At 39.9% G+C, this 576,716-nt stretch overlaps 2 protein-coding genes across 4 annotated transcripts in view; both read right to left on the bottom strand.

Annotated features, from left to right (window-relative positions):
- Positions 1-194,302, bottom strand: part of LOC126484170 (structural maintenance of chromosomes protein 6) — a 198,795-nt gene extending 4,493 nt beyond the window's left edge. The window contains exons 1-19 of one of the 3 annotated variants that reach the window (XM_050107576.1): positions 194,110-194,298; positions 175,653-175,817; positions 169,307-169,502; positions 136,099-136,260; positions 135,293-135,537; positions 126,345-126,464; positions 126,127-126,257; positions 116,359-116,562; positions 111,782-111,978; positions 99,712-99,858; positions 93,322-93,503; positions 82,253-82,563; positions 73,958-74,174; positions 70,986-71,156; positions 67,688-67,875; positions 56,405-56,573; positions 40,442-40,555; positions 24,774-24,983; positions 22,242-22,372 (exon numbers count right to left, since the gene is read on the bottom strand). In XM_050107576.1, the coding sequence (XP_049963533.1) occupies positions 22,242-22,372; positions 24,774-24,983; positions 40,442-40,555; positions 56,405-56,573; positions 67,688-67,875; positions 70,986-71,156; positions 73,958-74,174; positions 82,253-82,563; positions 93,322-93,503; positions 99,712-99,858; positions 111,782-111,978; positions 116,359-116,562; positions 126,127-126,257; positions 126,345-126,464; positions 135,293-135,537; positions 136,099-136,260; positions 169,307-169,502; positions 175,653-175,802 (3,245 nt within the window). In that variant the 5' untranslated portion in view covers positions 175,803-175,817; positions 194,110-194,298. Of the gene's footprint in view, positions 1-22,241; positions 22,373-24,773; positions 24,984-40,441; positions 40,556-56,404; positions 56,574-67,687; positions 67,876-70,985; positions 71,157-73,957; positions 74,175-82,252; positions 82,564-93,321; positions 93,504-99,711; positions 99,859-111,781; positions 111,979-116,358; positions 116,563-126,126; positions 126,258-126,344; positions 126,465-135,292; positions 135,538-136,098; positions 136,261-169,306; positions 169,503-175,652; positions 175,818-180,991; positions 181,966-194,109 lie in introns of those variants that run through there. The other 2 variants (XM_050107577.1, XR_007587821.1) reach the window with 2 other exon arrangements.
- Positions 194,303-304,353: 110,051 nt separating this feature from the next.
- Positions 304,354-576,053, bottom strand: LOC126484965 (dynein intermediate chain 2, ciliary). The gene is made up of 12 exons (XM_050108567.1): positions 575,937-576,053; positions 525,927-526,079; positions 492,526-492,733; positions 481,033-481,280; positions 457,982-458,258; positions 425,829-425,990; positions 419,716-419,966; positions 371,018-371,195; positions 348,645-348,873; positions 329,808-330,041; positions 306,877-307,064; positions 304,354-306,748 (listed from the first exon to the last, which is right to left on the bottom strand). Exons 1-11 carry the CDS (start codon positions 575,982-575,984, stop codon positions 306,881-306,883), a joined length of 2,172 nt encoding a protein of 723 aa, XP_049964524.1. The 5' UTR covers positions 575,985-576,053; the 3' UTR covers positions 304,354-306,748; positions 306,877-306,880.
- Positions 576,054-576,716: the final 663 nt, after the last annotated feature.

Genomic DNA, 576,716 nt, shown 5'->3' with positions numbered 1-576,716 from the left:
GGGGGTGGGGAGGGGGGGGGGGTTAAGCACTGTGAAAATAAGTTTATAAGTAATGTGAATAATTTATGTGATATTGCACACACCTATGCCCTACAAATGATCAAGTTGTAGGAAGGTAGGATGTTTTTAATTCAACAAAGAGATCCTTGGCGTAAAGGCTCCCTTGGTGGAGTAAGCCACATACTTGTGGATAAACAAGGAAGGGCGAGGCAAGAGAAACAAAAGTGCACAACATCTACTTCTACATGTTCTGCTGTATTAAACTCTTCATCATCTGAGGAATCAGAGAAGACATTTTCAAGTTCTGATGAAGTTAACTTTGGTGATGGTGACTTTTTAGAACATACTTCTGATAGTAGTTCATTCGACAATGCTGCAAAGTGAAGTAACAAAGACTTCATTATTAAAAAATTATAGTGGCTGCCTTGGATAGATGTCAACTGAGTGTAAGATACCGTATATATTCTTCAGGCGACGGCAGGGGCACATAGTTACAATACTGAAGACTTCTGTATTAATCAATGTTCTCTTCATAAAATCAGAAGAAGAAAAGAGAATGGTCTGAAACAATAAAACCAGTTTTCATGCCATGTACTTCTTATTGTTCACTGGGATGGTAAACTGTTGCCAGCATTAAATGTCATGGGCCTAAAAGAGGAAAGACTTCCAATATTATTTGGGGACTGTGAGCAGCTCATTGGCATTCCAATACTACATAACGGTTCTTGTGAAGAGCAAGTGAAAAAATGCTGTTTGAAATTCATTAACATACTGGGGTATTAGAGACAATATACAAATTCTCTGCAGCAACACAACTGCCTCAAACACTGGATGTCTTAATGGGGCAAACACATTACTTGAGCACGTAATGGATAGAGAGTAGTTTATTTCCCATCCATCATCATACCTATGAAAGTGTATCTGAATGTAAGGTACTTGGTGTAATAAGCAGTCTTAACATACCATTTATTAAACATTGAATAGAAAACTGGAAAAGCACTGATGCCAGTAATTGTCACACTGCCAAAAATATTGTGGATTTGTTTTTTAATGAGTCAGAAATTAAGGAAATGTCTGATTTTTATGAAAATGAATTAGACAAACCAACACAGAGCTAATTACTGTGAACTCACAGAGCTCTGTGTAATACTTTTGGGAGGAGACTTCGGAAAAAAACTGAAAATATACCCTCTTGGAGCAATGTGTAAGCAAGATAGATGGCAAGAGCAATTTTTTGCTTAAAAATGTTTCTGCTAAGTTCACAACTTGAACTATCCATTGACAATAAAAATGTATTAAGAGATGTCTCTCTTTTCATGATAAGTGTGTATGCCAAACTGTGGCTTCAGTACAATGGAGTTGTAAAACCTCCTCATGGAGATCTCTTCTTCTTAAAAGATCTGAGATCTTATGAAAGGATAGATTCAGCAATTTCAATAACAGATGTACAAACCAAAATCAAAATGGTAGCAAATTTGAACAGAGAGAATCTACAAATGGAAAAGATATATATTCAGAAAGCTGGTTGAAGACAGACGTCAATGACAACGAAATCCTAAGTTCAGACTGGAATGTTTATCGTAAGGATAGGTTAGGCACCAATGATAGCGGAATGTTTATTGTAATAAAAAATTTGATAAAATCTAACAAGGTTATCGTGAATTCCGAATGTGAATTAATCTGGGGGAATCAAAGGATGCTTTTATAGACCACCTGGATCAGGATCTAGTTGTAAGAGTGCTTCAGACAGAGCTTGCACAGTATCATTAGTAATGTTTCTGATCATGCCGTTGTAATAGGGTATAGATTGGGAGTGTTATGCCATCACAACTGGTGCCAGGGACAGGGAATCATGTGGCATTGTTCTCAATGTCTTGTCCAAAAATTACCTTGAGCAGATAGTTAGAAAACCAACTCGTGAGGTAACGTCTTAGACCTCCCAGCAACAAACATACCTAAAGTTATTGAATTGGTTAACGTAGAGAAAGGTATCAGTGATCATACGGCTGTGACAGCATCTATGACAATGGGTCCTACAAGGAATGTTAAGAAAGGTAGGAACATATATTTGCTCAGCAAGGGTGACAAGATACAAATTTCAGAATATCTCAGCAGTCAGCATCAAATATTTGGTGATGAGGACGAAGACGTGGAGAACAAACGGAAAAAATTCAAAGGCATCCTTCAATATGCCCTAGAGAAGTATGATCCGAGTAAGGTTTCAAGGGATGGGAAAGATCCACCATGGTTTAATAGCCGTGTTAGGAAAGTGCTTCATAAACAAAGAGCACTTCATTTCAGATTCAAGAGAAGTAAAAACCCAGCTGACAAAAAAAGCTGAACAAAGTGAAAATGAGTGTCAGGAGAGCAATGAGAGAAGCGTTCAATGATTTCGAAAGTAAGACGTTGTCAACTGACCTGAGTAAAAACCCTAAGAGATCTTGGTTGTATGTAAAATCAGTAAGTGGGTCAAAATCATCTACTCATTCTCTCAGCGACCACACCGGCACCGAAACGGAAGATAACAGAGAGGAGGCTGAAATACTGAATTTGGTCTTCCGAAGTTGTTTCACCGCGGAAGATCATAACACTGTCCCTCCTTTAAACCGTCATGCAAATGTCGAAATGGCAGATATTAAGATAACTCATGGAATTGAATAGCAGCTACAATTGCTTGGTAGTGGAAAGGTTTCAGGACCAGATGAGATACCTATACGCTTCTATAAAGATTATGTGAAAGAACTTGCTCCCTTCCTAGCAGTAATTTATAGTAGATCGCTTGAGCAATGAAAGGTTCCTAACGACTGGAAAAAAGTGCAGGTAATTCCCATTTTTAAGAAAGGCCGTAAGACAGATCCACACAATTATAGACCTATATCATTGACGTCAATCTGTTATAGAATTATGGAACATGTTTTATGCTCAAGAATTATGACTTTTTTTGGAAAATGAAAAACTCCTCTATGGATTACGCAAACAGAGATCCTGCGAAACTCAGCTTGTTCTGTTCCTTCATGAGATCCACTGCGCGGTGGACAATGGCACTCAGGCTGATGCCGTGTCCTTGACTTAAGTAAGGCATTTGACACTGTCCCGCATTGCCATTTAATGAAAAAAATATGAGCTTATGGAGTAGACCTGCAAATGGATTCAAGACTTTCTTGCAGATAGAACTCAACACATTGCTCTTAACGGAACTACAGATGTAAAGGTAATATCCGGAGTACCACAGGGAAGCGTGATAGGACCACTGCTGTTACCAATATATATAAATGATCTAGTAGAAAGCATCAGATACTCTTTAAGGCTATTCGCAGATGATGCAGTTGTTTATACCAAAGTATCAACACCAGAAGATAGTAAGAATTTGCATAATGACCTGCAGAGAACTGGTGAATGGTGCACACTCTTGCAGTTGACGGTGAATGTAAATAAGTGTACCATACTGCGCATACATAGGGAAAGAAATCCACTACTATACAGCTACACTATTGATGACAAACAGCTGGAGACAGCGTCTGCCGCAAAATATCTAGGTGTAACCATCCAGAACGACCTTAAGTGGAATGACGACGTAAAACAGATAGTGGGAAAAGCAGACACAAGACTCAGATTCATCGGACGAATCTTAAGGAAATGTAACTCATCCACAAAAGTAGTAGCTTATAAGTTGCTTGTTTGCCCAATTCTTGAGTACATATCTGGGATCCCTATCAGGTAGGACTGATAGAGGAGATAGAGAAGATCCAATGAAGAGCGGCAAATTTTGTCAAGGGATTGTTTAGCTGGCGAGAGAGCGTTACGGAGATGCTAAACAAACTTCACTGGAAGACGTTACAAGAGAGACGTTGTGCCTCACGGAAAGAGGAACAGCACTTTTCAGGAGGAGTCAGATATCTGGGATCCCTATCAGGTAGGTCTGATAGAGGAGATAGAGAAGATCCAATGAAGAGCGGCGCATTTTGTCAAGGGATTGTTTAGCTGGCGAGAGAGTGTTACAGAGGTGCTAAACAAACTTCACTGGAAGACGTTACAAGAGAGACGTTGTGCCTCACGGAAAGAGGAACAGCACTTTTCAGGAGGAGTCACACAACATATTACTTCCCCTCACATACAACTTGCGTATTGACCACGAGGAGAAAATTTGAGAAATTAGAGCCAATACAGAGGCTTACCAAGAATCATTCTTCTCATTCACTGTTCACGAGTGAAATAGGGTTAGAGGGATCAGATAGTGATGCCGACAGTACCCTCTGCCACACACCATTAGGTGGCTTGTGGAGTATGATGTAGATGTAGATTCATTTTTGTGGAGGTAAGTTTAATATTATTCTGATTACCATTTATTATTGGTTTTAATTCATTAATTTAGGTCTCCTAATTCAATCTCATCTTCATTTCAGAGAAAACATTAGCCAACTTCATGTCAAGCAACAGCAGAAATCTGCCCTCTTACCAGTTTTATTCAAGAATGCCTTTTGGCATGAATGAGCAGCACTCTATATTTATATGCAAAAATGACAGTTAATGACTCTGATGAGAGACGTGTTACATTAATGCAAGACTTTCAGGGACTATTGATCGTAGATATGGAGCAAAAGGAATTACATAGTGTTCAAGAACATGCTAGACTACACTCAGATTGTAAGAGAGAAACAGTGTGTGTGTGTGTGTGTGTGTGTGTGTGTGTGTGTGTGTGTGTGGTGGGTGGGAGGGTGGGAGGGGGGAGGGGGGGGGGGGGAGTCTCAAGAATACTAAAAAAGTAAATATTTTAGTGTTTAACTTTGATTTTATGCAGTCATCAATAACTAATACACTGACTAAAAATTGCAAAGCCTAAAATACTCAATATTAAAATTTGATGCTCTAGTTGGCACAGGTTAGTGTGATCCTAGTGAGATCAGATTTTTTTTACAGAGTAAATTTAACCAAATAGTAAACATTTAAGGAGTGAGCGTAAAGTTTATAGAAAAAAAAAAATTATGGGGCAAAGTGTGGAAGACCCTAGTCCTCATGGACGCTGCAAGTATGATCTTTTCTAGTGAATTTATTTGCAATCCCAAATTTTCCTTTGCTTTTCCTTCCCATGACTTTTATGAAAATAGTAATAAATACATTATATTGAGCATTATTTCTGTTTATTTGCAGTGTGGGGAGTGGAGGAGGGGGAAGGGCGTCCACTTAGGGAGTTATCTCAGATCCTACAACCCCTGGTTTACTGTTCTGTAATCTTTCTGTTGTGTCAACCACTGACTGGCTAACCCCTGGATATGTTATCAATTTGGACAAAATCAGTGATGATCAGTGTTAGCTTCTCAGAACATCATCTGTCATCTTCTCAAGATGTCATTGGAATAATATGTTAGTCTCATTTCATCTAGGGCCATATACCATTCCTGTCAAAAGCTCAACCAAATGGCTAGGTATTTATGTAGACAGCAAAATGACACAGTCCAGACATTTGGAATATATACCACAAAAGGAGTGGAAAAGAACTGAGTGTAGTACTTGCAGTGGCTCAAGTATGATGAGAAGCACACATAAGTTAGTCACTTAGATGGCTAGTCAGTTATCATACCGGTCTGAGATGCCGGAGATATCATAAGTGTGTGCATGAGGTGTGCTTGCTTGTGCGAATGAATGTGTGTGTGATTGCTTTTCTGAAGAACACTTTGGGTGAAAGTTAAATGTGTAAGCATCTTTCCTGCAATTCAACGTGTTATCTTTATGGTGAGTAGCAGTCTACCTTTCCCTCATGTTGCTAGTTAATTATTTGTTCCATAGATTAAATTCACAATGACTGATTATCTCTACTCAAGAATTCCCCTATGGTACAAGAGGAGTTGTTAAGGAGAAAGCTCTTTAAACTACATTTGAAGACATTTCTGCTATCTGTCACACATCACACATTTCATTCCCATGCGAAGATTGTCACAGAATTTTTTTCTTTTTTTTCCCCTCTTTTTTGCTGTTCCAACATATTGGTGTGACCCTCCCTATACTGCAGCCTCTTTCATTCAGTACTGAATAATTGTAGCATTTTGTATGGCAATGCCCCAAAATATGTTCCCAATGAAATTAACACCATGAAGTACAGTGCAATTAGAATTTGTCAGGTCATTACAAATTTAACCCCAGCAAATGTGCTATTGTTGGAAACCAAATAAATGATACTGAGAATCTGTAGACATCCATTAGCTTAGAAATTTATACTTCGCAGAGCAGCAGTATCACCACACTCATTCCTTCAGAAAGTCTGATTGATACATGAAATTATCAGTGCCAAGGATATACAGCAGGGCAAAGAAATTCCTCCAGTTACAGCTACAATTCATCATTCTGCTCATACTGAATGATGTATCCAGCCTGATGTTCAGATTTGATTATGAAACCCTCTGCTACTGTATCAAGCAAGACACTTCTCCACCTCTTCCACCACAGAAGGAGGACGGGGGTGGGGAGAAGAGAGTTTAACTTCTTTGGGTCTGAGGGAATTCTCAAATCAATGTTCTACCATATATAGTATACACTTTGTAACTACTGCAATGAAAGGGAGTCATTTGATGAAGACTACTGATTCTGTGATGATGACAGCACAAAACTTGACAAAGATTGTACATCACATTCTTTTAGGAATGAATGGTTCAGATACAGAAATTACAAACCATCAGTAATAAGAATGTGAAATGGGCACAGGTGTTGTCCTGCTCATTTCCACAGAATCAAAGTTTCCATCTCTCCACACTGCAAAGATTTTCTTTCACTACAGGCAAATCTAAATCAGCTGCTGCTCAGCTATTTCTGCCAAGCCAGCCAGCAGTGTTTCAATGCTAGTCAACAGGCCAAACTCTCTAAGGCAATCATCTGGTAATTCCTGTACATGCAAGTATCGCACGAGGCTTGCCTGACAGCCAAAAATCTGTGCCCACATCTCAAGAGTCAGACATTTTTTATAATTGGTTAGTTGCACACAGTGTTATTCCCCAGCTTTATTAATTTTTTTGTCAATGAAGAACCCCATAAAACTTACTACGAGTGAAATATGATTATCAATTTTAAACATCTTCAACATCACGCTATTATAAGCACATAATAAGGAAAAGAAAGTTTATAGGTTTGTGTTATTTTCAGTGGAGTGAAATGCACAAACTTCACTGTAAGCTTGTTATTGTTGTTGTTGTTGTTGTTCAGGTCTTCAGTCCAAAGAATGGTTCGATTCGGCTCCCTACACTACTCTATCCTGTGCAAGCCTCTACATCTTGGAGTAACTATTACAACCCACATCCATTTGAACCTGCTTACTATATTCATTCCTTGGTCTTCTTCTACAGTTTTTATCCCATGCAATGGAACTGATCATTGCTAATATCAAGATTGATACACATGCAGCTATCAGTAAAACCATTCCTTAGCAAAGAAAACATACCCACATTCATACAAGCAAGCACACCTCACATACACTCGACCACCACCACCGGCAGCTCCAACAGGAATGCGACTGTCACTTGAATAGCAATCTGGAGTGGGGTGGAGAAGGGCTGGGATAGCAGGGTATTGGGGGGAAGGGGGAAAGCACAATCTGGGAGGACGTGCAGGGGCTTGGGATGCCAGGCACAGCATCATGTGGGTGTGGGCGCAAAAGAAGGGAGCGAGGAGAGTGGAAAAGGAGGAGAGGAATAGGAGGAGAGCAAAAAAGAAGAGGAGAGAGGAGAGGAAAAGGAGGAGAGTGGAAAAGAAGAGGAGAGAGGAGAGGAAAAGGAGGAGAGTGGAAAAGAAGAGGAGAGAGGAGAGGAAAAGGAGGAGAGTGGAAAAAGAAGAGGAGAGGAGAGGAAAAGGAGGAGAGCAGAAAAGGAGAGGAGAGAAAAAGAAGGTGAGAGGAAAAGGAGGGGAGTAGAAAACGAGAGGAAAAGAAGGAGATCAGAAAAGGAGAGGTATGGAAAAGGAGAGAAGGAAAGTGGAAAGGACAGACAGGTACACTGGCAGAGGGCAGCACAAAAAGAGGATGAGGGAGTGTGAGAGGGAGGAGGTGATAGGAGGAGGGGGCGGAAACTGTTGGGTGCAGGGTAAGGGGGCAGTAGGTTATTGTAGGTTCAGGATGCTGGGTTAATTTTGGGAGTGGAGAATGTATTGTAAGAATAAATCCTATCTGCACAGCTCAGAAAAGCTGGTGATGGAGGGGAGCATCCAGATGGCCTGGGATGTGAAGCAGCCATTGATATCAAGCATGTTATGTTACACAGCATGTTGTGCCACAGGGTGGTCAGCTTTGCTTTTGGCCACAGTTTGGTGGTGGCCATTCATCATGGCGGACAACTGGCTCGTAGTCATACCAATATAAAAAGCTGTGAAATTGTTACAGCACAGCTGGTACACAGCATGGCTGCTTTTGCAGGTGGCTCAATCTTTCATGGATTAAGATAAGCCTATGACAGGGCTGGAATGGGAAGTGCTGGGCAGGTGAATTGGACAGGTCTTGCACCTAGGTCTTCCCCAGTGATATAGCCAATGTGACAAGGGTTAGGTTTGGGAGTAGCATAAAGATTGACTAGGATGTTGTGGAGGTTGGGTGGGTGACAGAACACCATTTAGGAGGGGTAGGAAGGATCTTGGGTAGGATGTCTCACATATGAAAGCATGATGAGAGATAATCAAGGTGCTGATGGAGTATGTTATTCAGTTGTTCTAGTCCTGGGTGGTACTGGATGACAAATGGGGCACTCTTTTGTAGCTGGCTCTTGAGGGTGGTGGGAGGGTTGGGGGTGTGTGGGGAAATGGTATGGGAAATCTGTTTGTAAACTAGGTCCGCACCATCCTGTGGCACAACATGCTGCGGAATACAAAATGCTTGATTTCAATGGCAGCTTCACAACCTGGGCCATCTGGATCCTCCCCTCTGCCACCAGCTTTTCTGAACTGCACAGATGGGAGTTATCTTTCAAATACATTCTCTGCTCCCAAAATTACCCTGGCCTCAACGTACAGTAACCTGCTGCCCCCACACCTTCCACCAAACAGTTTCCAGCCCCTCTTCCTATCACCCCCCCCCCCCCCCCACACACACACACACACACTCCCTCATTCTCTCTGTGTGCCATCCTCTGCCAATGTACTTGTCCATCATTTCCCCTTCCCTGCTCCCCCTCCTCTCCTTTTGCTTTCTTGCTTGTGTGAATGTTTTCCTTGCTATGGGGGGCTTTGACCTATGACTGCAAGTGTATCTGTCTTTTCGCTGTGCCTGTCTGCAACTCAATGGACCATCTTTATGGTGTGTAGCTATATATTCTATCTTTATATTGTCGTTATTCCAATCTTGAGTTTCCATAATTTGATTTTGTTAACAGCTTTTCTTCCATCCCACAATCCTGTGTTATTTTCCTTCGTTACTGTCTCCAAAGCATTATGGTTCTCAGTGTCCATTCTCTCTCTTCCTTCATGTGTATTTTCATCACCTTCCACACCGCACACAATGTGACTTCTGAGCCCCACTGTATCAATGATCCCATATGTGCACAATGTAAGGCTAAGTGAACGCTCAGATTGTTCGTGCAGCATCTCTTGTCTCAAATCCCTCCCTCCAATTATTATAATTATTCATATTGATCACATTTCCTCACTCATCCTTGCGTATTTTCATGTATTATTTTCCCCACCTACCTGTGGCACACAAACTTCCACACGGCACAAAAACATCCACATTTCATACATTCCTTTTTTCACACATTTTTGTACAATTTTTACATATTTGTGTGTATTTTCACATATATGTGCATATTTCTGTGTATGTGTATGCATTTTTTTGTGTATCTATGTGCCTTTTGCATATCTGTTCATGTCTCTGCATGCCTTTAAGCATTTTTACTGGTCTTTATCTGTCATCTAGCTCCTCCCAACAACCTCATTTACCTATTTCCTATGTCATTTCCAGTTTTACCAACGCCATCCCTGCTACAATGGACGCCTGCTTTATTTTTCTGCACCAGTTCAGAAAAGTATACCTTTTCTTGGCTAAAATCCAGTCTCATATCCTGTTCCTTAAATGCTGCCTAAACCATGAAATCCTCCCAAATGGCCTAACCATAAAAATTCTTTTCTCTGGATCCCACCCCTCCTTTCACAATGACCTCCACCTTTTCAGATTCCATCAGTCCTTATTCCTCATAAACCTGGTACTGCAAAAACACATTTCCATGGCACAGGCATCCTAGAACCACCCCGCCTCCATCCGCAAGATACTGCTAGTGTGCAATTCCTACTACATATTTCTGAAATTGAATCCCTTGCTCTCCAGCATCTGGAAGAGCATTACAGACACCACCTTCATAAGTTATCCAATTTGCTGACATCTTACTGCCTTCTTGGGGCACCAGTGTCCAACCCCTATCCTAGCCACAGTGCTCCTCCATGTCAACCTCTCGCAGCACACAGACATTTTCAGCTTTCCACATCCCACAAGAACCCACTACCAACACTCCAAATCCAGAGCCCAAACAACTCCGGAATACTGTTGTCAACCTTTCCACCAAAATCCTCAGCCCTGTAGAAGTTTCAGTCCTATTCAAAGGCCTCATCTTTAGCCCTACATCCAAATTTAATCATGTTGGACTTGTCATGGACTTAATCTTCTTTTTCTGGTGCCTGCAATGGAAACACTTCTTTGCCATCAATCGTCCCAACCAAAGTCAACCTAATTCCAACAGTCACCACGCAACTGTGATCCCCTCCTCCCACCTAACTCCCCCTACTCACCTCACAGGGACTCCTTACCTCCAACTTGACCTCACCATCTTTCCACAGGTCCCTTCCTAAGAACACCAACCTTTCAGCAGAGGAAAGGACAGCCATACAAAGTCTCGAAACACATCCTAATCTAATCATCCTCCCTACTGACAAAGGCTCCACCATTGTAGTGATGAGTTGCAGTGGCTACCAGGTGAAAGGTCTCCGCCAATTGCCTGACCTGTCACCCATAAACTTGCAGAATGATCCCATCCAGAAGTCCAAAATAACCTTCAATCCCTGCTTAAAGCCATAGGTCCTTCCCAGAACCTCTCCCTTGAATACATTTCCTTCCTCATTCCTATGACACCCTGCACACCCACCTTCTACATGCTCTCCAAAATTAACAAACCCAACAACCATGGATGCCCCAATGTAGCTGGTTATTGTGCCCCCATGGAAAGGATTTCGGCCCTCATTGACCAACACCTCCAACCAACTGTCTGTTATCTAGCCTCTCACATCAAAGTCTCCCTTCATCGACTCTCCAATGTCCCCACTCCTTTACCTCCCAGTTCCCTACTGGTCACTGTTGACGCCACTTCCCTAATTCCAATATCCCTCATGCCCATGGTCTTGCCGCTGTTGAACACTATTTCTTCTAACATCCTTCACACTCCAGATCCACAACTGTTTTCCTCTTTCACCTACCTAACTTCATCCTAACACATAACTACTTCTCCTTTGAAGGGAAGGTATACAAACAAATCTGCAGCACAGCCATTGGCACCCGCAGGGCACTCTCCCATGCCAACCTGTTTATGGCCATTTAGAAGGAACCTTCCTAGCCTCCCAGAACCTGAAACCCTTGGCCTGGTTCATGTTCACTGATGATATCCTCATGATCTGGAGTCAAGGCCAAGACACCCTATCCTCATTCCCTCAACACCTTGTCTCCCATATACTTCACCTGGTTCTCCTCAAGTCAGTGTGCCACCTTCCTGGACATTGACCTCCTCCTCTCTGATGGCTCCATCCACACCTCTATCGACATTAATCCCACCAATCACCGAAAGTATCTACATTTTGACAGCTCTCATCCCTTCCACATCAAAATGTCCCTTCCATACAGCCTCACTCACTGGGGACTGCAAATCTACAGTGACAAGAAATCCATTTTTCAGTGTTCTAAAGGTCTCACCACGGCCTTCACAGACAGGCACTACCCCTTAGACCTAGTTCGTAAACAGACTTCCTGTTCCACTTCCCCAAACACCCGCAATCCTCCCACCACCCCCAAGAGCCGAAGAGCTGGTTACCAAAGTGTGAGCCAGTTGTCACACAATATCACCCCAGTCTGGAACAACTGAACCACATACTCCATCAGTGCTTTGATTATCTCCCATCATGCCCTAAAATGTGGGACTTCCTACCCAAGATCCCTCCCACCCCTCCTAAAGTAGTGTTCCACACCCAACCAACCTCCACCTAGTTCGTAAACAGACTTCCTGTTCCACTTCCCCAAACACCCCCAATCCTCCCACCACCCCCAAGAGCCGAAGAGCTGGTTACCAAAGTGTGTGCCAGTTGTCACACAATATCACCCCAGTCTGGAACAACTGAACCACATACTCCATCAGTGCTTTGATTATCTCCCATCATGCCCTAAAATGTGGGACTTCCTACCCAAGATCCCTCCCACCCCTCCTAAAGTAGTGTTCCACCACCCACCCAACCTCCACAACATCCTAGTCCATCTCTATGCCACTCCCAATCTTAACCTCTTGTCACAAGGATCATATCCCTGGGGAAGACCTAGGTGCAAGACCTGTCCAATACACTCACCCTGCACTTCCTATTCCAGTCCTGTCACAGGCTTATCTTACCCCATCAAATGCCGGGCCACCTGCGAAAGCGGCCATATTGTGTATCAGCTGTGTTGCAACCGTTGCGCAGCTTTTTATTGTGGTATGACTACCAACCAGCTGTCCACTAGGATGGATAGCCACTGCCAAACTGTGGCCAGAAGCAAAGTAGACCACCCTGTAGCACAACATAACATTCTTTATTTCAATGGCCTTCACAACCCAGGTCATCTGAATCCTTCCCTTCACCACCAGCTTTTCTGAACTGTGCAGATGGGAGTTATCCTTACACCACATTCTTCAGTCCTGAAATTATCCCGGCCTCAAGCTACGGCAACCCATTCCCCCGTTACCCTCCACCCAAGAGTATCCACCTGCTCCTCCTATCACCTCCTCCCCTCTCACATTCTGACATCCTCTTTTGTGTGCCGCCCTCTGCCAATGTTCCTGTCTGTCCTTTCCCCTTCTCTGTTCCCCTCCTTTTCCACTCTCCTCCTTTTTCACTGCCCATTCCTTCCCCTCTAATCCACCTCCTGGTGCTGTGTCTGGCGGTCTCTAATCTCTCCACATCCTGCCAGACACTGCTCTTCCCCCCCCCCCCCCCTCCATCCAAACCCTGCTATTCCTCCCCTTCCCCGCCCCATTCCAAATTGTTATTCACTTAACAGTCGCATTCCTGTCAGAGCTGCTGGTGGTGACGGCTAAGTGTGACAGTGGCTATGTGTGAATAGGGTGTGCTTTCTTGTGCGAATGTATGTTTTCTCTGCTTCAGAAGGTTTTGGTCGATAACTGCATATGCATCAGTTTTTTTTTGTCGTGCCTATCTGCAACTCAATACGTCATTTTTATGGTGAGTAGCAATCTATCCTATTCCTTATATTGTTTCTCTTTTATTTAGTACACATACATTTAAAAAAAGGTCACTTACGTCATTCTGTGTGTTTATTAGAGTATCACGTAAAATAATGAAGTAAATCTCTCAAGAATATTTTGAGATTTTTGGCACCAACATTAAACTACATATATATTTAAAAAACATGAAACCTATGTCTGTTGAACATTTATTACAGTACCGTGTAAAATTTTGAAGTAAATCGGTCACGAATTTTTGGAGATTTTTGGTAACAAAGTTAAACTATGACTTGTCTTTATTAGTACTATAGATTTGAAATTATTAATGTCATTCTATATTATGTTATGTTCTTACGCTGTCAGAAGGAAAGCAATCTCTATATCAGTGTAAAAAAAGCTTCCATATTAAACAATTTATTGCCCAGATCACAATTAATAAATATTCTGTTTCCTAGTTTTAGCACAGTTATATAGCCATCTTCAGATCATCGGATATGTGAATAATAACACCCTCATGGAACACTAAGTACATTAGAATGAAAATCGTAACTGCAGAAACTGATAAAGTACGGCTTTTATTTTAGTGTACTTAGTCTTGCATGGGAGTGTCTTTTCTGCGAGTTTACCTGTGTGTTTTCAATGGCTAGATGCCAATATGCCACACATACGGCCTTCATAATTTATGTATCCAATGATCTGAAGATGGCAATATAACTTTTCTGAACTAGTAATCAGGATATGTATCAACTGCAATCTGGGCAATAAAACTTATATTTTGGAAGTTTTTTCTATTCTATAATATGTTTTTGTAATAATTTGCAAAAGAACTAATTGTGTATTAATGTCGTTGGATATAAACTTGATATTGTTTAACATCGTTGTACTGCAACTTATTGAATTTTTGTGCCCTTTCTGAAGTAGTAGCTACAGAGTAGCAGTTGTTAAGTAGAAGTCATGGAATTGTTATCATCATGAAACTGTTAAGGAATTGTTATGCACAAATGAATGATTTATATCAGAATGGAATCAGATTTGTGACATTATACTGAAATACAAGACACAAAATAAAAGGAATGATAAAAAAAACAGAAACCAGCAGAGCAAACCTCGTCCTACCTAGACAATAAATTATTGTTTTCAGCAAGCCATGTTTTAAATGAGCCATATATTCGATGAAGAGCCACGAGAATCAGATGAGCACTTGAGTTGAGTTTTAAGTATTATTTCAAAATACCTTCTCACTTAAAAGACTGCACAGACTTAGTGTTGCTGTAAAAAAAAAAAAAAAAAAAAAAAAAAAAAAAAAAAAAAAAAAAAAGCACATGAATGAATAATAATTGGATTTCAGAAGTGATAGGGAGGGGTTCCCCCATGAACCATGGACCTTGCCGCCTTGCCGTTGGTGGGGAGGCTTGTGTGCCTCAGCGATGCAGATAGCCGTACTGTAGATGCAACCACAACGGAGGGTTATCTGTTGAGGGGCCAGACAAACGTGTGGTTCCTAAAGAGGGGCAAACAGCCTTTTCAGGGGCAACAGTCTGTATGATTGACTGATTTGGCCTTGTAACATCGACCAAAATGGTCTTGCTGTGCTGGTACTGTGAACGGATGAAAGCTAGGGGAAACTCCAGCTGTAATTTTTCCTGAGGACATGCTGCTTTAATGTATGGTTAAATGATGATGGCATCCTCTTGGGTAAAATATTCCGGAGGTAAAATAATCCTCCATTCATATCTCCAGGTGGAGACAACTTAGGAGGACATCGTTATCAGCAGAAACAAAACTGATGTTCTATGGATTGGAGCATGGAATGTCAGATCCCTTAATTGGGCAGGTAGGTTAGAAAATTTAAATAGGGAAATGGATAGATTACAGTTAGATATAGTGGGAATTAGTGAAGTTCAGTGGCAGGATGAACAAGACTTCTTGTCAGGTGAATATAGGTTTATAAATACAAAATCAAATATGGGTAATGCAGGAGTAAGGTTAATAATGAATAACAAAATAGGAATGTGGACAAGCTACTATGATCAGCATAGTGAACACATTATTGTAGACAAGATAGACATCAAGCCCACACCTACCACAGTAGTGCAAGTTTATATGCCAACTAGTTCCGCACATGATGAAGAGAATGAAGAAATGTGTGATGCGATAAAAGAATAATTCAGATAGTTAAGGGAGACAAAAATGTAATAGTCATGGGGGACTGGAATAAATATAGTAGGAAAAGGAAGAGAAGGAAAAGTAGTGGGTGAATATGGACTGAGGGTAAGGAATGAAAGACCTAGCTGGCTGGTAGAACTTTGCACACAGCATAACTTAATCATAGATAACACTTGGTTTAAGAATCATAAAAGAAGGTCATATACATGGAAGACACCTGGAGACACTGGAAGGCTTCAGATAGATTACATAGTGGTAAGACAGAGTTTTAGGAACCAGGTTGTAAATTGTAAGACATTTCCAGGGGCAGATGTGGACTCATACCACAATTTATTAGTTATGAACTGTGGACTAAAAATGAAGAAATTGCAAAATGATAGAAATTTAAGGATACGGGATCTGGATAAACTGAAAGAACCAGAGGCTGTAGACAGTTTCAGAGAGAGCATTATGGAACAATTGACAAGAACAGCAGGAAGAGATGCAGTAGAAGAAGAATGGGTAGCTTTGAGAGATGAAATAGTGAAGGCAGCAGAGAATCAAGTAGGTAAAATGACAAGGGCTAGTAGAAATGTGTAATGGAAGAGATATTGAATTTAATTGATGAAAGGAGAAAATACAAAAATGCACTAAGTGAACCAGACGAAAAGGAATATAAATGTCTCTCAAAAATGAGATCGACAGGAGGTGCAAAATGGCTAAGCAGGGATGGCTAGAGGAGAAATGTAAAAGATTGTGGAAGCATGTATCACTACTTCCTAAAGGAAAATTGAAGAGATGTTTGGAGAAATGACAACCATCTGTATGAATATCCAGAGCTCAGATGGAATACCAGTCCTAAGCAAAGAAGGGAGAGCAGAAATGTGGAAGGAGTATATAGAGTGTCTATACAAGGGTGATGTAACTGAGGGCAATATTATGGAAATGGAAGAGGACAGAGATGAAGATGAAATGGGAGATATGATACTGTGTGAAGACTTTGACAGAGCACTGAAAGACCTATGACAAAACAAGACCCCAGAAGTAGGCAACATTCCATTAGAACTACTGATAGCCTTGGGAGAGCCAGCTATGACAAAACTCTTCCATCTGGTATATGACAAAACTCTTCCATCTGGTAAGAAAGATGTTTTACACAGGCAAAATACCTTCAGATTTTAAGAAGGATATGATAATTCCAATCCCAAAGAAAGCAGGTGCTGACAGGTGTGAAAATTACTGAACTATCAGTTTAATAAGTCACAGTTGCAAAATACTAACACAAATTCTTGACAGACAAATGGAAAAACTGGTAGAAGCCAACCTTGGGGAAGATCAGTTTGGATTCCATCGAAATGTTGGAACACACGAGGCAATACTGATCCTACAACTTATCTTAGAAGATAAGTTAAGGAAAAGTAAACCTATGTTTGTAGCATTTGTAGACTTAGAAAACTTTTGACTATGTTGACTGGAATACTCTCCTTTAAATTCTGAAGTTGGCAGGAGTAAAATACAGGGAGCAAAAGACTATTTACAATTTGTACAGAAACCAGATGGCAGTTGCAGTGGTTGAGAAGGCAGTGAGACAGGGTTGTAGCCTATCTCTGATGTTATTCAATCTGTTTATTGAGCAAACAGTAAAGAAAACTAAAGAAAAATTTGGAGTAGGAATTAAAATCCATGGAGAAGCAATAAAAACTTTGATGTTTGCTGATGACATAGTAACTGTCTGTCTGGAAGAGCAGCTGAACGGAATGGACAGTGCCTAGAAAGGAAGATATAAGTTTTGCTATTTTGGAAGCAAAATAACTGATGACTGTCGAAGTAGAAGGGATATAAAACGTAGACTGTCTACGGCAAGGAAAGCGTTTCTGAAGGAGAGATATTTGTTAACATTGAGCATGGATTTAAGTGTCAGGAAGTCCTTTCTGAAAGTATTTGTATGGAATGTAGCCATGTATGGAAGTGAAACATGGATGATAACTAGTTTAGACAAGAGAATAGAAGTTTTTGAAATGGGGTTCTACAGAAGAATGCTCAAGATTAGAAGGGGAGATCACGTAACTAATGAAGAGGCACTGAATAGAATTGGGGAGAAGAGCAATTTGTGGCAGAACTTGACTAGAAGAAGGGATCGGTTGGTAGGCCACATTCTGAGGCATCAAGAGATCACCAGTTTAGTGTTGGATGGCAGCATGGATGGAAAAAATCGTAGAGGGAGACCAAGGGCCGACTGCACCAATGCCAATTAAATGTTAACTGCAGTCAAGTCAGCATTTAATCCTGATTAACTCGATATTTGACTGCGGGATGTAGGTTGCAGTAGTTATTCAGAGATGAAGAGGCTTGCACAGGATAGAGTAGAATAGAGAGCTGCATCAAACCAGTGTCTGGACTGAAGACAAAGACAACAACAACAACAACAACAACAACAACAACAGAGAGGGGTTCAGAATATCCCCAACACCTTTTCTCTATTATCAAATTAACTATACATTGATGCCTCAGGTTGTGTCCTACTAACCAATCCCTCCTGTTTCAAGTTGGGTCATCAATTCCTGTTTCACACAATTCTGTACCTACTATTTCTGTACTTATTTTAGAATTCTTCTATAGCACCACAGTTTGAAAACTTTTAATATAATTGCAATTGTAAACATGGACAACCATCAGCTTAGAATGGAATGACAACAACGAAAATTTGTGCCGCACCAGGAATCGAATCTGGGTATCTCTTTATTGCGAGCAGTGGCCTTACCATTTGGTTACCCGTGCATGACTCACAGCCAGACCCAAACTTCCCTGTGGCATCAACCATGTATCTACAATGTGTACTTGTGCATCCATTATGTACATTCCCATTTACGGAAGACATTTTACTTGAAAGTCGCTTGCCCAGTGTCGATGTGTACATTTAACGCATTTTATAAAAGATGGAATCGCCACAGTGCCTCTTCCTTTGGACATACTTGCATAGGTACGTTGCATAATAATTCAGAATAACACAGGCACTGCAATATCATATTTAAAAAGCTTCTGCTTTCTTTCTGTCCAAATGTTTGTCATTCGGGTTCACTTTGGTACCAGCTACACTCCTGACAAACACCTTCAGAGAAGTCTACCTAATACTTAAATTTTAATAGAGGTTAGGCCCCGCTTCCACAATCAAAGAATTTGTCAAACTACTATGTTCGCCAAATATCTGACTTTGTGCAGCACTGTTTGACATTTTTGTCACACACAGAGCATGTAGGAGAGAAATTTTGATTGATGGAAAATTTGACAAGATGATGCGCTTTGCATGTGTTGATGTTTCTCCAGATATGTTTTGTGAAAAAGAGTTTATATTAATCTACCGCACTGTATTGTGAGTTTCCAGAACAATGGAAACTATTAACAAGGTTAAAAACTAAATAGCACTGGCAATTAGCAAACTAGTGAATAGTGGACATGTCAAATTTTCCCAGCCATATAGTATGCACGTAAAAGTTAAGAAGAAAATCAATATTCTACACGCAACATACAAATGGGAGAGGAAAATAAATAAACAAATATCGAAGCTCTCCAGTTCTTCCATGGTGCTGTATGCTATATGTTCCCATGTTGTGATGAACTGTCATTAGAGGACCAAGAAGAAGAGAATAATTTTTCACATAGTTATATCTTCTTTTTCCAATGTGAGGGCAAAGTAACTCTAAACAAGTTATTAAAAAGTTTTGTCCACTGCCAAAGCTGAGTGTGAGCATGTCGGAATACCATGCAAGGGGCCCAGGTTCAATTCCTGGCTGGGGCGGAGGTTTTCTCCACCCGAGTGTTGCTTTCTCCATTTCATTCTCATCGACATGTAAGTCACCAAATTGGCCCCATCCCAGAAGACTTGCACTAAGTGGCTCGGTCCCTGCAGGTGGAGCTCCTGGCCTAGCCACACATCTAATCATTAAAAGTTTCACTGTCTATTCAGAGAAAGTTAGTGTAATCATAAGGGCCCAAGTGTAACATTTCCTTTAACAGGTTTTCACATACATATTTCTCCCTCAATTTAAACCATTCCCTAGACTAGAGCCTTCTTCTTCTCCCCCCCCCCCCCTTTCTTCTTCTTCTTCTTCTTCTTCTTCTTCTTCTTCTTCTCCTCCTCCTCCTCCTCCTCTAAACAGAGTGCCAGAGTCAATGCTAGATATGTTTTATGTGAATTTTAGCCAATCCCACTAATGTCAAAATACATATAAAAAAAGTCTGCTTCAAGAGTGAGGTTAAACTGACAAATTTGCTGGCTCATGTGTGGGCTTGTTTGACAAATCTATGGATAGATAACAGCAAAATTTGACAAGTTTGATCATCTACAGGGGACTTTAACAAATTCCTCTGTTTCAGAAATTCCTTTTTTGCTTTAATCGGTCATTAATGTCCTCTTTACTGTGGCTGAAGTCAGTTTTTTGCTGTCCAAATGAAGACCTCATCTATTACTATTAGTGCCCCATTTCCTAATCGAATTCCCTCAACATCGCCTGACACCTGACTCATTCCTTTACCCTTGTTTTCCTTTGGTTGATGTTCATCTTGTAATATCTCTCAAGACACTATCCATTCCATTCAACTGCTCTTTCTTGTCCTTTGCTGTCTCTGACAGAGTTACATAATCTGCAAACCTCAACTTTTTAATTTCTTTTTCCTGAAATGTCGGGGATAGGCTACAACCCTGTCTCACTCCCTTTTCAACCACTGTTTCATTTTAACATACTTCAACTCTTATAACTCTAATTTGGTTTTTGTACAAGTTGCAAATAATCTTTCACTCTCTGTATTTTATCTCTGCTGTCTTCAGAATTTCAAAGAGTGTATTTCAGTCAGCACTGTCAAAAGCTGTATCTAGATCTACAAGTGCTATAAATGTACATCTGACTTTGTTCAACCAATCTTCTAATGTAATTCACAGGGTTAGTATTGGCTCATGTGTACCTATATTTCTCTGGAATCCACACTGATCTTTCCCAAGATATGTTTTTACCCGTTCTTTCAGTCTTCTGCAAATAATTTGATCAATATTTTGCAACTATGACTTATTAAACTTACGGTTCAGTAATGTCCACATCTATCAGCACTTACCTTCTTTGGAATTGGAATTATTAGGTTCTTCTTAAGGTCTGAGGGTATTTTCTTAGTCTCATATAACATGCACACCAGTGGGTTAGTTTTGGTGGGGCTAGCTCCCCCGCAAACCTCCATAATTCTAATGGAAAGTGTGGTCTTTCCCACAGGCTTTGTTTCCACTTATGTCTTTCAGTGATATGTCAAATTCTTTTCACAATATCACACTCCCATCTCATCTTCACCTCCTTCCTCTTCTCTTTCTATAATATTGTCTTCAAGTTTGTTCCATTTATACAGAGCCTCTTTCTACTCCTTCCAACTTTCAGCTTTCCCTTCTTTGCTTAGTACTGGCCTACCTTCTGAGCTCTTGATACTCATTCACCTGGTTTTCTTTTCTCCAAAGGTCCCTCTAATTTTTCTATAAGAAGCATCTATATTTCTTCAACTTATGCATGTTTCTACAGTCTTGTATTTGTGTCCTAACAATTATTGCTCAGCAACTCTGAATTTTCTGTCAATTTCAATTTTAAGTGTATTCAAATGGTTCAAATGGCTCTGAGCACTATGGGACTCAACTGCTGAGGTCATTAGTCCCCTAGAACTTAGAACTAGTTAAACCTAACTAACCTAAGGACATCACAAACATCCATGCCCGAGGCAGGATTCGAACCTGCGACCGTAGCGGTCTTGCGGTTCCAGACTGCAGCGCCTTTAACCGCACGGCCACTTCGGCCGGCTTAAGTGTATTCCCTTCGGCCTGCTTCATTGGGTACATTTTTACATTTTATTCTTTTGTCGATTAAATCTAATACCTTCTGTGCTATCCAAGGACTGTAGCAGTCACCACTGCTTGGGACTGTAGGTGCCTGCAAAAGTGACAACTACATCAACGAAGCTGTGGAACTAGAAGTGGTAATTTCCCTTCAGCACACTCCTGCAGCTTTATTCCAACAGGCCAATACTCATCTAAGCAATGGACAGAAAACTCTAAAGACATCTTCCCCACAAAACAGATACACCTTCTTCCTTGGCCAATCCATTCATTCACCAAGCATGTCATACAGCAAACCAATTTCCTCAACTGGCAGTTACCTCTCCAGAAACAGAATTCAAGTTTGGACTATGGCAGAAACTGCAGTGTGTCAAGCCTCAGACACATATTTAGTCTGCCTGATAAGATGCACGATGTGTGGAGCAGCATGTAGTCACTTTAATAAAACACTGATTGTGGACAGACAGTATTTTCTTGCTGTGTACATTTTATCATTTGACAATGGATCATACATAACCAAAATTCTATTCAATTTTGATTATTCCTTCATGGTACAGAGAAATTTCCACATGCACTTTTGAGGAAATCACAAACTGTTTTAAATCACAGCTCAACTGAGTCTATGCTGAAAAAGATGTGCATCTATACAGGTATATAAAAAAGATTTCATTAGAATCACTAGAAAATATACCAGAATATGGGCACAAGGGTACCAAGACTCTTAAAGCAGCAATGAAGACTGGGAACCCACTAATTTGAAAAGAAAACCATAGTTTAATATTTATGAAACTAGAACTCACCAGTGAATGGTTAAATCTTTCCCCGTCTTCACAGATGACGTGTCTTGAGGAGTTAAAAATACATACTGGAATCCATTACTATTGGCATGGAACAGTAGCAAGTCCATAACAATCTGTCTGTTAACCTTGTCCTGTTGGAAAAGATTTGATGATAAAGTTATACACCAATTACAGAAGCTGTTTACGTTATGAAATATTATGAGAATTTCTCACACAATCCAAGCTTAATGGCTAACCCTAATGATTACCTGACCATTTATTTTGGCAATGCAGTGAAGTAGAAAAATATCAAATGTTGCACTCATAAACTACTATACATGTTAAAATGACAGTGAGGAGAAACTTAGTTGCTTTGTTCTACATAAATGAACAGTCTAGTAGCACAGTTTTCTCAGATTGTCCATTATCGAACAGAACATTAGTTGGAAATGTATTAACAGCTGATCCTAAACCTTACATGTGAAGCTACAAAAAGCTATAAACAGTGCATAAAATACATATACAAAACTTAAGATTGACTTTATTATGAAAATGTGTGCAGTTACCTACAAAGTTTTAATCTTCTATTCCTATGACCAGAGACCTATTCTGAAAGAGAACAGAGATTTACTTCCACTTTTGCCTTCTATTAGGCTCTCAGGACAGCATTGTCAACCATTCTAAAGCTGTACCGTCCAGTCCAGAGGCAGACAATGGATGATGGAAGTTAAGTACTTACATACTTCAACAATATTTCAAATTGCCAGACCAAAAGAAAAGACAATTTAAGCAACTTTGCATAACAAATATTTATTTCCACTCCCCTCATGTTCTGTTTGTTAGTTCCATTTGTTGGTAAAACTTATTAGTTTTAAAAACTTATTAGTTTTAAAGTCAAATCATTTATTGTAGTTTTAAGTGAACCCCACACGAAAATACTTTTTACATGATCAAACAGCAAATTTGGCAGATGTTAGAATAAATTCAAACATTAGTCCCATGTTTCTAAAAATGGGGGCATTGTAGTGTGGCCTGTCAGAGACTCGACAGTGCGGGAGAAGGCAGTATTTTGGTACACTATAAACTTATATGTCAACGACAACAGTTCTATAGTACATAAACACAAGATATGAACCTTGTCAATGTCTGTACAACATAAAGCAACACTTTAAACAATCCCACCTTCTGGAAACATTTCCCAACAATCTACCAACATTTTAAATTGCTTAGTAATCAACATTTTCTCGATTAGTGCTAGTATACTTCCCTAAGCCTCCTAATGTTTCCAAAACTATATATTTTTAGGTGAGACTGCTTTTATACCAAACACATAGCTCTTTTAACAAATTAGATTCCATTTATTACTGGAAGTAACTTGCTTACATTGCTATCATCTATAACAGTATCTAACTCAATCTTATTCCTCCTGTTCATGGGGCCACCTTACAGATAGCTACTCAACTGTGGAATGAGATATAACAAGAAACAGATCAATTTCGTTTAAACCATTATCCGATGAATAACATGAAACGTCATAAAAACAAGCACTTTTTCCTGTTCCTAAATATAAATCATTCTATATTTTAGGACATAAGTGATGACTGGTAGTTATTTAATGTTAAAATTAGATACTGTCTTTTTACTCAGAGTTCATGTGTATTTCAACTAGTTTAAAGAAATAGTTCAATTTCCATGTTAAGAAATGAGAATACAGGTGTTTCGTGTTTGTGCACTGCCGACCTCAACGATTAAACCATACTGTGTACAGTATCATTGTGGTAGTAATGGCTGAACGCTGTGTTTCATTACTGGTAATGCATATTTTTGTTACAAGAGTGCCACTATTGAAAATATAAATGCATTACGTGATTTAAATTTCAATTAGGCATCACAGTGTAAACTTAGCTTTTGGCAAACATTGCAATAGCAGAATTTCACTGGATTCTGTATGGTGGTGGGAGGAACCTAAACAGACCCACAAAACAGTCATGAACCTTTCCTCCACAATCCTTAGCCTCAGTACCACATATGGAGGTACACAGAAAACGGTGGTCGAAAACACAAAAAAAGAAATATGGCACTCTGTATCCAAAAACTTACATGTGCCATATTATCATGGGATTGGCAGAAAGAAACATATTGTACTGTGAAGACAGCAATGTGTGTGTGTGTGTGTGTGTGTGTGTGTGTGTGTGTGTAAAGAGAGTGATGCATTGAATTTTCCTGTGTATGAATAATTTATAGCTTGTTTTGGACATGAAAAAAGAAAATGCCAAATTCATTCACAATATCACTTATGATCTTGGTACTAAATAAGAGCATATACTAAATACAATTAGTAGGACTTAAGTTGTAAAAACTGTTAAGGAAGGAGAGACTGTAAAAAAACACTATTACAAAAAGATTTAGAAATCAGTAAAAAAACACTATTACAAAAAGATTTAGAAATCAATCACAGTATCAAAGTGCTTTAAAAAACACATTAGCATGAGGTAAAATAATTGTAAGTTAAAATTGTGTTTATTTGACCCAATTTCCTGTATGGAGACTTACCATAAATACATCAAATTCATCCAAGAAATAAAATGGTGGTTCAGCAACAGCCCAGAGAGACAAAATTAAGCCCACAGTTGAAAATGATCTTTCACCACCAGACAATGATTTTACATCTTTACCAACCATTTGGTTTTCATCTTTACCAGTAGCAGATGGAGATGCTCTCACATACATTTTGCCGGCCACATCATCAACTTCAATTTTTCCCTAGAAATAGACATCTAATATTAGAATGAACTATGATGTGATGAAATACTTCAACCGAATAAATAGCTACAGCTGTTCTACATAATTTTATTAGTGCACCAACATTTGAGTATAAAAGCAACAAAATAATATATGTGAATAATCTGTGCCATTGAATAATCCGCGCACCCTAATTTTAAGTGGGAGGGGAGGGGGAATAGTGGCTTTAATTTGTGTTTTATTCACAGAAAATATATTCTAACGTAATGATTCATCATCACTTTCACCATCATCACTAGAGAAAGAATGTGAAAGAATAATTGTTGTTGTCACCATCTTCCCATAGAGTGCCGACTCGGTTTCATCCAGTGAATTTATGAACCAGATATTTTTAAGAATTTTCCACCAGTGGTAGTGGAATGGAGTCTCAGGCTCATTTCACCCACTCACAAATCTGGGAGAAAACCACCCACCTGATTTTTCTACTTTGTGCGAACTTGTGGTTTTCATTGGCCATCCATCGCGTGTGTCGCTGCTTAAGTGCAGCTTTGAATGATTTATACACACATCTAGTGGTTGCAGGCCAGATGCTAGGCCTCCAGGGATAATGACAAAGTCACTTTTCCCTTTTTGTAGCTTGTCTCACACTTCCTCAGATATATGTCTGCAGAAGCTGTCCAGAACCAAAATATTACATAAATTCAGTAACACACCAGACAGATGTTGCCAAACATGCATCATCCAGTCAACCACAAGGTCACTGTTCAGCCATCCTCTTGGGTTTACTCTCACAATATGCGTTTCACTGATATTTTCAGAATAGTTTTCCTTTTAAGTACCATGTAAGGTGGTAGCCTTTTTCCATCACCAGTACACACAACATCACTGTACACCTTTGCTTCTCATTGCCGCCAGTTCATATCATGGCACTGGATTCCCCTTTCCTGCTCACGGTGCTATCAAGTGGCATCTCAAAATAGATCACAATAGACTGGCACAAATCATTCATGTGGCAATAAAAATTCACTACCTTTTCCTCATAATTGCCTGGAAACCATTGAGCAACGATAGTTCTCCTCTGGAAGCCAAATCCATTTCGATTGGAAAATCTTTACAGATAGCTATGGTGAAACTGGTGATGCCTTCTTCCTTGGCAAAGCCAATGCTTTGAGGTGGCACATTTCACTAGTCACTAGGCATCCATATTGTCATTTATCATCCACATAATTGCAGACCCTTTTTTAGTGGTCCAGATGCTCAGCTTTCTGGCTATGAAATGCCTGGTGATTACTGTTTGTTTCTTGAAGTCGTATTTTGTTTTTTCGCCAGTCACAAATATGACTCTTGCTCACGTCGTACTTTCTTCCCATTGCTCAGTTTCGAATATTCTCTGCCACAACAATTTTAAGATTTTCTGTAGCTGTGTAAGAGCGATAACAAGAACTTGTAGCCATAATTAACAAGTTAATACGTGCTTCTAAAGCATCACAGACTGAGGCTGCAATAATGCTATAGTACAATGAGATCTATTTTGGTGGCGAAGCACCCCAGTATTTCGTCCTTCAATTTGAGAAAAAATATGCACTGATTAATTGCATATATATTTCCATACTTTATGAACAAGAAAGTTTAGATCATGTTTTTTAACAATTAGTACTGGTTTCACCCAAATTAGTTATCGTTCACCTTCAGATTGAAAACTAAAACACAGGACTGCTGGTACCACCATTGTCAGCTGGTGTGTGTTGTTAGTGCTACCAGTAGCAGCAGTGAAGTCTTTGTGTACTTTAGTTTTAAATCTGAAGAGGTTTAATTTCACTGAAACCTGTAAGACAGTTAAAGAAGAACTTGATCTAGACTGCTTTATTCATAAAATAACTTGTTTCCTGCAACAAAATACTGCCCTTTTGCCACTTATTTTTACAACAAAAATTACTCCATGAAATGAGTTAGTATATTCTGCATATAGTTGAGTGCAATTTTCATAAGCAAACAGAAAATGTAAAACATAGTTAATGAAATGTTAGGATACTCACTGAAAGATTGTGAAAGAAATAATTCTAAACATTAAAGATATGATAAACAAATGTAATGTTACTACTAAAACTAATTTGTATAGAATGGATAATAAAAAACAAGGTTGGGCACCAGAATGGTGGTATTCTGATTAACACCAACTGAACCGTTAAGTCCAGTCACTGGCTTTGACTCATTTACATAGGTTGGAACTACTTTACAGCCTCCACTCAGTAAACTCTGTCAAAACCACAGAGCACATTACGCAAATCTTCATTTCAACTACATGCAACTTGCTTCATTTGGTACAGCAGCAGGAAAATGTCAGTAGCAAAGTGTCACTTTCATAAATACTCTGTGATCAGGGAAGTATGACACTCTTTACTCTTAATTAGAACTATTTGTTCGTTGACATTTGTCATGTGCTAATACAGCATTTCCATGTTACACAGGCTCTCTGTTATGCCTCAGTTAAGGCTATGATAACAGGGAGTGGGCTTCCAAAATGGGCAAACTGCAACAGCCTGCAGTTAAATGGGCTGTTGGACAGTGCCCAATAATGGATTACATATTTACAGTATGATTATAATTAAAGTTCCAGTTTCAAAACACTGTAGAAAAAGACCCACTGCTTGGAATGACAATAAATTTGAACAGTATATTATCAAAGAAGGGGGAAATGTCATGGAAAAAAATTAGAAATTTCCCAGTAGATGGTGCTGTAAGCACCATAATGTAAATAGATTTGGCTACAAATTGCAGACAAATCACAATACAACAGCTATGGCGTGAACTGCACATTAAACAAACTGTACTGTGCAATGAGCAAGACCGCTCAAGTTTGGCAGTCAACATCTGTGGCACTGTTAGTTAAGTAAGCCCATCCACCATAGCTAGGTCGTACCACAACAGATGGGAGAAATCGAGGAACAGCAAGTTCCACAATAGATCAGAGTGTCACAGGGGTCATGTTCAGAATGCACTGCACAATGTGTGCCTTCAATTCAGCTACACTTTCAATCAGAGCAACTAAACACAGCATCTTTCCAATAACAGCACATTAAGAAGTCACTCGGATTAATATCAGGTGATCTTGACGACTAGGCTGTATCGAAATAATGGTTGACAACTCTAGCCATTTCCAAAATACCTCTGCAGCAGCTGCTTCGTTGGCTGTCCAATATGCAGAGGAACACAATCTTGCATAAAAATGGTTATACGCACACATCTACACAAAGCAACTCTTGAACATGGGTAATTTTGTATGAATAGCAATGCAGGATATTTGGTAGAATGTTATGCACCTTTCTCACAGTTATGCCCAAAGTTCAGGCAGCTTCTCATGCACTGTTTTACGTTTGCACATCACCGCTCAACCCCCTCCTGCAATGCTGTGATCACATTGTCTTCAAAAGAGCCTATCTTTTTTAATTATGTAATCATTTTCTCCAGACCTCCATCAGACGTCATACCACTGTCTTTTTTCATACCCCTGAGTGTCTGGAATGTCTGCAGAGTTACTTGTGCATAGTCACAGTTCTTATCACCGTTCTGAGGAAAGTGCACTGAGAGAATCACGATGAGTACATACTGAGAAACAGCCAAGTACCCTACACTTTTCTTCTTCTTCTTTCTTCTCCTTTTTTTAATTTTTTTTTTTTTTTTTTTTTTTTTTTTTTTTTTTTTTTTTTTTTTTTTGCAAATTCTGCCAGTTGCAGTGCCATCTAGTGGTAAAATTTTCACCCCTCCCCCCCAATAATGTTTCCCCCTTGTTTGAAAATATTCCATACAAATCTTACATCATTCTGCGCAGTGGTTCATTTCTTCCAGTGTTTTGAAACTGGAACTTTATAAACCATCCTGTGCACCACACTAGTCAAGAAATCCAAGTGAAGTGACACTTCGTTTTGGAGCACTGGGAATGGCAGACATTTTATGTCTGATGCCGAGAGTTTTGATTGGAAGAAGTAATTTTTAAGGTATGGAATGGCAATCAGCAAGTAATTTTAGTCAAGAGGGATAAATTTAGTTCAGGGTACTTATGTAGTAAAGTGATGTAGAAAAGAGTCTTATGGAATGGACAACCCCACTGCACACCCTCCTGCCTTCAAAGGCAATATGGAGATGGAGAACATATTAAGTAGCTGGATCTGCTTTTGTAACAAATCTCAGAAGTGGTTAACAAGATAGAGATTCAGTGGGTCTAGGGAGCAAGTGAAGTGTGTATCACCTGGAAAGGTACTAATGATGTTTGTGAAAATGTGCAAACAATAGTAACAGTAAGTGCTGCCAGTTAGTGGCTGTTTAGAATTCTTATATTGGCAATTACTTATTTTTTGACCTACAAGAATCACTGCCACAGACTACATAAATGCTACCAGGCAAGACTTTACCAATTGTCAGTGCCTGCCGAGTACACTTTGGTGACCAAAATACAATAAGCATCTGCTGGAACAGCAGCCTTGACTGGAACATACCAGCAGCTAAACAAAATTCTCTTTGAAACTATTGGCCTGTTATTTGGCAACAGTTTTGTTGTTTTTTGTGCCAAAGCCTGTTGGAATATACTTTAAATACAGATTATCTGAAGAATTGCTCAACTGCAGCCACTCTCAGTTTTAAGAGCACAATTCTCCAAACATTTGTCTCTTTATGCTTTATCTAACCAATTCTTTGTATTATAAGTTGTGAGTCAATTCATAGTAAATTACAAGCAGACTGGAGAAACTGTAGTAATTATTGATTTGTTAGTGCATGTAGTATTATCATCACTTAAAAACTGAGCATTAATGGAAATGAAGCACTCTAAGGCAGTAAGATAGTGTGGTGAAACCTGGTCCCGAAGTATGCATTAAATCTTAATATAATTATAACATGCAGCTATCAGTCTGAGTTCCTCCGGGTTTTAAAATACTGGGACACACTTTATCCAAGGATCATATACAGGGTGTCTCTCTTAAGAATCATCAGGCACGGTGTCTTTGGTGTCTCAGTAGATCTTCGCAATTTTGTTTATGGTATGTGTAGCTGGAAACACCACAAACACATACTGCTAATCACATCTCTCATGCGACCCCTAGTGTAATGATTGCTATTGCCATGCAGTAAAAGCACTGCTCAGTCACTGCTGGAGTACTGGTTATTCTTCGTATTTTACTGTCCCTGTTAACACATATTAATAACACGAATATCACACTTTACTATTTTGGGACTGTTCTATCAAATGGGCACATGAAACCCCACTTAATCATTTTGGTAGTAACAGAAAACAAACCAAGAGCAAACACTGGTGGAGGGAGGGGGAGAACAAAAGAAAAAAATTGCAAATATTTGCTGAAACACCAGAGAAAATGCGCCTGACAACTCTTAAACGAGAGACCCTGTATATAGAGGGTCCAAGTCCAGAGCTGTTGGGTGAAGATGCCAATTATGACTGTGATAGAGAAGGTGGACTTCAGTACATTGTCGGTGGTGAAAGATGCAAGCCTGTAGGGTCTGTACCCCAGAGAAGCAGCTACAAAAGGCATCCGTCTCCATGTTAGGGACAGCATACTTTAAACCTGGCAGAAGGTTGTAAAATGCCTTTGGGTGTGGTGAATCTGATGGATAAACAGCCTTTAACATGATGATTTAGTTCAATGTGTGGGGGAAAAACTGAGCAGGTTAGTGATAGAATAATTACAGTAAGGTTGGCTTTAATAGTGGAACAACAGATTTTATACATGTCTGTGTTCCTCTATCGGGGAAGGTACATGAATGCCTATAAGCTTTCAGAAGTACTGAAAAAATGTATAGAATACAAAGAAGTCATAATAAGAGGAGATGTGACTGCACATGTGGAGACTAACGAGCAAGAGAAAGAACAACAGACCGGTCCCTTTAGCTATGGTAACCAGACTGAAGAAGCAGCTTTGCTAATAGACTTTTGCAGAAGAATCATTTAATTGTTGGAAAAACATAATTTAGAAAGAACTCACAAAAAATAACTATGTATAGGTTGGGAGAGAGAAAAATCAAGATGACGATTGATCTTCTTCTTATGGAGAGAGAGGAATTTACACAGCTACAAATGCCTACAGTAGAATTTGAAGGAGCCCATGAAGTGATGCCAGCCAAGTTAATAGAGAAAGGGAAAGAAATATAAAGATATGGATGTTTAAAGAAAAAAACAAGGAAAGAGTAGTAGTGAAGAAGAGGAATAGAGGTGTTTCAGAAATCTTCTTAAGAAGCAAATGGCTTGTTGAAAGTGGATAGGCAAAAATAAAGAAGTCAAAGGTACAAAAAGAGAAGAAATATTCTATAAAAATGGGAAGAATGTGTTCAAAATTGATGAATGTTAAATGCAGTGAGTAAGTTAGAATGATAAAGACACAAGGGAAGAAGAAGAAGAAGAAGAAGAAGAAGAAGAAGAAGAGATACCTGGCTTACATATATACAAAGCCACACAGAATATGAAAGTGGATGTGTGACCACAGAAATGATAAAAGCAACAGGACCAGTAGGGCTACAGTGGTTGTACTATTTAGCATAATTTGGAAGATGAAAGAAATTCCAGAAGAGGGAAAGTGAAAAGAAGGAATACAATAACTACGGAGGGGTCACTCTTGTAGCCTGTGTAGCTAAGATCAATGAGACAAGTGGAAGGAAGAGTGAGGAGGAAACTAGAAGGAGAAGTGGACCAAGAAGAGTATGGTTTCAGGAAAGACAGATCAATGTTTGATCTGACCTTTACATTAAAAGATTTGATGGAGAAAAAAGGGGGAATTTGATAAAGGCATGATTATGATATTTACTGATGTTGAGAAGGCCTATCACCTTGTGCCTAGATTGCGTGGTCTGCGAAATATTACGGATAAACAAGTTAGGAAAGTGAAAGAGCAAATGATAAAAGATAAGTACAAAAATTATTTTAGCAGAGTAAAGGCAAGAGAAGTACTGGTGGTGGAGGGAGGGAGGAGAGGGGAGGGGGAGGTATAAAGCTGAAACAGATCTATGACAGAGAAATATAGGGTCCTCCACATTATCTACCAGTCGTGAATAAAATTTGGCTTTGAGGGAGGCAGCATGTGAACGAGATAGGAATGGGGACACAGAGGCATCAGGTGCATGGGACAGGAACGTGAGACAGCAACCGGAGCCAGTGAGTTCATGCAGCACTTATGAGGATGTGGGAGAGTAATGACAGAAGACTGGAAGAGAAGATTGTTGGGAAGATGGTGCAGGTGTAAAGGGTGAGCATAGATTGAAGCCATGTGGATTTCAGAAATGATGTGGTGCAAGGATAATTCCAATCTCTGTAGTTCAGAAAAACTGGTGCACGCGGGAAAAAATATCGGAAGTTCTGCCACTCGGAGGTACTTCTGCTCTTGCCCACAGTTTGGTGTTGGCCACGCATCATTCATAGAGGTAGACAGTTGGTTGGTGGTCATGCCCCAATAAAAGCTATCCAGAAACAAAAGCTATGCAGAAACTGCAGCACAGCTGGTATATTAAAAGGCTGCTTTCATAACAGTCTCCTCTTCCTCTGTTCTGTCACCTCCTTCCAATCCACTCCTCCACATTGTTATTGTCACAGAGCTCTGCACAAGCTCACCGGCCCTGGTGCACGTGTCACAATCTTATCCCATGCACCTGTTGCTTCTCCCTTCAACATACCCATCACACACATCTGCTACCTCCCTCTGAGTCATCAGCTACCCCTCCCCATCTGCCCCTCCAACTCTCCACCTTCTGTTCCCATCACCCACTCCACCTCAGAAACCCCAAACCAGCAATAGAAATTAGAAAGCTAGGTAAAACAATAGCCATGTTGTTCAAAGATGACACAGTGACATGGAGTGAGGATGAAATGAAAGCACAAAGATAATTACAGTGAAATCCTGTTTCTACACTTTTCAAGAGTTTTCAAAACAATGGTGTAAGATGCAGGAAAATGTAAAACGTGAGAAATGACGTTTTAAGCTGTAAACATTAAATATAGAATTCCCCCTTGCATTTTCACACTTTATGTATGACATAAGCACATAATAGATAACAAAATGCTTGTCAGGGATTTGTTTATTATCTAATAAAAACTGCTGACGATACTGGAACTGGTAACTACCTGGGAAGTAGAAACATTTGACTCAATTTCATACATCATAACCAGTGTTTTCGAAAGCCTGCAGCTGTCATCCATTATTCAAACAATGAAACAATGTACCAGATATGTACTTTTTCATGCTTAGCACAATGCAGTTAGAGGATGTCTTCTCATTGTCAAGTGCAAATATTTACATTAGCATTTTTTGGGTGTTTTCATATGTATTGTTCTGTGTCTCTTGCACTGTAGTCATCTTTCAGAGGATTCAGGTACTGTGCCTCCTTGGTTATGTAGAAGACTACACACACGCAAACTATCACTCATATCGTTGGCTTGGGTAACATCACAAAAAGTACATAAGTAAATGCTGCACTTATTGTCGTGCCCTGAAATGAGAAATGTCCTGCCCACTATCCTTCCCATCCCTCCCACAGTGGTATTCCGCCGTCCACCGAACCTACACAATATATTCGTCCATTCTTACACAACCCCAGCTCCCAATCCCTTACCTCATGGCTCATACCTCTGTAATAGACCTAGATGCAAGACCTGTCCCATACATCCTCCCACCACCATCTACTCCAATCCGGTCACTAACATCAACTATCCCATCAAAGGCAGGGCTACCTGTGAAACCAGTCATGTGGTCTACAAGCTAAGCTGCAACCACTGTGCTGCATTCTATGTAGGCATGACAACCAACAAGCTGTCTGTCAACAAGAATGGCCAGGAAACAAGTGGACCATCCTGTCGCAGAACACGCTGCCAAACATGATATTCTTCATTTCAATGACTGCTTCACAGCCTGTGCCATATAGATCCTGCACACTAACACCAGCTTTTCTGAACTAAGCATGTGGGAACTTTCCCTGCAATACATCCTACATTTCCATAACACTCCGGGCCTCAACTTTCGTTAGTCACTGTCCTCACCCATCCAGCCCCTTCCCTGCTCCCATTTCAGCACTACACAGCCATCACTCCAGCACCACACCTAGTGTTTTTTATTTCTTTTATGTTATTTTTTATTTATTTCTCTCTATTTCTCTCCTTTTCCACTCCTCCCCCACCCCCCCTACCTCTCCCCTGCCCACCGCCCAACCTGCAGCAGTTCACTGTCCGAAATCCCCACGATACTATCCCCCTATCCCCCCCTCTCCACCCCAGCCTCCTCCTTTTCCCCACCCAGTCGCCACTCCCATCATGCTCTGGTGCTGCTGCTCACAATGTGGTTTCAGTTGCCTGAGACTGTAGTCATGTGTGTGAGGAGTCGTGTTTGTGTGAGTGTGTGTGGGGCTATGTGTGTCTACTGTTGACAAAGGCCATTGGCCGAAAGCTTTAAGTGTGAAAATCTTTTTGTTGTGCCTATCTGTGACTCAGCATCTCCACTATATGGTGAGTAGCAACTTTCCTTCTCATAATATTGTGACAATGGGAATAAATTCTCGAAACACACTTTGCTCAGTATGAAGAAATACATTATTGGTTTTGTGTCTGAATCAAAATCATTTGAGCAAAGCACAATGATTGCAGGTGTCAATTAGCACTGCAAGTGGCCAAACAACGAAACATGCTAAATATGGTTAGACAAAGGTGTTACAACAATCATGAAACTGCGCATACACAGCAGAGACAGTTTGGAAATCATTATGAGTGGTCATGATGTCTTTATTCGAACAAACCTAGTTACTCCCACCAACCACCAAGCCACGTAGAGCTTGGTAGCAGCAGGAGATACGGCATGACCGGTTCAAATTTTTAGCCATTTAATGATTCAAAACCACTAAGTAGAGTGCACTGGTGTCAAGAAACTTATGCTTGTAATGCTTGTAAACACTACTTGACGGCCACTGCCATGCCACCGTCATTTTACATTGGTTTTTTCTCCATCGACATTTTTCATAAATCATAACTCGCAGGAAAATTATGAATATGTTGATGCAAAATAGGGCACGAAATAACATTATGGACATAGCAAATTTGATGGGAATGATAAAAGATGTCTTAAATGGCAGGAAAATGTTAATTACAGGAAGGTTAAAGGGTGGGTTGTACTACAAATGTATGGAACTAAGGGGCAGAAAAACAAAAGTACAAAGAAGAGCAAACAATGTTACAATGACAAGGAGAAGGAAAAACATAACAGGATAGATGAAACTGAATAAAATAAATTTGGAAGTGGTGGAGAGACAGACAATAATGGAGGTGCTTGATTCACAACCCGAACCACAAAGGTGGAAACAAGCAATGAAGATTAATATACCTGTCTCAGAATAGAGTGAGAATTGAATCCTGCCTAAAACAGTTCTAATCCAAATCCCAAAAAGATCCTTCTCCTATTTCCAAAAAATATCCACTCCAAGACCTGAATGAATTCCTTACTTCCAGTGTTGCCTCCCAATGCTTCCTGAAAAATATCACCAAAACTCAAAACCTTACTCCAGTTGAGTCCAAAGCTATCCATGACCATTCTATCATTATCCTCCCTGCACAAATATGCTCTACTGTTGTAATACTTGACCACACGGAGTATAACACTTTGTCGCATGTCAAATAAACCAATACACCCACCTCTGCCAACTGGAACCCTCTACCTTACTGACGATGTAATCTTACTTAACACAAACATTCCAGATAGAAATGACCTCTCAGCTACATAGCACCTTCTCTCCCAATGCTCTCTGGAAATTGTCCCTAAAATGTTATTTATCACCACTCTAGCAAACATCAGCCTTACCCATAGATACTGAGCATTTGAGGCCAGACCTGTAAACAAACTGAGGGGAACCAGGGCTGTCATATTGTATGTGAACCTTTTCATGGTTGGCACTGAAGAGGCAGCCTTCAAAAAGTCAGAAATAGGGACCCCTGGATCAGTAAAGATTTTCAATGTGATCTTTATGGTCTGGACTCACACCGCAAAATAAATAAATAAATAAATTCCCCCACTTCTGGCAAAAGCTTAACACATCTTTACCCAAGTCTAATTCACTTGGTCATTTTCCACATCCAAAGCCATCTCCCTTACTGCTGATCTCCACTTCATTGAATCTCACAGGTAATCCTTAGTGTATACAAAACGCACCGATACAAAACAATAAATATTTCACAGTTGCCACCCCTTCCACACCAAACATTCTACTCTTTAGACCCTATGTATCATTAGCAAATGTAGCTGCTCCATCACCAAATACCACAACATCTTAGCAATAAGCTCTCCCAGACTTTCCTCTCACTCATCAAAACACCCAGAAACATCCCATTTGTCACCCAGTACTACACATGGCCTCAAATGTCTCAGTCCACTACTCTGCCTAGGCTGCAAGTTTCTCAAGAGATCTTTTTCACTTATATCCTTCCCACACCACCCACGACTGCCATCTATCATCTGCCCCCACCTCCCTCCCCCCCTCAGACTTCGTAACATTCTTGTCAAATCATATGACATTCCTAGACTATTACACATAACCCAAGATTCCTACCATTTCAATCATTCTGTGTTCTAAAACCTGCCACATACAAACACCCATTACCATTTACTTACTCCAGCCGCACCACTGGTAAATACCAGGTCAAAGACAGAGCACCATGTGAAACCAAGCAAGTTGAATTCAGTCAACAAGGATTCAATGCACAGTTTTTCATATACGTATGGCAATCATTAAACTGTCCATCTTGTGAATGCTCAGTACCCCTCTTTGGTGGATACTCTTTTTGCTATACTACATGGTTCAGGAAGTGCAAAATGGCTAAGCAGGGATGGCTAGAGGACAAATGTAAGGATGTAGAGGCGCATATCACTAGGGGTAAGATAGATACTGCCCAAAGGAAAATTAAAGAGACCTTTGGAGAAAAAAGAACCACTTGCATGAGTATCAAGAGCTCAGATGGAATCCCAGTTCTAAGCAAAGAAGGGAAAGCAGAAAGGTGGAAGGAGTATATAGAGGGTCTATACAAGGGCAATGTTCTAGAGGACAATATTACAGAAATGGAAGAGAATGCAGACGAAGATGAAATAGGAGATATGCTACTGCGTGAAGAGTTTGACGGAGCATTGACAGACCTAAGCCGAAACAAGGCCCCACAAGTAGACAACATTCTATTAGAACTACTGACAACCTTGGGAGAGCCAGGGCTAACAAAACTCTACCATCTAGTGAGCAAGATGTATGAAACAGGCGAAATACCCTCAGACTTCAAGAAGAATATAATAATTCCAATTCCAAAGAAAGCAGGTGTTGACAGATGTGAAAATTACCGAACTATCAGTTTAATAAGCCACCGCTGCAAAATACTAACACCAATTCTTTACAGACGAATGGGAAAACTGGTAGACGCCAACTTCGGGGATCATCAGTTTGGATTCTGTAGAAATGTTGGAATACACGAGGCAGTACTGACCCTATGACTTATCTTAGAAAAAATAGATTAACGAAAGGCAAACCTAAGTTTCTAGAATTTGTTGACTTAGAGAAAGCTTTTGACAATGTTGACTGGAATACTCTCTTTCAAATTCTGAAGGTGGCAGGGATAAAATACAGGGTGCGAAAGGCTATTTACAATTTGTACAGAAACCAGATGACAGTTATAAAGAGTTGAGGGGCATGAAAGAGAAGCAGTGATTGGGAAGGGAGTGAGACAGGGTTGTAGCCTGTCCCCGATGTTATTCAATCTGTATATTGAGCAAGCAGTAAAGGAAACAAAAGAAAAATTTGGAGTAGGAATTAAAATCCATGGAGAAGAAATAAAAACTTTGAGGTCCGCTGATGACATTGTAATTCTGTCAGAGACAGCGAAGGACCTGGAAGAGCAGCTGAATTGAATGGACAGTGTCTTGAAAGGAGGATACAAGATGAACATCAACAAAAGCAAAACAAGTATAATGGAATGTAGTCAAGTTAAGTCGGGTGATGCTGTGGGAATTAGATCAGGAAATGAGACGCTTAAAGTAGTAAATGAGTTTTGTTATTTGGGGAGCAAAATAACTAATGATGGTCGAAGTAGAGAGGATAAAAAATGTAGACTGGCAATGCAAGGAAATCGTTTCTGAAGAAGAGAAATTTGTTAACATCGAGTATAGATTTAAGTGTCAGGAAGTCGTTTCTGAAAGTATTTGTATGGAGTGTAGCCACGTATGGAAGTGAAACATGGACGATAACCAGTTTGGACAAGAAGAGAATAAAAGCTTTCGAAATGTGGTGCTACAGAAGAATGCTGAAGATAAGGTGGGTAGATCACGTAACTAATGAGGAGGTATTGAATAGGATTGGGGAGAAGAGAAGTTTGTGGCACAACTTGACTAGAAGAAGGGATCGGTTGGTAGGACATGTTTTGAGGCATCAAGGGATCACAAATTTAGCGTTGGAGGGCAGCGTGGAGGGTAAAAATCGTAGAGGGAGACCAAGAGATGAATACACTAAACAGATATAGAAGGATGTAGGTTGCAGTAGGTACAGGGAGATGAAGAAGCTTGCACACAGGATAGAGTAGCATGGAGAGCTGCATCAAACCAGTCTCAGGACTGAAGACCACAGCAACAACAACATTTGATCTTACATTTCTCTCTTTTTGGTTTTCTCCCATCCCCATATCCTTTTCCATTCGCCTCCTACTACTTAATTGTACTATTCACTTCATGTCATCCTAATGTTTCTTTATTTCTCACCTAGTCCTATAAAAATGTAAATGTCATGTGACTAGGGCCTCCTGTCAGGTAGACCATTCACCGGGTGCAAGTCTTTCGATTTGATACCACTTCGGCGACTTGCGCATCGATGGGGATGAAATGATGATGATTAGGACAACACAACGCTTGGTCCCTGAGTGGAGAAAATCTCTGACCCAGCCAGGAATCGACCCGGGCCCTTAGGATTGACATTCTGTCGTGCTGACCATTCAGCTACCAGGGGGTGGACACTTAGTCCTATCATCTTTAGAGATGCTGCCACAGTGCTTACCGATGTACTATCTTTGACAAGCAACTTTCCCACTTCCTATTAGTCTTCTCTAGTATTCACCACAAATGAGTCCCTCTCATATTGAGGTATTGAGTGATCTGCTTCTCCTTTCTACCTTTTCTCAGCCTACACCTCTTTCTTTACTGGGGAATGAACTAACACTTCTCTGAAAACTAAGGTAGGTCTTTTTCCTCCTACATTTATATGTGGCAGAATTTTGCCTCCTGCAAGTAAGTATTGGCCAGCCATTCTGTGTCTGTAATCACACATAACTTTTTATTTTTGGGCTATTTAGAAAAAATGTGCCTTCAGGAAAAAGGCAAAGAATGATGGTGATTAAAAGACATTTTGGATGATTATAAGTTTGGTATATCATCAATAAGAGGGGGCAGCTCATGGAGTTCACACACACAGCCCGGAGTCATGATGACACTTTGTCAAAAGTTAATGGAATTTTCTGTTATGTGGGTCTTTGTGACATGCACCAACAGAATGCACGTGAGAGGTTGTGTTTCCTTGTTTTTATTTATTGTTTCCAACCAGGAACTTCCAACATTGAAAAATTTAACATTTTTTAAGCAAATAATTTATTGAGAAGAGAGTGGTATGACTCACATCGTGTAAAATCTTGTAATGTAAACAGCATCCTTATTCTTCACTTGATAGAGAAATGCTTCCATCTATGGAGCACACAACCATTCAGAATTGGCATTACACTGAAATGTGGAGGATCTTGGTCACAAATTAATTTAATGATATGTTTTGATACATCATCATCAAGACATAAAATGAAGTACAGAAATGAGCAATACAAAAGTGGAACATGTGGAGCCAGGTGCACTGAATGCTAGATGCCACATTGCCTACTTCATGATGCCCTGGATGTTGCACATGGTTCCACATATATGAGAGCTGTATTCTCAATACCTTATGTGCCATTTTTGTACTTCATTCTATATCTGACGATGACATATCAAAATGTGTTAATAAATCAGTTTGTGACCAAGACCTTAAATAATTCATTGTTTGCCGATGATCATTACCAACAGCAGTAGCAGCAGCCACCATTTGGCATTCACTGTCGTATAACTTGAAACAACAAATTTTTATGAACATCAACTGTGGAATAATAATTACTATGTCTCTTTTATTAGCGATCCTTATCAGTAGAAAGTTAAGTGGAAGAAAGGGGGAGGGGGGGGGGGGGGAAGGTGGGTGGGAGGGTGTAAAGCACATTCAGAATCACCAGAAATGAGAAACAGACCTCAGTGCTTACACATGATAAGTAATGGATTGTAGCATAACAGATTATCTGAACAATGAAAATTCTCTGCACTGTTTTTAAACCATAATCAACACAACAACAGGTTTTCGTCTTCTCTGCTTACAACAAAACAAGTACAGCGCAGCAAATGAACACTCACAGTATATTTCCGTGTGAGAAGAATCCCATAAAAAAAGCACTGCACTCTGATGATAACGTACTTCTTCAGCCAGTCTAGGAAGAAATTGCGAGATTCAATAATAGCTGGAAACCTCTGGAACAAATAAAATACTATCTCAGTAAACAGTACATAAATATGATTAAAAACACTATTTAAAATAATAATATTATGAAAAGGATAATTGTTATCACCATGTAGTGCAGATGCTGAGTTACAGACAGGCACAACGAAAAGACTGTCAGGAAGTGAGCATTTGGTCAACAAGGCCTTCGTCAACAATAGAAACACACACACACACACACACACACACACACACACACACGCACGCACACACATGTAAACATGCATGCATGCACACACACACGTGCACATACGCACGCGCACACACACACACACACACACATGTGACCACAGTCTGTGGCGGCTAAGGCAAGACCTCCTGGTCTGGCCTCAGCCACCAGAAACTGTGATCGTATGTGTGTGAGTCGTGTTTGCATGAGCATGTGTGTCTGTGTGATGTCTATTTTCAAGGAAGGCCTTGTTGGCTGAAAGCTCACTTTCTGACAGTCTTTTCTTTGTGCCTATCTGTGACTCAGCATCTCCGCTATATGGTGAGTAGCAACTATCCTTTTCATAATATTGTTACATTCTATCCTGGATTTTCCATTTTATATTTAAAATAATGAAACATTGTAGTAGAAAAGCACGGAAGAGCACAAAAAACAATAAAAACAGAGGTCGAGAGAGGTAATTTGGTATTAGGAAGAAGGGATTATTCTAAGAAAAACATTTAAGTTGCTGTATTAGGAACCAACATGTCGAAACAAAAGTAACTGAGAAATGCACTCTTTCTTTAATTTTACTCATTGTGTGAATCTGTGCCGTGCCTTATGATTAAATGAAGTTCTGGGGTATGAAGTCCACCTTCAGTCACATTGCATTTCTACATCATTATATATACTCTGCAAGTCACCATAAAATGCTTGATGGGGCATATATCTTGTACCACTACTAGTCACTGCCTTTTCTGTTCCACTTGTCTTGCAAATGGAATGAGAGAAAAACGACTATCTACATGGTCTATGTACAGGCCCTAATTTCTCATGTTGTCTTTGCAGTCCTCATGCAAAATGTATGTTGGCAGCAGCACAATCATTCTGCAGTCAGCTGCAAATGCTGGTTCTCTAAATTTTTCACAACAAGAACATCACCTTCCCTCCAGTGATTCCCATTTGAATTCACAAAGTATATCCACAATGCTCACATTCTATTGAACCTAATGGTAACACAAATCTAGCAGCGCGCCTCACAACTGCTCCAAGATTTTCATTTAATCTGGCTTGGTGGGAATCCCAAACACTCAAATACTACTCAAGAAAGGTTCCCACTACTGTCCTGCACATGGTCCTTTTCATATATGAGCCAAATGTTCCTAAAATTCTCCCAATAAACCGGTCACACATTTGTATTTCCCACTTCTGTCCTGTTCACTGCATCAAGCAGCACACGACTAGTACTGTATTCAAACATTACAAGATTGTTTTTGGTACACATCTGCATTAACTTAAATTTTGTATAGTTAGAGCAAGCCGCCATTCATCACACCAAATACGAATTCTGCCTAAGTTATCTTATATTTTTCCACATTCACTCAATGGTGATACTTTCATATACTAAAGCATCATCAGCAAACAGTTGTACACTGCAGTTCACACTATCTGACAGAGCATTCACCTTTATAGAGAACAAGAGGGATCCTGTCACACACCCTTGGGGCACTCCTGACAATACCTTTGTCTCTGATGAACACTTGCCCTTGAAGACAACATACAGGACTCTATTACCTAAGAAGCCTCCAAGCCACTCACATATCTGGAAATCTATCTTGTACGGTTGGACCTCCGTTAACAGTCTGCAATGAGGCACCATGTTGCACATTTTTCAGAAAGCTAGGAATACAGAATGTGCTTGTTGCTCTTCATCCATGGTCCGCAGGATATCATGTGACAAAAGGGAAAGCTTAGTTTTATAGTCTGTAGCTTAATAATAAAGGTATGTGTTAGCAGACTTACAAATGTATTGCTTGCTCTGCAAAAAATATTTTATATGAAATATTACTGAGTAGCATTCACATAAATGGCATAAAAGACAATGATGAGCTAAAACATTATGCCATGTGTTTAACAGTGTGTTGGTCCACTACAGAATGCAAGAAAACAGTGGTTCTGCATGTCATGAATTCAACAAGTCCTTGGTAGTTTTCAGAGGTATGTAGCACTGGATGATTATGCACAGGTCACATAATTCCTGTTAGTTAGGGGCCAGTTGTTTCTGGGGATGGAGCTTGTGCTGATAGCATCCTAGATATGTTCCATCAGGTTCAGATCAGGCAAATTTTGTGGCCACGACATTAACATGAATTCACTTATCGTGCTCCTCAAATCACTGTAGTGTGACTCTGGCCTTGTGACATGGACAGTTTTCAAGCTGAAAGACATTGCTGCAGTGGGAGAATATATCAAGTATGAAGGGACGCAAATGATCTGCAATAATGTTCCCTTATTCCACAGCTGTCATGGTGCCTTCAACCACTAGCACAGGTCCCAAAGAATCACTAGTTCTTCACAGCATAATATTGCATGTGCCCAGGGAGCACTTCAAATTTTGAGCAGCTGATTGATAGTTTCATGCTGAATAATGGTGTTTGTTGCTTCTAAGCCCACTAGTTCTCATACACAACTGAAATTAAAAGGAGCCAGTAGCAAAACTAACACTGTGGTAATAACTGGTATTGTAATTGAGCTTTAGTGATGTAGTGGATCACAGGAAATTATTTTTTTTATTACTCGTGAATGGGCGCCCACAGGGTAAAGGACTGCAGGCTGTGATAATACCTGGGACCCTAACCTACACACCTGCATATGTTGTTTCAAAGAGTCTCATTGTAAGGGAAGCGATATCAAGAATTCCTACAATCAAGAACAGCAATTTTACACATACAAACAAAATTATTACTTTAAAGTATCAAAAGCAGAAAACAGTCTCTGTCACAAGTGTTTCATTATTAACGACAAGTTTTGCACAGTTAGCGCGTCTTCAGATAATCTGTAATTAGTAATGACTAATCTCGTTACATCACAGTTTATTTGCAAACCTATCTAGCACTAATCAATGGGACAGCTAATATCAGAGACATATTTTGGACAAACAAGTGATGTTAAAATATGGTTTCAGGAGCACTTTCTTGCAAAAAGGGCACTGTAAAGAATAACTCTTCTTTCGCTGAACATATTAGCGCTTATGGCCACTGTGAAAGCATGCTCAAGTCTCCCCAAATCCTACATGTAGCACCTAATGGGAAAGAATTAACCCTGAAAGAGTTTGAGACAAGCGAATCTCTCAACTCAGAAAACTAAGCCTTAATGACCGATCAACTGGTCAAATTGGTCAAAACCAAATTTTTTGTGATACTATGATGTTAGCTTTGTCAAAATATAAATAGTTTCTTCTCTTCTTTTTTGTGACTGTTGGGTCTGCTCATCATTTTTGCTGCATTTGTCTTCTACCACCATGGCCTCATATTCGATTTCCACATTACCTCAATATTTTTTAAGCTTTTGTGTTTTTTAACTCTCCTTTCCATACTGTGTTTTTTAACTTCCTGCCTTCCACGTGTTTACCATCTCCTTCCTTCTCATCCCGTCTGGTAATCTCCCCTAATCAGGGCAATTTTTTCAAACTCTCTCCATTTCCTAAAACCCAGCAGTCCTTTTCCTTCACCTCTCTTCCATACTCTTAAACCCTTTTGACAGAAGAAAGAGGCACTTGCTCAGAAAGCTTGAAAATGTCAGTACCTTTATATGTGTTTTCTCCTGCCGCCACTTTATGAGTAGATTTTTGATCTATGCAATTATTTTATATTTTCAAAAAAGAAATCAATTTAGAAAGAAGAAGGGTAATTGGGCTTTGTGGTTGCATCCTTTTTTATGCAACAAAATTTCCAGTTCACAGGCGTACTGCCGGTCCATAGTGTCCAACGGGCACAATATTTCGGCAATCAGACATGTCGCCATCGTCAGGTGCTCTGACGAACTGAGCTCCTGAGTGCGGGCGGCCGTCTTAAATCCCCTCCCCCCTCGCAAGGCATTCTCTCCGCGGTCCGTGCCCACAAGTCAGCAGTTATTGAGATGCTGTCGTCGGCGTCTGTGGTGGCGTCGGTGCAATTGCCTCATCCATCCTAGTTGCCCGTTCGTTTCCTTTGCTGAGTGTCTTTTTAATTAGACTCAATGCTGGTTCCCTTGCCCTGCTGAGGTTGTAGCCACAATCTCAGTTGATGAGTCCGCCCTGGAACAAATTTTGATAGCCTCTCTAATGATGCTGTCCCAGTGTTTAGATGTCCGTGCCAAGACCCTGGTATGTTGGTAGTCCATTTCGTGATTTTCAAACAAACAGTGCTCTGTGACCGTCGACTTGTTGGGGTACCCAAGTCGAGTGTGCCTCTGATGTTCTCAGCAACGATCTTCGATGGTGCGCATTGTCTGTCCAATATAAATCTTCCCACATTGACACAGAATCTGGTATACACCGGCCTTCCGCAAACCGAGATTGTCTTTGACACTTCCCAATAATGCTCATGTTTTATTTGGTGGGTAAAAGACAGTTCCTACTCGGTGTTTCCTCAATATTCATCCTAGTTTCTCCGCTAGTGCACCAGTATACGGTATATAGGCAGTGGCTATCTCTCTCTCCCTGACTTCTTCCATCTCCACGCACTGTACTGTAAAGGTGGGGTGGAGAGCGCGTCTGATCTGTCATTCCGATTACCTGTTTGTTTTCTACGTTATGTGGATGACACATTCGTGATCTGGCCCTATGGAAGGGACAAGCTCCTAGACTTCCTTACACATCTAAATTCCACACGTCCGAACATAAAATTCACTATGGAGACCGAAGCAGGAGGAGGATTACCATTCCTGGACGTAATGGTCAGAAGAAGAGCGGATGGCACCCTGGGCCATGGGGTATACAGGAAGAAAATGCACACCAACCTGTATTTGCATGTAGATAGCTGCCACCACCCTGAGCAGAGGAATGGGGTGCTAAAAACACTGGTGCACAGTGCGCACACCATCTCTGACGCAGAGAGTCTGCTCCAAGAGCTGGAACACCTCAAAATTGTATTCTGGAAAAACGGGTACTTGGAATGGCAGATCAGACTCACTATCTGCCCCACCTCTACAGCACAGTGTGTGGAGATGGAAGAAGTCACGGAGAAAGAGATAGCCACTGCCTATATACCGTATACTGGCGCACTATCGGGGAAAATAGGACGAATATCGAGGAAAAACTCAGTAGGAACTGTCTTTTGCTCACCAAATACAATACGAGCATTATTGGGAAGTGTCAAAGACAATCTCGGTTTGCGGAAGGCCAGCATATACCAAATTCCGTGTCAATGTGGGAAGACTTATATTGGACAGACAGTGCACACCATTGAAGATCGTTGCCGAGAACATCAGAGGCACACTCGACTTTGGTACCCCAACAAGTCGGTGGTCGCAGAGCACTGTTTGCTTGAAAATCACAAAATGGACTACCAACATACCACGGTCTTGGCACAGATATCTAAATACTGGGACTGCGTCGTTAGGGAGGCTATCGAAATTCGTACTTGGGACGGACTCATCAACCAAGATTGCGGCTACAACCTCAGCACGGCATGGGAACCAGCATTGAGTCTAATTAAAATGACGTTCAGCAAAGGAAACGAATGGGTGACTAGGATAGATAAGGCAATTACACCGACGCCACCACAGACGCCGACGCCAGCGTCTCAACGACCGCTGATGCATGGGTGCGGACCACGGAGAGAACGCCTCGTGAGGGGAGTGGATTTAAGACGGCCACCCATGCTCAAGAGCTCAGTTCGTCAGCACACCTGATGATGGCGACATGTCTGATCGCTGAAATATTGTGCTCGTTGGACACTATGGACCAGCGGTACACCCATGGACTGTTCGAGCAAGAAATACGCTGGGAGAAACTGAAGAATCATAAAATTTCCAGTATTTCATATAAGCAATTGGTCTGAGAAATGCTAAAACCGATGCAAATACAAAAGAGTGTATAGCAGTTACAACTTGACTGGTGATCACCCAGTTTTTAGCTACTGGTAATTCATATAGAAGTTTAATGTCTCCCTTTAAAGTTCATTATTCTTCAATAAGCCCTTATGGTACCAGATGTATGCAATGATTTGGGAGGACTGAAAGAATTTTCTATGGGAAATTTTCAATAAGAGGACAATTTTTGTTCACCAGCACACACCACTGTTTACACTATCAATTCCTGCTTCTGGTATGTCTCAAGACAGTATGAAACTCATGCCATCAAATGCAAATCGTGTGGGTGAAAAGTCACCTGCACTTCCACTCTTCACTCCAAGTTCACCTGCAACAGTTTGTCAATTGTTTTTTCAGATGCAATTTTTGTATATATTACTTTTGACATCGCATAGCTCTGTTTGTAGGTGAATCACATTTACAAAATTCATTGCTCTCTGGTTTTTCCACTTCTCCATTGCTGCACACAACAAACAACTATTAAACACATGGCTATGTGCAGGCACACAAACTTTCGAACAAATGCAAAACAATATTATTTTTGCTCAGACACGGATGGTAGTCCTGTTAGTGAGATGAGGAGGAAGCAAAGGTAAGAGCGAGGGAGAAGCATTTACAGGCAAGGAGCAGGACAGATATTGCCCCGCAATATGAAATATTCTCCACCCTTGGTGGACAAGACCAGCAACCTCTTGGCAACTACCTGCATCAGCAATATCGTCCAGCCATACCACAAAATTGCAATCTATTGCAGCTACACTGCAGCAATGCTGATGGCCACACTATTGCGGCCAAGTATTGTCATAAAATACGCCCCATCCAAACACATCTTCTGTCGTTAAAAAAACTGTTAAACTGAACATGACACAAAATGTTTTTTAACAATCCTAAATGAGAGATAAAATCAGTAACAAATGGGTAAGGTTTTGAGGTTTATCACCATGGGAAGTAAGACCACATTTTAATTTATATGCTTTTTATCAACTGTTCTCAAAAAGTTATTTAAATTTTATTTAAGTACATCTGAATACATGATGCTAACATGCAATACCTCAACTCATGAATAAAATATTTGAAAAGATTAATTACTGCGAACAGTCTATGTAAAATCTTTGGATTACATCCACCAACTCCAGATGAATTCCCAACAGTGATAGACTGCCCAAAAGTCAATATTCCAATTTTCCATTTAAACAAACCATACATTACTACTTTAAAATTCCAGCTACACATAACAACTCAGTAGATTAAGGTGCAAACCTTATAACAGAAATAAAATTTCAGAAGTATGAATGACCCTTTTGTGCTACACCATGGTGCAAAATTTACGGTCGACCCGAAAATTGGCAACAGTCGTCGCAGGCTTACATGAAAGTTTTATTTTATTTTCTAAACACCCTAGGGCTAGGCTCAGAATTGTGCAGACAACACAAACTCATGCACATCTCATGTACTACAGTAGTGTATATATACTTATGACAGGTGCAGCAATGAGAATTTCCTGATTAATGAAACAAGGGAGCAGCGCCATACATTAAAAAAGGCAGTAACATATGGTATGGTAGTGCTTTGTTGATATGGCTGTATCCTCCAGTATTCAGGTTTTATGGTTACCTACATTGTTTTCTAACTAAACATATATTGTATCTAACTTTGTGAAGAAGTAGTTATTACCATGGAAAAGAGGAAACAAACACAGTCATGAAGTGAGTGAAGCTGGTGACAAAGTGTGAAGGACAATGTGAATGTTCCCTGGGTGCACGAAAAACAAATTGCAGTTTGTCAGACAGAATCGGCCAGTAGCAATAGTGTTCAGCTTCTATCATCTTTCTGCTCTGCTAAAAGGAAAGGCAATAATGCCGTACCAGCATTCCAAAATAAAAGGAAATTTAATAAAAACTGGTCAAGCCATTTTGAGTGGGTACTGTATGATGATACAACAGAAGCTTGCATCTTGCAAATTTTATGTACACATGTAAACTAGTAATGTGGACCAGCAGTTGGTAAAAAGGTTTTCTGCATAAAAAAGTCCTTTGTTCTGCGTACTCAGAATAAAGAGCACCATGAAAATGTTGCTTATGTAAAGGCAATGAAATGGTCCACAGAATCATCAACGGCCAGATGCATTAAAAAATGAATAGTCAAATGTTTTCCTACCACCTTACATAGGCATGAGAAGCCATTTTAAAGACTGTGCACCTTCTGTGTTTGGCAGGAAAATTAAATGAGACTGTGTAGTGCAAAGAATTTATTCATTTTATAGCGGATAGACTGAAGCAGGTTCTCATACACAATTTAAAGAACTGTAAATACCTCAGCCTTCTAACTGATGGATCCACTGATCCATCACGCAAATATGTACATTACAAGCATGGATGCAAATCATAGCCATAACAAGGAGGACATTTTAAGTGTAACAGAGGTACCAGTCTCCACTTCCTCTGGCTATTTCACAGCTTTAACAGATTATTTAGATATGATCATACACCCAAGTGAATACAAAGAAAATGTTATATTATAAGCTTAGGTACTGATAGCTGTAGTAGCCACCAGAAAGATCGCGGGAGGCGCACATTGGCACGGCGCGTCACGGACGGTAGTTGCCGGAAGTAAAGTCCCACCCACCAGAGGGCACGCGAGAATTCGGATGCGACCTCTGCCGGCATGACAACAACAACAACAACAACTCCGGCAGCACGGGCCGTGCCCAGTCAGTTAACATCGGGCATGCCTAGGACACAGTCCCGGTCTACGCTAAGTGCAGTGCGACGTAAACGTGAACAGTGTTACTACACAATTGGTGACGAGTTGGAGTCGTTCTTTCGCGTGTTGCGTCATTGTTCCGGTTTCGCAGCTTCTCCACGGCATGGAGGATTTGGTGCGAGTTTTGGTTGCACAGCAGACGGAACTCATGGCCACCATGAAACAAGTGCTTCCGGCGTCACTCTCCACGCCGTCTGCTCCGGCGCCGTTCCCTCCTCCCTTTCCCCCATATGACGAGACGGCGGAGGATTGGGACGCATATGAACATCGCCTTCGGCAGCATTTCCAGGCGTTTCATGTTTCCGATGCGGAGGTATGTCGTGCTCTCTTCTTGTCTTGGATATCTCCCTTGCTGTATCAAGTTTTGCGGCAGCTAGCGCCGTTGCAGGAACCCTCGTCCTTGTCTTTTGACGCATTGTGTTCATTGCTGTCTTCATATTATCGCCGCCGCACGCATGTTGTGGCAGCTAGGGTCGAGTTCTATCAATGCAAGAAACAGCCCCATCAGTCTTACCGGGCGTGGGCCGCTACCCTGCACGGTCTTAATCGCAAGTGTCATTTTGTCACGGAGCAGTCGCGAGAGTCGTACGCCCACGTTATGGTACGCGACGTCATTGTTCGTTCGGCCCCTGATAGGGAGGTCCGGCAACGGGCCCTGCAGTTAGAAAACCCTTCCCTCGAGGAAGTCCTGTCTATTGCTCAATCGTATGAAGTCTCTCACGCAGCAGGTCAACAGCTGGAAGCGTGGTGCGACTTCGCGGAGGTTCAGGGCGGCGCGGCCGCGTCCACTGTGTCAGGGGTGGACGACGTGCGAGCGGTACAATCCGGCCGTTACGGCCGCTCCCGCACGGCGCGTAAACAGACTTCTGGCCGCCGGCCCCTGTTGCCGTCCTGTGAGTCGTGCTATATACATCATGATCGGTCAGAGTGCCCCCAGCGTTGGGCCGTTTGTCGCAAATGTAATAGAAAAGGTCACATTGCTAAACTTTGCCGCTCAGCCTCAAAAGAATTGAAGGAAGCGGGTACAGAGGACATGGACGTTGACATTCAGGAAGTTTCATCGGGCCAGGCTCCCGATGCATCGGCACGCAAACTCTTTATCGAGGTGTCGGTTCGGTCGCGCCGGTTACAACTGCAAGTCGATACGGGTGCGGCAGTTTCGTTGTTGAATGCACAAACTTATTCCGACCTTGGATCGCCCCCGTTGGCGCCAGTTTACCGGCGTCTACGCGGTTATGGTAAGCAGTTCATTCCCCTACTGGGTCAATTCACTACCGACGTGACTTACAAATCAGTCACTCGGCCTATTACTTTTATTGTTGTCAGGGATGCGAGCTCAGCTAACCTTTTTGGCCTGGATACCTTTCAAGCTTTCGGTTTTTCTATCGCTGACACCATACAGTTGGTCTCCGAAGACGTTCCCTATCAATCACTGGAATCCTTGATCTCCGACTTTCCAGATATTTTTGAGGAGGGCCTAGGGCGTGTTTCAGATTTTGAAGCTCACTTAACGTTGAAGGCATCGGATCGCCCGCGTTTTCTACGCGCGAGGCAGATCCCCTTGGCTCTCCGCCCTCAGGTAAAGGAAGAACTAGACCGGCTGACAGCCCTAGGGTTCGTTCTTCCCATTTCTTCCAGTGAGTGGGCTTCACCCCTCGTTATTGTAAGGAAGCCCTCGGGAAAATTACGTCTTTGTGGCGATTTCAAGGCCACCATTAATTCCCAGTTGGTGGTGGACACCTATCCTTTGCCTCGTGCTGATGAATTGTTCTCCTCCGTGGCGGGAGGCTAATATTTTTCAAAAATCGATCTGTCGGAGGCCTATCATCAGATACCACTTGATGAGGACTCCAAATGGTTGGCGGTCGTCAACACCCCGTTTGGCCTTTACCAATACCAGCGGTTGGCCTTTGGAATATCCAGTGCCCCGGCGATATTCCAGCGTTATCTTGAGCATGTCACGTCGACAATTCCTCATTGTATTAATTACCTGGATGGTGGTGGTGGTGGTTAGTGTTTAACGTCCCGTCGACAACGAGGTCATTAGAGACGGAGCGCAAGCTCAAGTTAGGGAAGGATTGGGAAGGAAATCGGCCGTGCCCTTTCAAAGGAACCATCTCGGCATTCGCCTGAAACGATTTAGGGAAATCACGGAAAACCTAAATCAGGATGGCCGGAGACGGGATTGAACCGTCGTCCTCCCGAATGCGAGTCCAGTGTGCTAACCACTGCGCCACCTCGCTCGGTTTACCTGGATGACATAATTGTCACAGGCTGCAGCACGAAGGAACACTTGCACAACCTTCGCACCCTCTTTCTCAAATTCAGGACTGTGGGCTTGTGTTGCAACCTGCATAAGTCAACCTTCTTTCAATCATCCATTGAGTATGTGGGCTACACCATCTCTCGGCATGGTATCCAGCCACTAGGAAGTTTGGTCCAAGGTATCGTCAACCTTCCTCGGCCCGCTTCGCTGAAAGAGTTACAAGCTTTTTTAGGCAAGATAGCCTATTACCACCGGTTCATTCCCAGGGCTTCCACTATAGCCCACCCCCTGTACTGCCTTCTGCACAAGGGTGTTCCTTTTGATTGGTCGCCTGCATGCGAGCGAGCGTTCACCTCATTGAAGGGCCTCCTCACGTCAGCCCCTTGTTTGGCTACTTTTGATCCCCGTAAGCCGTTGGTCCTGGCTACAGATGCTTCGCAGTATGGGGTGGGGGCGGTCCTGGCCCATCGCAACACAGATGGTTCCGAGCAACCACTGGCGTTTGCGTCTAAAACGCTTAGTCCCGCGCAGGCCCATTACTCCCAGGTGGAAAACGAGGCTTTGGCCATTGTCTACGCTGTTACCAAGTTTCACCCTTTCTTGTATGGCACGAAGTTTCAGTTAATCACTGACCATAAGCCGTTAATATCGTTATTTGGCCCCGCCTCTCAGATTCCGGATAGGGCGGCCCACAGACTACAGCACTGGGCCTTGTTCCTCTCTAAGTACCATTATGACATTCATTTTCGCCCTACTGGACAGCATGCCAACGCCGACGCTCTTTCCCGTCTTCCAGTGGGGCCGGATCTTACGTTCGATCGAGAGGAGATTATGTGTTTTCATTTGGATGTGGCGTCCCGCCAAGCGGTTGATGGCTTCCCGATCACTAGTTCTCGAGTCACCAGGGAAACGGCAGCTGACCCGGTTCTCCGGCAAGTAAATCGCCTCATTCAGCAGGGGTGGTCATCCCGCCCTCCGGGCCGGGCCTCGGACCCTCTTCGTAATTATTTTCTTCTACGGGACCGCCTCTCGGTCTTGGAAGGTGGTGGTGGTTGTTGGGATGTTTAAGGGGGACTTAACAGCTAAGGTCATCAGTCCCCCAGGTCTTGGAAGGCGTTCTCCTTCTGGCTACCGATGATACAGCTCCTCGCGTGGTTGTTCCTGCAAGTTTACGACGGGAGGTCCTTACGTTATTACATGCGGGGCACTGGGGTGTTTCCCGTACTAAAACATTGGCTTGCAGACATGTGTACTGGCCCGGTATTGACAGAGAAATTGAGAACTTGGTGGCCGCCTGTTCCCCGTGTGCGAGCCAACAAGCATCTCCCAGGGCGGCGTTCTCTTCATGGCCGCCGGCAACCCAAGCATGGGAACATGTTCACATCGATTTTGCGGACCCGTTTCTCAACGGTTTTTGGCTCATTGTTATTGATGCTTATTCCCGATTCCCATATGTGGTTTGCTGCTCCTCAAGCACTTCAGAAGTTGCAATCCAGGCACTAGCAAAAATCTTTTCTGTGGAAGGTCTGCCAATCTCCCTGGTCTCGGACAATGGACCGCAGTTTATTTCGCAGACCTTCCAGGATTTTTGTAGGCGCTTCGGTATTCGGCACTTTTGCTCTCCCCCCTTCCATCCACAATCGAATGGGGAAGCCGAGCTCATGGTGCGCACATTTAAGACGCAGATGAAAAAGTATGTGCACGAATTTCCTGCGGAGGAAGCATTGACGTTTTTCTTGACGGCATACCGGACCACACCAATGGGAGAACGCAGCCCCGCAGAGCTCCTCCATGGGCGTCAACCTAGGACTCTGCTGCATCTCCTCTGGCCTGGTCCTCGCCAGTCTTCACAAAACGGAGTACCTGGCTTTCCACTGGGTATGTCGGTCTGGGCCCGTGGGTTTGGTCGCAATCCACGTTGGATACCAGCGGTGGTCCTGCGCCGAAATGGCCGCCGGCTCTATACCTTGCAGGCGGGGGACCGAGTGGTACGTCGTCACCAAAATCAGCTACGTCCACGTTCGGGCACCCACCCTCCGCCCACTCGGACACCGGCTTCCCCATTGCCGGTACCTGTGTTGGTTTCGCAGGGGACGTTGCCTCCTCTCCCCGCTGTGCCTCTGCCGCACTGCGATGGTTCTCAGCCTTGGTAGCCTCCAGTAGCTCCAGCACCGGCATCGCCATCATTCGAGATGCCCCAGCGAGAGCCGGCCCCCCTAGCAGGCCCGGTTTCTCAGGAGGTTGGTTCACCTGTGGTCGTCCCTTCCCCTTCGTCCCCGCCACTGGGTCTTGCCCCTCCCGGGGTGGAACAGGATCCGGAGTTCAACAGCTTGTCGCCCGTTCTGTCCCGGGCTCCGGTTGTGGGACGACGGGGGCCTCTTCGTGTGGGTCACTTCCAGCCGTATTCAAAGGTTCCGGCTCGAGCGTTGGCAGATCCCCTCGATTCCGGCCATCCAATGGATGTGGAGGTCATCGCTCCTGCCCGACGCTCCACCTTCCGACGCAGTGGATCACAGTGGCTTCACCCCCCGAAGGAGGAGGAGTGTAGTAGCCACCAGAAAGATCGCGGGAGGCGCACATTGGCACGGTGCGTCACGGACGGTAGTTGCCGCAAGTAGAGTCCCGTCCACCAGAGGGCACGCGAGAATTCGGACGCGACCTCTGCCGGCATGACAACAACAACAACAACAACAACTCCGGCAGCACGGGCCGTGCCCAGTCAGTTAACATCGGGCATGCCTAGGACACAGTCCCGGTCTACGCTAAGTGCAGTGCGACGTAAACGTGAACAGTGTTACTACAATAGCGCTGCAAATATAGTTGGGCACAAATCAGGATTAGCTGTGGAAATGAAAGTTCTTGGCACAAAACTGGGAAGTATTCACTGTCTCACACACCACTTGCAGTAAGATATGTTGAATGCTTGTGAACATCTCAAAACATTTAACTCTGTGGTTAGAAATATTTTCAAATTCTACTATGAATCAACAAAAAGACTTCAGATGTTGAGAGAAACAGCACAAGCTCTCGGAGAATTTTTTTGTAAATTCAGTGATATCTAGAGTGTCAGCTGGTTAGTCAACACATAGAGTGTAATTCAAGCTCTCTCGAACTACGGAAAGCTGTTGTGACCCACCTTGAACACGCAGGCTATGGAAATGATGATGGCACTGCTAAAACTAAGGATTTCCTGAAAATCTACAGAAATTTAAATTTGTTAGGCTTCTCTACTTCCTGTTGGGACTTCTACTGGAAATTGAATCTATTAAGTGTGTCACTAGATAATGAGGAACTCCTCATTTCATTCCTGATAAAAGCTGCATGCTGCGTCTCAGTTTTGGAGGACCTGCAGTATACTGCTGGACCAAGTGAACAAAGGTTTTTGAACCAGGTATTCATTTCAGGAAAAATTAATGACATCCAGCTGACAAACATTCAAACTGGGGAGCAATAGTACCAAACTGTAACAGGTAACTTAATAAAAAATGCAAAGGTGCACATGACAGAAAGGCTGTCTCGTCAGATGATATTACCTCTCTGCATGTTTTTGACATCTTGAGCTGCCCTCACAAAGATAAAATTCTTCAATTTGGAAATGAAGAAATAAAAAAAGCTCTTTGGTTACTTGAATGAGAAAGTGGATGTTCTATTAGCAGAATGAGCACATACAAACTATTGTTTCATGTGAGAGAGGTTTCAGCTGTCACAATAGGAAAAAAAAAACTATGTACAGGACTCGGCTGAAGACACACTGGAGGATATGCTGGTGATATCTGATCTCTGACTCTGATCTAAGAGCTGCCACTGATAAGTGACTGCAGAAAGATGACACTATACAAACATGAAGTGCTATACCACTAAACTATGGTATCAGTATGTATTTACGTTTGCAATGCCTATGTTGAACCTTTGTATTCTATCAAACAATTTGATATAGTGTTATGTACAAGGATACTGCTCGAACAGTTTGTCAGACAAGACGGGTGGGGGGGGGGGGGGGGGGGGGGTATTTTATCATAATCAGATGAAGGGGTTGAAGCAACCCAAGTTGTTAGAATGGCTAGTGGCTTCAGAACAGAAATTTCATGCCCTGTGCTAGACTGAGAATGTTTTACCTTTCTCTCGTAAAGAAGCTACTAAAGTTGATGGTAAAAGGGCAATAGAAGAGGATGTGTGTCACCTGATGAAACAGTAAGTCATTGGGCCATTCAGCACTGCCACTGGCTGTGACATTCTGCCTGGTTTATACGCATGTGCACGTTTATGTTATCCCTGTTACAACAAATGGTGTTTATGTAGTGGCACATGTTACCAGTTATTGCTGAAATGGAATAATCGACAAAGATCATTATACAGTAATTTAAATATAATATCTTTATCATAACTTAGTCCATCCGAGTGCAGGAACTTTGCAATAAGCTTAATGTTGTTGCTGATAACTGTAGTTCACAATTCTTTGAATTTTTCATATGTAACTGTTAAATGATAAGGACATTTTAGGATTATAATCATAATCATGTAAATGACGACAGATCACAATGCAGAAAATGTATGAGGCACTGAGCATCAGAGGCACACAGAGAAAGGATGCTAGAGGCTTGATAGCAAGTGCGCGTGCACACAAATGCAACAAATATATGAGGCACTGAGATGAGAAACACACACAGAAAGGATGCTAAGCTTGACAGCACGCACTTGCGTGGGCGCGTGCACACACGCGCGTGCGCACACACGCACGCGCACACACACACACACACACACACACACACACAAAGGGTTGGTAAACATTACCTCAAATGCCTTTTCTAATCTGGAAACATTCACATCTATTTCTGAAAATTTTGCTGTCTTCTCATTCAATGCCTTAACAATTTCTTCTTTGGTACTCTTCTCTTGTTGCTCAAAATTTCTTATGTACTCTTTTATGTTTGTCAGTTCATCATTAATTGCATGACTAGACCTGAAAAAACAAGTAACTATGGAATTAACAGTTGTACATTTTCTTCTATAGAGGTCAAACATCACACACTGTTTAACCAGTAAACTAGTTCTGAAGTTTCATTCACTTTGGGGGGAAAATATTACATAATACATGCCTCTGTCAGGCACTTAAATGTGATTTGCAGAGTATCCATGTAGATGTAGATGGGAGGAGGAAAGTATAAGTACACCATTACAATGGCACATCAAGACAGTAACTGAACACACACATAAAAAAGGATGCAACCACATATATGGAACTGACTCTCACTATCTGCCTGGTCTGAACATATCACTATTTTTTATTACCAGTTCTATTTCTTCTCATTCTTTGTATGCTTTCTATCAGTTCTCATTCTTTACTTCACAGTCATATGAACAGCAGTAGAATCTGGTACCAACCCCTTCCATCTCTGACTCTTTTGGTCACATATGTTGTACGCAAAATAGGCAACTGTTTGTATAATTTGTATGATGCTTAATGTGTGTGACATTGACATTCTTCTGACAAACACAGTATGCTGTGGAAGAAACGTAACTCATGTAGCAATGTTACTTGTTAAACAATGGAAAATCTTGGTTGGAATATCAACAATTGTGTGTGAATGTGTGTCATTTCTTTTCTTTTCTTTTCTGAAGAAGGGTTTTGCTGATAGCTTAGTGTGTAACAGTCTTTTCGTTGTGCCTGTCTGCAACTCAACATTCATCTTTACAGTGAGTAGCAATCTATCTTTTTCATAATTGTTAATGTTACTTCTTGTGCATTTAAGAAGTTTCCCATGCATCAGCACTTGGCAGATGTCCTAGTGTGATACTGGCTACAGGAAAAGTTTTTGGGAGGATGGGATCGCCCATACATCCTGGCTTCCAAAAAGTTGTTATTAGTTGCTAAGTCGGTACACCTGTGAAGACTCACACAGAGATGCTTTCCAGTACTCCTGTCACAAGAAAATCTACCATATGGGTGCATCACCCATCTTGAGGATTTTCTCAAGAAAAGGCTATAACATTAGAATGTTTATTCTTAATGTACATCTTTTATGGGGTTGCATTATGTGTATGACTATTAATGAGTTTACATGATGGCTGGCATTAAGCTGCCAGCTCTGCTGTAAGTGGTCACTTTCCATTTGGGGATTCCCAGGGTTAAGTTTCCAGTCATGGGGTGGTAGCAACTATTTCTTCTCATTACATTGTTATTTGGTCTTGATTTCATTACAAGAACATTGTCTGAAATGCCACTGCAGATTCGACACCTCGCTAATTGGTACACTGTATCTCTGTTAATCATACATAAATGGACGTCAGCTTCCTCTTCTACTAGACTGCAGCACAAAATGGAACTGAAAGAATGTATATTTTCAGAAATTTCTTACTCAAATTTAGTCCTACATTTGATATTAGTATACTTTATTTTTAGCAGAAATGCCCCCCTTGTCTTTGCTAGTCAGCTTCTTATATCCTCCTGGCTTTCTCCATCACATATTGTTTGCTTCCAAGCTAGTATAATTCCTTTATTTCATCTGCTACTTGTCCCCAGTTTTGATTTTAAGTTTATCATTCATCTCATTTCTGCTACTCACTGTTACTTTAGTCTTTCTTTAATTTACTTTCAGACCATTTTCTGTATTCTGTCTGTTTCATTCAACAGATCCTATAATTCTTCCCCACTTTAACTGAGGGTGGCAATGTTTGTAGCAAATCTCATCACTCATACCCTTTCACCCTGAATTTTAATCTTGCTCCTTAACCTTTTTTTATTTCTGCCATTATTTCTTCAAAGCACAGGTTGGGCAACAGAGGAGAAAAAGGCTGAACTATTCTTTATCTCCTTTCTAATCCAAGCATTTCTCTCTTCTTCTTTAATTCTTATTGTTCTCTCTCAATTCTAGTACTTATTGTATATTACTCACATTTCCCTACAGGTTATGCCTATTATTCTGATAATTTCAAACATCTTGAACTATTTTATGTTGTCCGATTCATTTTTTAGATCTACAAACCCTATCACGAGCACTGTCAGAATTGCCTGTTTGGTGCCTTTACCTCTTTCTAAAGTCAAATTGATAACTAACACATCATCCATTTTCTTTTCCATTCTTCTGGATGTTATTCTTGTCAGCAACGTGGATGCACAAACTGTAAAGCAGATTATGTTATACTTCTCCCATTTATCTGCCTTTTGATTGTGGGATTATGATATTCTGAAACTCCATTGGTTCGGACAGAGTCCGTTATACACACTTTAAGGAAAGAAAAGTATAGCTTATGTGCTTATTTTACATTTAATAATGGATCACACATGTTGTACAATCTTCAGTTTAGCACATGGTTAGTTTTAATGTTCAAAATGTTCACTGTTGGCAGCTATACATGTAAAAGAATGACGAGCTGTCGCAGCAACTATGTCAGTCAATATTATAGTGGAGATCGCTGCACATGTCGCTGTAATCTCCTGGCGAATTTCCTCCAGTGTGCATGGCTTATTTCAATAGATGTTATCTTTCACAGCTCCCCACAGGTATAAGTCCACAGGTGTTAGATCTGGTGACCGTGGAGGGAACTCAATGGGCCCTCTTCGTCCAATCCAATACCCCAGAAAATTGTAACCCAGGAAAGCTCATACGGCTAGGTGGTAATCCTGTTGGTAGAAGACCTCTCCAGCATCTCCAGAAACCACACGTATACCTGGCAAAATTGATGTGTGTCACATTTCCAGGTACATTTCTCCAGCGACAGCGGCATCAAAGAAAAAGGGCCCTACTAAGCACCTAGATTATAGTACACACCACACATGAACCCCTGGTAGATTGACCACTTCATCCACATAAACATGCAGATTTTCCGGTGCCCAGTACACACTGTTATGCCAATTTATGGTTCCATTAAGTTTAAATTGTGCCTCATCACTCCACACTACCTTCGTCACAAATTGTTCGTCATCAGTTACCATTTGCTGATGCCACTCACAAAATTGCATTCGGCGATCGGGATCATCATCATTAATCATGTGCAGTAATCGCGGAATGTAAACTTTCCACTTTGCAGCTTTTAGAATTCTTCGTACACTTGTACTGCTAACCCCCACTTTATGTGCACATTGCATAGCAGACTTCTGTGGAGAATTAACAAAAGTTTACAACGCGAGAGTCGATGAAGCAGGACCTGTAGCTGTATGATATCTTCCTGCTCTTCCTTTGTGAATATCACACATTTTTCCATGCAATTCAAACTTGTCAATGATACATTTAATTGTTAGGTGGGCTGGCTGTTCTGTTTCAAACTCCCACCTCCACAGACGTTGCACTTCAACGGCATTATCGAACTTGAAAAACCACTTCACAATAGATTTTCGTTGCTCAAATGAAAAGCGAGCTCAAAGCCATCTTGTTTTCACAATACCGAGATGAAAGTACTAACATCTGTTGAGCCAAAGGCAATACTACAACACACTTGTAACTCAAATTGAATGACAATATTGATATCTCGGCAGAGCTCGACGAAGACTCTATACATTTTTCTGCCAAACTCTGTAAATTCCTTACAAATACTTGATTAATCTTTTAGTTGTCACTTAAACCACAATGATTTTAGAAATTGTGACAGAATGTTATCTACACTCCTGGAAATGGAAAAAAGAACACATTGACACCGGTGTGTCAGACCCACCATACTTGCTCCGGACACTGCGAGGGGGCTGTACAAGCAATGATCACATGCACGGCACAGCTGACACACCAGGAACCGCGGTGTTGGCCGTCGAATGGCGCTAGCTGCGCAGCATTTTTGCACCGCTGCCGTCAGTTTCAGCCAGTTTGCCGAGGCATACGGAACTCCATCGCAGTCTTTAACACTGGTAGCATGTCGCGACAGCGTGGACGTGAACCGTATGTGCAGTTGACGGACTTTGAGCGAGGGCGTATAGTGGGCATGCGGGAGGCCGGGTGGACGTACCGCCGAATTGCTCAACACGTGGGGCGTGAGGTCTCCACAGTACATCGATGTTGTCGCCAGTGGTCGGCGGAAGGTGCACGTGCCCGTCGACCTGGGACCGGACCGCAGCGACGCACGGATGCACGCCAAGACCGTAGGGTCCTACGCAGTGCCGTAGGGGACCGCACCGCCACTTCCCAGCAAATTAGGGACACTGTTGCTCCTGGGGTATCGGCGAGGACCATTCGCAACCGTCTCCATGAAGCTGGGCTACGGTCCCGCACACCGTTAGGCCATCTTCCGCTCACGCCCCAACATCGTGCAGCCCGCCTCCAGTGGTGTCGCGACAGGCGTGAATGGAGGGACGAATGGAGACGTGTCGTCTTCAGCGATGAGAGTCGCTTCTGCCTTGGTGCCAATGATGGTCGTATGCATGTTTGGCGCCGTACAGGTGAGCGCCACAATCAGGACTGCATACGACCGAGGCACACAGGGCCAACACCCGGCATCATGGTGTGGGGAGCGATCTCCTACACTGGGCGTACACCACTGGTGATCGTCGAGGGGACACTGAATAGTGCACGGTACATCCAAACCGTCATCGAACCCATCGTTCTACCATCCCTAGACTGGCAAGGGAACTTGCTGTTCCAACAGGACAATGCACGTCCGCATGTATCCCGTGCCACCCAACGTGCTCTAGAAGGTGTAAGTCAACTACCCTGGCCAGCAAGATCTCCGGATCTGTCCCCCATTGAGCATGTTTGGGACTGGATGAAGCGTCGTCTCACGCGGTCTGCACGTCCAGCACGAACGCTGGTCCAACTGAGGCGCCAGGTGGAAATGGCATGGCAAGCCGTTCCACAGGACTACATCCAGCATCTCTACGATCGTCTCCATGGGAGAATAGCAACCTGCATTGCTGCGAAAGGTGGATATACACTGTACTAGTGCCGACATTGTGCATGCTCTGTTGCCTGTGTCTATGTGCCTGTGGTTCTGTCAGTGTGATCATGTGATGTATCTGACCCCAGGAATGTGTCAATAAAGTTTCCCCTTCCTGGGACAATGAATTCACCGTGTTCTTATTTCAATTTCCAGGAGTGTATCTCTTCTGTCTCTTTTGTTTGCAAGTCTTCCAAAGCTCTGTCAGACTACACTAATGCTGGATCCTCTACACAAAAGCTATCAGTTTACTCTTTCCACCAATCTCCTCTCTCTTATGCATTTCAGAGTGGAATTTCTTTTGCACTCCTAATGTTGATGCCCTTACTTTTAATTTTATAAATTTTACTTTTGTGGAGTCACTGCCATCGATGCCACTGGAGCCGGTATCTGGTAACAACTGATAGCACGTTACGAGATTTCAACGGATGCCGATAGCTGTCACACAGGACAACAATGCAGGCAATGATGTGTGCCTGTTGGACTTGCCTCCACTGGCTGCCAACAAGAACAACCTCTGTAGACTGGATATAGGGCTGGTTTGTTGTGAGCTAGAGAGCAAACTACGTAGTGTCTTGGTGTTCCTATTGTGTGCCAAGTTTTGACATCTATTGCTGTGCATACTAGACTATGTTTACGGACTGTACTCCTGATTTGATCAAAGTTGAGTAAATGTACATTTGCAGACTATTTGTGCACATTAATTACTTGCTCTCATCCAGACCTATAACAGTGACAGTATGCTGCTTCACTACTCCTGGCCAACCACCTTCCTACGTTGATATCCCATAAAGATGTAACAACTTTCACTTTTCTACATGCTTAATTTGCCCTTATGACCATTAACTGCTTTTCGATTTCTTCACATTTTTGCTATTGCCATTTCACTCTATCTTCCCTCCATTTCACATTGATTTTATTTCTGAGTGACAATCTGCATTTACACTCTGCAAACCACCGTGAGGTGTGTGACTAAAGGGTACATATCATTCTACCAGTTATTAGGTTACTTCCTGTTTCATTCACATATGCAGTGCAGGAAGAATGACTGACTGAACACCTCTGTGAATGTTATAATTGTTCTAATCTTATCTTCACAATCCCTAAATGAGTGGTACGTAGGGATTGTAATATATTCCTAAAGTAAACATTTAAAGCTGATTGTTGAAACTTTGTTAATACACTTTCTTGGGGTAGTATACGTCTATCTTCAAGAGTTTTCCAGTTCAGTTCTCCCATGGATCAAACAAACCTGTGATCAGCAGAATGAAAAACCAGTCCGAAGTTGCAAATTTTACTTTTACTATGTGACGATGATTTGGAAATGGGTCTTGGCCTGAAACTAGTCGTCGAGTAAAAAAAAGTAGAATTTGCAACTTTGGACTGGTTTTTCATTCTACTGATTAACAGAAGTTGCTGATCCACAGCTATTCCAGCATGCTGGAAATTCTTAAAAAGTTTGTAAACCTGTGATCATTCATGCTGCCCTTTTATGTATACGTTCAATATCCCTGTTAGTCCTATTTGGAACAGGTCCCACATACTTGAGCAATATTCTAGAAATGCTTGCACAAGTATTTTATAAGCAATCTCCTTTGAAGGCTGATTGCACTTCCCCAGTATTCTACCAATAAACTGAAGTCTACCACCTGCTTTACCCATGTGATCATTACAATATTGCGAAAAGGATAGTTCCTACTCATCATATAACACAACTGCTGAGTCGCAGATAGGCACAACAGAATGACTGTCAAACAAGTAATCTTCTGACTGAAAAGGCCTTCATCAGGATGAGACAACATACATTCACGCAAACACAACTCACTCACACATGATCACAATCTCTGGCTGCAGAGGCCAGACTGTCTCAGCAGTGAGGATCTGTGGTCATGTGTGGGTGAGTTGTATTTGCATGAGTGTGTGAATTTGTGTTGTCTAATTCTGATGAAGGCCTTTTGGCTGGAAGCTTACTTGTTTGACAATCTTTTTGTAGTGCATGACTCAGCATCTCCGCTATATGCCGAGTAGCAACTATCCTTTCCATAATTGTCATTATTCCATCCTGAATTTTCTTTTGTTTGGTTATGTCTATACGACGATTGCATTTCATATCCCTACAAAGTGTTATACCCAGGTATTTTTATGAGCTGGCTGATTCCAACTGTGACTCATTGATATTATAGTCATAAGAGACTATGTTTTTTTCATTTTGTGAAGTGCACAATTTTACATTTCTGAACATTTAAAGCCAATTGCCAATCTTATCAAGATCTGACTCAATATTTATGCAGTTTCTTTCAGATAGTACTTCATTATAGTTGCTGCATCATCTGCAAAAAGCTTGAGGTTACTAGTAATATTGTCTGCAAGGTCACTGATGTACAACGTGAACAGCAAAGGTCCCAACAGAGTTCCCTGGGGCACACCTGAAGTTACTTCTACTTCTGATGATGACTCTTCATCCAAGATAACTTGCTGCGTCCTTCCTACCAAAAAGTCTCAATCCAGATTTCACTTGATACCTCATGTGATTGTACTTTTGACAGTAACCATAGGTGTGGTACTGAGTTAAATGCTTTTCAGAAACAAAGAAGTACTGCATTTATGTCTACCTGATTGACTTGATCCAAAGCTTTCAGTACATCATTTTAGAAAATTGAGAGTTGGGTTTCACATGATCGATGTTTTCAGAATTCATCCTGGTTGGCAATGAGGAGGTCATTCTGCTCAAGGTACCTCATTATGTTTGAGCTCAGAATATGTTCTAACATTCTACAACAAATTGATGTCAAGGATATTGGACAATATTTTTTTGGATCACTTCTACTATCCTTGTAGACATTTGTGACCTGTGTTTCTTTCAAAGAACTGGGCATCGTTTTTTGTTTGAGGAATCTTCAATAGTTAGGAGAAAGAAGAGGCTCTACCTCAGCCACAAATTCAATACAGAATCTGAGAGGGATTCCAATAGACCCTGAAGCTTTGTTCAATTTTAACAATTTCAGATATTCCTCAACACCACTGACACAAAAATTTTTTTGTGCATCTTTTCAGTGGTATGATGATTAAGTTGGGGCAATTATACTGGGGTTCTCTTTGCAGAGGAACCTTTGAAAACAGAGCTAGGCATTTCAGCTTTTTCTTTGCTACCCTCAATTTCAGTTCCTGTCTCATTCACTATGGGGTGGACACTAACTTTGGTGCCACTAACAGCCTTTACATACGAACAGAATGACTTTGGGTTTTGTGAAAGATCATTTGAGAATATTCTGCTATGGTAGTCACTGAAGACATCATGCACTGCTCTCATGACAGCCAAATGTTGTTCATTCAGCATCTCTCTATCTACAGGGTGGTCCATTGATAGTGACCAGGCCAAATAACTCACGAAATAAGCATCAAATGAAAAAACTACAAAGAACGAAACTCGTCTAGCTTGAAGGGGGAAACCAGATGGCACTATGGTTGGCCCACTAGATGGCGCTGCCATAGGTCAAACGGATATCAACTGTGTTTTTTTAAATAGGAACCCCCATTTTTATTACATATTCGTGTAATACGTAAAGAAATAAGAATGTTTTAGTTGGACCACAGAATGGCGATGTACTTCCAACATGATGGATGTCCAGCACATAGCTCGCGTGTGGTTGAAGTGGTACTGAATAGCATATTTCATGACAGGTGGATTGGTCGTCGAAGCACCATACCATGCCCGCACATTCACTGGATCTGAAGCCCCAGATTTCTTTCTGTGGGGAAAGTTGAAGGATATTTGCTATCGCGATCCACCAACAACGCCTGACAACATGCGTCAGCGCATTGTCAATGCATGTGCGAACATTATGGAAGGCGAACTACTCGCTGTTGAGAGGAATGCCCTTACATGTATGGCCAAATACATTGAGGCTGATGGGCATCATTTTGAGCATTTATTGCATTAATGTGGTATTTACAGGTAATCACATTGTAACAGCATGCATTCTCAGAAATGATAAGTTCGCTAAGATACATGTATCACATTGGAACAACTGAAATAAAATGTTCAAACGTACCTATGTTCTGTATTTTAATTTAAAAAACCTACCTGTTACCAACTGTTCATCTAAAATTGTGAGCCATATGTTTGTGACTATTACAGCGCCATCCATCACAAAGCGAAAAAAGTGGTCCAACTAAAACATTCATATTTCTTTACGTACTACACGAATATGTAATAAAAAATGGGGGTTCCTATTTTAAAAAATGCAGTTGATATCCGTTTGACCTATGGCAGCGCCATCTAGCAGGCCAACCATAACGCCATCTTTTTTACCCCTTCAAGCTAGACAAGTTTCGTTCTTTGTAGTTTTTTAGTTTGACGCTTATTTTGTGAGATATTTGACCCGGTCACAATCAATGGACCACCCTGCATAGCTCTACGCTTTGTTTTACACTTGTTATACAATAATCTCTGTTTCTTTATAAGTTTCTTTATAGTGACTGTGTACCATGCAGGCCCCCTCATTACGTACTATTCTTCGGTTGCAGTATGATTGGGGAACATACTTACAAGTGAAATGAGGTTTTCTGTAGAGTTTCTGCTTACATCATCAGGAGATGATGTCTGGTGGGTGAAAGAAGGCTCAAATTAATAATTTTATGCCCACACTTGATACGGAGTCTTGCCCAAACAATTTCATATGTAACTTCAATTTCTATCTTGGTGGGCTTCAATTTCTATCTTGGTGGATTATACTGCTGTATTCCTTCTATTCCTGAACATTTTTGTATTTCCTTCTTTTGTCGATTAATTGAAGTATTCTTTAACCACCCAATTTTTTTCATGGTTACCTTCCTTGTATCTATATTTGTTTTTTAACATCAGTGATTCGTCTTTTCAGGGAAGTCCATTCGTTTTTTACTGAACTGCTTATGTAGTTTGTACAATCTTTCCCAAAGATCTAGCACAACTCATGAGCATAAATCTAGTTAATCTATGCTCTTGGTAGCCTGTGCTTACCTGAAATCACTCAAGTGAAAATGCAAGTACACTTTGCCATTAATCTAGCCCAGTCAAATTGTTCGAGGCCTACATTTATTAAAGATGTTCTCTGCATGAGTCATTCTTTCTATTTTCTGATCTTTCAAAAACAGTCGCATTGTATGTGCTAGATGTTAAACAATAAAGCATCATCCAGCCGCACATTTTCAAAAAGGCCAACCTATTAACAACAGACATGTTAATATTACCTGGTATGTACCATGTCTGCCTACTTTTTCTTCCAGGTGTAGCTTTACTGCTCCTCCAGTAATAAATATTCCATCATATGCGCTTGCACCGTAACAGAGGAATGAGTGCACATTAAGGCTCAATATTGTGGCACTATTTGGTATAAACAGAGGACACAATTCATTTTTCATTTTCACACTGTCCCTAGTCCCTAGACTCTGTTTTGTGTATGTGTGCAGAACAGACTTATCTTTGTGACAGTATATGAATTGTTTATGAGAATATTTTCCTAATAGACTCAAAATATTTTTCACTATACACAAACAATAATGAATTACACCAGTCAAACAACTTCAAACCATAATTTGAAGCGAGGGTGGCTGAAACTCTAATTAGTCTCATAGAACAACAAATATAAGATTGTAACAAAAAGGAACATCTATAGCCATCCTTATGATGTTATTTATTACATGGCTACCAGTTCTGCTGCTTCAGAGCACTGTCTCCAGGCCTTAACTGACACCGAGGGTATAAATTCTAATTATATACACAATTCAGCAGTGGCCAGTATCTATGAACTGATTTTTGCACACTACCTGTCGGCAAAAACCACTTCATACGAACTAGAAAGCAAGTTGTTGGGTAACAGCCTGAGAAGGAAACTGGTCAGTCCTTGTTTACCAGAATCATCCCTGCATTTATTTCAAAAGTAAATAAGAAAACCAATGCAAACCTAAATCAGTGTGGTAGTTCTGTAAGAGAACACTACATAAATACTCATCAATGGACGAGGATGAAGGGAATAAGCCTTGTAACGTGTGAGGGGCATGGAGCTTCCTCAAATTACAAACATTTTTCTAAAGAGATTTTTTTACAAACATTTTTCTATCAGCTATACACAGGCTAAGCAAACATAAAAATGTGAGAAATTTAACCACAGGAACAAATAGTATGTGAATGTCAGCATTAAGACTGAAATTGACCACAAAATTACACAGTGCTCTTACCTATTTGTAACCATTCTTGGACAAAGTTCATTTGCTTTTTCGACAGCCGTCTTGCATTTCAGTTCACGAGTTTTCAAGTCGGTTTCCATGTGTTTTATTTTTGCAAGATGAGTTTCATAATTCTTTTCTAACGCTTTCAATTTCATATTTGCACTTTGAATTAAGTTTTCATTAGCACTTATCTTTTCCTGGATAAAAAAATGAAGCAGCACAACCACATTAACAAGTGGAGCTCAAAAGCTCACTGCAGTACAATCTTTTAAATGCATTAAATTGTACAAGTATTTTCATTTATATGTGTATCAATATCAATATATGGTTCTTAAATAAACATGCATAAAAAAAGGACATACACCAATGAGCCAAAACATTATGACCACCTGTTTTAATAATGTGTTGTTCTACTTTCCAAACACAGTACAACACAGATTCTGCTTGGCACAGATTCTACAAGTCCTTGATAGTATTCCAGAAGTATGTGGCACCAGACCAAGCAATTCCCACATATTAAGGGATGGTAGTTTATGGGCATGCAGCTGGCACGCGATATGCGTTCCAATGGGTACAGATCAGCACATTTGGTGGCCAAGACATCAATGTGAGTTCATTTTAATGCCCCTCAGACCACTGTAGTATGATTCTGACCTGCAACACAGACAGTTATCCTGTTGGAAGAGGTCATCGCTGTACAGGCAAACTTCAAGTTTGAAACGATGAAGGTGGTTCACAGTAATGTTTACATAGTTCCCTGCTGTCATTATTCCTTCGTTTACTACTACAGATATGATGGAAGCCCAACTCAATAAACCACACAGCATAATTCTGCCCACATCAGCCTGCATCTGTGACACAGTGCATATTTTGTGCAGCCATTCGCCTGAATGATGGCGTTTAAGGACACAACCATCAATTTGGTGCAACAAGAAATGCGATTCACTCAACAGATTACATGTTTCTATTGATCCAAACTGAGAACTCAGTGATGCTGTGACAACTGCAATCATAATAGACGATGTCCTTGGGTCATTACACGAACACATGTTGTATGATGCAGAGCTCCATGTTCAACAACGGCTTCTGAACAGTATGTTCCAAAACACTAGTGCCTGCACTAGCACTGTACTCTGTCATCACATCTACCACAGATTGCTGCCTATCCTCGATTAAACAGTGGGGGATCCTCTGACCTCAACATTTTGTGATGAGACATGATCGTCCAATACCATACTGCCTGTGCATTATTTCACCAACGTTCATCCACTTTCCATAGGTGCACACGACAATGCTACCCTGACAGACGACCAGTTTCACCGTTTCAGAGATTCTCATTTCCAGCCGGAGCGTCAAACCTGCTTATATCAGTGGATTTCACATTTGTGGCCTATATCTTCACTATAATGACTGCCCATTCATCCAACCTCGCAGTGCGTGGAAGTCATAATGTTTTGCTCATCAGAGTATGTGAGAAAATACATACAGTATATTAGACTTTTCATTGAAATTCAGAATGAATGGAAATTGGTATTCTGAAACTAATTTAACAGCTCACTGTATTCAATAAGTAACAAAGTAAGAATTTCAAAATACAAGATGACAAACTGAAACCACAGCACGCACAAACATAATGTTTTAGCAACAAAGGTCAGATCAAGTGGTAACATCTATAATTAAAAAAAAGTGGAATTTTACACTACTCTCAAAATTCTAAGTCACTCAAATAGACCGATCTGCATTTTATACAAATTATTTATGAGCAATGTTAAAACATTTCTTTCAGGGTAAACACAGATGAATCAACTAAGGTTCAATATATTATAAGCTGTATTTCTTCACAAAGAAAATAAATAAATAAATACTCCACAATAAGCTGTATTGTTACAAAAGGAAAATGTGTCACAAAATCCTTAATACATTCACGCACTCTGAACACTCCATTTAACTCTTCTGCTGCTACCCATGACCCCTTTGTGTTCCATGTGAGCCTGCTTTTGTTATCGCTGTAGTGCTCGCCAAATGCCGGTGCCCATGCTGAGAGATGGCATTCTCACCAATATGAAACACTTATCATCCAATTTTTCAAAAACTATTTGGTGAAAAAATTTAATTATTGCAAATCTTACCGTCTGATATCTCCACTGATGAAGAACTGAATTTCTTTTCGTTATCCATCATACTTACTGGAACTGTATCAAATTACGTAAAGCCTTGCCCAAAATTTAAAAGAGTTCACAGAAGTAAAAACACATTGTGTAAACATTGCATATGGTGGGTTTTAGCTCATACATTGCAGTGAATAGAATGCACATAAGATATCAAAATTTTATTTAAAATTGAGAGCCGAATAATGTCATTTCTTTCTTAATTTATTGGATATTATATCCAACAGACGTTTGGGTGCAATGAGCCCGGTTCTGTCCACATGGACCTGCAAACTATTGTGAAACATGTATCATACGTTTTTAAGAAAAGTACTAGACGGGTGGGAGGGGGGGGGGGGAGATTTTTTACATCTTCGTCTGATATCTTCACTTGATAAAGGACTGAATTTCTTTTTGTTATATGCAATAGTTACTGTGCTGCCTCAAATTACGTACAACTTTGTGTGAAATTTTAAAGATTTTGCAGAGGTAAAATCGCACTGCATAAACTTTGTTTATGGTTGATTTTAGCTCATACATTGAAGTGAACGAAATATGGATAATATATTGATATTTTATTTAAATTGAGAGCAGAATAATACCTCATTTTGTTCTCAAGTTATTGGGTTTTGTATCCGAAGGATTGTTGCCGATACACATCCTTGGGCATTGCAAATCAATCATAATGAGGTTTTCAGCAAATGATATCATATGTTGTATGATAAATACTCAAAACTTTTTTATTCACCGAGATATGGAAGTAAACTGATGGCAGCAGTGAGAGGTCGGCAGCTCAGGACGCATTCAGATGTCCACAGCACTGTAGAAAAATCTTAGCAGCGCTCATATACATGTCTGAAACACCTGGGGAATGGTGTAGCAGCATGTGTATACATGCCCACAGTAGCAAAAGTGTTAATGTAATACAGCCCCCAAGACTTCGTATAGGCCGCGAGAATTGGCATTCACACATAATACAATCCAGTTCTGAACAGTCTGCTAGAATTATACTGTTTCTGTTAATTTTCATCAAAGACGGACTTGCCAAAAAGCAGACAGTATGCGTCACATCATTCCTTCCTCTCATACTGCACAGCTTACAGCCACAGAAATAAAACCACCTCATTACTACTGCAAGATAAAGTACTATGTACAATTACCTTCAGAGAAGTGCCTGCAGAAATAATTTGCTGATTTTCTGCTTGAAGGCTCCTTATTACATTTTTACTTTTTTCAACCTCTGCCATCAATTCCTCATATTCTTCTTTCAGCTTATTACATTCTTTCTGCACCATACTAAACCTTTTGTTAATATCTTCCAACTCCTCTGTCTGTTAACAAAGTTGTAAAATATAAGCTTTAGATAAATGAGAACATACCACCCCTACAAACATTCTATTAAATAAGAACAAAAATGATCATCTGGCAGTAGAAAAGCTCCGCAGGCTTTACATTAGTATCATTTCAAAAGGTACAATATCTACATTACATTTCCCAATAAAGGTGTAATATGCAGGCTTGTCTGACAGCTAATGGAATACACTTCACTGTGCTAGCATCAAACCACACTTACATACTGCTTTTACAGTGATGGGCAAATGGAATTTATTAAAAGACAGTGTTTTATTACGCAAAAATTGATGCCGGTGTTGACATGTTGGTATTATGACACTTCATGGCATTTTTATGTGGACCCTAAAATAAATCAAACTGTAAATGATGGAAACTTCAAGAAGGAATAACAACAATATGAGATAGGATGGATTGCTACTCTCCTCTCGGAGAAAGTTCTGAGCAGGCATGTTGAAAGAAGATTGTTAGATGATTAGATGATGAGATAAGCTATCGAGCAGAGCCCTCATTTTAATGGTGCCAGCGGGCGGGGGGGGGGGGGGGGGGGGAATGTACATATACATACACACACAGAGATAGACACGCTTGTACGCAGTGCTCAGGGTTGACAGTGACCATGTGTCAGTAAGTTACGCATGATTATTAATGTGTGTGTGAGCACGCACTTATGTGTTTGTTTTTCTACTCTGTCCAGTAGCTTATAATATCTAAGAATGTTCTTTGAATGTGCCTGTTTGCCGTTCAATGCCTCCTCCATGTGGCAAATTGCAATTGGCCCAATTTCACTTTGTTAAATTGTATACATTCACACTGTACAAGCAGTTAACGTCAAAGGTTATGAAAATCAAGCCTGACGGATTTTGTATATTTTACAATGAGTCCACTTCCAGACATCCAGTAAATGATGTTTCATACCTGAAAGTGATATTTTTTAAAAAAAGAGGGGATTAGGGGCAGGGGGTGGTTCTGTATGTATTTTCAAAACACTAAAACTCCATTACAGTAGCAAAATTTATCTATGCATGTACAATTTCTGCACAGTTAATTCCTGCCCTATGTGAAATACAATTTCTGCACAGTCAATACCTGCCTTCCGTTAAATACAACTCTTCAACTGAAATACTGGTAGCAGGAAAAGCCACTCCCATGCAGAGTGACTTATCAATGTGTACAGAAAATCAAATAATGTAAAATAATGCTGAAAAGAATTGAAAAGTTGCATACCATTTTCCACATAAATCAATATTTACGGGATATTGTTACTTTTCTGTAGCTCATAAATGACACGTTGGAAGAGCATAAAACTAATTCAGATATAAAATGGTCACACTGTAAAGATTTCATGGAGTTGCTTCATTTAAATGAAGCATGGTGGTTGTAAAATACTGGAAACATTTCAACGTTGAACCAAGCAAAGCAGGATCGTATCTTAAGAAACACCATAATTCCTGTGGGCTTGGCTTCAGTAGCTACTTGGCGAATGTTGTTAAGTGAATGTGGCATAGTTTTTCTTGTATAAGTATAATATCAACATGAAACAGGAAGTCTCCCATGTGGTTGCTTGTTTTTACATCCATGTGCAACTACTTGATCCTACAAAATGGAAGTGGATTTTTCATCTGTATATTATACATACTTTCTACAGCAAACATCTTCATTCATAATGAAAGGTCGCCCTGTACACCGTTTATCTTGGCTTCATGTGACAATGATATGACTTTCTTTCCTCTAAATCTGGAGTTTAGAAGTATGACAGTTCAGCTTTACTTTAATATTTCTTGGAGCACTATAGGTGGTATATGAACTACTTATTTATGTTCTATTAAGTAATTAGCAAGAGGAAAAAGCACTATCTGTTAGATTGACCAAGAACATGCTTTGAAATATATTACTTTTACAATGATTGTAAATTTGGCAGATATAAGATGCATGCAATGACGTATGGAGAAACACACACAATTTGGTGGGGGTTATTTGCTTCAGACCAAAACATATTTCTGGCAATACAAATGATATAAGGGAAGATTAAATCACAAATTTCAAACAATGAAAAATCCAGGATGGAATGTAACAATATTAGAGAACGAAAGTTGCTACTCTCCATAGAGCGGAGATGCTGAGTTGTGATAGGCGCAACAAAAAGATTCACACAATTAAAGCTTTCGACCATTAAGGCCTTTGTCAGAAATATATATACACACACACACACACACACACACACACACACACACACACACACACACACACACAAGCAAGTGAAACTTGCACACACATCTGGTTTCAGTTATCTTGGGTGCAAGTTGCACTTGCTTGTGTGTGTGTGTGTGTGTGTGTGTGTGTGTGTGTGTGTGTGTGTTTCTGACAAAGGCCTTAATGGTCGAAAGGTATAATTGTGTGAATCTTTTTGTTGTGCCTATCACACTCAGCATCTCCGCTACATGGAAAGTAGCAACTTTCCTTCTCTAATATTGTTACAAATCACAAATCTGGTTTATAGTGAGTTAAGCATCAGCATCTCAGCAGTATCATGTAACAGCCACAAGTAATCTACACAGTCCTTGTATTCAGAACTTTTTGAATAAACAGATAACAAGAGCTATTATTAACAAGAGCTCACACTGATTTGTCATTAGAGTGGCAAATTCAATCTTAATGATATGTACATTAAAGGTGATATTGACTTTTTAATTCCTGGTTACAAAAGCCTTAACTATGTAATGTTTGTCACAAATGCAGGAAACCATAAATATATCTACAGATCTAAAATTCTAAGGCATACCAGTGTTGAAAGACTGCTCGATTCTGGTTCAACAGAGTTCTTTAAATTTGATAACTCTTTGGAAATATTAAGCTTCTCCCTGCTCAGGCTGTTACGGACATCATTTATTTTTTGAAGTTGTTGTTGCTCTTCTTGTACTTTTTTATTCATTGAATGCAATTGCAACTGAACATCCTTCATCTTACTTTCCAAAGCAATTAACTCTTCTTTCACATTCCTGTAATATTTTGCAACAAGAAAACATCAAGAACAGTAGCTGAATTGCTACAAAACATTATTTTTAAATATTCTGAATGGGTAGGCTTTTGGTAATGTTGGCTTGCTACATATTTCTAAAGATTCACAGATTCCTGTCCCTGAGGCATAAAGGATTGAGAGAGAAAGAGTACGGGTAGCAGGAGTAGGTAAAATGTATTATGAAAAGTTTTAGAAGATTAACAGGGAGACATGAGGAGACAGCAAGGAGAGAGTGTAAGAAGGATACGGAGGCAGACCATTCAAATTGACTCAGGATGAAGAAACCCATTAAAACAATACTTACCAAAGACCGGCAATGTTCTGTGCACAGACAGCCAATAATAGAAAGAAGATGAAATGGAAAACAGGAAGGCAAAACTGATACATGAGAAACTAAAGTCAAAGAAAGACAATATGAAGTTAAAGGATTTGTGAGAATTAGACTGGGGAATGAAAGTGGGATCACTCTTAGTTAGTTCAGAGGCATATTCTGTGAGCTGTGCTATCCAATCTTTCATTGGAAACTGGTAGTAGCAAGTATTAAGAAAGGATGATTACAGTTAAATGTCCCATTGAAGACAATGTCAATAGAGACTGAGAAAAAGCTCATATTGCACAAGGACAGGGAAGAAAAATTGAACATGTTCTTCTGAAAGAAATCATTACAATATTTGTCTTAAGCGATTTACAGAGGCCATGAAGAACCTAAATCTGGATGATAGGACAGGCATTAGAACTGCACTCCTCCCAAATGTGAGTCCACTGTCAAAACCACTGCACCATCTCGCTTAGTTTCATAAACATTATGATGGCCAATTCAAGGGCAATTATTAGAACAGAGTTTGAGGAGCCTAGATGGCAGCATGTAGAAAATGGCAACCACCTGAGGTGAGGGTCAGAGAGGATGTTCAATACTGGAGTAGGAAGTACGTGCAGAAACCTTTGTTTTGCATTCCTGACAAATATTCTTCTTTGTGAAGTGAGGACTCTGCCTTAGCCCCCCCCCCCCCCCCCCCAATTTTCTTTTCGACCCTTTTCTTTTGGGCTAATAATAATTCTATTATTTTGCACAATATTTCAATGAGTGACTTACCTGACTCCATCAACAAATACTGAAAGCAGTGATCTTTGGAGAGTTCACTGTCGAGCAATCAACCAGAGCCCTTATTTGCAATGCAACAATATTTATACCAGAGTTCAAATCTCTATGTTGACCATGTCCCTACTTTTCATATGAACATTTCTTTCCCAGGGACAATAGTGGTATTACATAAAATCTGCACGGCTTCAACATTTTTTGACTGACAAATAAGATGACTTTTGAGATTCTTAATAGGTTTTCCAGCACCATAAATACAAGAATGCCTTGATTAACATGCACATGCACATTTCCAACTACTACTGGGTAGCTGACATTAGCAGGATGCTGCAAACGTCTTTCGAAATGCAGAGACAGCTATCCAAGGCAACATCTGCATAGGTCAAAGGAAACAATGACGGTTAATAAGCAAAACCGCTAGATGACTAATGGGACAATAAACAGCTGATGGTTGAAATGCATTTTATAAAACATTTTAAAGCCATTGAACCTCACCTCTTGGGTACATTGCATTTGTAAGTACACACAAAAAATAGAAAGGAATACCAAAAATGAGAGGAAAATTGTGTATGTGTAACATCCAGTCAATACTGAGCACTATCTCTGATTTAGGGATAGCATGAGAGACGTAAACCAGGGTTTCCACTTGGCTGCAATTTGAAACCTATTCCTCCCAAACAGTAGTCTGCTGTACAGTGATAGATTATGTTTGTATTTTACATTCTTATTTAGTCTGACATATTCTGATTGTTTCATAAACAGGCCAATAATGGAGGAGACTGTTTTATAAATGGCCCAATGATGGGATGGATGAGGCAGCAAACTGTGGAACTGACAATGTTATATGTGTCAGATAAGTGTCTAAGGAATATAAGAAGTACGGACTACAAAAATAACGATAAGAAACTAAAGAAATATATGCCTCATGCAAGACAACTTCAAAGATGAACTTAAGCTTCTAAGAAAGGTACTGAAGAAGCAAGTTAGAGAAGTGGATGAATGCAGCACATATGACATTAAAACTGTGAGAACTGCCACCACAACTGAGGACAATAAAAAAGCAAAAGTTAAAAATGTTCTATATGAAGTAGCGGTGGAATTTTATAAAAACTTGGAATCTTCGGTGTATATGAATGTGAAAGTAGCTGGAGTAGGGGTAGTAGTAGTAGGAGGAGGAGGAGGAGGAGGAGGAAGAGCACTGCAGAGTAAACCCCGATATTCTGAACAGGTGCAAGTGTATTAATTAATACAACAGACTCCAGTTTGGGAGGAGTAGGTTTCAAATTGCAGCCAAGTGGAAAACCTGGTTTACGTTTCTCATGCTATCCCTAAAACAGAGATTGTGCTCAGTATTGACCGAATGTTACACATACGCAATTTTCCTCTCATTTTTGGTATTCTTTTCTATTTTGTGTGTGTATTTACAAATACAATGTACCAAAGAGGTGAGGTTCAACGGCTTTAAAATGTTTTATAAATTGCATTTCAACCATCAGCTGTTTATTGTCCCATTAGTCATCTAGCGGCTTTGCTTATTAACCATCATCCAGGATGCAGGGTACAACAGATTAGTTAAAAACATCCCTTTCGCTGCTGTGGGCATTTGCACATGTTCCCAAGGTGTTGGGGACGTGTATACACACACAGCTTGGATTTCCCTTCACTGCTATGGACATTTGAATGCACCCTGAGCTGCTGCCTCTCACTGCTGCAGAAGAGTTATTTCCATATCTCCGTGAATAAAAATGTTATGGTATTTATCATACAGCATGTGTGCGTAACTGCGTGCCACCATTTGCAAAAATCTTCATTTCGATATTTTAAACCGTTTATGATACAATGATTGTTATGACTGTGTGAGTCCCGATCTGCAAGAATGTCAATGTGCACCTCAAGTGTGACCATCCTTTAGATATAAAACCCAATAACTCAAGACTTAACGAGATATTTTAAATAAAAATTTGATATCTTATCTATATTTCATTCCTTGCAATGTATGAGCTGAAATCAATCATACACAAAGTTTATACAATGTGTTTTTATCTCAGGGAGTTCTTTAAAATTTCATGCAGTGTACCACTTAATTTGATATAGTGCAGTAAGTATGACAGTTAACAAAAAGAAATTCAGTTCCTTATCACGTAAAGATCTCGAACAGTGAGATGTGCAAAAATGAAATTACTCCACTGAATAGTTTTTGAGAAATTGGATAAGTGTTTATTATTGGCTGAAAACCTGTCTCTCAGCAAAGGTGCCAACATTTGGTGAGCAGTCCAGCCATAACAAAAGCCACCTCAGCACAGAATGAAAAGCACATATCTACAGGAGCGAAAGGGTTAACCACTGCACCATCTTGCTTGTTAAAGGCATTTTCCCCCCCTCAAAGAAAATATTCAGATGGCAACATTAGGAAAGTTCTTCTCCATCTGTTTTATTTTAAATCTTGAATAACTTCCCATTATTTTCATATCTTTAATATGCATTTCATTACACAATACTCCAGATATTTTTCTTTTGCTATTTACTTCACCTTTCGTTTCTTCGATTTGCTTCATCAACAAGACATTATACTTCAAGCTTCATTCCTCTTCCTCATTACCTTAAGCTGTTAATAATTTTACGAATGATTCCTAATACCCAAGATTCGTGTTTTTCACTGTTTAGTGAAGTACTTGTTGTTCTCATTCCACAACAGATAATATAGGTACTTTTTGTCTATCAGAACACAATAGGTTTCATGAGTCATATAATTAAATCTGAAATAATTATCTTCCATACCACAGAATTAACTTACGTGTATTTATTTTACATATACACAGTCCGACATAAATAACGAGCACCCACAAGAGAAGGTCAATGTCAATATACCTTCGTACACGTGTACACTATGAGCAGATATGTGAATAATTAAACATGCAATTCTCTGTGACAGGTAGAGGGATCACTAGTGTTTAGTGTAGGCCAGGTAGGGTGTAGTGGGGGTGTGAACAGCATAAGATGTCGAATGATTACTGTGGAAGACATGGAGATGCTGTGTACATGTGTGAGGGTGTTATCAGCATGTTTTAAAGTGGCCTCACTGTCGGATCTCCATTTGACCTTTGGTCAAACTGTGCAATATCTAAATTTGAGGGGCACTTAAATGTGACAGTGGCCCAATCATGTTTGAGCACCACAAGAAAGGATGTCTGTATTGTGTGTCCAGTCCATTATAACTTCTCCATATCTGTGCCTGCCTTTTGAGAAGAAGTGATTGACTCCCTGCAACATTCTGTGTCATCCAACACCATTGGTCAGAGGCTAGAAGCAGCTGGACTAGGGAATTACTATTCAATGTGTAGGATGCCATTAACACCACAGCACAAACAACTGGGTTTGGAGTGGTGCTGTGACTGGGGAGCACAGACTGTTGATGAGTCACAGCAGTGGTATGGTGTGAGGAGCTATCGCATATGAATACAATTCACAGCTGATAGAGATCAAGGGAACTCTGAAGGCACAAGGTACAGCGCAGATACTTTGTGTCCTCAAATGTTACCTCTCATGCAACAATATAGTGGTGCCATTTTTCAACAGCACAATGTATAAAAATTAATAAAATGTTCCAGGCTATTATGCCATGGTTGAATGGATTTCACATTAAAACCCAATGTTTAGTTCCCATCTACACAGGACATTTTCAAGGGGGATTACAGCCTCTTTGAATGTCTGATTCACACTCTGCCTTGCTACTGAGTACAGCAAAATTCCGCTTCTACGCAACTGGCTGTTGTCAACTGCCATCATTTGCTGCTGCTACCACCCCACGGTGGAAGACTAGTACACATCCTCTTCAGCACCGGAATCCAGATTCATTCAGTTTCACCCTCTCCTTCTTCCAAACTGAATTCCTGGGGTGTTTTACAATCTTTATCACCTCTCTCTATAATCTTTCATGGTATCTCCTTGTGGCTATCACTACTTCAGTCCTATCAAAATGAATGTGGTGGTCTTCTGGCTGCAAAGCATATTCCGCAAGATCTGTCACTCTCCCCTCTTCTGTAACTGCCCTTGTGCTCTTCTAGTCATTTTTTGACTGTTCTTTTTCTAGTACCCACATACCACCTCCCCACAACTACATGGAATCCTTTAAATTTTTGCTTTTGCCAGCAGTTAGCAAACATCCTTGGCCAATTTTAGATGATCTCGTATCCTGTGGGTGGGTTTGTCTATTACCGCAATGTTCTGCTTTTTCAAGACTTTTCTGATACCGTCAGTAATACCCTTAATGAAAGGCAGGGAAACTTTAGATTTCATCAGCGCATGAGCATCGTTATGATTTCTACGTGGTGGTCTTAACGCTCTTTTCACCTCAGCAAATGAATAACTGTTCTTGAGCAATGCACTGGTGAGATGTTTTAATTCTGTATCAAGCAGCTCTGGTTCACATATTTTTATTGCTTTATCTGCCTCGCTTTTGTAGTGGGTGATGATTTGAATCCTACTCCCTCTATGGGGAGGAGATGTCAAGAAATGTACAACACGTGGAAGGTCTCCAGAAAGAGTGTGAAGCTTTTGTGTTCCCTCACATTTCTGTCTCGCTGCAGAGTAATCAGTGCTATTCTGAAGTTTTTGAGGATTAACCAACTATGCAGCTCAACCAATGCACATTGGATTTTCAAAAGGATGGAAGAGGCTTTACTATGAGTGCAGATTCAACAGACCCATGAGGACCTCGCAAGCACAGACTGTAAGTTAATGTTTCTCCATATTACTACCAGCAATAAACTGTGTAGTGATGACAGGGATAGAACTGACAGACTATTGCTTGATACTATTACGACACGTATGTTGACAACATATGATAGACAGAAGAGAAAATCTGATAATTTGCAGCCTAATCACACAATCCACCATTTAGACGCTTACTGCACGGTTATCAATTTATCCACGTGTTTGTTATCTGACAGCAAGAGATATGTGCTTGCCAAAGGTGGAAATCTTGCCATTAGTCCGTGAGTTGTGTCCACAGAAGAAATAACAGCCAGTGTAGAAGCAGGCATTCTTAGTGTGGACGCAGTTACAGCTGAAGAAATCCATTTAGAAACTGTAAGAATATTGTCTTGTGCAAAGCCTCCAAAAAGTAACTATACTGTGGCTGAGGGAAATGCCATAAAACACTTGAATGACGATGATAGTGTTGATATTCTCCCCACTGACAAGGGAAATACAATAGTTGTTTTGAATGTGACTGACTGTGCCAGTACGATTAACAACTTATTAGATCTGCCAACATACAGGAAACTGAGTAAAGATCCCACTGACAAAGTTCTTAGAACTTTTATGCAGTTGACAAAGAAGTCTTCTATCAAACAGAGCATTCAGAAAAGTCTGTTCTATTCAGTTGCACTCCCATGAAGACTTTAAGGACTGCTGGAGATGCACAGAGATCTTGTTCCTCTAAGGCCTATAGAGAGTGCTATTGGTTTGCCCTCCTATTCAACTGCCACATTCTTGACAACATTACTATGACCGTAAGTGGGCCAGTCGGATTTGTATATCAAGAGTTCAGCACATTTTATTTGTAAATTAAACAATATAGCGGTACAGCTGGAGGACATATTGGTTAGTTTTGATGTTGAATCACTATTCACTATGGTTCCGCTCAATGAAGTGTTGCAACAGCTGAATTGGATTTTACTTCTCAATGCTGCACAACTGTTTAAATAGTTCCTCAAAACCATATATTTCAAATGGAACGATGAATGCTCTCCCCTCTTTGTAAAAGCACATTGCTATGGGGAGCCCCTAAAGCCCATTTAAGTGAACTCTTTTATAGAAAAATTCGAGGAGCATTCTTTGGAAACTGTGAAAAAGAAACCGAATATTTGGTTCTGGTACATGAATGATATGTTTGTTTTGTTGCAGCATGGCAGGGAGGAGCTGGATCATTTTGACAAACATCTCAACGGGATCAATTCGAAGATTCGGTCTACCATGGAGGATGGGGAAGACGAAAGACTGAATTTTCTTGATGCACTAGTTTTCAAGGAAGAAGATGGGTAGCTTGGGCCACACAGTTTACCAAAAACCCACTACACAGTCTGTTACCTCCATTAGGATTTAAACCACCACTCACACCAAAAGCGGAGCATCATAAAAACGTTGGCGGATAGAGCAAGAAAAATCTGCGAACCAGAGCTGCTTGACGCAGAATTAAAGCATCACATCAATGCACTGCTCACGAATGGTTATTCATTCACTGAGGTGAAAAGAGCATAAGACCATCACATAGAAATCATAGCGATGCTCAAGCACTGGTGAAATCTAAAGTTCTCCTGCCTTTCATTAAGGACTTTACTGCCCGCAGGTTAGAAAAATCTTGAAAAAGCAGAACATCGCGGTAATATACAAACCCACCCACAGGATACAACACCACCTAAAATCCAACAAGGATGCTTGTCAACTGTTGGAAAAAGCAAGAATTTATAGGATTCCATGTAATTATCGGGAGATGTACACAGGTACTACAACACTGGACACTGTCTCTGGCAGCTAATTTGTTTAGTAGTCTTTCTGTTGTGTCTATCTGCGACTCAACATCTCTGCTACGTGGTGAGTAGCACTCTATCATTTCGTGATATTGTTAACCCATGAAGCTTTATTTGTTTTCCTACTTGCCTTCTCAGTGCTTCACTTTTTCTGTCAGACACTGTAGACTGTTTGAAAAAGGTGCTGCCAATGGTCACATAAAATCTACTTCCATTTCATTAAGCAACATAAGACAATTGCTGCTTGTTACTGTAGGAACTGAAAACACCATAAGCAGCAGTAAACGTCAGCATTATTTACTAACTAATAAATACACACACAAAAAGTGACAACTTTTATAATGATAACAGCAAATGAAAATTAATACAAGCATGCAGCAATATTGCTGAGATAATAATTGATTCAAAACCTTTTTTAAAAAATATTACCTAATAACATCTGACATGTTTACTTGTAGCACTTTTGCTCTGTCTGACCCTGATCCAGCATATGATTTGTAATTTGGATCAGGAAAATAAAGATCTCCCCTCTTTGTAAAAGCACGTTGACAGTTATGTGGTACATTTTCCTGGCGACTCATAAGTCGGTGTGCTTCATCACTAGTTGGAATCAAGAGGACAGATTCAGCTCTGTGCTTATCTATTACACAATTTGCAATAATTGGATTGGAAATTATAAGAGCGCCTAGTAAGCTCGTGTAGCCAGGTGCTACAACTCCATTACGCTGGACATTGTGAACCTGCAAAAAAATAAAAATAAAATTTGTTTTCATTTTATAGTAGAAGAAGAGGGAAAGGGGTGAAAGACTTCAGAATTTCTATTATGGAGTGCTGGTGGTAATTACCCATTCGCACCACTACTACTTAAAGTAAAACTCACTATGTATCATAGCTCTAGCATTATTTAATTGGACAGATAACAAATCAACTCACCAAGTGGCAGCAGAACACACACATAAAAGACTGTTGTGACTGGCAAGCTTACGGAGCCAGTGGCTCCTTCTTCAGGCACAAGGGCTGAAGGGAAAGGAAGGAGGGTGAAGGAAAAGGACTGTAGAAGTCTAGGAAAAGGGATAGATTTTAAGAAAGTCACCCAGAACAATAGGTCAGGGGAGACCTACAGTACAGGATGAGAAGGAAAGACTGACTGTTGGGGTCTGCATCAGATGAGATTTGAAAACCTGAGAGCTTAAAGGTGGAAGACAGGATAATATGCAAGAAAGAGATTACCACTCAAACATTGCGCTTCCCCAAAATCTACCCCTTTTCTAGACCTCTCCAGTCCTTTTCCTTCACCCTTCTTCGTTCGCCTTCAACCCTTCTGCCTGAAGAAGGAGCCGCTGGCCCCAAAAGCTTGCCAATCACAACAGTCTTATATTGGTGTTTGTGTGTTCTGCCGCTGCTTGGTGAGTAGACTTTTTATCTATACAATTCAATAATTTTATCAACAACTGATTGTTTTCATTGTTATAATAGCTCTAGCATTAGTTATCCATAACCCCCCCCCCCCCAAAAAATCAAATTTTGGCAGCATTCCCTCGTACTGATTTACCATGCTCTACCATATTTTCCTGCGAACTTATTTATTCTTAGTTCTCTGCCTCAAGAACCATGGTCCTTGATGTGGTGGGGTGGATTGCGTGTATCAACCATACAAACTACTCAACAATGTGTGCAATCATGTCAGAAAATGAAGATATCAGATTAAGATATGAGTCCTGAAGAGGGACAGCAGCCTTTTCAGTAGCTTCAGAGGCAACCATGTATATGACTGACTGATCTGCCCTTGTAGTGTTAATCAAGGTAGCCATGCTATGTCAGTTCTGCAGATGGCTGAAAGCAAGGGGAAACTATAGGTGTTATATTATTTTGATAATGTGAATCTCTACTTTATGGTTTAATGATGATGGCATCCTATTGGGTACAACATTCCAGAACGGGTCCACATTCAGATCTTTGGGAAGGGGGACAGCAAAAGAGGATGCTATCATTAATTAAAACAAATCTGGTATTCTATGCGTCAGAGCATGAAACATTAGATCTTTTTAATCTTGTAGGTAGGTTAGCAGACTTGTAAAGAGAAATGGATAGCTGTAGTGTCAGCTCTCTGAGACTGCAGATGTGAGTGCAAGTTGCGCTTGTGCTTGCGTGTGTGTGTGTGTGTGTGTGTGTGTGTGTGCGTGCGTGTGTGAGTGTGTGCGCGCGCGCGTGTGTGTGTATGTGTGTCTACTGCTGACAAAGGCCTTTAATGGCCGAAAGCAATGTTTGTGTGAATCTTTTTATTGTGCCTATCACGGTTCAGCATCTCCACTATATGGTGAGTAGTAACTTGAGTAGTCATTTTTCTTCTCTCGTATTGTTACATTCCATCATGGATAGGTTCTAGTTAGATACAGTTGGAAATAGCAAAGTATGGTGGAAGGAAGCACAGAATTTCTTATCAGGTGAATACAAGGTTGTGTTGTTGTGTGGTCTTCAGTCCTGAGACTGGTTTGATGCAGCTCTCCATGCTACTCTATCCTGTAAAAGCTTCTTCATCTCCCAGTACCTACTGCAACCTACATCCTTCTGAATCTGCTTAGTGTATTCATCTCTTGGTCTCCCTCTACGATTTTTACCCTCCACGCTGCCCTCCAACGCTAAATTTGTGATCCCTTGATGCCTCAAAACATGTCCTACCAACCGATCCCTTCTTCTAGTCAAGTTGTGCCACAAACTTCTCTTCTCCCCAATCCTATTCAATACCTCCTCATTAGTTACGTGATCTACCCACCTTATCTTCAGCATTCTTCTGTAGCACCACATTTCGAAAGCTTTTATTCTCTTCTTGTCCAAACTGGTTATCATCCATGTTTCACTTCCATACGTGGCTACACTCCATACAAATACTTTCAGAAACGACTTCCTGACACTTAAATCTATACTCGATGTTAACAAATTTCTCTTCTTCAGAAACGATTTCCCTGCATTGCCAGTCTACATTTTATATCCTCTCTACTTCGACCATCATCAGTTATTTTACTCCCTAAATAGCAAAACTCCTTTACTACTTTAAGTGTCTCATTTCCTAATCTAATCCCCTCAGCATCACCCGATTTAATTTGACTACATTCCATTATCCTCGTTTTGCTTTTGTTGATGTTCATCTTATATCCTCCATTCAAGACACTGTCCATTCCGTTCAACTGCTCTTCCAAGTCCTTTGCTGTCTCTGACAGAATTACAATGTCATCGGCGAACCTCAAAGTTTTTACTACTTCTCCATGAATTTTAATACCTACTCCGAATTTTTCTTTTGTTTCCTTTACTGCTTGCTCAATATACAGATTGAATAACATCGGGGAGAGGCTACAACCCTGTCTCACTCCTTTCCCAACCACTGCTTCCCTTTCATGCCCCTCGACTCTTATAACTGCCATCTGGTTTCTGTACAAATTGTAAATAGTCTTTCGCTCCCTGTATTTTACCCCTGCCACCTTCAGAATTTGAAAGAGAGTATTCCAGTTAACGTTGTCAAAAGCTTTCTCTAAGTCTACAAATGCTAGAAACGTAGGTTTGCCTTTTCTTAATCTTTCTTCTAAGATAAGTCGTAAGGTTAGTATTGCCTCATGTGTTCCAAATTTCTACGGAATCCAAACTGATCTTCCCCGAGGTCCGCTTCTACCAGTTTTTCCATTCGTCTGTAAAGAATTCGCGTTAGTATTTTGCAGCTGTGACTTATTAAACTGATAGTTCGGTAATTTTCACATTTGTCAACACTTGCTTTCTTTGGGATTGGAATTATTACATTCTTCTTGAAGTCTGTGGGTATACTACACTCCTTCCATCTTTCTGCCTTCCCTTCTTTGCTTAGAACTGGGTTGCCATCTGAGCTCTTGATATTCATACAAGTGGTTCTCTTCTCTCCAAAGGTCTCTTTAATTTTCCTGTAGGCAGTATCCATCTTACCCCTAGTGAGACAAGCCTCTACATCCTTACATTTGTCCTCTAGCCATCCCTGCTTAGCCATTTTGCACTTCCTGTCGATCTCATTTTTGAGACGTTTGTATTCCTTTTTGCCTGCTTCATTTACTGCATTTTCTCCTTTCATCAATTAAATTCAATATTTCTTCTGTTACCCAAGGATTTCTATTAGCCCTCGTCTTTTTACCTACTTGATCCTCTGCTGCCTTCACTACTTCATCCCTCAGAGCTACCCATTCTTCATCTACTGTATTTCTTTCCCACATTCCTGTCAATTGTTCCCTTATGCTCTCCCTGAAACTCTATACAACCTCTGGTTCTTTCAGTTTATCCAGGTCCCATCTCCTTAAATTCCCGCCTTTTTGCAGTTTCTTCAGTTTCAATTTGCAGTTCATAACCAATAGATTGTGGTCAGAATCCACATCTGCCCCTGGAAATGTCTTACAATTTAAAACCTGGTTCCTAAATCTCTGTCTTACCATTATGTAATCTATCTGATACCTTTTAGTATCTCCAGGATTCTTCCAGGTATACAACCTTCTTTTATGATTCTTGAACCAAGTGTTAGCTATGATTAAGTTATGCTCTGTGCAAAATTCTACAAGGCGGCTTCCTCTTTCATTTCTTCCCCCCAATCCATATTCACCCACTATGTTTCCTTCTCTCCCTTTTCCTACTGACGAATTCCAGTCACCCATGACTATTAAATTTTCGTCTCCCTTCACTACCTGCAAAATCAAATAAGGAGTAAGTCCAATAGAAAAAAAAAGTCAACATGAACAACATAGTGACTGAGATTAAACAAACTGTGTAGCACATTTAGGTAGCTGAGAAATTAATTGCGATGAGAACTGTCATACAATAGTGGGAAAAGAAAGTTAAGGAAAAATAAAAGGAGAACATAGATTTGGGAAAGGGGAAGCAACCTGTACAAATCTGCAACACCATAATATAATCAATGTGAATGCAAAGTTTAAGAATTACAAAAGATTTTTATACATGTAAAAGACCTGGAGTCACTGGAAGGTTTAAATAGATTATATAATAATGAAATCAAACAATGGAAAATCCAGTATGGAATGTAACAATACCAGAGAAGGAAAGTTGCTACCCATCATACAGTGGATATGCTGAGTCACGATAGGCACAACAAAAAGATTTACACAATTGTAGCTTTCGGCCATAAAGGCCTTTGTCAGCAATACACACACACATTCACGCAAACGCAACTTGCACACACGTCTGCAGTCTCAGAGAGCTGAAACCACACTGTGAGCAGCAGCACAGTGCATGATGAGAGTGGCGACTGGGTGGGGGTAAGGAGAAGGCTGAGGCAGGGAGGGGGAGGGATAGTATGGTGGGAGTAGCGGACAGTGAAGTGTTGCAGTTTATACAGAGGGCAGAAGAGAAGGTGTGGAGGGGAGAAGGGGTAAGTAGCGGAAAGGAGAGAAATAAAAAGAAATTAAAAGACTAGGTGTGGCAGTGAAATGATGGCTGTGTAGTGCTGGAATGGGAACAGGGAGGGGGCTGGATGGGTGAAGACAGTGACTAATGAAGGTTAAGGCCAGGAGGGTTACGGGAACGTAGGATGTATTGCAGGGAAAGTTCCCACCTGCGCAATTCAGAAAAGCTGGTGTTGGTGGGAAGGATCCATATGGCACAGGCTGTGAAGCACTCATTGAGATGAGGGATATCATTTTTGGCAGTGTGTTCCGCAACATGGTGGTCTACTTGTTTTTTGGCCACAGTTTGTCGGTGCGGACTGGAGTAGGTTGTGGTAGGAGGGTGTATGGGAGAGGTCTTGCATCTAGATCTATCGCAGGGGTATGAGCCATGGGGTAAGCGATTGGAAGCAGGGGTTTTGTAAGGATGGATGAGTATATTGTGTAGGTTTGGTGGACGGCGGAATACCACGGTAGGGGGAGGGGGGGGGGGGGGGGGGAAGGATAGTGGGAAGGAAATTTCTCATTTCAGAGCACGACGATAGGCAATTGAAACCCTGGCAGAGAATGTAATTCAGTTGCTCCAGTCCCAGATGGTACTGAGTTACGAGGGGAATGCTCCTCTGTGGCTGGACTGTGGGACTTTGGGAGGCGGTGGGAGACTGGAAAGATAAGGCACGCAGAATCCTAAACCCCTCACCTTGGTTAAGATTCATTGATGACTTCTTTGCTATCTGGACTGAAGGCGAGGACACCTTATTCGCATTCCTCCAGAACCTCAACAACTTCTCCTTCATCTGGTCCTACTCAACCCAACAAGCCACATTCCTTGATGTTGACCTCCACCTCAGAGATGGCTACATCAGTACCTCCGTCCATATCAAATCTACTAACCACCAGCAATACCTCCACTTCGACAGCTGCCACCCATTCCATATCAAGAAGTCCCTTCTGCACAGCCTAGCCACCTGTGGTCGTCGCATCTGCAGTGACGAGCAGTTCCTCTCAAAATACACCAAGGGCCTCACTGAAGCCTTCACTGACTGTAATTATCCTCCCATCCTTGTAAAAAAAACAAGTCTCCCGTGCAACTTTCCTTCTCTGGCATTGTTATATAATAGTGAGACAGAGATATGGAATCAAGGTTTTAAACTACATACAATTTGCAGGAGATTATATGGACTCTGAGCATATTTTATTGAATATGACGTGCCGACAAAAGTTGAAGAATTTAGGAAAATGTAGGAATTTAAGAAGGTGGTACAATTCAACTACCAGAGAATGCTGGGAGTTTCAAAGGCAGCACAAGGCAACAACTAACTGAAATGTTGAAAAGGTAGCTTTCAGATACAAAGTAGTGAAGGCAGCATACGAAGAAATATACAAAAATGCAACGTCCAGTAGAAATCCTTGGATAACACATGAGAGGTAAAATTTGACTGCTGAAAAGAGAACGTTAAAAAACACAGCAAATAAAACAGGCAAAAAGGAATACAGAAACTTAAAAAATAAGACTGACAAGAAGGAAAATCTGGCAAAGAATGAATAGTTAACTGTAGAAATTGCAGACGCAAGTCTGCATATGGGAAAGATAGATGCCACTTGCAGGAAAACTAAAGAAGCCTTTGGAGGAAAGAGAAGCAGCTGTATGAACATCAAGAGCTCAGTCAGTACGCCAGTACTAAGCAAAGAACAGAAGGATGGAAAGAACATATAGGTGTCCATAAAGGCAAGAAACTTGATGACAATAATGTAGAAAGAGAGAGTGTAGTGGATCATATTATTTTTTCTCTTGTTCTTTTCTTTTTTATACATATAAAATATTTTGTGGCAAAGATAATATTTTCAAAGATAGAGATACACTCTTCAATTGATTAATTTCTGTATATTCACCTGTTTGTCTCTATAAGTGGTAGCGGGTTGATGTATGACGAGTTCCGCTGAGTTAGTACTGATAAAAAAAATGTGTATTCTAACAGTACATTAAAGAAGTGTTATAAAACTTATTAGGGAGGTAAAGTTTATACATGGATATTTATACAAACAACCGCATCTGTTCATAATTTGACCTGTGCTGAGAATCTGCATCAAGAGGATTGAAACATACAAGAGGAATTTGTGTGAGCAGATAAGAGGTGATTAGGTTGGGTTCTGGAGAAATACAAGAATATGGAAAGCAATACTGACCCTACAATTTATCTTGCAAGAGAGGTTGAAGAAAGGCAGACGCACATTCACAGTTTTCATAAATTTAGAGAAAGCTACTGACAATCATGGTGTTTCACATCACTCCAAAAGAGGTTTTCCACACTGTGACAGTTATTGATCAGATAAAAAGGTACGGCAAACTAATTACTGTCTTAAGTGTATGCCAACAGGTAATTAGACAGACAGAGGAATTGCTCAAGACCAAAACTGAGCTAAATGCTAAAATGGAAAGTTAAATGGTGATCTGAGAGCTGAAAAAAATCATGTGAAGTATTTAATTATCGATTTGAATACCAACAAAAATAACAAATTTCTGAAATTATAATAAATTGTATAAAAAAAAAAAAAAAAAAAAAAAATCTACCCACCAAGTGTCGGCAGGAAAAAAGTACATATCACAGTTATGGAAATCTGCAAGCTTTTGGGGCCTGTGGCTCCTTCTTTTGGCAGCAGGATTGAAGGGAAAGGAAGAGAGATGAAAGGAAAGAATTGGAAAGGTTTAGGAATTGGGAGAGTTACAGACCAGATGCCCAGAACCCCAGGCCATTAGAGAATTTACAGATGGGATGAGAAGGAAAGACTGTTTGTCACGGACTGCACTGGGAGAGATTTGAAAACCTGAAATCTTAAAGGTGGAAGACAGGGTAATAAGCAAGACAGAGATTGTTACAATGAAAACAATCAATTTTTGACGAAATAATTTAATTGGATAGATAAAAAATCTACTCACCAAGCAGCGGCAGAAAACCCGCATAAAAGAAGGTTGTAATTAGGCAAGCTTTCGGAGCCAGTGCCACCTTCTTCAGGCAGAAGAGTTGAAGGGGAAGGAAGGGAGGTGAAGAAAAGGACTGGAGAGGTCTAGGAAAAGGGGTAGAGACGAGAAGTCATTAATTGTTTCTTGCCACTAACATACTTCACATATGACCAGAATCTCTTTGGATTTTCTGCCAGGTTTCGAGACAGCATTTCGTTGTGGAAACTGTCATAGGTATCTCGCATTGAAGTTCGAGCTAAATTTTGAGCTTCTGTAAAAGATGGCCAATCTTGGGAATTTTGGATCTGTTTAAATTTGACATGTTTGTTTCGTTGTTTCTGGAACAGTGATCTAACCTGTTTTGTGTACCAAGGAGGATCAGCTCCGTCGTTTGTTAATTTACTTGGTATAAATTCCTCAATTGCTGCCGATACTATTTCTTTGAATTTAAGGCACATCTGGTCTACATTTATATTATTAATTTGGAATGAGTGGAGACTGTCTCTCAGGAAGACGTCAAGTGAATTTTTATCTGCTTTTTTGAATAGGTATATTTTTCGCTTATTTTTCGGGGATTTGGGGAGTACAATATTCAGTCTTGCTACAACAACCCTGTGTTCACTAATCCCTGAATCGGTTTTGATGCTCGTTATTAACTCAGGATTATTTGTTGCTAAGATATCAAGTGTGTTTTCACAACCGTTTACTATTCGCGTGGGCTCATGAACTAACTACTAGAAATAATTTTCAGAGAATGCATTTAGCACAATTTCGGATGATATTTTATGCATACCTCCAGAATTAAACATGTATTTCTGCCAACATATCGAGGGTAAATTAAAGTCACCACCAACTATTATCGTACGAGTTGGGTACGTGTTTGAAATCAAACTCAAGTTTTCTTTGAACCTTTCGGCAACTGTATCATCTGAATTGGGAGGTCAGTAAATGGATCCAATTATTATTTTATACCAGTTTCCAACAATGACCTCTGCCCATACTAACTCAAAGCAAGTATCTATTTCAATTTCATGACAAGTTAAACTACTTCTGACAGCAACAAACTCGCTATTGCCAACCGTGTTTAGCCTATCCTTTCGAAACACCATTAGGTTCTTCGCAAAAATTTCAGCTGAGCTTATATCTGGCTGTACCCAGCTTTCAGTGCCTATAACGATTTGAGCATCAGTGCTTTCTATTAGCGCTTGGAGCTTTGGTACTTTCGCAACACAGTTACGAAAATTTACAACTGTTATACCAATGGTTCCTGTATCTACGTTCTTCCTGTGTTCAGCCTGCTCCCTTTGTGCTTTGTGACTGAAGCCCTTCTTGTGTTTTCCTGAGACCCTCTAACCTAAAAATCCGCCCAGTGTACGCCACACAGCCCCTGCTACCTGTGTAGCCACCTCCTGCATACAGTGGACACCTGACCTAATGTTTAAGCAGTAATCTCTGTCTTGCATATTACCCTGTCTTCCACCTTTAAGCTCTATGGTTTTCAAATGTCATCGGGTGCAGTCCCCAACAATCAGTCATTCCTTCTCATCCTGTGCAATAAGTCCCCCCCCCCCTCCCCTCCCCAACCTGTGGTTCTGGGTGACTTCCTCAAAATCTACCCCTTTTCCTAGACCTCTCCAGTCCTTTTCCTTCACCCCTCTTCCTTTATCTTCAACCCTTCTGCCTGAAGAAGGAGTCACTGGCTCCAAAAGCTTGCCTGGTTGCAACCTCCTTTTATGTGTGTGTTCTGCCACCACTTGACGAGTAGATTTTTTATCTATCCAATTAAACTACTCGCAAAACACTATGCAAGAGTTAATAAGAGCGGAAAGCTAAGTGCATTATACATGGTGAGATTATACAGGTGAGGTGGGGGCGGGGAAAAATAGCCAGGTCAGAAAATAACAAATAGTAAAAACTAAAAAGGGAGCAAAGAAAAGGAATAGTGTCTGAAAAGAAATGCTGAGACCGAATAAGTTAACATAAGCGTAGGCCAGGTGGGTGGTGAGAACTAAGGATATGCTGTAAAGCCAGTTGCCACCTGCAGGGTTCTGAGAAACTGATGTCAGGGAGGGGAGTGAGGAGAATCTACATAGCACATGTGGTGAAACAAGCAGAGAGGTCATGACTGCCATGTTGTAGAGCATGTTCAGCAACAGGATATTGTGTTTTGCCAGTATATACCCTTTGCCTATCCCCACTCATCCTAAACTGATAACTTGGCAGTAGTGACACCAATGCAGAAGGCCGGACACAGCTTATGTAACAGAAGGCACATGACATGTATCATTTCACCTGTGATTGTTCTACAAATTGACAGTTGTGACCTTTGGTGCCTGTTTCTCCACCCAACAACAGTTTCTCAGAACTCCACAAGTGGGAAATGGCGTTACACCATGTCCTTGGTTCTCGCCACCCACCTGGCCTACATTATGTTTACTTCTTCAGTCTCAACTTGCTCCCTTTTCGTTTTCTATACCTTTTATTTTTTTCACTTGCCTATATTTAAAACTGTACAATCGTAAGAGAATTTACTGGTTGGGGATAAGGTATTTAATACTTACTCTAGCTTTTACAAAATGTATTACAATGGTATAAATCTGCTTTAGGTCATAGTTATTGTAACAGGCAAGAGAGACAAACGAACAGCTGAATCAATTGCCTGAATGACAATCTAGAGAATTGGGACTCAATTCAAAATTTTCTATCTCTGTTTGAAGCTTGCATATGCTCATTTTTAATTTTGACATTACAGATATAACAAAACTTATAACCAAAAAATTTATAATTCTAAGAATAAAGAGTAGGTAGCTGTCACTTTAAATTCTTTTCTACTTTAGGTGAGACTCCTAATGAAAGGACTGGCAACACAACTCTGAAATTTTCTTCTTTTTGTTTCACCTGGTGTGGGCAGACTTATCTCTCAAATAAATAATACATCACTCTCAGAATAATGCAGCCTCTCATAATAATTCAACTTCCCCATGCTCCTACCTCTTCCCTAAATTCCACTACTTGTAATCCCCAAATATCTTGATTTTTCATTTGTGTCCAACAGTTCTAATGAAATAAAAGACTTAAACATGTAAGGAAACTTCTGGCAGATTGAAAATAATTTAAGAGACAACACTTACCCTATCAAAGAATTTCCCAATGAGTATATTTGGAGGCCTGTCTATTCTCATACTATTGATTAATGAACTTAATACTCTTGAGTCCTTTGCATTGTGCACACAGAATGAGCTTAGAAACCGTGCACCTAGGAAGTTTTCAATAGCAGGTGCCCAAGAAGAATCTTTAAGTTTAATATATGCACCTGTTGACAAAGATTATTGACAATCCGATATTTACATCATTGTTTACAATTACAGTTAAAAACAAGATACATTTATGACAGCAAAGATACTAGAATTGTCCTACAAACAGTTATATAAAGAGATATCAACCTTACCTTCACAATGCATGTCCAGTGCTGAAAACATGAGCTTCTGATAAACAAATGACATTGAAGAAGTGCAGTTTTAGTGCCCATGCCAGACTCAGACATCGAGATTGAGATGGACACACCAGTGTTGGCCATCCAGAATGGTTGTGTTTCACTTCAGCACCACAGGTAGGTGGATTTTGCATCAGTCGGCAACCCTATGGTGGTGTAAGTTAGGAGAAAATTGTGTGCATTTTCCTCATCCAGTTGTGTTGGTGTTTCCTAGGCTTCTTGAACACTTATGTAATTTTTTCACACAGTTATTCACTTATCCCCTTCTTGGTCTGCTACTGTGGCTCTCCATGTATGCTACTGATGATTCTTGGCTTTCACATTTTGGATTACCCTCAGTTTGTCCTTTCAGATTTGTGGACTGTTTTCATAGATGACCACTTGGTCTTTACAGCCATTTGCCATTTCTCAGAAACTGACTGATGACACTATCGCACTTACAAAAGTTTTGACAAGCCTGACTTCTGTATGCAAACAAGGTCTTAATGATGGACCCAAAGTTTATGGAGCTTCGGCAGCATCAAATAACATTGCATGAACAGATGTAGCTGCAATAACAACAACAGGAGAAACAAATGCAATTTCAAGAGCAACTGCAGCAGGAGCACATGAAGGAGTTACTCAAGCAAAATGCAGAGCTGACTCGAAATGAAAGCACATAGCCAGTGGACAAGCACCTGAGCCAGCTTTTGCCCCCACTCCTAACATCTGTTGTTTCTGATGTAAACAAAGAAATGTTGGGAAACCACCTATGTAGACTTATGCTGTGTTACAAAGTAAGAAATATAACCACATCCTGGACTCCAGAGCACTTTGTTACTCAGCAGTAGTAGCAGCTGACTGTATGAAGAATTTAATAAATTGTGCAGTTTACTGAGTTAGCATTTCTGCCACAAAATGCAAATTGTGGCAGCAGGATTGCAGTTTTACCATATTGAAAGAGTACCAATTGGTTCTATGCAACCTGGATAATGGACTTGCCTGAAAATGCAAGTATGAATGTCCTAATTGCAGAGTTTCATACACTGACTTTTTAATCACAGACATAGTTGTAAGATTAATATTGCAGAAGGAGGTCAAGACTAGAATTTTGAAATTGTTTGACCCCTAGTAAAGTACAACTGCAAATAGTGCAGCAAAAACATCTGAGATGTCTGCAACAGCTCAAAATGCATTTTCAGATAGTTTGCAAACAGCTAAGTTCCCTGCCAAGCATCAACAAATTAGTCCCCTGAATGACTGTCCAGAACAATGAAGGCCCACCCACCTCAGTGTCGGATTTGCTCCCATTGATGTTTAAGTCGTGTTCAGACATTTGGACATGCCACAAATGTTGCAAGTGTCCACATATTTTTGTCACATGCGTATTTTTGCTCCCAAAGTAGATTTCAGCAGACTTACTAATCAGACACAACCTAGCTGGGTGTCTACAAGTTTTTGAGTTACTTTTATAACAAGAAAATTTCGCCTTGCTCTGGATATTTCAGCTGGAGAGAGGCATACACAGACAGCATTCCCTTTCTGTTACTGCAGCACATGAGAGGCCCACCCACCTCAGTGTCGGATTTGCTCCCATTGATGTTTAAGTCATATTCAGACATTTGGACATGCCACAAATGTTGCAAGTGTCCACATTTTTTTGTCACATGCATACCTCAAGTTACAGCCCCTGGCAGTAATGTGCCAGAGCAGGAGAACAGAATGGCACACCAATCTGCCAGCGTTCACTAATACAGTATGGGTAGCAGAACCTGACCACATGTTGGTGTTCGCTTTAACTCCATGGTAAACAGAACTGGCCAAGAACATAATAAAGTCTGGGTTGAGTTGAATGTCAACAGTATTATCACACAATCCCAGACTGGAAGGGGTCAGTAGTTTCTTTCATTAACCAGGAAACATATCAGCATTTGGGCGACCCCTATGTGCAGCCGTTGCAGCAGCCGTTTATCTCATACGGCTGGCAAAAAATTCCTTTGAGAGGACAAATTACTATATGGGCAAAATAAAAGAACATGGAATGATAAATCGTCTTATTGGTTGTAAGCCAAAGTGAAATGAGACCACTCTGGATGGTCAATGCTGGTGTGTCCATCTCAATCTCAATGTCTAATCAGGCAAGGACTCTAAAACTGCAATTCTTCAATGTCATGTTTCTGATATTAAACGTGTATTGTGAAGACAAGGTTGATGTCTGTTGGCTGTAAATATTCACTGCATTTTGTTTCCAAGTAGTGGATGTGGTGAATCTAGTTTTGAGCTCGATACCATTCCAGGCTTTAGAATCATTCAGTTACTTCCTCCAACAGCAATCAACAGCTTCAATGCCTCAGCAAACCAATCAGCAAATGGAAAGAATGGAAAATGCACACTTTGGCATGCTGCTAGAGCCACTGGCAGGACCAATGAAAGATGGGAGATATTTAGTACCCTCGCCGGACTCTGATATTGAGATTGAGAGGGATGCACCAGCATTGGATTTCTGGAGTTATCTAGTTTTGCATCCAAACTATGGGCACCATGGACTTTACCTCAGCTGGCATGACCCTCTGGCGGTGTAAGCTAGGAAGAAGCGATCCCATCAGTGACATCACCTGGCCAGAATTATAGGTTTCCTCATGACATACTACAGAAAATTATGAAACATGTAAAAAATACAAGTAGCTTGAAGTAAACATAAGCTTTGGATCATAAAACAGACCTCTTCTAGCTTTGGCCTCTGATGCTTATAGAAATGTATCATCAGCTTGGGATACTGCACAAAGAAATCCTTATCAGGTTTGTGAACCTGGTAAGGCTGTTATACAGCTACTGGGCGTGGCTCCTATGGTGATGGGGATGCTGGTTTTTTCACTTTAAAAGGAACCAGCAGTGGTTAACTGTGGACCATACCAATACATTTATTCAATTTTTCCTGTGTGCAGTAATGTTCCACATTAACCACAAACCATGCTACCACAAAGTACGTGATATCATAAACCAGAATTAAACTAGCACATTGATAGACCTTACATAATAAAAATACATATTCATAATTCTCTGTAACATGAATCCATTTCAAAAAATGTCAGGAAGACTGCTGTGATTTTCACCAAAATTTACAACACAATGTGATAGTGACCTAAAACCTGTAGGCTATTTCTATGATGTGTGCTGCAGTTTTTACCTGACAATCTCACTACCATAATCTCCACTGCCTTGGTAACACACAGTAAAGTGTGAAATTTGAAAACAGTTTGATTCTGTAGTTACAGCAGAAAAACAGACTGAAATGTGTTACGATGAGATGTGACAAAAGACACCACTTTTTTTGAAGTTTTCCTAGTCATCAAGACATTTGATACTGCCTTCTCCAGAGAGTTCTAAACAACTGTAGAAGATAATAAATGATGTGAGATTTAATTTCAGTACCATCAGAATATGGGCCCACTTTCAATGTATCTCCACCTTGTCATTTTTTAGGGCCTTATATGGTTGCACTGCAAAACCAAATACAGCTTCCACAATGAAATTTTCACTCTACAGCAGAGTGTGCGCTGATATGAAACTTCCTGGCAGATTAAAACTGTGTGCCGGACCGAGACTTGAACTCAAGACATTTGCCTTTCGTGGGCAAATGTTCTACCAACTGAGCTACCCGAGCACGATTCACGATCTGTCCTCACAGCCTTCCTTCCAGCAGCAGCTCATCTCCTATTTTCCAAACTTCACAGAAGCTCTCCTGCGAACCTTGCAGAACTAGCACTCCTGGAAGAAAGGTCCCGAGTTCGAGTCTTGGTCCGGCACACAGTTTTAATCTGCCAGGAAGTTTCAAATACAGCTTATTTTGGTGGTTTAGAACATGGTCTTTCTAATGAAAATGGTTTCTTTCTATTGAAAATGGTTTAAAAGAGTTTAGTAGAAGACGTTTTTTGTAAAGGTGGCTCAAAAATAGCCATTTTTGGCACTTTCAGAAAAATCATCAACTTTGCCCTCAGTTTGTAAATTACTGGAAAGCAGTAGGGGAGTGAAATTTTACGATTTAAGACCTTGTATTCACAAGTTATTATGTACAAGGTTTCAGGTGGAGCCTGCAATCAATTTTGGAGATATAAACAACTAAACTTCAAATTTTTTTTCAAGCATCTATTTTTTTGGCTACCTTTGCTCCAAATTATCCATACGCAAATCATCCAGGAAATCTTTGTATTGTTATTTTGAGTAAGAGAGCAAAAAAAGTTGTACAAGATGGATTCGTTTTGTTCCTTTCAAGAAAATACTGCCAGAGATACTGGGTGGTTACAATTAAACTTTTCCTGTTTAACACGTTATAACACATAAACTAATTAACACATGAGTACCAAACTTGGTAGCATTAATGTCAGGGACATAGGGAAGAGAAATAATGCAGAAACAATTCAACTGAAACACTTTTAATGTGCTGCTACGGTGCATCATACCATTACATACCAGTACCACTACTGCTACAGAAGGGGCTCAATATGGCACCCATCAGTGTGCAGAAGTGTCTGAAGGCACAGGATTGTATTCTGCACAGCAGAACAAAGTATGTCCATAGGTATGCTGGCTACCTCTCCTAATATGCTGCACTTCAGATCAGCACATGTGTGAATGTTCTCCTGGTAAACCCTGTCCTTCAGGTAGCCCCACAACCAGAACTCACAGGGAGTGAGGTCACGTGATTGTGCCAACCAAGCATTTGGAAATGATCGGCTGATAATTCAATTGTTTCCGAATGGGTCTTGGACAAGCAGGTGAACTTCACGAGCAGTGTGCTGTGGGACTTAATTTTGCATGAAAACTATTGAGATCAATGCGTCTCTGTCCTGTGGAGTGGGGTATGACAGCTGGTGAAGCATATTGCAGTAATGCTGGCTTGTCACACAGCACGTCTTTGGTCCTTGAGCGCCAACCTGTTCAAAAAAGAATGGGCCAATAATGCACGTGCCCATTAAACCATGCCATACGGTGACACATTTACCATACAGAGGAACTTCATGCACAATGACTGTAGGTGAACATCCCCACATTCAGCAATTTTGACCTCACTCATCAGAGAAAAATGAGCTTCATCTATCTATAGGATGGTCCAGGGCCAGTCCTCGTCAACTTCAATCCTTGCGAGAAAGTGGACAGTGAAGTTAACTCGTCATGAGTGCTGTGGTGCAAACTGCTGTATGATATGGATCTTGTACGGATACCACTTGAGAATGGTTCGAAGCACCTTCCATACAGTGGACTGCGGGATGTTCAACTGTCGTGACACAGCACACGCACTGCCTGACAATCAGGAATTGTGTGCAGCATTTTCTGCCATAGCAACAGCAATTTCATCAACCACCTGTGGTGCAACTGGTCGTCGCCCTCTTCCCGGAGCGATGCCCAGTTCTCCAGTTGATTCAAACTTCTTCATCACACTCCGCACAGCATGTGGAGAAAGAGGACCCTTCCATAATACTTTCAGCTGGCAATATTTTCGAAGTGCACATGCAGAATTACTGTTGATTTGATAACAGAGCTTCACCAATAATGTCCTGCTCCTTTTGTCCATGCTCATGTTGACACCTCAACAAGTGCACTGCGACGGATCAAGTGTGTGAGACTATGAGTCACGATAACTGATCATTGTACCTGTTGGCCACAGTTGGAACTGGACAGTGACACTGGGATGTGTGGAAATCATGCACCGCAAACTCTGACATTAATGCTACCAAGTTTGGTACTCATACGGTAATTAGTTTCTGTGTTAAAAAGTGTTAAATAGGGAAAGTTTAATTAGAACTGCCCGCATTATGTTTCAAAGTTGTCAAAAACTCTTGGGTACACTGCCGATAGCTGTGCCATGGGTTCAAACAAATGACTTTATCTCTGGAAGTATAGAATTAATTACTGTGAAACTTTACCAGTGTTCACTGGGAACATTCATATAAAATTTCATCAAAATCTGTGATGATCTTGTGCAAACCTCTAGGCGACCTCATGTGGGAATTTGGCATAGAATGACCCAAAAGTAAGGTCCCAAACTTACCAATTGGACCAACAGGTTTCCGATCAAATTTTCCATTCCTGTGTAATTCATCAATTTTTGCCAAAAAGCTGGGCATCCAAGAACCGTACAGACTTATCACATCCCTGTCTTCCCTCTCAAGTGCTCTAACCTGCCTCTTTTTTGCTTCTGAAACACATGAGACACAGAAATTTCAAGGACATTTATTTCATATATGCAACAATAAATGTGCCTTCACTAATTAGTTGACAATACAAATATTTACACAAATGCAAAACAGAAAGTGAGTGAACAGTGACCGAGGATAAATGATGGAAGGTGCTTTACAGTCACACAAGATTAATTTTTAGAGACCAAACAACTCAGTAAATACCAAACAAATATAAAATTATCCCTCCCTCTCTCTTTCATGTGCCATACTTGCCTTAGTAACATTTAAATGTAGGCAGTTATCACTTAATGTTTCAGCTACCCTCTTCTCAAAAAATAAAGAATACTACATTTAAAATGGACATAATAAAACATGCAACAAAGAGGTCAGTTCTTCATTAGAAGAGAAAGCTATGAGTTTCAGGACAATGCCCTATAAAGAAATAGGTCACCTCTGTTAGCCAAAACAGAAACATCACAGGTAAGGAGCTGATCTCAATAGCTGCATCTTCCCATCCATCTCCTCCATTCACATCTACCACCATCAGCACATGCCCTTCTTACATCAATGAGGCAATAGCTTGCAGAATGATTGAAATTTCTTTTACAACTGTTCATCATCAACAAGTTTACTTGACTGCTAAGCCTGCTTGCTTATTTTGTTCTATGCCTACTTGCCCTATTAACCAACAGAGTGCTATATTATTCCCTTGGCGATCGTTAACTATCCTTATCATTTTTCCCCTGCCAGATATATAGAACAAATAACTTTGAGGCCATCAAGGAAATCTGAGCAGTTGAGATAATACTTCCTTCACTCACATCTCACCAGATCCAGTGCTTTCAACCAGAGAAAAATACAGGCAGCCAGGTGACTCCTGGTTTAGTATCAATCATTTAAGCTACAATAAAACTGCAGTCTTACTCTAAATTACATTAAAATGACTGTTTACAAATAACACTGGAAAACTTTCATTTATAAGAAATGTCACATCAAAATTAATTTTAGTGCTCAACAGGAGCTAAAGCAGCATTCTGATCTGTTCCATTTGTCATACCCATTTCCAAATGACAAGTCTTTGCATGCATCCTACAGATCTTCATTGCTCCCAACGATTGTTAAAATGTTATCCTGCTAGTGAGCAACAGTAAGGCATGCCAGTGACAGCAGGATTTTTTCCTTTATAGGCCTGTTGCAAACACGAAGCACTTCATCATGATGTAAAAGAGGTGGCTCGCTAGCCTTTTATAAAGTGACATACAATTGTCAGTTGAGCCCGGTGTGGGGTCGACTGTAGTCAAAGCTAAGCATAAAAATACAGCTCAGCAGCTAACCCAGCTAGTAGTCAACTCTTGGATGACTATTAAAATTTCTGCTTAGACACTTCTGTGCTTTTTGGTTCTCAAATTCAGGACTAGGTGAATCTAGTTAACTGTGATACCATTCACAGAATTTGGTACGTTACGTGTACAATTTAAGTAACTGTTTGAACTTACATTAGGTTGTTCAACAAGGTTCCACGCCCATGTACCCTTAAAGCAATGGGCAGAGCCAAAGTTTCATAGAGCTTGTCCAGTGCCTTTCGTCATGGGGCAGCAAGTTACAGCAGAACCAGAAATGTTGCAAAGTAAAGGTGTTACAAGGGGGCATTCAATGCATAATGCAACAGATTTATTTTCTTGGACAATTCGGGTTGAAAAAATGTGGACTCTGTTGTGGGACATTGCAATATACTCCTGATTCAGCTCCTATAGTTTCATGAAGTTCCCGTAGGTGGTGACACTACCCTCTCTCCCCCAGAAAACCAGAGCATCACAGATATTCAAGGGGGGCATGCAAAATACCAACAGATACTAGGAAATGAACATAAGCATTCAAGTCATCGGGTGAAGGGTCTGACATGATCACAATAAGGTTCAAACATCTCAGTGCACGACTGGACGTCTCTGTTGGCAAGGCCTCACACAAGTTGGCACTGAACTATTTTCCCTCATCCGCTCTACAGTCTATGTATTTCACCTTCTGACTTCCATCTGTTTGATCCAGTGAATGATGCACTCCACAAGAAGCAGTGCAGGGAAGATGGGGAGGTTATTGATGCAGCAAGACACTGGCTCTGATGTCAACCAATAGGATGGTACCATGCAGTCATACAGGCCCTACCGATAAGGTGGTATAAACCCATCACATTGAATGCAGATTATGTTGAAAAATTTGGTTTTGTAGCTAAACGAGTGGGAATAAGGTGGTGTATTGGAATCCTAGGATGAAACCAAACTGCTCGCAGAAAAAAATGAGTTGGATTACTTATCGAATGCCTCTTGTATATACACAGTATTGTCAAGCCAGTGGGCTATGACCACAGTCATAGTTAAGAAATCATGTGAATCACTTAGAATTTGTAAATATTTCAAGTCTATCATTGATGCTCAAGCAAATGTCTATCTGCATCCAATTCCTCAGGCGGAGGAATTGTTGGCAAAATTGGTTGGGGTCTATATTTTTTCAAAGCTAGATTAAAAGATGAAGCAGTTTTTGGCGATTAATATGCCATTCGGCACATGTCAGATAATTAGATAACTTGCAATTACCGGGGCCATGTAGGATTAGCACCTGCACAACCTAGAGGAGATGTTTGAGCGGTTCCAGGACACCAGACTGTGGTGTCGACCCAACACACACAGTTTCTTTCAGCTTAGTGTTAAGTACCTGGGACACATATTAAGTAAAGAAGGGCTCAAGAATACACACAAGCACAGGGATTCTATCACTAACTTGCCAGCTCCTATGAAATTCAAAGAACTACAGTCGTTCCTCAGCAAAGTAAATTATTATGTGAGGTTTATTTCCAATGCAGCCCAGATTTCTCACCCGCTTAATAAACTGCCTAAAAAAAGGTGTTGAATTTGTGTGGTCAGAGGCATGCCAGAAGACTTTCTTGCTACTTAAAAAGTGCTTTAGGTCAGCCCACTGTTTAGTGACTTTTCAACCCGGCATACATTTAAAGCTAGCCACTTATGTGTCACACCGTGGTGCTGGTGCCGTGCTACTCTCACAAACACACCAACAGCACTCGACAGCCCATTGCATTTGATCTACAACATTAAAATCAGTACAGAGGAATTTTTCGCAAAATGGGAAAGAAGTGTTGGCTATCATATATGGAGTCAGGAAGTTTCACGTGTGTTTCGATGGTACTAAGTTCCACCAATCACAAGCCCCTCATTGTCATTTGGTACCCATTCAAAACTTCCCAATAAGGACAGCACAACAGGTGCAATGGTGGGTACTGGTCCATAGTAACTATACCTTTTTGAGATCCTTTATCAGCCTACCATGCAGCACTCAACACTGACACACCTTCTTACTTGCCGTGCAGCCCAGACGCTGAGTCTGACAGCACAAAGCACTCTGTTTTGCCTTAGATGCAAATAAGCAATATACTCGTGATGAATTCCTGATTATGGCATGTGAAACAGCAGCAGAAATGGACCATGATCCACTACTCCGCTGGTTGTTATCTGCTATACGGCAGGATGGGCTGGAGCACCAGTCTAAGGCACCGACACAGGATGGTGCACTAATTTTTCTTGATGTCGCTGACAGCGTCATTCTGATACTATGGACAGTTCTGAATGCTCAGTGGTAGTTCCTCCCACACTCTGCCTCCTCATACTGAAGCTCCTCCATATTGATCACTGAGGAATATGCAGAAAGAAAGTAATAGTGCAGCTTCATGTATATTGGCCTGGCATTTTAACCTTTGGCCACATGCTGATCACTCCTGGCAAAGAGGGCATGTTGATTTCATACGACCATTATGGGGAGCAATGTGGTTGCTGGTTGTCAATGCTCTCTCTAACTTTCCATATGTGGGACAGATCGCAACTATTACCACAGCAACTACTACCCTTGGACTGTCCATAATATTTGCAAAAGAGGGGTCACGCTACACCCTGGTTTCCGACAATGGTCCTCAATTCCGGGAATCTGCGTTATAGGGTGTTTGTAAATGCAATGACATTTAGCACATGGTCACCGCCCCATTTCAGAAGCCGAGCATATGGTGAAGACCTTCAAAATGCAGATGCAGATGATGGCGGCCAACTCTGGGGAAGCACTCATCAGCTTCCTCGTCAACTACCTGTCCATCTCTTGTCAATGGACATAGCACAGGTGAAATTTTATATAGGCACAGGTCCCATGTCCTCTTTGACTTGCTGCACCTATCACCACACACCCATTGCCCTGAACATAACCATATCACTGTGTGGGCTCCCACATCTGGCTTTAAACTTTCTACTGAGACTCCAGGTGGCCCAAGGCATTGTCACTGGCAATAGAGAGTGGTAAATGTTTAAAGCTGTGGCCGGTCAGCTGCATTTAGTCATGTTTTGAAATCAACTCCAGCCGCAGCGAAGCATGCTCCTCCCCCCAATCCTTTCCCCTCAATTACTGGCTGGTCTCGACATACGCAACCACGCAAGAGGCAAGCCTGCCTGCTATTGTAACACTTTCCGCCCCTGCATTCAGCATCGAAAGAGGGGCAACTACGACCAGTGATGGGAGCCGATGGAGATGGAACCACTTCCAGCCCCTAGGACACTTCCAGGCCCCACAAACACCAGTGATCCCCACACTGCATAATCGACAGAGGTGGAGCATTTTCAGACTCAAGTGCCCATAAAAGTGAATCATTGTCCCCATCTCCTCCACATCTGAGTAACAACAGGGAGATCAGGTAAGTGTGGTTCCAGTTGTCTGAGACTGGAGACATGTGTGCAAGTTGCTTTTGTGTGTGTGTGTGTGTGTGTGTGTGTGTGTGTGTATGTGTGTGTGTGTGTGTGTGTGTGTTGCCGACAAAGCCCTTAATGGCCAAAAGGTATAATTGTGTGGATCTTTTTGTTGTGCCTATCGCAACTCAGCATCTCCCCTATATCGTGAGTAGCAACTTTCCTCTATAATATTGTTACATTCCATCCTGAATTCTCTATAAAGTACTATGTTCCATAAATCACATTTGTTCTTGTTATAGTACCTTCCCTTTCTTGATCATTGACTGCAACTGCTGTGTTGTTACTGTGTACATAATGTTATGTTATTAACAGTTATATACATATAAAACAAGCCACACTTAAAATGCTACGAAGAGGGATATCATTCTCTTGTTCTAAATTAATGCTGTAGTAGGAAGGCTACATACAGACTAGCAAACAGCCACAAAAGCCACACAGATGGATCACCGGCAGGAGGAGGAGGAGGAGGAGGAGGAGGAGTAAGAGATCAATGTTTAATGTCCTGTCAACAACGCGGTCATTAGAGATGGACACAAGCTCGGATGGTTTGAAGGAACCATCCCAGCATCTTCTTTAAGAGTTTTAGGGAAATCATGGAAATCCTAAATCAGGATGGCTGGAGGTAGGTTTGAAATGTCGTCCTCCCAAATGTGAGCCCAGCATCCTACAAACAGTCACTAATGCAAGGAGAACACCTATTAGGTGATATTAGAAGTGGAAAGACTACTGTAAAACTACCTCCAGCAAGAATGGATTGTTAATCCAAGTCAAACTGCACTTTACTCATTACAAAACCAACTATTTACACAGGAAAATACAGTGTTTGTTTGAGTGTCTTCTCATTTTAACAATACATAATTTAATTTGTAAAAGAGTGAGCTGGAAACATCCACTTTTTCTGTTAGTCTATTCCTAAAAATAAGATGAGGCACAAGGAAGATGCTTTGTCAAAAATTGCGAAACAATCAGGCACACCCTGGGCAACAGTGAGGACAATACTAAAGGCTGAATCTTCTACCACCAAAGACGCTACAATGACGCACTTAAAACTGCATTTGTCAATACCATCACTAGTAAAAAAACGATCTCCATTAATACCGAAGGGGTTTCGGCACAGAAGGAAGCACTAATGTCCGACATCTGCAAGAAACATAACTGTGGTATATTACTGGTCCAAGAAACACAAGAGGATCAAATGACTATCAACCAAGGGTGTATGGAATGCAACTCACCTAAGAGAGACCTACCAAGCAATAAGGCAACAGAACTTTCACAAAATTGGACAATGATATACTGTCTGTAGATATGAATTGTGCAGACAACACTGAAATCTTAACAGTAGGAATTCGATTTTGCACTACCAGACTTTCCTACAAGTTTCCAGAATGAGATTTTCACTCTGCAGCGGAGTGTGCACTGATATGAAACTACAAGTTACCAAATAAGTAATACTAATCTACAAAAACTTACTATTTTGACACCAGCCAACAAAGATGTTACTGAATAACTTATTGAGGATATAAGAAAACAGACACAAATGGCAAAAACCTTTACGACTGGACCGAATGCATGGGTTTAAAACAAATACATGACCCAATGTTGCCCTATTCCTTTAAACAGTAGACTACAGAGGAGGGGTTACAATCCGAATAATATTTTTACCTCTGAAAATACTGTTCACCAAACGAAGAAGCTCACTGCAGAACCATTTCCAACAACACAACACCGAGCTCTTATATTTACTGTAGAAGTAGTTGTTAAACCAGAAAATTTGTCTTCGTAAGACAGTTAAACTTCAAAATGCTCAGTGGGATCAATTTTCTCAGAACATGGATGAAGAAGTCATAAAAATCAGGTCTGATACAGAGAATTATGGACATTTTGTGAAGATAGTAAAGAGTTTCTCTTGTAAACAAATTCCAAGAGGATGTAGAATTGTGTACTTACCTGTACTTGGTAAAACTCAAAAAGAACTCCTTAAGAGGTACGAACAACTTTTCAAAAATGATCCATTCTCAGCTGAGACAATACGAACATGAGAAAAACTTATTCAAGCCATATCAACATCACAAACAGAAAAATTGCATACTTTCCTCAGAAGTCTGAATATGAAACACAGCAGTCAACAAGCCTGTAAAAGTCTGAAAAACCTTACTGGTGATCCTACAGTTTCGCCCTCAGTTGTATGCAAGGTCACCCCTAACCAAATAGCACACCAACTGCTGCTGAATGGCAAAAGAGCAAAAGTAACAAAACTTAAATGACATGAACTTGGCACGCCATTCACCTATGAATGAACTGAAAACTGCTATTCATTGGATGAAAAGTTGCAAGCCTGGATGACATGAGATAAGATCAATAAGGAACTTTGGCCCTGTAACTTTGAACTGGATCCTGCAAATGATGAACACTTGTGTTGCCAGAATAATAATCCCATATATCTGGCACAAGCATTGCTTAAACCAGGAAAGAACCAAATAATTCCAAGAACTTCAGATCTGTATCACTTCTGTGCCATCTGTTTAAAGTTCTGAGGAGAACAGGAAAATAATGATTAGAGAAGAGTCAGGTTTCATACCAGAAAAGTCACACACTAGTCGGATACTTATTATGACCCAGCATGTCAAGAAAGGGTACGAAAGAAAGCAGATTACAGAAGTTGCTTTATCAACCTTACAGCTGCTTATCACACTATGAATCATAAAAAACTAAGAAAGAAGCTGTACACAACAACTAAGGACTAGCGACTGACACCATTTAAACAGTGTCTTCTGCAGAACAGATGATTTTTTGTCATCCTAAGTGACAAGAAGAGTCGCTGGAGAGTGCAGAAGAATGGCTTACCCAAGGAAGTGTGCTGGTTCCAATATTACATATCATATATACTAATGATCAGCCACTCAATGCTGGAATCCAGTCCTTCATCTACATAGATGACACAGCTGTTGCTATTCAGGGAGCAACATCTGAAGAAGTAGAATCCAAGCTAACACGTACTCTCGAAGAACTTGTCACCTACTATGATGACAACCTCTTGAAACCCAACCCACATTAAAATCAAATGTGTGCATTATACTTATGCAATAAGGAGGCAAAAAGAACGTTGAACACCACCTGAAAGGACACAATTTAAATCATTGTGCCCACTCCAATACCTAGGGTTAAAGTTGGATTGTGTCTTAACCTACAGAAAACAATGTATAGACACCAAACAGAAGGTATGCATTAGAAACAACCTTATCCTGACAAACACCACATGGGGAGCGCAACCCAGCATACTCTGCACATCCACACTTGCTCTGTGTTTCTCTGCTGCGGAGTATGCTGCGCCAGTCTGGAAGAACTCTGCACATGCTAACGAAGTTCATGTGGCCCTTCATGAGACAGGCCTCGTAGTCACAGGGTACCTAAGACCAACTCCAGTCAGCAAGATATTTCCACTCATGGGAGTACCACCTCCAGATATGGGAATACCACCTCCCGACGTAAGAAGACAGGTAGCAGCAGAAGATGAAAAGAAGAACACAAAACAGATCCACAGCATCCATTGTTCAGACCTCACACCTATCCATCATGAGTGAAATTCAGAAGCAGCTTCCTACTTACAACTGCACCAATTCCAAGTCCAGCAGAAGCCCACCGAACTGAGCTGTGGAGAACATAATCTCCTGTAGGATTACTGACAACAAAAAAAGAAGCTACATCAGGCGGCCATATCCAATACAGGATCTGGGAAAACCTCAGCTGGCTGAGAACACGGATGACAAGGTGCAAGACTAATTTGAAGAAGTGGGTATCAGTGATGATGAATGTTGTGTATGTGGGGCAAGGCAGGACTTTGAACTTTTGTTAGTCTGCAGTAACCCGAGTGAACCCTGTGATATCAAAGACGTGTTTGCATTGAACAACAGAGCCATTCTGGTTGCTGAGCACAGGGCTCATAAAGTGTGAAATACTCTGTGATTTATATTACATTGTAATTTAGTGTCCTTCAGACTCAGATAAATAAACAAATAAGTAATAAGATATTTTTTTTCAAATTTTCTCTCATTATCTGTATGATACATCACAATATTTACATGAAACAGTTACTTTCTTATTTAAGATGAATTTAACCAAGTTTGATTATTCACAATGTAATTTCTCAATTACTGACAATAATATTGTAATCTCACTTAGAGATAATTAGTATGAGTAGGTGATCAGGATTTTAAGACTCACAGAAACCATGAGGAGATGGAAAATATTGTGAGCTAATAAGTAACTTTGAATGTACAGACACACCTCATTTGAAAGGCCTTTGGTTCCTCTTTTCAGTTAGTGTTTTATCTTCATCAAAAACCAAGTATTTCAAAAGTTATTCATAATTAATTTTGACATCTGGAATGTCTGTTTTTAACCAGTGGTTATTTCCACGATTCTGTCATTTAAGTTTGTGATAGCAAACATGTTGGTGATAGCAAAAATGTCCACTCACTTTCAGAAAACATATTTACTAATTATTCAACACAGAAAAATATTTAAATATGGGAATAAACAAGATATTAATAATACAGTCTGTCTAACTTTATCAATTTTCCCGTTATCTAACATGTAATTAATTTCCAAACAATTGTTACTATTATTCCACATAATTAATTTTGACCTTTCTCTCATTATCAGTTAAAAAATAACAGCCAAACTCAACAAGTATTCATTAGCTTGAGGAAGCTTCAGGCAGTTGGTGCCTAATAGGTAAAGTGTTAATATGTATATGTCAGTCAACTCTTTGAACAATCCTTGTCTAGCTACCAACAGGTTAATATCCTATTGTCACTACAAGTCAAAATGTATGTAGTAATCAGTTGTTAGTTCATCTTATAAAGTTACGTACTTATATGAACTATGTTAACCAGTCTGTGTTGAGTGTGCATGTTGTCAACATTTACTTGTTAAATTTTTTGTCATCATCTAAGAACAGGAAATAATTGACAATCTTCTTCTGTTGAATGTAACAACATGTCTACTGTTACCAGTCATTGTTTACTTTATTTTCACAACATGTTTCAAAGGTTTAAACCACCATCATCAGGTTTTCAAATAAGTCTTCTTCTAAACTGTGATTCCTGAAGATCTAACATGTGTAGACACACAGGTGCTGAGTTTGTTACAGAACTGTTCACTAAGCATGTTGCCACTCTTCAAATTTGTTGGGTGCATCTGCTACCTGTGTTGTGTGTGCTAAGTATAAATTCAATATGAGCAGCTAATCATCATAATATGTTTTGGAAATAACAAATGTAAGAAGATTCCAAGTTCATACAGACGGTTTTGTATCAGTCAATTGGCAGTCAAGTTGCAAAACCAACCAGTTTGTGGAAGAGAGAGATGCCAAGATTACAACACTACTGAGAAACTGCTGTCATCACAGGTTAGTAACACTACAAACTGTAAAGAGTTAAATATTGTCACACTCTGGTCATAGGAAACATTGTAATGAACAATTCTCAACAATTTGATTTGTAATTAAAATTCAAGTGAAATGAAGTGTTCATATGGCATTTATTGGCTGGGATATCCCCTTCGGGGTTCGGCCGCCGTATTGCAAGTCTTTTTAGTTGACGCAACTTCAGCGACTTGTGTGTCAGTGATGATAAAAATGATGATGAAGGACACACAACACCCAGTCCCCTGCAAGGAATTCCTCTGGTAGCTCAGTTGGTAGAGCGGTGGATTGTAGAGGATAAAAGCAAAATTCAAGTAATGATGGAGGAAAGAAACAACTGGAGCTACTAATGAATTAGAAATGGGGGTAATGTGAAAAGTTCCAAAGATTCCTATACCAATTTAATGAAAGTTGCTACTCACCATATAGCAGAGATGCTGAGTTGCAGAAGGGTACAACAAAAAGACTCTTGGAAAGTTAGCTTTCGGCCAACAAGGCCTTTGTCAAAAATAGACCCCCCTCCCCCACACACATACACACACCTGCGCACAACTTACACACAGGTTCTGGCAGCTGGAGTCAGATTGTTATATTGCATCCTGGATTTTCCATTGTTTGAAAGATTTCTATACAGTTTACAGCTATGTTTCAGAACAAACATATTAAGATAAATAACTAATATTATTTACCATTGCAATAATTTTTCACAGTCCCTCCATTAAGTTTCAGCTGACACAAAACAACTACATTGTCCCCGTAAGGCTGATGAATGGCTTTTCTGCAAAACCATCCCTTAGTCATTGAAGAATGGATGCACTACCTTAGTGGTTGCATTGAGAATTTTCCACACTATTAAACGAGAATTACAGGGATCAGGTGCACAAGAGAAACTCACAGTCAACCAAAATCAAGAGTGCTACTAGTGGCAGTTCACTTGGTTTAGTTGGTATTTGCAATACAACACTATCACTGGATAAGCAGCTTATATTTTCTATTCCGCAGATGAGTAGTATAGGAGGAGGAGGAGGAGGAGGAGGAGGAGCAGTGGTTTATTTCAGAGCAGATTTTTTTCTACATACATACACACTTATATAAAGTAATCTGGAGATAATTACTATAATTATCAGTTGTAGTACAATAGTGCTACTCTTAATTTGCTATCAGTGTGCTTTACAGAAGTAGTCAGCTCATTCACATCCGTGAAGACTCCCCTTTGTGATGGCATTTAAAGTACATAACATGTGAATGTAACAACAAAAACAATCAATTATTGATAAAATTATTTAATTGACTAGATAAAAAAAATCTACTCACCAAGCGGCGGCAGAACACACACATAAAAAACTGTTGTGATTGGCAAGCTTTCGGAGCCAGTGGCTCCTTCTTCAGGCACAAGGGTTGAAGGGGAAGGAAGAAGGGTGGAGGAAAAGGACTGGAGAGGTCTAGGAAAAGAGGTAGATTTTGGGAAAGTCACCCAGAACTGTGGGTCAGGGCAGACTTGCCGTACGGGATGAGCCGGAAGGCCTACCAATCACAAAAGTCTTTTATGTGTATCTTCTGTTGTCACTTGGTGAGTAGGTTTTTTATAATATGTGAATGGATGAATGAAATGAGAGGCTCACTCAACTGAATTATCACAAACACTTCTGTACCAGACGACAAAATATATCAGCATGAAATACAGGGCACGTAATAAAGGCATATCTGCACAACTCTTACCTATCTGTTGTAAAATTTCTCTCTCTTCTGCTTTGAGGGATTGCTGATCAGACACATAACAAGAGATTGCTGATCTCAACTGGTGGTAGTCAAAGTCTGCAGTTTTAATCCTGGCATCTATCTGTTCACCTTCGTGTTCCAATCTAATAATTTTTTCTGCTTGTTTCTTTTTCTCAGCAGCATAATCTACTCCATTCCTAAAAATATAGACAATAAATTAAATACTAAAGGTATATTAAGGCACAACAATATGATGATAGAAGGTGTGGGCAGCAGTAGAAGCCGTCCTATCTGAAGTACAATGTAGAGTACTGTCCCCCCCCCGCCACAAATAATTAAATAACTCCATTTATGAGTTATGCAATAGAAGAGAATATACAAATAATGATAAAAGTATGGTAACTAAATCTCTATGACAAATCTATCAAATACATGAACACCTTAGTAGTGGCTAAGAAAGCCAGTCTGCAGCACAGCAAAACATCAGCTTTACTGTTTACAATGGTCCACAACTGTCTTAACATCATTTAAAATATAGGGCAGGTCCCCAATTGTATCAACAGCTGCCCTTTTATCGGAATGATAAAACCGCTCTGTTCATGTGCATGGAGGTCACGAAGTCTCACTAACCTCTATAAGAAACATAAACACATAAACTAAAATAAACAACACATAAACAGTTCTTTACAGGAGTTTTCTTGAGATATGAACCATTACTTGTCCAAAGGATCAGTCTGTACACTGCCATTCTAACGGCAAAGGATAATATGCCACCAGGTTCTGTATGATATTTTTCGGACCACTGCTGGAGTAATTTGAGTGACAGCTTGTCCCATAGCATCTTTCAAGTCAGCTGTGGTATCATAACAGTTTTGTGAAAAGATATCTTACATGAATCCTCATAGTGAATTATCACCTGTGGTAAGGTTTGGGCCTTGTGGTGGCCAGGCAAGTGGTGCCACCAGCCCAAGGGGGATAACAAAAGATACAATGTACGGGAAAGGCTTCATTAAGATAAAATGAGATTTTCACTGTGCAGCGGAATGTGCACTGATATGAAACTTCCTGGCAAATTAAAACTGTTTGTCTGACCGAGACTCGAACTAGGGACCTTTGCTTTTCGCAGGCAAGTGCTCTGGTAGTTGCATTGAGAGCACCTCCCCGCGAAACTGTGTGCCAGACCAAGAATCGAACTTGGGTCCTTTGCCTTCCGCGGGCAGGTGCTCTCAATGCAACTACTAGAGCACTTGCCTGCGAAAGGCAAAGGACCCAAGTTCGAGTCTTGCTCCGGCACACAGTTTTAATCTGCCAGAAAGTTTCATTAAGATATTCACATACTTTGATGAAATAATCCTGAAATCAAAATGTCTTTAATTCCATGCTGCTCCAAAACCAGTTCTGCAAAACGTTCAGGTACCAATGCTGATTCAGAACAATGTCAAAAAAGAACGCCCAATCAAGCATCTGCTGTCCAAGGCTGCAATTATCGTCACATGTATAGGGGTACTTTCCAACTCTTCATGAAAGTGTGGTTTTTCTTGAACCAAAAGACCACATTTTGTGCCTGAGAACTCCAGTAAATTGTACACTTTTCGAAAAAGATTACTTTGCCTTGTCTTGGTACTGTGTCAAATATCTGAAGGTGTGCTGCACTACTCCATTCTCTGATCTATGTCAGCCTCTTCGATGAGTCTAGATAAAAATGGGTGCAGCTCTAAATCTTGTTTCAGGTGCTCCTGCATTGTTGACAAGCGTAGTACAGCTAATTCTGCAGATGTTTAACACATTAACTTCTTCAGTGATACCTCCACAGACTCTGCAATGAGCTGCAGAATTTAACTATAAAAATTATCCCATCGGCACATTCTGTAAACTTGTCAAGGCCTTTGATTGTGTAAATCACAAAATTCTGCTAGCAAAACTACAATGATGTGCCATCAAGGATCTTTCCCTTGCATGGATGGAGCCATGTCTTAACAACAGAAAACAGAGGTACACATAAGTAAATGATGATGAAATTCTGAGTGGAGAATTATTAAATATGATGTGCCACAAGGTTTGGTGCTTGGCTTCCTCCTGTTCTCGGTCTACATAAAAGATTTGTCTGCGACAAGGGAAGACTCTTTAAAAACTGTAGAGTTTGCAGACAACATAAGCAAAGCATACTGGTAAAGCATCCAAATAGATCCATAGCAGACACAGCCAGGAGAATAACAGAACACATGTACAATTAGTCCACAGACAACAGTTTAAGCCTTTACCTTACAAAAACTCATATTAAACAATGGAAAAATCTGGGATGGAATAACAAGAGTAAGTAATAAGATAGATTTCTGCTCAGTACATAGAGGACATATTGAACAACAGACAGGCTCATTGAAAGAAGAATTTTAGATATTAAAAGCCAGGCGTGACCAAGAATTCAGCTTACAAACCGAAGCGTTGCATGCTGTTTGCCTAAGCAAATGACATTTCACATTTCTTGTGTAATAGAAGGAAAGATGATCGTGACAGAATAATATTAATGGGGAGTAAGTCGCAGAACATATACTGTGCAAGGGTGTTTGTTGTCATATGTGCAGATATTAAATGGGAGGTGTGGAATATGAGAAAACGGCAAGGTGTGACGACAAGTAAACAGCTTCACCTGCTGTGAGCCTTGTCCTTGAATGCCTTCTAACAAGAAAATGTGTTTCCTTTATTCAATTCATTGTGGCAGCTGGTTGAGTGCAGGACTGTTAGGGCTTGTTGCCGGATTCTATCTGCGTGAAAATGGACGTAAAAACAGAGCAACGAGTTTGTGTGAAATTTTGTTGTAAAACTGAGAAATCCGTTTCTGAGACTTACAAACTATTAAAAACAGCTTTTGGAGATATTTGTATGAGCCAGTCAAATGTTTTTGTCTGGTTCAACAGATTTAAAAATGTACGTGAATCATTTGAAGATGAACCACGGTCCGGCTGTGCTTCCATCTCAAAAATGAATGAAAATGTTGTGAAAGTTCGAGACTTAGTTCGCTCTGATCGTAGACTTACAATTAGGGAGATGGCTGGTTAAGTTTCTATGCAGTTCAGTCAATTTTAACTGAAGATCTGAACATGCATCAAGTGTCCACAAAATCCATTCCAAAACTGTTGTCAAGTAACCTGAGACAATATTGACTTGAAGTGTGCCAAGAACTGATTAATCGGACTAAAAATGACCCAGATTTGTTAGGATGACCATATGTGACAGTACTGACTATGATGTACAATAATGCAGATTTGTCTGTAGACCATATGGATGTAAATACATCCATGAATTTAAGGCAAATTTGGACCGGTCTTGAGTGTCCTTAACTAAGAAAGTAGGGATCTCTGACATTAGACGAACTTTGTATCAGATGTGATGTTTATTTTGATGAACTCCCTAAATGGCTAAAGTAATGTAGTCCTTAATGGCTACGTACTGTTTTGATTAAATCAAGTTAATATTTACACTGAGCACTCTAGTTATTAGCAGAGACAGTAAATGCTTAAAGAGAGACACAATGATCGAATTTCATGCAGCAAATGTTTATGGTGACCTTCAGTTTTTTGACTGTTGCCCTGTACTTCTTCTCTCGTCAGCCGCTGAGCAAACCAGTTGTAATTAAACACTGTCACTCAAAGTAGCTCACCTAATAATATTAACGTAACTCTTGTTTAATATTCTTTAAAGTATGTTATGCAGCACTGTGTCCTTATACTGAGGCAGAGTATGACACCTGTTAAGAAAGCACACTTCTCATCAAAGGTACAGCATTTAAATATTGTTACAGAGAACCTGCAGTTAGTTTTTACATGAAGTTCTCTGCATGGATCACAAGTTGGAGTACTAGTATTTACACTGAGATATTTCATATAATCACATATACTTACTTTTTTTTGCTTTGTACACGGTATGCTACATTAGGAATAGACCCTGTTACAGAACTAGGAAGGCAAGAAGGGAAATAAATTAGTCCATGACACACACACAGATAGTGTGATTTGTACCACACTGCCCATGAAATACAGGGATCCAGGTTTGAGTTCCACTCTAGTACACTTCTTTAATTTGTTACAAATGTGTATCACAGTAAACAATTTGCTGAAGAGTAGAAAAATGACACCTCTAAGTATCATAAAGTGTTAATCTGACTGTGGATGACTAAAGAGCTAATATTATGTAGTGTCTGTTCGTGTTGTTGTAATGGATGTATTCAAGTACATGCAGTGTCAGTGTCTGTGTGTGTGTGTGTGTGTGTGTGTGTGTGTGTGTGTGTGTGTGTGTCAGGTTTCCCAAATGATTAGTCAAAATAAAATCTACAGCTTCTTAATATTTGTTCATCCAACTACAAAAGTCAAGATTATGGCAGAGATGGATCATAACTTCATCCCTTTACCTACTTGATGTCCCAGCACTTTTATTATTTACTGCCTTTTGAGCAAGTCATCTCTGAATACACAAGCTACAGTTTCATTACTTGTTTTTGCAGTTTCTCATCTTAATTGTGCCATAGCTGTTAATTTGATGAGCACAACTTTTGCATATTTTAACATGTATTTCATACTTACATATTTGTTATCTTCATAATTTCTTGTTGCAATGTTTTGATGTCTACTTCAAGCCGTTTTTTAAGACTTTCCTTTTGTTTATACAGCTTATATATTTGGGATGCAGACTGATTTTGTGCTTTCTCAGTTTCTTTTGCTGAATTTAATTTTCCTAAAATTTCTGCTTCATCTTGTTCCACACTACTGAGTTCGCTAATAAAACCCCTTTAAAAAATCAAATAATTATGACCAATAACAAATCATTAATAAACCAGACTAGAAGCAAAAAATAAAAAATACAAAAACACGAAAGAGTGGTAATAATGGCAAATCCACAATGGGGAAAAATAAACAAAAATTAAGAAAGGTAACTACTCACCTACATATGTTTGACAGGTAGAGCATAAACACAACTAACAGCTAAAACAGTTGCACTAGGTTTTGAGGGCACTATCCCTCTTCAGTAGAGGTACTTCCTCTCACACGCATTTCCTTGTTACCAAATCAAAATATACTGACGTCTAAGAATGTGTGCTACAGCTACAGAAAATAACCCTTCTCGTTTGCAGAGAAGACTAGATCAGAATGAAAGTGCAACCAAATAAATTCAAAGAAAAATGGAAACAGAGCAAAACTAAACTGCTGTAAATAGCTGCTACTTCTTAAAAGGGAAATTATTATAACAAAAGGATAGAACAAATTCTTCAGGATATCTTTATTTAGTACTCACTGTCAAAAAATATTTTTAAGAGATGAATTTCACAGTTTTTTGACATATGAAACTGTCAAATTAAATATTCACATAAAAATGAAAGGTATAGAATGTGAGACATAATCAAAACAATTACAAGAGGAATGTAAAACAAAGTTATACATCATTGCTATCTTGAGATTAACTTTGCGGTCTGTGCATCAAACGGAACAGCTCTTTCACATAAAGGATACAGTATGATAGTCTTTTCTGAAGAGAGTTTCATAGTCATATACATATACAAAAAGGTTTTCAAACAGAAATGTGCTTAAAGAATCAAGTCATGCAAGTATAATGCATGTACAAAATGTATATTAAAATAAAATGCATGTGCATGCCCCATGCTATATAGTTAATAGCTCAGAATTATTCCCACGCGATTTCACTGTGTATCAGTTCTCACACCAAGCGTTTGAAATATCAATACTGAAAAAAGTAAATAAATAGAAATATATGTGCTTATTCTGAAATGATATCTTCATCAGGTGAAAAACAAAAGGCTCTTTCATTGGAATGAACCCTATGACCTGATTTCAGGAAGACATTCATAAAACTGGGCCCTATTTTAGAAAGGTAATCTATATCAGGATATCCATGTCCTGTGTGCTCACTGCTAAGCAGCCAAAGCGAGAACTCTGAAGCAATCATTTTCATAATTAATCATTCTTGCAAGAAATTCTGGCATGTTCTATCACTCAATATCGCAGATGTCACAAATGAGCATTAAGTGTGATCACTGTGTTCAATTGATCTTAAGGGTTTGAAAGATGTGTGAACAATCATATGCTTTTCCCTGAGTTTTCCTGCACTGTGAATAGCTATTGAGACATGTTTTAATCGATGCAACAGATTACACTCATGGAACATCCTCAGGTGATCTGCATTACAATGTAACCAAAACTGTCTTTATGAAATATCTGATAAATCTTTACATTACAGTATTCATAGATGCCTAGTATTTTGAAGAGTGCTTTGGTACACACAAAACCAGTTTCATTAGAATGTGTCTTGTGCCAAGCTACAGGACAGTATACTGACAAGTACAAAAGCCACTGTCGCATAATTGAAGAACCAAGTCAAATTGAGAAAATGACTCGAGTATCTCTGTTATGAGGTGAGTGGCAACTATCGTTTTCATAATATTGTCATTATTCCATAGTGGAAAACTGAGTTAGATTCTCAGTGCTACTAGCAGAAAAACTAAATGTATAAAGATACTTTCTGATACTCTTCCATATTGTGTACTATTTTAGGTTAAAAGAATATGCATATCGATATATCGCATTCAACAGTAAGATCTGTGTCAAATAATGTTTTTATACTGCTTGATTTCCTGTTGAGTGGCACTCCATGGCACACTGTAGGAAGCACTAAATATAATATCCCCATTCTGTTTCAACCACTTTTATGTCTTCTCTATCAGATCTTTTACTTTTCAATAACCCATATAGCATATAGGAAGCAAACCAATATGGCACTCCAAGTCCAGCTCAGTTTTTCACTACATATACAAACATTAAGCGCTGGTCGTCAGTTGCATGTAGACAGGAAATGAGCATACCAATTTGCAAATATAAACTAAAATCCAAATGCCACCACATATTGTTACATCATAGCAATATGTAATTGAGTGTGGTTTGAGGTAAATATGTTCAGATTTATTTTTAGTAGTTAACCGTAGGACGATTTTATATTAGAACAGCTACTGTTGGTAGTTTGTTTGGATAAAACTCTTAGAGGTTCCCCGTTGTTGCACAGCGAAGGTATCAGCGACAAACAGGTGGATGCATTTTATAGCTCCGTTTTCACGCTGCTGTGAACTACGACAAGAAGACCTGAAAATATGGGATATTATATTCACAGAAGATAATTTAGGACTACAAAACCTCCACATAACTATTGTGTATTAAAGAATAATTGATGATCCTTCAGTTATGTAGGTGACTACACTGAAACAACATTGGCTGGAACCAGATTTTAGTTAACCCTCTAACTGCCGAAGACAAATTAACTTGGACAATGAAAAACCAACCAAAGTTGCAAATTTAATTTTTTTTATTCACTCGATGACTAGTTTTGGGGTCGAGGCCCATTTTCAAATCATCGGAACATAGTCAAAAGTAGTATCTCTGAATTGTGGTATTTCTGAAACTTCAAAGTCAAAAGTGATATCTCCAAAAAATCAAAAACCAGAGTTATCTGTATGTGCTGTAACTGTTTGCGCATTTTTGACATGGTTTTTGCATTTTTGGAACCACCATTTTTGATTATGTTACAATCATTTGAAAATGGGTCCTGGCCCAAAAACTAGTCATCGACTGAATAAAAAAAGTGAAATTTGCAACTTTGCTGGTTTTTCGTTGTTCTGATTAACAGAAGCTGCTGACCAACAATTATTCCAGCAAGCTGCAGCAAGTTAACTTGTCATATTCTGCCACTCCCCAGGTGCTGAGGACATGCTTGAACGTGGCCTTTGCATTTTCCAGAAGTGCTATTGACATGCCAACCTCTCACTGCTACGGACTAGTTACTTGCATACCTTGTCAAATAAATAAGTTTCAGTTATTTATCATACAACACATGTGACTCTCTGCATGTTATCGTTCACAATTACTCATGACATGCAGGGACGGAAATGAGTGCATCATGCACAACCATCCATCAGATATAAAAATCATTAATTCATAAACAACATGAGATATTGTTATCCTCTCAATTTTAAATAAAATTTCAATATCTTATCTACAATGTATGAGGTAAAATCAACCACATGCAAAGTTTACACAATGTGTTCTTACCTCTGCCAACTCTTTAAAATTTTGTGGAATGTTTTACTTAATTTTATGCAGTGCAGTAACTATGACAAATAACGAAAAGAAATTCAGTCCTTTATCAACTAAAGATATCAGGCTCTGATATGAGCAAAAATCAAATTTTTTCAAATAATAATTTTCTTAATATTGGACGATACTGGCCAGAGTGCCATCTTTCAGCACAGATAGCAGCATTTGGCAAGCAGTACAGCCACATCAAAGCCGTGCTCAGCACGGAATGCAGAGACCATGTCTGTAGCAGTGAAAGCATTAATAAACTTTAGTTATATGCATGGGCGCCCACAGAAATTTTTTCAAGACAGGGAAGAATTGTAAAATTGCCACTTTCAGGTGCAACTGATTAGGTTATTTTGGAAATGTCTCATCCCTCAACAACTAAATTTGAGAAGAAGTACATAGAATTTATTGTAACTGAAATGACTGATAATTCTCTCCTTAGTATATTGTGCTGTCTTTGGGTCAGGGTGTTCAATCGACTCCTCTCTACAGCTTGGTAAGTTCTGCACGAGCGAGTGACAGAGAAAAGATTGAAGCCACTATTTGATCACAGTTCTGTAAAGGTTTGCAACTATTCTGAATGAAAAAGAGTACTGGAACCACTGCCATTCCACGTTATCAGCAAAATCTCCAGTGTAAAAAAAAAGGCCTTCACAATATACACTAACTGCTGAAATCACAGTAAGTCTAGTTGTGTTAGGAAATGTTAGATCTGTAGTTTAGTCGAGTCACAGGCACTCATTGCTATAAATTCATAAGAATTCTGCACTTAGACTCCAGGAGAGCCCAAGTGCTCCCTCTTGCCTCCGCCCCCCCCCCCCCTAAATTTCAGATGCCTTTGTTTATATAAAGACTTAGTCTTCTTGAGTAAACTGTACGCCTAATCGCTCCAACTGATTTTGGCTTTTGTGAAGCAAAGTTTGCTATGAGAGCCACCTCTGATATTCAATTCTGACAGGTAGAAGCCTGCTGCCCTTAGCCAGACACATAGGTTTAAGTCAGCCAAAGAGAGATTTGTCTAACACATTGAAGTTCCTACGACAACAACCACTGTGTACGCTCATATGTAGTGACTGAGTAACTGAGCCTGAAATAATTATTAAGGTAATTTAGTCAAGTACAGATTTAATTTTGAAATTGAAGAAAGAAGATGGCAAGAAGCTGTTGTATTGAAAAATTGGATTTTTCTTAGTGAAGAGGACCAAGAAATAAACTACTGACCGATGACTGGAGATTGTATACGCCAACAAATAAGGGTGAATGGATGTGTCAAAACAAAGATTTACTGTGTAAACCAACAAATAACGGTGAACGGATGTGTCAAAATAAAGCTTTACAAGAGGGATTAAATAATTTGAAGGAAGTTGATTGTGTAACTAAGTATGAGGCTAAATTAACTGAATTAAACATCATATAGGCTGTGACTGCATGCTGACAAATCAAGCATGTACTGAATTCTTGAATGAAACAAAGATGTTAAGTGGATATAAAAGAAATTATTTAGTAAAAGTATGAGGAAAACTGGATCCAATATTAAATCATAAAGAGGATGGGAAGTGTATTATTATGGGAAGCATTGAACTTTTTATTAAATAAGAGATTAAAAGTGAATTAGAATGAATTTTAACAAAAAACGAGAGGAATAATATATGGTGGGAGGATTTACTTTTGAAATGGGTAAATCATTAACAGTCACTTCCCCACAGTCAAATCCTCTAGTTGTGAAGAAAAAGTATTATTTTTGAAAGCATTGTAGGTTTGTTATCTAAAAAGATCAGAGAAAAGTAAAATATGTAATCAGCTATTTAATTGGCAGTGTTACCCAGTGGGGTATGCTACATTTAGACTAATTTGAGAAATATCATGATTTTAAAGTGTATTTAGAGCTAAGTATTGGAGTGACGGTGCGGGGAGGGGGGGGGGGGGGGGGGGAATGGGAATCAAAAATCAAACTGTTAAGCTCACAACCATACCATAACAGATGGAGTGGATACATTTAGAGCTACAAATTTAGTTTACCCTATTAGACAAGAACACAGAAGGTAGGGAAGAAACTGCTAGTTGTGGATTGGGCTACGATCACTCATCTACTACATTTCCTTGAGCAGTTACACACAATTGAAAAGTTGGGAAATATACAAGCAGAAGATCCTAACAAAGTGATCAGACTGAATAAATGCAAAAGTAATAATGCAAAGGAATTGAGGGGAAATCTGTGGGTGTTTAACAATAATAAAAGGCAGGATGAATAGAGGGGTTATAACAAACTTAATTCTAATTAGAGATCAATCAATAACGAAGACAGGCACAGAGAGGAACCACAGAAGCAGCCTGTTCTCAGAAGTCACAATAATCAAGTCAAGGGTGTTAAAAGAACCAATATAATGATTAACAATTAGAACAGATGGTCAAGAAATTAACTGAGACAGCTCCCGTGAACGTCATATTACATTCTAGTAGTGCTACTGGCATCACACAAAAGGGGAGTTTTACAAGAAAAAAATTAATAACACATTTTCCTTCTTTCCTAGAAACATGAGTCATCGAAGTGGGGCTGTGACTGGTGCAACTGGAAAGCCAGTAAGTGAAGAAATTTTGTTAAAATTTAAGACTGAAAGTTGGATGGTTGGTTTTAATTGTGTCAAATATTGAAGTGCCCACTTTTTGAAAATATAGTGCAATTGGATAGATTAAAAATCTGTTCACCAAGTGGCTGCAAGAGAGCACACACATATAAAAGGTTAAGAAATTTGCAATCTTGAGGAGCCAGTGGCTCCTCCTTCTGGCAGAAGGGTTGAAGAGGAAGAAAGAGGGATGAAGAAAAAGGACTGGTGAGGTTTAGGAAACGGAGAGAGTTTGGAAAAGTCACCCAGAACTCCAGGTCAGGGGGGACTTACCAGACAGGATGAGAAGGAGAGACTGATTTAGTCTTCTGATGTTCTGGGCATAATTCCAGTTATCACTACCTTGGAGAAGTGATGATGCACAGCCAGGGTAGCACTGACAGACAGTCATAGGCATTTCCAACTATGTACAATACACTATGTGATCAAAAATATCCAGACACCTGGCTGAAAATGACTTACAAGTTTGTGGCGCCCTCCATCCCTAATGTTGGAATTCAATATGGTGTTGGCCCACCCTTAGCTTTGATGACAGCTTCCACTCTTGCAGGCATATGTTCAATCAGGTGCTGGAAGGTTTCTTGGGGAATGACAGCCCATTCTTCACGGAGTGCTGCACTGATGAGAGATATTGATGTCGGTTGGTGAGGTCTGGCATGAAGTCAGCATTCCAAAACATCCCAAAGATGTTCTATAGGATTCAGGTCAGGACTCTGCGCATGCCAGTCCATTACAGGGAAGTTATTGTCACTCAATTACAGGCTGCACATTATGAGAAGGTGCTCGATCATGTTGAAAGATGCAATTGCCATCCCCTAATTGCTCTTCAACAGTTGGAAGCAAGAAGGTGCTTAAAACATCAATGTAGGCCTATGCTGTGATAGTGCCTCGCAAAACAACAAGGGGTGCAAGCCCACTCCATGAAAAACATGACCACACCATAACACCACCACCTCTGAATTTTACTGTTGGCACTACACACGCTGGCAGATGACGTTCACTGGGCATTTGCCATACCCACACCCTGCCATAGGATCGCCACATTGTGTGGCATGATTCATCACGCCACTCAATGTATTTCCACTGTTCAATCATCCAATGTTTACACTCCTTACACCAAGCGAGGCGTCGTTTGGCATTTACCTCCTGCCTAACTGTCATAGTACTTGCAGTGGATCCTGATGCAGTTTGGAATTCCTGTGTGATGGTCTGGATAGATGTCTGCCTGTTACAAATTACGACCCTCTTCAACTGTCGGGTGTCTCTGTCAGTCAAAAGATGAGGTCAGCCTGTACACTTTTGTGCTGCACGTGTCCCTTCACGTTTCCACTTCAATGTCACATGGGAAACAGTGGACCTAGGGATGTTTAGGAGTGTGGAAATCTCGCATACAGACGTATGACACAAGTAACACCCGATCACCTGACCACATACGAAGTCCATGAGTTCTGCTGCTCTCTCATGATATCTAATGACTACTGAGGTAGGCTGGCAGTAGGTGGCAGCACAATGCACCTAATATGAAAAACGTATGTTTTTGGGGCTGACCAGATACTTTTGATCACATAGTGTACATTCACAGAAAAATCAACAATATGTTAGTCATGTAACTGACCATATTGAAGCCACCCTGGCTGGCGGCAGGTGTCAGTTATTAAACTTCAGTTATATGAAGACTTAGGCTTCTTTCTGCGGTTTGGAGTAAACTGTAAGCTTAACAGTTCTTATTTTATTTGCTGTGAGGTCAAGTTTCCAGCAAGAGGTATGTACAATGTAACATTAATGAAAATTTGAAGTCTGCCGGCCTTAGCGGGCACACGGGTCAAAGTTAGTCGAAGATATATTTTATCTAAAAATCGTCTCATACATTCAAGTTTCTATCTTGACAACTCCAGTTATTCCCTCATAAAGTACAATATGTATGTGGCTCACTTCAACTTAGCTCTTCTTAAAACGGCACACTGGCATTTGTACTCATTAGTATGCTTTCATTACGCTTGGAAAAAAGCTCATGCTATTGAAACGAGTTTCATGTGCACCACAGTACTCTACAAATACTGGGTATTTCTAATGTAGAGATTCCTTAAATATTATTTCACAACAAAAGCTGTGTTTACTAATTGCCTCTGTTATGTTACAATGCAGTTTGCTTGAGGATGTTCAATGAGTGGCAGCACATCAGTAAACATTACTTTGCCACCGGATTTGCCCTCTATTTTACAAGATGACGCAATGACTGTAGTTATGGTCTTACGGTTTTGTGTCCTGTCCAATTTGTTGCCTCGGATTTTAGGGAGGGGGTTTTAATGTGCTGCTGGGTGACTGGTTCACCCAGGTTTTAGGTAAGAGGTCAGCCAGTCACGATTACCTCCTTGTTTCCCTTCGGTTTCTGTTCTCTTTTCCTTGTTTCCCTTCCTTTTTAGTGTGTTCCTTCACCTCTTGTTTTGCCTCTGTATGTGAGGATTTGGAACTGCGTCAGGTCTGTGTCTTTTAGCCGTTCTCCTTGTTCGCTGTTCGTCTTAGTCCCTTCACTGCATGTGTTCCTATTTTTATGCATTTGGGCACTGATGACCACGCTGTTTAGCGCCCGTAAACCTCAAACACACACACACACACACACACACACACACACACACACACAAACACATAAACATTACTTATAGTGGTGTTGGTTTCTGATTCTCCTCATTTATACAATACTAATATTTAGTGATATGAATATAATAGAGGGAAACATTCCATGTGGGAAAAATATATCTAAAAACAAAGATGATGTGACTTACCAAACGAAAGTGCTGGCAGGTCGATAGACACACAAACAAACATACACACAAAATTCAAGCTTTCGCAACCAACGGTTGCTTCGTCAGGAAAGAGGGAAGGAGAGGGAAAGACGAAAGGATGTGGGTTTTAAGGGAGAGGGTAAGGAGTCATTCCAATCCCGGGAGCGGAAAGACTTACCTTAGGGGGAAAAAAGGACGGGAATACACTCGCACACACACACACACACACACATATCCATCCTCACATATAAAGACACAAGCAGACATCTTCAAAGGCAAAGAGTTTGGGCAGAGATGTCAGTCGAGGCGGAAGTGCAGAGGCAAAGATGTTGTTGAAAGACAGGTGAGGTATGAGTGGTGGCAACTTGAAATTAGCGCAGATTGAGGCCTGGTGGATAACGGGAAGAGAGGATATATTGAAGGGCAAGTTCCCATCTCCAGAGTTCGGATAGGTTGGTGTTAGTGGGAAGTATCCAGAAAACCCGGACGGTGTAACACTGTGCCAAGATGTGCTGGCCGTGCACCAAGGCATGTTTAGCCACAGGGTGATCCTCATTACCAACAAACACTGTCTGCCCCTGACGAAGCAACCGTTGGTTGCGAAAGCTTGAATTTTGTGTGTATGTTTGTGTTTGTTTGTGTGTCTATCAACCTGCCAGCGCTTTCGTTTGGTAAGTCACATCATCTTTGTTTTTAGATATACTAATATTTAGATCATACAAAGAATACTTGTAGCTTCAAATTATTAATAACACTTTGAATAAACCAAGGGATGAAAGGGACACTGAATAACTACTTACCGATTTATGTCAACAAGTTCTTCAGCTTCTGACTGATATTTTTCTATTCCTTTCCTCATATCTGGACATTTGGCAATTTCTGCCTGTAAATCATTTTGAAGTTGTTTGTACAAATTTTCCTCACGAATAGCCTGAACAGAACAGAGGGAGGACAACTTTAATACAGGGCTTGATGATAAAACGCTTTGATAAAAATCCACTGTGTTGATAATACAAACCAAAGACCACATCAGTTCATTCTCCAACAAGCGCATTTTCTTGTCATGATTTGCCATGGAGTTGTAATAATCACATCGCTTTTTAAGATCTTTTATTTCAGCTTTCAAAGCATCAGCTGCCTGCAACATGTAAAAAGGCATGATAGAAGTGCACTCAACTGTCATTCATCATTTTTAAACTGCTATAAATATTACCTAGTTAATGATGGACAAGATACAATAAAAAGTAAATAAACAAATTAAAATTAAAATAAAAAAATAAAATTAATTTTTTTATAGATATCAAAATTAGAGAATGACTGCATTGCCAACAAATAGACAAGTGCCAGTGTTGTAATGTTCTCAGTGTGCTTTTATACCATTTAAGAAGCTACTGAAAATTTGAGCAAATGTTTATTCTATGGAGATGTGCAAAAACACACTGAAAATGTCTCCTGCACGTGTAAACTAGTAACACTTTATTATGAAAAGGACAGTTGCTACCCACCATACAGCAGAGATCTTGAGTTGCAGAGAGGCCTATCTGCGACTCAGCATCTCTACTATATGGTGAGTAGCAACTATACTTTTCATAATATTTCACATTCCTTCCTGGATTTTCCATTGTTTAAAATAGTAACATGTGTTGATGGAAAAGGATCGACTCAATTTCACATGGCTACAGCTTCTGGACCATAAATTGAATTTCAATAAACCATGTACTGTATACAACAAAATACTTTCTTAAAATAGACCACTACTACTTGAGCGCTCCTAATGTACAGCAGTTTAAATTGTGAGTAAGATTAAGAAAGAGCATCTGTAAAATTTGAGGTCATTGCTCTTCAAGTAAATAGAAAAGCCAGATCACGTATCAAAAGACACCACTGCATGAATTAGGAAGTGTTTTGAGTGTAGCTCAAAGAAGTCAATGCACAGATCAAACAGAGAACTTAAATGCAAAAATCTTTCTACCAATAATAACTACAACTAGTAGAAGCTATCTGCAAGAATTACAAGATAAAACGCATAGAATTATGTGAACATAGGCTTCAAAACATGAAAGAAGAAAATTTTCCAAACACAGTTCAACTCGAGAGTACAAAAGTTCATGTGTATTGCATAATATCTTTCTGCATTCAATGAGGAGTTGTAGAATTTCAGGTACAACAGTATGGGGCTCCACATCAATGGCACCAAAATGTTACGACACGCCTAAAATGGAGGTTTTTTGGGGATCACAAGAATAGTAATCGCACAGTCTTAGATACAGATAGCTTTTACAGCGGAAAACTAACACTGTAGTAAGCTATTGTGTGTGTTTGGTGTACTTTTGATATATATTGTATGTTCATATGTAAAAACTTTATATAGTGTAGAGCAATATGAAGCAGGTAGAAGCGTCACAAATGCCAATAGACTTAATAACGTGTCGGGCCTCCTTTGACCCTGCGGATTGCAGTGAGATGCCATGGAAGAGAGTCCACATGTCCCTGGTTCTTCTCTGGAAGCAGCTGACACTAAATTGTTTGCAGAGCGGCAGCCAATTCTGATCTGTTCACAGGTGCAGGGTCCATGGCTCAGAGCCTGCTTTCCATGGCATCCCAGATATGTTTGATGGGTTTCAAATCTGGGTTCTGGGGTGGCCATCTCAGTCTTTGGACCTTCAATGCATTCCCAGGTGACATGGTAGCGATGTGGGAGCACATCATCTTCTTGAAACACTGCAGAACCGTCAGGAAGGAAAAAAATGAGTGGAGATGGTTCCCAAACAGCTCAACATGCTGCAGACTATTCAAAGTCCCTTCCAAAACAACTAGGCGTCCATTTCATACCAGGAAAATGCATCGCAGACCATAACACAGACATTGCTGCCTTGAACCACACCTTCTTGGCAGAAGAGATCCACTGACTGATATGGTCTGCACCACACATGGTGCCTCCCATCGGAGGCATTGAAATCAAGGTTCATCCAATCATATCTTGTGACGCCTTTGTTCCAGTATCCATCCCTGGTGACTGATGACAAATGCAAGCCATTGTGCCTGAAGATGTTGGGTTAACAGAGGCACCCGTGTGCAGTGTTAGTGTCCGTACCCCGTGGAACCCATATCCCTATGGACTCTCCACTGAGAGACTTGTCTACCACAACCTGTGCTGAACTGGGCCACGATTTGTTGCACAATTGCTCTTCTGTCACTAGTGATGATCCGTCTCATATGCCGCTGATCAAGGTCATTGAGGGCAGCTGGATGGCTGGTAGTTTGTCTGTTGTTGAAAAACATATCCTCAATCAACCATTCATGATATACCCTGGATGCAGTTGAAAGTGTGAGGCCGAATTCCTGCACCAGTGCCGAAATAGAAATTCCCATCCATCGGGCATCGATTGCCATACCAGTTCGAATGGTGTCGGCTCATGATGACACTGCATGTTACACAAACCACTTCTCATGTCTCTTATACAGCTGCAGTCAGCACAGGGAGGGGATGGGGATGGTCAGGAAGGGAGGGGGGTGCATACAACACACCCAAGCTATCTGTGCCCCACTATCCCATGACATTTGCTAAGTCAGTGTACTGACGAGACAAAAACAAGTGACATGCATGCTCCATAGAGATTAATGGACATTGCATGCATTAAAGCTGGCTACCACACTGCAAATATCTACAACATATTTACTGTTAAAAGTTTCAATAACAATGTTCTTTTGTGCTTCATACTTCTATGCAAGTTCAGAGTGGGTTTTGAAAAGCGCTGAGATTTGGATTGAGAGTTGACCAGATGGGCGAGTTGGCTATTTAAAGTCACCTCAAATTGCTATGGGCAAGCAATATTATAATGTCAATTTAGCACCCTCGGCTGTAACTGTAGATCAGTTATGAAAATTTTAAAGTTTTTTCGGAACAAATCTATAAACGTTACGGAAAACCAGAAATGACTGTTGATACTATAGTTAAAAATATTTCAATTAAAGGTATTAACTGATGAGTAAATCTTAAGAATCATTAGCTGATGCAGAGGATAGAGAGTTGGTTTGTGGTATTTCTGACTGATATCCAGATCAAGTTAGTAATTCTGTGACAGACCCTTATCTGGAAAGCTATGAAATATTATTCTCGTTGGTTGTTGTTGGTGTGTACTGGAAGGATGGCTGTTCATGTGAACTGAGTACGAAGAAGGCTAAGTTATAAATTTTATGCGAGATAGGAGCTACTCTTATGGTTACCAGGTGTCCTGTGTGACTTCTTTAGAAGCAAACTCAACAGATTTACAGTCAAATTGCTATCTCATTACCTGTGGTACTCAGGAATTAAGATTAACAAAGAACACCACTATGTTAATTTACTATAGTGCTATCTTGAGTTTTCGCATTTATCGTAACACAGTAATTGAGTTAGCACTGATAGATGCCAACACCTGACCTGGAAGAGATTTGAGCTGACTTCTGTAACTGGTAGGATACAAGACAAACTATATCATATTTTGAGAGCATGAGATAAAGTGTTAAATTATTAAAGAAATCACACTTAGAGAAAAGATAATTGAATAAAATTAATTCTGGTAGTGTTAAAGGACAAATAATTAATTTTTATATCTTTTCACTGACATAAAAGAATCATATTAGCAATAATAATCGAAAGTTAGAATGAGTGATCTCTGACTAGCATAATGCAAAATTGCTGAGTTATTCCTACACTGAGAAACATAAGAAAGATATTTATTAGGTGAAGAGCTACTCAGCATTATGCTTAATTATTACTAGTGGAAAGAAGGGTAGAGAAAGGTAGAGCTCTTGTACATCTGCTTGGTAAAAAAGAGAAGAGAATAATTTCATTTATTAGATACGATTAACAAAATGTATAAATAAATGTAGTAAATAAAGTTCAGGCAGACTGCAAATCATTTAGGAGTAAACGAGAGCATACTTTGAGTAGCAGAAGCAATGAGCTGTTGACAGGCATAAACAAGACATTGAAAACTCCCTTGCTTTCGGAAGAAAGCATTTGACGAGTGTGTGCCCCCCCCCCCCTCTCTCTCTCTCTCTCTCTCTCTCTCTCTCTCTCTCTCTCTCTCTCTCTCTCTCTCTCTCTCTCTCTCTCTCACACACACACACACACACACACACACACACACCTGTGCCCCTACACTGTACCAACCTGACACACAATGCCAGGATTGCAGTTCACCAATTGGACTTAGGTGGAGTGGGGTTATATTAGGTGGGGTGGATGGATGGAGGTAAGGGTGAGAAATAGAAAGAGGTGTTGGAAATGGGCAGTCAGTGGCTCGTAGGGAGGCAGCAGGTGTGCTGACTAGGAATGCGGGAGGGAAAGGTGCGAGTGCATGGGCTAGGCATGTGATTCACGGGCACTGGAGCTGTCCGGGTGTGGCACACTGTTAAGATGACATGGAAGTGTGGGTTGGGAGGGGGTGACAAGAAGAGAAAAGGGAAACTGTTGGGTAGAAGGTGTTGGGACAGGAAGTTAGTGGAGACTGAGGCCCAGGGCATAACGGGAACGAAGGATGTGTCACAAGGATCACATCTTTCTAAGTAATTCAGAAAAATCTAGTGCTTGAGGGAAGGATCCAGATGGCATGCACTGCAAAACAGCCTTTGTACTCGAGTATTTTGTTGGGTTGCGTTGTTTGGAGGAAGAGACCAAACAGCGAGGTCATCGGTCTCATCGGATTAGGGAAGGATGGTGAAGGAGGTTGGCCATGCCCTTTCAAAGGAACCATCCCGGCATTTGCCTGGAACAATTTAGGGAAATCACAGAAAACCTAAATCAGGATGGCCGGACACATGATTGAACTGTCGTCCTCCCGAATGCGAGTCCAGTGCGCTAACCACTGCGCCTCCTCGCATGGTGAGTATTTTGTACTCAGTGTGTTGTGCCACTGGGTGGTCAACTCTGTTCTTGTTCACAGTTTGGCAAGGCCAGTATCTTGGTTGACATCTGATTGGTTGTCATGCCAACACAAAAAGGTAAGCTGTGATTGCATTACAGTTGGTACATGACATAACTGCTTTCACAGGGGACCCAACTTCGATGGTAGAGGATAAACCACTGATAGGACTGGAGTAGGAAGTGCTGGGTGGATGATGTAACTGGGTCCTCCACAGGGTATGATCCCTGGGCAAAATGTTTGTAGTGGGACTGGCATAGAGGTCAACCAGGGTGTTGTGTAGGTTGGATGGGTGACAGAATAACATTTTAGGATGAGTGGGAAGGATCTTGGGTAGGATGTCCTTCATTTCAGGGCATGATGACAGATGCAGCTCAAACCATAGCAAAATATATGTTTCAGTTGCTTTGGTCCAATTTGATATTAGTTGACATGGGGAGCACTACTTTAAAGCTGATCCTTGGGAGTAGTTGGAGGATTAGGAGTGTTTGAGGATATGGTACGGGATACCTGTGTACTAGGTGAACTAAGTTTGGAGAGGGGCAGAGGGGAGGATAGTGTCCATTGGTGAAAGCCCTTGGGAGACTGTCAGCATACTGGACAAGGCAATTCTTGTCACTGCATATATGCTAGCCATGAGTGGCCAGACTGTGTAGAAGTGATTTTTTGGTGTGGAAGGGGTGACAGCTGCCAAATGCGGGTACTGTTGATGGTTAGTGGGTTTAATATGTAGAAAGGAGTGGATGGAACCATCAAAGAGGTGGAGGACAAAGTAAAAGAAGGTGGCATGTTGGGCTGAGGAGGACTGCATGTTGAAGTGGTGGATTTATAAAAATATGGTGTCTTGGCCCTGAGCCCAGACCATGTATATATCATCAACGAAACTGAATCATACAAAGAGCTTGTTGCAATAGGCTAGGAAGGTTTCCGCCAGATAGTCCATAAAAAGGGCCAAGGCGCTCTATGCTCATTCCCCCACAACCTCAACACTTCTCCTGCCCACTTCACCTGGCCGTTGTTAGCCCAACATGCCACCTTCCTGGATGTTGTCCTCCACCTTTCTAATGGCTCTGTCATATTAAACCCACTAACTGCCAAAAGTACTAGCATTTTGACAGCTTTCACCCCTTCCAAAATAAAAAATAGTTACCACACAGCCTGGTTACATTTGGATGGGATATCTGTAGTAATGGGAATTCCCTTGCCCGGTATGCTGAAGATCCCATGAGAGCTCTTACAAACAGGCACTTCCCCCCAGACATAGTCCACGAACAGATTTCCCATGCCATATCTGTACATATTCCCAATCTTCCCATCACCAAGAATCAGCTACAAAGGTGATCCCCCCCACATCACTTAACATCACCTCAGACAGGAGCAACTACACCATTTCCTTCACCAAGGTTACAGTACCTATTACCATGTCCAGAAATGAAGGTCATCCTATGAATGATCCTTCCCATCCCTCCTAAAGTGGTGTTCTGTCATCCACCAAACCTACACATGATCCATCCCTATGCCACTCCCACTCCTGACCCCTTGGAAGAGTGTACTGGGGGGAAAGAATAGGACTGATGAAGAGGGAGACTTTAGCAAGAGGGTATCGGTGCAGGATAAATGAAGTTAGGGTCACGGGGAAGGAGTCTTGGTAGGTGAGGAGCAGGGTCGGGAGGAGATTGAGGCCACGAGAATTATGAGACTGAAGGGTGTGTTGCAAGCTCTCATCAGTGTAATCATAGAACCTGACATTGTGAACCAGTCATTAAAATCAAGCATGTCATGCTCAGCAGCGTATTCTGCTATTGGGTGGACAAATCTGCTCTTGGTCACACTTTGGTGATGGTCATTCATCTGGCATGGGCACGGAAATGAAAAACATCCTACATGCAATCCTTCCCACCCATTCCACATCCCACCCAATCTATGCAATACCCTTGTCCAGCTTTATGCGACACCTACTCCCAAGCTCTTGTCTAGGTGCGAGACCTGTCGATTCACCCACCTGGCACATCCTACTTCAGATCTGTCACAGGCTTTTCTATCCTATCCTATCCTATCCTATCAGAGCCAGGGCTACCTGTGAAGGTTGTCATGTCATAACCAACCCTGCTGTGATTTCTGTCCAGCGTTGCGTGTGAGTATAACTACCGATCAGCTGTCCACTCAAATGAATGGCTACCACCACAATGTGACCGAGATCAGAGATAACTATCTAGTGACAAAATATGCTGCTATACACAACATGCTGAATTTCAATGGCTTTTCTACAACCTCTGTCATTTGGATCGTGTTGCTTAACACCAGATTCTCTGAATCATTAAACCAGAGATTCATTCAAAATAGTAATCCTCCTGGCCTCCATCTACACTAAACACTGTATTAGCAAAACTTAGGTGAAGCTGGATGTAAAGATACTCTTTAAGTTAGTTTTTAGTTTACATGTGGCTAATATAGAACTTGTAGGAAAGACTGTAAACAAATACACCAAAAGTAAACTGAGGCAGTTGTGCACCACAACGTGTCCCAACAACAGAGCATTCTTACAAAACAATTAGCACTTGAAGAGGTCTACATCAGCCTGTTCCAACTCAAAGGCTACTCGCAGACAGCCATTTGGTCACGGGAACAGGTGGCAACATGATGACCTATAGCAGTCATCCAGCCAGGCTGCAGCATACATGATCATACTCCACTGGCCTAACAGGGGTGTCTAAACAGCTCGTACATGTGCAGAACACATGCAATACAACCTTCTGACACGTAGCCTACACTACCTGCACCTGCCAATGAGTGCATTGAGGAGCAGACATGGGCATGGTTGCTCCATGGGGCAGCAGTGGAACAGTCTATTCTAGATGTTACAACAATCAACAATACACCAATCAGAAAACTATTTGATTTTGAGGATTAAAAGGTTTTGAGAGAAGTTTTCAAGAAAACACAAGTAGAACAATTATTTTGTTACAGCTGTTTCCATAATGTATATCTGTTTTTTCTTTTGAATTTGGAGACACAGCAACATGAGAGCCTAATTCTTAACAGCTTGCATCAGACATAACTACAATGTGTATACATGTTCCAAAATTTAATTTCACTTTTTGCTAATGCATGCTCCTACAGCTGAGTCGGTGAAGGACAATTCCTGGCAGCTCACAGTGCTGTTGGCAGCTTTCAACTGTGAAGCACTAATCTCTGCAAGTAAAAACTGCAGCCGTCTACAGACCTGCGATAACACTGAACCGTTGCTATACAGACATGTATAAAATCATGTTACTTTATTGGTTCAGGTAGGCCCATTAAGTGGCCACAGCCAGCCCAATGTAACTGTCACGGATCAACTCACACTGACTTCACTATAGCTAATTCTTTACCAAGCTCATCATTAGAGATTACCAAGTAAAAAAACATCGTCAGTACCAGAGTTTCTGATCATGGATTTTAATAAACAATTATTACCTATTTACTATTTTTATAAAATCATGTACACAGTAAAAATTGAAAATAAATTTAAGCTTGGACTGTTCATAAACATGATCATATGAGTTACATGACAGTTATGTGCAGGCAAAACTGGCTATGCAAATATCTATTCTTAATTTTGCTAACAAAAGCTTGTGTTAGCTTTATCACCAATGAAGTAAAAAGTCATCACTGTGTTATGATTTGAGTACAATCAGGTCATCCTGAAGCTCCTCATGAAAAATTTTTTGAATGCATATTTTCATTCCACAGGTGCACTGACGCGGTAAATCTGGTTAAGTGGGTGTTCTTGTAACAAAGGTATTTGTTGTTATTAAAAAAACACGGAGATCATACACAGTCTCACATCATTGCATCTCTAATACAATATGACATGTGCTAAACCTTTTTTCTTAATTCACACTTCATAAATATATTTCATTGTTTCCACGGAAACCATTATAGGTAAATCACAACAAATAAGCACTCATTATTACCATCTGTTTATTGAAATATATTTAAAGACAACACCAACACATGCACACACACACGTGTGTGCCCATGTGCACACACACACCTACTACTCAACAGCACTAACCTTCCTTTTCTGCTGATAAATGCGTTTGGCTTCTTCAAGGCTCTTTATTGTGTTCTGATATGTGTCTTCTATAGCTTGTAGTTGTGTTGCCTTTTTGAAAAGTTTGTATTTCTCTGCAGGATCACTGTTGCTCAGAAATGTGCGTGCTGTATCCTGATTCAACACCGATATAGGATTGTTAACCTGAATATTCAGATGACTGACAATACGATCCAATTCCTCCTTTTTTGATGACTTGACTTCCCCTAAACAATCAAACAATCTTAAAAACAAGAGCCATTTACAGAGGTGGTGTACATAAATTATCTTAAAATTATGCTCTAGAGATCTAGTTATGAATATGGAAGGTGAAAGTAACTGTAAGCCAATTAATTTTTAAATAACAGAAGACAGGAACATCATAAATAACATTATGTATGGACAGTAAATCATGGAGAAATATGAAGTTCCTTAAAGACCAACACTAGTTTCATAGAAGATAAAATGGATGGACTGTAAAAAGAATCTATGGAGAAAATAGTCTGACAGCTTGATGAAGAGTAAAGCTTCAGTGCTGAACAACTCAGACATGAACACACTACTTACATTTCTTTTCCATGTCTCCGATACATACTGCAGTTTCCTCAAGATTAATTACTTTATGAAGCACCACAATTTTTGAAAATGTCATGTACAATTACAGTAACAAACCATCAAAATGATGACTTTGTGCCACTGACAAGTAACTGATTCCATTTCACTCAACATGACATCAAATTTTACCATATAAAACACTGAAAAACGCAGAACAATCTTAATCTACTAACCTCTTGCTGATCGTATTCTGTAGGTTGACTGTCCTGATACTGCACTTAATGTTCTACATATAATTATCATATTGCCATATTCTTCAGGTTTATATGCACGGACACCTTTGTTGTTAATAGTTATTTCAACCGATGCAGTAGTTGCTCCTTTTCTAACAAAGTCTGTAAAAAATAAAAGCAAACTTTCTTACATGATTGTGGGAAGGAAACCACAAAAATTTTACAGCAAATACAATATGATGAACAGGCTGAGAAGTCATTCATTAATAAAACTACACATATTGCGAGCAACTTTCTTCTCTCCCCACTGCACCTTGCCTTTTTTCTGTTTCTCCCTTTTTGTTATTGAACTATGACAAACACAAGCACCAGAGCTAAGATTCTCAGCTGAACATGTTGTTTTGATTTTATATATGGGTGATGTGAGGGAGTGGTAGTTCATTGGGATTCACGTTAAGGATGTCAATATTTGCTACTCGCCACATAACGGAGATGCTGAGTCGCTGAAAAGCACAACAAAAAGACTGTTGGAAAGTTAGCTGGTGGACAATGAGGTCTTTGTCAAAAGTAGACAACACACACACATGCACACATTCATGCAAATGCAACTCTCACCATGACCACAGTCTCTGGCAGCTGGAGTCAGACTCAACAGCTAACTTTCTGACAGTCTTTTTATTGTGCCTCTCTGCAACTCAGCATCTCTGCTGCATGGTGAGCAGCAACTATCCCTTTCATTTTATTGTTACATTCCATCCTGGATTTTCCATTGTTGGATGTCAATATTTGTAATATTTTATGCAATTTACATAATTTTTCACAGCATACAGAGTCTTGTGCTCATTTAACATTGCTGTATCCTTCCAGTTACAAGGTTCAGGTACAAGGATGACATGTGTACATGTTGGAGGATTTTAATGTTTGACTTTTGCCAAAGCTCAGTTGTCTGCAGTACACCACTTGATAATGGCCGTAAGGCCAAAATTGCAATTCTTCTTCTTCTTGGCTTCCAAGGGACTCAAAACTTACGTGCCAATCTCACAAGCTGCCTCCAAAAGCTTCCATCTTGTGCTACTTCCTGCTAATTACTCACACCAATTCTGTCAAATCTATTAAATATTGTTTTAATTCATTTACTCATGCACTCCTGGTTCTCCCTCTTGGTCCTTTACTATGAAATGACTTCTCCAGGAATATTCTTGAAATCACTTGATTCTCATCAGATAGCCTACGCAATGAAGTCTTCTGGAATTTTTTATGCTCACTGTTGTTGCTTATTGTGACAGAATGTGGGTTTGTGTGTTGTCTCTTCTCTTCCAGTTTTTTAATCGTTATCATAGCACAGACCAATGATTTGCCTGTAAACTTTGTTTTGACTTATGATACAGAATGATTGTGTGGATCTACATGAATGAGATCGGAGTGAGTGAGTGAGTGTGACAATGTTTTTAGCCTCTTGACCCAACACTGGTTTCTTTTAAAATTCACAAGGGTGCTGTTAACCTCAAAGTTGAGTACCCATGCATGCCAAAAACAACAATAATAAACTTTGTTTTCAAATAGTTATAACTAGTGTTCTTCCCTTTTAGTTAAACTCCATGTTTCTGCTTCATAGGTTAGGAATGGTCTGACGATTGTGTTATAAACATTCATTTAGTTTTCCTTGTCAGTAGTTTAGGCCCTAATTTTTATCTCATTTTCATTTCTACTTGTCTCTGATTTTGTTCATTTACCACTGCACCCAGAAATATGAACTCTTAAACAAGTTCAAATTTATGTTTGCCAATTATTAGATGTAACTGGTCATTTTGCTATTTCAACATCTTTGAACGATCACGTGTTTTGTTTTCTGATCATCTACTCTTAGGCTAAGCTTGAATACTGCTTCTACGAGCTCCACAAATAACTGTCTAATCTATTTCACATTTTCCAACAAGCACTATACCACCTGCATACGGTAAAACATTTATTTTTTGCAGGGTCCCAACATGTACTAGTTTGAGTTTCCTCTCAACTCTCTCCAAGGCTAACTGAAGAGAAAAGCGGACAGAGAATCTCCCTGTCTTGGTCAGTTCTTGTTTTTAAATGGTCAGATTTTATTTCAGTTAGCAAAACTCTGCTTATATTATCATCAATGTATATTTTACAAGGATTTATAAGTTTAATCAGAAATCCCAAGTCCATCACAAGAATCCACAGGCTTTACCTGCGGATGGAGTCAAAAGCTTTCATTAAGTCACTGAACAAGTAATGTATTCATTTTTGTTTACATTCCCAATAATGTTTCATATGCTGTTTTGATTGTAAATATACTGTCAGTAGCAGAACTAGTTTTGTAAAAGCCATTTTGATAATCACTGATTATATTTTCAGCGTATGGTTTCATGCAGTTCAGCAATAAACAGGATACAGTTTTATAGGCAATGTTTACTAATGATATTACCCTATTGTTTCTGTAGTCTTCCTTGTCTCCTTTTTTACATATCAGAACCATTAATGATTCTTTCCACCCTCACTATAGCCAACATATTCTTCTGGTGACAAACTGCATTTATTGCTCTGCCTCAGCTGCACATTTTTAATTAGATTACATACTTCGATCACTCTGGATCATCTTCAGATCAAAGCATAAGCAACCCCTCAACTCTACTCAGAACAACATGCCAGAATACTCTGACACAACTGCTGTGATCTGAAGATGATCCTAAGTAGCTGAAGCACATAATATAATTAAAAATGTACAACTGAGATGGAACAATAACTGTGAATTATCTTTCCATTCTGTTGGCGTGGACTCAGTTTTCCAGATTACCTACACAAGGTGAAGCAAACATCTGTGCAGTGCTTCTTCTCCATGTTTTGGTATCTCAGGTGGAATACCATCACTCCCAATTGCCATGCCAATTTTTAGGTGTTTGAAACTTCTTAGCACACCTTCGTATGTCAGTTCTGGATTATGGTCATTTTAGGGCTGCTGCTGGAATTTGTAATTGGTGATTCTGATTCCGAATATTTCAATAGACTGTCAAAATATTTCTTGCTTGTTGATAAGACAATAACCATACTGCCATTCTTATCCTTCATCACCTTAGACTTGTAACTGAAACCTCTTTTAATTTCATTGACTGCCGCACATTTTCTGAAAGTTGTTACATTGATGTTATTCATTAATAGATTCCATCTGTTGTTTTAGATATGGTTTAGATTCCATCTGTTGTTTTAGGTATGGTTTATTTTTCCTACTATTTATTTTACTAGCCTGTTTTTATGCCTGCCAATCATTAAGTTCTATTTTAGGATTTTTATGAACTTGCAGCCATTTCTAGCATAATTTCATAGCCTTGTCTTCACCTTCCTCACATTCCTCATCAAATCATTTCTCCCTGCCTTGTTTTACTGCCTGAAGGCTATTACTTGCTGCTGTGAGGATAACTTCTTTCATTCTATTCCATTGCACATTGCTGTTCATTTCATGACTTTCTCCCACCCTACTCAGAACCTCATATCAATTTGAAATTTCAAACTTTGTATTTTAGTATCTCTTCTGTTCCTATTACATTTTCCAGATCAAATTTGGCCACATTTCCATGTCTAATTTTCATTTTAGGTACTGCCTACTAACCTGATTCTATAGAAATTCTTCCAATCCATATGTGGCATACAGCAAACCAGTGCTTAACAGTATTGGTTAAAAACGGTCTTGATTGCAATTTTATTTTTTTTTATTTTTCAACTACACGTTTCGCCTTATTTAGGCATTTACAGGTTGATCTTACTTTGGTATTTCTTACAACGATCCTTTAGAGAGTGTAGCCAAAGGACATCGTCAAATACATCAGACCAACATTGCATTCGTTAAACTCCGTAAAAACTTTTCTAGATGGACACGAGTGACTCCAAGACCTGCATAACGTGTTCCTGTTCACAGGATTCTCATTGTACTTGTTTAACTAGACTGTTTTCTGACCCCATTTCCACTCCTCGGAATGATTGTACATCCATTATTGCCTTTCTATGTCTGTTATCTATGAGAACATGACCAACTTGATTTACTGTTTCCTTATCATTTGAATTCCATGTTTCTTTATGTAACATGTCATTACTTTTCTTATGTAAATTATCATTTGAACAGAACGTTTGACAACATTCTGTTTTCCAAAATTTGCATTAAAATCCCCCATTACTTTTCCACTAACATCCACTGTTACTATCCTGATATTGTGTTTTGGTATTTTGTTCCATAAGTCTGATAGGTTTTCAAAAAAATTGGAATTGTGAAAATGAAAACTCTCTAGTCAATGGTGAATATAATGTCTTTTAAATAATTCTACATGACTGTGAACCCCACCCATGAGAAGTTAATCACTTCCGGATCCAAAATGTGACGTACTAAGTTGTTTCTACTTGAATGGGAGAGTACATTGGAGTACAAAACTTTTTCAAATATTTTGAAAAAAGGCATTAGTAAAGAAACCGGACAATAATTATTTAAAACTTTCTTGTCATATTTATCATAAAGAGCAAAGAAGTTTAACAACTGCATATTTTAATCTGTCAGGAAAAATTCCCTGGATCACAGATACTACTCATATATCACTAAGGATATTACATCACCTATTCAGAATTCTGTTCGAAATTCCTTCGATATCACATGAGCTTTAGTTTTTCATAATTTTTATAATTCCATTAATTTCAGTGAAAGCTGTCGGTCGCTACTTCTATTTGTTTAGTTTTTTGGAATGAAATTTGTAACACACTCATTTGCTCCTTCACCTGAACCATTTAATACTATTTTTGCTGCTACACTCATAAAGTGATTGCTAAAAATGCTTACAACCTAAGAATCATCAGTCAGAGCACTGTCATTAAGTGTAATTGTTAACATTGTCACTTAGTTTAACTGATATGGTATCTTGCGCATTGACTGGATGCTCAGTCTCCTGTTTTACTATACCCTCTATTGTTCTAATCTTATTCTACATCTACATTTATACTCCGCAAGCCACCCAACGGTGTGTGGCGGAGGGCACTTTATGTGCCACTGTCTTTACCTCCCTTTCCTGTTACAGTCGCGTATGGTTTGTGGGAAGAACGACTGTCGGAAACCCTCCGCACGTGCTCGAATCTCTCTAATTTTACATTCGTGATCTCCTCAGGAGGTATAAGTAGGGGGAAGCAATATATTCGATACCTCATCCAGAAACGCACCCTCTCGAAACCTGGACAGCAAGCTACACCGCGATGCAGAGCGCCTCTCTAGCAGAGTCTGCCACTTGAGTTTGCTAAACATCTCCTTAACACTATCACGCTTACCAAATAACCCAGTGATGAAATGCGTCGCTCTTCTTTGGATCTTCTCTAGCTCCTCTGTCAACCCGATTTGGTACGGATCCCACACTGATGAGCAATACTCAAGTATAGGTCGAACGAGTGTTTTGTAAGCCACCTCCTTTGTTGATGGACTACATTTTCTAAGGATTCTCCCAATGAATCTCAACCTGGCACCCGCCTTACCAACAATTAATTCTATATGATCATTCCACTTCATATCATTCCGTACGCATACTCCCAGATATTTTACAGAAGTAACTGCTACCAGTGTTTGTTCTGCTATCATATAATCATACAATAAATGATCCTTCTTTCTATGTATTCACAGCATATTTATCTATGTTAAGGGTCAGTTGCCACTCCCTGCACCAAGTGCCTATCCGCTGCAGATCTTCCTGCATTACGCTGCAATTTTCTAATGCTGTAACTTCTCTGTATACTACAGCATCATCCGCAAAAAGCCGCAAGAACTTCCGACACTATCTACTAGGTCATTTATATATATTGTGAAAAGCAATGGTCCCTGTGGCACGCCAGAGGTTACTTTAACGTCTGTAGACGTCTCTCCATTGAGAACAACATGCTGTGTTCTGTTTGTTAAAAACTCTTCAATCCAGCCACACAGCTGGTCTGATATTCCGTAGGCTCTTACTTTGTTTATCAGGCGACAGTGCGGAACTGTATCGAACGCCTTCCGGAAGTCAAGGAAAATGGCATCTACCTGGGAGCCTGTATCTAATATTTTCTGGGTCTCATGAACAAATTAAGCGAGTTGGGTCTCACACGATCGCTGTTTCCGGAATCCATGTTGATTTCTACAGAGTACATTTTGGGTTTCTAGAAATGGTATGATACGGGAGCAAAAAACATGTTCTAAAATTCTACAACAGATCGATGTCAGAGATATAGGCCTATAGTTTTGCGCATCTGCTTGAGGACCCTTCTCGAAAACTGGAACTACCTGTGCTCTTTTCCAATCATTTGGAACCTTCCATTCCTCTAGAGACTTGCGGTACACGGCTGTTAGAAGGGGGGCAAGTTCTATCGCGTACTCTGTGTTGAATCGAATTGGTATCCCGTCAGGTCCAGTGGACTTTCCTCTGTTGAGTGATTTCAGTTGCTTTTCTATTCCTTGGACACTTATTTCAATGTCAGCCATTTTTTCGTTCATGCGAGGATTTAGGGAAGGAACTGCAGTGCGGTCTTCCTCTGTGAAACAGCTTTGGAAAAAGGTGTTTAGTATTTCAGCTTTACACGTGTCATCCCCTGTTTCAATGCCATTATCGTCCCAGAGTGTCTGGATATGCTGTTTCGATCCACTAACTGATTTAACGTAAGACCAGAACTTCCTAGGATTTTCTGTCAAGTCGGTAAATAGAATTTTACTTTCAAATTCACTGAACGCTTCACGCATAGCCCTCCTTACGCTAACTTTGACATTGTTTAGTTTCCGTTTGTCTGAGAGGTTTTGGCTGTGTTTAAATTTGCAGTGAAACTCTCTTTGCTTTTGCAGTAGTTTCCTAAGTTTATTGTTGAACCATGGTGGGTTTTTCCCATCCCTCACAGTTTTACTCGGCACGTACCTGTCTAAAACGCATTTTACGATTGCCTTGAACTTTTTCCATAAACACTCAACATTGTCAGTTTTGGAACAGAAATTTTCGTTTTAATCTGTTAGGCAGTCTGAAATCTGCCTCCTATTACTCTTGCTAAACAGATGAACCTTCCTCCCTTTTTTTATATTCTTATTTACTTCCATATTCAGGAATGCTGCAACGGCCTTATGATCACTGATTCCCTGTTCTGCGCTTACAGAGTCGAAAAGTTCGGGTCTGTTTGTTGTCAGTAGGTCCAAGATGTTATCTCCACGAGTCGGTTCTCTGTTTAGTTGCTCGAGGTAATTTTCGGATAGTGACTTACTTTTGACTTAATTCCTTTGGCCCCTATGCGGGCATAGGGCATCCAGGAGAACTCGCCATCCGTCTCTGTCTTTGGCCATTTGCCTCAATTCTGCCCAGGTCTTGCCAACTCTTTTTGCTTCCCCTTCCACTGTCCTCTTCCATGTGCCCCTTGGTCTTCCTCTCTTCCTTGTTCCCTGGGGATTCCATTCCAATACCTTTATCTCGATGGCTCCATCTGGTTTTCTCAAGGTGTGCCCCAACCAGCCCCACTTTCTCTCTCGTATCTGGTCTTCTATAGGTATCTGGTTTGTTATTCGCCAGAGCTCCTCATTACATATTTTTTCTGGCCACCAGATATTCATGATGCGTCAAAGACATCTATATATGAAGCTTTGTAACTGGGTTGTTATCTTTTTATCCATTTTCCAGCTTTCACTGGCGTACAGAAGGACAGCCTTCACATTTGTATTAAAAATACGGATTTTTGTTTTGTATGTGATATTTCTATTTTTCCATATTGGATACAATTGTATGAAGGCAGCATTTGCCTTTTTAATGCGGTTTTTCACGTCATCTCCAGCTCCACCATCTTCCGCCACTATACTACCCAGATACAGGAATGAGTTGACAGTCTCCACTCGCTGCTCACCTATTAACAGGGGCACCTCCATGTTACCTGAATTTACTCTCATTTCCTTTGTTTTGCCTGTATTTATCTTGAGGCCAGCAGTCTCTGCTTCTTCTTTCAGCAAGTTTAATTTAGCTTGCATATCAGTCAGCCTTGGAGTTAATAAAACTATGTCGTCTGCAAAATCCAAATCCTCCAGACGTTCGTGGATCCCCCAATGGATTCCTCGTCTCCTGCCTGCTGTGACTCTTCTCATAACAGAGTCTAGAATGAGTAGAAAAAGTGTTGGTGACAAAATGCAACCCTGCCGGACTCCAGTTGTTACTTTTATGGGCTCTGTCATATTTCCCTTATGGAGTATGCAGCATTCGTAGCCATCATATAGATCTTTTATGATGTTTAAGATCTTCTGTGGTACGCCATACTTCCACAACACCTGCCAGAGCACTTTATGTTTCACGGAATCGAAGGCCTTTTGAAAATCAATGAATGCCAGGTACATGGTTGCTTGGAATTCTTTGCTTTGCTCTAAGATGATCCTAAAAGTGTTAATAAGATCAACACAGCTGTGTTGTGCCCTAAAACCGGCCTGTTCTTTACGCAGTCGCTTTTCAAGGGATTCTTTAATTCTGTTTAAAATAATTCTGGTGAGGACCTTACTGGGCACTGACAACAATGTAATACCATGCCAGTTGTTACAGTCTGACAAATTTCCCTTTTTTGAGAGCTTTACCACCAAGCCATTTTTCCACTCCTTTGGAGATTTCTCTTCAAGCCAAATATGCTTCAGCAAAAGATGGAGCATTTTAACAGTACTTTCAATATCGGCTTTTAAGAGCTCCGGTGCTATGTTGTATAGGCCTGGAGCCTTTGTATTTTTTAGTGTTTTCAAGCCAATCCTAATTTCGTCCATTGTGGGGCAATGCAAATTTATATCTTGGTCTTCTTCGACTTCCTCTGGAACATCTCTTACTTGTTTCTCTTGGTTGTCTTCACAATTTAACAGTTCCCTGAAGTGCTCCTCCCATCTCTGTAGCTGTGCTGTTGAGTTGTAAGCATCACACCATTCTTGTTCTTAACTGGTCCTTCATGTCTGAAGTTCTTCATTGACAACCGTTTGGTAATGTTGTAGAGGTCTTTCACTTTGCCTTGTCTTGCTGCCTCTTCTGCTAATTTTGCTTGATCATCTATCCATTTCCTTTTATCTCGACGTAGCAATGTTTTCACTTTTTTGTTCGCCTCCATGTATTCTTTATGCGCTTCGCTCTTCTGCGCTCTTGTCTTACAAAAATTTAACTTAAGTTTTAGTTCTTTCCTGTGGCTGATTTCATTCCACGTAGCATCAGAGATCCATTCCTTTCTTTGATGAGCCTTAAATCCTAGGATTTTTTCTCCCACATCTAAATAACTGTTCTTGATTTTTTGCCAGCATGTTTCAATTCCCTCTTCCATAAAGTTTTCTTCAGAGAGGACCTGGAATCTGTTTTGTAGTTCTAAGGCAAATGTTTCTTTGATCTGTTGGTATTTTAATCTTGCCACCTCTATTTTCTTGCACCTATGATTGAGCTTGGTTCTATTTGCCACTATCTTCAGTCTGAATTCTGCCAAAACTAGGTGGTGGTCACTCCCAACGTCTGCCCCTCTTCTATTTCTGACATCTAACAGAGTGTCGGAACTTGCGGCTTATGACTATGTGGTCTATTTGATTTTCGGTAATGTGGTCTGGAGAAACCCATGTTATCTTATGGCAGTTACGATGTGGAAACAATGTGCCTCCAATGACTAGGTCATGTTCAGCGCATGTATCTATCAACAGTTCACTATTTACATTCCTGATCCCCATGCCATGCACACCCATAATATGTTCAAGCCCTTCATTTTCTGAACCAACTTTTACGTTCAAGTCACCCATTAAAATTTTTATGTCCCTAGAATTTATTTGTCTAAGAACTCCGTTAAGCTCTGTATAAAATGCATCTTTTAATTCTCCTTTGGCTATTTCAGTAGGTGCATAGCATTGAATTACAGTGACATATCGCACATTTGTTTTAAAGCGTGCAGTTATTATCCGTTCTGAGACTGGTTTCCACTCCAGTAAGCTCTTCTTGCTGCTTTTAGATAGTAAGAGCCCTACACCATTCCTGTGCATCGCGTCCTCACCTGTCTGACCCGCATACAGCAACACTCCACCATTTTGTGTTTGGAATTCCCCAGATTCTGGCCACCTTACTTCACTTAGTCCCAATATATCTAGTTGATAGTTCTCCATCTCTTTTTCAACTTGTCTTAGCCTCCCTGCCTCTCTGAACGTCCTTACATTCCAAAAACCGATATGGGTTTTCCTTTTCAGGCCAAAGGTCATATCCTTAAGATCCATCCGGCTGTTTCTCCTTTTAGTTTCTGTGATATGTGTTTTTTGGTGGTGCGGGTTATCAGCCCACAGCCCCCGAGTGTCCTGGTGGGGCTGCCACCTCATGGCCTGGACACCTACCAAGGTTTTATTTCAGGGCCTTACCCCTTAGATAGCTTGTCTTCACCACGACTACAGAACGCTATCCATGCCTTCGCAGTAAGGCCTATGAGCATCAAGGTTGCCCTGGTTTCCAAGGATCTTCCGCTGTTCACATTAGGGGACTGTGTCTGCTGCCACACAATCACAAGGAGGAAAAGGAAAGGAAGGGAATGTATAGGATGGGACAGGACAGAACAGAATAGGGCAGGACACTAGACGGTACGTTGTGAGACACACTTTGTCTGGATCCTCTATGGAGACCTGTCCGGCTTGGGAGGCCCTGCCGGTAGTTACACCACCGCCGGCATAGCCCTCCACTTCATTGGATCACACAAACCCCCTCGCCCACACGGACAGTGTGGCACGCCAGAGGTTACTTTAACGTCTGTAGACGTCTCTCCATTGAGAACAACATGCTGTGTTCTGTTTGTTAAAAACTCTTCAATCCAGCCACACAGCTGGTCTGATATTCCGTAAGCTCTTACTTTGTTTATCAGACGACAGTGCGGAACTGTATTGAATGCCTTCCGGAAGTCAAGGAAAATGGCATCTACCTGGGAGCCTGTATCTAATATTTTCTGGGTCTCATGAACAAATAAAGTGAGTTGGGTCTCACACGATCGCTGTTTCCGGAATCCATGTTGATTTCTACAGAGTACATTTTGGGTTTCTAGAAATGGTATGATACGGGAGCAAAAAACATGTTCTAAAATTCTATAACAGATCGATGTCAGAGATATAGGCCTATAGTTTTGCGCATCTGCTTGAGGACCCTTCTTGAAAACTGGAACTACCTGTGCTTTTTTCCAATCATTTGGAACCTTCCATTCCTCTAGAGACTTGCGGTACACGGCTGTTAGAAGGGGGGCAAGTTCTTTAGGGAAGGGACTGCAGTGCGGTCTTCCTCTGTGAAACAGCTTTGGAAAAAGGTGTTTAGTATTTCAGCTTTACACGTGTCATCCTCTGTTTCAATGCCATTATCATCCCAGAGTGTCTGGATATGCTGTTTCGGTCCACTTACTGATTTAACATAAGACCGGAACTTCCTAGGATTTTCTGTCAAGTCGGTACATAGAATTTTACTTTCAAATTCACTGAACGCTTCACGCATAGCCCTCCTTACGCTAACTTTGACATTGTTTAGTTTCCGCTTGTCTGAGAGGTTTTGGCCGTGTTTAAATTTGCAGTGAAACTCTCTTTGCTTTTGCAGTAGTTTCCTAAATTTATTGTTGAACCATGGTGGGTTTTTCCCATCCCTCACAGTTTTACTCGGCACGTACCTGTCTAAAACGCATTTTACGATTGCCTTGAACTTTTTCCATAAACACTCAACATTGTCAGTTTTGGAACAGAAATTTTCGTTTTGATCTGTTAGGCAGTCTGAAATCTGCCTCCTATTACTCTTGCTAAACAGATGAACCTTCCTCCCTTTTTTTATATTCTTATTTACTTCCATATTCAGGAATGCTGCAACGGCCTTATGATCACCAATTCCCTGTCCAATTTGACACAAAATTTAAACGGTTATTAAAATATGAGACTGCCTAGTAAATGCAGTAATGCTGCTACTTGCGCACTGCTGACACACTGCTCGGCGGCAGAAGGCTAACTGTACTGTCAGTAATGTACAAAGACTATTTGAAAGAAATAAACAAATGACAGACGACTATGCGACTTTACACGTCACAGATATTAAAATGCAAATCTGCCCATGCTAATTACGAATCTACACAATGATTTGATGGATTTAACTAAACAAGTGCACTAAGAACTATCAAACAAATTTTCAACTTGACTACTACACTTATATGAATGTTAAATAAGCCACTTGCTGCTACTTGCGCACTGCTGACACACTGCTCGGAGGCAGAAGGCTAACTGTACTGTCAGTAATGTACAAAGACTATTTGAAAGAAATAAACAAATGACAGACGACTACGTGACTTTACATGTCACAGATATTAAAATGCAAATCGGCCACTGCTAAATACGAAACTACACAATGATTTGATGGATTTAACTAAACAAGTGCACTAAGAACTATCAAACAAATTTTCAACTTGACTACTACACTTATATGAATGTTAAATAAGCCACTTGCTGCTACTTGCGCACTGCTGACACACTGCTCGGAGGCAGAAGGCTAACTGTACTGTCAGTAATGTACAAAGACTATTTGAAAGAAATAAACAAATGACAGACGACTATGCGACTTTACACGTCACAGATATTAAAATGCAAATCTGCCCATGCTAATTACGAATCTACACAATGATTTGATGGATTTAACTAAACAAGTGCACTAAGAACTATCAAACAAATTTTCAACTTGACTACTACACTTATATGAATGTTAAATAAGCCACTTGCTGCTACTTGCGCACTGCTGACACACTGCTCGGAGGCAGAAGGCTAACTGTACTGTCAGTAATGTACAAAGACTATTTGAAAGAAATAAACAAATGACAGACGACTACGTGACTTTACATGTCACAGATATTAAAATGCAAATCGGCCACTGCTAAATACGAAACTACACAATGATTTGACAGATTTTGTGGTGTCACCGCCAGACACCACACTTGCTAGGTGGTAGCTTTAAATCGGCCGCGGTCCATTAGTACATGTCGGACCCGCGTGTCACCACTGTGTGATCGCAGACCGAGCGCCACCACAAGGCAGGTCTCGAGATACGGACTAGCACTCGCCCCAGTTGTACGGACGACGTAGCTAGTGACTATACTGACGAAGCCTTGCTCCTTAGCCGAGCAGATAGTTAGAATAGCCTTCAGCTAAGTCCATGGCTACGACCTAGCAAGGCGCCATTAGCCTTACATAGCAATTGATAATTATCGTCTAGAGCATGTCTCAACAAGAACGATGTATACAACAAGGATAGATTAAAGTTAAGTATTCCAAAAGCAACGTACTTTTCTTTATAGCATTCATAGAGCGTCCTGTTTCAGACGTCCCGATATTCTGCGTGAGCTTATAGCGTGCATATCGGCACCCTCAAAATAACACTGTGTCGGCACTTCTGTCAACACATCAGATTTAACTAAACAAGTCCGCTAAGAACACTCAAACAAATTACCAACTTGACTACAACACTTATATGAACGCTAAATAAGCCACTTGCTGCTACTTGTGTTGCTACTGTATTGTTAACGTCTGTCAGGATGTGCATATTTCTGGACATTTTAATAATTTTCTTTAAAATATAACAGTATTTTTTTGTAGAATGCAAGTAACAACAGTGCTTGGCTTATAATGGCCACTATATAAATTCTTCTTTTTCTCCTACATGAAATTTTAATCCCTTCAGTTATACATGGCTTACTCACTTCCTTAACTAATTTTCAAAAAAAAATGACACAAATTTACTATGTACCATACTGAATTTCATATAACATCTCTTTCTATATGTATCTCATTCCATACTACCTCTTTTAACTTAACAGTGTACCCTATTCTCACTGCTTTGTATGAACATGCCTCAGAGCTGTAAGTTGCTAAGATGGTCCATTGACACTCTCATACACATTAACTGTTCCAACCAGAGCACTGCCCATAAAAACATTATCAGTCCGGTTCCAGCTATACTGTTGCATGTGAGGTGGAAATTTGTCACTGAAATCAGACTGAAACAGGCAAATAATGATTCAAGTTCATTTTTCCTGTCAGAATCTTTTAATAAATTCACACTGAAATCTGCACAACTACCGAATGTTTCTCCCTGTCTGATAGGTAGCTCAAGAATACATTTAGCTTTCTCATAAATAGCTGAAAGTTTCCTGGAAGGGATCTGTAGAATGTTACAATTACAAAACAAATATTCTGCAGTAACAACTCACAAGCACATGATTCTAGGTTCAGCCCTACACAAAAACTTGTTTTTACAAATATTTTTGACTTTGTCTCCACCTTTCTCATGTCGTAACTCTTCCTTTTTCCATGTTCGCTCTATACGAAAATGATGCTAGTCTATAATCTCTTATGTTTAACATTTCTATCCCAGTGATTATAGGTGTTCATAGAGACAGAGTACATTTAACACTTCAGTATTTTCCACATCGTCTAGGGCACAGGAGCTCATCAAACTCTTTTTTCAACCTCCGAACGTTCTGATGAAACACATTAATTGTACTGATCGAAAAACTGTTACATGTTACACGGTCCTGTTCTGTTCTAATTTCCTCTCAAGACTGTCTTTCTATAACCATTTTACTCAACCATCCTTTGCCATTTCTGATAGAATTACAGTGTCATTAACAAACCTCCCTTTCTATTTGGTTTCCTTTGGTGTTTGCTCCAGGTACAGATTGACTAACAAGAGGGACATGCTGCAGACTTCATTTACCTCATTATTGATCTGAATACAAAACATTCCTTCTTTTACAGACACACTAAGTTTCTTTTGAAAGCTAAGAACTTGAGCCGGAAGAGAAGCTTAACACAATGCGTTCAACTTATTCATTTACTGGTACATTGATAGTGTTCCTTCAAGATGAAACTACATGATGTGGAAGGAGCTAAGTTTGAAATTAAGAAACAACAGATGCAGACTGTATTAAATACAATAGCATGGGTAATCAATTATAAAGATTTTGCTATACTCCATCTGCACTCAAAAAACTACAAACAATAATAATAAATTGGCAGAAAGGCAATTACTTTGTACAAAGCTGCTTAACCTGCTCAGTTAAAATGCTTTATATGTATTTCCATGTATGCAGATGTTTGGTGAATCTTAAACAGTCTATACCACTTTATCTGGTAAAGTATATTTTTGTTTTGCTTTGACATCACTGTAGAATCCAGGCTGATGACATTTTATCCCTCTGCTGCCTTCAGAAAGACAGTCAAATTTGCCACTGGATAATAATGATGATGACCTTTGGTTTGTGGGGCACTCAGCTGCGCAGTCATCAGTGCCGTACGAAGTCCAAATTTTTTTCACAGTCCAATTTTATTTTATTTTATTTTATTTTTTTTTTTCGCAGTCCAATCTAGCCACTGTCACAAATGATGAGGATGATGATGAAATGATGAGGACAACACAAACACCCACTCCCCGGGCAGAGAAAATCCCCAACCAGGCAAGGAATTGAACCCCGGACTCTGTGATCCAGAGGTAGCAATGCTAGCCACTAGACCACGGGCTGGGGACACCATTGGATAATAATGTTTATCTTCATACATTAATTACCACAAATCATAACGTATATTTATAGCTATACCCCACAACACACCATAATGCAGAGGGTGCTTCTGCTACCACTATGTACTGGGCCCTTTCCTGATTGTCAGCAAACCTCTCTATTACCTTTAATTTCTTGGATTTTCTAACTGTGGTCACTTCACAATACATATGTGAGAGCAAGAAATATGTTGTCCGACACTTCCCAGAACATACTCTCTCCCAATTTCAATAGCAAGCCTCTCCATGACGCACACTACCTCTTCTAGTGTCTGCCACCTGAGTTTGTTGTGTGTCTCTGAAATGCTCTCGCACTGATTAAACAATCCTGTGATGAAACTTGCTGTTCTTTACTGGATCTCATCTAAGCCACTTCTTTTACAGTTGAGTTACATTTCCGTAACATTCTTCCTACGAATATCAGTCTGGTGGCTGCTTTACCCACTGTTAGTTTTATGTGGGCATTCCTGTTTAAGTCATTCTGGATGGCTAATCCTTGGTATTTTATGTTAGATACACTTTTCAGTTGTCTTTCACCAATAGTGTACTCACACAATAGTGGATTTCTTCACCTATTTATGTGTAATATGCAACCTTCATTTACATTCAGGGTCAATTGCCAGTCTCTGCAACAATCATCAATCCTCTGCTGGTCTTCCTGCAGTTCACTCCCATCTCCTGGTATTGCTATCTTCTTACAGACAACAATGACATTTAAAAGGAACCTCAAGAAGCTTCCAACATTATCAACCAGGTCATTTACATATACTGAAAAGAGTAACAGTCCATCATATTTCATTGCAATACTCCACAAATTACCTTCGATTTTGTTCTGTTGAGAGTAACATATTGAGTTCTGCCTGTAAGGAATCCTGAACTCTGTCACAAATCTGATACGATTATCTGTAAGCTGATAAATGATAATGCGGAAATGTATCAAATACCCTCCCAAGTCAAGGAAAATGCCATCAACCTGGACGTCAATGTCTATGGCACTCTGGATCTCATGAACGAACAGAACGAGCATTGTTTCGCAAGATCTCTGGGGAATCCACACTGATTTTTAGAGAGACTATTTTTGATCTCTAAAAACATCATTAATACATGAGTGTAAAACATACCATAATTCTACAACAGATCAACATCAGTACCTCCTCAGGGGACACCACCTTAACATAGCACTGTCCGTGCAAGTGAGGAGGTTTGCGCGCTCTGGATCCGGAGGGCTATGCCGGCAATATCGTAGCTACCAACAGGGTCACCCATGCCAGACAGGCCAAAGGTCCCACAACGACCTATCATTAACCTGTCTTCTATCCTGTCCTATACTAAACCTCTCCTTTTTCTTTACCATTATCCACCCTTGTCATGGATAAGGCAAAGTCCTTAACGGCAGCTACGATGGAAGCTTTGGTATGGTGCAGCTGACGGAGGAGGCACCCTTTCCCTCCTAAGGGCAAATGAGGAGTGGAACCACTGCCTTGTGGTGCAGAGGGATCTTCAAAGGCTGAGGGAGTAAACCCTGAAAGAAAATCCTCAGATGCGTTAGGCTTAGCAGGCCAGCAGATGAGAAAAAAATGTTATTGCTTTCAATAAAAGAACATGCCTCAGATTAAGAATTCCTAATGTAGACAGCACTTCTTGTACCCCCGGAATAAATGACGGCTCTTCTCAGCCTGAAGAAAAACCAAGGAATGCAAGAAGATACACTAAACAAGAACAGAGAACTAGAACCCAACAAAAAGACAAAAACAAGTTGAGAGTGGGAACATTAAATGTAATAGCCTTGACATGAAAGACTGAAGAGATTGTAGACATGATGGAGAGGAAAAAGATTCATATCCTTGGATTTTTTAGTGAGACCAAGTGGTAGGAAAAAACTCTAAATTGCTGAGAGGTTACGTACAAATTATACTGGCAGAGTCACAATAAAGGGGCAAAAAATGGAGTGGGGTTTGTGTTTCACAAAAACATTGACCCAGTTACAGATGTAAGATTTGTAAGTGAAAGGATAATTGGAGCAAGAGTGAGTAAACTTGGGAAAGAATAGTTTTACTATACTCCAAGTGCATGCGCCTAAACAAAGATGCAGTGAGGAAGAAAAAACAAAATTCCTTGAAGAACTGGAAGACCAAGTAAGAGAAGATAACATTATGATGATTGGGGATCTGTATGCTCAGATCAGCATGGATAGAAATGGATATGAGGAGGTGATGGGCCCTTTTGGATAGGGAAGATGAAATGTTGAGGGTGAAGAAATTCTAAATCTGTGCATAAGGAATCATCTTTTAGTGAAGAATACATTCTTAAAGAAACAAGATAGCCATAAGATTACTAGATATGGCTGGGATGGCAAATCTAAGACAGTTGTAGACTATACATTAACAGACTAATTAATTGGAGGAAAAGTAAGGGACACTAAAGTCATAACAAGTGAGTACATGGATAGTGACCACAGGTTACTAGTAGATGATCTAAATTATAAGATGAAAAGTTTGAATGCTGTACAAAGAATGCCAAAAATTAAGGAGTGGAAGTTGAAAGAAGAAGAAAATAAGAAAAGTTTTCAACATCTAGTAGCAAAAAAATTACTAAAAACTGAAAGGGGTAGTGTAGAGGAAGAGTGGAACCTATCCAAAACATAAATAAATAAAAGTGCTGTGCAGATATGCGGCAAAACAAAGGGTAAAGTGAAAGACAAAGATACCAGTTGGTGGAACGATAGTGTAAAAGACACAACTAAAAAATGTAATATGGCAAAGAAAAACATGGAGCTTGAAAAAAGAAATCAGAACCAGTGGCTGATGCCAAGAGATGAACGCAAGATGACAACACTGGAGAAAGAATACTGCCAAAAAAAAACGCCAAGCAAAGAGAATCGTGAAAGAAGACAAGGAGAATAGTTGGGAAATATTCACCCAGAAACTAGAGCAGGATAGCAAAAGGAACCAAAAACTGCTATATGGGTTATTGAAAAGTATAATGTCTGATAGAGAAGACATTAAAGTGATTGAAACAGAGGATGGGGATATTACGAGGGGCGTGGAAGGTATCAGAGAAGTGATGAATAACTATTTTGAAATCTTACTGAATGGAGAAGGTGCACAAGAAAGTGACACCGAAATCATTGAATTAGAGGAGGAGCAGGATCCAATCTCTTGGTTAGAAACAGAGAATTCCCTGAAACAGATGAAAAGTGGGAAGGCGGCTGGAGTACATGAGCTGACAGCAGATATGATTAAAACTGCAGGAATCCATGGAATGCAATGGTTACACCAGGTGCTGGGGGTGATATGGAAAGGAAACAAAGTTCCAGATGATGGAAAAAAAAGAATTATAATACCATTGTTCAAGAAAGGTAGTAGAAAGAAAAGTACCAACTACTGAGGAATCACACTGATATCACACTGCCTTAATATAATGGAAAAGGTCATAGAAAAAAGGTTGTTGAGACTTCTAGAACACCAATTAGAGGAACAACAGTATGCGTTCAGGTGTAATAGGGGAACAATAGATCTCATTTTCTCCCTCCGTCAGTTAAAGGAGAAGTATTGGGAAAAAGGAAAGGACTTGATAGCAGCATCTGTGGATTTGGAAAAAGCATATGACAGGGTATCAAAGGATATAATGTGGGAATGCTTGAGAAAACATAATGTTCCTGGTTTATTAATTTAAAAAGTCCAGATGCTGTACGATGGTTATGAGAGCAGTGTACAAGTAGGAGGTGGAAGATCAAAATGGTTTAAAACAAAGAGGGGTGTTCAGCATGGCACATTACACTTATGGACACAATCATGAAAGGAATCAAGGAAGAAGAAAATGAAGATCTCAATGCTTTTGATTTTGCTGATGATATCGCCATTTGGGGAGAGATGGAAATGGAGGTTCAGAGGAGACTATATTACTGGATCATAAAATTTAAAAAATTCAAGTTAACTGTGAGTAGGAACAAGACAATGGCAATGAAGATGAGCAGGACACCCACACCTTGTTAACATCATAGTGGAGGGGAAGAAGGTTGAATGTGTGAAAAGCTTCAATTATCCGGGTAGCATCATATCACACAATGGGAGTTCCAAACTAGAAATCTTAAACAGAATAACAAAAGGATCTAGCTTCTTCCACCAAGTACGAAATCTAATCTGGGATAAGGAAAGCCCTCTAGGAGCTAAACAGACCATGTATAAAACTTATCTCCTGCCAATCATGATGTGTAGTCTACCATCCTGTGTCATAAATGAGAGGGAAGAGAGTCAAATACAAGCACAGGAAATGAAGTTCCTTAGGTGAACTCTATAAAAAACCAGGCGAGAAAGAGTCAGGAATAATTATGGAAGGAGAGACCTGCAGGCGACATTGACTACAGAGGAGAGGATGAGTGCTTTGAGATTGAAGTGGTTCAATCACGTGAAGTGAACACACCCAACTCGAACTCCATGCCAGTATTTGGAGATGGAGGTACCAGGAAGAAGACCAATTGGGCGGGCTAGAAAGAGATGGACAGACCAGGTTAACGAAGATCTCAAAAGGAGAGGAGTAACACGGGATGTAGTGAAGAGGGAAAAGATATACCAGGACAGAAATCAATGGAGGCATATCATTCACTAAGTTCCTACCCAGCTTGCTGGAAGGAAATCCTGATGATGATGATGATGAACATCAGCAGTAAAAGATTGTAATTATGTGATCTGTCCCATGGCCCTTCTTGAAAACATGAGTGACACCCCTTGAAGGTGTCTTGAACACCTCAGAGAAAACAGACATACTACAATGTAAACACTCAAGACAAATGAAGATTGTAAATCTTAGAGTTAAGTCGAGTTTGATGTGATTGGATGTATTGACTGACATGTTATGAGTTCATGAGTTACTGATATTTGGATCTATCTTCAAATCTGATGAAAATAGTTGAAACAACAAGACTATCGTTACCAATGACATGTTTGTCATTCAGTAGTTGGAAGTAGTGAGACACTCCCTTACAGCATCACCCTGCCTGGATACAAAATCAATAAGAATAAATTCGTACATGGAACGAAGTAGCCAAACCACATGAACAAAAACTAAAAGATGACTGTATTGGAAGAAGAACAATCAAAGATAACTTAGACATCATGACACTGAAAGATCCGCCGTGCAGTGTTCCCTACTCATAATGTTACAGCCAAGCTGCCACACACACTTGGGAGGAAACACAGCAAGCCCTCATTGGCTTTCCAGGGGAAATGTATAATCACACATTTTTGAACTTAAGTGAGAAATCTGTTCTTACTTGGAAGAAGAAAATAATACCAGTGCTAAGTGTTTTCTTGACACTAACTTTCTAATAAAGTTTCACATACTTATGTGACATATTTGAGAAGTTAAACTCATTGTTTAAATACCTGCATGGAAGTGAAACTCATTTCATTCAGCTTAATGGCAAAGTTTTGACCTTCAGAAGAAAGCTTCCTTTTTGGAAGATAAAAATGAATGATGGAGGATATATCGATTACTGTCCATGTTTGCAGCATTTTATAATGACCATGAGGCAGGCCTTACTGTAGACATTTTCTTATAATTGAAGGGACTTTATCTGAATTTCATGTTCATTTCATGTTTCCTGGAAACTGTGATACATTTGAATGGTACAAAATCCCTTCAGTAATAACCTCCTTTTGAATCCAGTACTGCAGGAGAGGAAGAGTTGAGAGAACTTTCACCAGATCCTTCAATAGAAGTAAAGTTTTCATCAATGACGTCAGTGACACTCAGCAAGAAAGGAATATCCAAGCTTGAGCGAGTGAACATTGAAGGTATTAGTTCTTTTCGCAACCTCCTACCTTTGTGGGAGTGGACTTTCAGCAGTGGCTGTCATTTAAACCAAGTACAGATAAAGACTTCGTGTTGAAATGGAAATGAAGGTAGCTAGCTGTATCTCCTTTGGTGCCAAGATTTGACAAGCTGTGTAATAAAGAAGAAGTTCAAGAGTTGGATTGAGGTGAGTAGTATTTTAATCATATTTTTTAATTAATTATTTCAATTTTTACTATGTATCCTTCAGGGGAATCACAGAAACAACATAGTTTGTCAAGAGAACTACAAACTCAAAAAGATTGAAAACCATGGCCTCAGGGTTTTACTTTCAAATTCAATGAATGCTTCTTTCTTTGCTCTCCTTACACACATTTACACATCATTCAACATTTGTCTGCCAGCTAGGTTTTGAATTCGCTTACATTGGTGATTAAGCATACTTTGCTTTTACATCAATTTTCTAATGAAGCTACTAAACCTCTGTAAGTCTTTTGAATTTTGTCAATACTAAACCTCTGTAAGTCTTTTGAATTTTGTCAATTTGTGCACCATACTTCCATCCTCAGAACTGAACATATGCTCTGCAATGTGTGTCCTGTCACTTTTGGTATGCAAAAAATATATGTTCTTACCTTTCTTTGTAACATTCCTTGTAACATGCTTAGTCATCAATGATATCACAGCCTTATAATCACCTATACCTTCTACACTAATCCGAAAAGTTCAGGTCTGTTAGTTGCTAGGAACCGGTTCTCTAACTATCTGCCCGAGATAATTTTCTGATGAGACATTCAGAATAAAGTCACATAAAGCCCTATATGTGGCACCAGTTTTGATCACATGACTCATCCATTCTATATCTGGCAAATTAAAGTCTCCTGCAATTACAGCAGAGTTATCAGGAAACTTATTTACAGTATTTTGAAAATTCTCTCTGAAGTGCATCTATAACTACACTTGCTGATGCAAGTGGTCAATAAAACCATCTGCTTGCCATGTATGACTCACCTATGATGCTTAACTTCTCCCATATTATTTCATATCCAGGATCCATAATAACTTCACTACTTTTTCTCATATTATTTACTGCAGTAAATACACCACCATCACTGGCAACAAACCGATCTTTGCAATACGTATTCCAATATGAATGTAGGGTTGTTTGACCAACTTTGGGCATTATTATCTTCAATAAGCAATACTAACTCTGGGAACTCACCATGGACGCATCTGCAGTTTACTAATATTGTATTAAACTTTTCTATTTTCCATCTGCAAGGAAGAGCGTTCTCCGAAAATAAGGTGGCTGACCCATTTTCGATTTTGGCATGCTATTCATCACTGAGCCCGAGCAGCGGTTCATCTAATCTAAAAAATGGGGACATGCCCAATGTACTCCACTACCCTAGTAACTGATTCCTCTATGCAGCACATCCCTGACTTATTGAAGGGAGCCCTGAAATTCACCACTCTACAGCAGAGTTTGAGAAGTTTGCACCCAATATCAGCACAGAATTGACTGAGCCTATAATTTAGTCCTTCCACTTGGCTCCAAACAAGAGAACCCCACTCGACTCTAGGTATGATGCTACAAGTAATGATCTGAGATTCAATCTCACTTGCAATGTCAGCTGCTTTCATCACCACAGCCAACTGTGAAAGGAACCCGAGATGGCCTCAGAACCCAGCTGACAGACATCATTTGCGCATTTGTGACAACATGTGCCATAACTTTTAGCTGATTGCACTCAGCGCATTCAATAGCCGACACATGGCCTCTTCCACACCTCAAATGAGACATCCTCACAAACGTATCAAGTGTACACTTGCGTTCTTTCTCGATCTGCCTGCAATTTTCCTAAGGAGCTCCATTACCCGACTAATGCTGGAGCTCCTAATGACTAGCGTACCTGCCATTTGCACTTGTCCTGACTTGATAGGAAAATTGGCCATAGGTACAACAGGCAAGGCATCACATTCTGGATCCAATGTTTTATAAACACTGGGTGGCACCTCATACCTGATGCTAATGTGTATGGAGCCAGCCATGTGGCCAACTCCCACTTTCACCCTCCACCCAGAGACTTACAAACCCAGCACTATCTGCCACTCACTCTCGAGTGAAGACAGACTGGGTCAGATGTTGCACATTGGAAGGTGCAGTGACAGTTCAGTTTTCAGATGGATTTCAATAGCACCAAAGGTATCACAGTCTTCATCACTGGTGCACCAATATTGTTGCAGCTCAGAGCAGTAGCATGAAGCCTGTCACCATGCTCAACACAGATACTAGCTGTTTCTGAACAGTGGCCAATTTTCCTTGCATTCACACACAACAAGTACAGCCCCTATCCATTTCATACTGTGTAAAAAAAGTATAAAATCACAAAAAATAAAAACAAAATGGGACTAATTGAGAAAGAACAGACACATTTCAGCAAGAGACAAAATTACCTGACTGTTATGCTATTGAAGTTGCAATGTACAGCAAATATAAACAAGTAAAATAAAAATAATGGAAGTAAAATCTAGTCTACAAAGTTTACACTTTACACTAGTAACATAAAATCTGAAAGCACTTAACAAAAAAATAAACTACACTGCTGAAAAGGGATACATAAACAGCTACTTGGCGAAAGCCAGATAATGAAAAAGCTAATGAGAAAAAAATGCGCAAGCACTTAGAAAATTTAATTAATCACTGGTCAAGCCAGATAAACACACAGATATTATTCACTTCTTGACAGAAGCTCAAGAGAGAACACTCAAGTAAACTATGTAAAAAGACAAATAGCTGCTGTAGTACCGCTCTCCCTTAGGTAGTTGGACCTCTGCGTACGTGAAACTAACAATCAGTGCATTAAAGTTTTAATAATTAAAAGTAAGTAAATATTGAACTGCAAAGTACATAATGATATATAAATATCTATAAGAGGATATATCACTTGCACAGAAGGGTGGTATATACAAGTAGAAGACTGTGGCTGTATTTTCAGACAAGGAATATTTCAGAAAGCACATTAATAAATGACACCACACACAGTGGCACTGGGCTCTGTCCTAACGTAGATACTAATAAAACAGATAATATGACATCACCCAAAGCTTCAATAAGACCTCTTTTATATCAAATCATTGAATGTTGTGCGTTTTATCTACACATACATCCATACTCTACAAACCTCTGTGAACAGTGTGGCAAAGGGTACTGCCCATATTCCAATGTATTAGATTTTCTTCCAGTTCTATTTGCAAACATAGGGCAGGAAGAATATTTAAAAGCTTCTGTGTACATAGTAATTAATCAAATCCTGCAGTACCTACGGGAATGATAGGTAGAAGGTTAAGGTACACTGAGGTGACAAAAGTCATGGGATACCGCCTAATATTGGGTAGGACTTCCTTTTGCCTGGCATAGTGCAGCAACTAGATGTGACATGGACACGTCATTGGAAGTCACCTGCAGAAACATGCGCTCTCCTGCCTCTATAGCCATCCATAATTTTGATAGTGTTGCCAGTGCAAGGCGTTGTGCATGAACTATCCTCTCGATTATGTTCCATAAATGTTTGATGGGATTTACGCATGACAATCTGACTGGCCACATTATTCACTCGAACTGTCTGGAATACTCTTCAAACCAAATGTGAACAATTGTATCCTGATGAAATGACATTAATGACATCAATGTTTGGGAATATTAAGTCCACCAATGCTGCAAATTGTCTCCAAGTAGCCAGACATAACCATTCCCAGTCAATGATTGGTTCAGTTGGATCAGAGGACCCAGCCCATTCTAGGTAAACACAGCTAACACCATTATGGAGACACCACTAGCTTGCACAGTGCTTTGTGGACAATTTGGGTCCATGGCTTCATGGGGTTTGTGCCACACCCAAACATCATCTATTACCAACTGAAGATGGAACTCATCTGACAAGGTCATGGTTTTCCAGTCATCTAGGGTCCAACCAACATGATCACAAGCTCACAAGAGGCGTTGCAGCTGTTGCCATAGCTTATTAACACCAAATTTTGTCGCATTGTACTAAAGGATACATTCATCGTACATCTCACATTGATTTCTGTGGTTATTTAATGCAGTGTTGCTTGTCTATTAGTAGTGAAAACTCTATGCAAACACTGCTGCTCTTGGTCATTAATTGAAGGCCGTCAGCCACTGTGTTGCCCGTGGTGAGAGGTAAAGTCTGAAATTTGGTATTTTCAGCACACTCTTAACACTGTAGATCTCAGAATATTGAATTCCATAATGATTTCCAAAGTGGAATTTCCATGCATTTAGCTCCAACTACCATTCTGCAGTCAAAGTCTGTTAATTTCTGACATGATGGTATGATCACATTGGAAACCTTTTCATTAATCACCTCAGTACAAATGACAGCTCTGCCAATGCACTCCCTTTTATATCTTATGTACACAATACTACCGCCATTTGTATATGTGCATATCACTAACCCATTACATTTGTCAGTTACTCTTGGAACTTTGCACCCTTTGGAGGGTAGCCTGTGCGTGTCTTCAAGCAACTGCCAGTTCAGGTTTTTCAGCATTTCTGTGATACATTCCCAAGTGTTAAACAAACCTGTCACAATATAGGCCGCCCTTGTTTGTATATATTCAATATCCCCCATTAATCTTAGTTGGTGCAAGTCCCACACACTTTAAAAATATTCTATAATATATTACTTTTGTAAGCAGTCTCCTCTGCAGATCGTATTTTCCCAGTATCCTACCAATGAACCAATATCTGCCACCTGCTTTATCTATGTCAGAGGCTATGTGATAATTCCACTCGTGTCCAAGTATTTAAATGAGTTGGCTGATTCCAAAGGTGACTCACTGATGTAGACATAATTATTACTTTTCTGAATTTTGTGATGTGCCAATACTTTCAGGGTGTCATGAGAGGAAAGAGCGAGTTGGGTTTTCCACACTGATATTTTCAGGATCCATGCTGGCTGGCATGGAGCAGGTCATTCCGTTAGAGACGCTTTGTTATGTTTGAGCACAGAATATGTTCTAATATTCTACAACCACTGGATGTCAATGATACTGGACAGTAGTTTTATGGACCATTTGTGCTGCCCTTCGTGTAGCTGATGTGATTTGTTTTTTTCTAACCATTGGGCAGTTCTTTTCTTCACAGGATCTATTGTATGTTGGTGCAAGTCCCACACACTTTAAAAATATTCTACAATATATTAGTTTTGTAAGCAGTCTCCTTCGCAGATCGTATTTATGGCTATAAGAGGGGAAAATTCAGCTACAAATTCTGAACAAAATTTGATATTGAATCCATCGGGTGCTGTGACTGTTAACTTTCAGTGATTTCAGCTGTTTCTATATCCCACAGACATTAATATCTATGTTTTTCATCTTTGCAGCAGTGTGAGAAACTGTTGCATTACTATTGCATCTTCCTTTGTAGAGGAAAATTTGACAATAGGGTTCAGCACTTTTACTTTTCTTACACTACACTCAATTTAAGTTTCTGTGTCATCTGCGAATGGCTGAACAATAACTTTGGTGACACTGACAACCTTTAAATATGAAGTTTTACATCTAATACGCAGTAGTTACTGGCTCTTCACAGAAATTGTTTTGAGATATTAAAAGCCACACTGATTTGATACAAATCTAAAATTACTCCATGAGAAGGACAATGGCAGTTCTCTTTCTAGGCATCTTCACACCACTTTTCAGTTTGTGACATATCAAGCCACCAGATCAGGAAGGCTCCTAAGAAAGAAGAAACAAGCAATTTGAGCAACATCAGAAGGTCAATCCTTGGTCAGATAAAGGATGCAAAAGCAGAAACTGCACACAGAACAAGTATCCACTGGAGAAAAACAGAAACAACATACATTGATGAGCCAAAACATTACGACCACTGCCCAGCTCAAAACTGTAAGAGAGTATGTAAGTGGAGTGAACACTAATAGCAATGATATGGGCCGCAAATGGGGAATGCAATGACATAAAAGTCTTTGGCAAACAGCAGATGTTATGACGCAGTGCCTGGGAACAAGTGCAGGAACAGCAATGCTGATCAGATGTTCTTCTACCAGTGAGCATCTACAGAAAGTGACTGAAGGATGGTGAAACCACAATCAAATGATAGCAATTAAATGATAAGGTGCTTGACATCTACACATCACAGAGCGTAGGGGTTGGATGCTGCTCCACTCTCTAGCGTAGGATTGTTGTGATAAGTGGCTGAACTGATGACAGAGTAGAATGCTGGTTCAGAGTACATCATTTGGCACACATTGTGATGGCAGCCTTAAGCAACAGGGGACATTCACATGGGTTTCCACAGGACCTGTGGTAGTAATAGAAGGCACCATGACAGTTGTAGAATACAAGTACACTCTTTATTCTGGACTATCTACTCCCCTTAGTGCTTGATGTCACACCCCATTGCGAGATATCTTCCACAAAGATAACTATCTGTGTCACAGTGAAATGGGGAGCATGACAGTGAATTCACATTGAAATCTTGGCCACCAAATTCGCTTGGTGTAAACCTGAGGGAACACATCTGGGATGTTATCAGCCACCACCTCCACACCCATATACCACCATTCCATAATTATAGACATTGTGTGACCTACTGCATAAACATCTGATGCCACAGACCGCTGGAAAGCTACCAAAATAAGATGAATACATGCTACGCAGAACTGCTGCCAATCATTCCTTAGGTGAACCAACACAGTATTAAACAGGCAGTTATAACATTTTGGCACTACAGCATAGATATACTCGGGGAGGGAGGGGGGGGAGGGGGGAGCCACAAAAGAATTGTCTGAATGGGGCAGAAATTGGTAGATGCGATGTACATGTAACAGACAAACAATGTGATGTACATGTAACAGACAAACAACTGATTGCAATTTCAGAAAAACTGAATAAGTTATTTGAGAGAAAGTGCTTCATAAATTGAGCAAATCAGTAATGAGCTAGCCCTTATGCAAGCAGTTATTCAGCTTGGAGTTGATTGATAGAGTTGTTGGATGTCCTCCTGAGAGATATATTGCCAAATTCTATCCAATCAGCATGTTAGATCATCAAAATACCGAGCTGGTTGGAGGATCTTGCCCATAATGCTACAAACATTCTCAACTGGGCAAGACCCAGCGACGTTGCTGGTCAAGGTAGGGTTTGGCAAACGCTTAGACAAGCAGCAGAAACTCTCGTCATGTGCACGTGGGCATTATTTTGCTGAAAAGCAAGAATATCATCGACATACCGCTGTGTTGTAAGGGTGCCACAAATGACAACCAAGAGGTCCTGCAATGAAATGAAATGGCATCCTAGACCATCACTCTTGGTTGTAGGGCCATACCGCGGGCGACAGTCAAGTTGATATCCCACTGCTGTCCAGGTTGTCTCCAAACACATCTTTTCTGGTCACTGGAGCTCATTTCACAGTGATACTCATCACTGAAGACAATTCTACTCCAGTCAAAGAGATACCACGCCAAATGGGCCCAGGCTTGCTGGTGTATAGTGACCAATGGTCGTCAGCACAAGGGGCGGTATTAGCTCAGGCCCCATCCTGTGAGCCGCCTGTTAATGGTCCTTGTGGTCATCATTTGCACATTGTTCAATGGTAATGATGATCTGAGTGCCTCTTTGACAAGTGCTCAGTCCTCACGTTCTGTTGTCTCTCTATGTCAACTGTTTCCTTCTTGATGATGTGTTTGACCAGAGTTAATGTATTCCTGCCAACATCATCGAACAGCGCCATTGCTCCTATTCGAGCGATTCGACAATTACTTCAAATGGCTTCTTTGAGACCAATTACATGTCCTCTCTCAAATGCTAACATCTGCATATACTATTCACACACCTGTCCTCGAGGCATAATTACTGTCGAACTGAGTAAACGGAATGAAATTTGCAAAGACTCTATGCTCTGATATCAACATTTCCCCATTATCCTTGCCAGCTGTGTGGTGAAATTGTGCAGCAGTGTCACACAATCTCCCATCGGCCGATAAAGCTCACAATTCTGCGTTTTCCATCAACACTTGTATTAATATCAATTTGTGACCAATTAACCTATTTTTCTGTTTTAACAGTTTATTTCCAAAATAATTTGCATTATCTAAGAACAAAGTAAGAAACTGTAATGCGCTTTACATCTGGGTATATAGGTTTTGAAAGAAGGAAAAAAGTAATTTAATTCTAGCAACTGAATGTGAAGTCAATAATGGAAACTAACACATCTGGCAAGAGTGTATCCTCTTCAGCCTCTCCCCTACCTTATTTCTATTGGTGATAGAAATACAAGATATCACTATTGATCAGAGAAAAGACATAAAGTGAGCCCAGAAACATTATCTAGATGATTTAACCTCTGGTGGTGATGTCTCCCTTTTCTCGCACAATTTTGTAGAGAGAGTGAAAAATATGATGAACACTGACTGGACTTAGGAACTGACAGCCAACATCTCATCTCAACATTGTTGGAAACATGATATCACACGTAAACTCCTTTCTTCATCTGGCAACTAGTACAAAAACAGCTAGTAAAGAAAATATTAAAACATATGTGTAGAGTGCTAGTGATGTATTTATTCAACTTTACCACAAGATGTAAAATAATGGTTTTCTAAAGCAGTCAGAACATTAAAGAGAAATGTGAAATATGTCCTTTAACATCACTAACACAAAATCTACTGACTACAAACTGCTGTCTTTGGTAAACAATTAAACCTAGTAATCACAGACCAGTTGGTCTAAAAAAAAGTATTTTACAATGACAGTTCTCAGCACATAAATACAAAAAAGCAGACGGCACTGCTGAGGGTTGAAGCATAATGGGTATGAGAAACTGTGGCAGGTCTAGAAATGTATGGAAATATACCACTAAACAGGCAGTAAAAGAGGAAGCAAAAACTAGAGAGATAAAAAAATTTTGCTGGCACAGAACCAGCTTATCACGGAAAAAGCAGCAACTGATCTACATCATGATGATGACAATGACGACAGCATTTGTGATGATGACCCTTTTCTGACAAAGTGTCTGAAAACATGCAAGTCTTGTAACACCCTTTTCTGCCTGTGGCATTAACTGCTCAAGATCATGTTTTTGTGTATTTGCAGCATTATACTGAACCTGATGAATCTGGTGGTGATGAGGGTATGATACAACATAATGATAAAAATTAATACCCGTTACTAAAGCTAATCATATCCTATTATCTGCATCCTAATGTTATTGCAAAATTCCAAGAACATATTCCCTAGAATGTGTAATCATTATTAATTCCTTCTTGGTGTACCTATTCGCCAAGCATGTGACTGACTGGTCGTATGTGACCTATGGTCATTCAGCAGCTGTACCCTGTGTGTGTGTGTGCATGGGCGGGGGGGGGGGGGGGGGGGGGGGGGGGGGGGGGGGCTACAGTTAATGAGTCTGCAAACAAGTGTATTAACTGGTTGTACCAGTACATCCAAATAATTCAACAAGTCAACTGTTTATTACTAGAAACACAACAGGTTACAGGATTACGCTGAAATTTCAACAGAAGGAATGGTTTATTTTTGACTGAGCTGTAAACCTTTCTTTATTTCTCTTGTTGCTCTAATGAAATTACTTTCTTGTGCCAAAACACAGCGGAGTTTGCACAATTTCACCACACTAACATGTTAATCCACATGCAACTCTTGAGCTAGTTACTTATGTTCTTGTGAACCCATACTAATTCTCATTTTATTATCATTAATAGCCCTTAAAATAATGAAATTATTTCACTGAAAAAATCTGTAGCTACCCAAGCATTGTGATACATAAGCAAGTTTAGCATGTTAATCTTACGGCAAAATAATCTTGTAAATTGTGGTAGATAAGCAAGTTTTGTCCATTAACTATAGGCAAAATAGCCTATGCTTTGCATGCTATCATTTACCAAACACTCGTTTCGGTATCTCAAGCCATTTATGAGATATGAGGTATGTTACGAACACTTCATTTTTACTTCACTGTTTGGCATGCGAGAGGAATTCATTTTCTTGAGATTGAAGATAGATATAGATCTCACCTCAAGTTGAAATAAAATCTCAATATGCGACAATGTATGACCTACCGTGCACCAAACGCAAACACGCACTGACCCCTATTTTTCATAGCAATAGCCTACTTAGGGTCAAAATACCTCAATAACAATGACAATTAACGAAATGATAAACACTTCATCATGTAGGTGATGAATGAAGCTACGAGATGCAAGAGAATAAATTTTTTTAGCAAATAGTTTCTTTAAACTCATTTGAGAAAGATTGCATAGCAACCAGCTGGCACACGTCTCTGTTTCCACAGTATAGTAAATTGGCCACTGGTTGTGCCCAAGTGGGCTGAGAATGTTTCGTTCATAACAGACGGTGTGCAACGATCATTAGTGGAGGCAGCTGCCTCTTCGGAATGAAAGGGGTGGACTAGCTCAGAGCTGAGAGTCCGCACAGGGGCCAAGTTATCTGCGTGTGCTCTACTAGGGAACAGAGTGCCCCTGAGATTTGAGATATGCTAAAAAATAAGGAAAAACAGATGACAGTGTGCTGTAGGTGTGTATTCTCCAAAGAGAGACGCAAGTTCAAAAACTGAGGTATAGCATTCTTCTTCGTGTGTGTGTGTGTGTGTGTGTGTGTATGTGTGTGTGTGTGTGTGGGCGCGCGCGTGTGCGTGTGCTGCACAATGCTTCATCTATATGGTAAATGGCTGTACTTTCTCACACTATTATTTGTACTCACATCTGGACTCTCCAAAGCCGTCCTATTACATTAGAACTTGGTGCTAACATCCAGCACTACTGCTTTGCTCTGTTTCCAGATACTTCACACAATACTGATGCCGTTCTGATCAGCTTTTCCTCACTTATGGTACTAGTACCACATCAATTTCTTTCTAATCCTCTATCCTACCTTCAACTGAAAATTTTTCATTCATTAAGACAGAAATCTGAACAACAAATGTTATTTCCATTTGTGGAGATGCTGACTTACAGATAGGCACATCAAAAATACTGTGACAAAATAATCTTTCAGCCAACAAGGCCTTTGTTAAAAATAGACGACAGACACATGCGCACGCAGACGCATGTGCGCACACGCGTGCATACGCACACACACCCACGCACGCACGCACGCACGCACACACACACACACACACACACACACACACACACACACACACACACACAAATGCAACTCTCACACACATGACCACAGTCTGTGGCAGCTGAAGCTGTGGTCGTGTGTGTGTGTGTGTGTGTGTGTGTGTGTGTGTGTGTGTCATCGTCTATTTTTGACAAAGTCCTTGTTGGCTGAAAGCTTATTTTGTGACAGTCTCTTTGTTGTGCTTGTCTGCAACTCAGCATCTACACTATATGGTGAGTAGCAACTATCCTTTTCATAATATTGTTACATTCCATGCTGGATTTTCCATTGTTTGATTTTGTTATTTACATTTGGTTTCATAGTGTTTTATGATTAATGCAAATCACTGATTCAAATGTGACAAGCACTAAACATCAGGTTATGGTGCCCATATCCTGAAAGTTGTAATGTCCTACAGCATGAGCGTGTGACTAGGTATTCAAATCAGATGTTGTATTTGCCATTCTGTGGCTATTAAGTAAGCTCTTCAGAGTGGCAAAAGTTTTATCACCTCATTTTGTTCCCTTCACATGGTTTAGAAGCACAAAGCTACATTACAAATTTACTATTAAATGCTACTAAATGCAAATTATTCTACAAAAATCAAACTTACAACAGTTCATGAAGCACCAACATGTGCCAAAACAGGACTTTACCTTTGACTGATGAAGCTCTGTTTGTAGCACTGGCATTGCCACCAAGAGCAAGGATGACGCCAGTCAAGATTGCACTTTTTCCACTCCCATTTCTTCCAACAATGAAATTTATTCTTGGGTTCAAATCCACTTCTAAATTGGCGTGACACATGAAATTCTTTAGGTGAATTTTTGCAATCGTTCCTGGTACCTCTAACTGCAATGAAATGCAAACATCAACTATCACTACTAATTTTGGGCAGATAAAAGGCTATATCATATTTACGTGAGCAACCCGTTAAAGCAATACAAAATAGCTTGAAAAGCCACCATATTTAAGACGTAAGGTCTAGCTAAAACCACCAAAATAAATTAATTGATAAATAAAGAGTTAATTTCGTTTATTAACTTTGATAACAAAAATATTGTGCAAAGCTTGGTATTTGAGTGAATGACGGAGATGAAACAGGCAGAAAAAGATTCGTTTAGAACAGAGAAAAGTAAGGAATAGTGGTACTCTGTAAAAAAGAATAAAATGAGAAACAAAGAATAATAAATCATAAGCTGCAAAGTTACATAAGTGAAAAACTAAATACATGAAACAGAAAATTTAAGATTTAGGAAAACATCAATTCATATCAAAGTCTCTTTCTCCCATTATTACACTTACTGAATTTTTGACAGAACAACGTTTTTTTTTTTTTTTTTTTTTTTTTTTTTTTTTTTTTTTTTTTTTTTTTTTTTTTTTTTTACCGATAACTGCTCAATAACTCAATTTGAACTTTTTACTTGGAAGGATAATTATTCTTTCCGTCATCATTATTTTAAAATTTGTAATCTATCAAAGAACTAAAGTAAGTACGAAAATAGTAACGCTTTAAAAACAGCATAAATATCTGTTTTCCTAAGCCCAATATCCTTCTAAGTAGCTGGTCTACAAAGTATTAAATGCATGTTAAAACAACTTGATTATATGTTCTCCCTCCATTGTTAGCACATTCAATTTGGCAGTATATGAACTGTATGACAGCTGCAACTTTTTGTCACAGAGAGTTATGAGTGTAATGGGATTAGGACAACTGCAGCCGTATCTTCTATATCTTCTTGACTACGCTCTCTATACTACATTGTTGAGACAGGAACTGAAACTGAGGGTAGCAAAGCAAAAGCTGAAAGGCTTAACTCGGTTTTCAAATGTTCCTTTATGAAGGAAAATCCAGGAGAATTGCCCCAATTTAATCTTTGTACCACTGAAAAGATGAGTGAAAACAGTGTTTGTTGTTGAGAAACAGCTGACATCATTTAAACTGAAGAGAGTCCCACGGCCTGATGGAATCTCTATCATATTCTGTACTGATTCAGCCCCTTTTCTAACAACAGTTAATTAAGAAAGCACAGGTCACACCCGTTTACAACAAGGGTAGTATAAACAAACCACAAAACTCACACCCAATATCCTTGACATCAATTTGTTGTAGAATCTTGTAATATTTTCTGAGCTCAAACAAATGAAGTACCTCGAACAGATTCACCTCCTCCGTATCAACCAGTATAGATTCCAAAAACATCGACTGTGTGAAACCTAACTCCCACTTTTCTCACACCACATACTGAAAGCTTTGGATCAAGGCAGTCAGGAAAATGGAGTATTCCTGATTTCCGAAAAGCATTTGACTCAGTACCACGTCTATGCTTAATGTCAAAAGTATGAGCATATGATGCATCAAGCAAGATTTGTGACTAGACTAAGGACTTTTTGGTAGGGACGACGCAGCATGTACTTGGATGGAGAGTTATCATCAGAATTATAAGTAACTTCAGATGTGCCCTCAGCAAGTGTGTTGGAACTATTGCTGTTCAAGCTGTAAACTAATGACCTTGCGGACAATATTAATAGTAACCTCAGACTTTTTGGAAATGACTGTTATCTGTAATGAAGTACTGTCCAAAATAAGCTGCATAAATATTCTGTCAGCTCTTGATAAGATTTCAAAGTGATGCAAAGATTGGCAACTAGCTTTAAATATTCAGAAATGTAAAATTGTGTACTTTACAAAATGAAGAAACATGGCATCATATAACATCAATGAGCCACAGTTAGAATCAGCCAACTCACACAACTATATGGACGTAACATTTCGTAAGGATATGAAATGGAATGATCAAATAGACTCAGTCGTGGATAGAGCAGATGGTAGACTAATGGATTCGCAATAAGTCTACAAAGGTGGTTGATTTCTGGTAAAATACCGGGGAAACGTGGTCAGCCTACAAAGGGGACTGCTTACAAATCACATGTGTGACCCATTCTGGAATATTGTGCAAGTGTTCGGACCTGTAGCAAATAGGACTAACAAAGCACATTGAACATATACAGAGAAGTGCAGTAAAAGTGGTCATGGATTTAACTGATTGATGGCAGTGTGTCATGGAGATGCTGAAGAAACTGAATTGGCAGATACTTGAAGATAAACACAAACTACCACGAGAAAACCTACTTACAGAGTTTCAAGAATTGGCTTCAAATGACTCTAGGAATATACTAAAACCCTCTAAGTATCGGTCACATAGGGATTGTGATGACAAGGTTACATTAATTACAGCAACCACAGAGCCATTTTTAACAATCAGTCTTCCTGTGCTCCTTGTGTGAATGGAATGAGAAGAAACCCTAATAACTAGGGACAGGAAAAACTGTGTCACCAAATTGGTGACATTTTTTGCACTTTTCGGTGTTATTTAGCGGTATTATTTTCTGGCACGCTTTTTCTATTATCAGTTATCTATTTTTGTCATATTTACCCGTTTTTCAATGCTATGTTGGAAATGGAACTATTCCTAAGACAGGGTGGACTAAAAATGAGATAAGTGTAGAGAAAAATTATTTTAACAACAAATTTTGACACAAATAATTATTTAAAAACAAATACCAAAGGTAAAAAAAGAAAATAACAGCATGTTGCAGATATTTCATTGATGACATGTTTCACACTTCTTCATATTGTTATTGAGCTGTGGAGACCACAGAAACCAGTCTCCGCAGCTCATGAATGATTTGAAGATGCGCTAGAAGTGTGAAATGCGTCATCAATAAAGTATCTGCAACAGACACAATTATTTCAATTTTTAACATTTGTATACTGTTGCTGTGCTTGGTCAGAATGGTGTGGAGTGATACATATATTTTAAAAAATGCAAAAAAATTATTTATCAATGATGTATCCAATTTGTGGAACGGAATGTTTCCTTCAAAAATGTTTCCACAGTCCTTTAGGCCAGATATTCACAATCGCTCCTCTTCTTTTTTGCAGCCTCAAAGCTGCTGCTAATTGTAGACAGCCACTTTATTGGCAAACTGGTCTACTTCAACTTGTTGCCCTTTAAGTTTTTCAGTCTGCACATGTCTCACTAAAGAATCTTTACACTCCCATGAAATTCTGATATTCCAGAATTTACAAAACACTGTTAACTTACTGGGAGTATATAAACCATCGATTTCAAATTCTCGCACCCTTTCATCAGCAGTTACTTGTAGGCTTTGCCATTGTGATGTGCTTGTGACAGATTTTCATTGTGCCACTGCAGCACACACAATACAACAGAAAGAAATAATCCAAATTCGTACAGTGGTCATTTGTACACGCTCGCAAAAGTCGACAGTCGAAAGGCCACTAACGACATCACGACTCCAAAAAGTAGTGCGGCAGTTGAACATGGAACATTTCAACATTAAATATGCGCTGGCATCATTGGATTTACGACACTTCTTACAAGGAGATGTAGATAGATTATCTGAACAGTTAGCTCACATTTACGATAATGAAGACAAAATTCAGTTTCCTTAACAAGCTGGCCACATTGTACACACATATATCCCATTCAGGACATAATGGTGTGTCCAACAAGGTGCTAACAAATAAAATGGTACAAAAATGGTATATAGATTGTAGGCTGTACAGCTTCACTTTAATATACACAAAACCTGTATGTGCAATGAGTTGATCAGCTTGGTCATGGGCTCTCATCATATTTTTGCAATATGTTATGGTTTCCTGTCTTCATTCTTATTTCAATTTTTCTATGTTGCTGATCATTATCGCTCTGCACAAGGGTAACACACTACATCTACATCCACATCTATACTCTGCAAACCACTGTGAGGTGCATGGCCGAGGGTACATCGCATTCTATCAGTTATTATGGTTTCTTCCCGTTCCATTCACGTATGGAGCACAGGAAGATTGATTGTTTGAATGCCTCTGTGCAAGCAGTAATTGTTCTAATCATATACTCACAATCCCTGTGTGAGCGATATGTAGGGTGTTGTAGTATATCCCTAGACTAATCATTTAAAGCTGGTTCTTGGAACTCTGTTAATAGTCTTTCCCAAGATAGTTAATGTCGGTCTTCAAGAGTCTGCCATTTCAGTTCCTTCAGTATATCTGTGACTCTCTCCTGCGGATAAAACAAACCTTTGACCATTCATGCTGCCCTTCTCTGTATATGTTCAATATCCCTTGTTAGTACCCCTGGTATGGGCCCCACACACTTGAGCAATATTCTAGGATGGGTCACAAAAGTGATTTGTAAGCAATCTATTTAGTAGACTAACTGCACTTCCCCAGTATTCTACAATAAAATGAAGTCTACCACCTGCTTTACCCACAACTGGACCTATGTGATCATTCCATTTCATATCCTTCCCAAGTTTTACACCCAGGTATTAGTATGAGTTGGCCGATTCCAACAGTGACTCATTGATATTATAGTCATAGGATAGTAGGTTTTTTTGTTTTTTGAAGTGAACTGTTTTACATTTCTGAACATTTGGAGCAAGTTGTTAATCTCTCAGCATGCTGAAATCTTATCAATATCTGACTGAAAACTTTTGCAGTTTCTCTCTAGTATTTCATAATATTACTGCATCATCTGCAAAAATCCTTATTTTGCTATTGATAATGTCTGCAAGGCCATTAATTTACAACATGATCAGCAAGGGTCCCAACACACTTCCCTGGGGCACACTCAAAGTTACTTCAACATCTGACGATGACTCTCCATCCAAGATAACAGGTTTTGTCCTGCCTACCAAAAAGTCCTCAATCTAGTCACAAGTTTCACTTGATACCCCATATGTTCAAACTTTTGACAATAAGCAGGTGTGGTACTGAGTCAAATGTTTTTCAGAAATCAAGAAACACTGCATCTACCCGGCTGCGTTTATCCAAAGCTTTTAGTATGACATGCGAGACAAGCGCAAGTTGGGTTTCACATGATCGACGTTTTTGAAAATCATGCTGGTTGGCACTGAGGAGGTCATTCTGTTTGCATTGAGAGGTCATTCTGTTCACTGTGTTCGAGCTCAGAATATGTTCTAACATTCTACAACAAGTCGATGTCAAGGATATTGGACGGTAGTTTTGTGGATCGCTTCTACTATCCTTCGTGTAGACACATGTGACCTGTGCCTTTTTTCACAAACTGGGCACAGTTTTTTGTTTGAGGGATCTATGATAAGTACAGTGAGAAGAGGGGCTAACTCAGCCATAAATTCAGTGTAGAATCTGACTGGGATTCCATCAGGGCCTGGAGCTTTGTTCAATTTTAAAGATTTCTGCTGTTTCTCAACACCACTGACAATAGTACTTATTTCATTCATCTTTTCAGTGGTACAAGGATTAAATTGAGGCTATTCTCCTTGGTTTTTCTTTGTAAAGGAACATTTGAAAACGGAATTCAGCATTTCAGCTTTTGCTTTGAGACCCTCAATTTCAGTTTCTGTCTCATTCACTAGGGACTGGACATTAACTTTCATGCAACTAACAGCCTTTACATATGACCAGAATTTCTTTGGATTTTGTGAAATGTCATTTGACAATATCCTATTACAGCAGTCATTGAAGGCATCACGCATTGCTCTCACTAGTGGCATAGACAGTATTGTGCAATTCTTAACTATTGCACAGCCATCAAGCAATTCAGATTTATGAAATAACTGGCTCAATAGGAAATACCCATTTCCAACCAAATCATTAATCATTCAACTGCTTAAAATATCTGACTTTATTTACTTAAAATGCTAACACTTTTTGGCCTGAACACTCCTTACTTTTAATGGTAAAGAAGACAATAAGAATCACTTTCCTGTTGTTATCTGGTAGTATCTCACAATTAAACGGTTGGTTGGTTGAGTTGGGGGAGAGGACCAAATAGCGAGGTCATCAGTCCCAGTAAAATTGGTAGAAAAATGGAAAATCAGTATGTAAGATCCACATTTATGTCTATTTTTATGTAAAATTTAAATATTTTGATGATGTTTGAGTAACAACAGCAATGATTTAAAATAAAATTTATTTTTTATTGTAACCTTCTGAATGCTCTGAGACTGTTGGGAAACGTTGCTCTCGTATCCATCATCACTACAATCAGCTCCATTTGCCTCATAATTTGTCCTCCGCCTCTTTGCAGAAACAGCATCAGTTTCTTCCTTTGACTTATGCCGTTTTTCTCGGTTCATCGTAGCTCATGCTTCCTGCAAAAACAAGCACCAGTGTAAAATAAATCTGTCCTTCATCTTACATCTATGCTCTCACATGAGACTGTAAGATGACAAGAGAAAGGATATGAAGACAATCAAGCAAGATATAGAGGGTCTTATCCACGTAACTAGCAGTTAAAGTGAGGAGATTACGACTGTAGAATATCTAAGAAAAACTTAACACAGAATATATATTTTACAAAACAATTCAAGTGATTATACTTCTTTTTCATTCCACACATTCTTGGTGAAATGGTCCACTTGTAAACAGGAAAAATTTAAATAAATTTCATTTCCAGAGTAAACGAAAAGTTGCCATACACATAAAAAGATGTAAATAATAAAACAAATATATGGGGCAATCAAAAAGTTCCTGTTTGAAGTCTGTGCAGTCCAGAATTGGTCTGCCAATCAAGTAAAATTGCCATGAGCAGTAGGCAATCATACCACCGATGCACCAGGTTGAAGATAACCCTTTGGTAAAACATTTTAAAGGTCACAGGTGTGATAACAACAGGGGAAGAGTTCAGGATTATAGGGGGTGCTCAAGTGTCGCTCGCTTGAGTTGGAGTAACTTCTGCTGGCCTCCCAGATCGACCAGTGTCTTGTGTTGAAGCGCAACCAGCATAAACTTGGTGCACCAGTTCACAATGTTGGTATCTGAGAGAGATGCTGTCCCATACACATCCTTCATTTTCTGATAAATGTCTACTGGGGTTTGACATTTGGCAGCCAAGAAAAGTATAACAGTACACTGATCCTTTGAACACATCCGATAATAGCATTGCAATATTTTACATTTCCGCATTTACTGTACGCATATGGGAAAGACACAAGTACCACAATAATGTCTTCCCTACATGCTGGTGCTCATATATGCACATTACAGTTGTGATGTGTTGCCTATACGCTGCAGCAAAGCCCTAAAATGGAAACTTTTTGAACGCACATTATTATTTAATTCCCAGGCTATTCCAGCCAAGCATCATCAAATACAAGAAAAAAGTTTCAATGCTAATACTGTTGTTGAGGTCTTCAATATTCAGTTCTTCATGCTAGTCTATCCTGAGCAAGCCTTTCAATTTCTGCATAGCTATTGCAGCCTACTGTCACTTAAATGGCAGTTGAGCTTCTTTGGGTACCCCTTACATTAACCCCCCCCCCCCCCTCCATCCTCCTCCACCAACCCACCTCCTTTAGCAAATTGACTATTGGATCTTCTACACAATGTGGACAGTTTACCCCACCAGAAAATCTTTAATCTATATTAGTTTTGAACATGTATTTCTCATGTAATAAGCTATGCAAAATTTGTGCTCAGGATACAAAAAATTCAATGTTTTACAAGCTTTTCAGTATGGAGATGTAAAATGTCGCTCTACAGCAGTTTTGGCCAAATTAAAGATAGCTTAGAAATGAAAGTAGGCCTATTTGAAATCTAAAGGAAATATTTGGAGCAGATGCACAACTTTTTGTGCTCAATACACCATTAAAAATTCAAGGCTGTGTCATTCCCTATTTTCATGCTGCATGAAGCCGAAGTTTGGAAAAAAACAGTCATGGCAATTTTTCCACCATTTTATGACTGTGATGATTTTTGGACAAGCAAAGTATCTTGAGTGCCATTCAATTGTTCTGCAGAGAAATTATTTCTACTAATTCTAATGAATTGCTTCAGTTATTTGTGGTTGCTTCAGAATTTACAAACACGCAAACATGTCAACAAAAATTTGTGTATCAAATTTAAGCACATTTTGATGTCATATTGCTAAAGATTTTCACCTCTTGCTTTCTTCATTTTGTTTCAGCAAAGTGAACAGCTGTTTTGTACTACAAAAGATTTTGTTTGTTTCCGGGACCCTAAGGATAAGATTAAACAAAAGAGCTCAAAAATACTGCTGTCCAAGACTCATAAACAATAATTTTAACAGCAGCATTTTGTGTAAGAAACCTATAAACATTTGTATAGTACTTACATACTTTCGTCTATCAAGCTGAACTTTTGCAAAAAAAACTGTTTTTACACACACCATTTCACCTAGTGAATTTTAAATCTGATTAAATTTGTCACTCTCAAAGAAAGCTAAAACCCTGTATTTTAATCGGCAAGGACTTGTTCCTTCTTGTACGCAGGTATTGGTAAAATAACCACCTACTGTTTAAACTTTCTTCTTTTTGACCATTCTGGTTGAAACTGTAAATTCAGAGGCCACTCATATTATCAATCCGCCTTTTGGAGAAAATGTTAAGTTCGCAAACCTCAGTTTTTGAAGAAACTGGCACATTTTTTTGCTGTAATTCACTTGGTAGGTCGCCATAGTCAACATAGTACCCAGTGTTTAACATCAGAATTTACTGCATGAATGTTCCCAACTTAAGCCAAACACAAATTGTAATCTGTCTACAAATCTTACACTTGATAAATCTTTCATTTTTATGCAGCCTTATGAACCTTACTTCTGATATTTTTAAGGAGAACTGCCACTACATAACAAACTTGATTTCACCCTTTCTGCAGTTTCACAGGTTCAGCATCTGAAGCATTTGAGGAGGATAATAATAGTCAGCAAGTATATTGTGTCCCCTTTCTGGCATACGGTGCATAATTATTGTAGTGGTAAAAAATCTACATTTTGAGAGCTTTGTTAATTCAGCTGCTCTACATCTGCATCGGCATCTGCACTACACATGCCACTCTACGGTGTGTGACGGTGTGTGACAGTGGGTACCTCTGGTACCACATTAATTTTTCCCACTCCTCTATTCCATTTCTGTGTGGTACATGAGAAGAACAACTGTTGACAAGCTTCCATGTGAACTCTTAATTTCTCTGCTTTGTTTGTTCTTGGAGGAAACAAAATGTTGCCCAACTTGTCTTCAAATGTACACTCTCGGAATTTCAACAGTAACCTTCTCTGTGATACACAACAATTTTCTTGTAGCAACTGCAACTAGAGATCACTGAGCGCCTCCATAAACCCTTTTTAATGGAATGTTTTGTTTTCACAAAAGGGTTACAGTAGCGCTTTTGCAAGAACAGAAACTAAATCAGAAACAAATCTTCATGATAGAAGCAAATCACTCGATCTGTTTCAGGGTCATAAGAACCGAATAATTTCAGTAGTCATCGTAAAGTTGTAGTTCATTTAGTGAGTCCACACTTTCTTTAAATTACTAAAAAAGTTCTGATAACACACTGAATTGTGCAAGCAAGCAACTAGATTCCATGATAGTGAACAAAAGCCAACATCTAAATCAACCGTCACATCAAAAATAATTTTAATCAGACATGATTGTGCTAAGCCACCTTGTATCTCACAGTAAACAAAACAGTTCTACTTCTACTGAAAGTTTGATGACTTAACCTGGAACAAATTGTTCAGTGCACTGTTAAATTGAAAATTATGTGATTTCTTGGTTGCACTTAAAAAAAAAAGAACATGCTACCACTTACCTACAGATGATTGCACGAATGTACTTCTTCTAATACTAGACAGACCCATTTATAATTATTTCACAGCACATACTGATTAATTTGCAATAGATTTGAAATGATGTTGACAGTCTGGACATTAAGTGATAATGATTGGTGACTGTGACCAACAATTGAAACACACTGTGTGTCAACCAGTGTGTACTGGGAAATAAGTGAGTGCGTCTCGTACAAGAAGAAGTCTATTTGCACTGTCATTAGTAGATGATGACAGCCTGTTTTCCTTCTTGAATTATTTCCATCCTTGATACCCAGTGCCATAATAATTTCTTAGTCATTGTTAGAAACATTAAGAAACATGCAAAAATACCACATCTAAAAATTACAAAAAGCTAACAACTCTTAACTACACGTTTGCAAATAATCATCTTGCTGGGGCTGGAAGCTCCTGTTAACATTTTTTTCCTATGTTTGCAAATTACATCTGAGTTTTTAAACTCCACCTTCAACAAAACACTATGTATTTCTTTTTTTATCTACAAAAACATGCTTCGGCATCTATGTGTCATCTTCTGTGGGTCTCAATTTATTATTGTAAAATATAATACAGAGTTAATGGGTATTTTTTTCTATTTTAAGCCTAAAAACTATAAAATGTGCATCTTATTTATTTTGTTTTGATTGCTCACGGGAACAAAATTACTTATGAAAGTGGATTTCTATAGGTCTGCTAGTTCTCATGCCTTTTTTGAAACAACGTCATGAACAAGTGAGTGCCAAAAAAACCACAGCATACTTATGTGAGAAGGACAACATAAGCGTTAGCTCAAATCTCATTTCTGTATAAAAATCATGTGAAAACAGGTGAGAGTGAAGTATAAAAAAGGTGTTGAAACCAATGTAATTAAACAGAAAGAGAAAACACACCAAACACGCAGAACTCTGGGATAAATGTAAGAACAAGACATATACAACAACTACTCACGAAAAAGTATTTTCAAAGTCATCAACTCTCTCCAGCAATTTCCTCAACTACTTTCCAGATGAAATTCTGCCAAATGGTAACGGCATAAAAGCAAGTCGATCTGTAGAAATCCACTTTCATAAGTAATGCAGTCTTAAGTGAACAATAGAAACCAAGCATACAAAATGCACATGTCATAGTTTTTAGCCCTAAAATAGAAAAACAACCATGAACTTTGTACATCAAGACAATATAAAGGTCATAGTTGGGGAAACATAAATAAGAAATACATTTTTTTGTTCAAGAGGTGGAGTTTAAAAATCCAAATTTAAAGTTTGCTAATGTTTCACAGCATTATTTTCAAGCTAATTTTTCACATTATCCGGAGGGTCTTGAAAATAAATAAAACCTTTTCTAGTACAAGAACAACTGCTCTTTCTAATGAAACAAAAATAAACAAAATAAGAGGCGATAATATTTAGCAATATGACATCAAATTACACACAAATCTGCCATAAACATTTTTACTGCATGTTTGCATATTAAAGATAAACTGACACAGTACCTAGGTTTCCAGATTAACAGTTCATCGGGGAGCAGAGGAGGGCATGTTGGGGAAAGTTAAGTGGAAAGGGAAGGTCATTCAGACTCCAGTATGAGAGAAACCCACCTGTAGTGACTTTTTTGTATCCTGAGCTCAAATTCCGTGTAGTGTGGTTTTGCTGCAAGCAAAATTTCATTTGGAAGTTTCTTAAAATAAGAATTAAATACCTTTGGATTAAAGGAGACCAGTCACCGAAAGGCAGCAACTTTGAGTCGACGATATGCATGCACAAAAAGAAAGAAAACTTGCTAGCTTTCAGAGTAATCTTTTTACAAGTCAAAGTAAATCACACCCACACACACACACACACCTGATGGATGGTTAGCGGCTTGGAGGGAGGCAGCTGGTTTGGTGGCTAGGAATGTTGGAGGGAGGAGTGGCAGGTATTCAAGCTGGACAAGTGATGCACAGTTGTCAGAGCAGCAGGGAGTGGCACATGCTGAAGGTGATGTGGTGAACTGGGAGGACGTAACATGACAGAGGAAGGGGAAACTGTTGGTGGAGGGTGTGGTGACAATGGTTACTGGAGATTGAGGCCAGGACATTTATGTGAGCAGAAGTTGTATTGTATAGATGACTTCCATTTGCATTGTTCAGAGAAGCTGGTGGTATAAGTAAGGATCCAGATGGTCCAGGTTACGAAGCAACCATTGACATTGAGCATACTGTGCTCAGATGCATATTGTGCCACTGGTTAGTCAACTCTGCTCTTGGCAAGAGTTTAGCAACGGCCATTCATCTTGATAGACTTCTCATTGGTAGTCACACAGATATAAAAAGCTGTGCAGTGATTGTAGCAGGATTGGTATATAACATGGCTGCTTTCACAGGTGGCTAGCCTCTAATGGTACAGAATAAGCCTGTGACAGGATTGGAGCAGCAGATGCTGGGTGGGTGGATTGGGCAGGTCTTGCATCTTGGTTTGCCATATGGATGTAAGGCCTGTGGCAAGTGACTGGGAGTGGCACAGGGCTGTACCAGGATGTTGTGCAGGTTGGCTAGGCGATGGAACACCACGTTAGGAGGATTGGGAAGGATCTTGTGTAGGAAGTCCTCCATTTCAGGGCATGATGAGAGATAATCAATGTCCTGGAAAAGGGTATGGTGCAGCTGTTCCAGTCCAGGGTTATACGAGGTGCTATCCAAAATTTTCGGGACTGGTGCTACCATCTACTGAAAACCTTACCTTTGGACTAATGGTCACCATCACCCTCGAAGTAGTTCCCATCTGCACATACACACCAATCTCAGTGCTTTTGCCACTGATCAAACTTTTCCTGGAAGTCCTGTTCTTTGAGGGTGTTTATCAGCGCCAGCGATGCTTCTTGAATTATCTCTAGAGTGTCGAACCGACGGCCTTTCAACTTGAGTTTCAGTTTTGGGAATAGCGTGAAGTCGCAAGGTGCCAAATCTGGTGAGTACAGTGCCAAAAAGGTCCAGGTGAGCAAGGACGTGTGACAGGGCACGTTGTCGTGACGCAGCTGCCAATTCCCTTGACGCCAAAGTTCGGGCCGTCGTCGCCGCACATTTTCACAGAGCCATCGCAAAACGTCACAGTAATATGCGGAATTCACTGTTTGGTTGGGTGGGATGAATTCTTTGTGCACAATTCCCTTGGTATTAAAGAAAATGATGATCATGCTCTTCACCTGTCTCAGTTTTTTGGGTCTTGGAGAGCCCGGACTCTTCTACTGGGACGATTGTTGCTTTGTCTCTGGGTCATAATCGTAAATCCAACTTTCGTCGACGGTGATAACCCGTGACAAGAAGGTTGAATCATCAGATGCGGTTTGACGAAGGTCCATGTACACTTCAACACGCTGTGCCTTCTGATGGGCATTCAAGATCCTTGGCACAAATTTTGCAGCAACACGATGCATGCCCAATTCATCACTCAACATTCTTTGACATGTCCCATGACCAATACCCACTTCATTCACAAGGTCTTGAATGGTTTGATGTCGATCCACACAAACCACTTGTTGACGTTTGGCAATAATGTCTGCTGCTGTGCGGGTAACGGGCCTTCCAGCGCGAGCATCATCTTTGACGTCTGTACGGTCGGCCCTAAACCGAGCATGCCACTCAAACATCCGCCTACGGCTCATGCTCTGTCCCCCAAACACTTGTTGAATCATTGCAAGGATCTCCGTAGCACTTTTCCCAAGATTTGCACAGAATTTGATACACACAAGGTGTTCTGTTCACCGATCCATTGTAAAATTGCCACACACCAAACACAGAGTATTACGGAAATCACTGTGGACACACAACAGATCCTCCCAGCTGAATGACACTCCACACATGGACTCATCAGATATACAGCTCTCACCACCTAGTGGTGCAAAGATCTACTACTCCTACTTTCCAGATGGCAGCACCAGTCCTGAAAATTTTGGATTCCACCTCATACTTGGTGACCAGGCGAATACTCCTTTGGTGGGAGGACTGGGAGTGAGTGAGGATATGGCACTGGAAATTTGTTTATGGACAACATTTGGAGAATACTGCCTGTCAGTTAAGGTCTTCGTGAGACTTTCAACATACTGGTCAAGGGAGATCTCATCACTGCAGATATGTTGTCCACTGGTGGCTATCCTGTTTGGGCAGGAATTAGAATTAAAAGGAATGACCTAATTCCTTGAAGCACCAGGATGTGTACTATCAACCGATCCCTTCTTTCAGTTATGTTGCACCATAGTTTATTATTCAGTGCTTCATTCCAGGCAAATACTTTCAGAAAAAGACTTCCTAATACTTGCATTGAAATAATAATAATAATTTTTTGAAAATATAATACAATTATATGTATAAAAAATCTACTCAGCAAGTGGCTGCAGCAAAAAACACATATGAAAGATATGGAAATTGGCATGCTTTTGGAGCTAGTGGACCCTTCTTCTGGCAAAAGGGTTCAAACGGAAAGAAGAGGGACGACAGAAAAAGATTGGTGTAGTTTACGAAATGGGAAGAGGTATGGAAAAGTCACCCAGGATTCCAGGTCCAAAGAGACTTACCAGACAGAATGAGAATGAAAGACTGTTGAGGACTGCACCAGATGAGATTTGAAAACCTGAGAGCTTACAGGGGAAAGATAGGGTAATACGCAAAACTGAAATTACTGAAAAAACATCCCTGCTTCTTTAACCCTTCTGCCAAGACGAGGAGCCACTGTCTCTAAATGCTTGCACATTTCCATAACTTTTGTATTCTCCTGCCGCCACTTGATGAGTAGATTTTTCTTTATCCAACCAATTATAACACATTTATATTACATGTTAAAATATTTCTCTTTTTCGGCAAAGTTTTTCTTGCTATTGGCAAACTGCATTTCATATTCTCTCTCTGCTACCATCAACTACTTTGCTGCCAAAATAGCAAAACTCTTCTACAGCTTTTAGTGTCCCACTTCCTTACCTTCTTACAGCTACATCCCACTATCCTTGCACTACTTTTGCTGATTATTATCTTACAATATCTTATCAAGACTATTCATTCTGTTCTGTTGAGCATTTTTAGTGAAATTATTGTGAAAGCTTTGCAACAGGTTACATTTTATTGAATGAAAAAAGCAGTACATGAACTACAGTGACTACGCATAAACAAATAGATAACAACCACGTAGTAACAGTAAAAACATGGAGCAAACAGAAAATTGTCGACACTGATTTACATATCCCAACACATACCCTTAGACTGATATTGACACACAATGTGAAGTTCAAACGAACAGTCACTCCATAGCTTTTTTCCAAGGCCACAGTTTCTTGCATGTGTTTCATTTCTAGCAGTACTTTGGGGTTTTGTGGAAGTATCAGTTAACATTCCTTCAGATGGCAGATGTCCAATATGACTCAACATGCCTTCTTATAAAGTGATATCTTTTATCTCTATGCTTGGATCTACAATGTTTTGCTAGATTTTTAGTTAACTGAATGGCTGGCTCCTTTATTATCACAACATACAGTATTTTAAGAGACTTTATGACACTATTTGGATCTACCTCAGACACAAGTTGTCTTAACCACAGTAAATCTTGAACAAAGCCATATGTTCAGCTTCAAAAGTAGAAAATGCAACAGTTTTTTATTTTCTACTAGATCACAGGATTAAAGAACTTTACATTTTTATGCACAAATGCATTATAGAGTATCTGCCATTGCTTTTATTTCTCCCATCTGCATCACTGAAGGCTAGTATTTCTCTACTGCCATTTCAAGAAAATTCTAGCTTATAGCACATGGTTCCCTTAAAACATGTAAACACTCTTTTTACTAGCAATCAATGGACCTTTTTAAAACAGTGATTACATCTGCCAAACAAATTGTCTGCAAAACATGTCAGGTCTGGAGATTTGGGATGGATACAGAAAACTTTCTACTGCCTGGATACAACTATCCTGTTTTTTCTGAGCTTCAAAATACAATAAGTGATCTTCAATTACTGAAGCTTGCATTCTTTGATTATGGTAGCATACTTGATGGATTGGGGGGATTGGTCGGTCCTGCAATTGACAGGCAGGTGGTAGCACACATGGTGAATTTCTGTGAAGTGGTCAGCCAAATTCTCCACGAACTTGGTCATATGTACATCCAGAAGACGCCCAAAGCATCAGGGGCAGGAAACGTGGCTTAACGCCACAACATTAAATCACAATTTTGATTTTCTCTGGAGGCTCAAAAGTGAGGATGACCTACAAAGTGCGTCCCTTGTATTTCCAAGTGTTTGTGTAGTTCTTCATCCTTCTGCATCATTAGGTTCCAGTGAAAAATTAATTCCTGTACCATGCTTAGGTTCTTGCTCGGTGTTTTGGTAACAGGCACACCACCAAATTGTTTACAAGAGATTAACGCTCAGGACTGCGTACTATTTGCGGTCTTAATAAAGATGGAACCACTCCATAATTCACCAAACACATTTACAATATTCCCCACAAATAACACTGGCCTAGTAGGGAGACACCCTCTGTCTGTATGGATACAAATCAGAAACTGAGGAGAGTCACTTGGTTTTGTTTTCCTTCCATGGCGTGGGCAGGGAGGGATGTTCCTAGGGACATAAAGATCAGCACTGGACTGAGGCCTGTGCAGCAATCAGTTGGTAAATTTGGATGTTTCATGATGCTGAATATCTGCCATGATGCTGCCTACTCTGAAAGAGGATTCTCCCATGTGCAACCACCCAGCCAGGGCAGACTGTCATGTTGGCCAGTGGCCGAAGTCCCAGTGCCTCCATGTGGACAGGTATGTACTTCTCAGCATGCACAGGGAGGTGACTGGCATCAGTAGTGCACTCCTGCTACCTTCTTACCCTGACAATACCCACACAGACAGGCTACAATGCTGGGTATCGGGTAACCTACCCCAAACATTCTGTAAAAGAAATTTGGAAAGATGGAGGTCGAACTCAAAGTTCGGCATCAAACAGAAGTTAGACTAAATATGTGGTGCAAAATAGAAGAACAAACTGTGGAAAGCCAATATTCTATGAGTGTAACAGGTTGTCAGCAGGGAATCTGTCCTACAGAATAAGTATGAGAAAATATGACAATCAAAGAGTAAAATTGGAGCACTGGAAAGGAAGTAAAACTGAATTGGGTTGGGGACCCTTGCTTGCCAATCCCGTACTCACAAAAGAGCTGTGAGCCTTCTTGAGGGGTAATGTTTAGAAGAATTCTTACCCACTACGGGATCCGTTTCAGTTAGAAGTGCTCCTACTGAGCATCAGACAGTAGGTCTTGAGTGGATATGCACATAAAAAATAACCGGAGCACAGTATTTCTAAAAAATAAGTGGAACACAGTACTTCAGATTACACATTTTTCAACATGCACATAGAGACAGAGAGAAGGGCTAGGGGAGGGGAGGGAGAGGGAGAAAGAGGAATGGGGAGGGGGGGAGGGAGGGAGAGAGGGAGGGAGGGAGGAAAAGGAAGGGGAAGGGAGAGGAAAAGGCAGGAAGAGAGGGGGGAGAGGGAGGGGGAGGGAGAGGGAGAGAGAGAGAGAGAGAGAGAGAGAGAGAGAGAGAGAGAGAGCACTGCAGCTCTCACTCTCACTCTCTCTCTCTCTCTCTCTCTCTCTCTCTCTCTCTCTCTCTCTCTCTCTGTGTGGGGGGGGGGGGGGGGGGGGGAGGGGAGGGGGGTGAATGCTTAAACACAAGTAACTCAGGTTAAATTCAGTGTCCTCCTTAGTATTGCCAGATTGTGGTACGTGGTTTCTTTCCCCTCCCATATCTCATATGGTAACCACACACACAAATGAAAACTACATCCTACACCTTGCACTCACAGGTCACTCACTATAAAAAATTAAACTTAATATTGGTTATGAATTGCAGATTAAATAAGTTACGAAAAGGTAGAAAATTAAAGAGATGAGACATGGACAAGTTGGAATAACCAAAGGTTGTTGAGAGTTTCAAAGAAACTTTTGGCTGAAACAGGGGGAGAAAATCCAATAGAAGATTATATGTAGCATTGACACATAATGTAGTGAAGCAGCAAGAATCAAAGGTGCAATACGAAATGACACATGAGATAGTGAATTTAACTGACGATAGGAAAGAATATAAAAATGAAGCAAATAAAATAGACTAAAAGGGATACAAAAATCTATAAAAAAATAATACTGACAGGTACAGTAAAATGAAAAAGCAGTAGTGGCTACAGCAGAAATGCTAAGCTGCAAAAGCATGGATGACTACAGGAAAGATAGATGCTGCCTAAAGGTAAATCAAATAAATTTTTGGAGAAAGAAAAGCAGCTGTATCTATATCAAGAGCTCAGATGGCAAGGCAATACTAACCAAAGAAGGAAAGAGGAGAGGAATATGTACAGTAGAAGGGCTATGCAATGGAGTGAATCTTATATTATGGACATGGGAAAGAAATTATGACAACAAGATCAGAAATATGACATAGTGAGACGAATTTAACAGAGCACTTAATGACCTAAGCTGAAACAAGGCCACCAGCATAGACTACATTCCCTAGAAGAATTGTTGCAATCCTTGGGAGAGCTAGCCATGACAAAATTAGCAACAGTGTAGCGGCAGCCGCCGAGCTGAGAGGAGGCAAAGCAGAGCAGCAGTAGCATTTGTGTGATAAACTGTAAATTAATTTAGTCTTTGTTTTTTGTTCACATGCTTCTGCAAAGAAGTGAACTGTATGTGTGTATTTTACTGTGTAGAATAGTGGTTAGAAAATTAATCATAGTTTTTTATATATATATATAAGTCTTGAGAATATCCTTGTGCAGGGCGGCTTTCTAGCGTAAATTTTCCATGTAGAGAAATTTATTTCTGTTTAACACCTTGCGGTCTCAGAGTTCAGTGAGAAATCTGCACACCAACTTTTAGTGTTCCTTTCTTCTCCTTTGGTATATTTTCGAACTCAGTAGCGCCATTTGAGACTCTATATCTATTTTATACACAGTACGATATGGCTAGGGACTGTGCTTGTTGTGAGCGGACACAAGGAAAGTTGGCTGCTGTCCGTGAACAGCTGGTAGCTGCTTTGGCTACTGCTGACAAGCTTCTAGCTAACACTCACAGTTGCAGAGATATCAAGGCATCAGTGACAAGACCTTTGGAGTCACTGGAATCCCCTGGTGGCCCAGACATCACTGCGGCTTCCAATACGCGACACCTGACCGGTCTGTCCTCACTCCAGAGTGGGTGGCAGACAGTGGTGGGTTTGCGTGTCACTGGGCAGAAAACAAAAGAGGGAACAGGCCATGCAGCTCCCCACGTCTTAGCAACAGGTATGAGGTGCTTCCCAGTGTTGATACTAGCTCTGAGCCAGCATGGGATGCCTCTCCTGTTGGGCCAGTGGTCAATTTTCTTACCCAGTCCAGACAAGTACAGAGGGTGGGTATGCTAGTCATTGGGAGCTCCAATGTTAGGCGGGTGATGGAGCCCTTCAGGGAGATAGCAGGCAAGGCGAGAAAAAATTCCAGTGTGCATTCAGTATGTTTACTGTGAGGTCTCATCCGTGATGTCGAGGAGGCGCTGCCTGCGGCTATCGAGTGCACTGGGTGCAACTGGCTCATGTAGTGGCACGAATGACGCCTGCCACTTGGGTTCTAAGGCCATCCTCGGCTCCTTTCGGCGGCTGGCTGATTTGGTGAAGGCAACTAGCAACGCACGCGGGGTGCAGGCTAAGTTGTCTATTTATAGCATCGTACCCGGGGTTGATCGTGGTCCTCTGGTTTGGAGCAGAATGGAAGATCTAAACCAGAGGCACAGACGCCTCTGTGACAGTATCGGATGCGAATTTCTCAACCTCCACTATCAGGTGCAGAATTGTAGGGTTCCTATTAATAGGTCAGGCATGCACTACACTCAGGAAGCAGCTACTAGGGTAGTGGAGTACGTATGGCGTGCACACAGGTTAGAGGATCCCTCCCTTGGGGTCAAACACGATTTGCCAGTTAAATCAGCCACAGCGACCTCAGAGAATCTTGGTCCTCACAGATCAGAGATAGAAAATACTAATATGATTTTAGTAAACTGCAGGAGCTTCCAAGGAAAGGTCCCAGAAATAGTATCACTTAGTGAAGGTTATAATGCACAGATAGTATTGGGAACGGAAAGCTGGTTGAAGCCACATCTGTAACTGCTACAAATTGTTTTAATGTCTTGTTGGATATGTCATCTACTACAACAGAACATTTATTTTTTAAAAAGATTTAATGATTTTCCTTATTTCACAAGATGTTGTTAGGTGAGAATTAATCTGACCAAGATTTCTCAAAGCTGATTTTTCCATGTACTGCCTGGCTTTTTCTTTTGAACTATTCTCACAAATTTTTTCACCTACACTTAAGAAATGGTTGTTAAATACATTACCTACTTGCGTACTGTTGGTTAAGATAGTCTCATTCTCTTTAATAGTTACAATATAATGAGAAGGAAAGTTGCAACTCACCATATATAATATTTCAAGCTTTCGCAACAAACAGTTGCTTCATCAGGAAAGAGGGAAGGAGAGGGAAAGACGAAAGGATGTTGGTTTTAAGGGAGAGGGTAAGGAGTCATTCCAATCCCGGGAGCGGAAAGACTTACCTTAGGGGGAAAAAAGGACAGGTATATATACACACACACACACACACACACACACACACACACACACACACACACACACACACACACACACACACACCAGGCCTCAACCTCCGCTAATTTCAAGTTGCCGCCACTCATACCTCACCTGTCTTTCAACAACATCTTTGCCTCTTTACTTCTGCCTCGACTGACATCTCTGCCCAAACTCTTTGTCTTTAAATATGTCTGCTTGTGTCTGTATGTGTGGATGGATATGTGCGTGTGTGCGAGTGTATACCTGTCCTTTTTTCCCCCTAAGGTAAGTCTTTCCGCTCCCGGGATTGGAATGACTCCTTACCCTCTCCTTTAAAACCCACTTCCTTTCGTCTTCCCCTCTCCTTCCCTCTTTCCTGATGAGGCAACAGTTTGTTGCGAAAGCTTGAATTTTGTGTGTATGTTTGTGTTTGTTTGTGTGTCTATCGACCTGCCAGCGCTTTTGTTCGGTAAGTCACCTCATCTTTGTTTTTTATATATATATATATCTCTTCCTTTAATGAAGTTCTTTTAACTGCAGTTGGATCCCATGATGGGCTGGTAGAAGAAGAAGCCACAAGAGCAATGCCTACAAACTAGCAACATCCCAATAATTCAGAAGCAAACCAATCCCATGAAGAGCAGAACTAGAACTAAAGGTCACAGACACTGTGAACATGACTCAAACCAAACAGGCAATTAATGCTTCAGTTCTATAACTGTATCACATGAATGCTTAGTTCATATTCAAATGAACTTGAAATTCTAATAAAAATGAAGTAACTGATATAGGCTGCATATCAATAATTTGTACCTCAGAATATTGGCCTGAATCAGGAATAATTCGGCTTCTTTCACTGTCAAACTTTTAAATTAGCAGATATTATTCTAAAACAAGCTTCAAGCATGTTAGAGTTATCTTTATCAAACATAACATTGAATTTATTACTTTACCCAAGTACAGAGAATTTTGAGTAGAATAAGATTTTGAACTAGCTGCAATAGAAATTGCCAGAGTAAATCTTATAGCCATCACTGTCCTGTCCATGAACAGGCTTTAGCAGTTCTTGAACAAAATATCTAAATCTAGCATTACATATGCTAGTGTAATCCGTGAAGACTTCCACATTTGTTTCCTCAATATAAGAGGGAACAGCGATGCAATTTCAAACTCATAAATACCAATAACTATGTAAACACTCTCACAAGAATAGCACATCATTCAGGAAAACCCTTTGACCAAATATTATTATACATAGCATATTAAAGTAGCTACTCAAAGCAGGACTCAGTGACCACCTAGCATGGATACCAGACATCAATTTAGACATAAGACAACCAACTACGAAAATCATACATAACTTTTTTTTCAATGAGGAAAAAATTAACTCTTTTAATAAGTTGACAGAAATTCCCATCAGTATTTTCTAAAATATATCCAGAGTTAAAGGATCAGATAAGAATGATATGCTATCTGAGTCCCAAATGGCAAATTCAGTGAAGAAAACGATGTACAAATGCCTCAGTTGCGCGCCAAATCTGATGAAAAATAAACAATTAGCACGGAAATTTTTACATTTTTCAAAAGCCTTCTTGATAAAGCTGAACATTATGGCACATGGGGCGTCCCCAACAGGAGGATCAATTCTTCGGGAGTACTGAAGTGTCCGATAACACCCAACTGCTTTGACCCATGACATCATCAATCTGGCGGAAATGGCTATTCTAAGTGTATCCAATATGGCACCTATGACATCCCTCCATATAGGCCTACATGGCAACAAACACAAAAGTATACATAAATAAGACAATAACATCTCCCTCCAAAAATATAAACAAACTAACGGGACAACAGCGGGAAATTGGGAGTTTTAGGGTGTGGACAAGCTAAATATAACAGTAAAAAAAAAAAAAAAAAACACCACACTCCCAAAACACACAAAATGAAAAAAAAGAAGAAAATTACAAAATTCCGCTACATTAACAAAACCTACGGGCATTGGATCTATATAGGCCAACCACAGCTGACGATACCAAAACACCAACACCTGAAACTAAACCTAAAATTAAATAAAACTTGACTACGCACGCCCCCCCCCCCCCCACACACACACACACACACTCTCTCTCTCTCTGACACCGCCACATGTACCCATCTCTGGTCCGAGAGACTGGAAGCCTGGTCAACCTCATGTTCTCACGACAAATTCTACACTTCACAATCTCAGAGATTAGTCCAAATAACGGAAGGAATTTAATAACGGGCAACATGTCCTCCCCCATCTCCAATTGCAACACAGCGCTCTTATATTTCGTCGTCATATCCATACCTAACAACAGAAGCCACACGGTAAATTAGACATCTTACCACACCACAAACAGCAAACCAATAACGCCTAACAAGAATGCAAAGCACAAAAACAAAAAAATTAATTGATAACTCACTGAAGAAACTTCCAAACCTTATGTCATGAACTACAAACACTCAACCAACTCATAAACTCCACGACTTACGTCACACACCACAACACCCATACGTCAAAGCAGACGGTTCCTTTGACCCAATTCTTCCTTTAGTAATCAGAAAGAACTCCCACTGTGAGGCATATTATTGTAAGTCCAAAGTAGACACTGAAATACTATTACATGTGAGCACAATCAAATATGAGGTGCCTTGGGGTTGTTATGGGACCCCTTACTGTTCATTCTATAACCTGTTTATTGCCAAGGACGGTAAGGAATTTCAGCAATCTGTAAAATGTGTCACAAATCAGTATTGGGCACAAGATAAACAGCGAATTATAAATAACACAGTGAGTGTCATATCAAATTTTCATATTCTCTGGAATAGGGATCCACATAAACTTACAGTTTCAATTAGCATAAACCAGTGGCAACTGGTTAAAAGAAATCTTTGTAACATGGCCACAAGATGACCTTGAATTAATGTAATGGTTAAGGTAATGGCAAATTAAGTAGAAGCTGTTAGGTCTTACAAGCAATGAAACCTTGCCAGGGAAATAATTATGAGTGCCTAAGATGTTTACATTCCCACCTAAATTAAGGTGTATTTTAGGCAACTCTTCAGTATCATTCACTACTTTGACAGGAGGTCAGTAGAATAATGAATGGAAGTGACACAATGGAATCATGCAAATCTCATTTCATCACAACAGTGAATATAAATTCATCGCCATATTTCTATACAGACAAGCACTCCTAGTGTCTACAGTACTTTTAACTGAGTAAGGCAGAAAATTTCAAGGATACTGTGATACTAACATAATATCAGGCTGAACAAAAATGACCTCTTAACTCGCATCAATACAGTACAGTGCCAGAAGGGTAGATCCACATAAGTTTGAAACTTTTTAAGAAAATCTTAAAAAGCAAGAAAATCAATGTAAGTCTCTTTAAAATTTCTTACAGTCATATTTGCAGTGACACTGATTACACTCCATCAAGTGCATATATGGTCTTGTAGAACAGCCTACTGCACCATGTCCAATTAGAAATTGAGTAGATTTAGAATTATGATAGATTTATATCATGAAGCAATTGAAGGAATTATTTATGGAAAAGGTTGTGTACAACTCTAACGTTTTTACCGTGTTCAATAACAGGAGCATTACGTGCTACTGTAGATAAAAAATAAAAATGAAATATAGATAAGAAGAAATTCGAATAGTTCATTGCAGACAGTTTTGTAAGGTTGTTTTAGGGTCATGGCAGGCTAAACCGCCTTTAGTTTCGTACGGTATGGCAAATTGGAAACCTCGGTCCAAATACTTTTGTTTGGTTATCGGTCTGAGCCTGTCCGATTTCCTCTCACACAACATCGATGCCGATAAGGGAGGAAACATTGATTATGATATGGTGCGGTGTACACAAACGTAGAAAAGTCTACTGCACTAGGGCGATTATCAATTTTGTCAGGCATGAACTTGTACATTCACGTTCAAATTTCATTCGAACGTTTAAACTTCCTGGATCGGCAGCCTGGAAGGGCTTCTTCTCGTACACTGGAACTATTAACTTTCTAAGCATTGCGATCTACACCGAATACAAGGATAGTTCCTGTTTAAACAACTTTCATGTAAACTTCAGGTGCTGTACGAACATTTTTTCTTTTTTTTTTTTTCCATTTACATTGTAAGATTCAAATTAACACAGCGACACACGTTTACTATAGTCTCAGATAAGAAAGCTGACCTTTAATTGCAAGATTAGAGCTTCTCACACAACACACAACTCGACGGCACTCAAGCCCTCCATTTCACAACAACTCGTCTCAGACGATATTTTGCGGTCAAAAAAGTAAACACTTTGCTACAAACACGAAAGTTGTCAAACAAAGCGGGTTTTGACTTGCGTTAAGGACACCAGGGTGCGCCAGTGATTGTGAACAAAGAAGTACACTTTTCATATTCCTCAGGTAATTGAGGTATAGAAATAAATTGTTGATTTGGGGAGGAAACCAAACTGCGAGATCATCGGATTAGGGAAGGAAGTCGGCCGTGCCCTTTCAAAGGAACTATCCCGGCATGTGCCTGGAGTGATGTAGGGAAATCACGGAAAACCTAAATCAAGATGGCCGTAGGCGGAATTGTACCGACGTCCTCCCGAATGCGATTCCACTGTGCTAACCCCTGCGCCACCTCGCTCGGTATAGAAGTAAAATCATGAATACAATCCTTTGGCAAGGTTTAGTCCAAGCTAGCCATTATTATAAATACACTGTGTATAGAATTCCGCCCAAATTGCGACAGAAGTGACCATTTATATTCCCTAGGCTTCCTACTTCTTTTTCTGTCTTCAAAGAAGTGCCAGCAGTTACGAGGTCTGAGTAATACATAGGTCGTTGTAATACTTAATTTTTATTGCCATGTTAAAATTTTCTTATGTTGCCAAAACACAACGGTGTTTACAAATATTCCTCTCACTGACATTCAAATGTACCAGTACAGCAGTTGAAATTGCGACGAAATTCCTGAACTGAATTACGAAACTAACAGCTGAAGCGAGATTGGTCATTATTTTATGAAAAAGCTGATACTTGGGACAGAAATAAACACGGATTATCTTTATTTGTGTTATTGCAAAAGTGATAGCAATTTCCTTTACGTAAGCTACCGATACTCATTAAAAAGTACATTAGTCTATTGAAAAATATCTAGTTACTTGCATATCAAGGTAAATCCGGAACTTTCGCATATTAACCAATGACAAAATCCTTTCCTCTCTGCACGGTTTGTGAGTTACGAGGGATGTTATGAATATTTTATTCTGGTTTCATAGTTTGTGGGCGCAGTTGGAACTGAGTACACTACGTCAGCCCATTTTCTCGAGACTGTTTAAATAATAATTCAGTATGTTAACTACATTTCGTACACAGCGTGCAACCTAACATGTACCAAATGCAAACTCATAACAATCCCTATTCTTCATTAAAAACTATTCGAATTTTGCGCAGTATCCTATTTAATCTTAAAATATTAAAATAACTGTGACAAATGATATGCAGTTCATCATGATGATGACAAATCAGGCTTTGATACGAAAGAAAATCTTTATTCTTTTTGTGTCGAATACTTCTTTTAAAATAGCTCGAGAGGGACTTACCAGCAGCCAGCAGCGGGCTTGTCATCCTAATTTCGTCTCGAGAGTTAACCAGTATTCTCTGAAACTCACAATCAGGGAGTACTTGTTAACCAACGAGACAAAACAGGACCTAATGCGCCTACCCGCTGCTCTGCAATCTTTCTCAATCGATTTTAGAAAGTCAGTTGTGTAAGAAAATAAAATAAAAAAATAGATTCGCTCGCATATCACAGTCTGATTTGTTAGCTCCATGAGGAACTGCTTAGCTCTACCTTAATAGCAATAGCTACTGTGATGTTTCGAGGTAAAGTAAGGTAACGCACGAAATTCGCGTACTTTGCAATGAGAAATAGGGTTCGTTATGAGATTGCGTTTATTGCATGTTAGGTTGGGTGCGAAATGTAACTAATGCATTGAAATATTCATAAACTTGAAACGAGATCTATATCTTTTAGAATGCTGCGTAAGTTCGTAGCACTTTCCCATAACAGATACACATCACAGAGACTTTAGTCATCAATAATATCTTTTCCTTCACTATTTATAACAGCTTGCCAACGGTGGGATAACTTTTCGAGACTGCAACTTTCAGAATCACATGGTTTTGAGGCATGTTCGGAGCGCATTTTCATCTGGAAAGGAAGTTCCTTGAAGGTTGTCCCATAGAGAGTGGAAAAGGTGAAAATCTGAGGGCACAAGATCAGTCGAATAAAGTGGATGTGGAATGACTTCCCAAACCAACTCTTAAACAGTGTTTTTTGTCAGTCTAGCAGAGTGCAGGATGGCTTTGTCGTGGAGAAATATCACTTTCCGCAGCCCTACTGGTTATTGTTCTTGGACTGAGCCTGAAAGACGTCTCAGCTCTTAACACTAATGTCAGTGGTGATGGTTATACCTCTGCAATGCAGTTCCTAGTCCAGCATGCCGTCACTGTTCCACCAGATGCATAACATTATCTTTTGCGGATGTGCCCAGTTCTTTGTCCAAGGAGCTGCTGTTTTGTTTAGGTTCAATCAACGCTTTCTCTTCCTTGTGTTAGCATATAGACATCACTTGGAGCATGTGGTACCTATACACCCGAGTTTTGAACCTTCCCCATTGCACGCAAATTTCACATGATAGGGCAACGATCATAGTTCATAACATTTGCCAGTTCTCGAGTACACCGACATGGATTATTGTAGATTAATGCGTTTAAACGACTTTCTTCAAACCCTGAATGTCTTCCTGAGTGTGGAGACTCACTAACGTCAAAACCATCCTCCTTAAAACGAGAAAACCATTTTCTTGCCTTGCTCTAGCCAATGGCATTATCCTCTTACATGGCGAAATGTTTCTGGCTGCCTTTACTGATGTCAGCCCTCCACTGAACGCAAACAGAAGAATATGTCGGAAATATTTCAACTTCTGCACTAGCACTCCATCCAATTTCTAACGTCCACAACTCCACTCACTATCTCCAAATGAAAAAATGACAACAGGTGAACTCAAATAACAACATTGAACTACAAACAAAAAATGATTCTTTAAATAAACCCGCAGAAACAGGAATACCAATACGCAAAATAGAAAAGAAGCGAACTCATGCACAAACCTAATATATCCAATCTCTTCTTTAAACTTGGAAGATCTACACTTATCTCCAGGCTCAAGAAAATTGATTGTATGTTGTGCACTCAGTTCCACTCGTATGTGCAAATGATAAAACAAGAATAAAATATTCATAACATCCCTTCTATCTCAAAACAGTTTGATATATGGAATTAGCTTTTGGCAAATGACGTCTTACAGACAGGAGACTATTTTTCCATATGGTTGATATGATCTGATGCTAAAGCTGCCACTCACCCAACTTCTGACAGCTTTATCCCAAATTCTTGAAAAAGTGATGTATTCAAGAGCAGCTTAACATATCTGTAAAAATGAAGTACTAACGAAATGGCAGATTCGTTTTCAGAAAGGCTTTTCAACAGAAAATGCTACATATGCTTTCACTGGTCAAATATTAAATGCTATGTGTAACCGAACATCGCACATTAGGATTTTTTGTGATCTCTCAAATGGTTTTGACTGTGTGTGTCAAGAAATTGTTCTAGATAAGCTTAAGTATGTCGCTGTTAGTGGAACAATGTACAAATGGTTTATTTCATTTTTCAAAAAATGGTTCAAATGGCTCTGAGCACTATGGGACTTAACAGCTGAGGTCAGCACTCCCCTAGAACTTAGAACTACTTAAACCTAACTAACCTAAGGACATCACACACATCCATGCCCAAGGCAGGATTCGAACCTGCGACCACAGCGGTCGCGCGGTTCCATACTGAAGCATCTAGAACCACTTGGCCACTTCGGCCGGCTATTTAATTTTTAACTGGAAGAATGCAGAAGGTTGAAGTTAACAATACCAATAGTCCAGAAAAATCAGCAGCATCCACTAACTGGGGAGGTATCAAGAATGGTGTCCCATAGGGTTCAATTTCCATCCTTAATATTTTAGATATATATTAGTGACTTGCCACTCTATATTCATGACGACACAAAGATAGGTCTTTTTGCTGATGATACAAGTATACTAATCATACTGAACAAACAAGAATTAGCTGAGGAAATCGTAAATAATGTCTTTCAGAAAATTATTAAGCAGGTCTCTGCAAATGGAGTCTCACTAAATTTTGAGAAACCACAGTATATACAGTTCTGTGCAATAAATGACATAGCACCATTGATAAATATAGACTCTGACCAGCAGTCTGTTGCTAAGGCAGATTATTCAAAATTTCTGGGTTTGAGCATTAATGAGAAATTGAATTGGAAGAAACACATCGATGATCTGAAACATTTAGGTGCAGCTACTTATTCTATCAGGGTTACTGTAAATTTTATTAATAAACAAATCAGTAAATAAGCCTACTATGGCTATTTTCATTCACGGCCTTCACATGGCATCATATTGTGTGGTAATACATTATTAGGAGAAAAAGTATTCGTAGCACAAAAGCATGTGATCAGAATAATCACTCAAGATCACCTTGCAGATGTTTATTTAAGGAACTCAGGATAATCACAATTTCTTCCTAATTCATACATTCACTTATGAAATTCGTTATCAGTAACATATCCCAACTTAAAATAATAGCAAAGTCCATAGCTACAGCTATAGAAGGAAGGACAATCTTCACTATTCTGCGTTAAATCTGACTTTGACACAGAAAGAGGTGAATTAGGCTGCCACAAAAATCTTTGGTCATTTACCAAACAGCATTAAAAATCCAAGGGATAATCAACCAGCATTTAAAAATAAATTAAAAGATTTTCTGAATGACAGCTCTTCCTACTCAGATAAACGTTTAGATATGAAGTAGTGCCTGTAAAAAAAAGAAAAGAAAAAATTATAATATAATGAAACTTACGTTAAACTGATACATTTCACATCATTATGAAATGTCGTATTCATGATCTATGGAACAAATATTAATGTAATGTAATATGCAAAACTTGCTTATTTACCACAATATGCTAACAACAATCACCTTTTAACTTTCATAACTTACATGCAAATTGGGATATCAGTGTGCAAGGAGGGTGTTACAAAATGTAAATCGACTTACTTGAGTGATGGTGGTGTAATGCACTTGTAAATTATTCATACCTAAGGAGAAATCCCCCACATGAACCATAGACCTTGCCGTTGATGGGGAGACTTGCATGCCTCAGCGATACAGATAGCCGCACCGTAGGTGCAACCACAACGGAGGGGTATCTGTTGAGAGGCCAGACAAACGTGTGGTTCCTGAAGAGGGAAAACAGCCTTTTCAGTAGTTGCAGGGGCAACAGTCTGGATGATTGAATGATATGGCCTTGTAACGCTAACCAAAACGGCCTTGCTGTGATGGTACTGTGAACGGCTGAAAGCAAGGGGAAACTACAGCTGTAATTTTTCCGGAGGGCACACAGCTTTACTGTATGCATAAATGATAATGACGTCCTCTTGGGTAAAATATTCCGGCGGTAAAATAGTCCCACATTCGGATCTCCAGGCGGGGACTACTCAAGAGGACATCGTTATCAGGAGAAAATAAATTGGCGTTCTATGGAATGTCAGATCCCTTAATCAGGCAGGTAGGTTAGGAAATTTAAAATGGGAAATGGATAGGTTAAAGTTAGATATAGTGGGAATTAGCGAAGTTCGGTGGCAGGAGGAACAAGACTTTTGGTCAGGTGACTAAAGGGTTATAAGTACAAAATCAAATAGGGGTAATGCAGGAGTAGGTTTAATAATGAATAAAAAAAATAGGAGTGCGGGTAAGCTACTACAATCAGCATAGTGAACGCATTATTGTGGCCAAGATAGACACAAAGCCCACGCCTATGACAACATCAAAAGTCTATATGCCAACTAGCTCTGCACATGACAAAGAAATTGAAGAAATGTATGATTAGATAAAAGAAATTATTCAGGTAGTGAAGGGAGACGAAAATTTAATAGTCATGGGTGACTGGAATTCGATAGTAGGAAAAGGAAGGGAAGGAAATGCAGTAGGTGAATATGGATTGGGGTTAAGAAATGAAAGAGGAAGCCGCCTGATAGAATTTTGCACATAGCACAACTTAATCATAGCTAACAGTTGGTTAAAGAATCATAAATGAAGGTTGTATACATGGAAGAAGCCTGGAGATACTTACAGGTTTCAGATAGATTATATAATGGTAAAACAGAGATTTAGGAAGCAGGTTTTAAATTACAAGACATTTCCAGGGGCATATGTGGACTCTGACCACAATCTACTGGTTATAAACTGTAGATTAAAACTGAAGAAACTGCAAAAAGGTGGCAATTTATGGAGACGGGACCTGGATAAACCGACTAAACCAGAGGTTCTACAGAGTTTCAGAGAGAGCTTAAGGGAACAATTGACAAGAATGGGGGAAAGAAATACAGTAGAAGAAGAATGGGTAGCTTTGGGGGATGAAGTAGTGAATGCAGCAGGGGATCAAGTAGGTAAAATGACGAGGGCTAGTAGAAATCCTTGGGTGACAGAAGAAATATTGAATTTAATTGACGAAAGGAGATAATATAAAAATGCAGTAAAAAAAGCAGGCAAAAAGGAATACAAACGTCTCAAAAATGAGATCGACAGGAAGTGCAAAATGGCTAAGCAAGCATGGCTAGAGGACAAATGTAAGGATGTAGAGGCTTATCTCACTAGGGATAAGATAGATACTGCCTAGAGGAAAATTAAAGAGACCTTTGGAGAAAAGAGAACCACTTGTATAAATATCAGGAGCTCAGATGGAACCCCAGTTCTAAGTAAAGAAGGGAAAGCAGAAAGGTGGAAGGAGTATATAGAGAGACTACACAAGGGCGAAGTAATTGAGGGCAATGTTATAGAAAGGGAAGAGGATGTAGATGAAGATGAAATGGGAGATATGATTTTACGTGAAGAGTTTGATAGATCACTGAAAGACCTTAGTCGCAACAAGGCCCCAGGAGTAGACAATATTCCATTAGAACTACTGGCAGCCTTGGGAGAGCCAGTCCTGAAAAAACTCTACCATCTGGTGAGCAAACTGTATGAGACAGGCGAGATACCCTCAGACTTCAAGAAGAATATAATAATTCCAATCCTAAGGAAAGCAGGCGTTGACAGATGTGAAAATTACCGAACTATCAGTTTAATAAGTCACAGCTGCAAAATACTAACGCGAATTCTTTACAAACGAATGGAAAATCTTGTAGACGCCGACCTCTGGGAAGATCATTTTGTATTCCATAGAAATATGGGAACACGTGAGGCAATACTGACCCTATGACGTATCTTAGAAGCTAGACTCAGAAAAGGGAAAACTACGTTTCTAGCATTTGTAGACTTAGAGGAAGCTTTTGACAATGTTAACCAGAATACTCTCTTCCAAATTCTGAAGGTGGCAGGGGTAAAATACAGGGAGAGAAAGGCTATTTACAATTTGTACAGAAATCAGATGGCAGTTATAAGAGTAAAGGGACATGAAGGGGAAGCAGTGGTTGGGAAGGGAGTGAGACAGGGTTTTAGCCTATCCCCAATGTTATTCAATCTGTATATTGAGCAAACAGTAAAGAAAACAAAAGAAAAATTCGGTGTAGATATTAAAATTCATGGAGAAGAAATAAAAACTTTGAGGTTCGCCGCTGACATTGTAATTCTGACAGAGACAGCAAAGGACTTGGAAGAGCAGTTGAACGGAATGGACAGTGTGTTGAAAGGAGGATATAAAATGAACATCAACAAAAGAAAAACTTGGATAATGGAATGTGGTCGAATTAAGTTGGCTGATGCTGATGGAATTAGATTAGGAAATGAGACACTTAAAGTAGTAAAGGAGTTTTGCTATATGAGGAGCAAAATAACTGATGATGGTCGAAGTAGAGAGGATATAAACTGTAGACTGACAATGGGAAGAGAAATCTGTGAACATCGGGTATAGATTTAAATGTCAGGAAGTCGTTTATGAAAGTATTTGTATGGAGTGTAGCCATGTATGGAAGTGAAACATGAACGATAAATAGTTTGGACAAGAAGAGAATAGAAGCTTTCGAAATGTAGTGCTTCAGAAGAATGCTCAAGATTACATGGGTAGATCACATAACTAATGAGGAGGTATTGAATAGGATTAGGGAGAAGAGGAGTTTGTGGCACAACTTGACTAGAAGAAGGGATCGGTTGGTAGGACACGTTCTGAGGCATCAAGGGATCACCAATTTAGTACTGGAGGGCAGCGTGGAGGGTAAAAATCGTAGAGGGAGACCAAGAGATGAATACACTAAACAGATTCAGAAGGATGTAGGCAGCAGTACGTACTGAGCGATGAAGAAGCTTGCACAGTATAAAGTAGCATGGAAAGCTGCATCAAACCAGTCTCAGGACTGAAGACCACAACAACAACAACATGGAGAAATAGCTTAATCTTCTCACGTGATGTCATCCACATCATCTACAAGCTTCAGCAACTGCCACTAGATAGATCTGCTCTCATTCCACTTTATTTCATTTAACAACACTAGTCTTGAATCGTTTGTTTTTTTGCATGCAAAGTTAGATACATGGTAAAATAAGAGACTTTATCTGTGTGATAGGGTTCTCACTTAGTTCAGCCATTCCTTACAGTCACTTATTTGTAATGAAATAAAACAGAATTGTTTGAAGTGATGTATGGATTGGAAAAATATTGTAAAGCCAGGTTTCACAATAATAGTGACACCACAGCAAGTGGAATGTCGACTGATATGGCAGTGGCACAATGTGCTGCTGTTTCCACATGCTGCATGTAATGTATTTAAACAAAAGAATAAAAATACATTAAGATCGAATATATATATATATATATATATATATATATATATATATATATATATATATATATTTTACATTGTTGAAAAGTTTGTTTGTGCATATCTTAATTACGTTTAACGATCGGACTTCGCTGACATAGGTGAAAATACAGGCAGCAGAGGACACCTGGGATACTGGTGCCTGTCGTAATCAGAAAAATTCCATATCCTTGTTTTTCTCATCCCTTTATCTCAACAAATAAAAACGCTCAATATTTTCTTTAACCTTCTATTGTTCACTCATACAATAGAATACATCGCTATCACACAACGTCGTCCTGCTACATACTCGAAAGTCTGACTCTCTCTCTCAAAACAAAACAAAAACTGTACAAAAAATTGAATGATAAAATGTTTTCTTTTTCTGCGCCTTACCACACATACATAATTAATGTCTCTTCTAATGCATTTGTTCGATCAGTGTTTCATTTTTGCTTTATTCTTAAATAAATACTATGTTAGCGGCATCCTGGGGGGGGTCTTTCATCATGTTCCTGTACATGCTGTCAGAGTTCAATGGCGATGATTTTCAATATGGCATCAGCTCGTGTGATTCATAGGGACATTGGTGTTGCCATTCAGGTTATGGCTTTAGAGCTGAGCCTGTAATCCAATAGGAGAAAAAGAATGGATAAACTTTTGAATTTGACGTGGATTTTACGTAAAACATAGTGGCACCAGATAAACTTATGATGGAAAAAGCACTTGTAAATGAAGACTTACTCTTGAAAAGCTTTTGAATATCAACCACCAATACTGAGTACCTGAACAGCTGTGACTTTGGCACTATCAAAAAATTCCATACTCACATTAGAGATGCAGTTCTGGCCCAAGTGAAGCTAGAAGTGAAATTACTGTGTCGGGCATCTGACTATTACCTGCTATCTTTCGAATATTTGTAACATATATTCAAAAGTAAACCTCCAAAGTGGTTGTGTGATGTGCTGGATGCTATTCACAGTGCCACAAGGACTGTGACGGTACAAACCCCCATTGCTAGATTAATAGGTCTAGTATGCAAGGATTTCTTTGTGGAGAGCGAGCGCGCGAAATGGTGCGCCATTCTAAGAAGCGCGTAACGCGCCCGCCCGAGATTTGCAGCGTGTCGGCGGGATGCCTCCGCCGTGGACACGTGGCCCGCAACTTGGACATTGTTTGGTTTTTCGCGCATTACGAGAAAATTACGTAACTTACGGTGAAGAGCGATGCGGCGGTGGATTGTGGTCAGCAGTATGCACCTTCTTAAAGATCGATCTTTATTTTAAGTTACGAGACGCAAAACTTATAGTAACTCGAAATTTGTTTAATAACACGATTACTGAAAGATTAATAAAAATAGTAAATAATAACTTACAGGGATGAGCAAGCGCTCATTAAAAACGTCTCGCCATAGCGGATCGAGTGCTGTAGTCATATGTTAAGATTTATAAATAATTAAGCTCAGAAAGAGCAATAAACGAAGTATGATGGGAAATTGTTTATAAAATTTAATAGAAAATTCATGACTTGAAGAACGGCACTATATAATAATTTGGGTGGCGTCACACGTATATTAAACTAATTAAGTTATACTATACACTTCACTTGCAATTACTATTAACATTTATCGCCCATAATTAATAAATTATTATACATTTGAAGATTTTGAGCAGCGCAATGTGTACATAGCTATAGATTACGTCTAAAAGCAGTGCTATATGAAGTTCTATGTAAGGACTTTGCAGCACAAATGTAAACAAACAAATCTGTGCTAAGAGGCGAAATTTTGCAAAAACTAAAACTTGATTTACGGGCGATAGAATACTCCTAGAAATTAATGTAACATAGTAAATAAGATGTACTTTTTAACAAGGTTCTATTGGCGTACTTATTTCTGTTGAGGGATGTATGTGTCAAAATTTTTAACCTTAACTGGTGAGATTGGTACTTGCATAACCAGGGGGGGGGGGGGGGGGGGGGTAGACATCCGATCCTATATAAGCGAGCGGCCGCTTTGGCCAGGGTCAGTCGTTGGGCAGTCGTTGGTGAGTCGTTTGAGGACTGGGTGGTGAGCGAGCCCCACTTGTGGGTGGCCCATGAGGTTGTTTGAGTAAGTTGTTTAATAGTTGTTTAATAATACAAGTGTGTAAACATATATTTGTTGAACTGGAAGTGCTACGATTATTTGTGTGAGTGCGAATTACGAGGTATACTTCGGCGTAAGTCAACATTTGGCGATCTGTGATTTCATGCCAAAACTGTTAGAACAAAGAGGACAGTGGAACTTGTGGTTCTGTTCGAGTTGATTGAGTAACATTCGATTATAGCATCCTGCATTACTGCTATTGGGGGCTCAGAGTCAAATTATTATTAAAGTAAAACTGTCCGTCTCACCAATCCTAATTTCACTGTGTGAAAGAAAAGGACGACGCTAATAAATAGTGATTGAACTGTGTCATGAAAAATGATTTTGCTATAATAATCGCCTGATTTTTGTTTCCTAGTATAAACTGCGCTCATGTCTGACTGAATATCAATTCAAAAATTATAACTAATGCTCGGGAGTGGAACAGTGTACTAATGCAGCAAGTGTGGAAATCCTCCCTGAGACTTACGTGAGAGCCAAAATTTGCACTAACATTTTTAACAACCACACTTATTTTCCACCCCGTCTCAGGGCTCATTTAGAAGCTAATATTTTCACTCTTGCATTTTAACCTCAGTTAAAATAAGACGAATTATTATATTTATTCTGCACCGAATTTGGAGTTACACTTTCTGCAGATGCACTAAAAGACACTTCAACCGAGTAGATTTCCTTTATAAAAAGATACATTCAATCTGAAATTATACTGCCACCAGAAACACTGTTACTTCCTTTACTCAAACCCACTGGACGCATCTTTCAAAGGACAGAAGCTGCGAGTACTATAATATGATTATAGTGTAAGTACTGCGCTAATTTTCACCATTCATAGATTTAAGTGAGATGCTGAGAAACTACAAATCGTCTTTCATTAACTCAATAGAGTCCATCCTTATGAACTGTGGTGTAACAGGGTGTTCCACTTCTTACCCACAATCATGTAAAGATGTTGGTGTAAAACATTGTTTAGGTAGTTAGCATGTAGAGAGTTTCTATTGTGCATGTGCTGGGTCTGTCAATGCTCAGAGTTGGGGCGAGTTGCATGAGCCCAGAACGTCAGCAAGGCATGACACCAAGTGACCATGTCCATCTGCTGTGAAAGGTTCACTTAAGATTTGGCGTTGCGGTTTGGTTGTGTTTTTGGAGACAGAGAACAAAGGGATCTGCCTACAATGACAACAGCCAGAAACATTTGGATGAAGGGAAGGAGAAAGGTCATTCTCTTATGTTCAGTTCTGAGATTCATTTCACATAATGTTATTTTGAGTAATAAGAGAATTGTCACCTAATGCAGCAAATGTTAAATACGAGAAGCACCAAATGTAGAAGAGTTATCTAAAATGACAGTTGTGTCAATTTGTAGTGATTTGGCGCAGAAGCGAGCACTCTGACAGCCCTTGAAGCCATGCTGACAGTAAAAATGTACGACAGCACAATTAGTGGCTCTGCTTAGCAGGTCCACTGCATCAGAAAAAGTAAAGAAGGCTAGCATAAATCTTAAGTAAGGTAAAGTTGCTAATAAACAACACCAGGGTGGCAGATCTTTAGTTAAGTTGTTGGTTCAGTTACAACTGAGACCTGAGCCCCTTCTTAAAAACTCCATATTGGTGCCCAAGGTGAAGGACACAGACAATAGATCCTGAAATCAGAGTGCTTTTGAGACAATAAAAAATTTTTGCAAGAAATAATAGAGGAACATACAGTGGTGCCTAGGGCACCCCAAACTGAACAACGAAGAAAATGTAGGCTTCCACACTCTGCAGTGTGGTTCAGTGTGATTAGAATATTTAAGAAGAAGTAATTCTTTGATTTGGTAAAAATCAAGTAAGTGTGAATTATTCCAACAGAAGAGATAAACGAGATTAGTTAATCACAAGTAGGGTCAAAAACCAGAAATATTTACATGCTGAAGTAACCATCGACACATTAGTCAAGAAACACTACATCAATGAAGTGTAAAATACCAGTGTGCTAATTCTGAGGCTACAAATGCCATAGTCATCTCCAAAGAACAAAGCTGAAGCAGCTGACTAGTGCAACCGCACTGTGGCTTCACTTCACACAGTGCCCAATGAGCTAAGTGATGACAGAATGTTGGCTAACTTAACATTGCTTTGCTCATGTGCAATGCAATGGCAGAGTGTCATGTTCCTGATTAGGTGGGCTGTAAACAACCACAAACTAATATTTTTTGATAATCTACTTCTCTAGTGATACCTAGACTAATTTGTGTGATTATTGGTGCAGGTATCCAGACAAAATCGTAGGAAATCAATGTTTTTACAAGTATAGATTATTTTATTTACTATATACTGATAACTAGATGCAACATAGGAAGCACTTTAGCTGAAATATGAGAAAAACTTAAAAAAGTTGGAGTAATTAGATGATTTGACAATAGTATAAGTAGTTAAGAACTGGGGAATCTAAACCAGGAAAGAACAAGCAAACTAAATGCTAATAGAAAATTTTTTCCCTAATTTGAAAACCATAATTTTTTGATGAACTGTTTTTTCAAATCAAAACTTTCCCTGTCCTAATGCAGTAATAACAATGTGTTTAAAATTAAGAGATTCCACTTGGTAAAAATTAATAAATTAAAAAAAATATAAATAAAGAAACGAAAAAATAGGAAGCAAAGGAACTAAAAATAAAAAATAAAAATTTAAAAATGTAAATCTAAAAAATATTAAATTATTTATTTACATTTTTCGTTTGTGATTATTTTTGTTAAAAATCTAAACGAATTTTTATTTAAAAATATAACAACATTCTTCATCATAATAAAACAAAAATGCCCAGCTTCTAAGATTTGTGTAACTATTGTACAGCAAACAAAGTTGAAGGTTATTTTACATTAAGTAAAGCAGAACACTTTTCATTTATTAACAATTATACTATGAATTTGTGAATGATTTGTATCATATATCTATAAAAGAACACCAAAAATTTGTAAGACAAAAAAAATGTAAAAACTATTTTTAACTTAATTGATGACAAGTAATTAATCTTATTGAAAATAATACAAATAATTTAAATTATGATGAACTGGAGAATACAACTTTTAAAGAACTTCGAAATATTTGTAAAACAAGAGATTTAAAAGAACAATCTAAACTTAATAAACCAGAATTAAATCATTTTATTGTAAAAATAAATATTTTGTTATGAACAATAAGAGAAGTATTACTAATACTAAAGAATTGGAGAACAAAACTTTAAAGGAACTTCAAGAAACTTGTAAACCAAAAAACTATTATATTCTTTATAAAAAAACGGAATTAATTAAGCCTTACTGAAAACTATAAGCTTAATATCAATAATAAGGATAACAAATTGGATAATACAGTCTAAAAAGAACTGCATAACATTTGTTAAGCATAGAATTTAAAAGAATATTCTACACTTAATGAACAACAATCCATTAATCTTATTGTAATATTTGGAAATAATAACTTAAATAATAATGCTTCTATTAATAATAACAATGTATTGAGATTTTAAAAGCTTCTAGTAGGTATGTATCAAGAAATTAAACAAAAAACCTATCAGAAAAATTTTCGAGTTATAACTTTCGAGGGGCATGAAAGAGAAGCAGTGGTTGAGAAACGAGTAACGCCTATCACCGATGTTATTCAATCTGTACATTGAGGAAGCAGTAAAGGAAACAAGAGAAAAATTTGCATTAGGAATTAAAATCCATGGAGAAGAAATAAAAACTTTGAGGTTTGCCAATGACATTGTAGTTCTGTTAGAGACACCAAAGGATCTGGAGGGCAGTTGCATTGAATGTGCAGTGTCTTGAAAGAAGGAGATAAGATGCATATCAACAAAAGCAAAAAGGAAATGACAGAATGTAGTTGATTAAATCGGGTGATGTTGAGCGAATTAGATTAGGAAATGAGACACTTAAAGTAGTAAATGAGTATTGCTACGTGGGAAGCAAAATAACTGATGGTGGCTGAAGTAGACAGGATATAAAACGTAGACTGGCAGTGACAACGAAAGCGTTTCTGAAGAATGGAAATTTGTTAACATAGATATAGATTTGAGTGTCAGGAAATCCTTTCCGAAAGGATTTGTATCGAGTGTAGACATGTTTGGATGTGAAATATGAACAATAAATAGTTCAGACAAGAGGATAATAGAAGCTTTCGAAATGTGGTGCTACAGAAGAATGCTGAAGATTAGATGGGTATGTCATGTAACTAATGAGGAGGTACTGAAAAGAATTGGGGAGAAGTGGAATTTGTGGCACAAGCTGACTAAAAGGAGGGATTTGTTGGTAGCAAATGTTCTGAGGCATCAAGGGATCACCAATTTAGCATTGGAGGGAAGTGAGGAGGGTAAAAATCGTAGAGGGAGATAAAGAGATGGATACACTAAGCAGATTCAAAAGGATATATGTGGCAGTTGTTACCCAGAGATGAAGAAGCTTGTACAGGATAGAAAAGTATTGAGAGAAGCATCAAACCACCCTCTGGATTGAAGGCAACAAGAAAAACAACAACTTTCTAAATCTTTATGATAACGAATTTAAAACAAATTAACGAATTAATAGAAAAGCTACGGCTTTTAATAATTTATAAAGTTAATAATACTGATAATTTTGCAGACCCACACATTTCTTTAGGAAATTGAATAAGTAATCAAAAGAATTAAAAATAATTTGATGGAAAGGATTTCGATTAAAGCTAATATAAGTTTTTATTGCAGTTTTAAGAGATATGAAGAAATACAGTAATTTAGTTATAAAGCAAAAAAATCAAGTTTAGTTAAGAAAAAGGTCAATAAAAAATTATTGACTGAAGTGGAAGAAATGCAAAGAAGACGAATAGGTTTAGAATTACTTATTGATAGACACAAGCCAGTTTGGTTCTTCATAAATCGATTTACGAAAATTAAAACATAAGAGAGCTGTAATTAATGTAAAAAATTAAGATCAAAAATGTGTTCTATTGTCAATAGAAGCTGCATTGTATCCAGCAAAATATCGTGCAGAAAGTGTTAATAATAATAAAAATATTTGTACAGAAGCACAAACAATTTTTGGAAAAGAAATATTTAATATAAATGGCATTCTAAAAGTTCACAAGAAATATGTTGATTAATGTATATGCATATGAGGAAAAATTTAAAATATATCCTCTTTACAATAAAAAACAAACATTAAAAACATGTTAATAACCTTTTAATTCTAAATCAAAATTATTTTCATTACCGTTCTATAAAAGACTATTCTACATTAATTAGTCCACATAAATACGAACTTAAAGAAAAAGTTTATCCCTGTGATAGCTGTATAAGATTTTTTGTTCTCAAGAAAAATTGGACAGCAATGAAAGTGATTGTAAAGAACAAAAATAAGTAAAAATAAGTATGCCCAAAAAACGTGAAATACATTGTTTCCAAATAATAATAATTGATTGAGTGTGCATTTCTTAATGATTTCCAATTTCGAATGATTATTAAAAAATATTAGTACTTTTCAAGGAATTCCTAACAAATTTTATATTAAAAAAATCGGAAACGTTTACCAGTTCCTATTAGTTATTATCTAAAATATTTTATTTGCGTTTATAAACTACCCACGGAATATAATGGCAATGATGCCACCCAGAAATTTGTAGAAAATTAAAACAAGAATAGAGAGAGATTTAAGTGTTGTATTAAAAATGTTGCAATAATAATGACTAAGGTATATAAAATAGATGTTTAAAATTATGAAAATGTTTTATTTGTGTAGGAAAAATTACTGTTTTAGAAAAAAAGGTAAGAAGTCACTGGCATGTAACTAGAAGTTTTCGATGGGCTGCATATGAAGATTCTAATATCAATTATAAAAAGCATTCTTTTGTTCTAGTTTAAATTCATATTCAACAAATTATGACATTTAATTGTTAATGAGGGAGAGGGACATATAATAAAGATATTTACCATATTACAAAAATGAACAAATATATATATATTTTGGTAAGGTTGTTGAAGATGGATTAACTTTATTATTTTTATATACTTTGGATTTATGCCATCAAGTGTGGATAAATTATCTTCTAATCTTTAAAAAAATCAATTTAAGAAACATCAGAGTATATCGATGTTAAAAAGTAGAATTAATGATTAAAAAACGCTTTATCCAATGAACATATGGAGTCTGAAGAAAATATAAAGAAACAAAATTACCTAAAAGAGAGAGTTTCTATTTGAGAGTTAATAAACATGATGTAGAAGCTAATCACTATTAATGTGCAAAAAAGCTTGAAAAACATTAATATTAAAAAATTTAGAACTATGTACAAAATTACTTAGCAAATCTGATGTTCTAATATCACTAGATATTCTTGAAAATTTTAGAGATACTTGCATTCAAACTTAGAAACTCGATCCGTCTTGGTATCTTTCTGTTCTGGGTTTATCTTGGGGTGCAGTGTTAAAAGGAATATAAGTGCTCTAGGTTTATTAAACAATTATGATATAATTTTAACCCTTGAAAAAGGAATTTGAGAAGGTATTTCTCAGTGTACTAAATCGTATATGAAAGCTAATCATAAGTATATGAAAAATCTGTTAAAGAACCGGTTTGATTAGCATATTGACATCTGAATTATTTATCTGGCTACACTACATCTTAATGTCTATTATGTAAAGATTTTGAATGGCTAAATATGTATATTTGAACTCTAAAAATATTCAAAATGCTGAATAATAATATACATGAATAATCTTAAAAGTCGACTTAGGATATCCTATGAAATTATGTGATTTATATAAAGATTTATCTTTAGCACTAGAAGGAAGAAGTAAATCAGTAACAACATAAAATGATATAGGAAAAAATATATTTACTATAGAAATGTTAAACAGTGCCTAAATGTTGGATTAAAAATCACAAAAATTCGTCGAATCTTAAATTCTGAACAAGTATATTGATTGAAACAGTATATTGGTTTTAATAATATATCATGGTAGTATCTGTTCCCAGAAGAACAGTTACCGTAGATGACCATGCAGCTTTGCTAGAAATGAAATGATAATTAAATGGACACCCTAGCTGCAAAGAGGAGTTGATGTACTTCATTGGGGACATGTCGAAAATGTGTGTCCCGACCAGCACTCGAAACAAGTATCTCCTGCTTAGATGGCAGACACTCTATCCCTCTGAGCCACCAAGGTTTGTTGGATTGTGTTTGGGGAAGGAGACCAAACAGCACGGTCATCGGTCTCATCAGATTAGGGAAGGATGGGGAAGGAAGTCGGCCGTGCCCTTTCAAAGGAACCATCTTGGCATTAGCCTGGAACGATTCAAGGAAATCACGGAAAACCTAAATCAGGATGGCTGGATGTGAGATTGAACCATCATCCTTCCGAATGCGAGTCCAGTGTGCTAACCACTCCGGCACCTCGCTCGGTGAGCCACCAAGGGTACAGAGGATAGTGCGCCTGCAGGGACTTATCCCTTGCACTTTCCCTGTGAGACCCACATTCTCAACATGTCCCCAATGAAGGTTATCAACGCCTGTTTCCAGCTAGGATGTCCATTTAAGTATCATTTCATTTCTGGCAAAGTTGCATGGTCATCTACAGTAACTGTTCTTTTGGGAACAGATACTACCATCATATATAGTTAAATTATGACTTCCCAGCCATTGACCTTGTGCGAATGCGCATGCTATGCCTGAACTCGTACAGGACTTGGTAGATTAATCTGCCATGAGTAATGAGTATGATGGGCAAACATCTATTAGGAGCACTTCGAATGTAGTGGTGTGGACATGTAGGGAACGTGGGTCTCACTGGGAGCACACAAGGGATAAGACCCTGCAGGCGAACTATCCTCTGTGCCCTCGGTGGCTCAGGTAGATAGAGCATCCGCCAAGTAAGCAGGAGATCTCGGGGTCGAGTCCCGGTCAGGGCACACATTTTCAACATGTCCTCAATGAAGTACATCAACGCCTGTTTGCAACTAGGGTGTCCATTTAATTATCATTTCATTGGTTTTAATATCTAATTTAGATAAATTGCAGCTAATGATTTTGATAAAGATATCCAAAAATTAATTAATAATAACGTCTTTGGTATATCGATAAATAGACAAAATATTAGCATAATATCAGATTCTGAAAAACATATGCATTGTGTTTCAAAACCATATTATGAACAAGCAACAATATTTTCAGTAATTTATTAGCAGTCCATGCGATAAAAATAAAATAGAAAGATCTTGTTATACTAGAATAACTATTTTAGATATTTCTAAAAAAATACAATTTGCACTATAATGTTATGAAAGCAAAATACGGAAAAATATTGATTTATATTATTTGGATACTGGTCAATTTATATGTGATATAAGAGCAACAGATTTTTATAACGAAGTGACATTCATGAAAAATGAATTGCCTTTCACGGCCAAATTCTCTATCAACGTAGCCACCCAAGCACTACTCACAACCCATCCCCACATCTTCAATTCTACCAGTACCTCGTGTCCTACTTTCCAAACTTCACAGAAACTCTTCTGCAAAACTTGCAGAACTAGCACTCTTGGAAGATAGAATATTGCGAAGACATCGCCTAGCCACAGCCATGGGGATGTTTCTGGAATGAGATTTTCACTCTGCAGCAGAGTGTGCGCTAATACGAAACTTCCTGACAGATTAAAACTGTGTGCTGGACCAAGACTCGAACTCGGGATCTTTGCCTTTCACACGCAGGTGCTCTATAACTGAGCTACCCAAGCGCGATTCACAACCCATCCCCACAGCTTCAATTCTGCCAGTGCCTTGACTCCTACATTCCAAACTTCACAGAAGGTCTTCTGCAAAATTTGCAGAACTAGCAATCTTGGAAGAAAGGATATTGCGAAGACATGGCTTAGCCACAGCCTGGGGGATGTTTCCAGAATGAGATTTTCACTCTGCAGTGGAGTATGTGCTGATATGAAACTTCATGGCAGATTAAAACTGTATGCTGGACTGAGATTCGAACTCGGGACGTTTGCCTTTGGATGGGAAGTGCTCTACCAACTGAGCTACCCAAGCACGACTCACGACCTATCCCCAAAGCTTCAGTTCTACCAGTACCTCGTCTCCTACTTTCCACATTTCACATAAGGTCTTCTGCGAACCTTGCAGAACTAGCACTCACGGAAGAAAGGATATTGCGAAGACATGGCTTAGCCACAGCCTGGGGTATGTTTCCAGAATAAAATTTTCACTCTGCAGCGGAGTGTGTGCTGATATGAAACCTTCTAGCAGATTAAAACTGAGTGCCGGACCGAGACTCGAACTCGGGACCTCTGCCTTTTGCGGTCAAGTGCTCTATCAGCAGAGCTAGCCAAGCACGGCTCACAACCCATCCCCACAACTTCAATTCTGCCAGTACCTCGTCTCCTACTTTCCAAACCTCACAGAAGCTATTCTGCGAAGGGGACAGGTCGTGAGTCGTGCTTGGGTAGCTCATTTCGTAGAGCACTTGACCACGAACAGCAAAGGTCCCGAGTTCGAGTCTCAGTCTGGCACAAAGTTTTAATCTGCCATGAAATTTCATACCAGTGCACACTCCGCTGCAGAGTGAAAACATCATTCTGGAAACATCCCCCAGGCTGTGGCTAAGCCATGTCTTCACAATATCCTTGCTTCCAGGAGTGCTACTCTTTCTAGGTTCGCAGAAGAGCTTCTGTGAATGTGGAAAGTAGGAGATGAGGTACTGACAGAATTGAAGCTGTGGGGACGGGTCATGAGTCGTGCTTGGGTAGCTTTGTTCGCAGAGTACTTGTCCACGAAAGGCAAAGGTCCCGAAATCGAGTCCCGGTCTGGCACACAGTTTTAATTTGCCAGAAAGTTTCAAACTTTGTTGATGTTATTTTAGGATATCAACAAAGGAAAAATAGTGTAAAACATACGAAAATTACATACAATGGTAGTGAAATCTGCCACCTAAAGGAATTCGTACCCATACAAAATTTATCAATTTGTCTGGAATTTTTTCATTAGTTGTGAGGTCTAAAATTCCTTTCACTCAAAATTTCCATGATTGGTTAAATGAAGTATTTTTTGCTTCAGTTCGTAAACAGAGTAAACATCAAATTATAAAAAGATTTGAAAATTATAAAATTGAAATAAGTCATTTACAAAATTAAAATAAAGAACACAGTGATCATATGGTGAAGTTATAAATCACTATTAATATTTCAATACTGAATCTAAATTTAATGAGACAAAATGTTGTTCCCCCAAGATGAAATCCGTCATTAAGACCAAAATTTGTCTTTTAGACTTATTTGATAACAATTTTATTTCTAATTATTATTTTATTTGAACACAAGCTAATATTTGTTGAAAAATAAGTAAATACTATTAAAACTGACATCGATATTGCGAGGTAATGCTAGACTCAATTATTATCCTAATTCCTTAAATATATAGTAAGCAAAATGAGAAAGTTTGAAAATTGTTGGTGTTCACAATTATTTCAGTATTTTGGATAACTACTTACAAGAACAACCAGTTGATGATATACTTAGGCTACATCAGTAAAGTGAAAATCTAATTCCTTTTTCATAATTAAATTTTACATGACATTCATTTTTATATACGAGTACTCAACCAAATCATTATAACCATCTGATTCAATCAACTGAAATTAAATATTTCCACTTAATTCTGACCTTATATCATTCTTATTAAAATATTTTCCAACTTCACTAATAAAATTAATATTATAACCAATCCAAAACAAATTTATGCTATCAATAACAACTTCAACAATACATTTCAAATTTTTGTAATAATTTGAATTTCTTCCCACCCCCCTCAACCATTAGGTGAATTATCAAATTCAAACCATTTAACATACACTATATCTGCTCTATTTCTTAAAAGTTTCTCAAAAACAAATAGATCATTATAATGTGTTTTTTGTAGTTCTTGTTTACAAAAGTTTCCTTCTATTTATCTTTATCTAAAGCCTTCGATTCATAAATTATTGTACAAGAATGAATATACTTTACAGTTTATAAAATTTCTCTTTAGCAACTAGCTGTATAACCTCTTTCAAAACTACCTTTAACTTTAATGATTCTAACTTTCTCACAATTTTTATATTTAAGTTTAGCATTAGATAGAAAGAGAATTGGCATTTAGTTTTGTTCATTAACTCCTTTTGGCTTCATTTTAATTGTTGAATGCTTTGTATTATTGTATTCATCAATTAATTTTGAGCCTATACCTATCCATATATAATTACTCTGAAGATCATACATCTTCCATGTGTTTGCTTTAGATGTTCTATCAAATATTTGTACAGCAGATTTGGAATAGTGATTAAAGCAATATTTTTTATTATTTCTTGAAAATCGTTATTACAATATTCTTTCACATTGTCTGTTTGATTTTTGGGAGTTCTCTAAATATTTTTTCAAAACCATTTTCATCTGTTTTATGGTTAACTGGTATAGCCCAAAGAAATTTTGAGAAGACATTGATTACAGTTAACAAATGTGTATTTAAATTATTTATTTTTGAAATATCTTTTAATTTTCCAGACTCCATTTCTGATAGATCTGCTTGCCATAAATCATCTATAACGTCAGAAACAACATTTCTTCTTTAAAAATTTTGTCTCAGTGGTTTATGTATTTTATTAATAATTTCTTCATGAATATTCAGACCATCACCTACATAATTTCTTAACTACATTTTTCTTTTTTTGTCTTGATATACTGTGTAAAGACCTTTAACACACTGGAGCATAGCGGCTTGGCAATCCAGTTAATACCCAGATCCTGTGGAAGTTTGCTACAATTTACAATTTTTTAGTAAATTTACTAATCCACTTACCTCTTTAAGTAGTATATCAGCTTAATCTTCCATTCTTCCTCTTTATTAATATGTATACGTTTATCACAAATCAATTATACAGGGATTTGTTGATGTTACTCTAAAGATACTGTTTACCTACTTTTTTATTTTTCCCTGAAGTGGAAAATTTTCATAATTCATAGGGAATGGTAGGCTACTGATTTAAAATCACTTGCCAGCAGGAAATAATAAATGCTTCATTTATAGGTAAAGTGTTTCATTGTGAAATGTTTTTTTTTCATTTTTACAAATTAGGATATTTCATTTTGGTATGAAATCTTTCAAAACACTCAGGAACACAAAGGTCTCTGTTACATGGCCTACTTTAGTATCTGGTCTTTCCTCATTAGCTTTCCTGCAGCTTTCCCTTGTTCCCAACAGGCCTTGAATGTTCTAAATGGGTTTATTTTCTTTTTGGTTGGTGGCAGTTTATCAGGAAAATGATGTGCTGTGAGTCTGTTTGCACTTAATTTACAGATCTATTAATGCACACTTTTTTCATGTTTTGATATTGTGGATAATGCTGGCTGGCATTCACAACTGCCCTCATAAAAATATTGAAGAAAATATTTTTCCACCATTTTAGTCTTTCACTGAAGGGATAGTAATTCATCAGCTGGTGTCCTCTGTCAACACCTCTTTTAGACAGGTTGTAGTGTAGTACAGCGTCTGGCTTTAGTACCTCAACATTTCCACTCCTGGATTTTACACTGACATATGAAGCAGTCATCTTACACTGTGTTGAAAACATGTTTACATTGCGTTTGTCTTTCCATTTCAAGCAGTTAAGGTGTCCTTCTTGATGAAATGTCATTTCTCTTTTCTTTAGTTTTTGATTTTTAGGTCCCTAGGCAAACCTATCCTGTTCGTCATCACAGTTCCAACTCCCAATGTATTTCTTTCCCATAGTTCTTCAAGGACTGTAGGACATGTATAAAATCTGTATAGTGTACCACTTGTCCTTTTACCAAGTAAGAGGAACATAGCCTCAGCAGTAGGGATTTGACAGAATTGTGAGCATTTTCTTTTCCTCCAGTATATCCTTCAGAATTGCACATGTAACCTGTTGGAGCATCAATTACATCATACAGTTTTATCCCATATTTGTCTGGTATGTCTTTTATATAAAAAATGACTCCAGTTCTTCCTCAAAAAGCACATATAGGTTCATCCACAGTCAGATTTCGTGACAGATAAAAGACTTTTCTCCATCTCTCTGTGAAAAAGTCCCAAACAGGTTTTATTTTATGCAAAGGGTTAGGTCCTGGTTCTTGTTGAGGTTTCCATGGTGCAATATTGTTCATATGCAGCATCCTGAATACGGCAAAAAATTTGCCTCATGACATTAGCTGAGAAGCAAATGATTAATCAAGTACAGGATCTTTGGACTAATAATCTGCAAGTTTAGATTTCTTTACAACACACACATGCAAAACGATTGCAAAAAATTCATATACTTCATGTAGCCTCACTGCTCACCATTTCTTAGATTAAGATTTTGGTTTCAGTCTGTTCTGATGGCGAAGTTCAGAAATAATATCGGTAACATACATATTTGTCTCTGACTTTACTTGTAAAAAATGTGCTGTGATCGAAAAATTGCACCAAACAGTATAGTTCTGTTGACAATATATCGACAGGAACCTGTATTCCACTCGTTTCTTCAAACAGAGGTAATTCAGGGAGTCCATCAAAAGACACCATTCATTATGAAGGGCAGACTGCTGAACTGAATGACAAACCTAACAGAAACTTGTGCATTAGCTTCTTCATACTCACTACCATCGTTTCTATCAGCAGCACAGGTTTCGCTATCCAGCTCACGTGACTCATCGTCGTCTTCTGAAAAATCGGCGATGTCGTCCGAAAGATCGTCAAGTTCCGAGCCATTGTTTTCTTCAATTTCTAAATTTGATAAGCTATGTTTGTTAGCCATATTCACTATTTAAATGTTTTTACACATGAGAAGGGTGCACACAATAGCACAACACAGCAATCTACATAGAACAAAACAACCTTCAACAATATTTCGAGCGCTTCTGCAGTTCGCATAAGACTGATACCATACACGAGAGCCTGGGGCGCGCTAGCCATCAACAATGTACTTACTGCAAAACCAAAAGAATTAGTCTCCCCACTTACAAACCAAAACACGCATTTAAATCACAAATAAATAAGTCGGAAGTGAAGATGTATGTCATATATCCATCGGATATTATGATTAACTCATAGTGAACTTACTTAGTTCGTCCATCGGCTTCAATGTGCTAATCCTGTGTCTGCTATTTTTGGTGGTGACTCTTTGTGGATGATGGGTCTCAGTAAATTTTCTGCACTTCAAGCACCACTAGCGATTGCGCATTTACGTAGATTAATTTTTTAAATTTTAAATTAGTTTGAAAAATATAATTATCCTTCCATCTACTGGTGTAGTTTTAACAGAACTGTTTAATATTATGGTTAGAGAGCTTCACGTGTGTTCCATTTTTGTTGATATAGTGTCAATAGCCACACTGTAAACTTCATGAAAAACACTTAATTTAATGTCAAAATCATTTGAAGATAAATATTGATTTATATTTTGACCAACAATAAAAACTTCATGAAGAAAAAACTCATGCTCAAAGTGATATTTTTTTTGCACAACTCCTTTAATAAATGTGAATTCGACTGTTTCTTTCTCACGAATTTTTTCACATTTCGATTTAATTTGTGAAATTAAATTCCTATTTCTTTTCTTGTAAATTATTTCTTAAGTCGTGGACTATCTGATGCTATTCTTGTTGGTAACATAATTATTGATTTCTGTTAGAATACCCGCATACTCAGGCTTTGCAGAAAGATCTTTTAATTGATATTCTAAATAATATTTAGTAACAGCATTTTAACCACTTATTGTATCTTTTATATTGACTAATCTTCTACCTTTAAAAGTAATATAACTCATGGTCTTTTGAAAAGTTTTAATTACTTCTTCCTGACACTGATTAATCACATTTTCTATTTTTGGGTCAAATGTTTCTAAAGTCCATTTTATTATTTCTAAATGCCGTAATTTATGTGGTGGCTGTCCATTTATTATATTCAAAATAAAATTAAACAAATAATTATATGACAATAGCTTTAGTGTAAATAGACACAATGATCATGTATAACTTCATTAAAACCTCGAATTCGTTGTCCATTGTAATAAAGCTCACTTGAGACAAGATATTTCACCAATTCTTTGGGAATATTTCCTACAAATAGGTCAAACACAAAAATTTTATTGTTAGTTTTATAATAACATATTCAATGACTGCCTACATAGGGAGAAAGACCTGAATTTCCTATTCAGGATTCATATTTTCTAGAATAAGTAGGTAGTTCATCGATCACAAAAAGACCACAAAGATATCGGATTTTCACTTGTTGAGCAAGATTTCCTATATCAAAATTACTTAATGCATTAGGATGCATTGTATTCACTCTAGCACCAGCTAAAGCTTTCTTCTCCATTGATAAATTATGGCTTTTTGTTGTTATACTTCTTATCATCTTTTTTCGTGTCTGTTACTGCTTTTTCACTACCAGCCACTCCATCTACTAATGAACCAAGAGTAGCTAAATATGGTAAGGTTGTAGGAAGTATTGCAAGAAATTCTCTTTCTTGTTTTGTTAGTCCTGAACCTTCTTTCGCTTTTGTTAGATATTCGATAATCTTTTTCACAACAGGTATACCTAGTGCTATAAGCACGTTTCCACCTGTCTTCTTATCTGTCTTTCTTTTTGTGCAGCAGTTAAAAATTATTAATACTACTTAATTGTTCATACTGAGTTTCATTTTAATTGCTCTGGTTTAGTGTTACCACTAGGTAGCAAAGTATAATCAATGCTGAAGTTATTCATTTATATAGATAAAACATTTTATAAAGTTTAATATTGTTATAGACCCCAACCGTTATCATCAAGATCCAAGCTCATACCTAATTTTTCTTTCCATATGTTATTTTACTAACTGCTGTAGCAGCTAATTTTTCTCGAAATAATACTTCAGAAGCTCATATTCTTTCTTTTGCAGATAGTCTAATTTCTTTATCTGTTACCTCTCTTTTATCTAAATCTTTATACCTCTGTATGTACTATCATGTTTTTTTGCAAGCTTCATCTAGTGGATTTATTGCTTGTTCGCCTATAGCTAATTTCTCTTCTAAGTTTGTTCTTGGACCACAATAATTATACCCTGGAAGATACATTTCCAATGGTAATTCATTAATTAAAGTATTAACTGATCCTTTTACATATTGTTCATTTTTCTAAAATTTGTAACAAATTATTCAAAAATCTAATAAGATAAGATACTCCTTTTGGATTCTTGATAGAAAAATCACTAAATTTATTCATTAACATATGTGATATTCAACTTTTTCGTTGTGGCAATTTTTATTTCCAGCAAATTTTTCTCTATAAATTACTGCTATTCTGTCGATTAAATCTCTGACATCATTTGTCCAAATATAGTTCAGTTGGTTTTTCAGTGAATTTTTTAATTAGTGTTCCACCCTTTTTCTTTGCATTGTAGGTTGTTTCACCCTTTTTTAAATTCCTCTTTTAATCGCTCCTTTATCTCTCTACTTTCTCGTCTTTTTAACAACCTCTAGGTCATACCAAGAATGTGTGCCCAGCCCTTTAGAACGATCTATTTTGCAAATCTTTAATGAGGAAAAAAATTAATGATTTATTTTAACATTTAACGATTATGTGTAACATTTTATGTTGAATGTCTATGTTTAACATGTTGAACTTTTCTTTGTTTATGTTTTTAAAACATTTTAATCTTATTCTGCACTTACCATTATACATTTTAATTGTCATACCTATTATAACAAAACTAAATTTACCTACATTCCACCATTTAATACACATTTCTTTAGCATCATCAAATTTAAAATCGCCAGCAACAGACTCCTGATAAAGATGATTTTAATTTGTGTCGTCTTGCCTAAAAACATTTATAGATCTACATTGTCTCTTACTTAGTGTTTTGGTACCTTTGAGTATGCCTAGGCTATTCCTTTGTGGCTTTCTCTAGTTAAATATTCTCTAACTACATCCTAGTTTTCGGGTAAAACCATCAAATACGACAACTGACTTATCTTGATATTCACCAGTGGTATAACTGTGTCATTATTTTCGATAAATATGGTAATGCTCTCTTTTACTTTCCTCTTTAACTTTTTTACACATTTTTATAAATTCCAACTATTTTGGTCCATCCAAGCTTTTAGAATGAACATGCAAATGATTTATTTTATTCCAGTTTAGCCATCCTGGAGCTAAAATATAACTGACATTACTGATGTTGTTTTCCCACATTCATTTGGACCTGTTAATGGAAATATAATAAAGTTAGGGAAGAGCTTTCCATGATTATTCTTTGGTTTCTTCTGAGGAATTATTATTTTTAGAACCCAATTAGTTTTATTCACTGAATCCCATAATGTTTATTAATATAAATGAGTCGTCTATTTCAAGTGAGTGGTAAGTCATATGTTCTTCAAAGAAGATTGACAGTATCTATAAGCGACAGCTATAGCAACTTTTCACTCTTCGGTTTTTATTCAACATTTCTAATGTCAAATATCACATCAAAAAAACAACAAATAGCATTGTGATGGAGGAATGACAGAGGTCTCCATTGAAGAATATAGTTTGAAAAATTTAGAAAAATTAATTTACACAAAAAGCCTAATATTGACAGTAAAGGAGATGAAAGGAAAGGTAAATTGTATATGGACATAAAGGAGAATGTTGGAAGTGCATTAGGAATTAATAACTAAATTATTGGAGAAAATGAAAAAAAACTATTGCCAGTGATGTACGATGGATCCAAGCATATGTCTGTATGCTACCACTTATGAAAACAAAAGGGGGAAGATTCAGGAATTAATAAATTGAAGAGCATATTTCTTAGTTTTTTTTTCATACAGATATTTAACTATGTATCAAACACTATCCTTGCCCCAAAACAACCTGCTTATTTACTTTTGAATAAAAGAACAAAAAATAGCTGATTCAATACACTATGCTGCAACTTCCTGGACTTGCGCCATAGGTATGAGAACTGTAGGGTCCCCCTAAGTGATGTGGCTCAGATGTACACAGCACATCAGATGCTGCTACTCAGGTGGCGAACTGTTTGTGAGGTGCACACAAGTTTTTTAGATTATGTGACTAGGTCCAATTCAGATAATGGTAACTGTAATAAACCCAAAAGTATCAGTGTAAGATCGAAAGAAATACCTCCCAGAGGATTAAAATTCAAGTGATTGATTGTTGAACCATTCATGGTAAAGTGACAGAGTTCGAAGGGCTTCTGAAAAGCAGTGAAGCTCACATAATGCTAGGTACAGAAGTTTCCTCTCCTACCAAAGTGCATGGTGTAACCGCATAGTCCCTTTATTGTGAGTAAGCATCTGCGCAGTGTTAGCTTGTGAAGTATGTGTGCGTGGCCAAATGTCCATTATCGTCACAGTTCGCCCTCACAGATTCAGTATGAGGCCGGAGTGTCGATGATGTGCGTTTATAGTAGCTTTCATTGCACAAATTCGCGAAGCTTGCGTTCAGTGGTGTGATCTTTTGTAAAATCTTCAATGCGGAGGCAACTGGTTTCCATGCCAGCGGTCTGAGGAATTTATTTCACCTCACCACTCTCAATTGTTCAGTGGGGAGACCAGCCATATGTCCGACATCTGGCAACAAGGAAAGTTCCTTGCTGGTTTTACGATGTTGTCGAGCACAGAAAATACATGTAACACGAAACATTGCCATTTTTAGTTTGCGACACTCACAGCCACATATTGTTTTAATACATGTACACTTAACACTTTGCAGCCAGGTTTCTGTGCTTTTTTATTGCGATTCTTGCATTGCATACATTTTCTGTAGTGTTCTTTCCACATATTGTACACATAATATAATAAAATACAAATACAATTACAAAATACACTGATCCTACTCATTTGCTGACATGCAATTATTGTTGCTTATATATATTATAGTCTGTCGCATATTCTCCCCCTTTTTATATATAGTGTCATTGCTTGTCATTTTGTTTTCAATTATATGAGTACATATTTTACTCTCATTTCATTATACATTCTTTACATAACATTCATACAATAATAGATTTTCTTTTCATTTATGGCATATATTGACATTCATCTCATTTCAGTTTACAATGACTTTTTGTCAGAGCTTATTTATCAACTCAAAAAAAATCAAAGAAGTAAACAATAGATGCTACAATAGATACTACACGCCACTCAGATAACTATGCAAGGCCTTGCCCCTCTAGCATTCTCCAGGAAGGATCTACACACTACAGAGCTGTGCAAATTCTACAGAAAGGCGTTTATGTGCTCCATTACCTCTCATTAATAGACTTAACTGTGATCTCTAAAACTAAATATAATTTGTTGTTTATAAACACAACATAAATCTGACAATACCAATCATATCAAATATTTATTCAGTGTTTAAAAGTGGAGCTTAATATTTATTTATTATCTTCATTGTATAAAGGATAACCATTTCATACGCTGAGGTTTACAGAGCTGTATCATCAATATGATATGTTAAGTATAATGATCATAAAACAATGCTTACATATGTAACAACGTGCATAAAAATTTCCATGTAGTTCAGGTGTTTGATGCTTTCATGGGTAGTCAACACTCACAGTAGTTGGGTTTTGACCCCTTGATTATTTGGTAATACTCAACCTTAGTTCAGCATCGTGATATGTGGTGTACTGCAACTGTTTTCTTCTTCACATACTTTCACACTATCATACTCATACATATCATTAACTTACAACTATATTTATTTGTGGAGCGGTCCTTTCTTATGTTTGTATGGTACCTAACACTCTACAAGTATTAATCTTTCTTCACTTTAGGACATGTCAATGCATCATTCCCTGGAAGAAAAAACTTAATACTGACTTAAAACTAAATCTTCATAGATAAGCGTGTAGTAGCTTGAAGGCTACTAATACTTTCTTCACATGTTCAGCCATGTATTTATTCATTTCAGGGTGCAGTGGTGCTATCACAAAACGTATTTAATGTCATGTGTGTGTCTCTACTTACCTTATAAATCTGAAAGATAAAGTGTATTAGAGGTATGGTGATACTCTTATTCATTTTGCCACTTATACTGTATTCGTTTGTTTACCTGCAGCAAGACTTTTCTTGTCCATCAAGTATAATTAGTGCATACACTTTCAATACTTAAATTTATGAATACTGTGGATATACAGATATAATGTATATAGTAGCATAGCTTAAGTAAATATCTCACAGTTTAGCATCTCTTTCCTGTGTATATATCCCTTGGCTTATCTTTGTGTGTGTGTGTGTATATTGTGTAGACAGTCCTGGATGTAGTATAGACTCTCTCTTAATTTTCTATGTCACTCTTTATTCAATAGCCTTTACAGATGCTAGTGCAGGCTGTAGCTCATGAGGTTTGTTTACTTTGGGCGCTGAAGCACTTCCAGCTGTGCCTGTCTGGCGCACACGCACTTGTGGGTTGTTGACTAGCTTGCCTCCCAATGCGCATGCATTGATTTGCTCTGATACCACTGGCGTCGCAGCGAGTTGTGTACTGCATTGCACACTACCACGCATTTCACAAGTTCATTTATTCATTTACAGCTGGGCTACGTGCAAGGCGAAGCATTGTCTGAAGAGTATCGTAGTCCCTAGACACATAAAAGTAAAATTCTTCCTTGTTACAACCTATCTTATCGTTTACACATTTGACATTAAAGAAAAAACACAAATAAAACTTTTCCTTAACAACTTGCAATATAAATTCTGGAACATGACTTTTCAGCATTCTAAATCGAATATTATTACACATATATACAATTTAGTGTTTATACAGTCCTTCTTCAATATATAAACGTTCTCAAGTCTTTCTGTGGGTAAAGACCCTGATAAGTACCTGTATTCGTGTGTACCAATCTGTACGCTCCTGGGTAGGAGATTTTAGTAATTATGTATGGTCTGGTGTGCAGTAGTTGCCACTTGCTTTTCAGTTTTAAATTTTTGTGGATTTGGGATGTGTTCTAAGTAACACCTTTTGTCCTATATGAAATTGAGTTTCAAGTTTCAGCTTCCCATCACAAATTCCTTTCCTATATTTAGCCTAGGTTACAAGGTTGTTTACCACTTGCCATATTTTATAGTCCAGTTATAATTCCTGTATTGGAATCTTGGGCAAAGCTTTTTTCCACTCAGCTACTTGTTTGCAATTGAACATCAGCTCTTTTGGTGTAAATCCAGTTGATGTATGAGGAAGGTTGTTAACAACCTGTTGGAAGGGAGTGACATAATCACCCTACTTTATATGTTTACGAGGTATATAGGTCCTCACAAACCTGTTGAGTTCCTTAAAAACCCTTTCTATGGGGGATGCTACAGGATGAAATTTGTATACTAAAATGTGTTTTGTTTGGTTGGAATCTACAAACTCTTTCCATTTACATTCAAAAAATATGAGACATTATCTGTTTATAAAACTTCTGGTTTTCGCACTCTTGCAAAATAATCGTCTTTGATTCTTCTTATAATTCAACTGGCTGTAAAGTTCAGTACAGCATACAGTTTTACGTATTTGGTGAAAATATCGTACTGACCTATTATATACTCTACTCCCCCTTTACCTCTGGGATTGGGTTCAGGCACATCAACGATACCTTTTCTAGAGTTTTTTTTTTTTTTTTTTTAGCCAGAATGGGATGTAGTTCAATCTGTTTGGATGTTTGGAGATGTTAGAATGTTTTGCTTTCTGGCAGTTAATACACTTTCTTACCACCTGTAGTACTGTACATCTAACATTGGGGAAATAACAATGTTCACCTATTTTGCAATGCAATAACGGCCCCAAGTAAATGTAAATGTCATGTGACTTGGGCCTTCCATTGGGTAGACCATTCACCGGGTGCTAGTTTTCCGATTTGACGCCACTTCGGTGACTTGATGTCGATGGGGATGAAATGATGATGATTAGGACAATACAACACCTAGTCCCTGATCAGAGAAAATCTCCAACCCAGCCAGCAATCGAGCCCGGGCCCTTGGGATTGACATTCTGTCACCCTGACCTCTCAGCTACCGGGGCAGACATGGCCCAAGTATTGTGTGTGTATTAGGTAAAATCATCCATATTCCTCTTGCAAACATACGCACCATTGTTCTTTTTTGGGATGATTGCTATGGAACAGAACACCTTTGTGAATAGTGAAAGACCTTTTTAACCTTTCATTGCATTTCTCCATAAATTTCACTCTAACCTTACGCCAGAGTGTCTCTTCCTGCTGTAACTGCTCCAAGTGTTTACACATGTGGACATAGTATGGTTGGAATGTTTGGTCTTCCATTAACATAGCTCTTATTTCACCTTCCTGCTCTAAAAGATGGTTGAATTCCTCTAAGCCTTGTGGTAATCGAGAAAGAGCATCAGCTATTATGTTCTGGTTTCCTTTTATGTACACTATTTCAAAATCGAATTTTTGAAGATACATACACCAACTGCCTCTCTGTCGGCATAGAAATATACAGGTTAACAAAAACGATAGGGACTGAGGGTCACAGTATACTTTTGTGTGTTTATCCCAAAGGAAATATTCAAACTCTTCAAAGGACCAAATTACATCCAAACCCTCCAACTCCGTAACTGAATATGAATGTTCAGCTTTGCCTAAGGAGCAACTGACAAAGCTAATTACTTTAGGGATCAGTTTTCCCTCTTCTACCATTTGGAAAAAGCATGCACTAAGACCTTGAGTAGACATGTCAGTGCATAAACAAAAATCCTTCTTTGTGTCTGGTTGAGATAAAACAGTAACATTTAGTATGGCTTGCTTTATTTTCTCAAAATCTGGAGAAGATTGAGTATAGCATCACTGTTCATAAGTTGGTTAGGGAAGAATTTCTTGAAAAATGAGACTAGGCCTAAGAATGCTTCTAATTGCCTCTTGTTTTGAGGAATAGGACAGTTACAATTGGCATCAAGTTCTTTAGGGTCTGGCAACATGACTTCTGAAGAGATTTTGTGGCCTAAAAATTGTATCTTTTCTTGTCCGAAATTTGATTTCTTGAGATTTACTGTTACTACATGTTCAGAAAAGCGGCTCAATTAATCTTAAGAGTTCTACACAAGTGGGTGTGGTGACTAAAAGGTCGTCCATGTGTACTCTTACCTTGTGTATTGTGTATTAAACCAGGGACCTAGAAACGATGGAGAGGCTTTGTCCCGCCATAGACCTCTGTGGTTCACAACCTCACAACAGGCCACAGCAGTCCACCCACCTCACTGCCACCCCACAATGAACCCAGGGTTATGGTGCAGTTTTGCCCCCAATGAACCCCCCCAGGAACGTTTCATACCAGATGACTGTAACCCCAAATGCTTGTCTGGAAGAATAATTATGGTTTACGTGTACATGGAGACAGTGTTTTTGCAGCACTATGTCGATAGTGTAACTGAGGCAGAATAAGGGGAACCAGCCCGCATTCGCCAGGGCAGATGGAAAACTTCCTTAAAAACCATCCACAGGCTGGCCAGTACACCGGACCTTGACACTAATCTGCCGGGCAGATTCCTACCTAGGAATGGCACGCCTTCCCGCTCAGGAAGCAGCACATTTGACCACATGTCTAGCCGGGTAGGCTACTGTTACCTTACTCAAAAATTCAGGCCCTACCCCTTTGTCTGGAGCAGAGATAAATACACCTGCACTTACGTTCAACTCCAATGGTAATACTTGAAATTCGAAGGTCCTCCCCCCATACACAAATGTGGTCTACTTCCAACTTTCTTCATATAGTCTTATTTGCCAATATGAGGAATGGAGATCGATTATAGTAAGAAATTCAACGCGATGGAATTTCGTAAGCTGTTCCTCTAAATTGTCTGGACGTGTTCAAACTGGTACAATAATCTTATTAATGTTAGGTGTGTCGAGGAGCGAACACACCTTGTAATCTGGCTTACTCATGGCCAAAACTGGACTACAATGAGGGGAAAATGATGGTTGTATTATGACCCATTCAAGCATCCTGTTTATCTCTTTCCTTACTGCTTCCCTCTTTGTCCTTGATGTAGGGTATGAAATAGAACAAAAAAGTTTCATGAGTATGTGCTTCCATTTTGCACACGAAATCATTAATGATACCTGTTTTTTTAAATACAGGTACATAAGCAAATATCAGTTCCCTAAGTTTCGCTTGCTATTCTTGACACAAGCACCTTCATTCACTTACCTTTCTATTTATTGTGTTGACGTTAACCTCTTCTGCTGCCAACTGTTCGTAATGTAATGTGTTGACAAACATTACTATTGGATTTACCAATTGAACCTCAAAGTTACGAGTAACTATAGTTTCACATCTATCAGTACTTCCCCTGATTAGGTCTATTGCAAATAATTGGTTACTTACAGTGAAATGACATTGACCTTGCCTATATCAATTTGTACCTGGTATGCCCTAGATGTATTCATACCGATTAAACAATCAACTGTTAATTTCTCTACTATCAAAAAATTGCTTCATACAAAAAACTGTCCTAATTGGACGGGAATTAAGGTTTGTATTTTGAATCGTTTCGATTTCTGACCAGTCGCAGTTTATACCTTGCAATTTTACACTTGCAGTATGGGTATACATACACGTTTCTTCAGTTCTTGAAAGAATCCCTGTGACATCAAATTTGTGCGTCAAGCACAAAGGGCACATCGACGTCAAATGTTTTGGCTTTAATAGTAGCTTGTATCTTGGCCTCTGTCAAGTTTTCTTGTGTATTCTCACTACTTCGAAACAGATCATCATTCACATCACTACCTTAATCGGGTTTGTTAAAGCAAGTGTCGATCAAGCTGTGCCCCCACTCTCCTCCCAGGTCCCAGAATGGGGGCCTACCGTGACCGGTTCAAGTTTTCCGACGTCGAGGTGGCACCGGTCCTAGGGTTAGGAATAACTTCTACTATATGGACTGTTGGTGTTTGATTACGCCAGTTAGTATCCTGTGAGGCTCACTTCTGAATTTTTCTTTGCCTTTGATTGTTATTCGGCATATGTGCGTTACTTTGTTGGCCGAATTCTTCTGTCTGTGGATTATTCGGCCGTCTGGTATGGATTTATGTTTGCCAAGTGATCGAGTGGTTATTTCCGGTAGCTTGTGTCTGCACATATTGTACAGGCTGGCCATACTCTACTTGCCCGTTGTAGTTGTTTTGTTAAATTTGAGCCTATTTCTTTTATACCCGCCTTTGCATTTACGGCTTCTACCATTGCCGATGTGATTACCGTTCCGTTACAGTTTGTCTGTGTGGGATATGGTTGCCAACTGTGTTGTATTACGAATCCGTTGTTCACTTGTTGGTCCGTAAATCTATGTGGCGCTGTCTGAGTTATACAGGTCCTTCTTCATATATCAAATCTATTGAGTCCAGTACAGATAGAAAGTATTCAGTGTCGTGTTCCGGAATGTTAATGAGATTTTTCCTAATGTGGGCAAGAAGACAGAGTTTTAAAAATTTTAGTACATCTATTTCAGATACAGGATTCATCCAGTATCTGGTTTTATTCAAAATAGCCCCATAAGTTTCCATGTTTGCTAATGAATGGAGCTGGGTTGAATACTTCACGTCTTAGCCTCTCTTGTACGGCCTCAGACCAAATATTTATCCAGAAAGGCTCTCTCAAACTGCTCATACTACTGGCGACGGATCGCCATGTCCGAATCCCACAGTAGAACGTCACCCTGTGTATATCCAACAACAAACTAATTTTCTGGGCTTCGGTCCATGTACGAGGTAAAAAAAATTCGAAATGCTCTGTTAAGGACCATGGGACTTGCTCTTTTCCCTTTTGAGGTAAATACTGGAAACTGTCGATGCCTAAGTAATCCCTCATCTGCAAGAAATGTTGACAAACACTCCGCGCTTTCAGTGACAGGCGTGTTCATATTCGCTTGTGGGTAGCGCATGGTAGGTACGCTTCTCGACAGGTACAGTTGCCGGCAAGTGTTGTTGCATTCTGCAACCTTCGCTATTTTCCTTCGACGGGCTAGCCACGTATTGTGGATAACCGGTGACAGTATCTAACATCTCTAAAAGCATGGGTTCGTTTTCTGTCAAATGTTGTTTTGGAACGTCGGTAGTTTAGCAATACTGCCTTGTAACCTTTCCTCTGCTTCCTCTAAACCTGGATCTATTTTAGATAGAAACTGACTTTCTTTCTGTTTCAGAGATTCTTCTATAGTATGTACATAAATTTTGCACTCTGACACTACATTTTCAGCAAGGGTGCTGCCCTTATCCAGCATCCTGGCTTCAGCTTTTTCAGTTATTCCCTTTACATCTGCACTTGTCTTGTCTCTCTGTATTTTGGAAAATTTTGACTCTAAACTTAACTGGTCGACTCTTAGATTTAACTTTTGTACTTCTGTAGGTAAGTTTTTGCACACATCTTAGCCTACAGCTTGCTCACTGCAGTAATCACATTTTTTATCGACGCTTACACTTGGGATTGCTTCTCCTGAATTTGGGAATGTGCTTCCCTGAGGTTTTGTAACTCACCTGCTAGTTGTTTCCGTTTTTCGTCTGGAAATGATACTCTTTCCGTTAACGTATTTATACTGGGGGATATGTCGGCAATTATTTGTTGCTTTCGTTGTTTACCTAGCTCTGTCAATTTCCCTGCCGGCCGGCGTGACCGTGCGGTTCTGGGCGCTTCAGTCTGGAACCGCAAGACCGCTACGGTCGCAGGTTCGAATCCTGCCTCGGGCATGGATGTGTGTGATGTCTTTAGGTTAGTTAGGTTTAAGTAGTTCTAAGTTCTAGGGGACTGATGACCACAGATGTTAACTCCCATAGTGCTCAGAGCCATTTGAACCAATCAATTTCCCTGGAAGTTCGTCAGATAATTCAGTACGTATAGTTTTGCTCACATCACTGAACTGTTAACTAATACTATACCTGAAATCGTTAAATGCCTCATTTTGCTGTGTAAACTGTTGTCCTATATTTTCCTTAAGTTTTTGTGTTACACTTTACTGAAATTCCTGTTGTTTTGTAAATTGTTGTATTATTAGTTGCATGAGTTGTGTCAAATTATGTTTCTCACTAGTATTTACATTGTTTTACGAACTGTTCCCTGCTCTGGCGTTCACAATTTCGTGAGCAAGTACTCAAAGGAATTTTCGCTGTCGCGCCCTTCAGTCTCACTATTTGAAACATGCTTCCCGGTGAGAACTGAGAAATTGATCCATCGAGAGTCATGAAAGTGACATCATGGTTAGTGTTATTACCAGTGTCATCATTTATAGATAGTGGGACACCAGCCTCGTTATTTAGGTTGCAATTGGTCAGTTCACGAGTTGGCGTTTTACTTTCAACTGTTGCCAAGCTCGGACCCCAACATCTTGGCATATTGCATTTTGTAATAACTTTTCAACAATGGCCGTAGTAGGTTTAGCTCCTTATTCAGTAATGATGCAGATTTATTATGTGACACAGCTTACAGAATCTGAATGACTTATCTTACACATAATCGATGACTTTATACACATTTTCGTCTTTTCTGTAGAAATGCACTTTCCGTAAAGAATAGTAATTGTTAGGAAATCAGATTACCTACTGTCAGAGAGATGGCACCAAGCGCAGCCCTATAAGCATACAGTGTTGCAGCTTCCTACCTTTACTTTTGAAATCAGCATTCCCAGCTCATCTTGTTTGTAGGCAGAATTTAATTTTAATTTGCTCCTTCAATGTTATTGTCATTCCCAATCTTACAGACATATAACAAATACAATGAAAGCTTCACTAGTTCCTTGTAACAATAATATGAATAATTTCAAACACAATCTCAAAAATTTTTTATCTTAACAAATGAAAGTTTTTCTTCATATTTCGCTCGGCGCCGTCCTTTAAACGGTCACCATTGAATAGTGATATGGGGGGAGGGGGGGATGGAAATTGATTAATAATTGAGGTTGATTAATAATTGGAGAAATTTATTAGAAAGAATAGCTGAAAGAAATCTGAAGGTAATTTACGAATATGTACACAGTCCTGGATAAACTTTAACTGATGCCACTATCAACTGACATTATATACCAATACATTCAAAGTCAATAAACATAATTTATATTATGTATGTTTTTACATTAATTCCATTGTGTTTAATTCTAATGCTTTGGACTACTTAAAGTAGTGAAGTATGTGTATAAACTCCCACTTCCTTATCGATAAGACTTACTTGAGATTGTCAGCCGACTTTCCTTGCTGGTTAGCTTGCTGCTGCAACTTCCTTTTCTCTTCTTCTCCGAAGTATATTTGCTAGGAACAGAAATTTCTCAAGACTCTTCGCACTTATAAAAATAAGCAGACGTACTCAGTTTCTTGTGCTTCGCTTAACGATGTATATTTAAACATCAAATTTTTACAAATTTCATTCTCCACATGAACAAACACTGTCAAGTAAGTCTCCTCGCATATCCAAAGTTTAGAAGCAAAGCTCATTTACACATAAGAGAAATTTGGCTTAAAAACCAAGTCCATTCTCATCCTGAATCTGAATACACGTCTTATCCTCTCCAAGTCCAAGACAAGCATTAATTAACAACATCTCAACTGTTCTTTTTTTTTCACTACAATAGTCAAAGTTATTAAACAGCACAGAATACGTAAACACTTCTTGTTCTTTCACTACGGCTTCCATGGCGCGACCGGCAAACACTTGTTGGCGCCATTCGATCGGCGCAAATACAGTTGTCTCAGGAAAAATTTCAAACCTACACACACAGACAGGTGATGCGCAGTAAATAGGGTTCCTTTCTCCCACTCACAACTAAAATATCGGGTGTTCTAGATGGTGGAAGGCCGAGTGGTTCTAGAATTTACACAGAAATTCTCGAAGCAGTACATAATCTTGATTGTAAGAATGTCAATGCAGGATCATTTCTCTGGCTATAGCGTAAATTCTTCTTGTCTGCTCCAAACCTTTTGATGCAGTATCTCGGCTGCAAGTGAAATGATGAACAGATAAGAGTGAACAAATTTTGCTTTTCTAATAACTTCATACAACACTTTTAATGTACAATTGAAATATATATTTTTAACAATGTTGTAAAACAGATCCAAATGTACATCTGTACACTACCACTTCTCGAAACAAAAGGGTGAAGATAATTGAATTAATACGAGGACTATCCACAAAGTACATTACGTTTTGGAATTAAAAATAAATAAAGTATTGGAATTTTTTTTATTATATACAGATGCAAGCCACACTTAAATACTACTTTTCTACATAGTTGCCATTTAAAGTAAGGCACTTATCGTAGCGATGGACGAGCTCGGAAATTCCTTCGTCGTAAAATTCGGCCGCCTGCGCCTTCAACCATGTGGTTACCTCTTCTTGAAGCTGTGCGTCGTCATCAAAACGCCGGATGATAGCGGAACAAACACTGGTAGCAGTTACTTCTGTAAAATATCTGGGAGTATGCGTGCGGAACGATTTGAAGTGGAATGATCATATAAAATTAATTGTTGGTAAGGCGGGTACCAGGTTGAGATTCATTGGGAGAGTGCTTAGAAAATGTAGTCCATCACAAAGGAGGTGGCTTACAAAACACTCGTTCGACCTATACTTGAGTATTGCTCATCAGTGTGGGATCCGTACCAGATCGGCCTGACGGAGGAGATAGAGAAGATCCAAAGAAGAGCGGCGCGTTTCGTCACAGGGTTATTTGGTAACTGTGATAGCGTTACGGAGATGTTTAATAAACTCAAGTGGCAGACTCTGCAAGAGAGGCGCTCTGCATCGCGGTGTAGCTTGCTCGCCAGGTTTCGAGAGGGTGCGTTTCTGGATGAGGTATCGAATATATTGCTTCCCCCTACTTATACCTCCCGAGGAGATCACGAATGTAAAATTAGAGAGATTAGAGCGCGCACGGAGGCTTTCAGACAGTCGTTCTTCCCGCGAACCATACGCGACTGGAACAGGAAAGGGAGGTAATGACAGTGGCACGTAAAGTGCCCTCCGCCACACACCGTTGGGTGGCTTGCGGAGTATCAATGTAGATGTAGATGTAGATAGCCAACCACTTCTTCATTGCTGGGAACAAGTGGAAGTCGCTCGGTGAAAGGTCGGGACTGTACGGCGGATGAGGAAACAACTCCCATTTAAAAGATTCGAGAACTTCACGAGTGGCATTTGCCGTGTGGGCCCGTGCGTTGTCATGAATCAGCAAGATCTTGGAGGCCAACTTTCCCCTGCGCTTGTTTTGTATTGCTCTTCTGAGTTTGTGCAGAGTTTGACAATACCTTTGAGAGTTTATTGTAGTGCCTCTTACCAGGAAATCCACAAAAGTCACACCTTTTCCGTCCCAAAAGAAGAGGTAACCACGTGGTTGAAGGCGCAGGCGGCCGAATTTTACGACGAAGGAATTTCCAAGCTCGTCCATCGCTACGATAAGTGCCTTAATTTAAATGGCAACTATGTAGAAAAGTAGTATTTAAGTGTGACTTTCATCTGCATATAATAAAAAAATTCCAATACTTTATTTATTTTTAATTCCAAAACGTAATGTACTCTGTGGATAGCCCTCGTAAATTGAAGAGCGTATTTCTTATTTTCTTTCACACAGACATTCAACGATGTACCAAAACATTATCTTTGCCACAAAACAACTCGTTAATTTATTTTTGTCAGTGCCTATAACCCATTCAGTTTATACAGGGTGGTCCATTGATAGTGTCCGGGCCAAATATCTCACGAAATAAGCATCAAACGAAAAAACTACAAAGAACGAAACTCGTCTAGCTTGAAGAGGGAAACCAGGTGACGCTATGGTTGGCCCGCCAGATGGCGCAGCCATAGGTCAAACGGGTATCAACTGCGTTTTTTAAAATAGGAACCCCCATTTTTTATTACATATTTGTGTAGTGCGTAAAGAAATATGAATGTTTTAGTTGGACCACTTTTTTCGCTTTGTGACAGATGGCGCTGTAATAGTCAGAAACGTATAAGTACGTGGTATCACGTAACATTCCGTCAGAGCGGACGATATTTGCTTCGTGATACATTACCCTTGTTAAAATGGACCATTTACCAATTGCGGAAAAGGTCGATATCGTGTTGATGTATGGCTATTGTGATCAAAATGCCCAACGGGCGTGTGCTATGTATGCTGCTCGGTATCCTGGACGACATCATCCAAGTGTCCGGACCGTTCGCCGGATGGTTACGCGATTCAAGGAAACAGAAAGTGTTCAGCCACATGTGAAACGTCAACCACGACCTGCAACAAATGATGATGCCCAAGTAGGTATTTTAGCTGCTCTCGTGGCTAATCCATACATCAGTAGCAGACAATATGCGCGAGAATCGGGAATCTCAGAAACGTCGGTGTTGAGAATGCTACATCAACATCGAATGCACCCGTACTACATTTCTATGCACCAGGAACTACATGCCGACAACTTTGATCGTCGTGTACACTTCTGCCGCTGGGCACAAAAGAAATTACGGGACGATGACAGATTTCTTGCACCCGTTCTACACTCCTGGAAATTGAAATAAGAACACCGTGAATTCATTGTCCCAGGAAGGGGAAACTTTATTGATACATTCCTGGGGTCAGATACATCACATGATCACACTGACAGAACCACAGGCACATAGACACAGGCAACAGAGCATGCACAATGTCGGCACTAGTACAGTGTATATCCACCTTTCGCAGCAATGCAGGCTGCTATTCTCCCATGGAGACGATCGTAGAGATGCTGGATGTAGTCCTGTGGAACGGCTTGCCATGCCATTTCCACCTGGCGCCTCAGTTGGACCAGCGTTCGTGCTGGACGTGCAGACCGCGTGAGACGACGCTTCATCCAGTCCCAAACATGCTCAATGGGGGACAGATCCGGAGATCTTGCTGGCCAGGGTAGTTGACTTACACCTTCTAGAGCACGTTGGGTGGCACGGGATACATGTGGACGTGCATTGTCCTGTTGGAACAGCAAGTTCCCTTGCCGGTCTAGGAATGGTAGAACGATGGGTTCGATGACGGTTTGGATGTACCGTGCACTATTCAGTGTCCCCTCGACGATCACCAGTGGTGTACGGCCAGTGTAGGAGATCGCTCCCCACACCATGATGCCGGGTGTTGGCCCTGTGTGCCTTGGTCGTATGCAGTCCTGATTGTGGCGCTCACCTGCACGGCGCCAAACACGCATACGACCATCATTGGCACCAAGGCAGAAGCGACTCTCATCGCTGAAGACGACACGTCTCCATTCGTCCCTCCATTCACGCCTGTCGCGACACCACTGGAGGCGGGCTGCACGATGTTGGGGCGTGAGCGGAAGACGGCCTAACGGTGTGCGGGACCGTAGCCCAGCTTCATGGAGACGGTTGCGAATGGTCCTCGCCGATACCCCAGGAGCAACAGTGTCCCTAATTTGCTGGGAAGTGGCGGTGCGGTCCCCTACGGCACTGCGTAGGATCCTACGGTCTTGGCGTGCATCCGTGCGTCGCTGCGGTCCGGTCCCAGGTCGACGGGCACGTGCACCTTCCGCCGACCACTGGCGACAACATCGATGTACTGTGGAGACCTCACGCCCCACGTGTTGAGCAATTCGGCGGTACGTCCACCCGGCCTCCCGCATGCCCACTATACGCCCTCGCTCAAAGGCCGTCAACTGCACATACGGTTCACGTCCACGCTGTCGCGGCATGCTGCCAGTGTTAAAGACTGCGATGGAGCTCCGTATGCCACGGCAAACTGGCTGACACTGACGGCGGCGGTGCACAAATGCTGCGCAGCTAGCGCCATTCGACGGCCAACACCGCGGTTCCTGGTGTGTCCGCTGTGCCGTGCGTGTGATCATTGCTTGTACAGCCCTCTCGCAGTGTCCGGAGCAAGTATGACACACCGGTGTCAATGTGTTCTTTTTTCCATTTCCAGGAGTGTATTTAGCGAAGCGTCATTCACCAACAGCGGTAACGTAAACCGGCATAATATGCACTATTGGGCAACGGAAAATCCACGATAGCTGCCTTGGCTGGTTAATGTATGGTGCGGAATTATGGAAGGAAGGATAATTGGCCCCCATTTTATCGATGGCAATCTAAATGGTGCAATGTACGCTGATTCCCTACGTAATGTTCTACCGATGTTAAAACAAGATGTTTCACTGCTTGACAGAATGACGATGTACTTCCAACATGATGGATGTCCGGCAGATAAGTCGCGTGCGGTCGAAGCGGTATTGAAAAGCATATTTCATGAGAGGTGGATTGATCGTCGAAGCACCATACCATGGCCCGCACGATCACCGGATCTGATGTCCCCAGGTTTCTTACTGTGGAGAAATTTGAAGGATATTTGCTGTCGTGATCCACCGACAACTCCTGACAACATGCGTCAACGTATTGTCAGTGCATCTGCAAACATTACGGAAGGCGAACTACTCGCTGTTGAGAGGAATGTCGTTACACGTATTGCCAAATGCATTGGAGTTGACGGACATCATTTTGAGCATTTATTGCATTAACGTGGTGTTTACAGGTAATCACGCTGTAACAGCATGCGTTCTAAGAAATGATAAGTTCACAAAGGTACATGTATCACATTGGAACAACCGAAATAAAATGTTCAAACATACCAACGTTCTGTATTTTAACTTAAAAACCTACCTGTTACCAACTGTTCGTCTAAAATTGTGAGCCATATGTTTGTGACTATTACAGCGTCATCTATCACAAAGCGAAAAAAGTTGTCCAACTAAAACATTCATATTTCTTTACGTACTACACGAATATGTAATAAAGAATGGGGGTTCCTACTTTAAAAAAAAAACGCAGTTGATATCCGTTTGACCTATGGCAACGCCATCTAGTGGGCCAACCATAGCGCCATTTGGTTTCCCCCTTCAAGCTAGACAAGTTTCGTTCTTTGTAGTTTTTTCGTTTGACGCTTATTTCGTGAGATATTTGGCCCAGTCACGATCAATGGACCACCCTGTATATAGCTTACACATAACAAAAGAAGAGAACAAAAAAGTAATATGATTCAATACAAGAGACAGAGATAATATTCAAATTAGTGATGGTTAGGTTCATCCTAATCATGCTCAACTGTACATGAGCTTCAGTGTTGCTGGAGCTGATTGTGCAGGTTGTCCAATATGTGATGGAAAATCCAATAACATTATTGATTAACAACTATGTGGCAAAGAATTTCTGTATTATCACTACTAGGAAAGTAAACAATATTTTGTCTAGGACTGATTACACTTTCATTTCTTTGTCTGTTCTTACGCAACTGACTCTGCCTGTAGCCAATGAGTTAACCAATGAAGATCATATCATTAATAATGAGAATATAAAAAGTACCCTTTCCATTAGATTTTCTTGGTAGTTACTTAAAGACTACAAGGAAGTTACATGGGAAGTAGATTTACCTGTAATTTTTAGCTTAAGTTCTCATACAAACGATGCCATTCTGCAATGGTTTGATGATAATCAAGTGGAGTTGAAATAAAAGATATGCTTCCTAGCGAAGATAAAATTGTTGTGGAATCAAGGGAAATTCGTTTTCCTGTGACTAGATATGAACCAGGCTATTCACTTGATCTGACTCAAGGAAGACTAAAAAAATCAAGAAATTCCTATATGTTTCTTTGAATTATAAGCTAGTGAGATTGCCAGATTAAATGGAAAAAGAAATTAGATATTACCAGTTATTATAATTCTGCAAAATTGGATAAGCCTTACTTTATTTTTGTTGTTTTTCAAACGAATCACCGGCCGCAGTGGTCTAGCGGTTCTAGGCGCTCAGTCCAGAACCGTGTGACTGCTACAGTCGCAGGTTCGAATCCTGCCTCGGGCATGGATTTGTGTGATGTCCTTAGGTTACTTAGGTTTAGGTAGTTCTAAGTTCTAGGGGATTGATGACCACAGATGTTAAGTCCCATAGTGTTCAGAGCCATTTGAACCATTTGAATCAAACGAATCGAAAAAATAATCAGTTGACTGATTCTTCTTTATTCGATCACGTTAATATATTTATATGAAGAATAATAGAAATGAAGTTTTTCCTGGAGAAATTTGCAATTTAGATCCTCCATGAGGCATATGATGCTTTTTGGGATTTTAAGTAAGTCACATAATTAAGCGGCGATGTTAATGTAAATAAGTTCAATTTTACTGAGAATTATTCTATTTTTGTTATAAATATGTCTAGGAGATAGAATGTGTTAGCCACACGGGAAACTACTATGAAATTGTGTGCAACTTTTAATGATAACATTCATAATGATACATTTGCTTACATAATTAGGTACAATAAAAAGGATTTAACTTATAATGTACAACACAGAATATTAACCAAGATTGGCTTTCTTATTAAATGATATTTTATTCATTATAATTCTTTTGGATAACCCTGTTCATGTGGATTGTGTTAGCATATTGAATTTTTAAAATCGATTAATGTTTTGCTGATAAATTAACGAAAATCAATCTATTCAGCTGGATTTCTGGCGCAAGATATTGTGTACCTCGTTTCCTTTACATGCCTCATGGCTGACTGAAGTTTTTAATGCTATCCAGAGCGACCTTCAGGGCTACCAAACCGGTTTCCTGGATAGCTTTAGCTGTTGGATCTGATTCAAGAAACCGTTAACAGATGATACGACATATAGAAATTTCTGTACTTGAATGGACTTTGTCACTCGAGTACCAGATATGTATATAGTTTCTGAACGAAATTTCTTTTTCCTGTGGAATAGAGCTGAATTCTATAGCAATTGAACAGGCCAGCTAATTCCATTGTATTTGCGATCCATCTGCCACTGCAGCCCATCAAGGAAAAAATGAGGACATCAGCCATCAGCAGCTCTTCAGTCTATGCCAAGATGTAGATGCCAACATGCAGCCAACCAGAAGATAGATGGATGGACATAGCAACCAAAGTCGCAGACAAAAACCGATGTTCAACAGAAGAAACCCAATGAGGAAAGGTGAAATGAAGAAAGTACCAACAAAAACACCGTGTTTCTCCAGGGGCCAGGGTTTTTCACTTTTCAGGATGAATTTACTTTCTTTAATTTTATTAAAAGTTGCCTATTTATGGTGGTTGAAGGGATTTTATAAAAATAAAAATTGTTATGTAGTTTTAACGAAGTGTAAACTACATAAAAACTTTTATTTTTAAAAAATTTAAATAATTTTTTACATATAAATGAAACAAAAATTAACCATGAGTAGTAACAGTGAAAAGCTATTAAAAGAGCTTAATAGTTTAAAATAATGATACTACAGATGGTTTCATTAAATTAATGGAATTAAAAAAAATAAATCATATAATGTTCCAAAAGCTGAATTTTTATTAACTAAATTTGGGCAGAAAGTTACGTTAGTTCTAAATGATAAATACAAAATTATTCTTACAGATCGTTATACTATGAGGGTGGTTTGAAAAGTTCTCAAAATCACCGTGAGAGGTCAGCACTAGCGCAACGATTTGTTCATGCGATATTCATTGGACTGTTGCCTGTAAACACATGCCATGTCTGTGCTCTTGGAAGAGAGCTGTGGTGGTGAAATGCGTCTGTTGTTGTTTGTTCCCGCGTAGTGACCTGCGAAGGTGAAAAAAATCGAGATTCGAGCAGTGATTAAGTACTTCATAAGGAAAGGTATGAAAGCAAACGACACTCATGCTGATTTCCAGAATACACTGGGGGACTCTGCTCCTTCATATTCAACTGTTACAAGTGGATAAATGAATTTAAATTTGGTCGGGAGAGCTTAGATGATGATCCACTCATTGGCCAGCCGAGATGTGTCACTACTCCCGAAATCATTGCAAAAGTGCACAAAATGGCCATGGAGGATCACTGACTGAAAGTTCGTGAAATTGATCACACTTGCCGGATGTCATTGGAAAGGGTATACCGAATTTTAACTGAAGAATTAGAAATGAAAAAGCTATCTGCAAGATAGGTGCCTCACCTCTTGACGCTGAATCAAAAACACATGAGAAAGGACATACTGGAACAATGTTTGGCCCATTTTAGGAGCAACGAACAAGATTTTTTGCGCTGGTTTGTGACCACAGATGAAACTTGGGTGCACTACTATACCCCAGAGAAAAAACAATAGTCAAAGCATTGGAAACATGCTGATCTCCGCCACCAAAGAAAGCAAAGATAATTCCTTCGGCAGGAAAGGTCATGGCATCAGTGTTCTGGGATGTGAAGGGATCTCTGCTTCTAGAGTATCTCTCCAATGGGAATTACAGGAGAATACTAAGCTAACCTCCTGGACAAATTGCAACAAAAGATACGCGAAAAAAGACCATCTTCATCAAGACAATGTGCGCCCACACACATGTGCCGTCGTCAAGGCAAAATTACATGAACTAAGGTATGAATTGTTGCCACACCCGCCTTATTCACCTGATATGGGCCCATCAGACTTCCATGTCTTCCCAAAACTGAAAATTTTTCTTGGTGGACGAAGATTCACTTAAAACGAAGAACTGATAGCCCGAGTTGACAACTATTTTGCAGGCATGTAGGAAACTAAATTTCGAGGTGGGATCAAGGCACTGGAGCATCGATGGACCATGTGCATTAATCTACAACAAGACTGCATTGAAAAATAAAAAAAAATAGTTTCAGTGATGTAAGTACTTCTTTCTGTTCCGTTCTGCAAAATTTTCAAACTACCCTCGTAAAATTTTTTGGATGACGATGGTGGGGGTAAACTAGAGAATCTTGTGATTATGTAGGCTTTCCCGGCGTAATGAGTCTTGAAAGTCCCCTCGGATTTGCTGCCAGAGCCTAAAATCAACTTGACTCGATATTTCGGCGATCCAACTGGTCGCCATATTCAGGAGAATGCTGCTTCTGAAAATGAGTCCCGATGAGAATTGACGCCAGGCTGCAAATCGACGTCCTATATAGGCCACTGATCAGTGCACGGCGCATGTGCCGCCCAGCACGATTGCTGCCCTTCAAGATAGGGAGGTGGCGCCGGCCTTAGTAGAACACTGCTGGCAACGACATATCGCACTCAGGGCCACATCGAAGAACGTTCAATTTTGATGCGAGACAATACACGATTCCACGTCTTGCTAAGAGGAAACCCATTGTCTCTGTTGATTAAACTATCCGTCAACCTAACTTCAATCGCCTCTTTATAGACACTGTTCCAAAAACCGGAAATGTCATACTATGTCCCTCATTTAACCAGTGTTCTGCTACTGCCGATTTTTCCGGCGGTTGTAGCCTAGTATGACGGCGATGTTCCACACACCTGTCATGCACTGTGTGAATCGAATGGCCAATGTAAGTCTTCCCACATTGACACGGAATTTTGTATACATCGGGTTTCCTAAGCCCCAAATCATCTTCCACAGAGCCGAGTAGTGCCCCAATCTTAGAAGGTGGACGGAACACACTCTTAATGTTAAAATTCCTTAAAATTCGTCTAATCTTAAACGATATACCTCCAGCATAAGGAAGAAAGGCCACCGATCTATGTTCCTCCTCTGGAAGGAACTGTGTTAATTGGCAACATTTCCGGGTTTTGGAACAGTGTCTATAAAGAGGCGATTGAAATTAGGTTAGTGGCTGATTTAGTCAACAGAGACAATGGGTTTCCTCTTAGCACGACGTGGATTCCTGTATTGTCTCGCATCAAAGTTGAGCGTTCTTCGGTGCAGCCCTGAGTACGATATATCGTTGTCAGCATGTTCTACTATGGGCGGTGCCACTTCCCTGTCTTGGAGGGCAGCAACCATGATGGGCATCGCTTGTGCTGTGTACTGAACAGTGGCCAATATAGGATGCCGATTTGAAGCCTGGCGTCAGTTCTCAGCGGGACTCATCAGCAGAAGCAGCATTCTCCTGAAGATGGCGACTAGTTGGATCGCCGAAATATCGAGTCCAGTCGATTTTAGGATCTGGCAGCAAAGCCGAAGAGACTTTCAAGACTAGAGAATCTTGTTTGATTAAAATTTATATATAGAGGTAAAACACAAATTAAATATGATTCTTTTCATGTTATTGATTCTAAAATCGAATAAAATATTTTTATTTTTCATTTCTTCATTTATAATTGTTTTGTTCATTAATTTTTACCATTTGGTATCTCTTAATTGTGAAAACATTTTTATTACTGCATTAGAATTGGGAAGTTATTTGGTTTGAAAAAAAGTGAATCTAAAAATTACGGTTTTTATGTCAGGGAAACCATTAAATTAGCTTTTGCTTGCTGGTTGTTTCCTGGTCTAGCATGTATATTGGATAACTACTAGTATTACTGTACTTCAAATTCAAGAGGAGGAATAAAAAAATAGTAACAAAAACCAGTAAAGAAAAATTAGCAAATAATATTAACAATTATGGCCAAACATTAGAAAAGGTATCTACGAAAGTAGATATGATTTTATCATAGAAAATACATTAGCCAAACTAGGTAAGGAGCCACAAACTGAATTAAAAGAACTGTGTGATTTAGTAGCTAAATTACCTAAATAGCTATAAACTGAAATAGAAAAACAATATGATTCAGTCAGAAAGAAGTTTATGGAACAGTTTAAAGAAGTGAATGATAAGATACAACACATACAGGAACAGTCTGCATAGTAATTCAAAGATATACAGGTACATAATCAAATTCAGAAACACACTGCTGAGTCGTCACCCTAGATCAGAGTAAATATTGTGCTGAAGTAATTAGGGCCCCAAATACTTTGACTAGCCTGGAGGAGTGTCTGCAAGAGTCACTTGAAAGGAAGCTACAAGAGAAAGTTGGACCGAATTGTGCTACCACTAATTCTTTGGGTGATACCATAGAACAGCAGAAGGAGATGTGAAAGTTGTGAGAAGCATTACAAAGTACCCAGAAAGTACTTGATGTGAAATCTGGTATCAATAATACTGTGTTATCATATGATGTAGTAGAGGAAATTCAGCTTGGAAGTATTATGGGTTTATCAAAATATAGGGTATTCATAAAGTCTCTTTACAACTTCAAAATTTTATTACAATGGTAGTTGTTGAGATATTTTAACAACATTTCTTTTATTGTCAGTAATGTCCTGTATCAGTGTTTGATACGTGATATCTTTTACAAACCTCCATAAAAAAGTTTCATTGATGTAAGTACTTTTTTCTATTCTGTTCTGAGAACTTTTCAAACCACCCTCGTAAAATTTTTTGCATGACGATGATGGGGGTAAACTAGAGAATTGGCCCATCCCTCCCAGTTCACCTGCCTGGAAATGTTTTATTGAGGAACCGACAAACATGCAGTCCCCAATGTGGTGGTGTACCATCTTGCTGGAAAATGATAGATGGTTGTAGGTCAATCAATTGTGGTGCTACATATTCGATCAGAAGGTCGCGGTAAACATCTGCAGTAATTGTTGACTCATTGAAGACAAATGGACCAATAATTCGGTTGCACATGATTCCACACCACACATTCACTTTTGGACTTTCCCAGTGAAGCTTCCTAGTCACATGGGGGTGTTCAGATCCCCAGATTCTCACATTGTATCTGTTTAATGTCTCAGAAAAAAGGGAAGTTGTCTCATCACTGAAACAAACTCGCTTGAGGAATGCCTCATCTTATGAAAAGCGTTCCAGGATGTTGAGTGCAAACTCTGTCCTTTTTGGCTTGTCATTTGACTCAAGTGTCTGCAACAGTTGCACTTTGTAAGCGTACAACCATAAGTTCTTGTGGGGGACCTTATGCACAGTTGAACGTGGTAGTTGCAACTGTCTGACAGCAGTGTGGATGGACTTCATAGGTGAACGAGTGAAACGTTTAAAATGCGATCGATGTTTTCCTCGGAAGTTCTTGGTCGCCAACACTGTCCCTCTCTTCACAATTTTTTTGTGCCATGCAAGGATTGAAGGGCGCGATGGTGGATCTCTTCCATACTTCGCTCTAAAGTTTCGTTGAGTCTGAACATCCGATTTTGTCTCAATAAACCAGGACACACATTGTGACTTCTCTTGAGGAGATGCCATTTCATAGAGGTTCTGTTCCTTCCACCAACAGAGTATCTGAATCACAAAATTTTAGTATATATAAAAAACTTTAGTAAACAGTGACTACAGTAAAAGAAATTTGTTAAAATATTTCAGCAACTGCCAATGTAATAAAATTTTGAAATTCTAAAGGGACTTTATGAAAACCCTGTATTTTCCAAAATTTAAACCTAGGGGAATTGTATTCTACTTATTTTCTGCAAGTAATTCTAAAACCATTACCAGAGTAGAGCGAAGATCATAAGAAAATCTACTTTGCACTTCGTTATTTCGTAGAGGCCGCCACCGAATGGGGAACAGTTCATCTGTAGGACTTCAGATCCTAGGATGTTTTTCAGGAGGAACTTAAGAAATATTATTGGTCCACTAGAATGCAGGAGAAACTTCTTTAGAAGTGTTAGACATGAAATACTACCATAATTCTTGGAGTAGTTATAAGAAACTCAATGAATGACATTCATTTATATCTAAATGTTTAATTATCCTAATAGAAAAAGTATGCCTTGAAAAGATATTAGTAAGCATATTACTGCATTACACAAGAAAGTCAATTTGGTGTAAAGGATGGACAACCATTAGTGTCGGCATGTGTCGCCGAGCGGTTCTAGGCGCTGCAGTCTGGAACCGCGGGACCGCTACGGTCGCAGGTTCGAATCCTGCCTCGGGCATGGATGTGTGTGATGTCCTTAGGTTAGTTAGGTTTAAGTAGTTCTAAGTTCTAGGGGACTGATGACCTCAGAAGTCAAGTCTCATAGTGCTCAGTGCCATTTGAACCATTTTTGAACAACCATTAGTGATTTGTTGGCCTGTATTGAAGGATTAGACACATTAAATAAAGAACATAATGAAGATGTCCAGGAACAGAGCTGGGGCAATACTAATATGTAAAGTAAACATTTTCCGAAAAAAATTACGAGAAACAGTGAAACAATTTTATCTGAAGTGAGTAATGGAAGCATCGCTGAAAGTCATTTGTGAGACCGGAGAAGGAATAACACACAGTCGCACGTTTTTGTGTGAAACACAGCCAACATTGATACTGGTAATGTAATACCTGAGAATACATCGATGACCAATAATGGCATACTAACAAGAAGTTATCCTGTGATTCTAATTGGAAAAGATGGAATGTCCTGAGACAGAGGCCAGGATACAGGACGTGACAATTCATACATAGGCCCGTATATAGAAAAGTTTATAGCCATTACCCATAAACACTGGTTGATAGTGCTCGGGACAGTCCACGGGTGAACTGCCGGTCCGTAGTGTCCAACGGGAACAATATTTCGGCAATCAGATATATCGCCATCGTCAGGTTCGCTGACGAACTGAGCTCCTGAGGGCTGGCGGGCTACCTAAATCCCCTTCCCCCGCGAGGCGTTCTCTCTGCGGTTCGCGCCCGCGGACGCGCGTTGGTGGTCGCTGAGAGGCTGGCGTCGTTGTCTGTGGTGGCGTCGGTGTAACTGTCTCGCCCGCCCTGGTCGCTCGTTCGTTTTCTTTGCTGAGCCTCTTTTTAATTAGACTCAGTGCTGGTTCCCATGCCTTGCTGAGGTTATAGCCGCAACCTCTGTTGATGAGTCCGCCCCTGGTACGAATTTCGATAGCCTCTCTAATGACGCTGTCCCAGTATTTAGATGTCTGTGCCAAGAGCCTGGTATGTTGGTAGTCCATTTCGTGATTTTCGGACAAACAGTGCTCTGCGATTGCCGACTTGTTGGGGTACATAAGTCGAGTGTGCCTCTGATGTTCTCGGCAACGGCCTTAGATGGTGCGCTCTGTCTGTCCAATGTAAGTCTTCCCACACTCACAGAGAATCTGGTATATGCCGGCCTTCCGCAAACCGAGATCGTCTTTGACACTTCCCAATAATGCTCGTGTTTTATTGGGCGGGCAAAAGACAGTTCCTACTCGGTGTTTCCTCGATATTCGTCCTATTTTCCCCGATAGTGCGCCAGGATACGGTATATAGGCGGTGGCTATCTCTTCCTCCGTGACTTCGTCCATCTCCACACGCTGTACTGTAGAAGTGGGGCGGAGAGCGCGTCTGATCTGCCATTACGAGTACCCGTTTTTCGGAAATACAGTTTTGAGGTGTTCCAGCTCATGGGGCAGACTCTCTGCATCCGAGATGGTGCGAGCACTGTGCACCAGTGTTTTTAGTACCCCATTCCTCTGCGAAGGGTGGTGGCAGCTATTTGCATGCAAATACAGGTCGGTGTGCGTTTTCTTCCTGTATGCCCTATGGCCCAGGGTGCCATCCGCTCTTCTTTTGACCATGACGTCCAGGAATGGTAAACTTCCTTCTGGTTCGGTCTCCATAGTGAATTTGATGTTCGGATGTATGTAGTTCAGGTGTGTAAGGGAGTCAAGGAGCTTGTCCCTTCCATGGGGACAAATCACGAACGTATCGTCAACATAACGTAGAAAACAAGTAGGTTTCCATTTGGATGACGCCAAAGCTTCCTCCTCGAAATACTCCATATAGCAATTCGCGTCCATAGGCGAAAGTGGGCTCCCCATTGCGACTCCTTCTGTTTGCTCATAGTATTCTCCATTAAACAGAAAATACGTGGAGGTCAGAACATGCCTGAAAAGTTCGGTCGTCTTCTCATCAAATTTGTGTGCAAGGAGCTCAACTGACTCTCGAAGAGGCACCCTGGTGAATAACGAGACAACATCAAAACTCACAAGGATATCTGAGTCTTTCAGCTTGAAGTTCTCGAGACGATTTACGAAATCCATACAATTCCGAACGTGATGAGGGCATTTACCCACGTAAGGGCTTAGTAGTTCTGACAGGTATTTGGCCAGTAAATATGTAGGTGCCCTAATGTTGCTGACAACTGGACGTAACGGCACCCCTTCTTTGTGGACTTTAGGGAGTCCATAAAGTCTTGGCGGTACAGGTCCTTGAGGTGTCAATTTCTTGGCGACACCCTATGGTAAATCCGCGCCCTGGAGAAGAGCCCTAGTCTTGTTCTCCACCTTCTTTGTGGGGTCAGCGTTGATCTTGCTGTAAGATTCGTCACTTAGCAGGCTCTGTATCTTCTCAATGTAGTCCTTATGGGAAAGGACAACTGTAGCATTGCCTTTGTCAGCTGGTAAGACAACAATCTCAGGGCTCTGTCTCGAATGGCTGCCCTCTCCCTGCTGGTAATATTCGACTTGATCAGTTTAGTTCTCGTCAGAGCACGGCAGGTTTCCCGGCGCACTTCCTCAGCTGCTTCAGGTGGTAGTCGCGCAGCAACCTGTTTAACTGCACTGACGATGTCCGTTACCGGCATGAACCTAGGTGTGGGCGCAAAATTAAGTCCCTTCTCCAGAACAGAGACTGCATCACCAGTCAGTTCAATGTCTGTGAAATTGATGACCGTCTTGCGTGGGGCCTCCAGCGATGGTTTGTCAGAGAGACGAGAAAATTTACATATCTGACGTCCCGAGGCCTTCTTACGTGCAGCATCGGCGGTCACCCAGGAAACACCATCAATCCAGTCCCGGGTCCCGGAATTAAAATGATTGGCTAGTTGTAGATGTAGTTTAAGTAGTTCTTGGGAGTTGTACTCAAGGCTGCGGCGGGTAAAGTGCACCCTCTCACGAACCAAGGCGAGGCTAGCAAGCTTCTTAATTCTCTTAGTTGCTGCAGAGATGATGTGATGCGTGACCTTAGCAAAGTTTGGCACAACCTGATCGGCATGACATCTCTTCAGAAAGGCAAGAGCACTCAGCAAACGGCTCCTTCTGTGGCGCAGCTTGTCGAATTTCTTCATGCTGCGATACATCTCCTGGTTGATAGTGGTTATTAGATGAAAATGATGAAACTGAGAAAAACCAACCAAAATCTGTAGTAACTGAGAAACAATATGGAAAAAAGTATATTTTTTATAGACTTAGGCAGTGATATTTCCCTGTCCCACAGGAGTTTCAGAAATGATGAGAATTAAAGACCTGTGTCCTGTACTTCCTGTTACAGGTGCATATCTCGTAGGGATTACTGGAAGTAATATTCGATATTCGTCCTATTTTCCCCGATAGTGCGCATTTACCCACGTAAGGGCTTAGTAGTTCTGACAGGTATTTGGCCAGTAAATATGTAGATGCACCCTCTCACGAACCAAGGCGAGGTTAGCAAGCTCCTTAATTCTCTTAGTTGCTGCAGAGTTGATGTACATGAGCTATAAGTATAGGAAATTGTCATTTTACGCAAAGTTTGCTGATAGTGCCAAAAGCTGATTTACAAATATTTAGTGTCGACTGTAAAGTGACTTTAGATTTTGAAACAGAATTATTGTTCTGGAAAACTGATGATTGTCAGACAACAGTTCCTTTGAAGAAGAATCCAATAATGAGTAAAAAAGATGCACTCATCTACAATATAGTTTAATTAAAAAGTGTGAGATTGATCTGGGAAGAGGCTGCAAATACTATAGAAATTCATAACAATCCAATATATAGTAAAGCTTATGAATCTGTCCTCGTAGGGGAGGAGCAGAAGATAGAATTATGCAGTATCCTATGGAAATATAGATCAGTACTCTGTGATAAACTGGAGTAATAGGTGATTACATTTGTCAATATAAAATAAAATATGAGTCCTTTCCTTTGTAAAACCTATCCTACCTTTAAGTTTATGACCTGTGGTGCAAGAAGAAATAAACAAAATTATAGAAAGTCAAGTTATTCAACATAGCATAAGTGTCTCCAAGAATCCATTGTTAATTTTTGAAAAAGTCATAGGCAGAATGCATCTGGTCTTAGACGAATGTACTCTCAATAAGTATGTAGAGACTAAAAGAGATAGATCTATTTGCATTGATGAATTGCTCACTAGGTTTGAGCAAGCCAAATATTTCAATCCAGAGGATTGGACAGTTGGATACTGGCAACTAAAATTACATGAAAATTCGAAACATTATATGTCTGTCTTGTTTAGTGGGAAATCATATCAATGTGAAGTGCTTCTACCATTTGGTCTAAATATTTCTGTTTCAGTATTTATCTGAGCTTTTGACGAAGCTTTAGGGAAACAATTATTGCAGGAACTAATTATTTATGTAGATGACATCTTATTTGTTTCTAAAACATGGGAAAAATTTTGTATGTTATTAACACAAACTCTACAGAAATTTTATGAGAAAGGTGTTGCTATTAAGTTTTTGAAGCCTCATTTTGGCAGGGAAGAACAGAAGTTCTATGGAATTAAAGTGGATCTAGAAAAGATAATAGCCTTTAAAGATTGTCCAGAAACTCAGTACATTAAACAATAATATTCGTTCTTCAGACTAGCTGGATTTTATCGTTGATATGTGCAGGGCCAAATAATGAACGATCCTCAACTGTTATCATTATTAAAACAGAGGTCTAAGTGGATGTGAAATGAAGGGGCAGCAGAAGCCTTTAAGAATATTAAGGAAGGACAATTGAAAGTTCCTATACTGAGTCACCTGGTGATGTGTGGACCATTTAATTTAGCAACAGACACTTCAGTAGATGGTGTCATGCAGAATTATTTCAAGGAGAATGTAATCCAGAAATTGGTGAACGTAAGACTATCGCTTTTGCAAGAAGTAACCTTAACAAGCATGTGTTAGATTACACAGCAACAGAGAAGGAGTTGCTAGCTAATGTTCCGAGCATACAGCAATTCCAGACACTAATTTCAGGTTCGAAAATAATTGTCTAAACTAATAACTGAACATTAGCGTAATGGAAAGTAGACTATTGCATACCCATCTAATGAGGTGGGCACTGTTTTCACAAGAATTCCAGATAGAAATAAATTACATGAAGAGTTGTTAGAATCAAGTTCTGGATGCGCTGTCTAGATTACCTTCGAATATGATTAAAATGAAACGTACTGAGGGACCTGGCTTCATTTTTGTAATCAGTTTTTTCAACTTTAAGTTACACCAATAACCAGTTATGGACATTAGCCTTAAGGATAAACCAAACGACAAGGACAGATGAATACTTTAGCGTCAAAATTCGGTACTGCAGGCAGGCCAGAAGATTATCAGATCATAGGCTAACAATTTCACATCTGGTTGGAAGTTGTCCATACCTCGAAGTGGGGAAGAAGATTTGATATGGTTTTTCCATAAGGGATATGGTCATTTCGTTATTTGTAACTACATTAAACACCTGACTAAATTTTGTTACTTTAAGAGCTTTAAGAAGGAAAACAGTAAACTTACTGCACTCCTGTAAGGTATGTCAAAAGGTTAAAGATAACAGCTATCTATGATATGAGTTAAACACAATAATATGAAAAGGACTTCACAGTTTAAGTGCTGCTACGAGTATTTTCGATTCATATCTACAGGTCGAGAAGGGTAACTGCAATTTTGTAGTGACAGATTGTTCGTCAAAGTACATAAAACTTCACCCTACTAAAGAAGCCAACGCAGATACAGTAATAAAATGTTTGGGATATTATTTTTAACATTTTATTATTTTTAACCTTGTAGGATCCTTAATAATAGTGGATCGCAATTTACAAGTAACAACCTCGAGGAATTTTTAGCTTTGGAAGATGTAAATCAAGTAGCCATCTCCAAACAGACCATTGTGATGCATAATGAAGGAAATTACATGTCTATGCAGAACTTATTGTTCCAATAAACACGAGTGGCAGGGCAGGGTAGGTCGTCTGCGTTTTTGTTAACGTTATCGTTCAGTTCACCTACCTCGATAGGATTCTTGCCGATGTCCCTTCACTCTGCGGTAGCAGATACGTGCTAGGCAGTGTAAAGCAGTGTTGATGAAACCACCACCTAATACCTACCACACAGAGGCCACGTAACTAGTTGAAAGTCAATTCCTGAAAATTGATGATTAAAAAATCGAGCGTTCGGGATACTTGCAGAGAAGCGTTTAAAATTAGATTAACTCTGCTTTTTATTCATATTGAAACATATTTAATATGATACAACGTTATCATTCAAAGTTCACTCTCTGTATAACTAATACTCACTCGACAAACAGCCAGGATGTTAGCAAGTCCGACCCAACTAATTTACATGTTCTATCCGTCACAGACCCACAACTACTCGCGAGTTAAACATTCTGTCGTTTCAGTGGTCTTCTTAGTAAGAGGTGCTCGCCGAAATACCCCGCAGAGCACGAAATACGACACGCCGAGTCGTTACTACGATCAGAAAGTTCACACGCTCATATATCTCCAATTATTTAATTTAGAAACACCAAACTTTCATTAAAATGTTCGTAACTCCAATCGCCTTAGTCACGATATGTTCGAACCGAAATTAGCTCACTATTTCCTCATCTTACAGAGTATTTTTAAGGAGCGGTCTGACGTCGTGTTATCCGTATTCTCCTATCTGCCCACTCCTCTTTTCTCTTGGGAACAGCTTAATTCTGGTAGGCTGTTGATCTAAATGACCAACCAGAACGTTCCTTCCAGATCATCTTGCGGCAAATCTTGCCTTATCCAATCACTAATTTGATAGTAACTAATGTCAGCAAAACTTCAATTTCTTGTATTTTGTTTAATCAAAATAGACGAAGTGCGAAATATTCTTCAAATTGATAAATAAACTTATTCCGCCTCTAACTTCCGTTCTAGCTACTTTTATACAAAAACAAGCACACACCAACATACGTCACCTGAATCGTGGTTTCAACATAACTTTCCCAATGTTCGTTTGTACATGATTTTACGTAAAATGAAATATTAAATCTCTACGTATGTCCCACATACACTCTCTCAATCATTCTCACGCATTCACACGGCAAAACATAATCAAATAATAATTTTGACCGATTTTTGTATTATATAATGCACAGTGACAAAAGTTTTAAAAAGAAAATTCTAATTGATTGATTTTTGTGCAATGATAATTTTGGAATGGCTTCAAATGATAATGAAAGTCAATCTGTTATTGTTCCTAAATTGGTTTTAAAAAACAAACGTAGGTGTCAGGAGTTTTAGGTAATTTTCTTTATCTCCAGAACTATAATAAATAAAAATCTGAAATTTTGACAGCATCATTCCATTAATAACAAAAGGCTGTGTACCATATTTGAACAAAATCGGATAATAACTAAAATGGATTATTTAGATTCGTAGAGGGTATGAATCTTTGTATCCACTGAATGTTACGCTATGCAGTTATCATTGCAGGCAGTGTCAGCTGTGCTGCGAGCAAAGCAAAAAAACAAAAAAGAAACATAGTCATCCTGCAGCCACCGTAGTAGATGGCTGCGTGCCTTAATGCATTGAATGTCATCTCATAATAACTTGCTACGTTACACATGCTACATGGGTCGAGTTGATATCGGAGTTCCAGCCTACGAATTACCCGATGTCTACATGTCTACTGCTACTAGAAATTATGAATAGGACTTTTACTGGCGAACTACTGTTAAAGTTGTTTAACTGGCCGTCTTCAGCACATGCGGAAGCAGGAGAACTACTTAATATGGCAAACAGCAAGCTACAAAAAAGTGGAAATTCTATGTAAAAACTGTTGTACCTAAATCCTAAATGAATGATTTAGAATTAGTTGATGACTTCCATCCTACCTGTAATTCAGAGAAGGAAACAAATCAGTTTTTTTCATCCCATAAAGATCCCTTCAAAGTGCGGTATATACCACATCTGTAAGCAGTACACTTAGTAGGCCTCAAGGGACGTCAGGAGAAGGGCTTGTAGAAGATCCATAGGCCTATGTCAAAGAAAACCGTCAGGAAAATCTGCTACCTCTCGATATTAAGGTGAATTGCTTAATTACTTCATTTTCAGTTTTCAGGGCGCATTCTCCCTCATCGACTATTCTATTGTCTATAATTTACATCCCTCATAGTGTACTATCTTCAGCATGAAAATACCAGGAAAAGCCTGTTATTCAAGTATAAAGAATGTATAACAGTTATATGCTCTATTTGAGTACACAATAAGTAATTTGTTTGTTTGGTAAATAGTATTTCTATCTTTCCTTTCTTTTTATGAACAATGGTTGGGTCTTTTATATCTTTCATACAGGAAGTTATCTAACCTAAGACCTTAAGTATGTACTGTAAATCATCAAGTACAGAAGCATTTTTAATCAAGGATGAATATTTTAGTGCAGCAACTACATGTATACGTTTCACATTGGTGGAATACTATGAGTGACCCTTGACTAACAGACTGAAGAACAAAAGAATGATTACGACTGACAGGTACTTACCTGATTCCTACTAGCTTCTCATAGGCGTGTAGCTAGCATCAATTTTTGGGGCCCGTGTGGGTGAAACTGGAACAAGTCCATTCTGAAGGGCTTGTCGACCACACTTCATACTCTGGCTTCTTGAAGAAGGACCCGTCAGGGAGCATACATTGGGGTGGCAGATGGTTTGGGAAGCTTTCTTTGGGGATCCATCTTCTGTATTTTTTTGGTCCTATCACATTTACTCTAATATTTCTTTCCCTTCTCCTCCAGTTGGAGTACTGGATGTTTCTTATCTCTTTCCAGACTTGTATGTTTCTAGCACAAAGTGTTGATTACAACATGTCTTCGAAGGTGGCGCCAAGAGATACAAGGTAACACAAATAAGATGTACAGACAAAGATTATTTTATTTTATAACGCAAAGTAAATGAGGAAACCGTTTATATGATGGTACTGTACATATGTTAGTAATATCAGTTGAATGAGGGGTAAAATAGGGTGCCAACGCTAGTCCTTGAAGTAGAAGGTGATGTACTAACATTTTCACATAAAAATGAAACAGCATGGATCATGAGGCTGAGGCCATTTCAGAAGGCTTTTGGGTTCTGTATGAAAGAAGAGCGATGGTAACTTGTTAATTATCATTATCTCTGAGCAGAGAACACTAGTTTTTCAAGTGTTATGGATGTATTGTGTCCCTTAATGTAAGAAGGCAAAACTGAAGAGCTATTAAATAAAGGTTTCATACAGTGGTGCCTCATGCTCACTTTCGTTGGTGGGGTTGATAGATAAAAAGTGAGTAAACTTTACAACAGAATTGTTCTGAAGTGTTAATATATAACCTTCATTTATGTCATACTGCTTAAACATTTTCTAAAGATAATAAATATTGTAAATATGCAATTATAAATATAATCCATGAAATAAAATAGCCAATAATAAAATATATACAGATGTGAACTCACCATCTTGTGTGTGTGTGTGTGTGTGTGTGTGTGTGTGTGTGTGTGTGTGTGTGTGTAGTCAGCCGGCTTCACTGGTTTCTGTGTACTTCTGTAGGTGTGAGACAATGCTGTGGTGACACATTTTAGAGAATAACTTTAGGGATTTGGAGCTGTTTGGTTTCAAACCGAAGTTCGCCAGTTCTCCTTCTGCTGATCTTCATATTTATTCTAGTTGTGTTTCTGCCATCTGACTGTGGTGTGAAAAGAAAATTGGTGTAAATATGAAAGGAAGCAAATAACTTCTTCCCCATTGGGAAAGCACCAGAGAGCAAATATAGCCCCCCCTCCCCTCTCCGGGTTTTTCCTTATGACCAGTGTAAAAGACTCTGGGAGAAATCTTTACTAGGAGTGATTTCACGCATATTTTACTCAACTAGCATGCTAACTAAAGAGGTCTCAATCATGGCAGGTTAGTTATATAGTAGTGGTGCATACCTATTCTTCTGACTGGCAAACATAATTACTTCTATTGAAGCAGGAGAAGTTGGTGCAATTTTCAATGTTTTGTGCACTTCAGTGAACGATTGTTCAGAGGTGAACATTTCACAAATCTTTGTAATGCCTTTAAACATATCGCTGCAATAAATCACAGAAAGATGATTTTTCAATTTATTATTACAAATAAAAGGACTGTAACTTAATGAAAAATATTCACTAAAATGACTGGGAAGTGTTCTTTGAAAAAAGCAAACTTTTTGGGATCAATAATTTCGAAGCTACTGAATACATGAGAGTTTTGGAATCTTCCTTTTAGTTGGTCAGTTACAATGTTACATCCTTTTTTTGGATCTGCTGTCAGATATTCAGTGCTATATTTGGAACGTTTTCTTGAAGTAGCGAAACATTCATTTTTAGAAACTCGGTACCTTTCAAAGTTCTCTCGTATTTCAGAAACAGATGATTCAAAATAACATAATGAATTGGATGTAATAACAGCATTTGCACTCTGCATCTGAACTGAGTTACACAAAATATCAACATATTTTATAATCTCTTGAAAAAGTTTAGAAGGATCAAAAAGTCGGGATTGTGAAGTAAATTTCTTTCAGCAAATGCTTCTATTGTTGTAATATCATCCCAAGAATCTTCTTCCTCAATCTTACCAAAACTTTCCAGTAAGTGTAATTTGTTTTCTTGAACATTAGTTGCTATGTAAGACTGGAAGTTTTGTCTAGTTGGAGAGACTGAATGAATTCTCTTGTTGCACAGCACCCACAACAATTCACTTCGCTTAGATAATGAAGAGATAAACGTTGTAGATTCAGAAATATTTACAAACAACGATCAAACACACATTATTTTTTACTAAAAGCATTCTGAATAATCAAATTCATTTGTTGCACACAACAGTGGACATTCTTGGCTCATGGGAAAGTACTCTGCATCAGTGCCTGTATACCACCACAGCTCTTACTCATTACTAGGGTGTTATGTATGCAATGAGTTTTTCTTGAACATTGAAAAGTTCCAGACTCTTTTCTACAACCTCACTAAGCCCACATGCTGTCCTGCCATTAACAGTTTCGAAGGACAGGAATCTTTCAAGTGGTTTCTTCCCATTAATATACCAAAGTACAATGAGAAAGTGATTTCTGCATGTAGCTAATTCATTATGTTTCTCAACTGACATTTTATATGCAGAATCAATCCTAGCAGCAATGTTAACTGTGCCAAAAATTTTGTATTTAGAAGCATTTTCTAAATGTAGTCTACTTTCTTCACATTCCTTAATTCGTTGACTTAAATGCTTCACATCCTTACAGTTGACCATTGTCCACAATCCTTCACCACCAAATAACACACATTAGCATCAAAATAATTTGTCTCTCTTCAGTCACTGTTAACCAAGATTTTTTACAGAACCATCTATTGCGGAACGAACTCTTTTGCTTGGCATGCACCTAACTGCTTGATTTCCAGCTTCTCTTCCATGCTCCACGAATGAAAGGTTATTTTAAGCAAACAACATACGTTATTCATTTTAAAATTAATGTACAAACAATCGAGTTTCAACCACACAGACCCAGAATATGGGACACTACTGAGAGGTGGCCTTGTTCACCGTTCTCTACATTTCCCATTGCTGAATGGCAGTAGGGGTAAAGGGGAGCGGGGGAATGCAGTAAGGCACATGACAGCAACCACAATCAAGTGCTGTGGACCAAAGATTTCTCGCCCCAAACATTGTGAAGACTTGTGAATAGCTGGGCAAAGGGAGGAGAGTGGAGACATGGCAGGGACAGTGGATTCACTGGGGTGCCGGAAAAGATGGGTATGGGTGAGGTGGTCTATCCGCTGGACCCACTCGAGCTGGCCCTACGCTGTGCTTCAGTTTTAAGAGCCTTTGACCCCTTGGGATGGCTGGGATGCAGGGAAAGAGGGGTACACATGCTGTGACCTACCCATGGGGCCCGTGTTTGCTGCCCTGCAGGTATGCTTCAGCGAGGGGCGAGGTGGAGAAGGGAAACCGCTTGGCTGCGTCACTGTGACTGCAGGCTAGGAGTGTGGAGGGAATACCTGCTACTGGCCTAGGCTTTGGGTAACTGGGTTCAGGAAAGAAAAACTGGTTTGTCAGTGCAGAATGATACACAGTGTCTGACACAGAGAGAACTGGGTCTGATTAGGTCGAGTTTCTGTCAGTTGTAAGGTGCGACAATTATGTCTTACACGAACTGTTTGATATAAAATGAAGAAAAGTACGTCACAAAATTCTGGGTGGAGCGAGGCCCCTCTGGCCCTTTACAACGAACGGCCCTTGGCTTCGTGAATTGTAATAATAGAAAAGATAAAACAGAGATTAACAGCAAATGTAGAAGTATTCTCAGCATTGTCAAAAGATGACTGTGTGTCAATATTTATACGTGGTAGGGGTATTGCAATGAAACTTGAGTTTATTGGTGATTGTACTATGTATAACAGTATACAGAAACGCTAGCGTCTGCCGAGTCTCCTGGCTATACATCGAGAACCAGGATGGAACAGTTTTGTCAGTAAATTACATTGATCTGTCAGAAAAGTGTTTTTAGTCTTATCATCACCCTATGTTTGACCTCTTTGTGTGAAAACATGTATTACGCAGTCAACGGCAATACGCTGCGCAGCCGACGAACACAGCCGCCGACGCCGTTATCTCCGCGCCGCCTTCGCTTGGACACATGCTGCTAAAAAGACTAAAGCACGCGTCCGGGATAACGCCTCGCCGCTGCCGCGAGAATTCTCTAAGGCCGTTTATCAGTCTCTGACGTCATGCACTGTGCGCATTGCTGTATACGTGATGATCCTTGATGTCAGTCAGTCGTCAACATGCCACGCTGTCGCACGCATCGTGTTTATCGCTGGCGTCCTGCCATCTACAAAACTGTTGCAGACATCGAAACTGATTATAGTATCCTGACAAAACAATAGATGTTCTACATGCAGCATCAATATTCGGTGGAGGACGTGTCGATTTTGCAATGACTGACGTCGCTATCGGAACTGGCCCCGCATGGCCTACCGTCGCCATTGTTCGCATTGATTCAGCTCTTCGTTCACTGGCTACGAGTTTGGAGAATTTTCCTCCCAGGGATATAGTCGCCTATTGCACTTTCATGATAAACCAATCATCGGCCGCCACGAGGACCCATGCTGAACCCTTGTAAATCACCATGTACTGCAAGCAGTAGTGCTACATACCTTTTGAACTGCACTGGTATGTCCTCCATTTAAAATAAACTTCACTATTAACTGTGGTATGGACGACTAGTAGGCAACCTGAACTATTGAGAATCCGGAACAGAGTGTTACGTGAATCTAAACAAGAATTTTTGTTCAAACTTTGAAGACAAGGCATGCATGGATGTCTGGCTGGGTATTGAATGACAGAGACAGCTTTACCGTCTCGATTCTATGTCAGAGAAAGGTTGTGCTAAGTCAGGATGTAAAATTCAAGGCTGAAGTTGTATACAGTCTACACACCAATGTTACTGAATTTGGAGTTGCTCGTGATAAGACCATTCGACAGACTCATCCTAGTCAGACTTCTGATGAGGAAAAGGAATCAGAAAATGTCAGTCACGACAAGAAGACAGAGGGTCTAAGTGAAGGAGAAGAAGATCTGGATACAACAGCAAGCTCCAGAGGAAGTCAAGTATTAAGTGAGAAACTAAAAGGCAAATGTGAAAAGAAGAAACCAGAACGGATGACCATTGGATATTGTGTGTAAATGGCTGGAACTCCTTTCAACAGAGGCATGGATCCAGCCGTGTATACTGAAGCCTTGCAGTATAACAATAAAAATCAGTGGCTGGAAGCCATTCATGAAGAACTGAAGCCCTGAAGGAAAATAATATTTGGGTATTAGTTGCGCATCCAAGTGGTGCACAGGTTTTGTGGCATGAATGAGTCTTACGCAAGACAATGCAGAAAATGGAAAAGTTTGCTTCAAGGCCTGACTTGTGGTCAAAGGACATGTACAAAAGCAGGGTGCTGATTATGAAGAAACATTCAGCCCTGGTTCACATTATGTTACTATTACCCTGTTGGTAGTATATGCTACAGAGAAAATGAAGCTCAACCAGTTTGACATCAAAATAGCTTTGAAGCTCAACCAGTTTGACATCAAAATAGCTTTTCTCAATGGTGTACTCGAAGAAGATGTGTACATGGAACAACCTGAAGGTTTTGAACAGACGCAGCCCTACCTGGGGGCGAAAGGGGAGCACTGCACCCAGGCGACAGTTCCAGGGGGACCCCAAATGCTGAATGATCGATCACACAGCTAATAATTAATCTGTAGTCCTAGGCTTCAAAACACCTGTGACTCAAATGTTAGTCTGGGCCTCCTTTAAGTAAACTGAATGTCAGACGCAGCCTCCAGTTTTGTACAGAGATGGTAGAAAACAGCCATTTGGAGAAATATAGCCACAACCTGCTCCTGGCTGTGGACAGCATTCCGACAAACCTGCATTATTGCCGGAACCGATCCACGTGACACCTCAGCATCAGCGTCTGTAGTGGCATTCACGTATACAGTGTGACAGCAGCAGGTCCTGCAAAAACCACAGTGGAACGTTCACCATACAAAAGGTGAAGCACATGTTATAAAACAATGTGTAAGAATTCTCCCTCTTGACCATGGTTTGCAAACATACACGGTAACCTCGTTTTTGTATGTAAGTTATATTCATTATATTACTCAAATTTCGATTACACGTTTTCTTGTACAACATTCATAATATGTACAGTACATTCATTATATATATATATATATATATATATATATATATATATATATATATATATATATATATATATATAATATATATATTGTCTTGCGTAAGACTCATTCATGCCACAAAACCTATGCACCACTTGGATGCGCAACTAATACCCAAATATTATTTTCCTTCAGGGCTTCAGTTATATATATAATATATACCGCTGGATATATTTCGTAAACCACATCAAATACTGACGAACCGATCCCACAGACCGAACGTGAGAAGAGGGGCTAGTGTAATTGTTTAATACAAACCATACAAAAATGCACGGAAGTATATTTTTTAACACAAACCTACGTTTTTTTTAAATGGAACCACGTGTTTTGTTAGCACATCTGAACATATAAACAAATATGTAATTAGTGCCGTTTGTTGCATTGTAAAATGTTAATTACATCCGGAGATATTGTAACCTAAAGTTGACGCTTGAAACCTCCGACGTTCAGTTGCGTGTTGTAACAAACACGGGCCACGGTCGGCGAGCAGCATCTGCAGGGACATGTTTACGATGACGACCGTGTTTACGAGTGTGGCTGTAGTGCACTGCTGTGGTTTGGTCTAGCTGTCGAAGTGTCCGCATGTAGCGCTTGCTGCTGCTGTTATTCTGCATTCGTCTCCGCACGCAGACTAACTGTAGTACACCGTGTTACCAGACGTCTGTGATAGTGTAGTATTGTAGGAACTGTAACCATGGTGTATTCGAAATCTGAAAAGGCGGAGATGATACTCATCCATGGCGAGTGTCGACGAAATGCAGCTGAAGCCTGCAAGGTGTATGCAGAACGGTACCCGGACAGAGAGCATCCAACGTGCCGCACATTGCAAAACATCTACTGCCAACTGTATGCAACAGGTATGGTCGTAGCACGCAAACGGGTCCGTAACAGGCCCGTCACAGGAGAAGCGGGTGCAGTTGGTGTGTTATCTGCTGTTGCCATGAACCCTCACATGAGTACACGGGACATTATGAGAGCCCGTGGACTGAGTCAAAGTAGTGTCATGCGCATACTGCATCGTCACCGCTTTCACCCGTTTCATGTGTCGCTACATCAGCAATTACATGGTGATGACTTTAATCATCGAGTGCAATTCTGTCAATGGGCATTGACAGAGAATGCGTTGCAGTTCTACCTGTTTACCGATGAAGCGGGTTTCACAAACCACGGGGCAGTGAATCTACGAAACATGCATTACTGGTCCGTGGACAATCCTCGCTGGCTCAGACAGGTAGAGCGACAGCGACCGTGGACTGTAAATGTATGGTGCGGAATCATTTGCGACCACCTCATTGGTCCTCACTTCATTGCAGGGGCCCAAACAGCTGCAACATACATCGCGTTTGTACAGAATGATCTGCCAATGTTGCTCGAAAATGTCCCACTGGAAACGCGTCGACGTATGTGGTATCAGCATGATGGTGCACCTGCACATTCCACAATTAACACTAGGCTGACCCTTGACAGGATGTTCGACGGGCGTTCATAGGACGTGGAGGACGCATAAATTGGCCAGCCCGTTCTCCTGATCTTACACCTCTGGACTTCTTTCTGTGGGGTACGTTAAAGGAGAACGTGTACCGTGATGTGCCTACAACCCCAGAGGATATGAAACAACGTATTGTGGCAGCCTGCGGCGACATTACACCAGATGTACTGCGGCGTGTACGACATTCATTACGCCAGAGATTGCAATTGCGTGCAGCAAATGATGGCCACCACATTGAACATCTATTGGCCTGACATGTCGGGACACACTCTATTCCACTCCGTAGTTGAAAACGCAAACCACGTGTGTACGTGTACCTCACCCCTCGTGGTAATGTACACGTGCGTCAGTGAAAAAGACCAATAAAAAGGTGTTAGCATGTGGACGTAATGTGCTGTTCCAGTCTCTTCTGCACCTAAGGTCCATCACCGTTACCTTTGGATCCCTACGTAATTCGGTGCTCTCCGATACACACGATCGAACGGCAGAGGAGTGGTACTCAAGCGTCAACTTTAGGTTACAATATCTCCGGATGTAATTAACATTTTACAATGCAATAAACGGCACTGATTATGTATTTGTTTATATGTTCAGATGTGCTAGCAAAACTAACGGGGTTCCATTTAAAAAAAACGTAGGTTTGTGTTAAAAAACATACTTCCGTGCATTTTTTTATGGTTTGTATTAACCAATTACACTAGCCCCTCTCCTCATGTTCGGTCTGTGGAATCGATTCGTCAGTATTTGATGTGGTTTACGAAATATATCCAGCGGTAATGTTAGGTGACTCACCCTGTATATATATATATATGGCCATTAAAATTGCTACACCACGAAGATGACGTGCTACAAACGCGAAATTTAACCGACAGGAAGAAGATGCTGTGATACGCAAATGATTAACTTTTCAGAGCATTCACACAAGGTTGGCGTCGGTGGCGACACCTGCAACGTGCTGACATGAGGAAAGTTTCCAACCGATTTCTCATACACAAACAGTAGTTGACCGGCGTTGCCTGGTGAAACGTTGTTGTGATGCCTCGTGTAAGGAGGAGAAATGCGTACCATCACGTTTCCGACTTTGATAAAGGTCGAATTGTAGCGTATCGCGATTGAGATTTATCGTATCGCGACATTGCTGCTCGCGTTGGTCTGTTAGCAGAATATGGAATCGGTGGGTTCAGGAGGGTAATACGGAACGCCGTGCTGGATCCCAACGGCCTCGTATCACTAGCAGTCGAGATGACAGGCATCTTAACCGCATGGTTGTAACGGATCGTGCAGCCACGTCTCGATCCCTGAGTCAACAGATGGGTACGTTTACAAGACAACAACCATCTGCACGAACAGTTCGACGACGTTTGCAGCAGCATGGACTGTCAGCTCAGAGACCATGGCTGCAGTTACCCTTGACGCTGCGTCGCAGACAGGAGTGCCTGCGATGGTGTGCTCCTCGACGAACCTGGGTGCACACATGGCAAAACGTCATTTTTTCGGATGAATCCAGGTTGTGTTTACAGCATCATGATGGTCGCATCCGTGTTTGGTGACATCGCGGTGAACACACATAGGAAGCGTGTATTCGTCATCGCCATAGTGGTGTATCACCCGGCATGATGGTATGGGGTGCCATTGGTTACACGTCTCGGTCACCTCTTGTTCGCATTGACGGCACTTTGAACAGTGAACGTTACATTTCAGATGTGTTACGACCCGTAGCTCTATCCTTCGTTCGATCTCTGCGAAACCCTACATTTCAGCAGGATAATGCACGACCGCATGTTGCAGGTCCTGTATGGGCCTTTCTGGATACAGAAAATGTTCGATTGCTACCCTGGCCAGCACATTCTCCAGATCTCTCACTAATTGAAAACGCCTGGTCAATGGTGGCCGAGCAATTGGCTCGTGACAATACGCCAGCCACTAGTCTTGATGAACTGTGGTATCGCGTTGAAGCTGCATGGGCAGCTGTACCTGTCCACGCCATCGAAGCTCTGTTTGACTCAATGACCAGGCGTGTCAAGGCCGTTATTACGGCCAGAGGTGGTTGTTCTGCGTACCGATTTCTCAGGATCTATGCACCCAAACTGCGTGAAAATGTAATCACATGTCAGTTCTAGTATAATATATTTGTCCAATGAATACCCGTTTATTATCTGCATTTCTTCTTGGTGTAGCAATTTTAATGGTCAGTGGTGTATATATAATATATCAGTATAAAGCCGGCCGCTGTAGCCGAGCGGTTCTAGGCGCTTCAGTCCGGAACGGCGCTGCTGCTACGGTCTCAGGTTCGAATCCTGCCCCGGTCATGGATGTGTGTGATGTCCTTAGGTTAGTTAGGTTTAAGTAGTTCTAAGTCTAGGTGACTGGTGACCTCAGATGTTAAGTCCCATAGTGTTTATAGCCACTTGAACGAGTATAAAGCCCCGGCTGAAGCTGAGTACGTGATCTTGCCAGTGGAATGCAACAATCATTGTAGCGCTCTGATTCTGTATTTCTTGAAGATAAACATGTAAGTGAGGAAAAATTTGGAGAAAGATTGAAATAATTATGCTTAAAGTTCGTTGGAAATCGCTAAGTGCTCTAATTATGAAACACTGTGTGATTATAGAGTGGGTAATTTGGACTCCATTTTAAGCAGAAGCACCTTTTTGGTCATCGTTGAAAGTTCCAGTGGGAAAAGGAGGGCGTCTTATAATATGTCACGCTGATTCTGCTGCTACCGGGTTTGTGCCTGAAAGTAAACTTATTTTCAAATCAAAAGCAAAAACCACATCTGATTACCATACCGAAGTGAATGGAGAAACATTTCGAGAATGGTTTCAGAATCAGCTGTTGCCTTATTTGCATCCAGACTCTGTCATTGTTATGGACAAAAATGGTTCAAATGGCTCTGAGCGCTATGGGACTTAACAGCTGAGGTCATCAGTCCCCTAGAACTTAGAACTAATTAAACCGAACTAACGTAAGGACATCACACACATCCATGCCCGAAGCAGGATTCGAACCTGCGACCGTAGCGGTCGCGTGGTTCCAGACTGAGGCGCCACCACGGCCTGCCAAGTTAGGGACAATGCAAGCTGTCACTCTGTTGTTCTCAACAGGCCTCCCACCACAAGCACAAGGAAAAGTGCTATTGTTTCTTGGTTGCGAAATAATAATGTAACGCACAGTGAAACACAAACAAGAGCAGAGCTTTTGGAACTGGTGAACATGTCAAAGACCAGCGTTAAAAACTACGAAATTGACTCCATAGCTAAGAAACATGGACACAGAGTGATACGAGTACCTCCTTATCACTGACATTATAGCCCCATTGAACTGGTGTCGGCACAAGTGAAGAAATACGTGGCAGACAAAAATACTACATTTACAAAAAATACTACATTTAAAATAGCCGACACTGAAAGCCTCACCCATGAAGCAATAGAGAAAATTGGGAAGCTTGCGTGCGTCACACTGACAAACTGCAAGAAGATTACTAGAAAGAAGTTGTCAGGGACGAAATAATGGATTCGTTGATCGTGTCTAGCTCTCACATCCAGGGACTCCAGCTCCGAAGGCGGCGACAATGAAAGCTCCGAGTAAAAAGGTATGTGAATGGAATGTAGACTTACTCTGTTATTATCATGAACATTTACTTCCTTTCAAGCTGTCTGCGCCATAGAAAGTAGTTCAGTGGAATATATAGTCTGTAATGGCAATTTTATTTTACTTCGTTTTTTTCTTTAAATTAAACGCCTTTTCATGCTGCAATCTGTTTTATTAATCCAGACGCGTTTAGAATTTTATTTTAAGGCATCCTCGGTTGATATCATCTGTGTAGTACACTGTAGCTATTATATGCCGTCATGTAGATTTGAAAACAGTTTACGCCCTTATTTTTGCATAAATAAATTATTACTTACGATTATATACAAAAACAAGGGCGTGAACTGTTCTTAAATCTACAATGACGGCATATAGTAACAGTGTACTATTTCAGATGATATCCACCGATAATGCCTTAAAATAAAATGCTGGACGCGTCTGGATTAATAAAACAGATTGCAGCTAGAAAAGGCGTTTACTTCAAAAAACGATTATTTATATACTTGCTGCGGATAACGGCCATTCAGACAAATTTGTTTATTTTACTTCTCTCTCTTTTCTGTCTACGATATAACGTAGATTAAAATGCTGTTCGTCCTGGGGACTGGGGTGGGTATTTTAGATTTGATTCTTTCTTCTTTTTATTTATAAAGCAAGAGGAACGGAAGGCGTAATCTTTCTGTAAGGTGAAATTTATTATAGAATCCATTCTGCAGTGAGAGAGTATGTATCACTATTTCGTAATGTAGTTATGACTGGGAAAGATTGAATAGACATTCCATTCTGCTATGTGTATCTCGCAGTTATTAGGTACATCTAATAAATTTATCACGAACGGGGAGTAGAGCACCATGAACCTGACGGTAGTGAGACAGGTCAAACATCGGCTAAAGCAGCTGTCCGTAGCATAGCTGCCGTCAATTCGCCCAGCTCCGAGTTGACAATGCAGCACTCCTTGGAAGCTGCGCGGCGCGGCGACAGGCTATTAACGCTTTCGCGGACTATAGTGCCACAGAGATTTACAGACCAACAAGTGGACAACGGTTTCGTAGTACAACACGGATGCCAACCTTACACCACACAGATCTATGGTAACGATAATGATAATCACAACGGCAATTGCAAAAGCCATAAATTCAAAGGCGGATATAAAAGAAATGTAAAAAAATTAAAAAAAAACTACAATGGGAAAGTAGAGTGTGGCCAGCCAGTACAATATGTACAGACACAAAATACTGGCAGTAACCAGGCGATCGCTTGACAAACACAATACAATACTAGACGATCGAATAATCCACAGACAGCGGAATTCGGCCAGCAAAGTAAAGCTCACGTGCCGAATAACATGCAAAGGCAAAGAGGAATTCAGTTGAGAGTCTCACAGGATACTAACTGGCGTAATCAAACACCAACAGTCCATATAGTAGAAGACCGATGTCACTACGATGCTGGAAAACTTGAACCGGTAATGGTAGGCACCTGGTGTGTGACTTGGGAGGAGAGTGAGGGTACGAGCTAGATCGACACTTGCTTCATGAGGTACGATCAAGGCAGTGATGTGAAAAATGGTCTGTATCAAAGAAATGAGGATAAATTGGAAAACTGAACCATAAGTGGCAACTACTATACACTGGACCATACATAATTACTAAAATCTCCTTCCCAGGAGCATACAGATCGGTAAACATGAACATGGGTAGAGACAAGAGCCATTGCCAACAACAAGCCTTGAGAACGTTTATATATTGAAGAAGGTCTGTGTACCCTCTAAGTTGTATATATGTAAATAATATTAGATTTAGGATGCTGGAATGTGACATTCCAGAGTTTATGTAATTAGTTGTCAAGGAAAATTTTTGTTTGTGTATTTTCTTATATGTCAAATGTGTAAAAGGTAAGACGAGTGGCTGTAAAAAGGAAGAATTTTACTTTTATGTGTCTAGAGACGACGATACTCTAAATACAATGCTTCGCCTTGTGTGTAGCCCAGTTGTAAATAAAAAAATGAACTTATGAAAGACACAACAGCATGCAACTCAATGGACAACTGGTTGCAACACCAGTGGTATCAGAGCAATGTAGTGCATGTGCATTGGGGAGCAAGCTAGTCAACAAACCACAAGTGGGTGAGCACCAGACAGGCACAGCTGCAAGTGTTGGAGTGCCGAAAACAAATAAAACTGGTGGGCTGCTGCCCACATTAGCATTTGTAAAGCCTACTGAATAAACGGAGATGTAGAAAACTAAGGGAGAGTCCCCCCTCCCCCCCCCCCTGAACCGTGGACTTTCCCGCTGGTGGGGAGGCTTGCGTGCCTCAGCGATACAGATAGCCGTACCGTAGGTGCAACCACAACGGTGGGGTATCTGTTGAGAGGCCAGACAAACGTGTGGTTACTGAAGAGGGGCAGCAGCCTTTTCAGTAGTTGCAGGGGCAACAGTCTGGATGATAGAATGATCTGGCCTTGTAACACTAACCAAAACGGCCTTGCTGTACTGGTACTGCGAACGACTGAAAGCAAGGGGAAACTACAGCCGTAATTTTTCCCGAGGGCATGCAGCTTTACTGTATGGTTAAATGATGATGGCGTCCCCTTGGGCAAAATATTCTGGAGGTAAAATAGTCCCCCATTTGGATCTCCGGGCGGAAACTACTCAAGCGGGCGTCGTTATCAGGAGAAAGAAAACTGGCGTTCTACGGATCGGAGCGTGGAATGTCAGATCCCTTAATCGGGCAGGTAGGTTAGAAAATTTAAAATGGCAAATGGATAGGTTAAAATTAGATATAGTGGGACTTAGTGACATTCGGTGGCAGGAGGTACGGGACTTCTGGTCATGAGAATACAGGGTTATAAATTCTAAGTCAAGGGTAATGCAGAAGTGAGTTTAATAACGAATAAAAAGATAGGAACATGGATAAGCTATTGCGAATAGCGTAGTGAACGCATTATTGTGGCCAAGATAGATACGAAGCCCATGCCTACCACAGTAGTACAAGTTTATATGCCAACTAGCTCCGCAGATGGCGAAGAGATTGATGAAATGTATGGTGAGATAAAAGAAATTATTCAGATAGTGAAGGGAGACGAAAATTTAATAGTCATGGGTGACTGGAATTCGAAAGTAGGAAAAGGAAGAGAAGGAAACGTAGTAGATGAATATGGATTGGGGGGAGTAAATAAAAGAGGAAGCCGCCTGGTAGAATTTTGCACAGAGCATACTTAATCATAGCTAACACTTGGTTCAAGACTCATAAAGGAAGATTGTATACATGGAAGAAGCCTGGAGATACTGACAGGTTTCAGATAGATTATATAATGGTAAGACAGAGACTCAGGAACCAGGTTTTAAATTGTAAGACATTTCCAGGGGCAGATGTGGACTCTGACCACAATCTATTGGTTATGAACTGTACATTAAAACTGAAGAAACTGCAAAACGGTGGGAATTTGAGGAGATGGGACCTGGATAAACTGAAAGAAGCAGAGGTCGTAGAGAGCTTCAGGGAGAGCATTAGGGAACGATTGACAAGAATGGGGGAAAGAAATACAGTAAAAGAAGAATGGGGTTGCTTTGAGAGACGAAATAGTGAAGGTAGCAGAGGATCAAGTAGGTAAAAAGACGAGGGCTAATAGAAATCCTTGGGTAACAGAAGAGATATTGAATTTAATTGATGAAAGGAGAAAACATAAAAATGCAGTAAATGAAGCAGGCAAAAAGGAATACAAATGCCTCAAAAATGAGATCGACAGGAAGGGCAAAATGGCTAAGCAGGGATGGCTAGAGGACAAATGTAAGGATGTAGAGGTTAGGGGTAAGACAGATACCGCCTACTTGAGAATGAAAGAGACCTTTGGAGAAAAGAGAACCACTTGCTCAGATGGAAACCCAGTTCTACGCAAAGAAGGGAAAGCAGAAAGGTGGAAAGAATATATAGAGGGTCTATACAAGGGCAATGTTCTTAAATGGAAGAGAATGGAGATGAAGATGAAATGGGAGATATGATACTGCGTGAAGAGTTTGACAGAGTACTGAAAGACCTAAGTCGAAACAAGGCCCCGGGAGTAGACAACATTCCATTAGAACTACTGACAGCCTTGGGAGAGCCAGCCCTGACAAAACTTTACCATCTGGTGAGTAAAATGTATGAGACAGGTGAAATATCCTCAGACTTCAAGAATAATATAATAATTCCAATCCCAAAGAAAGCAGGTGTTGACAGATGTGAAAATTACCGAACTATCAGTTTAATAAGCCACCGCTGCAAAATACTAACACGAATTCTTTACAGACGAATGAATGGAAAAACTGTTAGAAGCCGACCTCGGGGAGGTCAGTTTGGATTCCATAGAAATATTGGAACATGTAATGCAATACTGACCCTATGACTGATCTTAGAAAATAGAGTAAGGAAAGGCAAACCTACTTTTCTAGCATTTGTAGACTTAGAGAAAGCTTTTGACAATGTTGACTGGAATATTCTCTGTCAAATTCTGAAGGTGGCAGGGGTAAAATACAGGGAGCGAAAGGCTATTTACAATTTGTACAGAAACCAGATGGCAATTATAAGAGTCGAGGAACATGACAGGGAAGCAGTGGTCGAGAAGGGAGTGAGGCAGGGCTGTAGCCTCTCCCTGATGTTATTCAATCTGTATATTGAGCAAGCAGTAAAGGAAACAGAAGAAAAATTTGGAGTAGTAATTAAAACCCATGGAGAAGAAATAAAAACTTTGAGGTTCACCGATTTTTTCAGAAATGAAATTTTGTCTGTATCAGTACTTTTCAGCTGTAGTAGGTTTAGCTGCTTATTCAGTAATGAAACTGATTTATTATCTGACACAGTCTTATAGAATTTGAATGACTTATCTTGCACTTTAGTGACGACTTTGCACACATTTTCGTCTTTTATGTTGGAATGTACTTTCCGTAAAGGATATTAACTGTAAGGAAATCACATTACATACTTACTGCCAGAAAGACGGCGCAAGTGCTGCTATATAATCATACAGCGTAGCAGCTTCCTACCTTTACTGCTGAAGTCAGCATTCCCGAATCGTCTCGTTTGTAGGCAGAAATTGAATTTTAATTTGCTCCTTCAACGTTTTTATCATTCCACTGTCGTGGACGTTTAACAAGTACAATGAAAGTTTCATTAGTTCCTTGTAATAATACTATGAATAATTTATCTCAAAAATTTTCATCTCAACAATTGAAAGGTCTGTTCATATTTCGCTCAGGGCTGTCTTTTAAGCTAGCCATTGAAGAGATTTACAAAAATGGAAATGGATTAATATTTGCATGAATAATTGGAAAAATTGATTGGAAATGATAGTGAAAAATTTTTTGAAGGTATCATTACATTCAAAGTCAATAAGCACAATTTTCATTATATACTCTGCTTCTAGTAGCGTGCGGTACCACATAATCACCATCAACCGACCACAGCATAACAGCCCGGATAATTATAGTGGACACATAATCACCGCAGTCATTGATATTGTAGATCTTCACATTATTTCCATTGTGTTTAGTCTTGGGTGTGGCAATGTCAATGCAGGAACGCTCCTCCATTTAGTGCGTGAATTATTCATGCCTGCACCAAACCTCTTGATGCACGATCTCAGCGGCGAGTGAAATGATGAACAGATAGAATTTGAACTCTTAACTGTGCGAATAAATATTCCTTTTTTAGTAACTTCTTAATGAATGGTTGAAATACTCATGTTTAACAATTCTGGTATCACAGATCCAAGCAACCATCCATACACTACCACTTCCCAAAACAAAACTGTGATTATTCATGAATAAATATTGCTTTTTTAGTAACTTCTTAATGAATGGTTGAAATAAACATGTTTAGCAATTCTGGTATCACAGATCCAAGCAACCATCTGTACACCACCACTTCCTGAAACAAAACTGTGAATATACATGAATTAATAAATTGAAGAGTGCATTTCTTACTTTGTTTTATACAGATATTTAACCATGTATCAAAACATTATCCTTGCCACAAAACAACTCGTTAATTTACTAATTTACTTCTGGTGGTGTCTAGAACTCATTCAGTTTTTCAGTTTACATATGGCTTATACAAAAGAAAAGAAAAGAACGAAACAATAATATTATTCAATGCCGTAATTAAACAGATAATTAACAATAAGTATATGAAACATTAATAAAATAGTTACACAGTGTGGTATATGTAAAGTTTTTAGTTAATTCATTGTTCATTCTCATAAGAAATGTGAGTCTGTTGACACCCACTCAAGGAACTCTTGAGCAGAGCAAATTACTTTGCTTTTCATACATCACGAAAGACTAGTTTTAAATTTATTTACTGGCTCTGTATAGGTATTTTCAGGTAATTTGTTGAAATAGACAGGGCCAAAATATTTGTAACTCTTATGGGTCTTTGCTAGCCTAATGTACAGCACATTGGTTGTATGTCCACATCTTGTGTTTATTGTCATGAGCTGTCCTCCTTAGGTCACATTTACTTAGATTCTCTTTAACAAAGACAAGGCAGTTGTAGATATACAGGCTATGTGCTGTCATTATATTTAGCTTCTTAAAATAATCTTGGCATGGTTCATATGAGCAGAGTCCTGCAATGCACTTTACAGCTTTCTTTTGCCATGTAAACACTAATTCTAAGCCTGTGGAATTACCCTATAATAGTATACCATAACTCAGGTAGAAATGGAAGAATACAAAATATACATACAATAGAAGTTCTTTACTGAATTGTTTCTCAGCTTGTGCAGCAGAGAGATGACACTTGATAAGTCTGCCACATAACTTCCCTATGTGGGTATTGCAGCTGAACTGTTGATCCACGTGAAATTCTAATAATTTGACTATTTTATTGTCATGACTGGGAGCATTCCGACTGAATACATTGTCGTCAGTTTTACCATCATACTTCTGCAGTACATTTGCCTCTAACTACATAGTACATCTCTCTGTTACCACTGCCAAGCTGTGTTGCACATTTTCGAGATTGGTAGCACATGTGATGAGTGTTGTGTGATCTACAGATAGCTCTCCATCACATGGCAGAACTGTGGGTAAATCATTTACGTAAATAATGAAAAGGAAAGGTCCAAGAACAGATCCTAGAGGTGCACCTTTCACAACTGGAAGTCGTTTTGACGTTTGAGCATTGACCTTAACTGTTTCCTATTGTCCAAATAAGACAGCATTAGACATAGACAATTGTCTTTCACTCCATAATAGCAGAGTTTTTTTATGAGAATATTGTGGGAGACCATATCAAAAGCTTTCCTAAGGTCCAACAGTATTGCACAAATAAAATCTTTATTTAAAAACAGTTGTATATTTTTGTTACAATGCTGCAACTGCTTTGACTGTAGAAAGGCTGGATCTGAAACTATAATGTGAGGAGGTAAGTGTATCATTATGTTGAAAATATTGACTCATACGTTTATTCATGCAGTATTCTGCTATTTTTGATATAATGCGTATGTACATAAAATATTGTCATACTCTGTTTATGCCATGTGTGAACGCAGCCATTTGAAATGCATTGTGGAATGTTTTGACGTGAGACGACAGCCTGTGTTAATTGGCCTTTATCCCTGTTTTACTGTGACCATTAGTTGCCGAGCTACAGTCACTGAAGTGAGCGCCTACACAAGCTATTCGTTGGATTGATAACAAAGTGACAATGAAAAAAGCTTGAAGGACATTGTGAGTGTGTGTGACTTTTTCTGTCAAAGTTGGCAAAACTTTTGCAGAGTTATTATTGCTCACGTTGAAACGAAGGTGCAATCATACCACAAATCATCAATGTGTGTAGGTAAAGGGCTTCCTCGTCCAAAAAGAAACACACAAGGGTCAGTCAAAGGTTAATGTGATGTTGGTTATTCTGTTTTACTCTAAAGATACTTCCAGAAGGATTACAGCATCCTGTCAGATGGTAAACAAGGAAGTCTACCAGGGAATTTTAGGGCCATTGCGGAATGCTGTGAGCAGGTAGAGGTCTGAACTGTGTAAAAACGAGACTTGGCTGTTTCATTGTGACAATGTGTTGGTTCACAGGGTGCTCCTTGCCCGGAGCTATGTGGGAAAACATCGGACACTGGTTGTGCGCCATGCATCCTATTATCCAGACCTAGTCCTGGCACACTTTTTCCTGTTTCCCAAACTTAAAACAACATTGAAAGGCCATCATTTCCAAACCATAGAGGAGATTCAGGAATATCTACATCTACATCTACATTTATACTCCGCAAGCCACCCAACGGTGTGTGGCGGAGGGCACTTTACGTACCACTGTCATTACCTCCCTTTCCTGTTGCGTATGGTTCGCGGGAGGAACGACTGTCTGAAAGCCTCCGTGCGCGCTCTAATCTCTCTAATTTTACATTCATGATCTCCTCGGGAGGTATAAGTAGGGGGAAGCAACATATTCGATACCTCATCCAGAGACGCACCCTCTCGAAACCTGGACAGCAAGCTACACCGTGATGCAGAGCGCCTCTCTTGCAGAGTCTGCCACTTGAGTTTGTTAAACATCTCCGTAACGCTATCACGGTTACCAAATAACCCTGTGACGAAAGGCGCCGCTCTTCTTTGGATCTTCTCTATCTCCTCCATCAACCCGATCTGGTACGGATCCCACACTGATGAGCAATACTCAAGCATAGGTCGAACGAGTGTTTTGTAAGCCACCTCCTTTGTTGATGGACTACATTTTCTAAGGACTCTCCCAATGAATCTCAACCTGGTACCCGCCAAACCAACAATTAATTTTATATGATCATTCCACTTCAAATCGTTCCGCACGCATACTCCCAGATATTTTACAGAAGTAACTGCTACCAGTGTTTGTTCCGCTATCATATAATCATACAGTAAAGGATCCTTCTTTCTATGTATTCGCAATACATTACATTTGTCTATGTTAAGGGTCAGTAGCCACTCCCTGCACCAAGTGCCTATCCGCTGCAGATCTTCCTGCATTTCGCTACAATTTTCTAATGCTGCAACTTCTCTGTATACTACAGCATCATCCGCGAAAAGCCGCATGGAACTTCCGACACTATCTACTAGGTCATTTATATATATTTTGAAAAGCAATAGTCCCATAACACTCCCCTGTGGCACGCCAGAGGTCACTTTAACGTCTGTAGACGTCTCTCCATTGATAACACCATGCTGTGTTCTGTTTGCTAAAATCCCTTCAATCCAGCCACACAGCTGGTCTGATATTCCGTAGGCTCTTACTTTGTTTATCAGGCGACAGTGCGGAACTGTATCGAACGCCTTCCGGAAGTCAAGAAAAATAGCATCTATCTGGGAGCCTGTATCTAATATTTTCTGGGTCTCATGAACAAATAAAGCGAGTTGGGTCTCACACGATCGCTGTTTCCGGAATCCATGCTGATTCCTACATAGTAGATTCTGGGTTTCCAAAAACGATATGATACTCGAGCAAAAAACATGTTCTAAAATTCTACAGCAGATCGATGTCAGAGATATAGGTCTATAGTTTTGCGCATCTGCTCGATGACCCTTCTTGAAGACTGGGACTACCTGTGCTCTTTTCCAATCATTTGGAACCTTCCGTTCCTCTAGAGACTTGCAGTACACCGCTGTTAGAAGGGGGGCAAGTTCTTTCGCGTAATCTGTGTAGAATCGAAATGGTATCCCGTCAGGTCCAGTGGACTTTCCTCTGTTGAGTGATTCCAGTTGATTTTCTATTCCTTGGACACTTATTTCGATGTCAGCCATTTTTTCGTTTGTGCGAGGATTTAGAGAAGGAACTGCAGTGCGGTCTTCCTCTGTGAAACAGCTTTGGAAAAAGGTGTTTACTAGTTCAGCTTCACGCGTGTCATCCTCTGTTTCAATGCCATCATCATCCCGGAGTGTCTGGATATGCTGTTTCGAGCCACTTACTGATTTAACGTAAGACCAGAACTTCCTAGGATTTTCTGTCAAGTCGGTACATAGAATTTTACTTTCGAATTCACTGTACGCTTCACGCATAGCCCTCCTTACGCTAACTTTGACATCGTTTAGCTTCTGTTTGTCTGAGAGGTTTTGGCTGCGTTTAAACTTGGAGTGAAGCTCTCTTTGCTTTCGCAGTAGTTTCCTAACTTTGTTGTTGTACCACGGTGGGTTTTCCCCGTCCCTCACAGTTTTACTCGGCACGTACCTGTCTAAAGCGCATTTTACGATTGCCTTGAACTTTTTCCATAAACACTCAACATTGTCAGTGTCGGAACAGAAATTTTCGTTTTGATCTGTTAGGTAGTCTGAAATCTACCTTCTATTACTCTTTGCTAAACAGATAAACCTTCCTCCCTTTTTTTATATTCTTATTTACTTCCATATTCAGGGATGCTGCAACGGCCTTATGACCACTGATTCCCTGTTCTGCACTTACAGAGTCGAAAAGTTCAGGTCTGTTTGTTATCAGTAGGTCCAAGATGTTATCTCCACGAGTCGGTTCTCCGTTTAATTGCTCGAGGTAATTTTCAGAATGTGCACTCACTATAATGTCACTCGATGCTCTGTCCCTACCACCCGTCCTAAACATCTGAGTGTCCCAGTCCATATCTGGTAAATTGAAATCTCCACCTAAGACTATAACATGCTGAGAAAATGTTCTCTCAGTTGTTCTGCTACTAATGCTGCTGAGACGGGAGGTCGGTAAAAGGAGCCAATTATTAACCTAGCTCGGTTGTTGAGTGTAACCTCCACCCATAACAATTCACAGGAGCTATCCACTTCTACTTCACTACAGGATAAGCTTCTACTAACAGCGACGGACACTCCACCATCGGTTGCATGCAATCTATCCTTTCTAAACACCGTCTGTACCTTTGATGTGATGATGTGATGGTTAAGTTCGTGGCGCACTACGAAATAAAGAGTGTGTGGTACATTTGTATATTTATGAATATCTGATTAGAACACAACACGGATTATATTAGTCACTCATCTTTTGATGGTACATAGACTATAATTGTTTGCTGTCCACACTGCAAAAGATCATGCCTGAAATTGGTATCGCCATAGATAACAAGACGAGTTCTGAATAATGTAGAAGAGACTTGAAAATTCACTCACAAAGTTCTGAAAGTCTTCAACGAAAATAACCAGTTTCACTTTACATTTGATAATTGGTAATTTTACATGTGTGGTCAGAGCTAGTTATTGATTGTTCATTATTGTACATCTACATCTACATCCACACTCCGCAAGCCACCTGACGGTGTGTGGCGGAGGGTACACTGAGTACCTCTATCGGTTCTCCCTTCTATTCCAGTCTCGTATTGTTCGTGGAAAGAAGGATTGTCGGTATGCTTCTGTGTGGGCTCAAATCTCTCTGATTTTATCCTCATGGTCTCTTCGCGAGATATACGTAGGAGAGAGCAATATACTGCTTGACTCTTCAGTGAAGGTATGTTCTCGAAACTTTAACAAAAGCCCGTACCGAGCTACTGAGTGTCTCTCCTGCAGAGTCTTCCACTAGAGGTTATCTATCATCTCCGTAACGCTTTCGCGATTACTAAATGATCCTGTAACGAAGCGCGCTGCTCTCATTTTTATCTTCTCTATCTCATTGTACAAGTGAGTACAGAATATATTCACGACTTGGTACTGCAATAAAGTTAATAAGTACTGTTGTCATACTGCGAGGAAGAACTTTTATACTGAAGAAACTCAGTTGAGTCTAGTCTTGTTACTGACGTTTCTCAATCGTACATTCACGAATATCTTGATAATAATTCGTGTACGCATGTACATAAGCGAACAACACCTTCAATTCGTTAGTGAACGTGGTACATTTCTATGAAAATACTTTCGTTGGATTCTCCACAATATTCAAAACACATTGCAATAAAGTATTAGTTGAAATATCCCATACTGCGATTTACGCTTCCCTACGGCACTGTCTAGTTGCTAACATGGTTGCCGGAAACATCGATTGCTTACATGCTGGCAACAATAACTTATGTCCAGTGACAATGTCATAAATCAAATTACAAACGCCAGCACGCTACCTAAACGTTCAAATATTGCATAAGGTCATATGACAGCACGCTCTCAACTGCACCAACGCAATTATCAGAAGCAGTAGAAACGTCGCACCACCAGTAGATTAATCAGCACCAAAAACAGCAGCTCTGTCTTTACTACCTACACCACCATCACACGTAGAAGCAGTAATGCCACCACCAACAGAATCATCACTGGCAGCAGGAGTAGCCGAAGTTCTTTTCCACAGCTGAGTTCATCAGATCATTCAGACATCTCACTAATCAAAAGCTCAGCATTTTACTACACCAGTAGATGTTTTTGCATTTTTGAGTGTATATTATTTTTGCTGCCAACAGCCTTGCGATGGTGTACCACTGGTTCCTGTCAGAGTGCTGCCGGCCTTGCTTAGCACTTGGATGGGTCACCATACACGTCAGCCGAGTGCTGTTGTCAAGCAGAGTGCTCTCAGCCCTTGTGAGGCCAATTGAGTAGCTATTTGACTGAGAAGTAGCGACACTGGTCACGAAAACTGACAACGGCCGGGAGATTAGTGTGCTGACAACATGCCCCTCTCTTTCTGCATCCAGTGATGCTTAAGGTGTAAGGATGACACGGCGCCCGGTCGCCACAATTGGGCGTTCATGACCTGTTCGGACGGTGTTTGTTTTTATTATATTTGCTACCTATGATTCGTTTGTTAGCAGCAGAAGTGTTATTTCTGTGACACTGAAGATGTTATTTTTGAATGTTTTTATTTTTGTGAGGTACTGATATCGTTTATGAGTTTTTCCACTACTTTAACACAATGTCGACTAAAAATGTTACTAACCTTATCTGGAAATGTAATTTTTTTGCATCCTTCCCTAATATTATATTACTGCTCCTTTTCGTGTCAAAGCCTTTCGTATACAATTTAACCAGCATGGTAAGGCGCACTTGCGGCGGTGCTGTTCCTTTCGTCCTTTACCTACACCTACCTGTGAACTCGTTGCAGCAGATCGCCGGTAGGAAAGCCGAGCAGAAACATACCGTACTGCAACTCGCACCAGGCTGCATACAACGTAGCTATTCCAAGAATCGGGAAAAGGTCTTAATTTTGAATGAAAAGTGGAAATACTGGCAAAACTACGGTATATTCTGAACTTCGATAATGTATACGTTCACTGCCAAGCCAGTGCTATTCTTAACACAGTCATGCACAAGCTCTTTCATTCACTTTAGCAAGTTTATGGCAACGTTTTCCGAAATCTGAACAGCTACTAAGCACGGATTGTTTTTAAATGAAAATGCTCGCCATATTATTAAGTTTATTGGTGTCTAATGCACTCAAGTTTTCAGTCGGCGATATGCTCAATATGCCGCAATGAGGAAGTGTTGTGTCGGGCTGAACATGCTTACTTCTGCATACCAGTTGTTCTAGCGTAACCACAAGCGTCGGAACTAAGACGAACAGAAAACCAGAAAAGGCGGTGAGGAAACGTCGGCCAGTGGTGCGTGGAATCGACCTGCGCCGTGCCAGGAGCTGAAAGAAGTGAACACAAGCGCTGCCTCTGCCAGCTTCGGGGCTCAGATCGGCACCGGATCGCGGACGTTAGCTATCAGTGATGTGTGTCAACTTGCCAGAACATTTCACAGATCGGGGACTCTAAATTATATTGCATGTCGCCCCTCGTTTGCGAATACTACTTGTAAATCTCAAAGTTAAGTATTGTCAATTGCTTTATATAAATAAAACTATTAATGTTATTTGTCTGACGTGTTGTATAGCATTCCGAAAACGCTGCATCTCTTAGGCACCCCGTTAGCGAAGAGTGACAAGACGCCACACCATTCATCTTTAGTTGCCAGCATCTGAAACAAGTGATCCTGACTTCAGACCCCATGACAGATATGATAACCTGCAGAAGAAACCGATGAAGCCGCGGATAGTGGTGAAGGGGGAAATATTACACCTCCACGAAACAGATAAAGAGCAAGGCAGGAAGAAGCGACACTTTGAACAAGACCACTGAAGTGTTGCAGTATATCCAGCAGCAACAAAAACAAGATACATCAACTGATTTTGAAAAATTTGTTGCCGTCAAATTACAGGAGCTTCCACTGTATGAAAGGGCGGTGGCCACAAAAAATTAATGATGCATTATTTGAGGCCAAAATGAATGTGCCTGTTCGTGGCAAGAGGATCATCAATTTCAGCTTCAGCTTCCCCTGTCACATCCATTCGAAGTGTTACAGAGATTGAGGCTGAGGAAATTATATTTATTGAAAATGATAAACTAGATTAATTTTAATATGAAATTAAAATAAATATATACTCAATTAAATATATGTTTCAGTGCTTTTAACGTAACTAAATTACCTTTACATAATTCTTCAGCCCTTGAACCAAAGCTTCACAAACTGCAGAACCTATTTGAGATATGGCTGGCTTTGAAATGTGGTATAAATATGTAAGGCTTTGACACGAACCTCCTGTTGCCACAAAATGAAGAATATTAACAAGTCTTTGTTTCATAGGAATTGCTTTTCTGAAATTTATGTCTTTCTTCGAAACAACTGTCCCTATCATACTCATTGCAATTTCATCCTACTGAAGTTCCAAAAACTAGAACGTTCGCAAAGCGTGTCATTCCCATCACGTCTACTGTAGTATGTTTTGGTCCACAATTCTGCAAATGGAAACATGTTTGTATACTCAATGTAAACTTGGCTTTATATGAAGCATACGTAAAATTTTTGTGGCTGAGGAAGTATTGTTTAATAAGTAAAGGCTGATTGCAGTTTCACAGCAGTTCATTTCGTTCTAAAAATGGTGAGAATTAGAGTAATACTGGCAGCTTTTCCAGGTAATCCGATTCTAGAACTGGAAACTTCAATGCCCAGTCGATTTGAGAAAGAAAGGAACAAGGTTTCTAGTGGTAGTATTATTTCAGTTTGAGTGTAGCTTTTGATAAAAGAAGTAAATTATATTACAGTGTCTTTCAGTGTACTTGCACGATACATAGAACCAAAAATCGGTACAGATTAAATTTAATATTTCAACCTATTTAACTGACGTTTGGTGCAAAAGTGAAAACTTTTAAATGAATCTTTAGGCATCGCAAATAGCACATAATACACCGCATAAAAACTTTGGAATTATGCTTTTGAGAACCTGATGTAGGCCAAAATATTGGAAAGATTTCATCGTCAGAGCCATGACTGCACCTTTAATGTATCAGATTTCTTAATACAGCTCGAATCGTAGCTCTACAAGAAGATGAAATTAGCTTTCGTTATCTAAAAGCGTTTCACATATGGGTCTTCGGTTACAAGTTTTATGTCCATTACTTTGTTTGATGCCACTATGTTATTTGTGTATAATTTTCACTTCCAGATCCAATGACTGTTCTTTCTCTTGTTATTGGATTCTTGGCCCAGTTCTAATGTCATACCCTGGATGACAACTCTGGTGTCCATAACAATAATCCCGACTGACATCATACTGAAAACAGTGCCACAATTTTGACAGGAGCATGTGAAAATAGCAGCACATAACGCCACTGCTATATCAGACCTCATGTCGCCTATTGTACACTTTTGTTGGCTGTGGAAACCTGGTTAAAAAGTACAAGAGGCACTTATGTGGCGATCATCCTGCCACCGTAGCGGTCGCGCGGTTCCAGACTGAAGCGCCTAGAACCGATCGGCCACAACGGCCGGCGGACGTGTAAGACTGTTTCGGGCATTCTAGTGTGACGGACATGTATCTCAATTTCGAACGGGCATGTCGTACTCTATATCGGAAGTTGTCAGAAAAGTTACCGTATAATTAAGGAAGCTATGTCGAGTGTTGTAAAAGACAGTGAAAAAAGTTTGATGATTTAAAAATATAACAAAACCAGATACAGTAATGAGAAGTGTCGCCTACCATCATTGTTAGTACTACAGATCTTGCCCTCCAGAGATACAGAGACTAAACTGGGCAAGTGGCACCCATAAAAAGCACAATCACAGGTTCCAGATGACGACATAGCAGTCTCCGACGAAGAAGATTCCATGACCGACGAGCTGTCTTCTGCGCTGGGTACACAACTTTAGAAGACGACAGGTTGGTGGAAAGAACAGTTAGGGACTCTTATTCAATCTCTCCAGCTTCAAGATCTGACTTCCAAAGGACAAGCATAATTTATACGTGGCAGCCCTGGTGAGGGACGTATATTTTAAAAAGAGGCTACTGTCTGTCTACGAGAACTGTGAACTAAGTGAGACGTGAAAATCATAGTGACAACAGTGGACTGTAGTGATTATCATAAAACGCCCATGTCAACAGTGTATAAACAGTGAAAAAGATAAAAAGCGACACTATGTGAACTGTGAAATTATATCCTGTTTGAACTTTTTTAAATTTCTTTGAACCGCTAGGCAACAAAATTTATAAATGCCGCTAATTAATCCGCGTCACGTAGTCGAAAGTGAAAACGCAAATCGAAATGTAAAGTTACAAGTGTGCGTGTGGTTCAAAGGATTACGTTTTATTTCACCGCTACGAGAAACAACGCTTCAGAGAGCAGTTAGTAGAGCAGTGTACAGCAGGCGAGGCAAATGACCTGGAAGCAACACCTATCGCCTCCACAAGCTGCAGTCCAAAGTCAGAGAGCAGCGAACGGCAGAGGTAGACGTCTGTGGTCGACTATAGCAGCTGAAGACACCCAACACGATACAAACAATGCAGCGAACAGCAGCATCGCGCCGGAGGGAAGGTAGCGTGTACACTAATCACTTTACAGCCAGCGAGAGGAAGCTCGTATTGACAACCATAGGGATATTTAAGAATATTGTTAAACTGTTTCGTAATAATTTCTTTTATAACAATATGTCGGGGGAAAGCGAAACATGGTACAATCTTAGAAGTAGAGAGACAGTGCAGCCTCAGGGTAACGACATTGACGAGGCAAGCCAATTACAGGGACGCCAGATGAAATCAAATGGCTCTAAGCACTATGGGACTTAACATCTGAGGTCATCAGTCCCCTAGACTTAGAACTACTTAAACCTATCTAACCTAAGGACATCACATACATCCACGCCTGAGGCAGGATTCGAACCTGCGACCGTAGCAGCAATGCGGTTCTGGACTGAAGCGCCTAGAACCGCTCGGCCACAGCGGCCGGCCATGCCAGATGAAATTAGTAATATAAGTAAAGAGGAATTTGTACAAAATCAAATGGATGATAGCTATTTACCAGAGTCATCTGGTGTAGAAACTGAAGTTTCCAAAGAAAAAATGATTTTAAATAGTAACAATAGTGAATTTGGAGAATTGGATTCGGATGTAGATGACATGAATCTTAATGGTAAGTTAAATAAGGTGAATAGTGATGCCAGAGGTAATGACTCTGACACCGCCATTGCTAATGGATCAACAAGTAGATTAAGCCATGGAACAGCACCAGCTGATACAGTGCCTACACAAGATAATAATAAAAGTATGGTTGAAATATTAATGGAGTTAGTATCTGGGCAAAAAGAATTAAAAACAAGGCTAGAAGAAAAGATGGAACAGGGACAAAAAGAATTAAAGAAAGAGCAAAAATTACTTGCTGATAAAATAGAGGCAACAAACGAGGAGATGGCAAAAATTAATCGTAAGTTTAAACATTTAGAGACCAGGGTTGATTCTCACGAAATTAGAATAGGGGCATATGAGAAAAGAATTGAAGATGAGAGTAATGAATGGGGTCAAACATTAGATAAGTATAAGCAAAAGGTTAATCATAAGATTGATTATGAAATAGCGAAAATAAATTATCTCATGCAAGCTCAAGATACTTTTGTATTGTCAGTTAGGGATGAAGTCATTAAATTAAGTATTGACCAGAGTAAAATAGACAAACTTGCAAAGACACCCATGAAAGGCAAAACAAACAAGTCATGGACTTAACGGACAAAAATGCTGTCCTTAGCCATAAAGGATCATGAAAAGAAACTGTTTGTAATGGTAATGTAAATATGATTCAGTGTCGTTTGAGAGAGATAGAACAGAAGGTAGAAATCATACCTCGACTAAGTGAGGTGAGCAAAAATATAGATAATATGGAAGTTGTGCTAAAACAGAAAACTCGAAACGTGGGTTGAACAAGAAAAGCGTAAGTGTGTTGTTCATATTAATCAAGTAGTCAGTAATGCCAATGCTTACAAATTTCGTAATTTTTCTAGGAAAGGTAGTTTACATCCTGTTGCTTCCATTCGTCAGTTTGAGGGCATCATACCTGACAATATGACAGAACAGCAGAAAAGCAATTTTGTGGTCAGTAGTTTTGAAGGGGACGCCATATCATGGGGAACAGGAGTCAAAAGCTCATGTAAAACACACCAAGAATTTGTTATAGCATTCCTAAACCAATACTGATCCACAAGTGCACAAAACAGCATAAAAACAGAAATATTTGAAGCTAGGATCTTTGAGAACAGTGGCTGCGATAGTTATAAGGAGTTATTTCAGTACTACTAGAAAAAGAACCAGTATTTAACTGATCCTCTATGTGAATCTGACTTAGCAGAAATAATACTTCTTAACTTTCCACTGGCTGTTCAGGAGAAACTAATTCATGTAGACAAGAGTGAAGTTAACAACCTCCTGTATGTACTAGAAGGCTGGACACGCTTTCAGGCAACAGACAAATGCAGGCAGGCTGGCGTAAAAACAGGTGGTGTGCGGACCACCGCCACCGTCACTCGTAAAGGAATAACAAGTCGAGAAACCTCAGGGCGCTATAGCCCTCTTTGCATTGCTAGATAGCTGACGCCTACCAAGTACCTGAGTTAACTACCAGTTTACTTCCTTTCTTTTCACGCTGTTAGTTCTTCCCTCTTCATCATTCTGAATTAAAGTCTGTCATCTATCCTTCCTCTCGATTCAAGATAAAAAGGGATCAATTGAAATAAAACGTGTACTAAGTAGTTGAGCAACCGACCATAGACTACACTTATATATAACAAAAGATAACATGCAGCATAAAGTTTACAAAACAAGTAGAGGACCTAGGCTATAAGATCTAAAATCACCATCCATACAGGTAGGAGAACACCCTATAAACTACATACAGAAACTTTTTATGTATATTATTAAACACAAAGGAATTACATCGTACATATACAGAGAAAACAATCTTCTATATTTCTTTATTTAGCAAGGTTGCAGCTGATGCAGAGGAAGAGGAAAAAATGTGTGTGAAATCTTAAGGGACTTAACTGCTAATGTCATCAGTCACTAAGCTTACACACTACTTAACCTAAATTATACAACGGACAAACACACACAACCATGCCCGAGGGAGGACTCGAACCTCTGCCGGGACCAGCCGCAAGTCCATGACTGCAGCGCCTAAAACCGCTCGGCTAATCCCGCGAGGCGAGGAAGAGGACGGCGCCAAATCAAGTAAGTGGAAACAATTAGAACAAACAATACACAATGGTCCTGAAATGATTAGATTAAACTTTATTAGCAACAATTGGTAGATGCTCTGCAAGTGATTAAAAACAATGATGAAGTTTTGCTGCAATACATATATATTTAGGCTAGGATGAATCCAGACTCAAATAAAATGAGTTTTTGGATCGACCAGAGAAGTCGATCACTCGTATGTAAACGATAGGGAATAATAGGAAGGTAATAGCCGGCGACGTGAGTCGGCCACACATTTAGGGTTTAGTAGGCGAGATATTTCCACTGAAGCGTTATTATGAATTGTATCACGATGCAGAAATTTATGCACACAGCTAATGAACACAAAACATGAATCGCACATAGCACACACACAATAATAAGTACTGAGGAAGAAATACATAAAGCACTGTAATGCTTCGAGAATTTCCGCGTAAATTCTAGCATCACTCGGCCTTCTACTGTCTCGAACACACGATATTTTAAATATAAGTGTGATAGAGCCTATCTACTACAAGTCGCCTGTCTGTGTGTGCAGCCCACATCTCGTGGTCGTGCGGTAGCGTTCTCGCTTCCCACGCCCGGGTTCCCGGGTTCGATTCCCGGCGGGGTCAGGGATTTTCTCTGCCTCGTGATGGCTGGGTGTTGTGTGATGTCCTTAGGTTAGTTAGGTTTAAGTAGTTCTAAGTTCTAGGGGACTGATGACCTAAGATGTTAAGTCCCATAGTGCTCAGAGCCATATGAACCATTTCTTTCTGTGTGTGCAGGTCCGAAGTGTGTAATAAGAAGACTGTAGACATGGCGATCGAACGGCGCCGACACGTGTTTGCTGGTCGCACCATGGAAGCTGTAGTGAAAGAACAAGGAGTGTTTATGTATTCTGTGCTGTTTTATAACTTTGACTATTGTACTGGAAAAAAAGAACAGTTAAAATATTGTTAATTGTTGTTTCTTTTGGAGATTGAGAGGATAACACGTGTGTTCAGATTCAGAATGATAATGGACTTGGGTTTTTAGCCAACTTTTTCTCATGTGTAAATGAACTTTGTCTTTAACTTTTGGGTACATGAAGAGATTTACTTGATAGTGTTTGTTTATGTGGAGAATGAGTTTTGTAAAAGTTTGATGTTCAAATATACGTCGTGATGTGAAGCAAAAGAAACTGTGTACGTCTGCTTATTTTTATAAGTAGAAAGAGTCTTGAGAAATTCCTGTTCCTAGCAGATATACTTTGGAGAAGATGAGAAAAGGACGTTTCAGCAGTAAGCTAACCAGCAAGGAAAGACGGCTGACCATCTCAAGTAAGTCATATCATTAAAGAAGTGGGAGTTTACACACATACTTCATCACTTTATGTCGTCCAAAGCATTACAGCATATGAGAAATGTTTGTTATATTCATAATGTTTACATGTTTGAGCAGCAAAGTCCATAATAAGCTACAAGCAAATTTAAAGCGACGAGATTTGTTTCGCTATTTTTCTCTGTTATCACGATCTAGGGTATCTTCAGTTGTTTCAAAAGACCTGTGAATCTTGTTTTAATGCCTAGTTAAGTTATGAAATGAATATAAAACTTGAAGTACAAAATGAGAGCTATTCTCATATCATTTCCATCCACAATACTTAGACGTAAGATAGCAGTGTGTCGAGCGCCTATACGAGCTTGAGTGAAAGTGATTATTTATTGGGATGAGTTACGCCTGATGGGTAACGGCAAAATATTAACAGGTAGTGCAAGAGTGGACTGACCAATGAGTGAAGGTTAGGAACATTAGCCGAGGAAGGAGACAATTCAAATGAAAGCCCTGTAGTCACCATAGCAGTAACAAAGGCTTTGTAAATATTATTGTATTATGTTCAGTGCAACATTGTGTATATTGTAAAACTATGTAACATCTGTGTATGAGTATTATGTAACGACACTTATATGCTGATATAATTTAGAGTATTTCTGAGCTCTGTGATAGTAAACAACATATGTGGATGGCCTAGGGCTGGCGTAAGTAAAAAAATGTGAGTATTATTAGGTAAAAGGGGACGCCTGTGTGCTGATGTTAGATATAAAAATGTGAATGTTATTAGGTAAAAGTGGACGGCACTGCACTGATGTCAGAATAAATATATGTTATTTGGTAAAACGTGCGTGGCATTGTGCTAATATTAGATGAAAAACGTGTGTTGTGTAAAGATAAACGGCACTGCGCCAACAACTTATATTTTTTAGCGCATATCTTACGTAAACATCAATAAGTGTAGTGAGTCTTTACGAAAAGATTTAATAGCCCAGTGCTAATGTTTATTGTTGAATAACAAAACTACAAAAAATTTAAAGGACAGCCAGGAGCTGAAGATCGCAAATGGTATTTTGTAGCAAGAAGAAGTTCATGATGTAATGTGTGCTTAGTTAAGGTTTTTTGATAGAATTAAGATGAGAAAGTATATGTTTAGCATTAGTAAGTCAATAGTTTTGGTTAATTTGGGTAATATTTTAGGAACAAAAATTTCCTAGTTTTTTTAAAGAATTTCCATGAATGAGAGAGTAGGGGAGGTACTGAGAGGTTGGAAACTTCATTTTTTTTCAAATTTGGGGCAAAATATTCTCATTCCCGAACTTGTTAGTTGTCTTCGAGAACAGGCTAATTTTGGAAATCAAAGAAGAAAGAGGAAGTGTAATATTTCTCGCTGTGGCTACCAGTATTTTATCTTACTAGAAGCTCGCTTTGATGCAGCTTGATACATATGGTACCAAAATGGGATGAGGTACAAGCAACAAATGATACGGTATGTACTACTCCCGTGGGAGAGTCCGCCAGTTGTACTGAACTTGCTTCTGATTGGTTGGCACATTCAGGTTTAGGCACCAAAACGCATGACTTCTCTTATTAATTATTTATATGCATTTCACCGTATTTAACACAGTTTTCAGTATGGCACACTCTCATGGTTACCCTACGAGTTTATCGTTTCTGTTTATTAAATTTGACTAGTTATGAGAAACGTAAGGGTAACGATATTTCAACTGAAGTGCTTCGGACACCTTTGGGTTGCTTTAGCATGCCTGGGAGACGAAGTACTTTGGCTGCACTAGTCAGACTGTTTCGGGCACTCTGAAGGTCTGGTCACACAACTCTGTTTCGGTCATTCAGAGCGCCAGACGTGTAAGACTGTCTTGGGCATTCTTCAGAGTTAGATGCATAGGACTGTTTTGAGCTTTCTAAAGGTCCAGTCATGCAACTATAAAGGCCTTCAAAAACAAAGGAGCCAGAGGCATAATTACAGAAACCAGTACCTGTATGTTAGAAGTATTGACCCTGGATGTTGAGACGCTTGTCCCACTGTGACATGAGGCAGTGAATGGCTGTCTCATAAAATTTCCGGGGGTGCAATGTTCACCAGTTCCGCACATACAGCTGGACGTTTGCCCCTCAGAGCCTTTTTAAGGGGACCAAAAATGGCGTAATCACAGGGAGAGAGATCTGGACTGTATGGAGGGTGGCCGAGAACCTCCCATTTGAATTTCTGCAGGAGTGACGCGACTGTGTTGGTCGTATAAGGCTTTACATTGTTGTGGAGCAGAATGAGCCCACAGGTGAGATTGCCTTGTTGTTTTGATTTGATCACTTGGCAAAGGGACCTCAAGGTTTGCGAGTAATACTGAGCATTCACTGTTGTCCCATGCTGCAGGAAGTGAATCAGAAGGAGATCATCCTCTTCAAAGAAGAACATCAGCATAACCTTTCCTGCACTCATGTGGACGGCGACATCCAGCTGTTAACATCACAGCCCCAGGAATTTTATGAGACAGCTGTTCACTGCCTTGTGTCACAGTGGGACAAGTGTCTCTACAACCACTAACATGCACGTACTGCTTTCGGTAATTATGCCTACGGCCTCTTATATATTTCGGTCGTTCGGAGGTCCGAACTTGTAAGACTGTTTTGGGCATTCTAGTGGGACGGACATGTATCTCAGTTTCGAATGAACATGTCGTACTCTGTATCGGAAGTTGTCAGAAAAGTTACCGTACGATTAAGGAAAATATTGAAAAGACAGTGTAAAAAGTGTGATGATTTAAAAATATAACAAAACAAGATACAGTAATGAGAAGTCTCGCCTAACATCATTGTTAGTACTACAGATCTTGCCCTCTATAGATGCGGAGACTAACCTGGGCAGGAGGCATCCCATAAAAAGTACAATCATGGATTCCAGATGACGGCATAGCAGCCTCTGCCGAAGAAGATTCCATGACCGGAGCTGCCTTTTACACGGGAGATACAACTTTAGAAGACGAAAGGTTGGTGGAAAGAACCCTTAGGGACTCTTACTCAGTCTCTCCAGCTTTCAGATCTGACTTCCAAAGGACACACATAATTTGTACTATACATGCGTATCCATAATACAGCCTTCTGAGAACTATACCAAACTTGATACTAGCAGTGTGGCAGTGATCAAGTGTGTACATGCGTTGGGAAGTTTTTTCATTCCTACTTGGATCAGCACTTACCTTGGATTACAGGTTCATGTTGTTTGTACACGACAAACAGAGTGCAGTATTGGTGGTATTCCTCCTGGAATAGAATCACAGCAGACAATGAGACTTTATCGTCAACCTCTTATTACATTGTTTATGTATGTCTCAAATATGACATTGCTATCAAATTGTAAGCAGGATACAGACTGCTCAAGAAACAATATTGACGACATTTCGTATAACTTGTCTGCCCTATAATCATTGTAACAGACTTGCGATAGTGACTTTAACAGTAGGAAATGAAATAATTCCTGTTTTGAAGGACACACGAACGTTGCTTAGAGGAGATAAAGGAACAATAGATTGAGGTATTATTGAATGCAGTATCTCTGCCAGTGTGTGGGTCGAATAGGAGAATCTTCATTTATGATAGGGACAGGTCAGCCCGAAACAAGAATAACCAACAGCTGCAATCCGAAAGCAGTCATGTAACGTTTCTTTGTTTGGCTGAAATAGGGAATTGGTCACGTGATGCCCCTCACTCTCTGTATGGCACGATCTTGACCTGCAAATTTACGAACGCATTGTTAAGGATTTGATCACAGCTAAATATTTGTGACAATCAAGACTATAAATATGACTGCTGCTCGTTCCATTTGCAACAATTTAAGCTGTGGTCTTGCGGTAGCGTTCTCGCTTCCCGCGCACGGGGTGCCGGGTTCGATTCCCGGCGGGGTCGGGGATTTTTCCCTGCCTCGAGATGACTGGGTGTTGTGTTGTCTTCTTCATCATCATTCATCCCCGTTACCGTCAGAGGAAGGCAATGGCAAACCACCTCTGCTACGACCTTGCCTAGTCAGCGGTGCGTGTCTCCCTCATCATCATTAGGTTTCACACAGCCAGAAACTGGACATATTTGGAAGCAAAGCAGCCAAACATTTGTAACAGGCAAGAACGTAAACATCATTCACTGTCTACTCTTAGATTTATGACTAATCACATTCTCATAAATCACGACATATTCACAAAAAATATTTGTGGTAAGAAGGAATATAAATGTCATTGCTGGTTGTTCCACCTGCAGCAATTTAATTTTTTTTTTTGCCTTAAGTCACGAAATGGGAGACACTCGTTACTTGCAAAGCACGTTGTTATATGTAAATGAATTCGAATATTGCGGAACACACCTACGTTATATAACTAAGGAAGTCCCAGAACGTGTTAAAAAAGTGGAGATGAAAAAAAAGCACACTCGAGGATGCGAACACTATATTCCTCTGTTCTGCAACTGCATGTCTCTAAAACTAAGGACTAGGTTTAGCTTTACTACTGTTCATGTTAAAATCTCTTTACATCAGAAGTGACTTTAAGTGACATTTATTTATAACAAATCATACCTAGAGCAACATATTTGCGATAAATTTTCATTGTGCTGTTGCCTTGAAATAGCATAGTGTCACAATATACAGGTCATAACATCCAAATACGATGAAAACAACATGGCGTCTCATGAGAAGCGGAGGATGCTAAGTTCACCCAACCTGGATATGATGTAACGTCATTATGACGTAACATGCTTTAGTCGATTAACACACCTATCGATTTTTACGAACGTTCGAGATTCTAAACTGTCGTCAGCCAGTGGTTTGTTTTGACACGTGCGATTCTGATTACAGCTCAGTGTGGCAGCGTATATGTATTTCTCAAAAATAAAAGTAAATGAGCTGGATATTAATAGAAATATTCCTGACCGTGGCCTTGAAAACACTCCGGACAACACGTTTCGTAAAAAAGTGAAGTCTTCTTGTGTCCTGACCAGATTAGATTCTGTGATTGTTGTATTGAACGCTTAAGCCGAAAATAATATTTATTTATTATCAATATTTTAGTATGGTTTCATACAATTGGTCTTGTCAGTACATATTAGATTGTAGCAGCATACTCTTGCTGACTTTTTTTTTCTTAATTTATATAGCTGAAAGAGAACTCGTGCAAGTTTGTTAGCTAAGTAATTTATACGTCCATCCCAAGAAAGTCTTTTATCAACCATAATTCCAAGTAATTTTACACTCGGACCGCAGAGACAGGTACCTTAGTGTCCAGTAATGACTGGTGTGTAGAATGATTGAATTTCGAACTTAAAAAGAAAAATGTGAGGCATTGTTGAAGAAAAATCGTCGACTGGAGATGAAATACGAGGGGAAGTGGATTTCTCAATGTAATCTTAACGAAAGGTTAGTGTCTTGACGCATCTAAAGGTTTTGGCTGCTGAGTGCTTCTTCTCTCCGAGTACAAATAACCGACGCACTTCGGCTGGGTCAGAAGTACATCAATTTCTGCTTGAGATTCACAATAACCACGCAATTGCCTGTCGTCATCGATGCTGAACTCTTTCAGATTTTCTCTCGTTAGTCTCTCGAATGCTGAACACATAATTAGAGACGAGCAAACGAAAAACAACGCACAGGACATAAACACAGTACAATACACGATTTAAACGCAAGGAACGCAAAACACATTTCAACGAATGGTGCAGAGCACAGCGCTACCCTGTCACAACCTCTCGAAAGTTCACAAAAGTCGAATAGTCGATATACGGTTTCTATCGTTTTCGATGTTGCGTGTACATGTCATAATGACGTCACATCGTATCCAAGTCCGGTGAAGCGAGCAAACAATGTCATTTGACCCGAGTGCCAGATGTACTTCCGAAGCTCTCCTTTTGGCTCTTGTTATACTGAAAAGCTATATGTGATTCTTGTTTCGGCCCGAACTGCCCCTAACTGTAAGTAAATATTCCCCTATTCCAAGAATGAATCATAAAGGTACGTTTACACTGGGATACATGTATCGCGACATGTATGAGCGACATGTCAATTTGACATGTCGCGATACATCACCTCATACAAAAATTCACGGAACTTGTATGCGGACCCTCGAGCTCATACATGTCGCGTATACATTTTGTATATCGCTTTTTGGCCATATACGCGACATGTATGAGCGACATTTGAAGAACTCGCGCATGCGCAGTACTATCATTTCCTGTCGCCTTGTCGACTGCCGCTTATTTCGACGATTAGCGTATGCGTAGTACCAGGCTCTTTGGCGGCTGTTTGAGTTTTGAAGGTGCCGACTGTCGTTTCGACGTTAATGTATCTGCATAGAATATCAAAAAGTGCCATATGCAACATTATTCTTCGTGTTTGAGAGGCCATTGTGCAAGTTTTATCCCAATAAGTGAAGGTAAAAGTTTTATATATATCAGAGTATGTAATACATTATATAATTTTTTCATGCATCTGGCACGTATATCAATGTTTTGCTGTTATTCCGGCGGCCTCGCGTGATAATGTTGACAACGGATGCCGACAATCGTGTGTGAGACGTTGGCATTAGCTATCGCGCGACAATGCAAATGTTTTGTCATGAAATCTTCGTTTTACGAGGAATCCCCAGTGGCTAAAAAACGGATTGTTACTGCCAACTGATCCTCTGGTGGAATCGCTTCCCGAAAGTTTGTGTTGGTTTTGGACACAAGAGGAGCCAAAAGTGATAACAAACCGCGGAAATCCTCCATACTCATCCTAACATAATTTCTAAAATATGCGCCATCCTCTAGCGTTAATTCGCGAGAAACTCTCTGTGCCACCATCTACGCTTCCTCCGCCTTTTCTTCTTATCATCTTCCAAAAGAGCAAGTGTATCAGCACATAAAAATGTGAAAACTTCCAAATCGTCGTCGGAAGCTGTCGCACAGTGATACACATCAACCAGTGTAAACGCACGCTCATACATGTATGAGGTTGATACTTGTCAACTCATACAAGTCGCGATACATGTCGCAAAGTCGCATATACATGTATCTCATACATGTGCCGATACTAATCGCAGTGTAAACGCACCTTTAGAACAAGGTATGTAAAACTGAAGACAAAGACGATGTACTAAGTGAGCAACTTGTACAACTAGTTCTGAGAGTACTAAGCAGTTAAACGAGAAATTTGGGAAACAGTTCTACCACAGTCTAACATATGTTAGACTGTGGTTCTACTAACATGACAAGGAATTCGACAAAAAAAAAATACCGTGAACAGTACAAACTATCGACGAACATAACAAAAAGCTCGATGAATGGAAAGAACAAATTGACAAAATGTGTAACGAATACAACTGAAGACTGAAACTAAATCATCAGTTGCCAATTTGAAAGCTTCATTGAGGATGCAATTAAGGAAGCTGCTCAATGATGTGGCAAATAAGTGGAAGAACTGTTTCAAAAATTCGATAATCCGCCAGCACTAAGTGATGAGCAGTACCAACAAAACTACACAGGATATCAGTGAACTAAAACATAATATCATGTTTAAACAGCCAGCAACAAGCTATTGAGTGAGAAAAAACTAATTAGAACAGATCGTTGGAATCTATGAACAACACGAGAAAGTAGCAGAATGTGTTGGCAAACCCGAAATCAAACAGTACACCTGTGTCCACAGAGTGGATAAAATTTCTGAAGACATAAAACAAACACAATCAGTAATTGGCAATGTGCAACAAGGAATTTGCATAGGCAACCACAGAAATGCAATAGCTAGTAAGGGAAAATTTCTTCACTATAGTGGTTTTGCAAAGTTCTCCACTAATGGAAACTATGTCCCACACAATTTCTGTATCAGTTCATACCCAAATGATGGACCCAAACAAAGAAAATAGCTGTTGTAAGAGTACAGCTTGATGATGAAATTCAAAATATGAGCCCAGGATACGAAACGTGTGAGCCTTTAAGAAAGTAATTTTAGACGAATACTGGCCAAATGAGCAACAAAATGGGAGCCATAGTAGTATCTTCAGTGCTAGTACTTACGAAATGGGAAGGAATAATAAACTGGAAAAAATATTTCAACATTTATTGTAGAAGAAATGAGCAGTTAGATTCACCTCTGTCAGACCAATCGTTTATGATGGTAATGACAGCCAGATCATGAAGGTGAAGAAAAAGTAGTTGGAGTGTACGTTAAGTGACTCAGAATCTATACTGTCAGACATTAAACTACATCACAAGGACAACAAGTAAAAGATCAGTGATGAAATAACTTTTGGAATGAAGGTAATTACTGTGTCCCCTATGAACACAGGAATGAGTCAAGAACAGGTCGTGGAGAAAGCTATAGAGAACACTGTAGCTACCTGTTTGCCAGAACTTCTGACACTCTTCTTATTGAATTGTTTTCCTCCATCACACCTGAACTGTTTGATAGTATGACCATTTGTCTTAGCTTCATTCAAGGATTGTTCCAGAATGGTGCTGACTTCAGTCTTCTGCTTCAAGAACAAAAATTTACACAATTCGCTAAAATAATCCTTGCATCATACCTAGTAGCAACATTTTCCGACAGACTCTATGAACATAGGTCCATTTACATCAGCATGGATTTGCTCACCAGTAACCATTGGTTGATTTATTTTATTCCTGAATGGTAATCTATGCATTTTCCCAGTGCATATCCATAGCAAAATTCTTCTTTGCACCCTTCCACGCTGATGTTCGTCTACTTCAAGATGCATTTCAGTGTCGTTTGTGTTGATGGCCGTATCTCTCATGATAAATTTGCAGGATATCTGACAATGTTCTAAAATTCACTTGAAGTGGTTGTGCTAGTTTAACGACACATGTGTGAAGAATATGTAGACATTGGTTGATGTGACAAGTCGTCATTGTTTCCCCAGTGACTTTGTGTTCAGTCCTGACACTTTTGTTATAAGGTCTCATGTAGAAGCCTTTTAATGCAGCTGCTTTTATGGACAACAAGTGAGCACTTGCTTCAGAAACATAAAGTACATCTTTTAGTTCAGTCGCATAGAGGATAGTGCGTCTGCAGGGACTTATCCCTTGCACGCTCCCCGTGAGACCCACATTCCCAACTGTCCACAATCTGCATTCGTAGTGTTCCTAGTAGATGGATAGAGCATTTCCATGTAAGCAGGAGATCCTGGGTTCGAGTCCCGCTCGGGGTACACATTTTCAGCTGCCTCCATTGATGTATATCAGCAACACCTGTCGGTAGCTAAGGGTTTCAATTTAATTATCATTTCATTATAGAGAAGCTGCACGGTCATCAATGGTATCTGTTCTTTCGGGAACAGATACCATTTTCATATTCTGTGAAGTATTCTACAGGACAGCTTCCCATTTCAAATTTCATCATCTTCTGCAGAGCTAGTAGGCATATAAACTTGTACTGCTGTGGTGGGTGTTGGTTTGTGTCTACTTTAGCTACTATAATACATTCTGTCTATGCTGTTCATAGTATCTCACCTGCATTTGTATTCTCTTTTTTCATTACTAGGCCTGTGTTACTCCTATCTGACGATGTGATCATAACCCTGCTAACTTTTCTTATCATTATAATTTAAATGGAATTTTGCCTTGCCACTGAAAGTTATTTTCTGATCAAATTCCTCATCTCCTTGTCTCATCAGAACCTATTCAAAAGACTGCTTCCATCTGAGTACAGTAGTCAGTTAATTTCAGTGCTTGTATTAACTTAAATTTGTGTATAAGCAAGGATAGAATGTTTGTCAGAATACATGGTATGAAGATTAATGGAAAAAATTACTCTTTAAATTAAAAATTCTTTCCTCCCACTGTTTCTGTGTTTCCCAGTTCATGTTATTACTGTTGCTCTTTGTTACTTTTAACATACTTAATTCTTTCTTAATAAAATAAAAAAATCATAGGTTGAAATTAAACAATGTAAAATACACACACACACACACACACACACACACACACACACACACACACATCACTTTTATGTGGAAAATAAATGCCTTTATTCACATCATTGAGTCATATTGTAAAAGTGTTTCATTTCCAACATTGCAATTTATCGACAAGCACTGCACGTACATTTTCTTAAAAAAAATAAAAAAAAAGGAAACCTCTTTTTCCTGTATGGAATAAATCAGTATAGTGATCTGGACGTGTTACTCCAATTTCTTATTATTAAAACACAGTAGAGCATCAATAATCCAAAATAATTTGGGAGAGGGAGTGAGAAGCAGTGTTTCAACAACTGATTTTTTGCATAACTGATCAATACAAAACATATTCTACCAGTGTTCAGAGTAATATGAAACAAAGAAACACTAAATTAAATACAAAACTGTACTGTTATGTCCTCACTATAACACAACAAATATTCCGTGATAACCAAATTTATTTGACGTTCTGTCACTCAAAACAAAACTTAAGTTCGACTGCACAACACTTCGCTGGCTCTAGCGCCAAGGAGAAATCAGAGTCACTAGTAGAGAATACAGGTCCAAACCACTGCCAACCAGTCGATACCGACGCGTCAGGAGTTTACAGCTTGGGAGGCCACAGTATGGTTCGGTCGTCGTGAATCCAGCCGCCGGGTAGTAACCAGTCATCAGCGAAGATTGAACTGGTTAAACGGGCTCAGGGAGCTCGCTTAAATCCGCAGGTCCGGCCAATCAGAGTGTTGGTAGATGGCGCCCTTATACGGTTGCTCACTCTGGTGGCAAGGGCAGCGCCGCCAGGGTAATCCGTATGTGGTGTGTACGCTGCCACTAACCCCACGACGACGCGTTCACTTGCCCCGGTTGTTGACATTGTGTGCGGCGCCAGCGGTTGTAGCACGCCGTGCCGAGTTGACGGCTGCTGTGCGGCGGCGGCTGATACGACATATACTTTTATATATCTTACATATGTTTTAATGACAGCATCACTTTCTTCTTCTTCTCCACTTCATAGCTGTCTCAAGGCAGTAAAAAGCTTCCCAGCAAGATGGCTATTTTGTTGCAAGGATCTTGGCCACCAATGACATTGGCAGTTACTTCAACATGCATGAGTACATGGTAGCCAGGATCACTAATATCACATTCAAGCCAGCCTTGAATCTTTTCCTGACAGAATTCTTCAGTTCCAGAAGTGTCTTTAATCAGCTCAATCATTTTAGATAAAAATTGACTGTTTAGTGGCTCTCGAGGTGCCGTGACACACTCATCTGAAGGAAGGAGCTTATTCCAAACTTTTGCTAATGTTACTTATAAAACGTCCTTCAAGTCAGTTTCTTTGTACAGGTGCTGAAGTGTTTTTTCATATTCTTCTCTGAACAGTGCTATACACAGAAACATTTTTCTGTAACAACATCTGAACCTTTCAATGACGTCTTTGTCTACTGCTTGGAGTACTGAAGTAATACTGGGAGGCGTGGGTGGGGTGACTCTGGGATGGGTTGGAAAACCCTTTAAACTTGCCGTTTTCTCGGTCAAGCAAAAGGTTTGAAGGATGAGTTGAGGCATTATTGACCAACAACACAATATTTTAAGAATCCCCAGTTGCAAGTTGATGCTCTTTGATTTCCTCAATAAATACAGTATCATACCATTCTACAGGGGTTGGGCAAAAATATGAATGCATGCTTGAACATAAATGCAGATGTCAGCCAAGCAGGCAGGTTGTGCTCTTGTATTTGACTACGAATGGCAGATAAGCAATGTTCACAATATGTTGCAAGCATCAGTCATGGTCAGGACAGTGTTCTGTGTAGTTGTAAGTGCATTTTTTTGGAACTAAGAGAATTCAAACACGGACAAATTGTTGATGCTCATACAGTGAGTGCTTCTCCCAAAACCAAGGTAACTGAAGTGTTCAAAGTTTCAAGGAGACCATATTGAACATTTATACCACATACAAGGAAAATGGGAAAACATCATCCACTACATCATCATGGCAGAGGGTTGTGGAAGACGATTGTGAGAAAAAAATACGAGGTCAACAACTACAAAAGTCACAGCAGAACTCAATGTCACACTCATGAACCACTTTCAGCACCAAATCAACACTAAAGTAGCTCTGTAAGCAGAGTATTGCAAGATGAGCTGGAATGCCAAAACCACACATCCGTGATGCCCATAACATGAAAACATGGTGCTGAAGCCGTAAAACATAGACTATGGAGTAATGGAAGAAAGTCACCTGGTCGGATGAGTCTTGACGCACACTGTTTCCAACTTCTGGTCAAATTTACATTCCAAGAGTGAAACATGATGGCAGTTGTATGATTATTTTGGCAGCAATATTGTGGTATTCCATGAGCCACACGGGTACTCTACAAGGTCAAATTACTGCCAAGGATTATGTGACCATATTGGCTGATCGGGTCCATCCCATGTACAATGTTTGTTCTCCAAAGGTGGTGCTATGTTCTAAGATGACAGGATCCTTGTTCAAAGAGCCTGCATCATCCTGAACTGGATTTGTGAGCATAAAGATGAATTTTTGCATCTCTCCTGGCCACCAGGACACCACTGTCACCAGATCTTAATATTACTTAGCCTTTGTCATCTGCTTTGGAGAGAGGAGTATGTTGTTGTTATCCATCTCCATTATCATTACCTGAGCTTGTCACTATTTTGTAGGAAGAATGGTATAAGATACCACTGAAAACCATACATGACCTGTATTTATCCATTCTGAGATGAAAGGAAGAGCTGTTTTAAATGCTAACAGTTTCCTACACCGTATTAGACACAGTAATCTGTAGTGTTTTTGATATTTCCATATTTATGTCTTCCTCCGGTATACAAACACACTTTTGTCTCTTGTAGTTGACTTGCAGTTTTTTTTATTCCTTTAAAGTAATGTGTATTTACAGACTACCCTATGGTCAGCAACGGTAGCCTGTGTGTTAACAGTAACATTCCCACATACCACAGGAGTGGTTCATAACTTTCTTGCCTTACAACCACGTGCTGACATTTCATTCACAGAAACATGAGATTTTGTTGGCTTTTTCCTCCAGTATAAACCAGTTTTGTTTGCATTGTAGACCTTAGTTTTTCTGTAACACTCCTTATTAATCACGTTTTTAAAAGATGTTTTGAAATATTCAGCAGCTTCAGTATCACCCAACAGTTATTCATCCTGGATGTCTTACTGCCTAGTCAAGCACCTAGATTTCAGGCAAGTAAGAGAGCCAGTAGTCTCTTTAAAATCAGCATTATCTCCTTGATTCTTGTTTATTTAAACAGCTGTTTAAAAAATCAAACAGGTATTAATTGCTTGTTCTTGGTTATATACCAGCATGAACTATGTGTAAACAGCAGTGTCTGAACCGTGGTTATCTGACATTTCAATTATTTTTCTAGGCAAGGTTCCATCTTCAATGTCAAGTGCACTCAACTTTTTGTAATACCATCACTGTTTATGTTTTTATTTTTTTTAAATGTCTGCATTTATAACTCCATATTCCTAAGCTAAGTTTCATCCACTAGCAGATTGCTTCAAATGGTCTATTTTGTCAGAAACACTAAGAGTAATGGATTTTTATTTAGTTGCTATCTCGAAAGCACAACAACTGCATGATAACTCACCGGTGAAGGTTACACATCAACACATAACAGTAACTGTGATGATTGGGATGGAGGAGAGAGGGGAGGGGGATGACGACAGCTGAATTTGCCAGCCTAGTGCCAAAACTTCTATACTGTGCATGCACATATTTGAATTTGCTGATTGGAATGCTTTTGGTTAACTAATGTGTTAGTTGATCAGTATGTGGATGATGTTTACTCTACTGTAGAGAAACTACTGTGATGATAAATGGCTTACTAACATACCATACTCTGAATAGATAATAGTTGCTCTACTGCATGGTTAAATGAGGATGGAGTCCTCTTGGGTAAAATATTCCGGAGGTAAAATAGTCCCCCAACCGGGTCTACAAGCGGAGCTACTCAGGAGGATGTCATCATCAGGAGAAACAAAATGAGTGTTCTATGGATCAGAGTGTGGAATGTTAGATCCCTTAATCAGGCAAGTAGGTTAGGAAATTTAAAAAGGAAAATGGGTAGGCTGAAGGTAGGTGGAATTAGTGAAGTTTAGTGGCAGGAGGTACAGGACTTCTGGTCATGTGAATACAGGGTTATAAATTCTAAGTCAAGGGTAATGCAGAAGTGAGTTTAATAATGAATAAAAAGATAGGAACATGGATAAGCTACTACGAATAGCATAGTGAACGCATTATTGTAGCCAAGATAGACACAAAGCCATTGCCTATCACAGTAGTACAAGTTTATATTCCAACCAGCTCTGCAGATGATGAAGGGATTGAAGAAACGTATGATGAGATGAAAGAAATTATTCAGATAGTTAAGGGAGACGGAAATGTCTTGGGGGAATGGAATTCGGTAGTAGGAAAATGAAGAGAAGGAAAAGTATTAGGTGAATATGGACTGGGTAAGGATTGAAAGAGGAAGCCACCTGGTAGAATTTTGCACAGAACATAACTTAATCATCACTAACACTGGTTTAAGACCCATGAAAGATGAATGTATATGTGGAAGAGACCTGCAGAAACTGGGAGGTTTCAGAGTCATTATATAATGGTAAGACAGAGATTAACGAACCAGGTTTTAAATTGTAAGACATTTCCAGCGGCAGATGTGGACTCTGACCATAATTTATTGGTTATGAACTGCAAATTAAAACTGAAGAAACAGCAAAATGGTAGGAATTTAAGGAGATGGGACCTGGATAAACTGCAAGAACCAGAGGTTGTTGAGAGTTTCAGAGGGAGCATTAGACAACAGTTGACTATAACAGGGGAAAGGAGTACAACAGAAGACAAATGAGTAGCTTTAAGAGATGAAACAGTGAAGACAGCTGAGGATCAAATAGATAAAAAGATAGGGTCTGGAAAAACAAGGAAATGATTGTATAGCATTTATTGGCCGGGATATTCCCTTCAGGGTTCAGCTGCCAGATTGGAAGTCTTTTTAATTGTCACCACTTCAGCGACTTGCGTGTCAATGATGATGAAAATGGTGATGAAGGACACACAACACCCAGTCCCCTGCCGGGAATCGAACCTGGGCCCCCTAGCGTAGTACATGGTAATGCTACTGCTGAGCTACGGAGGTAGACAGGGTCTGGAAGATATCATTGGGTAACACAAGAGATATTGAATTTAATTGATGAAAGAAAAAAATTTAAAAATGCAGCATATGAAACAGACGAAAGGGAATACAACTGTCTAAAAATTGAGATTGACAGGAAGTGCAAAATGGCTAAGCAGGACTGGCTAGAGGACAAATGTAAAGATCTAGAATCATATTTCACTAGGGGAAAGATAGATACTGCACACAGGAAAATTAAAGAGGCCTTTGGGGAAAAGAGGAGGAGTCGTTTGAATATCAAGAGCTCAGATGGAAAACCACTCCTAAGAAAAGAAGGGAAAGGTGGAAGGAATATACAGAGGATCTCTACAACAATATTATGAAAAAGATACTTGATACTCACCATATAGCAGAAATGCTGTATCGCAGATAGGCACAACAAAAAGACTGCCACAAAATAAGCTTTTGTCCAACAAGGCCTTTGTCAAAAATGGATTATAGACAGATAGGCAGACATGCACACACACACACACACACACACACACACACACACACACACACACACACACACACAAAAAATCATGCAATCATGCAAATGACACAACTCACACACACACACACACACACACACACACACACACACGTACGTGACCATAGTCTCTGGCACATGAAGCCAGTCTTGGGGAGACAAGAAATTTGTGGCACAACTTGACCAAAAGAAGGGATCAGTAGATAGGACACATTCTGAGACATAAAGGGATCAACAATTTAGTACTGGAAGGATGTGTGGGAGGTAAAAATCGTAGAGGGAGCCCAAGACATGAATACACTAAGCAGATTCATAAGGATGTAGCTTGCAGTAGTTATTCGGAGATGAAGAGGCTCACAAAGGGTAGAGTAGCATCGAGAGCTGCATCAAACTAGTCTACGGACTGAAGACCACAACAGCAATAACAGAAATCAGTTCGATCAACAATATGTATTTCAGTGATTACTTAACAATTGCAATACATTAAATGTGAAACATAAAAGGTTTCATATACATACATTTAAATATTAGCATATTTAACCAACTTATAAATTATTCATTCTACTTATCTTTGAGGTATAACAGTCAGTGAGGAAGAATCCTCTTTTCTGATAGTATAAAATATAATTTTCATAATTATTTCACCTGTCTCTTCCTGCTGGAGTAATAATATGTCGTTCTGTCACTGGACCTGTAATGATTTTTTGTGTTCATATATTATTACTGACTAACTGATTTCCTGATGTGTACTAACTTGGCTTCTACATAATTAAAAAAATTATGTAATTTTCTGCCTTCTGTAGTTACATCTATTCAAAATTTTAAAATGTGCTGTCAAACCTCTGTGAATATTGCAACATTGAAGAATTCTGTTCCCAAAACAATTAAATCTACTAAGGAAACAATACACATTTTATGTGATTCAGTTGTAACAATACATCAAAGGTTCATCCATATACATGAAACAGTATGAACTCAAAGAGTATCATGCCAGAATTATGATGTATGGCTTACTTGACACACACATTATGTGCTAGGAGTTTCTTCAATTAATGACGAGCAAATAAAATACTAATCTGTTGTCTTCCTGCCATAGCAACAAGCAACATATAATCGTCGAAGAATCAAATGCGTGCTTTAATATTCACTTACATGAAGTTTTGCAAACTTATGTCACCACTGTAATTTTCTAAAGATCAAGTAAGACTATTCCACTCTGGTGTCAAATAACTGCTAACAACATGGTGTTTCTCTGTCATTACAAACCATTGTAATACAATACTGGGAAGTCCAGAGTGGAATACAAACTAAGAGTAAGGCTCATCTCATAGCTGAGGCACTGAGTGACTGACAGGCACATAAAGAAGACTGAAAACATACCTGAGCTTTCAGGGAATGTCCTTTGGAGCTGACTAAAACAAAACATGCCAATGCACACATATTACTACATTATTGAGGCCGGCTGTGTTGTCCTGGCTCTACAGCCTGAGAGGTTCTTTCCAATGGAGTGGATAACAGGGGAAAGGTGGCAGAGAGGGGGGAGTGAAGGGTTGAGGGGAAAGCTGGGTGACGGTCAGGAGTGAGAAGCCGCAAGAGCATGGGATGGCAATTTGACACCGGCAGGTTCACCTTGGCTCAGGCAGGAAGAATTGCAATGCATCTGGCACAGGATGAAGTCATGGTATAGGTTGGGGAAGGGGTTGAACCAAGGCAGATGACAACTGTGGAGATGAAAGTCTGAGTTTAGATTAATGGGGTTAAATAGGAAGCATGGGGAGGGGACTGGGGGGTTGGTTTGGGACAGGTACTAGTGGAGATTGAAGACTGCAGGATTGACAACTGTGCTGTAAGTACGACACCCATCTATGCTATTCAGGAAAGCTGATATTGCTGGGGGGCAAGTGGGAGGTTAATGACATTTTTTTGTGAAGAATCCAGTGAAGTCGAGCCATTTGTGCCCAGTAGCATGTTCTACCACTGGGTAATCAACCTCTCTCTTGGCCACACTTTAGCTATTCATGTGAGTGGCAGTCACCTCCACATATAAAGCTGTGCAAAAGTTGCAGTGGAGTTGATATATCACACAACTGCTTTCACTGTTAGCCCCGGCTCTGATAGGATAGGGCTACCCACGTGGATCTTCCACAGGGATATGACTAATGTCAAAAAGAGTCTGGAATAGGTGTGGGATAAGAATGGACCAATATATTTTTTAAATTAGGAGGACACAGTGGGGAGGTGGTAAGCATTGTGAGAACGATGTTCCTTATTTGTGGGCATGATGAAAGATAGTGAAAGCTCTAATGAAAGATATGATTTAAGATGTTCAAGTGTGGGATAATGCTGGGTTGCAGATGGTTTGTTGGAGTGGGTGGAAGATTAGGGGCATGTGTGCATATAGCACAGGAGATCTGTTTGGGAATTGTCCTTTGATTATGCAGTATTTCTGGTCTCAGTCTACACTAATCCCTGTCCAACATCCACCTTTGCACCTATCCCCATGCCTCGGGCTCACTCAATAAACCTCACTCACACTCTCTTCTCCAAAGTTATCATTTTCCTCAGTGCTATCATCCCTACACATCTCCCAACCTACTCCTCCACTTTATCATTTTCCAAATGCAATTCTCCCTTCCTGTGCCAGGTTGAACTCACTGATGCAACATCTCTGTACTGTTCCCTTATAGCCTCTTTCTCCAGCTCTCAGCAACCCATCCCTCCACTACTCCCTTTCATTCCCCACTTCCTTTCTTCACTCACCCACTCCACCTTATACAGCCTTTCCCTGGAACAGTAGGACTATCTTTGTATCAGTTATCTCTGAAGAAGAACACTGTCTGAAAGCTCAGCTACATTTTCAATGTTCTTTATGTGGCTCTAATCACTCAAAACCTCAATTATGGAGAGGTTACCTTTACCCCTTGCATTACTGACCACTTTAATGGCTAGTTTCTAGTGATAAGAAGGATAAAGATCAGCTGTTCATTGAGCCTGCATTGTGACAGTTGTGTAGGAAGACTCTTTCAGAAGAAGCCATTCCACTGTCATCATAGCTCAACTGATCAATTTCTAGGACCTCTTTTGGAACTGAAATCTGTTGAGTGTCAATAGTGTATGCTATAATATATACAAGTCATTGGAGAAATGGTTAATTTTCAATGATTTTAGCTTCTCTGAGTGGTCTCTACCAGGTTTCCAATGCGATCTCTTCTGGTAGCGTTTGTGTGTGATCACTTAAACAATGATACTGTAAGTGCAAAACTCAGAAGCATCAGTGTCAAGTGCAAATGCTATTAACCTGTTGCTCATAACTCTAAATGTTCTAAGTGAATCACTTTCCACAAGCATTGCTACGTTCATACAGAGAATAATATTAACAAAGACTTTCATGTTTTTATAGTATACTACTGTGAGTTTTGCACATGAATTTATGGGTTAACACTGGTGACCACTAATGACAACTCTTTTCTTTCAACAAAATATTTATGCTGCTCCCCATCAAATTGAAACTGAAGTGTTCTGTTTAATAACATTAATTGCAAATTCAGACTTTATTATAATGTGAACTTGTGCTCTGAATGACTGCACCAAGCACACAGCATTCTTTTCCTTCCATGGTTGTGGCATTTTGTTGTTAAAATAAATTCAGCCGTAGAAGAAATTCTATTGAAGATGAAAACTGGTCCACGAATCCAGAGAGAACTGCTACAAAAGAAAACACATTTACATCCAGAAAACATAGACACATACTCGGGGAACTCTTAAGATTGGATTATGACAAGCTTTAAGGTTTTACACAAGTATCTTCAGGTCACAAATGTTTGCAGCCATGGGTACTACGTCATCATCCATCTCACTCAGGAACAGAAGGTTCAATGTTTTCAGACCTGCCAACAAATGATTAATTATATTAATAGTTAATTATGAGAGACCAAATCACTATTTGACATTGTAATGTGATATATATGGCTTTACCAACAAAAAAAAAAATTGAAAACGAAAAGGTAAATTTTACCTTATTATCCTTCCTTTGGCTCCACAATATTAGTACACGGTTTTTGTGTTTGAGGCTCTCGGACAAGTGCCAGTAATTTCTCTAACTTCATGATTTCCAGTTCTCTAGGCTCATACTGTGGACCTTTTTTTGGTGGCTTCACTTTTTTACGGAGATTTGGGGACAGTTTCAGACTAGTTATACAACCCCTGAAAACAAAAAATAAAATACTGTTGAAACATCACATTTTTAGCCTGGTATTGATTTCTAAGGAGTTTGCATATGTCAATGCATTTAACAAATATAATTTCAGTTCTCATCAATTTCAGAGATAGCTATTGCATCAAATTGCTAAAATCAGATTGAAAAAATTGAGAAAATCATGTAGTTATGTAATATGTTGAAAGCTGGTCACAAATTGTAGTTCAGTTTATGCCACTACTGATGGCAATGTTTCTTTACCATGTAAAAAAAAAAAAAAAAAAAAAAAGTAATAGAAACTATGTTATGTTCTCAGGTTCATGGTTCTTTCTTCCAGAATTAAAATGGAAAAAGGGGCACTGATAAAAGGAAAAGAAGGGATGTAAAACAGGTCAAACGCTATGAGCAGCCTATTTTTAACACATACTGCATCTTGGAGTGCATTTTTTCGATAATAGGTTCTACTGACACATAAAAAGGCACTCCGTCTCCAGGCCACGAGTGGCCTACCGGGACCATCCGACCGCTGTGTCATCCTCAGTGGAGGATGCGGATAGGAGGGGCGTGGGGTCAGCACACTGCTCTCCTGGTCGTTATGATGGTATTCTTGACCGAAGCTGCTACTGTTTGGTCGAGTAGCTCCTCAATTGACATCACGAGGCTCAGTGCACCCTGAAAAATGGCAACAGCGTATGGCGGCCTGGATGGTCACCCACCCAAGTGTCAACCACACCCGACAACACTTAACCTCAGCGATCTCATGGGAACCAATGTATCCACTGCGGCAAGGCTGTTGCCTTAAGAACATAATATAGACACTTAAATATTAATTGTGTATAGAGTGCTGACATATAGAAGACATAATCTATGTCCATATTTTCTTCTTGTTCATATATTGGGGGCTATACAGGGTGTTACAAAAAGGTACGGCCAAACTTCCAGGAAACATTCCTCACACACAAAGAAAGAAAATATGTTATATGGACATGTGTCCGGAAACGCTTACTTTCCATGTTAGAGCTCATTTTATTACTTCTCTTCAAGTCACATTAATCATGGAATTGAAACACACAGCAAAAGAACGTACCAGCGTGACTTCAAACACTTTGTTACAGGAAATGTTCAAAATGTCCTCCGTTAGCGAGGATACGTGCATCCACCCTCTGTTGCATGGAATCCCTGATGCGCTGATGCAGCCCTGGAGAATGGCGTATTGAATCACAGCCGTCCACAATACGAGCACGAAGAGTCTCTACATTTGGTACTGGGGTTGCGTAGACAAGAGCTTTCAAATGCCCCCATAAATGAAAGTCAAGAGGGTTGAGGTCAGGAGAGTGTGGAGGCCACGGAATTGGTCCGCCTCTACCAATCCATCGGTCACCGAATCTGTTGTTGAGAAGCATACGAACACTTTGACTGAAATGTGCAGGAGCTCCATCGTGCATGAATCACATGTTGTGTCGTACTTGTAAAGGCACATGTTCTAGCAGCACAGGTAGAGTATCATGTATGAAATCATGATAACGTGCTCCATTGAGCCTAGGTGGAAGAACAAGGGGCCCAATCAAGACATCACCAACAATGCCTGCCCAAACGTTCACAAAAAATCTGTGCTGATGACGTGATTGCACAATTGCGTGCGGATTATAGTCAGCCCACACATGTTGATTGTGAAAATTTACAATTTGATCACGTTGCAATGAAGCCTCATCCGTAAAGAGAACATTTGCACTGAAATGAGGATTGACACATTGTTGGTTGAACCATTCGCAGAAGTGTACCCGTGGAGGTCAATCAGCTGCTGGTAGTGCCTGCGCACGCTGTACATGGTATGGAAACAACTGGTTCTCCCGTAGCACTCTCCATACAGTGACGTGGTCAACATTACCTTGTACAGCAGCAACCTCTCTGACACTGACATTAGGGTTATCGTCAACTGCATGAAGAATTGCCTCGTCCATTGCAGGTGTCCTCGTCGTTCTAGGTTTTCCCCAGTCGCGAGTCATAGGCTGGAATGTTCTGTGCTCCCTAAGATGCCGATCAATTGCTTCGAACGTCTTCCTGTCGGTACACCTTCATTCTGGAAATCTGTCTCAATACAAACGTACCGCGCCGCGGCTATTGCCCCGTGCTAATCCATACATCGAATGGGCATCTGCCAACTCTGCATTTGTAAACATTGCACTGACTGCAAAACCTTGTTCGTGATGAACACTAACCTGTTGATGCTACGTACTGATGTGCTTGATGCTAGTACTGTAGAGCAATGAGTCGCATGTCAACACAAGCACCGAAGTCAACATTACCTTCCTTCAATTGGGCCAACTGGCAGTGAATCGAGGAAGCACAGTACATACTGATGAAACTAAAATGAGCTCTAACATGGAAATTAAGCGTTTCCAGACACATGTCCACATAACATCTTTTCTTTATTTGTGTGTGAGGAATGTTTCCTGAAAGTTTGGCCGTACCTCTTTGTAACACTCTGTATAATTGGGATGTTTCTGTCCAGACACAGTATGGTCCTTCCCTAGTCATGCCTCAGGTTAAGCTAATAAATTACTTTATCCATAAACAAATGGATCTAAAATTAAAAAGTAAAGTATTTTTTCATCAGTTCTCTGTTACATTTTCTTTGCTGTTCACACATTCTATGTGCTTTCTGTTTTCTTTATTACACTTCTTTATTCACATAGCATGTTCTGAACAAAGCATTATGAAGTAGACCTTTCAGGGATAGGGAACAAGTCAAGAAGAACATTAAAAAACAAATAGTTACTAAACAATGGAAAAACCAGGATGGAATAACAACAATATTATGAAAAGGATAGGTTGCTGTCACTATATAGAGGAGATGTTGAGTCACAGACAGGTAGACAGGTAGAGAGAGAGTGTGAGAGAGAGAGGGGGGGGGGGGCTGCTATATGTGTGAACTTTTGGCCAAATTGCCTTCTTCTAACATAGTAAATACACACATTACATTCATGGAAGTGCTACTCCCACATGCATGACCACTGTCTCTGGACACTGAGACTGGACTACAAGCAACTGCACCTGATTGGAGAAGCAGTCTGGGTGGTGGAGGTAAGGGGGTGGGGAGTGGCAGGGATAGCAGGGTCGTGGTGGAGAAGGGTTTAGTGCCGCTTGTGGGAGCTCAAGTAGCATTTTATCATCCACCACCCTTAGCCTCCTATTCCTCCCCCTCCCAGACCCGGCCTCCTCTTCACCTCCACCACTCAGACTGCTGCTCCCATCAGGCGCAGTTGCTCACAGTCTGCTCTCAGTGGCCAGAGACAGTGATCACATGTGTGTGAGTTGTGCTGTGTCAATGTGTTTGTGTTTTCTATATTAGAAGAAGGCCTTTTGACCAAAATTTCACATGTATGGCAGTCTTTTTCTGTGCCGGTCTGTGACTCAGCATCTCCACAAATAATTATTTTAAGCTTATGTCTGTATATTCAACAAAAGAACTAACAACTGTTAATTTTAGTGTGCACTGGCTGTTGATAAAGGCAAATAATTGAATGAATAAAAATAAATACTACATAGTGGGACACTGAGTGGTAAATAGGCATATAAAAAAAGAAGTTGAAATGATAGCTCAGTTATGGGCTTGTATTCTCCTTGAGAACAAACAGACACACATACTTAGCTACAGTGCACCAACACAGTTTCCTGTCATAGTAAAGCATTAAATATGCTTGATGTTTTGTCTCAGAAGTGAAGAGTATAGCAGGATACTGATTTGAACACCTGGTCATAGACAAACTTGCTAGCACCCAAAAACACTTCGGGTTTAGCTAGAGTGGATATTCAAAAGCAGAGACGAAGTGTTGACATTTAGTAAACACCATTGCATTAAATATCTGAACACAACAATGACTCGTCACTTATAATGCATATATGAACTCTGTGAGGGATCAACACTTTTTAATGCCTTACGTAATGAATTACAGATCAATAGCACAAATGGTTCTGTGGTACTACATATCAACCCATGCTGAAACACCCATACTAGTTTGTGGTGTAGCCTCCACAGGCGGCAATGCAGGTGCTGACTCTGTCAACTTATTGATTGTACAGATGGCGAATATTGTCCTGGGATATATTGTGCCATGCCTGCTCAACATGTTCATGTAGTTTTGTAAGAGTTGTTGGTCGACAAATTGTATGAATCACTTCTTGCCTCATGATATCACACACATGCTCGATTGGAGACATTCTGCAATTGCACTGGCCAGGGCAGCTGCTCCACGTCTTGCAGAGCACATTGAGTTTCAAAGGCAGTGTGTGGGCAAGCATTACTCTTTTGGAACAAAATATCACCTTCCTGTTACAAGATCAGCAAAAGGACAGATCTAACAACATTCTGCACACATCAACTGCTGGTTAGCATCCTCTCCAGAAACACCAAAGGTGAATGAGAGTTGTAGCTTGTTGCACCCCAGACCATAGCACCTAGGGTGGGGCCAGTTTGTCTTGGACAACATATCTACACTGTACATGCAAATGGCCATGAATTGCATGCAAGAAAAATCTGCTTTCATCGCTGATGGGCATGGCATGCTATTCCATCTTCCAAGTGATCCTCTGATGCCACCAGTCGAGCCATGTATGTCGACGCTGAGGCATGAGTGGAAGATGGGCTAGAGATATGCATGGTCATAGTCCCACTGCTCATAACTGGTTTTCAACAGGTCATGTTGACACATCTAAGCACAAATCCCTCTTACGTGTGCTGTGGTAGCCGTAAGATTCTCCACTGCTGCCCTTACAATACAACAGTCCTGGTGGGTGTCTACGAGAGTGTTCATGTGACTACTGATACCTGCATCATTGCACAAATGACGCAGTATGTCCAACTCGTGTGGCAATTCTCTGAAACAGCTATCCTACCATTCAGAAGGCCACAATTTAACTGCTTTCAAAGTCACTCAGCCAGCTGTAGAAAGCATGAATGCATCTCCATGGAATGGTTGTCCACTTACTTCACACGTTTGCATCACATTGAGCTTTCTTGTTCTGAGCATTCCCTATTACAGGGTAGACATATGGCACTGTGGTATCTATGCCACCATGCTTCTGTTGGTGGACATGGATGAAAACATTATCATTACATCTACTATCTCCCCAGGAGGCATATCCTGTCATTGGATCAAAATCGACATCATATTTCCAGATGAACTATTTTTTTTTTACAGCAGTGTATTTGCTTTTGACTAAGTTTCTCATCCCTTCTTATTGTTTTATAAACAAGAAATAATTATCGGACTTCTTAAAATCTCTGTCATCATCTTCACATCAGTCCTTCACATCCAGTAAAATACTGATACTTAATATCAGTATTCCTCTATGTGCATATAATAAATATTTCTTCTTGGTATACAATAATAGAAAAACTGGTAGAAGCTGACCTTGGGGAAGATCAGTTTGGATTCCGTAGAAATGTTGGAACACGTGAGGCAATACTGACCCTATGACTTATCTTAGAAGAAAGATTAAGGATAGGCAAACCTACGTTTCTAGCATTTGTAGACTTAGAGAAAGTTTTTGGCAATGTTGACTGGAATACTCTCTTTCAAATTCTGCAGGTGGCAGGGGTAAAATACAGGGAGCGAAAGGCTATTTACAATTTGTACAGAAAGCAGATAGCAGTTATAAGAGTCGAGGGACATGAAACGGAAGCAGTGGTTGGGAAGGGAATGAGACAGGGTTGTAGTCTCTCCCTGATGCTATTCAATCTGTATATTGAGCAATCAGTAAAGGAAATGAAAGAAAAGTTCGGAGTTGGTATTAAAATCCATGGAGAAGAAATAAAAACTTTGAGGTTCGCCGATGACATTGTAATTCTGTCAGAGGCAGTAAAGGACTTGGAAGAGCAGTTGAACGGAATGGACAGTGTCTTGAAAGGAGGGTATAAGTTGAACATCAACAAAAGCAAAATGAGGATAATGGAATGTAGTCGAATTAAGTTGCGTAATGCTGCGGGAATTAGATTAGGAAATGAGACACTTAAAGTAGTAAAGGAGTTTTGCTACTTGGGGAGCAAAATAACTGATGATGGTCAAAGTAGAGAGGATATAAGACGTAGACTGGCAATGGCAAGGAAAGCCTTTCTGAAGAAGAGAAATTTGTTAACATCGAGTATTGATTCAAGTGTCAGGAAGTCGTTTCTGAAAGTATTTGTATGGAGTGTAGCCATGTATGGAAGTGAAACATGGACGATAAATAGTTAAGACAAGAAGAGAATAGAAGCTTTCGAAATGTGGTGCTACAGAAGAATGCTGAAGATTAGATGGGTAGATCACATAACTAATGAGGAGGTATTGAATAGAATTGGGGAGAAGAGGAGTTTGTCGTGCAACTTGACTAGAAGAAGGGACCAGTTGGTAGGACATGTTCTGAGGCATCAAGCGATCACCAATTTAGTACTGGAGGGCAGCATGGAGGGTAAAAATCGTAGAGGGAGACCAAGAGTTGAATGCACTAAGATTCAGAAGGATGTAGGCTGCAGTAGGTACTGGGAGATGAAGAGGCTTGCACAGTATAGAGTGGCACGGAGAGCTGCATCAAACCAGTCTCAGGACTGAAGACCACAATAACAACAACATACAATAATCAGCCAGAACATTATGACCACTGACCTACAATTGATATAAAGCCATCCAGGCAATAGCAGGATCACCTGGCGAGGATCGAGTGCTAGTCAGACACACACACACACACACACACACACACACACACACACACACACACACACACACACAGTGCATGTAATATCAGTGAGAGTGCTATCCCATGTGTAGAATGGGGAAGGCACACAATCTATCTGAGTTTGACTGTGATGGCCTGGAGGCTCAGCATGAGCATTTTGGAAACTGCATGACTTGCTGGGTGTTCAAGTAGTGCTGTGGTGAATGTCCTCAACACGTGGTAAAATCAAGGTGAAGCCATGTCCAGATGTTGTGGGATTGGGCAGCCAACCCTCATTACAGACGTCGGACGTTGTAGACTGTGCAGACTGGTAAAAAAGGACAGGCAGTGAACTGTGGTGGGACTAACATCAGACTTTAATGGTGGGCAGAATACAAGTGTGTCTGAATGCACAGTGCACTGAACACTTGTAACGATGGGCCTCCACATCCGACGACCCGTGCATGTGCCAATATTAACATCACAACATTGGCAACTATAACTGCAATTGGCAAATGATCATTGGCACCAGACATTGACACGGTGGCAGAGCGTTACATGGTTTGATGAATCCTGATACCCTCATCATCATACCGATGGGAGAGCACAAATCCACCATCTTCCAGGGGAAATGCTCCTTGATACCCGTACTGTGGGAAAGAGACAAGCTGGTTGTGGCTCTGGGCTCTGTTATGTTCTGGGGGGAACATTCACTTGGGCATCCATGGATTCAGTGGAGCTTGTGCAAGGTACTATGATGGCCAAGGAATATCATACACTGGTTGCAAACCATATACATTCTTTCATGACGATCATGTTTCCTGACAGCAGTGACACTTATCAACAAGATAATGCACCATGTCATAAGGCCAGGAGTGTGATAGAGTGGTTTGAGGAACACAGTGGCAGGTTCCAATTGATGTGCTGGCCCCTCAACTTGCCAGATCTGAACCCAGTCAAAGACATCTGGGATGTGATTGAATGTGGCACCAGAGCTTATTCTGGTCCTCCATCCAGTGACCTACCAAGGCCTCATTGCTTCCATGCCACAATATGTCGGTGCTGCCATCCATGCCAAGGGTGGACATACCTAGGTTCTGCGGTGTATGGCTGGTGCATTACAACCCAGCCACACACCACACAACAGAGGGCTGCAGATTGCTGCCTTGTAAAGGTGCCTGCAAAGCAACCACAGCCCATTCTGCCTGCATCAGCTGCTGCAGTATTTGAGGGCGCCACATTCAGAGGACACAACAGGTACTATCTCTCATCTGTGAGTGACATGATACCACACAACTTCCCTGTATTCCTCCACTGTCCAGTCTTCATAGGACATCGTCCAGCAGCTCACCAGTCAGCGCAATTTCCAGACTTGACCTTGATGTTCGACTTGACAGGAAAAGTGTAGTCAGACTACTCATCAGTGCACATTGCTCACAAGTGAAAATAGACATCACGTAATAAAACTGGTTATAGTAAGACAAATGTAGTACCCAATCTTGGATCATATGAAGTGAATGATACCACAGTGAAGAAGTAAAAACCAAAAATCCACTGCTACAAAGCTGTGTGAAAATGTTTATATGTCAGTGTTTATAAATACTTAATGTAACTACAATGATCATTATGAACTTCTCAAAAAAGATAGACTATTAGTTCTATTTTAAATATGAAATGTATATCCCAAAGATTATTTTGCATAATTGGATCGATATATGATAGTAATTTCTCTGTTACATGTTGTTGGAGGAAAATTTTTGTTCTTTTGGGCTGTTGGTTGTAAGAGTCTGAAGTGCAAGGATGGAGAACGAATTATGTGGTTTTATTTATTTGTATCGTGAAGTGAGAGGACTGAAAATATACGCATAATTCTGCAGAGAGTCCACCAAATTTCTCGTTGTTACCCTCTAGACAATTATAGGAAGATGAACCACAGAAAGGAAGAGAACAATGATCCATCAACATACGACAAAGAAGAGCAACCAAAAAGATGATATTTTATTTATTAACAGAACTGGTTATTAAAATTTGACTGTCACTGTCATTCACTGCAGTGTGTCACTATCTCAGTGTGGCAAGTGCTGCGAAAATGTGACCAGCTGCCCAAATTACTAACTTACTCCAAACATCAGTAACATTAGGCAAAAAGAGGGTGGGGACAGTCAGAATATGGTGGCATCGTCCAGGATGTTCTGAAAGTAAAATGTGAATACTAAGTTGGACTATTTTTCTTCTTGTAGATTAAAAGATATTGTGAAAATTTTATGTGAACATTCGGCCAGGTATGAATCATAGCTATGAAACAGCAACAATAACAGCAAAAAAGGAGTTCACAAACAAGAAGAAAAAAGGAAGGAAAAAATGGTCTGTGTATGTGCGGATGGATATATGTGTGTGTGTGTGTGTGTGTGTGTGTGTGTGTGTGTGTGTGTGTGTGTGTGCGAGTGTATACCTGTCCTTTTTTCGCCCTAAGGTAAGTCTTTCCGCTCCTGAGGTTGGAATGACTCCTTACCCTCTCCCTTAAAACCCACATCCTTTCGTCTTTCCCTCTCTTTCCCTCTTTCCTGATGAAGCAACCGTTTGTTGCGAAAGCTTGAATTTTGTGTGTATGTTTGTGTTTGTTTGTGTGTCTATCGACCTGCCAGCACTTTCGTTTAGTAAGTCACATCATCTTTGTTTTTAGATATATTTTACCCACGTGGAATGTTTCTCTCTATTGTATATATATAGATATATATCTAAAAACAAAGATGATGTGACTTACCAAATGAAAGTGCTGGCAGGTCGATAGACACACAAACAAACACAAACATACACACAAAATTCAAGCTTTCGCAACAAACAGTTGCTTCATCAGGAAAGAGGGAAAGACGAAAGGATGTGGGTTTTAAGGGAGAGGGTAAGGAGTCATTCCAATCCCGGGAGCGGAAAGACTTACCTTAGGGGGAAAATAGGACAGGTATACACTCGCACACACACACATATCCATCTGCACATACACAGACACAAGCAGACATTTGTAAAGGCAAAGAGTTTGGGCAGAGATGTCAGTCGAGGCGGAAGTACAGAGGCAAAGATGTTGTTGAAAGACAGGTGAGGTTGAGCGGCGGCAAATTGAAATTAGAAATTAGCGGAGATTGAGGCCTGGCAGATAACCAGAAGAGAGGATATACTGAAGGGCAAGTTCCCATCTCCGGAGTTCTGACAGGTTGGTGTTAGTGGGAAGTATCCAGATAACCCGGACCGTGTAACACTGTGCCAAGATGTGCTGGCCGTGCACCAAGGCATGTTTAGCCACAAGGTGATCCTCATTACCAACAAACACTGTCTGCCTGTGTCCATTCATGTGAATGGACAGTTTGTTGTTGGTCATTCCCACATAGAACGCTTCACAGTGTAGGCAGGTCAGTTGGTAAATCACGTGGGAGCTTTCACATGTGGCTCTGCCTTTGATTGTGTACACCTTCTGGGTTACAGGACTGGAGTAGGTGGTGGTGGGAGGGTGCATGGGACAGGTTTTACACCGGGGGCGGTTACAAGGGTAGGAGCCGGAGGGTAGGGAAGGTGGTTTGGGGATTTCATAGGGATGAACTAGGAGGTTACGAAGGTTAGGTGGATGGCGGAAAGACACTCTTGGTGGAGTGGGGAGGAGTTCATGAAGGATGGATCTCATTTCAGGGCAGGATTAGAGGAAGTCGTATCCCTGCTGGAGAGCAACATTCAGAGTCTGATCCAGTCCCGGAAAGTATCCTGTCACAAGTGGGGCACTTTTGGGGTTCTTCTGTGGGAGGTTCTGGGTTTGAGGAGATGAGGAAGTGGCTCTGGTTATTTGCTTCTGTACCAGGTCGGGAGGGTAGTTGAGGGATGCAAAAGCTGTTTTCAGGTTGTTGGTGTAATGGTTCTGGGATTCCGGACTGGAGCAGATTCATTTGCCACGAAGACCTAGGCTGTAGGGAAGGGACCGTTTGATGTGGAATGGGTGACAGCTGTCATAATGGAGGTACTGTTGCTTGTTGGTGGGTTTGATGTGGACGGACATGTAAAGCTGGCCATTGGACAGGTGGAGGTCAACGTCAAGGAAAGTGGCATGGGATTTGGAGTAGGACCAGGTGAATCTGATGGAACCAAAGGAGTTGAGGTTGGAGAGGAAATTCTGGAGTTCTTCTTCACTGTGAGTCCAGATCATGAAAATGTCATCAATAAATCTGTACCAAACTTTGGGTTGGCAGGCCTGGGTAACCAATAAGGCTTCCTCTAAGCGACCCATGAATAGGTTGGCGTACGAGGGGGCCATTCTGGTATTCACGGCTGTTCCCTTTAATTGTTGGTATGTCTGGCCTTCGAAAGTGAAGAAGTTGTGGGTCAGGATGAAGCTGGCTAAGGTAATGAGGAAAGAGGTTTTAGGTAGGGTGGCAGGTGATCGGCGTGAAAGGAAGTGCTCCATCGCAGCGAGGCCCTGGACGTGCGGAATATTTGTGTATAAGGAAGTGGCATCAATGGTTACAAGGATGGTTTCCGGGGGTAACAGACTGGGTAAGGATTCCACGCGTTCGAGAAAGTGGTTGGTGTCTTTGATGAAGGATGGGAGACTGCATGTAATGGGTTGAAGGTGTTGATCTACATAGGTAGAGATACATTCTGTGGGGGCTTGGTATTTCCTTCCCTCTTTCCTGATGAAGCGACCGTCTGTTGCGAAAGCTTGAATTTTGTGTGTATGTTTGTGTGTCTATCAACCTGCCAGCACTTTCATTTGGTAAGTCACATCATCTTTGTTTTTAGATATATTTTTCCCATGTGGAATGTTTCTCTCAAGATTCCATGACTTACCAAACGGGAAAGCGCTGGTAGATAGGCACAATAAAAAACACACAAACACACACACAAAATTTCAAGCTTTCGCAACCAACGGTTGCTTCATCAGGAAAGAGGGAAGGAGAGGGAAAGATGAAAGGATGTGGGTTTTAAGGGAGAGGGTAAGGAGTCATTCCAATCCTGGGAGCGGAAAGAGTTACCTTAGGGGGAAAAAAGGACAGGTACACACACACACACACACACACACACACATATCCATCCACACATACAACGAAAGCGCTGGCAGGTCGATAGACACACAAACAAACACAAACATACACACAAAATTCAAGCTTTCGCAACAAACTGTTGCCTCATCAGGAAAGAGGGAAGGAGAGGGAAAGACGAAAGGATGTGGGTTTCAAGGGAGAGGGTAAGGAGTCATTCCAATCCCGGGAGCGGAAAGACTTACCTTAGGGGGAAAAAAGGACGGGTATACACTCGCACACACACACACACACAATGTTGGTACCCCGTTTTGCAACATTCTAGTGAGAAACTTTTCAGGTGGAGGTAGTGTACATTCTGTAGATTTTCTGCGGCATTGTAAAGATAATTTTGTGTCTAATATGACTGATACTATTAAAATCAAGTTTGTTAAGAAGTTTCTGGAAGGTGAAGTATTATATTTATAAATGATCTCCCTCTCTCTACGGAATATTGTAGATTCACCATTTTCGCGGATGACACTACACTACTTATTGATAATTCAGTAGATAAACTTGAGGTAACTGCAAATAAGGTTCTAAATGAAACGGTGAACTGGTTCAACATTAAGGGTCTTTCTTTAAATTACTGTAAAACAAACTACATTCAGTTCCACAAAACATCCAAAGATGAGGAAATAGTAGTACAAATAGGTGAGCAGACAATAACCAGGGTAGATTCCTCAAAATACCTAGGCTTGCATATTGATAGCAAACTGAATTGGTCAAACCACATCGTGGATCTATGCAAAAGACTAAGTTCAGCAACATACGCATTACGCATTGTTTCTTCTTATAGAAATATGGAAACCATGAAGTCAGCATATTATAGTTACTTTCATGCAATTATGGCATTTAGAATTATATTTTGGGAAAATGAGTCACTGGCTAAAAAAGTACTGTGTGTACAAAAAAGAGCCATAAGGATCATGTGTGGAGTCCATCCTAGAGCCACATGGAGGAATGTTTTTAAGAAGCTTGAAATACTTACATCCACGGCGCAATATATATTCTCGTTGGTGTGCTTCATAAGGAAAGAAAAATCCATCTTTAAGCTGAATAGTGCATATCACAGTCACAATACTAGAAGGAAACATGATATCCACTATGAACAGCCAAATCTAAGTATAGTGCAGAAAGGAGTCCATTTCAGTGGCTGTAAGATTTTTAATGCCCTCCCTTCAAGAATTAAGTGTTTGGTAGATGATGATCTCTTGTTTAAAAAAAACCTTAAGGCAGTTCCTATTGCAAGGATCATTTTATACAATAGAGGAGTTCCTGAACTACAGTGTTTAACATATATTGCAAATGTATGCCCAAATTTGTATTTGTAATATGGAATATTTTTATTGTAAACATATATTTTGCAATATTTATTGCTGTGCAACACTTATTATTTTGTAATCTTTATCTATCTCTAAAATGTATCTTTTGTAGTGGGATCTAAGTTACTGTTTACTGTTTTTTGTTTTGTAATCTCTATCTATCTCTAAAATGTATTTTTTGTAGTGGGACCTAAGTTACTGTTTACTATTTTTGTGTTGTTTTATGTATTACCATAAATTCTGGCCAAAAGCTTGTAAAATTGACACGTTCCATATCCTGTGATAGTGTCACAACATGGATCACCGGAACAAGAGATAAATAAATAAATAAGCTGGGCAAATCAGTATACTAATGATGACAAGCTATGTATATTTTGATAAAAGATTTTTAGATAAATTTTGGTCAGAGACTGAGCAAGCTAGAATAAATAGTGATTTTCTCAATGTACTGAATTACAAAGAAGGGCATATTAGCATGAAACAGTTTTGCAAAAATCAGCTTAAAAAATTAGCGCATTTGAGGAAACCTTTTGATGAACTCACCCAGATTGATGGTTTAAAAAGGAGGTTACTGGCTGATGTACAGTGGACATAGTATATGGGCCAGATGACACAACAGATCAGTTTTTGACATATGTGCATAAATTAGGTAGAGTTTTGAAAAAAAAAAAAAAACAAGGAAATACTGCTACAACAGACACACAAATTTTGAAAGAGGTAGTAATCAAAATTGGCACAGTAATAATCACAACAGGAGAGAACATTGTAACCACAATGATAACAATTATCATCAGAAGGAACATAACAGAGTAGATGGTAACAATTTTCATTATGGAGAGCAACATGGTAATAGTTGGAACAGAAATTGGAATAGAAACCCAAGAAAGGAGGATGGGATATTAATTCAGGAAACAAATATCTAGCCTGGGTCCCATTGTCAATCCGCAATTTAGGGGCTCATGAAACAAATAACAGATTGACCAGAAATTACACAAATACTGACACACAAGAAAAACACTCTAGTGTAGCAATCAGCAGTTACTTTAAAGATGTGTACTATTCTGTTAATATGATATCTGTTGAGAAAGAAGTTTGTTCACCAAATAACAGATGGACCAGAAATTACACAAATACCGACACACAAGAAAAACACTCTAGTGTAGCAATCAGTAGTTACTTTAAAGATGTGTACTATTCTGTTAATACGATATCTGTTGAGAAAGAAGTTTGTTCACCAGGCATGGCAAAATATACAAATAAGGTAAGTGAGCTCGCAGAAATTGAAAAGGAGGATACAGAAGAAATCAATTTATCAGAATTCTGTCACTCGGTAGAGACTTTTCATTTGTCAGATACTGAAGTGACTGATTTTTGTGATGATTTTGGAATTCAGAAACTAATACCAGAACCAGGTAAGAAAAATATGGATACTGTATTAATGAACAGCAAAACTGAGAACTTAAACAATAATGAAACAGCGAATGATGATTAGTAATTTATGTGATGATACTGATGATGTTCATTGTTTTTTTTAATACAATAAATTGAAGGTAAGTGGTGATGAGAATAGTAATGAGGAAGAAAAGTATTTTGTTTGCTTTAAAGAAGAATTGGAGGTATTAGGTATTAGTAAGGAAATGTATAATAGTTGCTATAATGCTGTAGAGATATCCAAAGAGACTTTTAAAGGATTGAGGGACATTAATCACAGTATCACAGCAAACAAAATTCTTGATTTAATTACTAATAAGAAGGCAAGTATAGATGACCAACCTAATTTATTTACCAGCTATGACAGTGACAGTAAGCTACTTAATGTTATGAATGAGAATGAATCATTTTTATATAATATGTGTTTAAAAAATGATGCTATGCTATTACAATCATGATAAAAAACCTGTGTTTAACTTTGTATCCAGAGAGGTGGCAAAAATTAAACATGTGGTTGTAAAACAACTTAAAGACAAGTACCACAGTGTTGATCTAAATGAAACAGGTAAGTACTTATGGATTGATGAAATTCTCAGTGACAGTGATAATGATGTCAGTGTTAATTTAATGAAAGTGTGTCAAGGCAATGAAAATGGTAAGAATAATAATAATTTTAGAGGCTTTAGTTTTGTAGAGATAGAAGATGACCTGTCATATGAGGATGTCAAGACTGATAAATGTACTGAAGTTTGTTGTCCGTTCATTAAGGTCAGAATAGGATCATGGGAAGGCAGGTGTTTTGACACAGGCAGCCAAATTTCAGGAGTGTCTGACTCATTAAGTAAAGAAATTAAAACATGATGAAGACTATGTAGAATTACCTGTAATTGGAGTGTAGATTAAAGGTGAAACTGGGAAACATAGTAAAGTCAGGCTTTAGTTACTTTTGCAATTGATGTTTAATAATTCAAGATCTCTGTGAAGATCTTATCCTTGGCATGACATGGATAGTTAGTGTGAATGCAGGTTTTGATTGGGGAGGATAGAAGCTGATAATCAATGCACCTGATGGAGATTGTATTTGTACTGATTTTATAAGTCAACTATATCTTATGAGGAGGATAAAATAAATAGCATCAATGTTTAAAAGACAGTGGATTTCTAGTTAAAGATATTCCAGGATCAGACACAGACGAAGCTGAATTTAAAGAACTTGTAGACACTAGATTTCAAAAGGAAAAGGGTTAACTGATAATCAGAAATGGGCATTGGAATCTTTGTTATGGGGGTATAGTGATGTGTTTAGTAGTGTTCCAGAGGTAGAGTGAGAGGATATCAGTGTACATTGCAGCTAAAACCACATCAATCATTTTTTATAAAACTATATTGTGTACCTATAGCTAAGAGAGCTGCACTTGAGAAGAGTTGCATAAGATGGAAGTGTGTGATATCAAGAGAGGTGTTAGCTCATAGAACAACCCATCAGTCATTGTTTCCAACAGAGATGGTGGAGTGAGATTGTTTCTCTATTCTAGGTATTTGGAGAAGTATTTGTGCAGAGAAACAGATCACCCTGAAAACACTGATGAACTTTTACATAAATATAAAAACATTCAGATTATGTCTAGTTGGGATTTAACTTCTGGATTTCGTGAGATACCTTTAGTTCCAGAATCACATAAATATACTGCCTTTCATTACAGTGGTAGATATTACCAATACTGTGTAGTACCTTTTGGTTTGAACTCATCTGTAGCTGAGTTCATAAGAACATTAGAATATGTACTTGGCCAGGATATGATAGGAAAACACTCTAGTTTGTGTTAGTGTTATACTCGGATTAAAAAGAGTGTAAGACAAGGATATACTTTTCCCCCCTGTTGTTCAATGTATACACCGAAGAACCAGTAATGGAAATAAAAGAAAGGTTCAGGAGTGGAATTTTGCTAACTGAACCAAGTTGGGAAGAGCATTTGGAATTGTTGAAGCAGGTAGGTGAAAAATTTAGGCAAGAAGGTATGAGTCTGAAACTCGAAAAATGTAAATTTGCTGTCCCTGAGCTAAAAGTATTAGGTCATGTTATTACTGGGGAAGAAATTTTGGCAGATCATGATAAAATTAAAGCAATCTAGGATTTTCCAGCACCACGTAGTAGCAAGCAATTGAAGTCTTCTATGGTTTATGTGGATTTTATCAAAAATTTGTGAGTGGACAAAGTTTGCATGCATACTGTTCATTTTCTTATTTTAGATTTTTGGTTGACCCGAGTTCAGTTAACTGGAGTTGTATTGTACTGTCTAAAATAGGCACTGTCCAGTTTTACAAATTACATGTGCTCTCTTCTGGAAAGTGCTCTGGATTAACTGCCAGTAAGAGAAAAAATTTTTGAGCTGCAGCCATACAACCTGTAAGACTCACCAGCAGCTAATACTAAAGCCTTCATTGTATGCACAAAATGTAATCTTACATAGAAGGAAGGTATGTTTGTTATGAAGAATACTTATGTGACACAGCTGCTATGGACACAGTGAATTTCACAACGTAAAATATTCCACAGAAGCTTCAAAACTGAAAAGCACCTGAAAATGAAAATATTAGAAAGGCACATGAGAATGGAAATATTAACATCAAATTTCTAAAAATGTAAAGAAAAAGAAAATATAGGAAAATTAAAAAGAACTTTGGACAAAAGAGAAGCAGCTGTGTGAATACCAAGGGCTAAGATGGCAAGCTGGTACAAAGAAGGGAAAGCTGAAAGGTGGAAGGAACTGAATGAAGAGCTGTAAAAGGGAAATGAACTTGATGACAGTATTGTAGAAAGCTAAGAAGAAGTAAATGCAGATGAGATGGGAGATGTGATACTGCGAGATGAACCTAATAGAGCACTGAAATGCCTAAGTCGAAACAAGATCCCTGGAGTAGACAACAGTCGCCCAGAATTACTGAGATCCTTGGGAAAACCAGCCATGATAAAACTATTTCATACGGTATGCTGGGTATATGAGACAGTCAAAACATCTTCAGATACAAAGAAGAATGCAGTAATTTCTATTCCAAAGAAGCCAGGTGCTGACAGATATGAGAATTACTGAACTATCAGTTTACTAAGTCATGGCTACAAAATACTGACATAAATTATTTACGGGAGAACAGATGTACTGGTAGAGGTCATCCTTGGAGAGGATCAGTTTTGGTTTCAGAGAAATTTTGGAATACAGGCAATACAGACTCTATGTCTTGTTGATGATGTTGATGAGTCCCATACTTCTTTACAGAGTGTAGGGGAGCGACGCGGGAGACCCGCGCTGCCTGTCTTATCTTAGAAGAAAGGCAAATCCACTTTTATAGTATTTGTAGATTTAGAGAAAGCTTCTGGCAGTGTTGACTGGAATGAACTCTAAAATTCTGAATGAAGCCACGATATAGTACAGGGAAAGAAAGGTCATCCAAAATTCGTCCAGAAAACAGACTGCAATTATAAGAGATTAACAAACCCAGAAGTTTTTCCCTCTATACACTGAGCAAACAGTGAAGGACTGTAAGGAGAAATTTGGATAAGGAATCAAAGTTTATGGAGCAGAAATACAAACCTTTGAGTTTGCAGATGGGATTGGACAGTACATGACTAGTTAGAGCAGCTGAATGGAGTGAATAGAGTCTTGAAACAAGTTTGTAAGATTAATATTAACAAAAGTAGAACCAACATAATGGAATGCGGTCACATTATATAAGATGATAACGAGAGAATTTGATTGAGAAAATAGACAGTAAAAGTGGTATATGAACTTTGCTATTCGGGCAGCAAAATAACTGCTGGTGGCCAAAGTAGAGAAGATATATAATGCATACTTGCAATACCAAGAAAAATATTTCTGAAAACATAAATTGTTAACATTTAATTTAAATGTAATTGATAGGAAGTCTTTTAGAGGGAATTTGTGTAGCATGTAGGGTTGTACAGAATGAAACATGGATGATAAACAGTTCAGACAAGAAGAGAACAGAAGCTTTTGAAATGTGTTGTTACAGGTTACAGAAGAATGCTGACGATTAGGGGATAGATTTAGTAACTAATGAGGAGGTATATAGCACAATCTGAGTAAAAGAAGAGATGAGTTGATAAAACAGAGCCTGAGGCATCAAGGGGTTATCAGTTTGGTAATGGAAGGAAGTAGGGGAGAGGAATTGTAGATGGGGGCCAAGGGTTGAATAAAGTAAGTAGGGTCAACTACATACAGGTTGTAGAAGTCATGAAGAGATGAAAAGGCCTGCACAGAACAGACTAGCATGGAAAGCTAAATCATGCTCACAGCAAAAAAAACAGCTCTGGTGAAAAACTCAAGTACAATAGCTGAGCAACAATAATAACCACCTTTTTTATGTATCTATCCATACTTTGACTCTTTATTTGTATGTTGAGTGATTGATTTTCATCATTTGACATTTTATTCTTTGTTTGCATTTAACAGATAGAAATATTACATCAGTGGGTATACCTTGCATTCTGTAGAAGTGAAGCATGCAGTGGTAACCACGAACCTACTATGCTGTCATAGTAGGAGGAGAGGTGATACGACTATGTGGTGCATCCCAGGTGGCGGACAGGGAAGTCCTCACCGGTTTACTGGCAGACTTGAGTGAAATAAAATAGCACTCACAGACCAAACACACCCTCTGCGGTTAACAACCATAGTTGTAAATCGGAGCTTGCTCCAACTAAGATTGACAACCTTCGAAAGTCAAAAATGGAAAGGTCTTTTAGGAAAAAAATTTCACCGTCCTGCTCAAAAAGGCAAGAAAAGGCTACATCGGATTCGGTGGGTAGTCAACTAGAAGACAGCAACGAATCAGAGTGTCTGCAACCATCAAAATGCACACTAAAACACAAAAAGAAGGTTAAACATAAGCAAATAAATTACATAGCAACACACAACATAAACTCACTACTTCAGACCAGAAAACTCAAGGAGCTCACAGATGAACTAAATAAACAAAAAATTTTAATAACAGGGATCCAAGAAATGAGAAACACCACAGAAGACCCATTCGAACCACAAGGATACAGAATTTGTAATGGGAAACCAGGACCGAGGGCAATGAAACAATGTCCCCAGTTTGGAACAGGGTTTTTAGTAAACATAAAAATAATAGATTCAGTAACGGATTTCCAAGCAGTATCACCAAGAATTGTGACTCTAAGCTTTAAAACAATGAATAAAACCTATACAATAATAAATGATCATGCCCCAACAAATGAAAAAAATTGTCTAACAAAAACAAAGGAAGAGGTAGATAAATTTTGGGACCTTCTAGAACAAACTGTGAACAGAGTTAATAAAAAGAATGTAAAAATCTTATTGGTAGATTTCAATGCTCAGTTGGGAAAAGAAAGGAAATATAAAGATATAATTGGAAAATGGAGTCCACATAAATTTACGAACAAAAACGGTCAAAAACTTGTAGAACTCTGCAGAGAACACAACCTTATATCTAAATCAACATACTTTAAGAGGAAGCCAAGTAAACTTAAAACATGGAAACATCCAAACTGGAGGAAGGGGGAGTGGCAGCTAGACCATGTCTGTATGGACAAAAATTTTCATAAGGAGATCCACAATGTTAAAGTACTGAGAGTAGTAGACACAGGCTCAGACCATTCTATAGTTAAAATTAAAATCAGATTCACTCTTTTAAAGAAGAGGACTGGAAAAACTAATAAAATAAAAAGGTTTGACCCACATCAGTTAATTAAAAATAATAAATACCAACAAATAACACAAACCATCAAATTAACACATGATCTAGAACAACTAGTGCCTAATCTTAAAAAAGAAGCAGAAAATCTAACTCTCTTGAACTCACTAAGGAAACATGCATGGTGGACATCAGAATGTGACAAATTCCATGAAGATAGACACCAAGCATGGTTAAAGTTTGAAACACATAAAACTGAAGAAAATGCCATCAACCTAAAAAATGAAAGAAAAAAATTCACACAAAATATTAGAAGAATTAAGAGAAGATTCCATAAAGATATTATAAACTCTATAGAAGGTAATTATCATAAAACCAACTCAAGGAACTACTATAAAATCTTTGGGAAACAACTACAACAATGTGAGGCCCCTACACTAATACTGAAAGATGAAGATGGAAGAATGACACACAGTAACAAGGAAAATGCAGAAATCATGGCAAAAACATTTAACAAACTTCTGAATTGTGAGGAACCCAAAGAACCCTTACAAATCAACATAAATACCCCAATAAAAACCAAACCTAACAAACTAGACCCTCCAACTTTCCAAGAAGTAGAAAAAATTCTTAAAGAATAAAAAATTATAAGGCATGTGGAGAAGATCAGGTTTTTGTTGAAATGTGGAAATATGCAAGTGACACAGTCAAGACCTCCTTACACATGGCTCTAACAAAAATTTGGGTAACAGTACGATTCCCCGAACATTGGACCACAGCTATCATCCACCCACTACACAAAAATGGAGATAAGAGCAACCCAGACAACTACAGAGGAATCTCTCTCCTAGATTGCACATACAAAATTCCATCCAAGATCCTATATGAAAGAATCAAGGAGCAATTAGAACAGGAGTTGGGGAATATCAGGGAGGTTTCAGACCATGGAGAAGCTGTGCAGAGCAGATAATTAGTTTAAAATTGATTATGGCATACTACAAGAAATGGAACAAACCTATGGCAATAACATTTGTAGATTTTAAGAAGGCATATGACTGTCTCCACAGACCTTCAGTATTAAAAATTTTAAGAAATCTAGGACTCCATCCAAAACTAATTAAAATAATACAACTCACTCTAACCAACACCAAATGAAAAGTGAAGTTTAGAGGAGAAATTTCGGAACCATTCCTCATAAAAACAGGCTTAAGACAAGGTGACTGCCTATAACCATTACTGTTCAACTGTGCACTGGAATACATAATGAGAGAATGGTACAAGGGCAATTCAAAGATGATAAGAATTGGAAGTGCAAAAGATGATATTAGCTTAAACTACTTGGGATTCACTGATGATCTTGCTCTCCTAGCCGACACCGTTCAATGAGCCAGGCAACAAGTGAAATCACTACAAGAAATAGTAGAGAAAGTAGGCCTTAGAATATCATTTGAAAAAACGGAGATTATGCTAACTGATCCACCACTTGCAAACAAAATTACAATAGGAGAACAGGAAATCAAAATTGTTGATAAATTTAAATATTTAGGCGAAATAATAACATACAATCTAAATGAGAAGCCATCATGGAAGAATAGAATAAAAAAACTGAACTATGCAAATTACATTACCAAAACTACATACAACAAAAAAAGCCTATCTATAGATGCAAAATTAAAACACTATAAAACAGTTACACAACCAGAAATAACGTATGCAGCTGAAACTATCTTCAAAACAACTAATACAGCAGAAATTGCCAGAATACTAAAAATAGAAAGAACAATAATTAGGACATGTATAAATAAACAGTATAAAATAAATGGATGTTGGAGAATAGCATCAAATGAAACAGTATATAAGAAAATAGAACCAATCATGAGCACGATCAGGAAGAAACACATCTCATTCTTTGGACATCTGATGAGAACTCCAGAAAACAGAATTAGTCAAAAATACAAAAATTGTGGAATAGCAAGAGCGACATAAAATGGATCACAGAAATTAAGTAAGATATAAAAGAACTCCAAATTACAGTAGATGACCTAAAAAACAAGACAGAGAGAACCAGAATACTGCAAGACCCGCAAACCAGACTACAAATGAAAATCAGTAAAAGGAGTACAGAGTGGTCTCAGATGAAGAAAGAAAGAAAATATCTGAAAGAATGAAGAAATATTGGACAGACAGAAGAGCAAAACACCTTTTGTATAAGAATAGACTCCAATAATTATATTACCTAAATATTGTATTAAGTTATTGTTGAGCCAAATTGTATCCCTGTGTAACAACTTGTTTACAGCTTTGTATTTTTGACTAGAGTGGTCCAATGAAGGCTATAAAATAAACAATAATAATAATAATAATAATAAAATGCAGTTGTACATAAACAGTATTAAAATAAAGAAAAACACACATAGGATATACAAAAAAACAATAAGAGTAAGAGTATAAACTGGTACACCTCTTCTTATGGCAACTCATTAAGCAGACTTTTGTATCTTATTGGCATGCTTCATTCCTTACATTTATTTGCTATTATTTTATTTTTTACCTGTCATCTCCCACAATTAAAACTGGTAACTTGTAATTAAATGATAGTCTTGTCAGTTTGTTCTTCTTTGCTGATACAACTGGCTGGACACAAATTGGTTTATATTTGTTGACATTCAAATCAAAAACGTGGACTTTACCATCATTAGTGACTGCAGCAAGAACAGTACTTGAATAAGGTGCCCACTCAACGTCTCCAACAGGTGATCCCAAATCAAAAACAAATAATGGATCACTGAAATGAAGAAATCATATAAACTGATAAATAGTAGATAAGGTATATGGTAGTTAATTTTTATTTTAATCAGCTGGATCCAAAATCAATCCAAAATTTTGCTGTTAAGTTTGAACGTTGTAATGTTACATATTGATAGTAACCCAAAGTCTTTACCACCTGAGTAAAGTTATGCAAATATTTATAAAATTATATTTCAGTGTATTTACATTAGGTTTATTTCAATATATTCTCACAGTTTTGTTTCTTTTCTATTTTGTGTGGAGGTTACAAGATCGTCACAATGTGGAATTATACTTCTTTACTGGTACAAAGTTTTGCAGTGCTGGCCACCACAGAGTTTTAGTTGACAACCGGGAGCGCAAGATGAGACATGCATTGTCAGGAGCTTCATCACACTTTATAATAAGTAGAAAAAAAGGAAGCTCACAGTACCTGATCCCAAGTCCAAAACAAATAATGAATCACTGAAATTAAGAAGTTGCATAAGCTGATAAATTTTAGATGATGTGTATCATACTTAATTTTTCAATTTAATCATGCTTCATTCAAACTCAATATCTTTACTGCTTGAGAGAAGTCAGGTAAATATTCATAAATTTATCTTTAATTGACAAACTGCCTATTGGCTTCTGTCTCAGGTTCTTCGGCTGACATTCATCTAATGATTTTACTGACGTTTCGCCAGCACAAGTGGCTGGCATTGTCAAAGCTTCATCCTCCATTGCCGGTGGTGCCCACTCAACATCTCCAACAGGTGACCTCAAATCAAAAACAAAATCATTAGAGGAACATCGGCCGAAGAACTCGAGACAGAAGCCAATAGGCAGTTTGTCAACAAGTGGCCACGAAAGCCTTAACAATTTTGTATTATCTTTAATTGTATTCACACGAGGTTTATTTCAATATATATACAGAATCTTATTTCTTTTCTGATTCAAATGGAGGCTACAAGATTGTGACAATGTGGCATTGTACTTTTCTGTAGACAAAAGGAGTTTAAGGCATTATTGTTGAATCAACAATTGATGTAATGTAAATGTGCAGTTTTGCTTAGAACCTCATTGAGAATGAATAAAGTTCATTAATATTGCATTCTAACAGTAGTAGTAACCATCAGGCAAATATTTATATACTCTATGACAAAAAACCAATGCACCATGAAAGAATTATCCAAATGGGACAGAAATCAGTAGATGTGATGTACATGTACAGACAAAGAAATGATTACAAATTCAGAAAAATTGGATGATTTATTCAAGAAAAAGAGCTTCACAAATTGAGCAAGTCAAATAATGTGCTGGTCCATCTCTGGCCCTCGTGCAGGCTTGACAGAGTTGTTGGATGTCCTCATGGGGGACATCATGCCACATTATGTCCAATTGGTATGTTAGACTGTCAAAATCCTGAGTTGGTTGGGCAGCTATACCTGTAATAGTCCAAATGTTCTCAATTACGGAGAGCTCTGGCAAACTTGTTGGCCAAGGTAAGGTTTAGCAAGCATGAAGATATGGAGTAGAAACTATCACAGTGTGCGGTTGGGCGTTATCTTGCTGAAATGTAAGCCCAGGATGGATTGCCATGTACAGCAACAAAATAGGACACAGAATATCATTGATGAACTTGTGTGCTCTAAGAGTTCCTTGGATGACAACCAAGGGGGTCCTGCTATGAAAAGAAATGGCACCCCAGACCATCACTCCTGCTTGTCTGGTGACGTGTTGGTATCCCACCACTGTCTGGGGGATCTCCAGACATGTCTTCAGCCAGGAATCTCACTGACTGGAACATAATTGTCTTCAGTGATAACTTCCACTTCAAACTGAGCCCTGATGATCAGTGAAGGCGTGTCTGGAGGTGCCCTGGACAGTGGAGGCATACCAACCTGACTGTCACCCACCATCAGGTCTGACAACCAGGAGTTATGGTCTGGGGTGCCCTTTCTTTTCAATGCAGGATGCCTTTTCTTGTAATCTGTGGCACTCTTACAGTACAGTGGTATGTAAATGATATTCTACGCCCAATTTTGTTGCTGTTCATGGCAAGCCATCTGGGCTTACATTTAAGCAAAATAATGCCTGCCTACAGGCAATGAGAATTTCTACTGCTTGTCTTCAGACTTGCCAGGAAGGTTTTCAGATCTCTCCCCAACTGACAACATTTGGAGCACTATTGGCAGGGCCCAACATGAATCTCAGGATTTTGAAAACTAACGCACCAAATGGACAGAATTTGGCATGATATCCCTCAGGAGGGCATCCAACAACTCCATCAAACAATGTCAAGCCAAATAAATGCTCACATAAGGGTCAGTGCATTATTGACTTGCTGAATTTGTGAAGGTCTTTCTTTTGAATAAATCATTCAGTTTTTCTGTAATTGTAATAATTTGTTTGTCTGTACATGTACATCACATCTTTTGGACGATTCCTTCATGATGCACTGCTTTGTGTCTTAGAGTATATCTGTATTATAAGCACTCCGTCTTCAGGCCACGAGTGGCCTACCAGGACCATCCGACCGGCGTGTCATCCTCGGTGGAGAATGCGGATAGGAGGGGCGTGGGGTCAGCACACCGCTCTCCTGGTTGTAAGATGGTATTCTTGACCGAAGCTGCTACTATTCGGTTGAGTAGCTCCTCAATTGGCATCACGAGGAACGATTAGCAAATGGCGATGTGAGAAGATTTGTGGGGAAAAGTATTAGAGAAGTCTGTCATTCTCATTTCATGAGAACTACATAATTTGCATCCATCCCTGAACATGAACTTATTTGAAACCCACTGAAGTGAAAAATTTTATATATTGTTGCAACAGTGCATACGGAGTACACGAAATGATTACAATTATAGATCAATAGCACAACCAGTTCTGAGCTACCACGTATTGACCCATGCTCGAACACCCACATTATTGACATGGTGTAGCCTCAACAGTTGGCAATGCGGGCACTGTCTCTGGCATCTAGTTGATCATACAGATGACGAATACTGCTCTGGGATATGTTAAGCCGTGCCTGCTCGACCTGTTCACGTAATTCTGTACGAGCTGTAGGTTGACACGTTGCACGAGTCACTTCTCATCCCATCATATCCCACATGTGCTCGATTACAGACAAGTCTGGAGATCGTACTGGCCGAGGACGTTGCTGCATATCTTGTAGATCACACTGAGATTCTCGGGCAGTGTATGGGTGAGCATTATCCTGTTGGAACAACCCATCACCTTCCTGTTGCAAGAATGGCAAAAGAATGGATCTAACAAAATTCTGCACATATGAAGTGCTGGTTAGCATCCCCCCCAGAAACACCAAAGGCGAACAAGAGTTGTGACTTATTGCACCTTGGATCATAAGACCTGGGGTGGGGCCAGTGAATCTTGGATGAATACACTCTATGAGACAGCACTCACCAGATTTCTGTCATATGCACAAAAAACCTGTGTGCAGGCAGAACCTGCTTTACCGCTGAAGACAACTGCGCCATTCCGTCTTTCAAGTGATCCTCTGATGGCACTAATTGAGCTGTGCACGTCGATGCTGTTGTGTGAATGAAAGATGGGCCAGAGATGTGTGTGCCCATACTCCTGCTGCTAATAATCTGCTCATAACACTTCGCACTGACACACTTGGGACCACAGGTCCTCTTATGTGTGCTGTACGATCTGCCACTCCTGTCCTTACAATACGACGATCCTGGTGGGTGTCTTTGCTGCATGGACACCCAGACTATGGGTGTGAGAGTTTTCACATGACCCCTGACACCAGCATCGTTGCACAACAGGTGCAGCATGACCAGCTTGTGTGGCAGTTCTCTGAAAGGATCATTTCACGACTTGGAAGGCTACAATTTGTCCCCTTCAAACTAACTCAGGTGGCTATAGGAAGCACAAGTGCAGCTCCATGGTGTGGTTGCCTGCTTGATTTACATGTTTACACTATATGGAGCTTCTGGCTGTGAGCATTCCCTATTAAAGGATAGACACAGATGACTCTCTGCCAGCTATGCCACTATGCTATCTGTTGATGGACAATATTGCAACCATTATCATTATGTCTACTATTTGCCAGGTGGCATATGCTGTCATCAGATCGAAATTGACATCATCTTTCCAGATGAACTAATTTTTTCCCTGGCAGTGTATACTGAATGTAACTCTTATTCCGAGATACATCCTAACTAAAAGTATATTATCATGGAATGACAAGTCATGTGTCATGCAGTGACCAAAAAACCATAGCAAAATTAAGAATAATAAATCTTAAAACGTTCTCCTGTTCTCTACATTGAATCATATCAAGAACATGCCTACAGAAACGATTCAAAGTGAAAAGAAAAGCAATATTAAAACAATTTGCATAGCACTGCAATGAAAAAGAACTATATTCAGATTTGTGGAGTTTTTTTTTTTTTTTTTTTTTTTTTTTTTTTTTTTTTTTTTTTTTTTTTTTTTTTTTTTTTTTTTTGCGTTATTATGAAGTCTTATGCTGATGAACTAGTAAATAACCAAAACAGTGAGGAATGCACCAACATGCAGCACACAATAGTAGCTTATCTTCTTCCTAGAGAGAATCAATATGCAACAAACATTGTAACAGTCTTCATATACTTCCACAGTATTTCAATAATTAACAGTCTCAGTTTAGATTCCAACACTGAAATTTGTGGTACTGTACTAATACTTCTACCACATTTGATTAGCCATTAATGTTCATATTCTAGTAGTTATCGGCTTATGTAATACATTATGAAAGTGAAAAATATATACACTTATATAAGCTACAATTATGTTAAACTAATCTTACAGCCAACATAAACAATTACTACATAGAGGATGCTTGATGAACTTCTTCAGGTTGCATGAATCAACTGGTAGTCTCAACATGAAAATAGTTTGGGATTATTTAGTTTTTTGTTTGTGGTGGACTGTGAACAAATACAATTATGTGTTGGCATAGGAAGATCATAGTACAGGCCAGTATTTATGCTGCCACAAATAATGATGCAGCACATAAATCAACATAAACTTCATTAGCTCACATGAGTGAATGCTACTTCCTTGGACCAACACCCAGATTGCACCACTCTTTCTCTGCCAAGTCCAAAGATCATTCTCTTATCATGGCAGAGGGTCTCTGGAGACAGTGTTGAAATTTTTTCTCCCATATAAAGGCCCCAACAGGAGTGCGGAGCACTGTGGGCTGCTGTGTTGACGTGTGCAGCTGGCGCAGATGCTCTTGACTGGCAGTATTGTGGCTGGCATGTGAGTGGGCAGGCTGGGTCGCTTCTTGAGTGGTTGACTTAACTGATGCATTAGTGTACACATGGTACAGCACAAGGTGCTACAGTGGATTTTGTGGGTGGCTGTAGCATAACCTGGATGGCAAAACTGAGGCTGATGGTGATGGTAGATCAGCAGGAGATCAGTCACTGAGAGACAACTCTGCTGTGTGTGGTAGGAAGCTGTAGTATGCTTTGGTTGCCAGAAGTGTCAACCGAGGTGTCATCCCAGGTTGCAATGTATGCAGAGTGTCTTGCAGGATCCAAGTGGGCTTAAGATGGGAGAGGGAGACTGTCATGGACTTGACACAAAGCAAATAACAAATGTCTGTGGCCAGTATTGGAGTACCCAACATGGACCAGTGTATGGCAGCTACAGGGCTGCCCAAACCGTGTCATCCTTCATCATGACGAATTCACATGGAGAGAGTTCTTTGTGTATGAATACCTTGGTGGTGTATGGGGAGCCAGAGGTGGCAAGTACATCTTCTGAATAGTGCACAGCTGCACTGCAACAGAGCTGGTAGCTCTTGTTGAAGGCCATCTATAGAAGTTTGTGCAAAGTCAGATGGTAGGACTAGTGGTTACTCATACAACACCTCTGCTAGGGAGGCACGTAATTCTTCTTTCTATGAGGAACCATGAACCATGGACCTTGCCGTTGCTGGGGAGGCTTGCGTGCCTCAGCGATACAGATGGCCGTACCGTAGGTGCAACCACAACGGAGGGGTATCTGTTGAGAGGCCAGACAAACATGTGGTTCCTGAAGAGGGGCAGCCGCCTTTTCAGTAGTTGCAGGGGCAACAGTCTGGATGATTGACTGATCTGGCCTTGTAACATTAACCAAAATGGCCTTGCTGTGCTGGTACTGCGAACGGCTGAAAGCAAGGGGAAACTACAGCCGTAATTTTTCCCGAGGACATGCAGACGATGTATGAGACAGGCGAAATACCCTCAGACTTCAAGAAGAATATAATAATTCCAATCCCAAAGAAAGCAGGTGTTGACAGATGTGAAAATTACCGAATTATCAGTTTAATAAGTCACAGCTGCAAAATATTAACGCGAATTCTTTATAGACGAATGGAAAAACTGGTAGAAGCCGACCTCGGGGAAGATCAGTTTGGATTCCGTAGAAATGTTGGAACACGTGAGGCAATACTGACCTTACGACTTATCTTAGAAGAAAGATTAAGAAAAGGCAAACCTACGTTTCTAGCATTTGTAGACTTAGAGAAAGCTTTTGACAATGTTGACTGAAATACTCTCTTTCAAATTCTGAAGGTGGCAGGGGTAAAATACAGGGAGCGAAAGGCTATTTACAATTTGTACAGGAACCAGAAGGCAGTTATAAGAGTCGAGGGACATGAAAGGGAAGCAGTGGTTGGGACAGGAGTGAGACAGGGTTGTAGCCTTTCCCCGATGTTATTCAATCTGTATATTGAGCAAGCAGTAAAGGAAACAAAAGAAAAATTTGGAGTAGGTATTAAACTTCATGGAAAAGAAGTAAAAACTTTGAGGTTCGCCGATGACATTGTAATTCTGTCAGAGACAGCAAAGGACTTGGAAGAGCAGTTGAACGGAATGGACAGTGTCTTGAAAGGAGGATATAAGATGAACATCAACAAAAGCAAAACGAGGATAATGGAGTGTAGTCAAATTAAGTCGGGTGATGCTGAGGGAATTAGATTAGGAAATGAGACAAAAGTAGTAAAAGAGTTTTGCTATTTAGGGAGTAAAATAACCGATGATGGTCGAAGTAGAGAGGATATAAAATGTAGACTGGCAATGGCAAGGAAAGCGTTTCTCAAGAAGAGAAATTTGTTAACATCGAGTATAGATTTAAGTGTCAGGAAGTCGTTTCTGAAAGTATTTGTATGGAGTGTAGCCATGTATGAAAGTGAAACATGGACGATAACTAGTTTGGACAAGAAGAGAATAGAAGCTTTCGAAATGTGGTGCTACAGAAGAATGCTGAAGATAAGGTGGGTAGATCACGTAACTAATGAGGAAGTACTGAATAGGATTGGGGAGAAGAAAAGTTTATGGCACAACTTGACTAGAAGAAGGGATCGGTTGGTAGGACATGTTTTGAGGCATCAAGGGATCACAAATTTAGCATTGGAGGGCACCGTGGAGGGTAAAAACCGTAGAGGGAGACCAAGAGATGAATACACTAAGCAGATTCAGAAGGATGTAGGTTGCAGTAGGTACTGGGAGATGAAGAAGCTTGCACAGGACAGAGTAGCATGGAGAGCTGCATCAAACCAGTCTCAGGACTGAAGACCACAACAACAACAATGAGGATCGAATGCTGAGGAGGATCCACGGCAACACTTCAGTCCACGAATCGGTATGGCACATTAGGATCACCTTCATGGTCACTTCTATAAGGCTGTTGCTCTGTGGGTGACAAGCTGTTATCTGTGTGTGAGTAATCCCACAGAGCCAGCATAGGGTGTCGAATAGACCCAACTTGAACTGGAGGCCCTGATCAGTGGTAGCCAGCCCGGGCACACCAAACCAAGCAATCCAGCTTTCCATGAAGATGTATGCAATCAATTCGACAGTGCTGTAATACAGGAGAATTTCTTCGACCCAAGACGTTCTATCAATGATCAAAAGTTGGTAACAGAATTCTTCAGAACCCGAGGGTGGTCCAATGATGCCCAAGTGGATGTGACAGAATCTTTTCTTGGGATCTGGGAACTATCTGAGTTATGGTTGGGTATGGTAATTAATTTCTGAACACTGGCATGCAAGGCAACTCCACATCCAGTGATAGCAGTCGTATTAAACATTGGGCCACACAAACCTACAGGGTGTTTCAAAAATGACCAGTATATTTGAAATGGCAATAAAAACTAAACGAGCAGCGATAGAAATACACCATTTGTTGCAATATGCTTGGGACAACAGTACATTTTCAGGCAGACAAACTTTCGAAATTACAGTAGTTACAATTTTCAACAACAGATGGCGCTGCGGTCTGGGAAACTCTATAGTACGATATTTTCCACATATCCACCATGCGTAGCAATAATATGGCTTAGTCTCTGAATGAAATTACCCGAAACCTTTGACAACGTGTCTGGCGGAATGGCTTCACATGCAGATGAGATGTACTGCTTCAGCTGTTCAATTGTTTCTGGATTCTGGCGGTACACCTGGTCTTTCAAGTGTCCCCACAGAAAGAAGTCACAGGGGTTTATGTCTGGCGAATAGGGAGGCCAATCCACGCCGCCTCCTGTATGTTTCGGATAGCCCAAAGCAATCACACGATCATCGAAATATTCATTCAGGAAATTAAAGACGTCGGCCGTGCAATGTGGCCGGGCACCATCTTGCGTAAACCACGAGGTGTTCGCAGTGTCGTCTAAGGCAGTTTGTACTGCCACAAATTCACAAAGAATGTCCAGATAGCGTGATGCAGTAATCGTTTCGGATCTGAAAAATGGGCCAATGATTCCTTTGAAAGAAATGGTGGCCCAGACCAGTACTTTTTGAGGATGCAGGGACGATGGGACTGCAACATGGGGCTTTTCGGTTCCCCATATGCGCCAGTTCTGTTTATTGACGAAGCCGTCCAGGTAAAAATAAGCTTCGTCAGTAAACCAAATTCTGCCCACATGCATATCGCCGTCATCAATCCTGTGCACTATATCATTAGCGAATGTCTCTCGTGCAGCAATGGTAGCGGCGCTGAGGGGTTGCCGCGTTTGAATTTTGTATGGATAGAGGTGTAAACTCTGGCGCATGAGACGATACGTGGACGTTGGCGTCATTTGGACCGCAGCTGCAACGCGGTCGCCCTACCTTTCCAGCACGTTCATCCGTCACGTTCCCAGTCCGTTGAAATTTTTCAAACAGATCCTTTATTGTATCGCTTTTCGGTCCTTTGGTTACATTAAACCTCCGTTGAAAACTTCGTCTTGTTGCAACAACACTGTGTTCTAGGTGGTGGAATTCCAACACCAGAAAAATCCTCTGTTCTAAGGAATAAACCATGTTGTCTACAGCACACTTGCACGTTGTGAACAGCACACGCTTACAGCAGAAAGACGACGTACAGAATGGCGCACCCACAGACTGCGTTGTCTTCTATATCTTTCACATCACTTGCAGCGCCATCTGTTCTTGAAAATTGTAACTACTGTAATTTCGAAAGTTTGTCCGCCTGAAAATGTACTGTTGTCCCAAGCATATTGCAACAAACGGTGTATTTCTATCGCTGCTCGTTTAGTTTTTATTGCCGTTTCAAATATACCGGTCATTTTTGAAACACCCTGTATCTGTCACTAATCATACCAACACTTTTACGTCTGGGTGGATACGGTTATATAGTCTGCAAAAATTTCTTGATGCATGGTGAATGGAACTATGGGCCATGGTCTGTCTTGAGAAACATCTCAGATTTGGGACAGAAAATTGGTGATGATGTTATCCGCACCGTGAATGTGACACACATCAGTAGTACACTGCATGATGAGGTCTATCTGTAACGCTCTGTGGGCAGTAGTTGACATATCCAGGGTGCAAACAACAGCCCACCACTTCACAATAAATGGTTTAAAGGAATGCCTACAATGTCAACATGCCACACATCCAACTGCTGGACAAAAAAGTTACCTATTGTCTTGCTTGTTTTGTTACCTATTGTTGTGCTTGTTTTCCAAACTGCTCTCAAATCTGACCCCACTGTGCTGATCACTGAACTTGTCTATTGATAAACCCAAGTGTAGTGTTTCACTTGCCTACAGAATTTTCCTCATACATGATCCAATTCTATTGAAGTGTTGAACTTGTTTCAGTTGTTGCTGTGTGAGATCCAAAAGCAGTGCCCAGCTACATCAAAGGATTATGATATAAAAGAGTCTTTCATCTTCCATGACAGGTGAGCAAGTTTCTGTTCACCATGATGCCAATGGAAAGCTGTCTCAGCCACTATATCATGGCCCATTTAAGGTAATTACACACTGTGAAAAAACTTTTGATAATTATGTGCTCAAAACTACTGTCATAATCTACACTCACAAGCTAAAGCAAGCATTCACAGCAACAGAACCTGTGTCACACTACAAGGTAGAGAGTGAGCGAAAGATTCACCTAAAAGAGGACTTCCAAAAGTGTTAAACATTACTATGGTCAGTCAAATAATACTTCAAAGTGACACAGATGCATGGCACTATTTTTTAACAGTCACCAAGTCTCTGCAAAGAAACAGTCAGACCATCCTATCTCAGTTCCTTGATACAGAAGTCCATTCCTCAGTCCTGGAGCCATTCAAGAAGTGCTGTGTGAATGTCCTCATCACTGGAAAACATCATTTACCACCAAACGTTCTTTCAGCTTGCTGTGGCTTTACAAAGGTGAAAACCTACATCTACATCTATACTCTGCAAACCACTGAGAGATGCATGGCAGAGGGTACGTCCCATTATACCAGTTATTAGGTTTCTTTCTGTTCCATTCACATATGGAGTGTGGGAAGAATAATCGTATGAATGCCTCTGGGGAAGCAGTAATTATTCTAATCTTATACTCATGATCCCTATGTGAGCGATACGTAGAGCGTTGTAATATATTTCTAGACTAATAATTTAAAGCAGGTTCTTGAAACTCCGGTAATAGATTTTCTCACGATAGTTTACACCTGTTTTCAAGAGTCCTCCAATTAATTTCCTTCAGTACCTCTATGACACTCTCCCATGGATTAAATAAGCCTGTGACACGTTTCCCTGGGGTGGGGCACACCCAGAGTTACTTGTATGTCTGATGATGACTCTCCATCCAAGATAACATACTGTGTCCTCCCTACCAAAAAGTCCTCAATGCAGTCACAAATTTCACTTGACACTCCATATGATCATTCTTTTGACAATACCCATATGTTTGGTACTGAGTCTAATGCTTTTCGGAAATCAAGAAATACTGCATTTACCTGGTTGCCACGATCCAAAGCATTCAGCATATCATGTGAGAAAAGTGTGAAATGATCAATGTTTTTGAAATCCATGCTGGTCAGCACTGAGGAGGTCAATCTGTTCAAGATACTTCATTATGTTTGAGCTCAGAATATGTTCTAAGATTCTACAACAAATCAATTCAAAGATACTGGATTGTAGTTTTGTGGATCACTTCTACTACCCTCCTTGAAGATGGGTGTGAGCTGTGCTTTTTTCCAAGAAGTGGGCATGGTTTTTTGTCTGAGGGATCTATGACAGATTATAGTTAGGAGAGTGGATTATTCAGCTGCAAATTCAGTATAGAACCTGACAAGGATTCATCAAGGTCTGGAGATTTGTTCAATTTTAACGATTTCAGCTGTTTCTCAACACTACTTGACACTAACACTTATTTCATCCATCTTTTCAGTGGTAGAAGGATTGAATTGGGGCAATTCTTCTGGGTTTTCCTTTTCAAAGGGACGTTTGGAAACTGAGTTAAGCATTTCAGCTTTTGCTTTTCTACCCTAAATTTCAGTTCTCGTCTCATTCGCTAGGAACTGGACCATAACTTTGGTGCCACTAACAGTCTTTACAAACAAGCAGAATTTCTTTGGGTTCTGTGAAAAATCATTTGATAATGTTCTGCCATGGTAGTCATTGAAGGAATCACATATTGCTCTCTTGACAGCCAAATGTGTTTCATTCAGCATCTCTCTAATAGTCATATGCTTTGCTTTACACCAATTTTCATCGCCCATAAAATACAGTGTCAGGTCAAGTTCACATCCACAACCTGTTTAAGCAACTTCCTGCAATACTTAACCCCCTTACCTTTATCAGCTTGAAGTATTGCCAATTCAAATGAAACACAGCATGGTTTTGTGTGCCACATCATAAGTACAGAACGAAAAGATGCTTATGTGACACCCAGCTGGCACCTTATGATCCAGACACATGGCACACAACAGAGTACTCTATGCAGGTTGCCACCCTGTCAAGGCACCTGTAGCTCATCTTCAGCCCATCCTGCTTGTGACAGCAGCTGCATTATCCAGGGACACAACACCTACTAGATGTAATGCTATAGTGCTGCTGTTCCTAGTACTAACTCACACCCAAGAGCCACGTGATACTACATAACTTCCTAGTACTCCTCCACTGGGCAGCCTTATTGGACACTACATTGCAGCTTGTCAGTCAGTGCAGGTTACGGTCTCTACCTCGACATCGACACTCGACATCTTGATATCGATACCCGACATTGGATGTTCCACCAGTTATTTGTCAGAACACAGTGCATGTCAGTTGGAACATGAGACACTGCCAGAGTCGCATATACAGATCTTGCCTAAGGTAGCGTTTCTTTTACCATGACTGACTGTCTACTCACACAGTACCTTCAAGAACTGTTATTGAGCTAGTGACAAACTTTCATCAGTTCAGGATTATTTTTAGTTATATTCATTCTGAAACCATTTCAGTTGCTATCTGGAGCTAAATGTTATTGTGTACTCTCTGTTTTAATAACAAATTTCTATTGTTCTTTGTTACCTGTGAACATTTATCTTCTTGTAGCATGCATCACCCACAACGGGATACTAAAGTAGCGAAGAGGGTAAACATTTCTTTTTTTTGGTATATTTGTTTTGCTTTCAGGACCTTGTTCCGAAACTTTTGCACTTTGCTTCCACATTTCACTGCAACTGTCTTCTTCTCTTGCTCCCTATCAATATCAGACCTTGTTTCATTTTTCTTTCATTGTCTCACTTGACCATTTGCCATGCCACTATCGCTCCTGTAGCTTTTCCAATTACAAGTCAACAGTTAAGAGTTGCGCTGCCGGACCTGGGGCATTGCTCGTTTGATCCAGATATGTTCAGTGGTGATACCCCCACTTGCTGCAGAAAGGACAGCACAACTTCTGCATGACTCACGGCACTTGCTGCACACCACCGAGCTTCTTCGGCAGTTTCTTACCCTTCGCAATCTCCCCTGTCCAGAACTCGTCTTGTCTGCCTCCAGATTTTGAGAATGCCTCAGATTCATGGCCTGCTTTCCTTGCTGCACTGGCCCACTTCTTTCAGGTTTCTGTTCATCCTGAATTTTCTCTCCTGGCAGCCTCCAGCCCCACCGCATCTGGCACACTCACCTTGTATGCTGCCTCCCCTGACCCAGCCTCAGCACCCACAGCCCACTGGCTCCTGTGCCTCACTCTGCTTCCAACTCCTGCTCTATGGGCCCTTGCAGCTCCTGCGCCACTGTCCATGCAGGCTCCTGGGCCACGAGCCCTGTTGGTGTTTCTGCACCACAGGCCCCAGCAGCACCCACTACAATGCTGCCTAATCCAGCACTGCTCACTTTGGTGCTACCTGTTCCAGCCCTCTCCCCTTTCCCTCACAAGCCTCCCTCTTGGGTGCCTCCTGCTATGGGGCCACCAGCTCTAGTGCACCCAGCTTCAGTGCACCTCTCCCCCTCCCCACTGGAGCCAGCCTCTCCACAGCCAGCCCAGTCAACAACCCTCTACATCAAGCTCTCTCTTGTACTTCCTGTCACCTCAGCATCCACTAACTCTGCAGACTCCTCTTCTCCATCCGATGGTGGTATCACTCACCTTTTTTCCACTTCCATTGACTCGAGCCAGTTACCTCCTGACATGCCTCACTTCATGCCACCTTTCTTTCTGTCTGTTGCTGATCTTCCACACTTGCTTCCAGTGCTCTCTTTCACTTCCTCCCATTTTATTTTGGGTCTTATCTGCTTCATGTTCACGCCACCTTCCCCACGAGGCAGCCGTGGTTGGCGTTCCTTATAAGTGTGGATCACGACCCTGGACTGCTGCTACCACTGGTGATGATTAGTCTACTGACTTCTTTGAGCATTCTGCTAGCACTGTTGTGCCAGGACCTGGCTACTGCTATGGTCTCTCCAGCCCATATAACCCAGCCAGCCCCATTAGCACCCTCGTGTTCTGGCAGCCATCATTAATTTGAGTAGCTGTCTCCCATCAGCTGCCAGCATGCTGCCACCATCCTCCCAGTCAGCCAGCTTCAGCATCATACAGCATGCTTTGCAGTGTACAGGCCGGGCACCTTCTGTGGCTTGTTCAAACACTGCTGGCTCCCTCAGTGTCATTCCTGGCGCCTCTTCAGGCCCCTGCATGCTACCAGCCTGCAAACTGGTGGCCTGCATGCTGCCAGCCTGCATGCCACATTTCCACACAGCACACACCTATGGCTCACTTGCCATACACCACCGACACATCCTCCCTGGTATTTCCTGAGGCACAGGCACATGCCACCATTGTGCCATCACCTTCTCAGTCCAGCAGTGGCATTTCTTCATCCACTGCTGCTCCTGCTGAACACACCTTGTCCCATCCACATGTGAGGCCCTTCATTCTGTCATCCTTTCTGCCTGTTACTGATGTCCCACCCACATCCTTGGGGACTTGCTTCTTTCCCCAGGCTTGTTCTCTTCAGAGTATTTGTCACACACAACTCGTGCAATTTTTGCCTCTGACAGACCCTTGTCAGTGCATGATGTACCTACTCCAGTGCTCTGGTCTACTCTGCTCCACCCTGGTTGCTGGCCTCGGGCATCTCCAGTCATGATCATTTGCTGCATGCTCCACGGTCTACTTCACTCTGCAGAGTGTCCACCCCTTATCTTCAGAGCACCATCTCAGGGCCCTTAGATCAACTTCCCTGGCCCTCCTTTTCTCTGGTCCTCAAAGTTTTGCAGTGAGCCTGGCCACGACAGGTCACACTGTCTTCAGTGACTCAATCACTTTTCTCAACTGTGACCTTGCCTGATTCCCGTTTTTTCTCAGGTCCACTTCTCCAAAATGGCTTCACCATCTCCTCTGTTGTGAAGAGGAATGCTGTATCCTTGGCTGCCATCTACAGCACAGTGACTGTCTATGCAGTGAGAAGACTCCACCATTACCTTCATCAGGAAGAGGAAGTTGACATCTGGCTGGCAACTTACCATACAGCCGCACACCAAACAGAGTGCTGGGGGTTGCCATCTTGTTGAGGTGCCTACTACTTAACTGTAGCCCAAACTGCCTAAGATAGCTGCTTCAGTACATGCGGGCAACAGATCTGCTGTATACTGTGTTGCTCTTGCTGGTAGCAGCTTGCCTCCATGAGCCATGTGATACTTCACAACTTCCTCATACTCCTTGCCTGGGAAGCTTTACAAAATGTCACCTAGCAGCTTTTCAGCCAGTGCAAGTTCCAGTCGCAGTCCTGACATCAAAACTGTACATCTGTGGTTCCGGAAGTTATTCATCAGAGCATAGTACAAGCCCATTGGAACCTACCTAGGACATCACCAGCACCACACAAACAGATCTTGTCTATGGCAGTGTCTCTTTTACTGTGACAGATTGTCTACTCACCTTGTACCTCCAATACTGTTACTGTGTTAGTGACAAACTTTCATCAGATCAGGGTGATCTTTCAGTTGCATTCATTCCAAAATCATTTTTATTCCTATCCAGAACCAAATGTTATTGTATACTCTCTGTGTTAGTAATCAAGTTCTATTGTTATTGATTATCTGGGCAAATCTCTTGATGAGCTACAAGCTTGCATCATCCACAACAGGATACAAAAATATGTAGAACTCGACACACTGCCACTGGATTGCCACTTTGTTATCAACTTCTGAACATTACTCTCAGTGGGAATACTGGAGTGTGGAAATTTTTCATAAAATATCAGAGTGAAAATCTCATTCTGGAAACATCCCCCAGGCTGTGGCTAAGCCATGTCTCCGCAATATCCTTTCTTTCAGGAGTGTTAGTTCTGCAAGGTTCGCAGGAGAGCTTCTGTAAAGTTTGGAAGGTAGGAGACGAAGTACTGGCAGAAGTAAAGCTGTGAGTACCGGGCGTGAGTCGTGCTTCGGTAGCTCAGATGGTAGAGCACTTGCCCGCGAAAGGCAAAGGTCCCGAGTTCGAGTCTCGGTCGGGCACACAGTTTTAATCTGCCAGGAAGTTTCATATCAGCGCACACTCCGCTGCAGAGTGAAAATCTCATTCTAATAAAATTATAGTATGTTTGTTATGGAATGGGTCAACTTTTATTTTGGACATATTGTAGCTCACACTCCAGGTGTTGAGAAAACAAAATAAGTAAATTCTTTTGCATGCAAGCCTTCAGGAGTTGTTTAAAGTCTTACAATTCTTGGGATAAACTACTTTTCAAGTAATGTGGAATAATCATGGAAAATATTTGCATCAGTTAAACTTGCCTTGAAAAAACCTGTTCTAATTGGTATTTGGTAGAAGGCAATAAGGAATGTAAGAGTCAGATTATTATGAATGTTATATACTCATGTTCAGAAAAACAGAACACCTTGAACTATTAGAGAAAGGATGTTCATATTCACAGAACATGTACAATAGTATGTTCTACAGAAATGATTAGCATTTGACCCACATCAGCCCACAGGTTTGAGGTCAACATTGATATTGCAGTACAACACCACCTACTGGTAAAATGTGCCAGTGGCTCTCATTGTCACTAAAAACCCAAGGTAATGGATCAGTGTGACCTGAGCAGACATGCAGGATGTCTCACGGACGTTTGCATGAACTGTACCATCAAATCAGTGAGTTTGAAAGAGGGTGCATTACTGGAATGAGAAAATGTGATGCATACATCCAGGAAATTGCTTCGTATGTGGGACGAAGTGTTTCAGCAGTGCAGAATGTTTCATGGAAGGCTGTAGAATGTGACAAGATCAGTCAGGTCACACCACCCACAATACCCTTAGAGAAAATTCACACCTCATCCAAATAGCATTGTAGGTCAGAAACGCAAACTCCTCAACTCTGGTTCAACAGTGGAACACTGTAACACACTGCACACAATTGGTGATAGTCCATCGCAGTTTATTATAGCATGGGTTGTGTGTGCATTGTCCAGTTCCCCACTCACCTTTGACGAATGTGCAGAAATGTGCTAGACAGCACACTTGGGACAGGAATGGCATCAGATAGTGTTTTCAGACAAATCTAATTTCTGTTTGTTTGAAAATGATGGCCTCATTTTAGTCTGCCACAGACAGCTGGAGTGGCGTCACAGAGACACATTCAAACAAGACATACAGTGCCAGCTCAAGACCTCATGGTGTAGGGTGCTAATGGATACAACTACAAATTACAGTTAGTGTGTGTCCAGAGCACTTTGACCAGTTTGAACATGAATGACATCCTGCGGCCCGTAGTAATACCCTTTCTGCACAATACCCCAGAAGCCATTTTTCAGTAAGATAATGCACAGCCACATGTTGCTGCATGAAAATGAGCCATCTTGATGTCACAGGATGTAAGACTTTTGCCCTGGCATGCCAGATCTCCAGACTAGTCACCAATCAAAAACAATAGGGTATGGTGAAATGGTGGTTCAGCACTGTGACCGAATGCCAACCACCACAGACGAACTCTGGAACCAGATGAATGCAGCATGGATGACTATACCACAGGACATCATTTGCACCTTATGAGCATCAATGCCATCACATATGGAACAGGTTATCAGGGCCCATGGCAGACCATGTGCCTACTATGCACTGAAATGACTGAAATGCTAATCATTTCTATGGAACATACAAATGTAAATGTACTGCAAATATGAACGTCCTATCTTTAGTCATTCTAGGTGTTCTGTTTTTTTTCTGAACATGATTGGTGGTCAGAAAGAGTGTGTAAAGCTTTTAAGGGCGTTATAGGGGAGGGTGTGCAGAGAAATAATCGTTAGGAGAATAATTTTATATGTTGCATTGTTTCTAAGTTATTTAGCATTGAAATTAACCCATTCAGGTTGCTGTGTGTGCACATTCAAGCTGCTTGCCAGAGAAAGTGTTGCCAAACATTTTCTTTGTTTGGTTTCCTCAGACTGAACTAGTGTCGCTTTTACTCATCTAGCTTAAATTTATAATTATGAAAATGTTTCATTTTAAGTGATAATGAGCATTTGAACAAGAAGTAACTCACAGATCCACAGATGTCTGTGCATTACCACATTTTAGTTGATGCAAGTGCTTAAATTTGTGATTGGTTAACTTCAGTGTAAATAACTCGAAAACACCAAAAAATATTGATTTTTCTTTCTTTCTTTTTTTTCCTTTCACCACAACCTGGAACACACTTATAAGCTTTTTAGATTGTTTCTGACCACCCTGTAGAAGGAAAAAAAAATTATAGTATGTGCAGTGATGTAAATATCGGATAAACAGTTTGTGGGCTTGGGAGAACACTTCTTATTGTTCCTGGTTCTATAACTTTACTACTGTAAATTTAGTGTATAAACATATTTTTTTCTAATGGGCACACTGCTTATCAAGAGAGAGACTGTTGTCATTGCTTACCTCCTATTATCTTCCCATATCTTTACTCTCCAATCAGCACTACACGAAGCAAAAATATCTGGACAGTATTTATTGAAATCTATTTTATACACTGCCATATGATGTGCTTCATATGTTGCCAAGAATAGGGAAGAGTATGCAGTACTGCATTTGTAAATTTGCCCATCTTCACTGCCAACCAAAAAAATTAAAGGCTCCTTTGGATGAAAAGCTATTGCAGTACCACATCCTGAAACAAATAAATCATTGGAACATCTTAAATGACAAAAACAATTGTTTAATATTAAAGACAAAGTGAAGAAACTCACATGAAGATATTACAAAAATTAACTACAACCAGAAAATCAAAAAACTTCCAGCTACCAGGTGGCAGGCCTGTACATTCATATTTATGTCCATACTTTGCAAACGACTCTGAATTGTGTGGCAGAGGGTGCTTCCCATTGTACCAGTTATTATGGCATCTTCCTGTTCCATAACTTATGGAATGCAGGAAGAATGATCATTTCAACACCACTGTGCATGCTGTAATTAGTCTAATCTTGTCTTCACGGTCCCTACTACAGGAGCAATACAAAAAGAACTGGAATATATCACTTAATTCATTTTTTTAAGCTGGTTCTTGAAACTTTGTAAGTAGGATTTCTTAGGATAGTTTGTGTCTGTGTTCATGCATTTGCCAGTTCAGGTTCTTCGGTACATCTGTGACACTCTCCCATGGATCTAACAAACCTATGACCATTTGTGCTGCTCTTCTCTGCTAATGTTCAATACACTTCTGTTAGTGCTATTTAGTATGAGTCCCACACACATGAGCAGTACTTTAAGGTGGGTCACATCAGTGATTTGTAACTAATCTTACACTAATTGAATTTCCTTTGTATTCTAGTAATGGACAAAGGCTACCATCTGCTTTACCTGCAACTGAGCTTATGTGACTGTTTCGTTTCATATCTCTACAAACTGTTACATCTCTTTATTTGTATGACTTCACTGATTTCAGTTCTAATTTTTTGATGTAGTAATCATAGGATACTAACTTTTTTAGTTTTGTGAAGTGCACAATTTTACATTTCTGAACATTTAAAGCAAACTGCAAATCTTTGCACCACTTTTGATAATAAGTGTAGGTGTAGTGCTGAGTCAAATTATTTTTGGAAATCAAGAAACACTGCATCTACCTGACTGCTTTCAGCCATGGCTTTCAGGATTTCTTGTGAGAAAAGTGCAAATTGGACTACACATGATAGATGTTTTCAGGATCCCACAAGGGTCCCACCACACTTCCCTGGGGTGCACCCTAAGTTACTTCTACATTTGATGATGACTCTCCATCCAAGATAGCATACTGTGTCCTCCATACCAAAAAGTCCTCAATGCAGTAACATATTTCACTTGACACCCTGTATGATTGTTCTTTTGACAATAATCATAGGTGTGGTAGTGAGTAAAATGCTTTTCAGAAATCAAGAAATACTGCATTTACGTGGTTACCATGACCCAAAGCTTTTAGTATGTCATGTGAAAAAAAGTGTGAGTTGGTTTCACATGATCAATGTTTTTGAAATCCATGCAGGTTTGCATTGAGGAGGTCATTGTGTGCAAGATACCTCATTATGTTTGAGCTCAGAATAAGTTGTAAGATTCTACAACAAATTGATGTCAAGGATATTGGATGGTAGTTTAGTGGATCACTTCTACTACCCTTCTTGTAGATGGGTGTGACCTGTAATTTCTTCCAACTACTAAGCAGTTTTTTGTTTGTAGGATCTACAGCAGACTGCAGTTAAAACGGGGGGTAATTTAGCCACAAATTTGATACAGCATATGACAGCGATAGCATTGGACCCTGGAGATTTGTTAGATTCTAGTGATTACAGTTGTTTCTCAACAACTCTGGCACTAATATTTACTAATATTCAGGAATTAACAGGAATGCTAGTCAGGCCTGGGGCAAATTGAGACACACTAGGATAGGACAAGAGGAATATCGGCAATCAGATGGCAGCAACTACTGATATATGAAAACTTAAGAAAGCAGAAGTTACAAAATGGTGAATCGACAAGTCAAGAGATAATAAACAAATATACTGGAGCTGTAAGTGTAAATATGACGAAATTTAGCACAACAGAGAGAACAGAAAGAGGAAGAAAATCATGGATCAGAAGTTTAAAGATAGAAATGAAATAAGATGACTCACAGAATGGAAAATAAAATAAAATAAGGGAACATAAATATGGTAATGGGAAGTCCTTGGTGAAATATAAATAATGGCAGGAGTAAAGATAACAGATCACCACACAGCTGAGGCACAGAGTAGTTGATAGGTACATAAACAAGATGGAAAATGTTTCTAAATTTTCAGATGAACTCTTCTTCAGAGCTAACAAAGTACACATACACACACTTGAATACACACAAGTACAAGAAAGACTTGTTTGAAAGCTTAGCAATGTTTTCACTCATTTTTTTACATGCCTATCTACCAGCTATACAATGACTTGTTATTTTTACTCCTTCTGTTATTTTAAAAAACCAGTATGAATGAGTTGGAGAATGATGGTGAAATAAGAGATGTGAGAAGTAAAATGTTGTGAAAAGAAGGTCAGCCTGTTAGTGGCAAAAATTAAATATTTTCTGTGGAGAAAGTTTTTACTTGGACCATGTTTAGACACTGGTACTGACAGGAAGGATTAAAATTCTTAGCACATTCTGTGCTTTTCGTCAAATCCCATCTATACATACTGACTGCACAGTGATCATGATGCTGACACTAAGTGCTGAGAGGTGACTACATGAAGACTGTTATCACAAAGGTCACCACGCAAAAGTCTGTTTCCTTAATTTTTTTTATTGTACCACTAATGGTAACAGAAAAATAATGGTGGAACTGGCATAGGAAAAGCTTTGCACTGTTAATGTTGAGTATATATGATGCTTGACAAAGAAATGAGATCTAACCAGGATGGTGCATAGGATGGGAAGATGACAAAAACCTACTCTGGCTAGTGTGAGAAGAGTAGAGCATAGACTGTGGTTAATTTCAGGGTAAAACATGTGAAACACTTACCACTAATCAAAAAGTTATTGACTTCATTTCGGACCAGCCTAGTACATTCGACAAGAGATTTAACACATTGTTGTCATAAGGTGATTCATAATATTTTTCTGTACCTGTGATGGAACAACCATGTAATTGTGATTTGTATGGTGGCTTAATTATGACAACTGAAGGCAGTGGTGAGTCTGGTTGTGTAGCAAATCAGTATATGTGTTGGTAAAAATTTTTATACTGTATGAAAGGGAATTACACGGGGAAAGTATGACAACTGTTTGTTAAAGATATTAAAATGAAAATAAATATGGAGATAGTCATCAGTAAGATGGAAGTCAACACTGAGGAAGATGACTATGGATCAAGGAAATCTTTATCTGTAAAAATAGATTTTTATATTTTGAAAAATTACCATCTTCTCTAGGGGGTACAAATGGTGAAATCATCATTAGTGCATTGTAACCATAGGAGGAGTTAATAGTCCATGGACTTCACTGATGAGATCTGCAAGAATAAAAGAGGGGAATGGGGAGGGTTCTTTGTAGTTTCCATGTCATACATCTAATGTGTTTACCCTCAAAAGATATATCTGTTATTAGGTATACAAAAATTATGAATCTGAGAAGAAATGGTGTCTGTATGTTGCCTTTCAGTTTGGCATTTGCTGATGAAGTTACAAGATGATGGCCTAAGTGAAAGTGCCTAAAGTTTCATCACAAAAAATTGTGAATTGGGCAATGAAAAAGCATGTGTAAACAACACATACAGATGAAATCACAAAGCTTAAAGAATGTATTTCAAGCGTGCAATTAGTTATTGGTGAATTAAGACCGAGTATCTCAAAACTTCAGAACGAAAAACTTGGACCACTGTCGAAGCAAAACTCGACAAATCTTCCTCAATATAGTTCAAACAACTCCGAAACAAACGAGTCGTTTAAAAACAGCAGACATAAAGTGAAAACTACTGAAGACTCTGCAGAATTGGGAAATTTAGTGTATGTCAACAGATCTCAAATACTTTCTAATACGAACTATGCAAAAGCTGTGAACAATGTGATACCACATTACAAGATCGAAGATGGTGCAAACGAGACAAGATAGGAACATATTCCACCATGGAAAAACAACCAACATAACAGGAATGTGAACAAGATACATCTACCGACTTTCAGAATCCTTCTCCGTTATTTCCATTTCTTGCTGGCACAAAAAATGATGTGGAAAATGTGTGTACCTGTACTACAGACCAAGTAACAGTAATCATCCTGCAAAAAGTAGGCCTACATATAAAATTGACATCTACATTGATAGCCAAGTGTGAGGAATAGCCTCTGAATTCCGAAGTATATGTAAACACAGGATCACCAGCATGATAAAACCAGGAGCAGATCTCAAGACAGCAACAGTCAGCCACAAAAAACACTCAGATTAAATAGTAATGATTTTTCTGTCTTTCTTGCGGGTACTAATGACATAACAAAAAATGGGGCAAAAGATCTCATACCAAACCCTTAAATGGAGGCTGCACAAATTTAGAAATATGAATGTGACCGTATTTTCTATACCCCACTGTCACGACATACACAATGGGTCTTGTGTGAAAAGAAACAAATAAAGCAATGCAAAATCTATGCTGGGACTTTAAAAATGCAACATACGTTGACATAAGCACACTATGGAAATGATCCATACAACACTTGGTTTTCACATCAGCACACTGGGAAAGGCATTTGTTAGCAGTAAGATCATCGAAATGGTTCATTTGAAAACAAACACACTGGAATGCACTAATCAAATTATACCACTGAAAGGTAAAAGTGCTTTAACTTCAGCACCAACCTCTGTCAAGAGCGATGAAAAAAAATGCTGTTTACTGGAGGTAAACATTACTGCAGCTGCGTTACTTATAATTCAGACATATCACGCAATTGTACAACCGAGAAAGAAAAAAATGATCAAATGTTTACATTGCTGCAGGTCAGTTCTGTTGTAGGAGAAATTAGAATTGTAACATTTTTGTAACATTAAGAATGTAGATGTGACATGTGGGGCAGAACATTGGCGAACAGAAAATGAAATTGACAGTTTCATTCCTCAAGGACATGTAGTAGCTGACATGAGGTCTAGGAAAAAGGGAAAAAAATGGTGGAGCTGGGATTTACATTAAGAATGGGCTAGAATTTTCAAAACCGGATGTGACACTGTATTGTTCAGAAATAAATGCTAAATTTAGTTGTATGAGCCTAAGTGAAGAAAATGTAATAATTGTTAGCCTGTATAGGTCTCCAAATTGAGATATAAATGTATTTTTTGAACAGTTTGAGTTAAGGTCTACGAAACTCCTTAAACGTAAAACAAAAGTCATTATCAGAGGAGATTTTAATACTGAAACGGGAGACTGAAAGCAACAAGACTAGAACATTACTGAAAATTTTAAGATCCTTAAACCAGCATTTGCACAAACACGTCTTCTACTCGCAATGATACATATCTAGACAATATTATTGTAATTTACGTAGAGAAAAATATGTGGCTAGTCTGACTGTTGGAGTTTTTGCAGACCATGATCCTTTGCTTTTAACAGTTTAACACAAGCATACAACTTATTACAATAAATCTAAAGTGGCTTGGATGAGAGGTCAGAGAGAGGAACACATTATGTTATTTACTGACAAGTTTAGTAACATGAACACAAAATAGGACTCTACTTATAAGTGTCAAACAGGAAAATCTGGAGTTGAAAATGGTTCTGATGATCTCTTTAAAAAATACAAATACTTATAGTATTTGTGTTCCCTACTAATAAAAGTTAGTTCCCCAGGTAGACCTAACCATAAAAACACAAAAATCAACTGGTATACAAAAGAATTGGCAGAAATTAGAGAAAATGTGCTTGTATTGTACCAAATGCATGAAAATGAGGATAATCGAGGGGAGGAGGAGAGGAGTAGGACCTACAATGAATACCTTAGGAATAAAAAGCGTACACAGAAGGTGCTCCAAATAAGTGCAGGGCAGCATGGGAAGTTATTAGACACAATAATTCTTCCAGCCAGGCATGCCAAACTCGGCTTGATTCATGATATCTGAATGACTAGTTTGTCACGTCAGTCACGCAACTAGGAGATATAATTAAGACCTCAGATACTTCCGCAAGGGATCTATTCGATCCTCAGCTGCCCTAAGAACCTTTATTTCGCTGGGAAAAAATCACACCTGATGAGGTCTGTAAAACTGTCCCCAAATAATCCAATTCCAAAAATATGGACTGCTACTGGATGTCCAATCATGCTGTTAAAAGAACAGTTCACTTGATAAGTGAGCCACAAAGTTTTATTTTTAATAAATGTTTAGAGTGTGGAGTATTTCCGGATTCACTTGAAATCTCAAAAGTCATCCTCATATACAAAAAGGGCGATAAATTACTCCCCCAGAATTACTGACCAGTTTCTATTGTGTCAATACTCTCAAAAATATTTGAATCGCTCATGTACATTCAATTAAGTAATTATATCTAAAAACAAAGATGATGTAACTTTCCAAACGAAAGCGTTGGCATGTTGATAAACACCCAAACAAACACAAACACAAAATTCAAGCTTACGCAACCCACGGTTGCTTCATCAGGAAAGAGGGAAGGAGAGGGAAAGACGAAAGGATGTGGGTTTTAAGGGAGAGGGTAAGGAGTCATTCCAATCCCGGGAGCGGAAAGACTTACCTTAGGGGGAAAAAAGGACAGGTATACACTCGCACACACACACACACACACACACACACACACACACACACACACACACACATATCCATCCGCACATATACAGACACAAGCAGACATTTGTAAAGGCAAAGAGTTTGGGCAGAGATGTCAGTCAAGGCGGAAGTAAAGAGGCAAAGATGTTGTTGAATGACAGGTGAGGTATGAGCGGTGGCAACTTGAAATTAGCGGAGGTTGACGCCTGGTGGGTAACGGGAAGAGGGGATATACTGAAGGGCAAGTTCCTATCTCTGGAGTTCTGACAGGTTAGTGTTAGTGGGAAGTATCCAGATAACCTGGATGGTGTAACACTGTGCCAAGATGTGCTGGCCGTGCACCAAGGTATGTTTAGCCACAGGGTGATCCTCATTACCAACAAACACTGCCTGCCTGTGTCCATTCATGCGAATGGACAGTTTGTTGCTGGTCATTCCCACATAGAAAGCTGCACAGTGTAGGCAGGTCAGTTGGTAAATCACGTGGGTGCTTTCACATATGGCTCTGCTTTTGATCTTGTACACCTTCCGGGTTACAGGACTGGAGTAGGTAGTGGTGGGAGGGTGCATGGGACAGGTTTTACACCCGGGGTGGTACAAGGGTAGGAGTCAGAGGGTAGGGAAGGTGGTTTGGGGATTTCATGGCCACTTGGGGGGGGGGGGGGGGGGGGAAGAAAAAAAATTCATGATAACATTCACTGATCACTTGTGCATGAGGCAATAGGCAACATCCCACCTGTAGTGTGGGCACAGTCTGTGCAGCGTGATGAAAAGCTTCAGCAAGAATAATTTTACAGGGAAGTGATGATGGATATAAGCCTTGAACCTATCATCATAAATTTACAATCAAATTGTTTGGAAACATATTAAAAAAGGAGTGATGGTGGTATTGCGATGTAGACTTTGGAACAAAGTAATAACATTTCTTAGTTTTAAAGACTTGTGGTTTAAAAAGTGTGTTTGTCAACATATCTGTTGCGTACATAATAATGAGAACATCCTAGCCTTTTTGATTAGGACTTTGTATAGCAATTTTCTCTGGATAAGGAAAAACGTGGGGCCATCCACAAGTACAAAAAGAAAACTGTTAAGTTTCAGTTACATGATAAATTTCACACAACATCACAGCCTGCCAATTTGACTAAATATGTAGGAATTACAATTATGAACAACTTAAACTGGAATGATCACATAGATAATATTGTGGAGGAGCAAACCAAAGACTGTGTTTCATTGCCAGAAAACTTAGAAGGTGCAACATGACTACACCACGCTTTTTCGTCTTCTGCTAGAGTACTGCTGTGCAGTATCCTTACTGGATAGGATTGACTGAGAACATTGAAAAAGTTCAAAGATGGCCAGCTTGTTTTGTATTATCTCAAAATAGAGAAAAAGAGTGTCATGGATATGATAAATGAGTAGGGGTGGTAAGTGTTAAAAAAGAGATGTTTTCCCTTGTGGTGAGATCTTTTCAGAAAATTTCAATCACCAACTTTCTGATCTGAATGTGAAAATATTTTGTCGCCAATTTAGATAAGGAGAAATGACCATAATAAAAAAATAAGAAAATCAGAGCTTATCCAGAAAGATTTAAGTGTTCATTTTTTCCACACATTGTTAAAGAGTGGAGAGGTAGCGAAATAGTTTGAAGGTGGTTAAAAGAACCCTCTGTCAGGCCCTTATGTGTGCACTGCAGACTAGTCACGTAGATGTAGACTTAAGACTATATGGAATGTAATGAAATGAGAAGCACGACAGCAAGCCACAGAATAGGACAACATAACTATTGAACATAAAGAAAGGGCTATAAATGAGTCACAGGCAGAAAATTTATTTAATAATCATTTCTTAAATACAGCAAAAAAAAGGACAAATAGTTAAAGAGAAAATTCACAGTAGAAAGTTCAAAAAGCAAGTCTCATAAAATTTAGTCATACAAATGTATCACCACTTCTCCCTCAGAAATTAAGAAAATTATACATGCTCTCAAAAATAATACCTCATCTGGATTCAATGGTGTTTCTTACAGAGTACTAAAGATTTGTTCCCATGTAATAAGCCTCATCTTATCTGAAGTGTGTGATGCATCACTAACTCAACACATTTCTCCAGAGAGACTAAAATATGCTGTTGCTAAAATTGTCTTTAAGAAAGGTGACAAGAGAGATGTCAGTAACTGTTGATCTGTTTCTCTGCTGATGTCATTTTCTAGAATTTTTGAGAAGGTGATGTTTTCTAGAAAATATCTTACCTGAACAACAATAATGTTCTCAACAAATTGCAGTTTGGATTTAAGAAGAGTTGCTCTGTTGAGAATCCCATTTACATGGTCACTTTCCACATTTTACAACTATTAAATAACAAAAAAGTTATTTTCTGTGCCTTATCTAAGGAAAATGACTGTGTGAATCACAATAGTCTCCAGGATAAACTGAAATTTTATGGGAGTGGTAGTATAGCCAACCAACAGATAATGTCATATCTAACCAACAGTATGCAGATATTGTTCTTAGTAATTGAACCAATGTAGTCTGAGGATATTATTCTGACTGGGTGGAAATCACATATGGCATTCCCCAAGGGTCAATCTTACGTCCACTATTGTTCCTCATAATATGTAAATGGTCTTCAGTCTAATATACAACAAGCAGAATAAGTTCTTTTTGCAGATGGCACTAGTATTGTAATCAACCCAAGCATACATACGGCAACAAAAGAAATAGTAAAGAAGGTGTTACATGTATCATTGACTAGTTTTCTGCGAATGGTCTCACTCTCAATTTTAAAGAGTCGCAACATAACCAGTTCTGCACATAGAGGGGTACTGTACCAACAATAAGTGTAACACATGGTGAGGAAATAATAAATAGGATGGAAACTTCAAAAGTCTTAGGTGTTCAACTTAGTTCATCCACATTTGCACTTAGAACCATTGGAAATCATTGGGAGAGACAAACGAGTAAGTTGATATATTTTGCATATTTTCATTCGATAATGTCATATGGAATAATGCTCAGAGGTAACTTTTTAAGAAATAAAGTCTTCATTCCTTAAATACATACTGTAAGAATAATATGTGGTGCTCACCCATGATCATTTTATAAACATCTGTTTAAGGAGTTGGGCATTCTGACTTCTGCTTCACAGTATATTCATTCCCTCATGAAGTTTGTTGTAAATAATCCACTGTAGTTCAAAAGGAACAATGATGTACATACTGACTATACCAGAAGGAAAAATGATATTCATTATTTCGCATTAAGGTTGTCTTTAGCACAAAAAGGGGGTCACAATGCCCAATGAAAAGTTTTGATCACTTACTTAGTCATGAAAGAATCTGACAGACAGAAAAGCAAAATTTGAAAACAAACTGGAAAATTTTCTGCTCAAGAGCTCCTTCTTTCCTGAAGAAGAATTTCTGTTACTGTAATGTCTAAAAGGTAATGAGCAGGAATTACTAACTCAAATCTGTTTTTACTTCTTTTTTTTAACACTTATAAATGTCCAGCATGTAATTGTATTTACAAATTAACACCTGCTGTGAAGGTAAAATGACTCATTCTGCATCATTAAGATGTATAATGCAAATGATTCATGTAACATTAAATTAACTAACTCACCATGTGAGGGTATGTCCAGAATCACTACTCAGACTGAATCTGCTGTCATCCAAGAAGAGCACACAACCCCACTCATCATCTGACCAGTCCCTTGCTCTTGGCACCATCGCAAATGGTGCTGCAGTTGTATGGGTGTCAATAGAACACAACATACTGATCACACAGCAGAGAGACCACCACCCCACCATGCAGCTGCTGTGCCACTGTGGAGCATGATTGCAGTCCTGTTAAATGTAGTTGTAACTACACTGCTGTTTGACGTGGGTCCCTTCTTGGCTGTTGCACAATATAGAGGTCATCTGCTACTGTAATTGACCACGGTTCACCACCTCTTCTCCTTCGAGCACCAGTACCGCTGGTTTGAAGTGCTTCCCATGTGCGTGAATCAATGCTGTGAGCAATATCAAACTCCTGGGCTACACTCGTCACACTTTGTCCTTCTTCCAGTTTCTTGATGATTTTTCCCCATGTGAAATCATCCAGATGTTGTCTCCGGGCCTTGTTTTAATGATGAACACCTTCAAAGTGCACCATAACTGCTCACTGATTGATACACCGTATTTTCCTATTCCGTCAACTGTCACATGTTGTGGGGGTAGCCCCATTTGGTGATATAGTCATGATGACCTCATGCCATTTACCGTCCAACTTTCTGTGCATGACTGGAAGACCTCTGGCAACAAGCTCCTGTACTTTCATTCATTTCCATGTTAACATGTTATTTTATCTATCTAGTCTTTAAATTTTGCAAAGCAGTCTATTACAGAAAGCTCTGTAGTATCAGTGGTTCCAAAGGAAGTTTGATAAAATAACCAACAGAAAATAAATTTGGAAGAGGTAGAGTGCAAGTCATTAATATCTAATGCATCACAATGGGGGCTTATTCATGATTGAGTCCCTCAGGGTTCTACCCCGAGTATCTTACTACTAATGACTCATGCTTACAACTCGCCTGCAGTGGTGAAAGGTAAGTGCAAATTAATGATGTCTTGAGATTAAATCACCATTTTAAATGAAAATTTATCAACTACGAAGATCAATAATTTGTTTTCAAGGTCATCAACTGGATTACCATAAACTCTCTGATTCATTATGTTTCATTCTAACCATAAAGACCAGCAAGAATTTAGAATGCAGTACAATGATCATCAGTTACAGAGAGTATATAGGACAACATTGCCCCTGCGTCTAAGTTACCTGGGCCTGATCTGAAGGCAACTTGCATGCCAACTATGATTTTATGCTGTCAACTTTCCTGAGTTTGAGATGGAAGCCAAACCCAAGAGTAAAATTGCTGACTTACTGATAATTTTGATTACCAAAACTGGCTTTACTGACTTGGACATAAAAAAGAATAAATAATGACTCAAATGTCTCATTAGGAAAGAACAAATCAAATCACATTTTTTTTATCTGCCCTCCAACCTCCCCACAGCCAGCCAACTCACACCTATTTATTGTTTGAATTTTAATCAACATATAAAACTATTACAAAATTACATGTAATAACAACAACAGTAATAATAATAATAATAATAATAAATCAGGAACATCAGCGTACGTTAGTATAATACACTGTAACACTCCTATTCAGCACAAATATACCTTAAACTAGAAAAGGCCTTAAAGGGCAGCTATATGGCACCATTTTCAGAATAATACATACAAAATGTGAACAACTTTTAATTTTTAAATGTAATGTAGAAAATCATCTACCTTCCTTTACAAAATTAGTTCACTTTTTTTGCTAATTTGAAAAATTTGTTGTTATAACACTATTTTTTCATTTGTCGACTGATTGCTGTACCTTGTCTACATCTTTAATTTTCTTCACTTCTTGTTTCCTAGATTTCACAGCACTTCCTAAGATCTCGTGGGCCACACTAATTCATTTTTATTTAATGCTTCTTTTAAGCACTTGTTTACATCATGCAATAATCTGTCAATGTCAGTCTTCTTTCCTTTTCTTCCTGTTTCATTTTCTTCAGTGCCTGTTCACTGTGTTCAATATTTACTTTTTTCTTTTTCAAACTTACTCTTTATACTTGTTTGCAACAATTTTTCTTTTTCTTGTTTCCTCAGTTTTTCCTCAGCCACTCTCTTCTCACATCAAGAGTATAGCTTGTGGGAAATCTTGGGTCCTTATCGTTATAAATAACAACCCGTTGATCCACTTGTTAAAACATGAGCACATTTATTGTCACACTCCAGATATACGTCATTACACATCAAAAGTATCACATAGACAGAACATAATGGCCACCTTAGCCCCAAAGAGATTTTTGTACGCCAGAGATGTTATGGCACGTCAGTGTTGCTGCAAGCTTATATCAGACATCAGCTTTTTGCCCCAATTGAAGAAGTTCGTGAGTGATGATTAGAAAGTGAGCCTTTTCCTCAAACACATTCACCACAGCATCTTTTACAGTCAAATGAGCATTCAACATTGTTTCACACATATTTGCAGTGTCTTCATTCAAGATGTCCCCTGACAATGGGAAAGTGCAAGTGCAGCCTTCACAATTTCTGTAACTGTAACGTACTTCTCTTTTCCAGCAGTAGATGTCTTCTCAAAAAACTGACTTCAATTAACATCCACTAGGTTTTTGTCACTGTCTGATATTTCTTCTTCTAACGTCAATAGTTTCCATTCATCAACTAGTGCTTGTTCACTGTATCAACTAGTGTATGTTTTAGTGAGAATCTTCTTTCATCCTCTTTGCAGACTGCAAACATCGAAGATACCACAATGAAAGTTTATCCAAAGAGGACTTCTCCAAATTATGTGCACAAGCAGATACATAGTGCTTTCTAGCTTTCATGGGCATATAGGATGTTTCTTGTCACTTAGCTTCTTGAGATATTCACTTTCTCTAGTGTTGAAAACAACGTTTTTCAGTGAAAAGCAAGATGACTCAAAGAAGCACTACTAACACAAAATTGATTCATGAGTGTTCTGATGAGGTTTTGCACTCCTTATAGATTAGATGCACTAAACGTTCTCCCTTCTGAAAGAAAACAATGAATCTTGAAGATGTAAGTGCTCCTGCACAAGCAAATATAATTTCTGCTTCGGTAATTTTGTCTTTTAATAGTGTAACAATATTCTTGTATTTCAGAGAACCAATCAACTTGCTTTTGTGCTGGGGTATGAAATGAAGAAAGCAGTTTTCAACAGCTGACGATGGTTCTAAGAGTCTCTCTCCAGCAGGTTCTAATTTCAGCCATATAGGGGAAGCAAGTTCCATAAACTGATGACCTGGGAGTTTCATATCTGACTGTATTTTTTCAAAGACTTCCCAATGAGATGTTTGGCCATCAAAAAAATTATAGAGAAGCAAAATCATGTATGGAGCATTTCACCATAGTCTTGTAAATCTTTTTGGAACACATTGTGGATGATATGTCAATGATGAGTCACATTTTTCTTCATATTGGCTCCCTCACAACCTATAATCAATGGCTTTGAATGAGAAAGATAGACATCATCCAAGGTTTCATTTAACTTGGAGTAAATATCACTAATCATGGCTTTACCAATGAAAAAAGTATGTAGATGTTGTGTTGTAATCATTTGTTTGGAATTAGACCTGTATTTAATTATTTAAAAATATAATAGAGGGAAACATTCCATGTGGGAAAAATTATATATAAAAACAAAGATGAGGTGACTTACCGAACGAAAGCGCTGGCAGGTCGATAGACACACAAACAAACACAAACATACACACAAAATTCAAGCTTTCGCAACAAACTGTTGCCTCATCAGGAAAGAGGGAAGGAAAGGGGAAGACGAAAGGAATATGTCTGCTTGTGTCTGTATGTGTGGATGGACATGTGCGTGAGTGCGAGTGTATACCTGTCCTTTTTTCCCCCTAAGGTAAGTCTTTCCGCTCCCGGGATTGGAATGACTCCTTACCCTCTCCCTTAAAACCCACTTCCTTTCGTCTTCCCCTTTCCTTCCCTCTTTCCTGATGAGGCAACAGTTTGTTGCGAAAGCTTGAATTTTGTGTGTATGTTTGTGTTTGTTTGTGTGTCTATCGACTTGCCAGCACTTTCGTTCGGTAAGTCACCTCATAATTATTTAAAAATATTTAAGTGGGTATTTAATGTTGTTTTTTTTTCTCAAGTTCTTAATTTCATCCCAGATATGGCCCTTTTCTGTTCCTTTGCTTTATTCCACTTTCTTCCTTGGTGACAGTGAAGCTACTGTGTTAAGTGAACGTTTATGAATTTCATGAGCTGTCCTTCTATTAATTCTTCATGATAGCTGTCAGCAGTAGATGTGGCTTTGATAGAGCACAATGTACGCACTGCAGCCTGCTTGAAGATTTTCAATTACGGAAGCTTCAATAAATTGCCCTAGAGATCCTATAAATAACCATCATCTTTAAAATGATGCTGCAGATAACATTTTTTTATGTTACTGCCACCACTTCTTCTACAGAGCTGAACCTACTGATTTTTGAAGCTTTGAAAGAAATATAATTAGGTTTCTGTTTAGAGTTTTCATGTATCGCAGCAACCCAATTTGGTATTATTAATGTCAAACAGAATGAACAAACTTGACAGAACAGAAAAACAAAGAGTTACTTGCTACAACATGTAGGAGCATGCACAAACTAAGCACAGCTTCTTGACAGTAACATAATGTGCAGAATGGTGGTAAACCTCAGTTCTGTGTAAACACATTGACCCCCCCCCCCCCCCCCCCCCCCCCCACATACACACCTGTCACACAGGTGGGCCATGCAGTCACAGCCACAAACACATCTATAATCAAAATATCCACGGGTGTGCTGCCGGTCTATAGTGTCCAACGGGCACAATATTTCGGCGATCATACATGTCGCCATCATCAGGTGAACTGACGGACTGAGCTCCTGTGAACGTGCCGGCACGGAGATCCGTACGCTATGGCTGCTCAGAGGGAACTGGGTTCGGTCGCGGCGGCGGCCGATTTAAATACCCTCCGCCCGCGGCGCGCTCCCTCCGCCGTCCGCGCCCCACGCCACGGTCGCCCGGTGGAACAGATTGCGACGGCGTCTGAGATGACGTCGGAGTGATGGCTCTGTCCGCCGTGGTCGTCACAACTATACGTTTGCTCGATTTACTCTTGATTAACCCGATTGCTGGTTCCCAAGCCTTGCTAAGATCATAGCCACAGTCACGGTTTATGAGGTGGTCATTGGTGCAAATTTCGATGGCCTCTCTAACAACGCTGTCCCAGTATCTCGACGTCTGTACCAGAATCCTCGTGCGGTCATATTCCATGGCGTGATTTTCCGACAAACAATGTTCAGCGACCGCCGACTTGCTCGGATACATCAGGCGAGTGTGCCTCTGGTGTTCACGGCATCGATCCTCGACGGTACGCATCGTCTGACCAATATACGACTTGCCACATTGACACGGAATCTGGTACACGCCGGCCTTCCTCAAACCGAGGTCATCTTTGGCGCTCCCCACCAGTGCACGAGTTTTATTTGGAGGACAAACTACAGTTCCGACCCGGTGTTTCTTCAGAATGCGAGCGATTTTCCCCGAGAGTGCTCCTGTATATGGAATAAATGCAGTGCCTCCCTCCTCCCTCGTGACTTCATCCATCTCAAGAGGTTGTGCTGCAGTGGTTGGGCGGAGAGCACGTTGAATCTGCCACTCTGAGTACCCATTTTTCCGAAATACAGTTCTCAGATGTTCCAATTCCTGGGGTAGACTCTCTGCGTCAGAGATAGTGCGCGCCCTATGTACTAGAGTTTTAAGTACCCCATTCCTCTGTGAAGGGTGGTGGCAGCTGTCTGCGTGCAAATACAGATCAGTGTGCGTAGTCTTCCGATACACCCCATGACCTAGGGTGCCGTCAGCCCTTCTCTTGACCAAGACGTCAAGGAAAGGTAATTTACCCTCCGTTTCAGTCTCCATAGTGAATTTGATGTTGGGGTGTATGGAGTTTAGATGTGTAAGGAAGTCAAGGAGTTTATCCATACCATGTGGCCAGATGACGAACGTGTCGTCCACGTAACGGAAAAAGCAAGTAGGTTTCCATACGGATGACGACAGGGCTTCCTCCTCGAAGTTCTCCATGTACAAATTCGCTACCACCGGTGAGAGTGGGCTACCCATGGCGACTCCCTCCGTTTGTTCGTAGTATTCTCCATTAAAAAGAAAATACGTGGAAGTCAAGACATGCCTAAAAAGTTCAGTGGTCTTCTCGTCAAACTTCTGACTAATCAATTCTAGTGACTCTCGCAGGGGTACCCTCGTAAACAAGGAAACGACGTCAAAACTCACCATGATATCTGACTCATCCAACCTGAAGCTGTCAAGGCGTTTAACAAAATCCACGGAATTACGGATGTGATGAGGGCATTTACCCACATAAGGACTTAATATTCCCGTCAGGTATTTGGCCAGCAAATATGTAGGTGCCCTGATGTTGCTGACAATGGGGCGTAATGGTATCCCCTCTTTGTGAACCTTCGGGAGTCCATATAGTCTAGGCGGTACCGGACCTTGGGGTAACAATTTCTTAGCGTCACCCTCCGGTAAATCTGCATCCTTGAGAAGCGCCCTCGTCTTGTTCTCCACCTTCTTTGTAGGATCAACGCTGATCTTCTGGTAGGAATCGTCATTTAGCAGGCTCTGCATCTTATCAGTGTAGTCCTTATGGGAGACAACAACTGTAGCATTGCCTTTGTCAGCCGGTAAGACAACAATTTCAGAGCGCTCCCTCAGATCACGAATGGCCGCCCTCTCTTTACTGCTGATATTTGACTTCATCGGTTTGGATTTCGTCAACGCACGACAAGTTTCACGACGTATTTCCTCGGCTGATTCTGGCGGAAGTCGAGCTGCAACCTGTTCAACAGCACTAACAATTTCTGCGACTGGAGTGAACTTGGGGGTGGGAGCGAAGTTGAGACCTTTCTGCAAAACCGAGACTGCATCATCACTCAACACCATGCCACTCAAATTGATGACAGTCTTGCACAGAGCCTGCAGAGATGGTTTGTCAAGGAGATGTGAGAACTTAGCTGTTTGACATCCCGTAGCCTTCTTATGGGCGGAATCAGCTGACACCCAGGTGACACCATCAATCCAATCCCAGGAACAAGAAGTAAACTTACTAGCCAGTTGCAAATGTAGTTTGAGTAATTCCTGTGAGATAAACTCAAGGCTCCGGCGGGTGAATTGCACTCTCTCACGTACCAATGCGAGGCTGGCTCGTTTCTTGATTCTCTTAGCTGCTGCAGAATCGATGTGATGCATAACCTTAGCAAAATTTGGAACAACATTCTCGGAACGACATCTCTTTAGAAAGGCAAGAGTACTTAGCAAACGACATCTACGGTGGCGCAACTTTTCAAATTTCTTCATGCTGCGATACATCTCCTCCCCGTAAAGGTGTATGATGTGATTCTTGAGTTTCTCCCGGCGTATTTGATAGTCAAAATATCCACGGGTGTGCTGCCGGTCTATAGTGTCCAACGGGCACAATATTTCGGCGATCATACATGTCGCCATCATCAGGTGAACTGACGGACTGAGCTCCTGTGAACGTGCCGGCACGGCACGTGAGGGAGGAGGGAGGCACTGCATTTATTCCATATACAGGAGCACTCTCGGGGAAAATCGCTCGCATTCTGAAGAAACACCGGGTCGGAACTGTGTTTTGTCCTCCAAATAAAACTCGTGCACTGGTGGGGAGCGCCAAAGATGACCTCGGTTTGAGGAAGGCCGGCGTGTACCAGATTCCGTGTCAATGTGGCAAGTCGTATATTGGTCAGACGATGCGTACCGTCGAGGATCGATGCCATGAACACCAGAGGCACACTCGCCTGATGTATCCGAGCAAGTCGGCGGTCGCTGAACATTGTTTGTCGGAAAATCACGCCATGGAATATGACCGCACGAGGATTCTGGTACAGACGTCGAGATACTGGGACAGCGTTGTTAGAGAGGCCATCGAAATTTGCACCAATGACCACCTCATAAACCGTGACTGTGGCTATGATCTTAGCAAGGCTTGGGAACCAGCAATCGGGTTAATCAAGAGTAAATCGAGCAAACGTATAGTTGTGACGACCACGGCGGACAGAGCCATCACTCCGACGTCATCTCAGACGCCGTCGCAATCTGTTCCACCGGGCGACCGTGGCGTGGGGCGCGGACGGCGGAGGGAGCGCGCCGCGGGCGGAGGGTATTTAAATCGGCCGCCGCCGCGACCGAACCCAGTTCCCTCTGAGCAGCCATAGCGTACGGATCTCCGTGCCGGCACGTTCACAGGAGCTCAGTCCGTCAGTTCACCTGATGATGGCGACATGTATGATCGCCGAAATATTGTGCCTGTTGGACACTATAGACCGGCAGCACACCCGTGGATATTTTGACTATCAAATACGCCGGGAGAAACTCAAGAATCACACGTCTATAATATTTCAGTAATTACATTTCTTAATCTGCTGAAACTGTCATTAAAATTCGTATAACTGTACTTGTACAATTTCATAACAAACTTCTTGTGACAATTTATTTAATATTTTTGTCTAAATTTCTCAAGATTAGATTATCTTATAATTTTGACTTATCTGAGACAAATACATGATATTTTTGATAGAATTTATGTATCATTTTTCTTTTCTGAAGTTTGTGGCTTATTTTGAGATTTGTTATGTTTTCATGTTTTCACTTACTTCACATCATTTAGACAACATTCCCATCATAGAGATTAAGAATTGGTCTCTGGTGCACAAGATTGATTATAAGGTTATAACTCAGAGCCTTCTCAACAGCATTTCTAATTTTTCAATCCATCTGCCACAGAAAACTTTATGACCACAAACTTTTTTTCATATCATGTAAACTTCTCGAAAAAATCTTTGGTATAAAGATGACTTTACACACCAAATCAAAGAACACTTACTAAAACTGACCAATGAGAAAAATAGTGACTTTACTCAAGGATGGAAAATCATTTTACTGATATTTTCCATCCTGGAGTTTGGAGGGCCACTACACATGGCACTCACAAGAAGCCTGCCACTGAAAATTGTAAGCAAGTTACAGGAACACATTTCAAGGCTTCAGCTTCTTAAAGCATTAATGATTTTGAAGAAGAACCACTAGTCATCTCAGAAGATGATTTTGATATGGATATGGACACAATGGATGCCACCTTCATGCTTTGCCAAGAAAAATACTTGAACAATTTCAACAGACAAAACTGGGTGAGATGCTCTTCATTTTATCTTCAATGATTTTAATTCACATTTCTTTAATAATTTAATAAGATATAAACATGCAGCATGTATGTAGGGGCCTATATGACTATGCTATAAGTACCAGTTAATATTATGACTAAAATGAATAACAGATAATACCTAGCTACCTTTATTACAGTTTCTGTTTTTAGTCAAAATATATTGTTGTTGTTATTGTTCTGGTCTTCAGTCCAGAGACTGGTTTGATGCAGCTCTCCATGCTACTCTATCCTATGCAAGCCTCTTCAGCTCCGAATAACTACTGCAACCTACATCCTTCTGAATCTACTTAGTGTATTCATCTCTTGGTTTCCCTCTATGATTTTTACCCTCCACGCTTCCCTCCCTACATATGTATGTTCCCTTGAAACAGTTTTCAATAAAACTATTACAGCGTGTGTGTGCTTGTCTTTAAATACAACTCACACCACATACCACAGAAACATCAAAATTTTACAACTGGTATATGGGCTAAAATGTAAACTACAATAATAATGCTCTTAATTTTGCCTGGTAAATTATACTATGAATTGGAGTATGCAGAATTAGGAACAAATTTTTGAAAACTGCCTTTTCAAATGTTTTAAACTCAGCAGAACATTTTCATGGATGAAAGAATAAGAAGATAATTGATTCCAGGAAACTAAAGTAAGATACACAGACCAGGCATACTGTCTATGTGTGGTCTAAGGCTAAAATACATAATTAATTTTTTTATGAAGTAATATAGCTATTTGTAATATTTATTGAGATTCCAGCTTCATAAAAAAACACACTTAGGGTATGTGATATTTCAGGCACTCACCCCTTTATTTAGTTCTCCAGTCTTCATTTAGAATGCCACCTAATAATGCACCAGACAATGAAGAGCTTGAACTCGACTGCTTTTTACACTAAGAATGCTACCTCACATTAAGAACAATTTTCAAGCAGTTACAGATACCTACCACAGCTTTTTACACTAAGAATACTACCTCACATTGAGAAAAATTTTCAAGCAGTTACGGATACCTACCACAGCTTTCAAATACATATTATTCTCTTATGTGGTTTATTATAAAGAACAGTTCTCTTTATGAGAGCAGTACAGAATCTATGTGCTTGACAACAGACACAAAAATGACAGCCACTGCAAATTTAAAAAGTATATATACATGTAGCATTGTAAGAGATGAACTGTCAAATTACTGTCACATCGAAACTTCCTGGCAGATTAAAACTGTGTGCCGGACTGAGACTCAAACTCGGGACCTTTGCCTTTTGCGGGCAAAGCCACAGCCTGGGGGATGTTTCCAGAATGAGATTTTTCACTCTGCAGTGGAGTGGGCGCTGATATGAAACTTCCTGGCAGATTAAAACTGTGTGCCGGACCAAGACTCGAACTTGGGACCTTTGCCTTTCGCAGGCAAGCGCTCTACCATCTGAGCTACCCAAGCATGACTCACGCCATGTCCTCACAACTTTACTTCTGCCAGTACCCCGTCTCCTACCTTCCAAACTTTACAGAAGCTCTCCTGTGAACCTTGCAGAACTAGCACACATGAAAGAAAGGATACTGCGGAGAAATGGCTTAGCCACAGCCTGGGGGATGTTTCCAGAATGAGTTCTGCGAGGTTCGCAGGAGAGCTTCTGTAAAGTTTGGAAGGTAGGAGACGAGGTACTGGCAGAAGTAAAGCTGTGAGGATGGGGCATGAGTCGTGCTTGGGTAGCTCAGATGGTAGAGCGCTTGCCCGCGAAAGGCAAAGGTCCCGAGTTTGAGTCTCGGTCCGGCACACAGTTTTAATCTGCCAGGAAGTTTCATATCAGCGCACACTCCGCTGCAGAGTGAAAATCTCATTCTACTGTCACATCATAATTAACATTTTATTTTCAACATATTGATGTCACTTACCATCTTATTAAGACAGTGTCAGTTACAAGACAGTCCACTAACGACATAATATTGATGTCACATCAATCAAGATATACTTGAAAATGGTGATAATGACTAGACAGTCAGTCATAAATAAAGATTACTTATTATAAGCTGCTATTTGGTGCATCTACTCTAATAATTTAAAAAGTGTAATTTGTCTAATTATGTATTGAGTATGCTTGTGCTGAAAACTACATCTCACTTTCTCCACAGCTTAAATGCTTTAGAAACAGTGAAACCATGTTAAAAAATGAAATTACAATACAAAACTGTTGAGGCCTTCATAGTCACTTGTTGACACATTGCCTGTCAGCTTTTGTCTCAAGATCATTGGCTGATGTTTGTTTAATCACTTCAGCTGAAGATCCCAAGACAAAAATGAACAGGTAATCCATGTATTATAGTATTTTCTATTAGACTGGTATTTGTAATTCACTGATAAGTATGAGGTTACCACAGAAATAATTATTACAAACAGTTTTGTTGTTTTCAAATGCTAATTTAAGCATTGTGTATATAAGCTTATTATCATGTAGTTATTACACGTATTGTTGTAATTACAAACAAGGTTTTGAATACCAATATGTTTATAATAATAATGTATCAGATTAGGTGAACACAAACTAAATAGCTATCCTGATAATATACAAGATGCTGCAGTAGCTTGATCTCTGATGATGATGCTTGATTTACCAAGTAAATGATTTAACCTAAGTATTTATAATTGCAAAAGAGAACATTGTTAGCTTTTGAAAAAGGATGTTGCCTACCTGTAAGGCTTGTTGAAGTTCCTTGTGGCCCAGGTATTGGTTCTTTTGCCAGTACCAGTGGAATAACAACTGTTTGTGATAAACCACTCTGCCCAAGAACCCAACTAAACACATGCCCATCAGCTGACACTGAGAAAAAATTCATTTCTCCATCTGGCATGTCTTCTCCCCATCGAACCTAGGTATATTAAAAGTTATTTATGCAGTGCAATAATTACTCAAACATTAATAATTACAGTTACAATGACTTTGTTAACATTGTGTTAGATGAATAAAATGACTTAGCAAATAAAACACCATTTTTGACACACACATACACACACACACACACACACATAAATCTTTATTTAAAAGAACTGTCCACCTGCTTAGCTGGGTGGTAAGATGCTCGCTCCCCGTGCCAGCATTTGATTTCTGGCCGGCTTGGAGATTTCCTCCCCTCGGGGACTGAGTATTGTGTTGTTCTCATCATCATTTCATCCTCATCACCGGCATGCAAGTCACCCAATGTGGCATCGACTGAAATAAGACTTGCACTTGGCAGCCGAACTTCCCTGGATGGAGCCTCCCGGCCAATGATGCCATACGCTAATTTCCATTTTACAAAACTGTCGAAGTCTGAGTTACCTAGCACAATTATTAGCTGCTCATTTTGAGCACTTCTAGATTCTGAAAAAAATGTTACAAGGTGTGCCCCAGAAGTCATGAAATATATTTTTTTGCTGTGCCTTCATAGGTCACAGCATGTTTGAGTTGGGTGGGATGACCCACAGCTTTGTAGCACACCCTATGTCAGTCTGCTCTGAGCATCCATGGCATCATGATCACTGATTAGTTAAACCCCTACTTGGAGACCATGTCATGGTTGATACTTTTGAGCAATGCTGGGTAATCAAGATCTGCATAAAGTTCAACAAAAAGTTTCAGAAACTCATTAACTGCTTAAACAGTGTTGAGAGGAATTAATTCTTTTGTATGTGCAAGTTATGAAGTGGATGAGAAAGTTTAAGCTGCACCAGGAATGAGTGGGTAGCCATCACCAAGCCAAATTGATGAAAATGTGACTCATCTCCATTGGTTGTTGAATTCTGACTGTTGACAGAGTGTTCAGCTGTTAGTTCACGCACTAAACATTCTGAAAACTGTCATGCATCACATAATTACAGAAGAATTGAACATGAGGAAAGTGTGCACTAAGCTGGTCCACAAACTGTTGATGGAGGAGCAAAAGATCAATCAAGTGTTGATCACAAGTGGACAAAAGGAATTTGTGGAAAATGAACTGGATTAAATGAACAATGTTATCACAGGTGATGAAACGTGCACTTTTCAATACAACCCATAGTCAAAGTGCCAAAGTGCTGAATGGTACATCCTGGCATCGCCAAAACAGAAGAAGGCAAGGATGAGTAAATCCAAATTGAAAAGAATGTTGATTGTCTTTCCTGATTACAAGGGTACGGTTTGTAAAAACTTTGTACCTCAAGGTCCCGAGTTTGAGTCTCGGTCCGGCACATAGTTTTAATCTGCCAGTAAGTTTCGATGTGACAGTAATTTGACAGTTCATCTCTTACAATGCTATATGTATGCTGCCTACTATATGAGTGTTCTATAAGAGGCATTCAAATGAAACCCAGTCACTAGTGTAAAGTAACAGTAACGATTTTACTGTCTCAAAAATGTAGTTCTACACAGTACACATACTCAAAAATAGTCGTCAAAACTGTTGGCACATTTATCCCATTGCCAATTCCATTCTTGAAGAAGCTAGTAGGCTGCTGTCAGATCCAGGCCTGAACCCAGTCACACACTTCATCATCTGTTGCGAATTGATGTCTGCGAATAGCTTGTTTTAGAGGTCTAAACACATGACAGTCACGCAGTGAAAGGTCAGGACAGTACTGTGTATGTTCCAGCATTTCCCACCAAAACTGCTGCAATGTTGTCTTCACCACATTGGCTGTGTGTGGGCGGGCATTATCATGCATGAGGATAATGCCTTTGGACAACATGCCTTAGCGTTTCGACTTGATGGCTCGTCTAGGGTTCTGTAAAGTGGCTTGATAATGCTGGGCATTGATGGTGATTCCCCTTCCAGGAACTCAACAAGCAGTGTGCCCTTGTGGTCAAAAAAGAAGGACATCATGACCTTACCAGAACTGATGTGCACGGCCTTTGATTTCTTTGGAGATGGTGAAGTCACATGTTTCCACTGCTTGCTCTGACGCTTGGTTTCCTGTTCAAAATGGTGACACCAAGTTTAGTCACCTGTGACAATACATGACAGAAAGCCGTATTCCTCCTCATGAAAATGTTGCAGATGACTTGAAGACAGTGCCATTCAAGTATTATGCTGTTTGGCTGTCAGTTGGTGGTGAATACACGGCACAGAGATTTTTGAAAAGTTCAAGCGTTGATGCATTATGGTGTGGGCAGTTCCCATGTTAATACCCAGCAACTGATGGATCTTGTCCATGGTGATTCTGTGGTTGTCCAAGACTAAAAATTCACTTCTGCTACCATTTCTGGTGTGGTGACACTATGGGCCTGTCCAGGATGAGCATCGTCTTCCAGTGACTTGTGCCCCTCAAGGAATCATTTGCGCCATTCCACAACACTTGAACAACTCAGACTGTGCTCACCATACACAGCCTTCATCCGTCGATACATTTCACAGCCTCCAACTCCCTCTGCCGCCAAAAATTGAATCACTGCTCATTGTTCCTGCTTACTCACCTGCACTTTCAGTAGTGGACGATAGCTTTTGTGACCACCTTATCTTTGGCGTGAAACCACACTAGCACTATGCAACATCAAATGGTGCGCACACGTCAGTCTCTCTTTCAATAGATGGCACCACCATACCCGCAGTTAGGTGGTGCCACCTTGCGTGTAAGGCAAAGGTAGATGCACTGACCAGGTTTCATTTGAATGAACCTCAAAGAAATATGGCAGAAAAGACTCATTCATGTACGAAGGGACATTGCCTCTACTTGGCTGCTGCATTTCGAGAATGCACCCAGCTGCATGTCTTCCTACATCGGTGAGTTCGTGGCAAAGCATAACAAGGGAACACTGCAGCAGCCACCTGCACTTCTGATCTGACTTGGGACAATATTTTTCTGTTCTGCACAGTCACGAACATACCCAAATGATACCATTTTAACAGCACTGAGGTTATTCAAGTGACTGTGTCTATAGCTTTAAAGGAAACTCCCATCTTGCTCACCAAGGAGGTGTAGGGGTGTAGGACAGTCAGTGGAAAAGAGTGTAAATGGTCATGGAGAGTACTTTGAAGAATAGTAACCTGTTGTACAGAAATAGCTAATAAATATTTTTCAAATAATATGTGTCATGGCTTTAGGGACACATCTTTAACATAATGTATAATGTCTGAAACACAATATTTCTTTGATTTGTGACTAGTCTGAGTATTTTTATATGTAGTGTGTACTGTGATATGTAAAATGAAGAGCCACCACCAGACAAAGCTGTAGTTTCATTATGCTTCAGGGGAGTCTGTTGTTCATGTATCATATTGATAAGCTGAACTTACAAAAAGATTTTTCAATTGGTCATCAGGCTCAACTCCAGATGTGACTAAAAACTTTAGTGAAAACCTAAGTTTACTAATACACAAGTTCCCCAAAGACACTGTCAGCACTGGAGGCACCAAAAATCCGTTAGTGAACTAGGTCTTAGGTCCTGTCTGTGATGGCCTTTGTGAGACCTTCAGCACACTGGGCAAGGGAGTTCTTTTCACTGCAGTTTCAGTACCTACAGTTTGACAGCTAAAATCCCTTGCACATAAAAAAAAACCTCCTGTATAGCCTAGCCACCTGTGGATACCATATATGCAGTGACAAGAACTCACTTGCCAAATATGTTGATAATCTCACAAAGGCATTCACAGATAGGCACCATCCCCCAGACCTAACCTACAAACAGATTTCCCATGCCTGCATTTGATGTGTTTCAGTTGTGTTTTGGTTGGAGTGGGTAGATATAGTGGTCACGTGTGTGTGAGCTATGCTTGCTTCTGTGAATACAAGTGTTTCTCTCCTTTTCTGAAGAAGGCTTACTCCGAAATATTAGTGCATAACAGTCTTTTCACTGGGTCTGTCTGCAGCTCAGCCTGTCATCTTTACAGTGAGTAACAACCTATCCTTTTCATAACTGTTGATACTCCAATTTGGACATTCCACTGTTTGATTTTTACCAATGTCTTTTCTTGCATCTCACAATCTTGTGATGTTTTCCTTTGTTGCAATTCTCTAAAGTGTTATGCTCCTCACTGTTCATTCTTCCTCATCTTTCCTGTGTTATTTTCACCGTTTTCCAAACTGTGCACAATCTGACATACGAGCCACACTGTATCAACAGTCTTGTCCATTCACAATACATGGCTACATCACTGCGTGGATTGCTGGTTTAGCTTCTATTCTCATGGGGGAAATTCTTTGTGATAATTAATTACTGCTATTGAACCCATTTCCTTGCTCATCCTCATGTATATTCTCATTTTATTTTCCACACCCACCCATGTTACACAAACTTCTGAATCCCACATCCTCCCTCCCCTCTCTCTCTTCCCTTTTCAAAACACACGAATATTCCCATACTTCATCTGGTGTGTCCTTTTTTCCTACATTTTATAAGTTTTTCCACATTTATTTGTGTGTATACTTACATATTTTGACATATTTGTGCATACTCTTACGTATTTGTGGGTATTTTTACATATTTGTGTGTATTTTTATGCATTCATGAATGTCTGTACATATTTATACATATCTTTTTCTGTTGTCCTGTTCCCCTCACAACCACCTACTGTCTTCATCTGCCCATTTCCTACATCATTTCCCATTTTCCCCACGTCATCCCCACCACACTGGAACCCTCCTCCATCTTTCTACACCAGTTCAAACAAATATCCCTTTCCCTGGCTAGAACCCAATCCCACATCTTGTTCCTTAAATGCTGCCTAAACCATGGAATCCTCCCCATCGGTCTAACCACAAAAATTCCTTTCTCCGGATCTCACCTCTCCATTCATAATGACCTTCACCTTTTCATGCTCCACCAGTCCCTGTCCATCACAAATCAGGTACTGCAAAAGCACTTCTCCATGGCACAGGCATCCCAGAACCACTTCTACCCCCTCTGCAAGGTACAGCTACTGTGGAATCCTTATTATATAAATTACATCTCTGAAATTCAATTCCTTGCTATCCAGCACCTGGAAGAGCATTCCAGACACCACCTCCATTAAGTTACACAACCTGCTGCCATCCTATTGCCATCTTGGAGTAACACTATCCGACCCCTGTCCTATCCACAGTGTTCCTCCTTGAGAACCCCGCATAGCATCCAGACCCTGCCTCATTGACCTTCCCAACATGGCACATCCCCCAAAACTCCCTGCCAACACTCCACCAAATCCAGAGCTGAAACAAACCCAGAACACTGTTGCCTTTCCACCGAAGTCCTCATCCCCACATAAATTTCAGTCCTATACAAAAGCCTCACCTTCAGCCCTCCACCCGAATGTAAACATGCTGGACTTGTCACAGGCCTACTCCCCCTCCCACATAACCACTTCCTGTCACCTTCCAGGAAATCCTTATCTCAAACTTGGCCCTACCATTCTTCCCCACTTCCCCAAATCCCTTCCACCACTGTCATTATGAATCACAGAGACTACCAATGGTCTGACTCCTCCACCTATAAACTCTGTCTGAGTGATCCCATCCCATATGGTTATTGTACACCACTCCCCCCCCCCCCCCCCCCCCCAAAAAAAATAGATTTTGGCCTTCACTCCACTTCCTTTACCAATTTCCCACCATCTGTACCCTTTACCTCCCGAATCCCCACTCATCACTGTCGATGCCACTTCCCTATACACCAATATCCCTCAGGCACATTGTCTTGCCATAACTGAACACTACCTCTCCCAACATCCTTCAGAGTTCAAATCCACTGTGTCATTTCTCATTCACCTTACCAACTTTACTGTAATGCACAAAAACTTTTCTTTTGAAAGGAAGGCACAAAAAAAAAAAAAAAAAAAAAAGAAACCTATGGTACAGCCATAAGCATCCACATGGGGCCCTACTATGGCAACTTGTTTATAGGTCATCTGGAGAAAACCTAGCCAGCCTCCTAAAACCCAATATCCATGGTCTGGTTCAGTTCACTGTTGATATCTTCATGATCTGGACACAGGGATAAGGCACTCCTCCCTCATTCCTTCACAATGTCAACACCTCCTCATCCCGGCATGCCAACTTGCTGTTGACCTCCTCCTTTCTCACAGCTTCATCCATTCCTCTGCCCACATTAAACCCACCAACCACCAAATGTACCTGTGCTTTGGGAGCTGCCATCCCTTCCACACCAAAAAGCCGTCCAATAAAGCATGACCACCCAGGAGTGGTGAATCTGCAATGACAATAACTCCCTTGCCCACTATGCTGCAGGTCCTATGAAGGCCTTCACAGACAGACATTGCTCTCAGACCTAGGCTGTAAACAGATTTGCTGTGCCATATGTCCACAAATCCCAACTCCTCCACCAACCCCAAGAACCAGACACAAAGGCGTGCAACCTTCGTCACCCAGTACCATCCTGGACTGGAACAACTGAAGGACATTCTTCATCGGGGTTTTGATGATCTATCATCATGCCCTGAAATGAGTGACATCCTATCAAAGATCCTTCCCATGCCTCCTAAAGTAGTGTTCCATTGTCCTGTCACAGGCGTATCCTACCCCAGTAGATGCCAGGTCACCTATGAAAACAGTCATGTCATATACCAGCTCTGCTGCAATCATTGCCCAGCTTTTTTGTATTGGTATGACTACCAATCAGCTGTTCACTAGGATGAATGCTCATTGCCAAACTATGGTGAAGACAAAAGTGAACCACCCTGTGGCACAACATACACTCCTGGAAATGGAAAAAAGAACACATTGACACCGGTGTGTCAGACCCACCATACTTGCTCCGGACACTGCGAGAGGGCTGTACAAGCAATGATCACACGCACGGCACAGTGGACACACCAGGAACCGCGGTGTTGGCCGTCGAATGGCGCTAGCTGCGCAGCATTTGTGCACCGCCGCCGTCAGTGTCAGCCAGTTTGCCGTGGCAAACGGAGCTCCATCGCAGTCTTTAACACTGGTAGCATGCCGCGACAGCGTGGACGTGAACCGCATGTGCAGTTGACGGACTTTGAGCGAGGGCGTATAGTGGGCATGCGGGAGGCCGGGTGGACGTACCGCCGAATTGCTCAACACGTGGGGCGTGAGGTCTCCACAGTACATCGATGTTGTCGCCAGTGGTCGGCGGAAGGTGCACGTGCCCGTCGACCTGGGACCGGACCGCAGCGACGCACGGATGCGCGCCAAGACCGTAGGATCCTACGCAGTGCCGTAGGGGACCGCACCGCCACTTCCCAGCAAATTAGGGACACTGTTGCTCCTGGGGTATCGGCGAGGACCATTCGCAACCGTCTCCATGAAGCTGGGCTACGGTCCCACACACCGTTAGGCCGTCTTCCGCTCACGCCCCAACATCGTGCAGCCCGCCTCCAGTGGTGTCGCGACAGGCGTGAATGGAGGGACGAATGGAGACGTGTCGTCTTCAGCGATGAGAGTCGCTTCTGCCTTGGTGCCAATGATGGTCGTATGCGTGTTTGGCGCCGTGCAGGTGAGCGCCACAATCAGGACTGCATACGACCGAGGCACACAGGGCCAACACCCGGCATCATGGTGTGGGGAGCGATCTCCTACACTGGCCGTACACCACTGGTGATCGTCGAGGGGACACTGAATAGTGCACGGTACATCCAAACCGTCATCGAACCCATCGTTCTACCATTCCTAGACCGGCAAGGGAACTTGCTGTTCCAACAGGACAATGCACGTCCGCATGTATCCCGTGCCACCCAACGTGCTCTAGAAGGTGTAAGTCAACTACCCTGGCCAGCAAGATCTCCGGATCTGTCCCCCATTGAGCATGTTTGGGACTGGATGAAGCGTCGTCTCACGCGGTCTGCACGTCCAGCACGAACGCTGGTCCAACTGAGGCGCCAGGTGGAAATGGCATGGCAAGCCGTTCCACAGGACTACATCCAGCATCTCTACGATCGTCTCCATGGGAGAATAGCAGCCTGCATTGCTGCGAAAGGTGGATATACACTGTACTAGTGCCGACATTGTGCATGCTCTGTTGCCTGTGTCTATGTGCCTGTGGTTCTGTCAGTGTGATCATGTGATGTATCTGACCCCAGGAATGTGTCAATAAAGTTTCCCCTTCCTGGGACAATGAATTCACGGTGTTCTTATTTCAATTTCCAGGAGTGTACAACTGAACATAATATGCTTGATTTCAATAGCAGCTTCACAACGTGGTCCATATGTGTTCTCCCCTCCACCAGCAATTTTACTGAACTGCACATATGGGAGTTGTAAACCCATTCTATGCTCCCAAAATCATCCCAGGCTCAATCTGTGGTAAACTACTGCCCCCATACCCTCCACCCAATTGTTTCTGCCCCCTCGTCCTACCACCTGCTCCCATTTCACATCACCTCAACCTCATTGTGCACTGCTCTCTGCCAATGCAGTCACTGGTCTCGTCCCCTTCTCTGCTCCTCTCTTTTCCGCAGCCCTTTCTCAGCCCTCCTCCCTCCCCCAGCCTCCTGATACTGCACCTGGCAGCCTTGTCCTGTCACCTTTAGTCCTGCATGCTCCGCCAATCTCCACTGATTCCCCTTCCCCCACCCGTACGTACTATCAGTCCCTCTTTCTTGCCACACTCTGGATAGTTCTTCAATTTGACAAATTTCAACTGTATTCTCATTGGAAAGGTTAGAGATAGTGGTCATATTTGTGTGAGATGTGGTAACTTTTGTGAATGCATGTATGTTTTTTGTTTCTAAAGAAGGCTTTGGCCGAAAGGTTAGTATACAACAGTCTTTTTGTTGTGCCTGTCTGCAACTCAATGTGTCATCTTCATGGTGAGTAGCAACCTATCTTTTTCTGAATTGTTGATATTCTAACCTTGACCTTAATTACCTAGAACAGTTTATTTGGAAGTGTGCTCATGTTGGAAATGTACTGGATGTAATAGCAACAAACTGACCTGACCTATATGAGTATGATCACATAGAAACTGGTATCAGAACTAACAGTGGTACCAGGCAGTTATACCAACTATGATTACCAAAGTGCAAAGGACAACTAAAACAGGTAGAAGGATTTATGTGTTCAGTAAACTGAATAAAGAGGCAGGAATAAGGAACCTGAAATATCTAGCTGTGTAGAGGAACATGTTAGAAGAATAGTTGACCATGCATTTGATAGATATGTGCCTAACAGCACAGTTCATGATTGGACAGACCCTCCAAGGTATAAAGTCACTGTACAGAAACTTCTAAGGGAACAGAGACTATTGCATAATATGTGTAAAACAAAGTGTAGGGCTGTAGACAGGGTGATGCTGAATGAAACGTATTTAACTGTTAAGAGGGCCGCTCGTGAAGCCATCAGTGACTACCATAGCAAAATATTATTGAAGGGTCTCTCGAAAAACTTGCAAGAAATTTTGGTCATATGTCAAGCCTGTTAGTGGTACCAAACTTAGAGTCCAGATATTCATAGGCAAGACAGGGACTAGAACTGAGGGTTGCAAAGAAAAAGCACCTATGCTGAAGTCTGCTTTAAAATGTTCCCATACAAATAAAACTCCAGAGCTACTGCCCAATTTAATCTAATACCACTGCAAAGGTGAGTGATGTAGGTATTAGTGCCAGTGGTGTTGAGAAACAACTGAAATAGCTAAAACTGAACGAAGCTCCAGGTCCCAATGGAATACCTGTCAGATTCCATACTGAATTTGCTATTAACTTAGACTACCCTTTAACCATAATCTACTGTAGATCCCTCAAAGAAAAACCATACCCAGTATTTGGAAGAAAGCACTGGTCACAACTAACAACAAGGAGTGTAGTGTAAGTCATCCACAGAAGTACCACCCTATATCCGCATGATGTAGAATCTTAGGACATGGTCTGAGCTCAAACATAATGAGCTATCTCAAACAAAATGAACTCTTCCATTCCAACCAGCATGGATTCTGGAAACATCAATCATGTAAAACCCAACTCACAGTTTTCTCATATTACAGCCTGAAAGCCATGGTTCAAGACAGTCGGGTAGATGCAGTATTTCCCCATTTCAAAATACCATGTGACTTAGTATCACGCCTATGCTTACTCTTAATAGTGTAACCACATGGATTAGCAAGTGAAATTTGTGACGGGATTGAAAGATTTATTGATGGGGAGGCTGTAGCACATAATACTGGATGCGAGTTATTGGCAGATACAGAAGTGACTTCCAGTTTGTCCCAGGGTGGTGTGTTGGGACCTTGCTGTTCATGTTGCATATTAATGATCTTGCTGAAAGTATTAATAATAGCCTAAGACTTTTTGAAAATGGTGCTGTTCTCTATTCCAAGTACTATTTGAAGAAAAAAAAAATGCAAAGTTCAGTCAGATCTTGATAAGATTTCAAAGTGGTGCAAAGAAGACTGACAATTTGCTTTAAAAGTTCAAAATTGTGAAATTGTGCACTTCACAAAACAAAAAAATGTAATATCCTATTACTATAATATAAATGAGTCACAACTGGAATAAGTCAGCTCATACAAATACCTTGTTGTAACAATTTGTAGGGATATGAAATGGAACAATCACTTAGGCTCAGTCATAGTGAAAGCAGGTGGCAGACTTTGGTTCTTGGTAAAATAAGAGAGAAGTGTGATCAGTTTCTAAAGGAGGTTACTTACAAATTATTCATGAGTCCCATCCTACAATATTGCTTAAATGTGAGGGCTCTGTACCATTAGGACTAATGGGGGATACTGAACATATGCAGAGGAGGGCAATACCAATAGTCAGTTTTGTTTGGGCCTTGGGAGTGTGTCACAGGGATGCTGGAGAAATTAAACTGGCAGACACTTGAAGATAAACACAAACTTGCCCAAGAAAGCCTACTTATAAAGTTACAAGAATCAGATTTAAATTATGAATCTAAGAATATATGTGGTGGAGTCAAACAAAAATCTTAATTATTTTTTTCAAACAATGGAAAATCCGGGATGGTGTAATGACAATGTTATGAAAAGGATAGATATAGAGGAAATATTAAGTCGCACACAGGTATGACAGGAAGACTGCCACACAAGTAAGCTTTTGGCCATAAAGCCTTCTTCTGTATTAGACAACACACATACTCACATTTATGCAAACACAACTCACATGTACACAACCTAAGTTCCTGGCTGCTGAGGCCTGACTGTGTGCAACAGCGCATGATGGGAGAAGCTGCCTGGGTGGTGTGGATAAGGAGGTGGCTGGGGCAGGGAGGGGGAGGGATAGCGGGTTGGGGGTGGCGGACAGTAAGTGCTGCTTGTGGGAACATACAGGGACATGATGGGTAGAGGGTAGGGCAGCTAGGTGCAGTTGGGAGGTTAGGCTGATGTGAGGGGAGGGTTGAGGGAGCGGAAAAGGAGAGAAGTAAGAGGAATGTGGGTGTATTGGTGGAATGAGGGCTGGGTAATTCTGGAGTAGGAACAGGGAAGGAAATATTTGGGTAAAGAACAGTGACTAATGAATGTAGAATGTACAGTGGGGAGGGTCCCCGCATGCTCAATTCAGAAAAGCTGGTTTTGATGTGGAGGATCCAGATGGCACAGGCTGTGAAACAGTTACTGAAATGAATAATATTGTACTGAGCAGTATGCTTATCAACAAGGTGTTCCAGTTGTTTCTTGGCCACAGTGTGTTGGTGCCCACTCAGACACACAGACAGCTTGTTTACTTTCATGCCCATGTAGGACACAGCAGAGTATTTGCAGCTTAGCCTGTAGATCGCATGATTAGTTTCACAGGTAGCCCTGCCTTTGATGGGATAGGTGTTGCTGGTGACCAGACTGGAGTAGGTAGTGGATGGAGGACGTATTAGACAGTTTTTGCATATAGGTCTATTATAGGGATATGGCCATGAAGCAAGGGGTTGGATGCAGGGTTCGAATAGGGAGTGGTGAGAATTATCATGCAGGTTCAGTGGGCAACAGAATACGACTGAGGAAGGGGTGGGAAGGATAGTGGGTAGGACATTCCTCATTTCAGGGCATGACAAGAGGTAGTTGGAATCGTGGCAGAGAATATGATTCAGTTGTCCAATACTGGTTGGTACTGAGTCACGAGGTGAGTGCTGCTCTGTGGCCGGAGGGTGGGACCTTAGGAGGTGGTGGGTTATTGGAGAGGTAAGGCACAGGAGAGCGGTTTCTGTACAATGCTGGAATGGTAATTATGGTCTGTGAAGGCCTCTGTGAGACCCTTGATATATTTTGAGAGGGTATATTTTGAGAGGGTCTGTGGTGACCATGGGTGGCAAGGTTATATGGAAGGGACTTATCGTTATTAAATGGGTGGCAGCTTTTAAAGTGGAGGTATTGCTGATGGTTGGTAGGTATGTTATGGATAGATGTAATGATGTAGCCATCTTTGAGGCAGTCAGGCTGACCAGGAAAGAGGTTGTAGGTTTGGAATCCATCGGGCATTGAGCAACGCAGTGTTCTAGAGCAGCAATGACATTAGGGATGTTGGTGTAAAGGGAGGTGGCATCAACAGTGACGAGCAGAGCACCATGTGGTAAGGGAATAGGAATGGTGGAGAGTTGCAGTCACAGTCTTTTTACTTCTCTCCTTTCTCTCCCCCCTTCCCCCCGCTGCCCTCCTAGCCCCCCTCTTTCTAACCTCTCGACTGCACCCAGCTGCCCTACCCTCTCCCCACCTTGTCTCTGTATGTTCCCACAGGCAGCACTCCACCATACTATCCCTCCGCCTCCATGCCGCAGCCTCCGCCTTAACCCAACCATCCAGACTGCTTCTCCCATCATGCACTTTTGCTTGTAGTCCGGCCTCGATAGCCAGAGAGAGTGGTCACTGGTCGTTTGTGTGTGTGTGTGTGTGTGTGTGTGTGTGTGTGTGTTTGTGTGTGTGTGTGTGTGTGTGTGTGTTGTGTGTGTGTTGCCTATTTCAGAAGGCCTTTTGGCCAAAAGAAAGAAAGGATGCCCTCTTTTAACTATAAAAACACATTCTCACTACCAGTATTTGTTCTGATACTAGAAACAAAGTTCTGTGAATGACTTCCTGTATCATGGGGACTGGCAACATGAGCCCTCTGGTTAGGTTGGGTGTTGATACCTACCATAGGTAAATCCATTTTACTGGGAATTGAAAGAGAAAAGTTCATAGGTTCCATCTTGATCCCACAATCAGCTAGGGAAATCAAGGTCCACCAAGACAGAGCCCTGTTGTCTGGGTAAGTCTTATACAACTGAAGTGCAGTTGGTTCCCCAGAGATAGCCCGCTAATGACTGTTTCACCTCAACAACCACACTTCTCATCAATGTGCAGCATACCTTGAGAATGAGGCTTTTTCTATACAGGTTTTTATCATCCTCATGATCTGGGTGTTTATGCGTGCACACTGTGACACACAATGTTCCACCCCTACATTGCAAGGTGGTCACAGAAACATGCCCAAAGCTTACAGTTACAGAGGACTGGCAGTGCTCACCAATCCCCAGTTCAGGTTTGTTAAACCTGTACCCAGCAAATGAATGCTGAGCTTTCTGAGGGGCTCACCATTTACAATGAACCCTGAGGGCAAGCGTGGCTTTGTCAAAACTACCATGGATACAGCGAGAATTGCCCTCAAATTTCATGAGTTTAAATGGCAAGCCCATGCTAAGCAGAGAAAGGAAGGCTGAACTGTGGAAGGAATATATATGAGAATTATACAAAGGAAATGAACTTGATGGCATTAGTTTGTAAGGGTGAGATGAAGTAATTGAAGATGAGATGTAAGACTGGTACTGCAAGAAGACTCTGACAGAGTACTGAAAGACTTAAGTCGAAACAAGACCCCAAGAGTGGACAACATTCCCTCAGAATTACTGAAATATTTGGGGGAACCAGCCATAATAAAACTATCCCATGTGGTATGCAAGATACATGTGACAAGTGAAATACCTTCAAACTTCAAGAAGAATTTAATAATTCCTATACCAAAGAAGACAGTCAGTGAAAGGTGTGAATATTAGTGAACAAACAACAGTTAAATAAGTAATGATTGTGAAAAATTTACAGAAGAATGTGAAACCTGATAAAAGTTAACCTCGGGGAAAATCAGTTTGGGTTCCAGAAAAATATAGGAGCATTTGAGGCAATACAGACCCTATGACTAGATACACTGAAGAAAAAACAGAAGAAGCAGAAGGCTATCTGAAACTTGTACAGAACCACATTGCAGTTATAAGAGTAGAAGGACATGAAAGGGAAGCAGTAAACGAGAAAGAGTGAGACAGGTTTGTAGTCTACAACTCAATATGTGCACTAAACTAGCTGTAAAGGACACCACAAGAAAATCAGCTGAGGGTATAAACTTCAGGGAGAAGAAATAAAAACTTTGAAGTCTGCCGATTACATTGTAATTCTGTCAGAGGCACTGAAGGACTTGGAAGATCAGTTGAATGAGATATATAATGTCTTGAAAAGAGGTTATAAAATAAACATCAACTAAAGTTAAATAAGTGTAATGGAATGTAGTTGAATTAAATCAGGTGATGCTGAGGGATTTAGATTAGAAAAAAAGACACTAGAAGAAGTCAATGAGTTTTGCTATTCAGGCAAGAGAATAACTGACAATGGCCAAAATAGAGAGGATATAAAATGCAGAGTGTCAATAGCATGAAATGCATTGTTGATAAACTATTTGTCAGGAACGTAGTCTTCTGAGGATCTGAAACATGGACAACAAAAAGTTTACATAACTGTTAGGAAGTCTTTTTTGGAAGTATTTGTCAGTGGGTAGACCTGTACACAAGTAAAAAATGAACAATAAGCAATTCAGACAAGAAGAGAACAGAAGCTTCTATAATACAATGGCACAGAATACTGTTGAGGATTAGATGGGTTAATCAAATAACTAATGAGTTGGTACTCAATCAAATTGCAGTAGAAAGAAATTTATGGCACAATCTGACTAAAAGAAAGGCTTGGTTGATGGAACACATCCTGAGGCATCAGGGAACTGTCAATTTGGTAATGGAAGGAAGCAAAGACTACAAAACTTGCAGAGGGGGACCAAGGCTTGACTTCAGTAACCTGGCTCAAATGGATTTAGGTTCAGATAAAGAGACTTGCACAGGATAGACTAACATGAAGAGCTGCATAAACAATTTCTCACACTGAAAATCACATCATCTTATTAACAGTGAGATATTTAAATTCAAATAACTTTTGAACCGTCTGCATACTAAGTAAATCAAACACTGTTCAGTAATAGGAACCTTAGTACTTTAGTTAAGTGTAAGTCAATATCCTAACAAACAATTAGTGTTAGTAACATTTTTAGAGCACGTGGTACTACAGAGATTTAGCTCTCAAGCTCTTCTGTAAGGAGCAGAATATTATCCACTACATAGTCCTTCTCTGTATAAATTTATTGTTGTAGAATTATTATTGACTGGTTCTTAAGTTTGTTTCTAACATACTTGTTATCCCATAATGCCTTGAATCAGTTTGGAGAAGGCAGATGCTCTCAAATAAAACACACACACACCACACACACACACACACACACACACACACACACACACACACAGAGAGAGAGAGAGAGAGAGAGAGAGAGAGAGAGAGAGAGAGAGAGATCCTTAAACAACCATCACAGAGCTGTCCAATTAAGGACTTCTTATACCACTATACAGGATGTTAAACAAAAGTGTCAAATAGTTTTAGAGTTGGTAGTACCCACCAAAACAACAGAAAATAGTCCAGTAAACATGAGTTCCGAAACACTTACTTTCTGAGATCTGTAAATTTGTTTGTAACAGCTAAAAATTGTAAAATATTGTGAGAGGTGGTAATACACATCACAACATTTGGTGTGTGTGTGTGGGGGGGGGGGGGGGGGGGTGGAGGGGGGGGGGGGGGAGAGAGACCATTATACATGGGTCCAGAAGTGCATACTCATACACATCTTCATAAAAGAAGTTCAACCTGACATCCATTCATGATGCTTGTTATAGTAGGTACTCAACATGACATCTGCCCATGGCAATGCATCCCTTTGTCTTTAGGCATAAGGAATCCTGCATTCTTTGAAATACATCTGATTGTTGTTGTAAGTGCTGTCATGCATTGAAGTTGTGATTCTGTACTGTCTGGATATTATTGACTGGGGGGGGGGGGGGGGGCATACATTAATGCCATCACATGTCCCCAAATCAACTAAAAATCTACAGGATTGAGGTCTAGGGAACAGGGAAGCCAAGGTGTCCGGCCTCCTTGACCAGTCCAGTGATCCTGAAATGTCAGTGTCAGTGCTGAGGAATTGTACTGGAGCACTGTCATGCATAAACCACATCTGTCATCTTTGTACATTCTCCAATAAGGTAATATGTTAACAAGAAACTGATGATAATGAGGCCCATTTAATCTTTGTATCAATATTTATGGCTGTAGTACTTTATAATCAGGAATGCCTGCCCATATGTTGGTGGATAAACTATGTTGATGGACTTTTTCTGCAACTGCATAGCGATTTTTATCAGCTCAGACATGCTGGTTATGAAAGTTCACAACACCATCTCTTGTGAATTCCATGTCATTGGGAAATAAAACCTTCAACAAAAACAGTCTAACCTGCAGCACACTTCTGCAATAGCCACTGACAGAACTGCAGTCTAACTACAGTGGTCTTCTGGCCTTAGTGCCTGGACACATTGAAGATGGTATGCATACAGCAATTGTTCATGCAGGACTGTCCAGACATGAGGATGACTCATGCCTCCTGCTGCTGCCAATTACCACAAACTGATTCCAGTACTTTCATCCAGTCAATGTAACACAAGCTCTCCCATCTTATGTGTGTGGCCTGACCGAGGCTGTCCACTGTTCACCTTGTAGGGTGTCAGAAAATCTGTGTCCCTGAAACACTGAAAAAGTTGTCCAAACAGCTTGTTGACTGGTACTCTGTGATGTGGCTATTTTTCCACATAGAGGGCATGGGTTTGTAGGCTGCTTCTGTTTGCTAACCCGTAGCAGAAAATTGTATCCGCCATATCACTTGTGAAGTAGTATGCTCCCATTGCTAACATGTGGAAGAGAAAAGAAAATGAACTGAACTATTTGTGTACAGGACAATACAAAGAACTCAATAACATTAAACATAACAATTTAGCCATTTTTGTAAGCAAAAGTGAGGCTGCAGTACACACTCAGCACTGCAAGTAATTTACTACACAATAATACACTCTAACAAGACAAACAATAGCGCCTCCAAACACAGCTGCCTGTAGACAACCCAGTGCCAATACAGATATGTACACTAGAGTACACTGATGCATAGAGACATGCACAATAGTGAACACTGTCAATGGATCACCTTGGCAACAATTGTGCTCATACAGTACTTGTTTCCTTGTCTGTTGTGGAAGTGGACATATTCACAACCAAACATCTTCAGCCACTGTGGACAAGTGTACAGATCTCAGAAGGAATATGTTTCTGGACTCGTGTTCACTGGACTTTTTTTCTTGTTTTCTTGGTTACTAATATCTAGCAAAATATTAGTCACTTTTTTAACACTTTGTGTATTATTAATTAGGATAATTATACATGGTGTCCCAGGAGGAATGGTCAGTGTACACGGATATGACAGAAACAACCATTCAAAGCAAAAAAGTCTACTGACATGGGCTCTAAAATGCCAAAATTAAGAGCTATTAGCTCCTTAACTTCGATAATGTGAAACAAATTTTTTTCTACTGGAAGCTCTTTGCTTTCCATCTTTTGAGAGCAGGTAGTATGGACCAAAACAAGAAAAGATTGTCTAGTAGACATGGTCTGTAAAACACATACCTTAAGAGCTGTGTGCACTGTTCAGTGGGAGAGAGATATTTCACAGTAGTGTAGATGAACAAGTGATCATAGTTCTTAAGGTGTGCACTTTATAGCACTTGTTTACTGGACTTTATTTCTTGTTTTGGTCCATACTACCACTTCTCAAAAGATGGAAAGCAAAGAGCTTGCAGTAGAAGAGATTTGTTTTACAGTATCGATGATGAATATGTGCTCATAGCTCTTAATGTATACATTTTAGAGTCTATGTTTAATATACTTTTTTTACTTCAAATGATTGTTCCTGTCATATCCCTGAATATTGACCACACCTCTAGGGGGAACCTGTATTACTTATTTGGATATTTATATTATTCATTTGGATATCTGCATTACTTACTGGGGTACCCATATTATTTATCTTCTCATTCAGCTGCTTCATTGAGTTCATAATTAAAACCAAAACCACACACTCTACAGCCATTGCCTGGTTAATGCTTGAAAAATCTTCATATATTAAAAGTTAAATGTGACAAAATATCTCTCATTTTTAAGCAAAAGTAAGATAATTACAGTGTAGAAACTGCAGTGTGTTTAAAAAAAAAAGACCTGACAGTAATAATTACAAAACATGGGATGTGCCAGCAAGGAAATATGTGTTGTTTGAATAAACATCGGCTAGAATGTCAGAAAATTGCCATTAGATAGCACTCAATGCATCTTCTCAGTTTGCAGTCAGTCAGAAGTAATATGGCTGTGCTCAATAGAAGGCATTTGTGTGCTGCAGTTTGCAAAGAGTGAGTCAGTAATTTCTGTTCAGGGTGCTTTCCATCAGCATTTTGGCATTAATCCACCGGCACCCAAAACCATTCATCATTACTATCACCAATTTGAGGGGACAGGATGCCTGTGGAAAAGTAAGAGTCCAGGTCAGCCTCAGACTTCTGATGAATGGAATAAGAATCTTCAAGTGCTGCAGAATTGGCTTCTTACACAACTTCTGAAGGACTCTGATGACTTCGTTTACCAACAGGACGGAGCTCTTTCATACTGGCACAACAACATCAGTCAGTTTCTCAATGACACTCTGCCTCATCACTGGATAGGCCATATGGGACTCCAAGACACTGACCTGCATTCTTTGCCTCCAAGATCACCAGAAGTGACCTCATATGATTTTTTCACATGGGGATATGTGAAGGAAAGTGTGTTCATCTCCCCTTCACGTCATGACATAGAAGAAGTGAAGAACAGAAAACAGCCACCATAACTTCTATAAAAGCAGGTGCACTGTGTAAAGTTTATGACAAAATTAGCTATGATCTAGTGATTGTTCATGCTACTGCTGGTGGACACATAGAGCATTTGTGATAGCATAGCTAAAACTTTAAGATTTTTTGAGTATTTTGCAATTCATTTTAGTATGTTTTTATCAATAAATATGGAGTTTTGAAATCAAGTCATTCTTTCTGCAACACCCTTTTCTTCCATTCGAACTGACCCACAAATTTCCTTGCTCTCTCTTGTCACATCATTGATGGCTCTACACAATATTTTTTATGCCTGTACCCCAAATCAATCATACTTTCCAGAAATTAACACATCATATTACTGACAAGAATGGTGTAGTGGCTGCTTACCCCCTTACCCCGCCCCCCTCCCCGAGAGTGGCAGAGCCAATGCCCAACTGACACAAGAAGCATTATACAATATAGAATGTGAACAACTACCCCTATGTATGAACCCAGATTGACGTTCATGACAGAAATGCACTCCCTAAATCACCCTTGAAAACTACTGACTGTAAACCCATTCAACAGATCAACACCTTTCTGTTTAGCCACTTAATCTGACAGTAATACTCAAGTCAGTAGAAGCTCTCAGCATGGCGATCCCGATGTCTAGTACACACTCAAAGAGCCCATATGGACTAGCAAGACAAAAGTACACTCTATAAGTTACTTGAAAATAGTTTCTCATTTTCTCTTCTTGTGGGATGCATTACATACCATACAATAAATAAATTTTGGCATGATTTAGCTTTTGATATTCCTTATCTTCACTATAAATTTGTTTTCTTCCAAATCAAATAAATTAATGTTCTTCATTTTATTATTCAACAATACGTAACATGGCAGGTGAAACTGTGCACCTAAAATGGAGTCATCTACAAATAAACAAAACTATTAGCCTTTGCATACATAATTTGTACCAATATATCATTTTCTATGTTCATTTAATAATAATTTTAAGTATTGATACTTGTAGGATTTGGATAACATAATACAAAATGGGCAAGAAAGAATTAAGTAGTTGTTTTTATGAGCAATTGCTGTTACATTTCAGGCAATATATTAAAATAAAAATAATTGTAATCGGAAAATATAATAGAATGTGATAGAATAAGCATACAGAACTGTGTAATGTATTTGTTTTTAGCATTTGTATAGTGTGAAAAGTGTTTGTTTGGAAACGAATGATGGTCAGATATATGGGTGTTAAATTGACTTGAGCAGAGTGTCACATGACAAAATGCAGGGCAGAATGCAAGGTGGAGATCGTGGTCTTTGGTGTGCTGGGAGCCGTGCATGTAAGGTGGGCTAGAACAGCCTGGGGCCACACATGTTTCGATTGTGGGGCCATATCAGGTATATAGGACTGTTCAGAAGCTAGTCTTCAGTTTATAAGTATTTGAGCTATGAACATAGTGGAATTATGGTGACTGTGATATAGTGCCTGCCACTGCTGTGCTAAAAGTATTTACAGATTTGACTGGACCATTGTGTGCAGGACCATCATTCATATCTAAGCAAGTTTCTACGAATAAAGAAATGATATAAATCTAATGTGTGCTAAACATACATTAATATCCTTAATTCTAGATTTCATTGCTCAATATACTCTTACATATGTGTACTTCGCTGACTGACCTCACTGGCCACCTTAATAATCTTTTATGAAAGAGCATAAAGCAACAGTGTGTGGCAAAACCCCTGTGCAGATGAGCCATGTAATAGGTTGTGTACTCACTCTCTGCTGGATTGCAAGCAGCAGTAGTTACCACTAGCCGTTGGTAACATTGGAGTAGGTAAAGATAAGATCGCTACTTACTGTAAAGTGACACATTAAACTGCAGACATGCACAATTAAAAGACACTTACATAAAGCTTTCAGCCACAGCCTTCACCATTCATACACACAGGCTAGCACGTCTCATGCACACATGACCACCAACTCAAGTAGCTCAGGCCAGAATGCATTCTGGCATGAGCTGCCGGAGTTGGCAGTCATGTGTGTGTGAGGTGTGCTTGCTTGTGTGCATCAATTGTGTGCGATTCTCTTTTTCTGATGGAGGCTGTGGCTGAAAGTTTTGTGAAAATGTCTTTTAATTGCACCTGTCCATAACTTAATGTGTCATCTTCACAGTAAGTAGCAATCTGTCTTTTCCTACATTGCTGATATTCATAGCTGAAATTCCTACCATTTAATTTTGCCGAATAGCTTTTCTTCCATCCTACAACCCTGAAATTTTTTCCTTTGTTACCTTTTTTTCTATAACATAATCCTTCTCAGTGTTCATTCTTTCTCTTCTTTACTATGTTTATTCGCTGAATTCCAAATGACATCTGCTTCTGAGCCACACTGTATAAATGATCATAAGTGCACAACACAATCTTCATGACTGTGCAGATTGTTGATGCAGCATCTGACACCTCAAATTCTTTCCTCTGATCATTATTATTGTATTTGTTCCTATTGATTCTGCTTCATAACATGATCCTGACGTACTTTAGCATCTTATTTTCTGCATGAACTTGTGATTATTGACCTAACCCATCCCCTCTCCACCTCTCTTCCCTTATTGCAATACACAAACACTACCATACCTCATCCACTCCTTTTCTCCCACATTTATGTATGCTTTATGTATTTATTATGTATGCTTCAAAATTTTTCCCGAGGGCATGCAGCTTTACTGTATGGTTAAATGACGATGGCGTCCTCTTGGTTAAAATATTCCGGAGGTAAAATAGTCCCCCATTCGGATCTCCGGGCGGGGACTACTCAAGAGGACGTCATTACCAGGAGAAAGAAAACTGGCGTTCTACGGATCGGAGCATGGAATGTCAGATCCCTTAATCGAGCAGGTAGGTTAGAAAATTTAAAAAGGGAAATGGATAGGTTAAAGTTAGATATAGTGGGAATTAGTGAAGTTCAGTGGCAGGAGGAACAAGACTTTTGGTCAGGTGAATACAGGGTTATAAATACAAAATCAAATAGGGGTAATGCAGGAGTAGGTTTAATAATGAATAAAAAATAGGAGTGTGGGTAAGCTACTACAAACAGCACAGTGAACGCATTATTGTGGCCAAGATAGACATGAAGCCCACGCCTGCTTCAGTAGTACAAGTTTATATGACAACTAGCTCTGCAAATGATGAAGAAATTGATGAAATGTATGATGAGATAAAAGAAATTATTCAGGTAGTGAAGGGAGATGAAAATTTAATAGTCATGGGTGACTGGAATTCAAAAGTAGGAAAAGGGAGAGAAGGAAACATAGTAGGTGAATATGGATTGGCAGTAAGAAATGAAAGAGGAAGCCGTCTGGTAGAATTTTGCACAGAGCATAACTTAATCATAGCTAACACTTGGTTCAAGAATCATAAAAGAAGGTTGTATACATGGAAGAATCCCAGAGATACTAAAAGGTATCAGATAGATTATATAATGGTAAGACAGAGATTTATGAACCAGGTTTTAAATTTTAAGACATTTCAAGGGTCAGATGTGGATTCTGACCACAATCTATTGGTTAAGATCTGTAGATTAAAACTGAAGAAACTGCAAAACGGTGGGAATTTAAGGAGATGGGACCTGGATAAACTGACTAAACTAGTCATGGGTGACGGTCCATAAGTAAAAATTATTAATATACCGTAATATTACACGCAACTGAGGAAGACAGGACTATAAAAGTTGAAGATGACTAAACTAGAGTTTGTACAGAGTTTCAGGGAGAGCACAAAAGAACAATTGACAGCAATGGGGGAAAGAAGTACAGTAGAAGAAGAATGGGTAGCTCTGAGGGATGAAATAGTGAAGGTAGCAGAGGATCAAGTAGGTAAAAAGACAAGGGCTAGTAGAACTCCTTGGGTAACAGAAGAAATATTGAATTTAATTGATGAAAAGAGAAAATATAAACATGCAGTAAATGAAGCAGGCAAAAAGGAATACAGACGTCTCAAAAATGAGATTGACAGGAAGTGCAAAATGGCTAAGCAGGGATGGCTAGAGGACAAATGTAAGGACGTAGAGGCTTATCTCACTAGGGGTAAGATAGATACGGCCTACAGGATAATTAAAGAGACCTTTGGAGAAAAGAGAATTGTACTTGAGGACAATATTATGGAAATGGAAGAGAATGTAGATGAAGATGAAATGGGAGACACGATACTGCGTGAAGAGATTGACAGAGCAATGAAAGACCTAAGTCGAAACAAGGCCTCGGGAGTAGACAACATTCCATTAGAACTACTGACGGCCTTGGGAGAGCCAGTCCTGACAAAACTCTACCATCTGGTGAGCAAGATGTATGAGACAGGCGAAATACCCTCAGACTTCAAGAAGAATATAATAATTCCAATCCCAAAGAAAGCAGGTGTTGACAGATGTGAAAATTACCGAACTATCAGTTTAATAAGTCACAGCTGCAAAATACTAACACGAATTCTTTACAGATGAGTGGAAAAACTGGTTGAAGCCGACCTCGGGAAAGATCAGTTTGGATTCCGTAGAAATATTGGAACACGTGAGGCAATACTGACCTTACGACTTATCTTAGAAGAAAGATTAAGGAAAGGCAAACCTACGTTTCTAGCATTTGTAGACTTAGAGAAAGCTTTTGACAATGTTGACTGGAATACTCTCTTTCAAATTCTAAAGGTGGCAAGGATAAAATACAGGGAGCAAAAGGCTATTTACAATTTGTACAGAAACCAGATGGCAGTTATAAGAGCCGAGGGGCATGAAAGGGAAGCAGTGGTTGGGAAGGGAGTGAGACAGGGTTGTAGCCTCTCCCCAATGTTATTCAATCTTTATATTGAGCAAGCAGTAAAGGAAACAAAAGAAAAATTCAGAGTAGGTATTAAAATCCATGGAGAAGAAATAAAAACTTTGAGGTTCACCGATGACATTGTAATTCTGTCAGAGACAGCAAAGGAATTGGAAGAGCAGTTGAACGGAATGGACAGTGTCTTGAAAGGAGGATATAAGATGAACATCAACAAAAGCAAAACGAGGATAATGGAATGTAGTCGAATTAAGTCAGGCGATGCTGAGGGAATTAGATTAGGAAATGAGACACTTAAAGTAGTAAAGGAGTTTTGCTATTTGGGGAGCAAAATAAATGATGATGGTCGAAGTAGAGAAGATATAAAATGTAGACTGGCAATGGCAAGGAAAGCGTTTCTGAAGAAGATAAATTTGTTGACATCGAGTATAGATTTAAGTGTCAGGAAGTCGTTTCTGAAAGTATTCGTATGGAGTGTAGCCATGTATGGAAGTGAAACATGGACGATAAATAGTTTGGACAGGAAGAGAATAGAAGCTTTCGAAATGTGGTGCTACAGAAGAATGCTGAAGATTAGATGGGTAAATCACATAACTAATGAGGAGGTATTGAATAGGATTGGGGAGAAGAGGAGTTTGTGGCACAACTTGACGAGAAGAATGGACCGGTTGGTAGGACATGTTCTGAGGCATCAAGGGATCACAAATTTAGCATTGGAGGGCAGCGTGGATGGTAAAAGATCGTAGAAGGAGACCAAGAGATGAATACACTTAGCAGATTCAGAAGGATGTAGGTTGCAGTAGGTACTGGGAGATGAAGAAACTTGCACAGGATAGGGTAGCATGGAGAGCTGCATCAAATCAGTCTCAGGACTGAAGACCACAACAACAACATTAAAATATTTGTCTGTATTTTTACATGGTTTCACACATTTTTGCATATCTGTGCTTGTTTCTGTATGTCTTTATGTATTTATTATGTGTTTTTTTTTTCTCTTGTCCAGCTACTCTCTCAATTGTCAACTCCAATTTTTCCCCATTTCCATGTCATACCTGTTTCCTTTACACCACTCCTGCCACAATGCCCCCTCCTCCATCTTTCAGCAATGCATTCTGCCCTGAGCGGCTTGATTTGGTGGTCATTGTGCATGAGCTGTGCTTGCTTGTGTCTATGAGTGTTGTGTGTTTCTCTTTTGCAGATGAAAGCTGTGGCTGAAAGCTTTGTGTAAGCATCTTTCAGTACTGCCTGTCTGCAACTTAATCTGTCATCTTTATGGTAAGTATCAGTCTATCTTTTCCTACATTGTTGCTATTCCTCCATGGAGTTTCCAATGTATCATGTTACTATTCTTCTCATCTAATTTCTAATTAGCATCCTGCTGGATGTTCATAAATAACTGACCAAAGCATGATTTCAACACTGTTACTACCATTACTATGCACAGTTTTTCCAAATTATAAGTTCTATGAGTTGAATTAATACTTTTTCACTCAATCTGCAACTATAAAATTAATTAAAAAGTCTATCATTTCACCCATCTCACTCTGTTTATATTTTCCTCCGATCCCACTCCCTGAAATGGTTTAGCATAGGTTTTCTTTATATGCAATACTAATAAGAATACCACTTTTTCTTCCTGTTGTATGATTGCACAGACTGTCCTTCACCATAAGTCTTTACAAATACCTTTGTCTTTCTTTGTTGTTTTGTCTTCAATTACTCCAAAGGTGCAGCTTTGTTGAACCACCCTGGTGCCTCTTACAATAGGCATTCTTTATTTTATTGAGAGTAGTAATTTAACTTGTTACAAGAATACACAGAAGTACTGTCTTAATAAATTGGGCAAGACTTCAACTTGTACATCGACATACATACTCTGAAAACTACAGTAAGGCGCACAGTTCAAATGGTTCAAATGGCTCTGAGCACTATGGGACTCAACTGCTGAGGTCATTAGTCCCGTAGAACTCAGAACCAGTTAAACCTAACTAACCTAAGGACATCACAAACATCCATGCCCGAGGCAGGATTCGAACCTGCGACCGTAGCGGTCTTGCGGTTCCAGACTGCAGCGCCTTTAACCGCACGGCCACTTCGGCCGGCAAGGCGCACAGTAGAGGGTACCATGCACCACTGCTAGTCATCCCCTTTCCTGTTGTGTTACAAATGGAGTGGGGATAAACAACTGTCTGTATATTTCCAATCAAGCCCTAATTTATCTTATCTTGTTTTTGCAGTCTTTATGTAACATGTATATTGGTGGCTGAAGGTTCATTCTGAAGTCTGTTGCAAATGCTGGCTCTCTGAACTTTCTCAAGAGTGTTTATAAAAGGGACATCTTCTTCTCTCCAGGGATTCCTTTCTTAGTTCATTGAGTATTCCATTACTACTTGCATTTGATCAAGTCTACTGGAAGCAAATCTAACAGCATGCCTCTGAATAGGTATCTCAGTTCTCTGTAAGCAGTCATCTTTATAGATGAGCTACATCCTTTTTCTATAATTCTCTCAATAAACCAAAGTTAACCATTCACATTCCCTGCACCAAACCTAACATGCTCATTTCATTTAATGTTGCTTTGCAAGATTGTGTTAAACATTAACAAATTCCTCTTTTCCAGAAGTGCTATTCTAGCTTTTGCCTGCCTGCATTTTATATCTTCCGTACTTCAGCCATCATCCATTATTTTGCTGCCCAAATAACAAAACATGCCTACAACTTTTAGTGTCCCAATTGAACTCCCTCAGGATCACCTGGGTTACTTTGACCACGTTCTCTTACACTTGTTTTACTTCACTGATGCTCAACTCAATCTGTTTTCAAAATACTATCCATTCCCATTCAACTGCTCTACCAAGTCCTTAGCTGGTTCTGACAGAATTACAATGCCACATGCAAACTGCAGAATTTTATTTTCTCTTCCTGAACTTTAATTCCTTTCCCATATCCCTCTTTTCTTTCCTTCACAGACTGTTCAATATACAGACTAAATACCATCGGCGATATGCTGCAATGCTGCCTCACTCCATTCTCAACTATGTATTCCCATTCCTTCTACTCTTAACTGCAGTCTGGTTTCTGTACAAGTTGTAATTAATCTTTTGCTTTGTGTATTTTATCCCTGCTACTTTCAAAATGTCATAGTGTGTAGTCCAGTCCATGTCGTCAGAAGCTCCCTCTTCTAAGTCTACCAATGCTATAAATGTAAGCTGCATTTCTTCAGCCTATTTTCCAAGATAAGCGATAGTGTCAGTATTGTGTCACATGTTCCTACACATCTCTATGACCTGAAATTATCCTCTCTGTGGTCTGCCTTTACCAGTGTTTCCATTCTTGAGTAAATAATTTGTGTAAATATTATGCAATTGTGACTTATTTTAAACTAATGGTCCAGTATTATTCACATCTGTTAGCATCTGCTTTCTTTGGAATTGAAATTATCACATTTTTCTTTAAGTCTGAGAGTATTTCATCTAAGTCATGTATCTTGCATGGCAGGTGGAATAATTTTGTCATCACTGGCTCTCTCAATGATCTCAATAATTCTGTAGGAATGTCACCAACTACAGGTGCCTTGTTTTGACTTAGGTCTTTTAGTGCTCTGTCAAATTCTTCTTGTAGTATCATATCTCCCGTCTCATCTTCATGTACTTTGTCTCCTCTTTTTATAACATTGGTCTCAAGTTTGTTCCCCTTATATATATATGCTCTGCATATTCCTTCCAACTATCAGCTTTCCCTTCTTTGCTTAGTTCTGGCTTGCCACCTGAGCTCTTGATATTCATACTATTGCTCCTCTTTTCTCAAAAGATCTCTATAATTTTCCTGAAGGCAATGTAGATCTTTCTTCTAATTATACATGTTTCTACAGCCTTGCAATTGTCCTCTAGCCATTCCTGCTAAGCTATTTTGCACTTTCTGTCACTCTACTATTTCAGACACCCGTATTCCCTTCCACATGTTTCATTTACTGAATTTTTATAATTTCTCCTTCTGTCAATTAAATTCAATACTGCCCAAGCTATCCAAAGATTTCTACTATGCCTCATCTTTTCATCTATGTAAACCCCTGCCACCTTCACTACTTCATCCATCAAAGCTACCTCATTCATTTGATATTTTATTTTTTTCCTCCTCTTTCAATCACTCCCTTTCACACTTTCAAAAAACTCTAGTTTATTCAATTTATCCAGGTCCTTTCTTCTTAATTTCCTAACTTTTGACAGTTTCTTCAGTTTTAGCCTTTTATTTGTCCACGTGAATCTCTTTTTCAGAACATATATTGTGCAGAAGATATTGGATGGAAAATCTTTTTACCCGTTGGTTTCAAACTTGCAAATACATATCATTTAAATTTTTATAAAAAATTACATCAGTATAATGAAAAAAGAAAATTTTGAGTTGATGTTCTCCATTTACAACTTATTTCTGCAATAAAAAATATGAATGAGATAATGAGAGATTGAATAGAAATAGTTTTACAGTAGGTAGGAAACCACAGTTTTTTTTTAAAGGTATGTAATTCTGAAAGAGATTTTACATGTCTGGGTAATCTGTTTATAGTTTTGTTCCTGCATTGTATACACATTTTTGGCACAATGTGGTGTTGCAATGACTAACACACCATGTGATCAAAAGTATCCACACCTGGCTGAAATTGACTTACAAGTTCGTGGTGCCCTCCATTGGTAATTCTGGAATTCAATATGGTGTTGACCCACCCTCAGCCTTGGTGACAGTTTCCACTCTTGCTGGCATATGTTCAGTCAGGTGTTGGGAGGTTTCTTGGGGAATGGCAGCCCGTTCTTCACGAAGTGTTGCACTGTGGAGAGGTATCAATGTCGATCGGTGAGGCCTGGCATGAAGTCATTCCAAAACAACCCAAAGGATTCAGGTCAGGACTCTGTGCAGACCAGTCCATTACAGGGATGTTATTGTCATGTAACCACTCGGCCACAGGCCATGCATTACAGACATGTGCAAGATCGTGTTGAAAGATGCAATCACCATCCCCAAATTGCTCTTCAGCAGTGGGAAGCAAGAAGGTGCTTAAAACATCAATGCATCAATGTAGGTCTGTGCTGTGATAGTGCCATGCAAGACAACAAGGGGTGCAAGCCCCCTCCATGGGAAGCATGACCACACTATAAAATCACTGCCTCCAAATTTCACTGTTGGCACTACACACACTGGGAGGTGACATTCACTGGGCATTTGCCACACCCACACCCTGCCATTGGATTGCCACATTATGTACCAGGATTTGTCACTCCACACAATGTTTTTCCACTGTTCAATCATCCAATGTTTATGCTCCTTACACCGAGTGAGGTGTCGTTTGGCATTTACCGGCGTGATGTATGGCTAATGAGCAGCTGCCCGACTATGAAATCCGAGTTTTCTCACCACCCACCTAACTGTCATAGTACTTGCAGTGGATCCTGATGCAGTTTGGAATACCTGTGTGATGGTGTCGATAGATGTCTGCCTATTACACATTACGACCCTCTTCAACTGTCGGCAATCCCTGCTACTAAACAGAAAAGGTCAACCTGGATGCTTTTGTGCTGTACATGTCCCTTCGCATTTCCACTTCACTATCACATCAGAAACAGTGGACCTAGGGACGTTTAGGAGTGTGGAAATCTTGCATACAGACATATGACACAAGTGACACTCAATCACATGACCATGTCTAATGTTCTGATGACTTAAAGTGTGAGTGTGAGTCTGGGTTATACTGATTTATTCCCCCAACCACATTCCACTTCTTTACGAGATGACTTACTTCAGATTTGCAGCCACTCTTCTTTACTGGATAACCAGCTGCTGGAAACTCTCTGGACTTCTTCTCTGTCACATAGCATGAGGTACAGGAACTTTTAAGCCTCTTTCTACTTATAAAATAAGTAGGCATACAAACTTTCCTTTTCATCAGTTAACAGTGTATCTGACTTTCATGCCCAATATAATTTACACTTTCAACATACATATGTATCTTTCTGTAAGTACCTCATACCGTTGAGCATTAGAAACAAAATGAGCTCCAGTTAAAAGAATGTTGGACTCACCACCACGAGTTTCTTAAAAGGCTGAGTCAAGAGTCCACAATAGTACTTTTTCAACTGTTCTTGTTTCACATAGCAACAGTCAATGACACAATAAGCACACAGCAGCATAAAAACTCCATGATTCTTCCTTACACACACACTAAAACCTTTATGTATTGCTTGACAGGCATTTGTCAGTGCCGTTCGACCGCCACATCAACTTTCTTCCAGCAACTGATTTTAAACCTGCACACACAAACATGTGATGCCCAGTAGGTAGGATTTTACCATTCCACACTCATATCTAGAATATCGTTTGTCTGAGATGGTAGAAGGCTGAGTGGTTCTAGAATTGACACAGAAATTCTCAAATCACTACACACGTTCGAAGTCCGTGAGTTCCACAGAGCACCCCATTCTGCTCTTTCACGATGTCTAATGACTACTGAGATCACTGATATGTCACAATCTTTGATTGTATAAGGCATGTTATGTGATAATAAAAATTGAATTGAATTGAATTGTACCTGGCAGTAGTTGGCAGCACAATGCACCTGATATGAAAAACGTATGTTTTGGGGAGTGTCCGGATACTTTTGATCACATAGTCTATGTATGTCACTGTGTGACGTGGTACTGTGATCATGCGCAATTTTGCTTTGAGTAAATTTTTTTTCTTTCTTCACTATACTTTTTATGACTTGTATAACTACTTCCACTATAGAAACGCAGGAAAGGGGTAAGATTTTTAGATCTTTAAAGAAAGGTTTGGATTTTTTTTCCTGATTGCTTCTTACATTATTTTCATAATTACCTTTTATTTCCCAAAAACTGTTTTGGTTTGGTGTACATTTCCCCAGAAAATATACTGTACCTCAGCAATGAATGTCAGTTTTATTTTGGTCTTATGTGAATTCATGAATACCATTTTTTGGGGACTTAACTATTAGCGTACTTCAAGTAAAATACTCAGTCACTTGTTTCATAATACCTTCTTCAAATGCAACATGATCTTCTTTGACATTCCCTTTAACTAATAGACTGGGGTCACCTTATAACAGTAATGGCAGTTAATTCATAACATGTAATAGGACATTATTTATGTATACAAAAAAGGAAATGAAACTAAAACTGAGACTTGTGGAGCACCGTGACTTAGTTCACATGGTTTGGAAAATATATCTTGAGTTCATTTCCTTCCATGCTCTTTATTTTTGCTATTACACATACAATTTAAAACACTCATTTGGCATGTCTCTTACCTCATACATTCAAGCTTTCTCAAGAGCACAGAAGATCAATGACATCATATGCTTTTGTTTGGTCTAACAATATTCCTGAGATTTTTGTTTGATGGTTCATTCATTTACGATACGGTTTAACTGGATGACAGTAGCTGTTTCATTTGTGTGCTGTGGCGTGGAGTCAAGCTGAATAATATAACTTTTGTTGAAGAATGTAGTCAGTTGCAGAAGGAACACTTCTTCCATAATTTTAGAAAATCCTGACAGTAGTAGCACAGGCCAATAGTTATCCACACAGTGATGATCACTTTTATGTATATTACTACTTTTTCTGTCTCACCTACTTTGCGAAGACACCACTTGATAAAGGTGAACTGCAGATATCTAACGAAGGAGGGAGCATATGTCTTGCTGGTATTTTAATAATACAATTTGGGATATCATCAATGTTAGCTGAATATTTACTCTTCAGTGAATTAATGGTATTTACGAGCTTACCTGGACCTAAAGGACTGAGTAACATGTACAGATTATTAACTTAAATACATGAAAGTTCTTTGAATGTTGCATTGGGTGGATTTCCAAATTTTTCCTTCTCTAATTTTCAGCAATGGTTACACAATGAGAATTGAAACTGATTGTAACTGTGCAAGAATCAGTGACAATTTTTCCATCCTGTGATAACACAATACTTTTTGTGTCATGTCTTTTTTTCTGCACACACTTGGACTTAGTTTTATTGGCTGACTCCATAATATATTTGTCATTTTACTTCATAATGCCTCTTTTACAACACATCTCAAAACAAACTCATATTTTTTAAATGACTTAAAGTTCTGTGCTGCTGTTAGTTTTTGAGTGTGGAACTCTAGAACTAAATGGAACAAAATGGATAACACAGGGTATAAAAATTTCTAGTGCATAAAGAGGAAATTCCACAATGAACTGAAATATAATAAAAACAGATGTTTTTCTGAGTATGTTCACCATTACAAAGCTATATTTAAAAAAGTTATGAAGGTGGCCGAAAAAATGGCAAATAAGATGTTCATTGTACAACATAAAAGTAAAGCAAAAGCAGTGTGATCTGTTGTCAAACCAGAATTAGGTGTTAGAATTAGTAGTAATGAAATATCTAGGATTAAAGTAGATGTTAGCTTTATTGTAGACCACGCACAAATATCAGAGTGTTTAAATGAATTCTGCATAAATTTGGCAAAGTAAGAAGTTGATGTAGCAGCCTTTGGAATCCACCATGAAAATGAGTATCTTATAGATTTTTAAAAAGTCACAATAAAGGATGAGGAAAATGTTATATTATCATTAAAAATATATAAATAAATAAAATCTCTGCCAGGTGGGATGGGACACCCACTAAAATGGTTAAAATGGTATGTGGCATAATAGCACCACCACTAACTAAAATATTGAACCAGTTGTTTGAACAGGGATACTTTCCCGATGTTTTGAAGTATGCCAAAGTCAGACCTCTGTTCAGGAAAGGGTCACGGGAAGACATGGGAAACTGTTGGCCTATTTCTATTCTTCCAGTCCTGTCAAAAATGTTAGAGAAAGCAGCTGCAAAAAAGATAAAAAATGTTATTGTAAAAAATGATAATATTTTAAGTAACCAATTTTTATTTAAACCAGCAAAAAAACAATCTGGATGCAGTGAATAACTTTATTGAAAAGATAGGCAGATCATTGGATCAGAGGAGTAAAGTTGCAGGTTCTTTTGTGATCTCACAAAAGCATTTGACTCTGTGAACCATGACTTGCTTATATATAAATTATACAAACATGGGATTAAGAACAATGCTCTTAGTTGACTAACAACATACTTACACAACAGAAAACAAAGGGTATTATCACCTCAGATGCAGTGAACTATTGTTCTAAATGGAGTACAGTATCAGAAGGGGTGCCTCAAGGCTCCATTTTAATATAAATTCCCCATCAGTTCTGTTTGAAGACAATTCTTCGGTTTTAATTGAAGATGACAATGCAGAAAAAATTCCGAGCTCCATCATAAGCACACTGGATACCATAGAAAATGGTTCCAGTCAAATGGGTTGAAACTAAGCATTGCACAAACCAATATAGTACATTTCAAAACCAAATATTAGAAATGTGTGGAACTTAAAATACAGTGTAACAGTCATCCTATGAAATAAGGTGACACAGTCAAATTCCTCGGACTAAATGTGGATAAGAACTTAACCTGGAATACACACATTTATTTCCTACCAAATAAACTTGGCAGTTTTGCATTTGCAATGCAAATCTAGCAAATTCCATTGGCATGAGTACACAAAAAATTGCATATCATAGTTATTTTGAATCTGTCATTAGATATGGGATAATTTTCTGGGGCATTCAAGTAGTGTATCTCGAATACTGAAACCGCAAAAGAAAATTTTCCGATACATGTGCACTGCACAGCAAATACAGTCTTATCCTAACTGTTTCATCCACATACATTTATGAAATTAGAGTCTTCCTACTCAGCAGACAAAAATTATTTGAGGAGAATCATTTTAACCATATGTATAACACAAGAAATAAACATAATTTAATGCTACCTACACACCAGTTGAAATTATATGTACAGACTCCACAGTATATGGGGATGACAATATATAACAAGTTAATGGGCAAAAACATATTTCATACAAATCCAGCAATTTTAAAAACAAGGCTACAGCAGATTCTGTGACAGAAATGCTACTGTGCAATAGAAGAATTCATAGCAGATGAAATGATCATTTGAGCAAGGGGTAATTAAATGTTAGATTTTATCATATGTATGTATAACAAAATTTTATTTTTATTATAATACAGTCTGTTAACATCAGCTGTTCTTTGTTAATGGGGAAATTTTACCACAATTTGACGTGTCTCCTGTTGTTGTTGTTGTTGTTGTCTTCAGTCCTGAGACTGCTTTGATGCAGCTCTCCATGCTACTCTATCCTGTGCAAGCTTCTTCATCTCCCAGTTGGGTGGCTTGCGGAGTACTAATGTAGATGTAGATGTACTTACTGCAACCTACATCCTTCTGAATCTGCTTAGTGTATTCATCTCTTGGTCTCCCTCTACGACTTTTACCCTCCACGCTGCCCTCCAATGCGAAATTTGTGATCCCTTGATGCCTCAGAACATGTCCTACAAACCGGTCCCTTCTTCTTGTCAAGTTGTGCCACAAACTCCTCTTCTCCCAAATTCTATTCAATACCTCGTCATTAGTTACGTGATCTACCCATCTAATCTTCAGCATTCCTCCTGTACCTGAATCAAATGATTTAGATTATGTACGTTATGAGACAAATAAACCACAATTCACAAAATGAGTTCCCACTTCATTTTACAAGAGATGTTAATGCCTGGTGTAATATAGTTTATGAGTCTGTCTGTCCTGGGAACTGCTTTCTTTGTAGAAACGTCTGCAGTCCATGGCCCATAAATTATGATCAGAGCCCATGTCTGCCTCTGGAAATGCCGTACAGTTTAAAATCTGTTTTTGAAATCTCTGTCTTATCATTATATAATCAATCAGAAACCATTCCATTTCCCCAGATCTCTTCCACATGCACAGCCTTTTTTCATGACTCTTAAATCAGATGTTAGTGATGACTGAATTATGTCTGCAAAATTATACCATATGACTTCTTATTTCATTCCTTTCCTGAAGTCCATGTTCTCCCACTATATTTCCTTCTCTTCCCTTTCCTACTGCTGAATTACAGCCGCCCATCACAATTAAATTTTCATCTCCTTTAACTACCTGAATAATTTCCTTTATATTGTAATACATTCTTTCAATCTCTTCATCATCTGCAGAGCAAGATGGCATTTGAACTTGTACTTGTGTGGTGGGCACTGGCTTTACACCTATCTTGGCTATGGCAATGTGTTCACTACATTGTCTGTAGTAGTTTACCTGCATTCCAATTTTCTTATTCATTATTATACCTACTGCTGCATTACTCTTATCTGATTTTGTGTTGGTAGCCCTGCAATGACCTGGCCAAATGTTTTGTTCTTCCCACCACTGCACTTCACTAAATCATGCTGTATCTAAATTCAACCTACCCATTTCCCTTTTTAAATTTTGTAACCTATCTATACAATTAAGGGATCTAAAACTCCATGCTCTGATCCATAGAATACCAGTTTTATTTTTCCTGATGGCAACATCCATCTTAGTATTCCCTACCCAGAGAGCCAAATGGGTGACATTTATAGCCCCAGTTAAGTATCCTACAAAAATGTTTCCTATCTGTGTACTACCCTTCCTCTGTAAATATTGTGATAAACTTAGCAACAAAATAAACATTGTAAGCGTAAAGTAACATTTCCAAATTATTACTTTTATCTGAATCTTTCATAAAAGTAATATTAAATCTTTATTGACTTTCTTCCTTTTGTCTGATAGGTGGCATAATAATGCCTCAAATTTTTCAAAGAATATGAGGGTGTCCTGAAAAGTAATGTCTCCAAATATTTTATGTGAAAGGTTTATTAACCTTAATAAACCTTTATTTCCAACTGGTTGGCTGATTTTTCAACCTCTTCAGATTTATACAGTTGCTGTTTCACAGCCATGTCTAAGATTCTGAAAACTTATTAACATTCTACATCTATATTCTCCTACATATTTATTTCTCAATGTAATCACCCTGGTGATGAGAACATTTCTCCCACTGAGCAACCAGTTTGTAGATACTGTCTCTGTAGAACATTTGACTTTGTTGACAGAGCCACAGCCACACCTCTGCTTGCACCAATTCATCACTGTCAAAGTGAAGTCTCAAAGGTGTTTTGTAACTTCTGAAAACACTTGAAAATTGGATGGAGCCAAGTAAAGACTCTATGAATAATGATCATAACAGAAAACCCAAGGCATCGGTTTGTTGCAGGTGCTGCACTGCTCATGTGTGTGGCCTGGCACCATCACGCTGAAAGACAGTGTGCTCCATATGTCGACAAACTTTTCAAATTTGAAACTTGATTACAGCATACTGTTTCTCATGCACCAAAATAGTTATGTCCATACTGCCATTTACACACTGCAATTCTGAGCCCTTGAGCAAATACATAAACATGAAGAATAAAGATATGGAATGTTAATAACATTTGTTTTATTTAAAAAGTTTTAAGAGTTTTCACATGAAAAATTCAGAGGTGTTACTTTTCAGCATGCTCTTGTATTTGAAGGTTTCCAAGTGGGGATCTGTATGTCATAACAATTATAAATGACTTCTTTTATAGTAACAGCAATTCACAAGCACAGGCTTCCATTTGTTGATATAAGCAGCTACTACTATCGATAAATTTGAAATTGACTTAATTAATTATAATGACAGTACCCTCTTTCTGCATATTTCTCTACAAAAATGGGCCGCTAATTTATAGTTTTCTATGTTTAACATATGGATCCCTGTGTATCCAAAGTACTACATATGGATTCCCACATTACATTGTACTCAGAGAGACATAATATGTGAACTACTTTTTTACACTCTTGATCATGTCAACAGATAATCAAGTAGTTAATTTTGGTTTTTAGGCTTCCAACATACCAACTGCTAACAGTAACATTCGTAAAAGCTTACTTTGTGTGATTCAGTTCATTTACAAGGACCTATTTTAAAGTGTTCTGAATGAGGTATTTAACCTAAAAACAGCTTACCTCTCACACCGATAGCCACAGGAACTGTGCCATTTGTGACAATATGAACTCCCTCCCCAACATCCACCTATATTTTCAGCTGTCAGTTCAACTAATCTACCTTTCACCTTCCCATTATGGTGTAGGACATGTCTTGTGTATCTTCATATCTCACTAGCAGCAACTGGCACAGCACTAATGTGAGCACCATCCAAAATCTGCAGCAATTTCGTCAATTCCTGGTTAACTCGTCTGATGACTTTGTTCATCCAGGGTTGATCATTCTGCTGCAGAACCAGAATAAAGCTTTCACTAGTGTATCATGTTGCTACACCTAGTTTCTCTGGACTAATACAGGTATTGTATACTCTATGAAATGAAGACTGAGGAAGAATCAGTGTTTCTGTCCCATAATAGATCTAATTGCTTAAAAAACTGAAAAGAAACCTTATGACTTTCCATGAACTAACATAATGTGAAATGAGAATAATGGACTGAAGTCAGAATGTTGTTGCAGAAATGAGTTATTCTGAATACAGAACAAGTCTTTATAAAACTGTAACTATAGGCGGCTCCAATGCACAATAAACTTGCTTGTTCTAAATGAAATCAAACAATAGAAAGTTCAGGATGGAATATAACAATATTATGAAAACTTTCCTTTTCATAATATTGTTCATTCTAAATGAGATCCTTAGCACTACACATCACCAAATCATAATCACAGGAGGTCATTCACTTCAATGTTTCACCATAAAAGATCCATTTATTTTCTTCTTGGATGTGTTTCAATAGTTTATTTTGAATATCATCAATTTTATTTTTATTGAGCTGGAAGTTTTCCCTTTACAGTTAATAGTGAATGCAGGTTCCTACATTTTGATCAGAGTAAAAGAATGAGTAGTGAAAATATTAATGAAAGAATGTGCTGCCACTATTCCATAGAGCAATGTGTGGTGCAATGTTTATCAGTAGTAAGCAGATTCTTATTAAATATTATGTTTGTTTGCATCAAGGTCTCCATCAGAAAAGAGGTGCAGTTCCACAACATGGTGCCATGCAGTTCTCATAACAATGACAAATTTCAGGTTCAATTTATTGCTCATAACACATAATTTTACATGCACATGCATTTTCAACTAAGTATGAAGTTTTCATAATTACAATTTTTCTTAGTTTACATTATTTATTATTACATTCTAATTCATGATAAATTCAAGTTATAAGGGCATTTTTGGATAAGCCACTGCTTGACTCGCTTTTTAAAAGAATCCCCTGTCAATACCTTAACTTCATTTGCTAACAAGTTATTAAAAACAGATACTTTGACATAGGGGCTTTTCGCCGTGAAAGTTAATCTTCTGTTAATCATGTGAAAGTCTTTTCTATGCCTTGTTTCATAGTTGTGAATATCTATGTTCCTTTTTGTGGTCTTAGTGTCTTCTTCCACTAGCATTATAGTTTATATTATATACACGGCACAAACTGTGAAAATTTTGTGTGTAATCAGCAGAGGTTTGCAAGAAGTTCCTGGTTTTACTTTTGCTATGATACTCAAGGTCTGGTTCTGCAGTATGAAAACCCTTTTCATATTTGTTTGGCATGTCCCACCCTACAGTACTATTCCACAAGACAAGAACGGGTACACTAGCCCATAATATACAGTCTTTAGGGTTTCAGAATTAAGATATGGTGATAATCTTCTTAATACATGTAGGCTGGATACTATATTTTTACAGACATAATCGGCTTGCTGCTTCCATGAAAGTCAATCATCTATGCATAAACTCAAGAATGTACAATATGTTCAAGAATGTACAATATGTACAGGTTTTTGGTGGATTTCATCGATCATAGTATTTTGTCTCTTTGGACCACTTGGTTTAAAATGAATAATAGTTTTTTCTACGTTTACCCTTAGGATTGTCTCTTTCAAAGTGAGCGCCTGCCTTTTTGATAAACTTATGTATCTCTTCAACTAGGCTGACCTCATTGTCTGCATGACAGATACCAGATGTATCCTCTGCATACATTGTGATTAATAGCTTATTGTCAAGAGAACTTGGGAAATTATTTACATAGCATATGAATAGGACTGAACCTAAAATAGAGCCCTGATGAAGCCCTGAGGAACACCAAAATGTATATTTCTTATACTTGACCTTCTCCTCTCCAGTATTTCTCCAGTACAGTATATTATCTCCATGCACTGCTGTCTACCCTTTAAATATGTTTCTAGCAATTGTATGAGTTTTCCAGTGACACCACTCTTTGCAACTTTTGATAAGAGCATGTCATGATGTACACTATCAAAAGCCCTAGAGAGGTTAAGGAATACTCCTGCTGCTTGGGATTTTCATTTATTTTTTTAAGTACATGATGGACAAATTGTACTGCTGCTGACATGGTACTTTGACCTCTTCTGAAACCATACTGGAAATCATTTAAGATGTTTGCATTGTTGAAATGTTTCAGGATTTTTTAAAATATTATTTTCTCTATCAGTTTGCTGAAAGTTAAGATTAGGGCAATGGGTCTGTAGTTCTGTACATGATTCATTTCCCCCTTTTTGTTTATTTGTTTAACTACAGAGCCAGTTTCAACTTATTAGGGAACACGCCGTCTTCAAGAACACAGTTTATTAGATGAATTAGTCATTTCATTAGTTCATGTTTGCATTTCTTCAATAGATGTGGAGAAATTTCATCTAATCCTGTTGATTTTTCATTTCTGAGGCTATCAATAAGCTTCAGAGTGTCATATGTGCTTACTGCAGGTAGTGTACTGCAGTTCTGTTTGTTATTGGACTCAAGTGTGTGCTGTATATCCTGTTTCATAGAGACATAATTTTTGACAGTATCAATGAAGTAATTACGAAAAATATTGCTGCCTAGAAGGGGATCAGAGATATCTTCATTATTCAGAGTTAATTGTACATTATTAATTTTACTTTCTGTTTCATTGTTTCTGATTTTATTTACAATTGTCCATCAAGTTTTTGAAACATTATCTGAACCTTGTATCTGCTGGCTGATTCTTTCTGATTTTAATCTCCTGACTTCTTTGTGGTACTTATATTTGTACTGCTTGTAGAGTTCTTTATGTAACTCTGAGTTAGGCAGTGTCCTGCCTCTCTCCCTGTTGTCGTTTGCATCTTCCCTACACAACCATGGTGCAGCTTTTTGGGAGGGAAAGAGGTAGGGGGAGGAGAGAGGAATATGCTGGCATAAGCTGTCATCAGTACACAGGTCAGCAAAGATGAAGCGTGAAGATCGATAGTAGCTGTTGGATAAAGTGTGCCTTATCATGAGAGACCCCAGAGACACACTGACAAGCAACGCACTGCCAACGCCCTCTCAACAGCAGGTATTTAGGCCACTGATGCTGACCAGAGGGCTTCACTGACTTGACTTACACTTTGGTATCTCCAGAATGAGATTTTCACTCTGCAGCAGAGTGTGCACTGATATGAAACTTCCTGGCAGATTAAAACTGTGTGCCCGACCGAGACTCGAACTCGGGACCTTTGCCTTTCGCGGGCAAGTGCTCTATCATCTGAGCTACCGAAGCACGAATCACGCCCGGTACTCACAGCTTTACTTCTGCAGAGATGAGATACTGCAGAAGTAAAGCTGTGAGTACCGGGCGTGATTCGTGCTTCGGTAGCTCAGATGATAGAGCACTTGCCCGCGAAAGGCAAAGGTCCCGAGTTCGAGTCTCGGTCGGGCACACAGTTTTAATCTGCCAGGAAGTTTCACTTTGGTGTCTGTCAGTTCAATCATGGAGCGGGTATAGTTCATCGCACACTACGACAGTTCATAGTAATATTGCTGAGAAGCTTGTACCACAACACGTGGACTCTATTCAAGATAAGTAAATGTGAGAGTCCTTGTAAATAAAGAACTGTATTAATCCATGTGTGCACTCTCCCTTGCTTCCTATGGTACAATACTCTACCAAACTTGTGCGAACCGGTTCAGGGAGAGAGAAGAGTAAGAAGACATAAAAGGCGAAAATTTGGCAGAGTTAGGGATGTAAAAGAAGGGAAATAGCTTTTCAGCATATCTGGCAGCTTTGAAGACATTTGAATCAAAATGTCTTACCATATTTGCACTTTTTTATGAGTTAACCTTACTTCCCCAGAGCAGTGAGCTCTCTTAGCTGCAAGTTGTTGGCACATCTGCATTTTGCAATTTATAGGCTAAAGTCCCTGATCCTGTATCCAAAATACAGAGGAGTCACCAGTCGTAGCAAACAATAAAAGCAACTGTATAGATAAAAAAAAATTCTACTCACCAAGCAGTGGGAGGAGAACACACAAGTAAAAGGTATTACAGTTTCCTAGCTTTTGGAGCTTGTTTCTCCTTCTTCTGGTAGAAGGGTTGAAGAGGAAGACTGGGGATGAAGGAGAAGGACTCATGAGGTTTAGGAGAAGGGGTAGACTTTCTATACTTGTTAGTAGGATTAAAGTTATAGATCAGTAGATGATGCCTGAAGAGACTTAGTGAACTTTGGTTTGGTCTTCGGAATGATGGCAAAAAGTAGATTATTGTTTTTATTATTTAGTTCTAGGGACCAGATGACCATGTACAGGAAAGTTTACATTATTGGTGAAAGTAAATTCCATTGTAAACATTCTGTTTAGATCAGCCATTAAGATAGCTGCTTCTGTGATTGTAGCCTGTCTCTCTTCTTATATTTTAGTGTAATTTTTTGCTTTGTTGGCTCTAATAGCAATTCAGTAAGTGTAATTGACCTCCCTACATTTCTTGAGTCAATGCACAACTGTTCAGAAAAGATTTCATTTATCTTTATCATACCTTCAGAATAACAATTAATAAATCTTTGATTAAAGTGAAAGGTTCAGAGGCTCAATTCTCTTGACCAATCTAAAGTTTAATAAAAACTAAAAAGTCACTTAACAAAAGAAAGTGTAAATGCATACTTGAGAGATTGAAAGACCATTTTGATATTTTTTGTAGAGTTATGTATGCCAGGAGTCCTAAAATAGTAAATAAAATCACATCCAGGTCAAACTGCAGCCTTCACAGCTCCCTTATAACATTCTCCTAACAGTAAAAATATAACAGATAGCATATAATATTATTAACATCAAATAGTGAACTGTATTCTTTTTCAGTCCCTCCAATTTATTGACAAGTTTATTTAAATGTCAATTTTGAATTAACACACAACAGTTATACAATAAAAGACAATCTTGCAGCACTATTTGACTTTATTGAGAGTCATTAAATTTATCTGGATTACTGATAGAATTTGTTTTACCCATATCAAATTATCATGCCAATGAAACATATTATGAAGATTAGAATCAAGTATCAAGTAAAGTATTGCACAAAATGAACCTATTTGCATGCTCATTAAAATAACAGAGGATTACTTACATTTTGATTGTGATGTAACACTATAAGCATGTAGGCATGTGCAATAATAAATATGATGAGTTTAGCTGTACCCTAGTATGATGGGTTTGGGTGGCTCAAATTCATTAACATCAAGGTTACAAGGTGCCATAAAGATAATGTGAATCTGAGCATAGTATCCACCATGCATACTGCTTTAAATGACTATACTACATACAGTTGTACTGAAAAACTGGCTGCCCCGCAATCCCCAACCATCTAAGTTGCTCTTCAATTTTGAAAAACAGATACTGTGGTCTCACCACACAGAGATGTCTTAGCCATTTATTAGAGGTAGAATGCAACTCTGTCTCATATTAACATTTACGTTATTGTTACCTGTATCATCTTATCATTCTCAGACTGGCCTCAGCAGCCAGCCAAGGGGTATGTGGTCACCAACCTGCATAATTTTCAGTACTGCAACAATGTTGCATAGCACTCTACAACTCATCAGCCTAGCACATGCTGTAACATGAAGCAATGTTTCATAGCCAGCTATGAGGCAGGAACTGACCCCATCACAATAAACCCAGGAAGGGAAAGTAGATATGGTCTCAGCTTAGTCAGTAGCTTTATTCTATCAGGGCCATCCATTTGCCCAGTGCAGTCTCCACGACAGTCGTTGGTTAGGTGTGTAGCTACAGTTCTCACTGAGAGCTATTTCCTGACACTCCAGCACTTGTAGTGTCACAGTTGTGTGGTGAAATTAAATGTTAGTAGCGCCAAGTGCCGAATATATCAGCATTTCTCCTTGCATGTCTCTGCCCCCCCGCAAAGACCAGTCTTATCATTTAGATTTTTGTTCATCAGTTTCAGCATCTGTTTTTGAAGAATGCCAATGTGAAGAAATAGCACACTAGTCACATTAAAAATTGTTTTTAATGCAACTGGTGTGCTATTTCTTCACATCAGATATAGATATCTTGTTATTCCATCCACCCCTCCCCCCCAAGGGCAATTGGCAATTGGACTTCTTCTTCGCATCATCTGTACTTGCTTCGTACAGTCAAAGAGAAAGACTGGATGTGACGAAAGCTCAAAAAGTGGCCATGCTCCTTCACACAGGGAATATTTATCGAAAATTGCGAAGAAATGTAATAAAAAATAAAAATATTGACACTGTATACTGCCATTTCGATATATGAGGGCTGTTCAAAAAGTAAGGTGACTTTTCAAATTGTGTGGGCAACGTAGATTTGATTATTGATCTTTTTTGTTATGTTGGCACACATGTCCCAAACATATGTTCACAGTTTCAAACATATAGCATACCTTGTTTATTTTTGACAGATAGGAAGGTTAGATGGGTTTTAGTGTGCTCAGCGATTTTCATTTATTATAAAAAATGGAGCAAAGAATTTGCAAAAAAAAAAAAAAATGCTTACAAGTGGTACAAGCTCTTCCAAGATGGCCGAGAAGATGCCAGTGACGAATTTGCTCTGGACGCCCCAGCACATCAATAATAGATGATAACATCAAAGCTGTGAAGAAAATTGTTTTGGAAAATCATCAACTTACTGTAAGAAAAGTTGCTCAGGACATTGGCATATCGGTCAGCTCATGTCATGTAATTTTTTTGGATGTTTTGGGCATGAGATGTGTGTCAGCAAAGTCTGTTCCAGAACTTATCAATTTTGATCAGAATAACCGTTGCATAAGCATTGCTCAGTAGTTCTTGAATGACATTAATGATTATTCCGTTTTGCTCAAAAGGGTCATAACTGGTGACAAAGTATGGGTTTATGGTTGTGACATCAAAACCAAAGCCCAATCATCCCAACGGAAGCATCCCGGGGAGCCAAGACTGACAAAAGCACGCCACATTCAATCAAATGTCGAAGTTTTGCTCACTGTTTTTTTCAATTACAGTGGAGTAGTGCATCATGAGTTTTTTCCTCAAGGTTGTACAGTCAATAAGGAGTATCACCTTGATGTTATGCACTGTTTGTGAGAAGCAATACATTCATGGTTTTTGCATCATGACAATGCACCTGCTCATTCATCATTGCTTGTGAGAGATTTTTTGGCATAAAACAACATGACAATCATGCCTCGGCCACCATATTCACCAGATTTGGCCCCCTGAAACTTTTTCCTGTTCGCAAAACTGAAGAGACCTATGAAAGGACAAAGATTTTCAATGATTAAGGAAATAAAAATAGCATCGTTGGAAGTACTCAAGGCTGTACCAGAAAGTGCTTATGAGAAGTGCTTGAGGGATTGGAAGAAGCATTGACACAAGTGTATTGTATCTGTGGGAGATTACATCACTCCATATGAAGTTGCAAAAATATTCCCACAGCTGTATTTAAAAGAATAACAATGAGTGAATATGTGACAGTTTTGATCTCCTTTAGACATACTATCACATGAACCCTTAACAAAGTGAATGTTTTTGTTTTTTTATGGGTTTGGGTTCATATTTTAAAATACAAGAAGCACTCATAAATGTATTTATTTTAGAGATTTTAAAGTCAGTTTCTGTTTTGCATTCAAGACACTGCTTTTCAAGTAATTTATATGTCTGATAAAGGAAGTTTGTAATGGATCTAGCAGATTTCAAAGAACATAAAGATATATTATTGACAGCCATGTATACATCATTTATGGTTATGTACAAGTAGGAGAATTGGTTTTAGCCTTTTTTGTGGCAATTAATATGCTTGTCCTTATAAATAAGGAATGAGGAAGTTCTACGCAGAATCGGAGAGGAAAGGAATATATGGAAAAACACTGATAAGGAGAAGGGACAGGATGATAGGACATCTGCTAAGATATGAGGGAATGACTTCCATAGTACTAGAGGGAGCTGTAGAGGGCAAAAACTGTAGAGGAAGACAGAGATTGGAATATGTCAAGCAAATAATTGAGGACGTAGGTTGCAAGTGCTACTCTGAGATGAAGAGGTTAGCACAGGAAAGGAAAAAAAAAAAAAGAGTTAGTCTGGGTGATTCCAGTGGAGGATTATGAACATACGATCCATGATATGGAAAGGTGGCTCCAGTATTCAGTAGCATAAAAATTATAATCTTTTTTCCCCTTCATGATATGTAAGAGAAATATTTTCTAGCAAATACAATACTTCCTTTAGCAGACTATAAAATATATGTAAAATAAGGGAAAGGTGACCACTCACATACAGAGAACCAATGTGTGGAACACAAAAACATGTAACAGAAAACAGCATTCACACTAGCTTTCCAACTATTGCTGTTTCTCTAGTAAAAATACACACATTCATTTACATAACCACACAGATACCTAAACGTACACTGCTGCAGTCCTAGTGGGACTGATTATTGAGAGTTGCTGCTTAGGCAGGTGGTGGAGGGTTGTTGGTAGGAGAGAGCACAGGAGGCAAGGAGAGGATATCAGTATAGTGTGAGGCACATCTTTTGACAGATGAATCCGAAACTACCCAGCAAGACAAAAGGAGTTCAGAGGGCAGAGTATGTAAGAGATAGAGAGAGAGGTGGATAGGAGAGGAATATGGAGATGAAGAGAGATGCTGGGAGGGGGGAGAGAAATGAGCCACCTTCCCTCATATCAATTTCCGCCTCTCAGGTGGCTCCATAAATATTTAATATCATTCACATCAGCCACCACCTCCACTATAATAACTGTCACTCATTCCATGTCCTTTCTCTTTCCCCTCCCAGTCTCCCTCTTCAATTGTCGCTTCCTCTCCTTTCATCCCCTCCCTCACACTTCTCTATCTCTTACATGCTCAACCCTCTGAACACCTTTCATCCTGTTACGCATTCCTTGGGTCATCTAGTTGACTAAGTGGTTGTGCATGTGAATGTGCATACTTTTACTAGAGAAAGAGCAAGTGCTTGAAAGATCGGGTGAACACTGTTTTCCATTAAATGTTTCTGTGTGTCACTCACAGGCCTGCTATACGTGACCAGTCAACTTTTCCTTACTTCATGTATTTTCCATCCAGAAATTTACATTATTATTATACTGCAAAACACAGATACACTTTCAGCCTTATCTACTTGAACAGCTATGTAGTAAAAATTTCTCATACAGGCAGCTGTCGGCAGTGTCAAGCAGCATATTGTAGAGCTGTCAGCTGTTACAAAAAGTTAACAACTGACAAACAAACTGAAAAGGTGTCTCCTTCTCATGCCACATACACACACTCTGATGTAAACTTTCAAGCTCAAACTGCAAAGATGATGTTACAGTATGCATCAGTATATTGTGTTAAACCTAGTATAAATTGCTGTTACTAATATTAATGTCAGCCAAAGTAATTTTTGGTGAAAGGGGGATACAGAATAGACTTGGAAGTACATGGAGGATAACTGATGTAACCACAATCTTCAATTTATGCAGAGTAGAGCACTTTCTGTGTTTTGCTTGCAGGGTGTGGTGTCATGTGCAAGGGTGCACCAGTGGTAAGATAGGGCCAGTTGACAGTTATTGTTCTGTAGTGGCAGTAGGTGGGCACCAGTGTGGGCCAACAGTATAAGACATTGTTATAAATCTTTATTAAACAGTGTCTTATTAATAAATGTCTTTAAATGACACATTCTGTAAAACATCAGCAACTATTCTATTGCAGATTTGTGTTGCCCATAACTAAAGCAGAAGTAACATTAATGGGAAAGCAGTAGCACAGGTGAGATGTCAAGATCGAGCCAAAAACTCACCACAGCTGAGCAGCTGATTGACTGAACATCCCAAGACCTGTTTCCTTGGTTATAAGTCAAATGTAGTCTCCCTCAACACATCAGATACAGGCCAGAATACAACATGAGAATCACTATGTGTTGTGCTCGTGTGTTCTCTGTGTTAATAAATTCAATCAAAAAATGATGTTAGGAAGTGAGTTGTGGAAAATCCCCATCCAAAACCTCCCTCTCCTGAAATTTGCTGGTCACTTTCTACCTCTTGCCTTTGTTTACTTTCTGCACTCCTATTTATTTCTCCGTCCTTTTCATCATTTTGGATTCCTATTTCACACCTCCCTCTTGTTACCACAGACTAATCAACTTTCTGTTGTTCTTGCATGATTAATTATTACATCTTTCACATTTATTGTAGCCACCTTAGGGCTCTTCCTGTGGCCCGTCTTTCATTTCTACTCTCCATTTTATTTACTTTTGATTGGTTCTTCCTTTACTGAAATCTCAACCTGCTCCCCATCACTGAGCGAGGTGGCTCAGTCATTAGCACACTGGACTCTCATTTGGATGGAGGACAGTTGCAATCCATTTGGATTTTGATTTTTTGTGATTCTCCTAAGTTGTTCTAGGCAAAAGCCAGGATGGTTCCTTTGAAACAGCACAGTCAGTATCCTTTCCCACCCTTAAGAAAACAATCCATGCTTGTGCTCCATCTCTAATGACTTTACCTACTGGTCATAAAACCCTTATCTTCCTTCCTTCCTTTGCTTACCCTTCTCCCCTGGTCTATGCAACATTCTGCCTTATTCCTCTTTTCCTAACTTACTGTGGTTTCCTCTCAAAAGCTTTTTACATTTAGAGCAACTCCTACCACTATTATAAAAATAATTTCATTTCACATTATCCCCATTTCAATAAAAAGAATTCTAAGAAATCGGCAAGGAAATGTTTAACAACAGATATAATTTGAACATGGCTGCACTTCAGAAATGGTTAGAGATCAGTAAATGAATCAGAAGCAGCCAACCAGTTGCAACAAAAGGTGGTTTTATTCAACCTTTGACCATGGTTTTGATGGATGTAAAACCATCTTCTTTAGAAATACATGTAACTAAAGTTTCACATTGGAAAAACACCAAATAATTAAGTGCTATGACATTTGTCCAACGAAAATATGCTGTCAGAACACATCACTGTATACATTATTAAATATACTGACCTCTATGATCAGTGCCTGTTAAGTAATAATAGTTAAAATGAAGAAATAAAATCAATCAAATAAAATGTCAGGTGATGCTAGGCACTGACATTTTACTTGATTGGTTTTAATTCTCCACTATAACTATTCTGATGAAAGGGGTCAGTATATTGAATAATGTATACAATGATGTGCGCTGACAGCATGTTTTCACCAGACAAATGTCAGACTGCCTCATTATTTGGTGTTTTTCCAATCTGAAATACTAGTTACATGTATTTCTGAAGAAGACTGCTTCACATCTGTCATAACCATGTCAAAGGTTGCATAACACCACCTTTTGTTGCAACTGGCCTACTGCTTTGGATTCATTTAATGAACAGATTTATGTGTTTTTATGTTAATGTAAGGAATGTTTACCTGCCACACTATTCCTCCATGCTTGCTTGATATTGAATTGCTCTTGCTTACTGGTTCCTTTGATGGGGAAATAACATTATAAACAGCAACATTTCCATCAAACAGTCCAACAACGATGAGGCAAGCAAATTTAGGATGAATATCCACACACACTACTCCAGTATCTGTAGTACAAACATATTCAGGGAATGATGGATTTTTCAATGTGAACAGACACACAGCACCTTCAGGTTGTGGTTTCATGAAATCAACTGAAAAAAGGACACTACAATAAAATCTCACAATTTGAATCTATTATGAATTAAAATAAAAATTTAAAAATAACTATGAAAAATACTTAATTTACCGCTCAGTCTTTCCTTCACATCACTCATTTGTCACTCATTAGCATACATGCCTGCTTGTGATACACCCTTCAATTATTGCTACTCTGAAGTAGCAAATGTAGGTGTGTGTTTGTGTTGAATACCTCTCTTCTACCATCCCACTCAGTAATACTTAGCTGCATGCATAGCAATTCCTGTCATTCATTCATTGTGTTCCAATGACAAGGAGAACATTGACTGATGTGGAATGAGTCAAAAAGACAAAGAAATCACAGAAATTTAATCTGTAAACTGTTTTAACAATAACCTATTAGCACACTCCTCAATGATATGCTTATGCCGTTTAACCTTACACACATAACTAGTTTCTTAGCATGGCTATTTACTTTATAAAGTGCATAAAAATTCATTTTATAAACTGCAACACCTTTTTGGCTGCAATCTATATTTATGTTTCAGATGCATTTTGGCTTTTACACTAAGCAATCTTCAGTGGATTTAATCTGGAAAAATATAGTTTTTGTTTTTATATTTGGTACTTACACATTAAAAGGCAGTTCACACTATAATTTTTACAGTAACAAATTATTTATTAATGTAAAAATCATGACATGAAATATTTTATAATCTATAAGTATAGCACAAAAAATTAGAACTATGTTGTTCCAGATTAAATACACTGATAAAATGTAAAATGTGAAACATTTACTGTAAAAGGTGAAACACTACTGGAACACAAATATAGGTTACAGAAAGAAGGTGTTTCAATTTATGAAATGAATATTAACCGGGGGGGGGGGGGGGGGGGGGGAGGGGGGGGGGAAGAGAGAGAGAGAGAGAGAGAGAGAGAGAAAACTGCTCGCTCCTCAGTTGCACTATAGAGCTGCTGTTTATCTACCTACTGTCAGTTACCCCCCTTTTCCTGTTCCAGTTGCAAACACTCCAAGGGAAGAATGACTGCTGGTAAGCTTTCGTGAGACCTCGAATCTCTTTCATTTTACCTTCATGGCCTTTTCATGAGATATGTATGGGAGCAAGCAAAATATTTGTTGATTCTTCTAGGAAAGAATGTTCTACAAATTTTAACAGTAAACCACACCATGATGCACTATGACTCCCTTTTGGAGCCTGCCACAAGAGCTGGATGAGCATCTCCTTTATGCTTTTGCATTTAGAACTTGAACCACAGATTAAATGCACTTCTTTTTTTTTAGACTTTCTCTATTTCCTATATCAATCCTATCTATAACAGAGAGAGAGAGAGAAAACTGCTCGCTCCTCAGTTGCACTATAGAGCTGCTGTTTATCTACCTACTGTCAGTTACCCCCCTTTTCCTGTTCCAGTTGCAAACACTCCAAGGGAAGAAGGACTGCTGGTAAGCTTTCGTGAGACCTCGAATCTCTTTCATTTTACCTTCATGGCCTTTTCATGAGATATGTATGGGAGCAAGCAAAATATTTGTTGATTCTTCTAGGAAAGAATGTTCTACAAATTTTAACAGTAAACCACACCATGATGCACTATGACTCCCTTTTGGAGCCTGCCACAAGAGCTGGATGAGCATCTCCTTTATGCTTTTGCATTTAGAACTTGAACCACAGATTAAATGCACTTCTTTTTTTTTAGACTTTCTCTATTTCCTATATCAATCCTACCTATAACAGAGAGAGAGAGAGAGAAAACTGCTCGCTCCTCAGTTGCACTATAGAGCTGCTGTTTATCTACCTACTGTCAGTTACCCCCCTTTTCCTGTTCCAGTTGCAAACACTCCAAGGGAAGAATGACTGCTGGTAAGCTTTCGTGAGACCTCGAATCTCTTTCATTTTACCTTCATGGCCTTTTCATGAGATATGTATGGGAGCAAGCAAAATATTTGTTGATTCTTCTAGGAAAGAATGTTCTACAAATTTTAACAGTAAACCACACCATGATGCACTATGACTCCCTTTTGGAGCCTGCCACAAGAGCTGGATGAGCATCTCCTTTATGCTTTTGCATTTAGAACTTGAACCACAGATTAAATGCACTTCTTTTTTTTTAGACTTTCTCTATTTCCTATATCAATCCTATCTATAACAGACTGATGAGTGATATTCAAGTATTGGTCAAACAAGGGTTTTGTATGCTAATGCCTTCATGGGTGGCCTACATTTCCTGAAGATTGCTCCTACGAATCTCAGTCTGACATCTGCCTTACCTATGAATAGTTTTATGTGGTTGTTCCATGTTAATGGTCTTATTGTTAAATAATTGGAATTTCTGCCTATTTATTCGCAATATATGACATTCGTTTATGTCAAGGGTCAACTGCCAAATGTTGTAGATCTGTAGTGTCGCGGAATAGTAAAGAGTTGGAAACATGGAATATTGTCAAAGTTTCTTTGCCTATGCCGAGAGCCAGAGGCAGTACATTAGCCAAGAGGTAGGAGGATTGCACATATATCAGAATGTGTCATCACGCAGGGGCAATGGCCTGGTTACACACAACAGGTGAGAGAGAATTGGTTAGCACGCGGGTTTGTGTTAGACGGAGACTTTCGTAGAGCGCAAGACAGGAGGTATAGCGTCAGCTGTACTGCATTTCACAACTTCGCGTAAGTCTGCCGTAACAACACATAACTCTGTTGCAAGAACACCTAAGGGGCGAGTACGACAGATGAGTCAGCAGTATAAGTGGAACGAATGCGTTCATTACAAACGAGCATGACATCAGGACGTCGCTCGTGCTTCCTTAAATAAGCCAGCTTTGATAGCAACAAGGCACTCGCAGTTAGACTTGCACATAGATGTGTACTGGGTCACTGTGTAGCACTCAGCTCGGTGATCGACATGTTAATCTTTATTAAGGAGATGTTTCAGTAAGGGCGGCCCATCCAGCAGCAGATGTGAGGGGACAGTACCAGCTCTGGTCCTCTCTGCTGCCACTGTCAATCATCAACCCAGGATTATCAGACATTGCGGCAGACTTGCTCGCTGCCAATGCTGACCACATCAGTGAGCCATCGTCGAGATCGTGTGGGGCCTAGGCCCTGTGCATCTGCCGTCACAACCAGGTGAGCGGACAACACTGGAGGACTGCAGCTCGTTGCACCATTCCACCATGGGCGAGCCACCAGGAAGAGCAGGGAAGAAGATGGGGTGGGATAGAGTACACTCCACACTATGAGAACACTTCTCGTGCCAACAGCGCCAGGACTCCAACCCGGAACCTCTACACACAACGGCCTGCTGTCCGCCGCCGAGCCAGCCGGCTAGCTGAGCGCTGCCAGCCACGTGCGGCCGAAGTACGAAGTAAGGACAGTCCTCCACTATGTCACAGCATGCGGCGCTGCCTAGCAAGATGTGCGGCCCAGAGCTGGTGTCATCACTACAAGTCAGCGAGGACTTGGGGAAGGTCGTTGATATCACCAAGCTCAGCCAACCTGTGTTACACGGGCCACATTGTACTTGGCAGGAATAAAGGTGTTATGAATTAATAATGTTTCTTTGGCCTTTCTGACACGTCCATAGTCATTTCCTACCTGACAACTGGAGGGGTCACCGCTCGGCCATCCAGTCCACCGTAGGCGACCGGAACCACCGGACTGCCTACAGATTTGGTGTCAGAAGTGGTCGCGCCCACTGCCTACAGATCTTTCTGCTTTTGGTTACTGCTTCATAATGTTGTAAATTCTCTATACATAGCAGCTAAGAAAAGCCTCATGGACCTTCTGATGTTATCAACCAGTTCATTTATAATTGTGGTGGCAAGTAATGTTCATTTAACATTCCCCTCAGGTATGTTACTTTTATGTCTGAGGAGTTCTTTCTGCTTAGAATGACCTGCTGTTCTGTGATTGGTGTTCATTGATGGCCAGAATTCCAAGTAATGCTAGTTTTTGGCCCTTCTTTGCTCTATGGAGAACACATTTAATAAGACTGATGTTCATTTAGAGCATGTTCAGAAAACATGCAATTTTTCTTTTTCAGTGTCCAGTTCCTTTCATGTTCAGTAAATCTAGTAGTTATAGCTCTACCTGATTGACCTACAATAATTTGCCATACAAATTGCAGTAAATCATAAGAACTCCACTCTGTTCTAAAGGTGGAACCTAGCCTCTACACTGAACAGAATATGGGCAACCATATTCTTAGTATAGAAAGCTACTGTATATTTCCTGGATTTTAGTTTGCTGCCAAGTATCTGTAAAATCCTACCTACATATAGCTTGGGGACCCATTTGTTGTTAGTGTGACTTAGTGCCTTCTGAGGAGGATACAGAAATGCTGTTATACTCTCTCTCTTCTTTCTACTAAATATGTTATCAATTAAGGTATGAATACAACCATTAGTGTATCCAACTTCTTTAATTATTTTAATTCATTTTGGTCTGTGGTATAGATAGCAGGCAGTGCATCATGGGGTGGAAGGCTGAGCATTTGTGTGTCACAGGATGCTGGGAATTGGAAGGTATTCCTGTGTATGTAGAAGTTATTTTCCTGTGTATCTTAAATAAACGTTTTTATTGCTAATGTCAGTGTTAAGTTCTAACAAGTTCTAACAACAGTGGAGTCTCCTCCCAACTCCACTGTAGAATCAGTTGTACTGTGGTGTGAATTTAAATGTTGGAAATATTTGTTTAATTGTCCAATGGTACCTGTCCACAAGCACAGTTCAGTATTGTATTTTAGAACTTAGTGGCTCTTCATCTAAAAATATTTTATTCAAAATTACCCATCAACATTTCAGCTACTAAGGGACTTGGAGGGACCCCACTGCTAAACCGTCTGACTGACAACAGAACCTGCTGGTATTGGAAACAATTTTGATTTAAGCTCATCTCAATTGCCAGTCTTACACATTACGTCTCCAATGGAAAAGTTCTGGTTTTACATGACAATTCCGTTAATATTTCCATAGCCTCTCCAACAGAAATATTGGAAAATAAGCTGCTTACATCAAATGATATAAGCTTAGCATTAGGGGGAATGGTTTCATCTTTTAATTTTTCTGGAAATTTTGGTTTACATTTTATTTTTGTATCAATTAAAGAATCTAACTCTTGCTGATTTAAGCTGAAAGTGAAGAAACTACAAGTTTTATTGGAATAACTATCTTGTGAAGCTTAGATAGCCTATAAAATTCATATTTGTGAGACAATTGGAATCACTATCAGTAACTATGGATTCGCAGGTTTTAATAAGTCCTTCTCTTCCAAAGAATATTTCATCATGTGTGGTTAGGTAACTGAAGGAATTCTGCAGAGTGAGGAATGTAAATCCCTTTTACGATATACTCTGGCTTATTAAACAACACTAATCTTTCCGCCTCCTCAGCTTTGATATTTACTGCCTTTAACTTATCTTAGCAGACTGAAGATGAACAAACTTATATTTATTGCATTTTTAGATTTAAAGAAAGAACTTAATGATGTTGACTGGACCACAGTCTTTGAAATAATTGAAGATAACAGGTGTAAAATATGGGTAGCAAAATCTTATCTACAACTTGTACACAACCAATCTGCAGCTATGGGAGTTGAATGGCATGAAAGGGAAGCAGTAGTTGAAAAGGGAGTGAAACAGGGTTATGTACACTGAGCATGCAGAAAAGGAAACCAAGAAGAAATTTTGAAAGGGAATTAAAAGTTCAGGGGCAAGAAATGAGAACTTTGAGGTTTGCCAATGACATTGCATTGTGAATTAATTATTTTTCTGCATTTCATTGCCATATGTAGTGCTGGTGCTGCTGCTGTTGATGGTGATGGATGTGCTTTCATTCACTGATAATACTATTTTGGACTTACAGCAGCCAAAAGATACTGCAAACAGATCATAGTAGTGAGGATTCCAGGAAAGACCTGTTACATGATTTTTCTTTGTCTTCTCATAAGCAAACTTCCACAGTGGCAACAGAGTTCCTTCTTCATCTCTGTACTCATCAGATGGATCCTCCCAGTACCTGAAATCTAACAACCACAGCATCATTTGAAATTTAGTTCTAGAGATACTAAATAACTCAGCATAATTTTCAATCACCTGTATTGACAAACACATATCATCCTGAAAAATGGTGTCTTATTACCCATTCAATCTATGCAATATCCTAATCCATCTCTATGACACTCCTACTACCAATTCTGTTGCTTACAACTTGCAAGTTAATTCTCTGTAGATAATCTAGATACACAACCTGTTTAGTACACTGAGCTGTAATCCCTTGAGGCATTCCTTCCACATGTATTTCCTATCCAATCAGACATAGGCTCAATTACATGCCCCCCCACCCCTGCTCACAGTAATAAACATTTAAGTGTAACTTACAACTTCAGGAATCAAATTAGCTTATAGTAAATATGCTCAACAAGATATGTTTTCACTTTCTTTTAATGTATGTTGTTTAAAAAGTATTTCTGTTGTTTGTTGGGAACACCATCATTTAGTACATATTTAACTATCCAAAGTGACTTGGGCACACTGTAACAGCGCACACTGTAAAGAGTTGTTCAAAAAGTTAGAAACTCTGACAGTTCTGTGTGAATATATTTATCAAAACATATAATATGAGGAAAAACATTAATCTGTATACCACAAACAACACAATTCACGACCTTGGAACCAAATCCAGACACTGTTTGCATCTAAACAGAAGAAATAAGTCAAAAACTCAAAATAGTGTATTATATCATGGTATTAAATTGTACAACAGATTACCACAAGAAATAAAAGATGTACATGATCCCAACACCTTTAGTCAAAGGCTAAAATAGAAAATATATACCAGAAAACAGATATTACACTGCAGATGAATATTTAAAATAACTATAGATTAATGTTCATGAACATTCTACTGTGTAACAAATTTAAATTGAGATGATTAGAAAAGTAGGCGTAAGTATAGGAGTTGTACATACTGTAAAGACATGTTCATTTTATAAGAAATATTGTACAAACATACTGCTGCACTAAGTGTGGTGTGATATTAATGGTTCTACAGAATTTCTCCACAGCAGTACCGAAAAAGGAAACATGTAAATTATGATGACAAATTTATTTTGCTATCAAGTTAATTGATTTCAAAACATCCGGTTCTTTTTTTTTTTTTTTTTTAAAAAAAAAAAGCTAAATAATATGCCAGTTTGATACTAACAAAAGGTCCATTTCTGTTTCTAGTATTTTTATACTTGAAGTGTGACTTTTTTTATGTCTTGTTAAGGCCCGTTTTAGAAGTACTTTTTAAGTACCATATGGAACTCTGAATGATTTGGCAAAATTAAACAACGGAAAATTCAGGATGGAATAATGATATAATCGTGAAAAGGATAGAGTGCTACTTACCATATAACAGAGATGTTGAGTCACAGATGGGCACAACAAAAAGACTACTGAACATTTAAGTTTTTGGCCAGAAGGCCTTCTTCCAAAATAGACAACATACACTCACACATTCACACAAACGCAGCTCATACACACACCTGACCACTGTCTCTGGCTGCTTGGGACAGACTCTGGCTGAATGCTTACATGTTCAGTAGTCTTTTCATTGTGCCTGTCTGTGACTCAACAACTCTGCTACATGGTGGGCAGCAATTTTCACAACATTGTCTGAATGATTTGCTTTTGAAATATCTCTGGGTTAACTATTTGCTGTGTATCATTTGTAGAGCAAACTTGTTAAAATTTTGTTCTTATTGCAGAGTTGGAACCCTGGATCAGGACAATTCTCCCACTATTTCAGCTTTATCATTTCCTGACACCAAAAATAAATCAATAAATTGTCCAAGAATTAATTGATTATCTATTCATTCTGTAGAACAGTTCATAATTGTACATTTGATGTGGAATGGGTTAGTTGAATTACAACAACATGAACAAAAATTAAGAGATGGAGCAGCTACTTATAAAATGAACAAACATGACAAAGTCATAAGTTGTAACAACTGAAAACTTAAAGTATGTAGTCAGGAATATTGCAGTACACATAAATTTAATATTTACACACAAATTATATATAGGCATACAAAACATACAAATCTGAACTTGTCTCTAGAAATACATTAAGTAGAAGTGATGGTCTAATAAAAATTGTTTCAGTTTGGCTTTCATGTGATTGTATACTTTGACTGCCATCTTTTATCCATTTAATTTTGTGTTATGTGGTAAGATCTATTAATGACTTTTGTTCTTGTGTTAGGGAAATGGAAATCCAGGCATTTGTGTACAGACTATAAATGTTGAATTGTGTCACAAATCAATTTAACTATATATAACAAAATTAGTGGAAGTATCTTAAACTGTTTTAAAAATGGCCTGTAATGTATATATTCCTTTTAGATGGGAGTATACCCACTGCTTGCTACCATAATTTGAAAGATGCTATGAGGCTCAAAGCCATTTCCCCTAAAAATCACCACAGTTCACAAGACACTCAATTAGAACATGGTCCACAGGCTTTAATGTGCCTAGATGATTACATCTTTCACTGATCACTGTGTGAAAGAGATTTTGCTATTGATTTGTGGTTATATATCCTTTTCACATTGCAGCCCACTGTATCACTTGGTCTTCTGCGCTGTTCTAAACCTTGATCTACTGCTGGCACATGTATTTTCTATGTGTAGGTATCCTTAAATTTTTTTATTGTCAGTTAACCTTTATCTAGAAAGATTTGTCTTCACCTGCACTACTGGTGCATGTATTTTGTTTAATGTCAACAATATTATTAACAGTAGAGATTGCTACTCACCATAAAGATGACATGCTAAGTTGCAGAAAGGCACAACAAAAAGACTGTTACAAATAAGCTTTTGGACAACTAGCAATCTATCTTTTTCATGATAATGTTGATGTTCCAACATGAATTTTCCATTATTTGTTTTATTTTCTAGGTTTAGGAATCTTAAAAATTTCTTCACTGTTGTTTAACTCTGATCTAGAAAGATATTTCTTTACCTGCATTACTGGTTTTCGTCCCCTCCAGGCTTAGGTATCTTTCATTTTTCATTGTCACTTAAGATCAAAAGACCCATGTGTGTTGTAATTTATTTTGTTATGCAAATTCTACTCTGTTAACCCAAAGTACTTGCAGGTCAAATGGACTCAGTTACCTGCCCTCATTTTCCCTATTTCGATTAGAGGCACGTGTACTATTTGCCACTACTTATATCATATGTAAATTTAATGCATTATATGTGAATATGTTCTGGAATCGGTACTGAAATGAGCAATTGTTTGGGGCATGGGCCGAGCTCAAGTTGGTTACCATGTATTGATTAATCCTTGTGTTTCAGATCCCCCCCAGCATTTTTTTTTTTGCACATTGTGGTCTTTGTAGTATCAGTTTCCAAGTAGCGAAAACTATTGTTAGACCCAGGAAATGCCTCCGAGGCAATTTTCCAATACTTATGAAGTTTACATAGTTTGGGTTTTATTATAAAAAAAAGGAATTCTCTGTACTATGATAGAAACTATAATTCAGTTTTTTGGATTTTCCAATTTTATATTTTTTATTATTTTTTCAAATTTAGGGTGTTTCCACTAGTTTATTATAGAGTTGGTTCTCTCTGGCGAGTAATTATGGCTCATTTGTTGAGGTTAAATTTGGTCTCTCTGCTAAAATTATATGTTAAAATGATTATTTTCTTTATGCTCAGATCCTTACCACTCCTCAGTCCTCACTCCCTACCATTTCAATTATACCATGTGAGTACAGATACCAATATGTTATGCACACACAAAAAGATAATTTTGACACTAACAGCTCAATCCATAGCCATGGAACAAGATCCATGCATGCTAACATGTAGAAATGAAAGTTTAGCAAAAATTAAGCCCAACAATTTATTCACATCAGGTCACTAAGCAAATGTAAAAAGTTTTATAATTACTTTTAATTCATTCATCATGTTCTGTAGACTCCATCAAGAAACTTCAAGGATATGAAATGAGTGAATGTATACATACAAAAGTGAAGGAATTTTCAGAAACTTAGGCTGCACCCTGTATTAACAATAAACTGGCATTATATGACTTGATACTAATTATGCTTACATTAGTTAAATCTAACCTGATACACAGGCAAGAAAGCTGTTACATCAGAAAACCTGCTGCTTCCTCAGGTATATTAGATAAAGTAACATGTACAAGAACACATAGGTATTTTTCAAAGAAAATCGTTACCTACATCTGTGATGATAAAGGCCATTTTGAAGACACTGCTAGTTGTAATGGAACTCTGTGACGGATTTTGCTGCTTGCCATGTAGCTTGCAGGAATTTTAAATCTCTGAATATAGATTATCTGATAATTCGTGGGAGTGGCTAGTGAGGTATGTTTTTCATTCTGCTTTTAAATTTGTAAGTGTTGTCACAGTGCCACGCCATTCAAAAGTGCCGCTACGTTAGTACGCGAACACGGCGATAGAGGCGCTCCGCAGCTCGGCCGAGCGCGGGAGCGCCACCTGGTTATGAACGGCGCCGGCCGCATGTCACGGCCCGGCAGTCGAATGACAGATACGGAGTTAGTAACATGTAACCCGCTAGTGTTTCTACTTTTGTATCTCCACGCACTTTAGTAGTGATTAAAGGTTATAACACTTTTTGGCGACGAGGTCGGATATTTTTTTTCCTGCGTTGTGGACTTGTGTGTTCGTGTCGGGGCAGACATGGAACAGCTTATGCAAGCGCTTATTGAACAACAAACACAGCTGACGGCTGCTATTCAGGCGTTGTCGACGTCGCTTACTCATCGTCTGTCTTCCTCTTCTCCGCCTCCGTTCCCTCCTTATGACGAGGCCGCTGAAGACTGGGAGGATTATGAGAAGCGTTTGCGGCAACACTTCTTGGCTTTCGGCGTTGTCGACGCTCCTATGTGTAAGTCGTTATTTCTATCTTGGATTTCCCCACGGATCTATCAGCTGCTATCTCAGTTAGCCCCTCTGCGGGAACCTGCCTCTCTGTCCTTCCAAGAAATGTGTGACTTATTGTCTAACTATTACCGAAAAAACACCCATGTCGTTGCCGCCCGCGTGGCTTTTTACCGGTGTCGTAAACAGCCCCATCAATCTTACCGGGCTTGGGCGGCGGAACTCCACGGTCTGAGTCGGAAATGTCTGTTTGTCACGGACACTCATCATGAGTCTTACGCTGATTCAATGGTTCGGGACGCTATTTTACGGCTTGCTCCTGATAAAGAAGTTCGGCAACGTGCCTTACAATTGCCAAACCCGTCGTTGTCGGAAGTTCTCAGCATCGCTCAATCCTTTGAAGTGTCTCACGCTGCTGGTGCGCAAATAGACGCGTGGTGTGATGTAGGCGCTGTCCAGACCACTTTCGACGCAGACAATGTGCCTGTTTCACAGGGAAACGACGATGTAGCGGCGGTGCACTCGCGTCAACAACGTCGCGTTGGGCCGCCACGCTCGCAGCGAAAACAGCAACCACAGAAGCAGGTTCGTTCGGCCCTTCCTTCTTGTCCACGTTGTTTCGTACAGCATGACAGAGCCGCGTGTCCAAAACGTTGGGCCACGTGTAATTCATGTAGGAAAAGAGGCCACATTGCTTCTGTGTGTCAGTCCCCTAAAGTTCCTGTCGACGAGGACGAGGCATCGGACATGGATGTTAACTGTGTGCTTTCTCAAACGACTAAGTTGTTTGTTACTGTTCGTGTTCTGGATAAAGACATTCGCATGCAAGTGGACACTGGCTCTGCAGTAACTCTCATTAATTCTCGCACGTATTTGGAGTTGGGCTCCCCTCCCTTGTCTCCCGTTACACGAAATCTACGAACTTATAATAAGCAGAAAATTCCTATTGTTGGCCAGTTTGATGCTTCCACTGCCTACAAGTCTGTTGTTAGGCCCCTCACGTTTTACGTGGTGGATCATGCGGGCACTGAAAACCTGTTCGGTTATGATGCTTTCCAGTTGTTCGGGTTTTCCATTGATGATGATGTGCACCTCATATCTGAGGACATTCCGTATCCACAGCTGGATGGCTTGTGTTCTGAATTCTCGTCCGTGTTCTCTGCTGGTCTGGGTCGTGCCAAGGAGTTTGAAGCCCACATTACTCTTAAACCTACGGCTCGCCCTAAGTTTTTCCGGGCACGCCCTATTCCAATGGCGTTGCGTGCGCCTGTCAAAGCTGAGATAGACAGGTTAACAGCTTCGGGGATTCTCCTTCCTGTTACCTCCAGCGAATGGGCATCGCCCATCGTGGTGGTTTCTAAACCAAACGGGAGTCTGCGATTGTGTGGTGATTTTAAAGCCACTGTCAACGCTCAAAGCCTCATTGACACTTATCCTCTTCCCCGTCCTGAGGAGTTATTTACCAAGCTCGCTGGGGGCCAGTTCTTTTCCAAACTTGACTTATCGGAGGCGTACCATCAGTTGCCGTTGGATGCATCTTCCAAGGAATTTCTCGTCATCAACACTCCTTGTGGGTTGTATCAGTACCAGCGGTTACCATTTGGCGTCGCTAGCGCGCCGGCCATTTTTCAGCGGTTTTTGGAACAGCTCACGGCTTCCGTTCCCGGCTGCATCAACTACCTGGATGACATTGTTGTCACGGGGGCCTCCACTGAGGAGCACCTTCGCAATTTGCGTTCACTGTTTCGGGTTCTGCATTCAGCAGGGTTGAAGTGCAATCTGGACAAGTCTCAGTTCTTCCAACCCTCCATTGTGTATCTTGGTTTCCACTTGTCCCGTGAGGGTATACGCCCTCTACGACAGCACGTTGCGGCCATTACCGCTCTACCCCGGCCGTCTACGGTCAAAGAACTTCAGGCGTTTCTAGGCAAGGTTGCTTATTATCACAAATTCATTCCCTCCGCGGCGGCGGTGGCTCATCCTCTGCATCAGCTGTTACGCAAAAACGTTCCTTTCTGTTGGACCGCCGAGTGTGAGCAGGCTTTTGTCCGCCTGAAGGCTCATTTGCAGTTGGCGCCTTGTCTTGCCACATTCCGTCCGGGTCAGCACTTGGTTCTGGCGACTGATGCGTCACAGTATGGCCTAGGGGCTGTTCTCGCCCATCGGTATGAGGATGGGTCGGAACGACCCATCGCCTACGCTTCCAAGACCCTCAACGATGCCCAACGGCGTTACTCTCAAATAGAAAAGGAGGCGCTCGCTATCATTTATGCTCTGAAAAAGTTCAGCGTTTTTTTGTATGGTTCTAAGTTTCACCTCATCACCGACCACAAGCCGCTGGTCTCTCTGTTCAGCCCCTCGGCGTCGCTTCCGGATAAGGCAGCTCACCGCCTGCAACGTTGGGCCTTATACTTGTCTCGTTTTCACTATGAGATTCACTATCGCCCCACGGCCCAGCACGCCAACGCTGACGCATTGTCGCGTTTGCCGATGGGCCCCGACCCGGTTTTCGATCGCGATGAACTCCTCTGTTTCCACATTGATGAGGAAGAACGTCGTGCGGTCGAGGGTTTTCCACTTACAGGTTCGCAGGTCGCGTCGGCTACTGCGCGGGATCCGGTCCTGCGTCAGGTGATCAGTTTTGTTCAGCGTGGTTGGCCGGACAGGACCAAGGGCCGGGCGTCGGATCCCCTTCGCAACTACCATGCCTTGCGCCTTCGTCTGTCTGTTCGTGAGGGTGTTGTTCTTCTGGCCAGGGATGGCGCATCTCCACGGGTTGTGGTGCCCGCCTCTCTTCGCAAAGCTGTTCTCAAACTATTGCATGGGGGCCATTGGGGGATTTCTTGGACTAAGTCCCTGGCCCGCAGGCACGTTTATTGGCCCGGTATCGATTCGGACATCGCCCACATGGTCGCTGCGTGTGATCAGTGTGTTCAACAACTGGCTGCGCCTCGTACTCTGCCCTCTCCGTGGCCTGATCCGGCGCAGCCGTGGGAACGGGTGCACGCTGACTTTGCCGGCCCCTTCCTCGGCACTTATTGGCTCCTGTTGATTGACGCCTTCTCAAAGTTTCCGTTTGTTGTTCACTGTCCGTCGCCCACCACTGCGGCGACGACGCTGGCTTTGTCAAAAATCTTTGCGCTAGAAGGTCTTCCATCCACGATTGTCACGGACAATGGCCCTCAGTTCTCTTCGCAGGCCTTCCGTGATTTTTGTACTGGACAAGGGATTCATCATGTTACAGCACCGCCCTTCCATCCGCAATCGAATGGGGAGGTCGAGCGCCTTGTCCGCACTTTCAAAAGCCAAATGAAAAAATTCCTTAGTGATTTTTCCACAGATGATGCTCTGTTGCAATTTCTGAGTTCTTATCGCTTCACGCCTCTGGGTGATCGCAGCCCTGCTGAACTCTTGCATGGCCGCCAACCGCGCACCCTACTGCATCTGCTTCACCCTGTCAGGCCTTGTACTGTGTCCCCTAGTGCGGGAAAATACCAGGTGGGCGCCGACGTGTGGGCACGGGGATATGGATCTCGCCCTAAATGGATTCCAGGGGTGGTCCAGGCTCTTCGCGGCCGCCGGCTTTGTGAAATACGTACGGACGACGGCATGGTTGTTCGCCATTACGACCAGATGCGCCCACGAGTGGTGGCCACGCCGGTACCACTGCCCCTTTTTTCGTCTCCACCAGCCCGAGAAGCCAGTCCTGTCGCTGCTGCCGATCTTCCGGGCGTGTTGCTGCCGCCGCCGTCGCTACCGCTTCCGAGTACGCCGGAACCGGCCCCAGTCGCGACGCCGCCTTCTCCGGGACCCATCTCGCTGGAGCACACCCCCAGGTCCACGACACCTATGGATGCTGCTCCGGAGTTTTCACCCATCATCTCGTCCAGGAGGCACGTTCCACGCGCCAGCTTCCGTCCTGGACATTTTCGACCATACTCTCGTGTTTCTCCGCGGGATCTTCTCGGGACCTCCCAAGAGGCCATGGATGTCTCCGCACTGTCCGTGTCTCCACGAAAGTGAGCGTTTTTTTTTTCAAGGGGGGAAAAGTGTTGTGACAGTGCCACGCCATTCAAAAGTGCCGCTACGTTAGTACGCGAACACGGCGATAGAGGCGCTCCGCAGCTCGGCCGAGCGCGGGAGCGCCACCTGGTTATGAACGGCGCCGGCCGCATGTCACGGCCCGGCAGTCGAATGACAGATACGGAGTTAGTAACATGTAACCCGCTAGTGTTTCTACTTTTGTATCTCCACGCACTTTAGTAGTGATTAAAGGTTATAACAGTAAGGATTATCAATTTTTCTTTTATGTGAAACTTCAGCTTCACCCAGCATACTTCATGAGAAAATAGGGCACAGGTGAATGGTTAGATCTGAGAATATGTCAGGAAAAATATTTGGCAACCCATCACACTGCCATCACTACATATGCTGATGAACTGACCACTTGGGGGCCAGTGTGACACTTTTCTCTCTCTCTCTCCTCTCTCTCTCTCTCTCTCTCTCTCTCTCTCTCCCTGTTCCATCCTCCTATCCGATAATCTATCTGCCATCCACAACCAGCATCTCCTCCCTCTCTCCTCCTGCTGACACACTGTTCCACCCTCACTTCACACCCACGTATGCGTGCTGTTCCTTCATCTGCCGCTGAAGTCAGTTTCTTGTAGGGTATCTCCTTTCTCTACTTAATCAGACTAACTGCCAGTTCCTAGGGCTTAATAAAGATGTAGCCACTGTCACAACTGATCAACGGTTTACTTATTTGGGAAGATGCTGGATACAGATGGCAGACTGAATGGCAGATCGAAGGGAAGGGGAAAAGAGATAAAAACACTACACCTGTTGCCAAGCAGTCAGTTCATCAGTGCACCTTATGATGGCAATCTTTTGCCTCTATGTTTATCAGGAGCTTGTTGGATGTATTCTGCACAGAATTCTTAATTCTGAACCTTAGTCACACTGCACCTACAAATGATTTTTATCATCAGATACAAAGGCTATTAAGAATTAAACATACTGGTGAATGAATATAGGAATTGCAAGATATTTAAAGTAGCTTCTGTTAAATGTTCACTAAAAAATTTCACACAATATTATACTCTGCTGAATGAATACTTTATTTTCTTCAGATGCATTTCTCTACAGCATAATCCGACAAAAAAAAAAGTTAAAATTTGCAAAATAAAACCATTGCTTTTAGGTCAATGCAATGGAGAGATATTTATAGGAGCAAAATATCCTGAATTGAGCTTCATAATTAATTTTTGATTTTTTTACTCAATTTTAACTTGTTATTCAGCTCAGTTCCAAGTAAGAAACTTCCTGGCAGATTAAAACTGTGTGTGGGACCAGGACTTGAACCTAGGACCTTGGCCTTTTGTGGGCAAGTGCTCTACTGACTGAGCTCCCAAGCATGGTTCACAACCCGTTCCCACAGTTTCTTCCAGCAGCACCTCATCTCCTATCTTCCAGACTTGTTTTACTCTATCAGGAAGAATCATATCAGCACACACTCTACCGCAGAGTGAACATTTATTCTGGAAACAGTCCCCCCGGCTGTGGCTAAGGCATGTCTCTGGAAAACCCTTTCTTCCTGGGGTGATAGTACTGCATGTTATGCAGGAGAACTTCTGTGAAGTTTGGAAGGAATGTGATGAGGTAATGGTGGAAGTAAAGTTGTGAGGACAGATTGTGAAACATGCTTGGATAGTTCAGTTGGCAGAACACTTGCCTGCAAATGGCAAAGTTCCTGGAGTCAACTCTTGGTCTGGCACACAGTCTTAACCCACCTGGAAGTTTCTTACTTGAAATGTAACTGGATAACAAATTAATATTGAGTCAAATTATCAAAACATATTTTTCTCCTATAATTTTTAATGAAGTCAAAATGAGAGACATTTATCAAGTTCTGCTGAGTAAAATGAGTCAGTATTCAATTAAAGGCTGCTTTCTCAAATCAATTCAAAAAGACTGGAAGGAATGAAATAGTTTTCTTATTAGAGGTGATTTCCTTCTCTCTTGTTTGACAGACAGCTATTACTACAGAATACTTGCGTCTGTAAGGAAATATGCCATGAGTTACTGATTACAAAAATACCTTAAAGTTTATCCTATCAGGTCAGCACATGATTATTATGATTATTATTGTTATTATTATTACTGTTACTGATATTATGTAATATCACATAGAACATGGCATTTTTCGTGATACTGGACATCTTAAACCTAAGGCTATCAGCATTTTTTACATTTGCACATTCTGTTTCAAAGAATTATAGGTTTAAAGAAATTCATGCATACAATTACAAGCCTTGAAGTTAGCATTTAATTTATAAATTGAGAAATGGAGCCTATACTACCATTATATGTTGACAAAATATACTCTTACTGATTAGATAATGTGGTGTAGGTATGTCCTTAGTTGCATCCTAAATGATTTTTTACATAAATGACAGATTTTATTGTATTAGCAAGTTGTTGGAATGTTTTATATACATGTGATAGATTCCTTTTTGATATCTGTAAGTGTTTGTTGGCTTAACAAGAAGATTATGTTGTCTTATGCAATTATAGCTTATATCTGAATTTTTACAATAGTTTCCTTACTGATTTCATGTTTCTTAATGAACAGTGATTGTTTCTACAATGTACATACTGGGCTCTGGTGGGATCTTTAATATTTTATAGAAAGGCCTAATCAAACAATGGAAACTCCAGATTGGAATATGAACAATATAAAGAAAAGATACATTGCTACTCACTGTACACATGGCATGTTGAGTTGCATACAGGCACAAGAAAAAGACACTGCAATTCAATGTGTCATCTTTACTGCAAGTATCACTCTATCTTTTCCTTGTACTATTAAAGAAAGGCTTGCATCTCTTATGGTCTTCCCAGTAACAATTCTGATAGCTCCCTTTCATATTCTGAAAATACTGTGTGCATCAGGAGAGTTACCCCAGAATATGAGTCCATATTTTTGATGTGAAAGAAAATGTACACTACACCTGCACACTTACACAGGGTTTCATAATTTTTAGGGTTTAACAACTTTTTTTCAGATTTAAAGTAATGTGTACCACATTTATGTCCCATTTCATGTTATTTTTGAACCCACAGGTCCGAGAATTTAGTCACTTTACTATTTACTTCAAATACAGTTTGGATAGTTCTGGCAGAACGCTATTGATCTGGAGCAAAGGAGACTACTCACTGAGTAGCAGAAGTGTTGGGCCATAACAGGCACACACAAAAGAGAACGAAAACTTCAATAGCTTTTGGAAGAATTTCTTGACAAGGAAGAAGTTCTTTGATGAGCTAAAGTACACACACACACACACACACACACACACACACACACACACCTGTGTACCTATATTGTGCTGTAAACACAAATTATTTACTATATGTTGATTACTAATGATGGCACTTGAATACTGAACATTTCTAAATTGCTAACTGTAAATATTTAGTGCTACTGTTTTACTGCTGTCAAAATCTATTATATCTGTCTATCAAAATCTATTGTAACACCAAGTCATCAGCAAAGAATACTGCTTTGTGAGCCTAGGCACCAAACATCAGCTTATAGCATATGCCTTGACGTCATTTGTAGTCATTGCGCACATCGGTTTCAAGGCGCGACCATACAATGTTATGTTTCAATGTTCAGTATTGTAACAGGTGCATCGTAGCTCTCAAACAGTTCCGTGTCCAACCGCCAGAGGTGCTGTGTTTATTTCTCCATGCAATCTTTGTTACTCTCTGTTTAAAAATTCCTTTCTTTGATATGTGCACCCCATGTAATTACTTTTCCCTAGCTATACTTTTAACCCGATTACTGTCTAAGATTATTCATGTTTTTGCTGTTCTGAATTATTTGCTGTAGTGAGAAAGCAGAGCTGTATCATCATACAATTTCAAAGCGGTGATAACTCCGAGACTAATAAATTTTTTTTCTCCAGTGTGATGTCTGTTTACTTTACACAATAATAGGGCTATGCAAAAGCTGCCCAGCTAAAAGTTGTGCTGTAACTGACAAACATTTTATTACAGATAATAAACTGCTATTTCCTCTGATTTCTAAGAATAAGAGTGACATGCTTTCACAGCTGGACATTGCTGATACAGTATACAGAGTTTTTCAAAATGGCAAAATCCTGTAGCGATGTCACAATGGTGACTTCTTCTGCCCTTACAAGAGAGCAACAACTTCCACTTGTGGAGCAAGTCTGCATGTTGCAACAACAAACAGATGCACTCCCCCAGCAGCTGACAGAAGCAGAACACAAAACGCTGACAGGATCAAAACTGAGCATTTTTCATCAACATCATACATGGGGTTCACAAACACACATGTAATAGGGCGAGTGAAAGAAACACTGTAAATTGGCCAGGATTAAATTTTTTATTTTTTACTAATTGAAGTCATTTGAGAAATTTATTTGCCTGTCTTTTTATTATTCCCCATTGATTTATTTACCTTATTAAGCCTCTTATGTTTACCAGCTTTGAAAGAGAAAAAACTGGAAATAAAAATTTGCAGACTGCAACTGGGAATTAAACACAAGTTCTCTGCTCTGCAGCCAGACTCCCTGGTTGCTACAACAGTGGTGCTTTCGTTTAACATCACATACCTTATGGGTGCATAAGCGGTGGTCAAAAAAGTTCCTCCTTGATTCTAGGAAAATATCCGATACAAGTTGATGAAAAATGTCCTACTTTCAATTATCTATCGATACTATCAATTCTGAGTCAACTGCATGTCATGGACTTTACGGCAGTTTTCTCAAAAACATCTCAATTTTAGGTTGTGCACAAGCAATGTGCACAAGCAATATGAGCCAAATCAGGTGGCCGTGTCTGAGACATTACCCTTGTCGAGGTCCCATGTCCTCCCCAACGAGGTCACTTGACGTAATGTTCTGAGTCCACAAACAATTAAGGAGTATGCATGTAGCTGTCACTATTCTATCTTATGTCCCCAGCTCACAATCAAAAGATCATTTGAACACTCAAAACCTGGAACTCAATATACCAAATGCACATTCCACTGTTTGATGAGCATTAGAAAGCCAGCAGTTAAAAACTTTTTCTCATTATCAGTGATTTTACATTTAGGGTAGAATTGTGCTAAGTTTTTAATAATGGAAGTGCCTCATTATCTTCAAAATGTAAGAAGTTCCATTCTAATGTCCAGAAAGTTGTTTACCTTACTGGTTATGAAAAGTCCCACAATGAGCTTTTTACCTAATATGAAGTTTGATAAGTTTTTGTGTCATGAAATCTCCCCACTCAATCAATTTCTATAGAAGTCAATGTTGCCATTATGACTACGAGTAATGCTGTTTATAAATGAAATAAGAGGAAGCTGATAATAGAGGTTTTCTCACTGTAACAGGTTCCCATTAACAACTCTAAGACAACTGTAAAATTGCCATTTCCTTTCAAATTCAGAGTGCTGTGCAGCATGAGAGCTATGCACTGAAATGGGGACACTCTGGGGCTCTGCTGTGTCTCTGTTGTGTGCAGTGTGCAGCAGGCCTCAATGAGAATATGTTAGTTACACTATTGAATTCTGTATTATTTACATAGAGTATAGAAACTCATCCACAACAGTTGTCAGATCTGCACTAGGACTCAGCCAGAGTAAAGTTTTGCAGAGAGATTGGGTGAACTGAGTCTCAAGACAGCCAGTGTTCAAACGACATAATATGGAAACCTCCTACAATTCACTTATCATTAACACATTTAATACATTTTTTTTTGGTTGTGTATGGACTGAAAGTTATGAAGATAGATTTTTAGTACACTGTTATCATTCTCTTGACTGTTACAGAGATGTCTACAGCCCACTCACCTTCAGTTCAAATGTAATGTTTATTGGAACCATAGACAACACACATTGTATGGATCACGTGTTCTGTATCACTATCCGCCTTTCTTCTGTTGAGGCTTCTCCATTCATAATCCCACTGTCTAGTGGATTTTGCTTCATTCTAGGTGAGTTTGGCTGTGTTTAATCAGTTCCTATTCCCTCACTTCATTATTGTCTTAGTTTTATACTCGTGCTGCTCTGTTCATGATAGGCTGTGGTTCTCTTCTTACCCTTCTGCTTTAGATGCTGCCCATGATTTGTGAAACAGTTTATTTTGTAAAGTACTAGTGTCCAGAAGTGTGACATTTTTAAATTTTGTACATAAGTTTGTCAGTATTTGGCTGGTACTACAGATCTCTGGTTTTATATAAGATAAGTCCACTAAGTTGTACCTCACAGGCAGGCTCAAGAGTATTATGTTTATGAACTTCATAGTTGTGGTTTGAAAAGTAGCTTTAAATAAATAATAATAATGCCGTGTGACGAGGGCCTCCTGTCGGGTAGACCGTTCGCCTGGTGCAAGTCTTTCGATTTGACCCCACTTCGGTGACTTGCGCGTCGATGGGGATGAAATGATGATGATTAGGACAACACAACGCCCACTCCCTGAGTGGAGAAAATCTCCGGCCCAGCCGGGAATCGAACCCAGGCCCTTAGGATTGACAGTCTGTCACGCTGACCACTCAGCTCAGAATTTTGGCTGCTGAAATCTGGGAAATGACTAGCCAACCCCATCTTCCAACCCTTCGAGCATGTGGGGACTGCTTGCATACACATTGTTTTTTAACATTCCCCAAAGATAAAAACCACATGGATTTAGATTTGGAAAATGAGCAGGCCAGTCAACTATCCTATCATTAAAAACGCTTCATATTGCTGTCACAGAAGTGTTGGCGATGTATGATTTTGCATTGTCCTACATGAAATAACTGTACATCTTTTTGTTAGGTGTTAGTTCTCAAAAAAAAAAAGGATGAAATATATTGACATGTTGAATAATTGGGATCTCTGCAAGATGTTCGCATCATTCTCGCATGACATATCAATGGCATAACTAACTGTCTTCTTCAGGTGCTACCTGAGAATGGTCCTTGGGTGGATCAAGTCCAATATTTATGCTTGGATGGTGCTCAGCACTCTGTAATCAGTCTGTGCTGCATCGAGTGTTCTGTCCATGGTCCATGCCCACTGAGGCATGACTCCAAATGGTCCTCTCTGGTTGCCGTTGTTCCGACTGCCATCCACGTCCAGCTCAGCCATCCTCTGGGGTTGTGGTCATTATCTGAGGTATGTCAAAGCCAATGTGTAATGTCTGGGGGTCTGTCACATGGCTGTTCCCTCGGTCTCCACTTCTCTTTTTCGCTGGGAATTTCAAAGTCCATGCTGCGTTGGGTGTTGCATCTATGATCCGCGCCCACCAAGAGCAGCTCCAATGGCCCTCTCTGGCAGCTAGTGTCATGACTGCCATCTGTACCCAGCTCGGCTATCCTCTGGGTTTGTGGTCATCATCTGAGGTGTGTCAAATCCGACCTGTAATATCTGTAGCTCTGTCTCAGGGCTGTTTCCTGGGTCTGCACTTTTGTTTCTTGCAAAATCTCAAAGTGTCTTCCATTGAGTTTTCAGGATCTCAAGAGCCAAGGCAGTGCTGAGTCGGTATACAGTGTCATGGTTGATGAGATTCACCGTGACCTTTATCTCGATGGATTCTTTTATGACATTATCCCAGTATCTTTGGGTCTGTGTGACAATTTTAGTGTCATTGTGGTTCACTGAGTGACCAATATCTAGACAGTGTTTCACTGTGGCTGATATTGTTGCCTGTCTGAGTCTGGTGTGCCTCTGGTGTTCTTTACACCTGATGTCCACAGTGCTAGTGGTCTTGCCAATTTATGGCATCCCACACTAGCATGAGATGTTGTAAATACCTGGCTTGTATAGCCCCACCTCATCCTTTACATTTCCCAGTATTGTCCCAGTTTTGGTGGGTGGGCAAAATACGCTCCTGATGTCATGTTTCATGAGAGTTCTGCTGATCTTGGCAGAGATCAGTCCAGCATATGGCAGGTATGGCATCTTTCTCCCCTCTTCTGGTTCTTCTTCTGGATCCTGTGACTGACTGGCAGGTCAAAGTGCCTTCTGGATGTCTCTAGAGGAAAACCTATTTTTGCTGAACACCGATTGTATGTGTTCTATTTCCGATGCCTAACTGTCAGCATCTGACAGAATATGTGGCCTGTGGACCAGAGTTTTGAGCACTCTGTTCTTCTGTGCTGGATGGTGGCTGCTATAAGCTTGCAGGTATAAGTCAGTGTGTGTAGGTTTGCGGTACACACTGTGCCAAAATGTGCCATCTGCCTTCCTCTTGACTAGCACATCCAGGAATGGGATTGTCCATCCTTCTCCAGTTCCACTGTGAATTTTATATTTGGGTGGCATGAATTCAGATGTTCCAGAAAATCATCTAGCTTCTCCCTGCCATGGGGCCAGATGACAAAGGTATCAGCCATATACCTGAAAAAGCACTTGGGTTGATATGTGGCCGATGTAAGTGCCTTCTTTTCAAACCTTTCCATAAACAGGATGGCCACCACTGGCGATAGAGGACTGCCCATCGCCGTATCTTCTGTTTGCTGGTAACTGGACTGGTTACAGAATGCCCAGCAAGAAATAGATGTGGAGAGCAAGGAAACAGCCACATAACAGAGCACTAGACATTACACAATGGCTTTGACACATCTCAGATAATGAACACGAACCCAGAGGATGGCCAAGCTGGGTGTGGATGGCAGTCAAAACACCGGCAACCAGAGAGGACCATTGGAGACACGCATGGCGGGCACGGACCATGGATAGAACACTCATCATGGCACGGACCAATTATGGAGCACCCAGCACTACCCAGACATAAATACTGGACTCAATCCACCCAAGGACCACTCTCGGTAGCACCTGAAGAAGAGAGTGAGTTATGCCATCAAAATGTCATGCGAGAATGACACGAACATTCAGCACAAACCCTGATTGTTCAACATGTCAACAGATTACCAGGAAAGGCTCAAGAATTACATGAAGTATATTGTTCACATACCTCTCAGAATATATTGTTTTGTGGAAAAAGATTGGTCATCACAGTCCTGTTTTCACATCATGCACAGGTTGTTGATGTAATTCATGAGGATTTTCGGAGCTCCAACATTGATTGTTCTGAGAATTTATGTACCCTGATAAATGTAGCCATATTTCCCAGAAAAAAAAGCATCTCAGGATTAGATTCCCCATCATGCACAAACTGTAACAGCTAGTTGCAATAACAATATCAAGCAACAGTATCTGAGTTGGGTTGGGTTATTTGGGGGGAGGAGACCAGACAGCGAGGTCATCGGTCTCATTGGATTAGGGAAGGACGGGGAAGGAAGTCGGCCGTGCCCTTTCAAAGGAACTATCCCGGCATTTGCCTGGAGCGATTTAGGGAAATCATGGAAAACCTAAATCAGGATGGCCAGATGCGGGATTGAACCGTTGTCCTCCTGAATGCGAGTCCAGTGTGCTAGCCACTGCGCCACCTCGCTCGGTCAACAGTATCTGGGTTCCTCAGTTGATGCACTACCAGCAGTTTGTATGGTCTCAATTTCAGTTTGTGCACAGCTCTGTGAACAGATGCTCTTGACACACCAGTCTGAAGTGCCAAATGGCGTAGTGATTTTCTTGGTCCTCTTTCCATGGCCTCCCCTATCTTGTCTAATTTATTTTTGGGCAAAACACTAGGTTCTCTAGGCTTACATTTGTCTAACGCAGATCCAGTTTCTTGAAATTTCTTCACTAATCTGTGTATTGTTCGATCACTGGGAACACGCACATTGGGAAATTTTTGTACAAATACAAGCCGACATTCCACATATGATTATGTTTTTGTGTAGTTCGACACAAGAAAAACTCATTGATCCTTCGTGTATACCATACCAAATGGAAACTCAATAGGAAACTCAAAACAAATCACTCAAACACTCAGTCACAAAGTATAGAAGACATGCATAGTGTTTCTGTCTGAGGACTGGACCCAGCGACATACGGGCAGGGAAAGCCCCGGACTTGCAACAAGTGATTAGACTACACAAAAAAAGTAGTATATCAAATTTTTAAGTCTTTGATAACATTTTATAGCATTCTACCTATGTTGTCGCTCTTCTTGATACTGTTTATAAACCCCCTTTCACATATTTTGGTTATGTATTCCTCACGTTTGTGTATAACTGTCAGCAACAAATCTGAAGTTTATCTTCCATAATTTTTCATGTGATTCTTCAGTTTCTACGCACATATTAGTTGATTTAACAGTCCACCATTTTACTGCCAATTCAGTGTCTAGCAGGCACAAAAGCTTGGTGATCAGACATGTCATGCCTTTAAGTGTGTTGATAGACTGTTTGTCAGCACTGACAACGCCAACACGTTTGATAGCTAAATATTGTCTCCTCTGGACACTATCAGCATTTTTCATGATAACAACGCCTGCAGCTTTTACTGAATTCAATTCTAACTTTTTTGTTACAAAGTGTGGTACATTATCACTTTTAACTTCATATTTACGAATGGAATTTTTGTCAGCTTGAGCACTGCTTGAAACACCCTCACAACCAGAAGAATTACAAACTTTTAGAGAAGTAAATAACTCTGTGGTCACCTTACGGAAGAATGTCTGTTGGTGGCATCAATGTCTATAGACATAAATATAGTGCATCTGTCCTTTGTTGTTAATGAGTGGGTCCAGTGCCACTATGAGGAAGTATTCATTGAATTTGGTGGACAATGATTCCATTGAGAGCTCATTTCTGACAGATATTTACTGGCAACTCATATCATTATTTTTGTTTGATTCTTATCTAATAATGGTCCAGTTTTTTCCCCTTATCCTTGGAATGTTTTATTTTTGTACACAATGCACATTTCCCTTTTTGAATGGCATACTGGAGGATTTTACACTTCTGGTGGTAATGGATTTTCATCTCTTGACTACTGCCTGTCCTTTGAATTACATCTACATCAACATGATTACTCTGCTATTCACAATTAAGTGCCTGGCAGAGGGTTCATTGAATCACTTTTAAGCTACTTCTCTATCATTCCACAGTGAGTGAGAAAAAGGAACACTTACATTTTTCCATGTGAGCTTCGATTTCTCTTACTTTATTATGACATCATTTCTCCCTATGTACGTGGGCACCAACAAAGTATTATCACATTCTGAAGAGAACTTTTTAAATGTCCTCCATCAAACCTATCTAAAGCAGATCACACACCACCTAGCAACACTCCAGAAGAGACCAGACAAGTGTAATGTAAGCAGTCTCTTTAGTAGACTGGTTACATTTTCTACGTGTTCTGCAAATATGTCTCAGGCTTTGGTTTGCTTTCCCCACAATGTTATCTATGTGACAGTTACAATTTAGATTCTTTGTAACTGTAATCCCTTTGTATTTAGTTGAGTTTACAGCCTGTAGGTTTGTCTGATTTTTCATACAACTGAAATGTAGTGGATTCTTTTTGGTGCTTGTGTGGATGATTTCACACTTTTCTTGCTTTTTGCACCATACACATATCTTGTGCAAATCATTTTGCAATTCATTTTGATCATGTGATGACTTTACATGATAGTAAATGACAGCATCACCTTCAAACAATCTAAGAGGACTGCTCAGATTGTCACCTAGTTCGTTTTGAACATCAGGAACAACTGAGAGCCTACAAGACTTCCTTGAGGAATGCCAGATATTACTTTTGTTTAACTTGGTGACTTTTTCTCAATTATTATGAACTGCAACCTTTCTGGCAGGAAATAGTGAATCCAGTCACCCAACTGGGCAATACTTCATGGCCGGGCACACAGTTTAATTAAAAGTCACTTGTGAGGAACAGTTTCAAGAGCCTGCTGCGAATGTAAAAATATGGAATCAACTTGACATTCCTGTTGATAACAGTCATTACTTCTTGAGAATAAAGAGCTAATTGTGTTTCACAAGAACTGCATTTCCTGTATCCATATTAGCTATCTGTCAATAAATCGTTTTCTTCAAGGTGATTCATACTGTTTGAGGACAGTATATGTTCCAAAATCCTACTGTAAATTTGAATTACTGATATGGATCTGTAATTCATTGGATTAATCCTATCCCCTTTTTTGATTAGTGGTGTGTGTGACTTGTGCAACTTTACAGTCTTTGTGTGCAGATCTTTCTATGAGGGAACAGTGGTATATGATTTTTAAGTATGGAACTATTTTATCAGAATACTCTGAAAGGAACCTGACGTATATATTCTGGACCAGAAACCTTGCTTGTCTTAAGTGTTTTAAGCTGCTTCACTATACCAAGGATATCTATTTCTATGTTACTCATGTTGGCAGTTGTTCTTGATTCAAATTCTGGATTATTTACTTGTCTCCTTTTGTGAAGGCGTTTCAGAAAGCTGTATTTAATAACTCTGCTTTAGTGCAGTGAAGGTATTGATTGCCTCTTGCCACTGGTGTACTTTATTTATAATCAGAATCTCCTTGGGTTTTCTGCTAGATTTTGAAACAGAGTTTCATTGTGGAAACTATTAAAAGCATCTTGCATTGAAGTACGCACTAAATTTTGAGCTTCTGAAAAACTTTGCAAGTCTTGGGAATTTTGCATTCTTTTAAATTGGCATGCTTTTTCATTGCTTCTGCAACAGCATTCTGACCTGTTTTGTGCACCATGGTGGATCAGTACCATCTTTTAATAATTTGTTTGGTATATATATTTCATTGCCAGTGATACTACTTCTTTGAATTTAAAGCACATCTGATCCAGACTTCCACAGTCACATTGGAAGGAGTGGAGACTGAGGAAGGTGTCAAGCAAATTTTTATCTGCTTTTTTAAATGGATGTATTTTGCATTTTTTTTGTTGAGTTTGGATGTTATGGTATTCAATCTAGCTACAACAACCTTGTGGTCACTAATCACTGTATCTGTCATGATGCTCATTATTTGATCAGGATTATTTGTTGCTAAGAGGAGGAGGAGGAGATTAGTGTTTAACGTCCCGTCGACAACGAGGTCATTAGAGACGGAGCGCAAGCTCGGGTGAGGGAAGGGTGGGGAAGGAAATCGGCCGTGCCCTTTCAAAGGAACCATCCCGGCATTTGCCTGAAGTGATTTTAGGGAAATCACGGAAAACCTAAATCAGGATGGCCGGAGACGGGATTGAACCGTCGTCCTCCCGAATGCGATGTTGCTAAGAGGTCAAGTACATTTTCGCAACCATTTAAATTTCAAGTGGGCCCCTGGACTAGTTGTCCAAAATAATTTTCTGAGAAAACATTCAGAACAGTTTTGGATTATGTTTTATGACTACTACCAACTTTTAACATGTATTTTTGCCAACATATCATGGGTTGGTAGAAGACTCCACCAACTACAGCTGTACCTATTTGTAATGACACCCAAGTTTTCTTTGAACTAGTCAACAGCTGTATCATCTGAGTCAGGAGGTCAATAAAAGGAATCAATAACTAATTTATTCCAGTTGTCAAGTATAACCTCCACCCATACTATTTCATAGGAACTACCCATTTCAGTTTCATTACAGGTTTAAACTATCTCTAACAACAATACATACTCCACCATCTAAACACAGTTACGCCCTTTGCAAAAATTGTGCCTGAACTGATCTCTGACTTTAGTCAGCTTTCCCTACCTATAACAATTTGAGATTCAGTACTCTCTGTTATCGGTTAGAGCTCTGGTTCTTTTCCAACACAGCTACAACAGTTTACAACTGCAATATTGATTGTTCCTAAGTCTACCCATCTCCTGTAAGTGTAGTGTATCCTTTGCAACTGAAGCCCTTTCTGCACTTTCCCAAGACCCTCTAACCTAAAAAACCACCCATTCCCCTCCACATAGCCCCTGTTATCCATGTAGCTACTTCCTCAATGTAGTGAGCTCTTGACCTATTTAGCAGAAATCTCTGTCCTTAGTATGAAAAACTCTAATTTCTAAGTGCTGTGGAAGTGAGTTTAAAAAAAAGTCTAATTTTCCATCTGTACTATCTCCTTCATACATCTATTCCCAATATTATTTCTGTAACTTCTCTCTAAAGACTGTAATGGAATCATTGTTTGTGACTCTGTGTTACAATTCTTCCCTTCTATAGTCTAAACCAAACTAGTCAGTATATTTTATTGACAATATTTGACTGACATGGTTAGACAAAAAGTTACCTATTGCTTTTAAATCTGTACCACAGAAGTTGTCTGGGGATAGAAACAAATGGCCAACAGCTGTTGCCCTACACAAGTGAGCCAAAACATTATGGTCCTCTCCCACAATAGACAAATGCCACCTACTGGTGTTGAGGGCACATGGTACAGTAGGTGGAGCAGAGATAAATGGGGAATCACTTAAGTGATGACACAGGCTGCAAATGGTGAATTTCACTGACATCAATGACTTTGACAAAGGTCAGATTGTTACGGCCCAGTGCCTAGAAAAGAACATCTCCTAAATGACAAATAAATGCATCGTGAAAAATACCAAAACCCACTCTGTCAACTGATATTTCGTTTTTAGGGATAAATATGTAAGTGGTTCTGGAAATCAAAATCTGACTATTTACCATCAAAACATATGTAGCCTGACCAACAAGATTAATGAACTCTTAATTAATATCCAGGAGCCACAAGGTATAGATTGTGCCCATGTTCTGTGCTTTAGTGAGCACCATGTTATGCCAGATATTGAAAAACTTGCTATAGATAATTACTGCTTAGCAACATCTAGAAAATTCATAGAAAAAGGTCGAGTAGCAATCTATGTCAAAAACAGAAACACATTCAGTGTAATTAATGAGCAGAATTTTTGTATAGATCAACAGTTTGAAGTGTGTGCCATAAAGCTGGCTTTAAATAATTCTTATATAGCAGTAGTAGCTTTATACAGGCCACCTTCAGGTAACTTAAGTATTATTTTGAAACAGTTTGATGCACTCTTAACATACATATTTAAACTCAGTAGAGATGTCACAGTTGTTGGAGACTTCAATGCAAATTCCTAACGAACTGCAGAGACAGAATAGACATTGAGAACTTGATGTCCTCATATAATTTCGCTTCTGTTGTAAATTTTCCCACCAGAATAACTTCACGAACAAAATCATTAACTGACAATGTATTTATTGACATAACCAAGATTGATGATATAGCTGTCAGGCAAGTCCTGCATGGTCTCTCTGACCCTGACGGACAAAGATTCACCATTAACAATTCAAATATTTGTGAGATTAATAGTGGTCCCAACTGGAAAATTACTTGGAAATCTACTGATGAAATTATTGAGATCTTTAAATCACATCTCCAAAACGTAGACTGGGGTCCAGTATATAATGTAGAAAATGCCAATTCCAAATACATTCTTTTCAGCAATTAAGTGGCTCTAATATTTGAAAGTACTTTCCCATAAAGAATATATAAAACCCATACTAAAAAATCCACCAACAAGCCTTGGATTACCACTGGAATTAGGATTTCATGCAAAAGAAAGAGAGAGTTGTACATTGCCTCAAAAAAATCAGATGTCCCTAACCTTTTAAATAACTATAAAAAATACTGTAAGATACTGAATAATGTCATTCAGAAATAAAAAAGAATGTATCTGGGCTCAAAAATTAATAAAATCAAAACTATATGCGAAGTGATATGAAATGAGACTGGTGCAAATTATCCCAACAAGACCCAAAATATTGCTCTTTTAACAATGAAGGTAAGCTAGTTCAAAATCAAGATATTGTAGCTAAAATCTTTAATGAGCACTTTTTAACTGTTGCTGAGAAAACAGCATGCAAAGGCTCTTCAGAAAAGGCAATAAAAACTCTGAAAGAACTTTTCCCTAACTCTATAGAAATGATAGGTATGGCCCCATAACTGTGCAAGAAGTAAAAAAAAAAAAACCATAGTTTCTCTAAAAAGTAAAAATTCATTGGGTGTAGACAATACTTCCATCAAACTGCTAAAAGCCGGCTGTAACCAACTCTATAAAGTTCTAGCTCATATATTCAATGCCTCTGTAAATCAAGGTATCTTCCCTGACAGAATGAAGTATGTTACTGTGAAGCTGGTTGCGTAAGTAGGTATGTACCCACGCAAACACAGTTAGAAATCGGAAACTAATGGAGTCTGAACTCAAGTTTCTTGTTTATTTCTCTCACATATAACAGGTTGTCAAGTAAGAGAATACATAAAAGAGAATCAACAACAAAGAGTAAAAAGGTAGGTATGAGAGTCACAGTCGACGGCTCTCTTCTCTGTGACTCCCGTGCGAAATGTGGAGAATGATCTCTGTGGTTGGCGCGAATTTTATGCGTCGACTGCAATCAAAGTATGCGGTAGTCGCCACATGAGCCCCGTTGGTGAGAGCGGAGCTTGGATGTTCCTCTCTGTAGCGGGCAGAGAAGTGCACTTGTCTGCAAGAACGTGTGGTGCATCGAGGCTGCTGCTTTATTGACTGCGAAGGTAGCGGAGTGGGGTTCTGCAGCGTTGTCTTGTGCTGATCGCTGCGCGACACTGACATCGCCGGAGTGTCTTGAAGTATATAAGCAGGTTTCACTCTACTTAGCAATATGGTGGCTTGTTTCCCATTCAGTACTATGTCTAGGGTGTGTGCATCTCTGCGTATCACACGATGAGGTCGTGTATGGCGGTTGTAGTGGTGGTTTGATGGCATCTGTGCATAACAATACATGTGTGCAAGTTTTTAAATCATTGTGCATGAATGTTACCGGGGCTCCATGTCTGGACGCTTTTGCAGCTTTGATTTTCTTGATCGTTGCTCCCAATCCTTGTAAATATTCTGACTGGTCATCTGCATTCGGTACCCCTTAGTCATCAGCGAACTCTCCGGGCAGACGTATTGTTTCTCCACAGACCAACTCTGCCGGAGAGGCGTCCATATCAGGTTTCAAGATTGTCCTAAGACCTAACAGTACAATGGGTAATGCTTCCACCCATTTAGTACCATGGCACATGAGGGCTGCTTTTAAGGTACAGTGCCATCTTTCTACCATCCCGTTGCTTGCCGGATGGTAGGCGGTGGTGCGGTGATGGCAGTATCCACAGAATCTTGCTAACTGAGCGAATAGTTCTGATTTGAACTGTCATCCTCTATCAATTGTTATATGGAGTGGGCAGCTGAACCTCGATATCCAAGTTGACATGAATACCGTTGCCAGAGTTTCTGCCAAGATGTTATCGGTAGGTATTGCTTCCGGCCAGTGTGTATACCTATCAATGATTGTTAGCAGGTAGCAATTACCATCTGATGGTGGAAGAGGTCCTATGACGTCCAAATGAATGTGGGAGAAGTGTGCCTTGACATCTGGGAATTGTCCGATTGGAGGGCGCACGTGTCTGCTCACTTTGCATAGCTGACAGCGTGGGCAAGATCTAGTCCAGTTACGGCAATCACGGTCTATTCCTGGCCATACAAATCTTTTGGACACCAGTCTGGTAGCTGCTTGAACACCGGGGTGACATATGCTGTGGAGACAATCAAACACTCTTCTGCGATGTGCGATTGGAACATAAGGGCATGATCGACCATGTTGTACATCACAATGTAGTTGTACGTCTTCCCCGGGCACGTCAACTAGCTGAAACTCCAACACCGTGTTGTCGTCACTCAACAGGGCATTTAGCTCATGATCTTCCTGCTGGGCTTGCGCTAGTTCTGCCATAGTTACAGGCTGTGTTATACTGGATACTCAGTACAAACAATCAGCTACCATGTTAGTTAAACCTGAGATGTGGCAAAAGTCTGTGGTGAATTGGCTTATAAACTCCAATTGAGAATACTGCCTTGGAGAGCATTTGTCACTGTTCTTGTTGAATGCGTAAGTCAAGGGCTTATGATCGGCAAAAACTGAGAAATCACCAGCTTCGACTTGTGGTCTGAAGTATTTGATCGCTAAATATATAGCCAAAAGTTCTCTATCGTAAGCACTCCAGTGTTGTTGTGCTGGTGACAACTTGTGTGAATAGTATGCCAGAGGTTGCCATGCACCATCTACGAATTGTTGCAGGGCTGCACCAACACCAAACTGGTTAGTGTCCACCACCAGTGCCAAAGGTGCTTCTAGTTTAGGGTGTGCCAGTAGTGCGGCCTGAGCCAGACTCTGACGTGTCACTTCGAATGCTGCATCAGATTCCTCATGGAATGGTTGCATTGCTGCGAACCTTTGAGCCGGCTAATAACGCGTTTAACGGTGCCTGCTGTTCAGGTGTCCGTGGTAGATGCCTTCTGCAAAAATTTAACATGCCTAGGTATCTTCTTAATTCTTTGACCGTAGTAGGCTTGGGCATGCGTAGAATAGCCTCAACTTCTCTGGGTAAGGGTGCTGAACCTGTAGCGGATATGCGATGACCTAGAAATTCCACTTCAGGTTGGCCAAACAGGCAGTTCGCTGTATTTAACACTATTCCAAACTTCTCTAAGCGTTGGAGTACTTCTTTTAAATGCTGCTTGTGTTGTTCATTGTTTGCAGAATATATGAGAACGTCATCCAGGTAGGCAAAACAGAAGGGGAATCTTTGTAATACAGAATCCAGAAAACGTTGCCATGTCTGTGCAGCATTTCGCAGACCAAATGTCATGAAATTACTTTCAAACAATCCAAAGTGTGTTATTATGGCGGTCTTTGGTACGTCTTCTGGCGCTACAGGAATTTGTGTATAGGCCTTTGTGCAATCTAGCACACTAAAGACTGTGGCGCCATGCAGCGCGTGATTGTAGTCCCTTAACAAAGGTACAGGATAATGATCCGGAATAGTTCTGGTGTTCAGTGCTCTGTAGTTGCCACATGGACGCCAGGATCCACTTTTTTTTGGTACGAGGTGTAAGGCTGATGTCCATGGACTGGATGACGGGCGTATAATTCCCTCTTTAAGCGTTAGCTCAAATTACGCTTTAGCTATAGCGAGGCGTTCCGGTGCTAGTCTCCTAGGTCAACATGACACAGGCGGGGCATGCGCGGTTTTTATGTAGTGTACTGTATCATGCAAAACTTTCTGTTGTGCTCTTGGCAGTTTCGTTAATTCAGGAAAATCCGCTAGGATTGCGCGGTACTCTGCTTGTCTGCCGTTTGAATTAACTTAATACTGGTACAATCTGTGTCACGAAAATAACAAGCCATTGATAGGTTGGTGAGACTGTCTATCAGGCGAGCATTGGCCAAGTCTGACAAAAGTCTGAAGTTTGATGAGAATTCAGCTCCTAGTATTGCTTCTGTGACGTCTGCTACCATGAAATTCCATTTAAAATCTCTACGGAGTCCCAAGTTCAGATTCTCTTGTTGTAATCCGTATGTTGAAATCTGCGAATTGTTGGCGGCACATAAGTTAAATGCAGTGCACGGCCAGCAACAATGCAAGGACTGTCTTGGTAGTATACTGAGGTCTGAACCGGTATCGATTAAAAATTTCCTGCCTGACGCACAATCTGTTATAAAAAGGCGTCGAGATGCAGGAAGGTAGGAGGTAGCGTCTACTGCCACTTTCCGCTCTGATTTGGAGAAAGATCATGGGCTAATGCATTTACATGCTTGCTCTCCATACCGACTATGATACCAACAAATGGTCTGTCTGTTCTCAGTTGTAGATTGTGATGCAGAACGACTTCCAGAACGTCATCGACTATGGCTTCTCTGATTGACAATGATGCCATTTGACATTAGTTTCGAAAGCTGTGTGCATAGGAGATCGACCTAGGCGGTTAGTGCATTGTAATCTGCCCGAGACACCGTAGTAGATGCAGCTGCTACGCTGACAGGTATGTATACAACACTGACCTGAGTGTTCAGCATGATCGCATCCAGTATGCGGTCGGTGTGTTCTGCTACCGTGTCCAGTGACGTCTTGTTCTGCGTGGCGATGACTGCTTTTACCTGTGGTGGCAGGCGGGAACTGCCAAGGTTTCCGGTCAACGATTTCTTATTGCATCAATACTTGCCGGATTCCATCTTTTTGAGAAACAGCTAGGTGTCATATCAGTTCAGTCATTAACCGTTCATATGCATTCTCTGTCGGAGGAGCTGTTATGATATCCTGAACTTCAGTTGCATAACGATGATAGAGTTGGCTTACTACAAGGGAAAACTTAGTTGTTTCTGCAGTTATTCCCGTGTACGTGAAACTCGCTTCCACCTGTGCGAACCACAGCATTGGGTTGTGTGGCGAAAAGGGTGGTAAGTGAAACACTAGTCTTGATACTGCTGGTGTGTCCATATCTGTATCTGCTGTTTGTTTTGCAGTCAGGGCCACCAATGTTGCGAAAGTAGGTGTGTACCCACCCAAACACAGTTAGAAAGCGGAAACTAATGGAGTCTGAACTCAAGTTTCTTTTTTATTTCTCTCACATATAACAGGTTGTCAAGTAAGAGAATACATAAAAGAGAATCAACAACAAAGAGTAAAAAGGTAGGTATGAGAATCACAGTCGACAGCTCTCTTCTCTGTGACTCCCGTGCGAACTGTGGAGAATGATATCTGTGGTTGGAGCGAATTTTATGCGTCGGCTGCAATCGACATGTGCGGTAGTCGCCACAAGCCCCTCTACAAAAAAGGTGATCCCACAGATTTTTCCAACTATCGTCCTAACTCTCTTGTAACAGTATTTTCTAAAGTTTGTTGTCAATCACCTTAAAAAATTTGCACTAATTAGTAAACAACAATTTGGTTTCAGATCAGGTATATCAACAACCGAAGCATATTTCGCACTTACAAATGACATTTTAAAATGCCTTGACAAGAAAAAATTACCTGAAACTTCCTGGCAGATTAAAACTGTGTGCCGGACCGAGACTCGAACTCGGGACCTTTGCCTTTCGCGGGCAAGTGCTCTACCGACTGAGCGACCCAAGCACGACTCGCGCCCCATCTTCACAGCTCTACTTCTGCCAGTACCTCGTCTCCTACCTTCCAAACTTTACAGAAGCTCTCCTGCGAACCTTGCAGAACTAGCACTCCTGAAAGAAAGGATATTGCAGAGACATGGCTTAGCCACAGCCTGGGGGATGTTTCTAGAATGAAATTTTCACTCTACAGCAGAGTGTGCGCTGATATGAAACTTCCTGGCAGATTAAAACTGTGTGCCGGACCGAGACTCGAACTCGGGACCTTTGCCTTTTGTGGGCAAGTGCTCTACCGACTGAGCGACCCAAGCACAACTCACGCCCCGTTACCTGTTGACATATTCTGTGACCTGACTAAGGCTTTCAACTGTGTTGATCACAGAATACTTTTAGGTAAAGCAGCCCAATATGGAATCCGTGGACAAATGGGTAACTGGCTCAGATCATATTTAGAAGACAGACAACAAAAAATAGTATTAGATGTTAACAATCTACAAGTAGGAGAGGTAGAGTCTGACTGGGGAACAGTACATCATGGAGTTCCACAAGGGACAGTCCTTGGTACTCTCTTATTTATCATATATGTTAATGACCTACCACTGTCCTCAAACAATATCACAATGTTTGCAGATGACACAAGTATAGTGACAGCCAGCAAAACTTCCACTGGCATAGAGTTAAATGCCAACCAAGCACTTGCAAATGCTCTGAATTGATTCACAGCAAATTCTCTACCAATAGACCTCAGTAAAACAAATTACATGCAGTTCCAATCCAGTTACACATGCCCCGAAGAGATTAACATTGCACATGAGAGCCAACAGTTAGAGAGCGTTCAGTGCACAAAGTTCCTAGGCATTCACATAGATAACTGGCTCAACTGGCAATTCCACATACTGAAAACCCTAAAAAAAGCTTAGCTCAGCAACATTTGCCATACGAATAATCTCCAAAATTGGAGACATCAATGTATCAAAGTCTGAATATTTTGGCTACTTTCATTCAGTGATGTGCTATGGAATAATCTTTTGGGGCAACTCACCACTTCCAAAAAAAATTTTGTAAGCCAGAAAAAAGTAGTCTGAATTATATGTAGTGTTCCTCCAAGAACCTCATGCCGCAATCTTTTTAAACAGTTTGGTATATTAACCACTACCTCACAATATCCTCTCTCACTCACGGCTTTCACACTTCTCAATTCCTCTGAATATGAAACAAATGAGGCTTACCATCATTATGAGACAAGACGGAAAGGTGATATGCACTGTGAATGGAAAAATCTGTCTCTGGTACAAAAAGGGGTAAAGTATGCAAGTACAAAAATCTTTAACACATTCCCGAGTAATATAAAGTGTCTAAAAGAAAATAAAACACTATCAAAAAAAAAAAAAAAAGTAAAGGAATTCCTACTTGAAAATTTTGAGTAGTAATTCAGATTATTTCCTTTGTCATTGTATCTGTATTGGTTTTCTTATCACTACCGTATTTTTGTATTGTATTGTTTATTATCTCTATTACATTATTGTATTGTACCAGTTTTGAATCATTCATCTACCATGTATAATATACCAGTATGTATTGTATTGTATGATATCTATATTGCATCTGCTTTGACTCGTTCCACATCCATGCGTAATCATGCCATACTGGATCCATGGAATATGTATCTCAAATAAAAAAAATAAAGTCAATATTTCTTTCCTTAATTCGCAAATGAAACAAGATAAGGAATGACTAGTAGTGGTACAAGGCACCCTCCAACATGTGCCATATGATGTAGACAGATTTATAATGGGTTACTGTCTGGAGAAAAGAAAAACTGCCATAAATATCCAATCAGCTCCTAATAAGATTTCAAAGTTGTGCAAAGATTGGCATATAGCTTTAAATGTACAAAATTCAGGAGAAAACAGGAAATATTTCTAAGCCTGCATCTTAGGTGAGTTTTTGTAATTCAAGATTAAGCATAGTAGTTAACTTCTGAGAAAAGGTGCCTTGTACACAATAATTTATTCATTAAAAGAAGGAAAAACCTTAAAGGTGGAAGAAGAAGGTAAAATAATGTAGGGAAGGAATTAGCATAGATGAGATGTTGAGACACATCTAATCTACAATTATAAGTGTTGCTTACATTGTGTAGTAGAAACTGCTGAAGAATAAGGACTAACATTGTATAGTAGAGACTGCTGAAAAATAAGGACTAACATCTGCTCAAACACAATTTATGAAAAGATTTTGTACATATAATTTACAAATGGATTAATAAAATGAATGAATGCCAGAAAATATTTTTACCTTGTGCTATTTCATCAAATGTGTTCTGATTGACCATTCTTTCCAGTATCTTCACAGCCATTAGCATTCGGCTGTTTACATCCAGCACTTGAACCTCCTTCTTTTTTGTTTCTTCTTTCTTCATAGCTCCAGATGTTGCAGGTTTCTCTTTCTTGTCCTTATCTTTTTCACGCTGTTGTGTTAAGAAATCTTCATGATATGCATCATATATAACCCACTGTGTTACTTGTTCAGAAAACTTTGCACGTGGTGGAGGTATTGTTTGCGTATCCACATCCTAATAATAACAGTACCCAATTACATAAAAATTACTCATTATTAATAGGCAAACAGGGATCAAGAGATAGATGTCCCACATAAATTAAACTTTGTAGTTACGCAAGTAAAGACTGAAACAATACAACAATTTATTTTTTTTTCTTTTTTGGGTGTTAGTGCCACATCATATTTTTCTCAATATTTGGGGAATGACAGCAAACACAATAATTTTGACTATCAATGGTCCAAATGAATGTGATACATCATCAGTGCCCACTGTTGCTGGGAGTTACAAAAGCCTTTATACATCTCTCTTGGAAATTCTATTTATTTGTGCAGCTTGTACTTTTTAAATGAGAGAGAGTGACTTTAGGAGAAAGGTTTAAAAAGGACACGAAGAAAAAAAGAGGCTTGGGATTTAAAATCTCTGGGATAATAAGGGCATTAGAAATGGAGCACAAGTTCGAAGAAAACATATGTGGAGAATGAAATCAGCCATGTTCTTTTAAAGCATTCATCACAGCAGGGAACTCTATTTCATGAAAAACACAGAAAACCTAAACCTGGAAAAATGGAACGGGATTTGAAGCCCATGCCTCCTGACCATAAATGAAGTTCTCTTAAACACTGTGCCACCTCACTTGGGGGTTTCAACTGCACCTGAACTAAAATATAGATAAAAGCTATAAACATCAATAATTTTGAAATAGATCTGGAAATTCAGTAGTTATTGAATAATGGTTCCTTCATTATTTGACAGGTTTATGTATAGCATGTTTTAAAAAATTGTAATCATTAGCAATTTTTTCCTCATAATATCACTTTTGTGTGTATTACAACCATTCATTCAGCAACATGTGTATTACAACCATTCATTCAGCAACCAGTTCATTTATTCACAAAATATTACATATCCAATAGTGTCTTTGTGAAAATTTGAAAATTACAGTGTAAACAAGATATAGAGTATAACATTATATTGAATTTTTTTATCATTAGAGGCAAAGAATTATCTCAGTTGAATGAGAATGGTGGAGAATATTGGCGTTGACTGCTTCTAAGGAAACATGCTGGCACATGTACAATATTAACTGATGGATGGGGTTTGAACCTCAGTTCTGCTCAATATTAGCTCTACACCTTTAACACTGTGTGACTTCACTCAATACCACACAGACTAGGTTAAAACCTCTTGGTTTATATAAAGATTCTCTGACTAATTACTTTTATTGATGGGAAATGCAACAGTTCCTAGGGGTTTCTCAAAGAAAAAATTTTCTTCAGTTTCTTTTTATATTTGATTTTGCTGTCTGTCAGACATTTTATATCATGGGATAGGTGACCAAAAATTTTTGTGGCAGCATTGTGCACCCTTTTAGCCCTAAAGCCAACCTTAATGTGGAGTAATAAGTGTCATTTTTACTTTGACTACTGACATTAGGTTTATCATTGTTCCTTTTGAACTGCAGTGGCTTGTTAACAAAAAAGTTCATGAAGGACTAAATATATTGTGAAGCTGTAGTCAAAATGCCTAATTCCTAAAACAGATATCTATAAGATGGTATTATTCATAAAGTATGTATTCATAAAGTATGTATTTCTGAATGAAAATATGCCAATTATTAACTTACAGATTTGTTTCGTCCCAAGATTTGCAATGATTCAAAGTGCAAATGTGGCTGAAATTAGTTGTTTTGGGAGTTCCAAAATGTGTTTTTTGAGTTTAAACTCCCTTCAACGTAGACACCTAAAAATTGTTAAGTTTCTACCTTAGTTATTATTTCTTCACCATATGTTACACTTATCATTTCTGTAGTATCCCTGTCTCCCATCTACATCTGCATGACTACTTGATAATTCACACTTTAGTGCTTGGCCAAAGTTTCATCAAAACACCTTCAGAGTCTACCATTCCACACACGAGCAGTGTGCAGGAAATACAGACACTTAAATCTTTCTGTGCAAGATCTGAGCTCTCTTATTTTATTATATTGGTCATTCCAGTCCATACAGGTGGAAGTCAGGAAAATATTTTTGCACCCGGGGAAGAGAGTTGGTCATTGGAATTTCCTGGGGGGGGGGGGGGGGGGGGGGAAGAAAGACACCTGTTGTTTAATGGCTGCTACCTCAACTCACTTCTACATCTACATCTACATCTACATTTATACTCCGCAAGCCACCCAACGGTGTGTGGCTGAGGGCACTTTACGTGCCACTGTCATTACCTCCCTTTCCTGTTCCAGTCGCGTATGGTTCTCGGGAAGAACGACTGTTTGAAAGCCTCTGTGCGCGCTCTAATCTCTCTAATTTTACATACGTGATCTCCTCGGGAGGTATAAGTAGGGGGAAGCAATGTATTCGATACCTCATCCAGAAATGCACCCTCTCGAAACCTGGCGAGCAAGCTACACCGCGATGCAGAGCGCCTCTCTTGCAGAGTCTGCCACTTGAGTTTATTAAACATCTCCGTAACGCTATCACGGTTACCAAATAACCAATAACTATAATACGCCCAAAATTTATGAATTAAACAATGCAAGTACCAAAAACACGCAAAGAAATTAAGAATTAAACTATGTAACAAATGAGTGAGCTAGGAGTATACGACTTGCTGCTGCAGCTGCTTATCCAACGGCGGCAGGGAGCATATCTGTGATCCAATCTCCTCTATTTCTTGATAATATAAAATGAACCGATATTTTTTGAACTTATTCGGAGTCAATTGCCACTATTTGCACCATACAGATGTTATTGTTGTGGTCTTCAGTTCGAAGACTGGTTTGATGCAGCTCTCCATGCAAGCCTCTTCATCTTCAAGTAACTACTGCAACCTAAATCCATTTGAATCTGCTTACGGTATTCATCTCTTGGTCTTCCTCTGCGATTTTTACCCCCACACTTCTTTCCATTACTAAATTGGTGACCCCTTGACATCTCAGAATGTGTCCTATCAACTGATCCCTTCTTTTGGTCAAGTTGTGCCACAAATTTCTTGCCTCCCCAGTTCTATTCAGTACCTGCGGATTAGTTACATGATCTACCCATCTCATCCTCAGTATTCTTGTGTAACACAACATTTCAAAAGCTTCTGTTTTCATCTTATCTAAATTATTTGTAGTCCATGTTTCACTTCCATACATGGATACACTCTAGACAAACACCTTCATAAAAGATTTCCTAACGTTTAAGTCTATACTCAATGTTAACTAATTTCTCTTCATGATTTGCTTTTCTTGCCATTGCCAGTCTACATTTTATATCCTCTCTGCTTCAACCATCATCAGTTATTTTGCTGTCCAAAATATAAGAAAATTTAACTACTTAATGTGTCTCTTTTTCTAATCTAATACCCTTAGCATCACCTGTTTTTATTCACATACATTCCATTATTGTTACTTTGATTTTATTGATATACGTCTTATATCCTCCTTTCAAGATGCTGTCCATTCCATTCAACTGCTCTTCCAAGTTCTTTGCTGCCTCCAACAGAATTATAGTGTCATTGGCAAACCTGAACTTTAATTCCTGCTCCAATTTTTTCTTTGGTTTCCTTTACTGTTTGCTTAGTGTACAGATTTGATAACATTGGGGATAGGCTACAACCCTGTCTCATTCCCTTCTCAATTGCTGCTTCCCTTTTGTGCCCCTCAACTCTGATAACTGTCATCTGGTTTATGTACAAGTTGTTCCCCAAGTCCACAAATGCTATAAATGTAGATTTCCTTTTCTTTGAACTATCTTCTAAGATAAATTGTAGTGTTAATATTGCCTCATGTGTTCTTACATTTCTCTGGAATCCAGACTGATCTTCCCCCAGTCAGCTTCTACCAGTCTTTCCATTCTTCTGTAAAGAATAAGTGTTAGTATTTTGCAACTATGACTTATTAAACTGATAGTTCAGTAATATTTCCACCTGTCAGCACCCGCTTTCTTCAGAATTGTAATTATCACATTCTTCTTGAAGTCTGATAATATTTCGCCTGTCTCATACATTTTGCACACCAGATAGAAGAGTTCTATTGTGGCTTGCTCTCCCAAGGCTATCAGTACTTCAGACACGATGACAACTAATACTGGAGCTTCTTCGTTTCGACTTTGGTCTTTTAGTGCTCTGTCAAATTTTTCTCGCCAGTATCATATCTCCCATCTCATTTTCATCCATGTCCTCTTCCATTTATATAAAATCATCTCTCTTGTCCATAGTCTATATACTCCTTCCACCTTTCAGCTTCCCTTCTTTGCTTAGAACTGGTTTTCCATCTGAGTTCTTGATATTCATACAGCAATTTCTCTTTACTCCAAAGGCATCTTCAATTTTGCTGTAGGTAATAGCTATGTTTCTTCCTAGTGACATGCATTTCTAAATCCTTACATTTGCCCTCAAGTCATTACTGCTCAGTCATTTTGCACTTTCTGTCAGTTTCAATTTTTGGGCGTTTGCATTCCCTTCCACTTGCTTCATTTGCAGCATTTTCAAATTTTCTCCTTTCGTCGATTAAATTAAATATCTCCTGTATTATTCAAGGGTTTCTACTAGGCCTTGTCTTCTTAACTGTTTGATCTTCTGCTGCTTTCACTGTTTCACCTCTTAAAGCTACCTATTCATCTTTTACTGTATTCCTTTCCCTTGTTACCGAGTGAGATGGCACAGTGGTTAGCACACTGGACTCACATTCAGGAGGATGAAGGTTCAAACCTGCTCGGCCATCCTGATTTAGATTTTACGTGATTTCTGTAAATCGCTTCAGGCAAATGACAATATGGTTCCTTTGAAAGGGCATGGTCAACTTCCTTTCCCATCTTTCCCTAATCCAATGGGAACAATAACATTATTTGGTCCCCTCCCCCAAAATCAACCAACCAACTTTCCCCCATTCTAGTCAACATTGCCCAATACTCCCTCTGAAACTCTCAACAAGCTCTGTTTCCGTGTTCTTAATTTCATAACTTTTTGCAATTTCTTTAGTTTTAATCTACAGTTCAAAACCAATAAATTGTGGTCATTGTCCACATCTGCCCCTAGAAATATATTACAATTTAAAATCTGGTTCCAAAAGCTCTCTCTTATCGTTATATAATCAATCTGAAATCTTCTGGTGTCTCCAGGTCGCTTCCTAATATACAATCTTCTTTCATGATTCTTAAACCAGGTATTAGTAATGATTAAATTAGACACTGTGCAACATTTTACATGGCAGCAACCTCTATCATTCCTTTCCCCCAGTCCATATTCACCTACTATTGTCGCTTCTCTTCCTTTTCCTACTACTGAATTCCAGTCCCCCATCACAATTAAATTTTCATTTCCCTTAACTATCTGAATAATTTCCTTTATCTCACCACACATTTCATCAAGTTCTTCATCATCTGCAGAGCTAGTTGGCATATAAACTTGTACTACAGTGGTAGGTGCGGGCTTTGTGTCTGTCTTGGCTATGATAATGCATTCGCTATGCTGTTCATTGTAGCTTACATGCATTTCTATTTTCTTATTCATTATTAAACCCACTATTGCATTACTCTTACTTGATTTTGTATTTATAACCCTGTATTCACCTGACCAAAAACTGTTTTCCTCCTGTCACCGAACTTTACTAATTCCCACTGAATCTAACTTCAATCTGTCCATTTCCCTTTTTAAATTTTCTAACCTACCTGACTCATTAAGAGATCTAATATTCCACACTCCAATCCATAGAATGCCAGTTTTGTTTCTCCTTGATGAACTCCTCCTAAGTAGTCCATGCCTGGAAATCCAAATGGGAGACTATTTTACCTCTGGAGTATTTTACCTAAGAGGACGCCACCATAATTTAGCCATACAGTAGAGTTGCATGCCCTCAGGAAATATTATGGCTATAATTCCCCCTTGCTTTCAGCTGTTCACAATACCAGCACAGCAAGGCTGTTTTGGTTGGTGTTACAAGGCCAGACCAGTCAGTCATCCAGACAGTTGCCCCTGCAACTACTGAAAAGGCTGCTGCCACTCTCCAGGAACCACATGTTTGTATGGCCTCTCAACAAATACCCCTCCATTGTGGTTGCACCTATGGTATGGCTATTTGTATTGCTGAGGCACACAGGCTACCCCACCGACAGCAGTGTCCATGGTTCATAGCAGAGGGAGGGGGGAGGGGGGAACATACAGATATGTTATGTTATCTAAATCATTTTCAAATTTGTTTTAATCTTCTGATGACTTTACTGGACAGTAAACAACAGCATCATCAGCAAACAATCTAAGATGGCTGCTCAGATTGTCTCGTAAATCATTTACATAGATTAGGAACATCAGAGGGCCAATAACACCTCCATGGAAAATGCCAAATATTACTTCTGTTTTAATCAGAGATTTTCCATGAACTTCTATGGACAAAAAATCAAAAATCCAGTTGTACAACTGAGAAGGTATTTCACAGGCATGTAATTTGATTATAAGTTACTTGTGAGGGACTGTGTCAAAAGCCTTTTAGGAATTTAGAAATATGGTGTCAATTTGAAATCCCCTGTTGATGGCAATTATTACTTCATATGAATGATATTTTCTGAATCAGTGATGACTATATGTCAACAGATCATTTTCTTTGAGGTAATTCATAATGTTCAAACAGAGTACATTATGTCAGTGATATGAGTCTGCAATTCAGCAGATTATTTCTATTTCCTTTCTTGTGAACTTGTAAAACTAGTGCAGCTTTTCAGTCCCTTTGTTGAGTGAGTGTTTTTACATGATTGTTGATTATCATGCTCTGAAAGAAGCCTGGACTGGAGGACTTGCCTTTATTAGCTGATTTAAGTTTCTTCTCTACATCAAGTTACTCATGTTGGTAGCTGTTCTACATTAAAATTCTGCAATACTTTCTTTGTCTTCCTTGAAAAAGGAATTTTGGAAAACCATATTAAATAACTCCACCATAGTGGGACAATTGTTAGTAACGTTAACATTGATACAGTGTAATGAAGGTATTGATTGCATCTTGCTGCTGGTGTAGTTTCATTGTGGTAACTATTAACAGCACCTCGCACTGGTGCCCATGCTAAATTCTGAGCTTCTGTAAAACGTTACCAATCATGGGAATTTTGCATTCTTTAAATCTGGCATTCTTTTTTGTTGCTTCTGGAACAGTATTCTGAGCTGTTTTACATACCAAAGGCGATATTTTCCCCCTTATTTGGTATATAAGTCTCAATTGTTGTCAATACTGTTTCTTAGAATTCAGGCCACATCTGGCCTACACATACATACTTAGTTTGTTTGGTGTTTTTGGATGTTATGGTATTTAGTCTCACTACAATAACCTTGTAGTCACCAAACCCTGTGTCCATCAAGATTCTCACTATCTGCTCATGATAATTTATTGCTAAGAGGTCAAGTATGTTACCACAACCATTTATGCTTTGAGTGGCTTCCTAAACTAACTGCTTACAATAAGTTTTGGAGAAAGCATGTAGAACAATTTCATATGATGTTTGATGGTGAAACTCAAGTTTTCTTTGAAGCTTGGGAGGGGGGGGGGGGGGGCATTTCTAAAGTGAACAAATTATTAATTTATTCTGGTTGTGAAGTATAACCTCACCCATACTAACTCCCATGAACTAACTACTTGCAATTTCACTACAAGATAAACTACTTATAACAGCAACAAACATGTCACCACCAACTGTATTTAATCTATCCTTTGTGAAGACCATTAGGTTGTTGGTAAAAGGTTTAGCTGAACTTATCTCTGGCTTTGTACAGCTTTCAGTACCTATAACAACCTGTTGTTGTTGTGGTCTTCAGTCCTGAGACTGGTTTGATGCAGCTCTCCATGCTACTCTATCCTATGCAAGCTGCTTCATCTCCTAGTACCTACTGCAACCTACATCCTTCTGAATCTGCTTAGTGCATTCATCTCTTGGTCTCCCTCTACAGTTTCTACCTTCCACGCTGCCCTCCAATACTAAATTGGTGATCCCTAAATGCCTCAGAAAATGTCCTACTAACCGATCCCTTCTTCCAATCAAGTTGTGCCACAAACTTCTCTTCTCGCCAATCCTATTCAATACCTCCTCATTAGTTATGTGATCTACCCATATAATCTTCAGCATTCTTCTGTAGCACCACATTTCAAAAGCTTCTATTCTCTTCTTGTCTAAACTATTTGTCGTCAATGTTTCACTTCCATAAATGGCTACACTCCATACAAATACTTTCAGAAATGACTTCCTGACACTTAAATCTATACTCGATGTTAACAAATTTCTCTTCTTCAGAAACGCTTTCCTTTCCATTGCCAGTCTACATTTTATATCCTCTCTACTTCAACCATCATCAGTTATTTTACTCCCCAAATAGCAAAACTCCTTCACTACTTTAAGTGTCTCATTTCCTAATATAATTCCCTCAGCATCACCCGATTTAATTCAACTACATTCCATTATCCTCGTTTTGCTTTTGTTAATGTTCGTCTTATATTCTCCTTTCAAGACACTATCCATTCCGCTCAACTGCTCTTCCAAGTCCTTTGCTGTCTCTGACAGAATTACAATGTCATTGGCGAACCTCAAAGTTTTTATTCCTTCTCCATTGATTTTAATACCTACTCCAAATTTTTCTTTTGTTTCCTTCACTGCTTGCTCAGTATACAGATTGAATAACATCGGGGAGAGGCTACAACCCTGTCTCACTCCCTTCCCAACCACTGCTTCCCTTTCATGTCCCTCGACTCTTATAACTGCCATCTGGTTTCTGTACAAATTGTAAATAGCCTTTCGCTCCCTGTATTTTACCCCTGCCACTTTCAGAATTTGAAAGAGAGTATTTCAGTCAACATTGTCAAAAGCTTTCTCTAAGTCTACAAATGCTAGAAATGTAGGTTTGCCTTTCCTTAATCTAGCATCTAAGATAAGTTTTAGGGTCAGTATTGCCTCACGTGTTCCAATATTTCTACGGAATCCAAACTGATCTTCCCCGAGGTCGGCTTCTACTAGTTTTTCCATTCGTCTGTAAAGAATTCGCGTTAGTATTTTGCAGCCGTGACTTATTAGACTGATAGTTCGGTAATTTTCACATCTGTCAACACCTGCTTTCTTTGGGATTGGAATTATTATATTCTTCTTGAAGTCTGAGGGAATTTCACCTGTCTCATACATCTTGCTCACCAGATGGTAGAGTTTTATCAGGACTGGCTCTCCCAAGGCCGTCAGTAGTTCTAATGAAATGTTGTCTACTCCTGGGGCCTCGTTTTGACTCAGGTCTTTCAGTGCTCTGTCAAACTCTTCATGCAGTATCATACCTCCCATTTCATCTTCATCTACATCCTCTTTCATTTGTATAATATTGTCCCCAAGTACATCGCCCTTGTATAGACCCTCTATATACTCCTTCCACCTTTCTGCTTTGCCTTCTTTGCTTAGAACTGGGTTTCCATCTGAGCTCTTGATATTCATACAAGTGGTTCTCTTTTCTCCAAAGGTCTCTTTAATTTTCCTGTAGGCAGTATCTATCTTACCCCTAGTGAGATAAGCCTCTACATCATTACATTTGTCCTCTAGCCATCCCTGCTTAGCCATTTTGCACTTCCTGTCGATCTCATTTTTGGGACATTTGTATTCCTTTTTGCCTGCTTCATTTACTGCATTTTTATATTTTCTCCTTTCATCAATTAAATTCAATATTTCTTCTGTTACCCAAGGATTTCTAGTAGCCTTTTTACCTACTTGATCCTCTGCTGCCTTCACTATTTCATCCCTCAAAGTTACCCATTCTTCTTCTACTGTATTTCTTTCCCCCATTCCTGTCAATTGTTCCCTTATGTTCTCCCTGAAACTCTGTACAACCTCTGGTTTAGTCAATTTATCCAGGTCCCATCTCCTTAAATTCCCACCTTTTTGCAGTTTCTCCAGTTTTAATCTACAGTTCATAACCAATAGATTGTGGTCAGAGTCCACATCTGCCCCTGGAAATGTCTTACAATTTAAAACCTGGTTCCTAAATCTCTGTCTTACCATTATATAATCTATCTGAAAACTGTCAGTATCTCCAGGCTTCTTCCATGTATACAACCTTCTTTTATGATTCTTGAGCCAAGTGTTAGCTATGATTACGTTGTGCTCTGTGCAAAATTCTACCAGGCGGCTTCCTCTTTCATTTCTTACCCCCAATCCATATTCACCTACTACGTTTCCTTCTCACCCCTTTCCTACTACCAAACTCCATTTACCCATGACTATTAAATTTTCGTCTCCCTTCACTATCTGAACAATTTCTGTTATTCCCTCATACATTTCTTCAATTTCTTTGTCATCTGCAGAGCTAGTTGGCATATAAACTTGTACTACTGTAGTAGGCGTGGGCTTCATGTCTATCTTGGCCACAATAATGCGTTCACTATGCTGTTTACAGTAGCTTACCCGCACTCCTATGTTTTTATTCATTATTAAGCCTACTCCTGCATTACCCCTATTTGATTTTGTATTTATAACCCTGTATTCGCATGACCAAACATGTTGTTCCTCCTGCCACCGAACTTCACTAATTCCCATTATATCTAACTTTAACCTATCCATTTCCCTTTTTAAATTTTCTAACGTACCTGCCCCATTAAGGGATCTGACATTCCACGCTCCGATCCGCAGAATGCATGTTTTTTTTCTCCTGATAATGACACCCTCTTGAGCAGTCCCCGCCCGGAGATCCGAATGGGGGACTATTTTACCTCCAGAATATTTTACCCAAGAGGACGCCATCATCATTTAACCATACAGTAAAGCTGTATGCCCTCGGGAAAAATTACGGCCATAGTTTCCCCTTGCTATAACAATCTAAGCTTTCTATTAGTGATTTGAGCTCTAGCTCTTTTTCAATATAGCTATGACAATTTACAACTATATTACCAATGATTCCTAAGTCTACCCTTGTTCTGTGTGTGACCTGCACCTTTGGAGACTGAAGCCCTGTTTATACTTTCTTGAGACCCTTTATTTAACCTAACAGTATTAGTGGTGAGCTGCTTGACACAGTCATGTCAATTAAATATCTAAGCTTAACATTGAAAAGCAATATTAAATGGAGCAAGCACATAAGGATGGTAGTACAGAAGCTGAATAGATGACTTCATTTTATTTGGAGAGTTTTAGGAAAGTGTAATTCATCTACAAAGGAAACTGCATAGAAAACACATGCGACCCATTCTTGAGTATCACACAAGTGTTACGAATCACCACCAGGTCCGATTAAAGGAATAAATCAAAGCAATTCAAACATGAGCTGTTATATTTGTTACCAGTAGGTTCAATCAACACATGAGCATTATAGAGATGCTTTGTGAATCCCTGGAGAGAAGACAACCTTCTTTTGGCAAAACGCTATTGAGAAAATTTAGAGAACAGGCATTTTCAGCCAACTGCAGAATTATTCTGCTGCAACCAATGTACATTTCGCGTAAGGACTGCAAAAACAAGATACGAGAAATTAGGGCTCATACAGAGGCATACAAATAGTTATTTTTCCAAAGCTCCATTTGCAAGTGGATTAGGAAAGGAAATGACTAGTTGAGGTACATGGTACCCCCTGCCATACACCTTACAGCAGAAGCAGGTGTAGACATAGATGAACCTAAAAAAACTGCACAGACCACTCCATACATCCCCTGCTATCCATACAGACGCCTTCTGTGTGTAATGGGCACTGTGTGTAATAGACACATGACCTATTAAGCAGAACCCAGGACCAGTTCAAGAACATTCTGTCCCACAAGTGACTCATCATTTGGAACCCTCCCCTCCCTCCTTTCCCCTCGTACCCTTTTGTCCATATCAGTTTTCACTACTAATTGTGAAATGTACCGTATGTGAATCTTGCACTTAGGTGCCCCTGGTTCCTTTCTCAGCTTGGCACCCAGAGTAGTCACTATTAATTGTCATATATCCAGTACAGATATCTTACAATTGTGCTGCATCTGACATCTCTCTCAGCTTGGTGCACAAAGCTATGGCTTGTGTCATTGTGCCTTAAACCACCCCTGGCAGAAACCTGCCTTCATCAGAAACCTGCCTTCATCATGTAACCAAGACTGGCTATCTTCACCACTTCAGATAGCAACTGGAACCAAGAGGCCACCTCTTCCAGTCAAAAGCAACACACATCATTAGCACTGACATCAGCCACCACCTGCAATTGGCTGCACCCTGTGTACTTTGTGGTATCAAGAAGGACCCATTCTACATCTGAGGTGACTCCCCCCTGGTATCCACAAAGAGTGCACTTGGTTTTATTCCTGTCCTTGGCAGTCATATCCCTAAGATTCTTCATCACATGTCTAACAATGAAGCTCTCAACTACCAATAATCCCCGTAGAAGGGCAGAACTGAATATGTCAAGTCTTTTTGAAACTGAGAGTGCAAACAATTTGCAGAAAATCACTCAATAAGAATTTTAAGAGCATTATTTACCATTTCTTCTGTTGCCATGTATGTGTTTCAACTGATAATGATATCAGTGTGACAAAAAAAAGAACTAATTTTGCTTGTTGTATAATATACAGATGCTTATTTACACATGCATGAAACAACAGTGGATATAAGATTTAGTCTTGTGGAACCACATAAGTGATTTCTTTCCACTCGGAGTAATCTCCCCTGCTTACATTGGTTGTATCCTTATATACAATTTTCTTTATTCTTTTAACAATATTATGAAAAGGAAAGTTGCTACTCACCACGTAGTGGAGGTGCTGAGTCGCAGACAGGTACAACAAAAATAGTGTCAAAAATAAGCTTTTGGCCAGCAAGCAAACCACACACACACACACACACACACACACACACACACACACACACACACACACACACATGCAAACGCCACTCAACACACATGACTGCAGTCTCTGGAACTGTGTGGCTCCAGTTGCCAGAGACAGCCTTGCTGGGCAAAAGCTTATTTTTAACAGTCTTTTTGTTGTGCCTATCTGCAACTCAGCACCTCTGCTATATGGTGAGTAGCAAAATTCCTTTTCAAAATACTGTTACATTCCATCTTGGATTTTCCTTTATTCTTTTGGTTAGATATGGCATTATCCATTACTTGGCTGTACCACCAATGTCATAAAACATCAGTTTATTTAGAAAAATATTGTGATCACACAGTCAGATACTTTAGATAGGTTACAGAAAATACCAGAAGATGCTATTTTGTCATTTAATTCTTGCAAAATTTTGTGAGTAAATTTTTAAATGGCATTCTCTATGACTGTATGGCCCAATCCACACAGAAGTGGTATGGCAGAGATGCCGGCACTGGTGTGGCAGGGATGTGGTGTGAGCAGGACTGAAATGGCACTGTCAGAGAGGCACATGACAGTCATGCTACCCTTGTCCTGCATTCTCCCAGTATTCCCAGAATTTGTCACTTCCTGCATTGTCTTCCAATTCTTCTTGAACAATACCACTGATACACTAAACCTTAATCAAATTGTCACTTGAAGGCAGAGTACCCTTTCACCCTCCTCGCCATGAGCAAAGGCTCCACTACCGTGGTACTCGACAATGAGAGGTATGTGGCAGAACAGCAACGATCAGCTATTGGACACCTCAACATACCAAACTGTTCCTTGTGACCCTGTACCTTCCAGTGAGGCTGAGCTTCAGAAAATCTTTAAAACTCAACTTCCCTCACAACTGCATCAACAGAGGCAATTGACTCTTCCTCTTCCATGAATCCACACCTTCTCCATGGTTCCCAAAATATACAAAAACAACTACCCCACCTGTCATACTGTAGCTGGCTCCAAAGCAACCATCAAATGCCTCTCATCTCTCATAGACTAACACCTCCAGCTCATAAAACAGAGTCTGCCATCCTACATAAAAGACACCAACCATTCTTGGAACCTGAAAGTCTCTCTACAATCTTGTTTATTATCAGCCTAGTCAATTTCATCCTTACCTGTCTACTTCAGTTTGAAGTGCAGATCTACAAAACCATCCCAGAGATTATTATGGGAATTACAATGTCCCTGTGATATGCTAACCTTTTTATGGGCAACAAGGAAAAGACATTCCTAAAGACTCAGAAGCTGAACCCTCTGACTTGGCACAGGTTTATTGATGACATATTTGTTGTCTGGACACACGATAAAAGAGAACTGCTCACATCCTGCAATGACTTGCCTCCCAACTCAGATTCACCTGCCTCTTTTCCAAAACCAAAGCCATCTCCCTTGATGTTGACCTCCATCGCATCAAATTCCACACCCAAACCTCAGCCCATATAAGATCTACCAATGAACAGTAACATCTGCACTTTACAGCTGCCATCCCTTTCACATAATCACTCCTCCCCATGGCTAAATGTATTTGTGCAGTTCACAAAACCCTCAACACTTGCATCAAGGGGCTACTCAAACTTGCACAACAAATAAGACCTGATAATTCTGCGTATGGGGAAGAAGACAATGTCATAAGAAGCTCCTGAGAAACTGATAGTGAATGGGAGGGAGAGGTAGTTGAGCGTCTCACAGCAACTACTTTTTTTTATTCTCGGTTGTAGTTTAAGTGCAGTTTTTAAAAATCAGTAATTTACATGGACTAATATTCAAATACTTAACACACTTTGAAATATTAAGTATTTTCAAATTTATAAGGCTCCATACAATTAAATTCCAACATTAAGTTAAAAACACAGAATTCCTTGAGATTCTACAAAATTCCTGAAATATCCTGAGATTTTCCTGATTTTTCCAGGTAATATGTAATTTCTTGAGAATTCCAGGTTTTCCAGAAGAATCACTACACTATATACCAACAATCTCCCCAACACTTTTCCTTCCTGCAACTATCCCACACACACCACACACACACCGAGTGAGGCGGCACAGTGGCTAGCACACTGGACTTGCGTTCGGGAGGACGAAGGCTCAATCCCGCGTCTGGCCATACTGATTTAGGTTTTCCGTGAGTTCCCTAAATCACTACAGGCAAATGCCGGGATAGTTCCTTTAAAAAGGCACGGCTGACTTCCTTCCCCGTCCTCCCCTAATCCGATGAGACCAATGATCTCCCTGTCTGGCCTCCTCCCGCATACAAGCCAACTACCCCACACATCTTATTCACCAATAAATCTCTTGAGCAGCATCCTCCTCTCACTCTACAAATAATACACCTCCAACTCCTCAAATTACAAGTTCTGCCTCCCTTCCCACTAAAGTTCCGATTGCCTCAATACTGTACTCTACCAAGACTATGACTTTCTCCGCTCAAGCCCTGTAGTGAGATACCTTCCTCCTCCACACACCAACCACCATAGCATTCTGTCATCATCCTAACCTCTTTAACAAGCTTACTAAACCATATGGCATTCCCACACCTTTATCCCAAGCCCCAGGTTTCTATCTCTACAAATGTCCATGTCGTAAAACCCACCAATTACTACTTTCTCCATCTTCACCACTGGTAAATCCCACAACATAGCACACAGAAAAACATGTGAAACCATGCAAGTTGTTTACCATTTTAAATCCACTGACTGTGTTTTATATAAGTATGACCACCACCAAACTTGCTGAGCACATGAAGGGACAAAAATGTGCTATTCATCTTGGAGACATCCAGTACACAACTGCAGAAAATACTCTGTAACATAACTCAAGAGACCTGATTGCCTGCTACATCACACAGCCTCTTTTGTTCCAACAAGTACCAGTTTCCCTGAACTCTGGGGGTGGGGCTGTGGGGGGTTGCTGTATAACATCTCATCACCCTCCTCGACTTAACATATAATCAGCCCTGCTCCCTGCTTCATTTTCTTTTTTACTGGTTTGGCCTACTAAGGACCACAAGAAATAACTTAATGTTCTTTTTCTCCTTTCTTTCTTTCCAGTAATTTTTCATTTTGTCCCTATATTTTTCTCTTCTTTCTTCTGTCCACACTGCACCTAGTTTTACCTTTCTTTTTCTTTCTTTTCTCCTGGAAGCCCTTAAATTATTTTACTTTTACTCTAAATTTTTCATTTTCTTCCATTTACTCCTTCCATTTCCCTCAGGTCTTCTTTAACTTCTTTGATCCTCATCATTGATGTTTTTGGGTTTCCATCAATAAGTTAAAAATTATATTTCAAACAATGGAAACCCCATGTACGAATATCAACAATATAGAAAAAGATAGATTGCTACTTATGTCAAGAAGACACCTATGATGATTACCTATCATCATGCTCTGAAATGAGGGACATCCTATCCGAGATACTTCCCACCCCTCCTAAAGTGGTGTTCTGACACTTACCCAACCTCCACAACATCCTAGTCCATCCCTCCGCCATTCCCAATCCCAACCCCTAGCCACAAGGATCATATGCCTGTGGAAGGCACACGTGCAAAACCTGCCCAATCCTGTCCTGTCACAGGTTTAGCCTACGCCATCAGGGGCCAGGCCACCTGTGAAAGCAGCCATGTCATTTACCAGCTCTGCTGCAATCATTGCACAACTTTTTATATTGATATGACTGCCAACCAGCTGTTCACCAGAATGAATGGCCACCACCAAACTGTGGCCAAGAGCAAAGTAGACCACCCAATGGCACAACATGCAGCTGAACATAACACACTTGTTTTTAATGGCTGCTTCACTACCCGAGCCATCTGGATCCTTCCCTCCACCACCATCAGCTTCTCTGAACTACGTAGATGGAAGTTATCCTTATAACACATACTCAGCTCCCGTAACTATCCTGGCCTCAAACTAGCATGACATACTGTCCCCACACCCTCCACCCAGCAGTTTCCACCCCCTATGTCCTATCATCTCCTCCCAATTCTAATCTCCTACCCTTTTTATTTGAAGCCCCCTGCTAATGCATCCACCCATCTTTCTCTGCTCCTCTCATTTTTTCTTCCTTTTTTCCCCACCTCTCAGCCCCACAACCTCCTGACACTGTGCCTGTTGGAGTCTAGTCTGTGAACACTCCACCAGACAGTGCGCGTCTGTCTCCCCACCCGTACACTACTATCCCTTCCCCTTCCCCATCCCCTCCAGATTACTGTTTGCATCCCAGGTGATGTTGCATTCTGGCCTGAAATATAGCAGTTGGCAGGTGTGTGTGCTTGAAGTGTGCTTCGTTGTGTGTGTGTGTGTGTGTGTGTGTGTGTGTGTGTGTGTGTGTGTGTGTGTTTGTATGCCTCTCTCTCTTTATTGACGAATACTGTGGCTGAAAGCTACATGTGAGTGTCTTTTAATCAAGCCTGTTGACTTGATGTATCTTCTTTATGGCAAGTAACAATCTATCTTTGCCTACATTATTATTTTATATAATAATATAAATTATTTTTGTTATTCTTTTTTCATCTAGCCTCGTTGATATTCTTGTTGGGTGATTTGGGTGTGCCATTTCAAATTTAAAACTGAGATTGATACATCCCACAGTGTTATTTTTCCCCCTTTATTATTATGTATTTTATTTTTTACGCACTTAGTTAATCATCATTTCTTTATCTCAATTCTCTGCTCTCCCAATCACTCACTCTGTTAGCCCCCTCCCCACACCATCACTCTTCAGCTTTTAATTCCACTACTTATTTCACTTCTCACTTCCGTGTTTCATTCTCATCAAGTCTTTGTATCATCTCTGAAATTGCTCCCTTTATTATTATGTATTTTATTTTTTACACACTTAGTTACAACATCATTTCTTTATCTCAATTCTCTGCTCTCTCAATCACTCACTTAGTTAGCCCCCTCCCCACACCACCACTCTTCAGCTTTTAATTTCACTATTTATTTCACTTCTCACTTCTGTGTTTCATTCTCATCCAGTCTTTGCATCATCTCTGAAATGAGGTGCCATAGTGCTTACCAATATACTGTCTTTGACTTCTCAGTCTCTGTCATGCCTCCCCCTTCACCTACGTTACCCCTCATCCTCATAACAAGTCAGTCCCTCTCTTCTTTCCAACCAATACTTCCATCCTCCCTGAGAAAGGACCTAATTGCTGTGAGGGCTGGGGTTAGGGAGGTTTTTAAATGTCTATTGACATCATACACTGTCCTTCAAATGAATGGCGTTTTTGATGAGAATGTGTTCTCAGTTACCATTCACTTAATAATATTTCTGTTATTTGCACTCTTTTCACTAAATCATTATATGTTAATTACATACCATGCTACTTTACTTTTATGTTTTGAATTTTTAATGGATAGGTTTACTGAGACGCCTTTTGGTTTCTTTTACTAATTGCCTGTACTTCCAGTACTGTTCTGAACATGGGGAGAGAAAAATGATGTCTATGGGGAGAGAAAACTGGTGTAAAGGCCAACTCTACTGCCTGACAAAGGAAGCATGGCAACCAGAAGGGAAAGAGGAAACATAAAGAACTTTACAGGTTCAGAGGGCATATGTGGTTATTCCAGGGATTATAAAATCAAGTCAAAAAATGAGCACATTTATAAGTATGATGAATGACAATGCACCCCCCCCCCCACCCCTCCTGGAACACAACTGTTGTAATTGGGTTCTGCCACTGGGACAGGGTTGACATCTGAGCTGGTCCCCCATATGGTCTATAGGAGAATGATATCAGGACCTCGCTGGCCGTGGGAATATCCTCACATCACACAGACCATTCAGGTGTGAATGAACATTGTCCTGTTGAAAAATGGGTATCATGGTGCTGTCACATGAGAGGTAATGCATTCTCATAGGATGTCCATGACATTGCATTGTGCTGTCAGAGTTCCCTCAATCACAACCAGCCGAGACCAGAAGTCATACCCAATTGCTCTCCAAACCATGACATCAGGAGTAATACTGCTGTACCCCTCCAAAACACTGGAAGATTGGGATATCTTCCCAGGGTGCTACAATATTCATTGACAATAGTTGTCTGAGGTTGTGCAGAACCACGATTTATTGCTGAATACAATGTGGCACCATTCACCAGGTAGTCCTTGCTTCATGATCACAGTACCATTCCAAATGCAACTGTGTGTGTTATGGCATTAACAGCAGCAGGACTGGGATGATAATTCCATAGTCAGATTGCTGCTAGTCTCTGAGCAACGGTGCAGGATGACATAGAATGTTGCAAGAAGTCAATTACTAAATCTTGGATGGCAGGCACAGATGTGAATAGGTTACTATGTGACTGGTGCAAATTGTGGTGATCATTCCTCATGGTGGTCAGATATAATTGACTAGAACCTTGACGATGAGTATGTTTGCCCTCAGATTGCCATGGTATCCGTCACTGGACAATTTCACCTTCAAAATGCCCATGAGTTTGGAAACCACATAATTCTACCCACTGATGAAATGGAGACCCACAATGAGGTCTTGTCAAATTGTATCAGATGCTGATAATCCTGTATCATCTGATTATGCTTCATCTCCATGCCTTCACAGTGATTATTCAACATATGACGCTGTTCACAACCCCTCATATAACCTACCAGGCCTGGCAACAACACTAATGCACTCTGGTGGCTGTTCTTCCTGTCACCCAGAGTAGCAAATCTTATCATTTACATATACATCAATGGTGCGTATGTGTACAAAGTTATGAGACTTCCTGTCAGATTAAAACTGCGTGTCGGACTGAGACCTGAACTTAGGACCTTTGCTTTCTGCGGGCAAGTACTCTACCAACTGAGCTACCCAAGCATGACTAATGACCCATCCTCACAAATTTAATTCCCCCAGTACCTCATCTCCCACCTTTCAGTACTGCCAGGAAGTTTCATACCAGCACACTCTCTGCTGCAGAGTGAAAATTTCATTCTGGAAACATCCCCCAGGCTGTGGCTAAGCCATGTCTCCACAATATCCTTTCTTCCAGGGGTGCTAGTTCTGCAATGTCTGCAAGAGGGCTTCTGTGAAGTTGGAAGGTAGGAGATGATGTACTGACAGAATTAAACCTGTGAGGACAGGTTGTGAGATGCACTTGGGTAGCTCAGACGGTGGAGCACTTGCCCACGAAAGGCAAAGATCCTGAGTTTGAGTGTCGGTCCGGCACACAGTTTTAATCTGTCAGGAAGTTTCATACCAGCATACACTCTGCTGCAGAGTGAAAATTTCATTGTGTACAAAATTACATTGACCTTGTCTTCTGGACACCTCACTTTCTTGTCAAGCAATGTATAAGGCTATGACCAACTACATGTCCCATCCTTGCCAAACTAGACCTGTAAGTATGTACTTGCACATAATTATGATTTACACATTTACACTTTTTGCTATTAAATTATCAATGTCTCCTAATAACAGTGATGCATGGACAAATAAAACTACTGCTACTATTTACTACTACCAGCTCAAATAATATGCTGCAAGATGTTATGGAGACATTCTGTATACAAAGGATAGGTAAGCAATGGTAGCCAGTGGTATGCTTGAAGTGCAGTGGAGGAGGAGGGGTGGGGGAAAGGGTATCTGTTACAGACAGCTTCATAAGGCTGTAAACAGAGCCAGTGTTCACTTCAGTTTCATCCACAGAAGCACCTATTTTTTCCCCAGTATATAACCAACCACTCTTACCTCAAATTTACTCGTTTGCATAATTCACATCATAGAGACTGCTTGAATGATTGTATTGTGTATTGTCATCAGGTAAAAAGTATTGCCTGCCAAGGTCACAAATAGAATTATCTGTGTAAGGAGACAAAGTGTTTGTCTACCACACACTGTAGTCTATATTTCTCTACAGACTACATTTTCAGTAATCTTCCAGAAAACAGAAGGTGGATAGTGACAAACCACATATTTTCAAGGCCAATTTGAAAGCATTTCTCTTGATAACCTCTCTTACATCTCAGTTAAATTGTGATTCTTGTTATTGTAACTTACAAATATGAACAGAGTTTAGAAAGTAGTCTTATCACTATGCTTTTATTAATCATTGCAGAGCAGATGAATGCACTGTTCATAAGATGTGTGAAAAACATGGTACACGTCAAGTGCTGTCAATTTCCTTTTTGACACTGTATCACAGTGAACACCCTGAAATAATAGAATTTCTTTCTCTTCAACCTCCTTATGATAACTGATTGTATTACTGACATACATATTTGTATGTGAAAAGTTGTCAAATTTGTTCCTGTTCTCCCTCCACCAAAGCTACAATGTAATTTACAAGCTATCGTATAAGAGTTCTTGCTTGTACAATTTGAATACCTCTACTGTTATAATGTTTGTTGTCCTTCAAAATCATACTCTTGCACTTTGCATACTATTATCTGTTATCTAGTGCAGATCCTACTATAGTGTATGGCAATGTTTGAAAGTTGAACTATAATGTCAAGGATGTTATTTATGGGTCTATGCTCTGTCAGATTTCCAAACTAAGTTATTCTTAATTAGCACCATACCCTAACTTTACATAGAACAGGATCATGACCTTATCCTGCTTTCAAAGCATCTGAATTTCATGCTTAATGTAGCTGAAGAAGGTGTTACTTATCAACAGACGTACAAAATTTATAACATATTTTACCTGAAGTTACTGTTTTAAGTAATAATGCTGTTGTAATACTTAAATATACATCTACAAATACACTGAAGTGCCAAAGAATCTGGTATAGGAATGGATATTCAAATACAGAGACATGTAAACAGACAGAATATGGCACTGCAGTCAGCAATGCCAATATAAGACAACAAGAGTCTGGCGCAATTGTTAGATCATTTACTGCTGCCACAATGACAGGTTATCAAAATTTAAGTGAGTTTGAACGTGGCATTATAGTCAGAGCATGAGCGATGGGACACAGCATCTCCAAGGTAGCGATGAAGTGGAGACTTTCCTCTATGACCATTTCATGGGTGTGCTATGAATATCAGGAATCCAGTAAAATACCAAATCTCCGATATCACTGCAGCTGGAAAAAAGATCCTACAAAAATGGGACCAGCAATGACTGAAGAGAATCATTCAACATGCCAGAAGTGCAACCATTCTGCAAATTGCTGCAAATTTCAATGCTCAGCTAGCAACAAGTGTCAGCGTGGTGGGAACCATTCTATGAAACATCATCAATATGGGCTTTTGGAGCTGAAGGTACACTTGTGTATCCTTGATGACTGCATGAGACAAAAGCTTTATGCCTTGCTTGGGCCCGTCAACACCGACATGATGATGTTCGGATGAGTCTCGTTTCAGATTGTATCGAGCAGATGGACAAGTATGGGTATGGAGACAACCTCATGAATCCATGGACCCTGCATGTCAGCAGTGGACTGTTCAAGCTGGTGAAGGCTCTGTAATGGTGTGGGGTGTGTGCAGTTGGAGTGATATCGGTCTCCTGATATGTCTAGATACAACTCTGACAGGTGACACCTTGGTAAGCATCCTGTCTGATCACCTGCATCCATTCACAACCATCGTGCATACCAACGGACTTGGGCAATTCCAGCAGGACAATGAGACATCCCACACATCCAGAATTGCTACAGAGTGGCTCCAGGAACACTATTCTGAGTTTGAACACTTCCGCTGACCACCAAACCCATAAGACATGATCATTATTGAGAATATTTGGGAAGCCTTGCAACATGCTGTTCAGAAGAGTTCTCCACCTACCTCGTACTCTTGTGGGTTTATGGACAGTCCTGAAGGATTCATGGTGTCAATTCCCTTCAGCACTATTTCAGACATTAGTTGAGTCCATGCCACATTGTGCTGCAACACACGGGGGCTCTACATGATATTAGGCAGGTGTACCAGTTTCTTTGGCTCTTCAATGTAATACAGACTGTTTCCCATTAACAGCACACAATTCCACTGCTTACTAATGGGCAGTTAGTTCATTGCTGGAACTAAAATCCTTACCCGAAATGGATTATTGAAAGTCAGTGAAGCACGTTCACAGAAATTAAACTGGTTAGTGATCTTCTTGGGTTTCATTGGCACAGGAGCTTCAACTACACTGTCCTTCCTGTCATCTCCTTCACCTTCTCCTTCAGGTTCTGTTTCTCCTGCTTCTTGTTCACCTTCTTGCCCCGCTTCCTCACCTTCAGGCGCTTTCTCACCACTTTCCCCAGCTTCTTTTTCCCTTGTTCGTGCACTTGCTCCATCATCTAAAACCGAAGTATTCATAAAAGTTAACGTGTTTTATTTTGTCTTGCAACTTGAGAAAGAATTACAACATATTTATTCATTTTCCAAACAGGGAAGATTATAAGAATATCTAAAAGGGAACAAATGGAAGTGAACATTATTCCCTTCTGAAGTGATTGTAAAACAAGGTCTACTGTAGTTTCTTATCATTATTATGAAAACAATCTCAAACATTTTTCTTATGGTAGGTAAAGAGGGTGCATGGGTGAAATGAATTTAGTTGCTATTAGATGTAATAAATGGACTGTGTCAATTATAATGAATCTAGTCATCAAAAACACATTCATTCATTCATTTAACAAAAAATGTTTTTAACAACACATGTTCTTTTCACCATCAGTTATTTTCCTTTACAGAAAGTATCCCAAGAGTTGCTTGAGTTAATGAGTGTAAGACTCCAATGCATTCCTAGTTACCTCACATAGGAAATTACAGAGGAAGCTCCTTTACATTGCCTGGAGATGTTGCTACTTACTGTTGATACATCAGTTTAAGTACAAGACTTTTTTTGTATCTGATGGGCTTGGAAGCCAGTAGAAATGTTTCAGTTTGAGATACTTTTTGGTAGAATTTAGAAGCTCTATGTAGACTACACATAATCTTTTAATGTATGGTAATGTCTTATGAAACAGCACAACTAAATGCTGGAAGTTGCTCACAATATCTCTCTATTCATTTCCTACAATTGCTTAGTGATAAATATTGCTGACCACTCATAATTTTCTTTTGAATCATTTTCTGTTGCGTTAGAATTAATATGTAAAATAATGAGCCACCTATGTTATACATTACAGAAGTGTCTGAGGAGTGACACCTTGTCCAATAGTGATGATAATAATAATAATAATAACAGTGTCATACATTATCAGTGCACTATTTGTGGAATATTCAGCAAAGAAGTAGCTGGCTAGCAGCAGGCAAGAGAAGAACACACAACAAATTACACTGAGTGTCCAAAATTCATGAGAATGCAATTGATGTGAGGAGTCAGTCATCCACTACTAAAACATATGCAGTGCATTTGTCTCCTTAAGGTTCTAGTAAAAATGGACTCCTGATGCCCCACATTCAAGTCAACGATGGGCTGGCTAACAGTAAACTGTCAATGAACCCATATGACTCTACCAGATATTATGTGACATCCACCAAACACTTGTGGTTGTCCTGTGTGATGATTTATGCTTGTGGAAACATTGTCTCTGGGATACTGAAAATTCACTCCCATGTGCTATTGACCTCAGAAACCAGAATTCTTGTGTAAGCTCTGATAGGTTGTGACTCATGCACCATTATCATCCCACATTCAATGTCAGTTATCTCTTGATGTGTTACAGCATGCAATAGAAAACTATTCATAATCAGACAGTTCAGAGGTCAAGCACATGGTCTGATTCAACATGTATGCTTTGACCCATGATATCCTTTGTGATGTTATGAGTTTACATTGCAAAGGATGTAAATGGCATGTTTGAAATGTTAAGTGTGGTGGTCAAAGTAACTGGTGTATACTATTACGTTTGTAAATAATGCCATTTATTCCAAATATTTCGTGATGTATGCAAGTGGTTAGAGTGGAACCTCAGTGCTTAAACCACTGTTAGAGAAACTAGTGGTGATATATTTATATTCTTGTTTCTCACATATATTTAACTGTTCCTTTCCACATCTGGCATGATTTCTAAGGGCAATGTCAGGCAGGAACCTAAGAGTGCAACTTAATTTTTGCAAGTGAAACAATTAGTGAGTATAATTGTAATGTTGTTTCTTACAATTATTTGCCTGTTTTTGTAATTTGGAATGTTTGTCGGGGATGAGTTTAGGCACTAACCTAAGTGTGTAATTCAAATGGTTGCTAGTGAAGTGAGTCATGACCTTGTTTATAATCTTGGTTCTTACAAATATTGGGCAGGTTTTTTTTTCCCCCAATGTGACACTGTAGAGACACAGGGTATTTCAAGTGGACTATTTTTATAGGGGTCATGCTGTCATGGGTGGCTCATTCTTGTGGTGGCTGTACTTGTTTGTGATGTACTTTGCAATAGTGGTTTAGCTGAAGAGATCAAGTCTTTGGTATTTATTGGTTATTTAATCGTCTTTAATTTTTGAGCTGTTAGTTTTAGTTCACAGTTTGTTGATTTTTTAGACTTCATGTTTGTGTTTCTTGTTTGCCTTGCAGTTATGCTTGAATATTTTGTTGTTTGCAGTACAGTTTGTTTGTTTGTTTGTTTGTTTGTGTGTTTGTGTGTGTGTGTGTGTGTGTGTGTGTGTGTGTGTCTGTCTGTCTGTCTGTCTGTGTGTGTGTGTGTGTGTGTGTGTGTGTGTGTGTGTGTGTGTGTGTGTGTGTGTGTGATTTGTGGCCAACCTTCACTGATTTGGAATTCTATGATCTATAAGTACATTTTAAGAGCTTTTTCATTCATTGTAAGATTGTATTTTGTTTTTGGTAGGAAAATATCTTTGAAATGAGGGTTTTCAAATTTGTGTTGGTTAGTTTCATTTGTTGTGAAGAGGGAGGGTGTGTGTTTTACCTTTATATGTGCAGTTAAACTTGCAGTACTGGTTTTTATGGTTGTGTATGGGGTTTTTGAGCTATATAGGTCAAGTGAAATATTCTAGTCCAATTATGTCGTTTTTGGATTTTTTTTGTTGTTGTTTTGTTTGTTCTGGGGAAGGTTCTGAGTGTTATTTTCCGATTATGTAGTTGTTTTGTAGCGAGTGTCTGGTATCACTGTCTTCCTTTTAGCTATACAGGTCAAGCGAAATATTCAGTTCCAATTTTCGCTTTTCTGTATCTTTTCATTTGGTTTATTCTGGAAGGAATTTGTGTATATCATGATTTTCCAATTTTTTTGGTTGCTTTGGAACAATCTTAAGTTTGGTCTTTTTTTATGTTTGGTTTCAGTCGTAATAGTCTATATTGTGGTCACCATGTTAAAGGGTGGAATTGGCCTCTTATTAAATGTATCTGTGATTGTCTTTGCAACACTTGTAAAGCAGTTTACTCAAAATATGACATCAAGGGGCAAAGCAGATGGCTGGGATCAGACCCCGCTCTAACCCCTGGTCCAGATATTGTTTCTACACTTGTGCCATATGCCACATCTAGCTGCAGCACTGTACCTGCCACACCTTTAGATGTGGCAATCTTCCCACGACTTTTGGCCATTCAGTTTACAAGTACAAGGTAAATGGATTTTTCAGTCTATTATACTTCTCCTCAATGGAATAAAATACATCATCAGCCACAAAAGTCGATCCCACCACAACTTCTATATTTACAGCAGTTACATGCTCCTCTGTGCAAATAAAGAGTGTTTCCTATAGTAAATATTACTGGTCAAAACTAAAAAAAAATCCCATAAAAATATAGGAGTTTTACTTGTGTTGCAAACAGACAGTATTCAGTGATGCAGGCTGACTCTCTGTTGTTCACTGCTCGTACTGCTTTGATCATGTCTGTCTCTCTACTTAAGTACTCTCATTGTGATGCTGTTGTTAGACCTAACACTTGCAACTCACTGCCTCCAACATCACCCATTCCATACATATTGCTTGAGATTGTGCTGGCATCAGTGGCTTCATGGAGTGTGTATGACATAAAAAGTGAGGTGCATCCTATTATATCAAATGAGAACTGGCAAACACAGTATTCTGCTATGAATTAACTGATGTGTTAATTGATAGGTTCGAATTGTGTATACTGAATGATACCTTTACTGTCACATTCCACCTGTAAATAATAATGATGATAATAATAATAATAATTAGTGTTGTTCTGGAAACTTGCAGGTGCAAGATCATTCTCAACAATGAAAAGGGACTGAAGAAGACCTTGCACTGTGCACATACTGTCTGTGGAGGAGACAACATTGCAACAAGTTAAGGATGATCCTAAAATTAGTGGTGTAAAACATTCGTAAATTGCAGTATGTTTAAGATAGGAAAAATAAAGAACTGATATATAAAATAAACTGTAGAAGGTGGCCATCCAAAGAAGTATATTACATTTAATGTGTTTCTTGATGGATTTCTGTCAGTTTTTAAGAGCAGGTTTCCCAAGAAAAAATGTAGTACAGCACTAATAAGACATCAGGAAAGCTGCAGACTGCAAAAGTATTTAAATACCATGTGCAAGGATAAAGGAAATCAAATGAAATGGTTAGGGCAAACAAGGAAGTAGAACTGATGCCATATTACAAGAAATACTGTGCTATCTTAAGGAAAGTGAACTGCATCAACCACTCAGACAATAATATTAAATCCATACAGGGAGTAAAACAAGAAAGCATGCGATAGCAGTTAGGTAGCTAACACACTTAACAATCGTTTCCTGGAAGTAGCTCAGAGAGTTCATGTGGACTGTTCAAGGGATAAAGCAATAAAATACATGAAAGAAGGAATGCCATATACAAAGCCAAATCACAATTACTCCATTCACAGCCAAAGATACGTACATGAGGGTTGTTATACAAGTTAAGAATGTTTTGATCCGATGAGTCATGCATTTCTCTATCCAACCCCCGCTGCCTTGTCATAGACCTTCCTCGAACATTGAGCAAGAATGATTGTTTACTGTTGTGCAGTTTTGAAATGTGTCACAAAATTAATAATCCTGCCAAGGTTCATAGTATAAAACTCTTTCTGAGTGCTAAACTAGTCTGACATATGAAGTTTCAGTTCGAAGATATTGCATTATGTTCAATGAGAGATGAATTAATATTCATGATGAAGTATGATCAGGCTAACATTCATTTTTGACTGACAAAATCAAATCAACAATTGTGTGGAAAAATAAACACAGCAGACATTTCACTACTGAAGTACTGAACATTTGCCTAGGGTATTCTACACACTAACTTTATGACCACACGAGAGACCATAAATGCTATGGTCTTCACCAACTACACAGTACCATAAAATGCAGTTGGATTGTTGTCCAGGGGCATTGTGCTGCATGATAACACTCACCCATATTCTGATGCATTGAAGAAGAATTCCCTTTGTCAGTTTAAGTGGTATGTTTTTAACATCCACATTATAGCCTGGACTTATCCCTGAATGATTACCATTTTTACCACAAACGGTAAGATTTTTTTGATTATTAAACTCTGTACATATGACAACAAACAGAAAGAGGACATTAAGTGTCTGGTTCAGCAACTTGGCAACAATTGAACATGAAGAAGGCACAGAAAACCTTGTGGAGTGCTGCAACAAAAATTGGCAAGGATATCAAAATAAGTTGTTCTCAAATTTGAACAGTGACTGTGAGAAGTTAGCTAAGATATCAGAATTTGTTGTTGTAGAGACACCACCCTACACCACTATGGAAACTGAATAGCTGGTACAATTTTAATGTCGACTGCTGTGTTGCCAATACCCAGAGGGTGCTTGTAATTGGGACTACCCTCTGATGAGACCATTCCAAAATCAGAAATATAAGTTTGCCCACTATGGAGTGCACAGAAAGTGTGCTATCATATGGCTATGGACTGGACTTTGCTTTGGAATATGGGCTTAAGATAGCTTATATTGTTTCCAAGGAGTATTCTATATATATCTCTTCATTGTGAATAACCCAAAGAGAGCCCCCATCAATAGTGTGTGTAGATCACTATTTACAGAAGTTGTAAAATAAATTTTCTTTCAGTACCTTGAATAATGTCTGGGGAAACTAATCTTCATTGCTTTTAGAATGACTCTCACAGTTGACAATCGAAAGCAAAATATAACTGGATTTATAACACCTTAAGTAAAGCAATAAAATCAAACAATGGAAACTCCAGGTAGGAATAGCAGCAATGCAAGAAAATACAGATTGCTACTTACCGTAAAGAGGAGACGTCAAGTTGCAGACAGATGCAATTAAAAGACACTTACATAGAGCTTTTGGAAACAGCCTTCACCAATAAAAGAGAGAGAAACACACCATTCACACACACAAGCACTCATACCTCATGCACATGCAGCTGTCAACTCTAGCTTCTCCAGCCAGAATGCCTGTTACTAAAATTGGTAATGCACATGTATGCAATATATTCAGTTACATATATAATACATCACTATCAAAGAGTACATTCACAAAAATATACCTTTATAAGAAATTTAGTGAGGTAGATGATAACTGCTGACCAATTCCACTGCTTACCTTCTTCTCAAAGATTCTTGAAAAGATTATGTACACAATAATAACACAGCTATCTCAAAATATGATAGTTAGTCTCAGGATTAACTGAAGCATTCAGTACTGCTTCCTCAACTCACAACCAAACTGCGGCCTTTCAACAAAACTAACCAAACTGCCATAGACCTCAGGATCTACTAGAGATCATTCAGTCAACATACTCTACGTATCAAAAACTAATACAGACACAAAAAAATATTGTCAATGCTCTGTTTTTCTGCTTGGTTATATATGACATCAAATGCCAGACAATTCTGTTACAGGACAAAGTTGACATTTGGCATGGGTAAGTTCAGTTGACCCTAGTCTCTAGTGGGATTACAGAAGGGGGTCAGTCAGTTGCAATGGGCACACAGGCTTCGACCAATGATGGTACTTGTTGCCCACTGTATACGTTGGTGTACAGAAGGTGTTCATGCCTTTTGGCACAATAATTACAGTTAGTAGCAAGGTGTGTGGCTTGAGAATGGACATGTCAGACTGAAACCAGTAACCACTACAGCTGAATTTTATATCAATGCAACTGAGACAGGCAAAATAAAAAAAGTTATCCAATTTGCTCACACTGTTTTTCAATTTACAAAACGATCATACCAAATTTAAAAGACAAATTACACTAAATGTTAGTTTCTTTATTTGCTAAAAAAATATTGTGCAATTTACAGTATTCTCCTACAGAAAGTTAAATATTACAGTACTGGAGACCTTGTTGGTAACTGCCTTCGATTCTATCTAACTAAAGGGATGAATCACGTCACATTAAGAAACCCAAGGAGTGCACACAAGGAAACGGCACCTTCAGAGTGGGAAATACTCATTCTATGTTTATGACAGGAATCAATACTGGATCTGTTCTAATTGTTGTGATATATATGATGTGCCACTTCATAGATAAGGGGAAAAAAAGCTCCCTTTCCTCTTTATTCAATTATAATCAAGCCTAACAGTCAATTCAACTCATCAAAACATTAAATGAATTTTTATTGAAAATTATCAATTATTAGTTTTATTTTAGGCTTTACCAGTGTATGATGATACTGAAGTGTTCTCAGGTACTCACAAAGATAATGTCACCTAAACGACTCAATATTTCGGCAAGTTGATTTGTTACTGTCTTGAGGGGCTCATGATGACTGACGGGATTGTCTTCCATTGGGTACCACCTTTATACAGGATGATTCAGGAGGAATGCCACATAACTTGTGAGTGATTCCAAATGTGAAAATAAACCAAAAAAGACCTATGAAGATGTGTCTGATCTATTATCATTATGGAACTGGAGCAAGCTGAAGACTACACAGATCCACAAATGATCATGAAGACAGGTGTTTTATTACTTACCCAAATGTTGTGTAGGCACTGTGGTGGGCAGAATAATGGTGGGGCAGATGACTGATCCATCCCACAAGAGATGTGGGGATTCTCCAACAGATGGCAGGACTGTGACATTGCACCAAGGCAATAGCTGCAAGCATACCCAGTGCGCAATTACGGTGTGGATAAGTGAGCAGTCGTGAGGCCATGTAAGTGTCATGCTTGAGTGTTGTTTAATTGAGTGTATTGGGTTTCTGTCTTGTTTAATTGAGCAAGTTCATAGTGTCCTTGAATACCAGTATGCCACATATGTTCACCCATGCAGAATATGCAAACAAGTTGTTTGTGTACAGGTACTGTAATGGAGTCCCTGTGCAGCTGTGACAGAATAGCAGAGTCATTTCCCTGAACGATAAACCTCCTGTGACAGGGTACTTCCCAAGGTTTTTCAAACATTACGTGAATCCAGAACACTACCCTGTGTACATATAACATCAGAACATGAGGCCATCCAGTCAGTTGAGGAAAGGGAAGATATTATTGCAATGGTACAATGGAGTCCCACCACCAGTACATGGTGCATTAGTCATCCGTTCGATACTTCACAAACGTGAATGTGACGTATGTGACATTCTGAAGGCTTGTACCCATTCCACGTGCAGGCCATGCAGCATCTGTATCCAGGTGACTTAGTAAGCAGACAACGATTTTGTAACTGGTTGGCTGTACACAGAGACATCATGTAGTTCACTATACTTTATTTTACAGATGAAGCTGAATTTACATGCAATGGTATTATGAACATCCAAAATTATTAGGCATGGGCGATGGAGAACCTACATGACTCTATGGAAACAAGATTCCAAGTTAGGTTGTCAGTAAACGTCTGGTGTGCTATGATTGATGACCTGATGATAGGGCCTGCATTCCTCCCAAAATGTGTGACAGTTGCAGAATATTCACATTTTCTGATAGAAAACATACCTGCACTTTTGGAAGAAGTGTCATTAGAGCTACGATGGCAAATTTACCTGAAACATGATTGATCACCAATTCACTGTACCAGACAAGTATTCCAGTATCTGAACAACATGTTTCCTCAATGGTGGATTGGCCATGATGGACCCATTAACTGGCCTGCCATATTACCTGACCTAACACCATTAAACTTCTGTTTATGGGGCTGGTTAGAGGGAGATGTATAAACTACAAAGGTGGATAAACATGAAGAACTTGTCACTCACAGCACTAACACATTAAAGCCCACTGAGATGATTTTTGATGAACAATACAACACACCCTTCAATGTGTTTACAACTGCATTGAGATGGATGGTGGATTTTTTTGAACACCTCTTGCAGAATGGATAGGTCTCTGTCCCACTATTATTCTGTCTAACACAGCGTCTACACAACATTTCAGTGAGTAATATTCACACTTGTCTTCATAATCATTCATGGATGTGTGTAGTCTTCAACCTACTCCAGTTCCATAATGGCTGAAAACTCGACACATGTTCACAGAACTTTTTCGGTTTATTTTCACATGTGGAATCACCTCACAAATTATGTGGCATTTCTCCTAAATCACCCTGTTAATCTTGGGCAAGTAGTGATTGTGCATGGCTATACAAGTGAGGTAGAGGGCAAAGTGCACCAGTGGGAGTCAAGTTGTGGTCCTCAGTCACTGTACCGCAACCACCAAGCCCTTGATGCTGTGCTCTCAGGTCATAGTTGGCATGGCACAAGAGGATCTTTCCAATCTTTTGACAGAATGTTGTCATGTTTTGAGCATGTTCAAGGGTGGGACCCAACTCTTACCTAGATAGAAACTGCTATTTTTATTTATCAGTTCATCTTGTAGGTGGAGCTCTACAGATTATTTTCAGTGCAACCTCAAAATGTTTCAGCATGTTTTAACAACCTGGTACTGTTGTAATTCATACTGCATCCTTTGGAGACAGAATCCTTTGTGACAGTTGAGGTTGTTGATTGTTCTTTATCTGTGTGACACATGCTTCATGCATCTTTCTTGTACCATCTGGATTGAGGGACCAATGTACATTTTCCTGCACTGGCACCAGATGTGGTAGACTCCTGGTTTCTAGAGAACTAGTTTGTTATTAACAGACCTCCAACCATCTGCCATCTTTGGTGGCAGGCAGAACATGCATTAGAACATTCTTCCAATGTTCACTGATGTGTTATCAATGTACAGGACAGAAAATATAGCAACAGGTTTCTCTTTTCCCTCTGCAAGTTGCCGACTAGACTTCTTCCATTTCATAGTATGCTGGTTGTAACTGTTCTCCATGAAAACTGTCTGCAGCTGCTGCAAATATGTTGCTGTACTCTCTCAGTCACAGATTAGCAAGCTCTGTGCTCTATGACAAAGCATGAACTAGGATGTCACAAAACTGTTAAAACAGGCCAACATATTTTGGGATTGTGTTTTAAAAAGAATGTGAAGACATAATGAACTGATGAATAAAGACAGCAGTTTCCCAGTAAGTAAGGCTTCAGTCCTATCCTTGAGTATTAACAAAGCATAACAGTGTGTCAGAGATGCAACTGGAAACTGTGGGCCTCAGATTGACAGCAGGAGAGAGGGAAGGATGTGACATGGCAATTTAGGAAATGACATTATGAAATTACCAATACGAGGACAGACAATTAATGTGATTCACTAGACATGTATAGCACACATACATTGTATAGGGTGGGCAAAATCAAAGTAGCCTGGAAAACAGGCTACAGCAGATGTTGAAAGTGACCACCACTAATCTGTTGGCACTTTTGAGCTCTGGCCGACAAGTTCCTGAAAGTGGATCAACACTGGACTGCCGGAATTGCTGCCATCTCATACGAAACGTTCTGCTGCAGTTCTTGAGGGCTACGAGGATTGTTGCAAAACACCTTAGACACACACACACTAGAAATAATTCATGAGAGAAAATAAATAAATGAAATAAATATTCCAATTTCTTTTAAAATAAACTAAAAGTGAGAGGAACTGATGTTTTCCATTACAAAATTATGTCTTAAAATGTATTGCCGTGTGATCTATGATTTTCAATATCAATGACACAAGTTTACAGAATCTTGATGGTTAGTGTCACATGCCAAGAGATGTCCATTACATTTTTGTCTTCCTGCTTTTAAAATTGTAATATGTGTGCAAGTTATTAATACCACCCTCTTTATTTGAATACTAGATTTTTACCTGCAGCTTCATCCGTGTACCTGTATGTCACATGCATTGCACACCTCTCTTCCTCCCCTCTCTCTCTCTGTCCATCTCCTCCTCCACCATCTCTGTCCATCAAGTCAACTCCCCTCTCCTCTCTGTCCAATGCCTCCTGCCCCCTCTGTGTCCATCTCCTCCTCCTTCTCTGTCCATCTTTCCCTCCTCCCTTCTCTCTCACTCTTTTTGTCTTTCTCCTATGTCAGCCCATTTTCAGCACCATCGCATCCTAATGGGAACTGATTCTTACCACCACAGCACTTCTTTGCAAACAATAGGCCATATGTATACCAAGTTTGGTTGCAATTGGTCCATGGGGTTAGGAAATGTGAAAACTACATTCATTCATTCATAAATACATACATACGTTTTTATAATATATATAGATATGATCACTTTTTTTCAACTAACATATGAGCCTCAAAGTAAAGTTCTATTAGAGATATTAAACACAGATACTGCACCGATTGTTCCTCCTTCTGCAAGTATCTGATAACGAGCATCCTCAGAGTCCTTGGCCAGACACGTTCCTTCAATACTGAGGAGAAATATTGTAGGCTCTGGTGGAGGAACAGGAACAAAGGAACGTTCTTTAAAGCTGAATTGTACTACATTATCAGGAACTTTACTGGTTACTGCGGTCAGAACACGTGTAATATCTTCCTTCTGTTCCTGTAGACAAACATATAAAAACCTAAAATTGATATCTACAGTCATGCATGCATTGTATAGTAATGCCAATTCAAAACATGTAAGATAATACACAGGAGGATATAGCGCACAGCCTTAGAGAAAAGTGAGAATCTAGTAATTTCAGTCCATTAGACTGTTGCATTATACATATTATTTTCATTCATTAAACAAATATATATATATATATATATATATATATATATATATATATATATATATATATATATATATATATATATATATATATATATATATATATATATCAAACAATGAAAACTACAGGTTGGAATATTAACGATATAAGGAAAAGGGTAGATTCCTACACTGAGTTACAGAGAGGCCCAACGAAAAGATCGTTACACATTTAGCTTTCATCCAACACGAACACACATTTATTCACAAAAGTAAGCAGATCTCATGCACAAATGACCATCATCTCCAGCAGATGAGACTGATCTGCCAGAGATGGCAGTCATGTGTGTGTGAGCCGTGCTTGTTTGTGTGAATGAATGTGTGTTTGTTTCCTTTTCTGAAGTAGTATTCTGCAGAAAGCTGCTAAAAGAGTAACACTCTTTTTGTTGTGCCTGCCTGCAACTCGATGTGCCGTCTTTATGGAAAGTAGCAATCTACCCTTTTCCTTATATTGTTAAAAATATAACAAAGTATTTTAACAACAACCCACTTTTATAGTTGCTATAAACTACTTGATTTTTTAAAGCAAGTCAAATAATATAATGTAATGTGAACGTTTCACAAATATACACTCAACATTTGTGTAGCTGATCTAACACAAATGAATGATTAATATATTGGGAATCTAAATGATATATGTAGGACTGAAAGGGTTAAACATAATTAAAAATAAATGTAATTAGAAATAAGTAACTATAGAAATTCCTCCCTCTAAATATAATATTGAAGGCAGCTTTTTAAAATGTCTGTTACAATTATAAGGGAATATACCAACAAAAATTATTCCATTTAGTTGTAGAGATGATCACAACACAATGAATTCTATAGAAAATCAAATAATTCTCTAAGCTGAAAGACTTCCAGAAAATTGTACTGCTCCATTCTACCCTCTATGAAGCACTGTATTGAACAAGTAAACACAGAGCTTCAGCAGTCACTCAGCACAGAAGGACATTCACAACTGGCGTGACTGATGTGTCACACCTCTCACAGTTGCCCCACACATGGACTGGTGTTTCCGACAACAAATTACTTGCACAAATACTTTCCAGAAATCGTCTGTGTAACCAGTCCTTGTGATTTCCAATATTTTCAATGGGTGTTTTTTTAGATAAATCTTTCTCAGAGAGAATGATGTTGAACAACTATAGACCCAGTTATGACGACCAGTGGAGAAAGCAAGAATGGCAGCTTGGACAGCACAAAGGGTGACAACCACTATAAATTTTGATTTTTTCCTCAGAATATATGTAGCTTGTTAAATAACAAATAAGAATTTTCATGTCACTAGAGGAAACTGAAAAATCTGTAAGTATTTCTACATAACAGAACATCATTTGGAAGTCACAGAAGCTGGGAATATACAACTAGATGGATACACATTAGTATTACATTACTATAGACACAATGTACACAAATCAGAGTGGCTACATGGAATAAAGGATGTAATAAAGTCCTGCATTACAGGTCTACATGCTGTATTAAGCATCCCTCAAAGTGCTGTACTTCAGCAGTAAACAAGGAGACACGGTAGCAGTTCTGACAGTGTACAGGCACCAACAGCAATTGTTTTAAACTTCATCAAGCAATTAGAGTGGGTACTGTTATTTAGGGGTTTAGAGTCCTAAAGATATATCTACAAAACTGGCAATTTTGACATTTCTGCTTCACAACTGTCTTGGAAAATCAAATTATTCAATGACAAAACAGTGGAACCTCTATCTTTAACTAATCTGGAGACAGTGTACAGTGCATCTACAAAATCACTTACATGTTTAATGTCACAGTAGCACATTGGCTTTTACACAATTTTGGTTCCTTTGCAGTACTATGGCATTAAATGGCATGACACCAGTCAGAAGAAGGGTTTGAAGGGGAAGGAAGAGGGATGAAAAAAAAAGACTGGCAAAGTTTAGGAAACAAAGAGAGTTTGGACAAGTTGCTCAGAACCCCAGGTCATGAGAGACTTACTGGATGTGGTGACAAGAAAAGACTGATTGTTGGGGACTGCAGTGGGATGAAATTTGAAAACCTGAGACTTTAAAAGTGGAAGATAGGGCAATAAGGAAGACAGAGATTACTGACAAAATATAGTGCAAGAGTTAATTATAGTGGAAAGCTAAGTGCATTTTAAGTGGTCAGGAAATAAAAGATATAGAAAACTAAAGGGGAGTGAAGAGAGGATTGGTCATTGAGAAGAAATGCTGAGACTGAAGAAGGCTTGTAAGACATGATTTTGAGGTGGTTGTATCAAGTTGAAATAGTGATCAGAACTGTTGAAGGCATAGTTCAATGTCAGGTTTGCTGTTGGAAAGGTTTTGGGATTGGGTTGCAGACAGATATTTGCAGTCGACATTAAGTGTGAAGAAAAGTAAGTCCTTCAACAAAGCAGCATAACTGAATGCACAGGTTTAGGACTGAAAATGAGATCCTTGCATAATATAGATAACTCAGGAGGGGAGGGTGCCTTAGATGAGAGATTGAGAACACTGTACTGATGTGGCTGATTCTTGTGATCAGAGATATCATTCCTCTGGTGTAAGCTGGGGGATGTTAAGAGGCTGGCCAAGCACTTCTTCTCAGTAACTACTCCCCCACCCCCCACATCCACCTTACACAATGCACTTAGCTTTAGCTTTTTGCTCTTACTAACTCTCTCACTATGTTTTGTTAATAATCTCTGTCTTGCTTACTACCCTATCTTCCACCTCTTAAGCTCTATGATTTTCAAAGCACATACAGTGCAGTCCCCAAAAATCAGTCTTTCCTTCTAACCCCAAGTCTCCCCTGGCTCAGGGTTCCGGGCAACTTTTCCATACTCTCCCCATTTTCTAAACTTCATACCGAGCGAGGTGGCGCAGTGGTTAGCACGCTGGACTCGCATTCGGGAGGACGACGGTTCAATCCCGTCTCCGGCCATCCTGATTTAGGTTTTCCGTGATTTCCCTAAATCGTTTCAGGCAAATGCCGGGATGGTTCCTTTGAAAGGGCACGGCCGATTTCCTTCCCAATCCTTCCCTAACCTGAGCTTGCGCTCCGTCTCTAATGACCTCGTTGTCGACGGGACGTTAAACACTAACCACCACCCCCACCATCTAAACTTCATCAGGCATGTTTCTTTATCCCTCTTCCTTCCCCTTCACCCCCTCTGCCAGAAGAAGGAGCTACTGCTTCTGAAAGCTTGCACATTTCCTTAATCTTTACATGTGTGTGTTCTCCTGCCACCACGTGGTGAGTAGATTTTTTATCTATATTTTCAAAATTGATTATTTCATTGATGTAACAACAGCTGTTAATTTTGAAATATGTATCAAAAATCTGGAGCAGCCAGTACCCAACATATCCTTTATTGACATAACGCTTGCAATAAACGTCTACAACACTGCATATCCATTATTGTGGTCCATGGAACATATCAATCAATTGTGAGTAATATGTCATTCAAGCCACTGCTGTTGTGCTGTCTACATGTTTTCTAGAGGAAGAAAAATTCATAATTTGGGAAGACTCAAACATGTGCAAATGAAGAGAATTAAAGTTGACTTACTTACTATAATATATTTCCATCATCAGGCAGTAATGCTATTGCAGGCTGTGGTAAATCATCAACATGAGTGGGACAACATGCGTACCTAATGTGTTCCAAAATGCTACACGTACAAATGGCCATTTCTAGGGCTCATACTTCAGGTTCTATTGGTGAAAACAAGGCAGTGTCAAGTGTTTTGCATAGCCCTTGTACTACAGACCACTTGTATACCAGACAGAAAGATTGTCTTAGTGTCACTATCCTAAAGACAGAGTCAAGGTATGAATATCACACACTTTCTCCTACTTAGGCAAATGGAGTAAATTAGTTGGTTTTTTTTTTGCATTTAACGTGGTCTACAGTGGACTTCATGGGACTTATGGAGGCACCATTAGTGCATGATCAGTTTCTGGGGAAACCACACAAAAAGGGTTTTTTAAAATATTTCCACTACCCCCAACTAAACAAAGCCAAACCGAGGAGTCCAAGAAGCTATGCACAGCAGATGGCTGAAATTTTTGCAACATATACCTAAGATCCTAATTTGGAACAACTGTAAAAATTTTCTTTATATCTTTATCTGTTTCTAAGATACAGAGGTTCAAAGTAACCCTACTTCTACATGTAAAGTCTTGTATGAGGTGAAATCTAAATAAATGGTATATTCCAATGGCAATTATCTAGAAGAGCCAGCTCCCTGTTTTCAAAAATCTTTATCTGTTTTCAAGAAACACACAAAAATCTTGTTCTTCAGATACCAAAACTCAGTCACGTATTTTGAAATGGCTATGCACAGTACATGGCTGTAATTTTTATGATGCATTCCCAGGATACAGATTTTGAAAATTTTCTTCATATCTTTATTTGTTTCCAAGACACAGAGGTTTAAAGTTACCCTAGCTGTAAATGTAAAATGTGCACATAAAATATGGCATGAGGCAACAACATACTTTATAAAGTGATGCAGCATGGAGGAAAATGCTGTAAAGTGTCTCTGTTATCACCAGAAGTGTTCTGGGAACTCCATTTTGTAGTACTCAAGCACACGAAAAAAAATTTGCACCTAAAATCTGGTCTGAGGTATAAAATTAGTTTTGTGTTTTTTAAATTTCACATAAGCAAAGTACCTAAAATTTACTGACCAATACATTTCTTTTCATATGAGTAACATGCCCTGCTGCAGCAGGTAAAAGAAGGAAATCAATTGAAAAGTGCTCCTATCAGAGCAAAAAAGATGCAAATATGTTCCTGTTTATTTAAAAGACTCTGACTGAAAATTGGGGTACCAGCTGCTTCATTCTACCTTCCTCAGCACTTATAAAAAAAATTCCAAAAATTTTGGCATGTCAACATATTTGCATTTTTTTAATGCTGATGAGAGGAGACAACAGTGGCAGTGGCAAAGAGGTGGTGAAGTAATAAACACTGGAAGATAGCAGACAGTGGTTGTGTTGCAGAAAGAGCAAAGGAGACAATGGTCGTGTGAGAGAAAGAGAAGGACACAGCGGCAGTGGAAGATAAATGACAGCAATGTAAAAGTGCTAGGCAAAGAGTGAAGGAAAGAGTGTTGGAGGGGGGAGGGGGATAAAGAGAAAGTGAAAGTACGTGAGAGCCAGTGATAATGAGAGACAGAGTCTATGTCAATGATAATGAAGAAGAGAGAGAGAGAGAATGACAGCGAGAAGAGATGGCAGAAGGAGAAAGAAGGAATGAGAGATTAGCAGTAAGAGAGGGCAAGAGGAAGACAGTAACAGTCAGAGGAGACTGTAGTAGTATGACAGGACAAAGGAGACCGTGGCTGTGACACATGAGACAGACTCGAAGAGATAATGACAATGAGTTGGGCTGGATGAGTGTGTGAGAAAGAGCAACTGGGAGTGGATGGGTATGCCTGACTTTCAGTGATGGACTAGTGGACACGATTGATTACAGTTAGGGGAGCTTGTGGGAGTTTGAGATGAGATGCATGTTAAATAGAAAGCAAATCTGTTTGCATGTCACAATTTTTGGGAAAATTTTGAAAGGCCCTGAGGAAGGTAGAATAAGGTGGCTGGTACCCCACTTTTCAGTCAGAGTCTTTCAAATAAACCGGAATAAAATCATTTTTTTTTGCTGCAATAGGAGCACTTTTCCACTGGTTATGGTTCATTACTCATAGTGAATAGCCCATTACAAAATTAATAGATTAAATACAGAGATTTTAGTAGGTTACACATCCTAATTGACAAGTTAAAAGCATTTACTTTTCCATAATTTGGTAATTGTACTGCAGAAAATGACTGCCATCTTAAAGAAAGCACTCCTGCGAAAGCACTCTGGTGGTCAATGCTGCCAGTGATTCAAATCCAGAACTGTCATCTGATGACTCCTTAAAGGGTCCTAATTATCAGAAAAAAGTGACAAAAGGGATGACACTGATGGTATGTGTGCCTCATGGAGCATTTAAGCAAAGGAACTGACCTCAGATGGAAGTAACAATCATTTATACATAAGTAAAAACCTACACAATTTCTCTTCTCTTATTAATGTTGTATTTCTCAGTAGTATAGAAGGGACTAATGTGGACAGAAAGAGTCTGGAAGTTGAATTTTTACTTCTCTATAAAACTATCAAAATGGAAATACCTTCTAGCTTCAATTAATCCTTACCCCAAAAATTTAAGAATATTTATTTGTTTTATAAATTCTGTGTCCGTACATTACATTCCCTTGGTAAATCATTGTTATAACTATTTTTTCAGTCCCCTTTGATTGTTCTCCAGAAATCTTTCAATATTGCATTTCTACTGTACACTGAGAGACAAACTAATGCAAATGACAGTAAAAAGGTAATCTTGGAAGAAGGGAACAATCAAACGGAAATTTTAGAGCCCGGTGGTTCAAAAATTGGCAATAATAGTAGAGAGCTGTTAGTAAATGAGAAATTTAATGTAAGGGAGCTAAGACAACTTAGGTAAGACTCGGACACACAGCCCAAACTGAAACTAGGAAAAAAAGAAAAAAATTCATAGAAAAACCAAACGGCTATCAGGTAAACCATAACATTCTTACAAAGGCAAATACAAGGTGTGATCAAAAAGTAATGGGAATTATTGTTTTTCTTAAAGTATCTTTATTTATTCATCAATATTAACTTTGTCCCCTTCACAGTAATCCCCCTTAGAAACAATGCACTTGTGCCAGCATTTTCTCCAATCTTGAATGCACTACTGGAACTTACTTTTCATTGTGGTGTTGAGCTCCTTCAGTAGTTCTGTTCTTATCTCATCAAATGATGTCCTTTCATGGTTTTATTTAGCTTCAAGAACATGGGACCATGTCCAGTGAGTACAGTGGATGAGGCAACATAAAAGTTTTGTTTTCAGCCAAAAAATCATGAACAAGCATTGAAATCTGAGCAGGAGGATTATCATGGTGCAATTTCCACGAGTGGTTTTGCCACAGTTCTAGTCACTTTCTTCACAGAGCATCATGCAAATGGTGCATAATTTCCAGGTAGGATTCGTTATTGACTGAACTACCATAAGGCAGGTGCTCATGATGCACTGTCCTATTATAATCGAAGAAAACAATGAGAAGACCCTTTGCATGTGATTGAACTTGTCAAATATTTTTAAGTCTTGGCTTTTCAGATAGTTTCCTTTGGGATCATTGGGCCTTGTCACACCCGTATTCCCATGTTTCATTACTTCTTATAACCTTCTTTAGAAGTTCTGGATCATTGTAGATTTCTTTCAGCAATTCCTGAGCAATGTCCGCATGATGTCATTTCTGGTCGAAATTCAACAGTTTTGGAACAAATTTTGCTACTACACAGACCATGCCCAAAATATCCCAAAACAAATTTCTTGGCTTGAGCCAAAGGATTTGGTGACATCATCAGCACCCTCTCTGATGGTGATTCGGTCATTTTCCAGAACCACTTTCTTCAGTAATTCCACATCGTTGATGCTAGGCATCCAGAGCAGACGTTGTCTCCAACGTCTTCTCAACCCTCTTTGAAACCACTTGTAAACTCTTGTCTTACTCATAGTAAATTCACTTTCAGCCACAGTCAACAATTGGAATGTTGTGCTGCACTTTATCTCATTTTTCAAGTAAGATTTAATGCAAGTTCTTTGAGCCATATTCTTTGAAAGTAAAAATCCACCGACACTCAAAAACATGAACCCCTTTTTGTTTGTCAGCAATACACTAAATATTCAAAACAGCTGAAAATGCAAACATATATCAGGAACATGTGTACCAATAAGATTAAAAGATTGATAATTGGATGTAGAAAAGCACGCAAATTTAAAAAATTCCTATTAATTTTTGATCAGACCTCATATACCTCTACGGGTTAGTTACACCAAAAGATTGGTCAAAATGCTTAAGGAAATTCAGGTTAATTTCACTGAGGCTGACAAGACTAAAAATGCGTGAAGAATTTTGAAATTTAAGTAAGAAAGACAGACAGCAACTATACTTCAGTTCACTTTCAGAAAAGATGAATAAGCAAAGTTATAGAACATCAACAGGTTCCTCCATGAGAAAAATCACATTTTGGCCAAAGATGATCAAAATGGTCAGATCTGAGAGACAGTCTCTCTTGCAGTGTTTGATTTGACTGCATCATTCATATACCAGATTTTGCTATAAGGGAATAGACACAACATAATTTCTAGAGAAAAAAAAAAGGATTAGTGGGGGATACCTTCTGCTGTGCACTTGACAACTGTTTGCAAAGTATAGACACAGGAGTAGATGTAGATGTAAATGTAGGACAGGGCGTATGGTTTTGTTGAGTTTAAATAAAACAGAGGCGGGCAAGGCACCTAACTAGTTAAATGGATGGTAGGTGGACCGAGAAAATATTTTTGTGGATTATAAGAAATAAGAAAAGACTGATATGCTGTTTAATGGTAGCTGGGTGGATAACATTAGGAAGCTTGCAGGAGCAACGTGGATGTGAACAGCTGAAAACTTTAATGCATGTGCGAGTATAGAGGAGGCCTCTTTATCAAGCAGCAGATACCAGATATCTGATTATGATGATGATACTAAGCAAAATGCTAGAGCATACGACAGATCTCAAAGCAACACACAAATTTCGTCTTAGAAGATGGTTTACTATTACTGATGTAACTGTGAAAAACACCTCTGCACATGTATCAGAAGCAAAGAAAGAAAGCCATATTGCATCATTCGCTAACAAAAAGCACTCAGTAGGGTGACACAGGGAAATTTATACCACTTCTCAAAGCAGCTGGCTTTGATTGGACCTGTGTGTAAGAGACAAATTTATAATACATCTTCATTACTGGGACACTAAAGGTGTGTACATAGAAAACACATATCATAGCACTGCTGCTTATCACATATACTGTTTAACCTGCATCGAAGAGCGTTGGCAGAAGAAATATGATACTGATAGCAAGTTAGGAATATATGTAATGTATGCTAAACGCCCTGGAAAATACATGAACCTTTTTTTTTGTTCATTTGAAATTAGGTCAACATAAATTCGCTGAACATGAGTAACTTGGCATCAGCTGTATTAGGTACAGATGTTCTACCTGTTGGTAACATAGGAAAATTTGTCTGGATCAGGACTCGAAGCCAGATTTCTACTTATCGTGAGCAGTCACCTGACCATTAGGCTATCGGTGCACACCTCCTGGACTGACCCAAACTTCCATGTGTCACATTGTGTACATCCCTATACCATAGGAAGTTTTGGTCAGTCCGGGAGGCATGCACAATTAGCCTAACTGTAAGGTGATCACTCACATTCAGTAAATTTATTTCTAGCTAACATGAAAAGTATTTTGTTATAGGGATGAAGTTGTTGTGGGTCTCAGTCCAACAACTGGTTTGATGCAACTCTCCAGGCTAGTCTCTACCAGACAAATCTCTTCGCCTCTGCATAATAGCTGTATCCTTTAAACATGCTTACTATAGTCAAGCCTTGCCCCCCCCCCCCCCCCCCCTTATAATTTTAGCCCGTCTCCCTACTTTCTTGCATCACCAAATTAACTGTTACTTGGTGCCTCACAATGTATCCTACCAGTTTGTTCCTTAGTGTCATGGTGTGGACCCCTGGTGGTGGTGTGGCAGACGTGGCACTGTTTTCAGCCATTTCCATGTTATTAAGTGAAACAAAACACACAGAGGTGGAATGGTGGTAACAGAACATGTCACTTCATGGTGTGCGCCACATCCAGTCATAGCCACAAGTGTCACTCCAAATTAACATGTGGCAGAGACTTCCAAGTGAGTCTGGCCCCTTCAACCCCTGCAAACCAACCAACCAACCTTTCAAATGTCAAAAATAAATTCGAGATGATTTAGAGTTTAATGTAAAGTCCTGTTCACACAATGCTGCTGCCAGACATTTGTGCCATGTCACACTATTTTTGTGTGGACAGCAGCTAAGATAAGTCGAAGGGTGAACACTGACTAATGTGTTCCTAAGTTTCTCTTGAACCCAAATTAATCACCCCCTGGTCGACCTCTACCTGTCGTTTCATTCTTCTATAGTAATGTGGGCCAGTATTTTGTATCCATAAATTATTAAACTGATTATTCATTAATATTCGCCCCTGTCAAGGCCAACATTCATTGGTACTGGAATTATTACATTCTTCTTACAGTCTGAGGGCATTTCCCCTGTCTCATATAAGTTGCTTACCAGGTGAAATAGTTTTATCATGGTTGGTTCTCTTGATGACACCAAATTCTGAGGAAATATTACATGCTCCAGGTGGATTTTTCACTTAAGTCTTTCAGCATTCTGTCAAATTCTTCTCTCAGTATTCCATCTTCCCTCTCATCTTCATCTACTTCCTGTTCTACAAGTTACTCACCTTTGTCTAGACCTTCTAAATATTCCTTCTACTTTTCAGCCTTCCTTTCTCTGTTTAGTGCAGCTTTCCCCTCTGAGTTCTTGATTTTGATACAGTTGCTTCTCTTTCCTCTTTCTTTAATTTTCTTATATGTGGCATTTACATTGCTGAAAGTCAAATAAGCTTTTAACAACAGTGTTTCTCTCCTCTGGTTATTTATGATTCATCTTTCTGCAGCCTTTGTCAGTCTCATGTTTTAGAGATCTGTATCCCCATCTGTGTGCTTCATTTTCTGCATTTTTATATATTCCCCTTTCATCAATTAAATTTAATATCTCATGTTTAATCCAACGGATACAGGGACTTGTATTTTTGCCAAGCTGTTACCGTGCTACCTTCACAGTGTTACTTCTCATAGCTATCCGCTCATCTCCAGTTGTGTTTCTTTGGCTTATTTTTGACAGTAGTAGCCTAAAGTTTTCTTTGAAACTCTCAACAATTTCTGGTTAACTCAAGTTTTCCAAGTCCCATAACCTTAATTACCCACTTTTCTGAAATTTCATCTATATCTACATGATTACTCTGAAATTCACACTTAAATATTTGGCAGAGAATTCACAGAACCACTTTCACATAGTTCCTCCACCTTTCCACTGTCAAAAGCACATGGTAAAAAAGATCGCCTAAAATTTTCTGTACAAACTCTGAATTCTATTACTTTATCGTGAAGTTCATTTCTTCCTATATATCTGGGAGTCAACAAACTGTTTTGACATCTGGAGGAGAAAGCTGGTGACTGAAACTTCATGAAAGGATCACGTTAATGTCTAATTATTGCTACCCCAGCTCACTTATCATATCCACAATACTCTCTCCCCAATTTCATGATAATACAAAATGAGCTTCCCTTCTTTGATCCTTTCCAGTGACCTCCATCAATCCTATCTTGTAAGAATCCCTTATAGTGCAGCAGTATTCCAAAGAGGACAGATGAATGTAGTACAGGCTGTCTCTTTAGCAGACTTGTTGCATTTTCGAAGTGTTCCATCAATGAAACGCAGTCTTTGGTTCATCCCCCCCCCCCTCCCCCAGCCAAAAAAAAAAATAAAAAAATAAAAAAAATAATAATAAAAAAATAAAAAAATCTATGTGATAGATCCAGCTTAAGTTGTTTGTAATCGTAATCCCCAGGTATTTACCTGACTCAACAGTCGTTATGTATATGTGATCTACTGCGGCTTTATATTATTTATTATTCATGGATAAACTACCACTTTTGCACCACACAGTTACCTTGTGTAAATATTTTTCATGTTTTGCCAACTTGACAGTAACTAACAGCATCTGCACACAATCTAAGAGGGTTACTCAGATTGTTTCCTAAGTTGTCTGTATAGATTAGGAATAGGAGAGGGCCCTATAACACTTCCTTGGGCAACCCAAGACATAACTTCAGTTTCACTAGATAATTTCTCATCCGTTATTACAAACTGTGACTTTCCAGACCAGAAATCATGAACTGAGTTGCGCAGCTGAGATGACATTCCATGAATCAGCTTGAAATCACCTATCCCTAGCATTTATTATTTCATGTGAATAAACAGTCAGTTGTGTTTCACAAGAACAATAATTGCTGAATCTCTGCTAATTATAAGTCAATAGGTCATTTTCTCTTAGGTGTTTCAAAATGCTGGAACACAGTATACATTCCAACATCCTACTACAAATCACTGTTAATTACAGGGATTTATAATTTAGTAGTTTACTTCTATTTCTTTTCTTGTTGATGCAACCTGCACTGCTTTCCAGTCTTCAGGTACATATCCTCAGCATCAATCTGTATTTCAAAACTAACAGACTATAGTCAGAATACACATCTGCTCCTAAACAGGTTTTGCCGTTTAAAAATGTATTTCTAAAATGCTGTATTAGCAATTGTGGTAGATATTGCTTTGGTTTACCCATAAAATTTGTCATTGGAATACTGTGCAGGGCAAAGATGCGATGTAAACATGCCTGCACCAAAAAGAGGTACAAAAAGAAAGATGAGCGTATATCTGTATTCAAATGTTACCTTAAGCCGATATCGAATTTTTCAGTCTTCAACTATCAGTCTCTTTGTGTCTGTGATTCTGGGCGGATGTGTATGTTAGACAACAGTATGTTTATCTGTGTAAAATTTTTCACAATATATCCTATGGGGAGGGAGGCAGTTTCTTTCACTTCTGAACTGTTCACCTGTAAATGATATCTAAATACACTGTGGCCCGCAATTTTCAGAAATAATGGTGACATTATTTATGATTGTATTATACTGCATCCTTTATCACGCAAATGGACAGCGCATCTTTTTCTTCAAGAAAGAAGAGGCAAATACCACTCTGTTTGAAGGAATGTTAATACATCAATCAATTTAGACTGTTGTAGTGGTAACCGTAGCGAGAGACTGTGGAAGTGTGAACTCAGACACATGAACTGCTGCTGATGAAAGTATCTGGCAGCCACACACCTTGAAATAATCCACATTATTCACACATCCTTACAGCGCCTGTACTTAAACACCAGTATACAACTTATAATATACATTAAACCCTCCACTGTCTCCATGTCTTAAGAGATTAATTTAGATAATTTAAAAGTAATGAAAACATCCTTAAGTGAAAGATCACTATGAATTTTTGCAATAAAAAAGGGCTAAGATATGCTGAACATTGTTTTGATATATTTATGGAGTCTGATTAAAAACACGCCTGTATGCCAAATAAATTAGATCATAAAATGTTAAGAAATTTTTACAAGTGTTTTAACCTCTTTTGCCACAGTATAGGACATTATTAGTTCTAACAAGTTAAGGATGAACTAGGTAAGCAGACGGTGGTGCCCATTTCCTCCATGTATTATCTATTCCCATAAACACAAAATCTATTAAATATTTGTTAGATCTGTTGACCATAGCTTATAACAAATAATTAAGTGGAATTATAAATCATGATCAATTGATCATTATATACGGTACCACTAATCAATATGTAGTTCATATATATTGATCACTTGATCACTTGATAATGGGGAGAGAGATCAAAACCAGCTAATCCACATCTATATCTGAACCCATACTCTGAAAACCACTGGCAATGGATATTCAAGATTATAGCACATATCAGGATTCCTTCTTCTAATATGGAGCACAGGAAGAATGATTGCTTACATACCTCTATGCACACTGTAATCTGTCTAATCTTGTCTTTGTGGACATTATGGGAGGAATACCTAGGGGCCTGCATCATATTCCCATATTTCTTGCTTAATGTTGATTAAAACTTTGTATGTAGGCTTTCATGGTATAGTTGATGTCAATTTTCAAGTGCCTGCCAGTTCAGGTTTTGCTGCATTATCATGACACTGTTCTACATGTCAAACAGGTGACAATTTGTGTTATCCTCCTGTGTTTGCATACGATACCCCCAGTCAATACAATGTGGCACCGATGAGGTCGACACCAGCATCGATATGTGTTCGTCTTTGGACTCTGAACATCGTCTTTGGAATCTGAGCATTGTCTTTGGGCTGTTCCACCACGTTCAGTTCTTTGTGAGCCTTGCCTGTGTTTAGGTGAATAAATGAACTACTGCAAAATGGGTGTTGTTTGGTGTAACCAACCCGAACTTCCCCTCACAGGTGATCCTGAGTTGTAACGTCTTCTGTTTTCACTGTTTTACTGTGTCCACGACCTCCGCGTTGGTTATTTTCGCGTGTATTACATCAACACAGCATTCGAACAATGACTTCGGCCCAGCGCCTAACGCCAGATTTTGTAATCGACATGCATTGTGTTGCAGGTGATGTTCACCCACAGGACTGCAACATAAAGCCTCTCACTCGACGATTACACCGATTTCACTGGATGTTTTCGAGCCTGCACCAATGAGTGACGTTAGGAGTGCGCATGACTTCGGCTATCAAACACCTTTGTTCCAACCACATGTGCCCTCCCTCATCGACTGTGCAGTTACCTCCTATGGATCTCCGGGCAGTGTGGGACCAATGCCAATTTCTGCAAATCCTTCGTTGGACAACCTACTACCACCAGGACAACGATTTCCCATGCTGCAATCCATACAGTACCACATGGATACCTGCCATGTGGCTGGAACTGCTTCGTTCACAGGTCTACCTCCTCAACATTCGACCACGCCCGCGCCTGCCTCAGCACATGCCTTCCTACTTCGATACCTCGGCCTGCATCAGGAACAATAACTTGTTATCTGTGCCTGACCTCCATCTCCGTCCCACTGCTACACCTCAGTGTTTTGTGCCACGACATTCACCTTATCTGCACACCGTTTTGAGTGGAGTGACTATGAAGAGTAAACATTCACACATTCCGTCCCATGTTCGACATCATTTCCCACACTGTGCTTCTGGACAGCCCACACCTCCGCAGTCTCCCTGCAACACAGGTGGCCCTGGTGCTGATCATACGTCGAGCTTTCCGCAGACTAACAAGTGTTCTCAAACTTTGAACTTTTTCTCACCTGTCACCCCCGTGCCGGCTCCAGTCGAGCTTCCGCTACTGTTCTCGGCACATCTCGGTGCCTCATCCGTGTCGGTCTTCCGTGACGCGTCAATCCAAACACACGCAACATGTTGAGCTTCCGCAACCGCAATTGACACATTACGGTGTCTCACCCGCGTCAGCCTTCCATGTCGCGACAGATCGTGCTCAACCACAACGTGTCACCTTCAAGCCGCCACCCGAATAGCCGTCACTGCCACATCCCCTGGAGGCACACTCTCCTGAAGTACTACAGCAACAACAGCTCGTTGCAGGCAGTGCCCCGACAAACTCAACTCAACCTGTTCTTCTGAACATTCTACAACACTTACCAACACTGCTGCCATTTAATCCTGACAGAGCAACAACCTGGTTCAAAATTGTGGATGAAGTGTTCGGCCATTACAAACTCGACGAGTCAACCAGGTTTCTGTGCCCCATCACCCACCTGCACGACCAGGACGACTTGATTGCTGACCTGGTCGATGCCACGGACTCATCTACCCGGTTAACTCTAGCCAAAAAGACAGTTCTACGCCGGCTTGCATTTTCAACTGAGGCAGCAATACGGCAAGTGCTCCATGTTGAGCAACTAGGCTACGACAAACCTTCCCAGCTCTGGAGACGACTATGTGCCCTGGTTAGTGCCGATCTATTCTCTGACACAGCTCTCCTCGCCATCTGGTCAGATAAACTATCTCCTTAAATACGCTTTGCTCTGGCTCAAAGGTCTCCTGAACCTGTCGAGCAAAGAATGACAATTGCTGACAAGCTACATGAGGCATCACTGTTCTATTTCGCCAACCACTGCCTACCTGACAAGTCTCAGGTTTAGGCTCATCGCCCTGCAGCCGGACACGGCCGGGGCAGTACTGTGCCGACCGTTCTGCTCACTCCGGGAAGCAGTAAACAAGCAACTGGGACATCACCGGCCCCACCCATGGTCACAACCCCTCCTGCAACTGAACCTGCTGCGGCCACCGAACCCCAGCCACCGCCACTGGCAACTAACTTTCCGCAGGAAATGCAACCGCACTACCAGTACTGTTACTTCCACACACCGTTTGGTGAGGCGGCATGGAACTGCAGACCACCCTGCTACTTCCCAAACGACAATCAGAGGTAGGTCCGGGTGCCGCCTCCTGCACACAACACGACAGGCATCCCCGAGTGCTCCATTCTGTCCGGCAAAGGCCGGATAATTGCAGACGACTTTACATTAAAGACATTTCATCGGGATACCTTTTCCTAGTGGACAGAGGCGCCGATGTTTCACTGCTGCCTATGTCCTTAGCGTTGTCGAACATCCGCCCTCATCATACTTCACTGCAAGCCGTGAATTCAACTAAACTACAGTGCTCGGGTTCAACTTCCCAAGTCATCTCACTCTCTGAAAACTGTAAACTCGAGTGGACTTTTTTGGTGTGCGAAATTGACAAACCTATACTAGGCATTGACTTCTTGCGACACCACAAACTTTCACCGGACCTAGTGTGAAACACCGTGTTTCATCATCCGTCCAAGACTCATTTCCCCTGTGCTCCGTCGAGCAACCCCCCCATCCGTTCATGCTCGTCTCTGTCGACGAGGTATTACAAGAAACCATGCACAAGTGCCTTGTCGAGCTCGAACATGTCACTCACCTATGCAAGGCAAACTTCGAGCTCTCCCTCCGGCTCCACGAAACACAGCTCCAGCTCTCTGATGCAGCAAAGGAATTACAGACACTACAGCAAGGACAAAGTACGGTCAGTAAGTGCGCCGAATCTGCTTGCAATCCCAGCAATCGAGCCTCCATGTGTTTACCTCCTGCTACCCCTTGCAACTGTGCTATTAAGACTGCCATAAAGTGTACTGACAGTTCCGCAGGGCCACACCCTCCTAACATGGCAGCGTTTGACACTCGGCCAGACACAAGTGTGCATGTGTGACTAGCGTCACGTGTTCCCGAACTGACGGCTCCTACCCCGCACCTCATGGACAGCACCTCAAACGATGCAACTTCAGCTCCTGCTCGCCGCCGTGTGACCGCCACTGACAACACAAACAGTGCACTTGTGCCAAGCGTTTCACCTGCGACTGTGCCGCCACAGGCCGCGCCCTCGGACAATGGACTCACTAACGGCTCACGAACTCTACCGAGCTCACCTGACCACGGTGCCACTGCTTCGGGCCGGCGGCCATCTTGCCGCGTTGACTCCTGGGACAGTTCACCACCTCGGCTCCTGTCGGATCCGCCGAGTGGCTCTGAACACCATGACCACGCCTCACCTGCCCCGCCCACCACACATTGTAAACAAACCGCCTCCCGTGCCGCCGGCAACATTTCTGTCATCACCAATGGCGCGGTTCACAAGCTTCGCCTCACGCCAGGTCCCCCGATCTGCAGTAAACCACGTCGACTTTGTCGCAAGTGCCTCTCCAACATTAAAAAATCAGATTTCTGAACTACTAAGCTACGGCATCATTGAACCCTCTGCCAGTAGCTGGTCTACGCCCATACATATGACGCCCAAGAAAGATGGGTCCTTGCGCATGTGCGAAGACTACTGTCTACTAAACACACGAACAATTGTGGACACCTACCCATGCCCAACATTACCAACTTTACCAGTTCCTCGCAGGTGCGACCACATTCTCTGTCATTGATTGCAAATGGGCTTACCACCAGATCCCTATGGCACCTGAAGACATGGAGAAGACAGCAATCACCACCCCGATCGGGTTGTTTCAATTTCTATTCATGCCATTCGGTCTGGAAAATGCAACCCAGACCTGGCAACGCTTCATCAACGAAGTGCTATTCGACCTAAAATTCTGCTTTGCATATCTTGATGACATTCTTGTGTTCAGCTCCTCCGCCGAGGACAACACTCGACATGTGCAAACTGTTAAGGAACACTCTTGCGGCAGCAGGCATTGAGACCAACCAGGACACTTTGCAGCTACATCAACCCGCTGTCACTTTTCTTGGTTTTCGGGTATCTGCCGACAGCATTTCACCGCCCCCTTAGAAAGTACAAACAATACTAAACCTACCCAGACCCTCGTCATTCAAAGAGCTCCAGCGCTTTCTGGGGATGGTTAATTATTATCGCCGACATCTACCTCAGGCTGCGGAGATTAAGGCTCCACTGACGTACGCCTTGTATCTCGGCCCGTTCCATGGCCCCTGCTATGACTGACTCTTTCACTGCCCTCAAAAATCTTCTTGCTGAGGCCTGCACCATCGCACATCCTCATCCCAATGCGCAGCTTTTCATCACCACAGATGCGAGCGATACTGCCATTGGCGCTGTCCTTAGCCAGACAATCAAAGGCCAAACTTCGCCTCTGCAGTTCTTCTCGTGCAAGCTCACCAACGCGTAATGGAATTATTCCACACTTGACAGGGAGTTGAGTGTGGTCTACAAAACGATCAAGTATTTTAAGACTGACTTTGAGGGACGCCCTTTCTATGCTTTAACAGACCACAAACCCCTGGCTGCGGCCACTACAAATGCGCCAGCTGACCCGCCTCCTCATTGCTTCATACATGGACTTCATATCTCAGTTCACCACCGATTTCAGACACATAAAGGGTGCTGACAATATAGTTGCTGATTTCCTTTCACGAGTTGACGCTGTCCATTCGCTGTTAGATCTCTCTGAACTGCCTAACCTCCAACCCGCTGATAAGGAAACACAAAACCTGATTTCAGACTCTACTTCTTCACTACACTTCGTCTGCACCACCTTCCCTGGCATTTCTGGTGAGATCTGGTGCGACGACAGTACAGGCACATTATGTCCCCTCATCCCAACCATGCTCCATCGATCTGTCTTCAATGCATCGCATAATTTAGCCCACCCCGGTGTTCGTGCGTCTGCCCGCCTCGTAGCGGAGTGCTTTGTGTGGAGAAATGTCAACAAGGACTGCCAGTAATGGTCACGCTCCTGCGTCGCGTGCCAACACTGCAAAGTACACAAGCACACTTCACCCCCCCCCCCCCCCAGCCCTTTTTCGATCACTCCTGGGCGTTTCCAGCATATTCATGTTGACATTGTCGGCCCTCTCTCCCCCTCTAATGGCTTTCGTTATGTTCTCTCATCTATCGACTTAAAAACTCGGTGGGTTGAGGCTATCCCCCTCCCCAATATTACAGCAGAAACTGTTGCTCGAGCTTTCGTCGAGTCATGGGTATCACATTTTGGATGTCGACTGACCAGGGCAGACAATTTGAGTTGGCCCTGGTCAACAATATTTGTAACATTTGCAGCATCCGGCACATCCTTACCACAGCATATCACCCGTAAAGTAACAGGCTAGTTGAGTGCTGGCACCGCACTTTCAATGCGGCTCTTCGATGCCATGACTCTCTATGGACGGAGGCCCTTCCCCTTGTGTTACTCGGCATTCGTGCGGTCTATAAGGAAGACCTCAAAGGCACAATTGCCGAGTTCATATACAGCCAGAACATTGTTCTCCCTGGTGAACTTGTGAGCCCTTCCGCTTCTCTCCCTCAGTTTGATTTACGTTCCTTCGTGAACCACGTCAGATGCCACTTCATCAACCTCCATATTCCTCTGCCCGCCATCCATTCCCGCCCTAAGGTTCACGTTCCGAAATCTCTGGACAATTGCAAGTACATCATGTTCCGAGATGACACTCTCTGTGTTCCCCTCCAACCTCCATATACCAGCCCGTACCGAGTTCTCCGGCACTCAGCCAACACCTATGACATCCAGATGAAGGATTCAGCTGTTAGAGTCTCTCTCAACAGACTTAAGCCTGCTCATGTCGAGCCTTCTTCTACCCCCCTTCAGGCCATGACCATGCCACTCACTGTTGTGGCTCACGACGCTCCGACCGCTCCCTCCATGTCACACTTACACACTCCGTCGAGTGACTTCCACTTCCAATCATCAAGGTCTCCTCTGACCTCGCCCTCTACTATGGTTTCACGTACTCCGTCGAGTGACCACATGCTCCCTACGTTGAGCTTACCTACGATCACGCCCTTGCCGCCGGCCCCTTCGACCTCTCCATCATCGCCTGCCTCACCCTGTCGAGGTTTCTCATGCCCCCCACCTTGAACGTTCCCTCGCTCGAGGTGTTTGTGCCTGTCCCCTCGGACATAATCCACGACATCTCAATAGTACTGCGCGATGATACACTGTTTGTCATGTGTTTCCCTTAATCCGGTGCTCATGACACAACCTCCGCCATTTCCTGCCACCTGGTGAAATGTGATCCCCTCCCGCCCGACGTCGACCTGGACATGCTTCGTGTGTTCGCCACGCCCTCCAGAGACATTGAGTCATCGCTCCATTCCACCGTGAACCACCGGCCTACCTGTCGCCGCACGACCGGCACGCCCAGCATGCCCAGCACGCCCAGTACGACGCCCGGCTTGCTTCAACGACTTCCAGGTTTGGTGGCCGAACCTTCCTTCACGACATCTACCCACACAGCTCCCCAACGACGCTGACGAGCTGACTGTGGTCCGCCTCCGCGGACCACCCCTGCTGATGCCTTACTCACTCCCCCCCCCCCCCCCCCTTTCGTCCTCTCAAGAGCACTTCGTACTGCGGTGGAGAGGGGGGGGGGGGGGGGACGGCGGCGCTATATGGTGCCGATGAGGTCAAGGTCGACATCAGCATCGATATGTGTTCGTCTTTGGGCTGTTCCGCCATGTTCAGTTCTTTGTGAGCCTGGCCTGTGTTTAGGTGAATAAATGAACTACTGCAAAATGGGTGTTGTTTGGTGTAACCAACACGAACTTCCCCTCAACAATATAGTGTAGGTCCCATACGCCTAAGTAATATTCTAGGATAGGTTGGACAAGTGTTTTGTGAGCAGTCTCATCTGTCGACAGACTTCATGTTTCCAGTATCCTAACAATGAACCGAACTCTGCCACCTGTTTTGCTTATGACTAAGCCTGTGTGACCACTCCATTTTATATCCTCACAAATTGTTACATACAGGTATTTCTTTGAGTTTACTGATCCCAGTTGTGATTCATTGATACTATAGCCATAATTTGCATGTTTCTGCACCACTTTGAAACTGTATTGTAGTGTATTGAAAGCTAACTAAATATTTGTGCAGCTTCTTCAGATATTATTTCATTATAAACAACTGAATCACCTGCAAAAAGGGCCAGATTACTGTTAATATTGTCTTCCAGGTCATTAATATGTGACATGAACTGCAATGGTCCCAATACATTTCTGTGGAGCATACCTGACATTACTTCTACTTCTGACAGTGACACTCTATTCAAGATAACATGCTCCACACTCCTTACCAAGAAATCCTCATCTCAGACACAAATTTCATTTGATATCTCATGTAATGGTTGCTGCCAAGTTCCTTGGCTTCCAGAAGTTATTTGATACATTTCTCACTGTTACCAAATTTTAAAAAAAACATGAGCTTACAGAATATTAGATCAGATTTGCAATAGGATTGAAGAGTTCCTAGCAAACAGAACACAGACTGTCCTTCTTACTGAAGAGAAATCTTCAGACATAGAAGTAATTCCAGGCATACCAAAGGGAGTTTTAAGGAACCATTACTATTCACAACATAAATAAGAGTGATTTCATCTCGAATCGTACAGGGCATGTCAACTCATGGCCTTTCTCAGGAAAAAAAAAAATATTAAGACCTCTATATCATAAGGGTTAAGAAACAAAGTATTTTTGTCTTATCTTAATTTCTGTAAATGGTATGCCCCTTTGAAAAATGTACATTTTGTAAATAATTCTTAAAACAGGAAAAAACTAATAAATCAAAAGTACTGGAGACCTGGCAGATGTTTTGCATTAAAGCTCCCTCTTAGTGTGCTGAAATTTAGTTGACACCCATACATTTATGGGATTCCTTCAATTTATAAATTTAAGGCAAAAATATAAAATTTAAGTTAACTTTTACTTTTAATTTTTTTTCTGCTTTGGAAAGTTATAGAATGATATCTTTTCATCGATTTTACCAGATACTACTGACGTGACTATAAACAGTATCTTCTCTATTCCAGCTGTCTGTACTACATAAATATCTATTACTAAAAATGTAAAAAATTGCATTTTTCAAGTTTTTATTAATTATTTACTCAAAAACCTGATCCAAAAATGTTAGGGAATTACACAAAATATTATTTGGTTAATATGTTAGTAGTTACTGCAAACAAAGTGGGCAGTATTTTTATGTGTAAAGTGTTAAAAAATTTTCAGCACTCTGCATATTTCACATCGCTGAATTTCTAGTGCAAAACAAGCATGTTGGCAACATTGCTTCCAGTGCTCTTCTGTTTATAACAAATGAGTGAGAACTTGCACATAAACCATTCTGCATCAAGTTTTGTATTTGGTTTGAACTTTTTGTTACATACAATTTAAGTGAGAAAATACTGCACTGAAAGAGTGAAGTGGGTGGACTATGAAAAAAGACACAAGAAGATGGTGTTTAAGAAATGTGAAAAACTCTTCATAGTTGTTGGAAATTAGTCAGAGATATTGCAGAAATGTCTTGGTCCTCAGGTAATGGTATTAGCATCAGATCCATTGTGCAGTAATTTTTACACCCATTAGAAGAAGAAATTTAGTGATAACCCGCCTGAATGATCAATATCATCCAAATGTGAAGACAGTGCAGATGTTTATAATCCCGGGTGTGAAGTATGTTGAATTTTAGAATTTCTGCTGTGGTCCCTGATATATCCCCACTTAAATGTCCAGTAAAGGAAAAAAGCACAAGAAGAAAACAGTATGTAAATATAAAAGTGAAAGAAATTGAATCAAATTTTAAGAAGCAACATGTTCAAAACTTTGTGAAGTGTATAATGTAATTGTGCTTGGTGGAGAAACTGAAGATAGTGATAGTGCACAATATGTGATGTGTGGTTTCAAAACCTAAATACTGCTATCTGCTATTGAGAAAGTACAGTTACCGACACTGACACCAGGTAGCTACTCAAAGCAGCTGGTACAAAAATATATACCCACTTCCTCACATTATTTGATTTCAAAAGCTCATAAAATAAAGAATGAGAAAGGTATCTGGGCATGCCCAGATTCTTACTGTAGGAATCCATTGCAATATGATACACTTACTGTTGCTCTGGAATATTACCTAATTTATGACAAAGATTGCAGCAGGCAAAGTCCTAACTAGGCTGATGTAATCTCTGTTAGTGAAAATGGTGAAAGAGTTAAAAAGGTACAAATATATATATATGACAAGATCAGTAAGAGAAGCATATCTCCTAACGAAAAAGGAGAACCGAAATTTAAAAATTGGTCTTACAAAATTCTACTCCTAATGACCGAAATGAGTAAAATGCCAGCCAGTGAAGGAAGTGTGCACATGTATTTACTGAACTAATTTGAAACTTGTTTGTTTCTGCATAAGCAGTGTCACAGTAAAGAAATATACAGAGATGGACCTGATTCTTTTGTGTATATGTCAAGAGCTGCAAGATAAATGTTGAATACAGGAGTGTGCAATGTGTCCTCGTGGTGAAGTGATGACTGTTGAAGCATTGCACCTTTAGGATACTGACAATGACATAATCTATGCACTATGGGAGGGAGGAGAGTTGTCGAATTCAGCAGAGTCAAAGAAGTTTGTTACAGAGGTTAGGCATTGGATCAGTGACAGGCCTCTGTACTTCCACCTCGACAGACATCTCTGCCCAACCTCTTTGCATTTACATATGTCTGCCTGTGTCTGTATATGTGCGGGTGGATATGTGTGTGTGTGTGTGTGTGTGTGTGTGTGTGTGTGTGTGTGTGTGCGAGTGTATACTCATCCTTTTTTCCCCCTAAGGTAAGCCTTTCCACTCCCGGGACTGGAATGACTCCTTATCCTCTCCCTTAAAACCCACATCCTTTCATCTTTCCCTCTCCTTCCCTCTTTCCTGATGAAGCAATCTTGGGTTGCAAAAGCTTGTAATTTGTGTGTGTTGTTTGTGTGTTTGTCATTGTGTGTATCAACATACCAACGCTTTCTGACTTGGTAAATTACAGCATCTTTGTTTTACAAAAACAATGGTCTACATGACTTGCAATTATCTACCCTTTCCATTATTCTTACAATTTTTTTTTTTTAATTTTGAATGTTTTGATGGCATCTCCAGAATTTCTCCAGAACATAATCCCATCTCAGAGGTGAGATTGTACGACTGTGTAATATACACACTAAAGAGTTTTATAGCTGGTACAATTTTTTAATGTACGCAACACAGAACAAGAAGTACTTAAATTTTTGTTCATTTGCTCAATATGTGCTTTCCATTTCAAGTTGTCTTGCAGATGAAGTCCAAGAAATTTGGTACAGGCTGTTTTGATAATTGCCTGTCCATATAGCTCTAGATTGGGTGATATCAGATTTTCTGTTTGTGCTGTGTGTATATCCATAGCTACAGTTTTTCCAGTGTTTATTATTAAGTCATTGTTATCAAAGTAACATGTTAGCCTGTCAGTGGCTTCTCTTATGTTTTTTATAAGAGTTTCTACTGATTTTCCTGTAATTAGAACGCTTGTATCATCAGCAAATTGAAATATTTTATTGCTGTCATTGCTTACGTTTAGGTCATTTACATATAGTAAGAACAGAACAGGACCCATTACTGATCCTTGTGGCACTCCTTATTTAACAGTCAGTATCTTGAAATTATATTTCCTAATGACATTATCCCTTTCCTGATCTATTTCCACATATTGTTAACTGTTCTTAAGATAAGAGCTGAGCCAGTTGTAAGCTGTTCCCCTAATGTCAAAGCCGGCCATTGTGACCGAGCCTCGGGCATGGATGTGTGTGATGTCCTTAGGTCAGTTCTAAGTCTAGGGGGCTGATGACCTCAGATGTTAAGACCCATTGTGCATTTGCACCATTTTGAACCTAATGTCAAGATTTTCTAGCTTGTGTAGCAATTTGTCATGATTTATGGTGCAAATGCCTTTGACAAATCTAAAACTATGTCCATGGTAAGTTTTTTGTTGTCTAATGCTATCAGTGCCTCTAACAGAAAGGAGTGAACAGCTGATTAGGTTGAACGGTTTGCTCTAAATACATGTTGAGATTCTGGCAGAATGCCATTATTCTTCAAGGAGTCTGTTAGTCTCTTATTGGAGAGCCTTTCTAATATTTTGAGGAAACAGACAGAAGTGCCAATAGTCTGTAGTTGGAAATATCATCTTTGTTTCCTTTCTTGTACACCTGCTTTACTTTTGCTAATTTCAAACATGAAGGAAAAGTTCCTGTAGTAAAAGATAGGTTACATAGGTGATGTTATAACTTCAAGTTGAACAAATATATTTCAAGGACGACACAATACATGAAAGTCACAGATCAAGTAAACAGAGTAAGACATGTGTCACTTTAAAAGTCAAATCATAACTGAGTCCGAGTCTTGCGGCCACTGGCTGGCTGGCTGCTTAGGTGGCGCTGCTGCTGCATGGCTGGCAGACAGCGCCGCATGTAGAGGACGTGCGTAACTGCGCGGCGGCACTTTGAAAGAGCGGCGAGTCACAACACTTTTCCCCCTTTGAAGTTTTTGCACAGGCCTTGATGGAGGTGGCCTGTAGATTGCTAACGTCCATAGGTGTTGTTTAACTGGCCGTAAAGTCTCGAGGAGGAGGCTTCCCGTACGGACGGAAGTGTCCCCAATGATAATGGGTCGAGATGACAGGAGACGTGGAGGTCGAATCTGCTGGGGCCCCGTGCCCCAATCTGCCCGTTCCGGCAAGTCCGGTTGTTATAACAGGAGACATGGGCGATGTGTCCCTGTCCGTAGGAGAAGGAAGCGAGTAAAGTTGTTCCGACAGATGGTGGTCATCTGGTTCCTGCATGGGCACGTCTCCTGTTGGCGTCAGTTCTTGTGCTGGCACCGATATGATGGCGAGAAGACTGTGTTGTGAATAATGAGAGATTCCAGGATCCCGAGCGTCAGGTAGAGCCGAAGATGGTGTAGCGGCATCCAGAACAGGCGTTGCCAGCGCACGAGGCCGAAGCTGGTCCGAATGATGCACTGCGACACCCGTGTCCGTCTGGATTTCATACAGGTGTCGGCCACAGTGTCGTAAGATGCCCCGTACCCATACAAGGTCACCGGCTGTGAACCGGCCAAGCGAAGGCACCCGCGGCTGTGAGGTGGAAGGCCACAGAAGATGAAGTAGCATGTGGGGCTGTCGGCCATGTAAGAGCTCAGCCGGGCTGTGGTCGCCCATGGAGGTGAAACGGTAAGAAGCCAGAAATTGGAGAAGCGCATCATCAGCAGCAGAAGAAGTCGGGAGTTTCCTCATCTGAGCCTTAAATGTGCGGACCACTCGTTCAGCCTCACCGTTTGACTGTGGATGGAAAGGAGGGGCCATGACATGCATGATGCTGTGACGGGCACAAAAATCTGCAAAATCGGAAGAGCCAAATTGCAGTCCATTATCAGTAACAAGAGCAAAGGGAAGGCCTTCCAAAGAGAAAATGCGTGCTAGAGCATTGGCGGTTGCCGCGGTGGTAGGCGACGAGCAACAGACAATGAAAGGGAAGTTAGAGTAGGTATCAATAACGAGAAGCCAATAAGTACCTAAAAAGGGTCCCGCGAACTCAGCATGAATACGCTCCCAGGGTTTCTCAGGCAAAGGCCGCAGTGACAAAGATGACTTCAGGGCAGTGGCCTGTGACACACAAGGGCCGCAGACAGTGACCATGTGTGCGATTTCAGAGTCAATGCTGGGCCAGTACACATGACGGCACGCCAGAGATTTTGTGTGAGAGACAGCCCAGTGTCCTTGGTGAAGGAGGCACAAGACCAAAGCATGCAAAGACGCAGGTACCACAACACACGGCGAATCATTTTCGGTGGAAAGGAGAATAACACCACCCCTAGCCGTGAGGTAGTAACGCAAAGCATAGTAGTTCCGCAACGGATCAGAAGTCTTAGCGGATGGACGATCTGGCCAACCTTTCTGAATACAGCATAAAACCCGGTAAAGGGTAGCGTCAGAACCCGTAGCAGCCAGCAGCCGGTCCCCGGTGATGGGGAAACCATCCACAACCCGCTGCTCGACAACATCCAGGTGGAAACACAAGAGTTCGTCCCTATTGAATGCCAGATCAGGACCCATGGGAAGGCGAGACAGTGCATCAGCATTCGCACGTTGAGCCGTCGGCCGGAAATGAATCTCATAATTGAAACGAGACAAGTAAAGAGCCCCACGCTGGAGGCGGTGTGCAGCCTTGTCGGGAAGTGACGTTGATGGATGAAACAAGGAAACCAAGTGGTTTGTGATCCGTAACAAGATGAAATTTGGATCCACAGAGAAAAACACCAAACTTATGAAGAGCATAAATAATGGCCAAAGCTACTTTTTCAATTTGGGAATACTTTTGTTGAGCATCCATGAGCATTTTGGAGGCATAAGCAATGGGTTGTTCAGAACCGTCAGAAAAACGGTGCGCAAGGACTGCACCGACCTCGTATTGAGAGGCGTCTGTAGCAAGAACAAGATGTTGGCCAGGTCGATAAGTAGCCAGGCACGGGGCCTGTTTCAGCATAGTCTTCAATTTCTGGAAAGCCGCATTGCATGACGCGGACCAGTGAAAAGGCACGTTTTTATGCAACAGGTGATGCAATGGCTGAGCCACCGAAGCAGCAGGCGGTAGAAACCTGTGATAGTATGCTATTTTCCCCAAGAAAGCATGCAGTTCCATAACAGATGTAGGGTGAGGAAGGGCATCGATCACAGCAACAGTTTGCTGAAGCGGACGAATACCATGCCAAGAGAGTTGAAACCCCAGGTACGTGATAGATGCCTGAAAAAATTTTGATTTCTGAAGATTACACTTAAGACCAGCAGTCTGTAAGACATGAAAAAGTGTGCGGAGATTTTGAAGATGTTCGTCAGTGGTGGAGCCAGTGACAACAATGTCGTCCTGGTAATTTATACACCCAGGGACAGTGAGCAATAATTGTTCCAAGAATCGTTGAAAGAGAGCAGGCGCGCTGGCAACCCCGAATGGCAATCATTGGTATTGATAGAGGCCAAAAGGCATGTTAAGGACCAGAAACTGCCGGGAAGCAGCCTCGAGAGGAAGTTGATGACAAGCTTCTGACAGGTCAAGTTTAGAAAAATACTGGCCTCCAGCAAGTTTAGTGAACAATTCTTCAGGTCGAGGCATAGGGTAAGTGTCGATAAGGCATTGAGCATTTACAGTGGCCTTGAAATCGCCACAGAAACGAATAGCACCATTTGGCTTAGCAACGACAATGACAGGACAGGACCACTCACTGGAAGTGACAGGAAGCAAGACCCCTGAAGCAGTGAGATGATCCAGCTCCCGTTTGACCTGATCATGAAGGGCCACAGGAATGGGCCGAGCCCGAAAAAACTTAGGCCGAGCAGTGGGTTTGAGCATGATATGAGCTTCAAAGTCGTTTGCACGGCCTAACCCAGGAGAAAAAAGGGACGAAAATGTTGTTGACAAGGAATCCAATTGAGCATAAGGAATAGCATCAGAGACAATATTGCAGAGTCACCTATGGAGAACCCAAAAACGCAAAAAGTGTCGAAACCAAAAAGATTCTCCGTGTTACTATGGTCGACCACAAATAAGGGAACAGTGCGAACGACAGATTTGTAAGATGCCTCAGCATCAAATTGTCCCAAGAGAGAAATCTTCTGTTTATTGTAAGTCTGTAATTGCCTAGTGACAGGTGACAGGATTGGAGAACCCAATTGAAGATACGTCTGAGAATTGATGATAGTGGCAGCAGAACCAGTATCCACCTGCATGTGAACATCTCGACCAAGTATTTGGACAGTGAGGAATAACTTCCCTGAAAGGGAAGAAGTACAATTGACAGACAACACAGAATCAGAATCAGCGCCATGTTCATGAACATCATGTATGCGGTCAGATTTGCAAACGGATCACACATGGCCCTTTCCTTTGCATTTGTGACACACGGCCCAACGTTGTGGACAATCCTCTCATGAATGTTTAGTAAAACACCGCGGACATGAAGGAAGTTGCCGGGGGTTTTGCTGCAGTTTCTTAGAGGTTTGTTTACGGTTAGGCCGAGGCTGCACTTGGGAGCACACTGCGGCCACAATGGCCGGCGGGGACACGCCACACGCTTTGTCAACAGCGCACAGAGGTTGTATTTCCCTGACGTCACCCCATGCCTCAATTTGCGCTCCAGCGGCGCGAGAAATTTCAAAAGACTGAGCGATGGATAGGACTTCATCTAGAGTCAGATTTGCCAACTGAAGGGCATGTTGCCTAACTTCTTTGTCGGGCACCGACCGGATAATAGCATCCCGTACCATGGAATTGGCATAGGATTCTTGGTGAAATTCAGTAACAAATTGACACTTTCTATTGAGGCCGTGACGTTCAGCAGCCCAAGCGCGATAGGATTGATTTGATTGTTTTTGACAAAGATAAAAGGCAACATGAGAGGCTACCACATGCGTATGCTTTTGAAAATAAACGGACAGAAGTGAGCACATTTCAGCAAAGGACACAGACGCAGGATCTTTCAAAGGAGCCAATTGCGACAACAACCGATACATTTGAGGTGAAATCCATGAAAGGAACAGAGACTTACATGTTTGGTCGTCCGTGACATGAAATGCCAAGAAGTGCTGTCGAAGACGTTTTTCGTAATCAGACCAGTCTTCCACCTTCTCATTGTGAGGAGGAAAAACGAGGTAGAGACAACGACGAGAGATGTCCCACATTTGATGCCGCGACGAAATCACGAATCGCATATGTGAGAAGCGTTTGCTGTTCTATAAGACCCTGCAACAGTTGCTCTAAAGTAGCCATGGAAACACGTGGGTCAACGATGAAAAAGAAAAATTCACTACCTCGTCACCAATTGTTATAACTTCAAGTTAAACAAATATATTTCAAGGACGACGCAATACATGAAAGTCACAGATCAAGTAAACAGAATAAGACGTGTGTCATTTTAACAGTCAAATCATAACTGAGTCCGAGTCTAGCAGCCACTGGCTGGCTGGCCGCTTAGGTGGCGCTGCTGCTGCATGACTGGCAGACAACGCCGCATGTAGAGGACGCATGAAACTGCGTGGTGGCACTTTGAAAGATCGGCGAGTCGCAACAGGTGAGTTAAGGGCTCAATAATCAAGTCCCCACATTTCTTTATAATGAAATCAGGTATATCATCTACGCCTGCAGTGTGTGTCATTTTGAGACTTTTTAGTGTAACCTGAATCTCTTCTACATTTATTGGTTATAGAAACACTGATTTGCTTGAGACCTTTTTTCCCTGTTTCTGTGTGCTGTGTTCTATTGGAGGTCTGTTGTAGTAGTTTCTCTGTTACATTTATAAAATAGTTATTAAACATTTTAGCTACTTCCTCTGGGTTATTAATGTTTTCCAAGCCAGACTTCAATGTAATATTATTAACTCTATTTTTGTCAGATTGGGTTTCTTTCCTTACAACTAGCCAGACTGTTCTGGTTCTGTTTGAAGAATTTTCTATGTATTTGTCATTGTCTCATTTCTTTGCCTCATTTATTATTTTATTTAAGATAGATTTATATTTTTTGAAGTAACTATCAAACTCAGGAGCTGTGTAGATACCGTTTTCTAGCACAAGATTTCCTTATACCACTAGTAATCCACTTGTTGTATCTAGTGGTTTGGGTTGTTTTGGCTTTCAATGGAAAAGCAAGATCAAAATAATATTTAAATATATTCATGAATGTCTGAAACTTCGAAATATTTTCTGTACCATACACTAGCTTCCATGATTCTAGTTGGAGGTAATTCGGAATGTTTGTACTGCAGCATTACTGAAAGTTCTGCCCATGTGTGTTGTCTTCCTCATATAATTATAGGATGGATTAGTGTTTACACAAAAGCTTATAGCCTGAGCATGATGGTCTGCCAGTCCAGCTTTAATTACAACTGATTTATATTTTGTTTTGGAGCTAATTATTATTTGGTATATAGTAGTGCTAGAATGATTCGTTTCCATGTAGGGCAGTGGACTGTAATAATCATCTCCTTCATGACACCTCATGGTCCTGCTAATGTTTTCAAATGGCCATCATCAAAATATCAGTGTGCAGTTCCCATTTCCCAAATACTGCTTTTGTTGGATCATCCTTTTCCATGGCCAAATCCAGCTCGGCTATACAAGTTTAATGAGAAGCATACTTTTCAACAGTGCAGTGTTAATTGTTACATTGTAGGCAATTTTCATTCATGGAAACTGAAGTATAATCATGACAGAAGATGATAATAATTTGTGAATAATACCACAAAAAGAAAAATAGTTATAAAAAATCTATTTATCTCATTTTTGTTATAAAATGCTTTTGACAAAAATATGAAGTGTTTTCCCCACTCACTTACGATGCTGTAAAGTAGTTATTTTGCTTCAGAAATACCAGTTTTGCATGATATTTGCTTAATATCAGTGATCAATTTAAATATTTGAGAGTCGATGATTTTTTGACCTTGAGAGTAGAGCTAGGTCTACCTAAAAAAATTTCTCGCATTTTGTGCAGACAAGTACTGCCCACTCTGACTGTACATTCCCTAAGTACAATGACCAACTAACATACCAAGAAATTTTTAGAACATTTATGATGGGGATTTTTGATGAAAATAATTTTTAAGTAGCCAAAAAATTTCAGATTCTTTCATTTTATGTACAAATACTTTGACAGTTTAAGAATTTCTGGCATTAATGTCATAGCTGACATTTAGCAGTCCTTCCACTTTATAATTTCTCAAGACAGTTAACATCCTGTGACTATTCATATTTTCAAAACAATTCTGAAATTCACAAAAAGTTACAAATTTTTGTAGTTTATTTTTCCAAAAAGAAAAATGAAAAAAGGTCGTAAGTGCATATTTATTAATCATATCTGATAGTATTGGGAACAAAGTATTTATTTAAAATAAATTCAGATCTCTATCACAGTTGGTTTTTTACTGCAATTTTTCAATTTTTCCTTTTGTTATGACATTTTCACAAACACTCTCTTTTAGAGAGGTCTGTAGAAAATCAAAATATTGTAGTTTTGGAGAGGTGTCATGTGGAACTTCAAAACATATTTTTTTCAGCAAACTTTGAAATAGTGATGTATCACATTCACTCTTAAACTGTACGTTCAGAGATGAAATCGGCCAAAAACGGTCTAGTGAATATCAACAGAAGCTCCCTGAGGCTCTTTGTGGGTGACGATGTTGTACACAGTGAAGTCACAACACCAGAAAATTGTAACAAAATGCAAGAAGTCACATCCAGTTAGCCTACAGAAGTTGAAAAAATTTTATAATTTGTGCTTGATTTTTTGGTTCAGTTGAGAGTTTAGTTTAATACAGACACTCACTAAACTTGAAGAAAGAAAGCTGCCATTCAGTAAAATAACGTATGTGAATAAAATTGCAAGTATTTATTGCTATAAAATATTTCACTAACACATTGCCTAGAGATCTTAGTTACAAAGTTAGCTTCAGAAATGCACAGAAGACTAGAGAGTACAGGTGGAAAGGTAGGAAGGAGGTAGGGGGAAAGGTACGTAGCAGCGATAGTGAGGTATCTTATGCCCTGGCAGTGCAGTGATTTGAAGAGTAAGTATACAGCTGTAGATTTAAATGAGTGATAAAAAATAAAAGTGAAAAAATAAAGAAAAAATATAAATATATGAAATTTAAAATTTCTTTGGTGCATAGATTGTTCCATGAAATATCCGGTGAAATGGCAGTTGTCAGTAACTGACCAAAATTTGTGCAAAATTTCAAGGAACAATATAAATTAAACTGCAAGTTTCCTTATATATTGTTAGCAAACAATGACATTTCAGCTGGCAGAGGAATGAAATGTTCACTGTATGCAAAACAGATTCAGACACTTCACTGTTTTAAACAGAAAACACAAAACACTGTATAAGTGCAAGTGCTTCTGTCATTTACTTGTCATGACTGATACTTGCTTCTGCTTAAAAAATTCTTCAATATCAAATTAACAGGGATGCCTATCAAAAACTAATAGTATAACAAAATGGAAGCTTGCAGCATGTTAGATTTAAACTTTACCTGTTCAGAAAGATCCAGCTGATCATCTGGCCTGGCACACAGTTTCACTCGTGTGCATTCACCATCGTCCCCATTTGCCCCTCCAGCTTGATCTGTTCGTTTAGCTGTTCCAATTGCTGAACCTGATTGTACTTTTATTAGTTTGGACTGTGTCTGTAGAAAATCAGTCTCATTTAATTAGTGATTACAAAACAATTATCCTCAATCAGGGAAAAAAGAAAAGAGCTCACTCTGCAGTTCAAAACTGATAGTTTAAGTACAACTGATAACTAAGTTGTGTCACTGAAGTCTTGCAACTTTTTAACAGTGACTACTAATAAATGCAGCTACTTCTATATTTATGGTGTCTTTAATCTGTCGATTCCATCTTAATGTTTAAACATATATGGACAATAAAATTACAATAATAATGTGCTGCTATATTTATTTTCAGTGCATTTTTGTTATATCTCTATTGAATATATACTATTGACAAGCACTAGTTACTTGGCAGCATATTAACTTGGATGTTAACTGGTGTGCTTTACTTCTATTGAATGAAAGCACCTTGGAAGTGTGCATAGCTACTCAGCTGAATCACACACGCCTGTCCACAAAAAGAAACATTGCATATAAATCCTCGAGTTATACAATATAAATCCAACAATTATACAGTTTCCGCAAGCTTTCAGGCATCTACACATTGGCACAGACAAACTCTTAAATAGCTGGCCTGTGTCAGTTCAAGAATGCAAGAAACATCTAATTTGAGAGGTATAATAAAGAACAAAAGTATGAGGCTGTGTGAAAAGTAATGCCTCTGAAATTTTTATGTGAAAACTCTTGCACATTCTTAAATAAAACAAACTTTATTCTTCATGTCTGCACATTTATTTCTCAACATAGTCAACTTGGTGATGAACATATTTCTAGCAACAAGCGACCAGTTTGCTGATACCATCACTGTAGAATGTTCAAATTTGTTAACGGAGCCTCAACCTCGCCTCAGCTTGCACCTCTTTGACACTACCAAAGTGAAATCTGCAAAGGCCTTTTTTAAGTTTTGGAAACAGATAAAAATTGGATGGGACCAAGTCTGGACGGTATGGAAAATGATCAATGACAATGAACTCAAGGTGTCGGATTGTTGCAGAGGTTGCAGCACTCGTGTGTGTTCTGGCAATGTCATGCTGAAAGGGGGGGGGGGGGGGGCTCATGTGTGGACAAACTCTTTGAATTGGTGCTTTCAGTTTCCTGAATTTTCAATTTTCTCACTGGCGTAGTTATGTTACACAATGACATATTACACACTACAATTCAGAGCCCTCTAGTGGCAGAGGGTTGCAACTTGTTCAGCAAAAACATCGATCAAGTGACATGTAACACCTCATCCGATATTGAGAACAGAATTTAAAAATTTTGAGGTATTACTTTTCAGTACGCCCTCATAAATTGTCTGGCAAATAACAGATATTTTAGGTAATTCTCATTCACTGCACAGTCTCAGTTGCACATTTTTTATTAGATTGCTTGTTCTGATCACACAGGATCATCTTCAGATCATAAACAAAGTAAAACTAAATACATATAATCTAATATTTTACAATAAGTAGCAAAAAAATGTATTGTACATAAATGAAGGATTTACCCGAATAGTTGTGCCAGCAATCCATATTGTCTGCTCAGAACCACAAATCAGAGCACTGTGTTCTGCAGCTGTCGTCAATGTTTTAAATAGGTACATGTTGGAGGTACAGAAGAGGGGAGAGGGGGATGGAATGATGCTGGTTGAGGGGGAGAGGCAAGGAAGTTGGGGGAGTGGGTGGTGGTTATGTCATGACTTTAACAAAAGGAGTTTTGCTAAAAATACTATGAAAAGAGTACTTGTTACTCACCATATTGCGGAGATGCTGAGTTGCAGATAGGCACAACAAAAGGACTGTCAGAAAATGAGTCTCAGCAGCCAGAGACTGCAGTCATCTGTGTGGGAGAACTGTGTGTGTGTGTGTGTGTGTGTGTGTGTGTGTGTGTGTGTGTGTGTTGTGTGCGAACGTGCATGTTCTATCTCCAATGAAGGCATCGTTGCCCAAAAGCTCATTTTCTGACAGTCTTTTTGTTGTGCCTGTCTGCGACTCAGCATCTCCTCCATCTCCTCCATATGATGAGTAACAACTATCCATATCATAATACTGTTACATTCCATCCTGGATTTTCCATTGTTGGAGTTTTGATAAAATTATAGACTGTGTAATTCTGTAAAATTCTTGTTAAAATACTAATAATGCAGAACAATGGATATGTAAAATGTAAATGGTACAAAATTATAAATTGGAGTGAGAGGGATAGAGAGCAGGGAAAGAATGCAAGGGAGAAAGGAGAGAGGAATAGTGACAGGGGTACTATGCATTTAACACAGTAGGATCTTATACTAAAATTTCAAAAAGTCAATTATGTAAAAAACCATATGTTGAAAAATCAGAATGCACATGTAAACTGTAAAATTGGATAAAACAGTAGATCATAACAGTGGAACTAAATCAGCAAATGCTGAATTAGTAACATAAGGTAATAAAAATGTGAAACTTTGAAAGTATAAAACTCTGAAAGTGTAAAAAATAAAATCATATAAAATTTTTTCATTGAAATATTAAAAGTATATGGCTAGCACAGTGAATGTATAAATAGTGAAAGACATAAAAAGATTGTAAAATTACAGAAGTGGAACCATGCATACGACCTAGAATTGTATGAAGTGTCATTAAATATCATAAATGTTTAAAAACATTGGCAGTACAGAACACTAAAAGTATAAATTATAAAAGTGAAACTATGTACAGCAATTAAAGTTGCAGGAAACAGGGTGTGACAGTTATCGTTAATTGCATTTGCTTCTGTATGGTGGTACTGTATGATGTGCAGTTTTGCAGTATGTACGGAAGCCAATCTGCACACTGGCCTACCGCTAACACTGGCCTACTGCTAGGACGGTTTGTGACCCAATATGCTGCCATTGTCTCTTCTCGGTGAGTGGAGCTGCTGGTCATATGTGTATTTCAGTGAAGTGGACAATTGGAAGAGGCTTTCAAATTTTATATTTTTAACAGTTTTATACTTCCATTGTTTTTTAAAAAAATCATTATTTAAGGACACTACATGCAATTCTAGGTCCTATACATAATCCTCCTTCTGTAACTACATGATCTTTATGTCTTTCATAATTTATACGTCCATTGTTCTAGCCCTATACTTATATAACCTATACTATTTTAGCCCCTTTAATAGTTTTAAACATCCATTCTGGTTTTTTAACAGAAAGGTTTCTACATGATTAATGTTTTACAGTTTTAATATAAGACCCTCTCTTGCTACACTCACAGCATCCCTGCCACTATCCCTCCCTCCCTCCTCCCTTGCCTTCTTTCCCCACTATCAATTCCCCTTGCACACTTTATAATTTTATTATTTTATGCCACTGACATCTTACATATCCACTGTTGTACACTATTAGTATTTTAATGAGAATTTTTACGGAATTATATGACTGTAATTTTAGCAAAAGCCTTTTTGTTGAACTCATGACATCCACACCACCCCCTCCCTGCTTCCTTTCCTCTCCCCCAACCAATCTCATACCATTCCCCACCCCCTCTCCCCTACCTCCAACATATACCATATTTTACAGACAATAAAATGTTATAGACTATAAGAGCACCTCAATTTTTAATCAATTTTTTAAAATAACATTTTACCATTTTTCTTATTAGACTGCAAATACAGACTACCGAAAATTCTTAATTAATAAAACCAAACAGATCTTTAAAATCCCTGAAAATTGTCATCTGAACTAACTTCTTCTTCTTCTTCTTCTTCTTCTTTCTCCGTCTCTTCATCATCATCGTTGTCCTCTTCATATACAATATGATCTTCAATGCTATTGGGAGCATTACTTATTCTGGACTTCCTGAAAAAATTTGTCAACAATGTCTTCTCTAGTTCTAGACCACAGCTGTTTTATCCATCAACACGCTTGTTTGATTATAGATCATTTTAAAGCTCTGTTCAGCATGAATTCATGTTCGGTTTCATCCTTCGTCCATTTGTTCCATTTCTCTCTCATATAGACGTTGAATGGTTTATTTACCAAAACATCAAGATGTTGCAATTGTGAAGTAAGTCCTCCCAGAATAACAGCAAGCTCTGAATTTCTCTGTCACAGTTTCTCTTTTACAGAATTTTCCAAATGACTAATAAACTGATCTAGCACAAGAAGAGAACTCTTCTTTAATACAGCACCTTTCCTTCTCTCCCATACTCTCTTAATTCATAATTTCATACTAGCATCATCCATCCACCATTTCCATGTACGTGAACAACACCACCTGACAGCATTTCAGGTTTTTGCATTGCTTTGTGCTTGAAAATGATCACTGGATTGAGCTCAATACCACCAGCACAACATGGGAGGACAACAGTGTAGAGCATTTTTTCATGGCCACTTGTTTTTCTACTGCAGTTTTAGCACCTTTCACAGTAACAGTTGTGTTACACGGCATATCACATGTCAGAGCAGTTTTATCCATATTTGCTATTACGTTGAATAATAAAGTGATGGAAAGATAATACTTTCTCCTCATACCCTTGTGGCATTTTCTGAGATATTTTGGTTTTGGTTCTCGTGTGAAGTCCATGATGCTTCATAAACCTATAGCACCAACCAACTCCATCCTTAAAGTCTGTTAAGTTCCACTGTAGTGCTAACTTATGACCATGTATTTGAATAATTTTTGTATTAATTATAATGCCATTTTGACGATGACCTTGAATCCATTTCAATACATCATTTAGTTTTGGCCATTTTGCATTCAGTCCTCTATTTGCACATTTAGTATTCCTCATTTTTTTCAGTTCTTCTTAACTAGCCTGCCAATCAAGAATGGTTTTTTTCTGTTGGTGGAGGGTCAAAATACTGCTCAGCAGCTCTATTTCCATGTTTTTCTGCATATACTGTTACTTTTGACTTATAGCCCACATCATATGGATACCTTTTATTTTTTTTCATTACAAAACCAACCACTGACAAAATTATTGTACTGTTGCTGTTAACACAAATCACTTTCAATTCAAGTTCGCTGATGTTGTAGACTGCAATGATGCATCATAGACTAGACAGTGTTGTGGGTTTGTGATGGCGGGGCTGGAGGGAGACTGTGTTAGCAAGCTTGTGAATCTACACTACTCATGTTTGTCAAATTGGTGCACTGCTGCTGCCAGTTGAACTCAATGTTGCTAGATAGAGAGAGGTTTTCCACAGCATCAGACATATGAAGTCTGTTCAAAAAATTCTGAAACTTTGTTCACAAACTTTTTCTATGCTTACCTTTATTTATTGTGCATAGTCTCCTTCAAAATACGCTGCTCCACAATTGATACACCACTCTCAATGTCATTTATACTTCTGGAAGCATTTTTGGTAAGCCTCTTGCTGGTTCATGTGAAGCACCATCCCTGAATTTCCTTTTATCTTGTCTATTGTCACAAATCTTTGTTGCCCATAATGGGGTTTTCAACTTTAGTAATAAAAATAAGTCTCAGTATCAGTCACAATTCTCTTAAGGAACATCTCATTCTTGTGATCGAAAAGCTCTTCACAGATCACAAGGTGAAGGTCTTTCTGGTCTTGATTCATGAGTCGTGGGACAATCTCGGTGGCAACACGATGCAGTCCAAGATGCTGTGTCAGAATCTCATGACATGATCCAACTGAAATGTTACATTCTTCTGCAACCTCTTGGATAGCTAGCCTTCAACTGGCATGCACAATTTTGTCGGCGTTCCTGACATGAGCATCGTAAGTAGACGTCAAAGGGTGTCCTAAACAAGAGTCATCTTTAACTTCCACCTGGTCATTTTTAAACCATGTGAACCATACACCGAGTACGGCTTAAGTACTCATCACTGTAGACTTCATGAATCATTTGGTGCGTCTTTGTAAAGGTGTACTTGAGTTTCACACAAAATGTAATGCAGACACGTTGCTCCTCTAGCTCTGCCATCTCGAAATTCCAAAATGTGCGAGACAACAGTCTACTCAATGCAGCACTGAACAGTAACTGACAGACATACAACAATATAACTTCTAGCAGTTATACATTAAACACAGGCGTGTGCAGTGATGCAAACTTCATTTTGCTCCAACACACCACTGGCGTGAAATCATAAATGTTCCAGAATTGTTTGGACAGACATCATATGGCCATTTTTAAGACTGGTGGGAATTTTAAATGAAACACAGGACTTTTTATATTAATTTTGAGTATAAGACAAACCTGAATTTTGGAGGCATTTTTCAAAGAAAAAAGTAGTTTTTATAGTACCTGTTTCAAACACTGACTACAGTTGCAAACCACTGTGCTCTGATACGTGGTTCTGAGTAGACATAATGAGCTGCTGGTGCAACTGTTAGGTAAATTCTATATTTATGTACTATTCTATTTTTCTACTTATTGTAAAACATTACATGATTCATATTTAGTTTTATTTGGTTTTAAATCTCAAGATGGTCCTGAGTGATTGAAACATGTAATCTAATTAAAAATGTGCAACAGAGACTGAACAATAAAAGAGAATTTTCTGAAACATCAATACAGTTGGTGATTCTCACAGCACAAATATATCAGCTCCTCTATAGCTGACATATTCATGCTGTAACAGATTCTTTAATTATGTGTGGGATCACCAATTATTTAGTTTATAAGTGTTCCATACTTATTCAGATGACACTCAATTTTGTAATTTTTCTCATCAATTTGATATATGGAACAAATAACTAACTAACAATCAATTAAAATATACTAGTTTTATTTGGACGAATAAAAAGAAATGTTAATCTTTAGCGCACATAGTATACAACTCGAATTTTATGGCACTATTTTATATTAACTGACTACTAAATTTGAAGTAGCCTGAGTAGTATTTTCAAACTTTCATCATAAGTTCAATGGCGATTTCACATCCACCCTAATAGCCAAACACGTTAAAGTGCCTGCTTCTGGGACACAGGAAGATGTGCCAGCCCTGAATCGAATCTAATTCTGAGTATGATGGGCAAACATCTATTAGGCGCACTACGAATGTAGTGGTGTGGACATGTTGGGAATGTGGGTCTCACAGGGAGCACGCAAGGGATAACTCCCTGCAGGCGCACTATCCTCTGTGCCCTCGGTGGCTCAGATGGTTCAAATGGCTCTGAGCACTATGGGACTTAACATCTTTGGTCATCAGTCCCCTAGAACTTAGAACTACTGAAATCTAACTAACCTAAGGACACCACAGAACACCCAGTCATCACGAGGCAGAGAAAATCCCTGACCCGTGGCTCAGATGGATAGAGCGTCTGCCATGTAAGCAGGAGATCCCAAGTTTGAGTCCCAGTCAGGGCACACATTTTCAACATGTCCCCAATGAAGTATATCAATGCCTGTTTGCAGCTAGTGTGTCCATTTAAGTATCATTTGAATCTAATTCAATGATTAACAACAGGGACCGGTGAGTCGGCCAAACTGGACATGAATTTTAGGCAGTTTTCCACATCCACCTAGCCAAATCTTGGGCTGGTTCACACATCCCACCATAGACAACCATAGACACATGATGCACAAACATTTTGTAATACAATATAACATTTGACAAAGTGATTACAGTTCACACAGACAGAAGGGACATGTGGATTTCTCCGAGAGGGAGCTAGCATTGTCTTTAAAATGTCTTTGGGGGTGGCAGCCCCATCTTAATAATAGCCTCTAATTGGGTATGGTCAGTTCTTCAAGAAATAGAAGTGCCATACCTGTCCCAAACCAGCATTGGCTGCATAAAGGGCACTGGACAAGAAGGAAGGAACTGAAACAATTTCTCATCATTTTGAAAGCAAGTTAACTTGTTCTCAGTCTTTGTACCATAAAATTATATAAAACAGAATGTATATTTTAACACATCACAATTTACTTCCCCATTTTTAAATAGGTAGATTTAAAAAAATAATTTCAGATTGACATTGATTCAAACAATAACAATAAACACAAAAATAATGTTTATGGGAAGTCTGCATCCTTGTCTAGGGTTCAGAGTGGTTTCTTTATTCTGGACCAAAGATCTTCAACTAGCTGACAACAGACATAAGGCAAGAAATTGAGACTCTCTGCTAATTCAAAATAACATAAACATGAATCACTCTTCCTACAAAGTCTCATTATATGACTTATTCTAGCTAATAAGGAGGATATTTTAGCAACAATTAGAAATTTCAAATACACAAAAGCTACAATCATAGATGGCAACCCAGATTACACTGTTAGGAACTGTGCTGACATTAAACTAAATCCCTCGACATTTATGCAACAGTTCATTGTCAAATGGAAGTTTCCCTAGCTCTTTAAAGAAAGGGTGGTAATGCAAAAACTAATATTCAAGAATAGCAAGAAAGAAATGTAGCAAATTACAGGCCTGGTGTATTATTATTTGATTTCTCAAAAGTTCTAGAAAAAGTTTTCCATAAGAGGTTTCCACATTTTCTTGTATAAAAAAGTCAACTCTTTTCCACAGTAGAACAAGGTTTCAGGAAATTCTGATAACAAAACACTGCTATTTTTTAATTTGTAACTCAAGTACTCCATAAGTTTCCAGTGGAAAATGTTAATAAACAATACTAGTTTTCTTGCTAGATTTTTTTCTTTGATACACTGGAGAATGTATCACTGGTATAAACCTCAATCTGTCACTGGCTTTTGATATCATTTATCATACCAATTAATTTACTAACTGCATAGTTTGAGCATCAGGAGCAAACCCAACAAATGTCTCATGCCATACTCATGTAGACAGAAGCAATAGGTTGAAATTTTAAATTAAATAAACATTGCTCGGGATATCAGAAAATTACATACGGCAATTTCCTTTTGAATGTAAATGACTTGATATCAAATAAATATTCCTAAAATATTATAGTTTTATCTCCTTTCCTGTGGATTGGGTGAATTAATGGTGTTTTCTGATCTTCTAGCATAGCTTCTGTTTGCCAGATTTTTGGAAAGACCCCATGTAGCTTCTTGGTTGTTCCCGCACCTGCAATTTTCCATATTTCAGCAGTTACTGAATCTTCCCTGGGGGCCTTGTAATTTCTCAGATATTTAATGATATTTCAGATTTCATCCACGCTGGCTGAGTTGTGTGAGTGTATCCTGAATTTTGTTCTGAAAAATTTGCTTTTTGTGCCTCACAATTTAACAACTTATTGAAATACTTCGCTAATATTTCACAGTTTTATTTGTTGTTTAGGGTTAATTTCCCATCTTCACTCTCGGAGCACAAGGTATGTAGTTGGTATCTTTGGAGGCTTTGTTTAAATTTATAGAAGTTCCCAGTATTTTTCTTTTGGATGTCTTCTTCAATCAGTGATAGCTGGTTTCTTTCCAAATTCTTGTGACTGCTATAATTGTTTTTGATGTTTGAGACCTTTGTTGTTTGAAGCTGATAAAAGTCTTCACTTCTTTTTGTGGAGTACCATTTCTGCCAGGCTTGTTTTCTAACTAGTAATGCTTTTTCACACTTTTCATTTGATCATCTGTGTTTTTTTGTATCTTTTGATTCATGTTATTTCAAGGGCTCTTTTGACCAACTTTGTTTTAATCTCTTTCCCAGTCTTCTGAGTATATATTTAGCTGTTCCTGCAATTATTCTTGTTTCTTCACTTTCAAAGTTTCTGTATCTATTTTATGAATCATATGTCCTTGTCTTAGAATCCTTGTTCGTGGGATAAATCTCATTTTTATTGTGGATAGTTAGTGATCTGTTTCAATATTCACACCCTTTCTAACTTTTACATTCATGATTTTTTTCACTCTTAAATGATATAGCTACAGGGTCAATCTGGAATTCTCCTAGATTTGTAGTAGATGATTTCCAAGTTTTTCATTTCTTTAGCAGTTTCTTAAAATTTTTGGACAGTAATTTGAGGTTGATGTCTCTCCATAGTTCTATCTTAAATTATTTATTTTCTTAATTTCTTATTTATTTTGATTTATTCACTCTGTATTAAATTGTACATAGTATATGGTATGAAGCTTTCTTGGCTGCCAAAAATGAATTTCAAGGCTATGAAATGACTTTGGATCTCGGTAAAACAGGGAAAAATTTACTTTTTTAAAATCCTAGTGAAAATGCAACTCTTATCTGATGGATGCACATAAATAATTTCAAGAAAAGTGAAAGGCTTTGTAGATTCAATGTAGTTCTAAACTGTTTCATGTCAGGCTTACTTAATTACAAAATGCTTCCCTATAACATCATTAAATATATATGTACCCATCATATTACTTATAAACTGTCTCATTCTAAATTGTACAGCACCTAGTACAACAAAATGTAATGAAACACAAAGTAGCACTGTTCACTGTAAATAGGTCTCTCTTTTCATTATTACAATTTGCCTCTTTTGACATCTACTTTAGCTCATATGTTGTATAAATGATTTACCAAGTGCTATAGATCATAAGCATCTGATTACCATGTATGCTGATGATATGTGTGGTGTGTTTTGGGCAGACAGTGAGCCTAAACCTCATGAGGAAATTCACAATCTTACTGGAAAAGCAAGATCTCTCTCTGAGAGAGATAACTTCAAAGTCAACACAGAAAAAATAAATACACAAAATTCTTTGAATGATGAGAATCTGCCAATTCTGAAACCCTAACAACTGTGTATTTTGGATTAATATGCTCTTTCTTGTCTGACAGAATAGTACTGTGTGGGAGGACCTGCCAAAATAATATGAAAAGGGTTGTGGTGACTATCAACCAAGTCGTGTATCAACTAGATGGGTATATCTATATATATATGTGCTTCGGACAAATAAAATAGTGCTTATTACATGTGGTATAGCGTACATCATTGGATCTGGCAATTCTACAACACTAAACCCATAGGGTTATGATATCGTAGAAGAGAACATTGAAGATCATAGCCAAAACGAAACCTGAAACTTCTTGTGAAAGCTTATCCACTATTTTTAATATTATCTCAATTTATGCCATGTATATGTTACAAATCATAATGTTAGTGAAAGAAGACTTGAAGGTGACAAATAGAAACATACAAATTCATGGCAATGGTATGATGTATAAAACAGATTTTCCTGTGATTAATGGGAGATTAATGCTAACAGCAAAAAGCTTTACGTCAAAGGAGCTATTTTTCATAATTTGCTACCAAATTATGTTACGATTTTGACTTGAAACGCTTTTGAAAGGAGTGGTTTTGCCTTAAATGACCATATAATTAAGATCTAACTTGATAAGTAATGAAAGTAAAAATCCTATCCAAGCAATGAATGTAGTACTAAATTGCATAAAAACAACTGTTGCGCAATTGAGAACATGGTTGTCTAATTGTATGAATCAAATACCTGTACAATAGTGTACAAGACTTCTCTGTGTGCAAAAATAGCATAGCTGTTGATATTACCCATGCATGTAACATTATGAGTTATGAGCAGAAAGTAAATAAATTGCTGAATATTCTTCCACTTGGTGAGATTGTGGAACACAATGAATGGATGCCTCATGCATTACAAGCTTTCAAATAGTATCACCAGGTACAAATTTCTTAAATGCTCTGAATGCAAAAAATACACTGAAAACTATTAAAAAAAATGGACTTAATAAGGTGTTTTAAAATTTGAAACTTGTTATAATTTTGCATTTGACTTGATATTTGACTTGATATTTTCTTTAACATACAACCTCTTCAACAACACAGGACAACCACTCCTTAGAAAACTGGAAATAGCTCATTCCTGACCACCAAGAATTTGAGAGTAGATTGTAGCACATCATCAACACTCTTGCACTTGAAGCTTCATTGTTATATTTCTTGTTTCCTAACAGATATGACACAAAGGAAGGGAATACTTACATACAGTAATGAATGACCAATTGTGGGCACAATCAATCACATGTTGCTAACATACAATAAAGTAAACCAGTCTTCTAAACTGGGGCTCCCTACCAAATCGAGTCTCCTCAGGTGCCAGTTCCACAGTACACATGGATAACCTTTGGTGAAGCAAAGAAATGGGGAAAAGTCTGTAGCAAGTTCAGGACCTAACTGGCTAAAATATGTAGATGTTAAGCCTCTATTCAAGAAAGGGGATAAAGAGATACCATCAAACTACAGACCGATTTCACTTTTGCCAGCATTCTCAAAAATTTTAGAAAAAGTAATGTACATACAGCTTCTCAACCATCTGACCACAAATAACATATTATCAAGAACACAGTTTGGATTTCTGAAGGATTCTGATATCGAGAAGGCTATTTACACCTACAGTGATAATGGACTTAAATCATTAAATAACAAATTACAAGCAGCAGGTATTTTCTGTGATTTGTCAAAGGCATTTGATTCTGTGAACCACAACATCCTTTTCAATAAATTAGAATTCTACGGTGTCACGGGCAGTGCTGCAAAATGGTTCAAGTCATATCTCACTAACAGGAAACAAAGGGTGTCAGTGCAAGGGACTAGTGAATTAAGTCATCAGTCATCATCGAATGGGAAGAAATTACATGTGGTGTCCCAAAAGGATCCATCTTAGGGATATTGCTTTTTCTTGTGTACATTAATGATCTCTCATCAGTTTCACTGTCAGAACCAGAGTTCGTTTTGTTTGCAGATGACACAAGTATTGCAATAAAACACTCCTGGAAATGGAAAACAGAACACATTGACACCGGTGTGTCAGACCCACCATACTTGCTCCGGACACTGCGAGAGGGCTGTACAAGCAATGATCACACGCACGGCACAGCGGACACACCAGGAACCGCGGTGTTGGCCGTCGAATGGCGCTAGCTGCGCAGCATTTGTGCACCGCCGCCGTCAGTGTCAGCCAGTTTGCCGTGGCATACGGAGCTCCATCGCAGTCTTTAACACTGGTAGCATGCCGCGGCAGCGTGGACGTGAACCGTATGTGCAGTTGACGGACTTTGAGCGAGGGCGTATAGTGAGCATGCGGGAGGCCGAGTGGACGTACCGCCGAATTGCTCAACACGTGGGGCGTGAGGTCTCCACAGTACATCGATGTTGTCGCCAGTGGTCGGCGGAAGGTGCACGTGCCCGTCGACCTGGGACCGGACCGCAGCGACGCACGGATGCACGCCAAGACCGTAGGATCCTACGCAGTGCCATAGGGGACCGCACCGCCACTTCCCAGCAAATTAGGGACACTGTTGCTCCTGGGGTATCGGCGAGGACCATTCGCAACCGTCTCCATGAAGCTGGGCTACGGTCCCGCACACCGTTAGGCCGTCTTCCGCTCACGCCCCAACATCGTGCAGCCCGCCTCCAGTGGTGTCGCGACAGGCGTGAATGGAGGGACGAATGGAGACGTGTCGTCTTCAGCGATGAGAGTCGCTTCTGCCTTGGTGCCAATGATGGTCGTATGCGTGTTTGGCGCCGTGCAGGTGAGCGCCACAATCAGGACTGCATATGACCGAGGCACACAGGGCCAACACCCGGCATCATGGTGTGGGGAGCGATCTCCTACACTGGCCGTACACCACTGGTGATCGTCGAGGAGACACTGAATAGTGCACGGTACATCCAAACCGTCATCGAACCCATCGTTCTACCATTCCTAGACCGGCAAGGGAACTTGCTGTTCCAACAGGACAATGCACGTCCGCATGTATCCCGTGCCACCCAACGTGCTCTAGAAGGTGTAAGTCAACTACCCTGGCCAGCAAGATCTCCGGATCTGTCCCCCATTGAGCATGTTTGGGACTGGATGAAGCGTCGTCTCACGCGGTCTGCACGTCCAGCACGAACGCTGGTCCAACTGAGGCGCCAGGTGGAAATGGCATGGCAAGCCGTTCCACAGGACTACATCCAGCATCTCTACGATCGTCTCAATGGGAGAATAGCAGCCTGCATTGCTGCGAAAGGTGGATATACACTGTACTAGTGCCGACATTGTGCATGCTCTGTTGCCTGTGTCTATGTGCCTGTGGTTCTGTCAGTGTGATCATGTGATGTATCTGACCCCAGGAATGTGTCAATAAAGTTTCCCCTTCCTGGGACAATGAATTCACGGTGTTCTTATTTCAATTTCCAGGAGTGTAGTATGTCGAGTGTAGTTCTAGAAAGATCTGCTAATGATATTTTCATGGATATTAATAAATGGTTTAAAGCCAGCTCATTGACATTAAACTTCGAAAAGACTCACTATACGCAATTCAGAACCTGTAAGAGGTTTCCACCCAGCATAAGCAAAAAGTATGAAGAAGAGCAGATAGAAAAGGTAGACAGTCTGACAGTCTTAAATTCCTGGGATTACAACTTGATAATAAATTCAGTTGGGAGTAGCACACCACGGAATTGCAGAAACGCCTTAACAAATCTGTATTTGCAAATCAAATGTTAGCTGACATAGGCAACATAAAAATGAAAAAGCTTGCATACTTTGCCTACTTTCATTCCATAATGTCATATGGTATAATATTTTGGGGTAACTCTTCAAGTCAAACAAAAGTTTTCAGAGTCCAAAAGCTAGTAATACGTATTATTTGTGGAGTAAATTCACAGACATCCTGTAGAAACCTCTTCAAAGAACTGGATATACTAACTACTGCCTCTCAGTATATTTACTTCTTAATGAAATTTGTCCTAAATAATATATCTCTTCTTCCAACAAACAGTTCAGTTCATACATACAATACCAGGAACAAAAATGATCTGCAAAAGGACTTAAAAGCACTTACTTTAGTTCAAAAAGGGGTCCACTACTCAGGAACACTCATCTTCAATAATTTGCCAGCAAACATAAAAAATTTAGTTACAAATAAATGTGTGTTTAAAAGGAGCCTGAAAGACTTACTAGTGGCCAACTCCTTCTACTTCATTCACAAATTTTTTAATAGAAACAAATGATGTATTGTATATATTCATACTATTAGTATTGTTATTTCAGCTTAATATATATATATATTGACATGTTCCACATCCACGAGGATCTCCTCTGCACGGATCTATGGAACGAAAAAACTAATCTAATCTAATCTCATGAGGTAAGTTTACTTAGTGTCCCTGCTCTGCAAATAAATGTCACATACTTGAGTATGAGTTCCAGTCTTGTATAGGGTTTAAATATTTCAAATATACTCAGCAAAGAATAAAAAAATAATAATCTCATGTACTTGTTACCTGATCTTACTAGCAGCTCCTATGAAATCCAACAAGGACCTCAATATTAATTTCAAATTGAAAACCTACAAATTTACAAGTGATACAGAAATCAGTTAATGTACATCTACGTGCAGAAACACAACATGATATGCAATTTTGCTCTTCATATTACACACAACTTCACAACACCAAAGATACTTGGAGTACTTTACAAGATATTTACAGAATGCTGGGCACCTGTGTGGAAGCACTACTGTCTAATGCTCTCCTTGGATCTTCCAATTCTTGTCTAAGGTCAGTAACTTCCACAGCTGCTAACTATCATTGCATCCAGGGGGTAGCTGGTAGGTACAAATGTGAAGTACTTTCTACTTCCACAGTTCCAGCATTGCCTTTTAACAAAGAACAGCAAACACTTATAAGTTTCTGCAGGACCTCAGCCATTGCTGAGGAGGGTTAAGGCCACTTAGTTTAGAGACGGAATCAGGCAGGAAAAATTTTGGACAAAGTGCACTGGCATACGAGGAAGTTACATTAAAAAATTATATGCATTTTGACTTGGGAGTTCTTTTACTAGTAAGAGCTCAAAAGTTACTGTTTACTGTTTTCTATAAAATGTTTCTATATGCCAAGCACCGATTCTCCAGAGGTAAGTGGTTGGCTTTCCGTTAATTCAGTCATAAAAACGTTTTTCTTGAAAAAATCAGTGAACGTTAGGTGCCCATCTAACTGGAAGATACTATTTCCTGCACAAGTGACATAAGCATCTTCATTTGTTCACATCTGTTGGAGATATGCATTGATAGGAATTTAAACTGAAAAAAAATTATGTTGTGGATCTATGAAAACTGACTTATATCAGGAAATATGTAATTTGGACATAAATCTACAGTGATGAGAGAAGTATTCCTCATTCAAATGAAAGTGGAATGCGAACAACTGAATGAGTAAAAGAGTACAGGGTTGCTGCCATAGCTGAGCTGTCTCTGGATGCTCTGATGAAGAATAAACATTTCTCCACCGAACTACCATATTACAGTTCTTGGTTATGTGTGTGTCTACCAATCAACACTTCTACTACAAAGTGATTTGCTATCTTTACTCATTCCTTTGTTTGTATTCCTTGCAAATATTCCAGTACTGTATAGAATTATAATGTTGGATTTACAGATGTACATTTTGTGGAGCCTTTTTAAATAACAAGATACATTTACCACAACCACATTATACACACATTCCGTGACAAAATTTGTGATAAAAATTCCTTTCAGTTCAAGTTAATTGTAACACTAATAAATAAAATGCTAGCAATAAAATTATATCCAGTCTTTTACCAAGTCAGGTTGTGATCCACAGAAGAGTGAACTATACAGACACAAAATATAGAGAAACCAAATATCTGGCATACATCACAAATACATATGCTGTTTAAGGCCTTCCAACTATATAAACTGTTGCTGAGAGACTTATATTTGCACCAAATGGTGTTGCTGGAACTTTCATAACACTTTGTCACAGTATATGTTGACCATCTTCAAGCCCTGACAGCAACTGTTTGTGGAAGACCCCAGCAGGATGTACAGAGTAATCCATCTGATGGTCTATGATCAACACCGTTCATCAGACTACACTGTTGTAAAGTGCAAGACAAAACATAGTTTGGCACGTGGGCATATGTGTTTCACCACGAGTATTAATGTCCTAGTGGAGTCTTCCTATACATAACTTGTTAACTAAGTCTAATAGACAGACATTACCTGCCACATGGCCAGATTAATGCGTGCTGGAGTACATCCAGACAAAGCTTGAATGTGCACCAGAGACTGTGGTGAAAAGTATGGGGAGGAAGATATGTTAGAAAATGGTGCACCATAAACTTGGGTTACGATATTACACAAGTAGATTGAGCATTTTAGTATCATTATGTAAGATCACAAGGCCTGAAGAGCTGCAATGGGGCTTGGTAAGTTTTTGTGCAAGATGTTTATCATATTTGGAAGAGAGTATAGAAAAGCATAGCCTCGACTGACACAGAAGTAATCTCAAAATATTAGCATACTGTAAAAGTAAAGTTGTGCAGTTTTGTCGACTGATAGACCTCAAAGAGTCAACTTAACCACATCATCAAGTACATTAACACATTCTGTTTTTAAAATATGGGTTCTGTGTCTTTGTTATGTCTCTTTTGATGTAGAAGACTGTTGAGAATGGATGTACAATGTATAGTTGAACTTGCAAAGTTGTTTACAATGGGAGAGAAGAGAAAGGGTTAATGTGATGACTAACTTACTCATCTTAATTAGTACTAAAGGGTCTACCGAGCTTAGCACTATTATTCAGTGGACAGATCACCCTCAACAGTATTACATGTCCTTGCTACATGAGACATAGTAGAAGGGTTCAGAATTTGACCACGAACACTTACGTGGACATCCCAAACTCTTCCTGTTGTTCTTCCTTGCCAGCCAAATTTTAGCAACGACTATTTTTTCTATGAGGAGTCAAACTGGCTATCTCTGAGTCAAGTGCCACACTGTTAGCATTTCTCAATAAGCTTCACTAGGAAGATGAATTTGTTGTGTGGTGTGGTGTCCAACTTTCTCACCACCTACCTCTTTCTCTCCCCCTGAATACCATCACATCACATTACTAATATGGCTTACTCTATACAGCGCATTCTCTTATAACAATCAACTTGCAGTGAGAAGGGAAAATTTGCATAAAGCACAGTGATATGTACAACAGAAAGCTTATGGTGTTGCCACTTCATAAAATAAGCAACTTATGTGAAGCAACCACACTTAACACATTTATTTTGGAGCATTAATCTGCTCATTTAATGGAACACTGAGTCTATACAAAGCTTTAAGAATTTCATCTAATAAGTCTCACTAAAATAGCACATAGTATTTGCTTCTCTATTACTATCATGTACATAACTAGATATACTTTTTGCTGTTGTTTTTGCAGCAGCTAGAGTACAGTGGCTTCAGAAATACAATACATGAACACTAACTCTTATAGTGGTCTATGAACACTAACTCTTATAGTGGTCTCCTTATAACTGCTTACTATAACAGCACAGTTCGTTGCATAGTTCACTCAAACAGAATTTAATCTTTCAAAAATTTCTTAAATGTTTGTCTATCACATTTCTCAGTTCTCTCACTGTCATATGTAGGAAAGGATATACTATAAAAACTTAATTAAAATGTTATAAATATTCTGTAAAAATACTTAGCAAAATGAAAATGTATTTTCAGACCATTAAATATCTTTGTTAATATTCATTCATGAGCAGCACAATTAGAGGTAACTGCTGTCTTGCAATAAAGTGAAAAAAGCTTGGAATGAAATGTGACTAGGACGGTGTTACATCTCACACTGGCCATTGGTACACCAGTTTGATAACACAAGGACAAGACAAGTCACATTTTATTGTGGTCAGATCAGGGTACCCCACACACAAGATTCATCTCCAAAGTTGTGAAAGCTCTGGGATTTTTCATGTGCCATTGTGTCAGGGATGTATAATAATAACCTCGATTCATGGAAAATGTCTGGTGCCAAAGTCAGGTAAGTGAGCAACAATGTATCGATGAGGGTGCCAGAATGTATCACTAACCAAACAGGCCACTGTGCAGCAAATCATTTACCAATTTAATGCTGGACAACACCAAACAGTGGGAAATCTTGCCACACAGATTTACCTCCTCCCTATGGCATACAGAAGCCACCGCTCCTGACATACCCCTCAGCTCACATGTTGCAGAGCACAGAGATTAGTACAGGTGCAAAAACACATCCACATAATATTTTTGTCGACTGCAATGAAGACACCACCTCCTACGGTGTCTGATCTGTCTTTCCAATACATGTTCCAACCCTCACTAAATATTTCAGGACTTCCCATGTCAGGGTTCGGCCAGTTCCGAGAATAATTTGTGCGCCACACGCTTCCTGGAGGGCAGTAAATTCAGGAACTTTATTCCAAACACTCTGAAAATTTACTGCTAATATCTTAATAGCTGAAGTGTCTTTACACTGAGCACATCCTGATTTCCCTGCCTGCATGCCGACCGGTGAGTGTTCATCAGGACACCTCGCACTACTGCCTAGCCTAAAAAACCCCCATGTGCACGCCACAAGTACTCTGCTACCCGAGTAGCCGCTTCCTTTGTGTAGTGCACCCCCGACCTATCTAGGGGCATCCTACAATTCCCCACCCAATACCGCAAGTCTAGAAATCTACAGCCAAGACCGTCACAGAGTCGACGAAGCCTCTGGTCTCTTCTTCCTGTCGGTGTTCTCCATATATTCCTTTCCTCACCGATTCTGCAGAAAGTGCAAAGTGTTCGTCGCAAGAGCTTGGTAACACACGAAGTCAATCTAATACAACCAACTCTACAAAAAAATACACTTGGTAACTTTAATAACAATAAAAAACGTTTGACCCATCTGATCGCATGTTTCTGCTTTCTTCCAAGCTGTCCGTCCCAGCACCCCCTTAAAATCTCAGATACAGCCAAGAGGGCATGCCCCCGGGTTGATAACCACTGCTGTAATTCACCTGTTTGTGAACATATACTCTATTATAAGAAGGAAAGTTACTACTCACAATATAGCAGAGATGCTGAGTCACTGAATTGTTTGAACATATACTCTGTCTTATTCACAGTTCAGAAAGTTCTCTTTTATGATGTGATTTAAGGAACAAGATGAATGAAAGATAGAATTAAATGATAACAATAATTTATAACAAAGTATAAAGATAAAAAACTTTCAACACTGTAAAATGGGACAAGATGTTCAAAATCCTGAGAAAAATAGGGGTAAGCTACAGGGAAAGACAGGTAATATAGAATATGTACAAGAACCAATGGAAAACGAAGAATGAATTGATCAGAATAAAAAAGTGTGTAACACAGGGATGTACTCTTTTGATTCTACTTTTAAGTGTATATGTCAAAGAAGCAATGGTGTAAATAAAAGAAAGGTTCAAGAGTGGAGTTAAAATTCAAGATGGAAGAATATCAATGACAAGATTTTGTGATGACATTGCCATCCCCAGTGAAAGTAAAGAAGAATTACAGGATCTGCTGAATGAAGCAAACAATCTAACGAGTGCAGAATATGAACTGAGAATAAATTGAAGAAAGATGAAAGTAATGAGAAGGAGCAGTGAGAAATTCAACATTGAAATTGGTGACCACAAAGCAGATGAAGTTAACGAATTCTGCTACCTAGGAAGCAAAATACACCATAATGGTCAGAGCAAAGAAGACATCAAAAGCAGATTAGCACTGGCAAAAAAGGGCATTCCTGGCCAAGAGAAGTCTACTACTATCAAATATAGGCCTTAATTTGAGGAATAAATTTCTGAGAATGTACATTTGGAGCACAGTATTGTTTGGCAGTGAAACGTGGACTGTGGGAAAGTGGAAACTGAAGAGAATGGAAGCATTTGAGATGTGGTGTTACAGATGAATGTTGAAATTAGGTGGACTTATAAGGTAAGGAATTGGGAGATTTTCTGCAGAATCGGTGAGGAAAGGAATATATGGAGAACACCGACAGGAAGAAGAGACAGGGTGATAGGACACCTGTTAAGGCATCAAGGAATAACTTCCATAGTACTAGAGGGAGCTTTACACGATAAAAATGTACAGGAAGACAGAGATTGGAATTTACTCAACAAATAACTGAGGACTTAGGTTGCAAGTGCTACTCTGAGATGAAGAAGTTGGCACAGGAGAGGTATTTGTGGCAGGTTGCATCATACCAGTCAGAAGATGATGGAAAAAAAAGAAAATAAAGAGGGAAGAGAGAGAGAGAGAGAGAGAGAGAGGTAAACCTTCACTGTATGATGGTAGTCATACAGACCCATTATCAATGTTTCATTGGTTACAGATACATGTCTGGAGTCCTGTCCTGGTACACCCAGAAATACCCACACCTCAGTACTGCAGCACACTGCTGGAGGAGCCACAACAAAATGGTACACCCTCTTGGTAAGTGGAGATGAGCTTTGCCATTATGTTTTGGTTTTTCAAGCACTGTGCTGTAGTACTAAAGTTGGGGATTTCTGGGTGTACCAGGACTGCAGACATGTATCTGCAGTAAAGCAAAACGTTAATAATATATCCTTATTTGTTTAGGTAATAATTTAAACTTAATGACTTCCTCTCATACTAAACTGCCTTAACCATAATACCTGCATAGAAAAATAGCTAATCATAAACAATTCCTGTTGTATCTCAAAATTAAATGCACTGAAGGCATTTAAAATACAAACACACTGCTGGAAAAAAAATCGTAACCCCAAGAAGGAGTTGTGTGATATAAGCAGAGGTTGGTAAGGGTATTTCTACATCTGAAAAGTGTCTATTCACATTTTACGTAAGCCCCATAAAAGTGATGCTAGCAGCACCAATGTGAGGTTGAAAATCAGGTTTGCCTTAAATAAACACTGTAACAGTCATGAACATTAGTTGCCTTTGATGTTGGGCATGGTACGTTGTTCTTAATCAAGAATGCATTTATGGTGACAAAGATGTCACTATCAACAACTCAGTTTTAACAAGGTTGTGCAACAGGGTTACAAGAGGCTGGATGTTCCTCCTGTGATACTGCAGGAAGACTTGGCAGGAATGAAGACCTGTACGTGATTGCTGGCACCAGTGGTCATGAGACCATTAGGTCACAAGAAGAGTGGGCTCTGGGCAGACACGAGACACACCGAGTGGGAAGACCGTCATGTTCAGCATATGGCTCTGGTACATCACGCTGCAACTGCAGCAGCAATTTGAGCAGCAGCTGGCACCACAGGTACACAATGAACTGTTACAAATCAGTTACTTCAAGGACACCTCTGAGCCAGACGTCTTGTAGTGTCAATATCCCTGACGCCAAGCCAGCGCCACTTGCGATGTCAATGGTGTCGAGTAACAGCTCACTGGAGGGCAGGGTGCAGGTCTGCCGTGTTTGTTGATGAAAGCTAGTTCTGCCTCGATGCCAGTGATTACAATGTGTTGGTTAGAAGGACGCCTGTTGACAGCCTGCAACCTACCTGTCTGTGTGCTAGATACACTGGAGCTACACCTAGGGTTACTGTCTGGGTTGTGATTTCATATGACAGGAGAAACACTCTCATAGTTATCCCAAACACCCTGATTGAAAATTTTGTACGTCAAGAATTACAGGGGTGGAGGGAGTGCAACAGGCATGGATCTCCATCCATAAATTGACATCCAGCACCTGTACAACACAATGCATGCAGGTTTGCATGCTTGCATTCAACATTTTGGCAGTTACACCGGTTATCATGTAAATATGTTACCCAGACAAATAAATTCCCAAAATTTCATTACTCTCACCCACCTACCACTATTTTAATCCAACATGCTCTTCACAGTGTTGACATGTTACCTTGGTCTGCTTGATCACCAGATCCAATCGAGCATTCACAAGATATTATCAGATGACAGCTCCAGCACCATGCACAAACAGCACTAACCATCACTATATTGAGCAACCAAGTGCAACAGGCATGGAACTCCATCCATAAATTGACATCCAGTACCTGTACAACACAATGCATGCAGGTTTGCATGCTTGCATTCAACATTCTGGCAGTTACCCCAGTTATTAATGTACCAGCATTTCACATTTGCAATGAGGTACCTCGTGCTTGCATTAACATGTGATCTTCCAATATTAATCATGTAAATATGTTACCCAGACAAATATATTCTCAAAATTTCATTACTCTACATTAATTATTTTTTGGCGCTGCAATTTTTCTTACTGTCATTTTATAACTAATGAATATTTCTGCCAACAATCACATGAAGTAACAAAAATATTCCCTCCATTGTAGAAATTACCATTGTTTTCATTTCATGAGCAGCTGTAAAAGATGAAGTGTTATTTATTAGACTGTCATCAGTGTTGTTGCAGCAGGCGGCGATTTGATATGAAAGATAAATAGTTTACAGATACGTGCCTCCCACGTGCTTTTCATTCAAAACTTAGTACCAACTGAAATATTGATTTCAGACCATTACCTCCTTATGTGAAAGTGCTGGCCAGTACAACCCACTGTTGCCATAATTGTGCTGATTGCAGCAACCAGTTGTCAAAGCATTTTGTCATCAAGGCAAGTCTTAGTATGCGGTTATGACCACCCAGTCAGCAACTGGTGTTGTTACCAAAATCTGGGACACGATAGCAGTATCACAACAGGAAGCATATGCATGTCAAACCACCTGGCGCTGCAACATGTAAGTACTGGGCACCTAGTCAGCAAAGGGCATGTAATTGGTGACCACTGTGGACTGGGATGCTGCCATGTGCCCAGAGAAGCGTCACTGCTCTACCACCATCCGCTGGTGCAGTCGTTAATGTCTGTCATCCTATGAGGCTGCCTGCTATACAGTCCAGCATCAGCAAATTAGGACCCTTCTTGTCACCAACCAGCATAGCAGTTATTGTCACCAGGCACCATCAAGCAGACCTTGGGGGCTGAGGTTTGCTCACTGGATGCCATCATTTCTGTCATCAGCTAATACTGGGGCAAGATCCATGACGAACTGCATTGCCAGCAGCTTAGCTAACTCTGGCCTTTGGTTAGGAATGCTTATCTTCCACAGTCCTTCCACTTCCTTGCCATGCTGTGTCATAACAGTTGCAGTGAGGATATGAAAATCCACTGTTGTCAAGGCCCATGTGTTTGACCCTCTCCCCCAGCCACCAGCTGTACATGGGCACTGAATCACTGATGTTTGCCCTATCTGAGGAATAAACAATTAGTTCCAACCTGAGTGGCTGAATTTGTCTTTGCTTCCCACTAGTGAACCCGCATATAACTAGAGAGCTTACAGGAGGGAACATTCCCCTCCAAATGTGTCCCTAACTATCCTTGACAATGGTACAGCCCCTTTGGTTACTTTCTTTTCTAGTATAGCAGAGGAGGATATGTTAGCTTTTGTGAATAACCTCATTATCACCAAAAATCTGGGAGGCTGGAATGAGGAACAGCTTTTGTATGCAGCTAAGATTGAGAGGGGATGTGAGAGCGTACATGATGTTGCATGGGAAATTAATGGATGTTCATTCTTCATTATTATCATCATCATCATCATTATAGGAGAGAACAGTTAAACAGCATTGTGCAGAGGCAAGGGGGGATGACTGATAGTTTTGCAGATACCATTAAGAGGCTGAATTTCAAACTGTATGAGCAGACAGACTGCTATTGTACCAATAAAGCACTTTTGCATGATGTGGAATGGAGGGTGTTGGATGCATTCTCACAGAGTTTACCCACCGATGTATCTCATAAGGTACAAGCCGCATCCCCAAAAATGTTGAACGAAGCAGTGGCAAGAACAATGGGTCTGGCTGAAGTAAATACACTCACCAGACTTAAAGACAGAAAAATAGGATTTAAAACAGAAGTCACATGTTAATGGTGAGGTCACCCTGGTCACATTCAGTCAATTGCAGGAAACCTCAGTGTGCGAATTGTTAACAGATTTGACATTTGGAAGAAGCAGATTAATATTTGACCAAATATATAGGAAGTCCAATGTGCAAGTTTTTGCTGGATACAGGGTCTCAGTTACCCATGCCAAGTCAGAGGAGAGTGGAGGTAAGGAATTTGGATCCACCGCATTGTATTGGGGCTTGAACAAAAGTTTTCCCTTGACTTAGCAGCAGCTTTGTCATAAGTAGGCTAGATTTTCCGTATACACATCACACTTAAGTTGTGAAGCCTGAAGCAATTAAAAGACTTATTGACTAGTGGTCGTGTCTTTGCTTTCTCAGTCTATCATAACCAATCTATATTATTGTTTGATCTTAGTAATCACACTTTGGGATGCAGGCTGAGTCAGGAGATAGACAGAGCACTGTACCCAATAGCCTACACTTGCAGACAGCTAAACAAGGAGCATGATAACTATTCCACCTCAGAGAAAGGGGCACTGAGCCTGATTTACAGACTGACTTATTTTCATTGCTACTTGTATGAAAGGGATTTTAATTTAATAACATAACACAGCACCTTAAAATGGCTTATGGGTCTGGAGGATCCGACCAGCCATCAGACTGTATGGACATCGCGACTGAATAAGTACAATTTTGAAATAATCCATCAGGCTGGGAAAATTCATGGTAACAATGACGGCCTGAGCCAAAAATTGTGCACAATGAAATGCATTCTGCAGGTGACAGATGAGCCCTGCAGGGCACTGACCCTGACTGTCACCAATTTGCAACACAAATACAGTTCCACACTGATGACAAAAAACTGTATCAAGAGATCCAGCAGGGCCAACATATAGTCATCTTGGCAAGTTTACATGAGGTATTGCTACAGTACAATGCTTCACGGAGACCTATTGATAGCAGAAATGCAAGCGGGTAGGAAATCAATACGTGTACACTGAGCAGAAAGACCAGAGCTTAGCCATCAGTGAATACCATTGCAGAGATTGCTAGAGGCTAACTAACCATTTCAAATGATTGCTGTGGATATTCTCAGACCCTTTGCACAAATACCAGTACTTTTTATAATCATAGATCATATCTTACATATATTGATCTACATCTACATACATACTCCACAATTCACCATACGGTGCGTGGTGGAGGGTACGTCATACCACAACTAGCATCTTCTCTCCCTGTCCCACTCCCAAACAGAGTGAGGGAAAAATGACTGCTACATGCCTCAGTACGAGCCCTAATCTCTCTTATCTTGTCTTTGTGGTCTTTCCGCGAAATGTAAGTTGGCGGCAGTAAAACTGTACTGCAGTTAGCCTCAAATGCTGTACCAAATTACCAAGCAGAGACAATGCCCAAACAAAAGTTAACCACTGGATATTGACGTTTGAGATACCGGAAACCATCCTACTGATCAGTGGATGAAGCAATAATGCCAGCTCCAGCAAGTTTGCAAGTTATGGACAAGCACACTGCATCTGCAAGCCAATGGAAGAACAGAACAGATGCACAAGATCTTAAGTGAAACACTGATCTCCAGGAACTGCTGCCATTGTAAGTGGAACACTTTGCTGCCATATGTTGTAGCATCATTCAAATCAAAGGTGTATGAGAGTCCAGGCCTTTTGCCATATGAGTTTATCTATGGGCAGAAAATGCCTTGTCTTTTCAAGATAACTTAACTGAATTCTGGGGAGGAGGTGTCATCCGTTCATGGTTTTGCAAAATGGTTATGAGACATATGGCAGCAGGTATGGATGGCAATTATCAAAACTCTAGAGGCACAAGAAAGAGTACAAAAACTGAAAACCAAACCACCTTAATTCCACATCGACAATGGGTGAAGCTAACCAACCCTTACATTTCTAAGAGTAAAATTAAGAACCAAACCACCTTAATTCCACATTGACAATGGGTGAAGCTAACCAACCCTTACATTTCTAAGAGTAAAGTTCAGAAATTCATTATGCTGTATCAGGGGCCAAATCAGATGGTCAATCTGATGTCCCCTGTCAATGTGAAGTTACAGCTCCCAAAGCACCACGGTGAATGTGGAATAAGTCCATCCAGTGAAATACACCCAGAGGCTCTTCCAAGTTGCTGGCAGTTTCCTTGAAGGGAAGTAGTGAACTGGTAGGAAGTGAAGGTAAAGATAAAAGTATATTGTCATGTAGAAGAAGGTGTAATTAGATGAATGACGAACACTAACTTCACTTAACAAAGTTTTATTCAGCACTTGCACATACAAGAGCACAGAGCGAACTGCCTCTGGCCAGAACACATGTGGTACACATTCAGTTACAGAACATTCCATTACAATGATTCTTGACATTTGTGGATACTTCTACGATGTACTTGAACCAAATATAGAAATTAAAATTTTACAGTTCAGGTGAGTTTTTAAGTCACGACCCTCCACACAACAGTCTAGTGTCACAATCACCTCACCACAGTGACTGTGCTACTCAGCTTCTTCTGTGGCATTGCTCCCTCCTCAAGAGAACAGCATCTCGGTGTTACGTCCTCTTAGTCCAGGAACGAGTCATCAGTCCTGCATACTCCGACTCCTGATGACTGATGTCTAACCTGGTAGTGATCTTCTTAGAACTTCCTTTGCCACTACACTCTTCATCACCTTTCCACTTATTGCCTGTCACTGGAGCTTCGAATTTACCCTGGGTTGCACGATCCTTCTAGGGCTTCATTCGAAAGACATGGACCGTATCTCTGATCTTTCGTCATCTTGTGTCAAGGTCAAAAACTTCAAATTCATAAGTAACATTGGACAACTGTTTTACAACCTTATAAGGTCCAAAGTAGTGCCTGAGGAGCTTCTCAGAGAGATCAACCTTCCGAACAGGAGTGGAGATCCAGACGAAGTCACCAGGCTGGTAGACAACACGGCGGTGGCTCGCCTCATACCTTCAGCGATCGTTTTCTTGAGCCTGCAGCGTGTGAATTCGAGCTAACTGCCAAGCTTCCTCAGCTCTGGTTAACACCTAGCCGATGCAGTTGTCGTCCACGTCAACAGGATGTAACAGAAACACAGTATCCATTGTCCTAGTTGCCTCATGCCCATGCACCAGGAAAAATGGCGTAAATTCTATGGTGTCCTGTTTGGTGGTGTTGTAGGCTGTCACGAAAGGTAGTACCTCATCCCAGTTGCTCTGCTCAACATTGATAAATATTGATAGCATGTCATCCAAGGTATTATTAAGGTGTTTAGTAAGCCCATTAGTTTGCGGATGGTAGGCTGTCATCATGTGATGAGTAATGTTGCACCGATGGTTTATCTCTGTCACAAGATTCGTTTGAAAAACTTTCCCTTGATCCATAATTAACAACTTTGGGCACCGTGTTTTAATACAATGTCTTCCACAATGAATTTGGCTACCTCGAATGCTTCAGCTGTTTTCACAACTTTTGTAATGGAATAGAGTGTCAGATAATCTGTGCAAACAATAATCCATCTATTGCCACTAGCAGACGTTGGAAATCGCCCGAGGAGGTCAATCCCAACAACGTTTCGACTGGTGGAATTGGTCTGAGTCAGCCAGGTGGTTTCTGAGGAACTGCCTTTCTCATCTTACACTCTCGACAGTGTGACACATAGTGACGGACACTCCTAAGTAAACCTGGCCAGAAAAATTTCTTGCGGATTCTGTCGTATGTCTTAATAATTCCTAGATGTCCGGCCTCAGGTGTATCATGGAATTTCTGTACAACATCTAAGAGCATGTGTTTAGGAATCACTGGTAGCCACCTCTTTCCCGATGGATCAAAGTTTTTCTTGCAAAGTAATCCATTAACTACCTTAAATTATCCTTTCACATCATCTGACCGATTTAAGGCAAGCATAATTAGAGATATCTTGGTGCCCTTCTGCTCGGCAGAGAGATCCTGGAGTGAAGTGAGACAGTCACTATCTTCAACAAAGTCTTTGTGGTCTTGCACAGGGTTTCCTGAGAGACTGTCGGCATCTTAGTGTTTTCTTCCACTTCTGTACACTATGGTAATGTCATACTCTTGAAGATGTAGTGCCCACCTGGCGAGTCGTCCTGTTGGATCCTTAAGACCTGTCAACCAACAAAGTGAATGGTGGTCTATAAAAACTGTGAATGGCCTTTCATAGAGATACCTGTCGAGATTTGCACATGGCCCAAATCACAGCAAGACATTCTCTTTCTGCAGTTGAGTAGTTTCTCTTGGCTTTTGTAAGTGTCCTAGAAGCATAGGCTATAGCCTCCTTTTTTTCCATCCAAAATTTGCACCAGAACAGCACCGATCCCATACCCACTGGAATCTGTGTGTAGTTCTGTAGGTGCTCTCTCATCATACAGACCAAGTACAGGGTCAGTCGTCAAAGCTTTTCACAGCGCATCAAAAGAATCTTGTTGAGCACCACCACAGATAAATTTAGCATCAGCTTTTAACAACTCTTGGAGTGGCCTGGCTTTAATACAAAAGTCTGATAAAACGACGTTAATAAGAACAAAATCTGAGGAAGCTTCTCACATCTCTAATACTTTTAGGAATACGAAATTCCATTACAGATCTCACCTTTTCTGGGTCTGGCCACACACCTTTGTTTGACACAAGGTGTCCAAGTATTTTGATTTCTTTTGCTCCAAAGAGATACTTTATTGGATTAAGTTTCAGTGCGGCTTGTTGGAGACACTTAAGAACAGCTCTCAGTATTTTGTGTGTTCATCAAATGTCTCTGAGAACAATATAATGTCATCTAAATAACAAAGACACATCGACCACTTCAGGTGACTTGGAAGATTATACATCATCCGTTCAAAAGTTGCTGGTGCATTACACAAACCAAACAGCATTACCTTAAACTCATACAGGCCCTCTGGGGTGATGAATGCAGTTTTCTCATGATCAGCCTTATCTGCTTCGATCTGCAAGTATCCCGAGTACATGTCCATGGTTGAGAAAAACTAATCTCCCTTCAGATGATCTAGTGTATCGTCAGTTCGTGGAAGGAGGTAAACGTCCTTTTTAGTTATCTTATTAAGCTTCCTGTAATCAACACAAAAGCATCAACTTCCATCCTTCTTCCTGACAAGGACCACTGGTGACGACCATGGGCTCTGCAAAGGCTGGATGATGTCATTCTTCATCATTTTCTCTACCTCATCGCAAATTATTTGACATTCTGTTGCTGACACACAGTATGCTCTCTGGCTTATTGGTTGATTGTCTCCAGCATTAATCCAGTGCTTCACTGTCAATTTGTCTAATTTGCTCTTCATTCAAAGAACTCTTGAAGAATGGCAAGTAGCTTCTTCTGTTGTTCCTTAGTGAGATGTGGTGATAGTCAAGCTAGAAGAACTTGTCTCGTATTGGTAGCGCTAATTTTGCCCACAGACTTGGCATGGGAGGTTTCTATGATGATCAGCTGTTTACCAATTAAGAGCTCAGCATTTGCTACACACATGCATCTTGGAAGGATCTGTGGTTCTCGGCGACAGTTAACTATCCACAATTCACTGAATCCATTCTTAAACGAGATGACAGAGGCTGGGATGACCAAGTTATTCTTCTTATTCTTCAGTGGTATGTTTCTCTTACATTCAACTACAAGATCCATTGGTTGATGCATGACATGACACATGATAGTTACCTTTCTAGTGCTGACTGCAGGAATGATCACTTCATCCAGCACACGTAGTCTCCACACACTCGGATGCGCATCTTCCTGTCCACAATATCTCTTCTCATCTAGCTTAATTTTCGAGCAACCACAATCTATAACTGCCTGAGAAGCTCTCAAAAAGCCCTATACGAGAATTACGTCATGACTACACTCTTGTAAGACGATGAATTCTAAGGGCTGTGCACTGCCACTTATACCCACATGAAAGACACATCTTCTGTAGGTTTTACATATTTCCCATTAGCCACCTTCAGCAGAGATGTTTTGTTGTCGATGAATACGGTTTTCTGTAACTGGCGATGGTACTTCTCTGAAATGACTGAATAAGACGCTCCAGAGTCCACAAGAGCTTGGGCTGGCTGGCCATCCATGAGGATATCGTCATAGTTTCCTATCATTTTTGTAGTGATCGATGGCGGAGGATTTTTCTCTTTGGCAACCTCATCTCTAAGGAAGGTCGCACCCTTTAGTTTTCCAGGTTGCAGTGGCTAGGTGATGGAGACCTTGATCGGCATGTTGGGGAGCGTCCTCTCCAGTGGCTAGCTTGCAGCGATGGTAACCTACGTTGTCCTGCACCCAAATCTTCTTGTTCATCTTCGGCGTCCCAGAGTTGGCGTCAGCTAAGATCGGTCTGCTGTCTTCTGGTGCGGGCATCACCAAATATCCACCGCCTTTCTCGACAATAGTGCAACACATGTCCCAGTCATCTGCAGTGGAAACATACTGGTTGGTTATCCTGGGTCCTCCAGACGTCATGTCTTCCTTGGTGCCCAAACAGGTTCCTCATGCGGCATTGTAGGAACGTAACTTCGCCTGGGTCTTGACTTTTTCACCATTTTAAAGGAAAATGAAGGAAGAGAGATTGGGTTCAATGTCTGTTCCACTTCCTCCCTTATGACCTCTTGAAGTGTCTCAGTTTTTTGCTCGCTGGGCAATCCAAGTGCCTTCTGAACTTCCTCTCTCACTATCTGACAAAGAACACTTGTGAAATCAATTTCTTCCTCCATCACAGACATCAATATGACATTTGGAAGCTGTTCAAACTTCTTGCCGGTAATTCTTTTTTCATGCATTGTCTCGATATACTGGTACCATTTTATGAAGTCGTCTGCTGTCGAAACCTCCTTCACGAGTAGGGCTTGATACATGTCCTCAGCAACACCCTTCATGAGATGTGCAACCTTATCTTCCTCCTTCGTTCTAGGATCCACTATTTTACACAACTCCAAGATGTCTTGAATGTAGGATGCTGTAGTTTCTCCTAAATGCTGTGCCCTGCACTTTAATGTATCTTCAGCCTTGCACTTCTGTCATTGTGTGTCGCCAAAATACTTACACAGTTCCACCTGGAATACTTCCCAGCTTGTGAACTTCTCCTCGCTGCTTTCATGCCATTGCTTGGCAGTGCCCTCCAAGTAGAAAAATACATTAGCTAAACACATGGTGTCATCCCATTTGTTAAATTTGGCTATACACCCATATACCTTCAGCCACTTGTTTGGATCTTGGCCATCGTCACCAGAGAACCTGGAAGGATGTCTCATGTGGTGGCGCACAGCTGCTGTCATTGTAATGTCCTTTTCTTCTTCTGTCTCCAATAGATTGCTATCTGTTGAATATGGCTCGAACTCGGGTTTCTCGCCACGCAAATGGCGGCTCTGTCGTGGCCTGATGGAGCCACTGGGTCGTTGATAACATGCAGTATCACAAGTTCCAATAACCAGCACCTCCACCAGAATAATGTCATGTAGAAGAAGATGTAATTAGATGAATGTCAAACACTAACTTCACTTAACAAAGGTTTATTCAGCACTTGCACATACAAGAGCATGGAGCAAACTGCCTCTGGCCAGAACACACAAGGTATATATACAGTTACACAACAGTCCAGTACACTGATTCTTGACATCTGTGGATACTTCTGGAGTATACTTGAACCGAATATAGAAATTAAAATATTCTCGGTATTCTTGCCGCGTCAGTTCTAGATAAAATCTCGAGCTTTCGACGATTACCTCCATCGTCATCGTCAGGAGCTGACTGTCTCTACTGCTGCTATGGTAGCCTCTATATAGCCCGAAGACGGCTTCTGATTGGTCGGATTCTGATTGGTCGGCGATTACGTGCTGCTGTCTCAGACGGTGTCACTGTGTGCGCCGGTGGCGCCACCGCTTCCGTTTAAACGTAAACCTTGGAAGGAACGTCTCTGCTGCTTCTCTGCATCAAGCGCTCGTTTCCACGCACAGCTCAGATGGTATCCGCTATCGCGGTTAAAGTTCTTTTGGCTCATTCTGATTTCAACAGCCTCCTTAATAACAGAATCCCAGTACGTGGAGGCATGGGACAGAATTTTAGTTTCATCGAACAATATTTTGTGTTTGTTCATGAGGCTGTGCTCCGCAATTGCCGATTTCTCAAGCTCTCTATTTTTAATGTGGCGTTGGTGTTCTGCACAGCGGTCGGAAACGGTACGAATAGTCTGACCTATATAATTGCTTCCACACTCACAGGGTATATTATAAACACCGGGGACCCTGAGGTCGAGATTGTCCTTAACAGGGCGCATCATCTCCTTAATTTTCTTAGGAGGACGAAAAATCGGTCTAATACCACGTCTACGCAGGTCTCTTCCTATTTTGCTGGAAATTGCGGAACAAAAAGGAAGAACCGCAATCGGTGTTTCATCCTGTGAGGTTGCAGCATTATCACCTTTCCTTCTTTTGGAGAACGCTGCCTTTATATCGCGTGCACTATAGCCGTTCTTTCGGAACACGTTCTTTAGGTGATTAATCTCGAACCTTAAGTGGTCCTCGTCAGAAACAGTTTTGGCTCTATATACCAACGTGTTCAAAACGGCTCTCTTCTGAGCAGGGTGATGGAAACTCTGTGCGTTAAGGTATAAATCGGTATGCGTCGGCTTACGGTATACAGAGTGGCCAAGACGCCCGTCCGTCTGTCGTTGTACTAAAACGTCTAAGAAAGGCAGTCTCCCTTCCTTCTCCATCTCGACAGCGAACTGGATGTTCGAATGGATGCTGTTCATGTGTTCAATGAATTCTTTAAGAGCTTCTTCGCCGTGTGGCCAGATCATAAATGTATCGTCAACGTAACGATAAAATAAGGACGGACGGAGGGGAGCCGAATTTAGTGCACGTTCTTCAAAATTCTCCATAAAAAAGTTAGCCAATGATGGAGACAACGGAGAGCCCATTGCCATACCGTCTGTCATTTCATAAAATTTATTACCATACAAGAAGTAGGTGGTCGTCATCACGTGCCGGAACAATTTTATAGTTTCAGGAGGAAAGAGATCCGCCAGCATTTTCAAAGTGTCCTCCACAGGAACTTTTGTGAACAGCGACAGAATTTTGAAGAACGTGCACTAAATTCGGCTCCCCTCCGTCCGTCCTTATTTTATCGTTACGTTGACGATACATTTATGATCTGGCCACACGGCGAAGAAGCTTTTAAAGAATTCATTGAACACATGAACAGCATCCATTCGAATCCGACCAATCAGAAGCCGTCTTCGGGCTATATAGAGGCTACCATAGCAGCAGTAGAGACAGTCAGCTCCTGACTATGACGATGGAGGTAATCGTCGAAAGCTCGAGATTTTATCTAGAACTGACGCGGCAAGAATACCAAGAATATTTTATACATAAGTGCCGCCGCGAAAAACTTCGTTCTCATAGAAATTAAAAGTTTACACTTCAGGTGAGTTTTGAACTCAAGACCCTTGATGAAACAGTCTAGTACTTCTTCTGTGACAATATATCCAGGAGAATGAACAAATTTCACTTAGGGCTACATCAGCCTACCCACACACACTAAGTACACAAGATAGTGCATCATAATAACTATGAATTTCCTCTCCACCTAGGGCATGATTCAGACATAAACCATAGACAATCCTAAGGGGCTGACAGCAATCACTTATCCTATACAGTTAACATAACTTTAGTCTTAAGGCCTTTCAATCCTCTACCTGCAAACTGATGAACAATAATGGTTCACTTTATTTTGTCAGCCTGATCATCTCACTCTACGAATAAGACTGAATTCACAGATTATAATGGTAATAAATATCACCTAGTACAACACGTGCTGTACAATAGTGGCAGACATTGTGGTATTTGCATCACTTTGTAATTCCAATGCCTCATTACTTGGCTCTCCCTCTCCCAATTCTAACCTTTGTTGCAGACCCCTGTTTTACATTTTCACTACATCTCCTCCTTTTCTCCTCTCTGCTGTTTCATTCTTTTTTCTTGCACTTTCAGGTTCTGTTGCTGTCTTTGTTCTTTTTGCCTCTGTCTTTCACTATGCACTATTACTTTTATACTTCATTCAAATTTAGTGATATATGGGCAGTCCTCTCTGCCACTTATACACACATCAAAAAAAGTTTTGCCTCACCCCGGTTACCAGAACTCCTGAAGACAGACATTGACTGTGGACATTGTATCACAGACACAGTCCCTTTGGCTGTTCATGGATGTCACTAAACCCACCCAGAGATGTAAACAACCATGTGTGAGCAGCACCTATTAGGCACAGGAGGTACGACAGCTGATCAGTTTCAGTCATTCCACCAGGAAGGAGGTACATGGTTCGTATTGTCTGCAGTTCAACCACGCCTAGATGGTCTACACCATTGTGCTATCGCATCTGCATTGTTATTTTGTGCCAGGAAGGGCTCTCAACAAGGGAAGTGTCCAGGAGTCTCAGAGTGAACCAAAGCGATGTTGTTCAGACATGGAGGAGATACAGAGAGGCAGGAACTGTCAATGACAAGCCTCGTTCAGGCTGCCCAAGGGCTAATACTGCAGTGAATGACTGCTACCTATGGATTATGGCTCAGAGGAACCCTGACAGCAACGCCACCATGTTCAATAATTTTCGTGCAGCCACAGGACATTGTATTATGACTCAAGCCTGTGCAATAGTTTGCGTGATGCGCAGCTTCACTCACGATATCCATGGCGAGGTCCATCTTTGCAACCACAATACCATGCAGCGTGGTACATATAGGCCCAACAACATGCTGAATGGACCAATCAAGATTGGCATCTTGTTCTCTTCACTGATGAGTGTTGCATATGCCTTCAACCAGACAATCGTCGGAGATGTGTTTGGAGGCAACCTGGTCAGGCTGAATGCCTTAGACACTCTGTCTAGCGAGTGTAGCAAGGTAGAGGTTCCCTGCTGTTTTGGGGTGGAATTATGTGGGGCTGACATACGCTGCTTGTGGTCATGGAAGACGCTGTAACGGCTGTACTATACATGAATGCCATTCTCCGACTGACAGTGCAACCATATCGGCAGCATATTGGCGAGGCATTTGTCTTTATGGATGACAATTCGCGTCCCCATCGTGCACATCTTGTGAATGATGTCCTTCAGGATAACGACATCGCTCGACCAAAGTGGTCAGCATATTCTCCAGACATGAACCCTATCAAACATGCCTGGGATAAATTGAAAAGGGCTGTTTATGGACGGCGTGACCCACCAACCACTCTGAGGGATCTACGCCAAATTGCCATTGAGGAGTGAGACATTCTGGACCAACAGTGCCTTAATGAACTTGTGGATAGTACGTCACAACGAATACAGACATGCATCAATGCAAGAGGGCGTGCTACTGGGTATTAGAGGTACCGGTGTGTACAACAATCTGGACCACCATCTCTGAAGGTCTCGCTGTATGGTGGTACAATGTGCAATGTGTGGTTTTCATGAGCAATAAAAAGGGCAGAAATGATGTTTATGTTGATCTCTATTCCAATTTTCTGTACAGGTTCCGGAACTTTCGGAACTGAAGTGATCCAAAACTTTTTTTGATGTGCGCACTTCTTGTTCTGTTTCATTGACAAGTTTTGTTTTGTAGAGTCCACACGTGGAACCTTTCTTTTCTATACTCCACATTTAGTTTATCCTTTTTTTTTTCAACTGTCATAGTCATTATTGTACTTTCTATTAAATATACTTATTGCTTTTGTGATTCTTTCATTTACTGAATATTACCTTTTCTAATTTTAAAACATGAAGGATCATTGGCTCCTAAAGCCTGTGAGTCAGCAGTCTTTCTTTGCATCTATCTGATTATTAGCTGCTATTGATAAGTACACTTACTGCTATACCTTAATTTTGTCATAGTTTATTTGGACAATATCTTGTTGATCACAAGTTACTTCATGTGTTTCATGGGTCCAAGTGACATTTAATTTTTTTTAATGTCAGTGATCATGTGCTATAAATATCTAGATGAGGATGTATCACCAATCACTGACCAAATGGGGCAATGAGTAGAAGACAAATACATAGAACAGTATGATTCCTAGCAAAGTTTTTAGATCTAGTCTGCCTGCATGTGCTACAGCCAAAGAGGAGTGAACACGGATCATGGCTGGAGCATATGATGAGGACATAGATAGCAGTTTTTTTTACTTGGCCCCCGACCAGAAGATTCTAGGAGCAGAAGCTTGTGATGAGCTCGTAGCACACTGGCTACAGAGACAAACATTGAATCCTTTTCTTGGAGCAGCCAGCTTATAGCTTATAAAAAAATGAACATGTAATGAATTAATGCCTCACAGAAGTGACACAAAACTTGATGGTGAGTTGTTAGATGGAACAGGTACAGCTTCTTTGCTCATTTTTGTAAGTAATATTGACACTCGTGCTCAACAATGCACACCGATCAACACTATATTCATAACAATTAGTTATTATCATGGCATCCAACACCATTACAAAGCTAAGGTTGGCAATAAGCAAAAACATTGTGGAGTAATATGAAGTCAGCTGACTTCCATTGATCACAGATGGGCCAAAGTGAGTTATCAGTAGATAGATAGATAGATAGATAGATAGAGAGAGAGAGAGAGAGAGAGAGAGAGAGAGAGAGAGAGGGAGGGAAGGGGGGGGGGGGAGTGGGAGATGGCCAGAGAGAGGATTATCAAAAGAGACAGTTCAGAAAAATCATGCAGGTATGGACCATGTAGTGGAAGCAGTTGGCACTTTCCCAAAGTCACAGTGTGCACAGTGGGGGAAATGCTCTGAAAATAGAACAGGCAGAGAATTTGGAATATGAGAATGAGATAAGGAAAGTGGGTGCCTGGAATACTATGGGAATGGGAGTGGAGATGTAGGTAGGTAGAGAAAAAATTATAGCAGAAATTAAGGTCATGTGTTTTATGGAAACTAAGGATGTCTTGGTAGTCCCATTTCCATAAAAGATGAAGAACAAGGGGCATGGAGATGACATCAGTTGTGATGTCAGTGTTGAGGACACAAATATTATGTTGGGTAACATGTTCTACAGCTCAATAGCTGAGATATGTAACGGGTTCTTGGGCACTGTTAGGTGCTGGCCATTCATCTGTGTAGTTCATTGCCATAACTGTATAGAACACTGGGCAAGTTGTCCAAGATGACCTCGGTTAATGACACAGCCAAGAGAGTGTGACACAGCCGAGTGAGCACTTGTCCACAGCCATGCAGATGTCATGCGTTTGCACTCACTTGCAAACAGGCCGCACACCCGCAGTGTGCGCATGCACTATGACTTCCCTTTGCAGCCAGAGTTGGGCAAAATTTATTTGAATGACACATAACAAATACTTGTAACAACTTGTATTCAATACCAAATAAAAATCGAAACATTATTCACTCACATGGATCAAAATATTTAACATCGTCTGTGAAGAAAATACATTACAAATAATATACAAGTTCAAAATACAATGAAACCTATCATTCCAATTTGTTGTCATATATTAAGCAATTTATGTATTTTTTTGTTGCTTTTAAATTAATTTTCAGAACTTGACATAAAAAAAAGTTCATCGGAAAGTTTATTTGACTTTCAATTTGCAATTGTGATACACTAAAGAAAACGCATTGTATGCATGCGAAGAGGATATCAGTGCATTGTATCTCCTAAAATCTTCTTTATTTCAGGATAATGATGGAAAATTTTCAAACCACAATATTCTCCAGCAAAAACTGGGAAACATTAACTGCACTGCAGTTTTTGGTGAATACCTTTTTTGTGATTCTACATTAGCTGTAATCCCTAAATAATGTTCAAAATAAAATTTCTTTTTACGTCATAACATCATTTCGATCTCAGGCCCTGATAGTCTTTGAGATTTTTTGGCCATTATTTGTCTGTAGTTTTTCTGAACCTCCCTCATGGACAGCAGAACAGCTAAACGATTTGTTTTTAAACCTTGATAAACGTTTTTGCCAACTTGCTACAGTATAATGAGCACTTTTATATACTCAAACTCAGTATCTCTCCCAAACTTTTTCAGTCTCAAAGATCTTGAGCTCCATTTTAGAGCCCATGTTTACGGGGGTTTTTATTTAAAATGATCATTCCTCTCGTATCCCTGAATACAGACCATTCCTCTTGGGATATCCTGTATAGGACACCAAAAAGAGTGGAGCAGCAGTCATCAGATGTCAATGAATCTGTTTGCCAAACTATAATGGAGAACTTACAATGTGACCTGCACAGACACCTGAGAATTCTACAAGTTAGAGATATGTCAGCTAAACATCTAAACATTAGATCACATTTCAAGTACCTTTTTTTTTGGGGGGGGGGGGGGGGGATGTACTTCAACAAATGAAGATGTTGGACAAGATGCAGAACAAGGGGGAGCAGCTGCTCTACTCAATTGCATTCCTGCTCAGATGTCGAGACAGTACTTTGATACCACATTTCACCAAGGTATCTCTCCACATAATGATTGCAGTGGCCATTTGCATCATAAATTGAGCCAGCTTGGCAGCTGGCAAGAGAGTGAATCCAATGTACTTGCCACTGCCTAGATTCCACCTCTAAAAAAAACTATTGGATATCCACCTCAGTTTGGCTTCAGCACTTTCTCCCACTTCAAGGGAGTGGGATGACACTGTCTTTGAGCAAAGGCAGACAGCACATGAGGAAATCTACAACTAAACAGGTGTCAAAGTAGAACATCTTGCAGCTTGATGAAAAATCCTGCAAGGGCCACCTAAGTGAATTGCACTCAACCTTACATGGAGAACGACCAAGAATGCAGCAATGTTGGTTCTCAGGGAAGGACTCAACTTCACCTAGACTCCAACATCACTACCAATTGTGAACATCATTCCACAGCATCCCATAGTCAGTAACATAAGAGCAGCAACATATGGCTTTGCTGAATGCTCAACTGCTCCCACGAGCCCATCTGTGAGAAATGCAAACATCACATCTGTAATTCCATTCATTTCCTACAACATCTACAAGAAATACACTTAGTGAATAGTGACCTGTTGTTGAGTTTCGACACTGTGTCCCTCTTCTTCAGGTTACCACTAGAGGACTCCATGGAGCTGGTAAGCAAGAAATTCAAAACCAATATGACAAGACTCTTCGAGTTTGTGCTAAATTCAACATATTTCCTGTTTGAAGAAAATTATTACTAAAAAAAGTAGGAGGATTAGGTTTAACAGCCCACTGACATTGAGTCACTAGAAATGAAACATAAGCACGGATGGTGTCAAGGATGGTGAAGGAAATCGGCTGTGCCATTTCAAAGAAACCATTCTGGCATTTGCCTGGAGCAATTTAGGGAAATCACAGATAACTTAAATCAGGATGGCCGGACATTGGTTTGAACCATTGCTCTGCCAAATGCGAGTCCTGTGTACTAACCACTGCTCCACATTGCTTGGTGAAATTAATATTAACAGATGTCATTGCCACGATGTACTCTGTTGCCAGTTGTGGTGAATTTGCGCAAGGAAGATTTCAAGGAGGAGCCAGCTTATTTTTACTCTTATATGGATGACACATTTGTCGTGTGATCTCGAAGATGAAGTGAATTTCTCGTCATCTCAACTCGCTTCACCCCAACAAACAGTTTATCATGGAGGTGGAAAAGAATGGTACCTTCCTGTTTCGTGACATCTTGGTGAAATGGAAACCAAATGACAAGCTGGGACACTATGTGTACAGAAAACCTACACACACTGGTCTGTATTTACATGCCTCCAGTAGTCAGCACAACTCGCAGCAAGAAGGCATTTCACACGTGCTTGTTCACAGCCTTCCAACTGAGCTGAAGCACCTGGTGATAACATTCTGAAGACATGGGTACAGTAGCAAGCAGAGAAGGCATGCATTTAGACAGGTTGTATCTAGGCAACAGCAAGAACAAAAAGCACAAATCACTAGTGTGAATCCCGTTTGTTGGCAATACCTGCAACAAAACTTGACAGAATCTTTGGTGACACAATGCTAAAATGTGCATTTCGTCCAACTCTGTAAGACCATGACACTACTAGATTCAGTAAAGAAGGATCTAGGCCTTCACAAACCAGAGGTCCACGAAATACTCTGCTAGTGTCAACAAGCAAAAACTGTGAAACTGTATGCATGGTAATAGAGAGGTGCCGTGAACATAAATTACGTCAGAGCCCCAAATCAGCCGTGGCCAATCACAGAAAAAAATTTGGCCATATCACAGATTATGATAAAAACAAGAGACTTCTGCATTCTTCCTCCTTCTGGGACTGCGTTATTAAAGAGGCCACTGGAATTAGGATCCAACATGGTCTAATTAACAAACATAGTGCTAAGTCTGGTGTGGAATCCTGCACTGAGACTAGAGAAAGAAAAGTGTTCCTGTACATTGTGATCTGCATATGACAGCAATGGCCTGGACAATAGAGATCACAGTTCGCAGCTGAACACCACTATCCTCACCATTGCCACCACCATAGCAATGCCTGCACAGATAGCAACAGGAGTGGAATGATGGAAGCAGTAATGGCCAATGTATACAGGATGCCAACAAGAGTGGAGCAGCAGTCATCTGGAACCACTTGAAGATGACAGTGACTCAGATTGCCAAAATATCATGAAGAGTTTATGATATGACCTGAGCAGACACCCAAGAATTGTACAAGCTAGAAATATGCCGGAAAAACATCAGATCGTAATGTCTTACTTTATATTTCCCAGTCTAAAATAATAGGTGTGCTCTATAATGTTACACTCCAAGATTCATATGCGACTATTGGCATCTTAAGCATACAGGAAACTGCACACACAAACACTGTATGACTTTGAAAGTCCATTCTTCACCATATTCTTACACCATAAAGAATAACAGAAAACAGTAACTAAATTCTGTAACTTCTTTGCAGTTTTCCTACATTGTTGTTCTTTAAGGTAAGTAGCAAGCTGTCTTTTCCTACATTGTTGAAATTGTGTCACTTGTGATATTATTGAATACTGAGTTATTGCAGACAATGTTTTAACTTTTCTTATATTCTACATCAACATAAACATAGGAACTACACAAAACACACAACTCTTCCATCAAATATAAATTTTTATGTAAGGTGAAGAAATAAAAGCTCAGTTTTTTACATTCTACCATTTTTTATGTAACCATGTGAAATGAAGTATTTGTTACAATCATAGCTACAAAAACAAAGGTTTTGTCCATGTACATTCATCCTGAAACCACTTCACAACTACACCAGCTTTTGTCTAGTTGTCGGGCTACCACTCTCTAGCAGAAGCCACATAAAAGTCTGCATCTAGATTCATTCTCACTAACTTACTCTTCTTCATCAGCTCCTACCTTAATCAAGGCATGCAGACGCTTGTCTTTGGTTGAGGCAAACTGTCCATGCAATAGAAAGTGACATGTTATGAATCATACTCTGAATGTAACAACACTATCCATTAGCAAATAATGAAAACAACTTGAAAAAATGAAGAGAAGAAGTTGCTCAACTTCACCTATTGTTCATAGTGCAATTATCCTTTTTAACTCAACAGGCAAACATTAAGTATGAAACAAATAATCTTGTTTGTTATTCTGACATATCTCCTCACATGAACACAAACTGTATTCATGTGTTAACAGTTGTTGGAATTAAACATTAAAAATATTTGTGTATTAGCATAACTCCGTTCATGCTTTAGGATAGTGCTTCAATAGACATTTAAACTAAAACGTAATACAATCATATCTCAATTATATTCAAACTTACCCAAAATCACACACAGAACTTGCTATACCATCTGTCTTACCAAAATTTCCAAATGCATCTTCTCTTTTCATATCCTTTTCACAACATTCTTCACTTCTGTTTAAATCTGTGCTATTAATTTAGATCTGAAATGAGTTGTCATATCGAGGAGAACATTGGGGTTGAAATAAAAAATTTATTACAAAAATGTTTCCACATTATAATTAAGAACAATGATCTGGCAAGCTGAAGTAGAAACATCTCATTTCTGTAACTTATAACTGGTCCTGCAAATGTACAGGGTATCCGGTGAGGGAGTCCCTGATCTCAAAATTAAAGTACCTCAAAAACTAAAATTGAACAGATGGCTAAAACAAACAGTATATTTATTGTTCAGGATTTTAGAAATAATTAGAAAAACTCTCAAACAGATATTGCTGTGTGCTATGCAGCTCGTACTGTATCAGTGTGCATATTTAAATTCACCATGTGCAAGCAGGCATGACAAATCATATCACAGTATTATCAAAATGTCCACCACTCGCAGTATGGAGTTGGTGCAAATGAACAATGAAATTTTCAATCACATCCTGTAGTGTCTCAATGGAAATGAATTCAGATGCTACACAGATTGCTGATTCAAGCTGATTCAGCTTGATGGGATGGTTTCTGTAAACAGTGTCTTTGAATGTGCCCACAAAAAGTAATCACAAGCCTCTGATCGGGCAAATAAGGAGGCCAATCCAACCCTGCACTAGTAAATTTGCAATAATCCAACACAATGACTGTATTTTCAAAGTACTCATCAAGAAAGTGAAGTGCCTGTTTGGTGTGATGTGGTTAGGCCACATTTTGCACGAACCACTCGGTGTCCCATCATTCCTCAAACACTAGCTGTATGGCACCAAATTGTTCCAAAATTGCAATGTAACATTTGCTAGTGATTGTTTCTTATATGAAAAAATGTCTAAAAATGAATCTGCTGTATACCACAGCCCAAACAGTAACTCTGGGAGAATACAGCAGTTTCGCTTAACACAAATGGGGATTTTCAGAACGTGAACATTATGGTCTAACACGGCATGGATTCCACAAGTCACTGGAAGTCCCCTGCAGAAATACTGAGCCATGCTGCCTCTACAGCCATCAATAATTGTGCAAGTGTTGCCAGTGCAGGATTTTGTGCACAAATTGACCTCTCGAGTACGTCCCATGTCAAGCAATCTGGATGACCAAATAGTTCGTTCGAATTGCCCACAATGTTCATCAAACTACACTACTGGCCATTAAAATTGCTACACCACGAAGATGACGTGCTACAGACACGAAATTTAACCAACAGGAAGAAGATGCTGTGATATGCAAATGATTAGCTTTTCAGAGCATTCAAACAAGGTTGGCGCCGGTGGCGACACCTACAATGTGCTGACATGAGGAAGGTTTCCAACTGATTTCTCATACACAAACAGCTGTTGACCGGCGTTGCCTGGTGAAACATTGTTTTGTGCCTCATGTAAGGAGGAGAAATGCGTACCATCACGTTTCTGACTTTGATAAAGGTCGGATTGTAGCCTATCGCAATTGCAGTTTACCGTATCGCGACACTGCTGCTCGCGTTGGTCGAGATCCGATGACTGTTAGAATATGGAATCGGTGGGTTCAGGAGGGTAATACGGAATGCCGTGCTGGATCCCAATGGCCTCGTATTACTAGCAGTCGAGATGACAGTCATCTTATCCGCATGACTGTAATGGATTGTGCAGCCACGTCTTGATCCCTGATCGTGCAGCTCGGAGACTATGGCTGCGGTTACCCTTGACACTGCATCACAGACAGGAGCGCCCACGATGGTGTAGCTACTCAACGACGAACCTGGTTGCACGAATGGCAAAACGTCATTTTTTCGGATGAATCCAGGTTCTGTTTACAGCATCATGATGGTCGCATCCGTGTTTGGCGACATCGCAGCGAACGCACATTGGAAGCGTGTATTTGCCATCGCCATACTGACGTATCACCCGGCGTGATGGTATGGGGTGCCACTGGTTACACGTCTCGGTCACCTGTTGTTCGCACTTTGAACAGTGGATGTTACATTTCAGATGTGTTACGACCTGTGGCTCTACCCTTCATTCGATCCCTGCGAAACCCTACATTTCAGCAGATAATGCACGACCGCATGTTGCAGTTCCTGTACGGGCCTTTCTGGATCCAGAAAATGTTTGACTGCTGCCCTGGCCAGCACATTCTCCAGACCTCTCACCAATTGAAAACTTCTGGTCAATGGTCGCCGAGCAACTGGCTCGTCACAATACGCCAGTCACTACTCTTGATGAACTGTGGTATCGTGTTGAAGCTGCATGGGCAGCTGTACCTGTACACGCTATCCAAGCTCTGTTGCCTCAATGCCCAGGCGAATCAAGGCCGTTATTACGGCCAGAGATGGTTGTTCTGGGTATTGATTTCTCAGGATCTATGCACCCAAATTGCATGAAAATGTAATCACATGTCAGTTCTAGTATAATATATTTGTCCAATGAATACTCGTTTATCATCTGCATTTCTTCTTGGTGTGGCACTTTCAATGGCCAGTAGTGTAATTGCAAACTACTGTGGCCCATGACATGGTGCATTCTCACTCATAAAAATTCCATCATTGTTTGGGAACATTAAGTCCATGAATGACTACAAATGGTCTCCAAATAGAGGAACATAATTATTTCCAGGCAATGATCGGTTTAGCTGGACAGAGCACCCAGCCCATTCCATGTAGCTCTTACCAATTGAAATCAAGACTCATCTGACCAGGCCATGGTTTTCCAGTCATCTAGAGTCCAACATACAAGGTCACGAGCCCAGGAGAGTCACTGCATGTGATGTCATGCTGTTAGCAAAGGGACTAGTGCCGGTCTTCTGCTGCCACAGCCCATTAAAACCAAATTCGCTGCTCTTTCCTAACTGATACATTAGTAGTATGTCCCACACTGATTTCTGTGGTTATTCCATGCAGTGTCAGTCATTAAGTGAAGACCATTGGCCACTACATTGTCCATGGTAAGAGGTAATACCTGAAATTTTGTATTCTTGGCACACTCTTTACACTGTGAATCTTGACTACTGAAATCCCTAATGATTTCCAAAATGGAACAACCCATGCATCTAGATCCAACCACCATTCTTCATTCAGAGTCTGTTAATTCCTGTTGTGTAGCCATAATCAAGTTGGTAATCTTTTCACATCAATCACCTGAGTACAAATGACAAGTCTGCCAATTCACTGCCCTTTTACAAGTATACCTTGTGTATGCATTACTACTCCCATCTGTATATGAGCATATCGCTATCCCATGACTTTGTCACCTCAGGATATATAATTTTGGCAGTTGCATTCCCAGTCAGACAATCATCCCTCATAATTTCAGTCTATAGCTCAATGAATAAAAGTATATTTTCTATCTTTTTGGACATTTGCAAATGCTGTGCATAACATGTATTGAAGTATGTCAACATTTACAAGTTACAGTTATGCATTCTACGAATCTGAACAGTATGTAGTCGAAAAATAATTTTCAGCATAATCATAATATTTGTATTTATGGGATTAGTGCTTCATTTCCATCTTTTTCATCCAGTCATTGACCAATTTCTTTCACTAACCAGTTTCTCCTACGGAACTGTTTCGATGGGTGTATGATCATGATGTAAACATAGCTCTTACAAAGTCAACTGCTATAAGATAATAATATGATTTGTGCATATTGTAACAATATATTGTGTTTCATTTAGTTTCCCCCTTTCAGCAGCCGAGTACACTGTCTGCATTTGCCAAAAAGGAAAGATCCTCCTTTCCTTCCCGTACGGTAAGTCTCCCCTGATCCATGGTTCTGGGTGACTTTCCCACAATGTATCCCCTTTTCTAGACTTCTCCAGTTCTTTCCCTTCATACCTCTTCCTTCTTTTTCGACCGTCCTGCCTGCAGAAGGAGCCACTGGCTCCAAAAGCTTGCCAATTACAACCATCTTTTAGGTGTGTTTTCTGCTGCCTTGGTGAGTATATTTTTTTATCCATCCAATTAAATAATTTTGTCAACACTTGATTGTTTTCATTATTATACAAGGGTTTAAGAAATATGCAAATTTTTGGAGCCAGTGGCACCTTCATTTGGCAGAAGGATTGAAGGTGGGAGGAAGAGTAGTGAAGGAAAAGAACTGATGGAGAGTTCGGGAAAGTTGCAAAGAACCCCAGGTCAGGGGAGACTTCCCACATGGGATGAGAAGGAAAGGCAGATTGTTGGAGACTACACTGGACGAGATTTGAAAAACTGGGATCTAAAAGGTGGCAGACAGGGTAATATGCAAGACAGAGATTAGTGCAAAATATCATGCGTTAGTTAGTAAGAGCAGAAAGCTAAGTGCATCGTACATGGTAGACAGGTGAGGTGGGGGAGCAGGGAAAAATAGACAGGTCAGAAAATAAAAGACATCAAAAAGTAAAAGGAAGTGAAGAAAGGAACAGTTACTGAGAAAAAATAATGAGACCAAAGAAGTTAACACAAATTAAGGCCAAGTGATTGGTGAGAAACGAGGACATGCTGTAATGCTAGTACTGTATCAATATTGCTGGATTGTACATCAAACAAGCTATCACAAAAATAATGACATAAAGAATATAATCTGACAACTACATAAAGTAATATGTCAGATAAGATGGTAACCAACCAGTATTACTACAATAACACCAACTGAATGTAACCAACAAGCAAATAGAAAGAAACAGAACATGCAAACAGAATATAACAGAACCACCAATACTGCATGGAGGGATATCAAAACTGTCAGACACAACATAATGATGGCAATTCAGCGAAAATAGGCCTGTTGTAAAATAAAAGCAACCAAACTTAGCAAAACACTTGGAATTATAATTACACAATGTTCTTGAAAGTCGTTTGCACAGTGGGCATAGAAAAATTTGATATTATTCTTGAATATTTCAATGCAGCTTCCCCTGAGTTTGAAACAAGAAATTCAAACATAATGGAAACATGGAGTGACAAATATTTCACACATATTAACACAGACTTCTGGCGTTGCCTTTTACCATCAGCATAAAAAAGTATAGATCTCCCTGCAGGTGTACAATTTATAAAATATCCACCTAAGAGTTTATGGCATATTAAAAGTGTGAAGCCACCCCCAGAAACTTCTTAAGAATTATTTAGTGCAAAAAATTTATAGTAAATATGTAAATGAATGAGAATATTTTATTAAGCATATATACATACCAAGATAAAATTTCTTTTGAATTTCTAAAATCATTGGAGTAAGTGGCAAGAAAATGGTTATTCAAGTTTGTTCATAGAATCTTTGAGTCTGGAGAAACATCATCATACTTTCGGAAAAATATCAAGCACACAATCCCCAATATAGCAAGGGCACATAACTGCAAGAACTACCACACAATCAGCTTTTTGGCTCAAACAATAAAGCTGCTGAAAAGAATACAATACAAATGAATGAAAACAAAAAATAAGGGTCTGCTAAATGATGATCAGTTTGTCTTTGGGGAAGGCAAGGGGACCAAGACAGGCAGCTCCGATGTGCTTGATAATGAAAGCACACCTTAAGAAAAATCAAGGCCCATTCAGTGAATTTTTTGAAGTAGAAAAAGCATTCAACAATCTAAAATGGTACAAGATGTTCCAAATTCTCAGGAAAATAGGTTCAACCTATACTGAAAGACAGGCAGTGTACTGTATATAGAAGAACCAAGAGGGAACAATAAGAATGGAAGACCAAAAATGAACCTCAACTGTTCAATCTATACACTGTAGAAGCACTGATGGTAATAACAAGCCTGGCGTGGGATTAAAATTCAGGATGAAAGGGTATCAATGATACAGTACGCTGATGGCATTGTTATTCTAAATGAAAGTGGGGAACAATTGCCAGACCTGTTGAATGGTATGAAGCCTAATGACCACACACTATGGATTGAGGGTAAGCCGAAGAAAGACAAAAGTAATATGGAGCAGTAGAAATGAGAATACCAACGATCTTAATCAAAACTGGGGACTACGAAGTAGACGACATTAAGGAACTCTGCTAGCCTTGAAGCACAGTAACACATGACAGATGAAGCAAGGAGGACATGAAAAGTAGCCTGCCACATACAAAGAGGGCATTCCTGCCAAATGAAGTCAACCAGTATCAAACATTGGCTTTAATTTGAGGAAGCCATTTCTGAGAATGTTATGTCTGGAGTGGAGCATTGTACTGAAGTAAATGATTGAGTGGGGAAAAAAAGGAAGAAAAGAGAACTGAGATGTAGTGCTATACAAGAATGCTGAAAATTGAGGTGGACTGATTAGGTAAAAAAAAAAGAGTAGGTTTTCCATGGAATTGGCAGGGAGAGGAACATACGAAAATATTTACAAGGAGAAGGGACACGATGATTGGAAAATTGTGAAGATATAACGGCAAAACTTACATGATACAAATAACTGAGGGAAAAAAATTCATACCTATTTGAAATAGTGTATGAAAATAACATTAACTTATATGTGAATATAAAACTACATACACATACATATAATTTATTGTACGAATCGTGTGTGTGTGTGTGTGTGTGTGTGTGTGAGTGTGTGCAGTAGTCACATGATTCAAAGAATAAGTATTTAAACAAAATTTTAAGACCTACATGTAAATGCGGTAGTAAATTATAAAAAACACTATCGTAAAGGCTACATATTGTAAGGCATTGGATAGGCTGTCTTTTCCTATATTACAAGTACTGTACAAAAACTTTTACTGGCACTATTCACCTACACATTATTAACACATAAAACATGATCTTGCTTCCATAATCTTGCCAAATGAGTCCAAAAAAAATCACTCAGTCGACCTAACTTTAAGTACAGCATTAGCTTTGTCAGTGTTGTTATTAGAATGATATTTAAGTACCAATCATGTGCACAAGAATTTGCGTATGAGACTTAGCACATAAAACGTGAAGATCTGTCTTAAGAGATCAATTTTTGCTACAGTCGCGTTTCAGTACCATATTTCACTCTTTGCAATTCTGTACTGCAAAATTATTACTTTTTACAGACCATACGAATTAAAAATCTCGTGTTTATTAATAATTGCCGATGATGCAAAATTCGTTCTGGTTCACATTTTTTGTTACAATTTTCAAGTGTGACGGTATTCAGCTGTACTTCAGAAATGGCAAAAGTTGACTAATGCTTTCTTTTTCTTTATTTACTTTGGTTTTTCAGGATCTTTCTTAAGACAAAACAGCGCAATCTTAGCTCCCAACTCTAGTCGGATTTGAAACGTTAACATGTACTATTTATAAGATTCGTTTTCGGCACCCTGCTACACAGTTTCTAATTAATTCTTGTCTAAACATACAAGGTTATCGAGACTGTGAACAGAGATAAGAGTATGTACTAATCTTTACACAATGAAGATAAAAGTTTGTTCAGTGCACAATGGCATCACTGGCTTAAAACTAACGTCACAATGTTGCAGTGCACAAAGAAATCTAACATTTTCAAAAATGGAATTCGCAATTCCATATACCGCACCTTGGGTGAAGCAGCCTGTACAGTTTTCTTGCCTGCTGCAGACCTCATACCTTCAACTTAAGATGAATAAACCTGACTGCCCTGGTACTCTGATGTATCTACGAAAACATCTCATGAGATTATTCAAATGCGCAGGTGCCATTATTGTTACTATGACAATAAACAGGTCGAACCCGCCGCACGTAATCACATCGATTTGTCTTCGAAACGTACGGATACTTTGGTATTAAAGGAAAAATATTATCTGAATATCAGCCGTTAAGCTTCGTTTCAGTTGGCACTTTCATAGCCTGATGAAATGCGGGAAGCAATATCTATGCAAGCAGGACAGATGGAGCGGTAGTGCGAAGTTGGAGCCACATGTGAGCTGCACCTCCAGGTTGGCGTCTAATTCAGCCACCTCGTGTTCACTCTCAATTTCATGTGTGCTTCGCAGGCCACAGTTATTATTGTTTGAATTATCTCATTACAGCGCCGTGTATATCTTACCCTTGGAATTAAAATTAAAAAAAAATCTGCGGTTTCGAACCACTGTAACAAGTACCGGTATGTACTTGCAAAGGGACTTCCCCATGTTTCCAAGTAGAAAGAAGACGAGCCCGTAGCGAAGTGTCAGTTCCTCTTTTCCCATACGGGGGGAATTCCCGTGACGTCTCGCCCTATGCATTTGACGAATCAGATTTCGTTTTCCACGCTATTGTAATGACTTGTTTGCGCACTTAGTTAGTCTCCGATTGACGGTTAATTGTTTATTGATACGAGGCACTGTAGCAATTGTGA

Source organism: Schistocerca serialis, chromosome 6 (assembly GCF_023864345.2).
Source record: "Schistocerca serialis cubense isolate TAMUIC-IGC-003099 chromosome 6, iqSchSeri2.2, whole genome shotgun sequence".
In the NCBI taxonomy this organism is placed as follows: Eukaryota; Metazoa; Arthropoda; class Insecta; order Orthoptera; family Acrididae; genus Schistocerca; species Schistocerca serialis.
The sequence above is the reverse complement of the archived record's forward strand: the minus strand, read 5'-3'. Positions and strand labels throughout refer to the sequence as shown.

What these genes read in the sequence shown, in the direction of transcription:
- LOC126484965 (XM_050108567.1), bottom strand. Translation starts at nt 575,984, where the DNA reads ATGAGGTCTGCAGCAGGCAAGAAAACTGTACAGGCTGCTTCACCCAAG. An exon ending in ATGGAGGAATAGTGTGGCAG is followed by an intron (nt 371,196 to 419,715) that starts GTAAACATTCCT and finishes TAATATACCTAG; the next exon opens with GTTCGATGGGGAGAAGACAT. An exon ending in AACTTCAACAAGCCTTACAG is followed by an intron (nt 348,874 to 371,017) that starts GTAGGCAACATC and finishes TATTTGTTTCAG; the next exon opens with GATGTGGTACTGCAATAGCT.